Here is a 424,545-nt window from a genome sequence, read left to right on the forward strand (position 1 = left end):
TCATTCTGAGCGGGAGATGATAATAGTAAACCGCTCCTGTGTTCTACCAAAGACAACCACAGGGCTCTCTGGTCAGCAGGAGTTGAAACCAACTTGACGGCACAACTTTACTTTACTTTACAGAGAGACAAGTGCAGGCTGCTTTTCAGTGCTCCTGCTGCTGGCTGTTTGTTAGCCCCTCCTCTACTCCAGGACTGGAATACAAAGTAACTAAAGCCCCATTCAAAAGCTGGCCTGGGTCGAGGAATGGATTAACCAAAAGCACCACAGCTGCCCTACCCAATTCCCAGCTCCCACACAATCATCCCCCTGCCCTCCTCCCTTGATCTTTGCAAACACGCAACCTCTGATCGGGAGCACTCACGGCTCTCTCCTGCCTTGGCTTGGCACGCAACCCATATCTTGTTGAGGGTTGTGAGAATAGCCCTTAATTGCAGCTAGCAGCAATGGGCCTGAAATAGCAGCTCCAGTCTCATTACCTTTGCTTTCAGCAATCTTTGGCTCTCATCTGTATAAACTGTAGACCTTGAGGAATAAACAACAGCAAAAAACGACAACAAATATTTATATAACGCTTTTCAACAAAAGGTCCCAAAGTGGTTTACATAGATAAATAATAAATAAATAAGATGGCTCCCTGTCCCCAAAGGGCTCACAATCTAAAAAGAAACATAAGACAGACACCAGCAACCGTCACTGGAGGTCCTGTGCTGGGGGTGGATAGGGCCAGTAAATTTTGAAAAATCAAATTTAAATAAATAAAATTTAAAAATAAAGGGAAATTTCTGGAGTCATGGCGGTGGCTCCAGCCCCATCATCCCAGTCATCTCTGGACCTGAGACCATGTGGTAGGGGTTAACCATGTGATTACTTCCTGGGTAGAGAAGGATCCTTCCTGCAAAAACGGTCTGGGGAGTAACCGCAGCATTCGGACTTGCTCGGTTCAAATGTGATTGGAAGGAGGTGGGATCTGATGGGGAGGCTCAAGGGGTCTTCCTTGGTGTGAGGTTGTAAAGAAATGTACAAGAGCCCCCAGAAGAATGACGAATCCTGTGGCACCGCATGGGCCAACAAATTTATGTTGTGTATATGCTTTTGTGGGCCAGGGCCCATCCCATCCCATGGAACCCAAACAGTCCCACGGGTACTCTCTGTTGCACTGACAGGCGAAGGCAGCAAGCCTCTGGGTTGCACAGAGTTCCTGTTCAGCTGCAGAGGATGCTGCATGCCCATGAAAGAAGGGCCACGTCATGTCTGCGCCGTTTGCAAACGTGCTGCCCAACTGACCCAGCGTGCTCAGCAGCCCAATCAAATGCTGAGTGATATGGGGCCCCCGGTCTGTCTGTCAGTCGGCACCTTTGGGCAGGATGCAGTGAGTTGTGTGGGCCCCCGGCGTCCGAGGCTTGCTGCTCTTTCCACTGCATTGGCTGCACAGCCTCTCCCCCTCCCTGCCTCTCCCCCCAATAACTCCGCACAGAGTGGGAAAATAATGGGAACAAAGCAGGGTGCGATCGGCATTAGACCGGGGATTCTGAGCAGCCCCCCTTTTGTCCAGGGCCAGCTGGGGAAGAGGAGGCACAAAGAGACGCCCCCTCTCCCCGAGAGCGTTTGGCCCACCTCCATTGAGCGGCAGTCAAGCAGAAGGGCATCAGCTCTGCTCTCGCCACTTTTCTTTTCTTCTTCTCCCCCCCACCCCTTTTAATGCACCACAACAAAACCTCCTCCCCGGGGCCTGCTCTTTTCCTCGACGTGCTCCTCTTGCTTTTGGCCGGGCCTGCAAATGAGATGTCCTCTCGGCTTTAACTAACTCAGGGAAACACCCGCAGACTCTATCTTTCTTTTCATAGGCTGAGGCTTGGCAGCCAAGAGGTTGAGCAGGGAGGCCTGGGGAAATGGTGAGGCGGTTGCCATAGTGATGGTGGGTAGCCTGCTGGGGGGGGGGGGCGCCCAGACCCAGAGAGAGCCAGGGCCAGGCCCTCCTCCCCAACACTGCTCACCTGCAGGGAGGAGATGGGGGGTGGGCAGGGGTACGGGGGTCTCTCTCTCTTTCTCTGCCCCCCCCAACTTGTCGTGCTCCACTTCCCACTTTGTTGGCTTCCAAGCCTCCCAGAATGCAAACCAGGCCCAACAAAGCTCTCTGTGGCGGAGGGGAAAATGGCCTCGCCTCAGGAGGCATTTAAAAAGCCCCGCCGTCCTGTGGGGATGATTAGGGACCAATTTAAAGGTCATTTTCGGAGAAAAAAGACCCATGCTGCTTGCAGTTGTGCGGAGAGTACCTGCCTGCTAGGCAGGAGTGTGTCTCGGCAGCCCCCACTGGGCTGGGTTCACAGGTGAAAAGAAAGAGGAAGCCGGCAAGGGGAGGTCTGCGCGCACACAGCAGCGAGGAAGCTCAGAGGGAAGGAGAAGAAGCGAGCCGGGCTTCCTGAAAGGCCGTGCTCCCAAGTCTGTGGGTCAGAGGAGGATGCTTCAACTCGCCCTAGCATGGATCAGGGGCATAGCTGTGTTTTCAGCAACTGCTCCTGGTCAATCTCTGCCCCTATTTGGCCTGTTGGAAAGATCCTGGGGATGCTTTCGGAGGGGGAAAAAAATTAGTGTGCGCATGTGTGCATAGGTGCACGACTCTTGATATATGCATATGCGCTGAATCTTCGCTCCTGGCATCCAAATGCAAACCGTAGTCCAACTGCAAACCTACCGATGTAATGGCAAACAATGGTTTGATCGAGCTGGGGCCCATAACTGAAAATGCACCCGGGAAAGGGGGAGGAAAGGCAGAACCTGTGAGCCCACCTTGCACACTCATACTGCCCAGCCCTGGCTGAGAGCTACATGTGAAGCATTTTAATGCCGACTTCTTAGCTTCTGGCCATCTGAATCATAAGATCAGAGGAAGCTGCCTTATTCCGAGTCAGGCCCTTGGTCCATTTAGCTCTGTATTGTCTCCTCTGGCTGGCAGCACCTCTCCAAGGTTTCGGGCAGGAGTCTCTCACAGCCCTACCTGGAGGCTTTACACGCAGGGCTTCTACCCCGAATCTCCTTCGGGAGAGAGTGTGTCCGTTCACACACCAGCCAAACTTACCCCCAAAGTCCCTTTGAGATCCTTGGAAGCACTCCATACACAAATCGGGCTTTGTGGTGCGAATTCTAGCTTATCTCAACATATTTTAAAATGCTAGTTTTAAGCTGCATTTTCTGAAAACTCCAGAGCCACAGGAAAGCCGCCCACCTGGGGAACCTCTAGGTCTCGTCTCCCAGACCGTAACTTCTCTCTTCTCCTACCAAAGTTTTTGCTAGTGCGTGACCAGGGGTGTAGTGGAGGGGGGGGATGGATCATGTGCAGGGACGGAGCATTGGTACTTCTCAGCTTCTCTGGCAGTTGGGGTGGGCATGGCCATGGGCATGGAGAGCACCTGCACTTCTGAAATGGCAACGGCATCACTGCATATGACTGAAAATCAGGAGTGTCAGCAGCTCCCGAAGTTAGATAGGACTCTTTTCCTCTTCTATTAAAGGTCATGTGAACAGCCCTAATGTATATTTATTTTATTTTATTTTTAGCCTATTTTCCAGGAGGCTTATGAGATCACTTGGCATTCCGTGTGTCCGTGTCTATGTCTCTCCCTATCAACTTTGCAACACCTGGACCAATATGAACCAAATCGGGTCCAGTTGTAGGGACACATAGGGACATCTCAATGGCATAGTTTGTGATGATGTCATCCACCTCAATTCAAGATGGCGGACATGTAAACTTTTGAGGCACAAGTGGGCTAACTTGTGAACTACCTAACTGATTTGAACCAAATTAGGTACAGTTGTAGGGAGTGACACCCAGGGACACCTGGATGGCATAGTTTGTGATGATGTCACCCACCCTGATCCAAGATGGTGGATGCATGAACATTTGAAGTGCAAGAGATCTAACTTGTGGATCTTGATTGGAACCAAATTTAGTCCAGTTGTAGAGACAGTGAAAGGAAAGTAGGCAGATTAGTTCTTTCTAGAACAAGTTGTTACATTTATATTCTGCTCTTCCTCCAAGAAGCCCAGAGCAGAGTACATGGTTATGTTTATCCTCACAACAACCCTGGGAGGTAGGCTAGGCTGAGAGACATGTTGCTGGCCCAGAGTCACCCAGTGAGCATCATGGTTGAATGGGGTTTTTGAACTTGGGTCTTCCTGGTCCTAGTCCAACACCCTAACCACTATGTCATGCTGTCTCTCTGAAGAGAATGAATAAGGCTAAAGCTGAATCTGGAGGCTCATTGAGAAGCTCCAGATCGCTACGACCTATCCGGAGGCAAGCAGTTATCGCTGATAAGGATTCTGCATATCAAATGGAAGCTAAAATCGGGAACCCCATTGATTTGTTACCACTAACTCGCTTGATGATATAATCTCTGCTACTGCATCCATATTTAATTGGTACTGTGCCTATTTTCTCCCTTTGCACACTCAGTTCTGGATGAATGTTCTGAATTCGTGCATTCTGAATGTTTCGATAAGTCTGAAACAGACCAACCCTAGTTGAGGAAAAAATGCTGAAACTGAAATAATGCTGAAATTGACCAACACTGGTTGAGGAATATGAACAGGTGCTTTCTGGTTGGAAAGAAAATGCACATTTTGTAGGACAGGTTTCGGGTCTCTGGCAAACCATGCCACTAAGCCGTATGAGAGTGGTGGACTTAGCAGCTGCTATTCTAATGTGAAGCCCTTTTTCAGTGGGAATAAACCAATAATAGTTCTGTCAAACATCAAAGAGAGTGGATGCAACCAAAGCGACTGGGAAAATGCCTGTATTTAATCTGCACCTTATGGGAAAAGGCAAGGAGTTTAGCAGGTGAGGCCACAAGGGGATGCAAAAAAAAGGGAAATTGTGGATCATTACAAGACAAAAAATGCAAGCAACAGGCCCGGTACTAAAATGGAGGCTAAAGAAATGTAAATGCTTTTGTCAATAGCGTGGAAGGAGAAAAGCTCCCACAAAGACTGTAAATCCTTCAGGGGACTGACCTTCTTTCCAACCCAAAATGGCAGTATTGTGCACTATTAAGGGAGGCCCTGCATCTGGTGAAGGGACAGACACTTTTGTGTGCTTCTGGAAACTCTGCAAGACAGAGCAGAAATAAAGTACGCCATGCACAGCATATTCCTGGAAGTCTGCCTCAAAGATCATTCAAAGGGGCAAGCAAGTTCCGTGTGAATGCATCGTGAGCTTTCTTTTTCGTTGGACTAATGTTTGTATATCGTGTACCAGCAGATTCAAGACTGGTATGCAACAGAGGCGACCAACACCATCTCCTCCTTTTGGGGAATGAAGAACCTCACACACAGGGGATGGGGCCATCCATTGCTCAGTATTGTCTACCCAGACTGGCAGCGGCTTCTCCAAGGTTGCAGACAGGAGTCTCTCTCAGCCCTGTCTTGGAGATGCTGCCAGGGAAGGAACTCAGAACCTTCTGCTCTTCCCAGAGCGACTCCATCCCCTAAGGGGCATATCTTCCAGTACTCACATGTGTGGTCTCCCATCCAAATGCAAACCAGGGCAGACCCTGCTTAGCCAAGGAGGCATTTCCTACTTGCTACCACAAGACCAGCTAGGAGGACTAATGTCCATCTGATATAAGGCAGCTTCCAATCTTCTTCCTGTGTTCCAGTTCCCTGAGCCAGGAGACGGTTGCAACTATAGCAGGGTGGTTGGACTACAGCTCCCCTCCCATCATCCCTGATGCAATCAGTTGTAGTGGGGCTGATGGGAGTTGTAGTCCAACAATAATTTGTGTCTGGGGATGATGGGAATTGTAGCAAACAGCAGATGGAGAGCTGTTAGGGTGTCTCCCAGAAGAGAGAGAGCCAGATCACTGAGGTCACCACTGACCCTGAGACAAGATATGTGCTATTGACATCTGGTCAGGGCTTAAAGGTAAAATGTGTGCTGTCAAGTCAATTTCGACTCCTTGTGCCCACAGAGCCCTGTGGTTTTCTGTTGGTAGAATACTGGAGGGGTTGACCATTGCCTCCTCCTGCACAGTATGAGATGAAGCCTTTCAGCATCTTCCTATATCACTACTGCCCAATATAGGTGCTTCCCTTTGTCCCCCCCCGATTTTTCAGATGTCACCTAGAGACGCCCCTGGTGTTGAAAATCTCCCTTCCATTTTGCCAAGAACAAGGGCTTTCTCTAGCAGCCATCATCCTGACCTCGAGCCAACCCTGAGAACAAGAGCTGAAGCAGTTAATCTCTGTTGGGCTTCTTCCAGACCCCTCTTTGAACTGCCAGCATCTCTGCCTTGGGATGACCTGGAGCTGCAAACTGGCCTTTGTGTTGACCTTTCTCCTTCACACCCCCCAGCTGAATGCGAAGGGGCTGTATAAAAGGCAGGGGTCACCATGTCCATGACTGCAGCCCCTGTTCCCACGTTTGTCAGTCAGCAGAGTGGGTGGGGGTTGCAGGCGGCAGCAAGACCCTGAGGATGAGCACATGTTGTTGTCCACCAAGAAGTGGCAAGGGCTCCATGCTCCAAGCATGAGATCATCCGCAGCGTGCATTGCGATTGGTGGCGAGCTCAAATTTGCGTTGTGTTTTACTGCGAGCTCAAATTTGCCCCCCAAACTCCGACGCAAAAAGTGGTGGTATAGAAATCGAATAAATAAAATAAAATAAATACATTTTAATTGAATGTTAAAATAAATAAAATGTTAATGTTAATTGTTAATAAAATAAAATACATGCAGTTTTAACTGAATGTGCAGGCATACTTTGCCCAGGGCGCTAGCCAAAAACGCCGGTGCTGGCCCTTGCCAAGGGGGCCCTTGGAAGGGGCTTCTCCTGCCCTGCTGCCTGTGTTACACACCACACACCACACACACACACCCCATGTAGCATCTAGGGCTGGCCGCCTTCCAGGATTGGCTTGGAATCTTCAGGAACTGGCTTCCATCTCCAGGGGACGATGGCAAGAGACTCTGGTGACTTTAGTGGCTTGATCTTGTGATAAATATTGGTGATGGTGAGAATCTATGGCTACAACTTCAGTCAGCCTTAGCAGCACCGAGCTGCTCACTGAAGCACCGTGGGAGGAAAATCATATAGGCAGCTATCGTTGGCTAGAATTGTGTTACTGTCTCTGGCCTGGTCCCTCCCTTTGGCCCCTGGTAGACCAACACAAGGCCACTTTGTCTGGAACTGCCATGCGACAGGCCAGAATTCAACGGGGCACAGAGACAGCCAGCATGCTCCAAGATTTAAAGAACCCCGGTTGGAACTTTAGCAGGGTATTTATGGCACACAAAACCAGAGACAGAAGGAGGAAATGCTTGCCTCTTGTGGAGAGTAGATCTATCAATGGCGACTAGTCTTGATGACTAGTATTGGCTATTTCCTGGCTCAGACGCAGGGAACCTCTGAATACCAGTTGCAGGGGAACAACAGCAGGAGAAAAGGCATGCCTGCCTCTCTTGCCTGTGTGGGCTTCCCAGAGGCATCTGATGGGCCACTGTGGGAAACAGGACACTGGACTAGATGGGCCTTGGGCCTGATCCAGCAGGGCTGTTCTTCTGCTCTTATAGGGTCTGATGGCTTTAGGCCACCTCCAGTCTCAGAGGCAAGATCAGGTGGAGAGCAACTATCCCTATCCGAGTACGGGACACAAGTGTGGGGTGTGTGTGTCTTGTGGGTGGGGTCATCAGTGGGTAGGGTCATCCCAGAAGCCTGAGTAGCAATGCATTTGTAAAAGCAACAACAAGACAAGCCCCATGATTTCACAAAGTTTCTTGTTCACACAGACCATCCCATGTAGACATAGAGCAAGTGTCAGGTGAAAAATTAAGAGAATCCCCCAGGTTCTCTCTCTCTCTCTCTCTCTCTCTCTCTCTCTCTCTCTCTCTCTCACACACACACACACACACACACACACACACACACACACACACACACACGATCCCTGCACCTTCCTCACTGAAAGGCTTATCTTTTCAGGGATAAAAAGATAATTTTCTCTCTCTGCCAGAATTGGTGAGTCGGTTGGCAGGAGCCTGTAGCTCTATTTCCATTTGATAAGTAAACAATTAGCAACTTGCAAGATGGAAATAGGACCAGGCAGTTGCTCCTGCAGGTTTGCAGAGCAACTGGGGCTTCTTTTGTGAACTTGGTTGTTTCTTTTGCATTATAATATGGACTTCACCCCGACTTCAAAGGGCTCAATGCAAATGCAGTGAGGGATGAGGGAGAGCCCCAGGCTCTGCCAATAATATGGGGAAAACAGCATCCTCTTTGGGACAAGACATTTTTGCCTCCGATACGGGACTTCCTGTACAATACGGGACTTCCCGCACGATACGGGACTGTTGGGAACATTAGGTATGATTGAGTTTAATTATCAAAAGTGGGGCTGTGGGCCCAGGGCCTGGTTCTTTTAAGTACCTAGCAACGCCCCTGCTGGACAGATAGGCCTTGGGCCTGATCCATCAAGGCTCTTCTTATCTGATTCGATTCTGATGCTTGTTGGGGAGTTTGGAAAAAGTGATCTCAGCTCTGCTCCTTGTAAAACAGGGCCAGTCCGACTGCGTGTGAGTGTTAGTTGGCAGCTTGAAAAAGATCTGGGAGGTGGGAGAAAGGCCTGACTTAATGGGGGGGGGGCTGCTCAACTGGGCGGGCGGGAGGCGTGGGGGGGGGCAGCTTCCTTAATAGGAGTGATAGATGGCTTGTGCATCCGTGAGGTAAATGAGAACAAATTTCTGCAGGCTAATTATGTTTGTTAAATCTGTTTGAGTCCATAAAAAGCCTCCCAGAAAACAAGTAATAGTGGGGGTGGGAGAAAACTAGGTGCAGCCGAAGCGGCAACTGGGACAATGGAGATGGAGGGATTTTCTGGAGGGAAATGGTCTAATAATTGGCGGTGGCGCAATAAATGTAATGGTAACCGTCTCCCGCGCATTGTGCCCTTGTGACAAACGAGAATGTTTCGGCCCCCCTTCGAGGCGCACAGTTTTCCAGCCAGGTTGACAAAGGAGTCGCCGACAGGCGGCTAAATCTATCTGGGGATGGTCAATTTTGTTTGAAAACAGTCGGGTCCCCCCCCCCCCGAATCCCACCCTGCCCCCCACAAAGCTGTGAGTGTTCTTTTATGCAGTCAATCTCCCTCACCACCATGGCTGGAGCCCCAACGCCTTGCTTGCTCCCAAAGAAAGAGTGCAGGCATTTTGCAAAGTGTGTGTATGTGGGGGGGGGGGGAGGATGCAAGGTGGGGGGGGGAAGAGGGCAAAACGGAGGAATTCCTGGCCTTCCAGAAGGAAGCCCCAAAGAATCTCTCCCTTTTCTTCACTCATCATTTAATTTAGTTCTGCACAATATGGGGGGGGGGAAGAGAGAGACAGAGACGGGGAGAGAGGGGAGAGTCCCTAGCACAGAGACACCCCCTCCCCGCCGCCCGGGCCGCCTTCTGATGTCACAGATGGTGCAGGGAAGCAGTCTGCGCTCAGCATGGTGCCTATATGCTTGCCTCCCTCATTGTTCCCCAAGTTAAAAAAGAAGGGGCAAACATACAAAAGCAGTTGGAAAACATGCTTAATAACAAATTCTAAATAATTTCCCAAAGAGAGGGCTTGGGCTGAGCAGAGGGGAGAGCTGTGCGGGGACAGGGGGGGAGAGAGAGAGAGAGAGAAAGAGAGAGAGGGAGGGAGGGGAGCTGCCCCCCCCCAGGCTTCTTGGACAGGAGGTTTCTCTCCGATGATGCCTTGAATGCTGCTAGAGGGGAGCTGGTGTTTTCGGAGCCAGCATCTCCCCCTGGGAGCCTTGCCCTCCGCAGGATGTTGCCTGGGGTTCTCCTGCTGGGCTTGGCCTCCTTCCCCTGGGCCTGGGGGGCTCGCTTATGCCAGTGTCACTGCACCTGCCTGGCGGAGAAGGGCATGCAGGTGGTCAGCAGGCAGACCCGGCAGCTGAGACACAGCCATCCGCCCAGGCACAGGCACAGGCTGAGAGGTAAGAGCTCTTTTTACCCAGTTACGCCTCGAGCAGGGGCACTGCTGCTAGGCACTTAAAAGATCCACAGCCTCCCCCTCCTGCCCAATAGTTAAACTCAAGCATACCTCCCCGAAGATAATTATGTATGTATAAATTTTCGATTATAAGAACACAGCGCCTCTTAAGCCACTCGGTGAGGCTAGGAGCTCTCTCTCCCATGCTCGGTGGAGGTACTTCCTTTCTGAAAGAGATCCTGGACGAGGAGGATGAGATTCGGGGCTCCGAGCCACTCACTGGTGGCCTGAGCCCCACGGGCCACCCCCCCACCCCGATCTTGAGTCCCAAGTCCCCAGAGCCGAACTGCCAATTGGGCTTCGTAAGTCTAAGTCTTTGAGCAGCATAACCGTGGAATAAACCAAAAAAACCCCCAGTTAACACCATTTACTCCTACAAGGTAATAGGGGGTCTCGACAAAATATTTGGCTTCGTATTTCTCCCTTTGCCACTCACACACACACCTGTGGAGAAGTTCGCAGTTTGGAGTTTAGAATCTGGGGTGAATTTGGAGCATCTCAGGATGTGTGCCACGTGGAGGGAAGGGAGGGAGGGAAATCTGTGTGGCTTTACAATCTTGCACTCCAGTCGATCAGTAAGCAAGTAGGTAAAGAGAAAGGACTATTCTGCACGGAGAATGATCTTCAGTGTGTGACCCTGTGAAACTGGGCTTCATGGGCTTATATTGTGTTGCAACATATAGACAGCTTTCCATCAAAATGTGTAGAAGACAGAATATTAAAAGAAATGATGGATAATAATGGATGATAATCAAGGTTGATTAGAAATGGGTCTATTTTACTGCACAGTTCTTTGCATGTATCAGTGGTTTTCTTGCACCCCCGGGAGATAGTCTCTGCCCCGAAGATCTTACAATCTAAGGAAAGAGGCAGAGAAGGCAGGGCAGGTAGAAGATGGCAACATCCAGAAAGAATAACCCTATGATCCACTTGGCGGGAGAGCACCAGTGTCTGTACCATTCATTAGCACTGGGTGTTGTGGAAGAGATCTTCCTGATGGATTGGGGCCCATGATTAGTCAACTCTCCACTTGCAGATACTACAAGGGGGTCTTGAGGATGGATTTGATCAAGGGCTTCATCATGGCAGCATTCAGTGTCTGCAGCCAGAGAACTTGACACCACCTTAAGGAATTCTTAGCTTTCTCTAGACTGAACAAGAATGATCTCAGACTTCCATGCAGTTTTACCAAAGAATGACATCTCTCTTACAGCCATTTCTTGTGTATTTATTTATTTATTTATTTATTTATTTGTTTGTTTATTTATTTATCATATTTTTATACCACCTGATATGTAAATCTCTAAGTGTTTCTCAATAAAAACAGCCCCTGAAATAATGACCAATGAATAGATGGAAAATGGAAAGGCACCATTATCCTAACTGTGCAAAAGAATAAGGGCTAGGCAGTGGGTATTGTGATTTTGCTCTGGGAAATCTTCTTTTCAGCTGGTCTTCCCTGTTCACCAAGGCATTTCCTAGAGGTCACGGCTCTGCTTTGAAAGTCAATGGGCAGAGAGTTGTGTCTCTTTCTTCGTTCCCGCCATGGTCTCTTTAGACGTTGTTGCTGAACCTTCAAACGCTCTTATTTGGGGGCATTCTGTATCCCCACTGAAAACAATGCTCAGGAGAAAGAGGAGTTGGTGTCTTAATGGTGTTGCTGTAAATGACGCTGGTGCCAAATGACTAGACTACGGGCTGATCACGGAGAGTACGAGGAATTGCTCTGTGAATACCCGTGACTGTGTCCTCAGTATAATATCGGCTTTGCAGTGAATTCCCTGCCATATTCCCTGCCAGGTTGATGGTCCCTGGTTCTAAAAAGGAGCAAATTCACAGAGGACAATCTATCAGTGGCTCTTAGCTATGAGAGCTGAATGGAACCTCCGTGTTCAGATGCAGTATATCACTAAATTCCGGTGGCATCTCACTGCAGGTGAGAACTGTTGCTTTCATGTGCTGTTTCTGGGCTTCCAAGGCACTTGGGTGGCCACTGTTGGAAACAGTACGCTGGACTTAATGACCCTTGATCAGATGGGAACACAGGAAGCTGCCGTATACAGAGTCAGATCCTTGATCCATCTAGCTCAGGCCTGTGTACACAGACTGGCAGCAGCTCTCCAAGGTTGCAGGCAGGAGTCTCTCTCAGCCCTACCTGGAAGTTTTTCACATGGGGCTTTTAAACCCCTTTAACTTGCTTATGCTCCAGAATGGACGGGGTGCATTCACATATCGGCCAGATTTACCCCGAAGTCCCTGCGAGTTATCGGGGAGCAGTCCACACACAATTCTGGTTTTTCACTGCACATTAGAGTACAGCCCGATTTACATCTGGAGTAGGAACCCCCCCCACACACACACACTATTTGCATTGGCTTTTTTGGGATAAGCAAGTTTGCAGTAAAGCCTCCCAGTAAACTTGCGGTGAAGCAGCCTGCTGTGTGTAAAAGTCCCTGGATATGCTGCCAGGGAGTGAACCTGGGACCTTGGCATGAATCTACATGCAAAGAAGATGTTCAAGCTCTGAGCAGACCTAGCAGGCTATGTTATGTTCTTAGGAATTATTAGGAAAAAGAAACTTCCTTAATCAGGACTGTTTAGCCACCTAATGGTGCAGTGGGGGAAATTACTTGATTAGCAAGCCAGAGGTTGCCAGTTCGAATCCCTGCTGATATGTTTCCAAGACTATGGCAAACACCTATATCAGCAATATAGGAAGATGCTGAAAGGCATCATCTCATACTGTGTGGGAGATGGCAATGGTCAGCCTCTCCTGCATTCTACCAAGGACAACCACAGGGCTCTGTGGTCACCAGGAGTCGACACCAACTCAACGGTACACTTGACTTTAATCAGGACTATCTACAGCAATGTCTTTCAGCACGGGGAAGCTTGGCTTTAAACCCCATTTCTAAACAAGCTGCTTTGGGACATGTATGTGAAAAGCAGGATATAGGACGTAGAAAATAACTAGGCGAAATAGTGATTGGTTCTTGCAAATAGTCACATTTTGCGACAGACTAGCACGGCTAAATCATGTCCAGGAGCACAAGGGGAGGAAGTCGGCTGGGGGCCTTGTGAAGCATAGGATGGGATGGGAACAGCCTGGGCAGACTGAATCCTCATGTATTTTGCTGGGAAGGGGGTTCCGTGATCTCTCAGTTGACTCCTCCCGAGATCAATGGGAAGCTGTTATGTCACGTGCATCACGGCACACAAGCCACCGAAGGGCAGTTCTGGCGAGTCCAGCTTGTGCCCCTAGTCGCGCTATGCAGCAGATTGTGAGCAACTGTGTCAGTATTACAAATACAAATACAACACGGCAGATATTTATATACCGCTTTTCAAGAGGAGTCCCCAAAGCGGTTTGCATAGATATAAACAATCAAACAAAACAAACAAATAAAACAGCTCCCTTGTCCCCAAAGGGCTCACAATCTAAAAAAGAAACATAAGCTAGACACCAGCAGCAGCCACTGGAGGGATGCTGTGCTGGGGCTGGATAGGGTCAGTTGCTCTCCCCCTGATGAATACAAGAGAATCGCCACTTTTAAAAGGTGCCTCTTTTCTCAGTTAGCAGGGGAACTGAGCAAACAAAACAGAATGCAACACAGTAACAGAATGCAACAAAGCCCGGGTGATAGTGTAAGGGCCTTCTTGTGCAAGTCTAGTCGATGGGAAATAAGCCCCTCTTATGGGTGAGGGATTCTAAGATTCACTGGCTTCTCTGAACAAAGTTGGGATGTCCTGGATGGAGCCACAGCTGAGCGGTAGAGCATCTGCGTTGCATGCAGAAGGCTGCCAGTTCAGTCCCTGATGTGTCCAAGTAGGGCTGTCTGAAACATTGGAGAGCTGCTACCAGCCAGAGTAGACAGTGATGAGTTAGATGGAGCAATGGTCTGACTCAGCAGGAGGCAGTTTGCTGTGCATGTTCACCCCACCCCACCCCCCAATATTCAATATTCAGTATTCAACCCCAGGCAATATTCAATCGTTCCTGAAAAGCTGGGAGCGGACATCTGAATTCATGCTATAGTCTTCAGATAACTGGGTGCTGGGCTCTGGGCGAACTGATCCATGCAGGATCCATGCAGGCCAGAGGGGATGTGCAATAGTTTAAGCAGGAAGCCAGGTCACAAAGTTTCAGCATATAAAGTTTCAGTTCAGTTAAGTGTGGACATGGATGGCAAAACCGAAGAATATGGGGATAGGTTTTGTGCAGCCCTCAGGGACATATTTTTGGGTGGCACAGAGGGCTTCCTGGAGAAGGGGAGGACATCAAAGAACGTAAGAACAGCCCCTGCTGGATCAGGCCCAAGGCCTCTCTGGCCCAGCACCCTGTTCCACACAGTGCCCCCCCAGATGGCTCCCAAAAGCCCACAGGTGAGAGCTTGCCCTCTCTCCTACTGTTGCTCCCCTGCAACTGGGATTTTGAGGCATCTTGTCTCTGAGGCTGGAGGTGGCCTATAGCCACCAGACTAGTAGCCATTGATAGACCTGTGCTCTGTAACTTTGTCTAAGCCCCTTTTCAAGCCATCCAAGCTAGTGGCCATCACCACATCTAGTGGCAGAGAATTCCATAAGTTCATTATGCACTGTGTGAAGAAGTACTTGCTTTTGTTGGCCCTAAATTTCCCGACCTTCAGTTTCATGGGGATGACCCATGGTTGTAGTGTCAAGAAGCATTTCTCCCCCAGTGCTCTCCAGATCACACACTCGATCTGGAAGTGCTGTTAGGCAGCTCTTCTCACTGCACTGACGCTTTCCTGCTCGGAATGTTAGCCATTACACACACACACACACACACACACACACACACACACACACACCACTTTTCAACAAACAAGTTCTAAGAGTTGTTTACATTGCCAAAAATAAATAAAAATAAAAAATAGAAAAGGGTCCCAAAGTGGCGCACAGTCTAAAAAAGAAACGCAAAGGAGTTGCCAGCCACAGCCCTTGAGAGAGATGCTTTGCTGTGTTGAATTTCCCTCTCCTTGCTAATAATTTCCCTCTCCTTGCTAAATACAGGATCTCCACACATACACCCGATCCTGAAAAGGTGCCTCTTTGCCTGATTGGCAGGCTTCTGCTAATTCTACTGATTTTCAGGAAATTACTCCAAAGCAATTTAATTGCTGAGATACCATATTTGCCCGGATCCAAGATGAGGTTTTGCCCCAGTTCTTTCCTGCTCATTTTGAATTCTCTTTCTTTTGGGTAAATACAGGTGTAACCTGTATCTAACCTCTGTCTTTTAAGGCATCATCTTACATTCAGAGTCATCTTATATTTGGGAAAACATGAATGTGTGACTTGTGATGCATGCCTTGTTTTCAGTTGGATACATCATTAATACTCAACCACAGCACTCGATTTTGACATTATGAGCATTTCAGGAGCAGGTAAGCACATGCTGAAGATATTTTACTTTCCCTAGCCTTCCTTTTGTAGGCTGAGCCGGGTAGTTAAATAACTTGTGCAGCCTCTGAGAGCTTACTGCTGCTGCTACAGGTTCTGTTCTGACTCCAAAGTGCCACCTAATGGTTTCCTGTACATACTGCAGACTAAAACCAAATTTTTTTGCTGTACAAGTTATTTCCATGGAAGTGTACACCGTTTCAAAAAGGGCTATGTAACAATTGGTCAGCCATGTGGATTTTTGGGGAAAAGCCCAGGAGCTTTCCCAGACAGCAGGTTTTACCATGGGTTTACTGCGAGGCTTTACTGCAGGTTTGAATTTGCTCCCTCCCCCTGAAACTGACACAAAAATTGGATTTTTTTACCCCGGATATAAATCAGGCTGCATTCTAATGCACAGAATTACAATTCAGAAAAACCCAAATTGTGTGTGAACTGCTCCCCGATAGCTCGCAGGGACTTTGGGGTAAATATGGTCAATATGTGAATGCACATCTCCATTCTGAAGGAAATGGGAACTAAAAGCTGGGTGTGAAAAACTTCCATGACTATTTGCTGCAGGAATTTAGTACCTAGTTAACAGTTGTGTGTGTGTGTGTGTGTGTGTGTGTGAGAGAGAGAGAGAGAGAAAATAAAGGTACATGTTTTGTTTCCAGCAGTATATACCAATATTACTATTTTATTTTATTTTATTTACTTATTGTTAAATTTAGATACCGCCTTTCATTAAAACAATCCCAAGGCAGTCTGTGGCAAAATTTAAAAACAAGATCTAATCTAATCTAGTTTAAACAGCTTTATTTGTTTTGTTTTTCATTCTGATGATTCTACTGGTGCCCTAAGATTTTCCAGAAAGTGTGCTGTCTTGGAATCTAAAGGCAGCAGCAACACAGACATGGTTTGGTTTAGTTTGGGACCTTCCACAAAATTATCTCTCTATTACTAATTCTGATTGAACATTTCCCCATAATTTTCCAAGTATATTCCATGGTCAGCAATTCTAGGTCTGACTTTGTATTTACACTGTATCTGGGGAAGGACCATTGCTCATGGGTAGAGCACATGTGGTATATGGTCCTAGGTTCAATTCCTAGCATTTTGAATTAAAAGGATCTCACCTAACTGGGCTGAGAAAGAGACCGCTACCTACAACTCTAAAGCAGGGGTGGGCCCTTAAGACTTTTGGGAACTACGTTTTCTTTTGCCAGAGTCTTGGGAATGGCCAACACAAAGTAGTGGCTGAGGCAGGTGGAGTTAGTCACAAAATGGTGGCTTGAGGAGAGAGAGCCAGTCACAAAATAGCAGTCTGTACAGCAATTTTACTTTGACAGAATAAGGGACTTTAACATCAGGGCCCCAGAATTTCTTGGGAATTTTGCTGCAGAAGAGGAGGGGAGCAACAGAGGCTGCTTTCTAGGAGAAGTAATTGGAGATACATTAATGGGAAAGAAAGTAAGAACAAGCCTGATCACTTGAGAGAGAGGTTAAGCTTATGTTCCCACTCAGTTAACCATTCAGATTTGTATTATTGGCTGGAAGGGAAGGGAGGGAGAAGCAAGTCCAAAACACCTGGGCGCTTTCCAGCTTACCTGCTCAACAGCTGCAAAATGCTTCGGTTCAGGCAAATCGCATTCAAAATGTAAATAGAAAAGCTACCAGCAGGGGGAGCAGTCTCGCAAAAATGAACAACTGGAAAATACAGCAACCTTTTTACATCGGACAGACAACATGATAGCAATAAATCACAGCGATTAAATCCGGAATGTGAAGGGCACCCTGCTGACAGCATCGGGACTGCAGTGTGACAGCACAGGAAGTGCGGAAGCACACTTCGCAGATACAATGTGACCCCGTTGCAGGGTCTAATCTGGAAAGCACCCTGGAAAGCGACTTCAGATATGTCCTGGAGCTACCAATAGACCCTGAGCTGTCTCATGCCTGTCCCTGCTCTGAAGAGCTGCTACTACTCAGAGCAGACAATACCTCACTAACATACACTGCTGTATGATCATCATCCTGAGGGCTGCTAAGCCAAGCTAAAGGTTTTATTTGCACTGCATTCTACTTAAGTTTTTGTTTTGGATGTCCTATCTAGAGCATATCTTCAAGAAATCATTCCCATGTAAACACAGAGGTGCCAGACTGCCCTGCTGTTTCCCACACCACAAGTGGGGTGACACATTTGCTGAGAAAATGTCTAGTTCCGACCTTTGTCCCAGAATGCAGCATGCTTCTCCGAATCTGACCTTGTGTGGTCTGAACTGCTTCTTCTTACATATATTTTTAGTTCGGTCTATCGTGCGTGGCGCTTTCTGAACCTTGTGCAACATCCTACAATTGTTCAGCCACACGCTCTTGGCCGACTGTTTTCAAAGTGTCGTAGGATCACAAGGTGTAATTATCCGTGTCCTGAAGAAGGGAAGGCATTGCGGCCGGGATAGGAAGAACCACAGGCTGAATTCAATGAGTCCAAGGGGGTTTTGGACACATGCTTCTCAGACATCAGCCCCTTCATGCCACATGGCAGGGTGCTTCTGGAATGGAGGGGACACACTGAAAAGCAGCTCTGAGGTGGTATTGGGTGTGTGTGCGCGCAGTTTAAAGGGGTGGTGGCAAACATTCCCCTGCTAAAAGAACAGAGGCACCTTTTAAAAGGGGTGATTCTCTTTATTTAGCAAGAAGCGAGCAACTGGCCCTATCCATCCCTAGCACAGCATCATAGGAACATAGGAAGCTGCCATATACTGAGTCAGACCTTTGGTCTATCTAGCTCAGTATTGTTGACACAGACTGGCAGCGGCTTCTCTAAGGCTGCAGGCAGGAATCTCTCTCAGCCCTATCTTGGAGATGCTACCAGGAAGGGAACTTGGGACCTAGATGCTCTTCCCAGAACAGTGGTTCCATCCCCTAAGGGGAATATCTTACAGTGCTCACACATCAAGTCTCCGATTCAAATGCAACCAGGGTGGACCCTGCTTAGCTAAGGGGACAAGTCATGCTTGCTACCAGCTCCAACATCCCTCCAGTGGCTGCTGCTGGTGTCTAGCTTATGTTTCCTTTTTAGATTGTGAGCCTTTCAGGGAAAGGGAGCCATTCTCTCTCTCTCTCTCTCTCTCTCTCTCTCTCTCTCTCTCTCTCTCTCCCTGCCTACATCCCCAAAGTGGTAGGTAGGTAGGCTACTTACCTACCTACCACTTTGGGGATTTTTCCAGTGGAGCTGCCCCACCTTTGGGCAGAGTCACCATCAGAAGTCAGCCAGTGCAGGCACTGGAGATAGTAGGCTGGTTCACGCAATTGTCAAAATCATGGGGGTGGGAGGTCACTACCCAGATTTGCATGATCCTCAGAATTTCCCTCCAGCTCACGTTGCTCCTGGTAAAGTTACCCAGCTTTTGTTCCCAGGTTCTAACTGAGTGGGAAGGAAAGGAGAGTCCACCTACCTGATCTTTTTATCGTAAGAACCCGCCCACTGCTGCTTCCTGGGCTAACGGAATGTTCCACACCCATAACCACACAGTAGCCATAGAGAGCTGCAGCCAGAGTGGCCATTGGCAAAGGACGCACTAGCCTCCAAAGCCCACTCTATGCTCCTGAAGCTGAAGCAGCTTCGGCAAGGCTGCATCTGCCTCCTGTGTTGCCAACAGGAGAGCAACCACTGATGTCATGGTGCTTTCCCAGTCTACTGGCAGCACAAAGCATGCTGGGAAGGCATTCAGGCCCTTGGAGGCCCTTCTATGGAGGAGTAGGGCTGGGAGCTGTTGATGGCAGTACTGGAACCTTGGCTGGCCACTGCACTGCTGGCTGCCATCTTCCTTTACCTATCATGTGGGGACTCCCCAGTTTGGGCCTCAGATGCTGTTTGTCCCTGTCGTCCCAACCGGCTCCTTGCTTGGCATCATGGAAATGGCTTTTGCCATCTTGTAGACTAGCTGCAACTACTGCACCATGAATCTTTTCTTTACTTACCACAAAACAAGGATACAGATTATTTCAGTTTTTGGAAGGCATGATTCCCGCCAACCCTGCCAATTTCTCTTTGGACGTTGTTTATTCTGTTTTTAAACCTTATCCCTTCCCGGAGAGCTAAATAAAACCTCATGGCCCCCACTCTCATTCTTTTATACTGGAGAAACCTCCCGATTTCCAGAGCATTGTCTATATGTACAAGCAAGAAGTGAAACAGATATAATTGAAGGAAGGGAAGCAGGGAGGGAGCAGGGAATAGAGAGGGCGGAATTCCGCAGAAGGGGACTTTTTTCTCTAGGCGTTGGAGGGGCCGGATTCCAGCCCTCCTGTGAGGGAGGAGGAAGTGCACTCCCTTTCTTTGTGAGGAGGACGTGAGTGCCTAAAGCAGCTGTACTTCCACACTGAAGTTGGAGGAAAGGATGCAGCTGAATTCACACCTAGCCCTTCCCATATCCTGAGAACAGTCCAGGAAAATGCATGCTGCTACCCAGTGGGATGGATTGGAACTAACTTGACAGAATTTTCGGAGCTGAAAAACTTGTGTGTGTGTATTAGAAGAGAGAGAGAGAGAGAGAGAGAGAGAGAGAGAGAGAGAGAGAGAACGTCCTTGTGGCACTGACCAGCGGGAAAGAGGGGAAAGTGACTGCGGTCCAGTCAATCACTTTAGGCACATCGTTCTCCAAAGCAGCCGTTCCAGCAGCTAGACGAGTATGTCAGGCATGCAAGTGGCACTGCAGAGGCTGTTGATCTGGGCAGCGGCATCTCTCCTGCTGGAAGGTGAGTGAACAGACTGGACGAATCTCTTCCTTGTGCGGCCAATAGGGTTTAGAATCCGAGGGCAGATTCCCCAGTGAGAAGGAAGGCATTGGGGTCTGCTGTTCTTAGCATACTTAAGACAGCAGTCAAATCAATGCGACTCCACTCCAATATGCTGAAGTCTGGGCTGAAAGAGGCGGGCGGGACTGTGGATTTTGTCCTGATTGTACAGCCTCATCAAGTTGCTCATGGGAGAAAGGATCACATTTCCCCAGCAATGAGATGTGGGAGCCGGAGCGCTCAAGACGCGAACATTTCTGCCGCCAAGGTGTTAACTTTTGCACATGTCATTGGGATCCAGTGGAGCAATAGCACATTCCTTAGATTTTCTCCTGCTTTTTTTTTTTTTTAACATGGGGCCTAAAAATGGTAAACTCAAAAACATGAAGAGGATGTAACCTTGTACATAAGGTCATCAGAGGGTTTTGTGTGTGTGTGTCTGTGCGCATGCGAACACACACACATCTCTATGTATTTTTTTCCAGAAATCAAATGTGCAGCCCACTCCTATGTGTGATGTGTACTCAGGCAGGAGGCCCACTGAGTTCAAATCTTGCCCTGAACTCTCTAAATAGCAACTCTCTGAACTTGCTAAATAGAAAATGACCATAAAGTGGGTCGGAGATGAGGGTAGGATGATTGGGTAGGATGATTTTTCTGCCTACCTCACAGTGGCGCTCTTACCCCTGGACTTTGGGGCTGAGGTCCAGGGTCTCCACACCTCCTGGGGGCCCCTAAATCCTCTTTAGTCTGTCCTGGGTGGTGTGGTTGCTGCTGGCCTCCACTGTGCCGGGTGGCCAAGTGTGATTATGACCTGTGCTGAGTGTTTAGAGACAGAGGGGGGAGTGGAGGGAAAGAAAAATGTGGGGTGGGAATATGTTAAGTTGCGTGTTGAAATGTTTCTGCTACTGCATATTTGCATAAATATATACCCCACATGTTAAAAATACTGGGTTTGTCATGGTGTGTGTGTATATATAGGGGGATGATGTTTAACATGCAGCGGGAGGGGGGGCCTCCAGTGGTGGGGAGGGGGCAGCTCCAAAGGCTTTTAGGTCCAGGCTCCAGAATTACCTAAGTGCAACTCTGCTACCTCATGCCGAAGCTGGGGACAGAATGCTCATCCTACCCAAATGGGGCCTGACAGACAATCAAATTCCCTGCCTTCCGTCTCATTTTTAATCTAACACAAGATTGCAAAATCCTTCGTTGTGTCTCTAATGCCGGTCTACGATTGGAAGCAGACCTGGTGAAAGTGGAGGCCAGAGTCTGGTTGTCCATACTCAGCTACAGGCTGAGACTATGAGGCCACCCCCACAATCAAAAACTGTGTTTTACCCGGGTTTGGGAGTTGTGTGTGCTCCCAATTTTTACTGGTGTGGAAGCTAGGTAAGCGGAAAACCTGGGTAGAAGTGATTGTGTGGAAGCAAAGTCAGAGGAAAACCTGGGTAGCTTTCTTTCCTACCTTGCTTCCACACAATCACTTCTACTCAGGTTTTCCTCTTACCTTGCTTCCACAGAACCGAAAATTGGGAGCACATACAACTCCCAAACTCGGGTAGAACCCAGTTTTTGATTTTGTGAATGACCTCTGTCCCTCTATCCGTTGGGAGGAGGAATAGAGGTCATTCACAAAATCAAAAACTGGGTTCTACCCAGGTTTGGGAGTTGTGTGTGCTCCCCTTCAATATTGGTAGATGGCTTCCAATCCACACAGAAGTGATCTCTATTTGCAAAACAATCCTTACTGGGACTCTGCCCTTCCCACCTACTTTCCTTGGGTTATGAGTGGGCCAGAACACTTATCAAACAGTATATAATTGACACAGGAGGCCAAACTGACTTAGATAGGACCCTGAACTTTCTTGCCAAGTTCTGTACGTCAGCGTACAGAATAATTCTTCCATTATTCAGCCCTACTGCTTTTATTGTCTCCGTTTATCTTTTAATATTTTATAGACACTCTCTTGCAGATTTTAGCATTGCAGCAATGTTATAGCATGCAACTTTTAAAAGCATCTTATAGATTTTAGCCCTACTGCCTCTATAGTCCTCATGCTACTGTTCTAGTAATTTTACATTTCCTTTACTGCTTTTTACAGTTAACTAATAGATTTTAGCCTTACAGTAACCTTATAGTGATTTTATAGTAACCTCACAGTCTTTATGCTAATAGGCATAGACTCCATCATTTTAAACTGCTTTTAATTGCTTTTAATATCAGCTGTTACATGCTTTTACTTTATGCTGGTCTCATTATAAAGACTGATGGAAAATGAGAGCATGCCCCTCCCAAAACTGGACAGAATTCAACTCCTACCTGTTTATGGTTGTGTGAACTGCCCTAGAATCTGGGAACTGTGGATAGGCTACTTTTTACTGGATAGGTTTATATCCCACTTCCCCCCTGCCCGCCACATAATAAAACTCAAAGTAACATACCTGCAGTTTCCAGGAAATCTCCCTTCCAGGTATTGACCAGATCTTGAACTGCTTAGCTTCTGCTTCCATGGCCTTTTCCGCCATGGAAGAACATCCAACGTGGCAGTGCCACTCTATAGTTTGATGTGAGTGTTATTCTGTTGAGTGAGTAGACCAGGCCTCAGAACGGCCATAGCTTACCTAGGCTGGGTTCACACGATCACAAGGATCCTGGTTAAAAGGTTAATCAGGATTAGTAAGCCCTGTGGAGCTGCTTACATAAGAACATAAGAACAGCCCTGCTGGATCAGGCCCAAGACCTATCTAGCCCAGCATCCTAGATGCCTTTGAGAAGCCCACAGGCAAGAGGTTAGAACATGCCCTCACTCCTGCTGTTACTCACATGCAACTGGTATTCAGAGGATCTTGCCCTTGAGGCTGGAGGTGGCCTATAGCCACCAGACAATGCTTGTGAGAACCCAGGATTTCAGGGCAATCCTGGTCAAACCGTCCCAGTTAACCAGCATTTAATCAAGATGGATAACCAGGACTGAATTGGTTATCAATCCAATTCGGCCCGTGTCCAAATTATTTGGCTTGCTGAAAGCTCATCTCAGTGTGTTATAAAATACTAACTGCTGCTGTTAAAGGCATAGCCACAGGGGCCAACTGAACACTTGGCAACCCTAGATGTTCATTCTTGCTGTGCCGCAGAACAGTGTTTCTCTCTAAAAAAATATTCATCTGTGTGCGGAATGAGTTTTGTTCTGGGCAGCAGTATCAAGGCAGTGTGTTTGCATGTGCATTCAGAGTGGGGCCTTCCTGATTCAGCCTGAGCGGGATCTAAAACTGACTGAGCAGACATAAAAACAACTTGTGTGTGCTCCTTAGTAGGAACACTGTAGCAGCAGCTGTGCGTCGGCTTCTGAAACAGGGTATGCTAGTAAATTGGCCAAAGCAGTTTCCCTTTTTTTATGATCAGTTTACGAACACAGTGGAAGGAACCTAAACCCAAGCATCCTAAACCATTTCCAAAGGGATCACCCAGAGGGAGGGAGATGGGAGATTGTTCCTGGCAAATAAGGACGGTTGGAGGGTGAGGATGGAATCTGAAGCCCAGATTTTTGAGATTCTGTTGAAATATTTTGCCTGCATTTTTTGGCAGGGTGCCTAGGGACACCCACCCCCACCCCCCGCCCCACCCGGCACTGGTCTGGTCTGCAGATTCCATTCATTGTGGCTGGAAGGCCATGACTTTCCATGCCCTCTGAAGGGACAATGTTAGGAAGTTTTGCACAGGAAACTCTGAGAGAATGGCCATGCATTGTTGTTGTTTCTGCCGTGAGCTGAATTGTCTGGCTTGTGGATCAGCAGGGACATAGGAAGCTGCCTTATACCGAGTCAGTGGCGGAAACCTCGAAGGGGTGGAACGCAGATAGAATCATGTGCATCCAAGTAGGATGAGTATTGTCTACAGCAGTGGTTCCCGGCCTGGGTCCCTCCAGATATTGCCGAACTACAACTCCCATCACCCCCAGTTACTGGGAATGATGGGAGTTGTAGTTCAGCAACATCTGGAGGGACTCAGCTTGGGAACCACTGGTCCAGTGTTCCCTCTATCAGGGATTCCCAGATGTGGTTGACTACAACTCCCAGAATCCCCAAAAAAGCCATCGCAGTTGGGGATTCTGGGAGTTGTAGTCAACAGCATCTGGGAATCCCTGTTAGAGGGAACAGTGAATGCACTGGTCTATAGTAAGATACTGAAAAAATATGCACAAGTGAATGTACTACAGTAAGATTTATAAGATGAAAAGCGTACCATACAATGGTACATTCCTGGGTGCACGTTGTACTGAGTCAGACCATTGGTCCATCCAGCTCAGCACTGTCTACACTGGCTGGCAGTGGTTCTCCAAGGTTTCAGGCAGGCGTCTTCCCAAGCCTACCTGGAGATGCCAGCAGGCAGACAGAGCCACGAGCATCCATATCCCCAAGGGGAATAGCCTCATCCAGATATTGTTAATGGAAGCGGCACCTCTATGGCACCTTCAGTGTTCGTAGCACCTTAGTACATGTAGCACATTCCCAGCTACAATTTACTGTGGCTAGGGATGATGGGAGTTGTGATTCAGCCTCATCTGGAGGAACCCAGGGAGGGAACCACTGGAATAATATATTAAAAAAAGAAGTTCAAAGTATACCCAAAGCCTTGGTAGCAAGCAGTCCCATGCAGAGTTTGTTTATTATTTACATTTATATCCTGCTTTTCCTCCGAGGAGCTCAGAGTGGTGTACATGGTTATTTTGGTGTGGAAAGGCAGGGGGGGGCGTGCGTGCGAAGGAATTGGGGTGGGGGAATGAAGATTTGCTGAATTAATAACATCAACAATAATGATGATGCAAATACGATGAATATTTATATACCGCTTTTCAACAAAAGCTCCCAAAGCAGTTTATATTGAAGTAAGTAAGTAAGCAAGCAAGTAAGTAAATAAGATGGCTCCCTGTCCCCAAAGGGCTCACCATCTAAAAAAGAAACATAAGTTAGACCCCAGCAACATCCACTGGAGGGATGCTGTGCTGGGGGTGGATAGGGCCAGCTGCTCTCCTCATGCAGCTAAATAAAGAGAATCACCACTTTTAAAAGGCACCTCTTTGCTCAGTCAGCAGGAAAGCAGCGGGGTGATAATAAATGACTGTATTCGTATGGCGACTCTGTCACCGTTGTGATCCGGGCTGCTCACAGAGTAAAAAAAACACCATAAAATAAAACATACACGGATTGAAACTGAAAAAATTCAACTAGAAACAAACAGCATTTAAACCCATGTCAAGGTTTACCGCTGAAGGCTTTTCTTCTTTGTTATGTTTCCCCAGGCTCAAGGTCTCGCTCAGAGGAGCTTGTGCCACAAATCATCGATCACCCCTCTGACCTTGTGGTCCGCTGGGACCAGCCTGCCACCCTGAAGTGCCGAGCCTCAGGGAACCCTGAGCCCGTGATTGAGTGGTATCGTAACGGAGAGTACGTGAAAACCAGCAAGGACGATGCCACCTCCCAGCACACTCTGCTATTGGATGGGTCCCTCTTCTTCCTCCGCCTCAACCAGAAGAAGGGGAAGTCGGACGAGGGGGTGTATAACTGCGTGGCCAAGAACCACCTGGGCACAGCCACGAGCAAGAACGCTTCACTTTACGTGGAAGGTAAGGTCTTGGGATCCTCTTAGGGGGTCCTCTTGGGGTACTCGGTGCCCGGCAACTACAGCAGAGCAATCTGAGAGTCCGTGTGGTGTAGTGGTTAGCATGTGGGACTAGGAGTGGGGAGACCCGAGTTCAAATCCCTGTATGGCCACAAAGCTCAGTCAGCCTGTATGGGTAAACCTGGGCCAGCCTCACCTACTAACGTGAGGAGACTAATGTAAGCAGAGAAGGAGAAAGGTTATACATGAAGCCAACAACTGTTCCCTGTAATCTCACTGTCATTTTTGACAGGCCTTCAGTTAGTGTGTGTGTGTATATATATATATGTATCTGTTTTTCTAGATTATATTATTCCTGTTCTGCATTAAGAAGACTTTTGACCAAGGCAGCCCTCTTCTTTTCTCCCACAACTCGCATCTGGTGCACGACATCCCCAAGGTAGCACTGGGATGCTGAATACCATATCCTATCCACACGCTGGACCGTACCAGCCTTTCCACCTTTGAGCCTATGACGTTGCTTTTGTACAACTGTGCAACACTCATTATTGCTGCAATTAAAATCCTCGTCAATATGCAGGCCCAGAGACTCTCCAATTAACACTTCATTAATGATCAGGCTCCATTCGGCTCCCAGGGCCCAGCATGAAGGCTTGCAGTGGTGTTTGGCAGCTATAAATATTCATACAAGCCACGATGGTTTGGGAGATGCTTCTGTTAGGAACCCGAAATTAAATGCACCGGATGGATCTGCATTTCAAGCATGTGCACAGCCATAATTCTCTCTCCTGGATGTGTGTCAATGTTATAAAGCAGGTGCTTCGGGTCATAGATTCCAGGGAGGGCAAGGTTATCCTGACTCCAGATTCTTTATTATTTGCTATTAAAACAAAACCAGCAGGGGAAAGATGTTGTTTTGGCATTTTGGAAATGAGATGGTGGAAGCATTCTGAGAAGGTAGACTAGACTGCTCCACGTCAGATCGTAGGTGGGAGGATCACATCTTTGAATGTTGCCCTATCAAGGATGACTCCAAGGGGTAGTAGGTATTCCCCCCCAAATATTTCCTGCTCCTCCTTTTGCTCCCGCATCCACCAGACTGAAACTTGACAGCAAAGTATCAGATAACGCACCCATCGCATGAATTAATTATTTTTAAAGGCCCAAAGAAGCCTCATTTTAAAAAATTATTACTATTATTATTTCTTGTTTACACAGTCAGACAGGTGTTATTGACTGGTTTGTTTTATCCAGACATCGAGTCCTTCCCAAGGACCTGGCGTCCATGTTGCCAGGCAATAGCAAGACGAGGGTAGAGACAGCAGAGGGCAGGTCAACAGCAATGAGAGGCAGCCAGCAAGATGTGTGGCCAGCATAGTGCTGACCTTCTGGACTGCTCTAAGCTGCCCTTTCTATGGTTTCGGGAGTAGTCACAGCACAATACCCGGGTTACAGTGGTGGCAGATTTGGGGGGGAAAACAATGGCCCTTTGGAACCTTCACTACAAACTGAAGGTTCAAATTCAGATTTGGAGTTGCAAACTGACATGTGGTTGGGTGACGAAACTGCAGTTTCATGCATTCGAATGACCACAAACACAAACCTTTGGCACGTTTTCCTCCAGTTTGGTGTTACGTCCGAAGGCGGCCATACAGAAGTATCTTTTAACCTAGGCTTTGAAGGGAAGCATACCAGGGAGGGCAGAAGAAGGGAGGCTTTCAGAAACAATCAGGGTTTTTTTTTTTTAAAGTCTAAAAATATCTAGGAATAACATCCTAAGGTATGGTCTATCTAGATTGTTTCTTGTAAGCTTTTGACTCATGTCCTGGCATTTTTGATTATATCACCAAACATTCACATCCTCCAGGAGGGGCAGATGCAGGAAACAAGCAGAAAGACTCAGCAGTGAAGGAAAAGGCTCTCTCTTTGCTCTCTGTGGGAGGATTTTGTCCCCAGCTCAGTTTGTCAAGGCAATTGTTCTGTTTCAGGTAGGAGAGGTCAAGTCAGAGCTTCCCATCTTTGCCTGGTAAAAATAGCCACACTTGTTTTATGCTGTGCGGAAGAGAAACTGATCACCTTTCATAGTAGTGTTACAGTCTTTATGCTAATAGGCACAGATTCTATCATTTTTGACTGCATTTAATTGCTTTTAATATTACCTGTTACATTCTCCGTTTACCTTGTACTGGTCTGAGACTGTAATAAAGATTGATTGATTGAAACATATTACTGTTGGGCCAAGCTGGGAACAGCAGGTGAGAGCAAAAAGCTGTGTGTAGAGGATATAATCTATACCCGATTTCCAAAAATGTCAATGTTTGTGATCAATATGGATGGATAACCTGTGGGTTCTTGGTGAGAAAATACAGCATCCTTGCTGCACAAGCGGATCAAGACCAGTGATGTTGTTGCCAATTCAGAAGTGCAGGCGCTCTCCATGACGGCCCCTATGGCCATGTGTCCACCCCAACAGCCAGAGAAGCCGAGATGTACCAGTGCTCCGTCCCTGTGCGTCCCCCCACCATGACACCCCTGATCAAGACCACAAGAGATTGCACAGCTCTGAGGATCCACTCAGCTACGTGACCTTCTGAGATGCCTTCTTAGACACACTTCACACGTGTGTGTCTTTGTTCGTTGCCCGAGTGCAGTGTTCGTCTGGATGTCAGCCACCTTCTTGGAAGCGATTCGTGTACTAAACATAGCTCAGTGTCAAGTGTATATTATGATTATTCATGCACTCATTCAGAAGTAGCCTTCATCCAGAACAGGCCTAATTCCCCGAGATGTAATTAAGTGGATTCCAAACGCAGCATTTAAATGCTCCTGCTCTCCCTGGCGACTCAGTGGAAAACTGGCCCAGTGACCCATTTCAAATGGTCATGAACACTGAATTAATGCAAGGAGCAGGTTCGCTAAGGTGACTTGTAGCAAGGTAATCACACAGCCGTCTGAGCTTGTCAGATATCTTTATGTGACCCACATATTATGGCATCTTCTGTAAAAGGTCTTCCACCTCCACATGCTCATGAGTGAAAACCACAGGCAGCCTTACAAAACACACACACACACACACACACACACACACACACACACACACACACACACACACACTCCCCAAGCCATTGGATCAGGTATCACAGGGAGTAAACTGGTATTTTCCCAGCCATGCTCCAGTGTTGGGATTTTAAAAAAGAGAGTAATTGATACTCCAGTTACTCACAATACGAACATGTGAACAAGGCATCTCCAGAAGGCAAAAACAGAGATAGTGGTTATATTATATTATGATTATGTTATTTCCCCTCCACCCCCATGGGCCACCTGCAGAACCACTGCAGACCACCAGTGGTCCATGGACCACAGACTGGGAACCCCTATACTGGAGGATTTTCTATGCTGCTGCTGTTGCTGCTTCCCTCTGCTGACACACCTGATATTGTTCCAGTCAAAGGACATTTTCTCACAAGCAAGGCTTAAATTTAGTTAATGTTATTAAACCATTTATAGGCTGTCTTTTAGGACAGAAAGCTCCATGACTTTAAAACACACCAAAGAAATACCAGTTCACCATGCCGCATTAACCAATATAATTCATAAATATGACATAAGTTTGAAAGCCAGAGAGAGATTATTTCCAACTCCCAAGGCACTCTGTTGCTGACCTCAGAGTCACCACCATTCAACGACAACTAGTACAGCAAACTGCAAATTTGTATATACTGCTTTTCAACCAAAGTGCTCCGAGTGACTTAGACAGACAGACAGAGAGATTAGTAAGTAATACATTTATTGTCATGACCACAGGTCATAACATAGCATAACGTAAAAGGAGAAATGCAATGTACCAAGACGTTACATCACTTAAGCTGAGCTAAAACCAATGCTACACTTTAGAGCATATAAATATCTTTCTGAGTTTAAAATAAAGCACAGCCCAAGTAGCAACGTGACAGCTAACATGTGGAATTGCATCTGCAAGAAGATAAGTCAAATGTTCTACATCCGACCCCTTAAGTTTATCTATCTTCAGTGTTTCCCCCCGATCTCATCATAAATTGGGTAATAGAGAACATAGTGGATGGTGTCCTCAACTTCACCAGCACCACAAGAACAAAGGTGCTGTTCCACTGGGAGTTTGCAGAACTCTCCCTTCAAGATTTGCTGAAGGCATAGTTTGAAAATGAAAAGATCTAAAAGCCCTCCTCAGTGAAGCACTGGTAATATTAACCAGATACTGAGAGAGTAGATAGATAGGTAGGTAGGTAGGTAGATAGATAGATGGATAGATAGATAGATATGTTCTCTGTCCCCAAAGGGCAAGCAACCTTAAAAAAAAAGAAAAAGAAAAGATAGACACCAGCAACAACCACTGGAGGGATACTGTGCTGGGGTTGGATAGGGCCAGTTGCTCTCCCTGTGCTAAATGTAAGAGAATCACCATTTTGAAAGGTGTCTCTTTGCTCAGTTAGCAGGGGTTTCTGGTGATTGTTCAGAAGCTTGGGGAGAGGGTAACATTCCTCTCATCTGAGACTTTGTTTTAGAATGCGTGTGTTTCTTTGAAGCTCTGCAGGAAGATTTTCGGCTTCATCCCAGTGACTTGATGGTGACAACTGGAGACCCATTGCTGCTCGAATGTACCCCCCCTAGAGGACACCCAGAGCCCCGAATCATATGGAAGAAGAATGGAGTCCCTGTAAATGAGCAAAATGGTCATTATGAGGTACTCGATCGCCATCCTTAGCATTTATGCAGCACTTTGGAATTTTCAAGATGCAAGATGCATATTATATTGTAGTGATGCTTACAGGGACTGCGTAAAGCTACTTAGTAAGTTCATGGCAGAAGTGAGATTTGAGCTCAGTCAGTTATCTGGCACATGGCACTCACTGTTGATGAGTGCCTTGTTCGATCTCTTGGGATTCTTGGACTGGATTTGCCACCTCTTTGCTTCCAGAGAAACAGCTCCAACTCCTGACACCTTGTCCTGTTGACCATCAGGGGCGTTGGGAATCGAGGCATTAAGCAAGGGTTTCCTCTTTGCTTCCTCACTCTTGTCTGTCTCTACACTGGCTTCCTCTGATTGGTAGACTGATACTCTCAGGTCCCCGCCTCCTTTTTGTACCTGCGAGCATCACACATACACTTTAACGGCAGTTAAGAGCTTGAAACTGTAGTACAACCGAATACACAAACCCCCTGTTAAGCCTCAAAAGTTAACCCCAGTTTTCTCCAACAAACTCCAATTGGGACCTGAGGTTTTCTCAATGGTTCGCTGCCGAGAACTGTGGTTTTGTCGCTGAAGCCTCATGCCTGAAAGCAGGCTTATCCCTTACTGGAGTTAAGCGCCTCTGTCTGACAGCAATCACCTCTCAGAAATTCATCCCTGCCTCCCACTTCCTTCCCTGTTCTGTCTGGCAACAGCGACATGTGCCATAAAATTTAAAGAGACACAAACCTCCTACTAATTGCTGCTACAAGGTGCAGTAAAGTCTTCTGTTTCCCAGTAAAGTTAAAATCATTCTTTCTATATCCATTGTGTACGAACACACCTCTAAAAGCAAGCCACACTTCTACAGCTGCAATCCTGTGCACTGTTGTTTTTACTTAAGAGGAAGCCCATTGAACTAGCCCATCCCCAAGTTCATGCACCCTGTTTTGGATCTTATCTGGATGTTTCAGGCTTAACACGTTGATGTGTGTCATGAAATAGTACCTGTTTTTCTGAGTTTTGAGAGCAGTTTTCAGGCTTGCTGGGATTAAATGATTTAGTTCAATGGGCTTCCTCTTGAGTAACAGTTCTCTCTCCCTGCCCTGGACAGCTCCATTGCACATAGCTAGGAGCAGAGTGAAGAAAGGGTTAAGCTGTCACCTGCCTGAGGGAGCTTGCGGAGTGTGAAGGACATGCCCCCTTTGAGATCATGGCCAAATCACAACCACCTTGCTGATGACATGACACTTTGCCCTGAAACTGGAGTTTTGCTGGCCACAGTTGGTTGTACCTTACAAAGGTTAATAAACCTTTGCAAGGTTTGGGGCCTTAAATGTCTGTCTCGAGAGACTCTTAATGCACTGGGTTCTTCTCACACATGCTTGCTCTGTTATCACTGGGATCAATGGAATCCTTTCCCTACAACAATGGCATCCTCCCCATGTACCTCCACACTGCACATTTGCTCCTCCATGTGATCAGGCTTGAATGCCTCATTAACTTGCTCAGCTGCTGGCACTTTCCATTGGAGTCTCTAGGCCTGCTGCAGGATGAGCAGAACTCCACTGTTTGTCTTGGTCACGAAATGGCGTAGTCTTGCAGTCACTTTGGCTGACGGAAGAGGGAGTCTTAGTCACTATTTGGTTTTTGACCCCTCACCATTCCAGTTCCTTGAAGGATCTATGAAGCTTTGGTTATTTCTCCTTCTGAGAATAAACTCTCCTGTTGGAGAAGGGGCAGGGAGGGGCCTAGTTCAGACGTAACAGGAAACCAGAGGTCCCTCCACCTTCAGTTTCCTAAACCATACGTCCAAATTCGGGAAAATGGAGCTTGCGGGAGAAAGCAATCATGGTTTTCCTCGCCAAACTCCACTCCGAACTTTTGGTCAGAGTTGAGTTTCGCTGCGGCAAACTTAATTTCTGTGGTGCCAGCATTACATCCAAATGCTGGCACCACTGTTTGGGCCCCACCGAACCAGAGTTGAGGGAGGAACATAGGAACATAGAAAGCGGCCATCTGTTGAGTCAGACCATAGGTCCATCTAGCTCAGTATTGTCTACACAGACTGGCAGCGGATTCTCCAAGGTTGCAGGCAGGAATCTCTCTCAGCCCTATCTTAGAGATGCTGCCAGGGAGGGAACTTGGAACTTTCTGTTCTTCTCAGAGTGGCTCCATCCCCTGAGGGGAATATCTTGCAGTGCTCACACTTCTAGTCTCCCATTCATATGCAACCAGGACAGACCCTGCTTAGCTAAGGGGATGTAATGCTTGCTACCACAAGCCCAGCTCTCCTCTCCACAGGGAGGAAGGTGTGTGATTGGCTGTGCAGACTGTCCTTCAGGAAAGAAGGGAGCCCACACAGCCAGCTCCCCCCACCTCTCTGCAGTCTCACTGACTGCATGTTCAAATGCAGAAGGGAGAGCGGGGGGAGAAGGCATGGAACCGTAGATCCATTGGACCTGCGGTTCCATGTTATGTCTGAACAGGGCCATTGAGAGAGATGTTTACTATTAGGCTTCTCCAAAAGAAGTCATAGCCCCAGGTAGAAGAAGAAGAAGAAGAAGAAGAAGAAGAAGAAGAAGAAGAAGAAGAAGAAGAAGAAGAAGAAGAAGAAGAAGAAGAAGACCCTGCTAACTTGGCAAAAAGGCACCTTTTAATGTGGTGATTCTCTTTTATTTAGCAGGGGGAGAGCAACTGGCCCTATCCACCCCCAGCACAGTACCTCCAGTGACTGTTGCTGGTGTCTATCTTATGTTTCCTTTTAGATTGTGGGCCCTCTGGGGACAGCGATCCATCTTATTTATTTATTATTTCTCCGTGTAAACCACCCTGAGCCATTTTTGGAAGGGCTGTATAGAAATTGGATTATTAATAATAATAATAATAATAATAATAATAATAATAATAATAAGCAGCAGCAGCTCTCAGATCCAATCTCTTCCTTGATCTCTGTTTCTCCAGGTCTCCAGTGCAAAGCTTCGGGTAGCCCATGCTCTGAAGAGTGATTCAGGAGCATATGTCTGTGTGGCCTTCAATCAAGTAGGAGAGAGAACAAGCAGAGCAGCCCAAGTCTCTGTCTTGGGTAAGAATGATGTCAAGAATGAGGATGTGTCATCTTGTCTTCCACCCCGCTTTGCTTTGCACCCAATAGGTGTCCTCTCAGCTATCTTTATCTCTATCAAGTCATATCCAGTGCCATGTTAGGACTAATTGCTATGAGCTTGTTCTAACTGAGCAAAGGGAGGAAGTGCTGACTGAGGGAAAGATATGCTTATCAATGATTTCTGTTGTGGTATCTGTTGGTGTCTGTTTGTGTTTCCTGTTGTGCAGCTGCCTCTTGTGGAGGATTCAATTTATACATAATACTGAAGCTTATCTGTCAAATGTATTGATGTAGACATGGGGTTTCCAACATGGGGTCCATAAATGTTGTTGGACTACAACTCTTGTCATCCCATGGCTTTTGGCCATGGTGGCTGAGGGATGATGGGAGTTTTAGTCCAACAACATCTGGGGACCCAAGGCTGAGAACCCCGATGTACTTGTAAGAAACTCACAGTTGTTGTATTCTGAATGTTGACATTCTGAAAATATCAGGGTTTCAAGAGTGAAGTGTGTTATAACCATTTAAAAATTCATTGGAAATGTGGCATTTACTTGTGCATAGTAAGAGTGCCTGGATTATTTAGTTTACTTGGTCCCATCATATACATTCCTTTCAGTTTTACGGAATTCAAAGCAAGTGTGCCTAGTGTATTGGGTTCATCAGGCAATGGAAACTTTGAGAAAGAATGATATGCAAACACAGAAGGGCAGAGAGGTGAAACCTCTTGCTGGCAAGAGATGAAGGGTTTTGATGCATGATATCAGATATGGAGTAGGGATGTGCAAATGGATTCAAATTCGAATAAATTTGACTTTAATCTAGATGATTCGAGTGATTCAAATTTGAATTGAATCACTCCTTAAAGGGCAATCAGATTTGAATTCAAATCAATTTTTTGAAATTCAATTCAAATTCAATTTGAGAGCAGTTTGGCACCTTTTAAAAACCATTCAGGCCCCTGGTTGGTTTAAAAAAAGGCACCAAAATGGTCAAATTTTCAAATTCAATTTGGATTCAAAATGAATTTTCAAATTCAATTTGAATTTGATTCAAATTTGAAATAATTTTTTGAAATTCACTTTGAATTTGAATCAAATTTTAAAAAAATTGATTCATGCACATCCCTAATACCAAGTCTAATCACCATACAGGTCTAAACTCATGTTACCCTGAGGAATTGCCTGATAAAATTGTCTCCTTCTCCTGAACTAGAAAAGCCAACATTCACTCGTCGGCCGACTGATGTTGTAGCCACACTTGGCAGCACCATCCAGTTCATATGTGGGATCCATGGAGACCCAAAGCCCACCATTAAGTGGCAAAAGGAAAATGGAGATCTTCCATCTGGAAGGTGAGTATTTGAGCTGCATTCTGGAGATTTGCTACCATCTCCCACTGCTCAAATTTGCACCATGGGCTGTGGAACCAGACTCAAAGAGTTTATGTTTCTGTATCTTCTGTATCTATGGATGGGACTGTAGCTCAGTGGTGCCTGGCAGATCTCCCTTGGGAGAAAGTCCCATAATTAGAGCACAGTCGCAAATTGAGGCCCTCTCTTTGGTTGCCACCTGCTGCCTCACCTCCATTGGTGAGTGCACTTGGCCAAGGCTTTTTAATGAAGATCCCAACTGTTGGTCAAGCTTTTATGGGATCCCACATGTATTCTGCATCTCTCCTCACAGGTATGAATGGAGCCAAGAAGGAATCCTTCAGATCCACCATCTGACAATGAAGGATGCTGGGAAATATGTCTGTACTGCCAGCAACCAGGTGGGAACCATCTTTGCCAAGGCGTCGTTGACAGTACAGGGTAAGTAGTTCAATCTGCAGGATTGGCAAAGTAGCAGAAGGGGGATGCTGCCCCTTCCTGGTTCTTAACATACTCACAAACCAATATAATGGTATCTGATTGGTTGATCGATTGATTGATTGAGTGCCGTCAAGTTGGTATTGACTCTTAGCGATCACATAGATAGATTCTCTCTAGGATGATCTGCCTTCAACTTGGCCTTTAAGGTCTCTCAGTGATGCATTCATTGCTGCCGTAATCAAGTCCACCCACCTTGCTGCTGGTCATCCTCTTCTTCTCTTTCCTTCAACCTTTCCCAGCATTATGGACTTCTCAAGGCTGCACTGGGTCTTCGCATAATGTGTCCAAAGTATGATAGTTTGAGCCTGGTCATTTGCGCCTCAAGTAAGAATTCTGGATTGATTTGTTCTGTGGTCCATTTGTTTGTTTTCCTGGCTTCCCCTGGTATCCTCAAAGGTCTTCTCCAGCACCAAAATTCAAAAGCATCAATACTTTTTCTATCTTGCAAAACCCAAGAGAAAGCAGAGAGCTTCTAGCTGCAGTGACTGTAACAGGACTTAAAAAGCTAAAGTTGCTTTCCAGATATCTACTGGATGGTGAACTAACTTCTTGTCTAGCTACCCTGGAGGAAAACCCTCTTGTACCCAAATACAAGGGAAGGAATTACTGCAAATGCTTGACCTCCCCATCTTTTGATTAAGATAAAGTTCAGGTTTACCAAGGAGACACTGTCCTCTCTTTCCCTACCTTTAGGTCCTCTGGACACTGGCCAGAAGGACCGAGGCAGACCCAAAGACATCCAGAAGGAGCTGATGGACATCAGGGTTGACCTGGCCAATGTCACTGTTGTGTCCTCTGCTCCCGCAGCCCACTTGCATTGGAAGGTGAGTTAGAAAGAACAAGAGGTGAGTTGCCCCATCCAAGACAGGGAAACATCAAGCGCTATAAGCAGCAATAGAAGGCTCACAGGACCAGAAGGGAGTAACCAAGACAGGCAGGAGGGCAGGTTCCAAAAGCAGGAGCTGTGTGAAGACTGCCTTGGAGAGCAGCTGGCCCTATCTTTGTTTGGGGGGGGGAGAGCAACTGGCCCTATCCATCCCCAGCAAAACATCCCTCCAGTGGCTGTTGCTGGTGTCTATCTTATGTTTCTTTTTTAGATTGTGACCTCTTGGGGATGGTGGGGGGCATTATCTATCTATCTATCTATCTATCTATCTATCTATCTATCTATCTATCTATGTAAACCGCTTTGGGGACCTTTGTTTAAAAGCGCTATATAAGTACCCGTTAGATCCGTATCCGTATCTCCCAGGTCTGGAATGTGGAGGCTAAACTGGGTTTCTCTCCATTGACTTTCAGGCCAACCCAGTTTCCCAGCACGTGGACGGCTACGTGGTTTTCTACCGCTCTCTGCTGCCTGCGAGCACACATTGGGCCGAATGGCATGTCCCAGGAGATCACCGCACTATCGTTCCAGGGCTTGAGAGAGGTTATAAGTATGAGTTCAAGGTGCGACCATATTCGGGGAAGACCCATGGCAAAGACAGCAATATGAGACACCTCTGGATCCCAGAAGAAGGTACAGCTCACACATCAGCTCCTTTTTAAATACACTAGCCACCTATGGCACAGTGGGGAATTTTTTTCCCCTTTCCATTTTTTAATTTATTTTAAAGAACAAACATTACAGTCCAAGACACTCCCCAAAATGAAACACTTTCATATAAAGTTTTAAAAGCAAAAGAAAAAAGAAGAAAGAAAAAAGAAAGAAAAAAGAAAAAAAGAGAAAAGAAATGAAAGGAAAAGAAAACCCCCCGACAAACAATGCATATATATGTAATCATCTTCTAGAGCACATACAATTCATTAAATTTTGACCAAATAGCTTGAAACTCTTCTTCCTTGCCTAAATGGTAGAAAAAAAGCAATTCAAATGTGGATAATGAACACATTTCAGTAGTCCAAAGCTGAAGTTCCGGAGTAAATCTGCTTTTCCAGTGTTGAATTATAATCTTTTTGGCCACTCCCCAAGCACGAAGAATCCATAGTTGTTGATACAGTGTTAAATTCCATATCCTGGGCGCAGCGGAGAAATGACTTGATTAGCAAGCTTGAGGTTGCCGGTTTGAATGCCCGTTGTATATCGGGCAGTAACAATGTAGAAAGAACTCATACTGCATGGGAGATGACAATGGTCAACCCCTCCTGTATTCTACCAAAGACAACCACAGGGCCCTGTGGTTGCCAGGAGTCAACACCGAATCGATGGCACAATTTACCTTTATGATACACTAAATATCCCATGTGTACTCTGTGCTCAGTGAATGACCTTCCTTAGGCATGGGGACACATATGCATGTGTACAGAGGAACATAGGAAGTTGCTAGGAATATGCCTAGCTCAATATTCTAAATGGATTAACTGAAGAAAAAATAATTTAAAAAGAGGTGTTATGTTTCAACCTTAGTTGAAAAGCGGTATATAAATACTCGTAGCAGCAGTACTACGAGAGGAGAGCTGGTCTTGTGGTAGCAAGCATGACTTGTCCCCTTAGCTAAGCAGGGTCCTCCCTGGTTGCATATGAATGGGAGACTTGATGTGTGAGCACTGTAAGATATTCCTCTCAGGGGATGGAGCTGCTCTGGGAAGAGCACTTGCACAAAAGTTCCTTCCCAGGCAGTATCTCCAAGACAGGGCTGAGAGAGATTCTTGCCTACAACCCTGGAGAAGCTGCTGCCAGTCTGTGTAGACAAAACTGAGCTAGATGGACAATACTGAGCTAGATAGGCTGTGGCTGAAAAGAGCCTCTGTCTACATGTTGGGCAGGTAATTGCAGCTCCTCCTAAAAGCCTTTAAATAGATCTAGTTTTTAACCTAAGGAAAGTAAGCTTATAAGACAGCCCAGCTCTCTCTCTCTCTCTCTCTCTCTCTCTCTCTTTCAAGTTTGTAATGCCTGGACCGATTTGAACCAAATTTGGTACAATTGTAGAACACCTCAACAGCATAGTTTGTGATGATGTCATCTACCCCAATCCAAGATGGCGGACACATGAACATTTGAGGCACAAGTGAACTTGTGAACCGCCTAACTGATTTGAACCAAATTTGGTACATCTGTAGGGGCACATAGCGACATCTCAACGGCATAGTTTGTGATGATGTCATCCACTCCAAGTCAAGATGGCGGATGCCTGAATGTTTGAGCTGAAAATGTGCTAACTTGTGAAGATGGTAATGATCAATTAAGATGATCGTGGAAGCAAAGTTAGCAGATTAGTTCTAACCACAACTTCTTGTTTTCCTCCTTAGTGCCCAGTGCTGCTCCCCAGAGCATCAGCATTACTGCATCCCAAGGTGGGAACGGCACCGTGATCATCCACTGGGAGCCTCCTCCACATGACATGCACAACGGCATCATTACAGGCTACCAGGTAACGAGGAGATAAATACGAGCGACAGCTGCAGAATATGATTAGCTCAAAATCCTGAAACCTGCTGGAGAGATGGAAGGAGCATCAAGGTTGCAAGCAGTACAGATGCAGGCTGGTGCTCGTCTTTGTGTTATTGACTGGCTGTCTCCCTTTGCAGGTCTGGTTCCTGGGCAATGAAACCCACCATGGATTTAACAGGACAGTAGATGGGGGAACCCACAGTCTGGAAACAACAGGCTTGCCTGATGGGCTGAGATACTGCGTCCAGATAGCTGCTGCCAATGGAGCAGGGGTCGGAGTGGCCAGTAATCCTGTGTGCAGTGCTGTAGGTCAGTGGAGCTGGTCTTGTGGTAGCAAGCATGACTTGTCCCCTTAGCTAAGCAGGATCGGACCTGGTTGCTTATGAAAAGGAGACTAGAAGTGCGAGCACTGTAAGATATTTCCCTGTAAGGGGATGGAACTGCTCTGGGAAGAGCATCTAGGTTCCAAGTTCCCTCTCTGGCTTCTCCAAGATAGAGCTGAGAGAGATTCCTGCCTACAACCTTGGAGAGGCTGCTGCCAGTCTGTGAAGACAAAACTAAGCTACATAGAGCAATGGTCTGACTCATTATATGGCAGCTTCCTATGTTCCTATGTTCCTATCTCTGGAATATAGCTACACCAGGGTCTTTCTTGCCTCCATGGGAGCTCCATGGAAAAAACCCATTGCTTAAAACCGACATACATCACAATACAAAATGAAAAGTGCATTTACAAAATTTAAAACACAGGGGTTCACAATGTAAAATGAAGGTTGGAAATTTACCTAGTTTCAAGCAAGAGAATCACAGTGTAAAATGAGAGGAGAAGCTAAGAGATGTAATATAAAAGGAAGCTAAAGAAAATTAACAAAATGCTCTGATTGAAAAGTCTAATTCTGGAATATCCAAATCTCTTCCTGCCATTAACATATCTACTAGATTCTTTCTCTATCATTTATATCTCAGCATCATTTCCTTTATACTAATTGGGGGGAAATGTAATTGTTCTATGGTCAAACCATAGGGTTCAAACCACAAGGTCAAACAAAAATTAATACAATTTTCTATACTGACTGGCAGTGATTCTCCAAGGTCTCAGGCAGGCATCCTTGCCAGCCTTACCTGGAGATGCCAAGGCTTGAACCTGGGACCTTCTGCATGCAAAAGGGATGCACTACCACTGAGCTATGGCCTCTCTTCAAATTCATAGTTGCACAATCCATGAACACACGACACTGCCTCTTGGGTCAGTCGCATGGTCCATCTAGCTCACTATTGTCTACACTGACTGGAAGCAGCCTTTCCAGGGTTTTCAGTGCTGGTCCTTCCCAGCAATACTGTTGGGAAATGTTAGCTGTTGCTAATGAAGCCACTGGCTGCACTCAGACCCCAAACCTTTTCCTGAGAGTCTCCTTGTAAGGTGGCCTTTCCATCATCTCGCCCCTTGCAGACTCTACCGTGGGGAAGATGGCGACGGTGCCCGACCTAATGTCCAACTACGTCTTGGAAGTGGTGCGCCAGCCCGTCTTCATTGCCAGCGTGGGCTCAGCACTCTGGATCATGCTGATGGTGCTGGCGGTCTACGTTTGCCAGAAGCAGGCCCGGCAGTACAGCCGGGGGCGGCAGTATGCACTCGGTGAAGGTGAGGGGACCCCTTCTTCGATGGGGTCTGACCATAGGCTCATAGGGAAGGTGGCACATCAAGTCCTTTGCAAGGACATCCTTTCTGGGGAGGGTGCCAGACAGTCTGGGTAGCTTACAAATACAAATATGACAGATATTTGTATACTGGTACACACAACCATTTGAATCTAGGCCTAATGTCGGTTACCAACATTAGCGTGGTTGTGTGAACCCACATCAAGGTGGCTTATGGCCCATGATGAATCTAATATTCCTGCCTTGGCTTGGCTTCACACTAATGTCAGTGTGAACCCGTGTTATGCCAATATCAGTAACCCACAGTACTGGGTCACTGTCCGTAACCCACATTTCAATGTCAGTTACCCACATTACTTGGGTTATGCTAACATCAGTAACCCACATTAAACCTAGATCCCAATGACTGTGTGAACCAGACCATATTTTTCAATCATAATTTGGAACCCTGCAAGGAGAAAAGCCATTTGGTGGGAAAGCAACCCTGCCCCCCAATGCCCCCTCCCAATGCTGTTTCTTTTATTCTGATCACCCCTTCAGAAGCAGCCTTTTCTGTTTAAAAATATCAGTCTAGGGAACATAAATGGCATCTTTTTATAAGGTCCAGTTTGGTGGTAGGGAGTGCCTCTGTCAGGTATGATGACACACACTTCTTTTGAAGCCTGAAGATGAACATGTATGTCTGGCAGATAGCACCAACCTTATCTCATTTTGTGCTCCCCAGGTTTGTACAGGAATGCAAGTGATGACACCATCATCAAACACCGGTAAGCTCTCCAGGGCTCTAGGGGCACGTGTTTGTTGCTTCTGGCTATCGGTGGAAAGCAGGCAGATCTATTGGCAAAGTGGTTAAACCTTGTGGCATGTTTGGTGGTAATCCAGGGGTACAGCATGAGGCAATCGGCCACTCTTCATCACCAAAGGGGAAAGTTGGGGGTTTCCCTCTTTTAGGCCCCATTTGTGTAATGTGTGACCAACACAAAATCATTTGAGCCCCTCCCCATCATGCATGCCCCCTTCTCCCCTGGGGTGCTAGGATGTGTACACACACACACACACACACACACACACACTTCCTTCCTTCCTTCCTTCCTTCCTTCCTTCCTTCCTTCCTTCCTTCCTTTTTCCCCTGCGCTTCCTCCAAGGAGCCCAGATGTCATGGTTATGTTTATCCTCACAACAACCCTGTGAGGTAGGTTAGGCTGAGAGATACATGACTGGCCCAGAGTCACCCAGTGAGCTTCTAAGCTTCCTGCCATCCAGGAACCTGCGGGACTATCCCTCGCCGTGTGCAACTCATTCCCCATCTGCATTTTTGCAGCATGCTCTGTCAGGTGCTAGATCTTGCATTTCAGGAAGCACCACCATTTGCCAGAAAAGGAGTAATAAGTTGTTCTTCAAAAGCAAGAGCTGGCCAGCAGGTGGCGCTATTAAAATTGTGCAAGGGCCCTGCTGTGCATATGGACACAGCATCACCAGGTCATGAGATTGAAAGTAGGTCGGAAGCCTGTGGGAGTGTGTGGAGGGTGAGTAAGCTCTTGCTTTGCATTTGCACTAAAGCTTCTCACACCCTGCATCTTTTTGCTGTCTGGTAGCGTTGTAGCTATTCTCCCCTTGGTTGCAGGGTAGACTCCAGTGATTCTCCGTGGCTTTCAAACACATGGAAATCTACCTCCGGTTCCAAGAATTACAGCACAACCAGCAGTTTGAGCAGCCAACTGCTGTGGTACGAGCCCAAAGATAACCAAGACTTCCACAAATCGCGTAAGTACTACATGCCAACAGCAGAGCACCTGGTTCAAGAAGAGCTTCTCCCCTCCCACTTAACCCCAGATGATTGTCCAGCTAGCTCAGAGCTAGCTTCAAGCAATTAGCCGGCGGTCCATTCTGTTATTTTCGATCCCCTGGTTCTGCTCCAAAATACTTGCAGCAATGCATCTGCCTGGAATTCATGTCAGCTTAGTAAGCATGGTTTTGCGACATTGTGTAGGAAGCTGGGCAGGGGGAGGGGCACTGCTGTGCCTCTGGTGAAGTGGACTGTCGCCCGTAAAAGCTTCTGCTGCAATAAATGGGCTAGTCTTTAAGGTGCCACCAGGCCAGAGAGCTCATGCTGCAATGAATAATCAGCTTGTGGAATTCTCTGCCATGAGATGTGGTGACAGCCAACAACCTGGATGGCTTTAAGAGGGGTTTGGATAATCATGGAGGAGAGGTCTATCAAGGGCTACTAGTCAGAGGTCTATAGGCCACTTCCAGCCTCAAAGTCAGGATGCCTCTGAGTACCAGTTGCAGGGGAGTAACAGCAGGAGAGAGGGCATGCCCTCAGCTCCTGCCTGTGGCTCCCAGCAGCATCTGGTGGGCCACTGTGGGAAACAGGATGCTGGACTAGATACGCCTTGGGCCTGATCCAGCAGGGCTGTTCTTATGTTCTTATGGACTGACATGGTGGCCCCTCTGGAAGTGGTTGTTTTCTAGTGCACTTTAGAGTTGAATTTCCATGTGGTGTGCCCTGTGATCTGTGCCTTAAAATTTTTTTTTAAAAAGCCCTTACCTGTGTGGACAATCTGCCAGCATCACCACATCGTAAATGTTCTGACTCTTGTTGACAGCTGCATATAGCACATGTAGCATGTAGCTGGGGGATACTTCCTAGGCATGCAAAGACCCAGCTCCAAGATAAAGTACATGAATTGCATGCAGAAAGCTCCAGGCACGTGGCATCTCCAGCGACAAAGCATCACAGTGAACAATGCTGTGAAGGACCTTTGGGATGCACTGTGGGATGAATTAGCCAGTATTGGACCAGGTGGAGCCTGTTGTGCAGGCTGACTCCAGGCGAAACTCAGTTGTCTTGCACACGCAACAGGGCCTTCTTGGTGGTTGCCCTCCGAATGTGGAACCCTCTCTTGGGGAGATCTGCTCTCTCCCCTCTCTCCTGGTCCTTCATAGCCAGTTGAAGAGACTGTTCTCTTCCTGCAGCCTATGAAGTTTTGCAGAGGGGCGGGGTGTCTTAGAGGCTGGAGATTATGATGCTAGTTCTGTATTCTTGATTTAAAAGATGCTGGACAGACCTGCAGCTCCTGGGCGGGGGGGAGAGTCTGTGTCCCCCCCAATTTTCTCTACCATCCCCATTTAAAAAAAATAAATACAATATAAATACATTTTACAGTTTATAAATAACTGACTGTTGCTTGCACTCAGGGCTGATGGGGGCCAGATAAACTGCCCCCATCTTTTTGGCTGGGTATGGCCCTGATACTGGATTTGATTTCTGATGCTGCCTGTGTATATCTCATCTAGTGCTATATTTGTGTTAACTATTTTATATTGCCTAGCTGGCTCTATGCTATGCACTGCCCAGAACATCTGATGAAAGGCAGCATGCATATCAAAATATCAACCAACCAACCAACCAGCAGTTGAATAATGAATTCTCTGATTCAGGATAAGGCAGTCTATGCTTATGCATACATGTCTCAGGGAATAGGGCCATAGCTTAGCAGCACAGCACATGCTTGGGCATGCCAAAGGCCCAGGGTCAACACGTGACGTCTCCAGCTAGGGCTGGGTAAGACTGTCATATGAAACTCGGGAGAGCTGCTGCCAGTCAGGGTTTACAATACTGAGCTAAAGCAACCAGTGGCCTGACTCCGTATGCAGCAGCTTCCTATGTTCAAGTGCTGCATACTTATCGGTGGGATGCACAGGGTGACTTCGTGGCAGCTGTGTGTACAAAGCAGCACAATCCAGTAGAGCACCTTTATATACGGCTCCATTCAAAGGCTCTGGGCGGTGTGCAAGAGGCATCATGCTGAAATAGCGATATGTTTACTCTCAAGGCAGGGATGTGGTGTGACCTTTTTGCCTTCCGCTGTCCTCCTTTTACTGCAGTGATGTCCTTCGACAGGCAGAGCCAAGGGCCCCACACCCAGGCTGCTCCACTGGTCCCCGAGACCATCAAAAGCAGCCTGAACGGCCCGCTCTACGTGGACCTTCCAGAAAAAGACCCGAAGACCTTCTCTAGCAGCCCTCGGCCTCACCTTTCCAGCCCCAGCTTACATCCTATGGAACTGGGGCTCCGAGCTGGGACTCTGAGGCTCTTGCCATTCTGCAGCCAAAGCAATGCTAATGTCAGGGGAGCCTCTCAGCAAGGACCGTGGAAGGCCACCCCTCCCCTAACCCCAAATCTTGTCCCCCAGGGATCCTGGCAGAACAACGGTAAAAAAGGTAAGGAGCCCATCCCCGGGTAAAGCTTGGGAGTGGTTGCAGAGCAAAACTAACACTTCATTCATGCATGCATTCATTCATTCAAAATCTTGCGAATTGCGAATATTTGGTTGCCAACTTTTCTTCCGACAGGGCTCTGGGACCTTTACCAGCTGCATAGCAATCCATTCTCCCCAACATGCTGGTGCAGTGATAGGAAACGTGTTGCCTCCTAGGAGCAAAAGGAAATCCAAGACTGCACACCCCTAGTAGATGCCCACCCAACCTTTTCCCCAAAACCTGCAAGGAAGGAGCTACAGCTTCTTTAAGCCACAGCTGTCCATCCTGCAGTTGCTTGTCATCTGAAAATCTGGAAGAAAGAGGCCTGACAAACCTTTTGTAGGAAGCTCCCTTGAGTGTTGTTGTTCCCAGTCTAGTGGGGCTTCCAGCCATGAATCCATGCCCCCGCAAATCTACAGCATCTTTAAAACACATCACACCACTTAGATGCGAACTAAGGTTGCCACGTTCATTGGAGAGAATTCCTGGACACAGCCATCAGGGCGGACCCTGATTAGATTAAGGGACAAGTCATGCTTGCTACCACAAGATCAGCTCTCCAGTCCTTGGCAGTGGTTTTGTCCATTTCCCCCTATAGTGTAATTTGCATAGGAGAAAGTCTCACAAGAGAAAGGGGGCTCTCTCTGTCCATAAGCTTCACAGCTAAACCCAGAGGCCCACTCCCACCTTGTTAACTCTAGAGTTAGGAACATAGGAAACTGCCTTCTACCGAGTCAGACCATTGGTCCATCTAGCTCAGTATTTGTCTTCACAGACTGGCAGCGGCTTCTCCAAGGTTGCAGGCAGGAATCTCTCTCGGCCCTATCTTGGAGATGCTGCCAGGGAGGGAGCTTGGAACCTTCTGCATGCAAGCATGCAGGTGTTCTTCCCAGGGCAGCCTCATGATCTTACAGCACTTGGATGTAGCCTCCCATCCAAATGCAAACCAGAGCAGGCAAGCTCTCTGGCCTTGTGAGAAGCAGAAGAAAAATTGGTGAAATTAGTCAAAGTAATCTTCCTGTTCAGGTTTCTGGACTTTTTGTATCCAGGATGACACTTTCCCTGCACACTGGAGAGAACGTCCGATACCTGGACTGCCCAGGCCTGTATCGGACAGGTGACAATCCAAACACAGGCTAAAATGCTTCCTCCAGTCTCGGATGGGTGTTTTGCCTCGTCCTGTGTCTCTGGGCTATTCAGGTTAGAACAGGCATGGCTGAGCCACCGGATAACAGGGTTCCCCAGTTCCCTCCTCCACCGCCCCCTCCCCCCCCCGGGAGGCAAAGCTTCCCAGAGGTCCTAATTGAATTATCTGCAAAGTTCAGGTACAAATTGAATCCCGGGACTTTTTGCGGAATCTAATCTCCAACCTAATTTGCTTGCTGGAGCTGCTAATTGCCGGGAGGGATGCAAAGAGGGTCTCCCTTCCTGCGCCAGCCTTGCGGAGGACCCGGCAGGGGCTGGGTTGCTGGGAAACAGCCTGGCAGATCCGAAGGGCACCCCTGCCGCTCTCTCGCCGGATGGCCCTTCGCAGCTTTGGCCTGAACGCTGCTCTTTGCATTCCAGTCAGGCTTAGTGCCTCTGGAGTCAATTACAGAAACAGCTCTCTGGGTCCCAGGCAGTTCTAATATACACGGAAGGCTCATCACTAGGACGAGCCCCTTTCACAGGGAACCCACATTTAGCTTGGCAGGGACATTTCAGCCCTGTCTGCATGTATTGTCCAATGCACATCTATCTACACTGCATGGACAGTTATTCACACTAGGGATGTGCACAAAATGAATTTTGCATTTCGTTTTGAGCTCGAAACAAAAGGCCAAAACGTTTCGTCGAAACAGTGGTCGAACCGGTTGTTTCAATGGAACAAAACTTGAACCGTTTCGAGGGTTCCGGCCATAGGGAACAATGGGGAAACTTGAAACATGCCATTATTCCCCATGGGTAGCTCCTAGGGACACCAAAGTGGGTTGGGTGGTAGGGCATGATGGGTGCTACCTACCAGCCAACCCACAAAAGAAATGGGCGAGTGGGTGATTTTTAACAAATGCAAATGTGTTTAAATATGTAGATTTTAAAGTACTTCTAGAGAATTCTACATCGGATTAGCTTTGTACCTTACAAGAATTTGGCTGTTTGAGTGAATTCTCTAGAAGTAGTAGAGATGGCTTTCAACACATCGAAAGAAGATTGAACTTTGAAATTGAAGATTGGACTTCGGAGTATGTGGAGCAATATTTTGTGAAGACCATTCACCACTTGAGAAAGATCTACAGAGAAATGGAGGTCACTGGGACACCATCGTGGATGTATGCACTCATTTGCATCACTTCGCATCCACACTATGAATGGGTTGCACCATTGCTACACATTTAGTGTCGCTGTTATGTTTTCCAATCATTGATGTTTTGTTTGATCTTATTCCGTAAATATCTTTCTATTACAGTACAGCACTGGATTAAGTTGTGGTCTACTTTTCAATATATGTTTATTGCTGATTTTGGTGGGATCATATTGTTTCTTGTTGATCTGATTTTGGTGATCCCAGTACACATTATTGATCTTCTAGTCTGCATATCAGCCATTTTTCTTGGTGTCTTCCAAAACGTTGGGGTGCTAGGGAATTACTATTATCGCTGTTCTGTGTTTGCTAAAAAGCTCAAAGCATTCTATGTTAAAATAACAATTGAAGCATATTTTAAAACTTCAATTACAGTTATAAAAAATAAAGGTGACCAACAGCAGAACACCATAAAGAACCAGATGCTTCAGTCGATCAGTGGGGAGTATGTGTGTGTGTGTTTGTGTGTGTGTGTGTGTGTGTGTGGAGTCTATTTCATTTAATATGAGTCTTTATATGAGTCTTTATTTCCACCCCCACTCTGCATTCCCCACTGATTGACTGAAGTGTACGGTGTATACCCTAGCGGGAATATCCTTTTTTGGGGTGTGTGTGTTTTTTAAAGGATTTTTTTTCCCAATTTTATTGAAACATAAAGCAGAAGAAAAAATACAGTGTCATGATATTTCTTTAAGCAAGTACTAAAAAGAAAACATTCTAAATATATTAACTGTTCTAAGAAAATTCAGCAGCAATTATCAACATTTGATTTCGCCTGATCAACACTTGGTTGCATAAAGCTGGATCCATAAAGCTTCACAAATCAAATCCGGACAATGGGAACAAATGATGTCCTTGTCTGATATTAAAGTTTATAAAGGAATCCCAAGTTGACATAAATGACTCAGTTGAGACTTCATTCATATAAGCGGAAACTTCAGAAATCCTTACAGTGCTCACACAGGTAGTCTCTCATTCAAATGCAAACCTGGGTGGACCCTGCTTAGCAAAGAGGGCCATTCATGCTTGCAACCACAAGACCAATCTCCTCCTTTGCACACTTCTGCTCTAATATCTTTTCCTCTCTCAGGGCTTCAGCAAGCACTCAGCACACCCATGCCGCCCTCGGGTTTTGTGGCAAACTGGAACCACCACGGCAGTCAAGGCATCAGCGTCAGCCCAGGGAAGCCCCAGAGAACTCACGGTAGGAAGTAACTGCTCTCCTTCTTGACTTCTCTTATTCTGGATCACCCAATGAAACAGGGCTGGTCAGCCGTCATCATTCTGCTGCATAATCATGGGAGGTGCTTTGGATGAGCTTCCCCTCACTGCCCAATTTAAAGGAGGAAGTCCTCAGACTTATAGTAAGTTCTCAGACTTATAAGAAATCCTCAGACTTATGACAAATCCGGTTCCCGAAAACTGTGTCTTAAGTCGAAATGTCTTAACTTGGAACCTATTTTCCTAAAGGAAATTATGTTATACATGGTGTTTTGGTGCCTCAACCAAGGTGGAATTTGGGAATCCCTTTTTTTTTGCTGCTGCTGTCAAAACTGCTGGTGGTTCAGACACAGATGCACAGGAGAGAAGTTGGTGGCAGAGAATCAGAAGTTGCTCACTCTTGCCACCCATTCCCTTCCTAGTTATTTCTTACTTCACCGTAGCCGGAAGGGAAGCCACTGGGTAACTCACCTCCATATCCTGCTCCTCCTGGGCAGGGTGGAAGGAAGAGGTGTCAGTGAGGCCACAAAGTTTGAATTTCCTATCACTTTCTTTGGCATTTCTGATTGAGTTGCATTTCTTTTAAAGTAGCCGTAGGGGGCAGCAAAGTTTCATGTTAAGTCAGGAACCCTGCAAGTGCTTTTTCTTAATGATTGTGGATTGTGCTGATGTTTTTTTATACTACTGCCCAGTCTCTTTGGGCCATTGGTCTCCACACCTTTTGGCTGGTAGGCTAGTCGAGCATCCTTTATCATGTGGTGTTCATGGCCTCTCATTCTTGTGAAGCAGGCAGATTTCACAGCCCACAACTGCTGTTTTGGACACATGTGGTTTTGTCCTGTGAAGGAGGTTGAGTCTGATGCTCGGCATCATTTCTGGTTAGTGGACTACTGCAAAGTGCAGTTTGCTTGCGAGCTCTACTAACCTGCACTGCTCAGAAGTCCAGGCTCCATGTAAATCCCTCTCTTTTGTTTGTTTGTTTTTGTTTGTTTGTGTGTTTACATTTATATCCTACTCTTCCTCCAAGGAGCGCAAAGTAGTGTACAGGGCTATATTTATCCTCACAACAACCCTATGAGGTAGATTAGGCTGAGAGTTACGTGACTGACCCAGAGTTACCCAGTGAGTTTCATGGCCGAATGGGAATTTGAATTCAACTCTCCCCGGTCCTAGTCCAACACTCTAACCACTATACCACACTGTCTCTTTTGCTGCCTTGCTGGCAGAGACTTGCCCATCAGTGATTCATGATTCTTTTGTTGCAGGGGTTCCTCACCTGTGGCAATCCAGATGTTGATGAACTACAATTCCCATCACCCCTAGCTTCAATTTATTGTGGCTGGGGATGATGGGAGTTGTAGGTCAGTAAAATCTGGAGCACCAAAGGTTGGGAACCGCTGTTTTATTGCATGGCATGGCCATAGAATCCAGGCCTGGTCTTCAATGAAATGATGAAAACATGCATGTCAGAGAGAGAGAGAGAGAGAGAGAGAGAGAGAGAGAGAGAGAGAGAGAGAGAAGGCTTTCCTTGAACACTTCTTCCTGATATTTTCTTGCTGAGTGAAGTGACTTTTTTTTTGGTATGGAGGAGCATTCCATCAAATGAGCCCCCACCTGAACTCTGAGGTAGAAGAAACTACATCAATTCCCCTGACAATGAGAATTTCAAGATTTACAGCCCCCACCCCAGTTTTCTTGTGAAACTGACACGGTCTCAGTTTCATTGTGATTTCTTTCTGGTGAAACTGAAAAGGTGAGAGAAAATCCTAGTCAATTTCACCAATGCCAGTTTCTTTCAGTTTCTCGTCTCTGCTTTACCATCAGGAAAGGGGAGGGCTGCGTTTAGACACCGCCCAATGACTGCTCGTACCTCTTTAGGGGAGGCCTGTCACATACTGGAGCTTTTAAAAGGCAAACTTCTCAGACTTAGAGATATGTTAAGGGTTGTCTCGGAAAGCCATTGCAGTGTCAGATATTGACAACTGGTTGAGTGATGTGATCATTTTGGTTGCTGGAGGAAATGCCATGTTTTGGGAAATGGGCAGGCTCAGCAAGTCTGACATCATCTGGGAGGTCTTTGTTGAGTTGTTTTGAGACTGACAATGATGCAAATTTATTTATTTATTTATTTAATATATTGCTTAATATATACATCTCTTGGCGGTGTACACAATTCATGTTACAATATTAAAACAAAAACACACAATTAAAACACTTTCACAGAATAAAACAATTAAAAATAGTTCACAAAGTAAAACAATTAAAATAAACAGGTGTCTCTTAAGGGTCTTTTAAAAAGCAGTCAGAGATGGAGAAGCTCTTATTTTGACAGGGAGTGCATTCCAAAGCCCTGGGGCAGCCACAGAGAAGGCCCAGCCCTGAGTCGCCATCAGTTGAGCTGGTGGCAACCATAACCAGATCTCCCCAGATGATCTTAATAGGCGTCAGGGTTCATAGCAAAGGAGGCACTCTCTTAAGTACCCTGGACCTAAGCCATTCAGGGTTTATAGGTAATGACCAGCATTTCACTGGGGAGTGTAACCTCATTGAGAACAGACAGATCTAAACCATCTCTCAGGTCTTGACCCCCACAATCAATATCTCCATCTTATTTGGATTCAACTTCAGTTTGCTATCCCTCATCCAGCCCATTACCACCACCAGGCAGGCATTTAGAGAAGTTATGCCATTTCCTGATGAAGTTAATAGGGAGAAACAGATTTGGGTGTCATCAGGCTATTGATAATACCCTGCACCAAATCTCCTGCTGATCTCTCCCAGTGGTTTCATGTAGATGTTAAAGAGCATTGGAGGCAATATGGATGTAAATTATTGTTACCTGAGTCTTGTGTCTGGAACTGGGTCACATTTTTTTAAAAAAATGTTGTCTTTCCTTTTTCTCTCCGCCAAGGTATTGGGGAAGTTGAGGTGGGTGGGATCTCAGGCGCTGTGTTGCTGTTGGTTGTATGAACGTCACAGAGCTGCAGTGGCCACGGTATGAAGCCTAGGGGAACTCCTTGGAAGCCCCAGTGGCCGGCACAAAGGCTCCATCCTAAGACCCTGACATGGAGGCAGGAGTCAGCTTAGCTTGTAGGGCTGATGGTTTCTTGTTGGCCAGTGAGAGAAAGGGGCTGAGGATGTGGTGAGGAGATTCAGGCAAAGCTCTGTTACCCGAGGAGAAGAAAAACAAAGAACGGTTGGGAGAGGAAAGCGAGAAGTGACAGAGGGGGAAAGGGAACTTGGGGGAAGCGGCAAGGAGAAGAGGGAGAGCTATATAAGAGTAATGGAGCTGCGGAGGAGATGGCTGGATGCAGAGAGCTGGGATAGCTGAAGAAGTGCCCAGAACTTGATGGAACAAGCACAGCGGGAAGAGGAGGCAGTGGGTACTGTGACCCCCTCCCCTCTTCACTCTGAGGCTCCAGGAGGTGCCCAGACCAAGCTGACGCAGGACAATAACTTTACCAAGAGTGTCATGGAATATGGATACAAAGAGCCCTTTCTCATGAGCAGTGAGAAAGGGCAAGAGGGCTCATGGGGAAAGAGCTTACCGCCCCGCAAATGACCGAGGGCTCCCTCTTCAGTGGGCGGATCGCCCGCCCAGACGATTACCGGCTGCTGCTGGTAGCTCAGAGGGTTAGGGTGCCGGGATGCGTCACCCAACCCCTTGAACACCCATAATACCCTGTGTAGTGTGTTATGCGGATCCCCCCCCCCCCGCTGCCCAAAGCTGCCCAGGATCCCCACAGTCTGCCAACCGTGGCTGCAAGCAGCCACGTCCGGCAGACAATCATAGAAATGGGGTTAGGAGAGCGTGGCTGCGGATGTAGGTTTGCCACCGAGGAGCCACCCAGATTTGGGCCCAATCTTGGTGGTACACATGCGCAGGCAAAACTGGGCCGAGCTTCCTTAGCATGGTTTTGCCCACACATTGGATGGGGGCTACTGTGCTTGGTTTGTGTTCACGAAACAGCAGCCAGATGGGTCCCTCATGGATCAGGACCATGGTGTGTGTGTGCGTGCGCATGCGCGTGCGTGCGCATGTGCGTGACTAACCCTTTGCCCCTGCCATGCTCCCAGTGTGAATCCCACCCCCGACACCTCCTTGGCAGGGGCAAAGGAATGTAGGAAGCTGAGTCAGACCCTTGGTCCATCTAGCTCAGTATTGTCTACACAGACTGGCAGCGGCTTCTCCAACACTGCAGACAGGAGTCTCTCTCAGCCTTCTCTTGGAGATGCTGCCAGGGAGGGAACTTGGAACCTAGATGCTCTTCCCAGGGCGGTTCCATCCCCTGAGGGGAATCTCTTGCAGTGCTCACACTTCTAGTCTCCCTTTCAAATGCAACCAGGGCAGACCCTGCTTAGCTAAGGCAACAAATCACGCTTGCTCCCAGCAGACCAGCTCTCCTCCCCATTAGTTCAATTGGGAGCTTTCCTGCTGGGGGAAAGAGCAGCTCTATTGGGCGGGTTGGGAGTCTGTGATCCAGACTTCGGACTGTCACTGGGCAGCGCGTGGAATGCATTGCCATGCTGTGCCCTGCCATGCCATGGTGCTGATCTGCAGGGGACCCTATCCAGCTGGTATTTACTGACTAAGGACCAAGCACTCTAGCCTCCATCGTGTGCTTCAGGTAATGTCTCATTTGACCCTTGAACTGCATCAAAACTGTGTGTTTATAGTTTGCTTTGGTGGCAAATATATCCTCTTCTGGATGCCTGCCTGGCCTTTGCTGCCATTGTTTCTTTTAATTAAGAGAACCTCATTGCCAGATGAGCCTCAGGCCGACAGGCTGGTTCCTGGACAAGCCAAGAGGCTCCTTTGAAGACCTTTCAGATGCTTAATGAGGCATCATGGCTGCCGAGGCCATGTTGCCTTGTAAACGGGGCGCGTGGCCTCCGCCATACCTCTCCCTGGTGCCCTGTGCCCATAAATCCTTCTCAGTTATTCATGAGGCAGCGTCTGCGAGGAAGAGCCTACGTGGCTAAATTGGACATTCTGGGAAAAGGGACGGTATGGTTTCTGTCACCGAATGGATTACGTTCAGAGGTTTGTCACAGGAACTGCGGTAGTGATCGGAAGCCCTCGCGGAAGGCTGGCTTATATTGGCAGCAGAATCGAGGGACGGGAGCTTTTCTGGGATTGTACCATTTCAGCCCGAGGGAAGGGGCACATCGAAAACTAACATGTTGGGAAGTGTGTGGTCGTTATTAAGAATATATATATATACCACTTGTCAGCAAAATGGTTCTCAGAGTGGTTTACTCTTTTTTAGAAAAGGAATAAGGTGATAAAGACTAGGGATGTGCATTGAACCAGTTTGGCGCTCCCTTCCTGGACCGCTGAACCAGTTCGGTCTGCCGGCGTTCGAACCGGTTCGAAGGGCAGGCAGGTTGTTTTAAAGGACAGGGAAGGCGTTGCCTTTCTTCAGCTCCTGCCCCGCTGTTTTTCCCTCGCCAGCGCTCTCCAAAAAAGCAGGCACACTGGGCTACAGCATTCCTGCTTTCAGTCCCAATCAGCATTGCCACACTCATGGCCGATGCATATGTGCATGTGCGCATTGGCCATGAGTGTGGCGATGCTGATCAGGGCTGCAAGCAGGAATGCAGCCCAGAGCACCCGCTCTTTTGGAGAGTGCTGGCGAGGGAAAAACAGCAGGGCAGAGGCTGACATGTAGGCAGTGCCTTCCCTGTCCCTTAAAGCAACCCTCCTGCTCTCCCGGGAGTGCACAAAATAGTTCGTGCACATCCCTAATAGGGACTGCCATCATCATCATCATCATCATCATCATCATCATCATCATCATCACCATCATCATCACCATCGTTGTCGTCGACGTCATCATCTCAGAATGAAACCATTTTTGGTTATAAATAGGCCTGTTCCCACAATCATCAACATCAGTCTGGTGGCTATGGGCCATCTCCAGCCTCAGAGGCAAGATCCTTCTAAATACCAATTGTAGGGGAGCAGCAGCAGGAGAGAGGCCATGCCCTCACCTCTTGCCTGTGGGCTTCTCGGAGGCATCTGGTGGGCCACTGTGTGAAACAGGATGCTGGGCTAGAAAGGCCTTGGGTCTTATCCAGCAGGGCTGTTCTAATGCTCTTATGTTCTAAGGTCGGAAGCATTTTACTCTGGTGTGTATGATTGTGTGAACTCACAAAAATCCCAACAGCCCAGGCTGCTCAAAGCAGGGTAGCCCAGCTTTTATACTTTGCCATTAACGAAGGTAGGAGGAGAGGAGAGCTCTCCTATCTTGATTTTCTGGTTGAGTGGATTTGATCAATATCTTCTGGCATCTTTGATTCCAATACAAAATAAAGAAATGGAGCCCCACATGTATTGGAATTGATTTAAAACTGTCCAATGCCCTTCTTAAATACTTAAAAAACTTATTATCTTGAACATCAAGACAATGTAGCAACACTTTCTAATCCAGGTATCAATCAGCGGTAAAAATATTTGCTTCTTTGATTGAGCTATTAACGGTCATGCTATCACTATTAATTAACCAGTAAAGGTTATGTAATACTCTTATATGTGGATCAAAGCAACATAAGGAAAAGTTTAAAGGTGTTATTCTGAATTCATAATCAATTATATCCTTACTACATCCCACTCTAGCCTTCCAAAATCTCTGTACTATTGTTACATATTCCCATCATATATACTTAAAGGTCCTTGGTGGTTCTTCCACATCTCCAGCAGAGATTGTTTGTTGCAGGAAACATCTGGATTTGCCTAGAAGCGTAGTGGTATCTACCACTATGAATGGTAGATCTATAAATCCACCATCCATAAATCATTTTACAACAATTTTCTATAGATAAAACATTGATATATAATTATCACCCCTTACATCTCTTACTCCACTGCTGCTTTGTATATTTAAGCCACTTTCCCATTTCTCCTTAAGCTCTGCATCAACCCTGTCTGTTTCAAACAATTCTATAACTTCAAAAGGTCTTTGGGGTCTAAATCATTTTCTAAAATAGAAGTCTCAAATGCTAGAAGTGACCTATATATACTGAAAACCACAGCCTGTTCCAAAATGAATCTTAATTTGAAAATACTGAATGTATGGTAAACAAGTTTGTATTATTCTCCAGCCCAAATAATCATGAGCAATGATTTCCTTCTCCTTAATGAAATCTTCAGACCTATTTAAACTGTTCTTAATCCATCTTTTAAACATGGTCAGCTATCTAGCTCATTGCATCTGTTGATTAAATAATAAATATAACTGATGAAATTGGAGATATAGCTGGTACTGATGGCATCTGTCCCTTAATTTATCCTTGCTAATTCATTATTCATTGAGGCTGTTCTCATGAGCAGCTAAGCCCAGATTTAGGCTGCCAAAGCTGGGCTTGTCTGCTCGTGAAAACTGCCGGAATCCACACTGATCCCAGTGGCGTCATGGCGCCAAACCCTATGCCAAAGCCCAGCTCTTAGCCTAGATTAAGGGTTCAAATGTGCCCTTAACCTGGCTGCCAGGATAATATGTCAGCGTGGGCTACTTGCAGCTGACACCAAGACAGGGGCCTAGAGCGCCCGTCCTTTGGGGGAAACCACTGCTTGGCACGTGGTGGAGTGTGGGATACCCGGAGGCTGGGATAACAAGTCCTGGCCTAAGAGCGATCCATTTCGTGCTTCCTCCAAGCACAGGATGTCCACCTGGGAGGAAGGAAAGGTTTGCGAAGCCTTCCCCTCTCCTGGCCACCCTCCCGGTAGGTCGTGTGAATGGCCCCAGTTTTCCCCCACAAGCCATTCTATTGTAAAATACCCATACTAATAAAGGGCAGAGGTGTTGTTTTAAATGCATTGCATTTCGTTTTTAATCAACTGGTGAAGTAAAGGAAAGTGGATTGACAATGGCACTTGATGCAATTGTAATGCATACTGCAAACTGCAATGCTTTCTGTCTGTCTGTGTGAATTGTCCACAGAGTCCTAAAGTACATTTTTGTCCTCCATCTACCAACTTCTTTCCCCTCCACTGAGGTGTAGATATTTGAGAATGGCTTTTACCCCTTTCTCCCTGCTCCCTGTTAGGAAAACCTTGTCAGTTTCACCAGTGCATATCCCTGCAGCCTCACGGGGTGGGGTGGGGGGAGGAAGGGGAGGAAGGCGACCCTGGAGGCAGGGCAGCACATATTTTGGGGGTGCATCCACTCCATTTTAGCTCCACCTCTGCAGTGTGCCCAGTTGGTCTGTCGATCTGTCAGCAGACTTTTGTTCTTTGTCTCCTCCATTTCGGGAGCAGACAGAGCACAGACGTTAGTTGCTGGAGAGGAAAGAGAGCATGCATGCATGAGGAAAACTGGCTGCTATGATGCCTGCTGCCTGCCTCTGGCTGGCATGCCACTGCTTGCTGTAGCAGGCAACGGACATCCAGGTTGTGCAGTGAAGTTCTCTCTGGCTGTGCCAGCTGGCTGGCTCTCTCTCTCACACACACATGCACATTCAAGAGAGAGAACCAGCCAGCCCTCACAGCCAGAGAAACCTCCACCACTGAACCTGGGTGTCTGCTGCCTGCTGCAGGAGGAGACCTGGTCTTGTGTTAGCCATCATGAATTGTCCTCTTTGCTAAGCAGGGTCCACCCTGGTTTGAATTTGAATGGGTAAGCACATCTGTGAGCACCATATGTGTGAGCACATGTGTGAGCACTATAAGATATTCCCCTTTGAGGATAGGGCCGCTCTGGCAAGAGCACTTGCATGCAGAAGGTTCCCTCCTTGGCAGCATCTCCAAGATCGGGCTGGGAGAGACTCCGGCCTGCAACCTTGGAGAAGCCGCTGCCAGTCTGGGTAGACAATATTCAATCCGATCCAATCTTTATTACGGTCATAGACCAGAGTAGGTAGACAATATTGAACGAGATGGACCAAGAGTCTGATTCAGTATAAAGCAGCTTCCTATGTCCCTAGCAACATGCTGGCCAGAGGCAGGCGACAGGCATTGTTGTGGCTAGTCTTCCTAGCATTGTGAGTGCCACTTAGCATCATTTCGCATGCTGTTTTGGGCACCCGTGCTGTAGATTTCTGACCCCTGCTCTATAGAATGCACAGGTGATTCTGGATGATATACCAATGGGAAAGAGAGGTTAATGTCTGATGAATCAGTAGTGGGGGACGGGGTGGGGGGAGTCAGGCGACAGGTCATTATGTCGAAGAAAGGGGGTGAAGAAACAGTGACAGATAAGGTGCTGCAGTGTAATTTCCACACCTCCTGCTTCTGGATATGATAGCGTTATCAGATCTTACAGAATGAAGACCTCCTGGACACCATCCTTGGTGCTGCAGCCTGCATTGGTTGTGATAGATGCTGGGCCCCATTATTGCTTTAATCTCCTCTCCACATCCCTGCAGCTCAGGAAACTAAGTGCTTGATCAATTTGTCCGCAGAGATTCTGTCAGGCAGTTAATGTTCTGCGAGGTCTCTTTCCCCCTGATGGACACATTACGTTTCCCCTAATCTGAATGGGATCTGGCTGTCATATGCAGGGGTCGGGGGCTGGCTCCTAATGAGACTTTCAAGGAGAACATTATTCCTCAGTTTCCTACAAGAAGGCCCGTGACAAAATGCCACTGATAGCCTTGTTTCTGCCAGAGAGAGATCTACTGCTGTCTCGGGGATCACGTTGGGTGTGATGCAGCCTACAGGTTTTTTGGTAGTCTGTCATTCCTTCTAATAGGGGACTCAGATGGTTGAGTGCCTTGCGGATTGGATGTGAAATGCCACCACCTAAAAATAAACTTGTGGTTTCCACATGCTGCAAATGCAGGACCTTCCCTAGGGATGCAGAATAGTTTGCGAATTGAAAGAAAAACAAGTTTTTAGAAACGGTGGCTGACATGCTACGCAGCCTTGCAATGGAATGTGCACACAGTTGCACCAGAATGCTCACACACAAAACACAAGAGTCGCACAAATGCAATTGTGCAATGGACAGCCATTGGAAATAATGGCCATCCATTGCATCACTGTGTTTGTGCAATGCTTGCATTTTGTGTAAGAATGCTTTTGTGCAACTGCACGCATGTTCCATTACAAGGCATATGGAACCCTGCATGGTATGTCAGTCTCTAAAAACAATCCTGTGATATTTTGGGACCTTGAGTTTCCAGGATCTAAACGGGCGGGGGGGGGGGGGCGCTAGGGCAGTGTCCGTGAGCAAGGGGCTTCCTCTTTAGTTCACTTTTGCTGTCTCTCTCTCTGATCTGGCTTTCTCTGATTGGTAGACCAATGTGCTCAGGGCTTATCAGTAGGGGTGTGCACAGAACCGGCTGGTCCAGTTTGGTTTGAGTCCAAACTGGACCCAAACCAGATCAAAACAGTTTGGTCCAGCACCCCCTCGAATCCCACCAGTTCAGTTTGGTCCAGGGGGAGGGGTTTCATGGGTTTTTTTAAAAAATTACGCTTACCTCCTCTGTGGGAGTTGTTTGAGGTGTCAGGGTGTGTGTGTGTTTGTCTGTGGAGGTTCCCCCTCCCCCTGCTGGCCTCCCTTATGCCATAAGTTGGCCATTCGGCCGCTCGTCGGCCTTTCCCCCTTGGTGCAGTGGCCATTTTGGAGGCCTCTGTACCTGCGCAATGGGCCTCTGTGTGGCCTGGGATAAGGCAGGCTGGCAGGGTAAGGGGGAACCTTCACGGACACCCCCCCACCACCACCTCAAACAACTTCCCCGGCGGGGGTAAATGTAATAATTTTTTTTTAAAATCATGAACCTGGGGGGTGATGGTGTTCATTCCAGGGTCGGACCGAACAGAGGGTGGTTCGGTTCGACCCTGAAGAGTCAAACCGAACCGAACCGAACCGGTTCAACGTCAAACACGTCGAACCTATTCACATATCCCTACTCATCAGTCCACATTTATTGTTCTCAGGCTGCTCCTTGCTCTCCTTCCTATTCCATTAGCTATGCAGCCCCCCCCCCCATGGAGACAGAAAGCTCAGGCACACAGGCTTTCTATCCAAGAATGTAACTACCCCCATAAAGCTTGACTTGCTTTTGGATGTTCAAGTGTCTCAGACTACTCTTGAATGGGCTTTTCCTGCTCACTTGGGCTCTCTTATAGCTGGGTTTAGTCCAACTCCTCCCCTCCCACATACCAGTCTGTGCCGTCAGTACTGAGCTTCAGGGACCAATGGTCCAACTTGGTATAAGGCAGCTTCCCATGTTGATCTGTCTTCCGTGTGTTCCTTTCTAGGAGAAGCAAAGAGAGTGCTGAAAACCTACAGCTCTCCCAAGTATTTGCAATGCAACGCTTCGCAGAGCACGGCTGGTCTCTTGCCACCGCCTCCTCCGGTCCCGCCCGGCTTCCAAGCTTCGCAAGATCACAGCGCCCAGCAAGAGTAAGAGGAGCTCTGAAGTACCTTTGTGCTTTATCTCTAAAAAATGCCTCTTTTCACAATGCTCTTCCTACCGTGTATTGTGACTGTAAGCGCTGGAAGATCTAAGGCTGCTAACAGAAGAAACACGTAGATCAGTTTTAGGATTTCTTGATGCCATCCAATGTTTCTTCCCCCCCACCCCGGCACTTAGAAATATGACCCCATGTCCCTCCCCACAATAGTCTAATTCAGAGGCAGCAGCTGTTCACCATGAAGAGTGGTGTGGATGGGAGAATTTCAGCAGGTGCGGCTTTTCAAAGACCTCAAGTCCTGTGGCAAGACAAAACAGCACCTGAAATGGCCTCTTTGGCTATCTCTGTGCATGAAAGCCCATGAGGGGAGTCCATGATGATATGATGATGAGGAGGAGGAGGAGGAGAAGGAGGAGGAGGAGGACCAACCTCCATATTTGAAGAAGATCTGCTAGGAAGCTAGTGCAGCAAAGGAAGGGAGGGGGCGACAGCTCAGTAGCAGAGCATCTGCTTTGTATGCATAAGGTCCCAGGTGCCATTCCTAGCATCTCCAGGTAGGGCTGGGGAAGATCCCTGCCTGAAACATTAGAGAACCACTGCCAGTCAGAGTAGATGGACCAATGACCTGACTCAGTGTATGGCAGCTTCCCATGTACCTCCGTACAAACAGGTGTGGGGCCATAGCTTAGTGGAGACGTGACTGCTTTGCATGCAGAAGGTCCCAGGTTCAATCCAGGCAGGTCCTCCATGTCCAGGACTGTGTGCATTTTCATGATTCAACTTGGGGAATCAACTTGTGGAATTCTCTGCCACAAGATGTGGTGACAGCCAACAGCCGGGATGGCTTTAAAAGGGGTTTGGATGACTTCATGAAGGAGAGGTCTATCAATGGCTACTAGTTGGAGGGCTATAGGGCACCTCCAGCCTCAGAGGCAGGATGCCTCTGAGTACCAGTTGCAGGGGAGTAACAGCAGGAGGGAGGGCATGCCCTCAACTCCTGCCTGTGGCTTCCAGCGGCATCTGGTGGACCACTGTGTGAAACAGGATGCTGGTCTAGATGGACCTTGGGCCTGATTCAGCAGGGCTGTTCTTAGGTTCTAAGTGCAGACTCCAGATCTCTGTGCTTTTCTGAAAATGGCAAATATCTAATGACTACAAATATAAGCATCAAGATGTGTGGAAAATACAGGGTTAAATCTCAGAATCAAGAGCAAGATTTCTTTCCAGTGGTTAAGGAACAGGTGCCCAAGATAACACCTTTTCCCTTCCCATGACTTGCAAATATGGGCAGTTATGCAAAATAACCCAGTATTTGTAATAATGCTCATTTACATGCTTTATACACTGAATTCACCTTTTTTTCCCTTTTGCTGCATGCTTTGTTTTGCCTTGGTGCAAAATTGAATTTGTTTTGTTCAGAGAAATCTTAGTCATTTACTCTTTTATGAGTGTCCGCTGATTAATTGATCAATTGCTTAAATCCACACCAGTTTACATATGAGAAACCAACTGCTTCTTCTAAGAAGCTAAACAAGGTCACTTCTGGGATGGTGCTTGCTATCTATAGATTTTATAAATGAATGGAATTAATATAGTTTTTGTAAAAAAATAATAATCTGCTGGTTGAGTATTGGGGCACCTTTTTAGCCGAGCAAAATGTTTTAAAGTTGATTAATTTAACAGATTAATCAACTCAAATTTTCAGCCTTTCTTGTCTCTGGTTCAGACTAGTGATACTGCACTTTGAGACTGCTCAGAACATCTTAGCTACTTGCACTACTTTTCATGATGGAGCCAGGCAGACCTTGCTATGCCCCAGGATTTCTTCCTCTTCTTGAACACCTTTTGCTGGGATGAGATCTACAGCTCTAGCAAGCTCCCCTCTATGCTGACTCATCTTTCAGTCCTGCCAGGTGTCTGGAATAAATTGCCCACAGCCCCCTCTGGCACGGAGAAGGAACATCTACATGCTTTGCATACTATCTGCAGGTGCTCAAATGATGGATCATCTGGAGGGGAAAAAATGAGTCCCGGGCATATCTTCTACCTACTTTGCACTTAAAAAGCTACAAATCATGCGGCGAATCCGTGCCTTGTTAGGAGGGAGCATTTTCACTTAATAGGGCAGGCCTCTGTACAAGTGCCCAGCTATTTAAGTAAATGGACAATTATCATTCCAGGAAAGTAAATCAATCCATTAGTGGAATATCAGCTGACTCTGTCCTTTTCGCTGCCCCCTGAATCCCACATTTGTGAAGGGAGAACGTTGTCCTTGGATCTGTGCATGAAATAATTTCAGTGTCAGTCTGAATTTATGGGCAATTACACCATAATTGGCTGCTCGATTGGAAATACATTTCGTTGAGGCACAGATACAAGAGAGAAGGCTAGGGAGAGAAGTCCGTTTTCTAGACTGCTTTGCATCGTGGATGCTGTCGGCCGCACGCTCAGTAGGGCTGAGCGTGGACAAAATGATATTATCAGATCCCGATACGATGCAAGTGATTATTGAGTCATGCAGCTGATCGTTGCACAGGGCAGGGTCATACTGCTTGATGTATGGGAATCACGGTCAACACATTGGTGTCGAAGAGACATGGGTGCACAGGGAATAATGTGAAATCATCAACATGTCCAGGGGCGGAGCTTCAATAGGGCAGACAGGTCTGAAGAACCTGCACCACCCTGCCTCCCAGAGCTGCCTCGCCCTGACAGGAGCCGCCTCGCTCTCCTCCCCCAGGCTCCCCTCCCCTGCTGGCCAGCTCACGGAGGCTGGGGGGAGGAGAGGCAGTGGGGGAGCAAAGCTGCCGGCAAAGGGGTGGAGGAGGGAGCAAAATGGGGCTCAAATGGGTGGCAGGTTGCCCCAGAGTTTGCACCTGTACTTCCTTCAACCTCGCTACACCACTGAAAATGACCATACAGATATTATTGTAAGTCAGAATGGGATGAAACTTTCGGGCATGGGAGACCTTTCTTAGAGTGGATGGTGGACCCTTCTGAGGGTTTGATACCACCCCCATTTTATGCACTAATACCAGGGCTTTTGAGAAGCAGGCAATGCATGAAGAGGGATTGGTTTGAAACAGGGTTGCCAATCATATAATTCCACCCTCCCCTGTTCAGTGTTCCATTTACGGCACATTTCCAGAGTCAACAACAAACGTTTCTGTGACATCAACAACAGAGAAAAACTGCATGAAAACAGCCCATTTGATCATGGGATGAAGTTTAGTACAGTCTGATACGATGCGGAAAATATCGTATCAGGCAGTGTCGATACAGAAAATATCATATCAAGTGGTGCTTTGAAACTATGCACATACCACTGCCACATGGGACATTCTACTGGGGGAAAGCTGGGTTTTAGAGAAGCTGCCACTGGTGGTAAGGTGCCCCTTCGCCACTCCCCCTGGCCACTTTTAGAAACCTTTTAAAGGCAGGATTCCCCTTTACAAGCATAGCCCGTGGAACTGGGTCGATCCAGTCCATAATGGACTGGGTAAGGTTTGGTTCAAACTTGGACTGGCTGCCTTTTTTTTGAAGCTGGTTTGGTTCAAGTATGAACCGGTCGAACTGGGCCAGTTCGAATTGAATCCGGTTTGATTAGAACTGGTTCTGCACACCCCTATAAAATAGGTTAACCACATCTTCTTGCTGTGTAGTCAGTTCTGATGAACTCAATAAAACTCTCAGATGTACTCTCAAATGAAGGGAATGCCTCTAGGGGAGATTTAAATGGGTCCTAAGAGCGTAGCCATCATGATTCAGAAGGAAAGCACTTCTTTTGCATATTGGAATAGGATGAGCATGATGAAATATGAAGAACTCCTGCTAAGAATTATAACGTACAGTAAGCAACTTAATGCAAAAGCTAATATATGAGCCAATTCAGCTTTTGTTAATCTTGCATTTAAAGCAGTGGGTTCCTGCCCTGAGATTCTTCCATTGCCCAGAACATAAGAAGACCCTTGCTGGATCAGGCCCAAGGCCTATCTACTCAAGCAACCTCACCAGATGCCTCTGGGAAGCCCTCAAGCTGCAGATGAAGGCACACCCCCTCTCCTGCTGCTGCTCCCTGGCAACTGGTATTCCGAGGCATCTTACCTCTGAATCTGGGGGCAGCCTACAGACAACAAGACGAGTAACCATGGATAGGATTGTCCTGCACGGATTTGTCTAAGCCCTTTTTCAGGCTATCCAGGTTGCTGGCCAGAAGGGAGCTTGCGTATGTTGTGCTCTGCTTGCTGGAGCAAAATTTCTAATAGCTTCTGAACTGGCTGCTTTGAGAGAAGAGGAAATGAGTATGAATGAATATTTGCTCTTCATTCAGTAAGTGTTGGTTCATTCATGTTCATTTCCCATGAGTTGGCAGGAGAAGAACAAAGTAGCCACCTTTTTGCCAAAGTGCCTCTGTCTTTCACAGAGAGATGGCAAAGTTCCTTTTTACAAATGAGGGCTCTTGGAGCCAGTCCTTCACTTAACATAAAAACAAAGAATCATTTCAAATGTCGACAAGGTTCTCAGCCTGTGGAAAGAAGGAGAGGAGAGCTGGTCTTGTGGTAGCAAGCATGACTTGTCCCCTTAGCTAAGCAGGGTCCACACTGGTTGCATATGTGTGAGCATTGATGTGTGAGCACTGTAAGATATTCTCCTTTGGGGATGGAGCCGCTCTGGGAAGAGCATCTAGGAGTTCTCTCCCTGGCAGCATCTCCAAGATAAGGCTGGGAGAGATTCCTGCCTGCAACCTTGGAGAAGCTGCTGCCAGTCTGTGTAGACAATACTGAGTTAGATGGACCTATGGTCTGACTCAGTATATGGCTCCCTATGTTCCTATGGTACTCCAGATTATTATTATCATCATTATTATTAATTCAATTTCTATAACACCCTTCCAAAAATGGCTCAGGGCGGTTTACATAGAGAAATAATAAAGAAATAGTTGCTGAACTACAACTCCCATCACTCCCAGCCACAATATATTGTCTCTGAGGATGATGGGAGTTGTAGTTCAGCGACATCTGGCATACCACAGGTTGGGAACCCCTGCTGTATAATAATGTCCTTGGCAACTCACCACGAGTGTTGATCCTTCTGTGCTTTGCAGGTGCAGGTGCACTTGCTACCTGGATCCTCCTGTGGAGCCTCAGCAACAGGACAAAGATTCCTTACATGCCGCCAGCGAGATCCCAGAAGGGACCCAGGCTTCCCCCACGCTGCCCTATGGCCGTCTCTCGACTGCTTCCATCTCCATCTCCCTCAATGATGACCGGGAAACGGTGCTGACCCCCGAGGAGGTGGCAGAATACTTGGAACTCAGTGAGGAGGCAGCGTGTCAGAGGTAAGGCTGACTCCCTACTATGACGACAAATATTTATAGACCACTTTTCAACCAAAGTCCTCAAAGCGGTTTACATAGGAAAATATATAACACACAAATAAGATGGTCCCCTGTCCCCAAAGGGCTCCCAATCTAAAAAGAAACATAAAGCAGAAACCAGCAGCAGCCACTGGAGGGATGCTGTGCAGGGGCTGGGTAGGGCCAGTTGCTCTCCTCCTGCTAAATAGAAGAGAACTGCCACTTTAAAAGGGGTCTCTTTGCTTAGCATTCTGTACGCAAAGCAGATGCTCCGCCACAGCGCTGTTCAGTTGACCCCTGCTAACTGAGCAAAGAACCACCTCATGGAGCAGCGGGGAAGCGACTTGACTAGGGAGCAAGAGGTTGCCGGTTCGAATCCCCGCTGGTATGTTTCCCAGACTAAGGGAAACACCTATTTCAGGCAGCAGCGATATCGGAAGATGCTGAAAGGCATTATCTCACACTGTATGGGAGATGGCAATGTTAAAAAGGAAAGGAACGGTTGTGCCATCGAGTCGGAGTCGACTCTTGGCAAACCCCTCCTGTGTTCTACCAAAGAAAACCACATGGCTCTGTGGTCACCAGGAGTTGACACCGACTCGACGGCACAAATTTACTTTACTTTAACTGAGCAAAGAGACCCCTTTTAAAGTGGCGATTCGCTTCTGTTTAGCAGGGGGGGAGCAACTGGCCCCATCCAACCCCAGCACAGCATCCCTCCAGTGGCTGTTGCTGGTATCTGCTGTGTGTGTGTGTGTGTGTGTGTGTGTGTGTGTGTGTGTGTTTAAAGACTGTGAGCCCTTTGGGGACAGGGGACCATCTTATTTATTTTTCTATGTAAACCGTTTTTGAGAACTTTGGTTGAAGAGTGGTCTATAAATATCCGCAGTAGCATACCAGCCGTAGTCGTGCAGCCCCATCCTCCAGGGCCTCTGCTCTGGCACAGTCCCCAGATGCACAGCATGTGTGAGTCACCAGCGTGTCCCATTTCTCTCCTCCCTGCTACGTCGTGGCCGCCTGTCGCAGCAGCCCAGCTCTTCTCTGGCCCCACAGACCGATGAGGGGTTGGCATGGATTGAAGACCTCCTGGGCGTGCAGCCATGCTCCAGCCCGCTCTTGTGGGAACGGCCCCGTCTTAACATAGACCCTCAGCTCCCCGCTGCCGGCAAAAGCAACCTGGGCTGCAATTAGCTAATGCACTGTAACTGCTGCCTCGGCAGTTTGGGGGAAGCTCACCCCGCTAGGCTGACTCCTTACACTTTTGTAATTGGGGCTGGGACACGGTGGAGCTGATGTTACGGGAAGCACATTGATCCCACTCAGATAATTACAGCTCCATTTGGAGCCTAGGCGGGTCGACCGCCTGCCGGCTTCATATGTTCTCAGCAGCATTTAACAAGCCCCAGCCAGTCCTGCATCATGCCAGCTCCCTGGCCTCCCAGCTCCAAGCCACATGGCCTCCTGAGGTATGGGGAAAAAAAAATTGGCACGCCTTCCTCCCCTGTGGCACAGAGTCTGGGATTGTCGGAGCCTGCACTGAAAGAGCAGCAGAAGTTGCCTTGGAAGAGGTCAGACTGTGGGTCCATCTAGCCCACAGCTGATTCCCCGAGTGGGCAGCAAATCTTCTGGATTGCTGGCAGAGTTCTCTCGTTGCCCAAGACCCTCCAGCTGGAGGCGGAATCTGGGACCTTCTACGTGCAAAATGTATGCTCCTCTACCACTGATATTTGGCCCTTACAGTCAACACACTTTGGGCATACTGGAGTGGAGGACAGGGATTCCTCTCCATTGCCTCCAGGGGTGGAACACCATTGGACAATCATGTCGAGTGAACATGGACCACCCAATGGGGTCAAGTCCTCCAGAGCTCATTTCCCAGCTGGCTTCATTGTTGGCTGGGTGATAGGTAGATAGATAGATAGATAGATAGATAGATAGATAGATAGATAGATAGATAGATAGATAGATAGATAGATAGCCTTTATTATGGTTATCGACTAGATAAACAATCATACAGTTTGCGTCAGACAATAAGAACCTACGTCAAAGTAAGCAGCTCTTTGCATGTTTTGCAAGCTACAAAGCAAAATTTAGCCACATTTAGAGAAATGAAGTCATCATAATCAGATAAATCGGCTGGGTGTTTTCTTCATTCTCTCCCCCCGAGCGAATGAATGGGAATGAAGAAGATGTCCAACCGACAGTGAAGCTGTCCCCGTCTGCCCAGCTGTAGCCCCTTTGCCTCTGGCGTTCAAAATGGCTCTGGGGAGGTTGCTGCCGTTCTGCTGAATGGGGTGAGCTTGCAGGCTTCACACGGTGCCTTTTCGGGGACTGAGAGCAGCCAGTGCAGGAGGCTTTTGATCCTGCCTCCTGATCCTGCCTGGGTCCTCTCTGGGGAATTCCCTGCATCCAGAAGAGGAGCCCCAAGCGAGCACGCCTGTTCACAGAGACTCGCCGCATGGTGGTTTCATGGAGCATTGGCCTCTCCCTCTTTTTAATGCTAGGCTGCTGTTTCGGAGCTCTTTGGGCCTCGAGGCAGGATGTGGGCCGACCACCATGTTTGATCCCACGTCAATTGCTGCGTTCAGCGCTGCCTGTGATTCGGCTCCCGGCTCCTTCGGGGACAGCCCAGTTTGGAGCTGTGGTTTTGGAAGGGCAAAGCCCAGGAGTTCTGCACGCACCGACTGTATACATTATAGTGGTGTATCAAGCACCCAGCCCCGTAGCCACGGACATGTTTCCCTGGCACGTCACCCGGCTTGGTTCATGAGCTCGCCTCCCGCTGGTAATCAAACCCTGCCGAATCTGCTCTCGGCTGCAGTTTTGAAGGGAGAGCTGCCGATCGTAAAAGAGCAATCCTGTGGTTCAGAGTTGAAGGCGTGTGTGGTGGGATTCCCTGTTGGAGTGTGCAGGGCAACAGAGGGTTAGTTGGGAGAGAGGGCAAAGGAGGAGAGCTGGGCAAAAGCTGGGGAGGATGGTCAAGGGAAGAGGAACAAGTCCATGCCTGGAATAGCAGTAGCCTTGTTTACTGCCTTTTTCTTTTGGCCGAGACTTACCTTGTAATTTAACAGGAGACGCTATTTCTGTAATCCCACAGACTCGTTGCTTATTAAAACCCACCTCCATATTGCTGCTTTCCTTTCCTGGCTGCCGTCTCTTTCGCCTGAGATGCTCTCGACCAGTAGTCAGAGGTGATGGGAGCTGGAGTCTAAGAACAGCCGGAGAGACTCAAGTTTGTCGGCGCCACAGAGTGGGATGCAAAACTTTGCTTCTCCAGACAAAGGACTACAAATCCCATCAACCCAGCCATAGTGACCAATAGTCAGAGGTGATGGGAGCTGTAGTCCAAGAACAGCCGGAGAGACTCAGGTTGGCAGGTGCCACAGAGTGGTGTGCAAAACTTTGCCCCTCCAGCTGAAGGACTACAAATCCCATCAACCCAGCCATAGTGACCAGTAATCAGGGGTGATGGGAGTTGTAGTCCAAGAACAGCCGGAGAGACTCAGGTCGGTTGGCGCTACAGAGTGGGGTGCAAAACCTTGCCCCTCCAGCCGAAGGACTACAAATCCCATCAACCCAGCCATAGTGACCAGTAGTCAGAGGTGATGGGAGTTGTAGTCCAAGAACAGCTGGAGAGCTGAAGTTATGCAACCCCACGGTAGAGTCTTTCCCAGGGCAGATTAACGGCGCCCATATTGTCCTTGTTGAAGGCTCCACAATGGTTTCCCCCCAGTTTCAATGCTAGCTTTGCACACTTCCCCCCCTCCCAGGTGCCAGAATGACGACATCTCTGCTAGCCCTCGGGTTTTCTCGCCACCTCATACCTACGGCTATATCTGTGCCCCGCTGGCCTCAGAACTGCTGGAAACCAACTCCTTGGATGACGACGATCCCAACATGGAGGAGGGCGAGGGCCGTTCCACCAAGTTCTTCCGCGGCTTCTGCCGGACTCCCTCGTTCAGCCTGAGTGAGGACGAAGCCTCTCTGGGGGGCTCCCTGCTCAACGGGTGGGGCTCCGTCTCGGAGGACAGCAGGAGCAGCACCCGCTGCAGCCTGGTCAGCTCCTCGGATGGCTCCTTCCTCATGAACGCCAACTTTGCCCAAGCGCTGTCTTTGGCAGTGGACAGTTTCTGCTTTGGATTGACGCAGCGGGAGGTTGACAAGGCCCTCACAGGTAACGGCAGGATCTAGAATATATTTTGAAATGTTTGTGCAAATTAAAATCACACTTCCTGATCACCTACAGACACTAAATTTTGCATGAACATTCCTGCCTAATTTAATCCTGAAATTAAATTAATGTTCTTTTTACACCGGGCTATGCTGGGCGAAAAGTTTAAATAGAATTCCCCCCGCCCCCCTTTAGAAGAAATGCTGAATATAATAAGCATAATTTGACTATTATTGTTCTCAACAGATTTTTAACACTCAGGAATCAGATCATGAATTCAAAAATGGCATCATGCCAACAGAAGCAGAAGATCGTTCTCAGATTCACATGTACTGTGATTCAGGAACCACGAATGATCATTGTTCAATAAAATGAATAATGTTTGGAGTCGAAACCCTGCAAATTTCAAACTGCCCTTTTACTTCCCTTTTGCAAGCACAGTAGTTAAAAAAATATTGCATATATTTAATTTCTTGTACTTTGCTATAAGTGTAATCTACGCAAAATGCCCAGTCTACAAAGGGCCTCACCTGGTCGTTAGAAATGAAATGGGGAGTCCTTTTGCTTTGCCCACCCAGGCAACAAGTCCTATAAGCGAGTGAACAGAGTCCATCTATTTGCTTGTCCTCCCTAGAGAGGATCTCTGGGATGGTGGAGTTCACTTGCAGGCAATGCATGATCCACTCTCTGTGCTCTGCAGCTGACAGCCGAATTGATTTATATTGTATCTGCTGCTCAGGTTCTGGGCACTTCCATTCCGTCTCTGTTCCCCATAATAAGGCAGGCGGCCAGAAAAGTGCCGCTTGATTTATCACTGCAGTAATTCTCCGTTGCCGCTAGAATGAGGCTTTTGTTTCGGGTTTTCCTGCCGTACTGCAAACTTTGAGCCATAAATGACAAAATTGATGGAGCCAGCAAAAATGCAAAAGGAAAAGGCCTTGCAGGCACAAACATGCCGAGAATCCCTGAGCAAACGGCCTAGCGATGGCTGCTATTCACCTTCTCGAAAAGAGAGGCCAGGCCTTTTCGGTCGAGCTGATTCCTTTGAAGCTGTTCCGGGTTCTGTCAGCTACTGTTGTACTGAATGAGGGCAAAAATGCTTAGCAGGAAACATAGGAAGCTGCTTCCAACTGAGTCAGGCCTTTGGTCCATCTAGTTCAGTATTGCTTGCACTGACCGGCAGCAGCATTCCATGGTTTCAGGCTTCCATGGTTTCAACCCTGCCTGGATACGCTGCCAGGAGTGAACCTGGGACTTTCTGCATGCAAAGCAGATGCTGTACCACTGAGTTAGGGCACCGCTTCAAATACACACAGTTCATTAACATATGAAGCTGCATACTCCCATAGGGACATAAGAAGCTGCTATATACTGAGTCTGGTCCTTGGGCCATCTAGCTCAGTATTGCCTGCACTGACTGGCAGCAGCATTCCAAGATTTCAGGCAGGGGTCTTTCCCAGTCCTACCTAGAGATGCCAGGGATTAAACCTGGGGCCTTCTGCATGCAAGGCTTGTGCCCTACAACTCAGCGATGTCCCTTCCCCCAAAGGAAAGTGTTTGACCTATACAGGCCCTTTGGGCTTCCAACTGATTTCCTGCATTTTGCATCACAGCATGCTTCATTCCAAAGCACTCAGGGGATCAGCCTCAGCGCATTCTGAACGTGCTTGTGGGAAATCGTGGGTTCAGGTCCTGTGGCGTCTCATCTTTGTTCATGACCATTTTGCAAATAGCATAGAGGAAGAAGGCCGGGGACGATTCTACGGCAGCAATTGGCAGAAATGGAGGCATTTTCAGATTATGAGTTCCTTAGTCCCCTGGATTTTGTCCTTTCTAGCATTTCCATAAAGATGCAAGCATAAGCTGTTCAGAATCAAAAGCAGGGGCTGAATATATATGCTTCGTGATGATTCCTTCTCTTCCCCGCTGTGGGTACATTCTGAAAAACACACCTACACCTATATCTTTACCTTATAAGCATTTGCATTTACTGAATGATGTCTCAGTCCTTTAATATTTATAGAGCACTTTGAGGAGGATTGCCGGTCTGGTGGTAGTGAGCATGAATTGTCCCCTTTGCTAAGCAGGGTCTTCGTGGCTTGCATTTGGATGGGCAACACTGCGAACGCTGTAAGATAATCCCCTAAGGGGATGGGACCATAGCATCTGCTTTGCATGCGGAAGGTCCCAGGTTCCAATTCGGTAGGGATGGGAGAGACTGTTGACTGAAACTTTCGAGAGCTGCTGCCAGTCTGTGTGGACAATCCTGAACTGGATGGACCAATGGTCTGACTCAGTAGAAGGCAGCATGCTCTGTTCCTATAAATGTTTACCATGTCTGTCCCCTGTTACCCTTTCCTCAGAAGGAAGGTCCTCCGACCTCGTGATCATTTGGTTCTCCGTATGTTTGGATTCATGATCACCTTGTGCTGCAAAAAGCATGTGTCTACAGGGGTACCTTCAATCTTCTTCAGACAGATTACTTACCCTTTAACACCCTTAAAACCATCCTGCCACATTCACCATCAGAGAGATGAAAGGATTTTTTTTTTTAATGTCCCCATCACTTCCACTCACTTTGCGGGTGCAAAGTGGAGATTCAAAACTGCATTAGCAATTGTGAGGAGGGAAGGTGTTACGAGTTGCTTCCAATGTATTAAAGCAAAGAATGGGGGTGTGACATTTTGCCTGTGACATGACACACACTGCTCCTTTCTGGGTAACATGCCAGATGCTTCCCTTCTTTGCACTCATACTAACAGCTGTGGCCTTTCCTGAGATATTCTGGATTAAAGAATAGACTGGCTTTATCTGGCTGCTGTTGCACCAGTATTTTGTAGGGATGTGCAACTCAAATTTGGGCGATTCGAGTGATTCGAATCTGAATTGAATCACCCCTTAAAAGGTCAATTTGATTCAAATTCAAATTGAATTTTTGAAATTTAATTTGAATTTGATTTGAGAGCTGTCTGGCACCTTTAAAAAAACTATTCAGGCCCCCTGATTGGTTAAAAAAGTTGACAAGACAGGATCGAATCGATTTGAATTTGATTTGAACTGGAATTGAATTTTTGGACCAGATTTAAATTTTATTTTAATTCAAGACGAATTTTCAGAATCCAGTTAGAATCTGAAACAAATTGAAAAGCGGGTCCTCAATGGTCTCTGGCTCCAAGGCCTAGCTGTCTATCTCCCTGTGTTCTTCAATGGGTGCTGATGTGGGCATTTCCCCATCCCTCTCTCATATGAGTACCTGGGGGCCATCAACAGTGTTCTCTGTAACAGGGGTTCCTAGAAGTCATTGACTACAACTCCCATCATCTCCAGCTGCAGTGGCCTTTGGCTGGGGATTATGGGAGTCATAGTCAACAACATCTAGGAATCCTTGTTACAGCAAACGCCAGTCATTGGTTGAAGCAAAATGCTCGGAGATTCAGGACAAAGAGCAGTATATAAATATTTGTTGTTGTAGTAGTAAAACAGAGTATTTCTTTACACAGTGCTTAGTTAAACTGTGGAATACCACATTCTAGGGAACACCAACAGGAGGGGACAGCTGCCCTCTTTCCCCTCCTTGTGGGCATCTCAGGTGTACCTGGATGACCACTTTGTGAAGATGTACAATGCACCTGGATGACCACTACATACTGGCATAGATGGGCCTTTGGCCTGCTCCAACAGGGATTTTTCTTCTTTTTCTTGAGGAAGAGAACTGGTCTTGTAGTAGCGAGCATGAATTGTCCCCTTTGCTAAGCAGGGTCTGCCTGGGTTTTCTTTTGGATGGGAGACTACATGTGAGCACCGTAAAGATATTCCCCTTCGGGATCAGGGCTGTAACTCAATGGGAGAGCATCTGCTTGCATGCAGAAGGTCCCTGGGTCAATCCCTGCAGCATCTCCTGGTAGGGTTGGGGGAAAAAATTCCTGCCTGAAACCTTGGAGTGCTACTTCCAATCAGCATAGATGGGATTGAGCTAGATGGGCCAAGGTTCTGCCTTCTTATAAGACAGTTTCCTACATTCCTATCTCTATGGCATTCTGATGTGCTCGCTCTTCTTCCCTGCAGACTTCTTGCCCTCCCCATCTCCCCTCGATGGAATCCTGCATCCACACACTTCCTTGGAGAGCTTGGAGGAAGCCCCGCAGAAGCCCAGGGCCCAGCCCCTTCCAGTGTGGGAGTGGAACACAGATTGGGTGGATGAGATGGAAGCCAAGTATATGCAGCAGGCAGAGAACTGGAGCGCGGCTCCAAAGTTGGGAGAGCAAAGGACGGCAGCACCGGCGGAGATCCAGCGACTCACTTCGGCCTTACCAGGAACCAACGGCAAGTCTGTCTGGTCTTCTGTGCTTCTGAAAAGAGGGATGATTTGGATGCTGATTTGGATGGCTGTTGGATGTCATTGGTTACTAATGGCCCTCTCCGAGTTTGGTTAAATTAATGGCAACAATTAATTGTGTTAAATTAATTGCAATTAAATTAATTGCAAATTCATTGTAAATTAATTTGCAGCAGAGGTGGTATTGATCCCATCCAGGGGAGATGCAGAGTTTTTGGACTACAAGGGAGGAGAGCTAGGTTTTCTTTGGCAGTGAGCATGACCTAAGCAGGGCCTGCCCTGGTTTGCATTTGGATGGGTGAATACGCATGAGTGCTGTTTGCTGTAAGATAGTCCCCTAAGGGGGACGAGGCCATAGCTCAGTGGTGGAGCATCTGCTTTGCATGCAGAAGGCCACAGGTTCAAACCCTGGCAGCATCTCCAGGTAGGGCTGAGAGAGGCCCCCCACTCAAAACTTTGGAGAGCTGCTGCCAGTCAGTGTTGAACAGTAGTTCCCAACCTGGGTTCCTCCAGATGTTGTTGAACTACAACTCCCATCATTCTCAGCTACAATGTTTAGGTTGGGAACCACTGGTGTAGACAATACCGAGTAAGATGGACCAATGGTCTTCTGACTCGGAATAAGGCAGCTTCCTCTGGGAAGGATGGGGTAGAGCACCTCTGTGGCATGCAGAAGGTTTCAGGTTTAGTCCTTGGCATCTTAAGGGAGGGCTGGGAAGGATCCCTGCCCGAAACTCTGGAGAGCGACTTCCAGTTAGTGTAGACAGTACAAGCTAGATGGACCAATGATCTGACGGAATATAAGCCAGTTTCCACCTTCCTCTAACTCCCACCATCCCCAGCCACCACGGCAGAAGGCCACCGAGAAGCCCTGCAGAAAGGGGTCACGTGTCCTTCCTGTCGGGATCACAAGGTCAACAGCCATTGTTCCAGTAACTGGGAGCATCCATCAATATCCCCATCTGATTTCGGCTCGGTGGTGCCGGAGGCATCCCTTCCAGCTGGGAACGCAGATGCTTGTCATTCCAAGAGAGCCCCAATCTGTCAGGTTTGACTGAGGGCTCTGTTGCTCCAGGCTGGGACACGTTGCTTGTCCTGCAAGGCTTTTGACCTCGGCTGGGCTGGATGGCTAGAGACAGAAGGCACTACGTCCAGCAGGCATGACGTGAAGGCGGCTCTGTGTCTGGCCTAGCTGGGGCGAGCAAATGACAGAAATGAGGGCTGTTCATCACAGGACCGGAGGGGTGCCCAGCCGGAGTAGAAGAACCGTGCATCCTCCCAGAGGAACATAAGAAGCTGCTTTATACTGAGCCAGACCCTTGGTCCATCTAGCTCAGTATTGTGAGCACTGACGGGCAGCAGCTTCCCAAGATTTCAAGCAGAAGCCATCCCCTTAGGGGAATGTCTTCGAGGAGAAAGTGCTCACATGCATGGTAGTCACCCATCCAAATGCAAACCAGAGCAGACCCTGCATAGCAAAGAGGACATCCAGTTCTCCTCCCCAGGAGCCTGGAGCTGAGTAGAACGGCTTTCCATCCACCCTCGACACAGTGCTGGGGACAGAATGTGGATTGGCCACTTTCATCCTGACCAGCTCCCGGCTCTACACGATCACGCCCCCTCCTCACCGCTTGATCTTTCCGAACATATGGCCACCAGCTGAGAGCACTCATGGCTTTCCTACCTGGGCTGGGCACTCCTTCTCCCCGGATTTTGATCATGAGGACAAGCCCCTGGGATTTGTTTGGCTTGCCTTCCGTTTGGATGTTGCAAACAGGCATCCATCCGCCCAGAGAGCAGGGATGGCCATGCTTCCAGCATTAGAGATCCCTATACCTTTAAGAGCTGGGCAGACCAGGGCAATGAGGAGAGCTGGTCTTGTGGTAGCACGCATGGACTGTCCCATTTGCTAAGCAGGGCATATCCTGGTTTGCATGTGAATGGGAGACTACATGTGTGAACACTGTAAGACATATGAGCATCCTTAGGGGATGGGGCCACTCTGGGAAGAGCACCTGCATGCTTGCAGGCAGAGGGTTCCAAGTCCCCTCCCTGGCATCTCCAAGATAGGGCTGGGAGAGGCTCCTGCCTGCAACCTTGCTGCAGCCAGTCTGGGTAGACAATCCTAAGCTAGATGGACCAATGGTCTGACTCAGTAGAAGGCAACTTAGGAACATAGGAAGCTGCCTTATACTGAGTCCGACCATCGGTCTATCCAGCTCAGTATTGTCTTCACAAGCTGGCAGTGGCTTCTCCAAGGTTGCAGGCAGGAATCTCTCTCAGCCCTATCTTGGAGATGCTGCCAGGGAGGGAACTTTGAACCTTCTGCTCTTCCCAAAGTGGCTTCATCCCCTAAGGGGAATATCTTGCAGTGCTCACACATCAAGTCATATGCAACCAGGGCAGACCCTGCTTAGCTAAGGGGACAAGTCATGCTTGCTACCACAAGACCAGCTCTCCTATGATCCTCTGTTCCATTGCGGCTGCTTTTCAACCCCCTGCATGACTGCAACTTAGCCAGCGGCACCTGTGGAAACCCCCTCTCCCATCCCCCCACCCCGCTGTGCCAGGCACATGAGCCTGGGTGTTCATTGCATCAGGTCGCCACATGTGATGCCGGCTTGCAGTGCTGCTCGGCTCACTGCCAATTTAGGTCATCACACCTCCGCTTCAGCAAACGCTTTTTCAAATGTTGCTAGAAGTGGCCTGATCTTCAAGGAAAGGGGTTAGCAACTGCCGGGATGGCCTCTCCTCCTACTGGAAGTCTATGAGCAGCCCGAGAGATTCAGTGAGTTGAGCTTAGAGCTGCCTCATGGGGGGGGGGAACCCATTGATTTCTAATGCTCCACCTGACTGATGGAGTCTTGATGGGCCCCCACACCTTTGTGCCTCAGCAGGCAGGAAAGAGAGCTTCCATTAGGAATGGCCTTGCCAGGTGGAAATATCCAAAGGTCCTGAGAGGAATATCTTAGAGTGCACATGTGTGGTCTCCCATTCAAATGCAACCATATGTGGTCTCCAATTCAAATGCCCCCCTGCTTAGCTAGCTTGCTACCGCAAGACCGGCTCTCCTCTCCTCTCCTCTCCTCTCCTCTATGACCAGTTCATGTGTGCAGGATTTTCCTCCTAATAGTCAAAGAGGTGGTGGCTTTTTGCCCTTGCCTGGAGCTTGCTCTGGGATGGGCAGGAACAATAACCTTGATTGTGCCTGTCTAAATTTCCCCTTCCCAACCCACCCATCCACCCACGTACCCAAAGGCAATACTAGTAACAACCTGTTTCTTTTCCAGGTGCCTACGTGTCTGACTCAATCAGCTATCCAGATGAACCCGCTGGTGCCAAGCAAGCTTCTGTCACTAGTACCCAGGACCCTGGGTCAGGAACCTTTGCCATTCCAAAAGGAGGAGGAGAATCAGTCGCAGAAAAGTTGGCTGTTCAAAGCCAAGGGAGAGGAAACAAGCCCTGAGAAGCACAGAAGCAGTGGCAAGGCCAAGAGAAGTGAGCCATCTCACGCTTCTTCAGGAGGGGTCTGTCGGGATCAGAGAGCTGTGATGCCAGCTGGGGGGCACCTCCTGTTGGCCAGTAGGGCTTTCTGAATCCAGGTCGTGATCAACGAGCCTGAATTTGTGGCCTTCTGAATTCCTGCTCCAGGGAAGGATTTCTGTAGGTGTTCCTCAGACTGATGAAGGGAACAGCTTGTGAGCCTTGAGACCAATTGGCCATCATTCCTGGAGTACCACAAGACTGAGGAAAGATTATGCTTCAGATCTGCTCCCAGGAAGAGACTGATCCCCAGGCTCTACCATAACATTTCTTGGAGTATGTATGGAAGAAGGAACCTGCATATATCCCATCCCAGTTGGTCACAGGAACATAGGAAGCTGCCTCTTCCAGAGTCAGACCATTGGCCCATCTAGTTCAGGATGGTCTGAACTGACTGGCAGAGGCTTTCCAAGGTTGCAGGTAGGAGTCTCTGCTAGCTCTACCTGGAGCTGCCAGAAAGTGAACCTGACTGGGACCTTCTGCATGCAAAGAAGATGCTCTTCCACTGAGCCTCATCTCTTAAGTGGAATATCTTACAGTGCTCACATCCTCTTTCCTATCCAAGTGCAAACCAAGGCAGACCACGCTCAGTACCACAAGACCAGCTCTCGCCCCTTTTTCTGGAATTCAGCCGGTCCCATCTTCAGCAGATCAGAGCTTCTCTGTTACCATTTCTCCCTAGCTTTCCAGCCTCCTTTGATGACACAGTTTGCATCTGCCAGCTTGCACGCCAGTTTCTTCCAAGCCTTTAACAGCAGTTTGACCTGCAGCAATTAGCAGGTGACCGTGTTTAGCTCCCTGCCATTAAAGTCTCACCTGCTGGCTTCTGCATCTCAGCCTTCTTTGAAAGGCACAGCAGCTGGCCGGATGAGTTTTTTCCCCTGGCTGGTTGGCACCTCTACAAAGATCTGAGCTTCACATGAGCCTCTGTTGCAGAGATCAGTGTCGGGCTAATGAAGAAAAATCCTCTGGGCTTTTTGTTGTTGGCGTCCCTCCCAGGATCCATCAGGCTGTGCCACCATCTGGCCTGCCGGCTTGCAAGGACATTTCGAAGGGGTGGGGGTCAACTGTTTCTGGTCCTCTCTTTACCATTGATTTGCAGGGCCATGAATCTTCAAGGTTTCGTCTGGGTCTATCTCCCACTGCTATCCTCATCCAGCTTGGAGTGGTTTTGTTTAAAAAAGCAAAAACAAAAGCAAGGAGAATCTTCAAAATGACCCCGCCCCACTCCAGTGTGAGAGCTATTTCCCAGCATGCTGAGCTCTGCAACTGCTGCACTTTCCCTAGTGCTGGGGGTGGGGTATGAAACAGAGCTCTGTCAAGCCCCAGCGCCATCTAAGAAGGTGTGCATGAACCGCTGGGAAATGTAGTCTTTCCTAGGGCTTTCCCTGTAGAGCTCTATGCGGAAAGTGTCAGGAAGGACTACACTTCCCAGGGTTCCACGTGCAAGATGGCGCTAGGGCTCAAAAGGGCTCTGTTTCCTTTAAAGGAGTCCTGCTAGCACGGGGGTGGGGGGAGTGCTGCACTGCATGGTGCCAGAGGGGTTGTGTGGAATATTTGGCTTTGGCTGAAGTTTTGCACAGGGCTAATAAATGATCAGTCAGGGAGCCACACTTGCTCCCATGCCTTGCAGTGAAGAACGCGGCCTTAAAATATTTCGGCAGTCCTTTGTCCTCTTGCTCTTTTCCATTCTTGCAGGAGAGTTACCCATGTAGCAACCAGTGTCCCCTGCAACAGGGAGTTCCTGATGTTGTTGACTATAACTCCCAGCATCCCCCAGCTACAATGGCCCATCACTGGGAATTATGGGAGCTGCAGTCAACAACATCTGAGGATCCCTGTTACAGGAGACATTGGAAGCGACAAATGCTGTCTTCCTGTTGGATGTCTACTTTTCTAACCGTGCCAGCTATGGCACAGCTACTAACATTTTTTTGTGGCCTTGTTCTGTAAATAAATGGATCCCTCCCCCAACCAGAGCATGTGACCTGTCCTCTTTCTGTCTGACAATGTGTTGCGCAGAAGATTGTAGAGCTGTTGGGCTGGTTTCCTTCTTTAGAAGTGTTATCCTAAAATATCCGTGTACCAAAATATTTGACCAACAAAGGGATAGGAAGGAGAGTAGTAAACACCTGCTAGGAATGCCGTTTGTACTGCCAGGCTAATGAGGCTGACCCTTATTTGAGAGAGTTTACAACGATGTAGAGCAAGCCTGCCTCCCTACCGCTGTTTTTGGACTACAGCTCCCACAATCCCCAGCCATAGTGGCCAATAACCAGGGATTATGGGAAAAGCAGGCCAACATCTGCAGGAGGGCCGAAGTTGAGCAGCCCTGCTCTAGAAGACCAAACTGGGAGCATAGGAAGCTGCTGTATACTAAGTCAGACCATTGATCCATCTAGCTCAGGCCCGCTCAATTTAGCCCCCCCAGCTGTTTTTGGACTACAACTCCCATCAGCCCCAGCCACAGTAGCCAATAGCCAGGGATTATGGGAGCTGTAGGCCAACATCTGCAGGAGGGCCAAAGATGAGCAGGCCTGATCGAGTTCAATGCTCGCCTTATCAGAGGTTCCCAACCTGCAGTACTCCAGATGTCGCTGAACGACAACTCCTGAGTAGTTCAGTAACTCCTGAGGTGTCGTTCAGCAACATCTGGAGGACCACAGGTTGGGAACCCCTGCTCTACACTGACTGGCAGCAACTCTCCATGATTTCAGACAGGAGCCTTTCCCAGCCCTAAGCTGGCGGTGCTGCCAGGGATTGAACCTGGGACCTTCGGCATGCAAGGATGTCGTCAGCTAATTAGATCCTCTGCCCTTGAGCCGTATCCCCTATCCCAGCTACTTACAGGCTATGCTGTTTAGCATCATCCTTTGGTACCACATGCCTGCAATCTGTGCGACGGTGGAGCCAGCTAGTTCAATCCTTTGAAACACTGATCTGACGGTTTATCAGGTCCGCCCTCTGGCCTTAGATCAAAGAGCCTTTTTGCAAGGCTTGGGGCTGCTCGGTCCTTGCCTCTCCCCAGGCTGAGGCTCAGCCAGGCAGGCACTGGTTCCACTTTGCCGCTTTTGGTATTCCAGTCAGCCCTGCAGCAGTCAATGAGCCAGGCAGGTCAGGGAGTTAAGTGCTTGTGCTCAGTTTGAGAAGAGGGATGGATCATTTTATGGCCACAATGATAATTTTATGAGCAGGGCTTTTACTTCTTCGGGTGAGCTAATTGGATTTGGTGTTTCAGGACTTCAGCCGAGCACTGGAAGAGTCAGGCACAACCTTCAGTCTCTGCAAGCCGCTGGGCTAATTAGCCAACGACATCCTTCGCCTTTAGGGGACAAGGCACTGTTTGCTTGGCCATTTGGGCCCATCAGCTTCTTGGTGAAGGCTATTTCTTTATACTGCAGGGACAATATTACCTAGTTGCCCTGATACAAGGGCTGGTGGACCTTAGTTGGGAAGAGATCTTGATAATGCATCAAGATCTCTAGATCAGGGGTGTTTTCAAACTTGGTCATCAGCTGGGAATGATGGGAGTTGTAGTTCAACAACATCTGGGGACCCAAGTCTGAGATTCCCTGATGTAGTAGTGATGTGCATGAAATGAATTTTTTTATTTGCTTTGAATTCAAATCAAATTAGAAAAATTCATTTCAAATTCAAATCAAATTTGAATCTGTTCTGAAATTTTGATTTGAATTCAAATCAAATTTGAATCATATCAACCCTGTTTGGGTGCCCTTTTAACCAATCAGGGGGCCTGAATGGTTTTTAAATGGTGCCAAACAGCTCTCAAATAGAACTCGAATCTAATTTTGAAAACTCTATTCAAATTCGACTCGAATTGCCCTTTAAGGGGTGGTTTGATTCAAATACAAATCATTCGTATCACACAGAATTTGAATTTATTTGCACATCCGTATGATCTAGATCTTGCATTTGCAGTGAGCTCTGATTGGGTGGCCCTTTGTCCATGAGCCAGGGCCAGAAATGTTGGCCATGAGTACCATTTCAGGAAGCAAAAGCTCATCTTGATTTTGGGCAACGTCTACCCCTAGAAATAGGCAATTGCACTGTTGCACTGATAGCTATTATTATTATTATCTTGTTTACACAGTCAGACAGGTGTTATTGACTGGTTTGTTTTATCCAGACATCGAGTCCTTCCCAAGGACCTGGGACGGCTGAATTTTATTGTCAATTGTTATAGATATCATCGCAGTATATAGGCTGTTCCCAGTAAAACTGCTTTTTGTAATTGGCTGATGGTGATTTCTGTGGCCCCTATGGTGTTGAGGTGCTCTTCAAGGTCTTTTGGAACTGCACCCAAGGCCGCCAATGACCACTGGGATTATTTTGGTCTTTTTCTGCCACAGCCTTACAATTTCAATTTGTAGATCTTTGTATTTTGTGATTTTTTCCATTTCTTTTTCTTCTATTCTGCTATCCCCTGGTGTTGCTATGTCGATTATTTTGACTTGTTTTTCTTTCTTCTCGACTACAGTTATATCTGGTGTATTGTGTGGCAGATGTTTGTCTGTTTGTAGTTGGAAGTCTCATAATATTTTTGCATCTTCATTTTTGACAACTTTTTCAATTTTATGGTCCCACCAATGTTTGGCTACAGGTAGCTTGTATTTTTTGCAGATGTTCCAGTGTATCATCCCTGTTACCTTGTTGTGCCTTTGTTCGTAGTCAGTCTGTGCGATCTTTTTACAACAGGTGATTAGGTGGTCCACTGTTTCATCTGCTTCTTTACAAAGGTGGCACTTCCTGTTTGTTGTGGATTTTTTTACTTTTGCTCTTATTGCATTTGTTCTTAGTGCCTGTTCTTCTTCTTCTTCTTCTTCTTCTTCTTCTTCTTCTTCTTCTTCTTCTTCTTCTTCTTCTTCTTCTTCTTCTTCTTCTTCTTATTTTATTCGATTTCTATACCGCCCTTCCAAAAATGGCTCAGGGCAGTTTACACAGAGAAATAATAAACAAATAAGATGGCTCCCTGTCCCCAAAGGGCTCACAATCTAAAAGAAACATAAGACAGACACCAGCAACAGTCACTGGAGGGATGCTGTGCTGGGGGTGGGTAGGGCCAGTTACTCTCCCCCTGCTAAATAAAGAGAATCACCACATTAAAAGGTGCCTCTTTGCCAAGTTAGCAGGGTAACAATGAACAAATTGTATTCTCTCCTTGGAGTAATATTTGGAGGACATTCCTGGGAAATCATCATTTCTGACAACTTTGATTTAAAAAATTGTAGTCATTTTAGTGTTTCTAAAACTTTTAAAAGTTTTTAAAACACCATTGCACATTTGGTTGCTGCAGACCTGATGCTCAGGAAAAGGAAAGCATGAGAACATGCCGAAAGCTGAATGTCTTAGCTTGCGATCACCTCTTTTCCATCTCTAGGGATGTAGATTTTGTCAGCACTCACAATGAACATGAATCCCCCCAGATGGTACAGGCCACCCCAGCTGGCTCATGCACTACTTTGCAAATCAGTTTTCTCACCGCCTCAGCACCACTGGGGATTACCACAGTCCTTAGAGAGCTGTTGCAGGGACAACTTCGAACACTCAGAAGTACAATATAAAGGTGATGTATTAAAATGGTGCCTGACAACTGCCAGTTTGATGGGTGCAGAATAGGATTGCCACCTTTTTTCTTTTTCTTTTTTGCTGGCTCTCCTCTGGTGCCTTTTAACAGTTGCCTGGCCACACACTGAGGATGGGAGATGTAGCTCAGAGGCAGAGCATCTGCCTTGCATGCAACAAGTCCCAGGTTTACTCTCCAGGTAGTAGGTTTACTCTCCAGGTCTTCCAATCTGTTTGGAAAAACTCCTGGGAAAGGAGGCAATCCCAGGAGAAACTCTTGCCTGAAAGCTTGGATCCACTGCCAGTCAGTGTAGAGTGACAATACACTGTGGAGAGAGCTGGTCTTGTGGTAGCAAGCATGAATTGTCCCCTTTGCTAAGCAGGGTCTGCTGTGGTTCACATTTGAATGGGAGACATGTGTGAGCATGGTAAGATATTCCCCTCAGGAGATGGAGCCACTCTGGGAAGAGCAGAAGGTTCCAATTTCCCTCTCTGGCAGCATCTCCAAGATAGGTCTGAGAGAGATTTCTGCCTGCAACCTTGGAGAAACTGCTGCCAGTCAGTGTAGACAATACTGAGCTAGGTGGACCAATGGTGTCAGGGGTGGAGGGAGGCCAGCGGCAGCCTGGGTCAAGCTCACCACGGCAGCCCTTAGTCTGATGTCAGGTGCTAAGCCCCGCCCCTGCATCTGACATCAGACGCAGGGGGTGTATCTTTGCTTACAAATGAGAGAGCCGCTCTGGCCATGCGGTCCCGTTTGCAAGCAAAGATACACCCCCTGCATCTGACGTCAGGCGTAGGGGGTGTGGCAGGGGTGCCAGGTGCGGTCCCTGATTGGTGGCGGCCTGAGTTCTTTGAACCCGTTTGCTCAATGGTGGCTTAGTCCCTGAATGGTCTGACTCTGTGGAAGGCTGCTTCCTATGTCCTTAAATTTAGCTGGCGGACGATTTCCTACCATTTATCTCCCAGGCCCCTATTATGAAATGTTTCATGGGCAAGAACCAAAGCTCAGTGCTCTGTATGTAGAAAGGTCCCAGCTTCAATCCCTGGCATCAGCTGAATCCTACTCCACGGTCTGCAACACTTCTCAACACCCACCTGAGCAGGAATCTAGTTGTTATCTAAAGCAGAGAGACTAGCAGCATTCAGGGCGAGGGCTGTACATCTGCTCCATAAAGTTGCTGGCAACTTGCAGAATTGCTCAGGCGTAGAGGCAGGGATTACTTATCACGAAGTGTCCCACAGACTGAAATCAGTCCTCCAAACTCAAGAGACTGCTGAATACGTGGCCAGCAAGAAAGAGCCGAGCCTTCCTGTTCTGTAGGCTTTGATGTCTGAGCCTTTAGAATGACCTTGCCACTCAGAGTTTCTGATTTTTAACAAGGCTGCAAGGTCTGCGGACAGAGGGTGGGTGAGCAGCCCCCGCCCCCGCAGTGGCAGCCTGTCTGGCGGGCGCGCCTGCACAGTGTGGATATGGAACGTCGCATGCCATGGCATCACCGGCATGTGATGTTCCATATTCACATTGTGGGGCCATGTGAATGTTTCATATTCACACTGCTGCCCCAGAAGGGCTCTGGGACGTCCCCCAATCATTCGGTGGCCCCCCAGGAGGCAGGAGGCCACGGACCTGGTCCCCGAGGTCCGTGGCTAAATCTACTTCTGGTCCATTCCAACTGAGTATTGACTACACTGACTGGCAGCAACTATTCAGAGTGATTCCTAGCCCTTCCTGCACATAACCCCTGCTAATTGAGCAAGGAAGCTCCTTTTAAAGTGGAGGATCTCTTATACTGAGCAGGGGGAGAGGAACTGTTCCTGTCCAACCCCAGCACAGCATCCCTTCAGTGGCTGTTGCTGGTGTCTACTGTGTGTTTCTTTTTAGAATGTGAGCCCTTTGGGGAGAGGGAACCTTCCTTCCTTCCTTCCTTCCTTCCTTCCTTCCTTCCTTCCTTCCTTCCTTCCTTCCTTCCTTCCTTCCTTCCTTCAGGGGCGTAACTCTAATAGGGCAAGGGGAGACAATTGTCTGGGGCCCCCTGCCTTGGCCCCCCCCGAGGCAAGTCACATGACTGAATTCCCCAGCCATGCACCCGCCCGGGCTTCCTTCAGTTGTATTCATCCTCCGAAACTGATGTGAGAGTTAAGACCTGGAGCTACCAGAATAGCATGTCTTTCTCTAGTGCCATTAAATGACTTGCATCGTCCACAATTTACAAAACCTTTTAAAAAATAATTTAGGATGATGTTCTATTGTGGCACATAGGAGATGATAGATAGATAGATAGATAGATAGATAGATAGATAGATAGTATAGAAAGCGCGAATGCAGTTCCCCACTACCACAAATTATGCAGTCGAGTTTCCCGTATTTCCCCCCACATTTGGGGAAATTGTGAAGTGAAATGGATGAGCCTCACCCTGGGAAAACCACCTTCATGATCATGGTGTCTCCCCCCCCCTCTATATATACATACATACATATACAGTACATATACATATACATATACATACACACACACACAGATTTTACTATGCTTTTTGCTACCACTATTCAGCCTCATTTAAGATTTCTTTACTTCATGAGCTGAGGTTCAGTGAGAGGGGCACATTTTAAAATCTTGTCTCCTGGCCCACTCCAACCTTGCTACGCCCCTGCTCCCTCCCTCCCTCCTTCCTTTCTTCTATGTAAACAGGCTGCATGAATATTTATATACCACTTTTCCTTTAAAGTACTGATTCAATGATTCAAAAACAAAGGACTGATTCAAAAACCGATGGGGTGTCTGCCCTTTTGGCTGGAAACACTAGGAAAGCGGAACTTCATGTATAATACTTCATCCCAAGGACAAAACCAACCTTTCCAGCTTCAGTATTTGAAATGTGCATTGCAGGTGCAGTGCCGTGGAGACAAGATGCATCTGCTCTCAACTCAGTGATGTAACTTCTGGAGATGCAGAGAGGAAGGAGCTGAAAACCTGAGGAACTGCGACTTCAGCAACTCACACTAGCAGCCTTTCTGGAGGCAGCCTCATAATAACTCCCACAAGGCAAAATAGGACAAAAAGAGGGACTGTGAATTTATCAGGGACAGGCAGCAGAAAATAGGGATGCTAAGTATGGAATGTTGCGGTACCCTCTCACCGGTGTGCCTTAGGAATGGGCATGGATCTCACTTGAATCGATTTGAATTTGAATCTAACTTGAATCTATTCAAAACTATTGATTAGAGTGGAGAATCGATTGAATCAATTCGAATTTGCCAAGTCAAATAGAATTTGACCAAATGTGACCAATTTCGACTGAAGTTGAATTCGAATCAATTTGATCAAATCTCCACTCTATTCAATGATTTTGAATGAATAAATTCGAGTTAGATTCACACGCATATGGATTTGAGCAAGATTCATGCACCTCTTTAGTGTGCATGAGTGACCCAAGTCTGTACCTGAGCACGGTGAAAAAGCAAACGCTAACTTCAAAGTCCTTGCTTGAACATGGGTCTTACTTAACATACAGTTCCCCCCACTACTTTCGGGTTTTTTGGGCATTGGTGCTCAGTCCCAATTCCTTTGCATCCAGCCCTGAAGTTTCAAGAGTTAATGTTCAGAAGCACAGCTCTTCAGTTTGGGTCACTGCCTCAGAGCTGTGCAGGTGCCACAGAATTAATCCTCCACACCCAGAGCTTAAATGTGCCAAACCCCTTCCCTCTTAGAAACACAAAGTTGTGAAATGGCTTGTGAGAAGACAAAAGGCTTTTAAACTGTGACTGTATTGAGGGAGTATTCTTCAAGCTGATAGATTTCCTGCTCTTTTTGTTCAAGTCCCCCACACCACCACCACTGGGTTCCATTAGCTCCTCTCAACTGATTGTCTGTTAACTGCCCTCTGAGTTCATAGACATTCCTTTCCATTGAGTTATATGGGGCAATTTGGAGTTGGGTTTTTTTGCCCCTTTAGTGTGTGTGTGTGTGTGTGTGTGTGTGTGTGTGTGTGAGAGAGAGAGAGAGAGAGAGAGAGAGAGAGAGAGAGAGAGAGAGAGAGAGATATGTATCCCTGCTAACTGAGCAAAGAGGCACCTTTTAAAGTGGTGATTCTCTTTATTTAGTAGGGGGAGAGTTACTGACCCTATCCAGCCCCAGGACAGCATCCCTTCAGTGGCTGCTGCTGGTGTCTACTTTATGTTTATTTTAAGACTGTGAGCCCTTTGGTGACAGGGATCCATCTTATTGATTTATTTCTCTATGTAAACCGCTTTGGGAACTGTGGTCGAAAAGAGGTATATAAATATTTGTTGTTGGTTTGCATCTACAGGTTACCTCGCGTCTTACTGTATCTGCTTCTTGCCTATAGGTATTCCGATTATCCGTCCATAAAGATCACAACATTTCCAGCTCTTTCAGACATAGACACACAATTCTTTGTAAATAGGGATAGTTGAAGTGTATACAGCTGTAACGGCTGAGTTCCCCCCACTGAGCAGGAAAGCCAGAGCTTGGAGTTTCCGACGACGACTAGCCTGCAGTTAGTTCCAAGAGGAAATGGACATTTTGCTGCACCAGAGGAAGGCATCCTTGCAGCTGTTGACTTCCTGAAATGTGGAGACGCAACTCAGGCAATGTGGCCTCTCGGCTCATTTTGCCAGGCGTTCATGGCCCCGGCTGGTTTAATCAGAGGACTCCGGAGGGTTTCCGGTTGGAAAGGAGCTAAGTAAACACAGGCAGCTGCTTAGCAGGGAGCTTGGGAAAGCCAAGGCTTTTGTGTCCTGGAAGTGTGGCTCAGCCTGCCCCCCCGTCTGGTTCCTTCTCTGTATTACATAAACATCCCTTCCGTCCCAGAACAGAAGCTTAATGCAGTCGGCAGTGATGAGTTTAGCATCTGCAGGCAGGAAGATCTGTGAGCTCAGGAGACTTGACCGTCACTTTGGGACAGCGGCCATATGTGGATGAAGTCACCCACCTATTTGGGGCTGCATCTGGAATTGGCCACTTGAGAATGGAAGCCAGAGAGGACTTTGCCACGAGCATGTCCCCTGGCCTAGCTCCATCACAGCTGAGCAATACTTCTGGGCCCAAGTTCTACCATCGAGGGACCAAAGTCCAACTACTACGACGATGAATATTTATAGACCGCTCTTCAACCAAAGTTCTCAAAGCGGTTTACATAGAAAAATAAACAACACATAAATAAGATGCTCCCCTGTCCCCAGAGGGCTCACAATCTAAAAAGAAACATAAAGCAGATACCAGCAACAGCCACTGGAGGGATGCTGTGCTGGGGCTGGATAGGGCCAGTTGCTCTCCCCCTGCTAAATATAAGAGAATCGCCACTTTAAAAGGTGTCTCTTTGTTCAGTTAGCTCAGTTACCAAGACATTTTGCTGCCTGTGGTGAAAGAAATGGGGGTATGACTGAACATAATGATCAAAATGGGGGCTGTCGACCCAGCTCCTGGATCTTTTAAGTACTTAGCAACACCCCTGGATCCATGCAAATTTGGAGCCCACTCTGGTGTCTGGCATTTATTTTTATTTATTTATTTGTTCAATGTTTATACCGCCTTTCATATGGCATCTCAAGGCGGTTTACAAAAGTTAAAAATACAATAGAACTCCAGAAAAACCACATTTTAAAACCTTAAAATCTCCCTTTACATGGTACAAAACCGTCCTTTGCTGAGCGGCCTCTACAGCATCTGCTTTTCTCTTCTTGAATTGCTCAACTTTGCTCCAGACAGTGTCGTAGGTAGGACGTGCAGCCTGCCTCCCAGAGCAATCCTGGTGCTGTTTATTGCAGCCAACTCTGGTGCGAGGGAACTAATTGAACTCGTAAATCCTGGTGAGCGCAAAACCCCTCCGTTCCTCTTGCATTATGCTGCAGAATTCCCGGCTTCCACTGACGGATGCTGGGATTACAGATCTCAAGGCTGCAAAGCCCCTGAAGCAGCTTTGGGGGGATTGTCTCTTGGTACCTAAGATGGGGATAGTAATACCTGTCATTACGGAGCGTCATTACAGCAGCAGAGCAACCTCAGCGGCATTCCTGCTTTCATTCTGAAACCTGGTTCTTTGTGCTGCCGCTGTGCTCTGGCGATGGTGCTCCTTAGAGGTGTGTACCAGCTGGTACGAACAGAGGAAGCTGCCTTATACGGAGTCAGAACTTGGGTCCTCTTAGGGTTGGCCCAAGGATTGGGGACACGCCAGTAAAGCCTTAAAATTAGACGGTAGATCTATTACAGCAATGCTTTCAATCCCTTGATTTTAAGGTATGAAAGAAGAACTTCAAGAATGAGTTCATACAAGTTCATGAAACAAACACGTTTCCCCCAAGTATTGGGAACCAGCCCGAAGATTGCCAGCTTTTTGGGGGGGAGGTGACCCCCCAAATTAGGGGGAACAGCTTAACTGGCTCCCATCAGTCCTAAGCGTGCTTGACATCCCATTATTTAAAAATCATTTATCTTTCAAAATTAACAAACAGAATCTATCGCTGGACAAATCTGTCTGCTTTGACATTCAGTTCAGATCTTCTAAAATAGCTTTGTTTTCTTTATGATTGTATTGTATTTTTATATTAAAATATTTCTTTCTTATTTCAAAATCAGAAAAAAAAATATTTGTAAAGAATCAGGGCGGTGGCAAATAAAAACGTAGGGGTGGCGGCCTGCCCCCACCCCACCCCTGTCAACGATGGGTCTGCTGGGAACCAAGGAGACAGTGGGAAGCAGGAATGGACACACACGGCCAGTGTTTCTAGAGGTGCTGGCCCTCTCCACAGCAGCAGCAGGACCTGGCACTGTGTGACGTCCTTTGTGAGTGAGCCAAATCTTTCCAGCCATCCAGCCCTCTCCCTCCTTCAGCGGCAGGCATATCATTTCCTGAGCAGAATTTCTCCTTGATTTACTGACCGCGCATTCATCCATCACCGGCAGCAGGGAGGGAGGGAGGGAGGGAACACACTCCCAGTGGAAGGACAAATTGCAAAAGTGTTACTTCCATGAACAAATCAACCCTGGGCTCTTTCTGCACCAGCCTCCCAAGGTGCCTTTCAGCTTCAGGATTCTCCTAGCAAAAGCAGCTATCGTGTTGGCAGGCGAGGCACCGAGGCTTTCTGTCCACAGGATCTGGCTCAAGACCTGGTGTGGATGGATATGTGGCCCTCACCTCCAGCCCCTAATCAAGGGGGTGGAGTACAACGCTTGGCCTGCTTTTATTACGAACATTTGAATATGCCATCTAGGGAGTCCACCTAGCTCTGTCTGCACTGATTGGCAGGGGTCTTTCCTGCTTACATCCAGGGAAAAGAAGGGGATTGTGCCAACAGATTGGGGCAATCTTTACTTGATCCTGCTGGATTTGTCGACAGAAGACAAGCCCAGCATCTTAAGTAATGCATGGAGTTTGCAACCTAATAGATAATGACAAATCAACTCTTTGGTCTATTCTATCAGTAGCAGCCATACCCTCAGCTTAGCGACTTACTTCGTTAGAAACTTGGGTTCAGTGGCATCCCTTTCAAACAGGCATATTTTAGGGGTGTGCACAAAATGGACTGTGTGTTCTGTTCAGAGCTTGGAATGGAATGCATTCTCGGCAGAACGTTCTGTCGGAACAACCAGCTGAGCTGGTTTGTTTGTTTGTTTGTACATTTATATTCCGCTCTTCCTCTAAGGAGCCCAGAGCAGGGTACATAGTTATTGGTTGTTCACACATGGTTGTTCTGACAGAATGATCTCGGAACCCTCAAAACGTTCTGAGATTGTTCCGAACGCCATTTTGGAATCCAAAATGGCACTCTTCTGGCCTCTGCATATGCATGGTGGTCATTTGTATGCTGGTGCTGACCACACAAATGACCACTGGACATGCGTAGAGGCCAGAAGAGCACCATTTTTGATTCCAAAATGGCGCTCAGAGCACTAGGAATGCTGTGAGTTGGAATGGGCTCATTCTGTTCTTAGTACGGAACACTTAAAAGAGCCTGTTTCAAGGTGGAACATTCTGAGTTCAGAACGATCTGCACATCCCTAGCATATCTGTGCAGGGCCCTCTTGTCCACCTGCCTACATACCATATCCAGCAAATTATCAGGGGGCAGCCATCTTTAAGAGAGAAGTGCAAGTAAGATTAAATAAACTGTTTAAGATTATGACTGACATAGCTTTGTCAGTCATAGGCAATTGCTGGAGAAGTGTTGCCAGTTAAGACAGAAAATGGCTTGTTCAAACAATCATTTGAATCTAGGTTTAATGTGAGTTACCCACACTGAAGTGACTGTATGAATCCACACCAAGGTAGTTTAATGTCCAAGATTCCCATCATGGCATGGGTTCACACAATCCAACTAATGTGGGTAACCCACACTAACCCTAGATGCATACCATTGTGTGAACAGGCCTACTGTTTGCTTATCCAAGCGACAATTCTTTGCAAACTTCCTTCCACTGAAGTGACTGTGTGAATCCACACCAAGGTGGTTTAATGTCCAAGATTCCCATCATGGCATGGGTTCACACAATCCAACTAATGTGGGTAACCCACACTAACCCTAGATGCATACCATTGTGTGAACAGGCCTACTGTTTGCTTATCCAAGCGACAATTCTTTGCAAACTTCCTTCAGCCACATTGAACAATGACTTCCTTCTGAGAAAACATGCATAGGATGGCTGTCAGTGATCAAAACCCAGAGCGAGTGGATTGGGTCAATTTCCTACTACTATTGTGCTGATCACAATGGAACTGATTTTTTGATGCTGGAGGCAATAAGCAGCTTAGCTGCACTGTGCAAAAATGCTTCCAATGGGCTCCAGGACTGGCCATCCGGCGGAGTCTGCATTGCCGGATGCAAACATGGACTTGTGTGCTCCAGAACCAGCCATCCGGTTGAGTCTGCATTGCCGGAAAGGAAGTGAAGACAGCCCAGCAAGGTCCAGGTTAACAAACAGCTTTATTGGTCATTTTACAAAAGGGTTCAATAGCTATCAAAGAAACACCTGCTGACCTCTGCCCTGGGGGCAGGCAGGGCTGTGCACACGGGCAGAATCGGAGCATGTGCTTGGTGGGCTGGGCTGCTCGCGGTGCCCACCCTGAACTGCTGGCCAGAGGCAAGCCCCCGCCCCTCCCCACTCCCACTGGGCACACACCCTCCGCTTGCGTTTCCAGAAACGGGCCCCCCAGAGGCCCCTGGGCATGAATGTCCCTCTGTCATGGTTTATAAATACAGCTTCCTTGGCTCCTGGGGACTGCCGGCCTCCTGGGAGCAAACTTATTTACAAAGGGCCAGGCCATGTGGCTCCTTCTGGAAGGTCATAAATTAGAAGCACAGAAACCCCCTCAGCCCCAAGTCCACGGGTACCCATTTGTAGGCCTTGCGCTGCTCATGCTGGCTCCGTTGGGTTTCATCTCTTTTCCTGGAAGCACAAAGGGGAAGCGTCAGTGGGTCGGCCTCTGCTCCTTGCCTGCCTCTCCTCCTCCCCATAGGGTAGCACTTCTTAGGTAAGCTCACAGGCACTGGCAATAAGTGCACCCTCTAGGGCAGCGGTTCCCAACTGGTGCCGCTCCAGATGTTGTGGAATGATGATGGGAATTGTAGTTCAGCCATGATGGGAATTGTAGTTCAGCAGCATCTAGAGCAGTGGTTCCCAAGCTGGGTCCCTCCAGACGTTGCTGAACTACAACTCCCAGCACCCCCAGATACACTTTATTGTGGCTGGGGATGCTGGGAATTGTAGTTCAGCAATATCTGGAGGAGCCCAGGTTGGGAACCACTGGTCTAGTGCTGAGCTTTGGGCTGGTTCAGATATCATGGGGAGCCTTGGATAAAGTAAGGTTCTACCTGATGGTCTTGGGCTTCAGGACCAGGTACCCCCTGCTCTCACCTATGCAGAAGTGTCAGCTTCCTAGTTAGATTCAAATTAGCAGAGATCGGCTGTGTCATCCGAACCCACCAAATCTTGACTTATTCCAACTTAATTGCTGTTGGAGATGTGACCCATAGGCATCAACTCTCAACACCAATAATTCCTATTGACGACTGAGGACATGAGGAGTGGAGCCTCAGGTAACCTGACACCTGTACCCACGGACTGAAGTGAGTTCCAGACAGTGTAGAATTTAATCTATGGAACTCTCTGCCACAGGATGTGGTGATGGCCATCAGCTTGGATGGCTTTAAGCAGGGAGGTCAAGTCTATCGATGGCTACTACTTCCGATCCTACCTCCATGTTCACAGGCAAGATGCCTCCAAATATCAATTGCAGGGGAGCAGTGGCAGGAGAGGGGGCATGCCTTCATCTCCTGCATGTGGGCTTCCCAAGGCATCCGGTGAGCCACTGTGTTGAACAGGGTGCTGGATAGGGATATGCACAGAACTGGAAAACCTGGTTCAGCTCGAATCGAACCGGACTCAAGCTGAACTGGGTCTGGTCTGGTCTTGTGCATGTTGAGCTGGCCCCAGTTCGGATCAAGGGCGAGCCCTCGAAGCAGGCTGGTTTGAGCTCGAACCAGCTCAAGCTTGAACCGACTTGCACATCCCAAGTGCGGGACTAGATAGGCCTCAGGTCTGATCCAGCAAGGTTGTTCTTATGTTATCATCTTGGGTTACCTGAGGCAAGTAGGTTAGAATAAGCCAAGAGGGGTGGGTCTGGATGACATGACCAATCTCTGCTGACTGTAACCTAAATACGAAGCTGACGCTCATGCAGGGATGAGAGGTGGGGGGAGGACATACTCCTGAAGCATAAGAATGTCTCACGGAGCCTGGCTTTATCTCAGGCTCCATGTGATGTCTGAACCAATTCAGTGAGAGAAAGCACAAGGAGCCTATCCCCAAAAGTGCTGCCAAACAAAACACCTTTTGAATTTTGACTCACATCCACCAAACAATTCAATTTTAAAATCAAAAGGGAGGGAAACCGACATCTAGACGTATGAAATGCATGGGAAATGCATATCTGAATGACTCTGACTAGCAGTGGCTCTTGAAGGTCTTGGCTGTCACTCCAAGCCCCACCTGGAGATGCTGCAGGGAGTGAACCTGGGACCTTCTGTCTGCAGAGCAGATGGTCTTCCACTGAGCAATGGTCCTAAGGGGAATATCTTACAGAGCTCATGGGTAGGCACCCATCCAAGTGCAAACCAGGGCAGAGCCTGCTTAGCAACAGGGGCAATCTATGCTAGCGACCATGAGACTAGCTCTCCTCTCAGTGAATTTCAGTTTGCATTTCCCAGTGAAATAGATGCTTTCTTTTGTCCCTTTCAGAAAGCTGCCAGCCCTACCTAGAGACACCAGGGAATGAACTTGGGACCGTCTGCATGCAAAGCCGATACCTGTTCGCTGAGCTTTGACCCCTTCCATTTGGCTGTCCTGGATGGATAGCTGCTGACATTATGTCCACCCAACTTGCTATGTTGGAGTCCTCTGTCCCTCACCCAACCCTCAATGCAAACCCCACCCCAAGCAATCCCCAAACCATAGCAAGTGGGGCCAGTCACCTCGCCACGATCCCCTGTTGTCCGGCTGCGCCCTGACCCGTGACCTCTAGATCCTGTTGACCCCCTGGAAGAAGAGCTTCCTGTTGTGGAGCAGTTGCTGGACACCTGGCTTCTGGACAGAAAGCTGGGCTTGCTGTATGGGATGATTTCCTCCTCTGGCAGGAAGGAAAATACAAAATTGTTTGGTCTGGCAGGCTCTGTCTTCACATGTGCTTTGCAACCATTTTGCTCTTAGTACAGACTGATATTTCCCAAAGCAATAGATTGGCCCAGACACTGAGGACGCGTTCCATTTGGCACATGATGCACACCCCAGCTATAGATGCAATAAACAGGGGAAATATTTTATGTATTTGACCTGATATTACATGATGGGATCATCTTCCTTGGAGGCCTTCGGGAGAGCCTTAAAGACCCATCTTTCTAGCCTGCCTTTTAATGATATTTGGTTTTAATTACAATTTAATCTGCTTTTAATTGGTTTCTGATTTTAATTGTGATGTATTTCTGATTGTAATGTAAACCACTTTAGTGTGAGCCACTTTAGTGTAAACCACTTTAGTGTGAGCCACTTTAGGAAGGGCAGTATATCAATCAGTCAGTCAATCAAATAAATAAAATGCAGGGCTGTCATGTTTGGCAGATTAAACAAATCTGAGTTGATTAATCAAATTAGTTTGTATATTTTTGGGTGCTCATGTTGCAGGAGCTGCCCTCTTAGAAGCATTCTCTCTTGCATGGGGAATGCCTCTCCCAAGATGATGACTGCCAGACTTTTGTTCCCTCTCATTTTTTTAATCTATATGCGGAATGAGTTTTGTTCTGGGCAGCGATATCAAGGCAGTGGGTGTGCATACATGCATTCAGAGTGGGGCCTTCCTGATTCAACCTGAACAGGATCTAAAATTAACGGAGTGGACATAAAAACACTTGTGTGCATGCGCACGTGCCTTAGAGGGAACACATCAGCAGTTTAAGATTACGTGTGTTCAAAAAATAGGCTGACATACCATGCAAGGGTACAGCAGCATAGTCATGTTGTGTTCATGCTATCTGCGCAAGTGAAGGAAATTCGACACATGTAAAACTGGGCATAGGGTACACAAGAGTAAGTCTATTGGCAATAATGGGCTTACTCCTGTGTAATGTCATTTGCATAGCTTTTGTGTTTGCACAATTTGCATAACTTACACAACTAGCATGCACAGTGTGTTACTGGGCTGATAAGTGTTACCTGGCGTGGGATGTCAGCCAATAACCTTTCCCCTCAAATACTCGGTTCTTGAAGGAGTGCCTTTTTAGTCTATCAAAGGGGTTTTTAATGGCTTAATCCAGGGATTCCCAACCTGTGAGGCTCCAGATGTTGTAGTTCAGCAACATCTGGAGTACCGCAGGTTGGGAATCCCTGGCTTAATCAAGCTTATCAATGGTTTAAAGGCAAATCTAACTTCTTTTTTAAAAAACAAATGAGAGTCCCTTTTTTAAAAACTAGAGCCCCCCAAGCAGCTTATGGCATTTATAAAATGCAACAATTCCATTAAAAACATGACCATTTAGAATGAGGACTATGCATTAGGAAGATGAAGAGAGGAGGAATACATTGAAAAATGGGATTTTAAAAACTGGGATTTTTAAATGAGATTCTAAAGATGCGGTTGGATGAATAAGTTGAACAATGGGATTTCATGACCAAATAAAGGTGGGCAGCAAGTATGGAAACATTTGCTTTCCCTTTTTCACAGACAAGGGTGGCTTTTGCGAACAGTTTCAGCTCATTTGCTGAGTTGTCAGCTCTCTCCTGATCCTTATCCGATCCTGGAAGCAAGTTGCTTTTCATTGTCTCAACAGACAACATGTCATCACTCACTTTCTCCCTGGAGCTTGGCTGCTAGTTTTGGATGGAAAGGAAACAGTCTCCCTACAGGTTCTTACAAGGGGATCAGACAACTCCATGGGGACAGGTCAACGCATGGCTATTAACTATGATGCTATATCATGGGAGCGTCATGTGCAGAAACAGTATAGCGCTAATCAGGGAGAGCTCCAGGTTCGAAGGTCCAAGTGGGCCCTCTATTATGTAGGTGGCTCAACTAAAGTTCATGGTGGAGATATGACAACCTGGCTCAGTATACAAATGCCTTCTGCTCATAATGCTCACCTGCATACCAAAGAATGTGCTAACCCGTCCCCCATTGGATTATGTCCCACCTTGGTTTGTGATTCAGGCTGGAGTGCTTTCTTCCCTTTTTAGACACTAGGTGAAGACCTTTTTGTTCACCCAGGCCTTTTAAATTCTGATTTTCAGATTTGATCTGATTTTTAACTAATTTATAAAATGAATTCTTAAGCTGCTTTGTATTGTATTTTGTATTTTCTTTTCACCTTTTGATCTGTTATGATTCAATGCAGGGTTTCTTAACCTTGGGCCCCCAGACGTTGTTGGACTACAACTCCTATCATCCTCAGCCACAAAGGCCATGTCTGGGGATGATGGGAGTTGTAGTTCAACAACATCTGGGGGCCCAAGGTTAAGAAACCCTGATTTAATGTGTTATGGGTTTTTATTGTATGTGTTAATCCTCTGTTGTGAGCTGCCCAGAGAATAATTTGTTATGGGGTGGCTAACAAATAAAGTTTATTTATTTATTTATTGTTGTTGTTGTTATTCCTCCCCTCTTTGGTGCTTTGAATGCTGCAACTGCAGCATTTTGGGTGCCAGGGCCACAGGAAATGTAACTTTCCCAAGGTCCCGGTTTATTTTGTATGGATGTTGGTTGCCTTGGAAACAACATCCCAGGGCTCTTTGCAGCTGGGATGCTGCTGAGCATCATGGAGACTGAAGCTAGGGGAAGCATGCAGATCTTGTGCTCCTGATGACATCAGAAGTTCAGTGCTCTGAATATTGGGATTGGGTTTCAGAGCAGATGCGGGAAAGAGCCATTGTCAGGTTTCCTAAAACATCTGGTTTTCTGAGTCCAATTCCAAACCGAGCCCGAGAGAGTCCACCTATCATGAACAACTACAGGAAGGAAAGCTCCAAGCTGGAGCGGTATGGCCTTCCTCCTTTCATCTCCAAGGGGTTCGCTGAAGATTCAGAGGTGCTAATCTTCCCTCAAAGGCACACCACTCTGGAAAAACACTATTCATTGAGCTCTTGACAAGACCTGTGGTACATATAACGCCAGCCCTCAGCCCCAGCCCACCGGGCGATCGTGACAGCATGGAACCCAAAACGGCCAGCGCTACCGTCTCGGTGCTGGAGGTGGTGGTGGCCTGCCACTGTGCGATGGATGGCCTTCCGCTCTACGACGGAGGCAGCGTTCAGGTCCTTCTCCAGCGAGGCGGTGTCGCAGTTCAGTCGTGGGCCGCTTTCTGGAGCAGAGCAGCTAAGGTCTTCTGCAGGAGGTGGCAAAGGCGGGGGAGGAAGATCTGCAAGCCGAACCAAAGGTGAAGTACCATCAGCCCCTGCCAGTGCTGTAGCCATCGTTGGAGAAGGCGGGGTGTGTGTGTGCAACTGCCCCTGGGCCGCCAGCATCCATGGGCCAACAGGGTGCCTCTCGCTTCCCTACACCCAGCTGGTAAACAAAGCGCTGGCTGGCTGGAAGAGAAGGACATGTGGCCCCTCGCTTTCCCCCAGCCAGCACTTTGCTCACCGACTGGGTGCTCCCTATACATGAGGACAGCCCTGCTGGATCAGGCCCAAGGCTTATCTAGTCCAGCATCCTGTTTCGCACAGTGGACCACCACCAGTGCCTCTGAGAAGCCCACAGGCAAGAGAGGGAAGGCATCCCTCTCTCCTGCCGTTGCGGCCCTGCAACTGGTATTCAGAGGCACCTTGCCCCTGAAGCTGGAGGTGGCCTATCGCCCTCAGACTAGTAGCCATTGATAGGCCTGCCCTCCTTGTGTGAATCCCATGTGTGAAGAGGATTTCAGGAGGAGGAGGAGGAGGCTGGCCCTGCCCCCAGACTCAGCAGCAACTCTTAGGAGACTGCTGCTGGAAGGACAGGATATGGCAAGGCTGCCCAGATGTTGGACTACGGCTCCCATCATATCCGACGAATGGCTACTGAGGCTAGGGATTATGGGAGTTGCGGTCCAAAAACAGCTGGCAGGCTGAAGTTGTGCAGCTCTGGAAGAGCTGGCATCCTGGTGGATATTTCTGGCATCCTGATGGAGATGGTGCTTGTTGGCCATTCCCTTGTCACAGCGCTGCAGATGGGGCTGTGTAGGAACAGAAGAGGCAATGCCTCCGAGAGCCTCACTCACCTCCCTGCTTCTTCTCCCGGCGGTAGTGGCTCGACTTGGACTTCTTCTTGCCTTTCGCTTTCTGCCCCGGAGGGAGAGGCATGTCGCCTATGCTGGGATGAGGTTTTCCTGCCGGCAAAATCCCAGCGTCAGAGTCACACCCGAGTCTCAGCCACCCAGCCTTAGCAAAGGCCGGGACCTCAAGGCAAACTCCAGCATGACCCACCATGGCTGGACGGAGAAAGGCAGAGAGGGAGAGCCAGAGGATCCTGGAGATGGCCTTGGCGCAACCAAGGATGCTCAGAGCTACCTCCTGATGAAGGAAGTCGAGGTGGGCAGGGGCAAGTTTGAAAGAAAGGCAGCTTGGAATCTGTTGCCAAACCATTGGCCCCAAGCAGGGTTTTACGATTACAAGTGCCAGTTGGGCACAGGGAAAACCCTCTCCTAATCTGGCATTAGCAGAATGAGACCTCTCTGCTAGCCTGTGGGGACATCAGGGCAGAGGCCTGTTCGGTGCTGCTTCCGGGAAGAGAGGGGATCGAGAGAGCACCCGACCCACCTATTCCTGGGGAGTCGCCATTCTCCACCGGCGTCTGGCTCAGGTTACGTCGATGACCCTGCCTGGGAGCGATGCCTTCAGGCCCCTCTTCGAGGACATTTAGAGTTGGGTTGGACTGAGTCAAGGGAGGACTGCAGGCCCTGGGCGGTGGCGCCGAACCATTGGGTAACCGCCTGGAAAGCAAGGAGTACAGAGTTAAGAGAACGGCCCGGATGGAAAGATGGTAGCAACAGTGGGGGAAGAGATCGGCTGCCTGCACCGCCATTTATATAAGCTGCGCGGAAAATAAAACCGGCACTCCGTGCTAAGGTAGTCCACATTTTGCACTGCCAAAAACTGAATGCTGCCAGCTATGATGGCACACCTGCTTCCAAGCACTATTTCCTGTCACAGGGATTCTCAGATGTGGTTGACTACAACTCCCATCATTCCCAGCTGCAATGGACTTTGGCAGGGGATTATGGGCGCAGTGGGGAAGCAACCTGCCTAGAGAGCAGGAGGCTGTTGGTTCAAATCCCAGAATATGGGGAACTCCTATATCAGGCAGCAGCGATATAGGAAGGTGCTGAAAGGCATCATCTCATACTGTGAGGGAGGAGGCAATGGTAAACCCCTCCTGTATTCTACCAAGAAAACCACATGGTTCTCTGGTCGCCAGGAGTCAACACTGATTCGACGGCATAATCTTTCCTTTCCTTTTCCAACATCATCTGGGAATCCCTATTACAGGGAACCCGAAGCCTCTTGTTGCAGCCACAAGGACTAGAAACTTGCCTTTTCACAACAAATAAAACAGGAAGCTGATGTTGTAATACAGATTTTTTACACATGCATGTTAGGATCTCAGAATCTGCAGAGCTGTGGCTGTTTCTCCCATTGCCATGCCTGGGTGCAATTCAGCTTATTGCCTGCACTTAGAAATGAGAAGTCCTGAGTAGGAAATTGACACAGGGCGGGTCCACATGCAAATCAAAGAATTAAAGATCAGTGGGATTACAAAAACGAACCATCAGCCCAGCAACCTTTATGAAGCTTTCCTATAAATTGAATTAAGAAGTGCCCGCATTGGGTCTTGTTTTGACTACGGATATTAGCACTACAGATATATACTGCTTTTCAACAAAGAAGTTCTCAAAGTGGTTTACCCAGAAAAATAAATAAGACGATCCCCTGGAAGTTTTCCACACCCGGCTTTTCGTTTGCATCTCCTCTAGAATAGAGATGTGAATTTAGATATCGGCCAAATTTACCCCGAAATCCCTGCGAGCTATTGGGGAGCACTTCACACACAATTTGGGTTTTTCATCGGGCATTAGAGTGTAGCTCAATTTATATCCAGGATTTTAAAAATCCACTTTTTGAGTTGTTTTGCGGGGCAACTTCAAACATGCAGTAAAGCCTCCTGTCTGGGAAAGCTCCTGTCCCCAAAGGGCTCACAATCGAGAAAGAAACACAGAGTAGAGACTAGCAACAGCCACTGGAAGGCTGCTGGACTGGACTTGGAGAGAGATAGTTGCTACCCCCCGGCAAAATATAAGAGCACAAAATAGTTGTTGTGAGCACAACTGTTAACAGCATACAGGTCCTTATGGGACAGCAGCAGCATGGTTAGAAATCGTGGGCCAGATGGGGACTGGGCGGACACTTAAGTACGGAGTTGTATTAGAGGATCCCAAGATTGGAAAGGCACAGGAGGAGGAAGAAGAGGAGACAGAGCTGGCAACTCTTGCCACGGCTTGAGTAGAGGACCAGATCAAATCCGAAGGGCATTAGCAGAAGGTACAAAGTGTGTGTGGCCTGCACGGCAGCATCATGGGATGAGATCACAAGCTTCAGATCAGGGCTGCTCAGCTTTGGCCCTCCTGCAGATGTTGGCCTACAACTCCCACAATCCCTGGCTATTGGCCACTGTGGCTGGGGATGATGGGAGCTGTAGCCCAAAAACAGCTGGGCGGGGGGGGGGGCAAAGTTGAGCAGGCCTGCTTGAGTTGGATTAAGGGGCTCCTACCTGGGCAGGTGTGGAATCTCAAAGTGGTGCAATCTGGGGATGTCCTCGGAAGCCCTCATCTCCTCCCGGGGCGAGGGGGTCAGAGTGGCCGTGGACTGCTGCCCGTAGGAGTTAGCAGGAGAAGAGGCCTCTCCACGAGGAGGGGGAGGAGGACATTCCTCTTCCTGGATGTTCTCCATCAGGTAGGTCCTTTCTGGAAGGGGTGGGCACCACTCCTCTGCCTCTGAACTGCAAGACAGGTTCAAACATATGAAATTATGAAAGCACTGTCACTGGCTCCTGGGCCATATTTCTGGGTCTTTCCCAGGCCAAAACCAGTGATGCAGGGAATGAACCTGGAACTTTTGCGTGCAAAGTAGATATTTTACCTTTAGTGAGGGTGAGCCAAGCAAGCCTCCCTTAGGAGAGAGTTTCACTGCCTAGGTGCCACCACTGAGAAGACCCTATGTAGACAATACTGAGCTAGATGAACCAATGGTCTGACTCGGCATAAGGCAGATTCCTACACTCCTATGTTCCTATGAGGACAGCTAAGCCTATGTTCCTATGAGATTCAAAAGTGCATTTGAACTGGTTTTCATTGCCAAGGATAAGAAGAAGAAGTCTTAGAGGTTTGGTCTAACTTCAATGAACTGTTTACACTTTGAAATATAAGTCAAATATCCTTGAAGAAGGTGTGTTTTTAAAAAAATAAAAAAATCCCTTCATTTCTTTTCCTGCGTTGGTTGTATCCTATTATGTTAAGCTGTATTACGGGAACTCTTTTCTTTTCTTTTTAGTTATATTTACATGTATTATTATCATCCTTGATTATGTCTATATCTATAACCTTATTGCAATAAAGGAAAAAGGAAAAAAAATGTACGAGTTTACAGAAGTCTGTACACTCAAATTTGTTTGTGTGAATGACTGTACCTGCATTCATTTTAAAAGTGAACTTGTGTACAGGTCCCTCAAATGCTGGTTACAGGCAGGAAGTGGACTGCCGAACTTGTGTTCCACATAAAGCGTGGATAATCATACCTGTGTACGCTGTACACTGATTGTACAAGTGTTGAACATAATGTGTGAACAGGACTTAGGAGGTATACTGCTGTATCTGTGTTCATCAGAACATCTGAATAAATGTACCCGTGTATAGATCTCTACCTGTGCACACTGTACAATTGTGTAAGTATTGAATGTAACAAACATGTGAAAAGGGCTTCAGACTAACCGTGCACACGAAGAATCCACTCCAATGCTTCATTATTTTAGCAGGTGAAATATTATGCCATGAAAAGAAGGGGGCTTTGGCTGCCCTTCTCTGGGTACTCACCCATTTTCTAGCTCCTCTTCCTCCACATACTGGCTCAGTTCACTGGCAGAAGGAGGGGGAGGAAGGACTTCGGTCCAGTTCAGGGAGGGCGTCTTCACTGGCTTCCCCATAGATTTCTGTTTCCCAGGCTTAGCAGCTAGAGGAAGAAGCAGGACAGGGATCTTCAAAGACAGCAAAGGCCTGAGGCTTGGTGGTTTTTTGCCCATGAACATCGCTAAACCTCCAGTTATTTCTCCCAAAATGTGCCAGCTGGTACAGCCAGGACCCTGAAAACTGTCTCCTTTGTATTCTGTTCTATTTATTTCTTGATTTCTACATTTCTATCTCACTCTTCCTCTGAGGAGCCCAGAGCAATGTACACAATTTCTCTTTTATCCTCCTAACTGAGCAAAGAGGCACCTTTTAAAAGTGGTGATTCCCTTTATTTAGCAGGGGAAGAGCAACTGGCCCTCTCCATCCCCAGCACAACATCCCTCCAGTGGCTGCTGCTGGTGTCTAGTGTTTCTGTTTTGGGAGGCCTTTGGGGGCAGGGAGCCATATATATATATAGTATATTTATATACATTAAACAAATAAATGAAATATCTGTCGTATTCGTATCCTCACAACAACCCTGTGAGGTAGGTTAGGTGAGAGAGAACTGGCTGGCCCAGAGTCACTCAGTGAGTTTCAGGGCTGAACGGGTATTTGAAATCGGGTATACAGGTGGTATACAAATCTATTGTTTGCTATTGCATACTAATTTATTTACAAATAAATAAAATTAGATGAAACAAAACTGTATGTTCAGAGGCAGTGTACCACCGAATACCCTTTTCTGGGGAACAAAGTGTGGCAGGGATGCTGATTTCATGCTTGTGGGCTTCCTAGAGGTTGACCACAGTGGGAAACAGGATGCTGGACTAGGTAGACGTTCGGTCAATTTCAGCAGGGCTCTGAAATTGACCGAACGTCAATTTCAGAGTCCTGCTGAAACCACATTTCACTTGAGAAGATCTACACCTGGCGAGTCTAGCTGTTGTATGGCCAAGGCCCCTACCGCTCTCAGCCCTGCCCCGCTCAGGCTGGGCATACTGGATGGTGGAGACGCCTGGCTGGGTGTTCCACTGGCTCTCCTCTTCATCAGGGGAGTGGAGGTGTGTTGCCCCGTATGGTACCACGGGGGTTGTGGCATACGGAGTGGTGTGCTGCGAAAATGCCCCATTGAACGTCCTCATGTCATCACTGGCAGGGTCGATGGTGCTGTAAATGGGCCCGTCCGACGCCCCTGTCCCAAACTTCTCCGTCTGAGCAATGTAGTTAGAAATCCCGGCATCTGCAAACCAGGAGACACAGCATGGCCTTGCTGAAGGTCTAGGGGCAGGTGACGGGTGGCTCTCCAGATGTTGCTGAACTACAACTCCCATCATCCCCAGCTGTAATAAATTGTAGCTGAGGTTGCTGGGAAGGGTAGTTCATCAACATCTGATGAGTTGGACGGTGCCTAGCCCTACCTAGTCCATGAGCCAGACCCACAAATGCTGGCCATTGGTTCCATGTCAGGAGATAAATGCTCATCGTGATATTTGGCAATGTTCATCCCCCTCCCCAGAGATGGAAAAGAGGTGACAGCACTGTTGCCCTTAGTGCTTTCTCTGTGTTCTCACCCTTTCTTTATCCCTATGCCAAAATGATAAGGGCAAAGTTTCTCTCTCTCTCTCCCACCCTCCCTCCCTCCTATTTATCGCCCCTCCAGTACACTACTGCTCGGGGAGGCTCAAATATTATTAAAAAGACACAATGTAAAATAAGACTGATAAAGTTTACCAAATTTAATTTAAACAAGTTAAAGGAGCAAGCTAAAACCACATTTAAAATTACAATTTCTTTTCTTTAAAAAAAGTTTTGAAAGTTATTTTAAAAGCAAAAAACTGAGAACGATTTTTACACAGAGGAAAGGGCTGGGGTAACAATGAACAGATCGTTGTACTCTCTGCATAGAGGAATCTTTGCAGGACATTCCTGCCAATTTTCATCTCCATTCCTCTGACAACACCAGTAGATTTTTATAGTCGTTTTTGTGTCTTGAAAACTTTTCCAAGTTTTAAATTTGCAAATTAAGCCGCTGGGGGCCCTGATGGTCAGGACAATTAAAGCACAATGATCCGCTGAAAGGATGGTGATGCTGTCATCTACTTTCTATCTCCAAGGGTGTGGATCTTGTCAAGAATCACAATGAGCATTCACCCCCGTCCCACAGATGGCACCCCCCCCCCCCGCTGGCTAATGCACTACTTCACCAGACGTTCCGGTTCAGCTGAAGCGGATTCAGAGCGTTTCAGTTTTAAGCACCTCCCGGCAGCTGTGGGCTTTGCGATCTGCCTGTAATCCAGGCTTGAGAGACTGGACCCGCTGCTGCTGCTGCTGCTCTCCACCAACCTTGGCTCAACGCCTCTCCTGGGAGGTCACGGCCTGGAAAGTCTGCTTCAGCTGCCTGGGCGGCTTCCTCCTTCGCGGAGATTAAAAGACTAACCATCTTGCTCTAGACTCTCCAGCCCCCCAGCTCCAAAACGCTTGAATGCCATAGGGACATTAATTTCAATGGGAGTGCTCAGGAGTAACAGCTAGGAGGCAGGCCTTCCTCACTCACCTAGCAACTTAAGAAGCTGCCTTATACTGAGTCAGACTCTTGGTCCATCTAGCTCAGCATTGTCTGCACAGACTGGCAGTGGCTTCTGCAAGGCTTCTCCAAGATTGCAGGCAGGAGTCTCTCTCAGTCCTATCTTGGAGATGCTGCCAGGGAGGGAACAATCTGCAAACAGGCAGATGCTCTTCACAGAGCGGCCCCATCCCCTAAGGGGAATATCTTGCAGTGCTCACACATGTAGTCTCCCAGTCAGTTGCAAACCAGGGCAGACCCTGCTTAGCAAAGGGGACAATTCATGCTTGCTACCACAAGACCAGCTCTCCTCCCTGCTAGCCACACTGGTGTGCCTTCTGCTTTCCAGGTCTTCATTTGGCCTCCTTGTGTAAGCCCTGTAAGATATTCCTTCCCTTTAGGGCAGAGGTTCCCAACTGGTGGTCCTCCGGATGTTGCCGAACTGCAAGTCCCATATACTGAGTCAGACCTTTGGACCATCTAGCTCAGTATTGTCTTCACAGACTGGCAGCGGCTTCTCCAAGGTTGCAGGCAGGAATCTCTGCTCTTCCCAGAGCAGCCCCATCCCCTAAGGGGAATATCTTACAGTGCTCACACATAAAGTCCCCCATTCAAATGCAAACCAGGGTAGACCCTGATTAGCAAAGGGACAAGTCATGCTTGCTACCCCAAGACCAGCTCTCCTCTCTGTGGTAGCAAGCACGAAGTGTCCTTTTTGCTAAGCAGGGTCCACCCTGGTTTGCATCTGAATGGTAGACTACCTGTGAGCTCTGTAAGATATTCCTGTTAGAGAATAGTTCAGTACGCAAAAGCTCAGTATGAAGAAGTATACTGAGAAGTATGTTTTGCATACATAGCTCATAGCTTGCCTGCAGAAGGTTCCACGTCCCCTCCCTGGCATTTCCAAGATAGGGCTGAAAGAGACTCCTGCCTGCAACCTTGAAGAAGCCACTGCCAGTCTGTGCAGTCGATAAGTGAGTGAGATGGACCAAGGGTCTGACTCAGTATACAGCAGCTTCCTAGTCCCTGTCACAGCAGACACGTTTCACCATTTCCCCGCCAGATCTCCCCAACAGGCTGCCAGCAAAGTCAGTGGGACTCTTACCATTATAGTATCTCTCAGTGGGATTGTGGTTTCCAGTGCAGCAGGCCCCTCCGGGCTCCTTTGCCTTCCCGTTCCGCAAAAGGTTTGGGGCTGGCCACAAGTCTGCCAGCCAAGGGTAGCTGGAGTTACTGGTGGCCATGGCCAGCATGCCGGGCCTGCTGGAGGAAAGACATACGAGCCATGGATATTTGAGGGCTCACATGGAGGCTGTCGCCTGGTTAAAAAACAAACAAACTCGGGCAATTGACAATGAGTTTGAGTCAATTAATCAATTAAATTAGTCAATCAAAATACAGCAGAGGTTCTCAAACTTGGGTCCCCAGATGGGGTTGGACTACAACTCCCATCTTCCCCAGCCACAGTGGTCAAAGGCTGGAGATGATGGGGGCTATAGTCCAACAACATCTGGAGACCAGGGTTCCCTGTAAGAGGGATTCCCAGATGTTGTTGACTACAACTTGCATAATCCCCAGCCAAAGGCCACTGCAGCTGGGGATGCTGGGAACTGTAGTCACTATCTTGGAATCCCTCTTACAGGGAACACCGCATGTGAGCAGGAAGAATGCCTCTTCTCAGATGGTGTCATATGAGAATGAGTCTTCTCGGATGGTGTCAGAGACAGCATCGTCATAAAGGAGGCATTCCCTTCTGCATGTGACTGGTAAGAATGTCTCCTCTCAGATGGTGTCATATGAGAATGCCTCTTCTTGCATTGTGTCACAGACAGCAGCATCAGAGAGGAGACATTCCCGCCTGCATGTGAGTGGAAAGAATGCCTCTTCTCAAAGAGTGTTAGCCACCGGCAGCATTTATGACTACTTCTAAATAGTAAGAGTAAAAGCGGATCCAAAAGTTTTTAAATGAGTGGATGATTTGATGCATCCATTGAATGATTCAGCCCCAGCTCACATGATCCAGCTCAGATCAGCCGGTGACAGGCAAGCCCCATGATGTGAGTCTCCAGCGCCAAGAATGGAAGAGCTGGGAGAAGGAGGGAGGGGAGCATCAGTGCGCGATCAGGGTCTCTGCACTCACCTGCCGCTGCCACGGGCCGGCCCATCCGCATGGGGGAAAGAGACTGAAAGAGAGCGGACCACAGAGTCAGGGTCGTCCCCTCGGAGAGCGAGGTGTGCGCGGGGTTGAGCCGGTGGCCCCTGGGAAAGCAATGTGGCGGAGGGGGGGAAAGCCTTACCTGCCGGCGTGTACGCAAAGGAGGCTGCAAAGAGAAGCAGGCAGAGAGTAAGCGGCTCAGAGCACGTCACAGCGGACAGAGGCGGGTGGGGCGGCCAGGGGCAGGGGGGTGGGCCCACGGCTCCGTGCCAGGGTACAAGCTTAGCATGCAGAAGGGCACGTGTCTGGCCGCTGGCATGCCCAGTGGAAGCAGGGGCTCTCGCAGGCAGGATCCCAGAGGCTTCTGGATTGGAATTCCCACCATCCCCAGCCACCGCAGCCTTCAAGTTTGAGAGTCCCCGAGTTAGAGGATCTCAGGGAGCGGGACTGGAAAAGACCTCTGCTTGAGACCCTGGAGAAACGCTGCCAGTCAGAGCAGGGAGTACTGGGCCTGATAAGAGCGAGAGCCTCTCTTTTCAGAAGGGGGCACAAAATGTCCACAGTGGTTTGAACCTCTCAGGCGGCACAAGGGTAGGGTTCCTGGCACCTCCCCCACCACCGCGCTCTCTTTCTCTACACCTCTGACCACATGCAAAGGACTACATGGGGGAGACGCCTGCCTTGGGGGAGCTGCTGCCGGTCAGTGCGGGCAGTACTGAACTAGACGGACCGAGGGTCTGACTTCCTACGCTTCTGTGCAGGAGCCGGAGGTTCTCGAGGAGCACGGGCTCTCCGGCGGAGGGGGCCATAGCACAGAGGGGTCCCAGGTTCACTCCTTGGCAGCATCTTCGGGTAGGGCTGGGAGAGACTCCTGCCTGAAGCCGCTGCCAGTCAGTGTAGACGGCCATTCAGCCAGCAGAGCCGCTGCCAGTCAGTGTAGCGAATCCTGAGCTAGATGGAGCAGTGGAGGCAGCATCCTATGTTCCTGAGTAAGGGTTTATGCCCCTCACCCCTCTTCTGCTTCCTATATAAAGCGAGGGACAGCAACCCCTAACACCAAACAGAGTCCTGCTTTGCAGGCAGCTGACCCCAACTGACCTCGAGGGAGCCGGGACGTAGCCCAGAGGCGGAGACGGGCTCACCTGTGTAGTGATTCAGCTCCTTTCTCTTTTTCCGGCGACAGTAGATCCACACGCTGAAGCACATGAGGATGACCCAGCAGGCCCCGCCGATGCCGGCGATGAAGGCCGGCTGCTTCACCACGTCTGTGATCTGTTCGGCAAGGCTCACGCTGTCCCCGCTGTTCACAGACACGGAGTCCTGGTCCGGCAAGGGCTCTGGGAGGAAGCACAGGAGGCCAAGGCATGCAGTGAGAGGAGGCCACTCATGTCTGCCCAAGTCAGAAAATAGGTAAGATGGGGATACAGCCCCGCCCCCAGCCTTTTTTTTTTTTTGGACCACAACTCCCATAATCCCCAGCCACAGTGGCCCATAGCCAGGGATTATGGGAGTTGTAGGCCAACATCTGCAGAAGGGCCAAAGTTGAGCAGCCCGGCTATAGAGCCTTCCAGTTCAATCCACCTCATGTTAGAAACAAGCCTGGTTTACACAACCGCTCGAATCTAGGTTTAAGGTGGGTTACTGACATCAGTGTGATGATGGGAATCTATGCCAAGGCGGGAATCTCAGATTCATCATGGGTCATAAACTATCTTGGTGTGGGTTCACACAATCATGCAAATGTCGGTAACCCACATTAAACCTAGATTCAAATGATTAGGTGAACCAGGCCACAGGAAGGAAGGCTGTCCTAGGTCTAGGTTCAGCTAGGGACCATTAAACATGGCATGCAGAACGGCACGTGTCTGGCTGCTGGCATGCCCAGTGGAAGCAGGGGCTTCCTTCCTTCTTGAAAGGTGGTAAAGGCGGGGCAGATGTGTTCCATGGAGCCTCAGCATCCAAGTCCAAAGTCTGACTGATTTATAAGATTAGGTTTTATTTACAGCCTTAGAACCAGCAAAACAAAGACCGTACAAATACAATACAGCACAGTGCTCTCAGCTATTACAGATAGCAAACAATTTATTCTGACTCTTTACTATTATTCTTGCTGCAATTATATCCACTAGTCCACAATAGTTAGTCAACATTCTCAGACATCAGCCCAAAGTCGGTTTCCCCTGCTGGATGTCTGGATGAATCTGGGGTACTCACTGATCTGTATGGTGATGGGGGCGCTCCTCACACCCACGCCGGCACTGGTGGCTGCCGCCACTTCTGTGCGGTAGAGCATTCCTGGGACCAAGCCCTGCAAGACTGTTGATCTCAAGGTGCCATCCACGGTCTTATTGATGTGGTAGCGAGATTCGTTTCCCAGGCACCAAACCTGCCATGGGAGAAAGACTGGTTGACCATTGACTGAGGTGACACCACCTGAAGCCAGCTCCCCAGAACCATTTCCCAGCATGCACTGCGAGTCACAGTGCGGTAGTCAACTGCAAGCCAGCTCCCCAGAACCATTTCCCAGCATGCACTGTAAGTCACATTGCGGTAGTCAACTGCAAGCCAGCTCCCCAGAACCATTTCCCAGCATGCACTGCGAGTCACATTGTGGTAGTCAACTGCAAGCCAGCTCCCTGGAACCATTTCCCAGCATGCACTGCGAGTCACACTGCAGGAGTCAGGCCAAAAGGCCTTCATACCAACTTGTTCATCTTTGGGCTTAAGTTCAGGGGTTAGCCAAGGGTATCCGGAGAGTCTGCCTTACCCGGTAATCTTGGATGATCCCATTTTGCTCTGCCCGAGGGGGTGGCTCCCAGGATATGCTGATACTCGTGCTGTTGCTGGTCCCCACCGTTACTACAGTAACTGCCTGTGGAGGAGCACTTGGGGCTGGATAAGAGGGAATAAGATGGGTTTATTCCTCAAAGCTGTCTGGCAAAGGCAAGGACGGTGTGGCAGTTTAGGGGCTGAGACTCTGATTTTTGCAATACCCCAAAGCTATGCCTAGACATGCTGAGGTACAGGAAGGTGGTGAAAGAAAAGACTCCCAGAAATGCTGAATTAAACTCAATTAAACTATCAAACTGAATTAGCCCTATGCACTAATTTGTAAATGTGTTGCCCTCAGTTATACATTTATATGGGAGTGAAACTGCTTCAACTGTCATGGCTTCCCGCAAAAGAATCCTGGCAACTACTGCAAACCCCTGTTAACTGAGCAAAGAGGAAAATTTCAAAGAGGTGATCTTCTTATATTTTGCAGGGAGAGAGCAACTGGCCCTATTCAACCCCAGCACAGCATCCCTCCAGTGGCTGTTGCTGGTGCCTACCTTATGTTTCTTTTCCGATTGTGAGTCTTTGGGGACAGGGAACCATCTTATTTATTTATTTTTCTATGTAAACCACTTTGCAAACTTTTGTTGAAACGCAGTATATAGATATCAGTAGCAGTAGCAGTAGTAGTAGTTGTAGTAGTAGTACTGTATTTACCTGAACCCAAGACTAGTCCCCCACGCCCTGCACAACATAGGAACATAGGAAGCTGCCATATCCCGAGTTAGACCATTGGTCTATCTAGCTCAGTATTGTCTTCACAGTTTCTCCAAGGCTGCAGGCAGGAATCTCTCTCAGCCCTATCTGGAGATGCCAGGGAGGGAACTGGGAACCTTCTGCTCTTCCCAGAGCGGCTCCATCCCCTAAGGGGAATATCTTCCAGTGTTCACACTTCTAGTTTCCCATTCATATGCAACCAGGGTGGACCCTGCTTAGCTAAGGGGACAAGTCATGCTTGCTACCACAAGACCAGGTCAAGTTTTTTGATATTAGAAATCAAGAGGATGTCTTCGAGTCCTGTTCCTTTCGAGTGAATGCAGGTATAACCTGTATTTAACCTTTACTTTTAAGGGGCTCCTCTTAAATCCAGAGTCATCTTCGATTCGGGTAAATGCAGGTATTATTTTGTGAGGATGCTGAGATTTATTCTACATCTCCAGGGATGACCCACAACTATGGCCAGCTCCAGACGAACTCTGACTTTGCCAGGGGTGTCGGTTATAATCAAATGCAGGGCAAGGAAACAAATGTCCCTGGGCCCCTGAGGGAGGAGACATGGGCAGGGTGACAGCTTACTCACTGCTCTCCGCCTTGCAGCTCTCGGAAGAAGACTATGGCGGGCGGGAAGTGCCCATCTTCATTTTTTGTCCCAGGCCCTACTCTAAATTTGCCACACCTCTGGCTTTTGTATCGGAACGAAGGTTTCGTTACGAATACAACAAATATTTATACACCGCTTTCCAACAAAAGTTCCCAAAGCAGTTTACATAGATATAAGTAAGTAAGTAAACAAACTAATTGGGTCTCTGTCCCCAAAGGGCTCACAATCATGTCTGGTGACGACTCAGAACTGGGCCTTTTCTGTAGCTGCTCCTGGCCTATGGAACGCACTCCCGGCAGATATCTGCAGTTCAGGCTCGCTGTCGGCCTTTAAGAGAGCCCTAAAAACCTATTTGTTTGGCCTGGCCTTCCAAGACTTGTAAAGCGTTGTTGGTTTTTTAAAAGTCTTTTAATTGGTTTTAAATGGTTTGAATGGTTTATGAATGGTTTTTATATTGTTTTTAGCACTGTGTTTTGAATGGTGCGTTTTTATGTCTTTTTAAAAGGTGTTGTACCCAGAGCCTCTGGATGGGGCGGTTTATAAATGCAATAAATAAATGCAATAAATAAATAAATAATCTAAAAAAGAAATGTAAGATAGACACCAGCAAAGGCCACTGGAGGGCTGTTGTGCTGGGGATGGATAGGGCCAGTTGCTCTCCCACTGCTCAATAAAGAGACTCACCACTTTTAAAAGGTGCCTCTTTTGTTCAGTTAGCAGGGGTTGGCAAAGCCGTTAGAAACGATGCTCCATGACCAAAGAGCTCTTTTGTTGTTCCTTAAACATTTGGGGCGGAATCGGGGGCTGGAGACCCCTTCCCGGTGTACCTTCTTCCGGGGTCCGAACCAGCAGCACCTCGCTGTCCATGCCCTGGAACTCATCAAAATAGGGGCGGATCTTGATCTCGTACTCCTGGCCTTTGCGCAGCTCCACGAGGACGGTGCTCCGCTCGGCGGGCGACTTCACGTCCTGTACCAGCCAGGCGCTGCTCTTGGGCCGGTACATCACACGGTAGCCCTGGAGAAACTGGGCCTGGCGGTCCACCTGAGTGAGAAGAAGGCCCTCCGCTGAATGCCTGGAATCGACATCCATTGCCTGGAACAGTGTTCTTCACTGTAAGACCCAGGGGCCAGTGGAAGCCCCCATCAAACCCAAGTGCAGCTCCCTGACCCATGGTTTATTGGGCCTGTGTGAAGCTTCGGCCGAAGCTGAATACTCTACACAGTCTCTATGGTGCCATCCAGAGGTGACCATTCCCACCATGCAGTAGGGATGTGCATGAACAGGCTCTGGCACCCGCAGGTAGGGCGGAGAGAAAAGCAGCTAAGCAGGTCCTGACTCTCTTAAAGGGTCCTCCCAGCACTGAGAAAAGCATGGCACTGTGTGGAGTTCAGCATCGTGGGAAATGGTCTCACACTGAAGGGATTTTGGGGGGGCAAAGCGGCCCCTGCTAGAAAAATAGTGAAAATCGCTGGCCTAGAACCACTAGAGCTACTTGGAACAGAGGAAGCTGCCTTCTACCGAGTCAGACCTCTGGTCCATCTAGTTAAGTATTGTCTACACAGACTGGCAGCGGCTTCTCCAAGGTTGCAGGCAGAAGTCTCTCTCAGCTCTGTCTTGGAGATGCTGCCAAGGAGGGAACTTAGAACTTTCTGCCTCCAAGTACGCAAATGCTCTCCCCAAAATGGCCCCATTGCCTAAGGGGAAGATCTTACAGTGCTCACACATGTAGTCTCTCATTCAAATGCAAAACAGGGCAGACCCTGCTTAGCAAAGGCGACAACCAGACCAGCCCTCCTCCCTAACTGGCCTGCCTATCTGTTTTCTCCTTCTGCTCCCCAGCCTCTTGCTGCCGAACCCAACTGCACTTCCCCATCCTCAGATTCCCGCCTCCCTGTGCCCTCATGAGCTGCCCCCTGTCCCACCGCCTCCAATTTTCATTTTCTGCGTCCGAGTGCAAAAACGAGCTCCCTTCCCAAGCAAGGGTGTTCTCAGCATGACTTTCCAGCTGCAAAGATGTTAAAGGCCAAAACGGCCCTCGGCAACAATCCTTTTCAGCTATCCTTTCTGCCAGGCACTAGGGATGTGCAAACAGGTTCAGTTCCGAAGCTGTTTGAAGTCGAACCAGTTCGGTTCGATGGCTTGATGTCGAGCCGAACCTCACCACACACTGGTTCGGCTCGACATCAGACCAACATCCCTCCAGCCATTTGCGGGGTGGGTTTCGCAGAGAGAGATATATATTTTAATTGTACTTACCCCGTTCCGGGGGGGCTTATCTGAGGCTGTGGGGTGTGTGTGTGTCCACGGATGCTCCCCCCACTCCGCCGGCCTTCCTTATGTGTAAGAGCGCCCGGTTCGGATGCTCTTTGGCCCTTTCTGGGCCTTGCCTCCATCGCGGCGGCCATTTTGTGCACACCCCCACCTCTATCAAACTTAAGCACACACCCTGCAGTTGTGAGGAAGGGTGCTTGTCCCCGCTGGTGGTACTCACAGTCCAGGTCACTTGGATGGTGGTGGAGGTGAGGACGACAGGATCCTGGAGCTGGACCACAACCTCGCCAAGTTCTCTTTGCACCTGCCTGTGATCGACCCCTTGCCTGGTGGGACTCACGTCTGCCAAACCAGAGAAGAAGTTAGCCTAAGGCAGACCACGGAGCAGTAGGGCTTGTTATCTCCTATGGACGAAGGCGGCATTAAAAGGGGGAGCGGGCCTTGCAAGGTTTGGACTGCGGCACTTATCTTTGGAAACCTCTCCGTCTGTCTGGCTACTGAGAGGAAGTAGCTTGCCGAGTCAGGGGTTTTCAAACGTGGCTGGGGATGATGGGAGTTGTAGTCCGATCAGTAGCGGCGGCTGCTTGGGAGAGCAGAGCGGAGGTAAGTAAGCAACTCCCAATGTATGCTTAAAGGTCCCTCTCGCCGTCCCCCACCCTGCGCTGGCCGCTACTGAGTCCAACAGATCTGGGGACCTAAGTTTGAGAACCCCTGCCCTAGGGCGTTAATGGCAGAGACAAGGGGAATCCTGATTCGTTGCTCACATTTCCATGGGGAGAAGCTGGTGCTCATGAGAGTGATCAGACTAATCCAACTCGTCAGCCCACAGGAGCCTCACCTTGCGTACGAACCGGCTCTGACACAGGGCTGGGATCGCTCAGGCCGTAGGTGTTGACAGCCCGGATGAGGAAGAGGTAAATGGTATTGGGGTTCAAGCCGCTGACCGTATGCTTCTCCAGCTTCACGTTGTCTGCTACTGTCTGCCAGGTGCTCCCCGAGGACTGACTGCAATGAAACAGAGTGGGGAAAGGAAGAGAGGGAGGGCACACGCTCTGATGCCCCGCTTTGGCTCCCAGGACCTCGGATGTGGGCGGAGGGAAAGGCTCTCTTGCTCCACCAGATCTAGTGGCAGGGAGTTCCATGGGCCTGGTATAACAGGGGCAGAATCCCATAACTCAACACTCCAGCAACTGGCAACATCCGTTACTGCCCCAGGGTTCCACCAAAGGCGAGGCCCCTGGACCATTTTTCCAAGCTAGAGAATATATGAGATGCACTAAGAAAAGTGCTTCTGAGCATGCAACCCCGGCTAAAATGGGCAAAGAGGCTCAGATGCAAAGAGTGGCATCTCTCTTATATCTTAGTAGGGGGATTTTAGCAAAGGCTGCTGTTCATCCCAGCACAACACCCCTCCCTCTCCGCTGGGCAGAATGTGGACTAATAGCAATGACGACAACTACAACAAAAATAATAAAGTTTCCTTCACTATAGCACAGCCATTTGAGATTAGAAGAATGCAACTAATTGGAAGATGCAGTCTCTGAGCAGTTGTGAGCCTCGACCCTTCTTTCTAGCGATTAACCCCTGAACCCAAGGGGGAATCTAAAGGTGCAGGAAGCGATGCCAGAATTCCTGATCAGAGTTCCCAAGATCCAGAATTTAATAGGGGCTGCTGATGACATCCCTCTCTGCCTCAGCTTGGTAAGTAAACAGGAAGCTGGACTTCAGCCAGGCCTATTCATTCCCAAACTGAAATGTCCCTTTTGAATCCTTCTGCACCACATCCAGGATGCAGAGTTTCCTGTGGTCTATAAATTGGGGCCGGCGGGTGAGGCCGGTGCAATCAGGGCTAGCTTATGGCATGCCCAGCTATGTCAAGTGCAAAAGGCCCCATAAGCACTGCAAAAAAACCTGATTATTCTAACAAAAAGGACACTGGGAATAGAAATAACAAGGCTTTATTTTTTACACACAGACCGGGCAAAGATGCATTAAAACCCTTTCTACACTGTATATGTGTGTATGCACATATGTGTTTCTATTGATACCTACCTTTTTAAGGTTTCCTTTGATCGCAATTGTATATTTGAACAAAGATCACAATAAAACTAAAACTAAGCATTAAAACCCAATACTCTAACCAAAACAGGGAGCTTGCAACAAGCCCACTGGCTTTTGAAATAGCTTGAAACGGAAATATGCTCTGCAAAACTTGAAATGTCGTCCTTTTTCGCCCTTTGTATCCAGAGGCCACTCATAACGTGAGGCCCTCAGCCAGAGGTAGGTAACCTTGACTCTCCAGCTGTTGTCGAACTACAACTCCCAGCATCCTCAGCCACAATAAACTAGGGAGCTGTCATTCAATAACAGCTGGACACTAAGGTTGCCTGCCCCTGCCCTATATACTTTGCTTCCGCTTAGGAACATAGGAAGCTGCCATATACTGAGTCAGACCATTGGTCCATCTAGCTCAATACTGTCTACCCAAACTGGCAGCGGCTTCTCCAAAGTTAAGGCAGGAATCTCTCTCAGCCCTCTCTTGGAGATGGTCCCAGGGAGGGAACTTGGAACCGTCTGCTCTTCCCAGAGCGGCTCCATCCCCTAAGGGGAATATCTTGCAGTGCTTACACATCAAGTCTCCCATTCAAATGCAACCAGGGTGGACCCTGCTTAGCTAAGGGGACAAGTCAAGCTTGCTACCACAAGACCAGCTTTCCTTAAATCTGGCACTTGATGCATTCTGTGCATTGTTGGAGGCCTGCTGCCAGCAAAGGGGCGAGAGGTCTATGGAATATCCAGGGTCCAAACTGTGGACAGACGGACTGGTTTGCCTGAGCACACGTACACAAGCCCGCATTACGGGTGGCTTAGAGCAGATGCCCTGCTGCTTAACACTGGGCCTCCATGTTTCTGCACGCACACATATACACACAGACGCCCGCGAGCAAACACACAGAGTCCACTTGCCCAGTGATTTACAGCGCAGCCCGGCTGCCTCTGTGTTTGCAGAATTTCTCACTGCGAGCTGAATGGCTCGGCCACCTGCGCCCCCCACCAATCTCCTCTGGCTCCAGAGCAGATGGCTCCGGGGGAACGTGGCCGGAGTCGGCACGTCACGCACAGAAGACGCGTTTGCTTCCACTCAAGGGGGGGGGGGGCAATGCAGCAACTTGCCCGCAGAAAGGAAACATCTGAGCACAGGGGGTTGTCTGCAGCGTTCCCTCTAAGGCATGTGGGTGCTCAGATGTTTTTTGATGTCCACTCCGTGAGTTTTAGATCCCACTCAGGTTGAACCAGGAAGGCCCCACTGAATTTATTCATTTATTTATTGTTGCATTTATATACCGCCTTTCGTTAAAAGACAACCCCACGGCGGTTGGGGTGCACACATGGGTGCAGCAAAGCATTGACCCAGCGGCGTGAATCTGCTCCCCTGGCCGTTAAAACCTAACCCCACACAGGATGGCGAGGGCTGATGAAGCCGGTCTTTGCCACACCGAGACTAGGGAGGCTTCCAAAATCTTCCCGGAGTTTGGAGTTAGGAACTGGTCTCCAAAGTGGAACCAATGCCTTAGGAACACTGCTCTCTCATTTTCTCCCTGCTCTCCAAAGCAGAGGCGCTCTTACCCCTGGACTTCGGGGCCAAAATCCAGGGCCTCCACACCCCTTAGGGGGGCCCCAAATCTGTCCTGAGTGATATGGTTGCCGCTGGCCTGTGCTGTGCCAGGCGGCTAAGTGCGGTTGCGATCTGTGCCAGGTGCTTTAGAGACAGGGGAGGAAATATGTGGGATGGGTATATTGTAAGGTGTGTGTCGAAATGTTTTTGCTAATGCATATTTGCATAAATATACCTGTTTTATATTCTGACATTCTTAGGAACATCGGAAGCTGCCATATACTGAGTCAGACCATTGGTCTCTCTAGCCCAGTATTGTCTTCACAGATTGGCAGCGGCTTCTCCAAGGTTGCAGGCAGGAGTCTCTCTCTCAGCCCTGAGTTCAGTTGCTGTTTGTGGCCAGTGTATGGGTTTAAAAATATCCTGTGTGTGTCATGGTGTGTGTGTGTGTGTGTAAATAGGGGGATGATGCTTAACTTGGTGGCGGTGGGGAAGTCCAAAGGCCTTTAGGTCCAGGCTCCAAAATTACCTAGGTGCATCTCTGCTCCAAAGGGAAGACGCTTGATGAAGGGACAGAGCTACCAGTGGGCGACCATGTGCAGTGAACATGGGTTGCCAATGGGGCCGGGGCTGCGCGCCCTGCCTCTGCAGTTGCCCCCCCTGCTCGGCCCCCTCCTGCACTGGTGCCAGCAAAGAGCTAGTATGCATGGGGCCAGGGCTGGGGGCAGCTGCCTGCCCGCCCATCAGTCTCCCTCCCTCCTTGTGCGCAGGATAATGAGGCCACTGCATGTCAATGCCTCTTTTAAGATGGCACTTGCCATTTAGAAGTTTTGTATGGACTTGTACTACAAATCATTCAAAACTGGCTGCTTGATTAATCTGCGGGCATGTTTTTCCTACGACTACTACCGTCACCTCCACCGCCACCACCACTTTTTACATCTCACTTTCTAGTTGATCCATATTTTAATTTATGCATCTAACCAATCTATCTACTAAAGGTGGCTGCTCCAGTATTTTAGAATGTGCTTTTCGCTGCCCTCAAGCCATCTTCTCTCTGATCAGGGCATCTTCCTTATGGGGCAAGGCTACAACATCTGGGGAGAGTTTGGAAAAGAGGCAACTAAGGGGAGACATGCTAGAGGTCTACAGAATCACGCATGGTGTGGAGAGGGTGATTTTTTCCCCCTCCCTCTCTCACAACACTAGAACCAGGGGTCATCCCATAAAACTGATTGGCCAGGAAGTTTCGGACTGAGAAAAGGAAGCACTTTTTCACATGATCTAGGAAATTCTAGGTCTGTCAGTGGCAAATAGTCCGGTGGATCTAGGCCACCTCCAGCTTCGGAGGCAAGATGCCTCTAAATACCAGTTGCAGGGGATCCATGGCAGGAGTGTGGGCATGCCTTCACCTCTTGCCTGCTGGCTTCCCAGAAGCATCTGGTGGGTCACACTGGGAAACAGGATGCTGGACCAGATGAGCCTTGGGTAGGGTTGCCATACCCAAGCTTCCCAAATCTGGGTGGCCTAATTTGCATATTATGCAAATTGTGCCGCAACTAATTTGCATTTCATTTATTTATTTGACAGATTTGCATACTTTCCCCTCCCTCTTGGTCCTCCCATGTGATCAGATCCAGAGTAAAATCCGAGCAATTCGGGCAGTGCATTTGAAATCCATGTATAAATCCGGGCAGAATTTAACACACAGGTGGAGGAGCCGAAATCCGGCGGCTAACCTAAATTCCAGGGGATGTGATGTGGCAACCCTAGCCCTGGGCCTGATCCAACAGGGCTGTTCTGATGTTTTTGGCACAGGATCCCTGGAAAGGCAGCCTTCTAGCATTCTAGATCAGCAACTGGAGACTTACCTGAATGCTTCAATGATGTATGAACTGACAGCAGCCCCTCCGCTGGCAGGATTCGGCTTCCAGATCAAAGCCACGCTGTTCTTGGTGACATCGGTGACCAGAGGTGCAGAGGGCGGCCCCGGGAGAAGGCTGGGCTCCGGGAGCTGCATCTGGAGATCAGCTCCACTTTCTGGAGAATTAATTCGGAACGAGAGGTATTCAACACCAGCCTCCCTAGGTCTCCCCTCTGGAGTCCAGCCCTTCCCTTCCCTTCAGCGCTACTTACTGACCTTGTACTGCTAGAAACCCACTCCATGTCGTCTCACCGGTGGAGCTCGTCGCAATGCAGACGTACAGTCCGGAGTCTGCAACCTGGAAGGGGCAGAAGGGAGGGGGCTGTTCATTTCTACTCACCCGTCACGCTGTAATGGTCGCTGATGCTCTGGTCACAGAAACCCCTATGTGCAGGGGATTTTGCAGAAGGTTCAAGCATACAGTCGCTCCCCCAGGCCCCCAGCCTACGATGGTGCAGGCAAGGAACAGATTGAGCAGTCCGGGCGGTCTCAGCGAGGAGGTCACAGACTGCCAGATAGGCAGAAGGGATTGGGCCAAGAACATTCCTTCCTCACGAGGACTTTTTGTGTGTGTGCAGGAAAAGGAGTTTGAAATTGAGGTGGGGATTTGTCTCTCTGTCCTGTAAGCCAGTGCTGGGGGAGTGTTAAGACTAGGAGTGGGGAGGCCTGAGTTCAAATCCCCAGACTTTGCTCTGTGAGCAGGCAATATTGCCCTTCAGGAGCCATTCAGATCAAAGAGTCTATTCTGCTTAGGGACACAGGAAGCCGCCTTCTACTGAGTCAGACCATTGGTCTGTCTTGCTCAGTATTGCCTACATAGCGGCTTCTCCAAGGCTGCAGGCAGGAGTCACTCTCAGCTCTCTCTGGGGATGCCAGGGAGGGAACTTGGGACCTTCTTCATGCTTTTCCCAGAGCCGCTCCATCTCCTAAGGGGAAGATCTTCCAGTGCTCACACATGTAGTCTCCCATTCAAATGCAAAACATGGGGGGACCCTGCTTAGCAATGACAATTCATGCTTGCTGCCACAAGACCAGCCACCTAATGGTGCTGTGGGGAAATGACTTAGCAAGCCAGAGGTTGCCAGTTCAAATCCCCGCTGGTGTGTTTCCCAGACTATGGGAAACATCTCTATCAGGCAGCAGCAATATAGGAAGATACTGAAAGGCATCATCTCAGACTGCGCGGGAGGAGGCAATGGTAAACCCCTCCTATATTCTACCAAAGACAACTACAGAGATCTGTGGTCACCAGGAGTTGACACCAACTCGACGGCACACTTTACCTTTAGCACAAGACCATCTCTCCTCCCTAACTTGCCTGCCAGCTTATTCATTTTCTCTTTCTGCTTCCCAGCCTCCTGCTGCTGCTGATCCCATCCTGCCTCCCTGTGCCCCCATGCACTGCCACCAGCCCCACTGCCTCCAATTTTCATCCGGGCAGCCACGGGCTCCAAGCCTAGCTTGCCTGCCTGCCCCAAAGGGCTGTTGTGAAGATAACAGAGAGTGGGGAGAACCATTTCCATCAGAGGCAGGCATCCCTGCCTCTTCAGCTCCTGCTGAACTACAACCCCCATCACCCCAGCCACAAATTATTGTGGCTGGGGATGATGGGTGGTGTAGTTGTGGCTGGGGATGATGGGAGCTGTGGTTGCTTTACACAATCCTGAGCTCCTGGAGGAACTTTGGAGCCCAAATTCAATGCACAATAAATAAGCAAAAGGCAGTGACATGAAGGCTGCCTTGGACCTGCAGGTGTTGAGGTTATGGGGAAGGGGGCTGGGGATCGCTTTAATGTTCCCACCAGGTGGGCTCCAAGCTGCCCCACTTTTCCCCATGAATCAGAGTGGCCTGATGAGGCGGCCTGTCCTGGGGGACCATTAACTCATACTAGTCTTCCAATCCACCTGACAGCTCTAATTTTTTCCTGGGCAAAGAGCCACAACGGCTATAAAACGATGCTATTAGGCGCGCTGGGACCCGGCAGATGCATTAACCTCCTGACTCTGACACAACGAAGGCACAAAACTAACGTGAAATATTTCACTCCCCACTGACTGCCGGCATCAATTTTTAAACAAATGTTTAGCGTGAGCTCTGTGTTTTGATAAGTAATTCATGAATAACCTCCACGTTACCCCGTGCCCGGATTCGACTCCAGTGCAGCTAGGCGACAGATCGGACACGCCCAGCTTGGGATTGGTCGGGGAGAGTGACAGCCTGCCCAGCAAAAGCTCTACCTGAAATTGTCTGCCTGAAGATGACCTCCCTGCTACCCCCATAGGGCTCTTGAGATCCACACAGCCCAAGCCAAGCGTCTTAACGACACACCATGAAGACCTAGATTCTGAAGCTAAATTATGCAAATCTAATAAATTGTTATGCAGGCACTGATTAGCCAATCTCTTGTGTCAGATTTTCCAAAAAAAATGATTCTTTTTAATATAATAATGCTTGCCAAAGAGAACATGAAGAAGAGAAAGGCAGATATTTTTAGACTGTGAGCCCTTTGGGGACAGGGAAACAACATATTAGATTATGCTTTTTTTAACGTAAACTGCTTTGAGGATTTTTGTTGTTGAAAAGCAGTGTATAAATAACAAATAACAGGCTCAAACTATCCTATTTTGGACACATTATGCAAAGACCCAGCAACCTTGAGAAGTCCATAATGCTGGGGAAAGTGGAAGGAAAGGGAAGAAGAGGACGACCAGCAGCAAGGTGGATGGACTCGATTATGACAGCAATGAAGGCACCACTGAGAGACCTTAAAAGCCAAGTTGAAGACAGATCGTCCTGGAGAGAATCTATCTATGTGGTCGCTAAGAGCTGACACTGACTTGATGGCACTCACTTACTCACTCACTCACTCAATCAATCAAACAAACAAACAAGAAGTAAACAATATGCTTGTGTCCCTATCCAACCCCAGCACAGCATCCCTCCAGTGTCTGTTGCTAGTGTCTACCTCACGTTTGTTTTTAGATTATGAACCCTTTGGGGACAGGAGCCATCTCCATTTATTTATTATTTTTCTATGTAAACGGCTTTGAGAACCTTTGTTGAATAAAGTAAAGATCTGCCGTCGAGTCGGTGAATAGCAGTATATAAATATTTGTGGCAGAAGCAGCAACAGCAGCAGATGGGTTGATCACACGACCAATTTGTGGAGCTTGAGTTAATCCAGGAGCATGACCAGAGCCCATACAGTGCTCTGCTGCCCATGCAGGTGGTGCAGGGGGAAGGAAGCCAGGCTGCCAGGTATCCCACAATGCACTGTGCAAGCACTGTCGCGCACTGGGAAAGCTCCCTGCTGCTGGGCCGCTCCTTACTCTGGGCTCTATGGCCAAGATGGCTGCCGGCAGCCCGGGAGCAGCTTCCATCAGCATGACAGACCACACAGCCAGACAGTGAAGTAGGAGGCATGCGCTTTTCAACCTCACTTTTAACCTGGGTTGAAAAGCGGGGCTACCCAGGGAGGAGCAACAGGATTGGGAGCGATCCTGGCATTTCACATGACCAGCTCTATCTGGGTTAGCCCTGTCCTACTCAGGTAGGGCTGGTTGTGTTAACAACCCCAGCCCTGACCATCTCTCTGCCCTGGTTCTGTGCTATGGGATAGTAATATTTTTATCCATCCATCTATCCATCCATCCATCCATCTATCCATCCATCGTGGATTGCCCCAATGTTACAGCAACATAAAGCAAATTAAAACAGAAGTGGTCTACTCTACAGGGCTGGTGTAAGGGGAATAATAATAAATCTGGCAGCTGTTGCAATGCTGACATCAATGAACGCAGACCAGAAGACTGGTGTTTTGTGGCCCCGGCTTCTTCCTCTATGCCTTTTTCCTAGTTATCAAACCACACTGTGGTAATGCATTGCACTCATTTCTAGGGATTCTAATGGCGTGTGGTTTGCAGGTCCAACTTCCCACTAATATGAGAGAAAGACAAATTTTAATACTTCCAATGAGCCCTCCCCACTATACTGTAAATATGCATAAGGAAATGTGAGTGGAGAAGATTATTTGAAGGTGATGGGAAATGTGGTGTGCTTCTGCCAGTGGGAAGATGGAGCTGTGGACCACATGCCAGCAGAATACACCAAAATGCATTTGATACATCACCGAAGAACAGTTTACTAACCAGGAAAAGAGCACCAGGAGCCACAATAAAGTCGGCTTCTGAGTATGAGGATGCTTTTCTAGAGCTTGATCCAACAGAGGGCCATGGCCACATCACAACATCCAAAGAGGCATGCTAGATAACTCAGCCTACTCCTAACCAGCACCCCATGCTCTGACATGTTACCGTTTCGGCGGGGATCTGGCCATTGTTTCTGCATTAACCTTGAGCAACAGTATTATTGGTCTGTTCGAATGCCATCACAAAGAGTTGTTAATCGCTTTCTGATTCTCTGGAAGAAGACTGAAGAACCCTCAGCAGCAGAACTGAACGTTAAAGAGCTCTGAAAGCCTCTGCGATGGAGGGTTAATTATGATCACGCGCTTCTTGGCAAGTTATGTACAACTTTGCCCATAATGGAATTCGCAGCAAAGTGTATTTGGAGGCTCAGCTTTGTTGCAGAGGGACTCAGTTGGCAGGACTGGCTCTTTGTTTATTGATATTTACTTTGTTAAGAGCAAGAAAATTGCATTCAGCTGTTTTGAGCTACTAAAACAAAGAGATTGCTTACTGCCCACTAACAACATTAATTTCTTAATAAGCACACAGAAACTGGGTCCCTTCTCTGCAGTGCTTTCAGGACGGAGTGTGCAACAATTTCTATTCAGCTCTGAATCAGGCAATTACCAGACTCCCCTTTTTATCAAGTAATTTCATTACTTAGCAATTTACCAGAATGATGAAAGCAAGCAATTCAATTCCGAACGACGTTGCGGAAATCATTTGCTTGCTGACTGCTTCTTCAAGGGAGGATGAATTTGCCCCGATGAAACCAGTCCCGGCCGGGACCCACAGGAGACCATTCGCAAGAGTCGCTCAAGACAACCTGACTCCACGGGGGCCAAAAGTCGACTTGGGTCTAATTCATCATGTGATAGACTCCTCCGTCTCCATCACAGCTTTTAGAAAGCAGGTTAAATCCTGGCTTTTTACCAAGGCTTTTATATGCTTGTCTCTGCTGCTGCTCTTTGTACTTTGTATTGTTTTTATGCTTGTGTTTAAAATGTTTTAATCAGATTTGTTTTATATTTTTAGCTTAATATTTTAATTGTGCTATTTTTACAATCTTGTTTTTAAATTCTGCTGTAAACCACCTTGGGATTGTTTTAATGAACGGCGGTATATAAATTTAACAATCAATCAATAAAATAAAATAAAAATAAAAATGTTTGTATCAACTGGCTGGTTGCTACACACCTCTTAATGCCACCAAATCCATCGGTACTATCCTGCGATGGAACCCTGTGCATTGGTTGGTTGACTTTAAGGTGATGGAAGGGCTGAGCAGAGCAGAGCAGCCAGAGAGGACAAGAGTTGGAAACAGCAAAACCCGAGAAACAGAGCTGGAACACAGGAAGCTGCCTCCTGCCGAGTCAGGCCACTGCCCCATCTAGCTCAGTATTGTCTACACTGACTGGCAGCGGCTCTACAGATTGACTGGCGGTATTTCAGGCAGGAGGCTTGCACAGCTCTACCTTGAGATGCTGCCAGGGACTGAACCTAGGAACTTATGAACTAAGGCCTCATCCATCTGGGAGAGCATGCTCTTCGAGAGCCTTCAGTTCCTGCATAGGAGCATAGGAAGCTGCCTTAGTCACAATTCACACAATTCACACTCACGACCATAAGACCAGCTCTCCTCCCCAAATTGGTTTCAGCCTCCTCCCACAGAAGGAAACTGCCTTATACCGAGTCAGATCATTGATCCATCTAGCTCAATCTTGCCGACAATGACTTATATCTTTAATTTGTACATCACTTAGAGATGTCATAGGAACATAGGAAGCTGCCATATACCGAGTCAGACTATTGGTCTATCTAGCTCAGTATTGTCTACACAGACTGGCAGCGGCTTCTCCCAGGTTGCAGGCAGGAATCTCTCTCAGCCCTATCTTGGAGATGCTGCCAGGGAGGGAACTTGGAACCTTCTGCTCTTCCCAGAGCGACTCCATCCCCTGAGAGGAATCTCTTGGTGCTCATACTTCTAGTCTCCCATGCATGTGTAATCAAGGTGGACCCTGCTTAGCTAAGGGGACATGTCATGCTTGCTACCACAAGACCAGCTCTCCTCTATATTAGGTGGTATAGAAATATGATAGATAGATAGATAGATAGATAGATAGATAGATAGATAGATAGATAGATAGATAGATAGATAGATAGCTAGCAGTGGTTCTCCAGGGCTTCAGACAGGAAGGTTTCTCAACCCTATTGAACCTGGGACCTTCTGCATCCTAAGCAGATGCTCTACGACCGAGCTCCATCCCCATCAGCAACTTCTTCCTGCCCCACAGGCTGCTCCATACCTTGTGCATTCCAACGCAATGGTTCTTCGAGTAAGAAATGGCATAGAAGGGAAGAAGACTCTTTTTTTTTACATTGGCCATTTTAATGGGCATGGCAGGAACATTTCTAGAAGAATAGTTGAAGAGAGTTCTGCCAGGTGTGTTGATACAGGAGAAAAACTCTTACGTCCTTTGGCAAGGATGGAAGGAGCGAAGCCACCTACCTGCAGGTTCGTGATCTGTAGCGTTCCGTTGTCTAACAGGCTGATCCTTGGGTCACTGCCCACAATCCGTTGTCCATCTTTCAGCCACTGGATGCTGGGAAGGGGGTTCCCAGTCACGTGGCACTGCAGCTGTGCTGTGGAGTCTATGGCAAGAGTTTGGTTGGTTGGTCCTCGGCGAATGATTGGCGGAACTCGGTCTGACGTCACTGTGTGCAAAAGGAAAGAACATCATGAACGGGAAAATGGAATAAGGTTTCTGCCAGCAGTAGGTCATACTAGTTTGCATAGACAGCCATTTTGGGTGGAGGGCACCTTAGGATTTGGGACTCAAGGTCAGAAAAATGTGAGAAGACCCTGTTTGGGGGGAGGGAGGAGAGAGAGAAGGAGGGAGAGAGGTAGAAAGAGAGAGAATAAGGGAGAAAGAGAGAGAGGGGCAGAGGGAGGGAGGGAGAGGGAGGCAGAGGGAGAGAGAGGGGCAGAGGAGAGGGGGCAGAGGGAGGGAGGGAGCAAGAGGGAGGGAGATAGAAGCAGAGGAAGGGAGGGAGTGAGGGAGAGGGAGGAAGAGAGAGGGACAGGGAGAGAAGGAGGGAGCAAGAGAGGGAGGGAGAGAGAGGCAGAGGGAGGGAGAGAGAGGGGCAGAAGGAGGGAGGGAAGGAGAGAGGGAGTGAGTGAGAGGGAGGGAGAGATAGAGGCAGAGGGAGGGAGGGAAGGAGAGGGAGTGAATGAGAGAGGGAGGGAGGGAGGGAAGGAGGGAGAGAGGTAGCAAGAGAATAAGGGAGACAGAGAGGGGCAGAGGGAGGGAGGGAGAGAGGGAGGGAGAATGAGGGAGGGAGAGATAGAGGCAGAGGGAGGGAAGGAGAGGGAGGGAGAAATAGAGGCAGAGGGAGGGAGGGAGGGAGGGAGAGACCATAGCTCAGTGGGATTTAATTTGCATGCCTGCATGCAGAAGGTCCCAGGTTCACTCCCTGGAGGGGGTGTAGTGGAGTAGGGATGGGCAGGGACATAGCACTGGTACCTCTCAGCTTCTTTGGCTGTCAGGATGGGCATGGGCTATCATGAAGAGCGCCTGCACGTCTGAATTGGCAAGCACTCCATTGCTCCTTGGCATCCCCAGGGAGGGCTGGGAGAGGCTCCTGCCTGAAACCTTGGAGAGCCACTGCCAGTCAGTATGGACAGTACTGAGCTAGGGGAACCAATGGACCATAGGCAGACTCCAATGTTCCTGAGTTAACTCCCGTGTGCATTACTTTGTGGACTGCATGGCACGAACCACGTTTTCACACATGGCCTGTTTCATACGTAAGTTGGTCTCCAGAAACGTGGTGGAGACCACATTACTCTTATTTTAAAAGAACTACCCTGGCTGCCAATTAGTTTCCAGGCAAAATACAAAGTGCAGGTTATTACCTACAAAGCCCTGAATGGCTTGAGCCCAGGGTATTTGAGAGAGCTCCTTCTTCTTCATGAACTCTGCCGCCTAGTATGAGTATGGGGGAGATCCGTTTGCGGTTGCCACCGGCTCACTCGGTGGCGGTGGCGACCCCAAACTGGCCCTTCTCTGGAGTTGCCCTGAGGCTCTGGAACACACTCCCAAATGAAATCAGAATCTCCCCATCTCTGGTTGTTTTTAAATGACTTCTGAAAACACACCTGTTTCGTCAGGCTTTTAGTTTATGATGTCTTTAAGCTTTACATACAGTAATTTCAATCTGCTTTATATGATTTTGGGGTTTTTTTGCTGCTGTTTGTTCAGCTTGTAAACCGCCTTGAGTTTTTATATAGGGCAGTATATAAATGCGTCAAACAAACAAACAAAGGCCAGTCTCCAGCATATCATGAAAACTGACCCAGGGTTAGAAGCAACCACATACAGAACCAAAGGACAATGAAACCCCCTCGGAGTTTCCTTAAACTGGAACACCCTATCTCGCTCCTTTTCCTTCTGACTGGGCCTCCTATCAGCCTCCTTCCTGTTATTTCCCAAACAAGCCCAACAGGAAGAATGCTTGTTGCATTTTAACTCTGGTTTTCAGCTGACTGGCTGCTCTCATTTCTGCTAGGCTGTGACATTTTCATCCCCCAGTGTGGAATTGATCTCTACAGCATCTTTAAAGCCTTCTGCGTGACGGATCGCAATTTGCGTCTCTGCTGCCATCAGAGTGTCAGCTGATGGCGCTCATATCCATCAGCTTGTTTAGTAACGCATAATTAAATAGTCAATTAAAGGCAAGTATTAATTGATTACCTGGAGATGTACTGCCGGAGAACTACAGGCAGCAGTAAATGTGTCAACATGCACCTTTAATCTGAGCTATCACCTGCCTGATCCGAGAAGACGGGAAGGATTTCAGCAAGTTGCTAAATTATGGGTGGAAACTTTCCCCTTGCAGCAAATACAGAGCACACTAGATGCAGTAAAGAACAAATTCCCATAACCTGATCAGTTCCTCACTAGATGAATACCAGAGGATGGGGATGTAGCTTAGTAGCTTTGCATACAGAAGGCCTCAGGTTCACTCCCTGGCAGCATCTCCAGCTAGAGCTGGGAAAACTGCCTGCCTGCAACCTTGGAGAGCTGCTACCAGTCAGTGCAGACAACACTGAGCTAGATGGAACAAGGGTCTGACTCAGTATAAGGCAGTTTCATGCATTTATATGCATAGGAAACAACCTGCGAACTCCATATACGCTGTTTTGAGCTCCACCATGGAAGTATAGCAGGATGTAAGTGTGAATATATAAAATATGTTTGTGGGCACGATCAGTAATCCTACAGCTATTTTGTGGATGTATAGGGAGGGAGCCATAGCTCTGTGGTAGAGCATCTGTTTGCACGCAGAAGGTCCTAAGTTCAGTTCCTGGCATCTCCAGGGAGGGCTGGGAGGGACTCCTGCCTGTAACCTTGGAGAAGCCGCTGCTGCCAGTCAGTGTAGATAACACTGAACTAGATGGAACTAGATGGACCAAGAGTCTGACTCAGTAGAAGGCACCATCCTAGGTCTCTATATTCCTAACTTGGCAGCAGTGGCTTGGAGTGCATCTGGAATAGAGTTGCCATGCCCCCTGAAATTCTGGGTATCACCCGGATTTTAAGCATCTCACCCAGATTGATTAGCCCATCCAAATTAGCCCAGATTTCTGCTTTCATTAAAAAAAAAAAAGCAAAAAAAAAAAAAAAAAAAGCTAAGCTCTAGGCCTTGTAGAAGAGGATTTTATGGAACCAAACATGCAGTCCCACTTCTGCTCAAAAATTATTTTCAAGCCAATTTACACAATATGCAAATTCAATATCCATATTATGGCAAATTGCAAATTACACAATATGCAAACCTGGATTTGGAAAGCCAGAACATGGCAACCCGAACCTGGACGGCTGCAATCTTTTTTTTCTTTTTAAAAAAACTCATAATGCAATACTCCCACCATCATGCTGTGCCAGTGATTTGTGGTGTTGGATCGCCTCATTCACACAGGCTGCTGTCATAAAATGTGCAGGTGTGAACCAGACCTGAAGATGGGGGTTTCCAGAGAGCTGGGGCAAGCCCACTTCATGCAGCCGAGAAGCTTAGCTCTTCAGAGAGGCAATCCTAATTTCCCCTATTGTCTTGAGAAGTGCCGATCTTGCTTTCCTCCCCCACCCCTCTACCTGTCTATCACTGCCGACAAAGAGATGCCATTACCAGGCTGTGCTTTATGCAGAAGTAGCTCATTACGAGGAGAGGGAGACTAAAGATTTCTTATTCAGAGGCAAGGTGCCCATGTGGGATTATTGTGGTGGGAGGCATAAATCATGTGCTGCGGACTTGCCTATTATTTAACACAACAAGAGAAATGTGTATCGGTCCAGCGATACAAAACGTTAGGAAGCGACCTGGTAATGAGAAATCAATTTGACTGTTATTAAATACTGGGCCTGCTGTGTTGTTGACACTGCAGGTAAGCACAAACAGATTAAGAAATAACATCAAAGGGATCCTGGGAGGCCTTGCCACTAATCTGCAAGACTGGGGTTTCCTTGCTTCTTTCAAGGAGATGCTGCTTTGCTTGGGATTTTCATATGGAAATTTGTTTCCCACTCATGCTCTGCTACTTGATCAGGCACACCATTTACTGAGTGCCGATCAAACAGACGGAGAAATTCTTCGCTTCTCTGCTTCTAGCCATCCCCAGGGCCTGCATCTTTTCCTAATCTTCTCTGGTTCACTCAAGGTCAAATCGTCCCAGGGATCCTGTTCCCATTTACCCGAATACCCTGCATGTGATGGCAGCTTTTGCAAAAACTGCAGTTAACTGAGCTTTTAAAGTGGCGATTCTCTTCTGTTTAGCAGGGGGAGAGCAACTGGCCCTATCCAGCCCCAGCACAGCATCCCTCCAGTAGCTGATGCTACTGTCTAGCTTATGTTTCTTTTTTAGATTGTGAGCCCTTTGGGGACAGGGAATCATCTTATTTATGTATTTATTTTTCTATGTAAACTGCTTTGAGAACTTTGGTTGAAGAGCAGTCTATAAATATTCATAGAGGTTGTTCATATGACCGGGTGGGTGAGCGGGGGTGGGGGGAAAGACTGAGCCAGCATAGTGTAGTGGTTAGAGTGCTGGACTAGGACTGGGAAGACCCGAGTTCGAATCTCCAGCCATGAAACCCACTGGGTGACTCTGGGCAGTCATGTATTGCTCAGCCTAACCTACCTCACAGGGTTGTTTTGAGGATAAAGATAACCATGCATACTGCCCTGAGCTCCTCGAAGGAACAGCAGGATATAAATGTAAATAAAACTAAACTAAACTAAAATAAAATCACAAAACTTACAGTGCCCATATGTAGTCTCCCATTCAAATATAAACCAGGGCAGACCCTGCTTAGCAAAGGGGATCATTCATGCTTTCTACTGCAAGACCAGCTCTTGTAGTAAAGCATCTGCTTTGCATTCAGAAGGTTCCAAGTTCCCTCCCTGGCATCTCCATGATTGGGCTGAGAGAGATTCCTGCCTGCAACCTTGGAGAAGCTGCTGCCAGTGAGAGTAGGCAATACTGAGCTAGATGGACCAAACACTGGACTTGGTAGGAGGCAGCTTCCTATGTTCCTAATGTTACAACATGCATGCATTTGGCTAAACCTCTGAGCAGAGCTTATATATGTACAACTTCTATGGATGTAAGTTCTTCCCATGGAATTGGGGCGCTTGCTTTTTGCAGGCTCTCAGCCAACATATGAAGAACCTACTCTCTGTTAAGAGGTTCGGTTGATGGTCTTGAGACTGGCTGAGACCAGCAGATCTTAAACCTGCTGCCCCCATGTTCTCGCAGTCACGGACTCCTTCTCTGAATAGGGCTAATGCTTTGGCCACTGATTGTAACCAACCAAGTTGGAATCACAACGCTACAGAGACACGCAGCAGAGCTGGCACACAGATTTGTACACAAAACGAGTTATCTGCAGGGCCATCGTTTCCATGTCTGGGAAATCCAGCAGCTGCACTAACCACGTGCCCCGCACCCCAGCCCAAAAGTGCTTAGCACTGGCTCTTCTCCGGATGCTCGGTGATGGTGCCAGTTTTATTGTGGATCAATGGCATTGATCAGGTGCGCGGGAGGGGGCTTGCTCTGACACTATGAGAAATGACACTAAATAAGAGTCTTATTGAACGGAGGCCAACCAAGTCAGACCGACAGCCCCAGGAAAGGGAAATAGGAGATGAGGGGGTGGGGCAAAGGGCAGGGCGTGAAGGACATGGAGACAGGAGACCCCCGTCTTCTGACGGTTACAGAAACAGCCATTAAAATCAAGGCTGACTTCTCCTCCTATTTCCTTTGGTCAGCAAATGGACACAGACATATGACGGCAATCAAGTGGGCCTGATGCTAGATAGAAAAACAGGAACACAGGAAGCTGCCATATACTGAGTCAGACCTTTGGTCTATCTAGTTCAGTATTGTCTACACAGACTGGCAGCAGCTTCTTGCAGGCAGGAATCTTTCTCAGCCCTATCTTGGAGATGCTGCCAGGGAGGGAACTTGGGACCTAGATGCTCTTCCCAGAGCAGCTCCATCTCCTGAGGGGAATATCTTAACAGTGCTCACGCTTCTAGTCTCCCATTCATATGCAACCAGGGTGGAACCCGCTTAGTTAAGGGGACAAGTCCTGCTTGCTACTATAAGAGCGGCTTCCCCAAGGTTACAGGCAGGAGTTTCTCCCAGCCCTGTCTGGAGATGCCAGGGAGGGAACAGGGAACTTAGCTTTGAGAACATAGCTTCGAGCCAGCATAGGGTACTGGTTAGAGTATTGGACTAGGACCGGGAAGACCCGAGTTTGAATCCCCATTCAACTATGAAACTCACTGGGTGACTCTGGGCCAGTCACATATCTCTCAGCCTAACCTACCTCACAGGGTTGTTGTGAGGATAAACATAACCATGTACACCGCTCTGTGCTCCTCGGAGTAAAAGCAGGATATACATGTAAAAAAAAACCCAAATAAACAAATAAACATCCAGGTGCTCTTCCCAGACTGGCCCCATCCCCTAAGGATGTCTCACCTGCAGCTCAGTGGCACTGGAAGCCCTGAGGGTGGCCCGTGTCCCAGATCACACGAGGTCCCCCTGCACTGCCCACTCAAGCCCCCCCCAAGCCCCCCCTGGATGTGCCCACCAACTCTTGCCGGCAAGTGGGCATATTGTTGTTTCTTCTCTTGCTCACTGTTCTGCCTGCTTGCTGGCAGGAGTTTCTGACCGCTCCTAGTATCATGTCTCTTGCCGAGTGTTTTGGCAGAAGGTTGGTATAAAAATGTAATATATCAGGGGTTCCCCACCTGTGGTACTCCAGACATTGCTGGACTACCATTCCCATCACCCCCAGGTACAGGGCCTCCTCTGCCACTGAGCTGAATTGTAGTTCAACCCCATCTGGAGGACCACAGGTTGGGAACCCCGTGCAAGATATCCATACTGGCAGACGTCATGGGCAGCCCAGCAATGATGTCGGGTACCCGCTGGGGCTTCTGCACAGCCGGACAGGCAGCACCGATGGAGTAGTACGAAGGGGCTGCTGTGGAACTGCTCAGAAGCAGTTCTGAGACTCAGTGGGGTGGTCAGACACTTTCACCGGGTGAGCAGAGCTGGTCTTGTGGCAGCAAGCATGACTTGTCCCTTTAGCTAAGCAGGGTCTGCCCTGGTTGCATGTGAAAGGGAGACTAGAAGTGTGAGCACTGTAAGATATTCCCCCTCAGGGGATGGAGCCACTCTGGGAAGAGCATCTGAGGTTCCAAGTTCCTAGGGTTGCCATCTCCCCCGGAATTTAGGGTAGCCTCCGGATTTTGGCTCCCCCACCCAGCTGCTAAGTTCCACCCGGATTTACACGGATTTCAAATGCTCTGCCCGGATTTTACTCTGGATCCGATCACATGGGAGGGGAGAGGAGGAGGGGAAAGTATACAAACCTGTCAAATAAATAAATGCAAATTAGTTGCTGCATGTTTTGCATAATATGCAAAATAGGCCACCTGGATTTGGGAAGTTAGAATATGGCAACCCTACGAGTTCCTTCCCTAGCAGCATCTCCAAGATAGGGCTGAGAGAGACTCCTGCCTGCAACCTTGGAGGAGCTGCTGCCAGTCTGTGTAGACAATACTGAGCTAGGTGGACCAACGGTTTGACTCAGTATATGGCAGCTTCCTATGTTCCTGAGACCCTTCAGTTCCAACTGCTCACTTTAAAAGCTGAACACTAACAGCTCTCTAGCTGAACATTTTAAAACTGCCCCCTTCTCTCTCCACGAGGGGTTTCTCTGAAGGGCTTTTCTCTGCTGGACTCTCGGGGAGGGCTTTAACCCCTTCTTGCCCCAATAATATTACAAGCCCAAGCAACCGTAAAGCACTAGTCAGTCTTTAAAACTACATAACATCTCAGCTCATTACACTCTCCCAGCTCTACCTGGAGATGCCACCAGGGATTAAACCTGGAACCTTCTGCATGCAAGCCGGCAGATGCTCTTCCACTGAGCTATGGCCCCATCCCTTAAAACAGAGGTTCCCAAATTGGGTTCCTCCAGATGCTGCTGAATGACAACTCCCATCATTCCCAGCTGCAATTTATTATGGCGGAACCCAGGTTGGGAACCATTGCCCTAAAGGGTACATCTTAAAGTGTTCACACAGACACCCATCCAAATACAAACTAGGAACGACCCTGCTTAGCAAAAGGGAATACATAGCCACCCATCCAAATACAAACCAGGACAGACCCTACTTAGCAAAGCAGGGGGCACATAGTCACCCCATCCAAATATAAACCAGGACAGACCCTGCTTAGCAAAGGGGGACACATAGTCACGCATCCACATACAAACCAGGAAAGACCCTACTTAGCAAAGCGGGAGAGCACATAGTCACCCATCCAAATACAAATACAAACCAGGACAGACCCTGCTTAGCAATTCATGCCTGCTACTGCAAGGCCATTTCTCCTCCCTTTCATTGTGGAAGCAATTCAGGTTATGCCGTCCTAAATTCCTATCTCCCCTCCATCTAGGAGTCTGTCTGGTGTGGAGTTTCATGCGGTGCTGGTTTTTATGCCCTTTGAATTCCTCATGTGATTGGTCTTGGTATTAGGTTTCCTCTTTGCCAGCATGGCCTGAGGTTGCTCTGAGGGTGATGTATTGTCTGGGACCTTTGAGACTTTGGTTCGGTAAACAGATATCTTTGAGGAGTGCCGAAGCGCCCTAGCAGCCAGCAGCGAAGTAAATCTTCTATACATCTGCTGCAAAGGGACCCTTTCTCCATCGAATGCTCATTTTAATTTTATATAAAATATAAAGCGGATCACGGTACCCATTAAACCAAGGGAAGCTTTAGTCGAATTTGTCAGTACAGGGCAATTTTAATGGGCGAGATCAATTATGACTGGTGGAGCCGAGAGTGAAGGGTCCACCTGTTCAAGGTAGGAGGCTGTTTTGGTTCCGGTGAATCAGACATGATGCTGGAAGAGGCATGATCGCTCATCTGCATGTCTGCTCAGAAGATCAAAGCAGCCAGAGGCAAAGGGTTCAGATTTGGGCCACTATGCTGGAGGAGAGTTCTCTTTAACTGTTTCCCCTGCACTCTTTTTCTGACCCAAATGGACCCCCAGAGCTGCTATTTGCTCCCGATGGGGCAAGCTCTCTCCTATCACCATGGCCTCCATCTGATTTGGGGTCCCCATAGCTGCTTTTTCCTTTTGAATAAACACGGAGTGATTTCAGATTTCCTGATGTCAAAACGTTTGGCCCTACGTGTAATGAGGGATCAAACATAAAATGTTAAGGACGCTTTACTTCTACCACAGTAGTAGGCTCTTGTTTATTACATTCTAAATTCACTCACGCTTTGCCCAACACACACACACACACACACACACACACACACACACACACACACACACACACTTGAGACGTCAGTGGCATGCACCTTTAATTCATTCATTAATGGATCAACCAGTTACAGGGGAAAGACTCATCCATATTTCAAAGCAGTTGGCGGTCCTGAAATCCTCTATTCAAGGCCGCACAACTTTGTCCTTCCAGTTGTTTTTGGACTATAATTCCCATCATCCCAGCCACAGTGGCTAATAGCCGGGGATGATGGGAGCCGTAGTACAACATCTGCAGGAGGGTTAGAGTTGTCCAGCCCTGCTCTATTCCATGGGTTCCCAACCCTGCGTCTCCAGACTATAGCTCCCATCACTGCCAGCCACAATGTCCAGACGTTGTTGGACATTGGTGTCGTCCTACACAGGGACGGCCCAAAATATTGTGATGCCCGAGGCAAGGCATCCAAAGCTACCTTGCCTTATGCCCCTGGTGATGGCCAGTCCCCTCTCAAAACCGGCCATGCATGGGGAGCAGCAAGGAAGGAAGGTTGATAGGAGTCTCCTTTTTGCTCCTCGTGCTTCTTGCCAGCTTTGCCAGGTGTGTGAGCAGAGCCTCTTTCAGATTGTGGGCCCTTTAGAGACAGAGATCCATCTTATTATTTCTCTATATAAACCGCTTTGGAAACTTTTATTGGAAAGCGGAATATAAATATTTGTTGCTGTTGTTCTTGCAAAGCTTGAAGGAGTCAGATCTGTCCAAGAGCAATAGCAGCATCAGGGGCAGTGTTCCCTGCAACAGGGATTCCCAGATCTTGTGGACTACAGCTCCCAGCATCCATTCCTTGATCCAGGCCAGCTTCGGAATAGGGCTAGTATTCCAGTCCTGGGCGCTTTCCAGATTGGACACTAGAACAGTGTCACTACATGTCCGTTCAGTGTGCTTCCAAACTGCCTATGTTTTGACCTCACAGCCCTTGCACTGTCAGCAAGATGCTGTTCACATTTCCAATGCCTTACTTTGGATTTTATTGCCACGCTACAGCCCTATAACGTCATATGTGCAATAAATAGCTGTATTTACCCTTTGTGGAGTTTTCGCAAGACTGCTCCCCCTGCTTGTGGCTTTGCGCAACAGCCTTTATTTACGGTTTCAATGCGCTCTGCCCAATGCCGAAGCATTTTACCACTGTTGAGTGGTATATGGAAAGCGCCCTGGAGCAGAGGTGGAGCTAACAAACAGCCAGCAGCAAGAACACTGAAAATCAGTCTGCACTTGCCTCTTTGTATATCTATCTATATATTTCTCTAAGGCGTACCTGTCGCTAATCCCATGTGTGGCAGCTCTCGTGAGATTTCACAAGCGAGCTGCCAGTAGGGGGAGAGGAAAGCACTGGCGCCAGTGGAAAGGCTTGTGGGCGAGGCGGAAAACAAAATGGTGGCGGGGGGAAGAAAACAGGCAGTGGCTGGGTGGGTGGGGGAGAAAATGGTGGTGGTGGGTGGGCGGGGAGGGGGGGAGGACTAGAGGTGCAGATGCTCTGCACCTGGCCCAGCTAGTAATATCTATTTCATTAAACTATTAATATCCCTGATCCCACTCCACAGGCTTGTCCTTGCATACCACAACTTTTCCCCTCGGATTCTACCGCTGGTAATCATGACCTTTAAAAGCAGGGTAGGAGGCAAGCTACCCAGAACTGCACTGTCATTGGAACCTGTGCTTCCCCCTCCAGTCCAGGTTGCTCCTCACAGGGTTGCCCAGCTTTTTAACTGAGGGTAGAGTTGAGCAGAGTCCTCCAACCCTGATCCTTCAGTCATGAGAGCCTTGGCATGTCTCCTACCAATCCACCGGCATCCAGCATGCCCTCACCCACACAGCAACCATAGAGAGCTGTGCCTATAGCGGCTGCCATCAATGGACACAGTAGTCCGCAAAGCACACTCTATGATCTTCCTTGAAGCTGGAGGAGCAGCTTTGGCAGGGCTGTGTCTACCTCCTGCTCCTTTGTGGCCAATGGGAGGGCAGCCACTGACATCATGAGGCCTTTCCAGTCTGCTGGCAGTGCAAAGCATGCTGGGAAGGCAGCTGGGTCCTTGGAGGACCTTCCACGGAGGGGAGGGGCTTGGAGCTGGTAATTGTAGCACCAGACCCTTCACCAACCATGATTGTATGTTTGCTTCCAGAGCTCAGCAGATATGTTGATCATGGGCTGCTTACAGGGTCACCTCTGATTTATTTAACATATTTTTATACCACCCAAAACTTACGTCTTTGGGCGGTTTACAAGATTAAAAAAACATTAAAACATTAGTTAAAAACAAATAACAAGAAATTTAAAACACAACAATTTAAAATTTTTAAAACAATATTCTAAAACCACATTACAAACAATCAAAACTGTATCAGTTCTGCTAGGAGACTCCGAACGGTTGTGTGAACAGCTCTGTACACTTTGTTGTTATTCTCTGCCTTCACTTGCAAAAGAAAACAGAGGCTGGATGAAGCACAAATTCTCCCTCTCTGGCTCTCTCCCAAACCGAAGGGAAAAGCCAATATTGAGAGGTCCCAAGCCCCACCCAGTTTTACATCACTTCCTGTTGGCCGTAACCACCCCATCATCGCTCACTCTAATATACAAGCAGCCCATTTGAACTCCTGCCCTCCTCAGCCGCAGGACTCAAAAGGAAAGCGCGCAAGAGCCGGATTACTCTGCCACCGATCTGAAAGCTGTTCCTCCCCCCTCCACCTAATCCCTCGAAACGAAACCCAAGAGGTGGCTGAGCCTCACCTCTGCTCAGCATCCCAGCAAGCTCCCAGGCGCGGCCCGTTATTTACGGCCCTAATTACTCTCTATCGACTGGGAAGCAGCGGACGGACAAAGGGCGCTCGAGAGTTCACACACAATTGAATTTCCCAGTAACAATCAGCAGCGAAAGCGCACGCAAGGGGGAGGGAAGGGGGCGGAAATCAATCAAGGCAAAGGAGCTGGCTTCAGACAGGAATCATCTGTCGCACCTGCCAGGCTTTCAGGTCCAGAGCGCTGCACTTGTCGCTCTCACCGGAGACTGATCACGGGGGCTTCCTCCCCTCCCACCCACCGAATCTCCCACGCAGCGGAGAAACTGCTTGACATCATGTTTGATGACATGTGGGTACAACCTGCAAGGCTCTATCTATCTATCTATCTATCTATCTATCTATCTATCTATCTATCTATCTATCTATCTATCTATGCCCCAGCTGCCCTCTGCTTTTGCCCTGTGAGTCGAGGGAGACGATACGGCGCGTCTTAGCCGACTCGCCAACACGCTGCCCACATGTTAATGCCTTCCTGGCAGAATCAGGCACTTGCCAAGACACTCACAAAGAAGTGTCGCCCTGTGACACACACAGAAGAGAAGCCTGTCTCCGCCGTGGAGCCAAAGCATTTTGGAAGAGTGTGTGCCTTCTCTGTTGCTGTAGAAACCCAGCTGGGGATGCTGCGACTCAATGAGGATTCCAGGGTTACAACCTCCTTTGTGTGATTAATCTCTCCCAGTTGGCTGCCCCCAACGGATCAGGTGTGGCCATTTTAAAAAGAAAATGGGGGGAAAAGAAAAAAGGACTCTGAGGAGGGTAGAGGATTGCTCTCTGGAGAGAAGCGCTGGGGGAGGGAAATGAAGGCAGTCCAAAGCCGTGCGTTTCCGGGTCACTAGTTCAACGAGGTAAGGGTTCAACGAGGTCTGTTCGGCAGGAGGACGTTATGGTAGGGGACCATGTTAGGCCAACTGGCTTTCCAGGCAAGCCAGCTCAGTGACTTCTCTGGTAGACAGATCCAGATGTCTCAGAAGGTTTTGAGGCATGGGGCAGTGGTCAATGGTGGTGTCCTAATAGTACACTGGTGGAAGAGAGGAGAGCTGGTCTTGTGGTAGCAAGCATGACTTGTCCCCTTAGCTAAGCAGGGTCTGCCCTGGTTGCATTTGAAAGGGAGACTTGATGTGTGAGCACTGCAAGACATTCCCCTTAGAGGATGGAGCCACTCTGGGAAGAGCAGAAGGTTCCAAGTTCCCTCCCTGGCAGCATCTCCAAGATAGGGCTGAGAGAGACTCCTGCCTGAAACCTTGGAGAAGCCACTGCCAGTCTATGTAGACAATACTGAGCTCGATAGACCAATGGTCTGACTCAGTATATGGCAGCTTCCTATATTCCTAAGTTGAAGGACACTGGGCATATGCATTGATATAGTGTGGGTGAATTCTGCTACGCCAGGAGCTTGCATTGCAGACAAGTGTTGAGGCAGAGCAGTGCTGTTGTGCTAGCTTAAGGATCCATAGAGGCTGTTCCCAGGACCAAATGGAGTTGGCCTGGAGGGAAGGCAAGATCCTACCTTCCTGCTCCTAGATAGCCAGAGCCTCCTTTTGTCTCTGAAGCTCACACACCCACACGAGCATTGCAGCAACATTCTACATAGCTGAGACTGGGAGCTGGGGCCTATCCCACAATGCATTGCACAAGCAGCAGAGAGGCAGCCCTCAGGACTGAAGCAGCTCCGCTCTGCCCAGCCCCGCTGTCCTCAGAACTCTCTGGTAAACATGGCTGGATTCTGAGGTAGGACAGCAGGTATTTCAGTCCTGCCTCAGTTTAGACCTGGGTTAACAAGGTTGGGCTACCCACTTAGGCAGAAGCTGGGTAGGAGGGATTCCTGTGGCTCCAGATGAACCTCTGTACCCTGGTTTGCCCTCTTCTGCCCAGAAATGACAGTTCCTAGTATCATAGGAACACAGGAAGCTGCCTTGTCCAGAGTGAGACCAGGTAGAAGGAAAAAGGTCCTACCCATACAAACATCGGAAGCTGCCATATACTGAGTCAGACCATAGGTCCATCTCACTCAGTATTGTCTACACAGACTGGCAGCACCTTCTCCAAGGTTGCAGGCAGGAATCTCTCTCAGCCCTATCTTGGAGATGCTGCCAGGGAGGGAACTTGGAACCTTCTGCTCTTCCCAGAGCGGCTCCATCCCCTGAGGGGAATATCTTCCAGTGCTCGCACATCTAGTCTCCCATTCATATCCAACCAAGGCAGACCCTGCTTAGCTAAGGAGACAAGTCATGCTTGCTACCACAAGACCAGCTATGTCCTGCTTGTGGACTTCCTACTTGTGGGCTTCCAAAGGAGGAGCTGGGTATTGGACTGGACAGACCTTTGGTCTGACCTACCAGCCTCTTCTTACGTCCGTATGACATCTGGTTTCACTCTGAGTTTTGAATAGGAACGTAAACTCCTGCAAGAAATCCTGGAGAACAGCCAGGGGATACAGTACTGAACTAGGTTAATCAACAGTCTGACTCCAGAAAAGGCAGCTTCCTATGTTCCTGTCACCAAGATGGGATGGAAGGGTGGTGGTGGAAATCTGTCGTCAATGCTATCATGGGCAGGAACTTTCTTTCAGAGAATGAGGCTGTAGCTCAGTGATAGAGAATCTGCTTTGAATGCAGAAGGCCCCAGGTTCATTCCTTGGCATCTTCACGTGGTCCCTGGAAACAGGACTTGTGCCTTCAGCTAAGCAGGGTCCACCCTGGTTGCATATCAATGGGAGACTTGATGTGTGAGCACTGGAAGATATTCTCCTTAAGGGATGGAGCCACTCTGGGAAGAGCAAGAAGGTTCCAAGTTCGCTCCCTGGCAGCATATCCAAGAGAGGGCTGAGAGAGATTCCTTCCTGCAACCTTGGAGAAGCCACTGCCAGTCTGTGTAGACAATACCGAGCTAGATGGACCAATGGTCTGACTCAGTATATGGCAGCTTCCTAAAAGTGGTGATTCTCTTTAGCTGGGGGAGAGCAACTGCTGCCGGTCAGTGTAGACAACCCAGGGCTAGACGGTCTAACTTGGCACAAGGCAGCTTTCTCTGTTCGTATGAGCTGCATCAGTCTGACTTGCATGATTCTTTCGGCACAGAATATATATTTTTATTTACAAATGCAGGCAAGGAAATAACGCTTCCTCCCCACTCTTCTAAACACATGCCTTGTAACCTGACAACATTTCATTAAAGAATCACTTGTTTTGACAAAGCACCACTTACTTAGAAGTGCGGGTGGCAAGGTTAGGATGGGGAAGCAGCTCTGAAGAAGTCCAATTGTCAGGAGGGGGAGAGGGAACCTGCCTACTCAGCACTCTCTCTCTCTCTCTGCCTCCCTCCCTCTTCCCAGTGGTTTTATTTCCAGCAATAAAAAAACGAGAGGTTCTCTGATCCAGACTAGCCCCTTCCCTTGTTTTTCTGGCTTCTGAATATTGCCAAGGAAACTCATGCAAAACGAAATTAGCAACAGGAAGCTATAGAAAGGAGGGAGGGGGGACGAAGAAAGATTTTTCTAAGGGTTTGGCTGAACATTAACAAATTCCATCAGTAAATTGCCCATCAAAGCAAGCACCAAGGGCCAGAATCTACAAAGCCACTGCATTCTTCATTTTACAGGAATTCCTGTGGTTCTCCGTGGCTTTGCAGAGGAGTAACTTGCTTCTCTATATAGCATGGGCATGTTCTTAAGCTGCACTGAAAATGAACGGTGCCCCGGTATTGTTCTTGAGAGACACACCAGAACATTTCAGGCCGCCCTTGAGTTAAAGAATGCTTGTTCACTTTGGGAAAGAGGAAACAGAGGAAAATCAACAGAGCCTGTGGCAGGGCTGGTTTTACTGTGCAAACAGACAGAAAATGTGCAGCCCCCTGACTTTAAAAAAGCACAGTTCTAAAAGGACTTCTGTACATTTCAAAAATCCAAGTCATGCAAAAGTTGTATTATGTTACATCAGGGGTTCTCAAGCTTTTTAAATAAGTGTACCCCTTCCTTCACGCACCTTCAGTTCAGGTGCCCCATAGAGATTCATTCTCTCTCTCTCTCTCTCTCTCTCTCTCTCTCTCTCTCTCTCTCTCTCTCTCTTACACACACACACACACACACACACACACACACACACACACACACACACACACACACACGTTACAGTTGTGAAACAGGTTACTGACATCACTGGTTCACACCTGCACTAAGCTACCCATAAGCAGTCTCCCTGAGTTGACTTGCCCCATTAATTTCAATGGGTAATAACGTTCTGACGCCTGTCAGTCATACTGGCGGGAGGGGCATGCTGAACTTCAGCATTCAGCCAGCCAATCAGGAGCACAGGAGGGATGCTTCACCTCTCCCGCCCCCTTCTGCAGTGGACACAGCGCCAAGGACGTGTCGGCTTCAAGCCGACAATCCTCAGATGGGGAATAAATAGTGTGAGCACAGTGTGGGGAGGCCCGAGGGCTCTGACTCTTTCCCTGGGAGCCCTCCAAGTACCCCAGGGGTACTAGCGCCCCCTGTTGGAAGCCTCTGTGTTAGACGATGTACAGAGTGATAACAAAGAGGAAAGTCCAGGCTACTCTAGAAGCCAGGCTCCGACCAAGCGTATCCATTTCTCCTCCCCTGACAAAGACGCTTCTTGCAGACTCCACCACTACGCCCCACAACCCCTTCCCCAGTGGACAGAACACTCTTTTGCAACAGAGCCATCAGATTCCCAGTTCTGAGGATTGTCTGCCACTTAGGCATCAATGAGACTATTCACACAGGCAGGCAAAACCGCGCTCAGCAAGCCCAGCCCGGTTTTGGCTGTGCGTGAGAACCGCCGGGAGCCACACAGCTCCTAGCAGTGACACCGCAGCAAACCCTCTAGGGAGCCCTGGTTTAGAGGGCGAGCATGCTCTGACCCCTGGCTAACCAATCCGAGTGTCGGTGCCCTCCTGGCCTGTGTTGGGAGGTTCCCCTTAATGCTCAGCACACCGGCACAGTGCATCATGGGAATTCCAGGGGCCTCCCGGCCCCCAAACCTCGCGGCTGCCAGTAGCAGCCAGCAAACATCTGGGCGAGCGACCAGCCAGAAGCCAAGGATCTTGTCTGCAGGGGCGGTACGTTTTTTACGGCTCCCTCCCCTGCAGCGGGGAGCCCTTCCTCCCTGATCGTGAGAAAGGGCTCTGTGTGTCATGGAACGTGACTCTAGGCAACCAAGTATGGAAAATGCACACAGGCATATACTGGAGCATCACAGGTGATGTGTGTGGATCTCACAGTCGTGCTGTTCTGAATCCCCCTTAACAAAGGCCAACTCTGCAAAATCCCTTTGCTCTTCATTTGTCTCAAGTTGGGTTCGTATGCTAGTTTCTCCCTGACAGCTTACATCTCCGTACGCTGAATGGGCAGCTCTGCAGCTGTGCTGTATTTATCTGACCCCTGATCCATGTTCATGCAGCAAAAGAAGTATCGGCATCATCGCGTGCAGCTGCCACGGCCCCTGGGAAGCTCAAATCTCGTGCAGCATTTGCATGCATGTCAGGAGATGAATCCTTGGCACTTGCAGGGGGTGGAGGTTTATGGCTCCCTCAAGTTCTGCGCTGTCATTGCTCTACCATATATTGTCGAGGGAAATTCTTACTCCCCTCCCCTCCTTTGCTCCTCCCCGCTCATTACGTTCCTGGATAGCCATTTAAAGCAGAAGGGGATGACTCTAATAGAACAGATCATTCTGGGCTCTGTCTAATGTGGCGGGCTCTCATTTCAAATAGAGGCTGCACAAGCATCTCTTGGGGTGGTGTCGCAGTGTCCTGCACCAAGCAGGGGGTCAGACTAGCAGATCTCCGGAGGACCCTTCCAGCCCTAATACTTGGCGGCCCCAATGAAAGGGCTTTGTTGCTGAAGATCCCGTCAGCTGCAAGCATTAGTTGCATTAGTTGCTCACTTTGGCAGCACATATACTAAAATTGGAATGATACAGAGAAGATTAGCATGGCCCCTGCGTCTTCTGATTATTTAATTGTTGTTTTATTATGTTTTTAATTAATTATTGTTTTTATGCTTTATAATTTTTGTTTTAATAATTAACTGATTTTAATGGTGTTTTAATGTAAACCGCCCTGAGCCTTTTGGAAGGGCTGTATACAAGTTTTAATAATAAATAATAAATAAATAAATTTGGCTGGCTACAAAAGCAAGATACTGTACTGAACCAGGAATCTGCAAATCCACTTGCCCGCTCGCCAGTGGCGAGTGCTCCCAGCCCTCTGGCGAGCAGGACGCCCAGCACCACACAGCTTTCCCCTCCAGAGATCTCATTTCATCCGTTTTGAGAAGGTAAGAAACAGCAGGAATCCTTTCTGAGCAGCAGGAAAGGGCTCCCAAGATTTCTCACCATCTCCATCCCCCAGTGCTCTTTCCTAAGCCATCTGCCTGTGTGCCAGAAAAGGATCTGAAGGAAGAGAGGGGATTCGTGGCAACCACAAATGATGACAGGCTACTGAGCTAAATCTAAATGTGTAGCTCCCTGGTGAGGACTGTCAGAATAATGTGTAATAACAAAATACAAAGATACATAGGGAAGAGAATATAAGCGGCTCTATGGTTTGTCAGGGATACACATTTAACAAAATAAAGGCTCAATTCAAGCCGTTACGAACCAGTTCTGGACTCCCACCCTCTCTCCTCCCTTCCCCTGCCTGGCTTGTCTCTCCATGTCCCATTTAATATAGTTTGCCATGACGGCCAACTCAATTACTGCTAAACCCACCATGGTTTCCGATTCTGGTTCGGAGGGCTAGTGCAAACCGCAATTTGCTGATCTGGGTGTAAGAGCAATTTATGGTTGGTGCTCTACAGAAAAGTGAAAGGGAAGCTGTGCGGAGAGGAGGACGGGTGGGAATCTGTGGCTCAATCAAGAGAGGGGAGGTGGGGGGGGGGTGGATATATGCAAGCCCATGGCCTGGTCCTTCTTCGCCAAACTATGGTTTGGAAGATTGTCAGAACAGAGTCATAGTGATCATCTACAAGCTGCTTTTGCATGTGCAATCTGTCGTCCACCTAATAACAATAAATCCCCCCAAATCTTTTAGAGCAGGAACTACCAGGAAAATAATTCAGGCCCCTGATAACTGAGCAAAGAGAGACCTTCTCAGGTGGCGATTCTCTCCTGTTTAGCAGGAGGAGAGGAATTGGCCCTATCACATCAGAGTCAGAGGCAGCCCTTTCACGAGGCAAGGTGAGGCAGTCACCTCAGGTGGCAAATTACTAGGGAGCCAGCTGGGTGGCAAATGCCTCCCTGCCCAACTGTCACCTTCAGAGCAGCACTTTGGGACTGAACCGACCCTTGCAAACTTTGCAAGGAGGGTCTCTTCTCATCCTCCTTGCGCAAGAAGCACAAGGAGAGAAGGGGGAATGGATCACAACCTCCCTTTCTCCTTGTGCACTTTCAATGCTTGCTACTAGTCTGGTGGCTATGGGCCGCCTCCAGCCTTAGAGGCAAGATGCCTCTAAATACCAGTTGCAGGGGAACAACTACAGGAGAGAGGGCATGCCCTCACCCTCTTGCCTCCGGGCTCCCCAGCGGCATCTGGCGGGCCACTGTGTGAAACAGGATGCTGGACTAGATAGGCCTTGGACTTGATCCAGAAGGGCTGTTCTTACATTCTGATGTTAAGGGTTGGTTGTGAAAGGGGGGAAGGCAGCATTCTTCACCCACATCAGACTCTGCAATGCCATTGGGGTGACATATAAACCAGCCTTTGCCCTGGTATGCTCTAAGCACGACTGTGAAAAGTGATGCTTCCATTCACAGGCAACTCACCATCTTCCACCTCCAGCAGAGCTTTGGCCAGGATGCTTCCCGCCACACTGATGGCCTGGCACATGTAGTAGCCCGAGTCGGAGGTCTGTACATCCGCAATGGTCATCTCACCACTTGGAGACACAGAGAAGCGGCCCATCGCCTGAGGAGGCTGGCTGGGGAAGAGCAGAATCTGAACCAAAGGAAAGGGGAAAGAAAGACAAAGAGAGGCTCAGAATTTCCAGCGACTAGAAAACCTAAAAGGAGGAGCCTACGGTAGGTGATTGCATTTTCCAATGTGGTCTCAAGTGCCATCCAATTCCCAACGGGTATTCCCCTTGGCAACTATTAGGGCTGTTCGCATGAACCTAAACAGGGTTGGAGGAGTGACCAGGTAGGGTGGGAGAGCCATGCGTGCTCTTGATTGGCTCCTGATGGACGGTCATGTGTTTGCAAAGATCAAGGTAGGATTTGGGGAGAGTGGTAGGAACATAGGAAGCAGCCTTCTACTGGGTCAGGCCATTGGCCCATCTAGCTCAGTATTGTCTACACAGACTGGCAGCAGCTTCTCCAAGGTTGCAGGCAGGAGTCTCTCTTGGAGATGCCAAGCGGGGAGCTTGGAACCTTCCACATGGAAGCATGCAGATGGTCTTCCCAGAGCATCACCTAAGGGGACTATCTTACCGTCCTCACACATGTCATCTCCCATTCAAATGCAAATCCTGGACCCTGCTTAGCAAAGGGGACAACCCATGCTTGCTACCACAAGACCAGCTCTCCTCCCTGATCACATGGGAGGCGGGAGCTGGTCAGGATGGGTGCGGCCAATCCACATTCTGTCCTCTGCATTGTATTGAGGGTGGACAGAACGCCGTCCTACCAAACTCCCAGCTCTTGCATGAACATGCTCCCCTGTCCCTACCTCCCCTACCTTGATCTGTGCAAACACATGGTCGCTGATCAGGCCTCCTACTCTGGCTGGGCCTCCCTTTGGTCTTGTGTAGGGTTGTGCGAACAGCCCCACTGCCTTCTGTTTTTCTATGCACAGTTGGGGCATTGCCAGGGACCACATCCCAGCCTGGCAAGAGACACTGGGCTGTGACGCCATTCAGTGGTCTCTGTAAGAGATATTCCCAGGCGTTGTTGACTTCAACTCCCAGCTTCCCCAGCCCAAGGCTATTGCAGCTCAGGATGCTGGGAGCTGTAGTCAGCAACACCTGGGCATCTCTCTTACAGGGAACACCGATGCCATTATGCCTGCCGTGTTGCGGCCAGCAAAACTCTGCAACCCAGGCTGTGCCTGGGGACTGTGTCTGGGTGGGGTTGCTGGGGAGGTCGCAGGTGAGTGGCGGGAGCGGGGGGTGGGGGCTATTGGTGAGGACTGGCAGGAGGGTGGGTGGGCTGCAGTGGCACCCACCAAATAATCCTACGTCACTGCATGCTACTTTGAGGGTTTTCCTGAGACAGAGAAAAAGCAAAATACGTGGGCAAAATATACTCCAAGCAAAGGAGAGTGACTTCACATGCTCTGCAGCCAGAAATGCCAGTCTGCCATATCCTGCTCCTCCTACACATTTGCTTTGATATCATTTCATGTCCATTCTTTCATCTCCTGTCCTCGGAGGATGCCAGGAATGGACACAGTAATTAACTCGGTGGTACCTCAAAGGACAGCTTAGATCCTTCAAATGTGTCTATTCCAAGAGGCTGGGTCTGGCCAAGGGGACTGGATCCAGGCTTGAGGGAATCAGCAAGGTGACCACTGGGGGGATGGAGGGGGGTCCTTCCTAATTTGTCTGAGCCCCACTCCTTTTAGCACGTTGGTGGGTTTCTTTCATTCTCAGTGGGCTGGCAGCAACAAAAGCAATATTCTAGCCGGCAGCAGTAAGGGGAGGAGGGCCCACTCAGATAGCGGCCCCTTATTGATTTTACATTTTATATCTTGCTCTTCCTCCAAGGAGCCCAGAGCGGTGTACTACAGACTTAAGTTCCTCCTCACAAAAGCCCTGTGAAGTCGGTTAGGCTGAGAGAGAAGAGACTGGCCTAGAAGTCACCCAGCTAGTTTCATGGCTGAATGGGGATTCGAACTTGGGTCTCCCCGGTCCTAGTCCAGCACTCTAACCACTACACCACGCTGCCTCTTGGTGAGGGCCAATCCTTCCCAGCAGGCCAGGGGAAGCTTCAGGAGTGGGGTGCCTCAGGGGGTTACACCTCAGCAGTTGCTCAAGGGTACCTTGGGATGCTCTCCAGAGACATCTCTGTGCCCCATACAGTCTATATGGAGGAGAGCCGGTCTGGAGGTAGCAAGCACGAATGGTCCCCTTTGCTAAGCTGGGTTCACCCTGGTTTGCATTTGAATGGGAGACTACACGTGTGAGCACTGTAAGATACTCCTTTTAGAGGATGGGGCTGCTCTGGGAAGAGCATCTGCATGCTTTCAGGAAGGGGTTTTATTTATTTATTTATTTATTTATTTATTTATTTATTTTTAACCCTGCTTTTCCTCGGAGGAGCTCAGAGAGGTGTACATGGTTATGTTTATCCTCACAACAACCCTGTGAGGTAGGGTAGGCTGAGAGATACATGACTGGCCCAGAGGCACTCAGTGACTTCCATGGTTGAAGGGGGATTCAAACTCCGGTCTTCCCGGTCCTGGTCCAACACTCTAACCACTAAGTTATGCTGGTTCCATGTTACCTCTCTGGGCAGCATCTCCAATATAGGGCTGAGCGAGACTCCTGCCTGCAACCTTGGAGAAGCCGCTGCCAGTCTGGGTAGTCAATCCTGAGCTAGATGGACCAATGGCCTGACTCAGTATATGACAGCTTCTTATGCTCCCATGTATGCACCGCACTTCCTATGCAATTTTTTAAAAATGAGGATTTGGCCAATATGGAGGATTCAGCATGTGTAGAGGCAGCCCCCTGCCCCGCACAGGAGGGTAACATCAACCTACCTGGCTACCTTCCTTCTGCCAGAAGACGGCCGGTGGTGGGTTTCCTTTGGTCTCGCACTGAAAGGTCACGGTGCGGCCTTGCACTACAATCTGATCCCGTGGACGGGTCACCAACTGAGGCGGAACTGAGGGAAATGGAGAGGTGGGAGAAAGAAAGACAAAGACAGGCTTGAGACTCTGGAGAGCGTCTCTGCTCTCGGGAAGCGAATGAGGTTTGTGGAAAGAAAAACCGGGAGGGAGAAACGGAAGTGTGAGGAGATGCCGAAAAATACTTCCCCAGAAGCTCACCATTTGGGATGCATTCATTTGCTTCCCCACCTTTGCAAAAGCCACCATCTCTGCAAAAGGCAAAGCCCCATGGATCTATGCCCCTAGGAACTGTCCGCTACAAACAGGAGAATATATGGTTCTATATCAGGCCTGCTCAACTTCAGCCCTTCTGCAGATGTTGGCCTACAACTGCCATAACCCCTGTCTATTGGCCACTGTGGCTGGGGATTTTGGGAGTTGTAATCCAAAAACAGCTGGGGGTGAGTGGGTGCCAAACGTTATCCCTGCTAACTGAGCAAAGAGGCATCTTTTTAAAGTCCTGATTCTCTTTAGCAGGGGGGAGAGCTACTGGCCTCATCCAACCCCAGCACAGCATCCCTCCAGGGGCTGTTGCTGGTGTCTTTCTTATGCTTCTTTTTTAGACTGTGAGCCCTTTGGGGGCAGGCAGCCGTCTGATTAATTAATTAATTTCTGTATGTAAACCGCTTAGGGAACTTTGGTTGAAGAGCGGTATATAAATATTTGCTGTATTCGTATTGTCGTATTTATAAAGGTTGAGCAGGCCTGTAATAAATCCTTCCCATTCTTCTGCTGACCCAACGTTATGAACGGGGAGAGCAGGTGCTAACTTTGGAGCCGAAAGTTAATTGCTGCGACCCCCTTCACCTACTCCATCAGAACCACAGCGGAGAATGGATTATCCCTCCCGTCAGCTGCATCATGCTCCCTGTAGAGGCTTGCATAAGGAAAAGCTCAATTCAAGCAATACCCTCCTTCTTTGAGGGGGGAGAACCATAGAGATGGATCACTGTTGCATCTATGGGCCTTTCTGTGGAGCCCTGCAACACAGAGAATGTTATGTGCGTGGGGGAGGCATATCCACCATCTCTTGCATCACGCAAAGATTGTTACTGGCCCAAGTCTGAACCAGACCAATAATAACATAATAATAACAACCAATAATAACACTGCAGCAGAACGTATGGTGCTCTCAGGAAATACCTCCTATTTACAGCTCCACCCCCCCCCTTGCTTCTCTGTCCCCCAAATCCTCACTCCAGCTTTGGGGGTTTACCATCATTATCTCCTCATCAATACAAAGTGCTAGTTAGAACTTATAAAGCCCTAAACGGCTTAGGCCCTGGGTATTTAAGAGAATGTCTTCTTCATTATGAGCCCCACCACCCATTGAGGTCATCTGGAGAGGTCCGTCTCCAGTTGCCGCCAGCTCGGCTGCTGGCCACACGGGGACGGGCTTTCTCGGTCGCTGCCCCGAGACTGTGGAATGCGCTCCCTACTGAGATACGATCCTCCCCATCTCTGACAATTTTTAAAAAGCACTTAAAAACCCACCTCTTCACCCAAGCTTTCTCAGCTTTTAATTTTTTTTAGGTTTTAATCTCTGGTTTATTTTTAAATTGTTACATTGTTTTAAGATTTTGTATATGTTTTCAACTTGTTTTATGCTATTGTTAACCACCCAGAGATGAAAGTTTGGGGCGGTGTACAAATTTGATTTAAAAAATTAAAAACCCCAAATCATTATAGCAACTGGGCTTCTATCCTTGTTTGTGTCATTTGTATTCCATTCTTCTTTCAGAGCATTATGCACAGTGCTAACCCATTTTATCTTCACAGCAACCCTGCAAGGGAGGTTAGGTCAAGAGAGGGCAACTTGCCCAAGGTGAACTTCATGACCAGGGATTCAAAACTTGTGGTGGATACAGACACACAGATGTTGAGCAGTGAGCCTCCTGGGATCTACATTCTGGACACAGTTCCAAACTGGATCAAGCTCAGGAGGAATTGGCTCCTCCAGTTTTCAGGAGAAACTGGCTGGGCAGAGTGATGATTGGTTGGTCCTTGTGACAATCACAAAGCCAACTCCCTGTGCAGCTGTGCAGAGGCGCTCTTACCCCTGGACTTTGGAGCCGCAGTCCAGGGCCTTCACAGTCCCTGGGGGCCTCCAAATTATCTTTAGTCTGTCCTAAGTGGTGTGGTCACCCGGAGGGGCATGATGATGCTTAATTTGCAGGGGGTGGGCCCTCCGAAGGCCTTTAGGTCCAGGCTCCAAAATTACCTAGGTGCACCTCTGGCTGTGAAGAGTCTTGTAAGAGAGGTAGTCTTGTGGTAGCAAGCATGAATTGCCCTCTTTGCTAAGCAGGGTCTGCCCTGGTTTGCATTTGTACAGGAGATTTCATGTGTGAGCACTGTAAGACCAGTGGGGATGGGGCCACATCTGCCTGCTTGCATGCAGAAGGTTCCAAGTTCCCTCCTGGAATTTCCAGATGGAGCTGAGAGAGACTCCTTCTTGCAATGTTGGAGGAGCCACTGCCAGTCTGTGTAGACAACGCTGAGCTAGATAGACCAAGGGTCTGACTCCGTAGAAGGTAGCTTCTTACGTTCCCCTTCACTACTTTCTCATGCTTAACAGGCTTGAATCTGCAATAGCTCATTCCTGCTTCGAGGAATGAGAACATATCACAAGACAGAACAGTGTTTCATCTGGCTTGATTAAACGACCCACGGGGTCTCTTGAATCAGACCAGGGAGAGTTGTGCTACACAGGACCTGTCACATCTATGCTGGTTCTCATCCATGCTGCTTCTCGTCTGCCCAGCTCTGCCTCATTTACAGCGGAAACACCTGCTTTTCCGGCACGGGGGTCCCCAATGGTGCAATCCAGCAGCTTTTAAAAGGCAACACCTAGAGGCATTTACAAGGGAAAGAGATCAAGGAGGGGCCATTTCCAAGCGCACCAGGGTGCAAAGAACCAAATCATTACACTGAAGTGGAAATCTGATGCCTGAATATGATTCCAGGGGTCTGGCCTTTAAATTCACACACACTCCCTCCCAACCACGAAAACATGGAAAGGAGATCATTTTGCAATGGAAAGACGGATGAGACAGAGAAAGGCAAGGAAGGATCAGGCACAGGACCACAGACAATGCTGCAGATTTAAATTCCTCCCGGAGCAGCCCTGGCCAGCTCAGAATCTCTCCCCTGCTCTCAATGGAAGACAAATGACACCAGGTTTTACAAATGCTAATCGCCTGCCTTATCTCCTCTTTGCTCTCCTACCTAAAGAAGCAGAGACAATACACACCCCTCTTGCCGGGCTGTAAAACATTTATGTGGCAACAGGCACTATTTAAAAAGGGCTTCAGGTGTACCATTGTCATGCTGATCACTGCCAGCCTGACTTTAATGAAGTTATAGATTGCTAGGTTACCCGCATGCTAATGGCAGAGGGTGCACAATCTCTGGGTGTGCTTGTTAACTAGCTTCCAGACCCAGCCCTTCCCCGGCAGAATTTCCACCAGAAGAAAAAGAAGGCCTGCTGATGCTTAATTGTTATTGATTGGCGCAAGAAATGTGGCACAGAAGGTGGTGTGTGGATGGCGGGGTGGGAGGGGAATGGGAATCGGTGAGGGTTGGGTTTCAGTTGGAATCGGCAGGCACCAGGTCCTACCTCTCAGGATTGCTTCCTAGTTCCGCTCCTGGACTGGGGACAGGTTTGAAAATATTGGGACTGTGCTTGATTGGGGAGGAGAGCTGGTCTTAGGGTCAGAGGTGCACCTAGGTAATTCTGGAGTCTGGACCTAAAGGCCTTTGGAGCCCCCACTCCACCCCCTCTCTGCAAGTTAAGCACTATTCCCCTACACACTGCCACACACACACCCCATGTGGGTCCTTGAGGGCACAAACAGCAACTGAACTCACATAAGAACAGCTCTGCTGGATCAGGCCCAAGGCCCATCTAGTCCGGCATCCTGTTTCACACAGTGGCCCACCAGATGCAACTGGAAGCCATAGGTAGGGGTTGAGGGCATGCCCTCTCTCCTGCTGTTACTCCCCTGCAACTGGTACTCAGAGGCATCCTGCAGGTGGCCTATAGCCCTCCAACTAGTAGCCGTTGATAGACCTTTCCTCCATGAAGTTATCCAAACCCCTCTTAAAGCCATCCAGGTTGCTGGCTGTCACCACATCTTGTGGCAGAGAATTCCACAAGTTGATTATGTGTTTTGTGAAAAAGTACTTCTGTTTGCTGGTCCTAAATTTCCCGGCAATCCATTTCATGGGATGACCCCGGTTCTAGTGTTATGTGAGAGGGAGAAGAATTTCTCTCTGTCCACTTTCTCCACTCCATGCATGATTGTATAGACCTCTATCATGTCTCCCCGCATGTAAGAATATAAGAATATAAAACAGGAATATTTTTGCAAATATGCATTAGCAGACACATTTCAACATGCAACTTAACATGGTCCCATCACACACATTCCTTTCCCCTCTCTCTCAAGTGCATAATATGCAAATCAGGCCACCCGGATGTGGGGAGCTTGAATATGGCAACCCTATGCTCTGACTATGTCCAGTGAGGAAAGGGAAATGCTAGAGAACGACCCTGCACCATCCACAGGAACATCCTTCCCTGAACCACAAAGACGACAGAGAAGTCAAGCAGGTACTTCCTCTGCTAGGTTCTTGCCCTACAGGGAGCACGGCCCACGCCCTACCAACCTTTAGAAGTAGCAAAAGTGAAAATAAAGCAGCTCTTTGTCCGGGTGTGTGTGTCAGTGTGTGTGTGTGGGGTGGGCACAGCAATAATTCACCCAGTTCCGCCAGCAGCATCCCTGTAGTTCAGTCAAACATGGGCAGCCAAATTGGTCCTCCATCTGTTTCCCGCTGCTTACTGCCAAGGAAGGGAGAGGGAGACAGACCCAGCTGAACCGCGCAAGGCCTGTGGCTGCACCCAAAGCAATCCGCACACTACGATACAGCATGGCAGCAAACCCTGGATCTGCCTCTCAAGGAACAGAATGCCCCAAAAGGAGAGGGAGAGGAATGCTTCTTTGGGCAGCTGAGGAGGACTGTGTTTACAAACTTGCATTTGGTGCTTTCACATTTTAAGCAGGGCTGCCACTAGATGGGGGGAAAAGAGTTGATTAACTGGATAGCTTTTAGTTGATTAATCTGCAGTGTTTGTTTTAAAAAAATATATATGTTTTTATAAATCAGCTTTTTAATTTAATTTTTATTAATAATTTCAATATATCTTTTTAAAGAAAAAAAGTGGGAGGACACGAGCAAAGCTGTTTCATAAAGAAAAAGCAGCAACAATGCAGCAAGATGCAATCAAATATATTATGGATCATCATTCCCAAAGGCTTTGCCATGCCAAACCCTTTGCCAACTGGGCAAAGAGGCACCTTTTTAACGTGGTGATTCTCTTTATTTAGCAAGGGGAGAGTAATTGGCTCTATCTACCCCCAGCATAGTACCTCCAGTGACCGTTGTTGGTGTCTGTCTTATGTTTCTTTTTAGATTGTAAGCCCTTTGGGGACAGGGAGCCATCTTATTTATTTATTTGTTATTCCTCTATTTACATTGCTTTGAAAACTTTTGTTGAAAAGCTGTATATAAATATTTGTTGTTGCTGCTCTTGTTGTATATCTGTTTTTGAAAGAGCTGGAAACGTTATGATCCTTATGGATGCATAACCCAATGGCTGACTTGGGGTAAAAAATATAAAGGAAACATCTAAGGGGAGAAACCCTGAGGGGTTAAAAACAAAAATAACCTCCCCCAATGTAACACAATGAAGTGGAATGTTCGTGGACTCAGAAGGCAGTTAACAGACAATCAGGTGGGTGGAGCTAATGGAACTCAGTGGCAAGAGAGGGGGAATGAGGGTTTGAACAACACGAGTGGGGAATTTCTCAGCTTGACGGATACTCCCTCAAGACAGTTACAACCCCTTCTGCTTCTGAGGTGAAAGGTACCTGGAACTTTTACCATGCTCAGACACAGGCTCACATAACACATGCACACCAGGGATATACTGCAACATTTTGTTGCACATCCATACTTGTTCTTAACTTGTTAATCTAAAGATTAGAGCTGCACCTTTTAATTGATTAATCAGTAAGATTAAAATATCCTAATATATTTAAACAATGTGGAAGAGGCCTCAACTCTGAGGATCACAGTCAGAAGTGAAAGAAAGAAAGAAAGAAAGAAAGAAAGAAAGAAAGAAAGAAAGAAAGAAAGAAAGAAAGAAAGAAAGGAGGGAGGGAGGGAGGGAGGGAGAAATGTTTGATTTTTAAGAGTCCCAAAATGGAACCTTCTTAAAAAATTGACAGCTTTCCATTATTTTGTCCCAGAAGGCAGGAAAAACATTTCCGCTTCGAGGAGCTTCCATAAATATTTGAAGAGCTTTGGGTTAATCAGGTGCCTATGATTACCTCTGCCCTGGCTTTAGCATCCTGACATCTGCATGCATGGAGTGAGCTCTTTGGGCAACCGAATCCTCCAGAAGCATTTCTGCAAATGCTTGGGGCATTTCACGTTTTGGCAACTTGAGGATCCGGGTCACGTCATGCTCTCCCCAGCACTTGGGAGCAACCTCCGCCTTGGTGACCATAAATTCCGAAGTGGTGGCCGGGGGGGGGGGATGAAAAGGAGCTGCCAACCTTTTCTGTCACCCGGCAAAGGCTGCATCTCATGCGCTGAAGGTCAGGCTTTGTCCTCTGCTGCTGCAACCACAGCCAGGGCTCAGCGACGGGCATCCGTGGGTGGGGAGCATGCTCTCCTTGCAGCCGGCAACTACAGCAAGGGTCATTCCGCTGCCGTTGCAATCAAGAGATCAGTTGGGGAGGGGAGGGGAGGGAGATGAGGAGGATTGGCTCTTAAATGTGCCTGGACACAAGTCAAGTGACCTGTGACCTTTCCGAGCAACAGCCTGTGCGTGGTGACACCACCTGCTCGGTAACCAAATAAAAATGGAAATGGGAGGGAGGAAGAGAGGGGGGTGTAATTTCAGCTCTTTGGTTAATGATTGCCGGGAAAGCCCCTTCCCAGATTAAACACACACACACACACACACACACACACACACACACACACACCAGGTGCGCCACTTCAAAGAGCGGAGGCTGAAAGATGGAAGGGATACTGTGACTCAGGAAATTCATTACCACCCCCACCACCCCCCAGCCACCCTTTACCTCTCTGCGCCTTTCCCCACTTCAAAGGGAAAGATAAAACAGGGGCCAGAATGACCTTGGAAGCCCGAGGAAATGTCCCTGCCGCCCACCAATCCAGCGTGCAGATAAGAGATGATGGCCGAGCCCCAGGCAGGAAATAGAGCCGACTTGGGAGAAAAGGACCAGAGGGACCAGGACGGCTCATCACCCAGCATCTCTCGGCCACCTTTGGGCCCTTATCTCTAGAGAGACAAGGAGAGCAGTGTGTGTTTTGTGAAAGGAGATTTATTAGCCAAACGATAAGCCCTTGATGGGAGAGAGTGCTGCCAAGGGTCTCTGCTGGCGCAGAAAAAGAATCCCGGCCACGGAAGTGCTGGTTTCCCCAGGAACCGTAAACCACAGAGGCATGGCAGGCATGAAGGCTTCATTCAACGTGGCACACAAAAATCCATTTGGATGCAAACATGGGCCACCAAGCAAAATTTCATTAAAAAGACACACACACGCTTTCAAAAAAAACCAAAACTGAGCAAGCACTCAGAAACTAGGAAAAATCTAATTCTGGCCTTAAAGGTTTCAGAAGGAGAATGCGAAGCTTGGGACACAGCAAGCCTTGGATGTAAGCCCTTTCACCTATGCTCACATTCAATAATGCTTAATGTGGAAAATGGCTAACATTTCTAATTTGGCCAGGACTTTAAAAAAACACATCAAACTCTTTAGAAACCAGACAGACCCTGAAACCAGTTCTGACTTCTTCCTCTGAAAGGCAGTACCCACGATTCTCCCATTCACTTGACCTTTGCTTTATCTAAATAGGTACACCCTGAGTTTGTGTTGAAACAACTTGGTGGGACGTGTATCTAAAGTGATACCTCCTAGATAGAGTATGACCTGGGTGAAGACCCCTTCTCAAAGGAGATGAGCACAAAAATGTAAGTTTGATCAGTTATGAGCTCCAGCCCACAGACTAGGGGGAAGGAATTGGGATAAGCAATATTTTGTAGAAAGGTAGCAGTGATTAACAGATTAGTTTTTGATCTCCTTCACAAACAGTAAGTGGGTGTGCTTCTTTATTAGTGGGATTAGTTACCTGGTTTGGAAGCATAACTCCTCTATGTGAATTATATTTCCTTCCTTTTTGGGAAGGAACACACTCTGTGTTTTTAAATTAGTATTCATATATAGCGTAATGCTTGTATTCTGTCTGTAGGTGCCGCTATAGTGCAGCATATAGAGACAAATGCAAGCATTAGCCCCACCCCCAGATTAATGATATGTCATGCAGCTTCCGCAATAGCCACTCCTCCCATCGTTATCCATCATAGGATAGGACAAACCATTTCTGTCCATCGAGAGAACAATTATACTTCAAACAAACAAACAAACAAACAAACAAACATGGACCAGCAACATGTCAGTAAATTAAAGGAAGAACTGCTTCAAACTGTGGTAAAAACTGTTTCCACCCATATGGGTTTCATCGCATTTAATTAAAGATCCATGATGAATTCAGGTAAGGGGTGGGGACAGTGATGCGTGGAGCCCTGACACAGACTGTGTTCAAGGTGGCAGAAGCCTCACTCTCTTTCTGTTTTGTGGTGCCAGATGTTTTAGGGGGACACTGTTGCCCCACCAAGCCATCACTCTCTGCCATACAGGGGCCAGTGCTAGCCCTCTCAGTGCCACCGCTGCCTTGAAGCCCCTCCTCCTCCTCCTCCTCCTCCTCCTCCTCTCCATTTTCCAGCCAGCTCACAGAGCAGTAAGTGGCTGGATGAGCTTGTTTGTTCAAGAGAGGAATGAGCACATCCCGCTGATTACCATCCCACGAGGCAGCTGGGAAATGGCAGAGGCAGGAGGAGGGAGTGGAGAGTGGTACAGCTGGTGGGCCTTGTGGTGGTGGGGCGCAGAGGTGGCAGATGAGGGGCACTCAGTGTTCCCTCTTCTCTGGGGCATTTAGGGCAACCTGTGTTCTTTGGACGTGTCTGTCAAATCATGCCCTGCATGGGCATCTGATCATGTGATCATGTAAATTCATCTCATGGGCATCTGATTATGTAAATTCAGTGCTCGACAACCACAGTAACAAACTGCTTGTGGGAAGGATGCTGCACTTGTGCAAATGGGTTGCGCTAGCTAGTTGCACTAAATCTGGCGCTTGTGGCCCAGACTAGTGATGCGCAACCATCAACATGCCTGCACAACAGCGACACAACTACAGGGTGTCCCATACATTTTAAAGGGGACTTTTGCCCAAGAGCGCTGGAGCGCAGGAGTGCAATTTGGCAACTCTCCGTTTTTAGCGCAACTAAGCCATCCTCTCGTGCTAGAGCAACTTTGCTCATTCTGGGTGTGGTTTGTGGCTCCCAATTTGGCCTCTCTGGGTTACCAATTCACCCATGTTGGGAGTTACACAGTAAGACCAGTTAATCACAATGCTACACAGCCTATGCAGAAACAAAGCGGTGAACACATGGTCAAATTCAGGCTGCCGGAAGGGTGGAGCCCAAAAACAGGACTGCTGGACACAAAATTGAAACGAATTAAGAGGTTAAGTTGCACATTTCTCCGGGGAAAGCCTAGGAAATCAGTACTGAACTGTACCCATGTATCACATGATCTTGTTTTGTAAAAAGATCTAGACAGCCACACACTCAGTTGATTCCTCTTGACAGTGGAGAAACAGAGCATGAGAGCCACACATTTTCTGCTAAAAATAAAAACTGCTCTCGCTGCGTCTTGAAATAAGGAAGGGGGGAAAGGCACATGCAACAAGCTGACCAATGAACCTCAACCCTCAGCCATCCCAGCATGCAGCAGTGTTATGAGATGAAATGAATACTTACGGAATGGGCCAACTGGAACAAAGAGAACATATGAAAAGAAAAATAAAAAAAGCATGAGATGAGTTGGATCAAATTAAACTGGCATGAATGTTCAAAGCATCAATCAGAAAGGAGATCCAGAATTAGAGCACAAGGGGACTAGAAGCCAACTCTGAGCTGGCCTTTTTTGCCAATTCAGATGTAGCTGGTGTCTTTCTAGGGACCCAGATTTCCCTCCCCTTGGAGACTTGGCAAAGCTGAAGCAGATGCTGACTGTGCCGGAAAACCTTTCTCTTTCAGCTGGTTTTTCATGACCAGAGTTAAACTAATATTGGGAAAGGGGTCAGGCATTAAGCTTATATGTTCATCTTCTGCAATGGGCCAGGGTTGATGTTCTTATCATTCCATTTCCTGGTTTGGGTTTGTTTTTTTTTTAATGTAGTGGTGACATAGCCAGCATCTTTTGGGATGGTGTGGGGGAAGCAGAAAAGGAAACACACACACACACACACGAGAAAGAATGCAATGTGTTAAATAAATAAACAATGTGGCTCTTGACTGCATTCATAAGTAGCTGTCCATTCTCTTATGGCCAGCCTGGGAATAAAGGAAAGACTGCTAGGGACGTCACTGCCCATTAAAAAGACAAAATGCTGCAGCACATTACAGGCTAAATGGAAGACTGCAACATGAGCTCTGATGGCCAACCATCCCAGAAGCACAAAGCAGACTGAAAAGGTAGGCTGGACACCCACGGCAGGAAGTATGTTCTCACTGCAATGGTGTTTTCATATGCAACATTCTAGGATTATCCACACAGTTGTCTGAATCTAGATTGAATGTAGGTTACCAACCTTAGTGTGACTGTGTGAATCCATGCCAAGATGGGAATCTTGGGCCATAAACCAGCTTGACATGGATCCACAAAATCATTTCAGGGTTGGTAATCCACATTAAACCTCGATTCAAATGATTGTGTGAATAAGCCTTCCATTTCCCCCTTTGAAGTCAATGGCTGCCTGTCTGTTGGGAGAAGGATGTGGAGGTTTTGTTCCCTCCCTGGCTTTTGTTCCTTGCTGGCTTCTTCTTTGCCCAGGATCACTTGGTTCCTTCCTTGACCCTTTTAAGTTGACACTCAAAATATTGTGTAATACAACCCATTTGCAAGAGGCCAGACAATTTAGGATTCAACAGGAATTGTCATTCTTATTGACTCGTATTGAGCTGTAATGAGCAACATCTATACCATGCCAGCTACAAAAATCAGAGAAGCCTGGTTTGCAGGGATGAGCAAATATTCCCCTTTTGATATTGCTCTGTGCGTTGATCCTCATGTTCCGCTCTACTTGCTTTCCAGTTCAAGTAGGAAAACTGGAAAATTAATTCTAATTAATGTCAGAATGCAGAGTTCACCACTGTTTCCCCCCAGCTTGTGCCTTTGGTTTACAGGTTACCGAAGCAGGTGTGCATATATGCCCATTGATTACAAATGGTGTACAAAAAGGGATCTTGATGTGATCATTACTATCACAGCAGGACTCCTTTTAACTTGGCGATGTAATCAATAGACCTGTCCAGGCAGATATTTCTGACAGGCATGTCGGACCTGAGAGTCCCTAAGTCAGGACTATTGGAATTAATTCTGCAAATGCTAGGAGGGGGCTCTAAAAGTTGGAACCGGCATTCCCTCTAATAGAGAATTCCAGAGGTTGTTGACTACAACTCCCAGCATCCCCAGCTGCGATGGCCTTTGGCTGGCAATTATGGGAGCTGTAGTCAACAACAGCTGGGATTCCCTGTTGGAGGGAAGACTGGTTGGAACTCTAACTAAATTTCCCTCTCGTCGTTCCGGAATTAGTCTTCAGTTCAACCAGCTACTGTATTCCTTAAAGGAACTACACACCCCAAAATGCACTGCACCCTGGGGTCCTTTGGAAAAGTGAGTGTCTTTTTTAAATGCCCATTTTTTTTCATTCTTCATTTAAAGACTAGACTAGCCAAGAGACTAGCCAAGTGGTGGGTGGTGGCAGTGGTGGAGGTGGCAAGAGAAGCACCACCACCAGAGGCAAGCCAAGCCGCCAGTCAAGTGGCCTCTGCTGTGGCAGCACAACAGGCAAGTCAAGCCATGGTGGCTGTTGCTGTTGCCAGTGATCCGGGGCAGCTAATTACTGGATATTGTAATCCTGTGTAAAGGCAAGAGAGAAGAAGGCAGAGAAAGGGTGGCAACGTCAGGAGGGCAGGTGAAATGTTGGGTCAATATCATCCTGACTACAACAGTGTTGGTGGTGGGGAGCACGCTGGTCCACCATTTTGGGGGGTGGAGGTCAGATCTGAATGGGTCAGAATGGATTCAACGTTTTTACATGTGCACAGGCAATGGCCTGGTTCACACAATTGTTCGAATCTAGGTTTGATGTGGGTTACTGACATTAGCATGACTGTGTAAACCCACACCAAGGCGAGAATCTCCAATTAATCTCAGGCCATAAACCACTTTGGTGTGGGTTCACACAATCACGCTAATGCCAGTAACCCACATTAAGCCTAGATCTGAACGAAGGCGTGGACCTGGCCAATGTGTCTATATGCTCGCCCACATTGTTGACCTAAACCAAGGCACAGACTGAAAACTCTGTCATGCTGTACATGCACACTGACAGGAATACAGTCTGGAAAATTGTATTTTCCAGGTAACGTAATGTATTGGTGGAACCTTTGCAAAGAAGAATGAGTCACCAGGAACTGGGAATTTCAGATCTGGGGGGGTGGGGGAGGAATCAATTAGGGAGAATTTTGTAGGTAACCCTATTGGCTTGTTCCCAGTTCCCACCAGTCCTTGGTGCTAGATTTGATCAACTTGTGTTTCCAAGGAGAAGGCGAGACACAACGGGCTCCATTAAAGGTGCCCAGAGAGGATATTTGCTGCAATTATCTTATCCCCACAATGCATCTCGCAGAACCCTGCAACCAACTGAGCAATACTTACCATGGACACTAAGGGAGCCTGAGGCCTCAGATTTCCCCACACTGTTCTCGGCGACGCAGGTGTAGGTGCCTTCATCCTCTGCACTCACCCGGCTGATGCGCAAAGTGTTGTCATTCTGAATTTCTGACCTTGGTTTGAAAAAACAACAACAGGACAGCTGTCATGAGGCCCCATAAGACAGACACCAGCAACAGTCACTGGAGGTACTGTGCTGGGGGTGGATAGGGCCAGTTACTCTGCCCCTGCTAAATAAAGAGAATCACCATGTTAAAAGGTGCCTCTTTGCCCAGTTAGCAGGGGTCATCACTCTTGATTATTGGCCACTGTGGCTGGGGATTATGGGAGTCCTAGTCCTAGTTGGAGGCCCAAAGCTGTGCAGTCCTGATCTAATGTAAATGAGTGGTAAGAGATTCAGAACAAATAAAAGGAAGTGAGTCTTCAGATAACAATTATTGTATGGAATGTATTGCCATGGCTTGCATTGATGGCCACTAGCCTAGTTAGCTTTAAAGGGGATTAGATGGATTCAAGGAGGGCAAGTCTATCAGTGGCTAGTAGTCACCATGGCTTTATGCTGCCTTGAGGTTCAGGGCAGCGACGGCAGGAGAGGGGGTATGCCTTCATTTCCTACTTGTGGATTTCCCAGAGGCATCTGGTGGGCCATTGTGGGAAACAGGAGGCTAGTCTAGACAGAACTCTGATCAGATCCAGGGCTGAACAACTTCAGCCCTCCTGCAGTTGTGGGACTACAACTCCCATCATCCCTGATGACTGGACACTGTGGCCGAGGATAATGGGTGTTGTAGTCCCACAACAGCTGGAGGGCTGGTGTTGAGAAGTTTGAAGTAGTTTGAAGGGTAGGTGGGTGGGGGTCAGAATGAAGTGGGCCCCCTTGAAGCAGGGCCGGAGATGGTGAACGTAGATTTGGGACCCTTCAGAAGCTCCAAAGTGGTCCCTGAAGTGATGCAGCCCCACTCTGCACGGACCTATTGTCAACTGTAACTGGAACTAGAGATTTGAAGGCCTGGGGGAAAATTAGAATACTGAAAAATACAGGCGGTGTTTTTTCCACACCCTCCACTGGTCTTCACACCTTTAACTGGAACTTAGGCAAGCATCCCTTTCTCAGCTCGGCTTCCTACGGTCTTTTTAAAGTGGAATATCTGACCCTGGGACTTCCACGCGGCCGACCCTGTGGTCTCCAGCATGCAAATGACAGCTTCTCACATGCGTTCCAGGGAAAGCATCATTATGCCGGGCTCTGCTATGGCAAGGATGGCCATCGGCAACAGTTAACTTGCATTTCTGCAACGAGAAGTGTTCACTGGGACTGGAAAATGAAAGCGAAATCCCCCTGATGGTCCCTTCTCGGCAGTCCCATTTTCAGGGACTATCAACCGAATTGAAAAGAGCGATTGCCCACGTTGCATGCGACATTAACCATTTTAACCATTTTTAAGCAATTGTTTAGGCCCACTGGTACAAGCCCCTTATTCGTCCTCCCATGCAGTTTGGGAATGTCATCCATTAGGCGCCTATCTCAAAAATCTGCTCCCTTTTCATGCTGGCGCTTTTTGAAAAAGAAAAAGAAAAATGAATATGGGCATCATTAATTCCACAGCAACTTGTGCAATTGTCTGTGGTAATGTTTATAGGCAATTCCATTGCACCTAATGCCTCATTGTGCGGGGGATTAAGCAGAATTGGGCTGCTTCACCCTGAAATCAAGACAAGGGCGTCTTTTCTGAACAACGTTCCAATTCTGCCACAGCCATTTGGAACTGGTTTGGCTGACCATTGTGGGATCCACAGCGTAGCAGAACGAGCTTTTCTTGGAGGTCTGAATTGCGTTCCGACCATTGTGATGATTGCTTGTAATTTCCACAGGTCTTTTAAAGTGCAGTGTGGTTGATGGCCCTTATTTTATTGATGGGGGAGGAGTTCGCTGATAGATACTGCCTGGCCCAAGGGCATTCAGTGAGTGTATGCCTAAGAAGGGACCAATTCTCTGCCTACAGTCAAGGCCAGGAGCAGGCAACCTTGTCTCTCCAGGGTTTAACAACAACTCATTGAACTACAACTCCCATCATCCCCAGTCACAATAAATTGTGGTTGGGGTGATGGGAGTTGTAGTTCAATGACAGCTGGGGATGATGGGATTTGTAGTTCAACAACAGCAGGCAAAACAAGGTTGCCTACCCTTGTTGAGGTATCCAAGATCTTTATCCAGAGCACAGTTTCTTAACCTTGGGCCCCCAGATGTTGTTGGATTACAATTCCCAGAATCCCCAGCCACATCTGGGGGCCCAAGGTTAAGAAACCCCAATCTAGAGCACGATTTAATGTTCTCCCTTCTCTATCATTGCAAGGTAGGTTTCATAATATACCTTATAAAGAATGGATTTGTCCATGTGGGTCAGGTGAGACTGAAACCATTGGGCATGTGATACTTTATTGTTCCTTTTATAGGGACGTAATGTTACAACATTTTTAATACATCTACCAAGATGTTCAGAAAAAATATGTTTCCTTCCTTGGTGGCAGATATCACTGACACTGTTGCCAAGTTTTGTGCAGCGGCTATCAGAATCTGCCAAGAGATTGTAATGGGTGCTAAGCTGGAATGTGATTACTGAATATCAAAGTATATTCGTCGAATAAATATTCATCCTATTTGTATTCGCATGTAAAAGTTTATCTGGTGTGAGGTCTGAAAGGTAAATGTGCCATTTTGGTTTTATGCATGTGTTTACTACGCAAGGGAGGAGAGCTGGTCTTGTGGGAGCAAGCATGACTTGCCCCCTTTGCTAAGCAGGGTCTGCCCTGGTTTGCATTTGAATGAGTGGCTACGTGTGTCAGCAGGGGAGGGGGCAGCTCTGGGAAGAGCAGAAGGTTCTAAGTTCCCTCCCTGGCATCCCCGAGATAGGGCTAAGAGAGATTCCTGCCTGCAACCTTGGAGAAGCCGCTGCCAGTCTGTGAAGACAATACTGAGCTAGATAGGCCAATGGTCTGACTCGGTATATGGCAGCTGCCTATGTTCCTATGTTCCTATGGTTTTATGCAGTCCTGATTTGGTCACAGACTGTAATAAACTTCAACTAGAACTTGAAGTAGCCTTGTTCAATACTTCTGTCTAGACTACACCAGGGGATTCTTGGCCAAGGCAAAAAGCCCCAGAGGTGTCACTTACCTCCCCCGGGGAAGCTCCCCTTCCTCCTTGCGCCAACGGGAAGTTGGCACGGGGTCCCCCTGTGCTTCACAGTGGAAATTCACGGTGTCCTCAGCAAGCACCACCTGATTGATGGGCCTCTTGATGAAGGTGGGACGTTCTGTCAAGAGTCAAGGCAGAAACAGAGGGTCTGAGACAAAGGATTGGTGCTGTGCGGGTGGGGAGGAGAGCTGGTCTGGTGGTAGTGAGTCTGAATTGTTCCTTTAAACTTTTATTTTATTTTTTATCTTTAAAAAAACAAATTTACAACGCTAAACAATCTCAAACCAAACACAAACACCAAAAGGTAATACGACAAACTCTGATTCATCAATCCATCCACATTCTAATATTGTCTGAGGTAGGAACATAGGAAGCTGCCATATACCGAGTCAGACTATAGGTCCATCTAGCTCAGTATTGTCTACACAAACTGGCAGCGGCTTCTCCAAGGTTGCAGACAAGAATCTCTCTCAGCCCTATTTCAGAGATGCTGCTAGGGAGGGAACTTGGAACCTTCTGCTCTTCCCTGAGCAGATCCATCCCCTGAGGGGAATATTTTCCAGTGCTCACACATCAAGTCCCCCATTCATATGCAACCAGGGTAGACCCCGCTTAGCTAAGGGGATAAGTCATGCTTGCTACTACAAGACCAGCTCTCCTATGGAAAACAACCATAATTTTCCCAATTAGTGTAAAGAATAAAATCTGACCAAATTACATAAAAATAATTTTCTGTAGTCTGGTTTGAACGGGACTGAATAATATGGGTTAGTTTTTCTGAGATCGCGATATGCTGTAGGTTCTTGTCCTAGATGTCCATTGAGATGGATTGATTTTCCCAGTGTTTGGTTATAACTAATCTGGCAGCAGTTACCATAAACACAATTCATTTTTTAAAAAATTTCACATCTGTATTGACCCCAGAAAATAAATTTACTAACACCAGCCAGGGGCATCTGAATTGTTCCCTTTCTAAGCGGGGTCCGTCCTGGTTTGCATCTGGATAGGTGACTATATGTGAGTGCTGTCAGATATTCCTTTGTGGCAGAGCATCTGCAAGCGTCTATAAAGAAGGACCCAAGTTTAATTCCTGGCATCTCTATGTAGGGCTGGAAGAGACTCCTGCCTTGGAATTTCAGTCAATGCTGCCAATCAGTGTAAATGACAGTGAGCTTGGTGGACCAATGATCTAACTTTTACCAAGACAGCTTCCTTATGTTCCTATGTTCTGTGCTCCCATCACCGTGAATGCCCGTGTGATTGGGGAAGAAGGGAGCTGTAGTCTAACAACATCTGAGTTTGGAACCACCGTCTTAAGAAAACTGGGAGATCCAAAGGTGGGAGATTCAAACGTGGGAGATCCAAGTGGGAGTTCAAATGTGCCCTGATGGTGGGACCATTATCAGGCCCACAATCAGGCCATGTTTCAGCTCCCCTCCAGATAATTCTAGCCCCCGCACCCCGCCACATCCAGCTCCGACATACCAAACACCACCAGTTCCGCAGGCTCGCTGTCCCGTTCGCCCACCATGTTGGTCGCCACGCAGATGTACATGCCGGCGTCGCTTTTCCTTGTGTTCGACATCATCAGTTTCCCACCTCGAATCTGGAGTGAAATGACAACAGGAAACTCCACTCAAAGCTGTCCACAGAAGATGCTTTACTGGCTTGTACAATTAGAAAGAGGTCACACTGAGCGCCTGGTTGTGGGGACATTTGCTGCAGATGTCCCGAGCAGTATTCCCTGGGATGGGGATTCTCAGATGTTGTTGACTACAACTTCCATCATGCCCAGCCAAAGCCCACTGTAGCTGGGAATGGGAATGATGGGAGTTCTACTCAACAATATCGAAGAACCTGTTACAGGGAACACTAGTCTTGTGCTGACCCCGCAAACTGGCCCTTCTTCCACAGACATCTTCTGTGGACATCTCAATGCTCTACCAGCACATTTTCCATTGACATCCTGATGCCTTTCTGGCACCTCCCTATATCACCTGGGGGTGGGCTTTTAATTGGAATGGCTGTTCTGTGGCCATTTGGATCAACAGCCCATCCCCACATGTTAAGCAATTGTATCAGGAGGGGGCATCAGGATGTCTGCAAAAGACCTACTGGGAGGGTTTTGAAACCTCTACGGAAGACGTCTTGACAGGCACACTCTTGAGGTCCATCCACATGCTATGTTCAACATCCATACAAGGAGTGCTGCCTTTGGTTCCAGACTTGGAGTTCTGTCTCACCGTAATGCGCTCATCCTTATCACTGATGCGGACATTGTTCTTCTTCCAGGAGATGGTCGGCTCCGGGTGTCCTCTCGGCGGGATGCACTCCATCACAGCCGGCTCACCTGCGGCCACTACGACATCACTGGGAGCCTGACGGAAATCGTCTCTCAGGACTGCAAGAAAGAGAGAAAGGTGTGAGTTACCCCTGGAGAGGGGAACAAAAGCAGTAGAGAGGCAGCAGTGGTATGAGCCTCTAGCTCAGTGGCAGAGCATCTGCTCTGCAAGTAGAAGGTCCCATTCAACCCCTGGCATCTCTAGGTAGGGCTGGGAAAGGCTCTCCAAGGTTTCAGGCAGGGGTCTTCCCCAGCCCTACCTGCAGATGCCAGGGAGTGAACCCAGGACAGATGCTCTTCCACTGGGCTATGGCCCCATCCCCTAAGGAAAATATCTTACAGTGCTCACCTGTGGTCACCCATCCAAACCAAGGCAGACCCTTCTTAGCAAATGGGACAATCATGTTTGCTACTACAAGAACTGCACCTCCTTAGTAAGGACGCTGGCCATTTTATCTCCCTAGATCAGGGCTGCTCAACTTCGTCCCTCCAGCTGTTTTGGACTACAACTCCCATAATCCCCAGCCAATAGCCAGGGGTTATGGGAATTGTAGGCCAACATCTGCAGGAAGGCCAAAGTTGAGCAGCCCTACCCTAGATCATTTACCCTCAAAACTTTAAAGCAGGCCTGCACAAATGAGTGACCCACTAATTCAAATGCAGCCCACCAGCATATTTGATGTCCAACCTAGAGCTTGATGGACCGAATTTTGCCAGGCACAGACATGCCTTGGCCTCCAAAGAAGAGCTGTTACGGCTGCAGGAATTTTGGTAGCCCACATTCAACCTAGATTCAAACGACTGTGTTAACAGGCCCACTGTCTTTTGGGGTTAGGTCAAAAATCTGCTTTCCAGGCAAGTTTTCTCTTCCTGCCCAAGACCATATGGAAGGAAAGACTAGGGTGGGGCGAGACGCCAGTACCAGGGCAGCTGGAATCTGCTGGGGAGATGACTCTGCCCCCCTCACCACTGCACACATGGTCTCACCCAGCCCAGTTCCTGTCCAGGAAGGAAGCTCAGGGGTTGGCCTGGCTTCTGGGAGGTTGGAGGAGTCTCCTCTCTATGTGGCTGTACTGACTTCTTCTGGGGTAGAGGAGAGAGTGGAGGAGGCTTCTTTAAACAACAGAAGCCTTTGGAAATAATCGATTCAACCTATAGGACCACAGGATTATTTATTGGAAATATTCAATTCAACCTATAGGACTGCATTCAATATCTGACACTTTGCTATAAAGGGTCAGTCTGGTGGATAGCGGAGTGAAAGGGGGAGCAGGGAATTATTTGCGAGGAAGCACCTGCCACCTCTTGCTAGCCCTTGAAGCCATCTCTGGGTGGTTTGTAGGAAAGGGGGAAAATCGAACTATGACTATAAAATACATTAAGATATCACTGCGTCAACTAAAGACGGTGAAGTATAAAAGGGCATCTCAGCCAGGGAATAAAACTGGCAGTTTTGAATATAGAAAAGCAAGGTCTGGGCTCATTTGCGTTGCCAGGTTGATGACTCCAGGGAAATCATCGCATTTTAGGCTGGGGACATCTAGGGGAAGTCCCAAACCTGGAACTGTCCCGAAGTATTTCCGTTCCCTGCCAGTAAATGATTTCCTGCCTTGTTTCTGATAATTGACCTGATTCCTTGCACACAGGACTTCACTGGTAACATTTAACACCTCTTCCCAGCTCGTTTCCTCTCTCGTTTCTGGTCCCAGCTTTAAGGGCAGCAGGAACTCACAACTCCCACGCAGGAAATGACACCCAGCCTGCCAGCTGCTCCCTCTGCTATTCCTCGCCTGCCCTTATCGGTCCGTCCCGACCATATGGTCTGGAGGGATGCTCTGAGATTCCCAGCAAAGCATCTCACCTATGCCAAGTGCAGCATGCCAACTTCCGATGCCAGCAGGCATCGACTCTTTGGACACTGGTTCCAAGTATGTGCAGACTGCGGCCAACTGAATACAGCACAATAACATCCTGTCCCTGTGCTGAAGTGCTCCCTGAACTGGTCAGGAAGTTGTGTTAGGCAGTACAGATGATAACAGTCCAAAATCAAGTGAGCAGCCTGTGAATGCTCCATCTTCACCCCAGCAGGATTTTGAACAATAGGGTTGAGAGCTAGTCTCGTGGTAGCCGGCATGCATTGTCCTCTTTGGTCCACCATGGTCAAACCATGGATTACCTTGGTTTGCATTTGGATAAGAGACTACACGTGAGTGCTATAAGAAATTGCCTTAGAGCAGGAGGTTCCCAACTTGTGATACTCCAGATGTTGCTGAACTACAACTCCCATAATCCTCTGGCCTCATCTCATCATCAGCTGGAGGATAAAATAGGTCCTGACAGTTGGCACAAGTTTTGTGAGCGCCTGAAATCCTGTCTTGTGAGACCTCAATGTCTCGCAAGACCATCCATATCCTGCTGGCTGTACCGTGTTATTCTGCCCCCTCCCTACTCTGCTCCACTGTCATGGCCGATGCTGATGAGTCTCCCTTGTCTGTCAGTGGCAGGGGCAAGGAGGGGTGATGTGGCTCCTCCCAGGTCCCGGGCAGAACTCCACAGTCCAAAATAAAGCAGGGATGGTGCTAAGTGTATGTCTCTGGGAAGAATGCCATAGAGGTGAGGGGTGGCAACTGAGAAATCTCTGTCACCACCCACTGCATCTCGAAAGGCAGGGGATCTGGAGCATGGGCTCTGTGATTATCTCAATAGACGAACACGTTCATACAGGAAGAGACGGTCCTTCAGATGGTCCATTTGGTGCCAAACTGCTCAGAGCTTTAATGGCCTAATTGACTGTAGTGACCAGTCTCACCTCCCTCTAAAGAGTTTAACAGGAAGTGAACCCTTGTCTTGACTGACAGGCTGGTGAACTCCAGGGCTCACACAAACAGTCCAACAGGTGGGTGGGACAGGAGGGCTGCAGGGGGGAATTCTGGGAACAAGAAAGGAAGTCATGGAAGAGAGTGTGGACTATCATGAGGTTGGATGCCTCACGGCTGGAGGCTGCAAGATAATCTTTCAGGGTGAGAGATCTGCAGGAGGCTTGATTCTCATCAGGAGTTTGGTGAGTCAAGGAAAAGGGAAGCCAGATCTTTGTGGCTTTGGGAACCCAGCTTAGGGAAAAATTTGTGTAGTCAGGCTTTGTGTCAGGAAATGTATTTAGATTTGTGTGTGTTTTTTGCATTTCCTAAATATCTGTTATTTGCAGCTAAGTAACTAAATAACTGCCCTGAGGCTTTTTGGAAGGGCGGTATAGAAATTGAATTTAAAAACATTTTTTTTTAAAAGAATGTGTCCCCCTAGAATCATCAGGGTGGTTTTGAAATATTGTTGGAACCAATTAAGTATTTTTGAGTGTTTCTAAAATGTTAAAAGCTTCAGATGGAACTAGTCTGTAGTAATGGAATAAAAGTTTTTTCTTTGTTTTTTAACTTTTACAAGCCTCCAAGGGTGGTCATTAACCCAGCCGTGGGGGGCAGGGATAAGGGGGATTTCTATGATGCAAAATGTGTCTCAAATATAGCATGGCCAAATTAATAATTAAGAATTAACTCCACGTTCAGGCAGACACACAGGAGAGAGAGATTTTAGGGGAAGCAAAGTGAAACGGGGATTGCTGGTCACCCCAAACTCCATTGGGAGAGACATTCTATAGAGATGGCTTGGTGGCAGTGAGATTTACCCTAACAGAATATTTTCTCCCCCCCCCCCCCGGGTTTTGGAAAGTTAAAGATTTTTAAGTCAGCCTGTCTGCTTCTCAAGCAGAGGAAAGGGATGACTTAGAGCTAGAGTCTTCCCTCGTGCTGCAGAACTGGTTTAGACCAGTCAGGGAGATTATCCAGTAACCTGGCCTGAGTCAGGAAAGGAATTTCCCACTACCCATTATCCGGTACATCGAGACTTTTGAAAACTGGAACTAGAAACATGCAGATATTTCAAGATTCATGGGACATGGCTGGCATGACAGGTCCCTGTCAGTAATGACATGTGTTGGTTTTGGTTAATTCATTTCTTGATCCAGGCCAGCTTTTGAATGTGGCTTTAGTTACTTGTATTCCAGTCCTGGAATAGAGGCAGGGCTAACAAACAGCCAGCAGCAAGAACACGGAAAAACTGTCTGCACTTGCCTTTCTGAACCTAATACCTATTTCATTAAATTATTAATATTCCCGATTCCACTCCACTGCCTTGTCATTGACATTTCTGAGAACTTTTCAAAGGGGCCTCATGGAGAAAACATTGTAGTAGTCTAGCCTGGATGTTGAAGGTAAGGTGTTCCATCGAGTCGGTTTCAACTCCTGGCGACCTCAGAGCCCTGTGGTTGTCTTTGGTAGAATACAGGAGGGGTTTACCATTGCCTCCAATCTTGGATGTTAAACGAGCATAAATTACCATGGCAAGCTCCTTGGGCCAGAGACCTATCTTCCCAATTATTGGTAAAGTTACACAATGATAGATGGTTCCCAAGAAACCTAAGAGTACATGAGAAGTCGCACGCTACATCCATTGAAAATATTTATATTTCACTTTTTAACGAAGCAGCATTTGGCAAAAGGAATGAGATGTCAGAGTTCATGATGGTTGCTGGACTCAAGAGCTCAGATGTCTGAACTAAATAAATTTGTATTCAACAAGTGGAACCTATGGCAAAAATGTGTCCGATCTGAAACCTCATCTGTTAGATTGGTGAAGAAGGGACAGAATAGGGGATTGATGGGTATTGGGAAGGTGAAATGTAGGGCTGAGAATGTCTTGTCAGAATGGCTTGCTTTGTTTGGCATAGTATATTTGTTACTTCTACAATTTTTCTTTTCTTGTTAAGGTTTCTTTCTTTTTTTCTTTAGGATGTTCTCTCTTTGTTTTCCTGTTTGACATTTCCTCCCATTTTTCTTTATATAGCCTGTGTCTTGTGTAGCTGTTAATATCAACTGTCACCACCTGTCACCCACAGTCAATGGCTTTCTTTGTTCCATCCCTCACCCTCATTCCCAGTTCTTTCTCTCACCCTCCTCCCTGCAACTTCCAATGTTATTGGCTGTGCCCTGTTGATTGACAGGGGAAGAAGAACTTCTTTTCGGGACCTTCATTTGAGCATCCCGTGGCTGCAAGGCTCTCTGCTTGGTGGGGGAAGGTTCTGGGGGAGGGTATGCCTTGTGGTCCCCCCCACCCCCATGTGCCTCCCCTGATCCTTAACTGGTCCTTGCAGGGACTCTGCACTAGTGCTCCCTGTCACAGGGATTCCCAGACGTCATTGACTATAACTCCCATAATCCCCAGCCAAAGACTAATGCAGCCAAGGGTGATGGGAGTTGTAGTCAACAATATCTGGGGATCTCTGTTACAGGGAACACTGCTCTGTAGCTACCCACATACCCTGTTAGCAGTCAGCAATACAGTAAGTAATAGATGCTGTATTCACAAGTTGTGTCCTGTAAATTGCTACCACGGAGGAGATGTATTAGGTACCGAAAGATGGAAAAAAGAGAAAGGGGTCAGGAGCAAGAAGTGCCAACTTCTCTTGACAAGCACCAGTAAACCTGCGGCTGAGAAGATGAATGGACTCTGTGCCTTCCCACAGGCAAAGACCTGAACGCACACCCGGCCTGAGTGCTCCGTCCCTCCTCTGCCTTCTCCAGCCCCTCTGAATTATTAACAGCCTCTAACTCACCACCTTTTTCCTTGCCTCCTGTATTTACCGCGGCACAACTAATTATCCCTCCTCGGAGTTGCTCTCTAATCAGCTGCTGTGCGCCAAAATAATTCAGCATTTTATAACCATTACAGAGAAATGTCAGGGCTTTATTGCACAAGTGCCTGTCAGAGACTATTTATTGCGTTGGTGAGACTTCCTCGGCTTGTAAAAGGCACCTACGCAGCTGCTGTCGCCAGAGAAGCAACAACAACAATTCATTTCGCTTGGGTTTATGATCCTAGAGAGTTCGCCTCTCGCTCTTGGCACCTGATGAACCTGCAGCCCAGAGGCGCTTGAGGAAATGATCGCTGGGAATCAGGAGAGTGAGAGGAAGCAAAACCAGTTCTCTGCTTTCTAGCAGCAGGGCCAGCTTGAGCCAGGCAAGGTCCTTGAGGGACCGCAAGGCTGTTAAAAAAGGCCATCATGAATCAGATGGCTGGAGACATGAAGGAGGCATGTTTGCATCTGGAGTCAGAAGATTCCCAAACTTCTAACATCTGATGCACGCTCCCCCCCCCCATATAAATTTCAGATACCCTAAACATCCTGTATTCTACCAAAGACAACCACAGGGTTCTGTGGTCGTCAGGACTCAACACCGACTCAGTGGCACACTTTACCATTAAACCTCCCAAGGTTTATTATTATTATTATTATTTCTTGTTTACACAGTCAGACAGGTGTTATTGACTGGTTTGTTTTATCCAGACATCGAGTCCTTCCCAAGGACCTGGGATGGCTGAATTTTATTGTCAGTGTTGTTGCTGCTGCTGCTGCTGCTGCTGTTATTGTTGTTGCTGTTGTTGTTGTTATTATTATTATTATTATTAATAATAAAAACTTTTATAGTTTATAGTTTAGTTTAAGACTGTGCAAGAGTGCAAATTAGTAGTGCTCATCACCTCTCTGTAGTCTTCTCTGTAAGGCCGGGTCTACAGAGGAAGCTGACAGAGGAAGCCAAACGAGGCAGTAGAATGTCAAGGCGGTGAGGAGTCACCATTTTTAATCCACCCCCAAATGAAAAACAGCTCCCATCAGCAGAAAAGCAACACAGCGGGGAGTGGGTTGGGCTGGGTTAGACGTTTCTCCTTGAGGCGAACGTTTTCTATTTGCAGTTTTCTATTTATCCTTTTCAGGACAGAGAAAAATTCCACCTTCCTACAACCTGAAGGAGTATAGAATCATAGTATGTTAGAGCTAGAAGGGACCTTGGAGATCTCCCAATCCATCCTCCTTCTAAATGCAGGAAACGTTTACAGCATCCATAACAGAGGGCTGCCAGGGTCCAAGTGGCTCTCAGGGTAGAGTCCGCTCTACTTCCACATTCTGCTAATTTGTTTAGTTATTTGATGTATGTAACATCTAGCATTCACAACTCCTTGAAGAATCCTTCACACAAGAGGGACTAGGGTGACTGGTCTCAGCACCTCACCTAGGTCCAAGGATACAGCTCTGACTCAGAGAATTGCCTTGAGGGTCCAACAGGTGACACACAGCCCCCCCCCCAGCACTGGTAGAGTCATTATCTGTGAAACTGGACAAGGCCCATCTAAGCCACAGAAGCTCCTTCAAAGGGAGGGTGGCACCAGCCAACTTAGCCAGCTAGCAAACATACATAAGCCTGCTGTAGGCAGCAGACTTTTGCTGGAACAACATCTTAGCTACTCTGGTATTAATCTTCAGCATAGCCTCAGGTCTGTGCAAGGTCCTGATCTCCTTACCTGACTTCTGCTCTCTTGTGGAACTGTCCAAGGTCTGAATCCTTCCCATGACTCTTGCCTTCCTGCTGAAACTCTGGCTTGGCCAACACCCCCATCTAGAATGGGATAGGTGTCCATGGGGGGGCAAGGCTTTCTCAGCAGTGGCACTCAAGCTATGGAAGGGCCTTCCTAGAGAGGTACGCCTGCACCTCACACTGTTTTCCTTCAGAAAGGTAACTGAAACTATATTAGTTCTAGAGGTGAGCTTTCTAGATCTTCTAAAGTGGTCTTGCTAGAACTTGTGTTTCTTCTGCTCTCTCTGCTCTTGTGCTGTTGGTTGCTATTACCGTACTCTAGTTTTATCTGAATATAAGCCATCTTCAGCACATTTCTCTGTAGAAAGTCAGAGAATAAAGTAATAAAATGAAATACCTAATGTGGTGGCTGGGATCAACTGTGGCTCACTCTTGGAGCACCTGCTGCTTTATTGGCATCCTCAAACATATCACATATATGTGATATATATATACTTCAACATATCATCCTTAAATATATCAGGCAGGGTGTCGTTCCCCACCCCAAATCAAGCAGAGAGCAGCCCACCTCATACTTTACTGGGCTGGCTCCTAGAGCTGAAGAAATTTTTCTTCAGTACCATTATTTGGTAAGCCCCACTGACATTGTGGGGTAATCAAGGGGCAGGACTGAAGTCCCAGAGCAGCTGTCACTTTGTTCCAACTTTGCCATCAAAGGAAACACCAGTGGCTCCATCCCGACAGCTTTCCAAGTGTGCCCCACCCATCAGCACTTGAGTCTGTGCTTACTAGACATTAATAGCGTGTCAATAAGCCATTTAACTTCAACCAAGTAATGCACCATAAATATTCATACCTAAGAGTAATATACTGAAATAATCTTGCCAGTAATGAGCAATAAAAGACGGATATATTGCTTATTAAATATTTATATCTACAACCTGAGAGTATTACCGCGACGGCTGCCTTTGGAGAGAACCGGGTGCAGCAATGCAATAAAAGGGGGAAAGAAGCACTCTAGTAATTTTGGAGTGACTCCACTCATATCATTGTGCTGTCCGGACTTCAAGTGCAACTGTGATGGCAAAGTGTTGTGTGCCAGAGAAGGCTGGGAGGTGTTCCCCCCCCCCGCCACCTGCCTCATTACAACCAAGTCAGAGAGCGGAACCTTCCCCCTCTGGGCTGCAAAGGTGGATGTCCTGGTGCAGCAAGGAAAAGTGATTCTGACTCTTGTGGCCCAAGCATTGAGCCAACCTATGGTCCAATCACTGAATTGATTATTGGGCCAACCATTGGGCCAACCAATAGGCCAACCAATGGGCCAATCACTGGGTCAGCTACTGGGTTAACCATAGGTCAACAAATGGGCCAATCACTTGCTCAACTACAGGGCCTCCCAACTGGCCAACCAATGGGCCAATCACTGGGTCAGCTATTGGGTCAACCAACAGGCCAACCAATGGGCCAAACACTGGGTCAAATATTGGGCCAACCCATAGGGCAATCACTGGGTCAATTACTGGGCCAACCAATGGTCCAATCACTGAGTCAACTACTGGGCCAACAAACATGCTAACTAATGGGCCAATCACTGGGTCAACTACTGGGTCAACGAATATGCCAACCAATGGGCCAATCACTGGGCTAAACAATGGGCCAATCACTGGATCAGCTACTGGGCCAACCATAGGTCAACAAATGGGCCAATCACTGGGTCAAGTACAGGCCGTCCAACAGGCCAATCACTGGTTCAACTATTGGGCAATCACTTGCTCAATCACTGGGCCAACCACTAGGCCAACCAATGGGCCAATCACTGGGTCAACTACTGGGCCAACAAATATGCCAACCAATGGGCCAATCACTGGGTCAACTATTGGGCCAATGAATGGGCTGATCACTGGGTCAACTATTGGGCCAACCAATGGGCCAATCGCTGGCTGAATTACTGGGCCAACCAATGGTCCCACAAGCACTCAAAAAAGACCATTCCTTCTCCAGTAAACCCTTGCCTAATCTGGAAAAGAACTGTACCAGGACACCTTTAGAAGTAAATTATACGGTGCTTACCAGTGGTACCGCTGCACCTGCAAGCTGTCTTGAGCAGTGGCCCTCTGTTTGGCATCCTGTGCAGCTGCGGTGCAGCTCCGGCACTCACCTGGCCTCTGCACATGTCAGCACAGTGTTGCTGACCAAGCAAATGACATTTGCGCATGCACAAAGGCCAGGTGAGTGCTGGAGCTGCACCGCTGCTGTACGGGATACCAGGTTGAGACAGCTTGCAGTTGCAATGGTACTGCTTGTATGCACCGTAAAATTTACTTTAAAAAGTGCCTCTCATCATCCCCACCCCCACCCCACCCAACGCCTGTCTCATCGGCTTCTGGGATTTCATTTGGCATTCAGTTTCAATAAGGACTAGATACTTAAAAAAAATATGAAAGCCCAAATCCTCATGATCCTGAATTCTGGACCTAAAATCAACTCTTCCATTTTTGCAATGTAAATGTGGCCCACACACAGCTGAGGATGAGCAACATCTGCTCAGTCTTCAAATCCAACATGTTCTCACCTTCATTTCTAAGCATCTCTATCCAACAACTCATACAGCCAGAGTCAAAGTCACTCTTTTCTAGCCCTCCCCATTGGCTCTCAAGACCATCATCCATTTTGTTTGACAGACAGCTCAAAACAGCTGTTCCTAGAGCAGAACTTTGATTTTCAGCACAGATTTATTCATATCCCTGGTTTTAGCCCTACCTGTAACTGATGCTGCAGCCTTACCCTTCTTTCTCTTCCTGCCTACTTGGAAGCAAAAGATTATTCATAGAGGCAGTTGTAAGTCTCATGTGATCTCTTCTGCCAAAGCAGAATCAGCAGCAAAGACTACCCTGAACGTCCCACCACTTGGAAAAGGGCATACAGAACAGCACTGACTCTACTGCATAGAATATTCTAAACTGATCTCTTGCGACTTGGTGGTCAGTCCCAAATGTGACACAGCTTGTGTCCTATTCATCTGATGTAGCGTGTAAACCAGGGCTGCTCAACTTCAGCCCTCTTGCAGATGTTGACCTTCAACACCCATAGTCCTTGACTACTGGCCACTGTGGCTGGGGATTATGGGAGTTGTAGTCCAAAAACAGCTGGAGGTCCAAAGTGGAGCAGCCCTGGGGTAAACTCTCCAGGAAGGGACTGTGTTAATTCAATGTTTCCTACATACCAGGGGGTGCTTACTGGGTGGTCACCTCCTCCCCCGCCCTGACTTCGCAGGAGCAGTGCCTCAAATTTGGGTCTGAGGTCAACTTGGAGATAGTTTGTCTTCAAGCTGGCTCCTGACAGGGTTTTGAAGTGCTGCCCCACAAAATGGAAGGATGGGGAGGTGCGGTGCAAGGCAACTGCTCAGCAAGCACCTACTGGTCCACAAGGCAGTTGCTGGGGGGTTGCCCGCCCTCCTTACCCCCCCCCCCATTTCATGGGGAACGCTCTTAAAAACCAGGTTGGGAGCCTGCTTGGAGTCTAAGAGCCCCTTCTCACAAGCAGTGAGAAAGCTTACCTCCCCACAGACGATCTGGTTCTTCCCTTTAGGTGGGCGGATCACCACCATCGCCAGAAATTACTGGCTGCTGGCGGGAGCTTCAAGGGTTGGGACTCCAGATGCAACACCCCGTGTCGCCCCGCCCCACAGAGACCCCCTAATGTGCACGGTGCATTATGCACATTATGCACAAGTGCGCGGTGCATCATGGGGATCCCCCTTCCCCTCCCCGAAGCTGACCGGGAGCCCCGCTGTTGGCCGGCGATCACAGAAACGGGGTTTGGAGAGTGTTCGGTCTCCTATCCTCATTTTGGAGGGTGCCTCCATAGGTGCGTTTGCTGCCGCAGTACTGCCATGCCCAGGCCTGATCCAGGCAGTACACACACACATGCAAAACCGGGCTGGGCCTCCTTAGCCCGGTTTTGCATATGCACGTCAACAGCTTCTGTGTGTCTCCAAGATGGCTCCTGACCTGTCTTCCGATATTTCGGAGATCTTATCAGATCATTCCCATCCAATACAGGCCTTAAAATATCAGTATGGAATGATTTCCTCTTATATCCAATATCGGATATGTTGGTCCAACATCCGATATTAGATACACCGATGCACAGGCCTAGTAATTGGTGCTGGCGAGATATCTACTTATCGATTGCTGACTGCTGACAGAGCATGCGGATAGACACAGCAGATCTGCAAGCTCCCACAGGAAGGGACATTTGGGGGTGTTGGGAGGGCCCACAAGGCATGCCCTTTGAGGGGAAGCCTGGATCTCGCCCTCAAACCAAAAAGTACCCCCATAGAAGCAAGGAGAACATATGCTTTGCAGCTATGGGATGTTCAAACATTCCAAAAGGAGGTTCTCCTCCTCCTGTCAATCAACTGGGAACTGCCAATAACACTGGAAGTTTGAGGAGAGGAAGGGGAAAGAAATAATTGGGAGAAGGGGGTGAGTGGGGGAGGGAGCAAGGGAAACGATTGACAGTTGGTGACAGCTGGTGCTAACAGTCACACAAGAGATAGGAATATATAAAGAAAAAAAGGGGAGAGGATGCCAAAAACAAAAACAGAAAGAGGGCATCTTAAAAATAAAACAAAATACCCTTAACAAGGAGGAAAGGAAAGGAAAGGCCTTCAAAACTTTCCCAAAAGAAACAAAACAAAACAAAACAGAACAGAACAAAACAAAAAACCCACCAAACAAACCAGCGCATTAGAGCAGGAACTCCCAACTTCTGGAACTCCAGATGTTGCTGAACTACAACTCCCATCATCCCCAACCAGTGTTCCCTCTAAGAGGGAATCCCAGATATTATTGAGTACAACTCCCATAATCCCCGTGCAAAGGCTATTGCAGCTGGGGATGCTGGGAATTGTAGTCAACAACATCTGGGATCCCCTCTTAGAGGGAATTCTGGTTGGGGATGATGGGAGTTGTAGTTCAGCAACATCTGGAATGGCACAGATTGGGAACCCCTGAATTAGAGCAAAGATCTCTACCCATTCCACTCCCCGCTGGGCTATTCTCCTTGCAGGGAAGATTTTTTATACGGGTGTCTCAAGTGCAGAGGCCGCTCTAGCACTCAGGACTCTATCACCTCATTCTGCTGCGCAGTGTAGACCAAACCTCAGCCCTGTGTGCAATGCATTACGAAGGGATGAGCAGCCACATGGCATCATTTACACAGCCCGTTGCCCCCAGCCTCTATCAGCCACATGGAACGGAGGGCAATCCAGGAGGATGGCTTCCTGAGTGGCAGAGGGTCTTTCCTCGCTGTTATCCCTTGTTAAAAAGGAAGGGTTAATAGTTTACCTGGCTCCAGTGAATGATCGGTTCCATAATTAGATCCCTGCTGGAGATTTTTCTAAATATAGCAGACAGGCGCGGAGAACCGCTCTCTGGCTCTCCAAATATAATTAATAAGTATAGGAAGATGCAATTAGCTGGCAGTAACCCTGATAATCTAGATCAATGGCTGGCAAATCCTTAATGAAGTGTTAAATTGGGTCTGTCTCCCTACAGTACAAGTCCCCCGAAGGCTGTTTCAGTGATGGATTTTTGTGCCTTCTCTGCCCCAGGCTGGGATAAGATTATTCAAGGAGACTGATGAGGCCGGGGTAGAGGCAGCCGTCAGGAAGGCAGTTGAATGGCCCATCTGGGCTGGTGAGAGATTCTTGTTCATAACAGCAGCCCTGTGCACACAAGTCAACCAAGGGGAAAGCAAAGTCATCTCATGCCATTCAGCGCTAATCGACTACTGCAAGCCGTTCCCATGTTGGGGTGCATAAATACCCCAGTGCTACGGGTTCTCTCGAAACAGCTGTGGCTATGTTGATTGCAAGAGTGGCATAGTAGTTAGAGTGTTGGACCAGGACTGGAGAGACCCGAGTTCAAATCCTCATCCCCTTTATTTAGCAGGGGGGAAGCAACTGGCCCTATCCATTTCTAGCCAGTCGTTGCTGCTGGTCTCTGTCTTATGTTTCTTTTTTAGCCTGTGAGCCCTTTGGGGACAGGGAGCCATTTTATTAATTTCTTTGATTGTTTATATCTATTGTAAACCACTTGGGGAACTTCTGTTGAAAAGTGGTATATAAATATTTGTCGTATTTGTATTCAGCCACTAAACTCACAGAGTGATTCTGGACCAGTCACTTTCCTCTCTGCTTAGCCCTACCTCACGGGGTTGTTGTGAAAATAAACATAATCATGCCCAGTGCTCTGGGTTCCTCAGCGGAAGTGTAGGATATAAATGTAAAAATAAATAAATAAACCTGAATTCCCACAAAATTATGCATACATAGTGGGTGGGTTCTTACAATCAAACCCTGCTCAGCTCACCAAAAGATCCCAGTCACTGAGCACACTGTGAGGACTCAGAATTTTTTAACTGATCCCAGATCACAGCTGCTAACTCCTGACATTTAACCACAATAATTGATCTTAGGTCTGAACGTGGCTGCTCGATCCTGGTTGAATGTCAGGAATTAGCAGCACCGATCTGGGATCAACTAGGGTGTCTGGGTTGTCACTACATACTCCGCAGGATCACACGTGGCTCAGCAACTGGGATTTTCTGGTACGTTCTGGGGGAGGCTATCGTAAGAACCTGCCCAGTGTATATCATAAGGCTTTGTGCAGAAAACGCAAAAGACTTGTGGGATTTGGGAGCAGGAACAGAAGCACAATTCCACTCCTCACTGGACAGATTGATATTCACACATTTCATGTCATCTGAAAGGAGCTACAACAGCATCACAATGGCTCCGTTCACCCAATAGATAAACCTAGGTTTGTGAACAGAAGCCAAGCCTACATCCACTCCGTCCTAATTTCCTCCTCACCTCACATGCTCCTGGACATTCTTGAGCAAAGCTGGAACTGCAAGCCAGAGTTGAATCATAGTTCTCGGCTTTGGAAGATCTACAGAAATGTTGGATTTACATTGCTAGATCTTTTAAAGCTTCTGTTAAATCTGCAGAAGATTTAACAGACCGGGATGTAAATTTCAGAGCTCCATGATGGAGCCCGGAAGGTACAGTGAGGAGAGAGCAGGCAGGTTCAGTTCACTTTCCTAAGAAACCATGGGCTGTTCGGCAGTGTAAGCTTGGTCCTTGAGTTGCAGGCAGAACATTCTACCCAAAGGGCACAATAAATTAAAATCAATAAATTAACATGTAATTACATCCTGACGACATCTACTAGATGAAGTACCTGTTGAAATACAGTAGCCCCTTAAAGACTACTCTCTAAGTAGCACCTGTTGAGAAATTCAGCCAGGATGTCAGCCATAGGGCTTAATCATGCTAAACTCTGCTAGACTATGGCCTGATAACTGTGGGGAGACATATGAAGAAGCAAGTGGATCAAACTAAGCCATTTTGTGGAGGAGGAGGAGGAGGAGGAGGAGGAGGGACAACATGTATGACATATAACCACCATCCAGAAAGCGGATTTACGCTTTCTGACAAGTACAAAATGAATCAAGACTTCTTAAAGACACAGTTACCTGGGGCTACCTATTTTCCCTCTATGAACTGTTGACTCCAAGTTGCTCCTTCACTGGAATTTGTGCCCCCTGACCTCACTTTTAGCTTCAGGCTTAACTTTATAACTTTATTTGTAGCTCTTATCTAGTTCAAACATCAAACCATCCCTGTAATCTTCTTCTCTTAAGGAGAGATAACCCCAACAGTAGCAAAGAGAAAACAAAGGCAACTTCTGGTGGCACAATCACTCTTGCTCTCTCCTCATGAGCAGGACGATCTGAGGAAGAGGGGTCAAGATGTCCTGAAGGCCAACATGGCTTTCTATGCACCAGTAGCTTCCTATGTCCCTAAGACTTACTGTGTTCTGTGGAGTTTGCTCCTAGGAAAGTCTGCAGGGGATTTAGGGATGTGCATGAAACACGATTCAAGCACCGAATCGCTGAACATCTCCTGCACCTTTAACAGGGAGGAGAGCAAGTCCATACCTGCTCTTCCTCTGTTTGACACAGGGTTGCTGACCATGGAGATGTGTGGGGGCCATGTGTGTGCCATTGTTGAGCGGGGGCAGCTGGGATATGCCCCCAAAACATGAAATCATAGCTTGGGGGGTGGGTGGGAGTGCTGCTGAACTTCCTGTGGCAGTGAGAGGAGGAGCAGGTATGGACCTGCTCTCCTACCTGTTAAAGGTGCAGGGGATGTGCAGTGATTCGGTGCTCGAATCGTCTTTCGTGCACATTCCTAAGAGAATTACACCCTGGGACAGACACCCTTCTCCAGTCATTTGTGGTCCCCCTATCTTGGCTAGTAATGCTTGGCCATTCTGCATTTCATGCTTTGCAGGCTACCAATATCCTCCTCCTCTTCCTCCTCCTCCTCCTCACCCACAAGCTGCAGAATTAGCCACAATATTCTCTACCACGATACAGATTTAGAGTTGTGTGGAACACTAAAGCACGGCACACATTTTTTTTCCACAGAGCTCCGCCGTCCATTTTGATAGCTTCAATTGCAAACAAAAAGCAAGATCTTCCTTTAGACTACTTTTAAAAAAACTTCTAAAAACAGTTTAAAAGGCATTACAGCGGCTTTGGCGGGGGGAGGGGGACGGACCCAGAGATGGTCCTCTGCCAGATTGACCTTTGTGCCCGAGAGTCAGCCCGTGCGTCAAAAGGTCTTGCTCCACTTCAGAAAGCTGCTCAGGCTCTGGCATCATGCCAAGGGGAGAGATTCCGTTTCCGCAAAGCACCCATCCAGAAAGACTCCCTTGTGCCCTTCCTGCCCGGGCTTGGCATGCGGATGGTATTAAGGAGGCATCCTCAGCCTCTCTCCCAAAGACTGCAATAGGATACAGAGGAGCAGGTCTCTTAATTATGGCAGCAGGCCCATTATTCTCTCTCTCTCTCTCTCTCTCTCTCTCTCTCTCTCTCTCTCTCTCTCTCTATATATATATATATATATACACACACACACACACACACATACATACTGTAATCAGTTCCCAGTCACCTTAAGTGACACAGCGGGGAAATGCTTTACTAACAAGCAGAAGGTTGCTCGTTCGAATCCCCGCTGGTACTATATTGGGCAGCAGCGATAGAATATCCACACACACCCCGCATTTCCTCCACCAGCACTGTGTGCACAATGGGTCCCGCAGGGTGGCAGCGTACCTCCTTGCTGCCCTGGTGGGGGTCCAGAAGTGGTCGCACGCTTCCAGCCACTTCCAGTCCGCGATGCACCAAGGCGGCAAGGAGAAACGCTGCCACCCTGCAGGACCATTTTTACACACAGCTCTGGTGGGGGAAATGCGGGGTCGGTTGGGGTAAGAGCACCCTCCCCCAGTCCTTAAAGCTACCTTCAAACCAGCAGTCGCCAGTTCTGTGCACATCCCTACAATTCCGACCCCCCCCCCCCCCGCCGAAGAAACTCAACTAGCTAAACATCGGTACTAAATCTATACTTTTGCCATAAAAGGGGGTGGTGGGGTGGGGCAATATAAATGTCCAAGACGTCTAATAGCAATAAACAAATATATGCAATAAATAAACAAATATATGCAATAAATATATGCAATAAAGACAAATATCAATATCAACAAATTATATACCGAACTATCTTGTTTATAGATATGGACATAAATGTGTGCCTAAACCTAAGCGTAAATGTAAATTTGGAGATCAAACAGGTCCCAAAATAAATATAATGTAGGCATAGATATAGGCATATAGGCATAGATACCCTCCCAGGTTGCTTAAGACAAGATAAAGAAGGAACATCCAGAGCCTTCCAACTAATCTATACAACTTATATTAAATTCAAATATTCCATACTCTTCTTGATCACCAACCATCTCGCTAATTGTTTAACTATCCATTTCCATTATAATTATCCCCTGCTAACTGGGCAAAGAGGCACCTTTTAACCTGGTGATTCTCTTTATTTAGCAGGGGGAGAGTAACTGGCCCTATCCACCCCCAGGACAGTACCTCCAGTGACTGTTGCTGGTGTCTATCTTGTGTTTCTTTTTACGATTGTGAGCCCTTTGGGGACAGGGAGCCATCTCATTTATTTATTATTTATCTGTGTAAACCGCCCTGAGCCATTTTTGGAAGGGCGGTATAGAAATTGAATGAATGAATGCTCATTCTTTCTACATTTCTCTTTCTGCAGCCCTCAGATGCTCTAGACACATGATGAATATTAATTTAAATTAACAATTATTAATTTAAATGTGCGGTATTATGTGCATACACTGCACATGCAAAGCAACGTAAGGAGAGATGGCAGCCAGAACAGGCATATCAGAAATCACCTCAAGGAACAGTTGTGTGGAGCAGCTGACAGATCACAAAACGCCAGATTAGAAGCTGAACTGGCTTGTCTTATAATTAAGTAAGTAAAGTGTGCCGTCAAGTCGATTTCGACTCCTGGTGCCCACAGAGCCCTGTGGTTGTCTTTGGTAGAATCCAGGAGGGGTTTACCATTGCCTCCTTCCACGCAGTATGAGACGATGATGCCTTTCAGCATCTTCCTATATTGCTGCTGCCTGATATAGTACCAGCGGGGATTCGAACCGGCAACCTTCTGCTTGTTAGTCAAGCATTTCCCTGCTGCGCCACTGAAGGTAGGGTGTCTTATAATTCACATTGTATTAAATACTTCCCTTGCACCTTGCCCACACGTCAAAATTCTGGAGAGGGAAGAGCTGGTCTTGAATTCGCAAGCATGAATTGTCCCCTTTACTAAGCAGGGTTTGCCCTGGTTTGCATTTCGATGGGTGACTACATGTAAGCACTGCTTGCTATAAGATATTCCCTTAAGGGGATGGGGCTACAGCTCAGAGGAAGAGCATTTGCTTTGTGTGCAGAAGGGTTCAGGTTCAGTCCCTGGAATCTCCCAGCAGGGCTGAGAAGGACTCCGGCCTGAAACCTTGGAGAAGCTGCTGCCAGTCAGTGTAGACAGTACTGAGCTAGGTGGACCAAGGGTCTCTGATTCAGTATAAGACAGTTTCCTATGTTCTTATGTTCCACACAGATAGTGCTGTGCAGCCCAAGCTGTGCGCAGAATTGTTGCCTTCAGCTGTCGTTCTGTTTCTGTGCGTCTTGTTGATGTACCCAGAGTGTGCACGTGACGTAGAAACCATGGTTGGCTATCCCTGGAACATGCCATAATGCATTACCGACAAGCTGAGATTGCAAGGTAAAAGCTCATTGACTTAATGTGAACTACAGTACATCAATTGGAGATTTTAAAGTTGCATTTTCAAAAGAGAAATGTGTTCTCATGGGAACGGTATAGACTTTAAAGCAAGATGATTCCGCTACTAGCAAACTTAATGTAGTTGTCATGTTGCATTTCGCTGCTCCCTGTTGCTAACTAGGGGAACAGATTCTAACACCACCCACTTAAACAATGTATTAATACATACAGCTTAACATACATTTGCATGCAAGAGTTCTTTTTCCTCCCAGATTCCCTTTATGCTGTTGGAAAATGCATTTTATTCACTAGGATAATTAAACTTTTTAACCAGAGTTTCTGGTTGAGTTCAATTTGAATGGAAATTGTGCATTAGCGTGCACAAAAGCTGCATTTTAAAATTGGTTTAATATTAGTGAAATAAAATTACCTTAAATACATTTGATTATACATTAAGGCAAAGAGCTGAATCCAGAGGTAGTAATTAAGGCAAAAGCTTTTGTGCCGGCAGCGATTCTGAAAGCTCTGACAGTTGGGAGGAAAGAAGTGAATGCTAGCATTCAAATCCATTGTAAAGACAAAAAAAAACCACCCCAAAAAATTCCTGTCATGTGGCTAGACCTGTCACTTGCTTCAGTCAGTAACACAGTTCCCTTCCTGAAGTGAAACAGAGTCATCTGATTCTTGGAGTCATCATGATCCCAGCAGCTGGACAGACAAGTAAAATGCCTAGAGTGTCCCCAAATCACAATGGTTTCTGTATTAATATGGGGGGCAGGGTGTCTCATGATCCCAGCAGCTGGAGAAACAAGCAAAATACCTAGTGACCAAAATTATAATTGTTTCTGTATTAGCGAACGGGGAGGAGGGTCTCATGATCCCAGCAGATGGAGAGAAAAGTAAAATGCTTAGAGTAACCAAAATGACAAGCATCTCTGTATTAGTGAGTGGGTTTCATGATCCCAGCAGCTGGACAGACAAGTAAAATGCCTAGAGTGACCAAGAATTCAATTGTTTCTGTAAGCACAGGGAGACACAGGATCAGGGGACACAATTCTGATAGAAAACATCGGAGGATACAACCCCAAGTCTGGTCATAGTCTCTTGTCAGACACGACACAGTAGTGCAGCAGCAAAGAGTGGACTCGGAACTATCAAGTCCCAGGATCAAATCTTACCACTGTCTAGACCTTGCCATGTAATCATAGCAACATAGGAACATAGGAAGCTGCCTTCTACCGAGTCAGACCATGGATCCATCTAGCTCAGTATTGTCTGCACTGACTTCCACAGGCTCCTCCAAGGTTGTAGGCAGGAGTCTCTCTCAGCCCTGACTTGGAGATGCCAAGGAGAGAACGGAACCTTAGATGCTCTTCCCAGAACAGCCCCATCCCCTAAGAGGGAATATTGGGGCTCACATATGTAGCCTCCCATTCATATTCAAACCAGGGCAGACCCTGCTTAGCAAAGGGAACAATTCATGCTTGCTGCCACAAGACCAGCTCTCCTCCCAGGCAGTCTTAGGCAAGCTGTTATCTCCCATCCCCTGCAACATAAAGATAGCAACATAAGTGCTTTACAGGAATATTGTAAAGTTTACTGAGATGTATGCAAGGGACACACTTGGAACTCCTGAAACATGTTAAAATATAATCATGAACAACATCTTCTTATCAAAGCACTGACACGGTATGGCAAAAGGTCCAGGGCCCTGCCTGCAGGTTCATAATATAAAATAAAGGCAGTGATGGAGGAAGAAACAAGAAAAGGCATCTTTTTTGATGCCTTTGAACCTCAGGGGTATACTTGTGAGTCAAATGGGCCGTAACCCAAAATTTGGCTTTAAAAAAGCCAAATCTGGCAACAGAGGCCACCATCCCACCTCAGGTGTGAACGAGGCAGCAAAGTGAACAAACATGGCTGCCACCATTATTTCTCATTTTTCCTACATTTATTTTTAATTTTGTTTTGTTTTGTTTTGCTATAGAAATACAGACACAGACATGCACACATACACACACACACACACACACTACACCTATTCCTCATGGCTTCCTCTTGGTAGTTCACAATGTTCAATTTAAAAGAGGACAACAAATTATATCCCATCCCTCTAACACAATACAGCTCAGGGTGGTTCACAGGAATGGTAAATCAACTGAACAAGTAAAACCATGTAAAATTTTTTAAAAAGTTAAAGAAAAACATGACCGAATTAAGACCAGCCATAACAGCTTAAAATGTGAAATACATGGATATCAGATAAAAACTATAAGAGCTATTTTAAAAGGACCGGTCTTCAAATGCTTTCTGATGACACTGAAAGAGGGAGCATGGTCAAACACCTCTGGGAGGATGTTGCAAGGCTGAGGGGTCACCACTGAAAAGGCCCTGTCTCTTGTCCCCACCAACCGGCTCCCAGTCAGTGGCGAGCTGCAAGCAGGCTCTTGAATACTGAATGAAGGACTCTGGCCAGAACTGGTGCCATCTAGGACTGCCTAGTGGATGGACCAGCCCTGGCTCTAGTAGGTTGATATGGGTGAATGTAGTCTGACAGATACCATGGCTCCAAGCCATATATCTTAGGAAAGTGCCTTATACTGAATCAGACCACTGGCCCATCTAGCTCAGTATTGTCTACCCAGATTGGCAGTGGCTTCTCCATAGTTACAGAAAGAGTCTCTGTTAGAAGTGAGAATTCTAAAGCATGCTCTTAGCACTGCAGTAACCCCTTCCGACCACTAGAGGCATCATGACATGTTAAGAGGTCTGTCTTGGTCAATTCAGAGTCAGTTAGAACTGTTCAGTTGTTGTTGAAAGCTAATGTCTGTTTGGGTATGTTGTTCTATGTCTCTCTCAGTATGTGATGCTTTAGTTCCTTAATAAATATTTGTTCTTTTGAACCCAACCTACTGAAACAAGCCAATTTGAATCGATTTGACTCACTTTGGTGCCTTTTTTTGACAATCAGGGATCCTGAATGATTTTTAAAAGGCATCAAAATGTCCCTAAATGGATGTTGAATCTATTCAGATTTGAATCTGGCTGATTTGATTCAAATTTGAATTGAATTACCCTTTTTAGGGGTGATTTGATTCAAATCGTTCGAATCAGCCAGATTCGTGCTGAATCGATTCAAATTCGAACCAATTCGCAATCCCTAGTCATCACTCCAGTAAGACTCCTTATGAAGATCTTGTGATGCCGATGCTGGTTTCCACTCTCAGTCCTGCTCTTTTCCTCTCATTCAGGTCTTCTGCAGTAGAAACCGGCTTCCAAAAAATTAGCAGGCAACAATCACACAACCCGATTCCCCCTTCACCTCATCCCATCACTGTTCTTAACAGTCTGTACCTTTTAGCCCATCAGATGGGCTGCTTGTTTTCAGACTGCAAAACCCTTCAGGGCAAACTCACCATTAGAGTAGTCAGCAAAGCAATGCACAGCTGTATAAATAACAATAACACTCTCATTAGTTGAAGAATGCTGTACTTGGAAGAAAGTATTAAAGGATAACGAGGTGAATTATCCAAATAACCTCTTCCTTTATTACACAATCAGTTTGACTGTACAAGCAGCTTTGACATCCGGTCTTCCATCTCCTGGGTAAATGCCACTGCAGCCAATAGCAATTTCTCAATACCTTCAGTAAATTTACTCTGTATTCATATATACCTTAAGCCTGAAGCTAGGAAAGCATATTCCAAGCAATGGATGACTCAAAAGACTATCTGATTAGTCAGTTTGGGTGTGCTCTGAGCAATTATTTCTGGGTGGGAAATACATCCTCCCGAACCATTAGAAAATCTCTTCTTGGGTGGGCACACCTACTGCGCAGAGCTGAGACAAAGGTCTGTGGGAAAATATTTCTGATGTGAAAAGAGAATTTGGGGAGGGTGCATTAAATATTCCCTGAAGGATCCTCAGAAACATTGCCTTTGCCACCCTGTTTCCCTTCCGAACACTGTCCTAGTGGTCAGCTGTTTGGACACAATTTAAAAAGCGGCTCCAGGCAACCAGGGACCATGTAGCAAGCACGATGACATTACAGCAGCATGCATCCAATCAGATTTTGCTGCCTGACAATATTACAAAACCAAATCGGAATGACAGCAATGCTTTCTACCCTCACTATGGATGGGGCCATTTTTTTGCCCTGTTTCACAGTACCCTGGATGATCAGAGAAACCAAGGGGCAAGGGGATGATTTCACAGAGGGCAAAACACACTACTCCCCTTTGGACGCAGCCCTACCCACAAAGCTTTTACAAAGCAAAGATTAATTTATAGATTAAAGACACCCCAAACAGTTATGCTCTGAGGCTTCTACAAAATGAACACTAGACCTGCCAGCAAGCATTTTGTCAATTTCATTAGTAGATTAAGCAACTAAAGCTTTAGCCGGATAATCAGGGTGGGGACCGTCTAGAAGACACAGAACTGCTCTTTCTAAAGGTATGAGGATACCAGTGCTCCAGTTATGGGGGGAAAGGAAGGGGGCCTTTAATGAAATCCACAAGCCCCCCCTCCTGCCCCGACTCCCCCAAATTGTCACTACATCAAGCCTCCCTGTAAGCTTCTGAAAGCAGCAACGATGGTGGTGGGCGGGGCGGGGGGAGATCAGGAAAGGCAGGGCCGCACAACTTCAGCCCTCTAGCTGTTTTTGGACTACAATTCCCATGATCCCTAACTATTGACCACTGTGGCTGGGGATTATGGGAGTTGCAGTCGAACAACAGCTGGAGGGCTGACATTGTGCAGCCATGATAAAGGCAAGGAAGATGGACCCCTCCCCCCCCCAATAATGCAAACACTGAATATACCAATCTCTTTGGTATAACTCTTCATCCCATCAAACATTTTCCTTACCAATGTCTTGCAATAATCCTTTTCATCAACCTCCTCTAAAAAGAACATTTCCGCTCTTTTTCAAAACAATCTCCTTCAGCACCAGACTTCTGTGAAAGTCCCTTCCTTCTTCTGCCCTCTCCGTGCCCCCTGCCCTCACCCCCTTCCCTCAGCCCTCTCTTAGTGTTCACCCTTCATTTTACAGTCCCAAGAAACCGTGCTTGTTTTGCTGGAGACGTTTTATTCCACAGCGCAGGGGGAAATCTGCAGTTCGCAGGCGCTGACAGGTTAATGACAAGATCCCAGTTCTGGGGAGTGGGAACGAGCGAGCGAGGCTCAGAGCATTTATTCGCCTGCATCGCAATGGGTATTTTGACTTCTCATTTTAAATCTCAGGTTGGATTCTTCCGAATGTGCTCTGGCGACGTGGCTGCGACTTCCCTCCACCGGCCCCCAGGGGCCAGTTTGCAGCCTCACCCCACGACCCCGGTGGAGGTCAGGTGACTCAACTGGTCTCGTATGGACCAGGAGACATCTGTCATAGGTCACCAGAGGCGAGGGCTTTGTTCTTTGCGCTGAGCTGACCGCAGTAAACCAGCACCACTCCACCCTTCCAGACAAGCATTCTGCCTCCAAATATAACGGCATCCAGCCTGCCACCCAGGGAGGTTCCTGGGTTAAGGGCTAATCAGAGTAATTTGTTTTGTTGAACATCCCTGAATAGAAGAAGGTTGGCAAAAGCAACCTTTGTTATGTGCTCTGCATCCACAGCAGATGAGGCTGTAAAACTGTTCCTGGATCACACCCACTTCAGTTGAGGTCATATTTGAACACTCTTTCCTCTCCCCACACACAAATAACTATAACATATAGGGCAGGATCCAAACTAAGTCAGTAAGGAGCCAGACTTGAGCCCAATATAAATTAATGGGATTTTGTCATGACTAACTTGTCTCGTTTATTTCAACACTGCTTAGTCATGAATCACTAGGCTAGGATCTTCATCTGATTGTGTTTCCAGTACAAATCTCAGTACAGTATCTCAGTACAATAGTATGGTACAATTCCAGCACAATATCTCCATACATTAGTATCTCAGTACAATAGTACTGTACAATCTCTGTAAATTATCTCTGTATAATAGTATCTCAGTACAATAGTACTGTACAGTCCCAGTACAGTAAGTATCTCAGTACAACAGTATCAATAGTACTGTAGTACTAATAGTACTGTACAATCCCAGTACAGTATCTCAGTATCTCATCAACAATATCTTAGCCTGGGCATCGAATCTCATACCCTCATGTTATGAACATCACGGACCATTGAATTTCCTCTCTTTTCGGAGATCAGTTGGAGCTGCCATAACCATAACTATCCCTGTAAACCAGAAATTTTCACGGATTTCAACTAGCTAAAGGCCATTGTGGCTGAGGATTATGGGAGTTGGTCCAAAGGTATCTTATTTTCTTGCTTTAACTAAATATCCAGTTTTGTATGGTGAGTTTTTAACAAATTCATCCAGGAGGAGGATTCAACAGCGTGTGACCTCCATTTGCGGTTCAAGATACTACAGTCCACCATAGTTTTAGCATATCATCTGTGCAGATCAGGCTTCAAGTCAGAGGCTCTCTCATTTCAAATTGGAGATCGGATTATTGGTGGTGGGGTCTGGGGAAGATCGCAGCAGGGAAACAGACAGAGAAACAGGATCAGAGACAGCTCACTGGACTGGAACAGGACCATGGACAGAACACTGAGTACCAGCAGGCTGGGCAGAAGGCATCTTCAAGCAGCAAGTAGGGATGTTGCTCTGTCAATGGTCAGGAGCTAACTGAGGGCTTAAACACTCTTGCCCCCAGACTGACCTTCCAGCTCTACTCCTTTGGTAGGAACTGCTAGTGCCTATAGGGGCTATCCCTTGTTTTTCAAACACTGGATCCAGTAGTGACGAGGCTTGCCTATATTTCGAGGAGGTCTGAAGAGGATTACTCAGAGGCAGAGGAGGAGGGCAGGCAACCTCCTCAGGTCATGCTAGCAAAGGCTCCTAGCAAGCCCCCCCTCTGAGTATTAGCTTCGGAGGCTTTCTGGAGCTGGTTCCTGTGCCCAGTCTCCCAGAACTTCTGCAGACTCTTTCTGTGATAAACAGGGGATCTGTCTCCTGGACCACGCCAAAAGCTACATGATTATAACAAAATGTTCCTTAGGGAAAAACAGCTCACCTTTTTGCAGTCAACATCAAGCAGTGTATAGTTCTGCTGATGCCAAGCTAGGTATCAAGATGGCAAAAGATGTCGAGAAATGCTCAATGTTTACATAACATTCACTTCAGCATTTAAATTGTTCGAATGAGGTTTTTTGCTAATAAATCTCTCTGCATTCTTAACAGGTCAAATATGGACGATACAAAGACATATGCTTCGTTTTAGCCCACACTTAACCAGGCAATTACATCCAACACCCTTCACAAGAATTATGCCACAATCTCATCGCTCTGGGAAAGGGTCACACCCTCAAGATAAATGTAAACAAACAAACAAATAAGAAAGAAAGACTCCAAAAGGGAAGCACAGGACTTGGCTGCAACTCTCATCTTCTGGTAACCTGCAGCACAGACTTCATCACGTTCTTCTCTGGTTAGACATGGATCAGTGGTGGTGCTGGTGACAAAATGGGTTTAGAACAGGGGTGGGCAAACTAGGTCCTCCAGCTGTTGTTGAATTACAACTCCCATCTTCCCAAGCCACAATAAATTGGTGGATGATGGAAGATGTAGTTCAACAACAACTGGAGGCCAGGTTTGCCCACCCCCGATTTATAAATCAACCAGCAAGGCAATCATGGCTGAATATTACTACCTCCTTTGGAAAGCAAAACATGATACTGATGTCCTAAGGGCTGCAAGCTTCCTTACTGATGGGACCCAGTGTGTGTGTGTGTGTGTGTGTGTGTGTGTGTGTGTGTGTGTGTGTTGGGGTTGCCCACTCAGAGCCACAAGAGATGCAGCTAGCTCCATCTGCTCCTGATCAGCATTTGCCATTTGCATTCCAGGCAGGAGGAATGAAGATTGATGCTCCCGTGAAGTCCTCCACAAATGGCCAACCATCCATGGAGGATATGGTCTCACGCGTCCACCTGTGTTTTTGCAACTGGCCCCGCTGAAACAGCCCAGCCACAGGGATGCTCATTGTAACATGAATCCATTCAAGTCACATCATGGGCTCCGCTCTAGATCGCCCTCCCCTCCCAACCTCCACCCGATATAACCTCTCCAGCTCCAGCGGTCTATGCAACCTGAGAGGCTGTCTGTGGTGAGGAGATTAAGGCTGGATGATTGAATCCAGATGTAGTCTGAGGCTTCTATCGGGGCTCGCCCAGCTATCAAAGGAGAGAATGGCTATAAGAAGAGCCCTGCTGGATCCGCTAGATATCACCCTCCCCTCGATGTCTAGACCAGGGATTCTCAATGTTGGGGCCCCAGATGTTATTGGACTTCAACTCCCATAATCCCCAGCCCCAGTGGCCTCTGGTTATGGATTATGGGAGTCGAAGTCCAATAACATCTGGGGACCCAACGCTGAGAATCCCTGGTCTAGATGGACTTCCCCTAGAAGTCTAGATGGACTTCTCCTAGAAGTCTAGATGGACTAGAACTCTAGATGGACTAGAAGTCTAGATGGACTAGAAGTCTCAATGGTCTTCTAGGGGAAGATGGACTTCCCCTAGAAGTCCATCTAGACCATCATCCTGTTTTCCACAGACCAGTCAGATGCCTCCAAGAAGCCTATAAGCAGGGCATGAAAGCATTAACCCTCTCCCACTTTACTTCCCAGCAACTGCTATTAAATATCAGTCCAGAAATGGAGATTCTGTTTAGCCCTCGTGAAAATAGCCAATGAGCCTCTTGTCATGAGCAGTGAGAAGGGTTCCAGAACAGGCTGTGGGGAAGGCGGATTAAACTTACCCTCCCCGCAGATGATCTATCTGGCATTGCTGGGCGCATTCCTGGCATAGAGTTTCCAGTTCAAATCTTTGCTGGTATATTTCCCAGACTATGGGAAACACCTATGTCAGGCAGCAGCGATATAGGAAGATGTTGAAAGGCATAATCTCATACTGCGTGGGAGGAGGCAATGGTAAACCCCTCCTGTATTCTACCAAAGACAACTACAGGGTTCTGTGGGCGCCAGGAGTCGATATCGATGGCACACTTTACCTTTAGCAGTAGCTTATGTTTTGAAACACAGACTATTGTTTGGTGTGGTGTCTGAAGAAAGCATTTGTTTCTTTATGAGTAACAAAATATATGGAGTAAGCCTCCCCTTCCTCCAACCCCACCCCCACCCATATTATGGGTTTAGTCAGTAGCAGTTGGGAACAGCAATCCAGTGGCGCAAAACTGCAACCCTCAAATCAGCCCTGGCTTCTGGAATGTCTGCAAGGAAATACAGCCTTCTCCCTCTCTCCATCCCCAAAGCCAGAAAGGATCATGGATATGCAAAGCAAGATCTTCTCCATGCGCTTCGAACATAACTGCAAAGGTCAAGGTGGTGGCACAGAGGGACATTTCTGCCCCATTAAAAATGAATTCCCAGGCTTCTTCTAAAATTAAAAAGGAAGAAAAGCAAAAGAGTGTGCAAATGACCTTGAACGGACCAAGACACTCCAGATCTGGTATAATTCCGCTAACTTTTGTTGGAAGAGCCCTGCAATTCAGGCGGGGGTGGGGTGGAGGTACTGTGAATGTTTCTCTCCTATCTTTGTGACCAGCCATACAGCAGCAGAAGATGCATGGCTCTCTCTCTCTCTTTGGTATTTGCAGGCTGCCCCTCAGTGCTGGATATGTCCGGGCAAGCAGCAAGCACCAGTAACACAGTTTCTTAATTATGAAGTTCCAGGAAGCCAAGAGGAGAAGAGTCCCTGGAATATACTCCCATTAGCTACATATGTTGCAGCGTTCCCCTTTTTTGCATTTTGCCACATCCCAGCCAATGGCCGCCCAACTCGTTTGCGTCGCACCAGGAGCGGCGGCAGAATTATTCAAAACACAAGCAATCTGCGCAGCTGCCCTATGACAGTTAAATCTTCCCCGTCAGGTTATAATTGTTCATTATCCCGAATTACAGACTATCTCGAGGGGTCGTGTCACCTCGCTGTCAGAGCAAGAGGGAAGACCCTTACAACGTGATTAATGCCAGCTTGCCCTCCGTTTAATGAATCAAGCGGCTGCGGAGAACTTTGCCGAACACGACAGAGCGAGGGGGACGATTTCATTTCTTCCTGCTCGGTCTGCGGAGAGCTTTCTGATTAATTTCCTGAATGGAAGGTGACGAGAGCTCGCAAAAGCCGAAGGTCAGGACTTGCTGAATAAGGATTTAAAGCAGGGTTGGCCACGAGGCAGTGGCTGGGCTCCGCATAAAAATTTAGGACCATGAGATGATCCCTGATGTCCAGGGTGATGTCCCTTTTATGAGGCCAGGTGAGGCAGTCTCTTCAGGCAGCAGATTATGGGGGGCAAGATGTCCCCCCCCCACCATCAGCAGAAGAGCTCTTTGGGACCAATCTGATCCTTGTAAGCTTTGCAAAGAGAGCCTTTTCTCACCAACGTTCCCCATAGCAAAGATTCCCAGATGGAGTTGACTACAATTCCCATCATCTCCAGCCAAACGCCACCACAGCAGAGGACCTCCATGCGCGTTTCTTAAAAAGCTGCAACAACTATATTCTGCAACTGGAGTAGTAGGTTCCTTGGACTTTGCTAAAATAATCACAAACCCTGTCAGAAGCAGCTCCCATTTAATGGTGGCTCCATCGTCTGAGGCAACGTTGAGCCAGGGCCAAACTCCAACATCATTAGCAAAGTGTCTGCCAAGCTGCTTTAAAAACAAGAACAACAATACCTCTTTCTTTCTTTCTTTCTTTCTTTCTTTCTTTCTTTCGTAAAACAATTAAAATATATAATCAAATGTAAATAAAGAAAAAGACACACACACACACACACTTTCCCACTCCTGATCTCCATATTTTAAATCTACTATTTATCTCAGAATAGATCCCAGTCTATTCCTCAGAGTATAAACTGCTGAAGGGAATGGCACCTTCTCCAGCTTTGAGGCCTGGGGACCTGATGGCTGGCATTCTCCTTGACAAGATGAACGGGGGACAGAGGTCTCTCCATTGCTCTTTGCTCAGGAGTTCCTTGGCTTCCGGCAATTAGCCCAACACAGCTCTACACAAAGTTACCGCTCACCCTTAATTAAGAAGGTATAAGGAAGGAGGTTCCCTCTGTCATTTGTAATAGGCTCACTTATGCAAAGCACTAATCAAATCTCCTAATGAGGTCTCCCAGTGATTACCATGTGCTCGCTAATTGGCTGCTGAAATGCAAGCAGTCCTTGCCACGGGGGTGTGGGAGCCAGATGTTGGGGGCAGGTGGAGCCGGCAGCCACTTGACTTGTGTTGCTGTGATGAGGAGTCCCTCTGTCATGTTCCACATCTGCCTGACAAAGGGGAGACCGCCTCCCTGAGCCTTGGGAATACATTTGATTCATATCACCCAAGAGTTGTAACTCCCTCCAAACCCTGGCTAGAGATCTTGGGTTATTTCAAGTGAGTAAGTTAGATTCTACCAAAGGTCCATTCACACGATCTTCAACAAGGTAGGAGAGCTGGACGTGCGCCTGATCAGTGGTCGTGAGAACTCCAAAATCAAGGTCAGAGGATGGGAGAGTGATCATGTGGGAGGCGGGAACTGGGTCAGCATCTTTTCGTCCACCCTTTGTAAAATACTGGGGAGAGCCTATGTGGGGGGCAAGGGGTAGAGGGTACTCCCTCCCCCCAAATAATATTTCCTGCTCCCCCTTTCACTCCCCCCTCCACCAGACTGGAATTTTACAGCGAAGTGTTAGACAACACAGTCATAGTATATTATGGTCCTATAGATTGAATTAATTATTTTCAAAGGGAAACCTCACTAATTCACTCTTCTGCCCCAGGACAAACATCAGAAGCCCAGTGCAGCCAGGTAGCTGGAGATTCCTCCAGCCTCCCAGGAGCCAGACCAACCCCTCCGCTTCCTTCCTGGCCAGGAACTGGGCTGGGTGAGACCATGTGTGGAGGGGTGGGGGTGGGTGCAGGGTAATCTCCCCTGCAGATTTCAACTGGCCTTGTATTGACCCCTACTCCCTCCCTACCCCAGTTTTTCCTTCCATATGGTTGTGGCCAGCTAGCTTAGAAAACAGACTGGAAGGTTGGGCCCAATCCAACATTCTGGTAAGAACTAATCTGCCTACTTTCCTTTCACTCTAATCTTAATTGATAATTACCATTTCCACAAGTTAGCCCACTTCTGCATCAAATGCTCACACATCTGCCATCCTGAATTGGGATGGAAGACATCATCAAAAACTACATAGTTGAGGTTTCTATGTGGCCCTACAAATGTACTAAATTTGGTCCGAATTGGTCCAGGCATTACAAAGTTGATAGTGATGCACACAAAATGGATTTTGCATTTTGTGTCAAACTTGAAGCAACACAGATGGCCAAAATATTCCATCAAAACAGTGGTTGACCTGGTTGTTTTGATAGAGCAAAACTCGAACTATTTCGAGGGTTCCAGCCATAGGGAACAATGGGGAAACTCGAAACACCCCATTGTTCCCCATGGGTAGTTCCTAGGGACACCAAAGTTGGCTGAGTGGTAGGGCATGATGGGAACTACCTACCACCCAACCAACAAAAAAAAGGTGGGGGCAAGCAGGCAATTTTTAACACATTTGTAACCTTTCCCCAAGATCCCCACATGATTGGAAGCCAGTGTCAGAAAACTAATCAGCAAGGGGAAAACAGGCCTCCAAAATGGCACTGGAAACATCAAAACATTTCAAATCAAAATGGGGTTGTTTTGTTCTGAGCTCGAAACAGGCCCTTTATTTAAGGGGTGTTTTGTTTCGAGCTTGAAACACTAGAAACGACCTGTTTTGAGTTGAAACGTTTTGACATCAAAACGTTTTGCACATCCCTAGGGGAAACACAAACACACATGATTCCATAAACTTGCTTTCCTTATGCAAAGGCTAAGGAAAGCTTAGGCTAAAAGGACAGCATTTTCTATTAATCTGGTCTATTTCCTGAAGAAGCTTGAAAATATCAAGCAAGCTTCATTAATAAGGTAAATTAACAACATTAATTACTCTACCTCATTCTGTTTATAAGCTGGCCGTGGACCGTGATAAATTTGATTTGAATGGAATTACCTTACCTTTATATGTATTTACTTTACAGCAAAATCTTTGCTGCCCTAATAATGTTCTAATCTCTACCACCCTTCTGCTCCCCCAGACTAGAAGGTTTAGGTTAGGTTTAAACTTTAGGTTTAAACTCCTAAATGCAAGGATTGGGGGGTGCATCCAAGATCACAATGAAGAGACAAGCAACAGAAGTAAATAGGAGACAGAGGTCTTTATTGCTAGAGGTCAGGTTAAGCCACGTTTTTTCCCCAAGCTATAAAGAGGTTTCTTATCTCACAGGGGGGGAAAACCAAGGTTATTATTGTGAATGGAACGCTCTTCCAGGATCCAGTTAACTAGGGATGCTTAAGAGCTGTGTAAAAATCTCTCTCTCTGACAACTTTTAAAAAGTCTGTAAAGACTTATTTTTTTCACCCCAGCTTTTAAACTGGACTCTGGCTTTCAACTGTTTTAAGCTCTTTATTTTTAATCTGTTTTATGTTGTTGCAAACCACCCAGAGACGGCTGTTTGGGGCAATATACAAATTGGACAAACAAATAACACAGGCTGGATAAAGCATTAGAAACGCTGCTTTCCCCTGGAAAAAAAATCCTATACTAGCCCCAAGAGGCTGAGCAGGTAAACTAATGGGCCTTCACCACCACCGTCTAGTGATTCTCAGTGGCTGTGTACAACAAGGAAGGGGGGAAATCGAGACGCATGTCATCACCGGCACGCTTGCTCCCAGCGCAAACCGGAGCTCTCCAGGCGTGCGCAAAAGCTCTTTGGAGCAGAGATGTCAGGGATGTCGGAGAGTCACAGCATGTGTTCCTGAGCGGGAGTAAAGAGTACTTAAAATATTGATCAGCTGCGCTGGCTTCTCCGATGCGGGACGGAGAACAATGTGGCAGAGCCAGGGCTGCTGAGTAACAACGGCATTTTAAGGAGGGGGAACAAATGCTCCTTGGCGCTTGCAATCAAGCCCATTCACTGCCTCTTTGCAGGAAGTGATTGGCCAGCTGGCCTTCCAGGAAAGGAGCCGTTTCCTGGTTCCATTGATGAGAGAAGGGAGGGCAAAGGGAGGCGGTGAAAGAGAAGAGCGTCGCAAGCAACCTCCAGAAGCCAAAGGGAAACCCCGATTCAAGAAGGCGATTGACACACACGACACGAGAGACTCGGAGTTCTTACGATCTGAATCTCAATAATAATCTACAGCAGGGATGTACCCCCCCCTCCCCGCCGGTATTCACCCTTGTTCTGTGGACACAGGCCACCGGGATCCCAGGTTCCACCATGGACCCCACCATCCACTGCCTCCCCCCGCCTGCCATTAGTCGCCACTGCCGCCGCCACAGACCACTCACTCACCTGACCGGTGTGGTCGCCACTGGGGGCGGTGCCACCTAGCACGCCGTGTGGCGGAGGATCGGCTCCACCACTCACTGGCCGCTGGCGAGGGATTGGCTCCGCAGAAGCCAGGTGAGTGGCAGAGCCGATCCCCTCCCTCAGGGAGTGCGGAGTGGCACACACTGCTGCTTGGAGCAGCCGGAGAAGAGGTAAGCACCTACTCATTCACGCTTGAAGGTGCCTCTCGCCGCTGCTGCTGCCGCCACCTCCGGCGGCGTCCGCACCAGCCACTATGGATCTGGCCTCTGCCGATCCCTGCTACATGCCACTGCTTCTGGCCGGGACGCAGGATTTGCGTCATTTCTAATTGGGTTCCACCAGCTACCCACAAGGCCTTGCAGCTCTGGTGTGGATGATGATTCTAACCTCTGGCCACATAGAGTACCAAGGGCGTTTTGCTAATAAATACCAAAAAAAATAAGGACTGGGGGAAGCAGTTTCATCTCCTTCCAGAACAGCCAATGAGAACGGAGTGATTAAAACAGCCTGCTGCATCCTGACTGGGGTGGCAGGTCTCCAAAACGCATCAACACAAGGGCTCCCTTGAGAAAGAGCCACAGAGGGGCCAATCCAGGAGTGTCATTCTGGAAGGCCAAACTTCCAACATTTGGCTAAAGGGTGCACGGAAACTTATTTTTTGCATCCTGTGTTGCCAAGACTCCTCCTTCCATCCTTGCCCAAGCCTGAAATAGTCTATGTGGAAGGAGACACAGGGATGGTTCTTCAGACCAGAAGCTGTGTCGGAGGTGTGTCCAGCCAGGATCCAAGCCTTGTGCATGCTCTGGAGAAACAGCCATGTGTTGCAGGAGGAGATACCCAGAGGGAGGCTGGCAGGCGCTCACTGCTTGCACTTGGGCCTCCGATCTGCTTTCCCCACTAGCACACCATCAGGAAACAGGAGCACACACAGCTAGTGATGTCGTTGCCATTTCAGAAGTGCAGCCCCCAGGCCCAGGCCCACCCCAACAGCCAGAGAAGCCGAGAAATACCAGTGCTCCATCCCTGCATCTCCACTACACCCCTGCGCAACGCCCCCAAACTTGTGAATGTGTGAACACCATGAGACATCGAGCCCTTTCTCACGATCAGTGGATTGCTCGCCCAGATGATTGCCGGCTGCACATGGCAGCGTGGAGGGTCGGGGGCTGGGAAGCATCGCCCTGCCCCCCCAACTCCCACAATGCACTGTACACGTGCAGTGCATTGTGGGGATTCCCCCGATGCCAACCAGGAGCCCGGAATCTTCCAGCAGCCGGAGCTGGCAGATTATATATATATATATATATATATATATATATATATATATATATATATATATATATATTTTAAGGGTTAAGAGAGCACTTGCTCTCTTAACTTCATTTAAGAGTCTGGCCTCATTGCGGGGTTTGCCACCACATGGCTCCTGGCGGCTCTTATGATCAGCAAAGACTGGGCTTGGCTTCCCTAGCCTGTTTTGGCTGATCATGAGAACAGCCTCATTCTCACTGTGTGAACAAACCTTTAGGCTAGACCTTAGGAAGGATTTCCTAAGGGCAAGAGCTGTTCAGTAGTGGGACACTTGCCCAGTGCAGTGGCGACCTCTCCGTCTGTAGTCTTCAGACAGGGGCTGGGCTGCCCTCTGCCAGGGATGGTGTAACCAATGGAGGTCAGACTAGAAGACCTCCCAGGTCCCTTCTAGATCTATGATTCCATGAGTCGCCATTACATTTGGAGAGGAGAGCTGGTCTTGTGGTAGCAAGCATGACTTGTCCCCTTAGCTAAGCAGGGTCCGCCCTGGTTGCATCTGAATGGGAGACTAGAAGTGTGAGCACTGCAAGATATTCCCCTCAGAGGATGGAGCCGCTCTGGGAAGAGCAGAAGGTTTCAAGTTCCCTCCCTGACGGCTTCTCCAAGGTAGGGCTGAGAGAGATTCCTGCCTGCAACCTTGGAGAAGCCGCTGCCAGTCTGTGAAGACAATACTGAGCTAGATAGACCAAGGGTCTGACTCAGTATATGGCAGTTTCCTATGTTCCTATGAGGCTGGAAAGCAGATTAAATGTCCTAGTGGCATCAGAACCACATCTGAGCCTATATGCTCCACCTGTGTGCATATGTATGTTGGGTGGGAGTTGGGGTGGTTGTTGTTTAAATCAGTTTTCCAAGGCCCCTTCCAACTCTAAAGTTTTAAGAATCTTTGTCCCCTGCCTTCCTGAAAGTCAGCCACTCAGATGCTCCCGAGGCTGCTTCTCTCTTGGATGAATCTCGGTGACCTCCTTTGCTTCCCTCCCCCTCCGCTGCTGAGGATATGACCCCAATGCTAATTATTTCCCGTTCACCTTTGATGTTCCACAAAGCGATCCCTGCGGATGAACATGCCGAAAAATGCCCATCCCCAGTTATTGCTGCTGCAGCCGAAGCCGGGCTTCGGCACAGCAGGTTCCCTCCGCCTCCAAGCCCCAGTTAATCACTTTAAACCTGACCAAGTGCCAGGTGACTGCCTGGATGGAGACCCGGCTTTCAATTATCAGATGCACCAGTGAACTGATGGGGGCAAAGGGAAGAACTTGTCACACTGGGGGGGGGCAGGGAGGGGCATGCGGGAGGGTCTGGTTAACCCTTCTGTTCCTCGATTCTTAAAAAGAAGTCGTATGACCACGAAGGAGTAGGCTTTTCCAATAATACAGTGGGAATCCATGCGCTGTTTTTAAACCTGCAGAATATTTAGGTAATATATTAATTCCGAAATTTAGATGGGCTTTACCTCTTGCACGTTTCAGTGCCCTCCCTACTGCTGTTTTGGAGGGGAGGTTTAAGGGTCTGCCACATTCCGCTCGATTATGCCCTTGCAGCTCTGGCACCGTCAGAACTACTGCGCATGCAATTCTATACTGTGATTATTACAGGGATAGGAACATAGGAAGCTGCCATATACTGAGTCATTCCCCTAAGGGGAATATCTTACTGTGCTCACACAGGTAGTCTCCCATTCAAATGCAAACCAGGGCAGACCCTGTTTAGCAAAGGGGACAAGACCAGCTCTCCAGCCTTGGAGAGCTGCTGCCAGTCAGTGTAGACCAGGCCTGCTCAACTTAGCCCCCCTCCCCAGCTGTTTTTGCACCACCATAATCCTCAGCCACAGTGGCCAATAGCCAGGGATTATGGGAGTTGTAGGCCAACATCTGCAGGAGGTCCAAAGCTGAGCAGCCCTGGTGTAGATGATACTGAACTAGGCCAGCTAACGGTCTGACTCGGTTGAAGGCAGCTTTGTATGTTCTTGTACTCCGGACATGATTCGATTGGCTTCTTGGAGCCTCCCAGTTATGCCTGAGCCAATTTTGGAAGGGCGGTATAAAAATTGAATGAATGAATGAATGAATGAATGAATGAATAAATAACCCATTTAAAAGCATTTTGTCTACCACGATCCTGAGGGCCGTAGCTGGTCTCCTGTAACTACTCCAACAGGCAACGAACACAGATGCTTGCTATGACTAGGCATGCCTAGCTCTATCAAAAGAGCATCACTCACACCCGGTGGTTATTCCCAGTGTGATGCTCCTTCTCCTGCCACCTTCTCACAGCACAGAGGCCGCCTCGCCATTTGCCTGGGACGGGCCATCGGCTCCTCGGGGAGACCTTGGGAAGGGCGATGCCCCAGATATTGTCCTTGCCTAATCAATGCCATTTCCCCACTGCCTGGGGGCCAATGCGCAGAGCCGTGTCGGAAGCCCCCCCCCTCGCCCCATTCCCTAGAATGGGCTCTTTGTAACTGGGTTGCTGCTCGGGGCAGGCAGAAGGTGGGCTGTCAGACAAAGGTCGCCCGATGTGCGAATATTACATTGGGATCAATACGTTATATTGTTGCCGAAATAGGGCTTCATTAGTGTGGAGCTTCAGCAGATGGACCCTCTGCCCCGGGGGAAGCCGGCACGCCTTGGCTCCAAAAGACAGGAGCTCAGCTCGCTTCCTTGAGGGAAGCAACCCTTTAATTAGCAGCCCGGTCATCAATAAATCCCACACAAACGGTGGCATTCCTTCAGAGCTAACAAACTGGAGGGGGCGAGCCGTGCAGGCGGCGGAGAGCATAACGCTGGATCGTCTCCACCGAAGCGCAGCAGCAGCAAGACCGCCACCTTTCGGGCGAGTGGGCAGATATGGCTGCCCCCGTGCAAAGGGCCAGTCCTGGGAGAGACGACACCGGCTGGGGCATCAGCATGACGGCAGTGTGGTGTAATGGTTAGAGCCGGAGTCCCAAACTGTATCCCTCCTGCAAATGTTGGCCTGCAACTCCCACCATCCCCATCCACCGGCCATTGTGACTGGGGATGATGGGAGTTGTAGTCCAACAACATCTTGGAGGTGATGGGAGTTGTGGTCCTATGATGATGGGAGTTGTAGTCCAACAACATCTTGGGGGTGATGGGAGTTGTGGTCCTACGACACCTGGGGGGCCCAAAGTTGGGAATCTCTGCAGTAGTCCAAAGCAGTTAAGGGATACCAGGTACAACCTCTCAAAATGAGTCATGCTGTGGCCTAAAGTGGATCACATCAGTGGCACAGGTGCTCACCCCCCCCCCGGTCTAGGAATTTGTTTGTTTTTAAATTCCCCTATGAGGAATGATTCCCAGGGAAGAATTTTACTAAACAGAAAACATTAGGAACTGAAAATCCATATGTATTTTGCAGGAAAGAGGTCTAGCAAAACGAAACCAGAAACCTAGTATCCAGCTTGCAGATCTTTCCTGTAAAATGTCCTTCGATATGCAAATCCAGGAATGGTTTTCCACGCACATTTCCCCATGAGAATTGCTTCTATAAATAAAAGGCAACAGTACACTGAAAAGTCTGCTAAGGACCTCCCCCTTCTAAGAGCTTCTTTATCATTGCAACATGTTGAACATGTGGTAAGCATATGCAATGGCATTATCCAGATCACCTTATCCACATGCTGATTCCACTCCACCGCCTTGATCACTTCTTCATTTTAATACATATTTATCCCACCTTTAGTCCAAAGAAATGTAGGGGTGTGTGTGCCGATGGTCCTTCCCATTTAATTTCACATCAACCCCGAGAGTTAGGGCAGGACTGGGCTAAGATCACCCAGTCAGCTTCAAAGATGAGCAGAGATCCGAACCAAGACTTTTGAGCCCTGATCCAGGCCACCATCCCCTAGGCTGCACTGGCTCTCATTTTGCACCAATGACTCTCCAACAAACTAGACATTACTTTAAGCAAGGGACAGAACTACCATGGGTGGCCGTGTTCAGTGATCACGGGCCACCCAATGTGGTTGGTGCAGATTCCAGAGGAAAGTGTTATGGCACGTAAGGACAAGGCAGTGAAGTAGAATCAGAAATATTTACGGTTTAATGAAATGAATAATATTTACAGAGAGGCAAGTGCAGACTGCTTTCAATGCTCTTGCTTCTGGCTGTTTTCTTAGCCCCGCCTCTAATCCAGGACTGGAACACAAGTAACTGAAGCCCCATTCAAAAGCTGGCCTGGATCAAGGAATGGGTTCACCAAAAACACCACAGCTGGGGCTACCATGGCCGCCTCTGCAGTTACCCACATCCCCACCAGCAAAAAGTCGGCACATATGGGATCGGGCCTCGGGAAGCCGCCCGCCTTCCCGCTCGGCCTCCTCTTTCCCTCTGCCCGTGTCAGCATTGCCAGCACCAAGGAGGGCTAATGATATCGCTGCCTGGTGCACATCACTAGGAAGGGACTTCATCAGCCTGCGCAAGGGCAGAGGGGTGGGTGAGTGGCTGCATACGTTGGCAGTGTGCAGCTCCCTGGCTCTGGCCCCATGTAAAGCACCAGTTCTTTTCCGGCACCAACGAGGGAGGGAGGGGGCTGCGGTGACCAGTGGTCACCCCACCCATGTCGCTATGCTACTGCTTTAATCATGTCCCTTACCATTGCATGGAGCTAAATAGCTACCGGAGGGGGAGGGATTTATCCAGATTGGGACCGCAGCATGAGGGGAGGGGGGACCTAATCCTGCCCCCACCCCCCATGGTCCTGAGCTGGATCAGCATTCTGTGCAGTTGCTCTTTAGCTTTTTTTTTTTTTTTTTAAGTACTCAACTGCAAAAAAGAGGGACTGAAAGCAATGCGTCATTTGCTCCTATTTAAGGCAGGCTCCACGCAGCTTAAGTGGTGCAGCGGGGAAATGCTTGACTAAGAAGCAGAAGGTTGCCGGTTCGAATCCCCGCGGGTACTATATCGGGCAGCAGCGATATAGGAAGATGCTGAAAGGCATCATCTCACACTGTGCGGGAGATGACAATGGTAAACCCCTCCTGTGTTCTACCAAAGACAACCACAGGGCTCTGTGGGCACAAGGAGTTGAAATCGACTTGATGGCACACTTTACCTTTACCACACATCAGTTGTAACATTCCTCAACTCTGGAAGGCAACCCTGGCCTCTGAGGGGAAGGAGGACTTCTGGGGGGAGTGCCGATGATGCAAATGGGATTGCCGTCCAGTGACAGGTCTTCAGAGCATCTTCAAGACAAGCCTGACGCCGAGTCCCCCAGTGAGGTACCCTCAGGCTACTGCCGGCCCGAGAAGTCTCCTCTCCTCAGAGTCTTGGATGCAATTAAACTCTCATTATTAGGAAGTGTCATTTTAGGAGGGAAAATCAATTTTCCAATTAGCCACAGGCAGGAGCAGACATGAATTGATGCGTTGGATTGGAATTAGGAGGGAATGGATGTGTTGAACTAGAATTAGAGGGGAAAATCTGGACCACCTGATACTAAATTAGCAGCATGTTCTGTTTGAAGGCCAAGGGGTGTGTGTGTGAGAGAGAGAGAGAGAGAGAGAGGAGCAATTTTTAAAAAATCAACTTAAGTCAACTTTCCCCATAATTTTGCATGTGTTCAGTGGGCCTTGTGAAGCCTTCCACAATTGTCTAAATCACGATTTAGAGTCAATCCAGTGATCCATTCACAGTGGGATAGTGGAAGATTCCAAAATTTTTAAAATAAAATAACAAAATAAAATAAAATAAAATAAGGGCCCTGGAACTGGCCATCTAGAAGTTATAAGGTTCTCTTCTTCCATAGCATGCTGTACAACTTGCCCTATCTTCCTTCTTTATTATCTATATATTTATTTCTCCTGGGTGTACCCGTCACTAATCCCATGTGTGGCAGCTCTCGCGAGAGTTCTTGAGCAGCTGCCGATTAGCGACGGGGATGGGAGAAAATGAGGATGCTGACCGTGGGAGCAGGTGGCGATGGCAGGCAGGCCCAGCCGCTGGGAGCAGCAGGCGGAAGTGGGCCAGCCAATGGGAGCAGGCAGAGGTGGGCTAGTCCGGCTGCTGGGAATGGGCGGACGGAGGCGGTGGGCTGGTTTTCCAGCCGGCCTGCCAGCCAGAAACCGCAGGAGAAGAGTTGTGGTATGCAAGGACAAGGCAGTGGAGTGGAATCAGGAATATTAACAGTTCAATGAAATCGATATTATGTACAGAGAGGCAAGTGCAGACTGCTTTTCCGTGCTCTTGCTGCTGGCTGTTCGTTAGCTCCGCCTCTACTCCAGGACTCGAATACAAGGAACTAAAGCCCCATTCAAAAATGTGGCCTGGATCAAGGAATGGATCCAAAAACACCACACACACCATGCACCATGCCAACTTTTCTGACTTGTGGCACATTTAAACTGTGGATCTGTGGCTTGCCTACAGAACAGAACAGGAAAGTGTCGGCTTTCAAAGTTGCTCCTTCTGCCAGTTCTAGATAAACGCATCAAGATAAATGCATCTGATGGCAGCACATCAAATACATTCACTGGCAAGCCAAGTTAACTTCAGCTACTTCTGTACACACAGAGAGATGGACCTTTCTGAAACCAGATCAGGGCGGTATGGGCCAGACCCACATGGCAAGGACCCACCAAAAGGCTTAGACTTTGTGGCACATGAACTGCAGCATTAAAAATACTAAGCAGCAACATTTCCATCACTGACCCAGCCAAGTCACAGGCTGCTCCTGTTCCAAATGCAGCTGCCAGATGCAATTCTGCATTCTACCAGGGGATCCAAAGTGTGTGTGTGTGTGTGTGTGTGTGTGTGTGTGTGTGTGTGTGTGTGAAGAGAGAGTTGGAGAAAGAGTGCCCCCTTCCAAAGAGGAGGCTTGGGGTCCCCAGAGGAGTCATGGAAATCCTGCTTTTCCAAAATCGGCTTATGACCCGGAAAGTCCTCCCGAGGGGCTAAGAGGTCAGGAATTAATCTGGGTGGATAATGTGATGGGGAAGAGGGAATCTCTTCAGTCAGGTATCATCGATCTGGAGGGTGGGAGGCAGGGAATGGGGCTTAAACTACCATCTGTGGAGAAGACACACAGAGGGCTGGCCAGTCAGGGAGACCCTTCCATGAGGCCCGGCCAGGCGTTTGCCTCAGGCAGCGGAATAATTAATTAATTAATCAATTAGTATACCTCCTGACTCCAAAGGCTAGGCGGTTCACAAAAATAAATACAATAAAGGCAAAGTATGACAAACTGTTAAAACAACAAGTTAGAACATTCAAAGATTGCTAAAAGCCATACTAAAAAAAATGCATGTTAAAGGCTCTTTTAAAGGATAATAAAGATGTTAAACCACAAATGTCTATAGGGAGTGCCTTCCACAGCCCAGGAGTGACTACAGATGAGCTGGCGGCATCCCGAAATGGACCTCTCTCGATGACCTTAATATGCAGTGGGGATCATGCAGAAGGAGGTGCTCTCCCAGGTAACCTGGTCCTAAACCATTCGGTGATTTAAAGGGAATTACTAGCACTTTGTATTTGCCCAGAAATCTATAGGCGGCCAATGCTGTTGTTTTAAAACAGGCATAATATGGTCTCTCTAAGAAACCCCGGAGACCCATCTAGCTGCTGCATTTTGGACCAACGGAAGTTTCCAAACTACATACAATGGCAGCCCCACATAAAGCACATTGCAGTAGTCAAGCCTAGAGGTTACCAGAGAGGGCCCCGCAGTTCTGAGATCATTATCAGATTTTTGGGGTGCCAGTGAAACAGCACCCCCCTTCCAAAAGAGAGGAGGGAGGAGTGTGCTCACAGAGGCGAGAGAGGCATTTGGTGCCCTGCCTCAGGTGCTCGGAGGTCTGGAGCTGCCACTGTGGCCAGCAGACCATGCCGAGGCAGATAGGCCAGGGCGCTCTCATGAGAACAGAAAGCAAGGATGGGCCTTTGGTCCCAGCCAATATGGCAAAGCTGATTGGCTGACTGAGTGAGGGCGTGGCCATACCCTGTTTAATCTTTTTTCCATCCTACCCAGCTTTGGGAGCTATATGTGTGCTCCTGATCTCCAGTCTCCTGTTGGCAAACAACTAGGTAGGAGCCGCTGGGGGAGCTAGTATCAGGGGCGGAACCACCATTGAGCGGCTGGGTTCCAAGAACCCAGGCTGCTGTCAATCAGGGGCTGTGCCTGGCACCCCAGCCACACCCCCTGCATCTGACATCAGACACAGGAGGCGTGGCTTCACTTCAAGCATATTCCACCCAGTGCCACATTCACAGTACGGCCAGGAATGCTCCCGGCCCCACTGCAAATGCAGCGCTGGCCGGTATTTGCTCTCAAACTGGGTCGCACAGCCCCGTTTTGGAGTGAAGCGGCTCTCCCTGCATCTGAAGTCAGATGCAGGGGGCGTGGCGGGGGCCGCCGTCTTGCTTCCTCTGCCAGCAGGAAGTATGTGAGAGAGAGGAGAAAGGAAGCATAATACTGTAAAATTTGGGAGTACAGATCTGTTCACAGCTTGTATGTGCACTGGGCATACTATGTGAACAGGACTCTTCTCTTTCTGCTCCTGGATCTGGCTCCAAGCCATTTGACGGGTTCCTTGGCAGCGACACCTATTTAAATGAACCCATGTGCAAATGCGCCATTGCCAGTTGCTTTTATTCCGCTGGGGAAAGCAGTATGCTTAGCATCCCACTCTATTGGGCAGGTCTGACAAAGAGCAAGCCCACAGCACAGAAAGCTGCCTGGGTGTTCAATCACGGAGCGCCTCCTGTGTACAGTAAACAAACCCGTCCCCAGCAGTAGAGAAGTCACAAAGCCAGCCTGGCTTTCCTTTCCGGACATTCACACACGAGTCCCCGAAACCGGGACTGAGAAAGTACCTGCTTTTTCTTTTGAGAAAGAGCATGCCACAGGCTCAGGGATGCGGAAGAATGTCTCTTCTCCTCCCCCTGCAAACAGCTATTGACAGACTCCAGGCAGGCCGGAGTCTTCTGGTACAAATTCTTTCCGCCTGCAATTGACTTGGGTTACTGCACCGAACGCGCCTGCCTTCTGAAAAGGAGCTCTTTCCATCTTGCCTTCTTCGCATGACTGCACAGCGACTTTGGCCACGGCAGGCTCGCTTCGGGGGGAAAGGAGTTACCTGGTAACAGTACTTCTGTGGATGGCCTCACGAGCAGTTCTGGGGTCAGCAATAAATTGCCCAATATTCTTTGAGTGTGCCGAGTGCTTCATGGCCTGGTTCACACAATCGTTCAAATGTAAGTTTAATGTGGGTTACCGACATTAGCATGACTGTGTGAACCCACGTCAAGCGGGGGATCTCCGATTCATCTCAGACCATAATTCACCTTGGTGTGGGTTTTCAGACTTACATGAATGTTGGTAACCCATATTAAACCTAGATTCAAACAATTGTGTGACCCAAGCCATTATTCTTGGTGTACTCTTCAAAACAACCCAGTAAGGCAGAGGTTCTTAATCTTTGTGCACCCATGGGCCCCATGGACCAGTGTTCCCTCTAAGGCATGCGCATGTGTGCATGCACAAGTTTCTTTTAATGTCTGCTCAGTTAATTTTAGATCCCGCTCAGGTTGAATCAGGAAGGCACCATTCTGAATGCACATGTGCACACACTGCCTTGGTTCTGCCACCCAGAACAAAACTCATTCTGCAGACAGATGGGGGGGAAATTAGAGGGAACACTGCCATGGACCCTCACCCAATTTATAATTTTATAATTAAAACTCAAGAAAAATAAAGGATATACCCCTGCTAACTGAGCAGATAGGCACTTTTAAAGTGGTGATTCTCTTTATACTTAGCAGGGGGAGAGCAACTGGCCCTTTCCGTCCCCAGCACTAGGGAGGTGCACCGAATCAGCGACAGGTGGTTCGATGGCAGGGGTTACCTTTAATGAGCAGGGAGGGAGCTCTTCCTCCCCCCACACTGTGTATTCCCCACAGGCACTGTGCTTAAAAACAGTCCCGCTAGTTGGCAGCATACCCCCTTGCTGCCCCGGTGCGTGTGGGACTGGAAGTGCCTGTGCATACGCATCGGGCACTTCCGGTCTGACACATACCGGGGCGGCAAGGAGGTACACTGCTGCTCTGTGGGACCCTTTTTAAGCACAGCGCTGACAGGGGAAACGTGGCTGGGGTGTGTGTGTAAGAGCACCCTCCCTGATCCTTAAAGGTAAACCCCCTCCCACCGTCGAACCGGCCGAATCACTGGACCTTCAAACCAGTTTGGAGGTCCATAAAAGGACATCCGAACCAGTTTGTGCACATCCCTATCCAGCATAGCTTCCCTGCAGTGGCTGCTGGTGGTGTCTGCCTTGTATTTCTTTTTAGCCTGTGAGCCCTGATTGATTGATTGATTGGTCAATTTATATTCTGCTTTTCATCAAACGTATCTCAAGGCATTAATAACCCATTCCTTTTGGGAGAGGGAAGCAGCTTATTCATTTTTCTAAGTAAAGCAGTATATAAATATTTTTCTTGTGGTAGCAGATTATAAATGCGGCTTCTGTGGGGCAACCTTTAATTATATATTTAATTTCCCATGGACCACTTGGACCTTAGGTCCATGGCCCTCAGGCAAAGAATCCATGCTGTAAGGCAAGTAAGCCTTAAGTAAACTACTAATTGTATTGTGACCCATTATTGTAACCACGTGTTGTAACTCCTAGTTCAGGCTAAGAGAGAGTGGCTTGTCTGAGGCTGTCTGGTGAGTCTGTGGCAGAGATGAAATTAAAATGAGGGGGAATCCTGATTTGTAGCTCTGTCCGTCACTATGCCGCACCACCTCTAGGATAATCGGCATAGAAGATTCTTACTATGTTCCACTGAGAGCCTCTTTTATTGGAGGAGGAAAAAAAGAGGGAAATTGTTTTTCCCTATTCAGCACAGATGCTGCTGCCAACATCTTAACGGCCCTAAACAAGGATCTGTGAGCCACATTAATCTGGGATTTGCACCTCCCCCCATCCCCTGACCGACTGCAGTTTGGCAAAAGAGGTCTCTGAGCAGAGATGAATGGGATGAACTCCTCTTCCACATCCTCATCCCCACCAGATGTTCCTGGTTGTTCCGGTCCAGTCGCATCTACTTGGCCAACAGCGCCTCACAAGTGGCCGGCCAGAGGCTGAGAGCAAAAGGCAGAGCAGGAAGAACATAGGAAGCTGCCATCTACTGAGTCAGACCATTGGTCCATCTAGCTCAGTACTGTCTACACAGACTGGCAACAGCTTCTCCAAAGTTGCAGGCAGGAGTCTCTCCCAGCCCTATCTAGAGATGCCAGTGGGGGAACTGGGAACCCATTGCATGCGAGCTGATGCTGTAGGGAATGTACAAAAATGAATGAAAATGAGTGCTCACTGAAAAGCCCTGGTTCCTGCCAAATAACCATGCTCATTTGGAAATTTCAAGCATTCCTATGGCCCTTTGGAACATGGGAAGCTGCTTTCTACTTAGTCAGACCATTGGTCTATCTAGCTCAGTACTGCCTACCCAGACTGGCAGCAGCTTCCCCAAGGTTACAGGCAGGAGTCTCTCTCAGCCCTGTCTTGGAGATGCTGCCAGGGAGGGAACATGGAACCTTCTGCATGCCGGCAGGCAGGTGCTCTTCTCAGATTGGCCCCATCTCCTAAGGGGAATAACAGCGCTCACACATGTAGTTTCCCATTCAAGTGCAAACCTGGGCAGACCCTGCTTTGCAAAGGGGGGAATTCCTGCTTGCTATCACAAGACCAGCTCTCCCCCCATGGGTGGATTTGGGAAAGGCACGGTGGTTTCCCCTAGAGTGGATGCGGTTGCCATAGTCGGATGCTCCTCTGGACACTCAAGCGATGGAACTAACAATACAATGGACATTTGCTGCACAGCTGGCAGCAAGCCCTCCCCGGCCTGCCCTCTTCTGACACATGTGGATTCTTGGCCCCAGAGGCACAAATCCTCCTAAAGCGGAAGGAGGGGCGGGGATCTCCAGGAATGAGTCAGCCTGGAAAATCCCAGGACTCCACTGCCTTCAGGCAGCTGGAAGTGACCACATATACCTTTCTCCCCTGTAGGTACTGCGTAAAAGAGCAGCCTGTAGCAATACGTGTGTGTGTGTGTGTGTCCTTTTTGTTCAATCTTGGAAGCAGAACGCATTACGCCCCTGCTAACTGGGCAAAAGCGGCACCTTTCAATGTGGCAATTTGTTTTACATTATGAAGAAATGGGAGAGCAGCTCTCCCAGCGGAACATAGGAAGCTGACTTATACCAAAGCAAACTCCTGGCCTATCTAGCTCAGTCCTGTCTACTTGAACCGGCTGCAGCTCTCCAAGGCTTCATTTGGGAGTCTCTGCCTGGAGATGCTGCCAGGGATTGAACCTGGGACCTTCTGCATGCAAAGCAGAGCTTCGGCCACTGTTCAGTCCCAGCACAGCATCTCTTTGGCGGCTGTAAAGGTAAAGTTGTGCCATCGAGTCGGTGTCGACTCGTGGCACCCACAGAGCCCTCTGGTTGTCTTGGTAGAATACAGGAGGGGTTGACCATTGCCATCTCCCACACAGTATGAGATGATGCCTTTCAGCATCTTCCTATATCACTGCTGCCCGATATAGGTGTATCCCATAGTCTGGGAAACATACCAGCGGGGATTCGAATCAGCAACCTCTGGCTCGGTAGTCAAGCCATTTCCCCGCTGCGCCATTAGGTGGCTTTGCTGGTGTCTTTATTCCGCGCTTCCTCCGAGGAGCTCAGAGCAGTGTACATGGTTATTTTTATCCTCACAACAATCCTGTGAGGTAGGTTAGGCTGAGAGACACATGACTAGACTGTGAATCATCTGAGGACAGAGAACCATTTTTCTTATTATTTTTCCCCTGTGTAAACCATTTTGAGCACCTTTTGTTGTTGTTGAAAAGCACTATATAAATAACAGTAATAAAGATAATATAAAATAACAACAACAATTTTCAGTTGCAGAGGCACCTCTTGGAGAGTGTTCCTTCGAGAGCAGAAGCCATGCAAAGGGTTTGCATCAGGGGATCCCAGCTGGGATGGGATTCTTAACGCTTTTAATTACTTGCCCGGAGTTAGTTACAAGCACTGAGCCTCTTCAGATAATCTTATTGGGAGAAAAGCCCAACAGCACCAAAGCCAAAAGCTTAAAGGACAGGCACTGGCTTTCTTTGGATGTCTGTGAATGCACACATGTTTTTGTTTGAATAGCAGCACCTGTGTTCATTTTAAAATAAACACTTATATCATGGATGCATGGTATAGACAGGAAATTTATTTATGTATTCATTTATGGTTTAATTTCTATACTGCCTTTCATAAGACATCCCAAGGTGGTTTACAAAAATTAAAATACAATAAAACTCCACAAAAATCACAATAAAACTAAAAATGTGCATGAAACAAATGTTTTGATTCGTTTTGAATTTGAATCAAATTCTGAAAATTCAGTTTGCATTTGAATCAAATCTACCCTGTTTTGACGCTATTTTTATCCAATCAGCGGGCTGACTGGTTTTTAAAAGGTGCCAAATGGCTCCCGAATAGAATTCGAATCGAATTCCAAAAATTTGATTCGAATCAAATTGCTCTTTTAAGGGGTGATTCAATTCAAATCAGTCAAAATCCCCCAGATTCGGGTCGAATTGATTTGAATTTGAATCAGTTTGCACACCCTTAATTAAAACAGAGTCAGGTAACAGAGTAAAAACCATATAACACCAATGCGCCCTTGTACCAGCATTCAACATTACGTCTGAAAAGGGACAGTATAAGGCCGCTTCCTCTGTCTGAGTGCACAGACATCCAAACACAGGTACAACATAAAGTCTGAAGAGGGCTATTGGATCACTTTGCACTTGATCCCACTTTTGTCTCCTTCCCTTATGGAGGTTGCTTTGCTGTGTCATTGGGTGTTCCAGCAAGGGCTCGATTTACATAGAAGATTCTATTGCCCTCTCGGCAGGTTGTTGCCAATTACAAAAGGGAAATGCTTTTCATCAGGCACAGGCAGGAGTCTCCATTCTCAGGGGATCAGGCACACTCTTCTACAAGTGTATGAACGCACACAGCATAAGCCACAGTAAGTGCAGAGCTGGAACCAAGAGAGAGCATCTCACACGCTCACCAGCATTCCCTGGGTTATTTTACAAGCCGCTTCTCGAAGCCTCAAAGCTCAAAGTGGTCTCTGGGGACAATTCCCCAGCCAAACCCCCCATCTTAAAGACGAGCCATTTTTCTGTCAAGCCAAGCGAAACAGACAGTTGTCGCAATTTACAAACTTAACACTTTCTCCGGGACAGGAAAGATATTGCCCCTCCTCCCCACATTCACTCTTGTAATCTTTAAAAAATATTTCAGCTTCTCTCCCTCGGTCTTAAATGACAAAAAGGTTGCATTCAGCCAGAGGCCGCATTTGCAAGCATTTGAGAGGAAAAGGTGAAATGTTTCCGAAAGGCAGGGTGATAGGACATCACCGCAAGAGCAACTCATGTAGGCAGGGCCCATTGGAGACCCACAGATGTCACTGCTGCATCCACAAGGCAGCAAGAGGCTGTATTGCCAAATTAGGGTTACCACCCCTTCTGTAAGAATATTATAAGGTAAGAAAATAGGCTGGTACCAGCAACCATTAATAGCAAGTTCAGGAGCTGTATGTGCACCTTGGTTAATATGCTGGGTACAAGAATGCTGTCGGAACTCCACCTCCCTCCACACCATGTTTTGTTTTATTTTACTTACTTACTTATTTATTTATTCGTCACATTTATATACCACCCAAACTTGCGTCTCTGTTTTGTATGTATGTATGTATTTATTTCTCAAATTTGTAGACCACCCCAAACTTCGGTCCCCGGGTGGTTTACGATAACATAAAACAAATTAAAAATGAAAACCTTGGGACAATTTAAGACTGCAGTCCAGATTAAAAAATTGGGTAAAAAAAAAAGTCTGTAGGGACTTCTTAAAAGTTGGCAAAGGTGGGGAGACATTAAAGCAGGAAGCACATTCCTGGGTCTGGGGTCAGCAACTGAGAAGGCCCGTTCCTGTCTAGCCACCAGACGAGCCAGGGGAAACTGCAGATGAACCTCTCCAGATGATCTCAATGGGGGGTGGGTCTCATGGAGAAGAAGACGTCTCTTAAATACCCAGGGCATACATTGTTTAGGGCTTGATGGTTTATAACCAGCACCTTGTATTTTGCCCATAAACTTATTGGTAGCCAGTGTAACTCTTTTAGTATAGGAGTAATACGGTCTCTCTGAGATTACCCAGAGACCAACCTGGCTGCCGCATTCTGCAAAGTGTGCTGTCAAGCTGGTGTCGACTCCTGGCGACCACAGAGCCCTGTGGTTGTCTTTTGTACAATACAGGAGGGGTTTCCCATTGCCATCTCCCACACAGTATGAAACGATGCCTTTCAGAATACATGTGAGCCCTGTAAGCTATTCCCCTGAGGAGATGGGACTCTTTGGGAAAAGCATCTGAATGCTTGCATGCAGAAAGTTCCATGCTCCCTCCCTGGCAGCATCTCCAAGATAGGGCTGAGAGAGACTCCTGCCTGAAACCTTGGAGAAGCCACTGCCAGTCTGGGTAGACAATACTGAGCTAGACGGACCAAGGGTCTGACTCAGTATAAGGCAGCTTCCGATATTCCTAGGTATGATCCTGCCACATGGACGCACTTTGAAATGGCCAGTCTGCCATATGAATTTCAAGTTCATGCCACGTGAACAATCACCTTGAGCTGATTTCTCTGCTTCCAAAATGCTTGGGTGAATCTACGCAATCATTAGTGGCAAACATTTTTTGATTCAAGTGCTATCACAAAATCCAGGGTGTCTCATAGGGTCATAGGAAGCTACCATATACTGAGTCAGACCCTTGGCCCATCTAGCTCAGTATTGTCTACCCAGACTGGCAACAGCTTCTCCAAGGTTGCAGGCAGGAATCTCTCTCAGCTTTATCTTGGAGATGCTGCCAGGAAGGGAACCTGCAACCTTCTGCTCTTTGCAGAGTGGCTCTATCCCTTGAGGGGAATATCATACAGTACTCATACTTCTAGTCTCCCATTCATATCAACCAGGGCAGACCCTCCTTAGCTAAGGGGACAAGTCATGCTTGCTACCAACAGACCAGCTCTCCTCTCTTGTCTGTGAGAGCTTGAATTGTGGCAAACGGAGTCTCCAGGAGGGCAAGACACATTTTTAAAGACAGCGAGATGGACCTGCCATAATGGATGGACGGACCCAGGGGGCCATAAGCGGTGTCTGAGAAATGGAAATCGAGAGGGTGACACAAATCATAACCTAGGAAATGGGAAAATTATGCTGGATGTGAGTGAAAAATTCTTGACAACCATGTGCATCAGACTGTGGAATTGTCTCCAAAGCCGGGGGGTGGCCATGGTGCCCCAGTGCAGGGACAACTGGAATTGAACTTGACAAAAAAACATACCACAAGACAAATTGTACAGCACGGGGTTGCCTTGGTCTCAGGGGACGAAGCTGGACCATCCGGCCCTTTTCCATCATTGTCTTGATGATGAAGCTACAATTGGAGGATGTGTCAAGATTCTCAATAGGATAACCCCTGGCTCTATGAACTCGGACGTCTACAGAGAGAGCTTCTCTCCGGGCCTGCAACTTCCCTCTTCTATGCTGGTTCTCAGTCAGCTGATTAGCTGTGGGGTGTTTGTGGATGATCTTGAGCAGAGTTTCCCCATCTTTTTAATCCTGATGCACAGTCACAATGTTAAAAAATGGGGCATGCTGCCCCTTCAACACTGACGTGTGTGTGTGTTCTCTCTCTCTCTCTCTCTCTCTCTCTCTCAGGAACATAAGAAGCTGCCATATACTGAGTCAGACCATTGGTCCATCTAGCCCAGTATTGTCTTCACAGCCTGGCAGCAGCTTCTCCAAGGTTGTAGGAGGGAATCTCTCTCAGCCCTATCTTGGAGAAGCCAGGAAGGGAACTTGAAACCTTCTGCTCTTCCGAGAGCAGCTTCATCCCCTGAGGGGAATATCTGACAGTGCTCACACATGTAGTCTCCCATTCATAAGCAACCAGGGCAGACCCTGCTTAGCTAAGGGGACAAATCATGCTTGCCACCACCAGACCAGCTCTCCTCCTCCATTCTCCTTCACTTCCTTCCTCTGATTCATAGGCCCCCTTTGCAGCAAACCTGGAACTGACTCGCCCCATCATGCACCAGGAATGAAGCATCCCTCCTTCTGCCTAAGAGAGAGGACAATTGGCTCCAAAGCAGGCAGCAAACTCTTCTTTTGTAGCCGGCTTACTTCCTTATGCATTAGGAGGGGGACATCCTTCCTGGTGCTTTATGGGGCAACTCAGCATGGCACACTGGCCTCGTGTGCTGATGCAAACTAGTATGCCATGGTACGCCGGTAGGGAAATGCTGGGGTTTGGAAGAGAAGTCCAGAAACTGGGGTGCAGTTGATGGACAGAAGTCCTATTGAAATCAATCATGCTGAGTAACTTCGTCTAGAACTGAACTACACAGCTTCGGGCCCCCTTGCAGCTGCTGAACTACAACACCCATCCTCCCTGACCATTAGCCACCATGGCTGGGGATGCAGGGAGTTATAGTCCAAAAACAGCTGGAGGGCCTGCTCCCTGGAAAGACCAAAGCGGTGATTGCTTTCATTCATTCCTTCATCCGATTTCTATACCGCCCTTCCAAAAATGGCTCAGGGCGGTTTACACAGAAAAATAATAAATAAATGAGATGGCTCCCTGTCCCCAAAGGGCTCACATTCTAAAAAGAAACAGAAGATAGTCACCAGCAACAGTCACTGGAGGTACTGTGCTGGGGGTGGAGAGGGCCACTTCCTCTCCCCCTGCTAAATAAAGAGAATCACCACGTTAAAAGGTGCCTCTTTGCCCAGTTAGCAGGGGTCACTTTGAATCCAAATCCCTGCTCTAAAAGCGGGGGAAGCCACCTTGGCTTTCCAGCTGCTGCTGAACTACAACTCCCATCACCCCCAGCCACAATTTACTGTGGCTGGGGATGGTGGGAGTTGGAGTTCAGCAACCACTGGCAAGCCAAGGCTGCATACCCCTGCTCTAAAAAAAACCTTGCCTGGTTTGGAAGGGGGGGTGGGAATAATGCATTCAGACCGGGCCTCTCCGTTGGCATCGGAGGACGTCCCCGTGCTTTCTCCCAACAAACCTGCTCCATGTCATGTCTGCCCCAGCCCGAGAGGCGCAGGGACACAGCTGGGACAGCTTGTTGGGAAGATTATTTCAATGAGGCAGCATAACAGAACAGCAGTGCAGCTTGTCAGGGGCAAATTAAGTGTCTGGCTCCTGATTCGGAGGGAGAGCAGTCAAGCCGAACTGTTGCATACTTAACAGCGCAACCGTAGCATCACGATCAGAACAAAACCTCCCCTTTTTAAAACACACACACACTGTAAACAGCACCTAACAACAAAGCAAAAACAAAAGCACTCATCCACAGGGTCTTGCGTCGGAACTGAATCAGCAGCCGGTGCCCAGGAGAGCAAACAAAGGCGACCAGGTTTATTAGCAGCTTTTGCCGTATCGGAGGATGGAAGGGCAGGCAGCTGTTTGGACAGGGGCAACAGCACATCTCCAAAGCTTGGTGTGAGCCTGGCTTCAACCGCAGCAGGGGTGTTTTCTGCCTTGTTAGCGGACACGTGGCGGGGTGGGGTGGGGGGGCGCATCTGGAGCGATGCGCAAACAGGAAACCGATTATATACACAAGCTGCTCAGTGTGAAGCCGACATGGTGTACCGATGCCTGTGGTGTGCCGTGTGCTGCTACGGCATGGCATCAGCCACGCTGCGGGGGCCGGAGAAGCGACCCCTACCAGTGAGATTGTCCCCCGCCAAGGCCTGTCGGATGGAAATGGATACATTTGTTCTGCATGAGCCTGGCTCCTTGCCCTGTGGAGTCTCAAAGCCAACACACCCTCTTGAAGAATCGGTGGAAGCTATTTGCACCTTCCTACCACCTGCATACAGTCCAGGAGTGCAGAACTTTGGCCCTCCTGCAGATGCTGGACTACAACTCCCATCATCCCTAACGATTGGCCAGTATAGATGGGGACGAGGGGATTTGTAATCCAAAAACAGATGGAGGGCCAAAGTTCTGCAGCCCTGGTATATAATGTTGTTCTCACGAGCAAGGAGGAGAGCTGGTCCTGTGGCAGCAAGCATGACTTGTCCCGTTAGCTAAGCTGGGTCCACCCTGGTTGCATTTGAATGGGAGACTAGAAGTGTGAACACTGTAAGATATTCCCCTTAAGGGATGGAGCTGCTCTGGGAAGAGCATCTAGGTTCCAAGTTCCCTCCCTGGCAGCATCTCCAAGATAGGGCTGAGAGAGGTTCCTGCCTGCAACCTTGGAGAAGCCGCTGCCAGCCTGTGAAGACAATACTGAGCGAGATGGACCTAAGGTCTGACTCATTATATGGCAGCTTCCTAAGTTCCTAAGAGCAGGGATTCCTGGGTAGGAGAGGGTTAACCCAGCAATCGCTGGTTGCCTGGGGCATCAGGAGACCTCCCAACCCAGCAGCTCTGAGCCCAGGTAGACCAGATCTGCTACCTAGGCAAAATGTGAAGTAGGCAGACAACAAAGTCCATCCTACCTCTTGTTCTGGTTGTCTGTGCTGCTGCTGCTTTTAAACTGCTCCTGGGCAGCTGATGGCCATGTTTACCACAGAGTTTTGGGGCTTGCAAGGCCAGAGAGAGGAGCACTGCTTCTCATGTGGTGCATTGTGGGATACTGGAGGACCCAGCTTGGTCCACACACACCCTCCTGCTCTCAGCTATTGAGATCACTTGCGCCATTCGTGCGGGCATGTGAGTGGTAGAGCCATGAATAAGCTCTGGTCGCCTGGGAGCAGGAAGGTAGGATCCTGCCTTCCCTCCACCTTCCCTGACATTTGGTCACGGGAACAAGCCCTATATCCTCTACAGCAAGGATTTTTAAAGTTGGGGACTCAGGTGCTGTTGAACTACAACAGCCAAAGGCTGTTGTGGCTGGACATTATGGGAGTTGTTGTAGTCCTACGCTGAGAACCCCTGCTCCACAGTGTAGCATCAAAGTGGTAACTGACCATATCATGCATGTAGCCATGGGTACAGTGCACATCGGGCCTCAACAAATTTCCTTTTGCTTTGGAGCCAGTCCAGAACTTTAGGAGCCAGACGACCTTCTGCTTCTTGGGGTGGGGTGGACTCACCGCTCACCCCCAGCAATGCTTCATGGAGGGAGGCAGACACCCCCACCTTATTTGCTTGCCCCCCTCCTTTTCCATTAGCAAAACGTTCCTCAAAACATACAACGTTAGTCAATATGTAACCCAATAGTGGAGGCAGGAATTACATTCCCGGCTACTATCACGAAAGCAAAAACGGTGATGATGGAATCCTTGCACCTATGGGAATCTTGGGGTTAGGTTCCTCAGTGCAAAGAAGGGTGCTAAAAATCACCTGGAAATCACCAAAATACCCAGCCGAGAAATACCTTGGACCCTTCAATTCCTCCAGTAATGTGCCCCAAATCCCCTAATCCTCTGAATTCCGCCAAGAAACCTGCCAAAAAATCATGAAAAAAGCCCCAACAGGGCTCCACGCTGCCTCCAGAAGCCAGAAATGCCATCGGAGAAGCCACCGGAAGTCTGTAACATACACATAGAAACCAGGAGTGTATGAAATCCATCCTTGCAATAGTCCAAACATCGCTCCATGCTGCCTCCAGAAGCCAGAAATGCCCCCAGATGTCTGAAACATGCACACAAGAATCACACATGGGCAAAATTCACCCCCGCGATACTGAAAGCTGGGTATATATTGGCAAACCACAAAAAACTGAAACTGCGAGGGGAGAACCTGCAAAAAAATGAAAGTCTCCTGTACTAACAATTTATGTGGTGGGCAAGTAGCTTCATGAGGAACAAGGTGAATGTAATATCCTACCAAGAGAATTGTACCATTCTCTGAGAGGAGAGCTGGTCCTGCGGTAGGAAGCATGACTTGTCTAGACTAGAAGTGTGAGCACTGGAAGAGATTCCCCTCAGGGGATGGAGCCACTCTGGGAAGAGCACCTAGGTTCAAAGTTCCTTCCCTGGCAGCATCTCCAAGATAGGGCTGAGAGAGATTCCTGCCTGCAGCCTTGGAGAAGCCGCTGCCAGTCTGGGTACACAATACTGAGCGAGATGGACCTATGGTCTGACTCAGTATATGGAAACTTCCTATGTACCACCCTGCCTTGTCCAATCAGAAATTCAAAGGAATGTTAACAGTTCCCAGAAGCTCATTCACTTTGGCACCCAGAAATTTAAATGTGGGACTTGAGCCAGGTGATGGGCAGGTATGATCAGAGCAAGCAAAGCAGAAGCAAGTTCCTCCCTTCTCCTCCTCCTGGTCATGCTGGTCCATCGCCTGATTGAGCCAAATAATTTTAGCCCATTACAGAGGTGCATGGGGATGGGGATGAGCATGCACAGAGGGGGAGTAGCATCACAGTAGCAGTCTTCTCCCCTCCACCTGAAGATGCCAGGGATAGAATCTGGAACCTTCTCTGTGCAAAGTAGCTGCTCTGTCTCTGAGCTACAGACCCATCCTCATAGGCACACGCTTGGGACTGGATTACCTGGGAGAGTGCCTTCTTCTGCATGATCACCCCCCCCTTCTTTTCCTCTTACAGGGGACCTCCGAGTGATAAAGTGCACCCACTCCAGGGGGGAGGCCATGTGATTAAGTCATCAGAGCTTCCCTCCTCTCTCCCCAAGGGGGGTTCTGAACCACACAAAGAATAAGGAGATAAAGGTTCCATCCAGGCCCCAGCTATTCAAAGCTAGGAAATGAGTGATATCAAACAGGGGGAATTAAGTCATTTCCGAAGTAATGGGAGTCCTTCGGGGGTGACTCTTTCAGCTTTTTCCTGATTATAAGAGGAATCTACTGGGACAAGCTGGAGCCTTCTCTGTAGTTGCTCCTGGGCTGTGGAATGCGCTCCCTATAGATATTCGGGGCTTCACATCTTCATCAGTCTTTAAATGAGCCCTTAAAGCACTTTTTAGCATTTAGTAATTGCTGAATGTGTTAAATTGTTTTAAATTATCGTTGTTTAAACAGTTTGTTTTCGTTTGTCTTTATTGCATTTATCATTGCAATATAAATATATTACAAATATATAATTTATAATTGCAATAATTATGAACTGCCTAGAACCTTGGAATCAGGCAGTATATACATTAAAATAATAATAATAATACACACAAAAACATGTACGAGTGAACAGTCAATGAGGAGGACTTTCGAGTGCTTAATTTTGGCCACTGCTGCAGCTGCAGTGTATGCAAAACAAGCTGACCTGGGTGCTTGTGGTGGGCTTTCTGCTACTCAAGTCGTAAATCTCACTACTCTGCTCCAGAGTTGCCACTAACTGCTGACCTGAAATTTCATGCCGACATTGGGGGGGGGGGGAGATGGGGGCGGGAGTGACAAAAGGAGAGTTTATCTCCGCTTGCACTCTCAAAACAAGGTCACCGTTCAGACTGCTTCCTTTCCCCAGTAAAATGTGAGTCAAGGACGGTCAGCATTGCCTTCAGCTGCAGTTTTGGAATCTAGCAAGGGAGTATCGACAGCGAAGCAAACAACTCATTGGGGTCATCAAACCAAGGGTGGAAATGCACTTTAGGAAAGTTCGCTACAGCGGCAGCATGCAAGAGTGAGAAACACCCTTCCAAAAAAGTGTTCCTAAAGAACAATAAATTGGGGGATGGTTATGACAGAAATTCAAAAGTATTATAGGAAAATATTGGTTTCAAAAACAATAACAACAACAACAACAACTATTCAGACCATTTGTTCACTGGCTTTTTGTTGGCTGGTTTGCTTGAAAAGGGAGTTTTCAATATGTTTTTAAAGTAGCGGTCTAGTGATTCGTGCAGAGCTTGTCAGACTAACTGCTGGGGGAACTTGGAACGTAGATGCTCTTCCCAGAGTGGCTCCATCCCCTAAGGGGAATATCTTACAGTGTTCACACTTCTAGTCAGTTGCTCATTTAACACACCCATCCACATCCAAAGTTCCTTGCAAATGGAAAACTAACATGTCACAGAGAAGACTTCTATCAATAAAGATGGATGGATGTTTATTTCCGTTTTCTCCCAAGCTTTCCACCAGCAATGAAGGTCTGACATGGAGTCATGTTTATTTGTGTGTACGGCACTTGGAAGACTAGAGACAGAGACTCTCAACCTTGTGTCCCCCAACGTTGTTGGACTACAACTACCATCGTCCCAGGCAACTGTGGCTGGGGACGATGGGAACTGTAGGCCAACAACATCTGGGGGCATAAGGCTGAGAGCCCGTGCAATAATATGACATATTTGAAAGCCATGCTGGTATCCATTCTAAGTAAGAAGAGACCTACTTGATTCATGCAATCCAACATCTGTTTCCCACAGCTGGCAACCAGATGCTTTTGGGAAGTCTTAAAAGAAGCTCATAAAGGCACTATTTGTACAATTCTCCTTGGAACTATCACCATCACTGGTAATCAGAAGCAGTAGTTGCGGACACCCCTTCCCGACAGGAATTACTATCAGAAATGGTGGATTGTCTTGTGCCTGGTTGCACATATGATGCAATTCTGTTACTACTAGTGGTAGGTACTACTACTAGGAAGGCACCTCTGGGTCACAGATATGTTCTCCTATGCTCCATAGTAGTTATCAGAGTTTACCTATTGCTAATCAGACCTGCTCAATTTAGGCCCCCCAGCTGTTTTTGGACTACAGTGCCCTTAATCCCCAGCCACAGTGGCCAATAGCCAGGGATTATGGGAGTTGTAGGCCAACATCTGCAGGAGGGCTGATGTTGAGCAGCCCTGGCTAAAACCAACTACTAGCATATCATTGGCTTTCAGAGGAACATAGGAAGCTGCCTTCTACCCAGTCAGACCATTGATCGATCCAGCTCAATACTGTCTGCACCAGGCCTGCTCAACTTCTGCCCTTCTGCAGATGTTGGCCTACAGTTCCCATAATCCCTGGCTATTGGCCACTGTGGCTGGGGATTATGGGATCTGTAGTCCAGAAATAGCTGGACGGGCAAAGTTGAGCAGGCCTGGTCTACACTGACTGGCAGCAGCTCTCCAACATTAAGGCAGGAGTCTCTCTAAACCCTACCTGGAGGTGCCAGGAAGTGAACCTGGGATCTTCTGCATGTAAGCACGCAGATGCTCTTCCACTGAGTTATGGCCCCATCCCCTAAGGGGAACCTCTCTCTATCTAGAGCTACTGAAGAAAAGAAGAGACAACAGTCAAGGCTGCTCTTACATCAGCAGCCCATAGAAGGAACATAGGACGCTGCCTTATACCAAGTCAGACCATTGGTCCACCTAGCCCAGTATTGTCTACACCAGGGATTCTCAACATTGGGTCCCCAGATGTTATTGAACTTCAACTCCCATAATCCTCAGCCCCAGTGGGTTGGGGATTATGGGAGTTGAAGTCCAATAACATCTGGGGACTCAACGTTGAGAACCCCTGGTCAACACCACAGCTGCTCAACTTCTGCCCTCCTGCAAATGTTGGCCTACAACTCCCATAATCCCTAACTATTGGCCACTGTGGTTGGGGATTATGGGAGTTGCAGTCCAAAAACAGCTGGAGGGCTGAAGTTGAGCAGCCTTGCTACACAGACTGGCAGTGGTTTCTGCAAGGTTGCAGGCAGGAGTCTCTCTCCGGCCTATCGTGGAGATGCCAGGGAGGGAACTTGGGACCTTCTGGATACAAGCATGAAGATGCTCTTCTCAGAGTGGCCCCATCCCCTGAGGGGAATATCTTACAGTGCTCTTCACACTTCTAGTCTCCCATTCAGATGCAAACCAGGGCTGACTCTGCTTCGCAAAGAGGACAGTTCATGCTTGCTACCACAAGACCAGCTCTCCCAGGCAACCACCACTTGCTGCGAGGGGACGGCCATGTTCTCAGCAGCCATTTTCCATCAGGAGGACTGCTGCGGCTTTAAGAACCAGCAGCAGCTGCAGCCAGAAACCTGATCATTCTAAATTTGTTTTCTTTTAATTGCATGTAAGCGGCTTTGAGAGGGCTTGGCCGCAATGGCCTTGGCATATGAATACATAATATACATTAATTAATAACTACTGCTAAAAATACGTTGCCCGTCGCTAAAACCAACTTCGAGGTTTGGCTGTATGTGCACTCCCCAAAGTGTTTGAGCGGCTGGTGTTTTAAGGCTTGTTCAAACACGTTGAGACGTAGGAGGAAAAGTGCAGGAAAAGCTTCCACTCCACCCGCCAGGGTCAGCCCACTCACTAGATCAGGGCTGCTCAACTTCAGCCCTCCTGCAGCTGTTGGCCTACAATTCCCAGAATCCCTGGCTATTGGCCACTGTGGCTGGGGATTATGGGAGTTGTAGTTCAAAAACAGCTGGGTGGGAGGCCTAAGCTGAGCAGGCCTGCACTAGATAGACCGAGGAAATCACCGAGGCCACCAGTTCTTGGGCTAGGTGGAGGAATAGCCTCTTGCAGTGAATAGCCGCCCTCTGCAGTGCAGCTGGGGCGGAGTGGTGATGAAGGCAGTGGATTCTGCTTTTAAAAATCCATTTAGGCTGCCATGTTGCATCACTGCCCAGCTCTGTGAGGTGTCCACCCCAGCCCCTCACCTGGGCGTTTTTCACACAGCAGGCTTCACCACAAGTTCAAAGTTGCCCCCACAAAAAAACTGACATAAAAAGTGGATTTTTTTTTTTTTACCCTGGATATAAATCGGGCCACACTCTAACCCACAATGAAAAACCCGAATTGTGTGTGAAGTGGTCCCTGATAGCTCACAGAGACTTTGGGGTTAATCTGGCTGATATGTAAACGCACCCCACCTCCATTCCAGAGGAGATGCAAGCTCAAAGCCCAGTGTGGAAAACGCCCTGGTCACCGTGCATGCACAGTGGCCATTTGAGGGGTCAGCTTAGCAAAAAAAATGTTGCTGGACTGACAGATTTTGATATTTGAGGCAAGGGTGTCAGACTTTTTTGGGGGGAAATCTGTCACCCTTGCTTCAAATATCAAAATCTGATTCCTGGTCTCTGACAGGGCAGACGTTCCCAAAAGGATGCTGTTTTTGGAATGGACTTTAAGAATGCAGAAGACCCATTCCCATTCTCAAAAATGCCACAAAGAGAAACAAAATCAGACACAAAGATCATCTTCTGTCCTCTCTTTTATGGAGCCTCTAAAAGGAACGAAAAGCAACGGCGATTATCCGAAATGCAGAGGAAAAAGCTCTTTGTGCATCATTAGGAACTCGCCAGCTCCATCCCAAACGAAGCTTTTCACATTACCAAAATTAAAAGAAAACACAAAGACGCCAGCCTGTCCCAGTAAATTCCTCCTATAATCAGGGAAAAAGCTGAAAGAGTCACCCCCGAAGGACTCCCATTACTTCGGAAATGACTTAATTCCCCCTGTTTGATATCACTCATTTCCTAGCTTTGAATAGCTGGGGCCTGGATGGAACCTTTATCTCCTTATTCTTTGTGTGGTTCAGAACCCCCCTTGGGGAGAGAGGAGGGAAGCTCTGATGACTTAATCACATGGCCTCCCCCCTGGAGTGGGTGCACTTTATCACTCGGAGGTCCCCTGTAAGAGGAAAGGGTGGGGGATCACTGTCTAAAAAAGGAGCAAAAAAAAAAAAAAGCTTGTAAGCAAGGAAGCCAGACTGATTACAAGCTGCAGATAAACATCCCTGCTAGACAGCCCTTCTTGCCAAAAATGTATAGCTGTGACCGAGGCAGGGAAGACAGACAGTGTGTTTACTCAAGTGATTTACTGTTGTTTGCAGGCAGCTCCTCACCACCAAACATTCCAGAGGAACAAGGCCGTAACATGAAATCCACTGGGTTGCTAAAATTATCCTGTAAAATACAGGGTTCCAAACACCGCGTCCAACAGGCAGTGGAACTCCCTGAGCGAGCAAGAGGCTCAGAGCTGTCTGTCAATAGAGCAGAGACTGTCCCAGCCTGGGATGCGAAGTTAATTTTCCTCCACTTCATGGCAGAGAGGATGACACCACCCCCCCCAAGAGCTGTGTGTCCTCTGAGCTGTGGGCCTTGGTTAAGACTCCTGGCATCATTCCTCACCCCGCCACGGCAGAGAACTCCAGCGTGGCAAGAAATATGTGGCCATTTTGTTTTTCCAACAGCTGCCCCCTTTCCCAAATTACATAAATGCATCCTGTCTGGGTAATGGACTGAGAAGTGACACAAAAATCAATAAATAATTCCAGTTTAGAGATGGCTGGCTAGCGTTCCGAGACGCTGCCCATACTGTGGGCCCCGCTCTCGGCGGAGCTGTCAGCCTCTTTGCAGACCCGCGGACACATTACTGTCTCCCAGACGCCTCCGAGAGCAACTTTCAAACCTGCGGCTTAATCGACAAAGGCTTTTGTTGCTCAGGGGGTCGTGTGGCCAGGGCTGGAGGAGGCAGTGGGAGGGAGGAGCATCCAAATACTATTCCAGGCCCTGACCGGTTCTCTTTGTATTTAGGAGCCAGACAATGGAAACTGGGCAAAATTACCAGACTTGGTGATGGACATTGTGAGGGAGGGGAGAGGGTACATGGGCTTCTCTGATTCCCCTTTACATGCAACATGCCTGGAACAGAAAAGGGTTGCCTGGCGCAAATAAAGGTAGTATGAAATAACTTGACCTCAGAATAGCCTAGTCAAGGCACCACTGTTGAATTTCTAGGGGCCATGGCTCCCTGGTGCCTGAACATAGGAACATAGGAAGCTGCCATATACCAAGTCAGACCATTGGTCTATCTAGCTCAGTATTGTCTACACAGACTGGCAGAGGCTTCTCCAAGGTTGCAGGCAGGACTCTCTCTCAGCCCTATCTTGGAGATGCCAGGGAAGGAACTTGGAGCCTAGATGCTCTTCACAGAGCAGCTCCATCCCCTAAGGGGAATATCTTACAGTGCTCACTCTTCTAGTCTCCCTTTCGTATGCAACCAGGGTGGATCCTGCTTAGCTTAAGGGGACAAGTCATGCCTGCTACTACAAGACCAGCTCTCTTCCCAAAATCTTGTCCTATCCTGGAGAAGCTAGGGAGGGAACTTGAAACCTTCTGCTCTTCCCAGAGCGGCTTCATCCCCTGAGGGGAAGATCTTGCAGTGCTCACACAAGAAGTCTCCCATTCAGATGCAATCAGGGCAGACCCTGCTTAGCTATGGGGACAAGTCATGCTTGCTACCACAAGAGCAGCTCTCCTCTCCTGAGATTTGTCAAACCCTGTTCTATTCTTTACTTAGGCCCCACCTAGATTGTGGAAGTCTCTTCTGGATACTCCTCTGGATGGAGTTTTGAGGAAAGTTATTTCCTTAGGAATGTAGGAAGCTATCTTCTACCGAGTCAGACAATTGGTCCATCTAGCCAGCGGCATATCTAGGGTGGGGCAGGCAGGGCACATGCCCCGGGTGCCACTTGAAGGGGGCGCCATTTTTAAAAATGATTTTAAGGGGCTACAGGTAAAAAAAAATTAATATAAGTCACTGTACACATATTCAGTTTGGCACTATTACAGAGAATCAGGGATTGTGAATACTGAGCTGAAACTTATGAGCTAGGATTGTATTCATTTGCTCTTATTTTGCTTCTTGTGATAAGTGAGTTAAATGTGATATCTTAATAATATGGCTATTAATTGTGAGTTTGTCTTTGAATCAGTGTGAAATCCTTAATATTAAGGCCCACTGGGAGTTTCTTGCTCTCGTTCTTTCATATTAACTGTCTTTCTGAAATACTAGAATATAATATTCCCAGAGCGGCCCCGTCCCCTCAGAGGGATATCTTACAGAGCTCACACATGTGGTCTCCCATTCAAATGCAAACCAGGGCAAACCCTGCTTAGCAAAGGGGGCCATTCATGCTTGCTACCACAAGACCAGCTCTCCTCCTTGATCCCATAGCTCCTTTATCATATAGCTGTTCTCAAGCAAGGCTTGTGAACGGAAGTCACAGGTCGCCCAAAGAGGTCTATTGCCATCAGAAAGACACAGGAGCTGTTCTCGTGAACTGAAGCAGGGTCAGGGGAGCGCCGAATCAGGGTGGGAGAATAGTGTGTGCTCCTGGTCGGCAGCCACGTGTTTGAAAAGATCAAGGTAGGAGGAGGGAAGAATGATCGTGTGGGAGCCGGGAACTGTGGGAGGGTAGCTTTCCAAAAATTTAGGACTGAGACAACGGCAGCCCCTTTTTAACAAAAGTACAGTTCCCAGGGTTGAGGGAAGCCATGAGAGTTGAGTTAACGTCAATCTTAAACTGGACTGAAGTATGCATTGTAATCCTCCCTTCAGGGAGCACCATCCATTTCAGAGTTCATACTTTTTAAGATGAGGCAGCAGCAAGTCTGGTGATGCATCTCCATTTCTCCCATAACTATAAATACCTGTGGCACTTTCTAACAGCCACTTAAGAGTATCTTCATCAGGCATTTGCCTCTAGATCATGATGCCAACAATACCATGTGGCAAATCCCCCAGAAAAGGTCTTGTTCTATTCATCACCTTCATTAAGAGATGTTAGCTGCAGTCCAGTAGACAATCACCCAACCCATTCCCCAATCATTCTTCTGATGGAGGGTGCTTCAACCATTTACCCAAGGCCCCATCCGTCATTTAATGGGAATGCTACAGAAAATCCATTTGGACCAAGAGAGGGACTCCTGGAAGGTCAGGCTGTGTGCTAATTGCTACAAGCCAAGCCACTCTCCTTGCCTTTTCTGAGAGGCACAAAAAGAGGGGGGGAAAGCACGAGGAGATCAACCTTTTCACTGGTGTTGGGGGAAAAAAAAGAAGAAGTCTTGAGCCCGGACAAAAGGCAGTTCTGCTCAACTCCCTCAGCTCCACCCTAAAGACGCTGCTGCTCGCTCAAGCCCTTCTTCCTCTTCCCATTTAAAGGCTCTTTTCCCCTGCTGGGAGCTAATCTTTGACCTCCCATCCTTTAAATCTCTCATGCGGACACAACACAACGCTTCAGAGGCTTTCATTAAAAGCAAAGGGCTAAAATGACACTAGAAGACAGGGAAACTGCATGCACGGAAGGGCCACCCCCTGGATTTCGGTTGCAAGGAACCGGTTGGCTTATCAGGCCCCCATAAAAGGACTTGTAGATGGTCCAAATCTTCCAACTTTCGCAGCATCCATTTTAAAAGTACTACAATGAGGTCATTCACAAAATCAAAAACTGTTCTACCCAGGTTTGGGAGCTGTTTGTGCTCTCAGTTTTCGGTTGTGTGGAAGCAAGGTGGGAGAAAAAGCTACCCAGGTTTTCCTCCTACCTTGCTTCCACACAACTAAAAATTGAGAGCACAACCCTCCCCAAACCCGGGTAGAACACAGTTTTTGGTTCTGTGAATCACCTTCGTATTTACCCGAATAGAAGACAACTCTGAATTTAAGATGACCCCCTTAAAAAGAGAGGTTAAATACACCTATTTACCCAAATGGACGAGGACTTTGAATTTAAGATCAATTAAACTCTGCTAGCCCAATTTTTGCTGATCGTGAGAAGCGCCCCAACAACTGCTTTCCTCAAAATGTCAATGCAACGCAGTGATCTCCACCACATGTTGCGGTCATCTGGAGAGGTCCGTCTCTGGTCACCACCGGTACATCTGGTGGCGACTCAGAACCAGGCCTTCTCTGCAGCTGCGCCAGTCCTTGGCTGTGGAATGCACTCCTGGCAGAAACACCTAGTTTGGGCTCATTGTTTGCTTTCAAGAGAGCCCTGAAAGCTTATTTGTTTGGCCTAGCCTTCCAAGGTTTCTAAATTGTTCTTAACTGGGGTTTTTTAAAACTGGTTTTAAATCTATTTTTATATTGTTTTAAGCTGATTGTTTTAAATGGTTGTTTGTTTTTGTTTTTATTCCTTGTTTTCTTGGTCATGGACCCTAATAATAAATTTGATTTGATTTGTTGTTTGTTTTTGTTTTTGGTTGTTCTACACTGCCCAGAGCCTCTGAATGGATAGGGCAATATAGAAAAGTAAGTTAGTAAGTAAGTACATACGTAAAGATAAAATGAAATAACTCCTCTAAAAACCAATGTAGCAGCTCAGCCCACATCATCATCATAAACAATTTAATTTGTTAGCTGCCCCACAAAAAATTGCTCTCTGGGTGGTTCACAGCAACTGACCAATCTGTTGGACATTAAATAAGGCAACATTTTCCAACCACAACAGAAACTCCAAAGGGAGACTCCAGCATGGGACTGCTGAGCTAGGATTCGCTACAAAGTTGTATTCTCTGCTCTTGAGGATTTAATTAGACCCAGGGATTTCTCCTCCACGACAGATAAGGAGGGTTGCGTTATCACGAAGTTCTGTTGTTGTGAAGAGTCAGTGGTCAACCTCCAGAACAAGGATTGACATACAGAAGGAGCACTGTTTTAAGAATGCAAAAGGATTGCGTAGTTGTGCTATAAAAAACCCCTGTGGTTTAATTGTGCAAAGGTTCCCCCTAAAATAAATAAGGTGAGCTGCAGTTGTGTAACGTGAGGCTGGAACCCAAGCTCCAGATGTAGCATAACTAGCTAGCACAGCAGCTTCTTGCTGGTGCAACATCCTCTCATGTGTGGTCTGTTGTTCTGAATGTCAGTCATGGCACTTAACCTGCATACGCATTGGAAGTTTGCACGGAAAGCTCAAGGTTGCTCCCTCTCGCTCTCTTTTGCAAACCCACAGTCCATGCATCTAGTCCACAGTGTAGTGACGTGGGTGGCAGCCTACAGCTCAATTTTCTTTCCGTGCCTCCTGTTCCACCCATCACCTCTATCACTGCTGGCCTCTGCAGCCTCCCTCCCTTTCTAGCACACACTGGCACCAGCGAAGAACTGGGGTGCAAGGACCCAGGGCCGAGGGAGCCACACGCCACCCACTTCCATAGCAGCCTACCTGCCTCTCTCCCTCCACCCTCGTGTGGGCTACCTGGAGACCGGTGTTCCCTCTAACCGAGATTCCCAGATGTTGTTGACTACAACTCCCAGAATCCCCAGCTGCAATGGCTTTTGCTTGGGGATGATGGGAGTTGTAGTCAACAACATCTGAGAATCCCTGTTAGAAGGAACGCTGCTGGAGACATATTGCCGGGCAGTGATTAGCACGCGCGCTCGCAACTTTCGGCCACTTCCGGCCGACGGGAGGAACGGGGCAGCAGGGAGGAACGCTGCTGCCCCGAGGGGCTTGGAATTTGAAGAGCGCCGGCGGGGGAAATGCGGCGGGGGGTGAGTACACTCTCCCCTGCCTTTAAAGTGCTACCCCCGCCAGTGCCGAAGAGTCTTCAGGCACATCCCTAATTTATATACCACCCAAAACTCACGACTCCAGGCGGTGTACAACAAAACAACACAAACTAAAATGAAGTTAGCCTTGGTCCGTTGTGGCAGAGGATGATGGGAGTTGTAGTCCAACAACATCTGGGGGTTCTGGTTTGAGAACCCCTGCTGTTGGCACTTCCGCCACAGCCATACAAAGGTTTCTTGCAAATGTGGAGGCATAAAAACGGGCAAACAAACCAATTCCCGAATATTTCCAGTGCGGCCTTCAGCACAGAACTCCTCCAGCAGTGAAGTCAATCAAATGACACATCAGATTAGCCAGCACTGGCAGCCAACTCTCATAAGGGTATTCCCAGCCACGACAAAAGGAGATGGTAAAGAGCTATTTTGAAACATGCGAGCTCTTTGCCGAAAAGCGGGGGCTTTTTATGTTTTTTGTTTTTCCTTCTCGGTTGTTTGTTTGACAAGGCAGACGGACTGACATTTGAGAAGGCTCTCCTGCCTGTTAGCTATGCAGCAAGCCAGAAACAAATCCAGAGGTTTGGACTAAAGGGATGCCAGAACACTGGAGGTGTGCTTCTAACAATTTAGATCCGGCCTGATGCGTGCCTTTACTCAGTTATGTTACCAGCCTGATTTGTGCCTCTGCTGACTGAGCAAGAGGCACCTTTTAAAAGTAGTGATTCTCTTTATTGCGCAGGAGAGCAACTGGCCTTCTCCATCCCCAGCGCAGCACCCCTCCAGTGGCTGTTGCTGGGGTCTATCTTATGCTTCTTTTTTTAGATTGTGAGCCCTTCGGGGACAGGGAGCCAGCGTTATTTATTTATATCTATGTAAACCACTTTGGGAACTTTTTTTGTGGAAAATCGGTATATACATATCCGTTGTATTGAGCAAGATATATATGTACATAAGACAGTTGCCTAATATCCGCGAAAGAGTTGTCCACTGGAATCGTGTTTTGCTCAGAAAAGAGCATCAAAAAAGAGTCCTCCTAGAAAAGCTCTCTCAGGTGGAGTGCCCCACTATTCCAGGGGTTCAAGGCTTGGGTCTCCAAATAACCCCTGCTGACTGGGCAAAGAGGCACATTTTACCGTGGTGATTCTCTTTATCTAGCAGGGGGAGAGCAACTGGCCCTATCCACCCCCAGCACAGTACCTCCAGTGACTGTTACTAGTGTCTATCTTGTGTTTCGTTTTAGAATGTGAGCCCTTTGGGGACAGGGAGCCATCTTATTTATTTATTATTTCTCTGTGTAAACTGCCCTGAACCATTTTTGGAAGGGCGGTATAGAAACTGAATTAATAATAATAATAATAATAATAATAAATGTTGATGGGCTACAACTCCCATCCACTGTTCCATCTTACAGGGATTCCCAGATGTGGTTGACTACAACTCTCAGAATCCCCAGCTGCAATGGTTTTTGCTTGGGGATTATGGGAGTTGTAGTCAACAACATCTGGGAGTCCCTGTTAGAGGGAACACGGATGCCAGCATCATCCTCATAGCCCATGGTTGAGGTCCCAGGCTCTATCCCTGGCATCTCTGCACAGAGGTCACTAAGTGGGGTTAGGAAAGGGGAGGTGCCATGCAAACCCATGCCAAGGAGGTGACATCATTATTTATCTCTTTAAAATATGTATACCCTGCCCCTCCAGTACCTTACTGCTCAGGGTGGTTTACAACGTGAATAAAATAGATACAATATGGTACAATTAAAAAATTATTTGAAAAGTTTCAAATTAAAAGGTATAAATAACAAGCTAAACAACTAAGAAATCTACCAAATATAAGCCATGGATAAAATATTTACAAACCTCTCTAAAAACATGAGTCTTCGGTTGTTTCTTAAAACACTAAGGGAGGGAGCATGGCGAAGCTCTTCCGGGAGGGTGTTCCAAGGTTGAGAGGCCACAACCGAAAAGGCCCTGTCTCTAGTCCTCACCAGTTGGATCTCTGTTAGTGGCGGGGCCATGAACAGGTTCTGAGATGCTGAATGGCGGACTCTGGCAAGTTCATATGGGTGAACACGGTCCCCAGCCAGCCCCAAGCCATGTAGAGCTTTAAAGATCATTATTACACTGGGTAATGGATGGAAAAGAGCACGAAGCCAGCAGTGAACAAGGGCTATGGAGGCCAATGCAGAGACGGCAAGGGCGGAGAGTGTAAAAAAACCACTAGCCACAGTCAATGGCCAACTTTGCTACACCACTACCTCGAGAGTCAGCTGAGGTTGTTTTGAAAGTCCTGGGCCCAGTGCCTAACTTGCCCATACCCGACACTGCCATATCACGGGCCTGCTCAACTCCCCTCCCTCTGCTATTTTTGGCTACAACTCCCATAATCCCCAGCCACAGTGGCCAATAGCCAGGGATGATGGGAATTCTGGGCCAAGATCTGCAGGAGGGCTGAACAGCCCTCTCCTATCATAACATCTTTACATCCCACTTCCACTGGCTGGTTAGGAAGCCAGAAACCTACAGCACAAAAGGGAAGGGTTCGACTGGTGATAATGCTGTATCGGAGGTCCCAATGAACAAGAATGCCAAGCACGGGTCCACGCAGGTGATGGACAATCTGCCACTGGAGAGTCTTCTCTGGCCTTTGGAATAACTCTTCTCTCCCCCCCCCACCACATCATGCACCAGTTTTGCAGGAAACCATTTTATAGATTTCCTTTTGATGTCTGCATTTTGACCAATTACTCTGGCTGCAGCACACTCCTTTGATAGCTTTACTTCGGCCATAAGTTGTGAGCAATCCAGCCAATAGCCACAAATCACAGAGGTTAGGAGCCAAAGGTCCCCCCCCCTGCCCCCCGCCAACACAACCCCCTACTTCCAGTCCCACTGCAGAGCTCAGCTAATGCAAAGTACACCTTGGGAAGCGGCTGGAAACATTAGTGACTCGGAGGCTTAGCAGAAATGGCACTTCATTTCCCTCGCTCCCGGAGCTTGGCCTTGTCTCTCCAGGAACGCCATCATTCATCTTGTGGCACCCCCGGCAGGCCTGGATGCCTTTCGCACTGTTTGTTTGTAGATCTTTGTCTCCATAAAACCATTAGAGAAGACAATGCGGTTGGAACCCTTGCAAAGCCACACAGGGGAGATAGGTCTTGAGGTCAGGGCAGATAAACAACAAAAGCAGGACCGCTTCTGCGCCCACAATCAACATGGCTGTTTGTTCGCTTCGGAGAGCTTTGCTCTGCGAGAGCCATACTGAAGGCAGCTTGCCCGGAATGCAGTCCAGCTAGTTAATAGAAAACGTTCAGACACCCAGAAGTGAATGAACTTATCTGCGCAGGGTTTGCTTAAGTCTTATGTTTGTTAGAAAGTGACCGGAGCCGATGCAGAGACAGTAAGATTCCTTTACACAAAGATTAACACTTCAATCCGTCACATAAGCAGTGCTTCCACTGGCTCCTAGAGACTACCATGTTTCCAGGGCCAATTAACTAAAATTCTCAGAAACATGGAGCCTGTTCTCATGACCACATATTCCTGGGTAGGATGGGGTTAACCCAGGAATCTGTGATCATCTGAGGAGCTAGGAGCCTCCCGACCCAGGAGCTCCAAACCTGGGTAGCCCAGATCCACTACCCAGGTTAAAAGTAGGGATCTGCACAAAACGCGATTCAGAATCCGAATCGTACCACATCCCTTTAAAACGGGGAATTCCACAGACCTAGGATTCTACCAGGTCTGTTTTCTGATTCCTCTCCTTGGCAAATTGCTGTCCCTATGTCAGAGTGAAGCTACAGACAACTGTCTTAAACAACTACCACCATTATCATTCTAAGCAACAGAATGTGAACTGAGTTGAGCAGACGCTGCCAGTCAGTGTAGACAATACTGAGCTAGATGCACCAATAGTCTGACTCGGTAGAAGGCAGTTTCCTAGGGGTGCCATAAAAGCAATAAGCACAGGGTGGGTCTAGAAAACCTCCAAGGTATCTTCCAACTTTGACATGCTATCATTAGTTTTAAAATCTTTTCAATATAACTATAAATTGCACAAATAAACAAACACAGCATTACAGCTATACATAAAAACCACCTGTTAATAATTAAAATAATGATAAAAATTACTTGTAGATAAAAACTTGCAAGGGTCAGTTTTGAAAAGGGGGTTGCCCCCCATACCCAGAGGTGTGGGGCAAAGCAAGTAGCGTAATACTGTGGTCTGCCTCTGCAGCCGACGCATGCCCAGCCATGCCATTTGGACCGCCAATGTGGTCACCATACCTCAGCGGCAAAGTAAAGGCAAAACAGTTCAAATCCCTTCAAATAAAGAGGCGGAACTCTGGACTCAAGAGTTCCAATTAGGGCAATCACAGGCACTCTAAGCTCTCTGAACACAGCAAAGCATGGAAGTGAAAACAGACGGGTAATCTACCCCAAACACTCTCAGGTCGCACACAGGCAAGGACGCGGCGCGAAGAGCGTTTCCTGCTGAAGCCGGAGCGATCAAGTGGCAGGAATACAGTATGTAAGCAGCCCCATCTCTCTTCTCTCCAGACATCTGCTTCACTCGTTTTGCTAAGCAAACACCCCAAATCCCTGCCAATGAATGAGATTAGCAGAGACATTTCTATTATCTTGCAGTGTGGGTATTTAATGTTTCCATCCACGTGTCTCGATAAAGCGGGCTGGGGGGCACTGAAGGAAACCAGGGCAAATGAGAGTTTGGCAAAGAGACAAAAAGAAGGGTGCAGGGCACCTCTGCAGGGCAAGCTGTTCCCATCCCCAGCCAGATGGAACGGGGGCGGGATCTGCAGAGAAGGAACCAATTCCTCCCAGAAACTTCGGTATGGACAGCAATCATACAAACCTCATCACCCCTGCATGCTTTCCTAAAAAGGGGAGGTTTTTACAGGCTTGGACAAATTTTCTTTGGATCTGGAATCCAGCCCCCAAATTCAGGAGCTGGACAAATGGACAATTAGCAAAATTAGAGCCTGTCAGAGGAACAGAGAGGAAGCTGCCATATACTGAGTCAAATTTTGGTCTATCTAGCTCAGTATTGTCTTCACAGACTGGCAGTGGCTGCTCCAAGGTGGCAGGAAGGAATCTCTCTCAGCCCTATCTTGGAGATGCTGGCAGGGAGGGAACTTGGAACCTTCTGCTCTTCCCAGAGCGGCTTCATCCCCTGAGGGGAAGATCTTGCAGTGCTCACACATCAAGTCTCCCATTCAGATGCAACCAGGGCAGACCCTGCTTAGCTAAGGGGACAAGTCATGCTTGTTACCACAAGACCAGATCTCCTCTCCTCTTCTCTCCTCTCTCTGTCCGTTGCTGCTTTTAAGTTAAGAAGGAAAAATCGGATCATAGTTATCCGGCAGCATGTCTGGTTTGTCCCCACAATTCCAGGGGTTGTATTGAACCAAGCAATAACTTTTGAAATCGAATAAACCCAGCGTGCATGTGAGGTGTAGCAGGTAGTGTCTCCGGGGAAAAAACTCCAGTGGGCCACCCTAGGAAGGAAACTCTGTGCTACTAGGGACCAAACGTTTCCTGCTCAGCCTTCTTAACTCATCTTACTTCCTTTACAATAGGCTTGCGCAACTTTGGCCCCCCCAGCTGTTTTTGGACTACAACTCCCATAATTCCCAGGCACAGTGGCCAATAGCCAGGGATTATGGGAGTTGTAGGCCAGCTTCTGCAGGAGGGCCGAAGTTGAGCAGCCCTGCCTTACACTGAGAAGTACACATATTTTCCATGGACTAGGTCCCAAGAATACACACTCACCAAACTAAAAATTCTACAAGGAATATTAGCATCAATAGCTATATACAATACACGTGTTGTTTAACACATTATACCTATTTCTTTTTGTGCAAAAATTCAAAGCAACTTTAGTGATGCTAGTCCTATTTAGCAGAAATATCCACAGCCAAGGTGCATATTATTCTCAAAAACACTTCGTTCAGGGTCAGACAATACTTCATCACAAGAGCATATATCATCAACCACTGCGTCTGATCACACCGCACCGTTGCCCAACAGTGATGGACCAATCAGGAAGACAGTTAAGAGCATCAGGCATTAGATATCACTTAAGACAGGGGTTCTCAAGCTTGGGGCCCCCAGATAAAGCACCTAGGTGTTTCAATGGACAAGTTGAACATGAGCCAGGAGTGTGATGCTGCCGCTAAAAAAGCGAATGCAATCTTAGGCTGCGTTAATGGAAGCATCATGTCCAGATTCCAAGAGGTCATCATTCCACTCAATAATGTACTGGACAGACCTCACTTGGAACACGGTATCCTGTTTTTGGCTTCCCATTTTAAGGAGGACATTGATAAACCGGAGCAGATTCAGGAGGGGTCTGGAAACCAAGTCCTATGAAGAATAGTTGAAGAAGCTGGGTATGTACAGCCTGGAGAAGAGACAACTAAGGGAAACACGATAGCCATCTTCAAATATTTGAAAGGTGGTCACATGGACAGAGGCACAGACGTCTTCTGCTTCAAAGAGCAGGACCAGAATCAAGGGGTAGAAGTTACAAGAAAGCAGATTAAGGCTAGACTTCAGGCTCTCCTTCAGCAGAGGTTTTCAGACAGAGGCTGGAGAGCTCTTTGTCAGGGATGTCAGGGGGTTGGACTAGATGACCTTCAAGATCCCTTCCAGCCCTAACGTAATAGGATTCTATGTTGTTCAGCTACAACAGGCCTGCTCAACATTGCGCCCCCCCCAGCTGTTTTTGGACTACCACTCCCATAATCCCCAGCCACAGTGGCCAATAGCCAAGGATTATGGGAGTTGTAGGGCAACATTTGCAGGAGGGACGAAGTTGGGCAGCCCCGGACTACAACATCCCTGCCACAACAGCTGGGGGTGATGGGATTTGTAGTCAAACAACATCTGGAGATTCAAGCCTGAGAACCCCTGAAGACACAATATAAAAATTCTCTTGCGCTGGTTGAGAATTCTACTTACTGGCTACCTCCAGAGACGCGTTCCTGCTGACTGCCTCACCCAGGTAGTTTCTGGCGACACAGACATACACTCCCTCATCGGGTTTGCTCCTCCTTCCATGCACGATGCGCAGGAAGAAAAGGGAGCCACTGGGCAGCAGCATGCGATGGGATCGAGGGTCCTCTTTGTCGGTCTCCACTCGCTCCCCATCCTTGTACCACTCGACGATGGGGGTGGGGCGCCCTTCCGCTTTGCAGTTCAACGTCGCCGGCTCCCCCTTGGATACGATGAGGTCAGAGGGGTGCTCTACTATCCGCGGAGACGAGTCTTCAAGGCGGGGACGGGAACCTGAGATGCAACGGGAGGAAAGAACCACCATTTCAGAACACAGCAAAGCAGATACAGGTTGAGAATGCCTATTCCGGACATCCAAAATCCGGAATGCTCCAAAATCCGGAAACCACCACTATGTGTGCCCGCAGCACCAACAAAAGAACTGCAGAACCACCCTGAGACCTTGGTTTGGGGCGGTATGAATACGCTAAATAAACAAACAAACAAATATTATTTTCACATGAAATCTGAATTTCATCTCCACCTAAAATGCCATGTTTGAGTCTAACATGACCAGCAATATTATTGCATTATCTCGCAATTAGTTTTCATTACATTTACAGCTACCTGTAGTTATCGTAAATTCAATGCTTATTTGTTTTTATACTTTAAATAAAACCTAAACAAATAAAGTATAGTGTGCAGTAACCTTTCGTGTTTAGACTTGGATCCCATGCCCAAGATATCTCGTTACAGTATGCAAATATTCCAAAATCTGGAAAAGTCCAAAAACCGGAACACTTCTGGTGCAAAGCAGTTCGGATAAGTCATACTCAACCTGTAATCTATCAAAGGGCAGCAAGCCGACAGCCATGAATCTGTAGCATCAATTTAGGTGCCAGTCAAACCACGACAGCTGTCAGGATGTGCTTTGTCTCCCTCCTCTTCACAGGCTGGTTCCCCACTCTCACTTCCTGTTTTGCCAGGGGAACCAGGAAGTGGTTTCACTTTCCGTTTTCCCTGGTATTTGTCAGTAGTCATTTGTTGCTACACTCGATCAATCATCTTTATTCTGTCCATTGACCAGCAAAACAAATAAATACATAGCAACAACAAACCACAAGAGTTGCTACACTCGAACTGAACCAATGGGGGTTCCTACAAACCATAGTTTGCTTCCAAACCCCAACCCAGTTCAAACTGTGGTTTCCAGTTCAGACTTGGAGGCACACCATGGTTTGCAGTAACCATAGCTGACACAGGGAAAACTCCTCCTCGCTTCCTGGTTCACCATAACTGTAGTTATTGCTAACCAGGAAGTGAGAAGGAGAGAAAGGACCTCCACAAAGCCATACACCCTCCCTGTCACCACAGAGGGGGCATAATTCAAAACAGGTTAGAGAAAAGAATGAAGCTCTCCTTCCTCTAGCACCATAGCTCCAATTTGTCCCCTGTCTGTAGTTTGCTTTTTATTTTAAAAAGTAACAGAGCCTGATCGTCTGCATCTCATCTTCTTGTACCCAGTCCCAGACGCCATGTGCATATGTTTAGGACTCTGGTATCAGCACCTGGATAGATGCGCCCCTTGAAGAGGTGATGTTAAAGGCTCAGAGGTTGGTTTTCTGCAGGATTTGTTCACATTTCCTTATACCAGTGCTCTTCACTGTAAAGCCCCGGGGCCAATGGTGGCCCCCATCAACCCTAAGTGTTGCCCCCTGACTGATTGTTTAGGGGGCCTGTGTGAAGCTTTAGCTGAATACTCTACACCAGGGATTCTCAACACTGGGTCCCCAGATGTTTTTAGACTTCAATTCCCATAATCCCCAACCAAAGGCCACTGGGGCTGGGGATCATGGGAGCTGAAGTCCAATAACATCTGGGGAACCAACACTGAGAATCCCTGCTCTACAGCAGGCCTGCTCAACTTTGGCCCTCCTGCAGATGTTGGCCTACAACTCCCATAATCCCTGGCTATTGGCCACTGTGGCTGGGGATTATTTATTTATGTATACACTGCCCCTCCAAAAACGGCTCAGGGAGGTGTAGCACTGCATGGTGGGAATGGTCGCCTCCACATTTATTGTGGCTGGGGATGCTGGGAGTTGTAGTCCAAAAACAGCTGGGCGGGCTAAATTGAGCAGGTCTGCTCTACACCAGTGGTTCCCAAACAGGGTTCTTCCAGATGTTGCTAAACTACAACTCCCAGCATCCCCAGCCACAATAAATGTGGAGGCAACCATTCCCACCATGCAGTGCTGCACTTTGCCCAGCACCTGGGCCCCCCACTCTTTTAAAGGAAGCTGAGTTCTCTTGAGCCCCTGCTACATTACATCTTGGAAGGGGTGCACGGAGTGCTGGGGGAGTGCAGCCCTTTTCCAGCTCTTTCCTCCTAGAACCCTTAACAGGAGGTTCTCCTAAAGGGCCCTCCCGGCGCCGAGAAAAGCACAGTATTGTGCCGAGATTGGCCCTCTCCACCCCCAGCACAGTACTTCCAGTGACTGTTGCTGGTGTCTGTCTTATGTTTCTTTTTAGATTGTGAGCCCTTTGGGGACAGGGAGCCATCTTATTTATTTGTTATTTCTCTCTGTAAACTGCCCTGAGCCATTTTTGGAAGGGCGGTATAGAAATCGAATGAATGAATGAGATCAGCACAGTGAAAGAAGGCTGGCACATGGAAGGGGTTTCCCCCCAAAGTAAAGGTAAAGTGCGCCGTTGAGTCGGTGTCGACTCCTGGTGACCTCAGAGCCCTGTGGTTGTCTTTGGAGGGGTTGACCATTGCCATCTTCCGCGCGGTATGAGATGATGCCTTTCAGCACCTTCCTCTACCGCTGCTGCCCGATAGAGGTGTTTTCCTATTGTCTGGTAAACATACCAGCGGAGATTCGAACCAGCAACCTCTGGCTTGGTAGTCAAGTCATTTCCCGCTGTGCCCATTAAGTGGTGGTGGCCCCTGCTTAAAAAACAGTGAAGATCACTACCTTATACAGTACAGTCTCCAAGACAGTACAAACCACTTGGATTTTATCCCCAGAGACCTCTAACAAATCCACAACATGGCATTCAGGCAAAATATGTCTTTCAAGGAAGGGACCCTTCTTAATTTCTGTGCTGCCTAGGATGAGTCGTGGCAACTCCCTTGGGCTGTCGACGCACAGAAAATGAATCTCACACGAAGCAGTGCCCAGTAAGACAAATTACACTCCAGGCAGCTATATAAACGTAGAAGGTAAAGAGTCAGACAGAGTTAATCCTTTTAATCATCTGCCGCTAAAGCTTCTGGGAACTGCCCAAAGACTTTTTCAGTACCTCAGACAGTGCGGAACTTAACGTCTTCTGCCTGACTTGGCATATACTTTCCAGCAAGTGTCTGTCTCCACATGCCAGCAAAAGATAGGCAGAAGTACCTGTTCCACCAACTAAAGCTATTTCTGAAAAACCACAGAGATGCATTCTTGGGAATCACACCTGCATCTGAAGGGTTACAAAATGGCAAAATGACAAAACTACAAATTGGCCGGGGGGGGGGGGGGTTGCTTTTGTTTTTTGTCTACATTACAAATCTGAACTAGTTTTGCTCACTCCAAGAAACTCTGAAAATCCTAGGCTTACAATTGGTAATGGGCAAAGGCCACATTGGCACATAATGCTGATCATGCAGTTCTGCCTCCACCCCCTGGCTCTCCTGTCCACATTCGGATGTAACGTACAGGAGGCCCTCTGCAGTCAGGGAGACTGCGGAGATGAGGGGGAACTGACTGCATCGGCCACTGTTCCCTCTAAGGTGTGCAAGTGTGCACACGCTCACAAGTTGTTTGATGTCCGTTCAGTTTATGTTAAATCCTGCTCAGGTTGAATTAGGAAGGCCTCACTCTGAATGCATGTGCGCAGACAGTGCCTTGATATTGCCGCCCAGAACAAAACTCATTCCGCACAGAGATGAAAAAAGTTAGAGGGACCATTGGTTTGGCTTCCTTCTGGACTGAAGGACAGCCACAGCAGCCAATCACAGCTGGAGCAAGAGAGGAGCTTCCTCCCTAAACTCCAGTTGCAGCAGAGAGTGACTGCAGTGCAGCATTCGGACGCAATGCTGGCTCCATCCTCCCCCTCGCCCCCCGCGGTCTCAGAGAAGCCCTCAGGAGGGGGTAAGTTGATTTTTTAAAAATTAAAAAAAAATTCAATTCCCCAAACAGGTCGTGGGGGTCGGCTCGATGCCGAGCCGAACCAAGGGGTTCGATTCAACGTCGAACCATCAAACTGATCCGGTTCATTGTTGAACATGTTTGCACATCCCTAGATTCTAGCACTCGAGCATAGTCATCACAAGCCCTATTCACACGTTATGTTCAACACTCACACGATCTGTATACAGTGCACACAGGTACAGATCTGCATGCAGGCACAGTTATTCCCATGATATGTTGAATGCAAGTACAGCACTATACCTCCCGAGGCTTCTGCTGAGGTTTACTTTTAAAACGAACAGAGGTACGGTCATTCCCACAATAGCACGTACAAGCATACAGAATCCGAATGCAAGCACAACATAAACTACTCGGGGGAGGATCGTAAGCCTCCATTTGCGATTCATCTGAAGTTTAATTCTCAACACAGGTCGAAACAGGATACTTCCCTTTGTCCCCGGTTGAAGCCTGAAAATCTGTTTCCCAGCTGAGCCCAAGGAGGCCCTCACCGTGAGGTCTTAGAAGAGTATTATCTGCAGGCTTCAAAAGATCAATAGTGCTGAAATCCAAAACTCTGATAAGCTTGGTGGATATTGATTTGTTTACCTATTGTAATGATGCCACTCATCTCAAGCGCCCCCCCCCCCACCGCGCCCTGAGTGCTTCATTTTGATTTCTGCCCGCTTGGTCCAACTCTGCTTGGTCAGTAAGAAATTCTAGACTTGCTTCTGCTACACAAGGCCCAAATCATATGCAGTGCAGGAGATCCACGGTCAGGTCTTTTGAAAAAGCTGCTGCAGTGGGAAATCAACTGAGTTTGTATTGTATTTTCTTTTCTCCTTTTTTGTCTGTTATGATTTAATGTGTTCTGTGTTTTTATTGTATGTTTTAATCCTCTGTTGTGAGCTGCCCAGAGAACAATTTGTTATGGGGCGGCTAACAGAAAAAGTTAATTAATTAATTAATTAATTATCTATCATTATTATTATTATTGCAGCAAAACTGGAAAAAGTGGTATTGAGAGTGGATTGAGAGAAATTCTTCTCCCTCTCTCCCGCCACTAGAGCCAGGGGTCATCCCATGAAACTGATTGCCAGGAAATTTAGGAGCAGCAAAAGGAAGCTCTTTTTCACACAGCACATAATTAACCTAAGGAATTCTCTGCCACTGGATGTGGCGATGGCCACCAGCCTGGATAGTTTTAAAAGGGGCTGAGACAGATTGATGGAGGACATGTCTATAGAGGTTCAGGTCTCCAGGTTCAGAGACGGGATGCCTCTGACTATCAGATGCAAGGGAGCAACAGCAGGAGAGAGGGCAAGCCTTCATCTTTTTCCTGTGGGCTTCCCACAGGCATGTGGTGGGCCAGTGTGGGAAACAGGATGCTAGACTAGGCAGCCTGATCCAGCAGGGCTGCTCTTGTGTACTTATATTCCCCTAATAGAAGTCTGTGGGGGGATTTCAGTTAGTCCTACTGACATAACCCTCTGCTAACTGGGTAAAGAACCCCCTACTAAGAGGCACCTTTTATAGCAGTAACTCTCATGTTTAGCAGGGGGAGAGCAACCGGCCCTATCCAGCCCCAGTACAGCATCTTTCCAGTGGCTGTTGCTGGTTTTGCCCTTATGTTACTTTTTAGATTGTGAGCCCTTTGGGGTCAGGGAACCACCACACTACCTTTTCTGTGTAAACCACTTTGGGAACTATTTCGTTGAAGAGTGGTATGCGCATAGCTGGTCTTGTGGTAGCAAGCATGAATTGTCCCCTTAGCTAAGCAGGGTCCACCCTGGTTGCATATGAATGGGAAGGCCCCACTCTGAATGCTCGTGCACACACACTGCCTTGATACTGCCACCCAGAACAAAACTCATTCTGCACACAGATGGAAAAAATTAGAGAGAACACTGGCAGAGATTCTCAAACATAGATCCCCAGATGCTATTTGACTACAACTCCCATCATACCCATCCACAGTGCTATGGATGATGGGATTTGTAGTCCAAGAGCATCTGGGGAACCCAGTTTTTAGAACCCCTGATCTACTGTATTGATGGAGTCCAAACGAGCTCAGGCCTCCCATCCTTGAAACATTTCTGAAGGGACTCCACAGCATTCAAGCAGCAAATTGGAAGGACATGGACACAGTGTTGGAAAGGCAAACAAAATCCATTGGGGTTTGGTCCAGGAGGATGCTCTGTCATCAGCTGTTGTCTCACTGACTTCTTGCCAGGATGGACAAAGAAACCCTCCTAAAGTTTCAGGTGAAGAGATCTGTGCATGTCTTAAAGATGGCTCCAAACCTGTCAACTTTCAGCTAACACCTTCCTACACGGATTACCCCAACACATCCCACCCTTCAACCAAAAAAATAATAAGGGTGTGTGTGTGTGTTCAAGCAGTTGTTGCTGTTAATAAGCAAGCCTCTTCGGCATGCAAGTCAGGCAGCTGCCTCTCGCCAGGCGCTGCACTCCAAGGGCTGTCAGAGAGAGGAATCCCAGCTGGCAGGAGAAGACATTGCCTGCTGATCCTTCCCTGGGGCAGAAGCCGGACACAACCCTCCAGCTGGAAAACCCAGGAGGGGAAACGTGGCCTCTTCCCAGTCTCATCTTTGCCATGTAGACATTAGCATCAGGGGGGCAAGGCTAAATATTTACTCAAACCATTTTGGCTTTGTAAAGTTGACGATGCAGTCTGTGCTCTCCTCCAAGGGGCCCAAAGATGCATGGAGCGCCTAGGACAACAGAAGAGGTCTGGAGCAGCGGGACTCAAATATAACACCCCTCTGGTGGTGTACGGAAGAAAGAGAACAAAGGAGGAGTGGCCGTAGCCTTATGCACAAAAGGGCACGTCTAGTTCAAGCACAGACTTCGCACTGGCTGCCCCAGCTGGCTTATGTACTATCTTGGATGGAAAGATAACCCCGGATTGGGATGAAGGTTCATGGGGATTTTTGACAAGGTCCACACCCTCAGAGCTAGAAAACAGGTGATAGCTTTGCAAGACTTTCAGGTTTCAGTGTGTTCTCAGGCTTTTTTTGTCCTGGCCATCAGGCCTCCAGTGGCCAAATCTGCAATGGTGATTTAAAAGCTTTAAAAAGTTTTTTAAAACAGGAAAAAACTACTATGAAAGTTGAACGATGTTGCCAGCAGAATGGAGATGAAAATTGGCAGGAATGCCCTCCAAAGATTCCCCCACAGAGAGACTAAAACAATTTGTCCACTGTTACCCTCACCCAGTGGGTCCCAAGCAGGGTTCCTCCAGATGTTGCTTTCCGTTTCAGGGGGTGGCTCTGCTGAGACAGACACACTAGATCAGGGCAGCCCTTCCGTGAGGCGAGGTGAGGCAGTAGCCTCAGGCGGCAGAGTTTTGGGGCATCAGCAGGGTGGCAGGATAGATAGATATTCTTTATTACGGCCCCTAGCCAGATAAAGAATCATCAGACAGTTTGTGGCGGATGATAAGAGCCTACATCAGTGGTTCCCAACCTGGGTTCCGCCAGATGTTGCTGAACTACAACTCCCATCACGCCCCCAGCCACAATAAATTGTAACTGGGGATGATGGGAGTTGTAGTTCAGCGACATCAGGAGGGATCCACGTTGGGGACCACTGCCCTAACCCTATCAATGACTACAATTTCACCCTCATCATTTGGGGTGGTAAGAATGAAGAAGGGGAGAGAGACAGAAAGCTGTAAGTAAAACAATACCACCATCTATTTTCCATCTCCAGCAGCGTAGACACTGCCAAATATCACTATGAGCATGCATCCCCTGAGATGGCCAGAATTTGAGGGCCCGGCTCACGGACTGACTGGCCATTTGGACTATCAAGCAAGTACCTGGGAACACCTCAGCCATTAATTACACACACAGTCCTAGAAAAATCCGGGGTTATCTTTCCATCCAAGGTATGAAGAACTGCCCGACAGGCTACCGTATTTATCCTAATACAAGAGGACTCTGAATTTAAGACGAGCCCCTTAAAAATGGAGGTTAAATACAACGGGTACCAATATTCACTCAAAGGGAAGAGGGCTCTGAATTTAAAAGGAGCCCTTCAGTTCTAATATCAAAGAACCTGGAAAAATTCTTGTCTTGGATTCAGGAAAATACAGGAAGTTTTCTGTTGGCACATAGGAAGCTGCTTTATACTGAGTCTGAGCATTGGTCCATCTAGTTCAGTAACGTCTGCTCTGACCGGCAGCAATTCTTCAAGGTTTGAGGCAGCAGCCTCTCCCAGCCCTACCTGAAGATACCAGGGAGTGAACCTGGGACCTTCTGTATGAAAATCATGGTTCCCTCCCTTCTGGTTCTCAGAATCATCTGGTTCAGAGAATCATGGTTCTCTCCCTTCTGCACCATCCTCTAAGAAGAATATCTTACAGCGCTCACATGTATTTATGTATTTTTATTTATTTGATTTATATACTGCCCTTCCAAAAATGGCTCAGGGCGGTAGTCACCCATCCAAATGCAAACCAAGGCAGACCCCGCTTAGCAAAGGGGACAGTGCACGCTCGCTCCCGCAAGACCAGCACCATTCTCCGCCTCTTCCTCCTTCCTTTGTGCAAGTCATTTGTGTGTGTGATATTTGCCATATTTGTGTCGCCAGAGAGGGTTTTTCCAACATCTTTTCTCTTGGGAAGACAACAAAATAACTCCAGACACAAACCACAGCACCAGAAAAACTTGGCTCTACTTAATGATTGCAACTGAGACGATGTGGGAAATAACCCCTTCTAATCTCCAGATTCCACCCCACCTCACTCTTCTACTTCCCCAGATGCTCCTTCCAGTAGATTTCCGCCTGTTGGCTTGGCCTCGCTCTTAAGATGCCAAGCAGCCGCCTCCTTCATTGCCAGCTGAACAAAGTTATTTCACGCCTGAGAACTCCACAGAATTTCTCCTGCGCATGCTGAAAGCCAGATTTCCATGCTGATGGATGCTGGTGTGGCTTGCCGAGCAGGCCACCTCCAGAATGCCTCTCGCCAACCCCGGGTTGAAATAACAGCATCATGTTCCGTGTACTGGCAGGAGAGAGAACACGGGGGGTTGTGTAATGCCGTCGTTACAAATGCGTCCCGGAGTGCAATACGAGGAGTGCACTTAAGCGGCCGTGATTTCAATGGCACTGAAAGCTGCCGCTCACATCACAGATAATTTCCTGCCATGGAAATGTGCAGTAAATCCAGGATAAATCTGGGGTGGGGAGGGTGGGATGGGGATTTAAGGGGAAAGTTGGGGGCGGCGGCATGCCTTCCATCCCCCTAAGTATAATTACAAACAGAAGCTTGGGATGTGAGCAGACAGAAGCAGGATTAGGATCAAAAGTGGGTGAATGCCATCAGCGCGATGGAGGCTGATTGGAGCAAGATGTAACAAAACAGAGCCGAAAGCAAGCAAGCAAAAATTTTAAAAATAATCCCTTGTTGAAGTAAAACATTCCAGGAAATAAGACTAGGAGGCTATTCTCACGATCGACCAAAAGCGGGCTAAGGGAGCCTAGCCTGCTTTTAGGCGATCGTGTGCTGCAATGGGAGCTGTATGGATCCCGGCAGGAAACCTCCCAAAATAACCCTCCCCTTAGACAAGGTTAGCGGAGTGAGTGACACACGAGTAGAACCCACCGACCAGAAGGCTGCAAGCAGCCTCCCCAGCTTGGGGATCTCTCCAGGATGCCTCTACGTTGGGGTGGGCAAACTTGGCCCTCCAGCTGTTGTTGAACTACAACTCCCATCATTCCCAGCCACAATGGGGATGATGGGAGTTGTAGTTCAGCAGCAGCTGGAGGGCTAGGTTTGCCCACCCCTGCTCTATGCTCCCTTCCTATACTCCAGGGGTTCTCAAGCCTGGGTCCACAGGTACTCTTGCACCAGTGGGAGCCAGTGCAAACAAGCTGTAGGGAGTGGAAAACAAGTCTCAGCTGTGGTGCTTGATGCTCCTGTTCCACCCCCGCCTCGTCTCACCCTGTGCTCAGCAGGCTGGTTATCTGCCCAGTTTGGGATTGAACTCTGCAACTGGGAGAACTACCAGCCTGCTGGGCTCGGAACTGTAACCCCATAAGCATCAACTCTCAACACATAACAAGGCTATTCACACGATTGCAGAAAATCGGGCTAGCCTCTGCTAGCCCAATTTTCTGCAACTGTGAGAACCACCCGGCTCAGCTGCAAGCCTGGTAGTTCTAGAGTGGGTAACCAGCTCAAGTTGCCCACCCCTAAAACCGGGTTTGCAGAGCAAGCGCTCTGCAAACCCAGTTTTTTTTTAATTGTGAGTAGCCGCAGTGTGGCTCCGCACCGAGGTTACTCATGAGTAGACCCCGGCGGGAGGCTGAAAAGCATGCTCCCGGCTCGGGGGTCTCCCCAGTATGCCCTGTGCGCTCGCGCAGGGCATACTGGAGCTCCTGGGGGATGTGTGGGCCCCAAACTTCCCAGCCCCCGCCAGCTCGATCACGGAGCTGGCAATCGTGTGAGCGGCTGATCCGGCCGCCCAGGGCTCCTGCACTGCTCGTGTGCAGGGATAGCGGGCTTAGCCCGCTCTCCCCGCTGAGTTCCCCAAACTGGATCTCACTGATTGTGAGAGCCGGCTCATCATGTATACTCCATTGACCACTAACAGGGGCAGAGCCACCATTGTGCGAGGGGGTTCAAAGAACCTGGGCCGCTGTGCTCAGGGGCCACGCCTGGTGCCCTAGCCACACCCTTTGTGTCTGACATCAGATGCAGGGGGTGTGGTTTCACTCGCAAACGGGACCATAAGCCCTGTTTGCAAGAAAATTCCAGCCAGCACTGCATTCGCAGGGCAGCCGGGAGCGGATCTTCCTGCTTTAACAGGAAGGGAGACATGTCCCCGGCCAGGCTGGGAAGCCAGCACCTGAGCTCCATTTTTCAGAAACTTAGCCAGCACCGGCTTCCCAGCCTGTCTGGGAACACGTCTCCCTGCCTTTTAAAGCAGGGAGAGCCACTCCCGGACGCACTGTGAATGTGGCGCTGGCGGGAATCTGCTTGCAAACAGGGCACACGGGCCCGTTTGTGATCAAAACCATGCCCCTTCATCTTATGTCATCTCCAGATCTCCTTTGTGAGCTTTGTTCTCAACATACTGGATTTCTCTGCTAAATGAGGAGTTGGCTCCTATTCTCCCCTAGAGGAACGTAGGAAGCTGCCATATACCGAGTCAGACCCTTGGTCCATCTAGCTCAGTATTGTCTACATTGACTGGCAGAGGCTTCTCCAAGGTTGCAGGCAGGAGTCTCTTTGAGCCCTATCTGGAGATGCCAGGGAGGGAACCTGGAACCTTCTGCATGCAAGCAGGCAGATGCTCTTTCTAGAGTGGCCCCATCCCTTAAGAGGAATATCTTACAGTGCTCACACATGTCATCTCCCATTCAAATGCAACCCAGGGCAGATCCTGCTTAGCAAAGGGGACAATTCACGCTGAATACCACATGACCAGCTCTCCTCCCTTGCTGCAATGGCCAATCCACAACCTGTATTTAAATTCTGCCTGTTCGGCAATGATTCCCTGTTCTCTTAAGCCCCCTCAATGCAATATTTTTGGCAGGGGACCCGGTGAGCCCCAAATGCACAGCAGAGGACAGGATTATAGATAGGCTTCCCCCTTGGCCAGCAAAAGGCTGACACCCTTTCAGTGGGTCAGTGGGCTGTGTATCCTTTTCTCTCTCCCCCCCGCCCCCCCGCATTCTGCTTTCATATTTCAAATCCTCTGGCATCTGTTAGGATGAAACAGGATGACGAACCCAAAGGCCATGGCCGGGGGAGCTTACAGTACAGCCACTTCCCTGCTGCCTAGGAAATCCCTTTCCAGAGGGGCACAGCCTCCGATATAGGCCTCCCAGGGTTCCCTTTAAGTGGATTTCAGCACTCTGTCTCCGGCGATATGCATCTGGCAGGCTTGTCATGGGCGCCCTGCAAATCAGGAAGAGTTATCGCATCTGGGAGCGGAGAAAGAGAGCAATTTCCCCACCGCGCATCACTTTGTCTTTGCAAGGTGTGTGGCACGGCAGCTAAGGGAGTCTGCTTTGGGGGCTTGCCTCCTCCACTGCAGGCGGTCTTCAAACTCAGGAAATTACTTCCATTGTGCAGATCTCTTGCAGAAATCCAGGGACCATCAACGCTTCATTAACAGAGGAGGAAGAAGAAGAAGGACAAGCCGGCAGGAGGACACACCGCTGGCAAAGTTGGGGGTGCGGGTGGGGGACAGAGGCTTACTAAGATGATAGCACCTAGTTTCAGTAGCTGAAGTATGCTAATCTTTAACCGGAGTAACATCTAATTTGCATGCAACTACTCACTCCTCCCCTGCTGTAGCTATATATTCCCCAGATAGGAGGATGACGATGATATTTAGTGCTATATAGAATTTCCAAATGCAGGCCAGGGGAAGGAAGACGGGCTGCCCTATATCCCACAATGCACTGCATGAGCAGCAGAATGCATTGGGATACCTCCCTGCTGCTGGGCTGTTCCTTCCCCCGACCTCTATGGCCAAGATGGCTGCCAGCAGCCCAAGTACCCACACAACTGGCTTTTAATTGTCTTTTTTACAATCTTGTTTTTAAATTCTGCTGTAAACCGCCTTGGGATTGTTTTAACGAAAGGCGGTATATAAATGTAACAATAAAGAAACTGGCGAGTGAGGCAGGAGGCATGGGCTTACCCTCCCATGTCAATGTAAGCCCGGGTTGAGAAGCAGGGCTACCCAGGTTAGGAGCGACAGGATCGCGAGTAATCCCAGCGCTTCACAGGACCGACCTGGGGTTGCCCTGTCCTACCCCCATAGGGCTGGTGACCTCATTATCTCATTGTAATTCTCACAACAACCTTGTAAGGTCAGCCAGCCAGTATCACCATCCCCATATTGGAGATGTGAGCAGAAGCTGAGAAAAGAAGAGGAAGAAAAGAAGGCCACCAAGTGAGTTTATAGCAGAGGGGAGGTTCAAACTGGGGACTTCCTAAGATGTAGCCTACCATGTCCCTAACAGTCAGAATCATAACTTAAACACACAGACACACAGCTAGTCTAGAATGTAAATTAATGCACGGCTTCTCAGCCCTGGGCCTCCAGATGGTTTTGGACTACAATCCCCATCATCCCAGGTCACAATGGCCTTCAATACACATTAAACCAGGAGTTCTCAACCTTGGGTCTCCAGGTTTAGGCGACTACAACTCCCGATGATGGGAGTTGTAGTCCAACAACACCTGGAGACCCAAGGATGAGAACTCCTGGTTTAATGTGCACTGAAGCTAATTTTGATATCCAGAGTGTGTGTCTCTCTCTCTCCCCCTCCCCCCACAAGTGATCTCACACCAGGGGTGTAGCTCTAATTGAGCAGATGGGTTCAAAGAACCCAGCCCCCCCAGCTCCTGAGGGCCCCCCAGCTCCACCCCTCCCTATTTCATTCATTATCTCCCTCGGCTGCTGGGGAGAGGGGTGAACACGGACTCCCTTTCCCCTAGCTACACCCCTCTCTCACACTTTAATGAAGACACCGGTTTTGCTTTTGAACTAGAAGCATCACACGTTTTTCAAAAACCCTGAGTGTTTTCATGATGGCTTTTGACACACTCCATAGCATTCCTTTAGCCCTTCTCCGCCTTCTGCAGCTTTGTTTTTCAAACGGATGTGCTAGACTAATATCCCAGTCTCCGTTTTCCATCCCTGCTGTGCTCGGCTGGAAAATAGATTTTTTTTTTTTTTAAAAGAGGGCCTGAACACTAAGATCTATCAAATGCCTTGCTGAATTTCCATGCAAGCTAAACCGTAACATGCTGCCCTGAGGGCCAATTCACACAACCCGTACACAAAACAACCGCTTCTGCTTGTGGCAAGAGAAGCTGTGAGATGCCACAGGCGGAAAGAAAACCGCAGCGGCCACAAGAGCAGCGGGGAAAGGAAGGCTTCGCCCACCAGCTCTCTTGAACATCCACAAACCCCATCAATTCTCTGGCCCTTCGGCATGGTGAGACCTCCAGGCTGAAATTAGCCACTTCTGAGAGCAATTAGCAGGACCCTGTGAGCTTGACACCAAGCACCTGCAAGTGTCTGGAACATCTGGAGAAAGATGGACAGGAGCGCTGCCAAGGCAAACGGCAGAGGCAGCAAGGGCCACACAACTCCAGCGGACCAGACCCACGGTCTAGAAGTGGGGGGTAGCAGCAGGCACATAGCTAGAGGAGGAAGGGTTATGTTTGTCTCCCTCCCAGGCGGCCACTTGCATGCGCCACATTTGTCCAAGTATATGCTCTGGAGGGGCGGGCAGGCCCTTCCGGGTGCTGGCCACCCCCCTGTGTGTGACATCACATGCAGAGGTGTGACTGGCGCATGCAAGACTCCTGCCTGAAACTTTGGAGAGCTGCTGCCAGTCAGTGTAGACAATACTGAGCAAAATGGACCAATGCTCTGACTCGGTATAAGGCAGCTTCTTAAGTTCCTGTGTTCCAGTGGTTTATCTTATTATTTAGAGCTATAATAATCATTTAATGTCAGTACCCTTTTGATCAAGAAAAAAGGTGGCTCAAATTAACCAGACATCAGATTTGAAAACAGATATTGTTTCCAACACAGTACGTATAAACTCCTAACAACTGCCATCTCAGAAGAGGTCTTCCCTTTCTCATACACTCAAGAGAGAATGCCTCTTCAAAAATAGCCATGGCCAAGACACACACGTATCTCTAAAAACTAAGGAAGCATGCTTTTCACTTCAGAATTCAGTGGTTTTTACTCATATGCAAATCTGATCAATTGATTAATCAACTAAGCTTCCTTTAATCAGGTGACAGTGCAATTAATAATATATTATTTCTGTTTTGTGGGAGGGAGCAATTTGGCTTTTTTGCCTCAGGCACCAAAATGTCTTGGGTTGCCATTGTCTAAAATGTGCATAAGTTATGCAAATCCAGCCTATTTGCAACCTTTGCATAATTTATTCTGCTTATCCTAATTATGGGGAGGAAACAAAGGGATAATCCAGGTATTGGCGCTCCTCCCTTTGACCCTTCAAAAATCTGGTTCAGCTACATGTTTCCCAGAAATGTTTCTGGGATTCCACTTGAATTTCCTAAGCACGTTAATATCTAACAGTCAACAGGACTAGAAACTGACAAGAAAGAAAGAGCGATCGCAGATCCTCCCAAGGCTGGTTTCTGTCCCCATCACCACATTCTGCACTCTTTCTGCACGGCTGCGGAGTGCATTTGTGCGGAATGAGCTCGGGCGGAATGCACACAACCCTGCCTATTGACATTGCACTATAACGGCGCTGTTGCAAATCAATACGCAATACCAGCCCAATAAAAGCACCCATTTTGAGCAGAGAACATTACACGAGATCCTCCTGTTACTGCCACCATTTGACATTTATTAAGTGCCAGCCATGAGCGTCCTAAGTGCTGTAAAGAATATACAACGCCAAAGAGTCTGCTATTAGAAGGCTCGCTGTCTAAGAAAGGCTGACGGGACTGTGGCGAGAAGGTAAGCCGTGGGGTAGTGAGGACGGGCCAAGGGGAAGTGAACAGGTAGCCATAGCCAAGGATGAGCCTCAGGGAGGTCTCCAAGGGGTGGCCACTCCCAAAATTGCCCCACTCCCTTTTTCGCTCCCCCATCCACCAGACTGGTACTTTACAGCAAAGTGTCAGACAATACACCCATGGTAAGAACAGCCCTGTTGGATCAAGCCCAAGGCCCACCTAGTCCAGCATCTTGTTTCGCACAGTGGCCCACCAGATGCCGCTGGAAGCCACAGGCAGGAATTGAGGGCATGCTCTCCTGCTGTTACTCCCCTGCAACTGGTACTCAGAGGCATCCTGCCTTTGAGGCTGGAGGTGGCCTATAGCCCTCCAACTAGTAGCCGTTGATAGACCTCTCCTCCATAAAGTTATTCAAACTCCTCTTAAAGCCATCCAGGTTGTTGGTTGTCACCACATCTCGTATAAAATATTATATCCTAGAACAGGGTTTCTTAACCTTGGGCCCCCAGATTTTGATGGACTAGAACTCTCATCACCCCCAGCCATGTCCATTGTGGCTGGGGATGATGGGAGTTGTAGTCCATCGACATCTGGGGGCTCAAGGTTAAGAAACCCTGTCCTCGAACTTGAACGGACTATTCTAAAAGGCCATTATTAATTAAAGAAGCCTTATTCACTCACTCCTCTACCCCAGAACAAGACAGCGCAGCCAGGTAGGGAGGAGACTCCTCCAGCCTCCCAGGAGCCAGGCCAACCCTTTCACTTCCTTCCTGGACTGGGTGAGACCATGTGTGCAGAGGGGTGCAGGGCCATCTCCCCTGCAGATTTCAGCTGGCCTGGTACTTACTGACCTCTCTCCCCAGCCTAGTCTTCCCTGCCACATGGAAGAGAAAACTAGCCTGGAAATCAGCCTGGGAGGTTTGGCCTAATCCAAAAAGACAGTGGGGCTATTCAGACGATTGGCAAAAATCGGGCTAGGAGAGCCTAGCCCAATTTTTGCCAATTGTAAGAACCACCAGGCTCGCAGCCGAGCCTGGTGGTTCTAGAGCGGTTAACCCGCTCAAGAACCCCTGCCTTAAAACCAGGTTTGCGGAGCAAGCGCTCTGCAAACCTGGTTTTAATTATCATGAGTAGCCGTGGCGCGGCTTCACGCCACACCTACTCATGAGGAGACCCCCCGGAGGGGAGACTGGAGCTTGTGGGGGCCGATTGGCCCCCACTCCCCCGGCTCTGTCTCGGAGCCGGCAATTGTGTGGGTGGTTGATCCGTCCATCCAGGGCTCCCTCCCTGCTCGGGGGGGGGGGGGGGATCGGGTTTAGCCCACTCTTCCCGCTCACTGCCCCAAACCAGGTCTCACGGATCATGAGACCTGGTCCAATATTTTCTATGAGGAATCTGGCCCATTTTCTGAATAAATTTGAAGTATCAAGCAAGCTTTGTTAATAAGATAAACATTTATCCTTACTCACTTACTTGCATAAATATTTACTGTAGAGCAAAATTCTCATCCCTCCAGTAACATTCTTTGCTACCCCAAACCCGTTGTTCCTGAGTCACAAATAGAGCTGTGCATATTTGGTAAATGCACTTTGCAAAAAGTGGTTGTGGGTTCAGAATTCAGCAGCTGGAGATGATTTACATGCTTTTAAAAATCAGGTTTCTAGTCCTCATGACGGTAGCCTTGAAACCCGGTGAAACTGCAGAAGCCAGACAATGGAGCTCATTCTCCAGTGGCTGAAGACGGGAGTGAAACTTCCATGCTCCATATATTTCAGAGCGGAAGCCTGCCTTTTAACTTGGCATCTCCAAGACAGGGCTGAGAGAGACTCCTGCCTGCAACCTTGGAGAAGCTGCTGCCTGTCAGTGTAGACCATACTGAGCTAGATGGACCATTGGTCTGACTCAGTAGAAGGCAGCTTCCTATGTTCCACTTGCCTTTGGGCACCCTGTCTGCCATGCATCCTTTCCCCTCACCTTCTGCAGAAGTTACAGCGTGCTGCCTAACAGCAAAATCTAGCCTGGCCACTTGATGACCTGGTGAAATGAGTTTCTCCTTCCTCTGCTATTATCCCAGCCCATTTCAAAGACCTTCGGTTCCATTCTCCATCATCTCCCCAGGAGTCTCCCGGCAGGAGGAATAATTTCGAGGGCTCTGCCACTGTCAATTCTCTCCTCACTTGCAGCTTCCACCCTCCGAAATGGAAGTGACTTCCGCGCGAAGCCACTCCAGTCCCCAAACGCTGTCTCATGCTGATGGCTAAGTAAACCGGGTCCATGCGGCAGTTGGTTATTTCGAATTTATTAATACTGGAATGAAATCAGACCCACCAGAAGCCCTTGAATCAAGGACGCGCAAATCCCCTGGGGACGAGGAAAATCCAAATCTTCGACTTTTAGCAGATGTTTGGAAGGCTCTCGCGGGTTAACCCATTCACAGCCAAATCCCCGGCGCGACCCACAAACGAAACCGTGACAGCGTTTGCACCCTGCTCAGGATTCCAGACAACAGCAGCCGGCAAGTCAGAGCAGTTCACATGAAACTGCTATGGGCATTGTGAGAACATTTCTTTTTATTCCACCAAGCCCTTGAGCCAAGCCGATTGCTCAGTTTTATCCTCATGGCTGCTTTTATCGCTGGCTTTGATTATGACTCATTATGTATGTTCAGTGAGTTTTATTTATATCTTACTGTAAGCAGTCCGAAATTGCCAACCTGGGAAGAAAGGCGAGGTGTACGGCTTTAAAGGAGGAGAGCTGGCCTTGTGGTAGCAAGCATGACTTGTCCCCTTAGCTCAGCAGGGTCTGCCCTGGTTGCATATGAATGGGAGACTAGAAGTGTGAGCACTGGAAGATCTCCCCCTCAGGGGATGGAACTGCTCTGGGAAGAACATAAAGTTCCAAGTTCCCTCCCTGGCAGCATCTCCAAGAGAGGGCTGAGAGAGAATCCTGCCTCCAACCTTGGAGAAGCCGCTGCCAGTCTGTGTAGACAATACTGAGCAAGATGGACCAATGGTCTGACTCAGTATATGGCAGCTTTCCTAAAGGAAACCAACGGCATCTCCAAGACTTCTCCCACTCTGCCTGCTCTCTCCATGTGCAGGACTCACCGATCCACTAGGTAGACCTGGGAGGTTGCCTGAGGCACCAATTCTTGGGAGCTGCATCAACAGTACCAGAATATGGCCCTGCCAACTACTCACCTTCCCCTTCTTGAATGGCACCCCCAAAGTACTGCACAGTGCTGTGTGTATGCAAAATGTATTACTGCACTCAAAGGGCCTGCAGACTCTGCACCCCAAAATTCACAGCCTTCTTTGCCGATTGCACCTCAGCCCCCAGTAAACAACTAGTCTTATAAGCTGCACCCTCTCTTGGATAGGAATTGCCTGCCTCCACATTCATTGCCAGAAAGAAATGTTCTCAGGCTGGATAACCAACAGCAGCATCTCTGCAGTGTTAAGAGTTTTATTCCCGTAATAGACTGGGAACTCTCTCCCACTAGATCCTCAACTCAGCAGGGGCTAGTCATTCTCTGGTTACCTACATAGCTGGTCCTCTGGCCTCCTGAATGAGTAGCCTGTGTGCCTCAATTTAAAGCTGGGGCTCTGCACTTTTGGGCTAGTGGGGGAGCAAAATCAAACTTCACAGGTGGGCAGCAAAAATACATGGGCCAGCTGGAATCTCAGCAGCATCTTCTGCTGCAAAGGAAGCACCCAGTTACTCATTATCAGAACTCTGCACTGGCGTCACCCCATGGAAATCTCAATTTGTTTGGTGGTACTTCGGGGTCCCACAGTCATTTCACATTCTGATCCTGCCTCCAACTGTTGCTATAGACCGCAGCCTCAAAAGAACACCTTAAAACAGCTAATCTGTCTTGATCCTAACAAGGCAAAGAATGGGCAGGGCCTTTTCCTTTTCTAAAAAAAAAGCAGGAAAAGAGAAACAAAAAAACCGCACCTCTCTCTCTCTCTCCTAGAGCCTGGGGATTCATTTGCAAATTCACCCTCCCCGATTGTGGCAGCAGGGAGAGAAAAGAGGGTCACAATAGCCTTCACAGCCCCAGCCCCAGAACAAGGGAAGGAGGACAAAACCAGAACAAGAGGGCAATCCCTCCCCAACTTGCTTCTGGTTACTTCTCCCACCTTATGGCTTAAAGCCCCCTTTCAATTCCAGACCCTAAGCCAGCCAAAGAGGCAACCCCACAGCTCAATGGCTGCAGTTTTGATCCACATCCTTGGGCTTTATGTGGAGCACATGTGCACAAATCCCAAACTAATGGGCAGATTTACACACAGAAGGCTAACATATCAGAGAGAGGGCAAGTCTGGACTTTTTTCTCCCCTGCATCTCCATTTTTACATGTGCTGGGATCCTGTCCAGACACAGGTTTGCCACAAACTAGGCCTCCGAAGCTTGTCACACAAGCATCAAATGAGATGTGATTTTAAACACACGGTTTGACCCTATGCATCTGCTTTGGGTTTGGTGTTGGTAAAGAACAGCAAATTGTGGAATCTCTGGTCTGTATTGGAACTGCAGTGGGCAAAGGGTTAAATCCATCATGGTTGGAGAAATCCTGGTCAATGTTACCTGTGCCAATTTCCTTTTCTGTGTCCTGCTCTCTGCTCGCTCGTGAAAGTGACAATGCTTCCCCCAGTCTTGTCAATTTCACAGGAGAGCAGGACAAGCGTGGTAGACCACCCCAAAAGTGATGGGGTGGACTAGAAGAATACCCGTGGGATAGCACCCAAGTCGAGTTGCAGGGCATTAAGGGTCAGCATTGAGGAAGACAGTAGGGGAAGTGTCCTCTCCTGCATTGGTTGAAGAGGGTGCAATGACAATTAAAAAACACACAATAGGGCCACAGCTCAATGGTAGAGCATTTGCATGCAGAAGGTTCCAGGCTCAATCCTTGGTAACATAGGAAGCTGCAATATACTGAGTCAGACCATTGGTTCATCTAGCTCAGTATCATCTACTCACAGACTGGCAGCAGCTTCTCCAAGCAGGCAGGAATCTCTCTCAGCCCCATCTTGGAGATGTCAGGGAGGGAACTTGGAAACTTCTGCATGCATGCAAGCAAGCAAAGGCTCTTCCAAGAATGGCCCCATCCCCTAAGGGGAATATCTTACCATGCTCACACATGTCTCCCATTCAAATGAAAACCAGGGTGGACCCTGCTTAGCAAAGGGGCAATTCATGCTTGCTGCCACAAGGCTGACATCTCCAGGTTAGGCCATGATAGACTCCTGCCTGAAACCTTGGAGAGCTTCTGCCAATCAGTGCAGATCAAGGGTTCTTAAACTTGGATGCCCAGATGCTTTTGGACTACCAACTCCCATCATCCCCAGCCACTTTGACCATCATGGCTGGAGATGATGGGAGTTGTAGTCCAACAGCATCTGGGGATCCAGGTTTGAGAACCACCACCACCACCACCTGTTAATACTGCTCTAGATGGACCAATATTCTGACTCAGTAGGAGAAAGCTTTCTATGTGAACTTGTGAATGGTGTTCATGTGTACAGTAACAGGAACAGTGCAGGATTTTCAGAGAGACCATTAAAGGGCTTTAAAAAGCATGTGTGCTATTTCTGCCTTACACACATACTTGGCTGATGTAATATTCCCCCAGCACCTGAGTACTGAAACATTACTCCTCTCTTACCTTTTAAGAAGTTGGTTGCCCCTAGCCTAGAGAAAAGAATAAAGGGAATAGAGTGGGAGAGACAGAGAGGCAGACACTTTTTAGATTTCACAGGGAGAAGAGGGACCATCTCCACAGAGAAAAACAGCCAGAGTTGCCAACGACAGGCAGACAGATTTAGGTCAGTTTTGAGGAGAAGCTTCCTGTTATGGAGGTGGCAAACTCTCCTTCTGTGCAAGTATCCACAAAGGTACATAGAATCCTCTTGTGTTCAGACATGCTGAAGGTGGATTCACATATGCCTATACCCGGGCTTGACAAATCCCAGGTGCCAGGGAGCCTAGAAATGTAACTTTTAGGGCTTTTAGCTCGTATCTCCTCTGGAATGCCGGGTGTGCAATCACATATTGGCCGGATTCACCCCGAAGAGCATCTAGGTTCCAAGTTCCCTCCCTGACATCTCCAAGATGGGGCTGAGAGAGATTCCTGCCTGCAACCTTGGAGAAGCCGCTGCCAGTCTGTGAAGACAATACTGAGCAAGATAGACCAATGGTCTGACTCAGTACATGGCAGCTTCCTATACGTTTCAAGCTATTGGGGAGCACTTCACACACATTTTGGGTTTTTCATTACACATTAAAATGTACTCCAATTTATATCCAGGGTAAAACATATTCATTTTTCGTGCCGGTTTTGGGGGGCAATTTCGCAGTAAAGCCTCTTATGTGAAAAACGCCCAGTGAAATGCCTGCCATACCAGTAAGGTTATATGCACCATAGCCTTTTACCATCTCACCATGAAAATCAGGAGTCCTGAAACAACTCCAGCAGTTGTTGAAAAGCTACACCCCATGTTGTGTCTTGCTCCAACTCCACCAAACCTCAACATGGGGGGCGGGGAGTATATGTAAAAAGATGCTTCCCTAATAAGCTCATCTTTAAACTTGGTGCATGCTTCTGAGACACACCACAAATTTCCCAATTTCAACTGAGCTTTTTACCCCGAAGCCTTATAATGCAGGCTGTGTGCAAATTCTATGCACAGAGAGTCCTCCTTACATCAGGGACAGAGAGAAGGGGGGGGAGGGACGCTCCTGTCTCCTCTCCAGAATTCTAGATTAATTAAGGACATTGTCCTGGACACACACAGACAGAGAGAAAAACAGGGGATGGGGGGGTGAGGGTGGCAAGCTTCAAAAGACTTCAGATCTTTTGTCTTGGAGGAAACAAACAGAATTTGTTCCAAAGAACAGAAAATCATAATGCCACAGATGCTCTACTGACTGAATCCACGCGCTCTCCAGAATTGCTATTTTTATATCACTCTTCAAGGACATAAAATATGCTACTCCTTAGCTCCTGGGTTCCCAGCCTTGGGCCACAATGGTGGCTGGGGATGATGGGAGTTGTAGTCCAACCACATCCAGGATGTAGTCGGTGGCTGTCTGGTTTCTTCACACCAAAGAGAAAGTGTAGGCCATGGGTCCCCAGCTGCTGTTGGACTACAGATCCCATTTCTCTCTCTCTCTCTCTCTCTCTCTCTCTCTCTCTCTCTCTCTCTCTCTCTCACACACACACACACACACCCCACCATGGCCATGCTTTTTATTATTATTTATTATTTTTACATTTATATCCCACTCTTCCTCCAAGGAGCCCAGAGCGGTGTACTACATACTACTTACTTTCACAACAACCCTGTTAAGTAGGTGAGGCTGAGAGAGAAGTGACTGGCCCAGAGTCACCCAGTGAGTTTCATGGCTGAATGGGGATTTGAACTCGGGTCTCCCCGGTCCGAGTCCAGCACTATAACTACTACACCACACTGGCTCTCTTTTAGACAGGAAGTTGTCTTCTGTGGAGGACCGAAGCATCCTTGGAAGGGGGTGATGTGTAAGCGGGAAGACCAGGAAGGGATTAGGCGTAAACTGTGATCATAGTTGGGCACTGCCCCAAGCCACCACAGCACTTCAGATCAGAGGTTGCCCATGTTGGCATAGTGCCCAACAACAATTGTGTCTCACACACCATCATTTCCCGGTCCTCCAACCGGAATTTCTGCTGCCACACACGTGGATTCTGGGTGTGCACCGGGCTCTGAATTGCAGCTGGCTACTCCTCAGACAAGGAAAACTGCCATATCGTCAGATCCTTGCTCCATCTAGCTCAGGACTGTCTACACAGACTGGCAGCAGCTCTCCAAGGTTTCAGGCAGGAGTCTTTCCCAGCCCTACTTGGAGATGCTGCCAGGGATTGAACCTGGGGCCTTCTGCATGCAAAGCAGATGCTCTACCACTGACCTATAGCCCCATTCCCCAAAATAAAGTGGTTCTTAGGGACACAGGAAGCTGCCATATACGGAGTCAGACCCTTGGTCCATCTAGCTCAGTACTGTCTACAGCAACTCTCCAAGGTTTCAGGCAAGAGTCTCTCCTAGCCCTACCTGGAGATGCCACCAGGGCTTGAACCTTGAACCTTCCTCAGGCAAGCCGAAGCTGTACTATTGAGCTGCGGCCCGATCCCCTAAGGGGAATCTCTTCCAGCAGACCATGCTCACAGGGGGTCACCCATCCAAATGCAAACCTAGGCAAACCTTGCTTGGCAAAGGAGACAAGTGATGTGTGACATCAGAAGACCAGCTCTCCACCCTGCTACTTTACTGAATTTAAGAGCATGGGTCCAGCATTCCAAAAGGAGGAGGAGGAGGGGGAGGGGGAGAAGAAGTCAATTTTTGAACTCAGAGCCTGAAGTGTAGTCACTCCCTGCCAGCCTGCACTGGTGGCAAGTCCAGCTAAGACAACATAAGAACACAGGAAGCTGCCATATACTGAGTCAGACCCTTGGTCCATCTAGCTCAGTATTGTCTACACAGACTGGCAGCGGCTTCTCCAAGGCTGCAGGCAGGAATCTCTCTCAGCCCTACCTGGAGATGCTGCCAGGGAGGGAACCTGGAAGCTTCTGCCTGCAATCATGCAGATGCTCTTCCAGTGAGCTACAGCCCCATCCCCTAATGGAGATATCTTAGAGTGCTCACACATGCCGTCTCCCATTCAAATGCAAGCCAGGGCAGACCCTGCTTGGCAAAGGGGACAATTCATGCCTGCCACTACTCTTAGCAGACTCTGACCCACGATCTGCCCACATATGGATCGCAGCCACTACCGAAGATGACGCAAACAGCAGCAGCCAGCAACCTGTTAAGGAATCCGCTGGTGCCATTTCCTTCCGCCTCCTCACCTCCCACTAGCTTCATCTGCCACCGTATGAAATGGGGAAGCGGAGACTCTGCCAAACCCCGAGACATTAAAACGCAGAGTGAGCGACACAGCCAAGCACTGTCTGGCCTCAATTATCTAGGCAGCTTTGGAGGGGAGGAAAGAGGACAGCATCGTGACCAGTACAGCAACCAGCGGGGCGGCAGAGGAGCAGGTAAGGACGTGCGTGCCTCAAACTTAAAGCTACTGCTCTCTGCTCCATCCCCCCGTGGCTTCATGCACACCCCTACTTTGAAATGCACATCCCTACTTCGATATGACACTGTTTTGCTATCTTCATGGTTGCTATGTGTGCAATAAGTCCACGAAGACACCTCCATTTAAGAGAGAGAGAGAGAACTAAAGCGGAGAGACAGTGACTTGACTAAGGCCACACAATGAATCTGTGGCAGAGGCAGAACTTGAACTAGGGTGGCCAAATGCAAGAGAGAAGCTGCATCGGCCAGAATTCTCACTTCTGCTCAGCTACTAAAGATGAAGAAGAGCTTGATCCTAGATTGCAGGAGTAGATAACCTTGGCAATAAATTGTGGTGGGGAATGATAGGAGTTGTAAATCAACAACAGATGGCGAGCTAAGGTGGCCTATCTCTGCTTTATGGCCTCTGGTCAGCCAACTTGATCTAAGTCCACTCTCTACCCACTGAGATGCCCCTAAGTGACAGATCCATCACCTAAGCATCACCTGTTGGCAGGGGAGTTTAAAAACTGTTGGGAACTAGAAAAAACATCCACCTCTTTGTCATCAGAACAACACGTTGCAGGGTGAGGCCACAGCAAAAGCTGCAGACTGTCCATTCCAAGCTCCCAACGGAAAACTCAGCAAAAGAAAAACACACTCAGAAGTTAAGAATGTCAAACCAGGCATCGCCAAAGAAGTCATGTTGAACCCAATCCCTTTCAACTTTGCTTAGGGACACGATATTGTGGCAGGTAGCATGCCAAAATTTACAGGGTGTGTCCAAAGCAATCGGTTGCTTCATCATGACTGATCGTGGTTTAGTCTAACCTAAATCGGAAGTAGATGCTCATGTGGGCAGGAGATGGGGACACACTTCCAACCATGGCTGCAGAAATCCACTAGTCTACTAGTCTGTGACAAGTGAAAAATGATGGCTGACAAGTGAAAAAAAGTCCTGATGAGCCATGTACCCACATAGCCGGACGAGTCAAATATTTTGTCTGGCTGATAAACGGAGCCAACATTTCTACACCATTGCTTCCAACACTCTCTGGGGCATTGCAAAGAATCAGGCTTCAATCGTAGTTCCATGCAACGTCTGAACTGGTCCACAGTCAGGCACTTTCCTGAAAGTTCTGTCGTAATTCTTCCTCTCTGTAGCCTCCAAGTAGGAACACAGGAAGTTGTCTTATACTGAGTCAGATCTTGGTCCATCAAGCCCTAACAGGGATTCCCAGCTGTTGTTGACTGACTGACTGATTGATTAAGTGCCATCAAGTCGGTGTCGACTCTTAGCGACCACACAGATAGATTCTCTCCAGGATGATCGGTCTTCAACTTGGCCTTTAAGGTCTCCCAGTGGTGCATTCATTGCTGTAGTAATAGAATCCATCCACCTTGCTGCTGGTCATCCTCTTCTTCTCTTTCCTTCCACTTTCCCCAGCATTATGGACTTCTCAAGGGAGCTCAGCTCCCATCACCCCCAAGCAAAGGCGATTGCAGCTGGGGATGCTGGGATTTGTAGTCAACGGCAACTGGAAACCCTTGTTAGAAGGAACACTGTGTACAACTCCAGTTCGCCAGCCTTTTTGGATGACCATTCCCCAAATCCCCAACCACAGGGGCCAAGAGGGATGACGGGAGTTGTAGTCCATCTGCAGGAGGGCTGAAGTTGTGCAGATCTGGTCTACACCAACTAGCAGAGGCTCTCCAAGGTTTCAGGCAGGAGTTTTCCCCCAGTCTTAACTGGAGCTACTGGGAATTCAACCTGGGATCTTTTCCATGCAAAGCTCTACCACTAAACTAAGCCCCATCCCCTAGGAAGATATGGGCAGCAGCAAACTCCTCTGTCCTGCTAGCATCCCATTCTATCCCATTGTGTTGTTCACAACACAAATGCACACATTTGCCAACCTAGGCCATAATCAGAGAGGCTCTAAAGTGTAACCAGGAAGCCGCAGGTGAAGAACAAGTTACACTGGGTCATACCATGTCATAAGGAAGGCTCTTCAACAGCAGTTGTCCATGTCAATTACAGCCCGTTATGAGCAGGGCTGTTGAATTTGACACACTTGTTTATAAACTATTACGAAAAACAAAGCATGTTTGTTTCATCTGAAAAGAAGTGACTCTCATTCTGGGGGCAGAGGAAGAGGGAGTAGATGACTGTCACCAGGATTTTATCCCAACCAGGGCTCCAAACGCTATTTTCAAATTCTGCAAAAGAGCTGTGTTTGATCAGGCTGGGCCCAGCTAACCCAGAATCTGGTTTATAATAGAGGCCAGTCAAATGCTTAAAAAGGGAAGGCAATGGCCCTTTGTGAGAATACTTTACAGGAGTTTGGGGGTTAGCTTCACAACCTAATATGTAGCAGGGGTAGGGAACCTTGCCTCTCCAGCAGCTGCTGAACTACAATTCACATCAATCCCAGCCACAACAAATTGTGATTGGGAGTCACAGGAGTTGTAGTTCAGCAGCAGGAAAGCTGGCCTTGTGGTAACAAGCATGACTTGTCCCTAAGCAGGGTCCATCCTGGTTTGCATCTGAATGGGAGACTAGAAGTGTGAGCACCGTAAGATGTTCCCCTTAGAGGATGGAGCCGCTCTGGGAAGAGCATCTGCCTGCTTTCCTGCAGAAGGTTCCAATTTCCCTCCCTGGCAGCATCTCCGAGATAGGAGATAGCATCTCCTTCCTGCAACCCTGAAGAAGCCGCTGCCAGCCTGGGTGGACAATACTGAGCTAGATGGACCAATGGTCTGGCTCAATACATGGCAGCTTCCTATCTTCTTATCAGCTGGGGAGCCAAGGCTGCCTACCCCAGAGTAAAGTAAATGTTCCAGTTGTTCTCAACAGGTTGTGTTTTCTTTTTACATGCAAGCAAGCAAGCAAACTATCAAGCACACACTTTCCTCCTTGTAGGAAGCTGCTGAGCTGACTTCCTACACGTAAACACGAGCAAACAGAAGCACACTCTCCTTTGCTGATCTTGCAACAGGCAGCCTAGCCTGTTCATCAGCAGCACTACTCCCGGATCCTTCCTGCTGCCAACGCCTGCTTCCCACCGAAAGCAGCCTGCGATGAAAAATCAGCTCCATTACTCCCCAGACGTTTCAAATGTGAATCCATCATGCTTTTCACCTGGCATTATCCTTCAGCCCCTGCTGTCATTCAGTCGCAAGCATTCCTCCGATGCTCCCCTTACAGAGGATGCAAGAACAGCTGGTACTGAGGGCAATAACAAGCATAAAACAGGCACTGATTTGCCATAATTTAATAAGGGTACCTAGGCAGAGACCTCTGTCCCCTGTAGCACAGTTCTACATCCATGTTAACTCTGCAGTTAGTCCACACTATATCCACGCTAACCCTACAGGAATATACCATCCGCTATGAACTCTAAATTCCCACCAAGGTAGGAACATTGACCGAATAAATTTAAAAAACAAACATCCAACTATAACCTTTTAGGAATTTCACAAATGTGGTCATGTTTATTGCAACACAAATGGTCTCTGTTCCAGCAGCATTCAAGTCACAGTGGCAAAATCAGATCTTTGAAGACAAAATCCAAATTCAGGGAGGTCTGGAACTCAGTTTAGCATCTTGCAAAAACCTGAACCTCAGCCCCCAAATGCTGTGCCTACATTAAAAACAGAACACTTAATTAAAAAACAAAACCCTAAAGGTTTAAAAATTCAGAACTTGCTCTCTCTTCAATTAGGGATATCCCCCCTTCCCCATACGGCACATTTTGCAATTTCAGTTTCTGCTTTTATTACCCCAAAAATTGGTTTCATTTCCAGCAGCAATACGGTTTTCATTCTCCAGCTCCATTCTTTTCCAAAGCGTGTCTTAATGCCTCCTCTAGTGGACAGATTTTGAGCAGGTTTCGCAGGCTGAGGATTTTTTGTTTCCCCATAAAGGGAGCTAAGAGCATTTGCAGGAAGCAAGTTCAGAACATACAGCAGACAATCGGAGCACTGTCTGGGGCCAGAGAACGGAACAGAGAGGCTGCTTCGAGGATTGGCGAAGACAAACTGTGTACCAGCACAAGGCAGGGAAGGCCTGGAGACGAAAATCTCCAATTGTCATGAATCGGAAAGGTCAGACAGTCGCCCTGCAGCTGACAGCCTGGCCTCTGAAGCTAGCCTCCCCTCGGCCACCTCCCCTGTGTGCACTTCTTTTATCACACTCCGGCCCATCTGTTACCTCCACCAGAAGTGCAAAGCAAAAAAGCCTCTGGGTTAGGCTGGAACTCTGCTGGCTTCAGTCTGGAAGGGAGGAGGGAATGATGTGTCAGCTGAACACCGGGACACCATCAGGATCGGGACCCATTCGCACATCACACAGTTCGCAAAGGGAAAGCTGGACCACACCAGGCACACACGCCTTTCCCCCCTCGTGTGCACAAACTGGAGAAGAGCTCCCGGGCATGTACACACCCCAAATGCACACTGTGGAATACATCCAGGCCAATCCATCCATCTCTCTCACACACCCCAAGGGGATGGGGCTGCAGGTCAGCGATGGAGCATCTCTGCTTTGCAGGCAGAAGGTCCCAGGTTCAGCCCTTGGAGTCTCCACTCCAGGTAGGGCTGGGAGAGACTCCCGCCTGGAACCCCGCTGCTGCCAGTTAGTGTAGGCAACCCTGAGTGGGACGGAGCAAGGGTCTGACTCGGTATTATTAGGCAGCATCTGGCGTATACGTGACACACATGCCAGTCTCCATGTGGAATTGGACTGGGGGTAAGAAATGGATATATAAAGCAAGTGTGCCGGGAATGACACACAGACCCGCAACAAGCTTAGAGGGCTAGCATGGGGCAAAAAGTGGGGCCCTGCAAAAGAAGAAAAGCGCATCGGGCTCAGTGACCTCCTCTTTACCACCTTCATGGAGGGGAAACACTAAGAAACCCAAGCCGGCACCTGGCGCCAAGGATTCTGAGCAGAACGTGCAACACCTGGATTTCCTTTGCTCCCCCCCAAAGACTTGCCAGCAGCTTTAGGCATCATCTGCCTCCATTTCTCCCATCGCTTAAGAGCACAGCCTTACACCGGATCAGTCCAGTAGCTCAGTATTCTCGACACTGACTGGCAGCAGCTCTCCCAGGCTTCAGGCAGGAGTCTCTAGTCCCAGCCCTACCTGGAGCTGCTGCCAGGGATCGGACCTGGGGCTTTCTGCATGCCAAGCAGTGCAGCAGACTCTCTGCCCCGGAGCGACGGCCGGTCCCTTTGCTTTCCTGCCCCGTGGCGCGCGCTCCCGAGCACGAGGGTATCCCTGTGATGCTCCGAGGCCGGGGCTGCCGGCTCCTTGCTCAATCCGCACCTGCGGCGCGGAGCCATCTCCTCCCGAGCCGCCCGGTGGTTCTCCTGCGCTCCGGCGGCGCCTGCCCTGCTCGCCTGGCCGGAAAGTGCGAGGCAACTCAGGCAAGGACCCACCGGCGTCTCTATCCCAGCAGAGAGTTCTTTTTTGGAGGTGGCGGGGCAGGAAGGGGTCGCGGGTGGGGACGGGAGAGAAGACCCCCCCCAAAAGCCCCCCCCCCCGAAAAGTGGCTTGCCCCCCATTCCTGTTTCAGAGCTCTCACATGTGGGGCACAGCCTGCCCACCCATAAGTGCACTCTGCCCCCCAGCTGTGTGCCCCCCCCGCCCATCTCATTTCTCCCCGCCGCCCCACGGAAGATCTCGGCAGCTCGGGAAGCGCCTCGGTCCGCTTCTTACCCGAAGTTGAGGCCACCAAGCAGCAGGCGAAGGTCGGCAGCCAGAGCCAGAGCCGCAGCCGCATGGCTCAGCTCCTCCGGGGACGCATCCAGCAGGGGGATCGCGGGCTCCTTTGCGCAGCGCCTCGCGGCAGGCGGGGGGGGGGGGGACGGGGCCCCGAACCTGCCCCCAGCCAGGCGGGGAGGCGAGGCGAGGAAGGCGGCGCTCGGGGCGGGGAAGGGGAGAGGAGAGAGAGGAGGACGCGCCCGGCGGGCTCCGGCGCTGGGGGCGGGGGGAGGAGGGTTAACTCATCGCCGCCGCCGCCGCTGCCTGGCCACCGCGCGCGCTCACGGGGCTGGTCCCGCCACTTCGCTGCTGCTGCTGCTCCTCCAAGCCTCGCTCGGCGCGCTCGTGGAGGAGGCGACTAGCCACAGCAGCGCCGGGAACTTGCCCCAACTCAGCGGCCCGGCCGCTGGCCCATTGTCAGGCGGCGTGATCTCCCTCCCTCCCCGCCGTGGCCGCTTAAAGAGACACCGACCTGCCCAGGCAGGCAGGAGGAGCGGGGAGGAGTCGCGGCGAGCCCGGGCTGGCTGCGTCTGGCTCTGACTGCAGCAAAGCCGGAGGAAGGCGCTTTCCAGGCTAAGCCCGCTTTCTCCCGCGCGCTCTCCACCGCCCCGCGCCCGTGCAGGCAGGGCTGGGATCTCTCTCGCACCCTGCCGAAGAGGGATAAGAAGGCTCGGATGGACCCAGGACCCGTTTCCGGCGCACAAAGGTTTAAGAACGCACGCGGGCATCATATATTTGGGTGTCTAATTCATTTTGGGTCTCTTTAGGCACATTGGATGCTGCCATGTATTGACTCAGACCATAGGGCTATCTAGCTCAGTATTGCCTACCCAGACTGGCAGCGGTTTCTGCAAGGTTGTAGGCAGGAATCTCTCAGCCCTATCTTGGAAATGCTGCCAGGGAGAGAACTTGGACCCTTCTTCATGCAAGCATGAAGATCCTCTTCCCAGAGCAGCCCCATCCCCTAAGCCTAAGGGGAATATCTTACAGTGCTCCCATGCAGTCTCCCATTCACAAGCCATCCAGGGTGGACCCTGCTTAGCAAAGGGGACCATTCATGCTTGTTACCACAGGACCAGCTCTTTCCCCTATGGGATGGTGGTGTAGGTATAGGATCCTGCCTCCCCACAAGGTCTTCTACACTAAGGTATACCCTCATCATGTCTGAAGACAGTACACGTGATTTACGATTCCCGCAATGTTATTCAACACTCATACTATCTGTGTACAGTGGACACAGGAGTCCCATTCACACATTACATTAAACACACGTATAAGGATCTGTACACAGGTAGAGTTATTCACATATTATATTTTTGCTGGTCTTTGACTGTAATAAAACAAACTACAGCGCATGTTAAGTTGAATGCAGGTACAGTGATGGAGGGAAACTGTTAGGGGTGAAATAGCCTGAAGAAAGTGCCTCTGAGCAGGTACAGAGCACCTGCTTCAGAGACGAGGCCTTAGGAATCTTGAACTGGGAGGCAAGGTAAACATGTTTTAATACATAAGTCTCTTGCTAGCTTCTACAAGTGTTTTATGTGTGGTTTTAATCCTTTCACAGCTGTGTGATAGGCAGACATTCAACAGGTGCTTTTCTGGAATATAGAGAATTCACCTGCTGAATTTTTGTGTGGCTGTTAAAGAATTTGATGCCCTGTCAGGGAGGGGAAAAGAAGATTGCAACTTTAAATACCTCCACTAAACAAACAAAAGTAGTGATTCTCTTCTATTTAGCAGGAGGAGAGCAACTGGCCCTCTCCATCCCCAGCACAGCATCGCTCCAGTGGCTGTTGCTGGTGTCTATCCTATGTTTCTTTTTAAAATTGTGAGCCCTTTGGGGACAGGAGCACATTTTATTTATGTATTTTTCTTTGTAAACCGCTTTGTGAACTTTGGTTGAAGAGCAGTATATAAATATTAGTAGTAGTAGTAAAGTAAATGGAAAGTGTGCCATCGAGGCGGTGTTGACTCCTGGCACCCACAGAACCCTGTGGTTGTCTTTGGTAGAATACAGGAGGGGTTGACCATTGCCATCTCCCACACAGTATGAGATGATGGCTTTCAGCATCTTCCTATATCGCTGCTGCCCGATATAGGTGTATCCCATAGTCTGGGAAACACACCAGCGGAGATTCGAACCGGCAACCTCTGGCTTGCTAGTTAAGTCATTTCCCGCTGAGCCATTAGGGTGGTCACACAGAATAGTGAAAGGAAGGCTCCTTTCTGCTGACATGCTAGTTTTCTAAGTGCGAGGTTTGGTTAGGTTTTCCTGTGTTACATATAGAAAAGATTCAAATTTGTAACCCCCCACCTGTATTCTGAAATAGTGCAATTCAGCAAAGATTGCACCCCTAACTCCAAATATTTATATACCGCCCTGCTCTTCAACCAAATAGGTATGGATTTTAAAAGAACTTGCATTAGCATTCATGATGGACATCTTCCAGACTATCATCAGAATCCAGGTGGCAGCTTCCCTTGTGGGGAAGTGATTTGGTACTGTAGCCCTAAACTGAAAGTGGAGGAAGGGAGGGAGAGAAGCAAGAAATGCAGGGCTTCTGCAGAACAGTCATCCCCGTCTGCCATCCCTCGCACTTATCTCCCATGAGCATGCACTGAAAGGGTACCCAGAAGCCTGTCTTTCAATTTAGCCAACTTGATTGCATGTGCAGTGGAAAGGAGCGGGGGGGGGGGGGGGGAACACAACTCATTTATGTTAAGTGATCTTATGTTAAGTGTCCTTTGGAAAGCGCTCCTGGAGGCTTTCCAAAGGACATTCTTCACTCCAGCAATGAACAACGTTGGCTCTCTCCAGGATACTTACTACTACTCCCAAGTACAAGAGGTCCATTGCAGACCACATGGGCTTCCGCGCATCGGCTGAGGGCAGAGCTACATGGTTAGCAGAGTCACGTCATAAGAATATAGGGAGCTGCCTTATACTGAGTCAAGACACTGGTCCATCTAGATCAGGATTGTCTACAGTGACTGGCAGCAGCTCTCCCAGTTTACAGGCAGAGCTCTTCTCAGCCCAGTCTGGAGATGCCAGGGAGGGAACCCAGGACCTCAGATGCTCTTCCACTGAGCTCTGGCCTCATCCTCTAAGGAGAATATCTCACAGCGCTCATATAGAGTCACCCATCCAAATACAAACCAAGGCATACCCTGCTTAGAAAAGGGGACAATCCATGCTTGCTACCACAAGACCATTCTTCTCTTCATCTAGCTCAGTAATGCCTACACTTACTGGCAACAGTTCACCAGAGTTTTCCTGTGTTACATATAGAAAAGATTCAAATGTGAAGTCCCCCACCTGTATTCTGAAATAGTGCAATTCAGCAAGGATTGCACCCCCAACTCCAAATATTTATATACCGCCCTGCTCTTCAACCAAAGTTCTCAAAGCGATTTACATAGAAGAAAATAAATACTCAAATAAGATGGTCCCCTGTCCCCAAAGGGCTCACGATCTAAAAAGAAGCATAAGGTAGGCCCCAGCAACAGCCACTGGAGGGTTGCTGTGCTGGGGATGGAGAGGGCCAGTTGCTCTCCCCCTGCTAAATAAAGAGACTCACCGCTTTAAAAGGTGTCTCTTTGCTAACTTGGCAGGGGGTAACTGCTAACCTGCTAATTGCTCACCTCGGGATTCTGCAGAGTGTGTAGCTCAGGTCTTCTAACCATTAGGGTTCCCCGCAATGTCCAGCCCAGTAAGCGGCTGAAAACAGCTGTTTCCAAGCATTCCAGATTCCATCAGCTCCACAGAAATCATGAGACAAGCTTAGAGACCATGAATGCATGGCATAAACGTTCTTTCTGGTTTTGCCCTGATTTCTAAAGCTCTGTCTCTTTCCTCTTCCCACCAGCAGCATATTTTCTGTTTGTAATCAGGAAAGTCGGGGGGAAACAAAGTTTGAAAGAAAGATCAACACACACACACACACACACACACACACCGACCGATCACACTACAAATGCTTCAGGCTGCTGTGAGCCTTCTGTCCTCAATCTAAGGAGTGCCCTCCTCTCTTCTATCTCAAGATATAGCTCATTCAACTCAAGCCCCAGCCTGTGCTGAACAGAGGTCGACACTTCAGCAGATACCATCTTTCAAAGTGGGAGGTGGGGGGGGGGTTGAGCTTCTGCATTTGATTAATCCTCTTTTAACCAATGCAATCACTTTTTAAACATGTCACAACAGCTCAGGTGACCTTTAGCCCTGCAATGAAGCCCATCGAGCCCCCCCCTTCCTGCCAAGTGATGCATTCAAGTGATGCATGTACTGTTCTGTAATAGACTTCAGTGGCTGCTCACACAACCTTAAACAGGGTTGGAGGAATGCCAAGCCAGGTGGTGGGGGCCAGGCACACCCAATCCACACCCGCGTGAGCTCAAAAAGCAAAGAAGAAGAGAAGAGTGATCGTGTGATGATGCACCTGTGGTGTCTTTGGTTACTCCATTCCTTGATCCAGGCCAGCTTTTGAATGGGGCTTTAGTTACTTGGTGTTCCAATCCTAGAGTAGAGGCAGGGCTAACAAACAGCCAGCAGCAAGAGCACTGAAGGCAGACTGCACTTGCCTCTCTGTACATAATATCTGTTTCATTAAACTATTCATTTTCCTGATTCCATTCTACTGCCTTGTCCTTCCATACCACAACTCTTTCCCTTGGATTCTACAGTGCCCCACCCTGATTTTGTCCACAGCTTTTTATCTGGATAAGGCCCCTCTAGCCTAGCACCCTGTTTCACACAGTGACCCACCAGATGCCTTGGGAAGCCCACAAGTAGGAGATGATGCCCCATCTCCTGTCCCTGCTCCTCTGCAACTGGTATTCGGAGGCATCCTGCCTCTGAACATGGAGGTAGCCTATAGCCATCACGCTCAGTAGCCACTGATAGTCTTGTCCTCCATGAATTTGTCTAAGCCTTGCTTTAAAACATCCAAACTGGTGGCCATCACCACATTCCATGACGGAGATTAGTTCAATTATGCAATGTGTGAAAAAGCACTCCCTTTTGGAGAAGAGAGCTCAACTTGTGATAGCAAACACAAATTTTGCTAAGCAAGGTCTGCCCTGGTTTGCATTTGAGTGGGAGACTCCATGTGTGTTGCCCTTAGGGGATGAGGCCATTTGGGGAAGAGCACCTGCATGCTTGCATGCAGAAGGTCCCCGGTTCAGTCCCTGGCAGCATCTCCAAGATAGGGCTGAGAGAGACTGCTGCCTGCAATCTTGGAGAAGCTGCTGCTAGTCTGTGTAGACAATACTGAGCTAGATGGATCAAAGGTCTAACTTGGTATAAGGCCACTTGCTTTGTTCCTATGTTTGTCGGTCCTAAAATTCCTGGCAATTTCCTGGTAGACAACCACCACACTACCCAACTCCCAGTTCCCACATGATCACTTTCCTTGCCTTCTATCCCATCTTTGAATTCACACAGGCATGGACCAGGAGCACATATGTCTGCCCTATTCTGGTTGGGTGCTCCTCCAGCCTTCTTAGAAACACAGGAATTTGCCATATACTGAGTCAGACCATTGGTCCATCTAGCTCAGTATTGTCTACCCAGTCTGGCAATGGCTTCTCCAACATTGCAGGCAGGAATCTCTTTCAGCCCTATCTTGCAGAAGCCAGGGAGCGAACTTGGAACCTTCCACGTGCAGATGCTCTTCCCAGAGTGGCCTCATCCCCTAAGGAGAATATCTTACAGTGCTCACGCATGTAGTCTCCCATTCATATGCAACCAGGGTGGACCCTGCTTAGCTAAGGGCACAAGCCATGCTTGCTACCACAAGACCAGCTCTCCCTCTTCTTGACGGTTGTGTAAGCAAGCCTACTAATTCCCCAGGTTTTCCATTTTCCCAACACTGATATGAAAAACCTCCACAAATTAGCACAAGTTCTTTCCCCCTTCCTCCTCCCCCTCCTTTAAATGAAGCAGAAGAGTGATGGAAAGGAACAGAATAGCTACTGATGAACGCAGGCAAAGATGAAATCTGTTGCAATGTCGACAGACTTGAATATAAAAACGGAGCTGACGCTCGTCAGCTAAAGAAATCAGACAGATTATTCACCCATTCTTTTTATGCCACCGAGTCGCAGGCCAAGAACTGCTTCGGGGATGAAGCCTGCTGTTGTTTCTTTCCCCCCAAGAAGGACTAAAATAGATCAAGGCGGAAATGGCCCTTTTTATAGCACAAGGTTCTCTGCAGAAGGTTTCGGCCAAATAATTAAGTATCCAGCAATCGGGGAAACTTGTGCAGAATTAATGTTCATCAGTTAAGCCAAGAAAGTGATAAAAATGCAAATTGGTTACTCGATTAACAAAAGAGCCCCAGCCTCAAGGTATAAGGAGGAGTGATTTTGGCATTAAATATAGGTCCCTGGCTTATGGAAACCCCAGATGAATGAAAATCAGGGGCTTGTATTCAGCAAATGCTAACCAGGAGTAAATGGAGGTGATTCCACCGTTACCTTGCAATTGACCTTGGTGGAGAGGAAAGGTCCACGTGAGCAGTGATATTTCTCAGAGAAAGAAAAAACCTAAGGTGCTTTAAATGGATGGTACAATTGCCCTGGTAGATAAACTGCTTGCATGTGAATTAGGGATGTCGTTCATCTGGGGCCCTTCTCAGTTGGCAAAAACTGCACAACTATGTGCACAAGTTCTAAAAGAGAGTTTACTCACCCTCCACACACTCCAGCAGCTTAGCATCTTCTTTCCCTGTGGGGTCTCATGGGCTATTCATATGGCCAGCAGGTACCTCGACCTTGCAAAGTTTCCACAGTTCCACCTGCTGGCCAGTTCTTCATACCAGAGAATAACCCACCTTTCCCCCCATTCACCAGAAAAGTCGCAATGAAAAGCGTTCAGTTTACTCTTGGATGGCAAGATCTGGCCAGCAGGTGGCGCTGAGGAAATTGTGCAAGGTCCCTGTTGGCCGTATGAATGACCTGTGAGATCCTTCAGGGAAGGAAGATGCAAGCTTGCAGGAGCGTGTGGAGGGTGAGTAAACTCTTGCTTAGAACTTGTGCACAAGCCATTCATATAGCACATGTTTTTGCCATCTGAAGGAACCCTGGTGTCAGGCTATCACCTCCAGGATGAGTTTCAGAGTGCCAGACCTCAGAGGACACATCCTGAGTCTGACTCACAGATCCTCAGACACCTAGCCCTGACACGCTGAGCTTCTCATCAAAGGTGAGAAGCATCTCTGTGCTAGTTATCCATTTTGCACAGGGGACCCACCAGGATGAAAGCAATTTGGGAAGCTCTAGTAGGATTTGGAGAGGAACTTAGGACACAGGGGTCCTCCAAGAAAGACCCTGTGTTGAGTGCTTCTCTAGAAGTGGAGGCAGCCATCTCTCTCTCCTCTCCAAGAGAGGAGCTGTAGCTTAGGTTCAATTCCTGGTATTTCCAGGCAGAGCTAGGAAAGACATGAGGCTATCGCTCATTGGTAGGGCATCTGCTTTGCATGCAGAAGAGATTACTGTGGCCTCTCCAAAGGTTGGTGCAAATACAAAGCTCCACTGGCCTCATACTCTATATTTACCCTCTGCGTTTGAAGGGAAGGGATTGACTATCACAAGCCATTTCTCCTCCTCCAGCAAAAAAAGCAACCATATCTGGAAGAAAAGTTGCATAATCTGCCCCTTAATTTGGGATGGTTCCAATGAGAACATTTTGAGAACAGAGCCAATGTGTTATGAGGTCCAGTTCCGCCAAGATGAGGAGGAGCTGGGAGCTATCGGGCATGATGGGAACCTTGTCCATTATCTTCCTGTTGCCAGACAGCCAGGCACCAGATATTCTGGTTTTGTTGCCTTTCTGAGAAGATGGGGACTTTTAATGCAATGGAGCCTTTTAATGAAATGGATCTTTTCCTAAAAATGTGTGAGGCCTGGTTAAAGACTTCTGGTAAGCAGGCTATTGGTGGGGAGCACTCAGGATGAGGAACATCATAGCAGAGAGAAGCAGGGTTGAGGATGCACAGGACATCCCTATGCTGAAAGCCATAGGACTGGTTCACACACAAGAAATCAGGGTCTTTCTAACTGGAATCCAGGAACCCATGGGTGGGAACTCCTACAGCATGGGTCGTGTGAACTGCAAACCACCTCCCAATGCCAAGTTGGCAGTGCGCCAGCCAACATGTGGGAGGAGAGCGGGTCTTCTGGTACCAAGCATGAATTGCCCCCTTTGCTAAGCAGGGTCCACCCTGGTTTGCATTTGAATGGGAGACTACATGTGAGTACTGTAAGATATTCCCTGGAGGGGATGGGGCCACTCTGGTAAGAGCACCTGTATGCTTGCATGCAGAAGGTCCCAAGTGCATGCAGAGGGTCCCAAGAAGGTCTTGATAGGGCTGAGAGATGCTCCTGACTGCAACCTTGGAGAAGCCACTGCCAGTCTGTGTAGACAATACTGAGCTAAATGGACCAAAAGTCTGACTCGGTAGAAGGCAGCTTCCTATGTCCCTAACATTTAACTGGGATTGACTGACGGAGCTGGTAAAGCCAACAAGGGTGGAGGAATAGTGGGCGGGCAGCTCTGCTGCCCCATGCTTGCCAGCTCTTTGCCAGTACTGATGAGAGAGGAAAGGGGATGAGTGGCTGCAGAGGCAGGTGATATGTAGCCTCATCCCCATCAGGCAGCACCCAACCCCTGCCCCATTGGGTCTCCCCCTGGCCCCAGCTCCATTGGGTGGCCTGTGTTCACTGCATACAGTTGCCCAACGGTACTTCTGCCCCTGAGCTCTGGACCTAAGGTAGAGCTGGCTCTGAAATGTTAGGAAAGTGAAATTAAATGTGAATCTGAAGGCTCCTCACAAGGAAAAGAAACCAACAATGTTCAAAGCAAGCCAGATAAGACTCCATAAAACAAGTGAAATTTCTCAGGGATACTCTGTGTATCCCTATAAAGATGAACAAGGGGAGTGCCCTCTCCGACCTGTTGCAAAAGACCACTCGCTTTTATCTCCCATCCACCCTATCCCAGTCCTGCCTTCAACATATTCTGCAGTTAAGTATGAAAAACATCTGGGGTGTGTGTGTGTGTGTGTGTGTGTGTGTGTGTGTGTGTGTGTGTGTGTGTGCGTGCTTCTGATGCTTGCCAAACCACTGACATGCTATTTTTCCTCTGGCTAGAAACATGGCTGCTGTTCCTCTGCCTTGTGATGGGAAAACAGCTGCCACATTTTGAGTTGCTGAGAATGAATATGAAGCCCCGAGCAAGAAGGGGGATGGAAAGGCTCCTGGGCTGTGGTTTAAAAGTGTCTTCTTTAGCGGGTTGCTGCACATTTGATCCAGCAAACGCCTGTGACTTGGTGATGCCCTCACTTTGCACAGCTCTCCCTTGAAGGCTACTGGCTGGCACATGCAGCTGCCCGCTTTGTAGAAATACTTGTAGGGCAGCCTGCAGCGCCCTGCTGGGTTGCTTGACTTGATTCGCAAGCTCTGCTGATGTTTTGTCTTCCTTCCTGAACCTCGTCTTGGTGTCTAACTGGGCTTTGCTTCTTGCTGCCTTCAAGCAATGAAATGAAATAGGTAGGATGAAAGAAGGTATGGGAGAGCATCAGTCTTGGGTCCATCACATTAGGACTGTTCACACAACCATTTGCGGGTGGGGAAAGGTTAGAGAGCTCCTATTCCAGTAGCAGCAAAATGATCATAATCTCTGTTTGGGTCAGCAAACCTGGAAACACGCGACACCAGGCAAGGCGTCCATTACTTAAATTGGGAACTAAAAGCATGGAAAGTCCTCCAAAGGCCTAGCAGGCCTTCCAAGCATGCTTTGTGCTGCCAAGAGACTCATTACATCAGCAGTTGCCCTCTGATTGGCCATGAAGGAGCAAGACGCAGGCCTAGCCCTGCTGAAGTCGCTGCAGCTACAGGACCATAGAGTGTGATTTGCAGAGTGGCACATCATGGACGGTAGCCCCTGTAGCCACAGCTTTCTATTGTTTCCAGTTCCACTGAGTCCCAGTGGTGACATAGAAAAAGTAAGTTCATCCATTTGACCAGAAAAGAAAGGTAAGAGTCCTCCTCAACTCCTACCTTGGTTAAGGGCAAAGTACAAAAGCTGGGCCACCTTTCCTTGAGTAATCTGAGTTGGAGGCACTTTTGTGAGTTCACACAACCAGGCACACCAGCGTAGAAAGCCCCTTACCTTGATTCTGATGGTTGTGTGAATCTATTTAGGTCAATGACATGCAAATACTGACAATTTCTTACAATGGTGTGATGGTATCTCTTCACACTTCTGTTATTAACCCAGAAGGGCTCCCAACTTTAGGACAGAGCCAAGAAGACCCTGCTACTTCCTTGATGTGTAATGAAAATGAAATAAATGTAAATGGGTGGATCCTGCTTAGAAAAGGAGACAATTTATGCTCACTACCTCAAGTGGATCATCGGGGAAATGCTTGACTAACAAGCAGAAGGGAATACAACATATAGGGGCTCACTGATTGCATCTCAAGAAATGAGAGTCCTCTATTAACTCTGGGGCCCCCACCTAATTCAGGTTGGATTAGCAACAAACCTAACTCCTAAACGCTCCAGACTGTGGGACAGCTTCTCCTCCAGGTGGATTCTGAATCATAACACTGCCTTTTATCACCGCTTTCAAACCCTTTTGATTTTACATATTTGGTTCGCTTCAAGTCAATTAGAGGCACTTGTGAGAACAAGCATCAAGTGATTTCTAAATTCCTCACGTAGCCGTCGAGGGAAATTTCAGCCTCATCATTCATCGTCAAGTCTGTAAGGTCTGGAGCGGATCCCATCTATAATTCCCTCCTTGGTTCTGAGTTCCAAGTGCCCACTGGCCTTCCACCATCTCCATAATCAAGGTATATGGCTGCCTTAGCTCATTCGGTGGAAATAGCACATCACGGTGCCTCCTCTTCCCGCCTGTGTCTCCTTGTGTAAATCTTACCCATCAATTTTTGACATTCTAATTATGAGACTCCAAACAGTTCTGCTCAGTAGATCATAATCCCATTTCGTAGCTTCACTTCTCTAGCTCTCGCTTTCCCGTTCTCCTTTCCTTTCTGTGTAGAAAAGTAGATAAATTAATATCACTTTCTCTATTAGGTTTGGCCGGGGCAGGGGGGGAGGAGGGACTTGCTGCAGGATGATGTCACCATTTGGCTGATTTGGGATGCCTGGAAACCCGTACGGAACTTTTCAGTCCGGCTCCTCCTCCAACATAAAGCCCTCCTAACACAGGAAAGCGATCTTGACTGTTTTCCATGTGGGGACCACTTTGGCAACTTTCAGTGTAGCAGCCAGGAGTATAGAGAGCTTGCAGGCAGCCAAGGGGCAAGCTTCTGCCGGCAGTCTGCACCTCACTGAAATATTGAAATGGTGCATGCTGATCACGCCCCCGTTTCAATGTCAGATGCAGGGGGCGTGGCCAACATTAGGAGAGAGTGTGTGCTCAGACTCTCTCTCTCAATGCTCCCCAGTCGGTGCTTTGATCCTTGGCTGACTGGCTGGGTTTTTTCTCCCTCTGCCTCTCTGGGAAGCCTCACTCCCCAGCCAGACAGTGCTGGAACGAAGCACCAGCTGGACAGGAAAGGGATTCACCTCACACTCTCAGCCAGCAAATGCTTCATTCACTAGCTGTGGGAGGGGACAAGGGGGCGCCTTGGTGCCCCCCCAGACCCCAGAAGCCTAGGGATGCTCACCCCACCCCCCAATCACCCCTTCAGCCCTGGTGACAGTAATGCCGTTTGGGGAGAGCTGGTCTTGTGGTAGCAAGTATGACTTGTCTCCTTAAGCTAAGCAAGGTCTGCCTTGGTTGCATATGAAAGGGAGACTAGAAATGGTTGCACTGTAGGAGATTCCCCTCAGGGGATGGAGCCACTCTAGGAACAGCTTCTAGGTTCCAAGTTCCTTCCCTGGCAGCATCTCCAAGACAGGGCTGAGAGAGATTCCTGCCTGCAACCTCGGAGTAGCCGCTGCCAGTCTGTGTAGACAATACTGAGCGAGATAGACCAATGGTCTGACTCAGTATATGCTCACGCTTCTAGTCTCCCATTCCAATGCAAACCAGGGCAGACCCTGCTTAGCCAAGGGGACAAGTCATGCTTGCTACCACAAGACCAGCTGTCCTGCCCATCTTTTTAGGACTTTTTATGGTTTGCAGTTTTTCTGTTGTGATGTTAATTAAAGATGTCATGGGGTGTAGACCTGCCAGTTTTCATTTCCATCCCTCTGATAATATAGATGAAAGCTGATTAATTTTTGAGGCTATTCTCGTGACCAGGTGAAACTGGAGCCTCGCCCGGTTTCACCTGGTCGTGTGCTGTGACGAGAGCAGCACAGCTCCCGGCAGCAAGCTTCCCTCAATGCTCCTCCACTTAAATGAGGTTAGTTGAGCGAGCGCTCTGCTAACCCCGTTTCTTGGCTTGTGTGTCATGGCTCCGTGGCATGGTGACTCACGAGGAGACCCCCAACCGGGAGGCTACACCAAGCCTCCTGGTGTCAGAGGGGCTCCTCAGAATGTGCGGGGCATTCTGGGGGCCCCGGGGGGGCCTCCAAACTCTGCCGCCCCAACCAGCTGCATGACGGAGTCAGTAATGGGCGAGTTGACTGCTCGTGTGCGGGAAGAGTGGTCCAAGCCCGCGTTCTCCCTGCAAACCCCCTCACGGCTCTCCATGCTGCTCATGTGGAGAGCCTGATTGGGTTTTTTTTGTTTTTTGTTTTTTATTGTTTAAAGCTTTTAAAACGCCATTGCAAATTTGGCCACTGCAGGCCTGATGCTTGAGACAGTCAAAGCCTGACAAGACACTGAAAGCTGAAAGTCTTGCAATGCGATCAGCTATTTCCCACCTCTAGGGGTGTGTGCCGTCAAGTCAATTTCGACTCCTGGTGCCTACAAAGCTCTGTGGTTTTTCTTCGGTAGAAATACAGGAGGGGTTTACCATAGCCTCCTCCCGTGCAGTATGAGATGATGCCTTTCAGCATCTTCCTATATCGCTGCTGCCCGATGTAGTACCAGTGGGGATTCAAACTGGCAACCTTCTGCTTGTTAACCAACCATTTCCCTGCTGTGCCACTTAAGGTGTATTTCTAGGGGTGTAGGCTGCGTCAAAAACTGCCCCCCCTTCGCCCCACAATTGTACTGATGATCACCACTGCTGGCTCACGTACTATGCCTAACATCTTGGAGGACTGCTGCTAGTCAGAACAGACAACTAGATGGACCAATACTCTGCCTCAGTATAAGGCAGTTTTCTGTGCTCCTGAGTTACCCTGGACTATGGGGATCTGAGATCCTGAAACTGGTCCAGAACTCTTCTGTGGTGGGTTTGGGTTTTTGTTGTTGTTGTTTGTTAACCCATTCCTCGATCCGGGCCAGCTTTTGAATGGGGCTTGAGTTCCTTGTATTCCAGTCCTGGATTAGAGGCGGGGCTAAGAAAACAGCCAGCAGCAAGAGCCCGGAAAAGCAGTCTGCAATCGCCTCTCTGTACATAATATGACCATGATGAAAGTTTATATAGTTTTTCAACAAAAAGTTCTCAGAGTGGTTTACATAATGGATAGATGGATAGATGGATGGATAGATAGATAGATAGATAGATAGATAGATAGATAGATAGATAGATAGCAGCAACAGCCACTGGAGGGGTGTTGTGCTGGGGCTGGACAGGGCCAGTTGCTCTCCCCCTGCTAAATAAAGAGAATCCCCACTTTCCAAAGGTGCTCCTTTGCCCAGTTAGCAGGAGCTAACTGAGGAGCTAGCAGGGAAATAGATAATATCTATTGCACTGAACTATTTCTATTCTTGATTCCACTCCAGTGCCTTGTCCCCTCAGACCACAACTCTTTCCCTTGGATTCTACATCTTCCACCTCACATTTAATTCCTAAGAGATGTCCTGGGTAAGATCATTATCCCCAAGTCGACAGGGGCAGCCCGACTCCTTTGGGTACCTAAGCGGGGCACAAAATGCCTCCTCCACCCCTGCACCTCAGCCCACCCCAAGAGTCCAACCTGAAATGATATCCTCGAACCAGGGTGCCTAGCCTTGGTGCCCCAGACGGCATTGGGGCGACAGCTCCCAGAATTCTAGGGACCCTGCCCTAGCATTACACTCAGCAGTTCCCCGAAGCTGCCACATCAGAACAGAAAGTCAACCATGGAAGGTGAGTTGTCTGTTGGGCAGCCTGTCCCCCAGTACCAATCCTTGCATCACAGGACCCCAATATGTTTGGTATGGTTTGAACATTCCTGCTTGAGCGACTGCTACAACAGTATTGGCTTCTTTCTTTTCCCCCTTTTTTTGGAAGAGCTTGTGGTAGTGTGCTAGCCAAGCTGCCAAAACAATTAATTAATTAATTAAACGCCACCACAGATGGAAAACAAGGTCTCAAAGTAACCAGAAGGATCGGTTGCTCATAGCCTTGATGCTCTCCTCCGCCTCCTCCTCCTCCTCCTCCTCCTCCTCCTCCTCCTCGACACCTAGCAGTTCCCACTCATGTCAAGCATCCGTTGGATTCCCTCCATTGCAGCTGGCCCTTCAGAACTCATGATGACAAGCCTAATTTTTTTTTTGAGGGGGGGTTAATACATCTCTAATTACAGGAGAGGCATCCAGAGATCTTTCCAGATTCTTCCTTAATTGAGCCATTTTAAAAGGGGGAACTGTCAAACGCTACACACTTTCGTTTGATTGCAATCGTCTCCTGAAAGCCGGTAGATGTAATTCCTCTCCCTGCTGTTTTCCATCCTTTCCCATTTGACAGACAACGATGTTTCCCCTGCTTTTCCTGGAGAAGCCCGAGCCAACATCTCTCTACCTCCTCGGCTCCTTTCTTTGTGTGGCACCAGGGATCATACAGTGATGCCAGAAAAGCTATTGTGAACTTAGGGTCAATAGACCATCTAGCAAGCGTCCCCTTTCCCCAGCAGCAGAAGACAAGACCCATGAGCCCTAGATGAATCCTTATTTTGCACAATTTGAGAAAGGAGTCACTGATGTTGGGGAGCCCTATTGAATTCAATAGGTTTATATCAGTGTAAATGCCGACTAGATTTCTCCCAGAGCTTCTCCGAACAACAAAAGGCTGCATTATGCGAGAGAGAGAGAGAGAGAGAGAGAGAGATGTGGGGGGAGGCAGTGGGAGGAAGATGGTGCTGATGATGAAGAAAATAACAAGCGCTATTAATCCATTACACCGACACCCTGCCTTGGTGACTGAGGCACTCTGTCAGTAGTAACAGATTGAAGTATGTAAACAGCACCCCCTGCAGTCATGGAGATATTTTTCTCTCTCGCTCAGCGCACTGCTAAGAATTAAAAGTGACAATCCTGAAATGCTGGAACCGTCCCATTGAATTCCATGGCTCTGCTCCAGAATACGTGGCTTCACGATCACTGCCAATGAGAGCAGGAAACTCAAATTTTGCAATGCCCAGCTCTGCTGGAAGGCAGGCTCTCCTGGCAATGCCTCGCACCTCCTTTGCCAGCCACCTTCCTTGGGTAGATTTTAAACCCAGCATGAATTATAATTACATGTTGGGAGAACAAACGAAGTCAAATGAGAGAGCCTGCTTGTCATTAAAACTGTCGGTTTCCAAGCTCCAATTCATATGGCGAAGACTGCTGTTTAAAGATAGTAAAAACGGCATAGGTAGCTGCCTTACCATGAGTCAGACCCTTGGTCCAGCTAGCGCAGTATTGTCTGCACTGACTAGCAGCAGCTCTCTAAGGTTACAGGCAAGAGTCTCTCCCAGCCCTACCTTGAGATGCCAGGGAGTGAACCTTGGGCCTTCTGCAAACATAGCAGAGGTGCATCCAGGTAATTTTGGAGCCTGGACCTAAAGGCCTTTTGTGGGCCCCCTACTCCTCCATCTGCTGCCAATAGATAAGTGACAACACATTATTATTATTTTTACATCAGAACATGCTCAGGGAAAGCAGAAGATGCTCTGGAAACTCTGAAGAAGAGGAAGAAGAAGAGGAGGAGGAGGAGGAAGAAGAAGAAGAAATTCTGATTAAGATACATCCCACTGACTTGCAGAGAGATGCCACATTTTGCATGGACAATCATGCCACTTAAATTAGAGGACTGCTCAGCAGTTGGAGGAACCCAGGCCTACAGGGGACTGTACCTCCGCTCATCTCAAATCTGGGTGATCTGAATCCGAATTGAATCACCCCTTAAAAGGGCGATTCAATTAGAATTTGAATTGAATTTTTGAAATTTGATTCAGATTCAAACTGGGAGCCATTTGGCACCTTTTAAAAACCATTCTAGACCCCTGATTGGCACTAAAACGTCATCAAATCAATTCAAATTCAATTTGAATTTGAATCTAATTTTCAGACTAGATACAAATTTGATTCAAATGCAAAATGAATTTTCAGGATTCAATTCAAATTTGAAACAAATTGAAAAATTTGTGTCATGCACATCTCTAGTCTTATTGGTGTGTTATCTACAGTTCCTGGTCATCTGTTTAGTGTTATCCCTTGACTTCAGCTCTGACTCTCCACTTCTCTCCTGATCCTGGTTGTCTGTTTGGCTCTGATCCTTGACTATGTCTGACTCCTGGCTCACTTCTTGATCCTATTGTGTGAGCATGCCTGTCTTGCTCAGCTACCTGGCAGGGCTTTGGGGTATGGATGTCAGAAGTACCAAGGGGAAGGAGTTGTTCAGCACCTGGTTCCTCCTCCTTGGGGTTCAAGCTCTTTGCTACAGCCCCTCTCCAGAGCCTGTAGCTCCCTGCCTGCCTCATCACTGGCCCAGGTCCTCCTTATAAGCCCCTGGCCTGCACAGACAGCACAAGTCCAGCCCCCTTACAACGAGCCCCTGCCCCACTTTATTAGGGCCCCCAAATGATGATTGGCCCTTGCTGCACTCTCCCTCATCCTCTCCCCACCCCCTCCCTCTGATGGCCCCCTCCCTTTGGAATGAGGTGCATCATTGACATCAGCATGATGCACCTCCTCTTCTCCCCTCTGGCTGGGTCTCCCTGCCTCAGGAGCCTCCCAGCCCAACACCCCTCTCCCTCCTCCCAGCTCTCTTGGCTAGCCGGGGAGCGCGGCTGCCACTCCACCCCAGGGCTCAGGGCCCATCATCGGCCTGGCGTCGGCCTCACACATTGTTGTAATCCTGCTGGACACCTAAGTCCTGGTTTGAGTCCTACTACTACAAGCAATGCCATGGTCAGGACCAGGGATGCCTTGGATAGCTCCCTGGGCAGCATTTCAGGACCACGGTCAGAGCCGATCAGGATTGTCCTGAGTTCAGTATCACAGCCAAAGGGGAAGTTGCTCCAGCAGCATTTCTCGGGAGACTGCTGGGCTTTTTAGCCCACTGCTCAGGCAGGGTGATTTGGCCCCACCCATTCCAGGAACAAGCCTTGGTCTTTTAAAGGGGACTTGCCCAATTTTGCAGGTGGCAATTTTTCTGATGGTGCTGAGGAGCTTCCATAATGGCTGGGAGGTCTTTGGAAGATTCATTGGAACTGGAGGCCATTGACAGAGCTGTGTCCTTGGATCTTGCCAGGGGTCCTGATTGGGGTGCTTCTGGTTCATCTGGTGTGGATGTTCCCAATGGCAGGGGGTCACTAGGTGCCTGGGTTGGTGGTATCTCCCAATTAGACTCCTGTCTCAGACTCTCCAAGCCATCCCCTATGGGGCCAGGGTGGGGGCGGCCATGCCAGGATCTGTAGTCATAGTAGCTTGCACACACGTTCCTCTTTTCTCGCCTGGCATCTCCCGGTTCTGACTTCAGACTCTGAACCATGGAATCCTGCAATAAGTGGCTGACACCCCAGCTCCAACACCTGGTGATGTCTCCTTCTGTTACACTTGTCATGAAACCAAAGTTTAGGCAAGGGGCTCTTTAGGCCTGTCTGGAACTCACTGAGGGCATCCCAGAAGAGAGTGAGGAACAGCAGTGGCAGGAAGCAGCCTGGTGCACCCTGCCGGAGGAAGCAAGCTGCTGCCAATCAGCGTAGGTGAGCTCGATCAGGGATTCTCAACGTTGGGTCTCCAGATGTTATTGGATTTCAACTCCCATAATCCCCCACCCCAGTGGCCTTTGGTTGGGGATTATGGGAGTTGAAGTCCAATAACATCTGGGGACCCAACGTTGGGGATCCCTGAGCTAGATTGACCAATGGTCTGACTCGATATATGACAGCTTCTCATGTTCCTAAAAACAGGGCGTAGGATGGGGTCAAGAGGGGTGTGTGTGTGTGTGTGTGTGTGTGTGTGTGTGTAGATTGCATATACTTATTTAGAAGGCCCAGTGCTGCTGATGAGGAAAGTTGGTGGAGAGAAGGAGAGAGGGAGGGAGAAAGGACAAAAGAGAAAGAGCATGGATGCCTTGGTTTACTAGAGAGTAGCAAGTCTGGTCTACTACTCCCCAGCTAGTGGTGGAGGAAACGAGTGATATAATCCCCTTCCCACACTTCTAAGGTGCTAGGAGTGCCTGAGGGAGGGAGGACAGTCAAGTTGGCATATGGACAATACCTTCTTATCACAAAAGCTAGAGACGGGCTCTTCATTCTGTTTACATCAGATTAAGCCAGGCCTGCTCAATTAAGAACACCCAGCTGTTTCTGAACTAAAGTAAAGGTAAGGTTGTGCCATCGAATTGGTGTTGACTCCTGGTGCCCACAGAGCCCTGTGGTTGTCTTTGGTAGAATACCTGGATTAGGCTTCTCCAAGGTGGCAGGCAGGAGTCTCTTTCAGCCCTATCTTGGAGATGCCAGGGAGGGAACCTGGAACCTTCTGCATGGAAGCATAGAGATGCTCTCCCCACAACGGCCCCCTCCCCTAAGGGGAATATCTTACAGTGCTCACACATGTGGTCTCCCATCCAATTGTAAACCAAGGTGGACCCTGCTTAGCAAAGGGGACAATGCATGCTTGCCTCCACAAGACCAGCTCTCCTCTCTTTCCTCCCTTTGCTAAAGCATAGAAGTCATTATGTCTCACGCAGGTTTCCAAGTTGCTAGTATTACACTGGTTCGTGGATTGACCATTCTCAAATAACGTCACAATTGCTTTTTTTGTGTGATTGCGGGAAATCCACTCCAAAATAGGTTATAAAAGGGGTCCTGGGAGGTTAATTCAATGCTCCATAGTTCCAGAAAAGGAACTATGGCTTTGGTCAGTCTGGAGCCGGTTTCCACAATGTGTTTACTTGATACTCTGACCCTGAATAGTGCTAAACAACCAAAAGGGATTGACTTCAGCACCCTGATGGATCAAGGCCTCCAGTGACATCTACACTGCCTTCCTGATACTCCGGAAAGCAATGTATGCACAGCATTTTACATAAGACATGATGACAATGTATTTAAAGTAACAATTACCCACAGAGCTGGGAGAAAGCAGCCCAAGGGCACTAAAGCCCAATGGTCAGCAGCACACAGCAATTGATACAGGCTACAATCGGATAAGCAGCTCAATAAATACTCTTCTGTAAATAGGCAGGTTTTACAACCCTTTCAAAAGGCCACGAGGAAAGAACCGTTTTTGATCTCAGTCGGGAAGGCACTCCAAAGCCTCAGGTTACTCGGGGTAAAGGCCTTGTTCCCTGCAGATGGTATTTTCGCCCCACATAATGAAGGGAAGCAGGACTGATACACTGGCCACAGCCCGACAGAGAGAAACCTGTACTGTTGTACATGGGTTGAACAGGATGTGTGAATAATGGTGTGTGTGAACTCTGCACACGAATTGTGTGTCTGTTGAACATATGAAAAGGGGAATCCCATGCAGATGATGGGCAGGATATTTTGGACTGACAAAAGGAAGCATAACACATCATTAATGGATGGAATTAACTAAAGCAAGACATGGTCTTGCTGGTCTGGTGGTAGCAAGCATGACTTGTCCCCTTAGCTAAGCAGGGTTCATCCTGGTTGCATATGAATGGGAGACTAGATGTGTGGGCACTATAAGATATTCCCCTTAGGGGATGGAGCTGCTCTGGGAAGAGCAGAAGGTTTCAAGTTCCCTCCCTGGCTTCTCCAAGATAGGGCTGAGAGAGACTCCTGTCTGCAACCTTGGAGAACCTGCTGCCAGTCTGTGAAGACAATACTGAGCTAGAGAGACCAATGGTCTGACTCAGTATAAGGCAGCTTCCTATGTTCCTATGTTCCTATTCTTCATGGTCAAAACATCCAAATGTTATATTTAATAGATGGCTGCTCATTCAAGATGGAGGATACAAAAAGTAGAGAGAAGCTCCAGTTTGAATACTTCCAGTCTAATCAACCTTGCTAATAACTTAGCATCCAGAAATAATGAATCAATGCTACAAATATTCACAAGATTTGTGTAAATAACATTATGCAGCTTTTTGTGTATGTATGTATACCTAGACTGCTTCTGGGGGTGGGGGGAGCTTCTAGTATTTTGGCCCTGGGGTCCTCTCAGATCACATTTTCTGGTTCATGTTGAAAGATTTTTCTTTATAGCTCTGAGGCTTAGAATATAGCTTTGGAGCAAAATGAAATCTGAGACTGCATGAAACAACATAGGCCATTGAACGTGAAGTAAAGCAAACTCTTTTTACTATTAGAGTTGGCAACCATGGTAGTTCAAAACAGACCCAGGGCAGAAACCTTTAGCAAAAATCCGGATAAGTTTTGCCAAAACCCCTCAACTCTTTTTAAAAGTACCCCTGGCTATGTTTTTTCATGATACATGAGGCAATACGACCGGCCTGCTCAACTTAGGACCCCCAGCTGGTTTTGAACTACAAGTCCCATAATCCCCTGCCACAGTGGCTAATTGCCAGGGATTATGGGAACTGTAGGCCAACCAGAGGTGTAGCTATAATTGAGTAGATGGGTTCAGACCCCCCAGTTTCATCCCTCCCTATTTTCTTCATTATCTCCCTCACTCTGAGGAGCTGCCAGGGAGAGGGTGAACACGGGCCCCCTCTCCCCTAGCAATGCCCCGAGACCAACATCTGCAGAGTGGGGGTGGCAAAATTGAGCAGCCCTGCAGTATGGAATAGTGCAAGGTTGATGGCCGATCATGGGCCACTGCTGGATCACTGACCAACTTCTGGTTAGACCCACTTAGAGTCTGCTGATGATGGGATTTTTGCAACGCATGCTTGTCCAGGTGGCCCTAATCTAATTCGCAGGACACGTGCTATGTTCTTAAGACAGGGTGCCTACTTAGGATCACAGATACTTACAGTTTAGTTGTGCTGTAAGTGTGAAGGGATCCTGAGTATGCGTATTTTAAAATCCAGCTGTATAGAGCAAGATGGAGCCGTAACTCAACGGTAGAGCATCTGCTTAGCAGGCTGAAGGTCAAGAGCTCTGGTGGGCCACCTGGTAAAGCCTGGAGGGCATAAGCAGCCCATGGGTGTCCTATTGGAGGCACAGACTTTGAAATCAAGATATTGGTAAGTTTCTTCATTTTCTTGGAGCACAAACTTTTCAATTAATTTAAGAGGTTCCTTAATGATGATCTAGAACAGGGATTCTCAACGTTGGGTCCCCAGATGTTATTGGGCTTCAGCTCCCATAATCCCCAGCCCCAGTGGCCTTTGGTTGAGAACTGTGGGAGCTGAAGTCCAATAACATCTGAGGACCCAAAGTTGAGAATCCCTGATTTAGAACACAAATTGTATTCTAAGGATTACTGGTGTTCTGCTGACGTTGTCCAAGCATTCTGGATGAGAAATCCAGTAATGGCGGAGAACCTGCCCTGAGAAGCTTCTGAGAGACACTCTAGCCCACCACTTGTCTCTTCTCCACACTTCCTCTACTGCTCCATTTCTTTTTAAAGCTGGGGGGTGTGGGGGGGGAGGGGGAGCAGAGCGCAGAGCCAGGCAAAAGTGGACGGTGGTGGGTGGTGATAGCAGCACAGCCTTCGTGTCCCCCACCCATCCTGTGCCTGAAGTGACCACCTCAGACCACCTCATAGATGAGCTGGCCTTGACTACTCTTGTGTATTTAAAGGGACAAGCTCTGAAAACTGCAAATATACACATTTCATATCAGACACAACCCAGGTGTATTTTGGATTCAGGCATATTCACCCAAGTACAAAAAGTATTCTCACTTTAAAATATGAATCAGATCTTAGGCATCACCTCAAAGGGGCCTCTTTGGTGGGTCTCTCTTGGATTCTTGCTTGCTGGACTACAGCTTTGAAAAGCTTTTCTGCCTGAGCCAGTTGGCCTCTCAGCCACATTCTTCAATAAAACATTTGCTTTTCCCTTTTTTTTAAAAAAAAATGTCTCCAGGATATCATAGAAATCAAGCCCAGTGTTTATATATCCTCTGTGGAGATGATCGTAGAAGGAGATAGAGATTGAAAATGGCCCCAATTTCCATTGGAGTCCCCAGGGCAAAAAGGAGCAGGCGGATTGTAATCAATGATCTCCCTTCACCAGGCTCTCGGTGCGGCAGAGAATTGTTAACTGCATTTCACCAAATCCAAAAAGGGGGGGAGGGGAGGGGGAGAAGTCAGCATGTAATAATTCAGGGGCAGCTAAAAGAAAGTAGAGGGGAGGGTGCCCTCTGAACATAAACTGAAGTACTGCGAGCACCAGAAGTCCAAGCGGCTGTCAATCGGCTTCAGCCCAAATTGAAATTTCAGAATGAAGGGGAACACAGGAGGAGTATGATTCTGAAATTCAAGATGTCGGACAAGCCAAGATCAAGGAGACCAACCAAAACCATTACTGATCTTGCCTTAAAGAACATTTTCAGCAGGGAGTCGAAATGAACCAAATCTGACTCGGCACCCAGAAACTGAAAAAAAGAATCCCCCTGCTCCTGCACGAGCTGGAGCTGAACCTAAAATATCTTGCCTGCAGCCTAAAATAGAATCTATCCCTAAACATTAAAAATGGTAACCTGTTCAAAATAAATGGTTCAGTGATCAGGCACTCCTCTTTAAATTCTATGATGAATGTTATATTTTCTGGAGTTTTAAAAGTCCTTCTGTATGGTTTTTTTAAAAAATGCAAACCTTAAAAAAAAAATCAAAACTACAGTATTTTAAAATAATGGCTGATATCCAGACGGATGTGGCACTGGCTTAACAGAATTCTCCATCGCACAATGGGAGAGGGGACATTTTCGATTATCGTTCCTTGCTTCTGCAGGCTCCTGTGCCTCCCAGAACTATGTCCCTGAGGGTTAGGTGACCATTAGAGTCTGGGAATCTTCTCCTTTCCCTGCAGTTACAATCCGTTGTGTGTGTGCATGTGTGTTGCCTTATGATCTTCTTAAGAAACTGCATCTATGTTCTGTGCTAAGCAACCCATCTCCAGAAAATAATTAAGCATTCCAGATAGAGCCCTTAGCATCAATCTGGACTGAAAGTGATAGCGAATTCTTAGAACTGACAAAATCCATATCCTGGGAAATTTGAATAGACACACACACACACACACACACACACACACACACAACCCCGGTATTTACCTGAAATCAGGTGGTTATCTTAAATTCGGAGTTCTGTTCCTTTTGTGTAAATTCAAATATAACCTGTATTTAACCTATTTTTAATGGAGGTTGGCTGAAATTCAGAGTTGTCTGAATATTCGGGTAAATATGGTGTGTGTATGTTTTTGTATATATGTATGCATGCATGTGTTTGTACACACACACACACACACACACACACACACACACACACACACACATTATCTAAACCCAAGACTGCTTTTCTCTCAAGTTCTTTGATGTTAGATATGGGATGCATGGGTTTCCATCTTAAATTCAGAGCCTTTGGGGTAAATACAGGTAAAATATGCATTTAACCTGCATTTTGAAAGGGGGTCTTGAATTCTCAACCTCACAAGTCCATTTCAGTGGGCCCTTCATGTTTTCCGACCAGAGTAAGACAACCGAAGACTATATAAAAACATGGAAATATCCGTGTACTATGCCTTTTTCTTCTATATTCTCCCATCCCTGTGTCTACGGACAAGCCTGTCTGCTGTACAGAGAGTGCTAGCCAGCCTGAGCTCAACACAAGTTAATTAACTGTAGTTGCAAGGTCAAACAAAGCAGATGTCTGGACCGTTGAATCTCGGGCTGTTTCACGACATCACCTAGTGACCTTTAAATACATGCTAAATCAAAATAATGACACAACAGCAGCCTAATCTGCAAAACAGGATGGAGGGAGAGGAAAGCTGCTTGCATGTCTCACACATGCACACGTGTGTGTGTGTGCGTGCATGTACACACACACACACACACACACACACACACACACACACACACACACACACACACACCAGCTCATGCAGTCTGGAAATGTTTGTATCCCTACATAAGTTTATATTTCTACACCAGTACCTAGGATGAAAGGGGCAGGATTAGTCCATGCTCAACTGTCCCAGTTTCTGGCAAACCGCTGTACTATCAAATACAGAAGAATATTTCTGCAAGTCAGACAAGTTCTCCTTAAGGGGAGAATTTAAAGTGGCTCAGTTCTAACTGATGCCATGTTCAGCGGAAGAGGGGAGATTGCATGAGATCCTTTTTGCCTCCCACTTCTGTTACTGTGGCAATAATCATATTGGGGATCTGCCTCATTCTTTGATCCCCTGCTGTCAGAGAGAGGGGAAAATATCCCCCAGGCATTCTGAAGAAATGCAAACACTTGTCTATCTTCCCCAAAACTAGATTTTTCCATTTACTAACCATCGTCCTATTCTCACCTTCTGTTCCATGGTAGAATAAATGTGTGGCCAAAATAGGAGTCGAAATCAACTTTTTATTATTTATCTATCTATCTATTTATACATACATATATATTCCACTCTTTCTCCAAGGAGCTCAGATGTGCATGCTTATTTTTATCCTCACAACAACCGTGTGAGGTAGGTTAGGCTGAGAGATACATGACTGGCCCAGAGTCACCCAGTGAATTTCATGGCTGAATGGGGATTTGAACTTGGGTCTTCCTGGTCCTAGTCCAACGCTCTAACCACTACACTAAGGTGACTTGACGGCACACTTTACCTTTACCTTAAACTGCTTTGGGAACTTTGGTTGAAAAGAGTTCTATAAATATCCACCGGGTTTGCATTCATATTCTCTGAGTGAGAAGGCTCTGTGTGATTTTTTAAAACTGCATCTTTTTGCTTCAAGGAGACCATGGCGTGTGCCTCGGCTCTGGCCTCCACATATTACATTGGAGCGGCTGCACAAGGTCAGAGAGCAGAAGGGCAGCCAGATCAACATTTCAAAAGAAAGGAACACCCACTGCGAGGCTGCAAGTAGGCCCAGTAAAGGACATTCCCCTTGAATAAGGGACAGCTGGCAACTCAGCTGAGCAACGGTTTGGCAGCATTCAACCAGAGCCAATCTTTGGCCTACTCTGGGAGCGACAGAAATACTTTAAAGAAGCTGAAAGAAGGCAATCAAAGAGAAATTGGCCCACTTTGCTAGCAGGTGCAGCTGAAAGACAGGCACCCCCAAACTCTGGTGTGTCTGGGTCACAATCAGATCCACTTTGTGACCGCAGGTTCATGCCTACAATGCTGAACGGCCAAATGTTCACAACTCCCCTTGTGACATAAATGGGCCAGATTCCAGTCCCGTGTATTAGACATCATGCAGTTCATCACTCTGATTGTGTTGGGCAAATTTATGGCCCCAAATCTTCAGAGCGTTATGCCATTCATAAACCCAAGGATGGCACTGCTTAATTAAAGCACTTTACTTAAACAATTGGAAGCTGCTCCCATGGATATTTAGAATTTGGTCATTCTGTCTAGTGGTTTCCAAGCTATATATGAAGATAGTAATTCCACAAATGGCATGTTATCAGTTTTGGCTTTTGATCTATTAAATAGCTCAGGGGCAGGTTCAGGCATCATATGGAACCATGGTTTATTTCATCTAACTGTGGTTAGTTTGAATTCATGTCAGTCAACAAACCATGGTTATTTCAAAACTTCTGAACTCCAGGGTTAAAGTTGGTTAGTTTGTCCTCACCATGGTTTCATGTGATGTCTGAACCCACAATTGTGGTTTAATCTCAGTTTGTTTCAATAGGAACATAGGAACTGCCTTATGTCGAATCAGACCATTGGTCCTTCTAGCTCAGTATCATCTACACCACAGATTCTCAACCTTGGGTCCCCAGATGTTATTGGACTTCAACTCCCATAATCCCCAGCCCCCCAAGGCCTTTGGATGAGGATTATGGGAGTTGAAGTCCAACAACATCTGGGACCCAAGGTTGAGAACCCCTGATCTACACTGTCTGGCAGTATCTCTCCAAGGTTTCAGTCAGGAGTCTCCCCCAACCCTACCTGGAGATGCCAGGGAAGGAACTTGGGATCTCCATTGAGCTATGGCCCCATCCCCTAAGGGGAATATTTCACAACGCTCACATGTAGTCTCCCATCCAAATGCAAACCAAGGCGCCCTAGATGACCACCTAGGCAGGCCTGCTCAACTTCGGCCTTCCTGAAGATGTTGGCCTACAACTCCCATAATCCCTGGCCATTGGCCACTGTGGCTGGGGATTGTGGGAGTCATAGTCCAAAATCAGCCGCTGGGAGTTGGGGGCTATGTTGAGCAGGCCTGAGCTAGTGCATGGCCCAGTCCTGAGATGTGGGGAATGAGAGAAAAAGGGTGAGGCCAAGGGAGGTGTGAGGGCTCCATCCCCTGACATCAGTGCGTTGGTGTGAGGGGGCATGGCTGTTGACTTCTTGGTGTGGCCTCAGGTGGCACCATCACTCGAGCTGACACAGTCTGAGACAGTGGCATATTCTTCCCCTACCTCTATTGCCTTCCCCCTTCCTTTGTTTTCAACTTGCATCAATACCTAGATTGGAAGCCGCTTGGGGCAGAGACCTGTCTTCACATGCCTTGTGCAATGCCATGTACCTGGATGGTGCCGCATAAAAAGTAATTACAACAATACAGTGCATGGTGCTATGCTGCATTTTAACCAGCTTCTAGTAGGCTGGAGGCTCTTGAGGGCTGGGCTCTCATCTCCCTCTTTTATCTCCCTCTTACAAAACTGGCCAGCCGGACTGCTCTTCAAAGCAGGGAGGGGGATGCTTTCAAGGCTAAAGGCCAGCTCCCCCACCTTCATCCTCCCCAGCCAGAATGCAGCCTGGGTGGAGGGAGGACAGCTTGGATTTCATGGCTGGATAAGGGCTTTTTGCCAGCCTCGGGAGATTTGTAGCTGTGCTTAGCTAAGCCAGTCATGAAACCGAGAAACCAGTACAGGCAGAAAATATGCACTGGCTTCCCTTGCTGGAGACGCTAATAGTCTGGACTGTGAACCAGAGCCAGACAACCGCAAAGCTCAGAGAAATAATGGGGCAGAGAAGCTCAAAGAGAGTTTCACTGAAGGATCTGGCGTAGCTTCAGTCCCTTGGGCATGTGTTTGTTATAAGGCAGGATAGCAACTGAGCTTCAGGGCTGCAGCCACATACAAGAGGGATGTGCTGGAGAGCCACACCCCTATTATTTTCCAAATGCATCCCCCCCCCCCCATTACAAGTTGCAGAAGGCTCTATTCCATGTCTTGGATCTCTTTATTTGCAGCAGCCTGTCCTCCAAGAGGCTGTATGGTCTTTGGGCTGAAGAGGTCCAAGAAAAGCATAATGGTCCTACAGTAGGACCAGCAATCCAAAAGAAAACAACTCAGAAGAAAGCTCAACAGTTGCAACATCTGATAATCTGTGAACTGCATGTTCATTGGGGTGTGCACGGAACCATTCTGGGCAGTTCGTTTCAAATCCAAACTGAATTGGAACAGCCAGTTGGTGAACTGGTTTGTTAGAACTGGCCAGGGGTTCAGTTCAGGCAGTTGAACCAGCCTGCGTTGATAGAGCACCAGCAGGGCCTAGAACTGCTGCTGCTGCTGTGGATACGGTGCCTGCCCTACCTTTCAACCACTTTTTGGAGTCAGGAATCCCCTTGGCTTGTAAAAGGGAATGCTTACTGGATTCCCCTTTGCAAACATCCCAAACTAGGCTGAACTGGGCCAAACTGGTTCGAGATGAACTGGGTCTAGTTCGAACTTGGACTGCCCTCTTTTTCAGGGGGACAATCCGGTTCAAGCTCAAACCGGTCAAACTGGACCAGTTCGAATCGAACTGAGTTCGATTCGAACCACTACTGCATACTCCTAACATCTGTTTACATGTGTGCACACTAGAGACCTGTCCTCCCCTTCCCCCCACTGCTAGGCACCTAGAAATGTTTCCCAGGAATGGCCCCAGATGGGTGAGGGGGAAGGCCTTCCCAAACAAGTTGCTAACCCCCCACTACCCCTCCCCTCAATATTGGACCACTGTGATAACTTGCAGGCGGGGGGGGGGGACGACTCTTCTCAAATACTCAGAATCTTTATCATTATCATCAGTCAATGGGGCGATTCGCACAATCAACAAAAATGGGGCTAGCAGAGGCTAGCCCGATTTTTGGTGACCGTAAGAACCACCGGGCTCGCAGCCAAGTCCGGTGGTTCTTGAGCGGGTAACCCGCTCGAGAACCCCTGCTAAAAAGTAGGTTTGCAGAGTGAGCGCTCCAGCAAACCTGCTTTTTAGGATCGTGAGTAGCCGCAGCGCGCCATCGCACAGCACCTACTTACAAGTAGACCCCCGGCCGGGAGGCTTAAAAGCAGCCTCCCGGCTCAGGGGTCTCCCCAGTATGCCCTGCCCAGTATGCCCTGCAAGGCATACTCCCCAGTATGCCTTGCGGGGACCATGCAGCCCCCGCTCCCCCCACCCCTGCCATCGTGTGAGCGGCCGATCTGGCTGCCCAGGGCTCCTTGCCCGCTCACTGCCCCAAACTGGGTCTCACTGATCGTGAGACCCAGTCCAATATATCAGATCCATATACGTGAAGACTAGTTTCCCCTGGGATCACTTTCATTTATGTTTAGGATGGATGCATTGATGTGAAACACGCTGTTATGTTTCTTTCTGAAATCTAAGGTACAAAACAGAGTTTGCCTCCCTGCAAGGTTCACTTTGTCCTAAATTGCCCCAAATCGTTCCTCCCAATTTCTGGTATCTTGAAAGAAGGGAAAGATGCAGAGAAGGAGAGGAGGACACAGATTGGAAAGAGGGAGGGACGCTGAACATCTTTCTACTATGGCACCCTCCAAAATGGGATAGCAGTGATTTACTAGAGAGAGGTACAAGAAAATAGGGACTAAGCAGCGGGGAAATGACTTGACTAGCAAGCCAGAGGTTCCGGTTCGAATCCCTGCTGATATGTTTCCCACACTATGGGAAACACTTATATTGGGCAGCAGCGATGTAGGAAGATGCTGAAAGGCATCATCTCAGGCTGTGCAGGAGATGGCAATGGTCAACCCCTCCTGGATTCTACCAAAGAAAAGCACATGGTTCTGTGGTTGCCAGGAGTCGACACCGACTCGACGGCACACTTTACTTTACTTTAAATAGGGACAGTTGAAACATAGTTAGTGGGAGCTGTTCACCTCTCTCAGGGGTTTTCTGACCTTCTCCCTGCATTTTCATCTTAAAATTTTAAAAGGGACGGAGCTAGGGAGGGAGGGAGATAAATTCCTAGTTCTTCTGGTTGTGGAAATCTAAGGGAAAGCATACAGGCTGCGTCCTAGCCAATACCCAATTGTGCACGAAGAAGTAATGCAATTAAATAACTTTAAATGTTTAAATGCTACCTGTATTTATGGTCCAGCTGTCCTGCCATAATTCCTCGCCCTCTCAGGGCTCCTTACCACAAGATTTCTGGCAATGGGCCTGCTGTCCTTTAAAACCCCACACCATCACACAAATGAGAATGCAGCTTCCATAATAACGACCTTCTACTTCTATGCTAACCTTTTTGTTCCTCTTTTGCTAGAGATTTATTAGACACTTGAGAAGTCTGCCGGCGTATCAGATAACTGTAATAGTGTAATTTGTTTTTATGATACTTTTGGTGAATATACAAGGCGGACAACTAGGTATCCACACATGCATACCAAAGAAAGCAGTGTCAGAAGCAGAAGACTACCTGCTCCTGTTCTTGCTCTGTTTGGGCAAGCAGGTAGACCGGAGGTGGAGGTGGTGAGCTGAAGGGAGAGAAATCTCAAGGAAGACAAAAAGCCACAAGTGGCCACAGCAGTTATCAACTCCAGTTCAGGGCTCCAGGTTGTAATCCAAACCTGACACCGCCTCCCTCCCCTTACCTTGGTGGTACAGAGGGTGTGTGTGTTTTAGGGCTGTGCAGTCCAGTTGCTCTGAAAGCCAGATGTTTCATTTTTCAATGGCCAGCATGGTGCTTTGCAGCTGAGAGGGAACTCACTAGCCATTTATCCTGGTCTAACAGGAGTGTCGGGTTTCCCATCTGACACAATCTGGCCTGACAATTTTGAAGGGCCACCCTCTGAAGAATTTTTCTGTTGGGTCGGATTGGTTCTGACATTTTTAGGCCACACAGTACTAGCATCTATGCTGGTTGCCACTGTGGTGGACGCAGGAGAAGCAACCTAGTATCTACAGTGTTTTGGTTGCCACCGGGGTGGAGAAGAGAAGAGCTGGTCTTGTAGTCGCAAGCATGGATTGTCTCCTTTGCTAAGCAGGGTCCACCCTGGTTGCATTTGAATGGGAGACTACATGTGTGAGCACTGTGAGATATTCCCCTTAGGGGATGGGGCCACTCTAGAAAAAGCATCTGCCTGCAGCCTTGGAGAAGCTGCTGCCAGTCAACTGGCCACTGTGTCTGGGGATGATGGGAGCTGTAGCTCAGCAACAGTTGGAGGGCTGGAGTTGTGCAGCCCTGCTGTAATGCCAGCCCTGATCGATTTCTGTCAAGGCCCTCGCCAAATGTGAGAATGTTTGTAAGCAATGGCATTGCTCAGTTCACCATGTCAGAACTGGAGTTTCAAAAACACACTGAGAGGGGAGGGGGCATGGAGAGGAGGCGGCATGGCATGCTCACTCATGCCACAAAAGCCCTTAACCTTGCTTTGCGAGAGACTTTCCCTTGCTGCTCTTCCTAGGGTGTGGGACATTCTAAGGGCTCCCTCCCAGGGGAAAGTTTGAGATTTCCCAAACACAGGATAATACCTTCCTGCCTGCTCAGTTTTCTGAGAGTACCTCTCCTGCCTGCAATTCTGAAGTAATTCAGGAGGAGGAGGTTGATTTGCCCACTTGCATACCAGAATATTTGCATATATTGCATACCAGAATATACCAGAATACCTGAGACATTTCGGAAGGGCGGTATATAAATCAAATAAATAAATAAATAAATAAATAAATATTATTATAGAACAGGGGTTCCCAACTAGTGGTACTGTACTCCAGATGTTGCTAAACTACAACGTCCCAATTTACCAATCTCAGCTTATGCTAACCTACTTGCTTCAGAGAACCCAAGATTGGAATCAGAGGGCTGAAGTGAGTTTCAGAAGCTGGGTTCTCTGAAGGAAGGAGGTTAGAAGAAGCCAAAGTTAGTTAGTTTGGATGTCATGACCAACCTTGGTTTATCTTAACCCAGAAAGGAAGTAGATGGATGTGGGGTGGGGGGAGGATGTGCTCCCAAGGCTGAGGAACGTAGCGCAGAGTTCAGCTTTAACAGAGATCCCATGGACCATGTGAACCCACCCAATGAAGTTGATTGTCAGTAGCTTCAAGATAGACAAAGGAAAGTACCGTACCTAGTGCATAGTTACTTTATGGCACTCACCATGGCGGCAGTGACAAGCTAAGCTGACTTTTTAAAAAGACTAAATAAATCAGTGGAGGATAAGCATCTCAAAGGTGATTGGTTGTGATGGCATGATGGATTTCCATGAACAGAGGCAGTCTACCTCTGTGAAGGTCATCACATCTATGCCGGTTGGGAGTATAGACAACTTTAACTAGTCCACCCACCATCCCAAAACACTTGATATTTAATGCACATCCTTTGGGGTGAGGGGTTGTTTGAGCTCTCTCGGTCTCATTTGCCTTGGGCGGGGGGCTGAGAAATACATCACCTATCTAGCCCGCTGTAAGAACGGCTGCAAACTTCATTCACCCCACCCTACCTGCTCAGTTTTCTGCCACAGTGCCAGAAATCCCCCTCTCCATTTGTATTCCACTCCCCTCACTCAGGAATTTGAACTGCGGCATAATCTGCAGCAAAGTAATTTTCTCCCTGGTGAATGATGAGGTAATAAACCAGTCGGATGATCAATACCAACTGATGTAATCTGCCAAAAAAACGACAGCCTCTTCCCGAGTGTGACCCAGAAGGAAAACCAGCGTTGGACAGGGGACAGAAACCAGCTGCTCAGTATTCTGGGGGAGTGAGAAATGCTACGCACCTTGGACCACTTCCCTGCTTGCCCTCTCACTTCCTCGCTGGCTCAACGGGGGGGGGGGGGATAATCAATGCACAGCTTTGAGTTTCCAGTGGGCTGCTTCTCAGACATGACCCCTCTGTTTTTCAGGCAGCAGGAAGTCAGGCAGATGGGCGAACAAGTGAAGTCTTGTAAATGAGTTGTGAAGTCTGTGAACACGACTTTCTCCCCTTACTCGGAGAGATCCTTTCTGTCACCCAAGCCCGATGTGGAATGGTTTCCTTTCTCTGGGTGCCACGTGGGCCTTTGATTTATGAAGACCCATGTCTTATGCCTGTACTCTACAAAGAGCAATGTGGCACGTTAGCTCAGCACCTAGTGAGGCAATAGAAACATTGCCCAGTGTTTTACTGCTCCTGTGATTAAGTTTGATTGCAGCTGGTTTTAATGGTTTTGATATGTTTTTTAAGAATGTTCTATTTATAGTTGTGTTTTGTTTTCGTAATGGCTGACATACAGTGCAGCTTCCTGCATTTTAAAAAAATCCATGTCGTTGTGCTAGAGTGCTGTTCTGTGCAAATCACTAAAATTGTGCAAATGCAATTGTGCAACACTGTGCCCATTATTTTCAATTGCGTTTGTGCATTTTTAGACATGTGTGCATCAGCAGGACAGCCACATGCATTTTTAATTTTTTTAAAAAAAAAAATAAAAAAAAATTTCTAAAAGTTTTTTTTTTTAAATTAATGCTTGGCTCTGATCTGACACAATCTGATCAGACATTCAAACTGTCAGAATTCAAATGAGTGCCCTTAAGAATTGCTGGTGAGGAGGATTGTGTTGGATTTTCAGTCAATGTTTCTGAAATTTGGACACTGCCAACATGATAAGATCCTGTAAAAGTTATGTCTGAGTTAATCTTACATTCTCTGACATCACCAGTATCAGATCCAACAACACCGTTCCAAAACAACTGCACAGTCTGATATATATATAATGCGTATATGTGTACGTATGTATGCACTCACACACACAATCTGAAACATAGTAAACTGCTTTCTGCTGAGTCCGACCATTGGTCCATCTAGTTCAGCATTGTCTACACAGGCTGGCGGCAGCTTCTCCAAGGTTACAGGAAGGTGTCTCACCATCGCCAGCCACAAAACAACGGCCCATGAAGGGGACACAAAGTTGGCTCAGGACTCTCAGATGAGGCTTGGCTTTGCTCTCATTCCCTGCTGAGGCTCGTGGTCCACTTCTTGTGGCCACTTCCTTTGCTTTTATGACACCTGGCAGCTGTTGCTTCTTATCCGCTGTTTATGCTTCTGATTTCAGCTGCCTTCTTCAAGCTAGATCCTTCCCCCTGCCATCTCTTTTTAGAGACAGAAATGCAAACTGGCCTTACCAGGCTCGACAGGGCAGAAAAGCACACAGAGTGCCTACGGCCACTCTGAGGGCCGAGTGCTTAAGATGCAGCAAAGGGCTCTCCAGGGTTGGGCCCACTCTCTAGAGCTTACACTCACTGCCCTTGACATGTGCGCAAATGGAGAAGACGAGGCACCAGCAGATCTCCTAAGCTGCAGTGGCAGCACGGCCTTCTTTGTGCCATGCACTCTGAAAGCTGAGAGGCTTCACCACCAGCAGAAAGTCCACTTGCCTCAGAGAGAGAGGTGCCTGATCTATACAGGCAGCAGAACAAGGTGGGGTAATAGGTAGGTGAGAGGTGGCTCAAACTGTGGTTCAAACCGAACTGGCCCAGTTTGGCCGGTCTGAGTTCGAACCGGAATGTCCCTGGTTTGAACCGGACCGGTTCGAGGGTCTACTGGCAAAGGGGAATCCAGTGAGGATTTCCCTTTACCAATAAGGGGGCAAGGGGGCTTTCCTATGGCTATGGGGGGGGTGGGGGGGAGGGGAGTCAGGGATATCTAACTCAATTTTCGGCAGCGGCAGCAGGCATGGTGGTGGGAGACTACCCCCCCCACCCTCGCCAGCCTCCCCCAGAATAGCCCAGGCTGGCGGCAGCCCAGTTTGGGCCTTCTCCAGCACATTCTAGTGACCTCCATGCAGACGACTGGGTCTGTGAACACCCCTAGTAACAGGACCAGACTGTACCACTTCAAGCCGCAAGACCAGGTGGTGACGCCATTTTCGAGTGCTTCCCTACACCAAGAACTTTCTGCACATAAAAAGTTAGTATGTGGGGAAGAAAGGGTCTAGCTAGACTGCTTCATGCTGTGCTACTTGCGGAAATACTTATTTTTTTAAAAAAAATGTAAGGAAGCACTCAAAACTGTGATTCACACCTACTGGCTAAAGTGATCCAGTCCGTTGCGCCACCTCAGGACTCTACCACCTCATTCCCACCACACTCTGCTGCAGGTGTAGACCATCTTTGTTCATGCTGAAGGTTCCAGGCAATAGGTTGCCGGATTTGATGTACTCCCAAACTTGAGATTTCAGAGGTAAGGCCTGCTGATGAAACATGGCTGCCAACCCTTGAGAAATGGGAGAAAGACGTGGTTCCCCCAATGTGGAGGCTAGCAGTGAGGGGGTGGAGCCCAGCAGCAGCTCAAAAGGGGCTCCCTAAGGCCTGGGCTCTCTGGGGAAACACCCCCACCATCTGATCCCACTATAGAGCCAAACTTCCCTCCACCATCATACCAACACTGTCATCAACCTTGACTGGAGCAGCTAGAGTGAAGGAGGAGTGCCAGATTCCAGAGAGTTGCCTCTTCAAGGCTTTGACTCTAGGTGCAGGGTGTGGGCAGAGCCCATGAGGGGCAGTCTGGGCTCAAGAGTACTTCAGGGTTCAGTCTGCTCCCAAGTAGCGTTGAGTCCGCCACTGGCTCCCTTGGACCTCTCCAAGGCCCTGTAGACCAACCTTGTTTGTCTTGGCCTTGCCTTTGCCTCACCTCACAGGCAACCTGGACAGGACACCAGTGCCCATGGCTCCCTGGCACTCTATTATCCAACTCTTTGGTCTGTCCACTCCAACCCTACTTCATACAGCCCCTCCTTTCCCCCGAGATCTTGTTTGAAACGTTTCCCCAGCTCCATTTTGCCCCACTGTGGGCTTGTTCTCATGGCCATAGGGGTGGGCCTTGTTTGTGCCTCCTTGTTTGTGCCTCCCCTCCCACCTTCCAGGCAACCACCTCCCAGACCACCAGAGCCTCCTTTGAGTCCTCCTGCAGCTCACACCCACACGAACGCTGCCATGGCATTCTCCATTGCTGGAATGGGGAGCTGGGGCCTCCAGCTTTCCTACAATGCCTTGTGGGAGCAGCGGAGAGGCAGCCCTCAAGACAGCAAGAGCTCTCCTCTCCCTGGGTCCACTTTCCACAAAACTCAATGATAAACATGGCCACCATGAGAACAGTTCAAACCATGCTGGCTGCACAGATGACCAAAATAAAAAGGCGGGACAGTTTTTTTCTTGCCCTACTTGACTTTTAACCTGGGTAGTGGACCTGGCCTACCCAGGTTCAGAACTGTTGGGTCAGGAGACAATCTGGTGCCCCAGATTCCTAGGTTAACCCCTCTCCTACCCAGGAATCTCCAGCCACTAGCACCAGCTTACCCTCCTCTGCATGCAAACCATAGAGAGCTGTGGCTACAGGGACTGCCCTCAATGGATGCACTAGCCTGCAAAACATACTCTATGGTCCTGAGGCGGGAGAAGCTTTGGCAGGACTGGGTCTGCCTCCTGCTTCTTCTTTGTGACCAAAGCAGGAGTAGCTGCTGATGTCATGAAGGTTTCCAGTCTTCTGGCAGCACAAAGCATGCTGGGAAGGCATGTAGGGCCTTGGAGGACTGTCTGCAGAGGGGCAGGGCTTTCAGCTGTTGATTTCAACAATGGACTGAGTGGCTCTCTTAATGGGCTGTTTCCTGGGTTTGCTGTCCTGAACGGGGGAGCTGCCAACAGGGTGGGAGCCATCCTGAACAGTGTGTCCTCTAACAGCGATTCCCAGATGTTGTTGACTACAACTCCCTTAATCTCCAAGCATAAGCCATTGCAGATGGGGAGTCTGGGAGTTGTAGTCAACAACATCTGGGAATCCCTGTTAGAGGGAACACTGGTCCTGACCTCCAGCCCACACCCAAATGGTCATGTGAGCAGTCTTTTGATTAACTGTTGCCTGCTCAAAAGGAGTTTTGGCAAGTTTTTGAAGCAATGCAAAAACCTGCCCCACTTTTTGACCAGAGGTAAAAGTGGGATGGGTGTAAGCATCATGAGCAGGAATCCACCTTTCAAAATGCCTTCAACTTTCTGGAAAGAAAACTATCATCTGTCTCCAGCCACGGATTCTTACAAAGGATAATCGTGCCAGACAAATATAATTACTATTTTGGAATGAGCAGTAAGGTTAAGTGGCATGAGGAATGCTGTGCCTGTGATATACTTCCGCCTTATTAAAGCATTCGATACACTGCCTCATTAAATCGTAACTAAAAATGTAATTTAAATTGGCTTGGAGAGGAGCAAATATGGATTGAGAATTGGCTAAAAGGCCAATGACAAACGGGAATGATGAATGGCAACGTGAGCCTTGATGTGGGGGGTGGGGGTGCTTTGGAGGCATTTTGTGAGGGGACCTCTGGGATCCGTGTTTGGACAGACCTGATTTAATCTCCTCATTAATGATTTGGTGGAAGAAGCAAAGGGCATATTAATGAAAGTCATAGATGATATTAGCAGGCTGATGTTCAGGCTGTGAGCATCAACTGAGGCAGCAAACTAGTACGGAGAGATCTAAAGGGTAGGGGGTGTGCACAGAACTGGCTGGTCCGGTCCGGTTCGAGTTCAAACTAGACCCGAACCAGACTGGGCCATTTCAGTCCGTCACCCCCTCAAACCCCGCCCTGGTTTGGTTCAGTCCGGAGAGGGGGGGTTCACGAGTTGTTGTTTTAAAGTTTTTTCCCCCACTTAACGCCTCCAGAAGAGTTGTTTGAGGTGGTGGGGAGGTGGGGGTCCACAGAGGTTCCCTCTCCCCCCTGCCAGCCTCTCTTAAGCCATATTCTGGCTGCTCTTCAGCCACTCTTCGGACTTCCTCCTTCAGCTTGGCAGCCATTTTGGAGGTCGCTATGCCTGCACAATGGGCTTCTGTGTGGCCTGGGAATGACCCTTCCCTTGGGGCAAGGCAAGAGGAGATCATGGTGAATCCACTGAAGAAAAGAATCTGGAAGGCAGGTGCTCTGGATTCGAACCTTGAGTCCTGCAGATAAAGCACTGGCTCCTTTCCCTATGTACCGCTTGGGCTGCAAGTTGGGGAGGAAACTGAAGGAAGCTTGACACTAGCACTGGTACATTAGGAGTGCCACCACTAGAATCCTCTTGCCAATGGGCTGAAATTACAAGGAAGCAGATTTAGGCTAGACATTAGGAAGAGTTTTCCAGTTGTAAGAGCTGTTCAGAACAGCCTGCCTCATGCAATGATGGGCTCTCCTTTGATGGAGATTTCCAAACAGAAGCTAGATAGCCATCTGTTGGAGATCCTGTAGCCTACAGTTCCCTGCACTTAGCAGGGAAGTTCTTCCTTCAAACCCTAACACAATAGGATACTATTATTCTATGATTCAAGTCCTATAAATTAGGTGATCCCAGAAAACTAATTACATGCCACCCCTGGCACAAAGCTCTTAGAGCAAGTGCATTCTCTCAAACTAGATAATTTGGTGCTGAAAGAGGCTAGCCTTCTGTTCTTGTCCTGTCCATGTACTTGCCAGCACCTGGACTTGCTGGGAAGCTCGGGAGATTCAATAAGAGACCCAGACTCAGAATCCAACAACACAACACGTATACATGAGAAAGAACTAGATAGGCAGCTGGAATGTTCCTAGCTGTTTTCCTCATAGTTCCATGGGGAAAAGCTAAGAAGAGGCAAGCCACTGTTCAGTTTTAAAGTGGCTTGCCTCTTCAGCGATAAAAATGGCTCTGAGAAAAACTGTTTAAAGGACTCTGGCCGCAAGCAAGATTACTTCCTACAGTCCAGTTTAGCAAAACGAAAGGGTACATTCTGGAAAAATGTATCCCAAGGCGTTTGTTATGAATACAAAGATGATGAATATTTATATAGCGCTTTCCAACAAAATATCTCAAAGCAGTTTACATAGATATAATTTTTTTTTAAAGGCTCCTTATCCCCAAAGGGCTCACGATCTAAAAGAGAAACATAAGATAAACACCAGCAACCACCACTGGAGGGATCCTGTGGGATAGGACCAGTTGCTCCCCCCTGCTAAATAAAGAGAATCACCCCTTTAATGAAGTGGCTCATAGCCCAGTTACCAGGGGTTCTTGTTCCATTTGGGTTGGGGAAACTGGGACCTGTCTCTTATCTAGGCACAGAAAGAAGAAAGACAAGGACCTCTCTTATCTAGGCACAGAAGAAAGAAGAACCATGAGGCAGGAGGAGAGGAGTGAACATCTAAGGAGCTTGCAGGCCTGAGATTTGCCCTGCTCGGGGTCTGCTGCTTAAGCAAAGATTACTACGAATGTTTCTAGGCTTGAGGTACAAGCTCCAGATGATGTGTTGAAGAAGGCTTACAAATGGGCACAGAGGCAGCGAAAGCAAAGCAGCGTGAGGCGCAATGGCCTGCAGAGAGGTGTGTTTGTTGACTGACGAATGAAGCTTTCTGAAGTGCGTTAGGAATAGCTGAGCAAATATTGAGTGGCAGAGAAAGGCCAGGTGATTGGGGAGAGAGGCGCTGGATGGTGTTTATTGACAGAAAAAAGCTCTCTCTTGAAAACACGACTGCAGCTGATTCAGCTGGCAGAGGCTACAGATGGTCCCTTCGGCGGAGATGAGAGCTACGAGGGAACTGAAGCAGCAATAGCTGGGACATCTGCACTGAAACCTTGGAGATCCGCTGCCAGCCTGTGCAAACAATATTGACCGAGATGGACCAATGGTCTGACTCGGTATACAGCAGCTTCCTGTTTTCCTATGCGCTCTCACTCACGCAGTATTTTGCTCTATGATCTGCACCTGATTTCTTCCCAACATCCGTGAACAATGAGAGGTTCCATGGACAGCATGGCCTATTCTGGTTTTCGTTCTTTGAGAGAATACTGGAGACTTGCAGCCTCTTTGCTCAGTTTACAAATTCCTAAGACATGTGGGCCCTCCCTCCCTCCCTCTCTCAGGATCCCTTGTCAGCTCTGAAACATTGACAAGAAAGGCCTTGCCTGTTTTGAAAGATCGGAAGATTGATTGCTATCCTTGTGGTAGCAAGCATAAATTGTCCCCTTTGCTAGGCAGGGTCTGCCCTGCTTGCATTTGAATGGAAGACTCAGATATTGGGGCCACTCTGGGAAGAGCATCTAGAGCAGGCCTGCTCAATGTAGCCCCCCCAGCTGTTTTTGGACTACAACTCCCATAATCCCCAGCCACAGTGGCCAATAGCCAGGGATTATGGGAATTGTAGGCCAACATCTGCAGGAGGGCCAAAGTTGAGCAGCCCAGATCTAGAGGTTCCAAGGTCCCCTCCCTGACATCTCCAAGATAGGGCTAAGAGAGAGACTGCTGCCTGCAACCTGGGAGAAGCCACTGCTGCTGGTCTGTGTAGACAATACTGAGCTAGATGAACCAAGGGTCTGACTCAGTATGTGGCAGCTTCCTATGTACCTGCAAACGTATTAACGGGGCTTTCCTTAGTTAAGGCTGCCATGGTTTGAAGTGTTTGAAGTGCAGAGAAACAGCAATTATAGTTGACAGGCGATCTTGGAAGAGAGCCACAGAGGTCTGGCTTTCAGCTCACCTTTCTTCGGGCTATGAGGCATTTTATGCAAGATGCTGTCCCTCTACGCCCAAGTCTGCGAGTACAAGAATTTCTTTGTAAAGCCTTCTGCATCCTGCGGGCTTATCTGGGATCGAGCAAAACACTGCTGTGCCTTCGGGGGTGCACAATCCTTACACAAACCACACTTCCCAGAAGCAAAATAAATGGCCAGCCCAAGTCTCCCCAAGCCTTTCTCCCCCCGCCCCAATGAGGTAATTCAGCGTTGCACAGCCAAGAGATAAAGCAGTCCAATTATTCTTTGTTAATGGTCTCTGACTTGCTCCAAAGAAGCAACCGCTCCACATAGACAGCTTTGAAAAGACGGAAGACGGAGAAAAGCAACCCTTATGTGTGAAATGGAAATCAGGGTGCCCTAATAACTGGTTGGCGGAAAAGCTGGGGTGGTAGGAAGCGAACCCTGACAGCTTCCAGCTCATACAAAATTGATGGGGGTTATTGATTCAGAGCTCGTGGGCCTAGAAACAGACAGGCCAGGCTAGCAAGAGATGCTTATTAAACAAGCCCAAGGCATCAGCCCCACCCAGGACATACCCTCTTGACATTTCACAGAGCAAAACAGGGACTTGCTTGTAATACCCCTATTGTTAGATGAAGGATCACGGGTAAAGCCTCCCCCTCTTTCCCTATCACACACTGCTGAAGGCTCTTCTCTGCCTGTAAGATGCTGTATCCATTTGCTCTGCAAACTCCAATGCAATCCCAAGTGGTGTTTGGTTTTAGGAGCTACAGATATACTCGAAAAACACACATGTCCTACATTACATTCTCAATAATTCCCAGTATATCTCCACACCAGCATTACCTGTAACAGGGAATCCCAGATGATGTTGACTACAGCTCCCATAATCTCCAGCCAAAGGCCATTGCAGCTGGGGATGCTGGGAGTTGTAGTCAACAACATCTGAGAATCTCTGTTGCAGGGAACACGGGTCATAGGAACATAGGAAGCTGCCATATACTGAGTCCATTGGTCTCTCTAGCTCAGTATTGTCTTCATAGACTGGCAGGGGCTTTTCCAAGTTTGCAGACAGGAATCTATCTTGGCCCTATCTTGGAGATGCTGCCACGGAGGGAACTTGGAACCTAGATGCTCTTCCCAGAGCATCTCCATCCCCTGAGGGGAATATCTTGCAGTGCTCACACTTCTAGTCTCCCATTCAAATGCAACCAGGGTGGACCCCGCTTAACTAAGGGGACAAGTCATGCTTGCCACCACAAGACCAGATCTCCTCTCCAGGATGAGGAGACCCTGTAATGAGACCTTCCTCACTGCAAGGTCCATACCTGCAATGTGTGAAATAAGAACATAAGAACAGCCCTGGTGGATCAGGCCCAAGGTCTGTCTAGTCCAGCATTCTGTTTCCCGTATACCAGATGCTTCTGGGAAGCCCACAGGCAAGAGATGAAGGCATTCCCTCTCTTCTGCTGATGCTCCCCTGCCACTGGTAGTTCAGTTTTATTGTGATCTTTGATCAAATACACAATCCAGATCAAATAAAAGGAACTTCAAAGATAAATATCAACACACATGTATATAGATATATGCACATGTGGAATCTATTACATGGACATTGAGATAAAATAGTATAGGGCAAAACAAAATTAAAGTGGGGGGGCGGGACCCTGATCAATCCAACAACCTGGATGGCTTTAAGAGGGGTTTGGATGACTTCATGGAGGAGAAGTCTATCATCGGCTACTAGTTAGAGGGATGGAGGCCATCTCCAGCCTCAAAGGAAGGATGCCTCTGAATACCAGTTGTAGGGGAGTAACAGCAGGAGAGAGGGCATGTCCTTAACTCCTGCCTGTGGCTTCCAGCGGCATCTGGTGGGCCACTGTGCGAAACAGGATGCTGGACTAGATGGGCCTCCTTGGGCCTGATCCAGCAGGGCTGTTCTTATGTTCTTAATAGCAGTATCAGTATCAGACCAAAATGGGAAAAGACTGCATTACCCAGTTGGATAGAGCTGCCTTGTGTCCTTAGAAACAGGAAAACATGCATTCACCAGAGCACTCCCAAAGTAGCCGCCCCATTTCTTGGGACTGTCATTTGAATTAAAAATGGATGTTCCCTGTAGCATGTGCTGCATTAGACATCTATAGAAGTTCTTTGAAAACAGCATTCGAGGCAAAGGGCAGTGGTTAGCCTTTGTTGTGACCACGCAGCAACACCTTTCGCAACGCCTGGAACTTCTGCCTCTGCCTGTTCCCCTGACTAAACAGCTGGGCAAAGCCGACATGGCAGCTGGAATGTCAATTGATGGAGTGCAAGAACCGATCGGCAACCAGAGCCCAAACAGAAAGGGGCTTTGTCTGATAAGACCACACAGAGAGGCAGAAGCCTGACACACCAGTGGGAGACGGACTTTGCCCTCCGAAATCTTCCGCTGCACAAAAAGCTGAATGCACAAACACTGATCGATCCCCGCCCCGCTTCATCCCACATCAAGGTGTTCTGTCCTCTTACCTGCATGAAGTGGAGGTCAATATTGCACAAACACATGCCAATAACTGTGCTGCGGGTTCAGATAGGTCATGGTGAAAGCAAACGGATGTTGATAATATGCTAGGCACATTCACAATGCACTTCATCCAGAGAATTTCCAGATGGGGCTTTTATCTCGGATTGGAGGGTACGCTTTTGCCCATCGGCTTTTTTTGCCCATCCAAGTCCTTTTGAGATATTGGGAAGGATTTCACAGCCGGTGGGTTTTTCATTGCATGTTAGAACCTAGCCCCATTTATGCCTGGGGTAAAAAAATTAAATAAAAACCCACTTTCTGCATCTTTTTTTTAGGGGGGGGCATATTTGAACTCACGGTAAAGCCTCGCAGTAATCCAGAGGTAAAGCCTGCTGTCGGGAAATGTCCCCAAGCAACTAGGAACATAGGAAGCTGCCTTATACTGAGTCAGACCTTGGTCCATCTAGCTCAGTATTGTCCTCACTGACTGGCAGCGGCTCTCCATGGATTATTAATTAATAATAATAATAATAATAATAATAATAATAATAATTCAATTTCTATACCGCCCTTCCAAAAATGGCTCAGGGCGGTTTACACAGAGAAATAATAAATAAATAAAAATAAGATGGATTCAGACAGGAGTCTTTCCCAGCCCTATTTGGAGATGCTGCCAGGGATTGAACCTGGGGCCTTCTGCAGGCACAGCAGATGCTCAACCACCAAGCTAAGGCCCCACATCCCAAGGGGAATATTTCCCAGCAAACAGCACTCCCAGGTCAGCACTGATCCAAATGCAAAGCAGGATGGAGGAGCTTGCTCAGCAAAGAGGACCATTCATGCTTGCCACCACAAGAACACCTCTCCTGTTTCTTCAGCAGTCATCCTAGATGCTCATCCACTGAATTCTGGCCCCACCCCGTAAAGTAAGCCTGCACAACTTCAACTGTTTTGGGACTACAACTCCCATAATCCCCAGCCACATGGCCAAGGATTATGGGAGTTGTAGGCCAACATCTGCAGGATGTGTTTCGTGCACATCCCTACAAACCAGAAGCCAAGGGTCAACAATGTGAAAGGACATGATCAGAGCCAAGGGTTAGACAAGACATGCAGTCAAGCCAGAGAAAACCAGCTACAGTAAACCAGGACCCAGTAGATATTGAAAGTGTGGCCAGTGTGGTGTTTTTGGTTAATCCATTCCTTGATCCAGGACAGCTCCTTACTTCTGATCTCCTTACTCCTGAAATGGATTAATCAAACACAGCAAGGACTGCCTCAGACAGGAAAGCTTTTATAGTCTTCCTGCTGCAAGGGGAACCAATGGTTGGTCTACAGGGTGGCGCTTGCCAAAGCATGGAGGCTCAAAAGCCTACTGCAGTGCCATGAGCTGCCACAAGGGGCAGCAACATACAGAGCCTCACCTCCAGTAGAACATGACTCTGTGTGTGTGTGTGTGTGTGTGTGTGTGTGTGTGTGTGTGTTCACTCACATGGATGCATGTGTTCTGAGCAAGAACATTTCATATATGTGAAATTTCTCACAAAATGGATCCAATTTCAGAAGTCACTTTTAGAATTCCAGATACACACACAAATTCCATATATATATATATATATATATATATATATATATATATATATATATATATATATATACTGTCTGTCTATCTATCTATCTATCTATCTTAATTCTTGATAAAGGGTTTTTTGAGTTAGTAATGTTCTGCATTAACTTGCGAATTCCTACACTTTCCTTCCTAACACAAGTAGAAAGACAATTCAGATTAGGAAGGCATACTTTTGAATCCCTTCCCTCCAATTAATTACAGCTCTAAACAGAACACTCATTAATTTATGCACCCTGTGCCCCATTTTAAAAAAGAAACAAGCATGTGTTCATGATCTCCTTACTTCTGAAATGCTGAAAAAGGTTACTGTTGGTAAAAAAAAAAACTTTATGGACAACACTGATTGGCATGCCAAGGTTTACGGGCAGGTAACGAATGAGATTTTGATAGCCTCACCCAGGCTTCATCATCCTATTCATCAATAGCAATATTTGAATTATCTGTAAGCAAAAACTCAGCGGTGAGATTTTCCCCCTTTCCCAGCAGAGCTGTTAACACTGGTAGAAAATATTTGCACATTCAAATAAATCCCTTTAATAGCTTGGGTAATTGCTTTATGTCAACTTCCCTTTCCTTTCAGGCTGTTTTTTTTTTTTTTTAATGTGGAGTAATAAACCCTCAAGGTACACTGCCATATTTATAAGGATATTTGCAAGCAAAAAAAAAAAAAACACCCCACCTCCGACTGCCCTCCTCCTTTGGAATTCTGAGCAGGCGGGCTGTGCACAAACCCCATTAGGAGATGAAGTGCTGATCTCTACAGAAATCTATAATGTGCCGATGTGGCACTGTCGCTTTTGGACAAATTTTGTTTGCAAAATGGATGTTGACCCAAGTTGTCAGCCCCAGCACACAATGGAGCAGCCTATTGATTAGCCAAGATAGGGTCGGCCTCTCGTTGGAATGTAACAAAAGCCAGTTTTGTGCGGAGTCAGACAACGGAAAATTGTCTTTTCTCCACGTTGCATGTAAGCAAATGGGTCTCTTGAATGGCGAGGCAAAGCATGCAAGAGCAAGTGGAGAGCGGGTGTTGCAGTAGAGAGCATGCATTGTCCCCTTTGCGAAGCTGGGTCCAACCTGGTTTGCATTGGGATGGGCAACTACATGTGAGTGTTGTCTGCTGTAAGACAACAGAGAGAGGAGTGCTGGTCTTGTGGTAGCAAACATGACTTGTCCCCTTAACTAAGCGGGGTCTGCTCTGGTTGCATATGAATGGGAGACTTGATGTGTGAGCACTGTAAGAGATTCCCCTCAGGGGATGGAGCCGCTCTGGGAAGAGCAGAAGGTTTCAAGTTCCCTCCCTGGCAGCATCTCCAAGACAGTGCTGAGAGAGATTCCTGCCTGCAACCTTGGAGAATTCACTGCCAGTCTGTGAAGACCATACTAGGCTAGATGGAGCAATGGTCTGACTCAGTATATGGAAGCTTCCTAACTATCTTTTTTTGAGAGGAGAGCTGGTCTTGTGGTAGCAAGCATGACTTACCCCCTTAGCAAAGCAGGGTGATGGCCACCAGCATATGAATGGGAGACTAGAAGTGTGAGCACTATAAGATGTTCCTCTCAGGGGGTGGAGCAGCTCTGGGAAGAGCATCTAGACTCCAGGTTCCCTCCCTGGCATCATCTCCAAGATAGGGCTGAGAGAGATTCCTGCCTGCAACCTTGGAGAAGCCGCTGCCCATCTGTGTAGACAATACTGAGCAAGATGGACCAATGGTCTGACTCAGTATATGGCAGCTTCCTATGTTCCTATGATCCTAAGATATTCCCTTTAGGGCAGGGGTAGGTAACATGCGATTCTCCAGATGCTGATGAACTACAACTCCCATCACTCTGGGCACACAGTTTATTACAGCCGGGGATGGTGGGTGTTGTAGTTCAGCCACATCTGGAGAGTGACATGTTGCCTACCCCTGCTTTAGGGGATGAGGCCATAGCTCAGTGGTAGAGCATCTGCTTGCAGGGGCTCAGTCCCTGGCAGCATCTCCAGGTAGGGCTGGGAGTGACTCCTGCCTGAAACCTTGGGGAAGCCGCTGCCTATTAGTGTTGGCAATAATGAGCTAGACTACGGTTTCTCAACCTTGGGTCCCCAGATGTTGTTGGACTTCAACTCCCATAATCCCCAACCAAGGGCCACTGGGGTTGGGGATTATGGGAGTTGAAGTCCAATAACATCTGGGGACCCAATGTTGAGAATCCCTGAGCTAGATGAACCAATGGTCTGACTCAGTTTAAGGCAGCTTCCTATGCATCTATGTTTTCTGGGGCAGGGTTTCTTAACCTTGGGCCCCCAGATGTTGCTGGACTACAACTCCCAGAATCCCCAGACATGGCCTTTGTGGCTGGGGATTCTGGGAGTCGTAGTCCAACAATATCTGGGGGCCCAAGTTTAACAAATCCTGTTCTGGGGGGATTGGACTGGAACTGAGCATCAAGGTGCTTTGCTGACTCTCCAGATCAGGATCCTCAATGTTGGGTCCCCAGATGTTGTTGGACTTCAGCTCCCATAATCCCCAGCCCCAGTAGCCTTTGGTTGGGGATTATGGGAGTTGAAGTCCAATAACATCTGGGGACCCAAGTTTGAGAATCCCTGCTCCAGATGATTAGGACAGCTATATGTGTGCTCTGTAGACCTCACTTCCCATACATCAAAGTTGGCTCCCATCTTGCAAACCCTGCTTCCACACACATCATTTCCTGCCGATTATTCTGTATGATGTCCGCAGTCCTCGCCCTCCCTAATGACCCTCTGTCCTCCGCGAAGGAAAGCCTGCAACAGGCCTCCTCTCTCGCCTGCGTTGCCACTCAGCGGGATAATAAATATGCAGTTGTTCAAATAACCGCAGTTTGATATTCAGCGAGAGCCCCAAGCACAATCCAAATGGTGTTTAACCTTGTGGGATCATGGTAAACAGGCAAAGGCGATCACAGCAGCAAAACAAGCCGCTCCAAAGGGAATGAGCCATCCTGATAACATTGGAAGGCAAAACAAATTGCTTGCGAATGAAATTAGGCAGCCACGCACCCACTGCTGGAAAACAAAAAGAAAATCCATGCTTGCCGCAAAGATTTTCAATGACGGACGGCCCTGGAGAAAGCCGTTTCAAGCAAACTTCAGACTAATGAACTGACAGAGAGATTAGCAGTATCCTCAAGTTATTCTAAAAGCTGGTTGAATGCCTTTAGCATCTTCTGGTCTGCCTTGACTGAAACATAGCAGCAAGGAGACATATGTTATTCACCTTACATGAATAACATACTGTATGTTCCAAGCAGTGTTCCCTCTGACAGGGGTTCCCAGGTGTTGTTGACTACAACTCCCAGCATCCCCAGCTGCAATGGCTTTTGCTTGGGGATTATGGGAGTTGTAGTCAACAACATCTGGGAATCCCTATTATTGGGAACACTGGTTCCAAGTCTCTCAATTCACCAGGGACAATCCTTGGTGGGGCCTGTCTGGGGAAGCGGAAAGTGCATGTAGGCTGGGGCCCCTTCCATCAGCTTTCAAGCCTGAATCCCCCCTCTTGCTGTCTGTTTGTTCCCCAAGCATAAAAGGGTGGGGCTGCCAAGGCAGTGCTTTAGCTTCACACTAAATACACAGTTAGCATTGCAATTGGTGGCAACCTAGTGTCCTAAATTTGTCTCCGTCTGCACCGAAAATGACCAAATTTGTCGGAGCAGAAGGGAAGGCCCACGAGCAGTATGGCGGCAAACTCCGGAGTGCCTACCAGAGTGTGAGTTTTGGTCATTTGCAGGGTCAACCACATGAATGACCAAAACTACCCCTGTAATAACTGGGTCCTCCAAGGTCCCACAATGCAATGCGTGAGCAACAGAGCTGCTCTCAGCATTGCAGCAGCTCCACTCTGCCTAGCCCCAACCTCCATGGGACTCTATGGTCCTGACAACTGCCGGAAGCCAGAGCTGCTGGTGAACTGGATCGTTGATGCAGACGACCAGCCGCCGAGGTGGGAGGAGAGCTGTTTTCCTTCTACCTCGGTTTAGACCTGGGTTACAAAGTCAGGTTACCCAGGTCTGAATGGGGAGAGTGTGAGGGCTTCCCATGCACACAGGCAACCATGAAAAGCTGGACTTGCTCTGTACAACCCAGCTTTTGTGCTCATAGGAATAACCTCTAACTACTCATACGGGCAAGGGATTGCATGAGAAGGTATTACAGCCTCTTGCATCAGTCAGAACAACTCAGTAGCTCAGAGGGGGGAAAGAAAAGCTCGCCTCAGAAGCCTAACGGGTCTCTGCCTCCACCACAAAAAACTATACTGGACTACTTTTCACCCAGCCTTACTGTTGATTCTCCCCAAGAGGATGTTGATCAGGAGGGTGTATGGATAGGCGATCTGAAGAGTCAGGAGCTAGATCACAAAGCCCTTGAGCAGCCTGACAATGACTGAGAGTGAAGTGGGTTATTTCTTGGATCATTTTTTTAGGCAAAGCAGAAGACACAAGGAGAGTCTAGATTATCCCTTATGAACCCAGGCCATCACAGACTCCCCCGGGAAGATGGTCCCAATTCCACTAGCAGCCTCCCAGGAACATAAGAACAGCCTTGCTGGGTCAGGCCCAAGGCCTATGTAGCCCAGCACCCTGTTTCACACAGTGGCCCACCAGATTCCTTAGGAAGCCACACAACCAGGAGATGAAGGTCTGCCCCCTCTCCTGCCCCTGCTCCTCTACAACAAGTATTTGGAGGCATCCTACCTATAAACATGGAGATAGCCTATAGCCACAAGTAGACATTGACAGGCTTGTCCTTCATGAATTTGTCTAAGCCCTACTTGAAGCCACCCAGGCTGGTGGCCATCACCACATCCCATGGCAGATAATTCCACAGAATAATGATGCCCACGTGAAAAAGTACTTGCTTTTGTCAGTCTTCGATTTCCTGGCAACCAGCCCCAAATGTTGTAGCCTTACCTTGTAAGGAAGACGCTCCAGGTCCCTGATCACCTCAGCTGCCTTTTCTGAACCTTTTCCATTCCTACAATATCCATTTTGAGATATAGTGACCCAAACTGTACCCAGTACTGTACCAAGGCAGCAAACCCAGCCTTGCTTAGGTAGGCAGATCTGACAACGCTATAGCTGAAGGTGATATTTTAAAATATGATCATGAGTTTGCAAATGGCACTATTTAGCTAACAGCTTATTTTAATGTAGGAACAGATGGATATAATCTACATTGCTGTGAATACTGTCTGCTGGAATTGAGTGAATAATGCACAATGCCATTAACATTGCATCTTTCTCCCCACCCCCACCCCCCATTTTCAAATTGTCCGTGGACAGATTGCAAAAGCTTCAGGATGTATTTGGTATGCCGAAATGTTTGCAATATTTCTGCAGCACCGTATCCCTGGGTCTTTTGGAATGCAAATCTCCATTCAAATGTGCACCTTTCCCTCATTTGAAGTTAGTCGCCTAAATCAGAGCCTGAATGTCGACTGGATCACAACTAGTACAACAGTAGTATAATTCTGTTTTCTGTGCAAGACGTTATGCACTTTTCAGTGAGTGCTTAGATGCTGGTGGAGAGGTCATGCCAAGGTCAAGAACATGGCTGGATCAGAATGAGTCATTCTTACATTTCAAACATGGACCCTACTTTCCAAAGGGTCTTTCCTAATTATTATTATTATTTACATTTGATATCCCGCTCTTCCTCCAAGGAGCCCAGAGCGGTGTGCTACATACTTAAGTTTCTCCTCACAACAACCCTGTGAAGTAGGTTAGTCTGAGAGAGAAGTGACTGGCCCAGAGGCACCCAGCAAGTCTCATGGCTGAGTGGGGATTTGAACTCGGGTCTCCCCAATCCTAGTCCAGCACTCTAACCACTACACCACGCTGGCTCTATTTAATGAATGAATAGGATGTGTTCTAATGAACAAGAACACAGGAAGCTGCCCTATACCAAGTCAGACCATTGGTCCATCTAGCTAAGAACTGTCTACATTGACTGGCAGCAGCCCTAAAGATTCAGGCAGGAGTCTTTCTCAGCCTTACCTGGAGATACCAGGGATTGAACCAGAGGTGTTCTTACCCCTGGACTTCTGGGCTGAGGTCCAGGGCCTCCACAGCCCCTGTGGCCCCCAAAATCCTCTTTAGTCTGTCCAGGGTGGTGTGGTCACCTGGCCGAGCATGATGATGCTTAATTTGCAGGGGAGAAGGGGCCCTCCAAAGGCCTCTAGGTCCAGACTCCCTAACTACCTAGGTGCACCTCTGGATTGAACGTGGGACCTTCTGCATGCACAGCAGATGCTCCACCACTGAGCGATGCCCCCCAAGCCCATGTCCCTATTTTCCTCGGTGAAATGTTTGGAGGGTATGCCTTTGAGTCTTGAGTACTTCCCTGACTCTTCCGACAAAGGCAGCCTGTTCGAGTTGGTTTTGGATAAGTGCCAAGTCCCCTTGAACACCCGCGGATGTATCTTGAAATCCAAGCGCAACTGCCCCCGTGAGCCCATCTTCCCTCTCCAGCAAGCATCTGGCCAGCAGCAGCAGAAAACAGATCCGGCACAAGCGGCATAGCTTGAGCCCAAACCAACAGCTGTTGCTCTGCTCCAGAGCTGAAGTGCCACTTCAGTCCAACCCTCCCCACCCCTCCTTCCCTATCCCACCCAGAAAGTAACACCCCTCCCTTTGGCAGCCACCTGTAACTGAGCAGCTGCTTCTTGCATCTCTGTGAAGTCTATTCAAAAGAGGAAAGCCCCACTGGATCAGACAAGCATACATCGAAGGGTCAGGTTCAGGGGACCCTAACTGGAAGATGAGGCAGACAGCTCAGGCAATGAGACTGGGTGGAAAGTCCCTATGACCAAGACATAGGAAGTTGCCTTCTATTGAGTCAGACCACTGGTCCACCTAGCTCAGTATTGTCTACACAGACTGACAGCGGCTTCTCCAAGGTTGCAGGCAGGAGTCTCTCTCAGCCTAGACTGGAGATGGCCAGGGAGGGAACTTGGAACCTTCTGCAGGGAAGCCTGCAGGTGTTCTTCCCAGGGCAGCTCTATCCCCTACAGGGAATATCTTACAGTGCTCACATGTAGTCTCCCATTCAAATGCAAACCAGGATAGACCCAGCTTAGCAAAGGGGACCATTCATGTGTGCTACCACAAGACCAGCTCTTCTCCCTTGGTGGAGACCCCTGGTGATCTCACACCACCACAACTTGTGTCAGGGGAACCAGATCTAGCATGACCCAAGCCCTACCTTCATCCTTTGAGTCCAAGGAGTCCCTTGAGCCTGTCAAGTAGCTGAACTGTGGGCAGTGATTCCCAGGGGACATAAATCCAAAGCCTTGCCTGGGATAATCTAGAGCTCATCAGGGGTTACACCAGGCAGGCAGCTGGGAGTGGGGAGGATCAAGATAGGAGCTAAGAGTCAAGAACATACTGAGGGTCAAATCCAAGTAGTCACCAGGAGCCAGTGGGTCAGACAAAAGCCAGGAGTCAGGAAGAATCCAAGGATCACACCAAGCAAACCATTAGAAGTCAGACAACATATCAGCCCAAGAGGACCTTGATACTTAGGCAAGGTCTACCTCAGCCTGGAAGCCTTTGATACTTCCCGCTACAGGGAGAGGCCAATGAATGATGTCATAGGGTGGTTCTTGCTCAGGGCTTCATAAGCCTAGGATTCTGCTTGCAATGTTAGTAGGCTGCCACAAGAGGCAGCAAGGTGCAGGACTGCCAAGCAGCCAGGGCATGACACTGTGAGTCACAGTAGAGATCCCCCTAAACCACCAGAGTCCTATAAAACTGGGCAAAACTAATTTAAGCCACAAGCCTTTCACAGGAAGGGGCAGGACCAAATCACTCTACCTGGGCAGCAGCTATAAAAAACCTTCAGTCAATTACAAGCATTTGCTGGAGCAACATCTCATATACTTTGTTCTACTTAGCTTGCTCTTGCCTGCTTTGAGCTATCCAAGGTCCTGATGCTGACTGTGCTTCTCTCTGAACAATCTGAGTTCTGTGTCTGATTTGGGAGTCTGACCAACATCAAGATTCCTGCCTCTGCCGAGGGAATGGGACAACTTGCCATGGCCAACTCACTGAAGCCAACTCACCGCCGGTCAATTGGACACGGCCAAGTCGCCACAGGGACCTCTGCCGAGGTTCCAGCTCAGCCATGAACCCCCACCTGGAATAGGACAGAAACTCCCCTCTCCTGCAGAACTGCAAGGATTCCTCTGTTTTTCACCTCGATTTCCATTTGGCATTTCATCTCCATACTGAGACAAAGGGCTTAGCAGAGGATAGGGTGGAAGCTTTCACTTATGGAACATCAAAAGTGATTGACAGGGCTGCTTCTCAAACAGAAGAAGCTCATTAGCCAGCAATGGGAAAGGTCACACCTGTGATTTCTGCCCGAGCTGCGATTACAAAAGATATATCCTGAAAGGGAGAAGTTCAGTCATACCACCCAGCATCATGCAAATGAGCTGACATGGAGCTTTGAAGTGGCAGGTTCTCTCTTCCAAAGCTTCCCCTGTAATCAGGCTGGGAATGGGCCTCGATAGCCTCCAGCCAATCAGGAGGCCATTTAGCACAAGACCTCCCCTAGCTACACACAGCAGAGGATGTACTCCAAAGGAATTCTCTGTGGCTGTCCCCCCTGGGTCTCCTCTTTAGAGAAAGCCCTGGAGGCTTCCCTGGAGGCACCTTTGCCATTTACGTCTTCTCTTCTTCAGAGGCAAAATACTCATCTTCCCCCATACTCCTGGAGCATGGATCCCAAGGCAGCTGCAAATGAGCCAACTCCTGTGCTGATTATTTTAGATATAGCAACAGCCAAGGTACAGGTCTCTCCGAGATCCAGGATATCCCACTCCTGTCCTCCCCTTGGGAGCTTCTGTCTCTTACGAATGTGCGTTACACTGAGCCACACCATTAGCTGGTATGAAGCAATGAGAGGTCTCAGGGCAGGGATCCTAGCAGCAGGGTTCAGGTGCCTTACTGCTCCATCATAGCTGCTCTTAGGCATGAAGGAGTTCTCAGGCTGCTCTTGGCTGCACTGCAGCACCCCTGGTATAATGGCCAGCAAAGGTACTGCACCTCCTCTGACCTGAAGAATCAACAGAGATCTGGCCAGCCCCATATAATTGAGGTTCCAGACTTTGATTCTCAGTTTGGGCCAACAGCACAGACCTGCCTTGGACTCGCCCAGTATTCACCCCCAGTCCAGCCCTGACAACATTTGCTGTCTTTGGCCCTTATCTGCCTGCTCTGCATTCTCAGATTCCCCTTGGCTGCAGCCTGCCTCAGGACCAGGTCAAGTTCTGACACCTAGCATGGCCTACACGAGGGATTCTCAACATTGGGTCCCTAGATGTTATTGGACTTCGACTCCCATAATCCCCAGCCCCAGTGGCCTTTGGTTGAGGATTATGGGAGTTGAAGTCCAATAGCATCTGGGGACCCAACGCTGAGAATCCCTGGTCTACACTAACTGACAGTAGCTTCTCCAGGGTTTCAGACACAAGTCCTTCCCTAGCCCTACCTAGAGATGCCTGAGATTGAAACTTGGAGCTGCTGGAGGCAAAGTAGAGGCTCTTCCCCTGAGCTATGGCCACGTCCTTCAATGCTGAGCCAGCCTCTCTCATCCAAACCAAACCAAACCAAACCGGGCAGCATTGCTCTTGAAACTTCCGACTGCTCAGGGACACGCTTCTCCTAACCTGTAGGTGGCCATGTGAACAAACCTGGTAAGTAGCAAACTGTATGGTAAGAAGAGAGCTGGTCTTGTGGTAGCAAGCATGACTTGTCCCCTTAGCTAAGCAGGGTCTGCCCTGGTTGCATATGAATGGGAGACTTGATGTGTGAACACTGTAAGATATGCCCCTCAGGGGATGGACACACTTTGGGAAGAGCATCTAGGTCGCCAGTTCCCTCCCTGGCAGCATCTCCAATATAGGACTGAGAGACACTCTTGCCTGCAACCTTGGAGAAGCCGCTGCCAGTGTGTGAAGACAATATATTGAGCTAGAGAGACCAATGGTCTGACTCAGTATCTGGCAGCTTCCTGTGTTCCTAAAGAGCTGGCACATACGCTGAGGACATCACTGTCAAGCTACACACACACGGCAGCGACATCATTCGCCCATGCACCAGCTCTTTGCCCATGGCAGCAAGACCAGTGACATCACCACCAAGCAGCAGTGATATCATCACTGCCACTGGTAGTAAGAAGAGAGGTGGGCAGCTGTGCAGCTCTGGATGGAGAAAGGGAGGCAGGCAGGTGATGGTGGCAGTAGTGATGCCAGGCACTGCCAAGAAATCTAGCTGCAGGCCCCCACCCACATCACTATGTTAGTGTGCTTGACTGCTCTTGACCTCTGGCATGTTCCTGGCTTTCAGCTCCTATCTTGACCATCTGGCTCCATCTTGCCAATGCGGCTTGGCTTGTGCTGCATCCCTGACTCTCCCAGGCCAAAAGCCACCTCATAACTGCTCAGCTTGTGACTAGAACATCCTCAGTGTGTGGCGTACCTGGGCAGGGCAGGTGTATAACAAAGCAGCCCACCGGGCAAGCAGAGGGAAGGAGAAGCCTCCATCAGGGACAGAGCTCATCCCGAGACAAGCACAAGCCAAGGGTCAAGGCCAGGTAATCATTCCAAGAGGGATTAACTGAGCCAGAGTCCAACACAAGCAGGAGGTCAGTAGCCAGGGAATCCCACAGCAAACATGATTAATTGATTGATTGGTTGGTTGGTTGGTTGGTATGCCACCTGACTCCAAAGGCTCTAGGCCGTTTACAAAAAATAAATACAGCAAAACCCAGAATAAAACCAACGATCAGACAATTAAAATCTAAAACATTCAAAGACTACCACAATTAAAAATAAACAGCAATTTGAAATTTAAAACATTCAGAAATGATTGAAAGCCTGGCTTAAAAAAGTGTGTCTTAAGAGCTCTTTTCAAGGCTGATCAGGATGTTAACCTACAAATGTCAATAGGGAGTGCATTACAGATAGAAACCAGAGCGCATCCACAAATGAAGGCAAACCGAGGCCTGAAGTAGCAAGCAGAGGTGCAGCCCCTCCCAAGCCTGAAATGTCTTTGGTCTTGGAGATAATGATGAAAATAGCAAGGGGTGGAGCTGGGGAGGAGCAGGGGCCCCAGGTTTTTTTTTGAATCCATCCACTTTTGATTGGTTTGTTTAGAAAAATTATAGCGACACCCCTAGCTAGATGAACCCATGGTCTGACTCGGCATAAGGCAGCTTCCTATGTCCCTATGAGCCTTTGCACTCCTTTTGAGACTGTTGCTGAGCCTAGTTTGCATAGTCTATTGGTCTTGGATATTCTTTGCTTCTTTTGTGCTTTTGCTCAACCTGCATTTTCTTTCTATTTTTACTGATGTTACGGCACTGTTTGGGAACAAAGAAGATTTTGAACCAAGTAAACCTTTTCTTGCTTTTTTTGAACTTTCCATTGTGTGTCTGTCCATTATTCTTCCCACTTTGCCATACAATGGTGCTCATTGCATCTAATCAGGGGTCCCCTGGCAGGGAAGAGACTCAGAAGATATGCTGCTCCCGATTTGAAGTTCGGGCTTTCTGTGATTTGGGCTGGCCTCATCTGAACCCTCTTGCGCAGGTAAACAGAAAGAATGGCGGATCCAGGATGGCCTCAGCTCCTTCACAAATTGAAACTGATTCAATCGTACAATGTGCTGCACATCATGAAGTCCTGTGCTCACACTGCCCGACATAAATTTAGAGGAGGAGAAATAAAGTCTTCCTTGTGCTGCTGACCTTGTCCTCACTGTCCTTATATGAATCTGCATTTTCACACAAACATTTCTGATTTCCACCAGAGGTATTACTGGGGAAACTTCTGGTTGGAGTTTATAGATTCCACCATATCAGGGAGCCCTGGGGCCCCAGATGTTGTACTACAACTCCAATCATCCCTAGCCACAGTGGCAAAGTGGTAGAGGATGATGGGAACTGTAGTACAACATCTGGGGATTCAGGGTTGGGAACACCTGCTCTAGAGCACTGGTCTTCAACCAAGGGGTTGGGACTGATGAGTGGGTCATCATGCCTTCATCAAGGATGAGTTGTGCCAGTGGTGATGTCATTTTGTTGTTGTACCTTTGTTGAAAAAATTTTGAGATGAAGAGAAGTGGATAGAAGGAGGAGGGAGAGCGAAGATCTCAGGAAAGAGAGAGAAGGGAAGAGACAGCATGGAAAGAGAAGGAGAAAGACATATATGGTAAAAGTTAAGTGGATCCCATGTCTCCGGTTGGTGTTAATGAAGGGACCCAGATCTGGAAAGATGGAATGCGCTCTTGGTAAAGTATGTGTATGGTTGGTTTTCTTCCTGCCTCTCAATGTCTCTTCCAGTTTGTCCATTGTGAGAACATCCTTCAGGATGGTTGCGGGGAGAACCAACAGGAGAGGGGGCATATCTTCATCTCCTACACAAGGGCTTCCCAGAGGCACCTGGTTGACCACTGTGGGAAACAGGATGCTAGACTAGATAGTAGGGATGTGCATAGTCTGGTGTTCAGTTGGTTTGGTGCGGGTGGGGGTACCTTTAAGGAGCAGGGAGGATGCCCTCCTCCCACACTTCAAATATCTTATGAAGTGCTTCCTGTCTGACCGCTACCTGAACCACAGAACACAGCAACATCTAGAAGTGAGTTTACTTGTCTGTCTTGTGAATGTAGATTGAAGAAGTCCATGTAGTATTTGGGAAGTACTGATCCCATCATGAAATTGCTTCTCAGTCCAAATCTACCACACTACAGAACAGAAGATGTTTCCAAAGGAGCTTGTAGCTGCACCAATTCCTTGGGTATTAATGCCTACATATCTAGGCACCATTGCTCTTTTAAAAAAACAACAACAATGGGTTGTTTCCAGCATTACATGTCCCAGCACTTCCTGCTGGAAACACAAAGGCAGTTTTAAAACAATATCGCAAGAGTGCCCCTCAATCTTTTCTGCAACCCTCCTTTAAAACTGAATCTTAGCTTGCATGCACATGTTTTTATGGACTTAAATGTTGTGGATAATCTACAGAGAAACTTTACCTCTTAGCAAAATGTGTTCATTTAATTATATTCAGGAGAAATACAGCAGCTGGGATTGTAGAAAGACAGTTTTTCAATGGCTTTGAGAAGACTTAACACTTCTTCGGTAATAAGAATCAGTCTCCCGGCGCTACTGACCTGCACTCACTCACTCTAGATGGGTGCCATATACATCCATTAGCACCTTGATTCCAATTTACGTTTCCTTAGAACTGTGGAAGTACACATGGCAAAAGGATCTTCTTCACAGAAACTTACCAAGCTGGCTGATTAAATCCATATTCATATGGATTCGATCCATATTCATTTAAACCATAGCTCAGTGGTAGAGCACAGGCTTTGCATCCAGAAAGTCTCAGGTTCAGTCCATGGCACCTCCTGAATTAAAAGGATCTCAGCAGTGCACAACTTCTACCTGATCTTAGGGATGTGCAAATCTATTCAAATTGATGGTTCAATCCAACAATTGGTTCAACATACACAAAAGCATAAAAGTACATCTTGCAACACAGCCACCTAATGATGCAGTGGGGAAGTAACTTGCCTCGGGAGTCAGAGGTTGCCAGTTCGAATCCCCGCTTGTATGTTTCCCGGACTATGGGACACACCTCTATCGGGCAGCAGCGATATAGGAAGGTGCTGAAAAGTATCATCTCATACTGCGCGGGAGGATGCAATGGCAAACCCCTCCTGTATTCTACCGAAGAAAAACCACCGGGCTCTGTGGTCGCCAGGAGTTGACACCGACTGCACAGAACAACTTTACTTGACAACTTGCCACACCTGCCAGCACTGAGTTGATGCTTTGCTTCCACAGTGACAAGTGTTAGAGAGCTTGGAGGGGAGATTTCGTTATCTACCCCAGCTGCAGTGGAAGTGGACAGGTAAGGAGAGCACCAGGGGAGCAGTGGAGGGGGGAACACACAGGGATGGAGAGCTAGTACTTTTAGGCTTCTCTGGCTGGTGGGGGTGGGCATGACTATGGCCATCCATCTAATAAATATTAGATTTATAGTTTTGAAATTTTTAATACCGGTTTTTAAATGTTTTCAATGTTTTCTTGTTTTAATTGTTAATTGATTTGATGTTTTAGATGATTTTAATTGTAAACCGCCCAGAGATGCAAGTTTGGGGCGGTAGAGAAAAAGTTTAGATAGATAGATAGATAGATAGATAGATAGATAGATAGATAGATAGATAGATAGATCTGGGGACTGTGATGGAGAGCGCCTGCATTTCTGAATTTTCAGCTACATCACTGGAGAGCACTGCTAGTTAATACTGGCTGGAGACAAGGAGTTAAAGTTCTTAACACAAGTCGTTTATTTCGGAAATCCATCAGGGAGATAGAGAAGGCCTACATGCCTTGCTGCCAGCTACGTACAGGAAGAAGGGGAGGGAGAAGAAGGAGGTCTCTCTCTCCAGGCGAGAGAATGAAACCTATCCATCGAAAGAAGGGGAATCGGAGAAAGCATGGTCAGAGAGGGAATGCCCTTACTGGCCGTTTCCATCCCGAATGCCCCTAGGGGTCAAGAGGGTTGCTGGTGCTGAGAACCGATGCCATCAGGAGCTGCATCTCCAACAAGTGCTTTAGAAATTATGCCAGAGGAGGACAGGTGGATGGATGAGTGGGTGTGGAAGGCTGACAGCTAAATCAATCAGGAGATTTTCATTTGTGCAGCATTGCAATTGTTATCTGTCCTCTTTGAAAGCTCTGGTGGTGCAAGCACAGCTTTCTGCCTTGGCACCATGGCACCTGGTGAGTACTAGTTCAAGCTATCTGAGAAGGGACCAACTCAAGGTCAGTACAAACTAGGAGTTGGCTAACGACAGGCTGGTGTGTGGCTGACTTTTATAAAACTAGGATCCCCATGGTCCAAGAATGTGGTGAAATTTACAAAGCCAGAATGCCTTGTGAGGATCTCTGAATAGTTATGGTATTTGTGCTGAGTCTTAGAAACACAGGGACATAGGACGTTGCCTTGTACCGAAGCAGTTCATTGGTCCATCTAGCTCAGAACTGGTCCGTCTAGCTTCACTGATGGGCAGTAACTCTCCAGTACAGGCAGGAATCTCTCTCTGCCCTATCTGAAGATGTCAGGGAATTGACGTGGGGCCTCCTACCTGCCAGCATGCAAATAAGCTTCCACTGTGCTATGGCCCCATCCCCTAGGGGGGAATATCTTGCAGCACTCACATGTAGCCTCCCATCCAAATGCAAGCCAAGGTGGACTTTGCTTAACAAAGTGGACCATTCAGATCTTGCTATGGAAAGACCAGCTCTCTTCCCCAAAAGTGCAAACCAGGCATAGGCAACCTTCAGAACTCCTGTCATCCCTTACAACTGGCCACTGTGGCTGGGGATGATGGGAGTTGTAGTCCAACAACAGCTGGAGGGCACAAGTCGTGAGGCCCTCTGTTAAAATTTACAAGGCAAGAGTGCATTATGAGGCTCTCTTAACAGTTATGATATTTATACTAAGTGCTATATGTATCTCTGAGCATGCACTCTTGCTTAAGAACATAGGAGGGCCGCATTCACATGTAACATGAAACCAGAGTTGAAGGGGCCAGAGGTTGTCAAACCTGAACGTCCGAATGTGGGACAGCCCCTCCGAACTCAGGTTCCATGCAGAGAGCAACCTGAGGTTCCGCCCTCCAAACTCCATTTTGAGTCCACAGGTTGTAGTGAGTTTCACAACACCAACCCGAGGTTTAACACAGCCTGTGTTACATCCAAATTTTGAACTGCAGCATGCATTCCCTGAAACGGGAGTTGGGGGAGGAAGCTCCTCTCTCTCCCTGGCTGGGATTGGCAGTACGGGCTGTCATTCATGCAAGAAGGAAGCCTGCACAGCTAGTACCCTGTCCTCTCTGCAGTCTCCCTGACTGCAGAGAGACTGCTCTCTGTTACATCTGAATTCAGGGGGTGGTAGGGCCCGTAGTTCTGTGTTACGTGCGGATACAGCCGAAGCGTGCTGCTAGATCACCGCAAAGCCCATGTGGTCCAGCATTCTTTGCAAGAATCCCAGCAACAAGCAGACACTAGGTCATCTATCAGAAAGTGGCTTGAGGGAAGGGAACCCTTTTCTTATTCCTTTTACTATGTAAATGCATCAAGAATTTTTTTTTTTTGCAGGACAATTTTGTTGTAATAATAATATTCAACATTCAAGGAGAAGTGAGAATTGCTTTTTAGCGAAAGGACAATTAGTTAGAGATTGCCAGTCATGCTTTTGGACACAAGTTCCTGGGTTTGGCACCTTGACAATGAAGACGGTTTGAAACTGGTTTGCATCTTCAGTGTAAACATGCCCTAAGGCACATACAGATGCTCCTTTTTTTTTTTTTTCCACATGTAAAGGCACTGAGGACAACTTAATTGAAGCCTTTACCAGGATGCAAAAGAGGCTTTTTAAAAAAGAGACAATGCAGAAAGGGGCAAAAGGGATGCTAAAAACAGACTAGCAGCATTCTATAAATGGGCAGCCTCCTTTCCTTCCCCAGGAAGACTGTCTTCAGTTTTTATAATCTCCGTAAAAAACAACCGACGGGGTTTGGAGACAGGCAGGCAACAAAAGTAGTTTAGAAGGCAGGAGAAAAGCCGTCCATATGAAAAGGGACTGGAGAGAGCGGGGCCTGTTGGCTTTAGAGAGGAGATTTATCAGAAGGGACAGGAGAAATGGCTCCAACATAATCAATGGCGGGGAGCACGAAGACAAAAGTGAAAACAGGCATGCCTTTTGCAGAAGGAAGGAACAAGGAATCGTCAATGAGATGCTGGGGCCGGAAATGCACTCTGACAAAACAAAAGAGAGAGAAGAAAAGGAAGAGAAAGACAACGCTTTCTATTTTTAGAAGAGCAGAACAGGTTTGCTGGATAAGACATCTAGACCACCTCGTGGAGGGCTGCACAACTTTGGCCTTCCAGCGGTTTTTCAGCTACAACTCCCATCTTCCCTGGCCGCAGTACGCACTGAGGACATTCTCACGACCAGCCCTACCAGGTAAGGCTGGTCATGAGAAGCACCAGGCAGAGGTGCTCTAACCCCTCAACCTTGGGGCCCTGGTCCGTGGCCTCCAAGGTCCAGAGGGCTTCCTACAGCCACCCTATGCCTGCACACCATGGCAAACCTACATGGTTGGGTTTTTTTAAATCAAAGCCTCCACACGGCTGGGGTGTGTGGCTGCCAGGGGGTGGGGGTGGGGGGTTAGCTGAGCAGCCAACCTCTTCTCCGCCCCCTCCCCCCCGGTGGCAACGGGAGCGACCACTGGATATGTCCTCTCAGCCCAACGGCTGTAGTGAACAGCAAGGGTGCCTGCACAGTTCACTACAGCCGCTGGGCTGAGAGAGGTTCGCCGCAGGAGACCCCCAAAATAGGTTTTGGGGGGCCCTGCAGCGGGGGGGCGGTTCACGGAAGGGCTGGTCCAGGCACCGAAATCACCACTGGCATCAGGATTGCTCCCAAGCCCTCCACTCCTCTCCCAGGGAACCCTGCTTTTCTATCCACGCAGAAAGTGAGGTAGGGGATATGACACTACCCCTACCTTACGCAATCTTGTCATCCAGGTGTCCGGGCTTCTGGCAGTCGTCTGTACCATAGAGGCTGGGGAAGGAGTGGCCCGCAGCAGAGAGATTTCTCAATGCAGCATGCTGCTCATGCAGTGCATTGTAGGACTCCTGGAGGCCTGGGTTCCTCCCACAACTGCCATCTGGTTTGCCACTGCATCAGTAGTCCAGGCGCATGGGTGTGGGAACTCTGTTCAGGCTTGGATCGTGTGGGGGAAGGCAGGTAGGCTCCTGCTAAACAGGGTCTGCCCTGGTTTGGATTTAGATGGGTGACTGTAAGACATTCCGTAAGAATATCTTGTAAGATTGAAGAGCTCTGGAACAGGGATTCTCAACGTTGGGTCCCCAGATGTTATTGGACTTCAGCTCCCATAATCGCCAACCAAAGGCCACTGGAGCTGGGGATTATGGGAGTTGAAGTCAGGTAACATCTGGGGACCCAACGTTGAGAATACCTGCTCTGGAAGATCTTTCCCTTAGGAGATGGGGCCATAACTCAGTTGAAGAGCATCTGCTGTGTGTTCAGGAGGTCCCATTTTCAATCCCTGGCACCACCAGGTAGGGCTGAGTGTGAATCCTGCCTGTAAGCTTGGAGAAGCTGCTGCCAGTCAGTGTAGACAGTACTGGGCTAGATGCGCCAATGGTCTGACTTGGTTTAAGACAGCTTCCTATGTTCCTATGAAAAAGCTCCCCCCCCGCCCCAAAAAAGCACAGTAGAACAAAGGAATGATGGAGACCCAATGCTATAAAGCACAGGTTCTGCTCAGCACTCCCCACTTCGGTCATGTGAACGACCTCACTGAAAGCTGAATGTCTTGGAATGGTACCTTGACAAAAACCACAACAAGCATTCATCCCCACAAATGGTACTGACCTCCCCAACTGACTGATATCCTGCATTTTGGAAACCATGTCCCAAAGATTACACCCTTGTGCGTCTTCTTCCCCGTTTCCAAAGTCACAAGGAGGTTCCCACTGCCAGGATTCACAGGAGAACAGGGCTGGGGAACTCAGCATTGCTGCTGAGAGCCTCTGAAAAGCGGAAATCAATTTCCATCTCGGCCTTGTTAGAGCCTTCCTCAGAAGTCACAGTCTGAACAAAAAATGGCCCACCTAACGTGGCGTGTGTCATTTGGATGCCAGTACTCACAGCATGGAAGCTTTCTTAACAAGGGCTACGAGCTTGTCCCTCATGGCAGAGGGGTAAGACCGCCCCAAAAGTTCCAGCCAGAGCCTTGTTAAATTCCCTCTGTGCCGAAACTTACATGATTCATCTCAGGTGCTCGACAGGCATCACCCTAATGAGGTGTGAAGGTGGGAGGGAAGGAGAAAAATCTCTTCATTTGTCGTTTGACCTTTCCATATTTCCCCAGTGAAATAACAGATATGTCACAAATTTAATCCATGACTTGGGGTCAGAGGTCACAACCAGCCGGCAAAGCTAGCCTGTCACATATTCTCAAAGGTCAGTGAAACATGTTTGCAAATATACTCTGTGTTTCACTCTCTTGCCATTGTAAAAGGATCTCAGGCAGGAGCCAACAGTAACGAAGACTCTCTAGAGAGAAGATCAATTTAGCAGAGAGGCTCTGTGTTGATGTTAGATGCTGCTACTGGGTTCCCTTCCTCCACCCATCACTGTTTCCCATAGAAATACTCAGAGTACGGAAATGGGCAAACTTGTACAAGGAAGACCTACAGTCAGTTGTATGATCCTTGATAATGCACTGGTTTCCATAGCATTAATCCTGACTCTAGGGGGCAGTCTAGGGTGGCAATCTGAAAAGAGCAGATTTTTTGGTACTGGGTGGAGGCATTTTATTTTATTTTGTTTTATTTTATTTTATTGTTTATTAAGATTATATAGTGGCGATGATATATGCATTCTCCCTTACTCCAGACAAAATATTAAGACCTCTTTGATGCATAAGTAAAACAATTAAAAACAAAGATCTTCTCAAACTTGAGCACAAGTGTTTCAATGTTAAAACATCATTGCCAATGCTCTATCTCAAACAGCTGGAAACTCTTGAGCGTAAATACAGCAACTGAAACTAAATAACCAATTGTTCTGCAGTGTCATCACCTCCCACCCTGCCCCAGAACGAGGGGCATGGCAGGAGGTGATGATACTACAGAATATTTTTTATAACCCTTTTATAGACCAATGAATTGCATTGCCTCTTTCATTTCTTCCCTAACATTAATAGTTGGCTGCAGCATTATTTATTTATTGCTACATGGATATCCCACTCTTAGGGACATAGGAAGCTTCCAAATACTGAGTCAGACCATTGATCTATCTAGCTCAGTATTGTCTTCACAGACTGGCAGCAGCTTCTCTAAGGTTGCAGGCTGAAGAATGGCAACTCTAGCAAAAATAGAACAAGGCATCCCCAAGAGAGGAAAATAGGGTCAAAATAGGAACAATGGTTTACCAGGGGCACATTCCAGAAAATGGGGACTGTCCCAGGTAAATAGAGGCAAGTGCCACCTATGCAGCAAGAGTCAGTTTCTCACACTTTGCTGTTGAAATTGGGTGCATGAAATGTGTTCCCTGGCACTGTGGCCTCTGAGCAGGGCTGCCCAACATGCAACATAGGAACACAAGAAGCTGCCACATACTGAGTCAGACCCTTGGTCTATCTAGCTCAGTATTGTCTACACAGACTGGCAGCGGCTTCTCCAAGGTTGCAGGCAGGAATCTCTCTCAGCCCTATCTTGGAGAAGCCAGGGTGGGAACTTGAAACCTTCTGCATACAAAGCAGATGCTCCACCACCCCCATCCCCTAAGGGGACCATCTTACAGCACTTACATGTAGTCTTCCATCCAAATGCAAACCAAGGCAGACCCTGCGTAGCGAAAGGGACAATTCATGCTTGCCACCACGAGACCAGTAACAAGTCATAAGAACATAAGAACTGCCCCGCTGGATCCATCCCAAGGCCCTTCAAGTCCAGCATCCTGTTTCCCACAGTGGTCCATCAGATGACTCTGGGAAGCCCACAGGCAAGAGGGGGGGCATGCCCTCTCTCCTGCTGTTGCTCCGTCCCCTGCAACTGATATTTAGAGGCATTGTGCCTCTGAGGCTGGAAGAAGCCCACAGTAGGGATGTGCATGACCTAGGCAATGCAGCGGCCCATTTTGCAGGTGTGGCAGCCTCCCAAATGGCCACCGTGCCGGGGGGGGGGAGGCCCAAATGGGCTGAAGAACAGATGAACAGACTGGTTTTGGTGGAAGCCGGCGGAAGGAGGGGGAACTTCCACAGACACCCCCCCAACCTCGGAGGAACCCCCCCCCTCCGGGCAGGAATGTGGGGAAGCTCGTGAAACCCCCTCGGGCCAGACCGAATTGGGGAGGATTTGAGGGGGTGCTGAACTGAACTGGTTCGGTCCAGTTTGGGTCTGGTTCAGACTTGAACCAAACTGGACCAGCCAGTTCCATGCACACCCCTAGCCCACAGCCACCAGACTAGTAGCCCTTGAGAGACCGGTCCTCCATAACTTTGTCTAAGCCCCGTTTAAAGCCATTCAAGCTAGTGGCCATCACCACATCCCGTGGCAGAGAATCCCATAGAGATCAGACCCACCCTGCTTCTATTTCCGGCTTCAACTCTGCTGCCTCCTGGCAAAAGCACAAAGGGTTTCCATCTTGCAAACAGCTGGCTTGTCCCAGGACGGGAGAGGAAACAGGATGAAGGCATCCAGTGTTTACAAGCTGCTCTTCTAAGTGTTGAAGGGGGTGACCTCGACGGAGGCATCGAGATGCTAGCAGCCTTGATGTGGCCTGCTGACGTCCCCTGTCTGCCCTTTCTGCAAGGATGCTGGGCAACGAGGCCTGGTCCCCACATGAGCCGGTCTTCCAGGTGCCAGGAAAAGCCTTGAAGGGATTTCACAGCCCACAGAAGCATGGGACTACAGCATAAATATATATTCTTACAGTCTTATGAGTTCAGTTGCTGTTTGTGCCCTCAGGGAGAGCTGGTCTGGTGGTAGCAAGCATGACTTGTCCCCTTCGCAAAGCAGGGTCCACCCTGGTTGCATATGAATGGGAGACTTGATGTGTGAACACTGCAAGATATTCTCCTCAGGGGATGGAGCCGCTCTGGGAAGAGCAGAAGGTTCCAGGTTCCCTCCCTGGCAGCATCTCCAAGACAGGACTGAGCGAGATTCCTGCCTGCAACCTTGGAGAAGCCGCTGCCAGTCTGTGAAGGCAATACTGAGCTAGAGAGACCAATGGTCTGACTCAGTATATGGCAGCTTCCTATGTTCCTAAGAATCCAAGTGTTAAAAATACTGTGTTTGTCACAGAGTGAGTGTGTGTGTGTGTGTGTGTAGGGGTATGATGCTTAACTTGTGGGGTGGGCGTGTCCTTTAGTCGGGGGGGGGGGGCTCCAAAGGCCTTTAGGTCCAGGCTCCAAAATTACCTAAGTGAACCGATGGCCACTACTTTAGAACTCCCCCCGCCCTTGTACTGAGAGGAACCGTAACTGCAACTGCTTGAAAGAATGCCTTCTTAGCAATAAATTCCAGAAGGGCTGCTGCATTAGACTGAAGTTCCTACAAAACTCTGTTGTTGTTGTTGTTTTGTTTTGGCCTGAGCCCAGATCCCTCTCCCAAGGGGAGAGGTCGCTGATGCTTGGGACTTAGGTTGGAAATGGCTTGGTACTCTTCTGTGGTCTTATAACAGCCTGGTTAAAAAAAAAAAGAGCTGGAAGTGCAGATGAAAGCTTACCCTGCTGCTCCATGGTTTGCCTGTACAGCATCACCGTGCATAGCTTTATCATGAGCAAGGGAGCAGCACATGATAGGGAGGATGAATGAGGCCTGCCATGGATCTCTGCGTGGCTTTGTTCTGATCAGGGGAGCCTCCGCAGCAGGAATGGCACTTATCTTTACCCAGGGTAGGATGACAGCTGGGAAATTCAAGGCTGATGGTGCTTCAGGGGCTACCAGCTTCATTCTGCAGAGGGACAGCCGTGTGGTCCGTCCGTCCTTCTTCGGAGAGGAAAATGCTCAATGGGTTTCCACCAGGCATAGCCTTTTAGTACCAGCTGTGTGTCTTTGTAGTGAGATGTAACTTCTGCAGGAGGACTGGGTGGCCGCAGGCATAAGAAGCTGAGAATACACAGAGGCAGTCGCAGATAGGAAGGTCAGGTGGGCTATCTGCAACCGGAGGGTGGCTTCAGACGCTACGCAGAGGCTGGGATGGGGAAAGAGGAAGTGTGAGTGATTTGGGCTTCCTGCATACTATGCAAGAGCGTGCGAGAGAAAAGGATGCATCTCCCAAACTGGTGTCAAAGTGGGAGCCCATATATGGCAGGATTTGGTTCCTTGCTGACTAGGCCAGAGGAAGAATCTGCAAGCCAATAAAGCCAGGACACTAACACTACAACCCAGAATCCTCCTGGTCCTGGGAATCAGCTGGTATCACAGAGCTCATTGTCTGGCTTCACGTGGAAGTCCATGCCTGAGCTAGGGCCTCTGCCAAAGCAGGAATCCAGATGTGAGGGGGACACAGACTTTGGACAGCTCCAAGAGACACACACAGCAGAAGATGGGATCAGGACCTTGGACAGCTCCAAGCTGCCGGGTTGGGTACAGGGAAGAATGGTGTTGTTCCAGCAACACCATTCGAGCAGATCACTGGTTTTTGTAGCTACTGCCCAGGTAGAGTATATTGGTCCTGCCCCTTCCCCGGGGGATGTTCTGTAATTTAAAGGGCCTTTGCCTGATTATGTAAGCACTGGCTCTGGAAGCAATGAAGATTCTCTGCGTGGACTAGCAGGTCCTCAAGGGACTGCTCCAAGTCACACTGGAGAGCCAGCTTGGTGTAATGGTTGGACTAGGACTGGGAAGACCCAAGCTCAAATCCCTGTTCAGTCATGAAATTCACTGGGTGACTCTGGGTCGGTAACTTATCTCTCAGCCTAACCTACCTCTCAGGGTTGATGTGAGGAGAAACATAACCATGTACACAGGAGATGGACTGCACAGCTCCCCTTTTCGGCAGACATGGGGACAATCCTGAACATGAATCTCTTCCAGGTGTTGTTGACCTTCAAAGATTATTTGCAAATCACTACTTTCATGTGATTCCTAACCAGCAAGCTATGCCTCAAACTAGACCCTAAGCAGAGGTCTACATTTTTTCAAACTAAAAAGCTTGGGGCAGGAGTGGAGAAGCTTAATCCTTTGTCCTCTTGCCATTCTCCCTCCCCAGCAAAAAATGGACCTCCTTGTAATGCTTTTTCAGCCATGGGGAAAGATACAAAGACCCTCTATTTCCCCCAGGGAGCATGATTTTGTGCTTGAAAAGTACCATAGGGCGTAGAAGTTTCCCTGCACATGCCTCTATATTACCTGTAGACATCCTGCCCCAGAATGCTTTGGTTTTTTTAAAACAAAACAAAACACGGAGAGATATCACAGAGCTTGGCACAACAAATACTTTAAGCATGAAAGTCTGGACTGAGACACACAGAAAGAGGGACAGGGGAAACAGAAGAATGTCATAGCTGAGACCCAGGGAGATGATATGATGAGAGATGAACCTTGCTTACGTATTGTACACATCGCTTTCCATTGTTAAGAGGTGAGTTTGCAATTGATGCCAAGAGAGTGGAGTGTCTGGGTCCTTTTGAGCACTGAACGATTTAGTGGCACATTTCACTTCTCCCCACTCAATCCTGAGTAATTCCTCACTTTCGACTATACCCGCTCTGATGAAAATGGCTCCCTTCCTCTACATTTCAGTTGCTCCGCTTTCACCAAGAGCTCCTTGGCTCTTCAATCATCTTTCCGACCGGCCAGACGAAGCTCTGACCAATGGCCTCGTCTACCTCGACTCTGGCTTCTTCAGCAATCAGCCCCTGAGGATAAATGTGTGTCCCCACTGCTTAGGCATCAGGTAGTCATCTGCACAAGAGCAGATACCGGAGTTTGCTTTTGCATAAAAGCTCATCATCTCCATGTCTTTCATCCTGATTAATTCCTTCCTCCACATCCCCTTGTGTGGGAGGTGGGGATGCCAGTGATTAATAGCAGGCTCTGACCTTGCGGGCAAGCTGTCAATAATTACAATCTTTGATCACCTATTGCACAGAACCTAGAGTGACGCAGTGCATGGATCTCTCCCAGGCCTCCTCGTACTGGGAGATAACCAGATGTTTCAGCAAGCAGGACCCTCATCTGTGGGTCATCGTCTGCCACAGAGCCTCTGCTGCACCTAGGTCTGGGATGTCTCATATTTAATTATAGATACTGTCCATGTCCCATCCTTTTCTGCCCTGTAGGTAGAGGTGTGTGTGTGTGTGTGTGTGTGTGTGTGTGTGTGTGTGTGTGTGTTTGGGTGCACACACATTTCCATTCTGTCAGTAGTGAGACAAAGAAAGAGGCTGATGATTCGGGCCTCGTTCTCCCCAAGGTGGTCACCGTGATCATGAGATGGAACTGGGGGTCTGCTACGGGCTGCGACTTGGTACCAGCTCGTCCATGTGGGGAGGAGGGCTGGTCTTGTGGCAAGCATAATTTGTCCTCTTTGCTAAGCGAGTCATCAAAACATAAGACCAGCCCTGCTGGATCAGGCCCAAGGCCTATCTAGTCCAGCATCCTGTTTCACACAGTGGCCCATCAGATGCCTCCAAGAAGGCCACAGGCAAGAGGTGAGGGCTTCCCTGTGAACCTGAAGAGGCACTGCCAACCAGTGGTTCCCAACCTGTGGTCCTTCAGATGTTGCTGAACCACAACCCCCATGATCCCCAGCCACTATAAATTGTAGCTGGGGATGATGGGAGTTGTAGTTCAGCAACATCTGAACGAATGTGCTAAAATGAAATAAATACAATAAAATGAATTCCAGAGGACCACAGGTTGGGAACCCCTGCTGTAGACAGTACTGAGCTTGATGGACCAATGGTCTGACTTGGTATAAGACAGCTTCCTATGGTCCTAAGACACGTTCCTAATGTCCCTGCTAACATGGCAAAGAGGCACCTGTTAACGTGGTGATTCTCTTATATTTAGCAGGGGGGGAGTAACTGGCCCTATCCACCCCCAGCACAGTACCTCCAGTGACTGTTGCTGGTGTCTAGCTTATGTTTCATTTTAGACTGTGAGCCCTTTGGGGACAGGGATCCATCTTAATTGTTTGTTATTGCTCTGGGTAAACCACCCTGAGCCATTTTTGGAAGGGTGGTATAGAAATCAAATGAATGAATAAATGAATGAATGAGTAAGTAATGCTCAGCAACAATCCACACTATTGTAAGAAGGCACGCTAAAGAGGAACATAGGAACAGTGATTTACTAGGGGAAGGTACAGAAAATAGGGACCAGCACTGGTCAGTAGGGGCAGCTGGAACTCATGGGTCACCTGCTTTGTGGGAGAATGGAATTCATTGCATGTGGGAGCGGAAGGCACTGAGAAGCAGAAGGCAGAAGGGAGCGGAAGGCAAGGAGTGGAAGGCAAGGAGAAAGGGCTGGGCACCCAGTTATCGGAGCATGCAATCTAAACGGTCAGTCCTATTCACAATGCAATGAATGGCAGGTAATCATAATACTCAGCTTTTTGAGCATATCTATAAGCCCTGCTTGTTCACACAGACTTAATGGATGGTTCAAAGACAATAATCGCTTTCTAAATCAAATGCTCATTGGTGTGTGGCCCTTTTATGAATATTTAATGCCCCGCATAACACAGCACGAGCAGCAGGACAACACAGGCGGTGTTATTAGCCAGGGAATTACACAGCCGCCTCCCGGTTTGATCATGCACGGCTTTCTGGTCTTCTTTTTGCAAGCGGAGGACAAAGAACTCCTGAAGTTCAACTCAACACGGACACATCCAATATCAGCCGTCGTGGACTGCTGACCTACTCAGATGGGGAGGGCCAGGCTCCTCCTAAGACTGGTAATCTGGGATTTGATGTCAGGAGGAGGAACAGAGGAAGCTGCCTTCTACCAAGTCAGACCATTGGTCTATCTAGCTCAGTATTGTCTACTCTACACTGACTGGCAGCAGCTTCTCCAAAGTTGCAGGCAGGAATCTCTCTCAGCCCTATCTTGGAGATGCTGCCAGGGAGGGAACTTGGAGCTTTCTGCATGCAAGCAGGCAGATGCTCTTCCCAGAGCAGTCCGGCCTCATAAGAACAGCCCTGCTGGATCAGGCCTGAGGCCCATCTAGTCCAGTGTCTTGTTTCACACAGTGGCTCACCAGATGCCTTCGAGAAGCTCATAGGCAAGAAGTGCAGGCATGCCCTCTCTCCTGCTGCTTCTCCCCTTCAACTGCTATTAAGAGGCATCGTGCCTCTGAGGCTGGAGATGGCCTATAGCCACCAAACTAGTAGCCATTGATAGACCTGTCTTGCATGAATTTGTCTGTAAGAACATGCCTCCTAAGGGGAATATCTTACAGTGCTCACACATGTCTCCCATTCAAATGCAAGTCAGGGTGCAGCCTGCTTAGAATGAGAGGGACAAGAATGATAGACCCTGCTTAGGGAGCCTGTGGGTGCACGGGGGATGTGGGGGCCCCCAGTGTCTCTCTGAGTGGGGTGGGGATGACGTCTCAGATCAGACGACATCTCGGATCTGACAGCATCTCTCTGAATGTCATGACATCTCTCTGAGCCTCTCTCTTACCTCTTGGTGCCCCCCCCCGCATCTCTCTGAATGAGGGACCCTGTGGACCCTGCTTAGCAAAGGGGACAATTCAAGCATGCTACCACAAAACCAGCTCTGAGATGGGTGTCATTTCTCCAGGTCCTCATATTGCAGGTGTGTCCATCTTCCTCCTCCCTCCTCCTCCCAACATTCAGCAGTTAGAAGATCATGAAAATGTGCCCAAGATAAAGACCAGTCCATAGATAACGTGGACTTCAGCACCAGCCAGTCATTGATGTCACGGCAGGGTGCTTTCCAGATTACTCGCAACAACTGTGTCATTATGCATCTGCTAAGTATGCTTCTGTACCGCCTGTGTTTCGACATCACAGTCCCTGCGCTGTCAGCAAGCTGCTGTTCACATTTCCGATGTCTTCTTTGGGGTTTTATCTGCATTACAGTGCTACAACGCTGCATGTGCATTGCAAAAAAAAAAAAAAAAAAAAAAAGTTGTATTTTCCCATTGTAGGAGGTCAGCGCAAGCTAGAAAAGACTGCTCCCCCTGCTGGTGGCTTTGCGCAACAAATGGCTGGACCCTTTATTTACATTTTCAATACGATCCTGCCAAGCCGAAGCATTTTACCGCTGTCATAGAGTGTAATTTGGAAAGCACCCAGGTGTCAAGACAGGAAGCAACCCTGATGGACAAACTGGCATGGTTGTTTGCTAAGGTTATTCACTTGATCTGTCCACCTCCAACACAGTTGGTCTGGAAGTTAATCCTAGGAATGATCACAACTGCACCCCTTCTCAGCAAGAGAGCAGGTCTTCTCTATGGATCAGAATTCCTTATGCCTTCTGCATTCACAAAAGGCAGCAACAATATATCTGACTATGCACATAGACATTTATATAGTAATATGACAGGAAGGAAAGGTGGCTTCTTTCTTTGCAGAAATCCTTCCAGAGCCAACGAAAACATACAAGGTGAGGCAACAGTGCCCTCTGGTGGGGCAAGTGGGTGCTTTCTGCTAATCTTTGCACAATACAGAATTTAAGAAGTTGGACTTTGGGGAAAACTTCAGAAGGGTGGGGAGGAGCACAAAAGGCTTCCCCCAAACCAGCTTCCTGGCTTACTTTCCCCCCTGCTGTGTCTTTTGCTGTTCTGGTGGTGGCAGCAACAGAAGGAGGGGTGGGTTTTCTCTCCTTTCTCCTACTGTTGTTGATCCATCCAGGAGTGTGCAAACCCCGGAGAATTTCCAAGACACATATGTTCTCAGAATATACATTCTGAGAGCTCTATGTTCTATGTAACCAGCAGCTGTTGCTGGTTTCTACCTAGTCGTTCTTTTTTAGATTGTAAGCCCTTTTGTGACAGCGAAACTCCTTGTTTATCTATTATTTCTTTTTCTACCTCAACTGCTCTGAGATGAACTGCTGGTAAGTGGTACAAATATATTCGAAGTAGGAGAGGATGGGTTTTGGCAAGGTGATTAACACTGTGGGTCTTTTACGAGCCAATGTGGAACTGGTGTCAGATTAGCAGTGCCAGAGACTAGGAATCAGGCCTGTTACGATCAGAGGGATATCAAAATACACAGAGGATTGGAAAGATGGTCCCGGAACTGTCCTCAGAAGGCGCTGCTTCAGAAAGGGAGCTCCGGTATCCCATAATATCTGCAACAGCATGGCTTGGAGGTAGTCCTACATCTTCTCTGATTCCTACTTGCTCAGTAATTCAGAAAGGTCCCTAGCTTCCCTGAAGCCAGTGCCTGAGAAAGAGGGCATCATTCCCTTAAATATCGACCATTTATTCAGAGAGGGTAGAGATGGAAGCACCATTCTGAAAGCAGGGCTATTAAAATCCTCTCTTGACCACTGCTGGAGTTAACACCCTAGTTTGCTGCTCTTGCATGCCTTGTATCCAGCTTGAAGCTTTGGAGTGGCACAGTCAGCTGTCCATGGTCCTGTTCCCCCCGGCCAGGCTCCTGTCAAGCTTAATTGGCCCTTTCTCCCAAGGACCTCAGCCTGGGACAGCAAAACTAGATGAATCTTGATCTGATCCAGCAAAACACTGGCATTCTTAAGCAAAAGGGTGAATTGTGGGCACTCTTGTCACAGATTATGCTATGTTATAAGGCAACCTGAATATTCACCTTTTGCTGATTACAGAAGAAGAAAGGAGGAGGAGGAGGAGGAGGAGGAAACAAAGAAGAAAGAAAAAAGAAAGAAAAGAAAAAAGAAAGAAAAGAAAAAAGAAAGAAAAAAGAAGAAGGAAAAAACCACCACCACCGAGAGTCAACGAGAGAGAGAGAGAGAGAACACTAACTGTACCACACAAGAACAAAGTCACTTTATCTCTAAATACTCAGTGACTTTGGGCCAGTCTCTTCTCCCTCTCCCTCTCTCCAATCTCTCATGATTGGTTGTAGGGATTAAAAAAAGGGGGGGCTAATATGAACTCCTTGGGATGAGATAAAAATATAATAAATACATACAAAGACATAAATCTCTAGATGTAATAAATCACCAAAACAAGCTCACGATTGCCATTAAATGTGCTTCCCTTCAGAACCACAAGGTGGCAATAAAGGTTAAATGAAAGTGCTACTTAGACAGAAACGGGGAGGGGATGGATTTCCTGCTTCTTGCACACATTTTAACTTGTCCTTAATAATCCCTCACTGAAAGCATGCAGAAAACAGCCACTCTGCCCCACAACGCCAAAAAAAGAGAGAGAGGATGCGTATCTGATATTCTTTTCATTACAGGCATAAAAAGCAGAGCAAAGATGCGCCTTCAGCACTAATCTCTAGGCACCTTTCCCAGTTAGGGTTGGCCTTCTCTTTTATTCAAGCAAGGGGCAACCACTTTGGCAACAACCCTGCAACGTGAGAGCCATTTGCCACTGTGCTGACCTCTGCATGGTGTTGCACCTTTCTCAGTTCTGGGGGAGCCCTGAAGAGGAATGGAGCCCGCTCTGAAGAAGAGCTCAGTGGAGAAAGTATTGGCAGGGCAGGCTTGTGACCTGCTGCATCCCTCAGTGATGCCAAGCTTAAAAGGCCCCATAGCGTGACAAAACAGACCGGCATTCCCACAATGGCGCACCCCTTCCCACACTGCTCATGGTCAGAGTAGCATTCGTCTGAAGTCGCCGGTGCTGCTTGCAACCATGATGCTGGGCGTTGATCTAAATGGGGCCCAGCTTTCCTAACATTCCTATACAACGTGCAGTTATTTCTGCACAGATTTATCACAGATCATGCTCCGTCTAGTCTCCAAAGGCCAACAAAACGTGTTACATCCCAGAAAGAAAAACCAAATGCACAGGACTGCATTCAGAGTTGCCTGGTTAAGCCTCAGCATTGTCAAGAAGAAGGGGTTATAGTGGCCACCAAATAAGATGTGGCCGTGACAGATGCTCTTGCAGTTTGAGCCCGAGTGCCAAAAGTGAGAAATGATCATCACGGGCTAATCTCACCAATTGGCAGAAGCACACAGGGCAACTTTTCCTGGGCTGTGTCACTTCAGATGGAAAGCAGATGATGACACATTTGGATGCTTTCCTCATATTAAGAACAACCCGCCTGCCCCCCCCCACCCCCCGGCAAGTAAACAAGGAGACTGAGCTAAAACAGATGCAACTCACTTTCTGCTGCCAACCCTCTAATAAAGCGTATAGGAGAGAATATAGCTGTTTCCAGCTTCCTAGATGTTCACATTTCTTCCAAGAAAATAATTTGGTGAGGTCCAAAAAGCAACTGTGTCACATCATTCATTCATTTGCATCTATCGGATTTATCTCTGTTTTCCTACCGAGAGATGGATGCTTTCATTATGGTTGCTATATTACCCTTTCACCACAAGGTGGCAGAGTTGTACAAGCAGTGTAATGCAGCTGCCGACAGAAACGAAGGCAATCTTAGGTTGCATTGGCAGAAGCATAGTGTGTCCAGTTCTGGGCCCTGCATTTTAAGAAGGATGCTGGTGAACTGGAATGGGTTCAGAGGAGGGCAAACGAAATAGTGAGGGGGTCTGGAAACCAAGTCCAATGAGGAAGGGATGAAGGAGCTTGGAGAAGACCAGGCAGAGAGATGATAGACATCCTGAAATATCTGACGGGCTGTCACCAAAGGAGAAGACTCTGTGTTGCTCCTGATTTGAATAGGCCAAATATGTATATACTGCTTTTCAAGAAAATGTTTCCAAAGCGGTTTACATGGAGATAGGAACATAGGAACATAGAAAGCTGCTACATACCGAGTCAGACCATTGGTCTATCTAGCTCAGTATTGTCTTCACAGACTGGCAGCAGCTTCTCCAAGGTTGCAGGCAGGAATCTCTCTCAGCCCTATCTTGGAGATGCTGCCAGGGAGGGAACTTGGAACCTTCTGCTCTTCCCAGAGTGGCTCCATGCCCTGAGGGGAATCTCTTCCAGTGCTCACACTTCTAGTCTCCCTTTCATATGCAACCAGGGCAGACCCTGCTTAGCTAAGGGGACAAGTCATGCTTGCTACCACAAGACCAGCTCAACTCTGATAGATAGATAGATAGATAGATAGATAGATAGATAGATAGATAGATAGATAGATAGATCTCCCTATCCCCCAAGGGCTCACAATCTAAATAAAGAAACATAAGATAGACACCACCAGCAGCCACTGGAGGGAAGTTGTGCTGGGGATGGATAGGGCCAGTTGCTCTCCCCTGGCTCAGTAAAGAGCATCGCCACTTTTAAAAGGTGCCTCTGTTCGCTCAGTTACCAGCCCAGCTCCCCTCCCCACCCGAGGCCATTCCGATAAAGCCAAGAAGAGGGGCACCCCGAGGCCAAGCTCCTCTGGGCTGCTGAAAAGCTTTTCTCAAGCCCCCACACCAGACACACCAGGCCGGGTCAGGAGCCAGCCCACCAGCCACGGGAGAGCCTTGGAGCCCACCAGCAGCTGCCTCTCCCTGCTGCCAGAGGCCGAGGCCGACAGGCTCCCTGACGCTGGGCGGGGGTTGCCAGCAGCCGGGCCTTGCAGCCAGCCTTCTGCAGGGAGGGGAAGGCATCATCTCCGGGGCGATTGGCTCGCCACAGGCCCTGCTGCCTCCTCGCCGTGGTGGCTCGCCTCCTGCCAGCAAGAGTGGCATCTCTGCTCCACGCGGGCGGCTGGAGACAAAGCCGCTAATTAATGACACTCTCGGTGAGCACAGCGTGGGGAAGGCGCACGGGGCGAGGAGGCGGATGGCAGGGTGTGTGTGTGCGAGGCCTCCGCCAGGAAAAGCGGGCTCCGGCCAGAAAGGGTCTATCTATCTATCTACCTATCTATCTGCAGGGTCTGGCCAGAAAGCAGAAGGCCAGCTTCATCTGCCAGCCCCCTTCCGCCCACTGTCTTTATCTGCCGTCGCAAAGAGCCTCCCCTCCTGGAAATGAAGGAGATCGCCGTGATCGGGAGCATTTTTCAAGCAGGGGCCACTTGGGCCAACCCCCCCCCCCACCCTTAAAACCTTCAACGTGAGAGCCATTCCCCACCGTGTTGACCTCTGCACGGTAAGGGGCTGCACGGAAACGGCTGGCCCGGTACGGTTCGAGTCCGAACCGGACTCAAGGGTCAATTCAGTCTGGCGCCCCCTCGAACCCGCCCGGTATGGATCACAAAGGCCAACTGCGCGGGCGCAGCCGCCGCCAAACTGGCCACTGCGCCGGAGGGGGAAGGCCTGAATGGGCTGAAGAGCTGGTTTGTGCTGTAAGTGAGACCTGTGGGAGGAGGGGGAACCCCCCGCCACCGCCTCAAAGGGCGGCATTTCCCAGCGCCCCATGCATGCCTTCCAAGAGGACCCTGGGACTCAAGGGAGCTCTGGGCAAAGAGCAGCACAGCAAGGTGGGGGACAGTAACCCCCACATGGTGTGGGAGGTGGGGATGTCGACTGTGCAGAGTGGTCAGCTTGGGCTGAAGCTTCACACAGGGCCAACGAAGTCAGGGAGCCCCACTGAGGGTGAATGGGGGCCACCTTGCAATGAAGGACCCATAAGTGATCGAGGAGTGGGGTAAGTAGCGAAGTGGCCAGATTTGCAGATCACTAAACTATCAGCCACCTAATGGAGCCGCGGGGAAATGACTTGATTAGCGAGCCAGAGGTTGCTGGTTCGAATCCCTGCTGGGAAACACCTATATCGGGCAGCAGCAATATAGGAAGGTGCTGAAAGGCATCATCTCATACTGTGCGGGAGATGGCAATGGTCAACCCCTCCTGCATTCTACCAAAGACAACCACAGGGCTCTGTGGTTGCCAGGAGTCGACACCAACTCAACGGCACACTTTACCTTTAAACTATCATAGGAAAATAGGGAGCTGCCATATACTGAGTCAGACCACTGGTACATCTAGCTCAGTTGTGTCTACCCAGATTGGCAGCATCTTCTCCAAGGCTGGAGGCAGGAGTGTCTCTCAGCCCTATCTCAGAGATGCCAGGGAGGGAACTTGAAAGTTTCTGCATGCAAGTGCTCTTCCCAGAGCGGCCCCATCCCCCTTTGGGGAATATATTGCTCACAGATGTCTCCCATTCAAATGCAAACCAGGCAGTATCCTGCTTAGCCAAAAGGATCTCTCCATACTGGGGGAGTGGGCAACAAAATGGTAAATGCGGTTCAGTGTAAGCAAGTGTAAAGTGATGCATATTGGGCCAAAAAACCCACACACACAACAACCCCCAACTTCATATGGGTCCGTTCCAGCTCTAAGATCCTATAATTCTATTTACCATGCTTTTTGTTCACAAAAACGCAGCTCCCTATGTCTACACACTGACTGGCAGCGGCTTCTCCAAGGTTTCAGGCAGGAGTCTTTCCCAGCCCTACCTGGAGATGCCAAGGATGGAACCTGCCACCTTCTGCATGCAGAGCAGATGCTCTAGCACTGAGCTCTACCATCAGCCACAGATGGGGGGGTGGTGGTGTCCCGAAACAGCCCCTAAACCAGAGATGCCGGGATCGGGATACCCCCCAGAATGGCCTGGTTTTCTCCCCCTTCCACTTGCACAGACTTAACAGACCCCAGATGTGGTTGGACAGCCTCCTAGGACCCGGGCGCTTGGATGGATGCACAAGGACAAAGCCCAACCTGGGCAGCCAGCCTCTGGGCTCGACCTCCGGCCCCCTCGCCTGGAAGGGGCTACCTCTGAAGTGGCTGGAGCTGGCCATTATCTGGACCCTGACCTCGTCCTCCCAGCCTGGTGCCGATGGATCGGCTGCTTCCTGCTGGGGGCCCTCCAGTGAGAGGGAGCTGGTTTCCAAGGCAACGAGAAACAGCCTCTCCAGGCATCAGCAGGGGGACGGTGCTGTCATTCACCGGCCATCCCGCTAATGGCTGTCACTCAAAAGCGACCCTTTTCTCATCCGCTCCATAGAGGCCTCTGGTCGTTTTCTGGGACTGTTCCAGCAAGCAACTTTTCCCTTTAAAAAAAAAAAAGTGTATACACACAAAATACTAATCCACCTGCTAACTTGTCTAAGAGGCACCTTTTTAACATGGTGATTCTCTTTATTTAGCAGGGGGAGAGTAACTGGCCCTCTCCACCCCCAGCACAGTACCTCCAGTGACTGTTGCTGTATCTATCTTATGTTTCTTTTTAGATTGTGAGCCCTTTGGGGACAGGGTTCCATCTTATTTGTTATTTCTCTGTGTAAAACATCCTGAGCCATTTTTTGAAGAGCAGTATAGAAATCGAATAACTAACTAACTAATGTCACCTTTGCCTGGATCCTGGAGATGCTAAGGCGGCGTAGAGTATCTTCCTGCACAGGTTAGGCACTAAAGCCCCCAAATTCTCTCCCCCTTCCTCTTTTCCAAGCACCCACCCTCAGGGTCCAAGCCAACCAGTGACAGGCACGGGGGCATTTCCCAAAGTTTCCTCTGCTCTCTTCCCAGCCGCTGCATTGCTCGAAGATGCTTCTCTTCTGACCTCTATGCAGTACTTCCTAGATTATCATAAGCAAGAAGACAGAGAGGTCTTTGCCCCAAGGAGTTTACAATCCAAATGTCAACTTAGTGGGAGGGGAGGGGAGGAAAGACAAGAATATGCACAAATCCCAGTTCATGTTCCCAGGTTTTATTCCAGTAGGACAGTAGTAGTATTCTATCCAGTTGGATTGTAGTAGTACTAGTATTCATAGCAGTAGGATGGGATAGCAAGAGGGGCTAAGCCAAAAGGTGGGTTTTGAGATGGGGGTGGCGGTGGTTGCAGCAGTATTATGGGAGAGACTATCTTCCACTCTCTATCTGGGAGAGACCTTCAGTTTTATAAGGAGAAGCAAAGGAGAACTCCTTGCAAGAACCTGGCTGTCTCACAAGTTCAGAAGAGCAACATTAGCTTTGCAAGAGGTCAGTTGCAGATCAGTAGGTGGGGGGGGGAGGTGATATTATGGAGGTGTCTGGGAGAGAACGTCAGGTTTATAAGGAGAAGCAGGGGACAACCAAAGCAGAACTCCTGGCAAGACCCTGGCTGTCTCACAAGTTCAGAAGAGCATTGTTCGCTTTGCAAGAGGTCAGCTGCCCATCAGTTGAGTATAAAACAAGTATAACTGCTTGAACTGCGGATTCAGTCAGCCAGGCACTCCCAACAATTCCCCTCATCCGCAGCCCCAATGGCTGAAGGCTGAGAAGAACCCCGGCTCACATCACCTCTACCATGACATTTCCCAAGGGAGTCCGTTCATACCTTCAAGCTGCCACTCATCTACATCAACGAAACAATATCCACGCACATGTGAACCAGCCCTTGGTTTCCAGATCAGCAATCAAACTTTTCCTCCTACGTAACTTTGGCAGTGCAGCGTCTCTGCAGACAACTGTGGAATGTGGCGTGCATAAAAAGGGCCCTGCTGCATCAGACCCAAGGTCCATGGAGTTCACCTTCTCCCTTTCCTCAGAGGCCTATCAGATGCCTCCGAAAAGCACACAAGGAGGGCATGAAGGCATTAGACCTCCCCACTTGCCTTCCAGCAACGAGCATCTGGTGGCATATTAATAACAACCACATTTGTATACTACTACTTTCCAACAAAGAGTTCTCAAAGTGCTTTGCACAGAAAAAAGAGAGAAGGTGGCTACTTTTCCCCAGAGGGCTCACTGTCTAAAAGTAAACATAAGACAGACACCAGCAACAGCCACTGGAGGGATGCTGTGCTGGGGATGGATAGGGCCAGTTGCTCTCCCCCTGCTAAACAGAAGAGAATCACCATTTAGGGCTTATAAAACAGGGGCTCCCAACTTTGGGGTTCCCCAGAAGTTTTTGGACCACAGCTCTCATCATTCATTGAGGATGGGGGTGATGGGTGTTGTAGTCCAGCAATGTCTGAGGATCCAAGGTTGGAAAACCCTGGCATGGAATTTATTACTTACTTACTACAGTTATAAGCAGCTCTTCCTGCAAGGAGCCCAGAGCAGTCTACATGGTCATGCTTATTCTCACAACAACCCTGCGAGGTAGGTTAGGCTGAGGGATAAATGACTGGGCCAGAATCTCCCAGTGAGCTTAATGGCTGAATGAGGATTTGAATGCAGGGCTCCCCGATCCTAGTCTGACACTCTAAGCACTACACCACATTGCCTCTCAAGAGTTTTTAGACTTCATGGCGCACAGTGTTCACCATCCTCACACAGGAAGCTGCTGTGTACCGAGTCAGACCTTCAAGTCTATCCAGTTCAGGGCTGTCTACTCTGACCGGCAGCAGGGTTTCAGGCAGGGCTTTCCCCCAGCCTGACCTGGAGATGCTGCCAGGGATTGAACCTGGGACCTTCTGCATGCAAAGCAGATGAACTATGGCCCCAATGCACCCCAAAGCTGTTCTCTGGGAAGGAAGACAGTGGCACCCAGGCATGCCAGCATGACAGCTCGGCTTTGCAAGATCTGGATCCCTCCACCCTCACGAAGCCTTCCTGCGGTTCCTCTCCCGTCCCCAAGGACAGCGCTTCCCACCGCCGCTGCTCCTCCTGGTTGCCAAATGGCCCTGATAAATAGCTTATGCTAATGGGGTGAACGCAGAGCAGAGGGAAAGTGCCAGGGTTAATAAAGCCGCCACGTCCCCCTGTGTGAGCCGCAGCCCTGCTGCTTATGCAGCACACGCTCCATGCATAAAGATTGAGCGGCCCTTTGGAGCGGGCTCTGAGGCTCCGCGCGAGGCATCGAGGCAACTCATTAGGACGCGAGGGTCCCCTCCCCTCTCCAGTTCCAAGGCACCTTTTCTTTCCTGGCGCAGCCCATTTGCTTCCCGTTTCAGGGGGATGGCTCTGCTGCAGCAGACACACTAGATCAGGGCAGCCCTTCCGTGAGGCGAGGCGAGGCAACAGCCTCAGGCGGCAGAGTTTTGGGGCCTCAGCAGGGTGGCAGGGTAGGCAGATATCCTTTATTACGGTCCTCAGCCAGATATACAATCATCATACAGTTTGCGGTAGGCCATAAGAGCCTACACAGCAGTGGTTCCCAACTTGGGTGCCTCCAGATGTTGCTGGACTACAACTCCCATCACCCCCTGCCACAATCAATTATAGCTGGGAATGATGGGAGTTGTAGTCCAGCAACATCTGGAGGAACCCAGGTTGGGGAACTCCTGGATGAGAGCCAGGTAAGCATCTCTTTGCGGATTTGGCGCGCGATAAAGCAAAATGTAGGCACATTTCGAGAAATGAAGGTCATCATAAGCAGACAAAAGGTGTGGCAGACAAAACATATCAGTATGGCCGGGATAATTGACTAAGAAAGGCGAGAGAAAACTACTTGGGATATCCTTGTGAAATGAGCAATAGAACAAAACATGCGCAGTGGTTTCAAAGGCAGCTGTGCCACAAGGACATAGCCAAGTGCTATAAGGTATAATATTTTTTTAAGGGTGGCAAGAAACTTTATGCCGACGATGAATATTTAATAGCACTTCTCAAAGCCCTCAAAGCAGCTAGCATAGAAAAATAAATAAATACAAGAGAGGAGCCCTTTGGGGCTCCCTGTCCCCAAAGGGGCTCACCATCGAAAAAGAAGCATAAGGTAGACACCTGCAGCAGCCACTGGAGGGATGCTGAGCTGGGGATGGACAGGGCCAGTGGCTCTCCCCCGCTAAATACAAGAGACCCGCCCCTTTGGAAATGGCCTCTCTGCTCAGTTAGCAGGGGCTTGTCATTGGAGCAGATCTTGGGGGCCTTCGTAAACTTCGCAAAGAGCACCTCTCCTCATTTTCCTTGCAAGGAGCACAAGGAGTGAAGAGGAGGCTGATGGGAAGTTTCTCTCCACCCTGCCCCCACCATGCCACCCACCATGCCACCTTCAAAGCTTGCAAGGGTTGGTTTTGGAAGGGGCTCCCCCCTGCCTGCCACCTGGGGCAAGGCAGTATCGTGTATCGTGCAGCATCTGCAAAGTTTGTGCTTCACAGCCAAGTTTTTGCATTTACAAGATGAGAGAGAGAGAGAGAGAGAGAGAGAGAGAGAGAGAGAGAGAGAGAGAGAGAGAGAGAGAGAACCACCACCTGCATACAATCACAGCTGATCCTGGTTATCTATCTGTCGTACTCAATGCAACATGGGAGGAGGCGGACCTCACAGCGCCATTTCCCATTGGTTAAAAACAGGTGCAGGGAGTGGGGTGTTGGACTGGGACCGTAGTGCTAGAGGAAGGGAGGCTGACCCTCTCTCTTGGGTGCCATTTCTCCATATTAAATTGCTCTGCTGGAAAGGTTAATACCAGTGGAAGGGAAACATATAGGTATCCATTTGCCCCCATCACTTCCTTGGCTAATAGTAGCTTCGGTGGTGTACACACACGCACACGCACACGCTGCTTTTCCAGAAATAGTCCTAAAGGCCCATTCACACATTATGTTGAACACTTGTACGGCAAGTGTACACAGGTGCAATCATTCGCAGGTCATGCTGAACTCAGCTACAGAGTACACTTGCTCTCTGCACCATGTATGGTTCACTTTTAAAACGGACACAGGTATGGTCATTCACACAAACACATAGACAAGTGTACAGGCATCTGTACACTTGTCCAGCATAATGTCTGAATTGGGCTCTAATGAAGGCAATCTAGGCATGCCAAGAATATGCCCTACCACGGGTTCTCCCCAAGAGAACAACACCAGGGCACACACCCTAAGGGAAACCAGAGAAAACCCTAACCCTCATCAGAGATACAAAAGAAGGAATTCAGCTCAGTTTCATAGGAGCACTGGAAGCGGCCTCTTACTGAGTCAGACCCTTGATCCATCTAGCTCAGAGCTGTCTCAACACTGACTGGCAGCAGCTCTCCGAGGTTCCAGGAAGGAGGCCTTCCCAGCCCTACCTGGAGTTCCAGCCAGGGATTGAACCTGGGACCCTCTGCCTGCAGATGCTTTTCTAAGGAGCTACAACCTCATCCCCTATGGGAAATACCTTGCAGCACTCAATGTTAAAATAAAATAAAATAAAATAAAATAAAATAAAATAAATAAGTTGTACACCGCCTAGAGATATACATACCAGGTGGTATACAAATATGATAGATAGATAGATAGATAGATAGATAGATAGATAGATAGATAGATAGATAGTCACCCATCCAAATGCAAACTAGGGTGGACCCTGCTTAGCAAAGAGTAAAATTCATGCTCTTTACCACAAGACCAGCCACCTAGTGGCACAGCGGGGGAAGTAACTTGCCTAGCGAGGAAGAGGCTGCCAGTTCGAATCCCCGCTGGTGTGTTTCCCAGACTATGGGAAACACCTATATTGGGCAGCAGTGATATAGGAAGATGCTGAAAGGCATCATCTCATACTGCGCGGGAGGAGGCAATGGTCAACCCCTCCTGGATTCTACCAAAGACAACCACAGGGCTCTGCGGTCACCAGGAGCCGACACCGACGCAACTGCACAACTTGACCTTACCCCAAGACCAGCTCTCCTCCCCTAATATCTCTGCATCATAGATATTCATCAGTTGCTGCCTTGCAACGGAGCACTCTGCAAGGGTTCACGCTTGCCGCTTTCTGATCCTTCCTTTTAAACAATGCACTGCTTCGAACAAGCAGACGCTTCTTTATTAAACGCCAGTTCAGACGATGAAGGACCTTAGCCCCTATGGCGTCTCGGCAAAGGCAGTCTCCATATCTGTGGGAATCCTTTCATAGTCATTCCACAGAATGTTCTTGGAAGGAGAGGACGCTTTTGTGAACAGGTTTCCTTGGGCAGAATTGAAAATTAAGAACAAACCATTTCGGAAGTCCTGCATGAATGCCATGCCTTCCCAAACTGTCCCCAAATCTGTTCCAAATCTGTCCCCATCCCAGCTCACTACTCCTAACATGTGCTAAATGAGATTGCTCAGAACTGCATGAATGATCAGAGGAAGAACTCTGGAGATTCCTGTGCATTTGGGATGTAAGCCCAAAGATCTCTAGAGATACTAGCTAGAGATGCTGGTGGGGTCATCATCCACAATTGCACACTTCAGCCACAAGAGGGAGACAACGACTTATTTGGCTTGTGTTCACTTTCTCCCTCGAACTGTGCCATGAGTTTCACTTTCAAAAGAAATGGTGCGTCTTCATTTGCTGTGACTTTTTGCATGCATGGTACTTACTGACAGTGAAAGTGAGTAGGAAAGTTCGATATTGCCTGCTGGGCCAAAGGCAAAAATGACAAAGGAAAGCATGGCGTAAAGACAAAAAGCATCAATGCAAGTTTTGTACCAAGTTCATCTGCCTAGTTTACTAGGTACATAGGAAGTTGCCCTATACTGAGTCAGACCATTGGTCTATCTAGCTCAGTATTGTCTACACAGACTGGCAGCAGCTGCTCCAAAGTTGCAGGCAGGAGTCTCTCTCAGTCTTATCTGGAGATGCCAGGGAGGAAACTTGGAACCTTCTGCTCTTCCCAGAGCGGTTCTATCCCCTGAATATCTTACATTGCTCACATATCAAGTCTCCCATTCAAATGCAAACAGGGCGGACACTGCTTAGCTAGGGGGACAAGTCATGTGTGCTACCACAAGACCAGATCTCCTTTCCTAGACCAGGAACTGACTGGATACTTAAGGACTTCCACAAGCATAAATATATCGGCTGCTAAAGCCTCATTCATCTGACAGAGGAAGAAATTAACAAGACCCCATGGATGCCAATTAAAGGTGGCTAATTGAAAGTTAGCGACAAAGTGCATTTCAGGTTGAAATAACCACTGACACCGACTGCCCGAGGGTGGGAAGGGTAGCTCCTCCATCACTTAACACTTTTAGGGCGGAGGGACAGCCATCAAGGAAGGCCCCTCTCTAGCCAAATGCAATTTAATGAGCTTGATTTACATAGTGTGTGTGTGTGTGTGTGTGTGTGTGTGTGTGTGTGTGTGTGTGATCAATTTGACTGGGCTGAGATATACTGGGTTGTCCCAGCGGTCCCTTCTGACTTAAAGATTTGCAATTCTCTGTACTTGCCCTCATTTGCATTAATAACAAATACTAATTAATAATGCTAATGAAAAGGGCCTCCTGTTTATGGCAGTGTGGGGGAGGCCACACCAAGGTCCCCAATGGGCACCAAGAGAGAGTCGGAGACAAGCTGCATTTAACGCCATTTACATTTTTAAAAGGGACAACTCTGATTCCATCAGCCTAGACTCTCCTCTATTATTTATTTAGCGATTGTTTTTCCACTGACCCCGGGTTTTTCGTTTCCTGCCTTATCACATCACTGCACGACAGAAGGCAGAACTCCAAGCCCAGAAGATGCAGAGATTTGGAGACCAAGAGGTCATCTGGTGGCACCTTCCCTGTTCCACTGTTGTATTCCTGTTAGAACCGTGGGGCAGGCAGGAATTCTACAGGTGCAGCTTCCACCCCAGCAAGAGCATCAGTGATGGGGAAGCTGAACCCGCCAAACAGCTGCCTGACACATGGCTCACGACAAAGGCAGACAACCTGTGTCAGGAATGAGACGGGCAGGCCTTTATGGCTTTCTCTACTAAGGTCTTTCTCAAACCCCGGCTTGGTTTTTCCAGTTCTCCGCCATACCAACTTTCACGTTCAAGAGTTAATGTCCTCATGCTTTTCACTCATATCCAACCCCGACATTTTCTAATGTAGGGACAGACAGAAGGAGAATCAAGATACAATGGTGGCAGATGATGAGAAATATGTCCCTTTTTGATCACGTCTGTCCTTAGAAACAGGAGGGTGTGCAATAACCACCAGATCATTCTGGTAAAATAGCTACATTTCTATCATTCAGCAGACTACTGTAGCACAGATGCTTCCAAACCTGAGCCTCAGTGGAGCACAACTCCCATCACCCCCTGCAGCAAGGGCCAAAGGCTACTGGGGCAGGGGGTGATGGGAGTTGGAGTCCCCAGTCTGCCGGTGCCTGTAAGACTTCTGGGGGCCCCCCAGAGGCCTGCCCCGCCCCCATACCACCTGCCTCTTGGGGAGTGCAGCCATGTGAGTGCATACAGACTATATCTGTGAGCACTACAAAATATTCCCCTCAGGGGATGGAACCACTCTAGGGAGAGCAGAAGGTTCCAAGTTCCCTCCCTGGCTTCTCCAAGATAGGAATGAAAGAGAGACTCCTGCCTTGGAGAGGCTGCCGCCAGTCTGTGTGGACAATACTGAGCTAGATGGACCAAAGGTCTGACTCGGTATATGGCAGCTGCCTATGTTCCTACGTTCAGAACAATTGTGGGCCTTTCCAAATACTGAAATTCTAGAATACGGAAAAAGGTGCCTTGGCGGTAGAAACAGCTGGTTGGTTCATATATTTATTTATTAAATGTATATATTGCTCTACTGGCCACAGTATATAAGAAAACCACCACCTTAAAAGGTGTCTCTTTGCTGTTAGATGGGGTATACGCGGACCATAATAAAGAATGGAACTGAACCAAACTTGGAGTTTTACAGGACATTTAAAACCGGACCTCATGCAGATTTTAAAAAGCAGACAACTCTAAAACGATACGGTGATTCTATGCTTATGGAAAACGTGCCGAGTGGGATGGGACTACAGAGGGAAGACCAGAAGATGGAGCATGTCACCGCCTAGAAATTGTACCTTGAACTTGGACAGGGATGCTGGTTTTGTGTGCAGCTGGGATTGAGTTCTGGGCTATACCACTTCAGAATGGAGGTGGCAGGTCACATGACTGAATGCACTTCCTTTCAGAAGAGAGAGAAAACAGAACAGCAGATGTGATAGAATGAGGTCTACTCCAGTCCTCTCCCTGACATCCTGGCTTTATATCTACAGGTGTTGTCATTTTTCCCATAGTAAGAACTGAGTCATGGTGGTACTTGCCTGCAGGTTGAAGTGGTATAGTCCAGACACCACTTTACCCCCTCATCACCGAGTGAGGACTCATTCACAGATGCTGGAAAGGAGAGATCAAGAAGGGTGTCACAAGAAAGCACCCTTTCTGGAAGAACCAGAGACCCCAGGGCGTTGCAAAGGATTTCTGAAGGTGGCAGAGACTTTGCTACAGAAGCCAAGATTGGGGGGAAACACAGACGTGTTTAAGTTCCTAATTCCTAGAAAATGAAAAGCAGGGAGAGACTAGATTCTGGAAGCCACTTACCTGGACACTGAAGATGTGTGTTGCCATAGAAATAAGGATGTCTGCTTTGTTTGCAGGGATAATTGGTCATTTCCATTTGGTTCAGGAAATCATCTGCGTGCCATAGATAAAAGACTAACCATGTTAAGGACTAACTCTTTGCTTTTAATGGGCCAGGAACCAAACTGTAACCGATCCCACTTCTATTTTGACAAATAAGTAAATAAATTAAAAAATCAGTACCTACCACTATGTCTCAGTGTGGCATCGACATTATAAGTCCCTCGATGTGCATTTTCTCCAATAATAGGAAGCCAAACCCCTTTCCATCCCTTTAAAGCAGGGATTCCCAATCTTGGGTCCCCAGATGTTGTTGGACTACAACTCCCATCATCCCCATTGAGGTTGGAGATGATGAGAGTGGTAGTCCAACAAGATCTGGGGACCAGTGCTCCTTGTGACAGGGATTCCCGGATGTTGACTACAACTCCCATCTTCCCCAGCCAAAGGCCATTGCAGCAGGGGGTGATGGGATTTGTAGTCAGAAGCATCTGGGAATCCCTGCTACAGGGAACACTGCTGGGGACCCCAAGGTTGGGAATGCTGGCTTTAAAGAAACCAAGTTGCCACAGAGATAACATTGCATCAATGTGTAAATCTCAGAGCTATGCAGGTCTCTTTCCTTTTCAGGGAGTGGAGTCAGGAGCTTTCAGGTACATTCTTACCCCTGAACAAAGGCTTGGTGCAAGTTTTGCTTGCTTACCTATGCCATGCATGCATTCTGGGACTGTCAACCGCAGCAGGTTGTAAGGAGTGTGAAATGGGATGTGGGAAGAATCAGGCCCATGGCATTTACCAGCCGGATCCAACAGGGGGCGCCGGTTGGCTGGTTTACTTTTCATTTCTGGTTCCCGCAAAGTTCAAGAAGCATCAGTGGTGCTAACGGAGCATTTTGTATATCGACATGCTGCTGATCTGTGATACTGCCCACAGCGTACTCTGGATCTCGGAACAGCTCGTCGTCGGCATCCCAGCTCATCAGCTGCTGGAATGGCTCATCAGCGCTACTCTTGGCATGGCGTTCACCTTCCTGCAACAGCCTCCTGCTGTTTGGGAGCTCTCTTGATCGTGTGAGTCGGAGATCGGGAGGCGAGGAGTCCTGCGTATTGCAGAGGCACCAGGGAGAGGCAGGCATCACTCCGAGGCGCTCGGCAGGGAGCTCCAGTTGAAGGTTGCTGCTTGCGGGCTGCAAGCTCAGTGGCGAACCTGGGTTCACCCCTCTCCATGATGGACTCCACTGGGGTGCACAAGAAAGCGTGTGTGTGCGCGCGCGCGCAAAACTAGGAGAGCCAGACCTCGCCTCTCCAGATGACGCGCAGACGTGCGCGCACAACGTCTGAGAAAGGTGGACGCAACTACCGTCTTTCAAAAATGGAATTTAAGTAGTAAAGTTCATTGGACTTCACTTTGGACTAAAGCTCTAGGACAGCGAATCCCAACCGCGACTCCCCAGATATTGTTGGACTACAACTCCCATCATCCCCAACCACAGCAGTCAAAAACAGGGATTCCCAACCTTAAGTCCCCAGCTATTTTGGGACTACAACTCCCATCATCACCAGCCAGAATGGCCAAAACAGAGCCCTCAACTTTGATTTCCCAGCTATTGTTGGACTACAACTCCCATCATCTCCAGCTGCAATGGCCAAAAACAGGAGCTCCCCACCTTGAGTATCGGACTACAAGTCCTGTAACCCCAGCCACAATGCCCTAATTCCTGCCCTGAGAGACCAAAGAGCCTCACACACACGGTCATTTCTAAGAAGGAGCTCAGATCTGTCCCTTGACCTCAGATCCATGAGTCTCCGAACTGTAAAGCCACCGGGATGAGAGAACTGCACTTTGCACGTGCTCAGAGATACTGATTTTTAATTTCATGTGTTTGCTTTGGCATTAAACATAAGTGGGGGAGGGGGCGCAGAAAGTTTGCTCAGAAGTACCTCCCATCAAGTTCAATCTAAGGGTGCATATATGGACCGACAGCAGCACTTCGGATTTAAAACCCCCCACAAAAAAACCAAAAACAAACTAGGCATAAGAGTCATACTAGGGAGTAAGCCCCGACTGCAGGCAGGCAGATCCACAGTAGGCTTACTTAGAAGTAAGTTCCACTGAGTTCAGTAGGGCTGCTGCTGACTCCTATGGGCATATGAAGACTAGGCTGTAATCCGGTGCGCGCTTACCTGGGAGTGAGAGAGTCTCACAGAACTCGGTGTGAGTGAGTTACTTCCGACGTGGGCGCATTGCTGAGAAGCCCGGATTCGAATCAATCCCGCACTCGGGACATTTCGGATGAGCAGATTCCCCAGGCGGGAGAGGGTCCCAGAGAAGAAGGCTGCAAGCCCCACAGATGCGCCCTCGGAACTTAAGCGCACACACGGGTCACTTACACCGCACATCCCTTAGGAAATGCCCAGCGCCACTTCCGAAACCTCCACGAAGCGAATTCCGAGGCAGCGGCAAAGGCTGCACACACGCGAAGGATGTCCCCCGCCCTGCCCGCAGCACGTCTGAATGGCCACAGTACCCAAGGCTTGCCTTTCTCCCAAATGCCTGGATGGAAACTGGCTCCAGTTTCTGAGCACCCCATCTCTTGCCTTTCCCCTACCCGGACTCAAGCCAGATCCCCCTCCCGCAAACACTCACAACCCAACCGGAACTCCTTCTGCTTAGGTACCACAAAGTCGCCCATCCCTACAGCTTTCACCCCTTGGAACTCCGGCACCCTCAACACGGGGCAAGAAACCCGCGCAGGTAGAGTGCAGCTGGATCCTAAGAAAAGCGGGGCCGCGGCGTCCACACGTGCTGGGGCGGGGAGTGGATTTAAGTTCACACAGTCACACGTGCTGTGCAGGTCTTCACTTGAGCGCGTGTGTGAGTGAGTGAGAGAGATCACCTGCTATCTTGTTCTTTTCCTTCCTGAAAGGCAGGCTGCCCCTTCCCTCCTCACCTGCCGCCCTCACTCCACTGGGAGGGGGCGAGGATCGGGCCCCCCGTTCCCGGAATCGGGCGAGGAGGATTGGGCCCCCCGCTCCGCGGATTGGGCAAGCAACATGCATCAGCCCCCACCCCCCGCTCCCCGGATCGGGCGAGCAGGATCGGGCCCCCCTCCAGCTCCCCGGATCGGGCGAGCAGGATCGGGGGGCCCCCCCAGCTCCCCGGATCGGGCGAGCAGGATCGGGGGGCCCCCCCAGCTCCCCGGATCGGGCGAGCAGGATCGGGGGGCCCCCCCAGCTCCCCGGATCGGGCGAGCAGGATCGGGGGGCCCCCCCAGCTCCCCGGATCGGGCGAGCAGGATCGGGGCCCCCCCAGCCCCACGCGCGCGCAGCCCCTCACCGTTGCCGCTGGTCAGGTTGCCCAGGTCGAGGAGGCTGGGGCTGAGCGCGGCCAGGGCGGAGGAGTTGAGCCCCAGCAGCAGCTCGGAGGAGTTGGCCAGGGCGTCGCCGGCCGCCAGCGAGTCGGCGAAGAGGTTCATCTGCAGCAGCGTCTTCAGCAGGTACCGCAGCATCCTGGCCGCCCCTCCGGCCCGCCGCCTGTGCTGGCATCCGGAGGAGGAGGAGGAGGCGCCGTGCAAGCATCCAGCGCTCAGCCGCCGCACCGCCGCTCTGCGCCTCCTCGCCGCTGTCCCCTCCTTCCTGCCTGCCTGCCTTGCCGGAGCTGGGCCGGGCTGGCCGCTCCCTCGGGGGCCGGGCAGGCGGAAAGCAGGTGCCGCCGCCAATAAATGTTTAATTATTGGATTAATAACCCTCCCTGGAGAGCGGGGGGGGGGGGAGAGGGAGGGAGAGGCCCAGCTCTCTCCCTCGGTGCCTGAGAAGAAGGAGAAGGGAGAAGCAACGGAGAAGGCAGAGCGTCCCCAAGGCGGCAGGCTCAGCGCGGGCTGCTCCACTGTCCCAGGTGCGCAAGAAGAGGACCGCACGTGGAGGAGGCAGTGTGGTGGAGTGGTTAGAGAGTGCGGGGACCAGGAGGAGCGGGGGATAGGGCCGAAGCTTAGTGGTGGAGCATCCTCTTGGGCTTTGCAGGCGGGAGGTCCCAGACTCAGTCCCTGGCATCTCCAGGAAGTTTTTTACACCTGGCTTTTACCTCCTCCAGAATGAGAGGGGGTGCGTTCACATATCGGCCAAACAATTTACCCTCAAGTCCCGGGGAGCATTTCACACATGATTTGGGTTTTTCATGGCATGTTAAGAGTGTAGCCCGATTTATATACAGGGTAAAAAAAAAAAAAAATCTACTTTTTGTAGGGAGGGGGGGAGGCGCAACTTTGAGCTCACAGTAAATCCACGGTAAAGCCTGTTGTCTGGGGAAGCTCCAGGGAGGGATGAGAAAGACCCCATCTGAAACCCTGAAAAGCTGCTGCTAGTCAGTGTGGACTATCTAGCCGCAGCAGATGGACTAGTGGTCTGATTTGGTACAAGGCAGCTTCCTGTGAGTGAATGACAAACCCTGTGCACTTTGAGGGCTAAAAACTTGGAAAGCCAGTGTGGTTAATGGTTAGAGCGTTGGACTAGGGCTGGGGAGACTGGAGTTCAAATCCAGCTTCAGCCATGAAATTCGCCGGGTGACCAACTGTCTGACTCAGTAGAAAGCCGTTTCCTATGTTCCTATGCTCAGAGTTCAAGGTCATGGGGTGAGTTGGGGCCAGTCACTTCAGCCTCACCTACCTCACAGGGTTGTTGTGAGGATAAATATAACCAGGCAGATTGCTCTGGGCTCTTGGGGGGAAGAAAAGGATATCAATGCAATAACTAAAAGAAAATAGACTTGTTTTAAAAAGGGAAGCTAAGGGCCAAATTAGATGCATGCACAGACATATTTTTAAGAGATGTGTTTCCGGTTGGAAACTCAACTTCTTTCTTTCTTTTTTTCTTTCTTTCTTTCTTTCTTTTTCAAAGGAATAGACTGCATGGTGCAAAAACAGAGCTACATGTGCAAAGGAAACTTCCGTGCTCTAAGGAATATACAAACAATCTAAATTTAGATTAGGGGCAGCAAGAAGACAACAGAAGGAGGGGCCAAGAGGGGGAGGATTAGCATTTATATAGTGCGTTTGAAGCTCTTCAGGTACATTAACTCAGTCTTTACAACAATCCTGTTGCAGTTGTAAGGTCAGTAATACTGTCTCCTTCTTGTAGATATTAAGGGGCACTGAGGCTTAGAGAAAACGGATTCCCCAGGCCTCCTGGTGAATTCAGGGTAGAGGTGAGATTCAGCCCAGCGAAACCGTGATTCTCTTAGCCACAGTGCTGAATCAGCTCTCTCAAGAAGGGATGGGTGAAGGCAAACAGGAGTACCTTAGATCAGATATTCTCAAACATGGGTTCACAGACTTTGTTGGACTACAACTCCCATCATTCCCTGCCACAGTGGCCATTGTGGCAGGGATGATGGGAGTTGTCATTCAACAACATCTGGGGACCCATGTCTAGGAGTGTGCTCGCCTTGAACCAAAAATCACAGTTTGGTTCAAATACAAATCTATTCGAAGCGAACCGTGTTGCTCCGAACCAATTCATTCGAACCACCTGGCTGGTCCCGTCCGTTTGATCAGAACGATTCAGGCGGTTCGGGCAGCCATTACTTGTAAAGGGGAATCCAGGGAGGATTCCCCTTTACAAGTACAGGGGATGGGGGCCCTTCCAAGGGTAAGGGGCTGCGAGGCGGGGATGGCGAGAGAGGGGGAAAGGCGCTTCCCTGGGTGGCGTGGCTGCCAGTGCTGCTGCTCTCTACCGCTCGCCCCTCTTTTACCAAGCTGGCAGCTCAGCCTTGGCTTGGTTCTGGCCTCTGTGCATGCACAGAGGCCATTTGTGTAGCCCCGCAAGTTGCATTTGTGCATGCATGAACGCTGAGCCGGTGGCTCAGTAAAGGAGCGGGGAGAGAGCTTGGGGCAGCCCTGGGAAGCGAGCGTTTGCACTGGCAGCCACGCAGACCAGGTAAGCACCTTTCCCCCTCCCTCTCCACCCACTCCTGGCCTCCCGTTACCGTGCCAAACCGGTTCATCTGAACTGAGCCTGGTTCGGTTCGGTCCATGATCGAACCGCTAGGGGACAGGCCAGACCCGAAATATGGGGCACCGTGTGGGAAGCGGGCAGTACAGAACAGCAGAAGTGGGCTTAATGGTGAAGCAGGGAACCTCATGGCATCGTTGGCAAGGTAAAGACAGCAACAGTGGTGGCAGAAGACAGCCCTGACGCTTCCTGACGTCTCACACAGGATTCCTCTGCGGAATCGTCTGAGTTGCTGCTGTTGAAGGACTCAGCAGGTGGTGCTCTTGGACACCTCCTTCCCCAGGCACAAAAGCTCTCTTGGGGTTGGCCGGGCGATTTGTTCCTGGAGGAAGAGCAGGCTTTGTAGAGAGTGTGCTGTGGGTTGAATTCGGCCCCGTAGGTAAGTCACAGAAATCCCGAGGACGGTGTCATGGGATTCTTAAGGCAAGCATGAACAGCCTCCTGGTGAAATGTTTGCTTCCGGGGGTGGGCGTAACAGCGCGAGCAGTCTCCCACCCAAATGCAGACCAAGGCAGACCCTGATTAGCAAAGGAGACGATCCATGTCCGCTAGCACAAGACCAGCCCTGGTCCCCACACTGATCAAATCATGGGAAATTGAACAGCAAGTAGGAAATAGCTGAAACTCAGATTTAATTATGCTGTTCCCAAGGACATCCAGGCTCTGAATCAATACTCTGAATAGTCATTTTGCGTGAACTGTCAGGAACACCCATCGCCCCTCTTAAAGGTAGCGGGAGCGATGACAGTCTTAGCAGCTTGGCCACAGGTCACGGTGAAGATGCTGTCCCTTGTTAGCCAGGAGAGCAATTGTTTGATGTTCTTCATTAGGGTTTTACACTCCTCCACCTCAAGAGTCCTTAGGCAGATGGATATCCCTGCAGACACCAACCTCCCAGGCCCAAAGCATGAAGTGACTTCCCTGTCCCTGAAGGATTATGGATTATGGAGGAAATGGGGAATTGCCTTGGGCATTGTGTGTGTGTTTACAGATTGAAACTGTCAGAAGAGCTTTTTAAAAAATCCGATTCTCCAGCTGCACAAAATCAAGGGCTTCTCAGTTAGGGAGCTGCACGAACTGATTCATGCACTCCTAGGGGGCAGGGAGGGGGCTTTTACCTGCCCCACCACCTCCCCCCATTCTGAGCAGTTTCCGGACTACGTCCAAAGGAGTCTCTCCCAGCCCTACCTGGAGGTGCCGGGGGTTGAACCTGGGACCATCTTCGTGCAAAGCAGATTCTCTTCCACTGAGCTGTGGTCCCATATCTGACAGCACTCCCATCCAAATGCAAAAGAAAGCAGATCCTTCCTGCTTAGCCAAGGAGACGATCCATGCTTGCTACCACAAGACCAGCTCTCCTCCCCAGTTCACACATGTGTGTTTCCAGATCACAAAAAGTAACCTGTTGATAGACCTGAAGAGGCCCCAAACACCTTCACGTCCTGAGAACAGGGATGTGCACAAACTGGCACATCCTTTATGGAGCACCGAACCGGTTCGGAGGTCCGGTGTTCAAGCCGGTTCAGAGGCAGGGGCTCCTTTAAAGGTCAGTGAGGGTGCTCTTACCTGCCCCCCTTTCCCCCTTCTGACACTCTCCCCCCAATGCACATGCACATGGCACGCACACACATATGCGTTGGCCATTTCCGGTATGACACTGGCCAGGGCTGCAAGGAGGTATGCTGCAGCCCCATGCCAGCGGATCTGGCAGGGTTGGCGACAACCATGGACTCCTGGCTTAACCCCGTCCTACCCAGTGAACCATGGTCGTGAGAACAGGCTCATAGGGTAGCCACCTCATCCGTGCTGTCATCACAACATCACCTCTGTGCTACAGCCTGTCGTAGTTGATGGTGTCTACATGCTGCCTTCCAACAAGGTTAACTGATTGGAAGGGACATTTCACAGACAAAGCAGCCCTGCTGGGAAAACTCCTTGCCACGTCCAAATATGTTTGAGTGCTGTGTGGCAATTAATCACCGGATAAGCTATGCCGGAGAAGAACAACTGTTTGTTTGCTAACGGTGCTACCGGCCTCCTGGCTAACAGCTTGTGTTCGCTTAATGCACAGGTACAGCAACCTCGGGAGCAGGCAAGACTCCTCATTAATGCGTGCCCAGGGGCATTATTTGGTGGTGGCGGCACACCTGGTCTTTGCGTAGCTCTGCCAGAATCGGATTTCATTGTACTTGATCACTGGCGGTGGTGCTTTCGTTGGCCGACAAACCGTGTTGGTTCCAGATCCCAGAGTATCCAGATCACATGTCATCCTCGTGTTACTTCTCCACCCAGAAAGCATTTGGGGGGTGAGGCCAGAGCTCATTGGGAGAGCAGGGTTCAATCCCTGGCAGCATCTCTAAGTTAGGACTGGGAACAACCTGCCTGAAACCTTGGAGAGCAGCTGCCAGTCAGTGCAGACCGTGTTGAGCTGGATGGAACAAGGGTCTGACTCAGTATAAAGCAGCTTCCTATGTCTTTGTAGAAGACAGAAAGTGATGGCTCGTATCAAGCAAGGGGAGAGCATGTGTTCCTATTAATAATAATAATAATAATAATAATAATAATAATAATAAATAAATTCAATTTCTATTAAAGATGGGAAGATTTGAGGGAAACGGGGGGCATTTTTTTTAATGGGTTGAAACTGTGAACAGAGGAAGCTGCCATATACTGAGTCAGACCATTGCTCCATCTAGTTCAGGATTGTCTACACTGACTGGCAGCGGCTTCTCCAAGGTTGCAGGCAAGAATCTCTCTCAGCCTATCCTGGAGATGCCAGGGAGGGAACCTGGAACCTTCTGCATGCAAGCAGGCAGGTGCTCTTCAAAGAGTGGCCCCATCCCCTGAGGGAAATATCTTACAGTGCTCACACATGTCTCCTATTCAAATGCAAACCAGGGCAGACCCTGCTTAGCAAAGGGGACAATTCATGCTTGCTACTAGGCCTTCACACCTCTAGTCCCCATTTGTTGCATAGCATTAGCATTTTTTCAGCGGCTGTTGCTTGTCTCGCCTTTGGACTTTTTTTTTTTTTTTTTGGAGACTGTGAGTCCGTTTTAGGGATGTCCATGAAATTCGCAAGATTCCATTTAAAACTGAATTGAATTCATATTGATTAGATTTGAAACCATTGGACATAGTGGAGCTTTGTTTGAATCAATTCGAATTCACCCACGCTCGAATCGAATTTGGGTGAATCAGCTCGAATTCAATTCGAATTTGGGTGACTTTGAATCTATTCAAACAAATCTCCCCTATGTTCCAATAGTTCCAAATCTAATCAATTTGAATTTGAATCAATTCATGAGAACTTTGTGCAGATCCATCGCCCATTTTAGCCTCCCTCCTACCCAGCTGCTGAATGAGGTAGGGGGAAAAGCCCTCCAACCCAGCTGCTGCTTACCACTTGATCATGAAAGTATCCTCTGATCTTGTTTTCCCTTTGAAGACAATCAGATATCAGGCACACACACCGTTCCCACAGGAGGGCCTCTCCGACTCTATCATCATGTGGAGAGGCTGTATAATGTAAGTGTGCCTGCTCATTCCAGTGCTCAAAAGAAGGAAGGAAGAGTCCTGCTGGATCAGGCCGAGGCTCATCTCGCCCAGCATCCGATTTCCAACAGTAGTTAGCCAGATGCTTCTGGAGAGCAGGAGGTGAAAATGTGGTCCCTCTTCCTCCATCACTCCCCTGCACCCAGAGGCATTGTGCCTCTGAACCTGGAGGCAGCCTATAATAACAAGACTGGTAGCCATAGACAGACCTGTTCTCCATGAATTTGTCCAATCCCCCTTTAAAGCCATCTAAGTGAGGGGCTATCACTACATCCAGTGGCAGAGAATTCCACAGATTAATTATGTGCTGTGTGAAGGACTTCCTTTTGTCTGTCCTAAATCTCCTTGTCAGTTGGGTTTATTGATTAACCCCGGTTCTAATGGTGTGTGTGTGTGTGTGTGTGTGTGTGTGTGTGTGTGTGTGTGTGTGTGTGAGAGAGAGAGAGAGAGAGAGATCATTTTTCTCTAGGCACTTTCTCCAGATTATGCATATTTTTATAAGCTTCAATCATGTCCCCCGTTATCCGCTTTCCTAAACTTAAAAGCCCCAAATGCTGTAGCAGCCTGCCCTGAAACGAAACTTTATGCATCCTGCTTTGAAATTAGGATGGCTCTTGGACTATAATGCATATTCCCATTCCGCCGTCTCAGAACGGCAGGCCTCCCACATCTTTGAGCCCATTAGCATCACTTCCTGACAGCTCCTTAATGTGCCAGAACAGCTCAGGTCTGAGCAGAAGGAGGCAGGTGGGTCCCAGCCCCGTCAGAATATGCCCCAAGAAGGCTGTTTGAATTTTAAGTGGGTCGGCGGTGCTCATCTGTAGCTACTGACTGGCACACAGCAGATTGTACCTGCCTCCTTCCACCTATGGGCAGGACAGATTTCTCACAGGTCAGGGCCCCACTCAAATAGAGATGAGACCCCGGAGATCCCTCCTTCTCCCTCTGCAGCAGGAAGAAACCTTCGGGATGATAGAACCGCAGACACTTCAGTTGTGCGCGCTACTCAAGGGAGTCCTGTCTACAGGACGCAAAACCGGCTGTGGAATTGTCATTGTTTTGCTAATTAGAGGACTCCTCACAAAAGACACAGTTGTCAGCCTCACCCAGGGTTCTCTGCAAACAGCATTTTCGTAGTGGTGCCATGCTCAGCTGCAACGTTGAATAGCTACAGATGCTTTGCTTCCAGAAAGCCCGCTGCACAGTCAGTTGCAACCATACCCTCTTTCTGATGTAACCGGTGCTGCTTGCTGAAGACGGGGAGCTACAGAGCGTTTGGCTGGCTGAACAGAGTGGTAACAGCGAGTTCACCTCTGCCCAGAACAATTCAGGTCTGTCCATAGTGGTTTCAGAGCATGGAGAGTTCCAGGGTTTTGTTATCTTCATGTCGATGTCAGAGTGAACTGCCCACGTCACTGTGAGACCGATTGCATTCCCATGATGTTACTTGCATTGGAAACACTGGCCACGTTCACACATAACGCGGAACCTCGGGTCCAATAGATCCGCGGTTCTGCTCCCTCCCCACGCTCTTCTGTCTGAATTTGGGTGTCATGGAGAGCACTCTTTCTGCAGTCAGTGAGACAGCAGAGATGATGGGGAACTGGCTGTGTGGGCTTCCTTCGGGCATGAAGGACAGCCTGCTGCACAGACAATCATGGCCAAAAGGGAGGGAGGAGCTTCCTCCTTCAACTCCGGTCACACTGAACGCAGCCTGGGGTTCCATATTCGGATGCCATGAAGGCTGTGTGGAACCTCGAGCTGAGGCGATGATACTCACTACCAGGGTTCAGATTGCAGTTTCAAAATCCGAACCTCGGATGCGTCGCCTCGCAGAACCGGAAGTGCACACAGTGAGACGACATGGTGAGATAACTTCTGCCCCCTAAAACTCTAGTTCTGCATTAAGTACAAATGTGGCCACCATCAAGCTGTGCCTATGCAATGCTCAGTTGAGGCCTTTGAATGCATAAGACCTTGGCTTAGTTCACACAGTCATGCACATCTAGGTTTAACTGGGCTAGCATTTGCACGAGTGTGTGAACACAAACAAGGTCCAAGATGAACCTGAGATTTGCTCCCTGGTGTGGGTTCACACAATCATGCGAATGTCAGTAACCCTTATTAAACCTAGATCTGAACAATTGTGTGAAGCAGGCCTTATGCTAGTGTTTGAGTGTGCTACCGCCAAAGGATAAGACCATTACACAACAGCCATGCTGTCTGGGTGGCCTACTGCCAAGTGCCCAAATTTGGTTTTTTTTACATCTGTAAGTCTCATTCTTTTTCTTTATGATCTTTATCAAGCCATTTGTGTTGATGGTGAATGGCACATCTTATATCTATTTCTGAAAGAGTTATGTATCCAGTTATGTATCCTTATGGCTACATAACTGGAACACCTGCAGACCAAAGGGAGGTACCAGCAGACCCAGGGTAACCTGCAGATATGTCAGTTTTGAAAAAATCTGAAGAGGAAACAACCCTAAGGGGACGAAAACCTCTTCAGACTGCTGCAGTATAACTCAATGGAGTGGAATGTTTGTAGACTCAGGGGGCACTTAACAGACATCAGGTGGGTGGAGCTAATGGAACTCAGTGGCAAGGAGTGGAGGGAAGAGAGATGGAACACAAAGATCAGAAAATGTCTCAGCTTGAAGAATATTCCCTCAAGAGAGTCATCCTTCTGCTTCTGAGGGGGAAAGATGTCTAAAACTCTTTAGTTTCCTCATCAGCCATTGCACAACTTTGTGTTTCGGGGGGCGGTGGGGATGTCTGGCACATTTAAGCTGTTGGAGTGGGGTTTTAGCCCCACTCCCACAGATAACAAAAACAACTGCATGTGTGTGAACTCTCCTGAGGAACAGAGGGGCAAGTTGTGCACTAAATCTGTTAATCTGCTGATCATGGTGTGTGCACACATGTGCACACAGTCACACCATAAACTCACAGTATTCACCGTTGTTTCACACCAGGGGTATACTGACTGACTGACTGACTGACTGAATGAATGAATCTTTATTTCGATCACAAAGTAGGGATGTGCGAGCCACACAAATGACCTGTGCGGATGCATGGCGGCCTCCAAAATGGTCACCACACACACTCAAAGGGCCCAAATGGGCCCAAATGGGCCCAAACTGCCATTTAGAGACCGGGGGGAAGCCGGTGGAGGGAGGGGAAGCCCGGTGGAGGGAGGTGAAGACCCTCCCCCGGCCACAGCAGCACCCCCTGGGGTTGCCAACCCCGGCAGCAGTGAGTCCGCCTTTCCCCCCAGGCCCGAACCGGGCCCGAACTGGTTCGAATCGAACCGAACCAGGCCCCAAGTTCAGGGGTGCCAAAACCAAACATGCCCAGTCCAATTTGAGTCTGTTAGGACTTGAACTGAACCAGGCCAACCCGTTTTGCCAACCCTCCCATCCCTGCCACAGACCAGAGAAGGGACAGACTAGAACACTTCGTTGCCGGTCCACACTTATATATACAACTAGCCATCCCCAAGGCATTCAGTGGGTGGATCGTTTGCTGCCGAGTCACTGATCTTTCCCAGCTGAGTCTCTTTCTCCCCCTTTTGTGACTCCCCAGAGCAAGACAACCGCTGAGGCTGGAAACGAAAGCGGGTCCCGCCTCAGGAGGGAGGGCTGGCATGGCAGAGATTAACATTCTCCCTCACACACACCAGGAGGGGCACCGAGAGAAGATTGCCAGAAAGTACAACAGAGATAAAAAGGCATGACAAATGAATGTCAAGGGGGAAAGTGGTACCATCTATATTAATGAGACTTGCTTGGGAAGGAAAACTCCGCCAGAACACAGGCAAAGGAGGGAATGTCCAAATGGCTGCGAGTGGCTAAGCGAGAGAGATCAGGGCCGTGAGCAGAAGAACTGAATCTGCAATTCCGTGAATAACTCTGACTGGATCAGCGCTCAACCTTCATGGTGTGTGCAAAGCTGGTGGACCTTCCCTCCTGCGATCTGATTAGTCATCAACTGTTATTAGACTTTGCGAGCTCTGCAATTTGCGATAATAAGGGGAGATAGTGTATCTCCGGGCGGCAGATCCTCTGATGGGAGTCCGGCCCCACCATTCAGAGAGTGGCGGGAGATAAGGGGGCTGCTATTGAACGAGGGGGGGCGGGCAGGGAGGGGGGAGGCAGGTTATAATTAGTCTCCTTCACTTGCACTTTGGGGCGTCAGAAAGAAATTGAAAGGAGGTTAAGTGATTTGTGAAAAAAGCGAAATGGAGAGATGAAATCGGGACTTCCCCAATTCATCAGTCCCTTTTTACTCTCCACTCAATTCTCACTCACCATGCACGCCACCCTCGAAGAAGGCGAGCTGAGAGGAGAGCTGGTCTTGTGGTAGCAAGCATGACTTGTCCCCTTAGCTAAGCAGGGTCTGCCCTGGTTGCATATGAAAGGGAGATTAGAAGTGTGAGCACTGCAAGATCTTCCCCTCAGGGGATGGAGCCGCTCTGGGAAGAGCAGAAGGTTCCAAGTTCCCTCCCTGGCAGCATCTCCAAGAGAGGGCTGAGAGAGAGTCCTGCCTGCAGCCTTGGAGAAGCCGCTGCCAGATTGTGAAGACAATAATGAGCTAGATGGACCTGTGGTCTGACTCAGTATATGGCAGCTTCCTATGTTCCTAAGAAAGCAGGTCCTAGGGATGTGCATGAGTCAGATGGGCGCTTCCAAAAGGAAGTCCTGAACTGGCCGGAATGGCAGTGTTGGAACTGACTCAACTGGCAGGGCATGCCTTTAAAAGGGCAGGCAAGGAGCTCCTTACCTGCTTGATCCCGCCCCGCCACTTCACCGCCGCAAGTGCTCAGTCGTTCAAGAGACGGGCAGGGATGCAGTGCTGCTTCTTGCAGTCCTGACCCCCATTGGCATGCACATGGCCGCGTATTGGCCATTTGTGTGGTCAGCATATCATGCAAATGATATGCGTGTGCCCCGGACATGTGAGTGCCGAGTCCGACACCAATCAGGGCTGCAGAGAGCAAGGCTGCAGCGCTGCCTGTCTCTTTAAAAACTGAGCGCCAGCGGGGGGGGGGGGGGCGGCAGGGTGTGGTTGAGAAGGGAAGGAGTGCCTTACCTGCTCTTTTAAAGGCACCCCCTGCCCACCTACCCTGGGGAGTGCATGAACTGTTCATGCTAGCAGGTGCACACCACATCTTTGATTCGGACAGATTTCCTGCTCTCAAAGTGTTGCTAAGCTTTTGGGCTGCCGCAAAAATGTCACCCTGTAAAAGAGCAGGCAGGGTCTTGGAAGATTCGAACACATACCATGTCAAATAAAACATTAATACATTTAAAGAAGTTAAAAGACCAAGCTAAATCCACATTGAAAATGAAATTTTTTTCAAAAGTTTCAAATGAAAAGTTCTTAATAAAGATCTAAAAACTGAGAAGTCGAAACTAAAAAAAACCCAATCAGATATAAGCAGCAGATAAAACATTAAAAGGCCTCTTTGAGAAGATAGGCTTTTAATTGTTTGTTTGTTTTAAACACTGTGGAAGGGAGCATGATGAATCTCTTTGGGGAGGATGTTCCAAAGCCGAGGGGCCACAACCAAAAAGGCCCTGTCTCAAGTACCCGCCAACCGAATCTCTTTTAGTGGCAGGGCCATGAGCAGGGAGATCCCTGGCAGTTTCATATGGGCGAATGCAGTCCGACAGGTACCCCGGCCCCAAGCCATGTGGAGCTTTAAAGGTCAAGACCAGCACCTTGAATCTAGCCCGGAAGTGGCCTGGTAACCAATGAAGCTGCCGATAAGATTCATTGTCTCTAACAGTGTTCATTGCTGTAAGGCCTGGGGGCCAGTGGCAGCCTCACCAACCCTAAATGTGGCTCCTTGACAAATTGGGCCTGTGTGAAACTTTGGCTACAGTGGAATACTCCACATAGCCCCTCTGGCATCATGGTCCCCTGCTCTAAGAAGGAAGGCACATTCTATCAATGAATTTAGAAGGTGGATGCTTGAGCTGACGCGTGCTCAGAAAGAGAGCAATGTTGGGAAACTGTGGTCAGCCTGAGATGGGCCAGAAGGAATAAGGCAAGGAAATCTCGCACAGGACACACTGAGGCTAGGTAACAAGGCACAGGAACTGAGAAAATGGCAAGTCCAACCAGGGCAGAATACTTCTGTGATGTAAGCAATTAAGTGCCATGTTCCAACCAATCAGGTTATAAATCCCTAGCAGCAAACTCAGGATCAGGTGAGATAGGGGCCTGGTTCACACAATCGTTCAAATCTAGGTTTAATGTAGGTTACTGACATCAGTGTGATTGTGTGAACCCACATCAAGGCAGGAATCTCAGATTCTTCGCAGGCTATAAACCACCAGGGTGTGGGTTCACACAATTACACTAATGTTGATAACCCACAGTAAACCTAGATTCAAATGATCATGTGAACCAGAATAGTGTTGCGCCACACATTCCTTTCCATGCATCATCATAGTGGGTATGTAGCAAGCAGTGGTGTGGTCATCACATCACCTGTTCGGGTAAATAGCTGCGTTTTGATTGAGATCTTCCTTGGGGCTCAGTGCTTTGCTATTCTTCTGTGTGCTATAAGTCCAGTCTATTCCAAGAAATTTCAAGCCTATGAGACTGCATGGCATCCATGTGAATTTCTATTAAAGCCAATTGTTCCAGCGCTGGTTAGGCAATCACTTCTTGCTAACCAAATAATTCACTCAGTCATCTCAGTCACCATGCAAGAGCCTAGCTGGCTGAAGCTGTCATCATGCCTTTCCGCCTGCAGGGGGCAGTTCAGAACCAGCCACACTGCAGGGTCTAAGGGCACATGTGACAGCTGCCTTGCTGAAGCTAAGCAGATCTTGGTGTGGTCAGTGCCTGAATGGGAAACCCATGTATACCACCTTTGCGGATGTGGTCTTAACATATAAGGACAGCATCTGCTTTGTATGCAGAAGGTCTTAAGTTCAATCCCTGGAAGCATTTCCAGGTAGGTCTGGGAAAGACACCTGCCTGAAATCTCAGAGAACTGCAGCCGGTCAGTATAGACAATACTGACAGAGATGTAGGCGTGTGCATGGAACCGTTCCAGAAGGTTTGGTTTGAGTCTGAACCAGTTTGTTTGTTTGTTTGTTTATTTATTTATTTATTATATCCCACTCTTCCTCCAAGGAGCCCAGAGCCGTGTACTACATACTTAAGTTTCTCCTCGCAACAACCCTGTGAAGTAGGCTAGGCTGAGAGAGAAGTGACTGGCCCAGAGTCACCCAGCGTGTTTCATGGCTGAATGGGGATTTGAACTCGGGCCTCCCCGGTCCTAGTCCAGCACTCTAGCCACTACACCACACTGGCTCCCAGCCGGTCTGCCAACTGGTCTAACCAGGCCAATACTGAGCTTGATGGACCAATGGTTGGACTCAGTATAAGGCAGCCTCCTATGATCCTATGCATAGCACAGAATGTCAGCAACTGGCTTAAGGTCCCTGGCCCCAGTGAGGTTCTTTCTTGAGCAGGGTTTTGAACCCAGGTCTCCCCCGTCCAGCACTCTATCCATTACACCACACTGCTAAATCGGGGCCACTTCTCAGATCTGTTTTGCTTTACACCAGAGGAGCATTTGGCCCACCGCCGTTCTCTCTGTTGTGAATGAGATGCCTCTAGAATTCCTAATTGACAATTACCCAGTTTATTAATACATTGCTTCACACATATCAGAAGGTGGTGCATTTTACATAACATTTCAGCGGATGAGCCCATTGCTCTGAGATGCAAATGAGATGTGTGAGTGCCACCCCTGGACGCAATCCTGGGAATATTCAAAGCGAAGGCCATTGTGCTCATTTGAATCAGTTAATTTTCTGATATTAATGATTACATTTGAAAAGTGCAAGACAGTAGGGGGCGGAAATGTCAAATGAAGAGGGACAAAGAGGGCTCAGTGGGATTACTAATCAAGAGAGGAATGGGCAGGGATGAAAATCATTCATTTGTGCTTGCGCCAAAGTAGATTACAGGTAAAAAGCCTCGAAATCTATATGCAGGACATGATCACAAATCATGCAATGCATCCGTCTAGGGCAGAATCTGGTTACTTTTTCATAATCTTAAGCAATCAAGGGATGATTAAAAATCCGACATTTTCCAATAAAGAGATCATCTGTCTCCTGCCATGGTGCGTGATAGACAAGCACTGCTTGAATGGATCATACAGGTGACTAGCTTCCACACAAATCTGGGAACTCTGGAGTGGCATCCATTTTTTGTTTTATGACTTTAAAAAAAAAAAAATTCCTGTTGTCACAGTTATTATGGAGAAAGGTGTAAGTGCAGACATTTTTTCTAAATGTGCAGTAAGGGTGTGCACGAACCAGAAACCGTGGTTTGGCTAGAATTCGAATCAAATTTGAGATGAATCTCGTGCTGCCGAATCGGTTTGGTCAAACTGACTGGCTGTCCATTTGACTGAACCCATTCGGCGGTTTGTGTGACTAATACTTGTAAAGGGGAATCTGCTGAGGATTCCAAATTGCACCCAGTTTGGTTCGCGATCGAACAGCTGAGTCAGACCATTGATCCATTTTCTTTGGGCAACCATCTCCAACTATCAACCACATTTTTTTAAAATTGCATTTCTCTACTGCCCAAAGCAAATGTCTCCTGGTGGTTTACAGGGGGGGAAATGAAACAATCAACCACAGGTTAAATAAAACCAAACCATCAAAACCAATTAATATGATATAATAACAGCGAAATGATTCCTCCCCTTCCCCCAGGAATGGTAGCGGAAAGTAGGGGGCAATTTTCAGACATCTTCAGATCCACTTGCCAGCTCATCAGTGGCAAATGCCCCCAGCCCTCTAGAGAGCAGGACACCCATCAACACACAGATCTCCTTTCCGGAGGTCTTATTTCATTTCTGAGAAGAGAGAAAACAATAGGAATCCTTTCTGTTCATTAGGAGAGGGCTTCCTGTTTCTTGCCACCTCCACATCCCAGAAGACCAGTTGCTCTCCCAAGATCTCTGTCTGTGTGTCAGAAAAGGATCTGAGGGAAGAGAGGGGATTGGTGGTGACCACAGATAATGGCTGGCTAGTAAATGAAGCCTTAATTTGTGGATCTCTGCCAATTTGGGTCTCTGCTCTAAAAGTGAGGAATTGGGTCTGACACACAGAAAATCCTAAACACACTTTAGATAGCATAGAACTTACCAAAACTCAGGGAGCATAGTGCTTGTCATGTTAAAAAGGCTGTTGGGATAAAGCTGTAATTTGATTTCAAGCATGTGATCATAGAGTGGGCTGTGCAGAGTGGCACATTCACAGATCACAGACTTTCTAGCTGAAGTGCTCTCTAACAAACATGGTGGCCTGATGCTGGGACCTGAAAATGGAGTGGGAAGTGGACACACCATCAACAAACCTAGGTTCTGGGCCGCTTCCCTGCATTAACCTTGGTTAAGAGTGAAGGTTAGAAGCAGGTTTACCCAGATTTGGATTACCAGGTCTTGAGGATTTTGTCCTGGTTCATGTGAGCATGCAAGCCTTGGTTAGAGGTAGATAACCCAGGTTTAGATGTCCATTTGAACAGGCTAATAGTATATTGAAGTATCTTTTATTTGTGAATTGCTACTGTGTTCTTTGTGGCTGCTAGAAGCAGTTTCAGAGAGGGATTGCGTGGATGATTGGAATATGGCATCTCCAGGTTTTGATCCTAATAGGCCTTTGATATTCCTGTTACGAAACTCCTCGTTGTTCCCATCCTAGCACAGAGTGTCTCTTTTGAAGCCTCCTTTCCCTTTCAGGTAGACACCTCCACCCGAGGACTGACTTCAAAGTGTCACTTGTAGTGTGCAAAATTTGAGCAAGAAAATCTGACAGTTGCTTTCTTTTATCAAAGAGCTGCCCTGTGCATAGAATAATGTGCAATCCATTCCAAAGGACACATCTGCTTGCCAACAATGAACGTGGTGTCTGCAAGTACTTTCCCATTTCCAATTCCAGTCGCTGATTAAGGTTCAATGTACACTTTTTTCAGTTTTAGGTTTCCCCAACTGGAACATCTGCTGCTTGGAAATCACAAGCTACTTTCACATGTAACACAGAACCGGGCTCTAATGGACCCACAGTTCCGCTCCCCACACCTCACCCTACTCTCCTGTCCAAATTCAGACATAACAGAGAGCCTGCAGTCACGGAGATTCCAGAGAGGAGGAACTGTTTGTACAGGCTTCCTTCTTTCATGAAGGACAGCCAGCATAGCCAATGACAGTCGGAAAGAGGGAGGAGCTTCCTCCCTCAACTCCGGTTTCAGGGAACGCAGCCTGCAGTTCCACATTTGGACATAAAATAGGCTGCATTCAACCTTGGGGTGGCAAAACTCACTACAACCCGAGGGTACAAATGGAAGTTCAGAGAGTGGAAACTCAGGTCATTTTCCATGTGGAACCAGAGCTCTGAGGGGCTGTCCTGCATTTGGACATTCAGGTTTGACAACCTCTGGCCCCTTCAACTCTGGTTCTGTGTTATGTACGAATGTGGCCACTGTTGCTTCCAGATCAAAATCCATTCTGTTCAAGAATCTAGCTGCTAACAATATCTCACCAAACTGAAGCACACCCATCATGTGTTGACGTATCTGCAGCCCTCGGGGTGACTACTGTGGGGGTTTTACCTAGACTATGGAGACTTGCTAAATAAATTACAAGGGAGATGAAATAAACATTTATTTTAATTAGTCCCTTTGAACTAGCAGGATTCCAGGGCTCACAGATACCTTTTCTTCATCAGCCTTAAATTAAAACAGTTAAGGAAAAAAAGATGACAGTGTGTTTCTTCCTTTTGTGACAGTGGGAAATTTATTAATGCTTCCAATATGCTTCTTTCAATGAACATAGAGTCCAATTTATGTCTGTCCTGTGACTGACAGGTTTGAAAGTCCCATAAGCTGTACAGGCTTTGGTGGCAATTCCTGGCAGAACTAGGAGCAGTTCATAGAACTGTCACCAGACTAAAGCGACGGAAGATATTTGTCTGGCTTTTAGTCAATTCATCGAGCAATTAAATCATTTGCATATGGCAAAAACTTGTTTTTAGACTGCAAGCCCTTTGGGGACAGGGAACCATGTTGTTTGTTTATTATTCTGTGTAAAAGGCTTTGAGAACTTTTGTTGAAAAGCAGCGTATATTTGTACTGGTCTGGAGTAGTAGTATATTGTTTTCAAACTGCCTCATCTGTTTTCCTTTTTTGTTAATAAAATGTGCCATATGTCCAGAGAACATTATTCCAGAAGCCTTGTGGGCCATCCAGGTGCCCAGAATCATCGAGCAGGGGTCATCCAGAGTCAAAAATTGCACTTTACAGACACAACCACAAACATTTTGTTAGGTGAAAACCAAACACTGCCTTCCAAAGTAAGAACCTTATCCTGACTATCAGGCATGGTGGTGGACGCATCATGGTTTGGGGCTCCTTTACAGCATCAGGACCTGATGGCCTGCCATCATCGATGGAACCATGAATTCAGCTGCGTACTAGAAAAATCTAGAGGACGAGGTCAGGCCATCTATCTATGAGCTGGAGCTGAGCTGAAAATGGGTCATGCAGCAAGACAACAACCCTAAACATTCCAGGAGGAGGAGGAGGAGGAGGAGGAGGAGGAGGAGGAGGAGGAGGAGGAGGAGGAGGAGGAGAAGAAGAAGAAGAAGAAGAAGAAGAAGAAGAAGAAATGGTGATTTTGAAGTGGACAAATCAAAGTTTTTTTGTTGTGCCGTCAAGTCGATGTCGACGTCTGGCGACCACAGAGCTCTGTGGTTGTCTTTGGTAGAATAGAGGAGGGGTTTACCATTGCCATCTCCCATGCAGTATGAGATGATGCCTTTCAGCATCTTCCTGTATCACTGCAGCTGGGAAACATACCAGCAGGGATTTGGACCAGCAACCTCTTTCTCCCTATGCAAGTTACTTCCCCACTGCTCCATTAAGTGGCCCAAGCTAAACCCTACTGAAATGTTGTGGCAAGACCTGAAGTGAGTTGTTCATGCAAGGAAGCCCTCAAATGTCACAGGGGTCAAAGTTTTGTATGGAAGAATGGACCAAGATTCCTCCAAGCTGGTGTGAGAAACAGACCACCAGTTACAGGAAATACTTAGTTGCAGTTATTGCTGCTCAAAAAGGTGCCACCAGTTCCCAAGTGCAGTTTGCCACACATGTATCTTTGCTGTTGACTCTTACTGTGAGTCAGTATCCTTTTTGCCAGAGTTACTTATTCATTAGCAATGCCACCTAATGGCGCAGCGAGAAATGACTTGCCTAGCAAGAATGAGGTTGCCGGTTTGAATCCCTGCTGGTACTATGGGAAACACCTCTATCGGGCGGCAGCGATATAGGAAGATGCTGAAAGGCATCATCTCCTACTGTGTGGGAGATAGCAATGGCAAACCTTTCCTGTGTTCTACCAAAGACAACCACAGGGCTCAGTGGTTGCCACAAGTCGACACCAACTCGACGGCATGCTTTACTTATTCATTGGGATCGCCTTTCTCTTTTGTCAGGGTTTAACTTAGGATTTAATCACGTTTTGAATAAGAATTGTGCTAACATACAGACCATCTCGGGGGCTCACAAACCTTTACTCAGCACTGTAGCAACACACACACACACACACACACACACACACACACACACACACACACAGTGCTCCACCTTGGAACAAGATGATTGACTGCTGAAGTGATCGTTGCGCTGAGTTCATTCTGCAGAGCAAGGCTTAAGGAGGGGGACGTCAAGGCCAATCCGAAAGGTACAATCGTCAGCTTCCCGGCCTCTGCTGACATGCCTTTTTGCCCAGCGGCTCAGCACAATGGGAGCACATTACTGACCAGCAGCTCGCATCCATCCAGTGATAAGCAATGCCTGCATCTTTCAACCCTTTATCTTGTAGCGCTGTGATGGCTGCATTAGCAGACTCATTTCATTGTCAGGGCTGATGAGAGATAACAAGGGGAAACATGTCACTACGAGGCTACAAAGGAGTTCCACTTGAGAAGTATGGCAGACAGCCATTCGACAAACCAAGCCCTTGTGTTTCGGGAAAGTTGCCCTTCGGCATAGGAGGACCGATCCCTTCCTCTAGGTCGTGGCTGGATAAAATTCAAGAGCGGCTCCAGATAGAGGAGAGGCAAGTGCCCTCTCCACAGAGGCAAGCACCCTCCCAGACAAGTTGTTTACCCCCACACCTGCCCCTCATTTCTGTTTCTGAAATCTAAGACGTGGGATTTACACTCATGCATAAATCCACTTTGCCCCTTCTGGGAAATTCTCCTCAATTTCTTTTCTGCCACTGAGAAAACCATACCTAATGTGGCACGAGAAGATATGATACCGGGTCACAAGAACATGAGAAACTGTCTTATACTGAGTCAGACCCTTGGCCCATCAAGCTCAGTATTGTCTACACTGGCTGGCAGCGGCATCTCCAAAGTTGCAGGCAGGACTCTCTCCCAGCCCTATCTTGGAGATGCTGCCAGGGAGGGAACTTGGAACCTAGATTATCTTCCCAGAGCGGCTCCATCCCCTGAGGGGAATATCTTCCAGTGCTCACACTTCTAGTCTCCCTTTCAAATGCAACCAGGGTGGACCCTGCTTAGCTAAGGAGACAAGTCATGCTTACTACCACAAGACCAGCTCTCTTCCTTAATAGTGAGTCACAGATCTTGTTTGAGAACTAGCAAATTCTTGGAAACGATTTTCCAGGGAGTTTAGAACGTTACTTCCAGTTTTTATTCTGGCACTCTGTTTTTCCTAGCTCATTGTTATCCTGCCTTCTCCTAAGATAATAATGACTCTACCTTCACTTTGACTAGCCTTGAAGTTATCCTGAATTCCCATTTGCCTGAGCAATGCCTGATGCACCCGACAATGATGATTCTTACCTTCGATTTAAGTTTTCCAGCTCCTCCTGGCATTCGGAATATAAAGCTTCCTATCTTGGCATCTTTGGGTCTATGTATTATTCATAAACGCTCTTGTTCTTGGGCAAGTGAAGAAACCAAATAAATATTAATTCCAAAGTCATACAAAGCTTTCCATTTCTCCGCATTGCTCCAGGGACAGAGAAGAACCCACCACGCGGAAAAGTCGAAATAAATTACCTGAAAATAACACGTTATCAAACAATTATCAAAACAATTATTCTTCGCCGTAATAGAAATGAACGTTCACGTTATACCAGAATATTAAATGCAGCACAAGGTGACAAGTAGGGAGTTCTGCCAAGAGCCTTTATTATAGACTCCCTTTAAATCACTGCTCTGAATCGAGCCAGTTCTCAACCAGTGGAGCTCCAAGAGGACAATTCAACAGGACAATTCACCACAGAGAAGCTGCAACTGGTATTCTGATATGGATGTCTGGGAGGAAGGGACAATCACCTGGTCCACTTGAGCAATTCTTCAGTGACTTTGCTCTGGTTATCATGATGTATGTTCACATGATCAGATAGGAGAAGCCTCCCACCATACGAACAGAGAGCTAGTCCTGTGGTAGCAAGCATGACTTGTCCCCTTAGCTAAGCAGGGTCTGCCCCGGTTGTATCTGAATGGGAGACTTGATGTGTGAGCACTGCAAGGTATTCCCCTCAGGGGATGGAGCCGCTCTGGGAAGAGCAGAAGGTTCCAAGTTCCCTCCCTGGCAGCTTCTTCAAGATAGGGCTGAGAGAGATTCCTGCCTGCAACCTTGGAGAAGAAGTGAAGACAGTCTGGGAAGACAATACTCAGCTAGATAGACCAATGGTCTGACTCAGTATATGGCAGTTTCCTATGTTCCTATGTAACATAAGAACAGCCCTGCTGCATCAGGCCCAAGGCCTATCAAGTCCAGTATCCTGTTCCCACAGTGGCCCACTGGATGCCTCTGGGAAACCCACAAGCAAGAGGTGAGAGCATACTCTCTCTCCTGCTCTTGCTCCCCTGCAACTGGTATTTAGAGACACAGAAATGTAAAATGAAATGAAATGAAACAGGAACATAGGAAGCTGCCATATACCGACCCTTGTTAACTGGGCAAAGAGGCAGCTTTTAAATGTGGTGATTCTCTTTATTTAGCAGGGGGAGAGCAACTGGCCCTATCCACTCCCAGCACAGTACCCCTCCAGTGACTGTTGCTAGTTTCTATCTTGTGTTTCTTTTTAGATTGTGAGCCCTTTGGGGACAGGGAGCTATCTTATTTTTTTTTTCTTATTTCTCTCTGTAAACCACTTTGGAAACTTTTGTTTGTCCATCTAGCTCCGAATTGTCTACACAGACTGGCAGCGGCTTCTCCAAGGTTGCAGGCAGGGGTCTCTCTCAGCCCTATTTTGTTGATGCCGGGGAGGGAATGTGAAACTTCCGCATGCAAGCCTGCAGGTGCTCTTCCCAGAGTGGCCCCATCCCCTAATATATTACAGGGAGTGCTCACACATGTGGTCTCCCATTCAAATGCAAACCAGGACAGACGCTGCCTAGCAAAGAGGACAAGTCATGCTTGCTACCACAAGACCAGCTCTCCTCCCAATGAAATGAAATGAAAAGATAGATAGATAGATAGATAGATAGATAGATAGATAGATAGATAGATAGATAAAATAAAACATATAAAGAGCAATACAAAGAGGAATAAAACAAAACAAATATAGAGGAGATTATTGAACCAGTGGGGCCAAAAGGCCATGAAATGTTAGAGGCATTTATTATTGGAGCAATCAAATCTAGGTGTTGCTAATCTCACATCCCTTTTCATCCTTCTGCCCCTGTGTTTTGTATGGACTTTCGTCTTGTTCCTTGTAATCAGAAACCTCCTCGTTCTATTAATTCAATCAGCAAGGCAGGCTGCAATCTCCCTTCTCCCCATCCACGTTATCTCCCTTCTTTCTATCCGTCCCTAAGTTCTTGCAAGCATCCTGCTTATTGACTGTGAAATTTAATGAGCTCCAGCCAAATGGAGCTTATTTCCAAGACGCATTAACGCTGGCTGTCTTGCCTTGCTCATCTCAATTCCTTCCTTCTATAAGGCACTCCCTTTGACTGAAGTGGCTCGTTCAGTGCCCAGCTCCATTTCAGCCCCTGAATCGACTCGGGATTGTAGCTCATCTTGCTACAGACAGGCTATTGCTGAGGTTTCATTTATTTCCCCTCCGTTTACATAATGCTTATTTTCTCTCATCTTATCAGTGTTTATCCAGATTACTTGTAGCATCTTAACTTGCATTCTGGCTAATGTTATTCAAACAGAGCTTATTGGGCTGGATCCTTCTGCAATTAGGTCGCGGCTCACAGGTCATCTACATTTCATTCCATCCAGTCTTTTTGGCAGAGGTGGCTTTCATCACACAGATGGCACCTGGAATTTTAAGGCTTCTTCGGGTGAGGCGAGAGTTTCTCAATTTTAAGAAAAGTATTGTGGACAATGGCATATAAAGGTGGTCCTTGTTATTCACAGGGGGTCCCAGTCATGCCAATTTCTGCAGATAACAAAACTGTGAAAAAAGAGACCTTAACTCTATGGCCACCTAATGGCGCAGCGGGGAAATGACTCGATTATCAAGCCAGAGTTTGCCGGTTCGAATCCCCTGCTGGTATGTTTTTCCCCCTCCTCACTTTTGGAAAGCTGTCTTCTCCGTTTTAGAGTACACAATAGAGATGCACTAACCTCCACACACTGGCAATTCTCACACAACCCTTGGTAGCTGCAGCTGTTTCAGCATCGTCTTGGAAATATCCCCCACCTCTCTCCTCCAGCTCCTCAGACATGGAGCGAGTGATTCTGGCACATGGCCAACGTGTTCCTGGTAGCGATGTGGAGACAGACATGAGGGAGGAGAAGCTTGGGACATGTTGCATGATGGTTCTAACTATGGGAAGCCACCCCCAACCTTTCTGAAGGGACAGGATACAAAGAGGCAAAAACATACAGATCAATTTTACTGTCAGTAATGGAAATTGACAGCATGAAGGGAAGTCCGGGCCCGAGGGGGGTGAGGTCTGCACACTGGATAAGAAATCTAGATGCATGCATATAGATCATCATCAAGCCAAAAGGTTAGGGATGTGCACAAAATGGATTTTGTGTTCCGTTCTGAGCTCGGAACGGAACATAAAAGCCCTGGGACATTCCGTCAGAACAACCGGAGAAGCTGGATGTTCCAATGGAATGATCTCATTCTGAGTTGAAACATTCCGAGCGACAAAAAAAAATTATTTTTATTGATTTTACTGAACCTCACTGCCTCTGGGGGAGCTGCTGTGGCCATGGGGGGATCTCTGGAGGTTCCCCTCCCACCAGCCTCCCCCAGTATCATTTGCAGCCCTGCTCGGGTGGTTTTAGGCCCGTTCCAGGCTTCTGTGTAGTTGCAGTGGCCATTTTGGAGGCTGCCGCGCATGCGCAATGGACCTCTTCCTGGTCAGGTCATGACACCCCCAAACTGGCCAGGAGTATTTGGCTCAAGATTGAGCCAAACAAGAACAGGTTCATTTTGAGGCCAGCTCAACATCGAATCTTCGAACTGGGCATGTTCAACACTGAGACGGTTCGAATTTGAACCTGTTTGCTCACCCCTAGCCTGTGCCCGCAAGCTCTGCCTGCCCCCGAGCTTCTGACTGGCTTCATTGCTGACTGTATTTTCTTCATTCTCCAAGTGAGGGGAAGGATGAAGAAGATACCCAGCTGGCAACAAAGCCAGCTGGGGAGTGAACCTCGCCCCTTCTGGGTTTTGGCATGCCCCCTGTGCATGATGTCAAACATAGGGGCATCACTGGCAAGCACGAGGGGCCACCGGGTGAGCGGCTAACACAAGCCCACTCTCCCCTAGCCGTGCCCCTGATTTTTGGACACCCAATGCACTGCAGGAGCAGCAAACCTCCTTTGCCTTGGGGGACTGATTCTCCTAACTCGCCCCGATGTGAACGAGAAGTGACACCTAATGGGTTTACATCAGTAATTCCTATCAGACTCCATCAGCGCTATTTAATTTGCACCGAAAGCCAAAAGGGAAGGTGAGGAAGTGGGCGCACGGTGCCCTTCTGAAATTGACTGTTGGTTTTCAATTATTCGAGCAGAGGCATCTTTTAGCAGGAAATGAGGCTGCCACTTATGGATGCTGGAAGGGGAGGACTTGCTAAGCCAGATGCCCCGTCGATCATGCCGGAGAGACAATTCCAGGCAGGTTTGACTTCCTTGTGTCAAGACAGACAAAGAAATGTGCTTGTCCCTTGCAATAAGCCGCCCGATTTGTCCCCATTAATCTGTTCTGCAAACAGCCCGCACCGGGGATCTGGCCGCGAATGGCCAGAAGGTTGTATTCTTGTTAGTAGATTTATTACGGGAGACATCACAGCTAATTGTCCCTTTATTCTGTGATTAGTATTTGTTTGCTCAGAGCTTTCCAAAAGGAGGTTAGCTTCTCTTGTCAGACGGTTTGCACAGCCTTTCGCCAAACATCACTCCGAGCTCTGGGCATGTTAATCCCCCTTGATCCTCCTGAGTTTTTATTTTTTTTATTTTTAATCTCTTCAAACTGAAGATAGTCTCTCTCCTCCTCCCAGGCCCATGCCGACCGTCTTTCCACTTCATTAAAATTTTAAAGATCGACAGTTGACTTTTATCATTTCCTCTGTCTTTGGTGCTCTCCGAGATGTGCCGGGCCGCGCGCTCAGATGTGTCAAATGCATTTGTACATATTGCATCCAGATGTACGGGGGAGGGCTCATGTATATATTTAAATGAGGGAGAGGAAGGTCTCGGTATAGAAGAGAGTGGGAGACAGTGGCATAGGGAGAATGCCGGCGGGCCCTGTCCAGCTCGCCGCTGCCAGACCCCATCACTCCAGCCACACCCCTGTGTCTGACTTCAGGTGAAGGGGTGTGGCTGGGGTGCCAGGCGTGGCCCCTGGGCATGGCGGCCCAGGTTCTTTGAACCCCCTCACACAGTGGTGGCTCTGCCCCTGGTGGGAGATCTGTACATAGTTTACAGCAGCATTTCTGGCTGTTTTGCATGCGGTTGAGCTTTGCTGTATGAAATGTACCTGTGCATGAGACGGCACTTGATATCTGTGACTGCCCTGGTTTGCATTTGGATGGGCGACTACATGGGAACACCGTCGGAGATGAGGCAACTACAGCTCAGTGGTGGAGCGTCTGCTTTGCTTTCCAAAGATCCCAAGTTCAATCCCTGGCAGCATCTTCAGGTAGGGCTGAGAAAGACTCCTGGCTGAAACCTTGAAGAAGCTGCTGCCAGTCAGTGTGTGAGCTAGATGGATCAATGGTCTGACTTGGTATAAGGCAGCTCCCTAAGCCCACAAGCAGGAGATCAAGCCCACAAGCCACCTCTCCTGCTCTGGCTCCCTGCAACTGGCATTCAGAGGTATCCAAGCTCCAATGCTCCAATTCACGTCCTCGTTTCTGGCAATCATCATATAGGGAGGCAGGCAGCGGGGGTGGGGTGGGGTGGGGGAAGCTCTTGTCCTCACACTTAAGAAAGCTTAATTTTGTTAAAAGCCCCAGTGAGTGCCAAGAAGATAACTGCCAACATCGTCCCCCCCCCAGTGTTAGCTTGCTAGTATTATCTTCAGCAGGATTAAATCTTGCTTACATTAAGGACATTTTAGATAAACGCTTTCCATAAAGGTCCAATTCATTAATCACATGCTGAAGATGAACAAGGCAATGGTACAGTACAGAAATCTGAGCAAATCATTCTGAACACAACTACGATTCTACCCGATACACCCGAGCTAGGCAATGTGTCGCTCTCCAGCTGTTGCTGACCTGCATCACCCTCAGCTCCCCGGTATTACAGCTGGAGAGGAGGGGCGTTGTCGTTCAGCAACAGCTGGGGGGCCACCCTAACCCTACCCCTGCCAGGCACAATTGCACACTCGGCTACAACCCACCGGTGGTACTGAAGCAAACCGATCTGGAAGTTAAGTCTCACTGGCTTACACATCCTGCAGAGTGACGCAAGCAATGCTAGACCCACTTCTGCCATTGTGGGTCTCTAACCAGGGGCGGAGCTATAATTGGGCCAATGGGTTCAAAGAACCCGAGCCGCCCAGCTCCTGGGAGCTATCTGGTATCTACCACTCGCCCTTTGCTTTGGCCAGCCTCATTCCCAGCTGGCTTTGTCGTCAGCCGGGTAGTTTCTTCATTCTCTGCCTTGCTCCAGGCCGACAATGAGCCTACCTCCAGGGGCGTACCAAGGTAATTTGGGAGCCTGGACCACCCAGCTGCGAGGCCCCACCGGAACCACTTGGGGGGGGGGCGCCCCGCCAAACCTCCATTGTTTTGTTTTTTGTTTATTCTTAACGAGACATGCCTGAGCAGTTGAGATCATCGCAAGCCCGTGACGTCACTGCAAGCCCTTGATGGTAGCTACACACACTTTCAAGTCAAGTGTACACAGGGCTGTGACCTCGGTTTGAGATTGCATAGCGAGCCAGATCTCCATTTAGTTCTGCACTCACCGAGAATAACTACCAGAGTCTTCCCTCTGGCTGGGAAAGATAAGACCTGTAAAAAAAAACCCCAACAACCTCATGTCCCCAATCAATAGGCATTACATGATATTTGTCACAACCTACTCTGTTTTACTTAAGGTTTTTCTGACCCAAGGTTCTCTTCTAGAAATACTTTACGCAAAGCACAAAGCACAGAGGAGTCTCTCTCAGCCCCACCTGAAGATGCTGCCAGGGATTGAACCGGGGATCTTTCGAATGCAAAGCAGATACTCCCCCACCGAGCGATGGCCCATCTTCTCCAGTGCTCCCATTTAGCCACCCAGCCAAATGCAAACCAGGGCAGACCCTGCTTAGCAGCAGAGACTGTTCACGTTGGCTAGTGCATTCTAGCTCCGCTCCAAGAATAATGCTGGTGGATTTGCGTTTTACTTCAAATCAGGGCTTCAGGTTCTACTGTTTAGGGGCCAATTTTTAAAAAAGGGATTGATATTGGCATTCCTTCCAAAAGTGAGCCACACAAATTGTTATCTACTTATATACCTTTCACTCATGGAAAGATTATCTGCCTGGATTATGGGAATCTGTCCCTAGTTGTTCTTCCTCTACTATGAAGAGTCACCATATTAAAGACGAGAGCTGAACCTGTGGTAAAGGTAAAGTTGTGCCGTCGAGTCGATTTCAACTCCTGGCACCCACAGAGCCCTGTGGTTTTCTCTAGTAGAATACAGGAGCGGTTTTTTTATTGCCTCCCCCTGCGCAGTGTGAGATGATGCCTTTCAGCATCTTCCTATATCACTGCTGCCCAATAGAGGTGTTTGAAACTAGCAACCTCTTGCTCCCTCGGCAAGTTACTTCCCCGCTGTGCCATTAGGTGGATGAACCTGTGGCAGCAAGGATGGATTGTCTCCTTTGCTAAGCAAGGTCCACCTTGGTTTGCATTTGGATGAGACTACACGTGTGAGCTCTGTAAGACAGGGGATGGGATGGGGCCATAGCTCTGTGGAAGAGCATCTCTGTGCTTGTGTGCAGAAGATATCAGGTATATCACTCCCTGGCATCTCCAGGTAGGGCTGGGAACGTCTCCTGCCTAAAATCTTAAAGAGCCGCTGCCAGTCAGTGTAGACAATACTGCCGATGATGAATATCCAGGTCGAATATCTGCGATGAATATTTATATACCACTTTCCCACAAAAGTTCCCAAAGTAGTTTACATACAGAAATAAAAATAAATCAAGATGGCTCCCTGTCCCCAAAGGGCTCACATTCTAAAAAGAAACATAAGATAGACACCAGCAACAGCCACTGGAGGGATGCTGTGCTGGGGCTGGATAGGGCCAGTTGCTCTCCCCCTGCTCAATAAAGAGAGCCACCACTTTTTAAAAAAGCACCTCTTTGCTCATTTAGGAGCTAGATAGACCAATGGTCTGACTCAGTATGAGGCAGTTTCCTGTGTTCCTAAAATGTGCCTCTTTGCCCAATTAGTAGGAGAGTGATATGTTTCCGATTCAGCACATATGGAAGCAAGATCCTAAATAGTCCTAAATATTGGTGAGAGGCTCTCTCTGCCAAAGATCACCTATCAGGCACACTAACCTCTGCTCAAAGGATTTCTACCCGCATCAATCCAATTCATTTCAACACTACAGCAGTGTTTTGATTATGGGACATTTAACAGTGAGCCCGGTACATTTCGACGTAGAGGTATCTATCTTTCTTTTACGGCTGGTTGTGATAGAAGCCATGCCTGTCAGATCTGAACTTTAGCAGCTGTATAAATATTGATGACAGCCATAATTTGTGTTCTGCATATGCTCTCCTTAAAGCTATAGTGTAATCCGCTCGCTGGGCTCGACCGCCTCAAAAGGAGCCGTCCCCATTTGCATGGTAATGAAGTGACTCCGGAGGTGCTCTCTGGAATGGGTAGCCACACAGCCGAGTGGCTAATGGAGATGGAGCCAAGACTTAGAGGGAAATTAATACTTCCAGACAATCTAATCAACTCACGCAGTGGTACACATTTGCTACCAAGGAAGATCGGCTTGATGTGACCTATTATCAGAAACGAATCCAGTCTCCAACTGCTCTCAGAGATCACAAGGAAGTTGCAGCTGTGGACAGATTGAACCTCTCCATGACAGGAGAACCTGGTTATTACCTTTAAAGCCCTTAATGGTTTGGACCCTAGAGGGTCTCATCTTGACCTAGGGCCCACTCCAACTTTGCTACACCCCTAATTCTCACATTCCCAGATAATCTTCTATATCAGGGTTTCTTAACCTCGGGCCCCCAGATGTCAACGCCTGTAACCTTGGAGAAACTGCTGCCAGTCTTTGTGGATAATACTGAGCTAGATGGACCAAGGGTTTGACTCAGTATATGGCAGCTTTCTATATTCCTAACCAGGCCTATTCTAGAGTTTTTCTGAGATTCTGGAAGGCTCTTCCTAATGAAATTAGAGTTTCCCCATCTCTGAATATTTTAAAGAAGGAACTGAACACACACCTGTTTAGCCAGGCTTTTAGTTTATAGCTTTAAAGCTTTGGGTTTTAGAGGGTTTTTTTGTATTTTAAATTGTTTTAATTGTATTAATGTTTTTATGGTGGCTTTTAGATTGTGAACTGCCATGGGACATTTTGTATGGTGTGGTATAGAAATGTACTAAGTAAATAAAATTAATTGAGAAATCTTTGGGGGACGTTCCAAATTTTCATTTCCATTCCTCAGCACCGAAAAAACTTTTAGCCATTCTTGGGTTTTTAAAACATCTTTTAAAACCCTGTTGCAGATTTGGCTACTGCAAGCTTAATGGTCAGGACAAGAAAAGCATGAGTACACATGGGAAAGTGAAAGTATTGCAATGCCATCACCTCTTTTCCATCTCGAGCAATGTAGACTTTACAGAAATCACAATGAGCATCCGTCCCCCCTCAAATGGCACCGCCCTAGCTGGCTGATGTACTAAGATGGAGTAACCTTCCACATTCCTATCCATAAGTGAATCCTGTAAGTTAATTATGTGTAATGTTGGAAGCTCTTTAAGACACGAAGGGCACACGAGATAAAATTGGGATCAGTTCTCTAACCTGACTTTCAATCTGCTGCTTACCGTGACGGAAGAAGGAGATTAGGACAGCTCTAAGATAGGAAGGATGGACTGCAAAAGGCTCACTGGACTTCTCACCATTGGCAAGAACAAGAGATGGTGATAACTAGGGAAGTACTGGTGCAGGGATGAGCGGAACCAAATTTGTGTGGTGACTCAAATGGCCTCCACACATGCATGGAGGTGGCTTTAATGGCCTCCATGCATGTGTGTGGAGACCCAAACCGGGCCCCTGCTGGCCTGCGCTGATGGGGGGAACACTGGCAGGGCCTAGGGGGATGCCACCCCCTGCCCTCTCTTTTCAGCCCCATAGGGTTCCCCGCCTTTGCTTGTAAGAAGGACTCCTTACTGGATTCGCCTTTGCAAGCATGCAGAATCAGGTTGAACCAGGCAAACTGGTTTGACTTGGTTTTAGTGCAGAACCAAACTTCTGGCTGGTTCTAATGAACTGGCACATGGATCGGACAGTTCGTCTCGAGTTTGGTTCTAACTCAAATCGAACTGCCCGGAGCAGTTCCGTGCACACCCCTAGATTGGTGAATACATGGATAAAGGCGAGTTGACAAAAATGCACAGGGACAAGTGACTGCAAGACAAAGCCTTGTGCTTCAAATGACGATACTTGGAATGCAAATCCCTCCCTGATTTAACCATCCGCATATCCTCAGGGAGGCCTTGTGGGCTCTTCTTCTGTTGACCGTTCTCTGCTCAGCTGCCTGACAGAAAAGCCAATTGGCTTGAATATTTATACATACTGGTATGTGGTGTGTTCCTGCGTTGTATAAATCATATGGGCTCTTTTGTCAGAGAGGCTTTGCCGACTGCTAATAAAAATGGCCCCAGTCGTGAAGGGAAGAAGATCAGGAGACAAACCGAGCAGAGAGGAGTCCACGTTAAGGGAAAGAGACAGGGAAGATTGAAAGAGATGTGAACTGGCAACGGAGGGAAACGCCAGGCAGGGGCTTGGAGTTCCTATTAATGCAGAATAATGATCCTGCCGGGCTTCCTCCTGCTGCTGCCCAGGCAGGGGAAGACTTTCAGCTCGGGTTTGCTGATGAATGAGACAGCAGGAAATTATCTGCAAATCCTCCATCCACTCCAAGATATTAACGGTCAAGACAGACTTTCACATAAGAAGCATACATAGATTTAGGATCCGATCATCCGGAGGGCCTTCTGCATAGCTGGCTTCCTCCACGATCGCTAGCAGAGCTGCAACGTTTAATCGATTCAACAGACTTTGGATCGGTTCCAAAGACCGATTCATTGGGAAGCATATTTTTTTAAAATTGTTTCTTTCCGAAAGAACTAGAAACTGTAGTGACTCATCTTAACAAGCCAGGGGGCGCCAAAGGAGGCTGTTCCCCTCTCTCCTGCCCCACCCGAGAGCCGTCCATCCAATAGAGCTGCCTGCCAAGGGCCCCTCGCTGGCCTGCCTTCCTGCCCACCTGCCCCTACCACCCACCCACCCAGTTCCAGACCATTGGTGGGCTACTGCGTGAAACAGGATGCTGGACTAGATGGGCCTTGGGCCTGATCCAGCAGGGCTGTTCTTATGTTCTTATGTCCATCTAGCCCAGTATTATCTACATAGCCTGGCAGCGGCTTCTCAAAGATTTCAGCCCTATCTGGAGATGCCAGAGAGGGAACTTGGAAGCTTTGGCTTCCATCCCCTGAGGAGAATATCTCACAGTGCTCACACTTCTAGTCTCCCATTCCTTTGCAACCAGGGCAGACCCTGCTTAGCTAAGAGGACAAGTCACACTTGCTACCACCAGATTAGCTCTCCTCCTCTGGCAGGCATTCTGAAATCCAGATATCTGGCTGCCAAGCTGAGCTGGAAAGCATTTTAAAGTCAGCAGAAGAGCTGCTAAAGTACTGCAGGGAAGATAGACTGTGCTCCTCAGCTGTTTCTCCAGCCTGCTCAGCCACAATGCCAGCAGCAGGGATCCCAGAAAAACATTGGGGACTTGTGCCCCAGGACTCTAAAAAAAACCCATGTTGTCCACAGCACCTAATCAGCACAAGCACAGGCAAGCAAAGCAGGGACAGCAACCCAGCATCTTCTCTGACCATCTCCTTCTGACCACAGGTAAGGTGGTTGCCTATGCTCCCTGAGAAATCCCTGGAATTTGTTCCGTCCAATAGATGTAGCGGGCAGAAACAATATTTTATATTTCTAGCTTGGTTCTTCTATGGCAAAAATGGTATTGCCTTTTTGGATGAGTGAGAAAGTATCTCCAACTGGGTGAGAAACTCAGGTTTCATTGCTATATTTCAGTGACTGGGATATGTATCCAGGCAGGGGAATGGGAGGAGAAGTGAGAGTGAATGGATATGACTGGAATCAAGTAGCCAGCTGTGAGCACCTTCTGACAGATAACTGTGTGATGCATGTCTTTTAATATATTAGAAACATGTTGCACAAACTTGTTCTGCCAATTGGACCATAAAATCCTGATCAATAATAGGAGATTGAGGATACAAATGTATTTGCTTCTGGGGCCTAAGATTAGTTAGTGGTTCCAGAAGTACTGAGTTATATGAGCCTGAGTTATATATCTATTTCTTCATATCACTATCATTAGGAGAAGGCATAACCTCCCTAAATGCTTGCCTGGAAGCGGTGATGGGCTGGATGAGGGATAACAAACTGAGACTGAATCCAGATAAGGCAGAAGTACTTATTGTGCAGGGTCGGAATTCAGGAGACCATTTTGATCTGCTGAGTCTGGGTGGGGTCACACTTCCCCAGAAGGAACAGGTACACAGTCTGGGAGTGCTTCTATATCAAAACCTCTAATAAAGAATTTTGTATCCTATAGGTATTTAGTGCAGGGGCATAGCAAGGTTGGAGGGGGCCCAGAGACAAGATTTTAAAATGGGCCCCTCGCTGATATACACAAACAAACTCACTTCACAATATATAGTGCACTCACACTCACATCCCCATTATGAATACGGTGAACATCTAGTTCACATTGAATCTAGTTTTTTTACTCTCTGCTCCTGCCGATCTCCAAGAGACTCAACATAATTCATAGGGGGTGCAACATGGGTGGGTGGGGAGTCATGTGATGTGCCTCTGGGGGCCCCCTCAAGACAGTGGGGCCCCAAGACGACTGCCTCCCCTTGCCTAATGGTAGTTACGCCCCTGATTTAGTGTATATCACTCCCCTAATAAAGTTCTTTGCCAGTCCTTTGCTCCCCCAAACATGCAGGAGGTTCCAAGTTCCCTCCTTGGCATCTCCAAGACAGGGCTGAGGGAGATTCCTGCCTGCAACCTTGGAGAAGCCATTGCCAGTCTGTGAAGACCATACTGAGCTAGACGGACCAATGGTCTGACTCAGTATTTGGCAGCTCCCTATGTTCCTAGTTGTTCTGGAGTCACCTCTGGTTGTTTGTCTTGCAGTTTCCAGGATAACATTTGAGTGGAATGACTACCTATGAGATATGTGCCAAGAGTGGTGAAAAATGCAGCAAGAACTTAGCTCTTCTTTCCAGCACTGGGATGCAAATGCCCTTGCACCTTTCTGCACAGAACCCAAAAGGCTGACTCTGGAAAGGGTCGGTTGGCAAAAGGCTTGCCTTATTATTGCCCATTGTTTCAGGGCCCTGGTTTAGTCCGGAGAGCATGTGTTCTCGAAATGAGTGGCTTGGGGTTTATTAACATCCCATTTCCAGCTCTTTAATACAGACTTTCCCAAAGATCATTTATCACTCCACCCTTCCTTTAGGTCCTCCGCCTCGCCGGCAGCTGGGTCACCTGGGGGAGGGCAGGGATGTGTTGTCCCCGAAGAGAGGGAGATGGCCAGTGTAACAGGTAGTGGCTCATGTGTGAATCGCTAGCTGGGGACCGGAACATCATTGGGAAGGGCGGTTTCAAAGCTGTGCTTAATTAGGTGGAAGGAGTGTTTGCATGACCACTAATAGTGGATCAGAGGGACCGGGGGCGCGGGCGCTGAGTGACTGCTATACAAAAGCAGCCAATTACTTGCATGTCTGCATTATGTATTAACCCATCTGGGCCGGGGATATTGGCTTTGAAAGGAAGACAAAGGAGGGGGCGTGTCAATGATCACACACCAAATTATAGTGTCTGTGCCCCATTGTCCAAAAATAAGCAATTCATAGGCAGGGCAGCTGGAATTGCAAACACCCAGGGACGCCGATCCCTTACCCGTAGCCTCCCATCCTGGCAAGGAGATGCTTCCCTTCCAAATCACTCTCTGCTGTGCCAGCTTTCTGTACGACTCTTGAGCTAACATTTCCAGTGCTGTCTCCCAATGCTCCACCACTAACAGCATGGTGTAGTGGTTACAGCTTTGGACTAGGACAGACGAGGCCCAAGTTCAAACCCCCATACAGTCATGAAACTCAGTGGCAACTCTGGGCCACTCACTTATCTCTCTAAGTCTGGCAGCGGCTTCTCCAAGGTTGCAGGCAGGAGTCTCTCTCAGCCCTGTCTTGGAGATGCTGCCAGGGAGGAAACCTGGGACCTTCTGCATGCAAGCATGCAGGTGCTCTTCCCAAAATGAGAAGGAAATATCGGATATTTCCTGAGGGGAAAGAAAAATATTGGATATTTCCTGAGCAGGGGGGGGAATATTGGATTTGGGTTCCCAGCGGAACCTTCTGGTGCTCTTATCAAAGTGAGAAGGGAATATTGGATATTTCCTGAGGGGAAAATTTCAGATATTTCCTGAAGGGAAAATATCAGATATTTCCTGAAGGGAAAGAAGAATATCAGATATTTCCCGAGGAGGAAAGGAAATATTGGATATTTCCTGAGGGGAAAGGAAATATCCAATATTTCCTGGATATTTTCTGAGGGGAATATCTTGCAGTGCTCACACATGTAGTCTCCCATCCAAATGCAAACCAGGGCAGACCCTGCTTAGCAAAGGGGACAATTCATGCTCGCTACCACAAGGCCAGATCTCCTCCCATAAGTTCTCTCAGGAGAAAAAAGTTCTCCATAAATTAGCCACAGAAACATGGCATTACATTTCAGTACAACATGTTGCCAGTGCATCAGCATCACAAAGGAAGCTGCCTTCTATTGAGTCAGACCCTTTGTCCATCCAGTTTGGTGTCCTGATGGGCTGCATCTCTCTAGGATTCCTGGGCAGGCGTCTCCTACAGTCCAACCAGCAGATGCCACCGGAGATGGAAGCTGGGACTTCCTGCGTGCAAAGCATCTGCTCTGCTAGAGAAGCTAGACCCTTAATTCTCCGCCAGAAGAATTAGACCTATGCCTTCCCTCCACGATCACTGAAGAAGCCTTTCAACACCCTAATAGCTGTTCCCATGACAGGAACATAGGAATGGCTGGTCTGAGACCATAAATACAATTGACTTACCAGGAGCATAGGAAACTGCCATATATTGGGTCAGACCTTAGGTCCATCTAGCTCAGTATTGTCTCTACACAGACGGGCAGTGGCTTCTCCAAGGTTGCAGGCAGGAGTCTCTCTCAGCCCTATCTTGGAGATGCTGCCAGGGAGGGAACTTGGAGCTTTCTGCATGCAAGCAGGCAGGTGCTCTTTCCAGAGAGGCCCCATCCCCTAACGGGGAATACCTTGCAGTACTCACTTTTCAACAAAATTTCCCAAATCAGTTTACAGAGAGAGAGAGAGAGAGAGAGAGAGAGAGAGAGAGAGAGAGAGAGAGAGAGAGAGAGAGAGAGAGAGAGAGAGAGAGGGATGGTCTTGTGGCAGCAAGCATGACTTGTCCCCTTAGCTAAGCAGGGTCCACCCTGGTTGCAGATGAATGGAAGACTAGAATTGTAAGCACTGTAAGATATTCCCCTCAGGGGATGGAGCTGTTCTGGGAAGAGCATCTAGGTTGGGGATTATGGGAGTTGTAGTCCAAAAACAGCTGGAGGGCCAGAGTTGAGCAGTCCTGGTCTACAGTTACTGGCAGTGGCTCTCCAAGGTTTCCGTCAGGATTCTTTCCTCACCCTACCTGGAGATGCTGCCAGGGAGTGAACCTGGGACCTTCTGCATGCAAAGCAAATGTAGGTGAGGAGGGGGCACTGGGTGGGTCTCAGCTCGCTCTTTGCTCTCTCCATCCTGCCTCTTGCAAGGAGAAGGTGGGGTGGGAGGCACTCACCTTGACTTTTTGTCCCGGGGCCCACTCCAACCGAGCTTGGCCTCTACCTGGAAGCATTTGGTCCCTGTGGGAAACAGGATGCTCTGATCCAGTGGGCTCTTTTCTCGTTCTTATTGCCACTTCCTTGGCTCTGTGGGCGCCAGGAGTCAAAATCGACTTGACTAGGAAGAGGGTCTCTTTGGTGGTGGCACCCCATTTGTGGAATAGCTTCCCCGGTGAGGCTCACCTGGAATCATCACTCTGTTCCTTCAGATGCCAGGTGAAGACATAGGAAGATAGGAAGTTGCCTTATAACACGTCAGACCACTGGTCAAGTTCAGTGTTGTCTACACTGACTGGCAGCAGCTTCTCCAAGGTTACAGGCAGGAATCTCTTCCAGCCCTACCTAGAGATGCTGCCAGGGACTGAACCTGTAAAGCAGATGCTCTGCCACTAAGCTACAGCCCCTGAGTGAAAGGGAATACCTCACCGCGCTCACATGTAGTCTCCCATCCAAATGCAAGCCAAGGTGGGCCCTGCTTAGCAAAGGGGATGTGCCACCAGAAGACCAGCTCTCCTCCCCAAGATCTTTTAAAGGCTTTAAAAAGAATCTTTTTGTTATATTTTTAGTTGCAATTCATTGTAGCTGTTTCTGTGTATTTTAATGTATTTTTCATTGTATATGTTTTATTTTACTGATTGATTGACTTTGTAAGTCACCTAGAGAACAGTTATTATGGGGCAGCTAAATAAAGTTGTTGTTGCCATTAATTATTATTATCAGTATTGTTAATAATACTAATACTAATACACCACCAGCGTGTATTAGTATTAGAGTGCTGGACTAGGACCGGGGAGACCTGAGTTCAAATCCGCATTCAGCCATGAAACACGCTGGGTGACTCTGGGCCAGTCACTTCTCTCTCAGCCTAACCTACTACACAGGGTTGTTGTGAAAGAGAAACTCAAGTATGTAGTACACCGCTCTGGGCTCCTTGGAGGAAGAGCGGGATATAAATGTAAAAATCATCATCATCATCATCATAATTTGGTACAATTCCAAAACACCTCACCTCAATACTATAGGGGCCACGGAAATTACCATCAGTCAATTACAGAAAGCAACTTTACTGGGAACAGTTTACATTTTGCTACTATATTTATAACAATAACAACAATATTGACAATGAATTTCAGGCATCCCAGGTCCTTGGGAAGGACTCGATGTCCGGATAAAACAAACCAGTCAATAACATCTGTCTGACTGTGTGAGTGAATGAATGAATGAATGAATGAATGAATGAATAATAAACATCACGTGTAATGAGTAGTTTGCTATCCTACACCAGGTTATTGTTAATAAGACATTTGTTAGGCGTTTATAGCTGCAAGGCTATGATACAGTAAGTTTAGACTCCTAAACTTTTCTTTCAGATAATCAATCCTGAGCTGATTAATAGCCAATAAATGTCTTGTTAAATCTAAATTAGTTTCTTCGTTGCTGCACGCGATTAAGAAGGCAGGCTCTCTCTCTCTCATTTCAGAAAGTTTTTGGAGAGTGCCTTAATGAAGATGACTCGTCCCTGTGCACAGCAGACGCTGGCTCACTGATGCGCATGTTTGTTTATGCTATTGATCACAGCCATGTCTGGAACTTGAGGGAATTGGGGAGGTGGCATCTGCTGCCTCGTTTCCCTTTGGAGCCTCATTTTATGACTCCGGTAACTTGGGAGGGAAATAACAGCAGTGACCCACACGCCAACGAGACAGGGTGTGTGGGGGCATCCAGGAGTCAGCACGCAGGGGGAGCGGTGCGGACGGCATAATGAGGCAGATGGGGTTTCAGAGGACGTGACCCGTCTTAGAGTTTCAATCCCAGCCAGGGAGTAAAAGGGATATTCTTTCTGCTCAGATTCAGTGTCTCCCACAGAGGGGTCAATTCCAGCTTAGCCTGTACTCTGTGTACTCATGGGAAGTTCACAGGCCAAGGAAGTGGCAATAAGAACAAGAAAAGAGCCCACTGGATCAGAGCATCCTGTTTCCCACGGGGCCAAATGCTTCCAGGTAGAGGCCAAGCTGGGTTGGAGTGGGCCCTGGGACAAAAAGTCAAGGTGAGTGCCTCCCATCCCACCTTCTCCTTGCAAGAGGCAGGATGGAGAGAGCAAAGAGCGAGCTGAGACCCACCCAGTGCCCCCTCCTCACCTGCATTTGCTTTGCATGCAGAAGGTCCCAGGTTCACTCCCTGGCAGCATCTCCAGGTAGGGTGAGGAAAGAATCCTGACGGAAACCTTGGAGAGCCACTGCCAGTGACTGTAGACCAGGACTGCTCAACTCTGGCCCTCCAGCTGTTTTTGGACTACAACTCCCATAATCCCCAGCCACAATGGCCAATAGCCAGGGATGATGGGAGCTATAGGCCAACATCTGCAGGAGGGCCAAAACAGAGCAGCCCTGGTGTAGGCAAGACTGAGCTAGATGGAGCAAGGGTCAGACTCATTATAAGACAGCTTCCTATGTGCCTATATTTGTTCTAGTGACACTCTATGGATGCGAAAGCTGGACTTTGAAGATGCAAGATGTTTATTATTTTTTATTTATAATAGAAATAGAAAAAGTATTGACACTTTTGAACTTTGGTGCTGGAGAAGACTTTTGAGGATCCCCTGGACAGCCAGGGAAACAAACCAATGGATCATAGAACAAATCAATCCAGAATTTTCACTCGAGGCACAAATGAACATGCTCAAACGATCATACTTTGGACACATTATACAAAGACCCAGCTCCCTTGAGGAATCCATAATTCTTGAAAAAGTTGAAGGAAAGAAAAGAAGAGGACGACCAGCAGCAAAGTGGATGGACTCAATTACGAAAGCAATGAATGCACCACTGGGAGACCTGAAAGGCCAAGTTGAAGACAGATCATCCAGGAGAGAATCTATCTATGTGGACGCTAAGAGTCGACACCAACTTGACGGCACTTAATCAATCAATCAATCCAAGTATAGCTACATCCCTACTTCAAGGGAGCCCAAGGTGCAAAGGAATAGCTCTGCTCCATTATTCATGCTTCAGCAACTGGCATTTGGTGGCATATTGCCCCTGGACATTGGTGGCAGCATCTAGACCAAATCACTCTTGAGAAGTCCTATTGAAAAGTAGTCCTATAGAATGGCTGACATACAGAGCAAGAGTGCCCTGGGGCAACAAGAGAGCAGCCGAACAGCACTTCCCAACTAACTGCACTGGTGCAGTGGGGAAGTGGCAGTTTTTTATGCCCTCCCTTTCCCCAGGAAGACCTCTGTGCCACCAAAACTATGTCCCTGAGGGTTGCACAGCCCTTGGGGACATATTTTTCGGATAGCACAGAAGGCTTGCTGGGGAAGGAGAGGGCATAAAAAATGGCTGCTCCCCCACTCCCCCAGTCAGTGGTAAATTGCTATTAGGCTGCTCTCTCACTGCACCAGTGCATCCTTGCTCTGAATGTCAGCCAGTAACTCCTGAGTACTACTGAGGAGGCTGCCTTCAGACATAACAGCAAACCACATGTCCAATGGACCGCAGTTCCTCCATTCCCCCTACACGCTCCAAGACGATTGTTCTTTGCAATCTGGGAGACTGCAAAGGGGTAGTAACTGGCTGTGTGAGCTTCCTTCAACACAAGAAGGACAGTCGCGACAGCTAATTGCTTGAGAGGGGGAGGAGCTTATTCCCCTGAACTCCAGTTTGTGCAAGCAATGTAACTCCGGGTGACAGGCTGGAGGCAACAGACCCAGGGTCGGGTGAGTGGAACTTACACCATTCACATAATCAAAATCTGTTCTACCCAGGTTTGGGAGCTGTGTGTGCTCCCAATTTTTGATTGTGTGGAAGCAAGATAAGAAGGGAACCTGGGTAGAAGTTATTGTGTGGAATGGAAGCAAGGTAGGAGGGAAACCTGGGTAACTTTTGCTCCTACCTTGCTTCCACACAATCTCTTCTACCCAGATTTTCTTCCTACCTTGCTTCCACACAACCAAAAATTGGGAGCACACGCAGCTCCCAAATCCGGGTAGAACACAGTTTTTGATTGTGTCAGTGGCCTCCATGGGTAGATCCACACAGCCAGAAAAGAAAGGTAAGAGATAGCCCGTCTCTTCCTACCTTGGTTAAGAACAGGGTACAAAAGCTGGGCTACCCTGCTTTGAGTAATCTGGGTTGGAGGGGGTTTTGTGAGTTCACACAATCAGACAAACCAGAATGCCTCCAACCCTGATGCTGATGATTGTGGGAACAGGCCTCATTAGTTGTATCCAAAGGAGGTTAGTGCTAAGTCCTACTGAAAAGAACAAACTCACCAGCCTTGCCGATGTCAATGGTGCGTCGTCATGACTAACTTTCTTTGGCCACCACCCCCTGTAAATGGGCAGTGTTTCATAAATGGTGGCTGATACAGGGTTAACAGAGCCGTAACACTGCAGCATAGTCTGTCTGCCGTGACGGCGATAGTGGTCTCGTACCAGGAAACGCAAACGACACTTAATGGAGAGGAGAACAAAAAAATGGCTTAAGATAATCACATGGAAAGATGGCATCTTAATGTAATGTAGACAGGGTGTGTGTGTGTGTGTGTGTGTGTGTGTGTGTGTGTGTGAGAGAGAGAGAGAGAGAGAGAGAGAGAGAGTGAGAGAGAGAGAGAGAGAGTGTGTGTGTGTGTGTGTGTGTGTGTGTGTGTGTGAGAGACAGAGAGAGAGAGAGAGAGAGAGAGAGAGAGAGAGAGAGAGAGAGAGAGTGTGTGTGTGTGTGTGTGTGTGTGTGTGTGTGTGTGTGTGTGTGTTCTCCCATAATATGGCATATGAAATTCAGATAGACATGAATAACCCCCACAAGTTGCTTTCTAGGTTGCCTGCCAAAAGAACGCACAGGAAGCTCAGCTTACATATGGGAACGGATGCTTGCACTGATCCTATTCAGTATGTGTCGGTGCTGCAGTATAGCGGGACGGCTGCTTAACATTTTTATTGTTTCCCTTTAAACCTTCCTTATTATTACTCCCACCACCCACCCACCCCACACACACATGCTACAGGCATTTTAAATATCCCCTTTCATCAGCGCCTAATCTCGCCTCTGGCACGTGCCAGGCATCAGGAAGCATGAGAAGATAATAAAAATCCATTATAGCTTTGCTTTCCCAAGCCTGAATGAAATGCAGTTTAATTGGCATCTTCTTCTGTCACTGTTAATACAAGTTTATACTTCTCCTTCTCATCAATATACTTTACAATCTGAGGTTAATTATGAATGGGTCACAAAATTACAGTAAACACTAGTCAGGGAATATCTAATTACTGGTCTGCTTAGCTTTTTGTTAATTGTTAATTATCCTGATTTAATTTGAATTCCGAGTTGGTATTCCACATGTGGCAGAGGAGGTTTCTTTGCACAGGCTCAGCGCCCGTCAGGAAGTGGCCCGGACTCATGCTGATAGCTACAAAGAGCCCATCTTGGATCCATCAGATGTCTGCAGATGATCTTTCTCCTTCCAAGGGCGAGAGCCTTCACCAATCCGCACCCACCAGTAGAAACAAGGAGGTGGCCACTTCCTGCTGTCCTTTTGAGAAACGGCTGGATCTCACGTCTCCTGCCAGCTGCATGAAAAGCAGCCTTTGAACAGGACTGAACAGGCATAGAGAGCTCACTTCTCCAAGAGCCAAGTGGCTGATTTGTGAAGTCCAAATCCATGGAGTTTTAGCTCACTTTACATGCACAAAAGCACTCTGGACTGAGGTCCCCCTACGTACTCTCAGCTTTTGACCTTTTGGATGACAATCTGGGTGGCCAGGAACAAAGCAACAAAGGAAGCTGCCTTCTACTGAGTCAGACCATTCATTCTTCTAGCTCACTTTTGTCTACACCAACTGGCAGCAGCTCTCCAAAGTTTCAGACAGGGGTCTTTCCTAACCTTAGCTGAAGATGCTGGGGGGATTAAACCTGGGGCTTTCTGGAACATAGGAACAGATGGATGGATGGATGGATGGATGGATGGATGGAAGGGTAGTTCTATTATGGTCACAAGCCAGCAAGAAATAGGAAAAAAAAATACAGAACCACAGTATGAGGAATCTGCCTTATACTGAGTCAGAACATTGGTCCATGTAGCTCAGTATTGTCTACACCAGGGATTCTCAACTTTGGGTCCCCAAATGTTATTGGACTTCAACTCCCATAATCTCCAGTCCCAGTGGCCTTTGGTTGGGGACTATGGGAGTTGAAGTCCAAGAACATCTGGGGACCCAACGTTGAGAATCCTGGGTCTACATCAGGGGTTCACAGATGTTGCTGAACCAGATGTTGCTGAACTACAACTCCCATAATCCCCAGCCACAAAACAGTGGGTGGGCATGGTGGAAGTTGTAGTTCAACAACATTTTGAGAACCACAGGTTGGGAACCCCTGGTCTACACTGACTGGCTGCCAGGCATGGCTCATGAACACACCTCCAGGGGGAGCGGCAGGTGTCTTCTTTAAGGTAAATGGAGCTGGTGCTCCCTGCCGCCCAGCAGCCCCCGTGGCGGGGAATCGCCTCCACCACTCAACTGGCTCCCGCAGAGCTGAGCCCCCACCAGCGGCCAGGTAAGTGGTGGAAGCAATTCCCTGCTTCAGGGGCTGCTGGGTGGCATGGAGCACCGGCTCAATTTACCTTAAAGAAGCCGCCGCCCCCCCCCCCCCCCCGAGGAGAGTTCATGAGCCGCGCCTGCTGGCAGCAACTCTTCAAGTTTTAAGGCACTTGACTAGCCCTACCTGTAGATGCCAGGTAGGAGTAAACCCAGGGCCTTCTTCATACAGGCAGATACTCTGCTACTGAGTTATGGCCCCATCCCTGGAATGTCTTATAGCAGACAGTGCTCACATGTAGGCACCTATCCAAATGCAAACCAGGGTGGACCCTGCGTAGCAAATCATGCTCACGCCCACAGACCAGCAACAGCCCTGATTCCCTAAAGAAACCATTTTTTTCAATCGGCTCCTTGAACAATACATCAGAAGCTGCTTTATACCAAGTCACACCATTGGTCTATCTAGGTCAATATGGTCTACACTGACTGGCAGTGGCTCTCCAAGGTTCCTGCAGGAATCTTTCCTCTGCTTTACCTGGAGATGCCAGGGCTTGAACCTGGGACCTTCTGCATACAAAGTAGGTGCTCTACCACTCAGCTGTGGGCCTATCCCACCTTGCAAACATGTTTCATGCAAAACACATGTACATACTGTAGAATCCAGAGGAAAGAGTTGTGGCATGCAAGGACAAGGCAGTGGAGTGGAATCAGGGATATTAATAGTTTAATGAAATCAATATTATGTACAGAGAGGCAAGTACAGACTGTTTTTCAGTGCTCCTGCTGCTGGCTGTTTGTTGTTGTTGTTATTATTTTACATTTATATCCCGTTCTTCCTCCAAGGAGTCCAGAGCTGGTACTGCATACTTGAGTTTCTCTTTCACAACAACCCTGTGAAGTAGGTGAGGCTGAGAGAGAAGTGACTGGCCCAGAGTCAGTTTTATGGCTGAATGGGGATTTGAACTCGGGTCTCCCCGGTCCTAGTCCAGCACTCTAACCACTACACCATGCTGGCAATCTCTGTTAGCTCCGCCTCTCTTCCAGGACTGGAATACAAGGAACTATAGCACCATACAAAAGCTGGCCTGGAGCCAGGAATGGATTAAACAAAAACATCACACACAGAGATATGACGTAGTGCCCGGCTGTAGACACCACATCTTTGGAAAAGGGGAGAGGAGAACCACCCATTACCACCCAAGATCATTGTGCATAGTAAGGGGTGCAGGCAACATGCATCCCTTGAAAATGTTGTTCTATGAAATATGCACACATTAACATGTACAGTGTTGGTCTATGAAATATGTACATTAATGGTCAGATAGTAGAAGCAGTGAATGATTTTATTTAACAGTTGTCATTAACACAGACAGCTGACAGATACTGATGTCAGTTGTCACTGACACAGACAGCCATGGGATACGGATATCAGCCTGTCCTTGGATGGGGATGATGTGGTACATGGATGATGATGATGGTGATGATGATAGGCTTTCGTCCAGGACCACTGACATGCCGGATACTGGAAACAGCAAGGAAGGCGTATCCAATTCTGTAGCTTTACCACAATTGCCAGACTGCCAGTGAAATGCTAGAGTCACATACCTACCCCCTCAATGCTCAAAACAGAAAGGAAGAGGGCTCAGGACAGAACCAGGATGGGGGAACACAGTATTGGCCTGCTTATTCGAGGCCAAATAAGAGCAGGAGCTATTTACACAGGACCGACCCATGCATAAGGCGGACCAAGGTGGTTGTCTAGGGCACCAAATATTGGGGGGTGCAGGAACGGAGCCCATCACTCCTATTCCCCTCAATGAGGAATGACCTTTGGTGCTGGAGAAGACTTTCGAGGATACCATGGACAGCCAGGAAAGCAAACCAATGGATAATGAAAAATCAATCCAGAATTTTCACTTGAGGCACAAATGACCAGGCTCAAACGGTCATAGTTGGGACACATTATGCGAAGACCCAGCTCCCTTGAGACGTCCATAATGCTGGGGAAAGTTGAAGGAAAGGGAAGAAGAAGAGGACAACCAGCAGCAAGGTGGATGGACTCGATTACGACAGCAATGAATGCACCACTGAGAGACCTTGAAGGCCAAGTTGAAGACAGATCATCCTGGAGAGAATCTATCTATGTGGTCACTAAGAGTCAATACCAACTTGATGGCACTTAATCAATCCATCCATCCATTAATCAGTGCAACAAGAGCTGGGGACCCAAGTTTGAGAACCCCTGATTGACATGGTACCAGAAAGTCTTCAGATAGGTATTTTTTTTGTTGATGAGTGGGATAACATTTCCCAGAATATAGAGAATATGAATATTTCATGCCAAGCTTAGCCACTGAATGCCACAAAGCTTCTCCTACTACCACTATGATAATGATGGAGAATATTTATATACAATATCAGGCCACCTTGAGCCTGAGGTGTGCAGATTCAGTCTGCCACTAGTTTGAGTATGAGTATAGTACTAGTATGAGTTTGCCAGCCTCTGCAAAGCTCCTGACCCAACAGAAATGCAATCAGTGATGGGACTTCGAAGCATCATTGCAAAAATACAGGCTAAGTACATTCAGATATTAAAAATACATGAATATTAATACCTTACAGCCGATTTAGCTCTTTTCTCCCTATAAATTAAAATTTGCTGCTATGGTGGTGGCATAAGATATTCATGGGGGAAAGGCTACTATGCAATGCAAAAACCCATGATTTTCCCCCATTTTTGTTGCTTGACTTAGACTTCTCCCTGTATGAAGCACTTTTTAATTAAACTGAGCTCAGCAGTTCTAGATGGTAGCAATGGAGCAGCCGTTGTGCCATCCCCAAGTCAGTGTAGGAAAATCAGCATCTTGATCAAATGCATTCCAGGTATTAATTCAATTGTGTCATATGAAGTATCTTATTAATATCAAGTGATGGGTTGCCTGTGGTGTTCTATACTGACATTTCCTGTGCAGTTGAAATTGACTTGAAAATATGCCACACAAGCCACAATCATTTTGAAACAACGTGGAATTTCTGAGAATATCATAAAGTGATCATCGGCTGATTATACAGAGGTAGAACCCTTCACTCTTGCAGGTGAAAAGTTATCATCCCCTAAACTACTACAACAACAAAAAATATTTATATACTGCTCTTCAACCAAAATTCTCAAAGCGGTTTACATAGAAAAAGAAATGATACATAATTAATTAAGATGGCTCCCTGTCCCCAAAGGGCTCACAATCTAAAAAGAAACATAAGGCAGATACCAGCAACAGCCACTGGAGGGATGCTGTGCTGGGGTTGGATATGGCCAGTTGCTCTCCCCGTTTACAGCAACTGTTGATTAACGTGACTCAGACCAACCTTCTTTCCAGTCAGCAAAAGCTTTAGTCTAAGCTGAAGAGTATCCATTTTAAATCAGCAAGACTGTTTTCCTAACTCCTAGCAGGAAGCAAACAAAGATAAAAATGGAAATGCTCTAATTTTGCATACTGTGCAATTGATGGCATTGCATTCCTTGGTGGACACAGCTGCAGGCTGGAGCTGAAAGACTCAAGAGCACTGGTAGATGGCAGATCCTGTTTTTCCATGGCATTGTGAAGGACTTTTAGAACATAAGAGCCTAGGGCGGCCCTTCCATGAGGCAGGGTGATGCAACTTCCTTAAGCACAGGTGTGAGGAGGAGAACAAGGAGAGTAAAAAGTGGTGGCTAGGAGTTCTCTCCCATGCTCTGTGAAGGTGCCTCCACTGCTGGACTTCCTTTCTGGAAGAAGTCCTGGAGGAAGGAGGTAGCTGATGAGACTCAGGGCTCTGAGCAATCCATTGGGGCCTGTGCCCCATGGGCAACCCTCAATGATGCCCCTGGCCCCAGGGAAGACTACAAGGAGTAGCAAGGGCTAATGGTGGCTCCTCCAAAATTACTTCCCATTCCCCCTGTTGTAATTAAAATGAAAGAAATTTTCAAATTTCACTCTCCAGTGGCCTGGCCACTGCCACAGCAGAGGATCAGTGAGGCAAATGATTAGGTCCACCAGATCTGTTTGCTGCTTGACCCAAAGGAAAACAGGCAGAAACTTTTCTAAGTTGCAAACTCATGAAGTTTGTTTTTCTCACCAAAGATGCAAGTTGCAAACATCTGTAGAGTAAATGCTTCTCGAGCTAGCTGAAGGTGACCAGGCCTTAGCAACACATGCAGGTCTCCTGAGAAGAGCTGGCAACCATTATCCAAATTGTCCTGCTCTGCTTAGGAGGCCTGCATACGCGTCCCTAAGGAAAGATCACCTTTGGCTAGCTTAAAAGCATTTGCATTTATTCTTTAATTAATTCTTGAATTAATTATTTTATAAGGGGTCTGTGGTTTAAAGATGCCTCATCCACCAGAACATCCTCCTCTATCCCAGAAGAAGCAGAAGAAGTCAGAGCAGGCAGTTAGGTAGGAGGTACCTTCAGCCTCCCAGGAACCAACCAGCTTCCTTCCTGGCCAGGAACTTTCTCTGCTGCTGCCCTAAAGCTTTGGAATGGGCTCCCTGCTAAAATGAGAGCCTCCCAATCTCTGACAACTTTTTTTAAAGTCCTTAAAGACGCATCTGTTCACCCAAGCTTTTAATTAAATATTGTTTTAATAGTTTAAACATTGTTTTTTTTAAAAAAAAAAATTGTTGTAATGTTTTAACTTTTCCTGTTGTTTCTATTGTTTTATTGTATTTGGCCCAGAGGTGCAAGTTTTGGGAAGTATAAAAATATGTTTAATCAATAAAATAAATAAGACCTTGGCTTCAGCAAGCTAGCTGAATCCCCTTAGATGATGCTCTGGGACATAAATGAACAGTTGCTCTCCCTTAATAAATGTAAGAGAATCACCACTTTAAAAGATGCTGCCAGGGATTGAACCTGGGACCATTCCCAGGGATGTTACTCAGCTTTTGTCTCTTAGTTCCCGGGATGACTCTGGAAAGATGGGAATTGCAGATAAAGCTAGTGGAGTGACCACAAGACAAAACTATGTCCAGCGTATCACCAGCACAGCATTCCTCCAGTGGCTGTGGCTGTTGTCTATCTTAAGTTTCTTTTTTAAGATTGTGAGCCCTTTTGGGGACAGGGGAGCCATTTTATTTATTTATTTATTTATTTATTTATTTATTTATTTATATTTCTCTTTGTAACCCGCTTTGAGAACTTTTGTTGAAAAGTGGTATATAAATATCCGTCGTTGTACCATATCATATCGTATTGTATTGTATTGTACTTCAGGTTTAACAGCATTGTAGAACTTAGGAACATAGGAAGCTGCCATATACTGAGTCAGACCATAGGTCCATCTAGCTCAGTATTGTCTTCACAGACTGGCAGTGGCTTCTCCAAGGTTGCAGGCAGGAATCTCTCTCAGTCCTACCTTGGAGATGATGCCAGGGAGGGAACTTGGAACCTAGATGCTCTTCCCAGAGTGGCTCCATCCCCTGAGGGGAATATCTTCCAGTGCTCACACTTCTAGTCTCCCATTCATATGCAACCAGGGTGGACCCTGCTTAGCTAAAGGGGCAGGTCATGCTTGCTACCACAAGACCAGCTCTCTTCTCCTTTTTCATGCAAGAACCTCTTTCAGGATCCCACCATACCACTGCAGTTCTCTGCGATTGCCATCTCTGGTTCTAAAAATATGTGCTTGCTGTATTCAATAAATTAAAAACCACAAAATTATAAAGAAAGGAAACATGGTCAAAGCAGGGTCATAAATAAGCATTTCCCAGACAGCAGAAGCTCACCAAGCCAAATGAGACTGGATGCCTCAACTGCAAGGGGATAGAATAAGATAGTCAGTATCTCCCAGAACGACTTTGAAATATGCAAAGCAAACCACTCTCCTGATTACCGGGGAGCATTTTGCATCTGAGTTGTGTTATATTCTTCTCAAATATCCTGCTGTGCTGAGACAAAAATCAGAAGAATCAAACAGCTGCAATGAGAAGGGGAGACATATCCCTATTTTATTGCAGCAATGGACTGAAATCAAATGCATTTTAATGTTATTTTAAAGCACTTGATTCTCAGCTGTTTTCTTGTGGTTGTTCTGCTTTCATTGAGAAGGAAGAGATAGACGGTGGGCTTGTTCGCACAAGCTTCAACCATGTCGGAGGTGGAGCAGCCCCCAGCCAGCAAAGGGGAGCCGTGTGTGTGCTCTTGATTTGCTAAAACTCCTAACTGCAAGTCGATAAAACTGCTAATATCGTAATGCCCGTATACAAATCTATGGTGCACTCATATATGGAATACTAACCCCTGCTAATTTGGCAAAGAGGCACCTGTTAACGTGGTGATTCTCTTTGTTTAGCAGGGGGAGAGCAACTGGCCCTCTCCGTTCCCAGCACAGCATCCTTCTAGTGACCGCTGCTGGTGTCTATCTTATGTTTCTTTTAGATTGTGAGCCCTTCGGGGTGAGCCATTTTTGGAAGGGTGGTATAGAAATTAAATAGATAGATAGATAGATAGACAGACAGATAGATAGATAGATAGATAGATAGATAGATAGATAGATAGATAGATAGATAGATAGATAGATAGATAGAGGGCCACAGAGATCACCATCAGCCAATTACAAAAAGCAACTTTACTGGGAACAGCCTATATTTTGCGATGAAATCTATAATAACCAACAATATTGATGATAAAATTCAGCCATCCCAGGTCCTTGGGAAGGACTCAATGTCTGGATAAAACAAACCAGTCAATAGCACCCATCTGACTGTGCAAAAAAGAAATAATAATAATAATAATAATAATAATAATAATAATAATAATAATAATAATAATCCCCCAGTGAGGCACTACCTTGGCGTGGTTGTGGGGTTTGTGTGCTCTGATGAAGGTGAGAGCTATGCCAGAGGTCCAACCATACTGGGCAGGTCTCACCAGAGGAGCCAGACAAAGAGTGCCTCTCCCATCAACAATATGGTGAGACGTAACTTTAATAAATCTGTACCGGATCGGTCGTTGCCCGGGTCAACAAGGACCGCACCAGGTGCTGGAGTCCCTGGACATCTGGTGGCAAGTGGGCAACAGGACTCAGGATCTTCAGTTGAGCAACCAGGGCTGGAGACAGCAAAGTTACTGGAAGAAACGTGCCATCCCAGGTCCTTGGGAAGGACTCGATGTCTAGATAAAACAAACCAGTCAATAACACCTTTCTGACTGTGTAAACAAGAATTAATAATAATAATAATATACAGTTCTGGTCACCATATCTCAAAGAGGATATTGCAGAACTGCAAAAATGCAGAAGAGGGCAACCAAGATGATCAGAGGGCTACAGTACCATACTTTTGAGGTAAGGCTCTGCCTGTTCATAGGAACATAGGAAGCTGCCTAAACGGAGACAGACCCTTGGTCCATCTAGCTCAGTATTGTCTACACAGACAATATGCAGCGGCATCTTCAAGGTTGCAGGCAGGAGTCTCCCTCAGCCCTATCTTGGAGATGCCAGGGAGGGAACTTATCACCTATTGGTGTAGTGGGAAAATAACTTGCCTAGCGAGCCAGAGGTTGCTGGTTCAAATCCGTGCTGGTATGTTTCCCAGACTATGGGAAATACCTATATCGGGCAGCAGTGATATAAGAAGATGCTGAAAGGCATCATCTCACACTGTGTGGGAGGAGGCAATGGTAAACTTTTACCATTTTGGTAAAATGGTAAACCTACCATTTACAAAGACAACCACAGGGCTCTGTGGTCGCCCAGCATTGACACCGACTCGATGGCACAGCTTTACCACAAGACCAGCCTTTTAAAAAGCCTTTAAGATGCAGTTTTATATCCTGGCTTTTAGTAATTGTTGAATGTTTTAAATTGTTTTAAATTGCTGTTTTAATCGCTTTTTTAAAATTGTATTTATTTGTGTGAACTGTCCAGAGCCTTTGGAATCAGGCGGTATATAAATTAAATTAAATTAAATTAAATTAAATTAAATTAAATTAAATTGAATTGAATTGAATTAAATTAAATTAAATTAAATAAGACCAACTCTCCTCCCATTATTTTTATAAATAAATAAATAAATAAATAAATAAATAAATAAATAAATAAGGCACGCATTGTCAGATTGGTCCCAAAGAGCTGCTCTGATGGCAGCAACAGGGGCACTTTGCCACCCTGCCAGCATCCCCATGGTCTGCCGCCTGAAGTGACTGCCTCACCTGCCCCATGAAAGGGCTGCCCCTGACTCTCTATTCACTGGACTGATAAGGTGGGTCTTCCATGTGATCAAGCTATCCTGTTCTGTTTTCTTCCTCATCGGTTCTCTTGTGATCCTCTTGGGAACCCTCTGAAATATTATGTTCTGTCTGTGCAGTCATTGTTGACAAATGATGAATAGTTTTGGGTGATGATCTCTGCCAAAACGTGGAATGACTACCAGAATACCTCCACCTCCCCATGGCCTCCTGGTGGTAGCTGTCCATAGAACATAGAACTGAACATAAGAACAGCCCTGCTGGATCAGGCCCAAGGTCTATCTAGTCCAGCATCCTGTTTCACACAGTGGGCCACCAGATGCCCCTGAGAAGCCCACAGGCCAGAGGTGAGGGCATGCCCTCTCTCCTGCTGTTACTCCCCTGCAATTGGTACTCAGAGGCATCGTGTCTCTGAGGCTGGAGGTGGCCTATAGCCACCAGCCTAGTAGCCATTGAGAGACCTGTCCTCCATGAATCTGTCTAAGCCCCTTTTAAAGCCATCCAAGCTAGTGGCAATCACCACATCCCATGGCAGGGAATTAAAAACAAGAAAAAATGCCTTTCAAGTCAGAACATTGGAAGCTGCCTTATACTGAAACAAACCATTGGTCCATTTAGCTCTGGATTGTCTCCACTGACTGGCAGCAGCTCTCCAAGAGGCGGTGGCTCTCACCTGTCCCTCACTTCAATTCTAAATTATAGATGCTGGGTTCCATATCACAAGCCAGGCAGAATATACTAAGATCGGTGAGTTCATACAACATGCTTGGGTCATGACCTGGCCATGGAGGGTCCCACTGCGCATGTCCGGCGGCTAACAAAATGGCCACCACGCCAGGGAATAGGCCTGGAAAGGGCCGAAGACCACCCAAACTGGATTATTTTTGCAGAAAGGAAGTCTGGAGGGAGGAGGGGGAGCCTCCGCAAACCCCACACCACCTCGGAGAAGCCTCCCAAACTGGTGTGTGTGTGTGTGTGTGTGTGTGTGTGTGTGTGTGTGTGTGTGTGTTGTCCGGGGTTGAGCTGGACCGGGGGTGGTTCAGCTCGACCCCGAACCTTCAAACCAAACTGGTTCAATAGCAAACCCGTTCGGATTCGAATGGGTTTGCACACCCCTACTTGCAGCAGCTTGTCAAAGATTGCTGGCAGAAGTCTCTTGACTTCTCCAGATAAAGGTAGAAGGCCCTATCTGGAGACGCCAGGGAGGGAACTTGGAACCTTCTGTATGCAAACATGCAGGTGCTCTTCCCAGCGCAGGGAACGCCCTAAAGGGAATATCTTACAATGCTCACACATGTAGTCTCCCATCCAAATGCAAACTAGGGTGGACTCTGCTTTGCTAAGAGGACAAGTCATGCTTGCTACCCCAAGACCAGTTTTCCTCCCTCTGTAGTGTTTGATTTTCTCACGAGAGCATTACACAGCCAAGACAGGATGTAAATTGGAATGAATCTCTCTTGCTCTTATCATCTAAGAAAAGAAAGATAATTTGATCTCAAGCCAAGGTACCCCCGCCTCTCACTCTTAAGACCTGAACACATCAAATGTCATACCATCAAGCCTATCCCTTGACCTGTTTGCTCTAAAGAAGGTCCAATGCTGAGCAAAACCTCCTCTTTGCCTTATGAACACCTCCCTGTTAGGGAGATAATACGAACAAAATTAGAAGGACTCTTGATCATCCAAGTGGTCCAAAGTGAGCGAGGAATGCAAATCAGGTGAACGGTTAATTACTTTTTGAAAAATTCATTATTTGTCTAGAGCAGTTGATTGAAAAGCCGCATCGCAATTTAAATTAGGACTATTTGTTCATTTTCGGAATGAAATAGTGTAATTTGATTTATAAGCGGTTACAGCTCAGATGAGTAACAGTGATCTGAAAGCCCACAGTGGCCTTGGCCAATTGAATAACAAAGCATCCTGATGAAGCAGGTAGAGGTGAATGAGCGGACCTCTCCTTCTGATTTCTCCCCCTCCACAAACTAGCAATTAATTGTTGCCACTATTTGAAACACAGTAGTCTTTTTTGTCCAGAACCACTTGAATTTGCATATCGTATATCATCCTCTGTATTGCCCTGGGACATGATAATGATTGGCTAGGATGTGATATACAGTGATTTGTCTTGCACGTACAGCATTTACTTTCCTTTGATGAAGTTACAGGCTTTGCATAAGTGTACAGGTGGACCCCATTATCTGTGGGGATTCTGTTCCTGATGATTTCTGGGGATAAGGAGACTGCGGAAAACGGGATATATTAAATCTATGGCGATTGAGGGGGTTAGGTTCCTGCAGGGGCAAAAAAATGGTTTTAAAAAGACTGAAAATGGCTAAAATGATTGCAGTAAAGTTCCGTACCATGCCCTGCAGGTGTTCTGCTGTCTAGCAATGCCACTCAGAAGCCACGATTCCTCAACTTTTCTGTGAAATATTTGGGTAAAACATTTCCCCCTCCCCAAAAAAGCCACAGAATGGCTCTGTTTGACATAATGGCGGTTGGAAAGGACCTCAGAGGTGATTTCCAGCCACCCTGAAATAGTGGTTACATGAAAATTAACCCCCTTTAACCCTTTCCCCCCATATATATACAGATGACTGTGGATATGCGGAACCATGGACGTTGGGAAAACGTATGGCGAGGTTTGCCTGTATGTAGGTTTTTTGTATTTCCCCCAGTTGTGACATCACCCTACATGGTAAGGTCTTATTGTACCTTGCAAGCACCATCAAAAGCAAATATAAGCTAAGAGAGGTCTCTCCCCCCGTCCCCAGCAATAACAAACCAGCTTGACTTGTAAGTATCTTCATAATGGCACCTTATAAGGAGTACTAAGGCTTAACTAATTATTTGGACTCAGCCTGGGGTATCTGATGAAGGGACTCCCTTCGGGGGTAGTCCAAGACTGAGGTGAAGGACAATGTCACCCATGCACACACCCTCACAATCTCAAGCAGGTGATCAGCATTTTCAGGCCATGCTCCTGTGACAAAAGTGGCCTCTCTCAGAATTGCAGTGATGGCTGAGCATTTCCTGGCCCAGGTTGTGCTCTGGTCTGATTTGGCACTCACCGAAAGGTGATGGCATTGATTGGACCAGGTAGGTAGCATGGTTGAAGCTGGGCAGGCGGTCCAAGATCGACAGCGGGCAATAGATTCAGAGGGCAAGGCACAACAAGGTCAGCAGTCGGAGGTCCAGCCCAGAAACAGTGGTTAGAGGAGTAGAGCTGGTCTTGTGGTAGCAAGCATGAATTGTCCCCTTTGCAAGGCAGGGTCCACCCTGGTTTGCATTTGAATGGGAGACATGTGTGGGCACAGGAAGATATTCCCCTTAGGGGATGGGGCCGCTCTAGAAAGAGCATCTGCATGCTTGCATGCAGAAGGTTCCAGGTTCCCTCCCTGGCATCTCCATGATAGGGCTGAGAGAGACTCCTGCCTGCAACCTTGGAGAAGTTGCTGCCATCCTGTGTAGGCAATAGTGAGCTAGATGGACCAATGGTCAGACTCTGTATAAGGCAGCTTCTTGTGTTGCTTTGTTCCTATCTAGTCATCCAATGCTTCTGTAGTTGATATAGCCTTCAGCCATTGTGGGTGAGGATGATGTGAATTATCGCCCAACACATCTGAGGACCAAGATTCGAGAGAACCCCTGACCAAGCTCATTACCATATAGCTTAGCAAGGTGGTATTTATAGTATAATGAAAAAGAGGATCTATATCAGCTGTGATGGCTTCAAAAACAATACAAGAACAGCTGCTGAAGAAACATTTATTCCAATGCGTTTCAAGAATATATCTTTTTCAAGGAATATTTTCATTTGACTGCCTGGGAGAGATGTGTTCTATCTTGCCAAGGCCTGCTTAGGCAACTGAAATATTCCTTGAAAAGGATATATAGTCGAAACGCATCGGTTCTTGTGGTTATAGTATCCTTCGTGTCTGAACTGTGTTTCTCAATCCTGAACTGAGGATGGAATAGCTATCTGCGCAATTTTGGGACAGACATAATCAACATGCAGCCACAGCCTGATTTGCACATTTATGAATTCTGTGATTGTATATGCTTCCCAGTCCCTATTTATTATTCCCAAAATTGCCATCATTATCTATCATTCATGCTATCAATGCACACAGCCCTTCCCAGTATTAGACCAAATTGGTTATAAAACAAGGGCAGAGGGTAGCCTGAACATGACACGCCCCCCTTGAAGAATTCAGTCTTTTTTGTCCTTTCCTAGAATGAGGCTTGATCATCATCTGTCAGGAAGAGGCTTATAGGATTTCATGGGCTGTTTTGCCTCTCATTCTACTTTGCAGTGATGGAGAACATTCCTACCTTCCTCTCTCTTCCTGAATGGACATTTCTCAGCCTCAATCAGATCAGAAAGCACTGCCAGCAAAGTTACTTTTCGGTTTGTGCAGTTTGGTTGGGGATGGTATTGCAGGTAATTTCAGTTACAAAAGAAACACAAAGACCGTCGATTTAATTGTATATACTTCAATGGGTTTTCTCTCTCTATATGCCAGACATCCACATTCCTCATAGGTTAGAAATAAACTAGGAACATGGGAAGCTGCCTTATTCCGAATCAGGCCATTGTGGTAGGAAGGGCTGATGTGGTAGCAAGCATGAATGGCCCCTTTTGTGAAGCAGGGTCCATCCTGGTTTGCATCTGAATGGGAGCCTACATGTGAGCACTGTAAGATATGATATGATACTTGCTTAACCCGCACAGAGCATCTGTGCGCTAGTACTTGATTGTTCCCCTCACCCCCTCTCTTCGCAGACCTCTGCCCACTATCCTTTTATATACATAGATTTCTCTCCTCTACAATCAAGAACATCTTCTGACCAGTAACAGTTGCATTTCAACCAACCTTAACCATCACAGGCTCCTGCTCCCTATCTGCATATGGAATCCCCACTGCCCAGTCATCATGGTGCCACAGGCTCCTCCTCCCTATCTGCATATGGAATCCCCACTGCCCAATCACCATTGTGCTTCTGCTCTCACAGGCTCTTCCTCCCTATCTGCATATGGAATCTCCACTGCCCAATCAGGTGCTTCTGCTCACAAACTCTCATGAGAGCTGCCACACACGGGATTAGCTATGGGTATGCCTTAGAGAATTATATATAGAGATTGTATGTAAGATGCTGCACTGTAAGATATTCTCCTTAGGGGATGAGACCAAAGCTCAGTGGAAGAGCATCTGCCTGCTTGCATGCAGAAGGTCCCAGATTACCTCCCGGGCATCTCCAGACAGGACTGAGAGAGATCATAGGCATAGCGTCCATTAGGCAAGGGGGGACAGGGTCTGAGGGGCCCCCAAGGCCAGTCCCACTAGCTCAATATTGTCTACACAGACTGGCAGCGGCTTCTCCAAGGTTACAAGCAGGAGTCTCTCTGAGCCCTACTTTGGAGGATACTTGGAACCTTCTGTATGCATGCATGCAGATGCTCTTCCCAGAGCAGAGCAGACCCATCCCCTAAGGGGAATATCTTAAAGCAAGCAAATCCATGCTTGCTACCACTAGACCAGCTCTTCTCCCTACAGTTGTTTGTGTCACCTCAGATAAGCCAAGGCTGGTACAGCAAGAGGGAGGAAATCCATATTTGTGGATTTCTGCCTGCTGCTGTGGGTTACAGTGGTGAGATCTGTCCAAGCACAAGAGGCATCTTTGGATAGCATCTATATTAGACTTGCAAACGGCATTTTGGGGTAATCAGTCTGCTACTCATCGTTTCTAGGGCTGCTCAGGGAACAGTCAAGTGCAGGAGGCAAACAAGCAAGCACTCGTTGCAAATGGGAGGAGAAGCAGCTTGCAGAAATCTTCCCGGGGTAAATGCATTCTGCTGGGACACCTATTCAGCGGGATGCAGGGTTCTCCAGATGTTGCTGAACTACAACTCCCAACATCCCCGGTCCTCCAGTTGGGCACCCCTGCCTTAATGCAGTAAAGATGCCACAAGACTCTCCATTTCCCAACGTATCCTGTAACCCATTCCCTCTCCATTGGCTGAGTTGCTTTTGCTTTCCCAGAAATAGTGCTCCAGCATTGAGGAAAGGAAGGCCTTAAACAGGAACAGAGGAAATTGCCTTATATACTGAGCCAGACCACTGGTGCATCTAGCTCAGTACTGTCTACACCAGGGGTTTCCAACCTGTGGTCTTCCAGATGTGGTTATTATTATACATAAGGTGCCATCTTATTTATACTTTATATTATTTATTTTTCTATGTAAAATGCTTTGAGAACTTTGGTTGAAGAGCAGTATATAAATACTCTTTGTAGTAGTAGTAGCAGCAGCAGTAGTAGAAGATGTTGCAGAAAGGAGAGGAGAGCTGGTCTTGTGGTAGCAAGCATGATTTTATCCCCTTAACTAAGCAGGGTCCACCCTGGTTGCATATGAAAGGGAGACTAGAAGTGTGAGCACTGCAAGATATTCCCCTCAGAGGATGGAGCAGAAGGTTTCAAATTCCATCTCTGGCTTCTCCAAGATAGGGCTGAGAGAGATTCCTGCCTGCAACCTTGGAGAAGCCGCTGCTAGTCTATGAAGACAATACTGAGCTAGACAGACCAATGGTCTGACTCAGTATATGGCAGCTTCCTATATTCCTATGTTCCTAACTATAGCTCCAGATGTTAATTAGTTCAGTTAACTAGTTTCTGTTAACTAGTTCTGTTGCAGAACTATAGTTCCAAATGTTGCAGAACTATAGCTCCTCAATCAATCAATCAATCAATCAATCAATCTATCTATCTATCTATCTATCTATCTATCTATCTATCTATCTATCTATCTATCTATCTATCTATGCCTCGTGTCCATACACTGACTGGCAGCAGATCTCCAAGGATTGAGGCAGGAATCTTTCCCAGCCCTATCTGGAGATGCTGCCAGGGATTGAACTTGGGAGCTTCTGCATGCAAAGCAGATGCTCTACCACAGAGTTATGGCTCCATGCTTTATGCAGGGGTGGGGGGAAACATTCTTCAATACAATAATCACATTTGTAACCACCCACATATACTGGCGTCTGATGGCTTTCCAGACAGTCCTGGCCTCAGATTAGCATCTGGAGATACAGCTGAGTAGACATCTTTCCTTTTGTATTATTTCCCATTCACAAAATATCCGTCAGGAGGGGACTATTGAGTTTTCAGGTTTATAGCCCAGCAGAGAAGCCTGGTCAGTAACACAAGCCTGCATGTGTCCGGCAAGCATTTCCATCCTCTGTGAACTCTTCCTCCAACTAGAGACACAGTTCATCAGTAATTCATGTTGAAATAGGACAACTCGCAGAACTTCAGGATTCCCGGAACATCCCCATATACCGGCATTCCTTCAGAAAGTTATTGAGGCTGCTCTCATGTGCCACCTAACCCAGGCTCGGGAAGCCCAGCCTGAGTTAGGCAGCATGTGAGAACTGCTGGGATTGGGCCCGATCCTGGCAGGGCAGTGCCACCTAGCCTGGCTTTTCTGGGTTAAGGGGTTACGGGTAGGGATGTGCAAATCGATTCGGCTACAAAACAATTTGTGCCTACTCCACACACACAGAGCTCCTGTTAACTCTAGAGGTAAGAATATTTATATACCGCTTTTCAACAAAAAAAAAATTCCCGAAGTGGTTTACACAGATATAAATTAATATATAAAATGGCTCCCTGTCCTCAAAGGGCTCACAATCTAAAAATGATCGACACCAGCAATAGCCACTGGAGGGATGCATGGCTAGGGATGACACCACGTAGCTACAATGCCTGGAGAGAAGCACTAGAAAAGTCGGTAAAATGTGTTAAAGCCAACTTCCTGCTCAAAGTTCTTGACCTTTTGCACCCAGGATGACATTTTCCTTCCATCTTGGACAGGCTATCCTATTCCTGGGCCTACCAGGCCAATCCTGGACATGTGGCAACGCAGTCCCAAAAGCTGCCTATGCACTGTGTGCTTGTCGTCCTCAATTCCATCCCCTTCTTCACAAAGAGAAAGGCACCCGTAGCGTAGTCACCTGCTTTGCTTTTGCGTAAGCAGTTAATGTATTCTGATGCCCGCAGCTCATGCAATTTGTAATGCCACGATCTCTGTAATCCCTGTAATTAGAATGGTATAATTACGTATCTGATTGTTCCCATCCTGGAGTCCCGACAGCTGCGATTGCTGAGACTCCATATTACTTTTTGGAGGTTTTTTCCTCCCCCTCAAGCCCTTCCCCACCCAGCTGAGGAAATTAGTTCTGCGGGAAGAGCCCTGCTTTCTCCAAACACTGATTTGTTTAACCAACATTGGTACAATTGGCTCTGTAATTAAAGCATTTTGGTTAATGGGAGCCGTGGAATACCCATCACAAAGGCAATGGGAATTAAGCAGGCAAGAACAAATACCCAGCTTTCTCAACCATGAATCACAATTACCAGGGGCTAAAAAGTGGATAGTAGGGACTTAGGTCCGTTTAGCATCAGATTTTCCTTCTCAAATACATTAATGCCTCCCAAATGATGTTCTTCCTGTTCCATACTAATTCTCAAATAAAACTGAGCAATCAATGCAACATTAAAGAGTTGGCTGTTTTATGTCTCAGTACATATGAACACACACAAACATATCTATATCTATATCTATATCTATATCTATATCTATATCTATATCTATATCTATATCTATATCTATATCTATATCTATATCTATCTACACCGTATATATATTCCCAAAGCAGTTTGCATGTAAGAAATAAGGTGGCTCCCTGTCCCCAAAAGGCTCACAATCTAAAGAAGAAACATGAGATAGACACCAGCAACAGCCACTGGAGGGAGGGATGCTGTACTGGGGCCAGATAGGGCCGGTTGCTTTCCCCCTGCTAAATAAAGAGAATCACCACTTTAAAACGGTGCTAACTTTTCTCAGTTAGCCGAGGACCATGCAATAATCTCCCTTTTTAATTTGCAGTTAGAATATGATAATCTTCCCTTTCTGAAGTATGTATGTATGTGTTTCTTTGTTATGTTTGCAAACAGCCCCTAACCTACGTCACTGGATGGTTTACAACATAAAACAAATTAAAACAAAAATTCAAAACCACCATTTCTAGTTTCAAAGCTTGGGTGAATAAATGTGTCTCTAAAGACTTTCTAAAAGCTGTCAGAGATGAGGAGGCTCTTATTTCAGCAGGAAGCACATTCCCGCGCCTTGGGACCTCCCCTCACTTGAAGCAGAACTTCGTAATAGGGGCATACACATATCAGGGTTTCTACAACCTGGGGATAAAAAATGTGGGTTTTGCTGCATAGGATGCAATACAGACTCTATGGATTCCCAGCTAGTGTATACAAGGCAGGCTTCTGGCACTACTGGTTCCTGAAAACTGTGTCTTAAGTCAAAATCGGGGCGGAGCTATAATTGGGTGGACATGTGCGAAGAACGCGTGCCGCCCTACCTCCAGGGCCGCCTCACTCGCCTCTGGGGCCACTTTGCTCACCTCCCCTCTCTCACCTCGCCTCGCTTGCCTCCTCTCACTTGCCGGCCTGCTGGCCAGTGACTCCCGCTGCTGCTGTGTCCTGCTGCACTCTTGCTGCCAGCAACTGTGCTCCAACCAGCTTTCTCCCCCATGCCCAGTGGCGGATTAACGGAGAGGCAGAGTAGGCATTTGCCGATGGTGGCAAAATTTGAGGAGCAGCTAATTTTGCTCCTCCTCAAATTTTGCTGCCTCTCTCTGTGGGCAGCGGAGGCTGCAGCAAGGGTGGAGTGAGTGAGGAGAAAGTACCCCCTTTTACCTTATATATAAAGGTAAAAGGGCAGCAAAAAGCTCAATCCACCCCTGCCCATGGCCAGCAGCACATGGTGCTCTTATAGCCTGTGGCTGCATCCCGGGGAATGAGGGCACACATGCGACCTTGGGGGCAGAGCCAAGTTGCCTCCCAAGATAGGGCTGAGAGAGACGCCTGCCTGCAACCTTGGAGAAGCTGCTGCCAGTCTGTGTCAACAATAGTGAACTAGATGGACCAAGGGTCTGACTCAGTATATGGCAGCTGCCTACATTCCTATGAGCAAGTTTACTGCAACTATTACTGAGCGAGAGGATGTTCCATTCCCCTTAGAGAGCAGCAGTGTGAGGCCTTCTCACATTCTTCCCGAGACTCATTCTTGGAAGGAGCCACTTGCACTGGCTTAAACACTCACCAACAGATGTGCTTCCTCGACAGATTTGCTTGCATGTTCAGGCTGAGAGGCTCCTTTACTAATCTGGCTCCTCAGAGGGATATTAGCAGCCAAAAGGAGAGATTAGGACTCTTTGTGATGAGCGGCCATTCCAATATCTACAGCTTTTCTAAAGCTACTCAGTGGTTGGACTGATAGAATAGTGCCTAGTTCTAAACTGTCAGCATTATACAAAGCCAGCAACTTCTCATCCTTCCATTAATGGGATAATACGTCAAAAAACAGCTGCCACAACTTTGGATATGCAAATCTTATCCTTTGAGCCATCCCTGGTACGTACAGGAGATGCAGAGAAATTTCTCCAAAGTAGAAATCCTCTCGGAATACTGGGCTTTTCAGGTTTCCCCGCAAGGAGAAGGTCTGTTTCGTTAACGGCAGTTAGGGGCAAGAAACTGGAGGGCGTGATGAATGATGTGGTATGAACGATACCAAGTTCAAAAGATTTCTACCCCAAACCAAGGCCAACCTGATGCTTGCTCAAGCTTGACGTCGGCCGCAAAAAGCCCTGCTTCCTCTTCCGTCACTGGCCCCTCCCCTGGGCTGGAACCAATGTAACCCCGCCCCCTTGATAGCCCCGCCCCCAACCCCAACCCTGGGTGCTACTCTAAGAACATGTGACTGCCGCTGCCTCTGA

General features: G+C 48.1%; 2 protein-coding genes and 1 non-coding gene across 10 annotated transcripts; 2 read left to right on the forward strand and 1 right to left on the reverse strand.

Annotated features, from left to right (window-relative positions):
* The first annotated feature begins 19,843 nt into the window (after window positions 1-19,843).
* Window positions 19,844-79,171, forward strand: ROBO4 (roundabout guidance receptor 4). The gene is made up of 20 exons (XM_053268997.1): window positions 19,844-20,202; window positions 25,542-25,865; window positions 30,427-30,584; window positions 33,534-33,654; window positions 34,891-35,029; window positions 35,361-35,488; window positions 36,242-36,372; window positions 36,848-37,067; window positions 38,798-38,919; window positions 39,077-39,248; window positions 40,390-40,581; window positions 41,323-41,365; window positions 42,223-42,362; window positions 44,490-44,825; window positions 48,296-48,409; window positions 59,633-59,777; window positions 64,893-65,126; window positions 68,915-69,318; window positions 73,381-73,638; window positions 76,942-79,171. The coding sequence occupies exons 1-20, from the start codon at window positions 20,136-20,138 to the stop codon at window positions 77,115-77,117; spliced, it is 3,624 nt and encodes a 1,207-aa protein (XP_053124972.1). The 5' UTR covers window positions 19,844-20,135; the 3' UTR covers window positions 77,118-79,171.
* Window positions 79,172-91,702: 12,531 nt separating this feature from the next.
* On the reverse strand, window positions 91,703-363,160 carry ROBO3 (roundabout guidance receptor 3). Of its 8 annotated transcripts, none has more exons than XM_053269997.1 (28): window positions 362,983-363,160; window positions 241,078-241,404; window positions 167,300-167,457; window positions 166,542-166,662; window positions 165,036-165,174; window positions 161,846-161,973; window positions 148,773-148,897; window positions 145,838-146,009; window positions 125,858-126,063; window positions 119,378-119,459; window positions 119,109-119,277; window positions 114,460-114,626; window positions 113,842-113,963; window positions 112,175-112,391; window positions 109,959-110,083; window positions 109,406-109,577; window positions 108,334-108,528; window positions 107,334-107,357; window positions 107,177-107,219; window positions 106,142-106,296; window positions 103,438-103,713; window positions 102,399-102,534; window positions 101,081-101,308; window positions 99,073-99,245; window positions 98,535-98,642; window positions 97,515-97,697; window positions 94,269-94,423; window positions 91,703-92,184 (listed from the first exon to the last, which is right to left on the reverse strand). In XM_053269997.1, exons 1-28 carry the CDS (start codon window positions 363,152-363,154, stop codon window positions 92,173-92,175), a joined length of 4,290 nt encoding a protein of 1,429 aa, XP_053125972.1. In that variant the 5' UTR covers window positions 363,155-363,160; the 3' UTR covers window positions 91,703-92,172. The 8 variants fall into 8 exon arrangements, with proteins under 8 accessions (XP_053125972.1, XP_053125971.1, XP_053125974.1 ...); XM_053269996.1 differs by having other exon boundaries at window positions 106,142-106,299; XM_053269999.1 differs by lacking the exon at window positions 107,334-107,357.
* LOC128334067 (U6 spliceosomal RNA) lies at window positions 143,952-144,055 on the forward strand. The gene has a single exon (XR_008311172.1). It is a non-coding gene; the product is annotated as a U6 spliceosomal RNA (small nuclear RNA).
* Window positions 363,161-424,545: the final 61,385 nt, after the last annotated feature.

Source organism: Hemicordylus capensis, chromosome 8 (genome assembly GCF_027244095.1).
Source record: "Hemicordylus capensis ecotype Gifberg chromosome 8, rHemCap1.1.pri, whole genome shotgun sequence".
NCBI lineage: Eukaryota > Metazoa > Chordata > Lepidosauria > Squamata > Cordylidae > Hemicordylus > Hemicordylus capensis.

What these genes read in the sequence shown, in the direction of transcription:
- ROBO4 (XM_053268997.1), top strand. Translation starts at nt 20,136, where the DNA reads ATGTCAGGCATGCAAGTGGCACTGCAGAGGCTGTTGATCTGGGCAGCG. An exon ending in CCTCTGGATCCCAGAAGAAG is followed by an intron (nt 37,068 to 38,797) that starts GTACAGCTCACA and finishes TTTCCTCCTTAG; the next exon opens with TGCCCAGTGCTGCTCCCCAG. An exon ending in CCAAGACTTCCACAAATCGC is followed by an intron (nt 42,363 to 44,489) that starts GTAAGTACTACA and finishes CTTTTACTGCAG; the next exon opens with TGATGTCCTTCGACAGGCAG.
- ROBO3 (XM_053269993.1), bottom strand. Translation starts at nt 363,154, where the DNA reads ATGCTGCGGTACCTGCTGAAGACGCTGCTGCAGATGAACCTCTTCGCC. An exon ending in AGAGCCGGTTCGTACGCAAG is followed by an intron (nt 113,964 to 114,459) that starts GTGAGGCTCCTG and finishes CTGGTTTGGCAG; the next exon opens with ACGTGAGTCCCACCAGGCAA. An exon ending in GAGATTCCACACCTGCCCAG is followed by an intron (nt 99,246 to 101,080) that starts GTAGGAGCCCCT and finishes CTTGCTTTCCAG; the next exon opens with GCGGTTACCCAATGGTTCGG.